The sequence below is a fragment of the Microcebus murinus genome, chromosome 13 (genome assembly GCF_040939455.1).
Source record: "Microcebus murinus isolate Inina chromosome 13, M.murinus_Inina_mat1.0, whole genome shotgun sequence".
NCBI lineage: Eukaryota > Metazoa > Chordata > Mammalia > Primates > Cheirogaleidae > Microcebus > Microcebus murinus.
In genome coordinates this window covers 63,707,272-64,172,644 of record NC_134116.1, presented here as the reverse complement: position 1 = coordinate 64,172,644, position 465,373 = coordinate 63,707,272, and the positions used below count along the sequence as shown (strand labels likewise).

At 39.2% G+C, this 465,373-nt stretch overlaps 7 protein-coding genes and 3 pseudogenes across 21 annotated transcripts; 5 read left to right on the top strand and 5 right to left on the bottom strand.

Annotated features, from left to right (window-relative positions):
* The first annotated feature begins 11,217 nt into the window (after positions 1-11,217).
* CDADC1 (cytidine and dCMP deaminase domain containing 1) lies at positions 11,218-53,810 on the top strand. The gene is made up of 10 exons (XM_012737300.3): positions 11,218-11,455; positions 12,203-12,297; positions 19,765-19,839; positions 24,154-24,331; positions 29,519-30,088; positions 35,900-35,949; positions 38,707-38,876; positions 41,498-41,687; positions 46,780-46,840; positions 53,161-53,810. Exons 1-10 carry the CDS (start codon positions 11,392-11,394, stop codon positions 53,232-53,234), a joined length of 1,527 nt encoding a protein of 508 aa, XP_012592754.3. The 5' UTR covers positions 11,218-11,391; the 3' UTR covers positions 53,235-53,810.
* Positions 53,811-67,135: 13,325 nt separating this feature from the next.
* CAB39L (calcium binding protein 39 like) lies at positions 67,136-178,597 on the bottom strand. Of its 6 annotated transcripts, XM_076009453.1 has the most exons (13): positions 178,538-178,597; positions 164,727-164,874; positions 163,952-164,027; positions 141,280-141,531; positions 141,017-141,154; positions 119,180-119,321; positions 116,193-116,357; positions 103,832-103,950; positions 99,244-99,412; positions 92,491-92,550; positions 87,994-88,059; positions 80,916-81,059; positions 67,136-69,392 (listed from the first exon to the last, which is right to left on the bottom strand). In XM_076009453.1, the coding sequence occupies exons 6-13, from the start codon at positions 119,288-119,290 to the stop codon at positions 69,213-69,215; spliced, it is 1,014 nt and encodes a 337-aa protein (XP_075865568.1). In that variant the 5' UTR covers positions 119,291-119,321; positions 141,017-141,154; positions 141,280-141,531; positions 163,952-164,027; positions 164,727-164,874; positions 178,538-178,597; the 3' UTR covers positions 67,136-69,212. The 6 variants fall into 6 exon arrangements, with proteins under 6 accessions (XP_075865568.1, XP_075865566.1, XP_075865570.1 ...); XM_076009451.1 differs by having other exon boundaries at positions 141,017-141,531; XM_076009455.1 differs by lacking the exon at positions 141,017-141,154.
* Positions 79,704-80,740, top strand: LOC105855979 (POU domain, class 5, transcription factor 1-like; annotated as a pseudogene).
* Positions 178,598-178,685: 88 nt separating the features above from the next.
* Positions 178,686-265,435, top strand: SETDB2 (SET domain bifurcated histone lysine methyltransferase 2). 6 transcript variants are annotated; one of them, XM_020290390.2, is made up of 20 exons: positions 178,686-179,342; positions 186,124-186,495; positions 193,411-193,536; positions 194,543-194,608; positions 201,199-201,292; positions 210,915-211,472; positions 215,673-215,789; positions 216,537-216,706; positions 219,411-219,636; positions 220,003-220,102; positions 223,710-223,803; positions 241,471-241,592; positions 247,122-247,229; positions 253,026-253,159; positions 256,825-256,874; positions 259,717-259,772; positions 260,495-260,561; positions 261,208-261,339; positions 262,330-262,401; positions 264,475-265,435. In XM_020290390.2, the coding sequence occupies exons 2-20, from the start codon at positions 186,480-186,482 to the stop codon at positions 264,627-264,629; spliced, it is 2,463 nt and encodes an 820-aa protein (XP_020145979.1). In that variant the 5' UTR covers positions 178,686-179,342; positions 186,124-186,479; the 3' UTR covers positions 264,630-265,435. The 6 variants fall into 6 exon arrangements, with proteins under 6 accessions (XP_020145979.1, XP_075865564.1, XP_075865563.1 ...); XM_076009449.1 differs by lacking the exons at positions 241,471-241,592; positions 247,122-247,229; positions 253,026-253,159; ... (4 more) ...; positions 262,330-262,401; positions 264,475-265,435 and adding exons at positions 227,019-227,359; positions 228,821-228,909; positions 229,497-229,957 and having other exon boundaries at positions 179,042-179,342; XM_076009448.1 differs by lacking the exons at positions 241,471-241,592; positions 247,122-247,229; positions 253,026-253,159; ... (4 more) ...; positions 262,330-262,401; positions 264,475-265,435 and adding exons at positions 227,019-227,359; positions 228,821-228,909; positions 229,497-229,957 and having other exon boundaries at positions 179,042-179,342; positions 210,912-211,472.
* LOC109731389 (small nuclear ribonucleoprotein G pseudogene) lies at positions 227,714-228,813 on the top strand (annotated as a pseudogene).
* Positions 265,436-267,855: 2,420 nt separating the features above from the next.
* Positions 267,856-314,405, bottom strand: RCBTB1 (RCC1 and BTB domain containing protein 1). 3 transcript variants are annotated; one of them, XM_012737311.2, is made up of 12 exons: positions 314,257-314,405; positions 301,505-301,674; positions 300,962-301,112; positions 293,398-293,564; positions 289,689-289,847; positions 286,989-287,096; positions 286,434-286,576; positions 284,860-285,050; positions 280,194-280,320; positions 278,343-278,494; positions 277,678-277,808; positions 267,856-270,142 (listed from the first exon to the last, which is right to left on the bottom strand). In XM_012737311.2, exons 2-12 carry the CDS (start codon positions 301,628-301,630, stop codon positions 270,002-270,004), a joined length of 1,596 nt encoding a protein of 531 aa, XP_012592765.1. In that variant the 5' UTR covers positions 301,631-301,674; positions 314,257-314,405; the 3' UTR covers positions 267,856-270,001. The 3 variants fall into 3 exon arrangements, with proteins under 3 accessions (XP_012592765.1, XP_012592764.1, XP_075865565.1); XM_012737310.2 differs by having other exon boundaries at positions 301,505-301,671; positions 314,257-314,396; XM_076009450.1 differs by lacking the exons at positions 293,398-293,564; positions 301,505-301,674; positions 314,257-314,405 and having other exon boundaries at positions 300,962-301,087.
* On the bottom strand, positions 271,697-271,798 carry LOC142875252 (uncharacterized; annotated as a pseudogene).
* Positions 314,406-334,152: 19,747 nt separating the features above from the next.
* Positions 334,153-337,739, top strand: ARL11 (ARF like GTPase 11). Its single transcript, XM_012737316.3, has 2 exons — positions 334,153-334,363; positions 335,876-337,739. Exon 2 carries the CDS (start codon positions 335,894-335,896, stop codon positions 336,476-336,478), a length of 585 nt encoding a protein of 194 aa, XP_012592770.1. The 5' UTR covers positions 334,153-334,363; positions 335,876-335,893; the 3' UTR covers positions 336,479-337,739.
* A 9,148-nt stretch (positions 337,740-346,887) lies between these two features.
* On the bottom strand, positions 346,888-372,803 carry EBPL (EBP like). 3 transcript variants are annotated; one of them, XM_020290389.2, is made up of 4 exons: positions 372,549-372,803; positions 356,457-356,526; positions 352,979-353,117; positions 346,888-351,449 (listed from the first exon to the last, which is right to left on the bottom strand). In XM_020290389.2, the coding sequence occupies exons 1-4, from the start codon at positions 372,717-372,719 to the stop codon at positions 351,209-351,211; spliced, it is 621 nt and encodes a 206-aa protein (XP_020145978.1). In that variant the 5' UTR covers positions 372,720-372,803; the 3' UTR covers positions 346,888-351,208. The 3 variants fall into 3 exon arrangements, with proteins under 3 accessions (XP_020145978.1, XP_075865561.1, XP_075865562.1); XM_076009446.1 differs by lacking the exon at positions 372,549-372,803 and adding an exon at positions 363,618-364,282; XM_076009447.1 differs by lacking the exon at positions 372,549-372,803 and adding an exon at positions 359,266-360,157.
* Positions 372,804-379,472: 6,669 nt separating this feature from the next.
* Positions 379,473-463,401, bottom strand: KPNA3 (karyopherin subunit alpha 3). The gene is made up of 17 exons (XM_012737319.3): positions 463,160-463,401; positions 424,221-424,265; positions 409,303-409,392; positions 409,096-409,125; positions 408,957-409,009; positions 408,724-408,819; positions 403,700-403,785; positions 401,958-402,044; positions 401,422-401,591; positions 399,835-399,879; positions 389,953-390,084; positions 388,882-389,010; positions 386,142-386,246; positions 385,980-386,051; positions 385,453-385,615; positions 382,776-382,870; positions 379,473-382,023 (listed from the first exon to the last, which is right to left on the bottom strand). Exons 1-17 carry the CDS (start codon positions 463,226-463,228, stop codon positions 381,925-381,927), a joined length of 1,566 nt encoding a protein of 521 aa, XP_012592773.1. The 5' UTR covers positions 463,229-463,401; the 3' UTR covers positions 379,473-381,924.
* Between the last annotated feature and the right edge of the window lie 1,972 nt (positions 463,402-465,373).

Here is a 465,373-nt window from a genome sequence, read left to right as displayed (position 1 = left end):
AAGCAGATGGGGTCACCTTTGCTCTGAGCCCCCAGACAGCACAAATGGAAGCATAAGGCAGGAATGAAACAGCACCCACAGGGAGCAGGGGCTGAATGCAGATGAAGGGCGGAAGAGGAGGGGAAGAGGGAGGGGGAGGGGGAGGGGGAGGGGGAGAGGGAGAGGGAGAGGGAGAGGGAGAGGGAGAGGGAGAGGGAGAGGGAGAGGGAGGAGGAGGAACTGATATAACCAGAGCTGCAGCTTGCAAAATAGACATAGTTTCGTGGGTGGAGGCTGGGACAGGGAGACCTGTTGGGACCGGTCATTTACCATAACCCAGGTCTAGGTGGGTTGGGTGGTGATGCGGAGCAGCGCCCATCCCCAGGTTCGGCACCTCCCCTGGCCCCACCCTTTCCCGGTCCCTGGTTCCAGTGCCCACTGCCTGGGCACTTCCCACCTCACCCTCCTGCCTCCGCACCACCCCGGCAAGCCCAGAGTGGGAAGGGCTATGGTTTTCTGTCTCCTTTCTCTCAAATTTGTAGCAAGTGTGCAAATCTTGAAAATGTTCTCTAAGCATTTCTATTAGTTGTGATGATAGGAGGATAAAACAAGATTTGTTTAAAAAATCAGATACATGCAGGTTTCAAAGTTGTAACAAATCTTAAAAATTTCAATGTAATAGTTATACCTGTTCATAACTGGAACTAAATAGAGCTAAACCTGCTCTTTCTTTGTTCCTGTCTCACTCCCACAGTAGTTCGTGACTTTGTCCTGATAGTGAAGACCAGGGCCCTGCCCTCGGGCTTCTCATTTCCCCCTGTCATTGCCTAGGTCAGTGGCTCTCAGACTCCAGCCTGCAGGAGAATCACCTGGAGGACATGTTAAAACACAGAGTTTTGCATTTAGTAGCTCTGGGGTGGGGCCCAAGAATCTGTATTTCCATCGAGGTCCCAGGTGATGCTCTGATGGTCTGACAACCTGTACTCTAGAGCTGCAGTCCCCAGCCCCTGGGCCGCAGACCAGTACCCCATCCATGGCCTATTAGGAACAAAGCCACACAGCGGGAGGTGGGCCACGGTGAGCAAGCAAAGCTTCACCTGTATTTACAGCCTGTCCCCATCCTCGAATCACCAGCTGAGCTCCGCCTCCCGTCAGATCAGCAGCAGCATTAGATCCTCATAGCAGCCCAAACCCTACTGTAAGCTGCGAATGCGAGGGCTCTGGGCGTTCCTTATGAGAATCTAATGCCTGATCAGGTGGCACTGAGGCAGCGACACTAGCGCTGGGGAGTGACTGCAAATACAGATTATCATTAGCAGAGAGGTTTGCATAATTATTTCATTATATATTACAATTAATAATAGAAGTAAAGTGCACAATAAATGCAATGCCATTTGAATCATCCCCAAACCATCCCCCCACCCCTGTCCATGGAAAAATTAACTGGTCCCTGGTTTCAGAAAGGTTGGGGAACACTGCTCTAGAGCTTCCATACAGAAAATGCGGCCCACAGACCAGCAGCATTAACACCACCTTGGATCTTGTTAAAATGCAGATTTTTCAGGGCCTATCACAGACCTCCTGAATCAGAATTTGCATTTTAACAATATCCCCAGGTGATTCTCATGTACATTAAAGTTTGGGAATCATCATTCTAGAGATTAATCAACCATATCAACAGAGACTTCACCAATGGCATCAGAATCTTAGGGGGTTGGACCCAAACATAGTTTTAAAGCTCCCCAGGTGATTCCAGTGTGCAGACAAGATTATGAAACAGCTGTGCTTGGTGCCACATGCCTGTAATCCCAGCACTTTGGGAGGCCGAGGAGAGAAGATCACTTGAGGCCAGGAGTATGAGACAAGCCTGGGCAGCGAAGGGAGACCCCATCTCTACAAAAAATAGAAAAATTAGCCAGGTATTGTGGCATGTGCCTGTAGTCCCAGCTATTGGGAGGCTGAGGCAGGAGGATCGCTTGAGCTGGGGAGTTTGAGGTTGCTGTGAGCTATGATGGTGCAATTGCACTCCAGCCTGGTAAACAGAGTGAGACCCTGTTTCTCCCCTGCCCCTCCCCCCCCAAAAAAGATTATGAGCCATCACTGTAAGATCTCTCTTACAGAAATATCTTCTACTTTCACTTTCCCTTCAGTTTGGATAGTGGACTCATTTGAAAGTAATTTATATTCTAGCAGCAACTCAGGACCACAGTCTAGTAGCAACTCCCTGGCCTCTCTGCTCTTCAGTCCCCTGAACCTGCACCTGCCAGCCCAGCCCACCCACCCCCAATGCTGAGGTGCTTCCTCCCCCAGGCCAGGCGCACACCCTCTTTGACACTGCCTGTTCATTTTGATAATCAGGCCTCCGCCATGTCTTCTGGTCTTCAAAACACGTTTTGTTTTGGTTTTGTTTGTTTTTTTTTTTTTTTCTTATTGTATTGAGGCATCTTTGCCTCAATACAAGCATCTTTGATTCCTTGCCCTGGTCCTTGGTTCTTCCAGGATAAAACTATTCTGCTCTTCACTACCCTCGTGGGCCTTGAGTTCTGTCCCAGATTCCTTGACTTTGTGTCACCTGGGACCAACTGCTGGGGAACCCTGGAGTTAACTACCTGCCCCCTGGGACTTCCGCCTTGTGCTAGTTACTGAGATCGGCCAGAATTGCCTTTCGGGTGGGTGAACTGCTCTCCACGTCCCAGTGTAGGGGCTGCCTCCTGATTCTTGACTCTGATAAGCCGCAATAGCCTGCTTGAACCATGAAGTCACGCCAAGTCTCCCTTTCAACACTATAGTGACTAAATTCCTAAAACTCAGAAGCTGATTGGATGCTGGAAAAAATAAAGTCATAGCTCCAATATCTTAAGCCTATGAAACTAGGAGAACATCTGGTGCTATTTGAAAAGAATGGGCTATCAGAGGAAGAGGTGATTTAGCTGGGGAAGATAATGAATTCCACTTTGATTATGGCACCCCCCTTATCCTTGGGGGACACATTCCAAGACCCCCAGTGGCTGCCTGAAACAGCAGATAGTACTAAACCCTATATATACTATGTTTTTCCTATGCATACATACATAATTTATAAACCAGGCACAGTAAGAGATCAGCAATAACTAATAAGAAAATGGAATAGTTATAAAAATATGCCAGCATCACTAGTCTTGCACTTTGGAGCCATTTTTAAATAAAATAACGGTTACTTGCACACAAGCACTGTGATACTGGGCTACTCACTACTCATGGGCAAGTAGCACCTATAGCATGGATACCTGGACAAAGGGACAATTCACATCCTGGATGGGACAGAGTGGGATGCCACAAGATTTCATCATGATACTCAAAACATGCTCAATTTAAAACTTGGGAATTTTTTATTCTAGAATTTTCCATTTGATAATTTTGGACCACAGTTAACTGCAGGCAACTGAAACCTTGGAAAGTGAAACGGTGGATAAGGGGAGGGACTGCTGTACTTTCTGTTTCCCAAGAAGCCATCCAGCTGGAAAAGTTCTATTGTCGCATGTTCCACAGGCTCCTGGAAATAGGTCTCAATACTCAAGTAATTGTAGGAAATGCTGCAATATTATATAAACCTTTTTTAACCATGGAGCTTTCCCCCCCCCTTTCATATATTAACATTCTACAAAACACTCCAGGTTGAAATACTGGAGAGAAGTTTGGGTGTGAAATGAGGGCTAGCAGTAAAGATTTGGGAGTCAAAAGCATAGAAGTGATCACTTAATCTAGTGGTTCAGAAACTTCAGCTTGCATCAATTACACAGGAGAGCTTCTTAAAATACAGATTTCAGAGCCCCATCCCACAAATCCTGATTCTGCAGGTCTGGATTAGGGTCTGAGACTTTGCATGTGTCTGGTTTCCAATGTCTACTACTACTCCAGGACCACACTTTGAGAACCACTGATTCAAGTGACAGGAATAGATGAGCCCAGCGAGGAGAAAGCTTATAGAGAGAAAAGGAGTGGCAAAGGGATATACCCTGATGATCCCAGCACTGGTGACAAAAGTCGCTGAAGCGGGCAGAAGGGGCAGGAACAGAAAAGCAGACAATGTACGTGTGTCAACCGAGAAAAAGAGTTTTGGGTTAGGTCAGGGGCCATGGGGTCAAATGCCACAAAGATCACAAAGGGAATGCAGTAGGGGTGCCAGATAAAATACATGACACAAAGCTACACTTAAATTTCTGATAAACAACACATTTTTTTTATGGATAAGTTTAGTAAGTATAATATACTTATACCAAAAAAAATCATTATTTATCTGAAATTCAAATTTAACTGAGCACTCTATTTTTTTTGTTGTTAAATCTGGTCACCCTAGAATATAGGCGATGGAAAGGCTACAGGATTTGGCAAAAGGAGGAAACCTAGAGAGTGCCTTTCGACACAGCGCTAGGGGCAGGAGCCAGAAGATGGCAAGTTAAAGAGAAAATGGTCACTGAACAACTTGGGGTCAGAGGGTCCCAATCTCAGGGGCTTCCTTGGGCAGACAGCTCAAACAGCTGATTTGGGGACATGGCTGCTAGTCCTGTGCTGTCCTGACTTGTTCACCTGCGCAAGAGCCAGCCTCTCCTGCTGTGGCTCCCAGATCCCTAAGCTAGGAAAGCACCTGCTGCCCCTGCCCCAGGTATTTGTAGTCCACAGTGGATAACGACATTGATAATTTTTAAATCATGAAACTGAAGGAAAAAAGTGTCTGATTAAGAACTTCCTGGGGCCGGGCGTGGTGGCTCATGCCTGTAATCCTAGCACTCTGGGAGGCTGAGGCGGGCGGATTGCTCAAGGTCAGGAGTTCGAAACCAGCCTGAGCAAGAGCGAGACCCTGTCTCTACTATAAATAGAAAGAAATTAATTGGCCAACTAATATATATAGAAAAAATTAGCCGGGCATGGTGGTGCATGCCTGTAGTCCCAGCTACTCGGGAGGCTGAGGCAGCAGGATCGCTTGAGCCCAGGAGTTTGAGGTTGCTGTGAGCTAGGCTGACGCCAGGGCACTCGCTCTAGCCTAGGCAACAAAGCGAGACTCTGTCTCAAAAAAAAAAAAAAAAATGAATTCCACAAATATATTTTCAGGTAGCAAGTCCTCAGTTGAATACTTTATCTTAAATGTTCATTTCCTACTTTATATATACAGTCTTGATTGCAAAATGGATCTTGATTGCATGACAAGGAAAAAATATTGAGCATATTCCATGTTTACATTGTTGGGCTACCTACTAAAATAAATAGAACCAGAACCCTTAACCTCAAGACCCTATGACTTGTTAGGGTGGAAAAAAACTTCCTGGAAAGTAAGGGTTGGTCATGGGCATGTCTGTTGCATTGGGAACAACTGAGGAAAATTGCTCTTTTTTCCAGCAGTCTCAGAAACTGCCTTTTGGATTCAACAATGTAATGTCTGCCCTTTCTCCAGAGCAGTGAGGAAAGGCATAATAACTGAGGGAAATGGGCCTTCCTTAATAGACAGGTAGGCATGATGCTCTTAAAATTTAAGTGGAGCTCTTGCAAGCATTTGTTTTTACAAATAGAGTAAAGAATGACACACATGATAGATGGGGATAACTTTACAGCTGGTCAAGCATTTGTGCTCTGCAGTGCATTAACAGATTTCTATTTCAGTGGTTTCATTTGTTGCTCTTAACAAATGTCCTCTCTTAACAAGAGCCTTTGGGGTGAAAAAAAAAAATCCAGCAGCAAACTTCTGGCATCTCCGTGTGAGCCAGCAGCTGAATTATAGTGTCACATTTTCAAATGAAGTGATGTAAAATAGTGAATTTTATTATCATTTTTGGTTTGAGGAAGCCATGAATTTGGCCACTAAACATGATATTCTAACGGAATTTTCTGGGAAGTTCTCCAGAGCTTACCTAGGCAATCTAGAATCTCAACTAGCTGTTGGCATTATTATAAACACTAAGTGTCCCAATGGTGGAAGACATTGTTCAGTAACTTAAAGAGATAGTCTCAAGTCAGGACATGAAGACACAGGACACCTTCAGCTCAACATATCAGAGTAACACCACGCTGACGTGTACAGAGTGACTTACCAGTGTAGACACAGCACTCTCTATACACACTCCGTGGAATTTCACTGTTGGAGGACTGAGTAAGAATGCAGAGAGAAAGGTAAAAGAGCTTCTGTTCACAATTTATGATGCTCTGTATCTGCCTGATATTTGTCTTTTTCCTAATGTTTATGTATTGCTTCAGGTCCTTTGGATTTTTCCCAGGATGGAGACTGAGAATGAACATGGATGGAAGCAAGAACATAAAACACGCCCAACAAACACTAAACAGAGGTCAAGTCAGGTAGCTTTGTTAACGTAACTCTTTATACAAAACATAATCTGCAGTTAATTATGGACACATATAGCAAACTATATACAAACAAGTCAGACCTTTCTAAAGTAGTTCAGAAATCATTGACAATACCTGAGATAATGTTTTAAGATGCTTTATTAGTCTGTTTTGCTATGAAGGAAATACCCGAGGCTCGGTAATTTATAAAGTAAAGAGGTTTATTTGGCTCACGTTTCTGCAGGTTGTACAAGAAGCATGTTGCCTAGGCTGGTCTTGAACTCCTGGCCTCAAACAATCTTCCCACCTCAGCCTTCCAAAGTGCTGGGATTACAGGCCTAAGCCACTGCACCAGTACATTATGCTTTAAGTGTAGTTAAAACTCTGTAATGGACACTTAAGGAAGTTACCGGAAAGTGATAGAAACTGTATCAAGAGGATTTAAGTATAGAGTTTGTCTTCATCAAGGAATGTTAAAAACAAGTAAAAGTTAACATTTGAATGGCAGAACGGGCAGTTGTTGCCCTACATGTGTTGGTGGGGTTTGCATCCTTTTGTCGTGTCTACACCCTGACAGAGCCATCAGCTTTTTAGCAGACACACATGAACACTCTTCCATGAGCAAGACAGACCTGAGTTCACAGACACTGATAACTGATTTCTCTCTCTTCGTACTTTCTTTAGGTTTTTTTTTCATGACTGTGTATCTGTTGCCTCATCTTGATGTGTATGCACAAGCAGGAAAACATGCAAAAATTAGAATTTTGTGCTTTATCTAAGAACAATACAGAAAATGTTGCTTTTTTGTGAGGAAAAGCAATTCTGTGCAGTTTATTTCAATCTAATAAAATTTGAAATTTGTTTGAAAAACAAAATAAAAAGAACACTGCAGAATCAGTCTCTAGATTATTTAGGTCTCTCAGGGGAATTGTGTGTGATGCATACATAAGCTAATAGTGTTCAGCTTCTGTTACACGATGATGTAACAGAATGATGATGGAGATGTGAATAAATTACATTGAATTTATTGTACAACACATCATATATCTTGTTTCCTAAGTATGCAAATATCAACTTCCTCTTCAAGGCATTTTGAGCTATTTTGGACAATCCTTTCCTCTCTCTGAGTATTTAAATCCCCATTCCTCAAATATACTCTAAACTAGCTCTCATTCCTGCCACTGAAGTTAGGTGTTAAACAAGGGGGAGTTAATTGAGTTTTACTGGAAAACAGCCACACTGTTTTGTTTACATGTCATCATCTATGGCTGCTTTTACAGCAGCATGGAATAGTTGTGGCACAGACTGAATGGTCCAAAAAGCCTAAAATATTTACTGTCTGGGTCTTTACAAAAAAAAAGTTTGCCAACCCCTGAGCTAAATCAAACTTTGATACTTTTTTGCATCTAGTATGAAAAATTTTGCTTTTAGCATCAGTTAATGTGGGTAGATGATATGATACCAAAAAGTACTTGGTGGAAGCAATTCTACAGAGGGCCAAAACACTGCTGCTAAAAACCACCAATTTGGAATCTCTACCAACATTAACTGATGTTACAAGCAAAATTTTTCATACTAGATGCAAATAAGTATCAAAATGTTAAAACCCAGAGAGTTTAACCCAAAGAGTCGGGGGACTCTTATGCCTACTCTAGTTTGACAACTGCTGGAGCCCGCTTGTCTGGCCCAGTGGATGTTGTACAGATTCCAGCTCTGTAAGTCTGGAGTGGGCCCCAAGGTTCCGCATTTCTAACAAGCTCCTGAGTGATGCTGATATTGCTGGTCCAAGGGCCTTAGTTTCCTCATCTGGAAAATGGAGATGATAAAAATCTGTACATTGGGTTGTTGTGAATATTAAACAAAGTAATAATATACATTTATATCCTGCTCCCACCACCCTTTTCGAGTATGTCTATTTGAGCAAGTTACTTGATATCTTGCTTCCTGTAAGTGGGGCTAATAATAATGCCCACATCATAAGGTTGCTGGAAGGAGTAAATGAGATAATATAGATAAATTACCTGGAACACAGCCTGGAACATAGTGAATGCTTCATATGTTAGGCACTGTTAATAGTATTATCGTCATTATTATTGCAAAGGGTGTCTAATACATGACAGATACTCCATGAGCGTAGTTCCCTCCCTGTTCCCTCTCCTATCCATCCTCTCATCCCTAGCCCTCCCTCTGGTCCCTTCTGTTGATTTCGAACATGTCTAATTAGAGAACCTCTGTACGGATGCTGATCCAGAAATACCTGAATCCAGACGGCCCTACCTGACAGTCCCGAGGGCCCCACATGGGGCCCAAAGGAGCTTGGACCCTGGCTGTGCTGCCCAGGCCCAGCGGCCCACCCGCCACAGGCAGCCTGCGGCAGAGAGCCCGGGAGAGCCTGGGAAAGTGGGCCCGCCCATCCTTCCCACCTCGTGGAGCACGGACGTTTCAAGGGCTCCCTGGACATTCTTATTCTGCAACACATTAATCTATGTGGCACTCAGTTTACTTTTCTGAGGACGCCATTTGGGACAATACATGGAAAACCTGAGAAGTCATTTCTCTTTGGCAGCACTGCCCTCTGTAACAAAGTGAATGTTCCTGAAAGGCATCTGGATTTTGTTTCAGGCTTCTCTTTGCTTCCTTGGAGTTTAAGTGCTGCCAGGAACTGCCTTCTGAGAACTGTTTAAGACACCTTAATTTCTGGACTCAGGGCGGTGTTCGAGATCACATTTTTGCTCAAAATGACCAAATTAGGGCAGATCCTGTCCTCAAAGATGCACTGGCCACTACAGTCCCTATCAGTGCTGCAGCCACCTGATCTCCAGGCACTGGTCATGCAGTGCCTTCCCACACATGAGAGCAAAACTGAGTGTGAGGTGCGTTTTCTTCTGTAAGCTGGCTATTCATTGCCCACCAAGCATTACCAGAGCCAGCTGTAGATACAATGTCTTTATGATCAACTCCACAGACCTCCAGCTTGTTTTGTTGTGAGAGCATTCTGTCCAAATAAACACATTATCTCTGGATAAGAGAAGATTCAAGCTATCTGTAGAGAATAAGCAAATGAAAGATGAAAGGGGGAGGGACAATAATGAATGGCATTGAGCATCTATTCTTTGCTAGGCATTGGACCACTTGGGATAATTTTGTCTTCATGAACATTTGTGATAAACATTTTACCACCATCCCTTCCTTCCATCCTTCCCCTCCTACCTTCCTTCAACTCTTCCTCTCTTCCTCCCTCCCTGGATAATTCAGTCTAAAAGCCATTTGATGGCCCCTCCCCTTGGAGGCAGAGCGGGTATGGAGGCAGACAGAGGGGCTGGGAAGTCGAAGAGGCAACTAGGATGCTAGGAAGATTGGTCACTTACAGAGGAATTGGAGGAAAATAAAAGAAAGGAAGGACAGGGGCTGCTCCTGTAGCCCAGATCCCAGAGCTAATCCACAGAAGCAGAGCTGCAGGCATGTAATGTGAGCCAGAAGTAAACCTTTGTTGTGGCAAGCTACTGGGGTTTGCTGGTCATTTGCTACTCAAAACAAACTGGGTCTAAGCTGACTGATACAGTAAACTGGTAAATAACTTGTACAGTTAGAGTGTGAATATAGGTTGTCTACTTATGCTCTTTCTACTTGATTTATATAAACAATAAGAATTATTTATTGATTTTAAAACCATTTTATTGATTAAACTGGTTAACATATTGGATAATGCAGATATATTAATAGAAGAGTTCCTTCATTGAAAAAAATTCTATTGGACAGTGTTGATGGAGGCCATAAAACAAGTCTGAACAAATTGCAAAGAACTGGTCACAGACACTGATAACTGACCTAAGGAGAAATCAGGGCAAATAAACCACAAGACATCATTTTATACCAATTAGACTGGCAAACACTAAAAGTCTGACAATACCAAGAAGTGATGGGAATATAGAGCTATGTAAATTGGCTCAATGCTTTTTGGGAAATGTTTCAGCATTATGTAGTAAACTTGAGAATAACAGGCCATGAATTCTACTACTAAGTATGGTCCCTGTAACACTTAGAGAAGCTTTTTTTCCCTGCAATAGCAAGAAGCCGGAGATGGCCACAATGTCCTGTACTCAAATTGTGGTGTATACCTACAATGAAATACTATACAGTAGTGAAAATGAACCCCAGCCATACCATCAACATTGAAGATTCTCACTTCAATACTTTACAGAATGATATCCTTTCATAACTTTCAGCTTTTGCTTTCATAGTCTGAGAGCAAGTTTTTGTGTCCTGCTGTTTGTCAGTATTTCAGATTGTGATAACAGAACAAGTTGGTGATGGAAACTGGCCCGAGTCACTGGGGAGGGAGGGGCTTCATTTTCAGTCGTGCCTGGGACACTTCAATAAAATAAATGCAGTAGGCACAAACCCACAGTGTCAGGCTATCTCTCAAATTTTTCAGGGGCCACTTGCTGCTTCTCTCTCCCCTCACCTTTTTCCCAATTACAGTTTCACCTCTTAATTCTTCATGTTCTTGATAAGAAGCAGAACGTCCCTACTGTGTTCTATGGCACTAGGTTCCCCAGCACTGGCCAATTTCTGATGATAGCAGCATCCTAGACCTCCCAGCTTCCGTCCCCCTCATCCCCCCACCCTAGGTTCTCTAAAACCGTGACAATGACAGAATGAGGTAGGTTTCTATTTCGACTTTCATTTGCTCTTTGACGAAAATTCTCAGTTCTCTGCATCCATCACCTCATCAGAGTCTGCGCAAACTGAGACCTCGAGCCAAGAAATCGTCTAGTAACCTTATTTCAAGACAAGACAACCAAGATAACCAAATACAGGTGTCAAGCTTTTTATAGCTCAGGGATTCTCAACCACTTGGTCTCCGCCCAAGGGGAAGCCTCGCGCAGCCGCATCGACCGCTCACTCTGACGTCATTCAAGGCGCCCGGAAGTGGCGGCCGGGCTTGAGGCGTCATCTGGCTGCGCCTCGCAGCCCGTTGCTTTACAGTTGCTGGGAAGAAGCGAGAGGGGGAGCCGCTGGGGCCAAGATCATGCCTGACAGGGAAAGGTTTCCTGGGCCGCGGAAGACGCTAGGCTTGGGTTGAAAGAAGCAGGGCCGATGCAAAATCTGGAGAACGCGGAGGCCAGGCAGTCAGTCAGCACCCAGACTGTCAGCATGACCGGTGAGTGCCCGGCACCAGCTCCTGCCACCCCACCTTTCGCTCTGCCCCGTGCGTGTCCCGCCTTGAACTCCGGGTTCCTTGCCTGCCCCTCTTCGCCTGCCAAGCTGCTCCTGATAGCTCATCCCCGCCCTGGGTACGTCCCCGCCTTGGTCACCCGAACCGCTTGGCCCTGCCGCACCGGCTTTTGAAGTCTCACTCATTGCCCCTTTTACTGTTTCTTGTCGGACCTAGAACCGGGATCTCGGGAGTTGAAGAGGTTGAAAATTTACCAAACCACACTTTTACCTTGATTTCCAAACTTACCGCCTGTGACGCTTTCTTAAGTTTCGACTGCTTTACCTCCGAAGGTCACTGCATTTTTAGGGCTGTGTTCTAATCAATGCCCTTGTAGCAATGCCCCATCACAGTCCAAAGAAAAGCTGGCTCCAAGACGACGTCAGATGCGAGGACGTCTCACAGCTAACTTTGGATTGTTCCCATAGCCACGTGCATTCGTTGAACAATTTTTTTCTGCTAGGTGAGGCCTGGCGAAGGAGGGCCCCAACTTTGGAAGGTGCCTCAGGAGGTTGCCGCGAGTGAGGGTGAAGCGTCTGGTGCTAAGAAAGCTGATTCTCTTGTTCTCTAATCCCTTTTTTCTGCTTCCTGATAAAGTAGCTGAGCTAAGGCTGTAGCATCCAAGTGGCGTTGAGCTTGGTTACTGTTTTCATCATTAGCAAAATTTTAAAGTGTTGGCTTTCTCTTTTGTAGGTCAAATACCAAGACTTTCTAAAGTCAACCTTTTTACTCTGCTCAGTCTCTGGATGGAGCTCTTCCCAGCAGAAGCCCAAAGGCAAAAGTCTCAGGTATAATTTATTTCTGTAATTTTTCCTCTTAGAAGGGCAGTGATCTAAAATTTGATTTTGGCCGGGCGCGGTGGCTCACGCCTGTAATCCTAGCACTCTGGGAGGCCGAGGCGGGCGGATTGCTCAAGGTCAGGAGTTCAAAACCAGCCTGACTGAGCAAGAGCGAGACCCCGTCTCTACATAAATAGAAAGAAATTAATTGGCCAACTAATATATATAGAAAAAATTAGCCGGGCATGGTGGCGCATGCCTGTAGTCCCAGCTACTCAGGAGGCTGAGGCAGTAGGATCACTTGAGCCCAGGAGTTTGAGGTTGCTGTGAGCTAGGCTGACGCCACGGCACTTACTCTAGCATGGGCTGTAACAAAGCAAGACTCTGTCTCAAAAAAAATAAATAAAATAAAATAAAATTTGATTTTATTGCTCCGGTTTCTGTCACACTTAAAACCAAACTCAACAAGCCTTAAGATTTGAAAAATATCTTTATGATTTAGCTTGGTACTTGTAACTCATGGCTGTAGTAGCTCATCTTTCAGATCTAAAAATAGAATACTTTGTCAGTACTGTGCCATATTTATCAGGTAATAATGGTATTTATATGTTGGTTTGGTTCATAAGATTATTGTTCACACCACGTAATTTATCACCCAATTTTATACTGTTGGTGTTTTAACTAGGTAGTTTTTGTCTCTCCCACCAAACTGTAAATTGCTTGAAGATAGACACTACATCTTATTTTACCTAGTATATACTGGTTAGTATCTACCATTATAAGAGGTAAACTGTGAATTGCTCATTGGTTTTTTTGTTCAATGTAAGTAGGCTCTTTTTTGGATCTTGAAAGAGATGATCAAAACAGATTAGGAATGTATAGTATAAATAATCATAAAAGCCAATAAATTGGAAGTATGTACGTCCTACATCTTTTTTTTTCTCTTACCCTTGGGGCATCAAGGTGCTATGTTCTCATCATTTTGCTCCATATTTGGAATGGCGTGATGCTGGGTTCTCACCATTTCAGTTTGGTAATTTTGGAAGTTTAGAGTGTTGCCATTAATTTTTATGGAGGCTACAGTCATATTATGGAAAATAATGTTAGGTTAAGTGAGGCATTTAAGACATTTTAGAAAACAGAGGAAAAAGGAGGGAGGGAGATGTGCAAAATTCCCCATGGCTTCGAGCCATTCTAACAAAATCACCGTTAACATTTTGATACTTTACTTTCCTTCCAATCTTTTTTTAAACATAAGGTTTTTTATTTCACTCTTACAAAATTGTAATTATATTCTGTATGTGCTCACTGAGTTTTCCAGCTTACCAATCAATACTTCTGAAAGGTTGCTTTAGATTTTCCAGAGAAAGACTTTTTAAATCCTTAAATTCCCACAATAGTCTAGAAGGCCATTCATGACCACCTGCTTTTTTCTTATTCCTTTTGGATGTCTGTTTGTTTATTTATTTATTTATTTATTTATTTTTATACTGCGGATGAAGTTGTATGTTTGGTGCTGGAGACAGACACAAAGAAGAAAAGATGTGGTCCTTATTTTCTAATGGGGAGAAACTAGGCATTTAAACAATTAATTAAGATAACAATTAGATGGCAGAGCTGAGTACAAAGTATAAGCAGAGATGCTACTAAGACTGAGGGCTAGCCTCTGTGGAAGGAAAAAGTCACAGGGGAGATAGTATTTGCACTGAGACCCGAAGGATGAATAGATATTTGCTCAAACCAAGAGGCTCTACATGGAAAAGCTTAGAGAGATGAGGTAATTTGTGGTACTCATTCCAGAAGGCAAAATTGGGTGGAGGGAGGAGACTGGGAAGGAGTCATATAAAAATCATTATATGTTTTGCAAAGGAGTTTAGATTTTTTTATCCTATCAGTATTGGGATTGCATTGACAAATTTTCACAGGAAATGAGGGAATTCACTATTTATGACAAAATGATACCTTTTGCAGTAGTTTTCTCCCACAATTCCTATGTGAAATGTTTTATAAACAGTAAAACATTAAAAATGTTATGCATTGTTATTCCCTATTTCTCAGCCACCCCTAGCTTCCACTGTGGCTCCATATTTTATTAATGGCTTTGAGAAAGCTCTTCATTTCCTTCATGAATTTTTAAGTCCCTTTACTCTTCTACTTGTTATAGCTTAGCATTATTTTATGAAAATAGAAGATTTCCAAGCTGTCAAGGATTTGGGGGGTTTGTTTTTTTGCAGATAAAATTTATTTTAAAGAGCCAAATTAAGAGCAAATGTTAGAGATTTAAGACTTTAAAAATTATGTTTAAGAAGCTGGACATGTAAGAGATTGAATCCTAATTTTGAAGAAGCTTTTTTCAAAAATTTTTTTCTGATATCTAAGAAGAATTTTTCTTTTTTTAATACCCAGATTTGATTTTAATTTAATTTTATTTTATATACCCTCCCATTCCTGTGCTGAAATTAAGTTCTTTTTTAACAAACAGGCACAAGTTGTATTTAATTAGTGAATGATGATATTTAAGTTTCTATTAGGAAGGAAGTGATGGGCCAACTAATTGCTAAAGTTTGTTTGCAAATAATACTCACCCTACTGTTTCATCATACTTTATAGAGATAAATATATAGCCTGATAAAATAACTGAGATGAAGCTTTCAGTTAGCATTTTGTTAAAAAAAAATAGTGCCAAGTAAATTTCAGAGTTATAAAGCTACATTAGTAACAAGATTTTATGTTTTAATGAAAGATCAGCTTTAAGACTCCATGTTTTCTCCCAAGTCAACAACTCTCAGTTTTCTTGGCATCTCATTTCTTCTTCTGGCAAGCTCCATGAAAGTTTTTAAAATGAAAGAAATCAGTCTTTTGTTTTAAATATTTTCTTTGGAATCTTAGTTAGAAATCTGACTTGTACTCATATCTGTTTAAAGTTTTTAAATTGAAGTTAAAACAGACATAGAAATGAGTACAAAAGGCATCAAAATAGAGAAAAGAAAATCCTTTTCTTATGAATGCCAGCGAACCTGGAAATAAGATTCACTTGGACACCTGAAAGCTTATCACTTTATATTCTGGTCCTAGAGCTTGCCCTGCTCCTGTTCACTGCATTAATGTCTTTCCAGCTATGCTCCCACACCCATATCTCATAGGACCATAGCTATCAAGCCACAGTGTTGGGTACACATCTACTGCTATTCCTTACCTGAAGGTCTTGAGACCCAGATTCTCCACTTGGGCTGGGGGAGCCTCAGGATTACTCTAGCAGTGGTCTTATGGGTTAAATAGGCTTTTGCATATTAGCTTGGGAACTTGACTATTGTTTTTAATATTGTTTATATGGGAACATGTGTTTTAAATTCCAAAACAGATTTATCAAATATTTAAAACATAATTATTTGCACGTTATCAGCTACTTGTGTATCTAATGTCAATAAAGCAGAGGCATATAATAATTTCATTAGTTCTTTTGATGTCATGGCCATTGCAAAGAAGCCAGTGATAACGTAGAGGAAGAATACAAAATGCAACGAGCATATTGCACCCCACATTTATATTATTTATTATACAAACATCATTGAAACTGAAGATTTAATCAACAACTGCAACATTAAAAAATCATACTATTTGTGTATTTTTTTCTCTCCTGGGCTTTCTTTTTGTACTAGTTAATATATACTTATAATTTTGGAGATAATTGCAATCATAGCAGAAAAACAATTTTGTATTTGACATTATCTGCACTGCTATGGAGTTTATGTATTAATCATTTTCAATTATATAATGGGAATACATATAGGTTTCATATACTGTATAGTACATGTTGCCATTGCTTTTATATTTGTGAAAATATTAAATTCCTAAAAATGATACCCAATTTTTGTGCTCAATATTTCTTTACCATTTGCTAGAGTATAATTTTTCAGTTAATTGCACATGATGTTCGAAAGGTTAAGTAAGGTCTTTTCCTATTAAGAGAAAAAAATGGTCTTTAAGCTAAAGTAATAAGATTGCTTCACTTAAATTCTTTATTCTGCTTTTGTTATAAGTCATAGAAAGTCCAAGATACAAATTGACATGTAATTGGATTGGAAATATTGCTTTTGACACTTTACCAACCTTTTGTCTTTTTTAAAGTATTTTTATGAGTTCTCAAAGTTCATTATTTATAAAATGGACAGAAGAAAAAATTCCTTATAATTCTACCACCCAGAGACTACTGACATTTTTGTATCATTTTCTAATCTTTTTTCTCAATTTCCTTTACTCATATGATACCATTTAATTCTGCATCTGACCCTTTTCACTTAACATAAGAAAATACTTATGCTATAACATTATAACATCTGAGCAGCAGCTTAGGCTAGTGTTTTAAGAGTAGCCAGTGGACCAGGCACGGTGGCTCACGCCTGTAATCCTAGCACTCTGGGATGCCAAGGCGGGTGGATCACTCGAGGTCAGGAGTTCAAAACCAGCCTGAGCAAGAGTGAGACCCCGTCTACTAAAAATAGAAAGAAATTAATTGGCCAACTAAAAATATATAGAAAAAATTAGCCGGGCATGGTGGTGCATGCCTGTAGTCCCAGCTACTTGGGAGGCTGAGGCAGTAGGATTGCTTGAGCCCAGGAGTTTGAGGTTGCTGTGAGCTAGGCTGACGCACAGCACTCCAGCCGGGGCAACAGAGTGAGACTCTGTCTCAAAAAAAAAAAGAGTAGCTAGTGGTTTTGTAGCCAGCTTGCCTGGGTTCAAATTCTGGCCCCAACTCTTCTTAGTTGTGTAACCTTGAGTAAGTTACTTTACCTCTTATGTAAGCTTCCTCATATGTCAAATGGAATGTTACTAGTACATAGTAAATATATGGGGCTTTTATGAGAAATTAATGATACAATATTTGTAAAGCTCTTTGATAGTGCCTGGCTCAGGGAATGTACTATGTTTTTTACTATCATTTTGTTAATAATTGCATAACAGTTTATTGATGAACCTATCTGCTCCCTTGTTACTGAACATTTAAATTGTCTGTAATTTTTACCAGCTTTAGCATGTTAACTTACAACTGCTTCCAAGTATAACTGCTGTGAGTTTTTTTATGTTGTCAAATACTTACACTGTATGGGTACTCCTTAAGGATTATTCAGCAAGGTATACATTGAGTATAAAAATTAAGAATTTTTAAGAGTCTAGTTCAAAACTAAATAAGTGAGTGGGAGAGAAAGTAGTTGTTTATAAGACTCTGGGGGGGACCACAATTAATGAAAAGTTTTGGAGTAGAAATCAAGCACTATGAAAATGGCTGTCATTTAAAAATATTTCTCCTACTGCTGCATCAGTTTAAGTTAGACTTATCTAAATTGCCTGAATATTACTTTAAGAATAAGAATTAGAGCAACTGCATTGTTCCCTCATTTTTTCTACACATCTTATATTGTCCCTCTCTCCTCTTTCCACAATACCTTATCTTCATACTGAAAGAGCTCATTTTTCCAGAACAGAAGCAATGTAGCAGTAATCGTTTGGTTAAGACAAACGATTTGGGGCTAGATCTTGGCTTACCCATTTATTAGCTATGTGACCATGGTAAAGTTACTTAATCTCTCTCAGCCACAATTTCCTCATTTGTAAAATGTGAATAATAGTAGCAACTTTATAAAGTTGTGAGGATTAAATGAGATAATTTAGGGTCTGGAACATGGTAAACACTCAGAAGATGTTAGCTACTGTTATGATTTTCACTCATATGATTACCACCACTACTACCACCCACACCTCTACCGTTTGATTACTGACACCATCTCTTCCTCTGTTTCCTGTTATGCTTGAACAGAAACTTCATTACCAGGACATAGGTTTTCTTACAAACTTCTCCTTGGAGGTTATTCATTTTCTAATATCTAGCACTTGTTTCATACAACTAAGAGGTCAACATTCACAAAGTTTCCCATTCTTACTTTAAAACTTTCTCCAATTTATTAACTATCCCACCTATTTTGGGGCTCACAAAAATTCTATATCAGTTTTTCTGTCTTTTTTTTTTTTTTTTTTGAGACAGAGTCTCACTTTGTTGCCCAGGCTAGAGTGAGTGCTGTGGCGTCAGCCTAGCTCACAGCAACCTCAAACTCCTGGGCTCAAGCAATCCTGCTGCCTCAGCCTCCCGAGTAGCTGGGACTACAGGCATGCGCCACCATGCCCAGCTAATTTTTTCTATATGTATTAGCCAATTAATTTCTTTCTATTTATGATAGAGACAGGGTCTCGCTCTTGGCTCAGGTTGGTTTTGAACTGACCTCGAGCAATCCACCCGCCTCAGCCTCCCAGAGTGCTAGGATTACAGGCATGAGCCACCGCACCCGGCCTATATCACTTTTTCTTAATCATCTACTCACTTTATAGTCACTTTCCTGTGTTTGTAAATCATAAGCTCTATGGGAGTTATATCCTGAGCAACTAGGTCTATGCCTGGCATGTAGCAAAGATTCAATAAGTATTTTTTGAACTAATAAATGAAGGACTTTGGCCCCTGCCTCAAAACTTTCTTTCTGCTTTAAGTTTCACTTTTATAGATGAGTTATGGACATCACAGTATTAATTTTCTATTGCTGCTATAACAAATTACCACAAAGCTGGTGCCTTAAAATAACACAAATTTATTACTATATACTTCTGTGGGTCAAATTCTGAAATAGGTTTCACTGGGCTAAAACCAAAGTGTCAGAAGGGCTTAATTCCTTCTGAAGGCTCTAGGTGAGAATCCATTTCTTTCCCTTTACTAGCTTCTAGAGACTGCCTGCATTCCTTGGCTCGTGTTTCCCTTCCATCTTCAAAGCCAGCAATGGCCTTGAGCCTTTCTCATGTTGTGTCACTCACTCTGACTCTCCTGCCTCCCTCTTTCACTTACAGTGGGCCTTGTGATAACCTTGGGCCCACTGGGTAATCCAGTATTATTTCCCCATCTTAAGATAGATGGTTAGCAGCCTCAATTCCAACTATAACCTTAATTCCTGGCTGTGTAACATATAACACAGTTATAAGTTCCAAAGACTGGGACAGGGAGGTCTTTGGGAGGGGGCATTATTCTGCCTACTACAGTCCATATCTGATGCCTTTGCTCCATAATTCCTTATCTTCTCAATTCCAGTTGATTTACTTCTATTCTACTTTCGTCATTCATGGCCACATTTTAAACTTTTCCATTGCTCAAAACTGCCCCAATTCTGAAATCTGAAACTTCAGAATTTAATTTTATATCACCATTTTTAATCCTTCTATGTTTTGGAAAACTACACAGGGGCTAGCTTATAAAGGCCTTATTTAGTAGGTGAAGTAGTCTGAATTTGATCCTGAGAAAAGTGGGAAATCAATGCAGAGTTCCATTAAGGAAAAAAAAAAGAGTGGTCCAAAGCCAAGGAAACCAGCCTTTAAATGTGGGAATATTGAATTAATCATATGTCTTATGTACTAATCTTTTTTCCCTTTAATATTTATTAGAAAAGTGAAGAGGAAAAGCATGGATCCTTAGGAGATAATGAAGAGGTGGCCAGAGTATCTGCTGACAGAAAACAGGTGAATTTGTATGATTTTTTAAAAAAGATATACATGCTCATAATAACAAAGCAAAAGGAATAGTATAAAGTAGAATAAAAGTCCATCCTATATTCAAGCTCCCCATTCCTATTTCCAAGGGAGTTCTTTTATATACTCTTCTAAGAATATTCAGTTCCTTTACAAGACTATATGTCTCTCCTTTTTAAAAAGAAAAGTACAGATGGGATTTGTCTGTGATATGCTCCTACATCTTGCTTTTTTATTTTTAATTTTCAAATTAACTCTTGGCACCTTCTAATATTAGTTTGTATAGATGCATTGAGAAACACTCTTCCTTAGTTCTCTCACACTACCACACATCCTGCTGGTTATGCCAAGAATGCAGAGTCCTAACTGCTCTTTATTGGACTGTTTCTCAGAGTTGTATTTACAGTGAGCATCCTTGAGAGTTGAGGTAATGTTTCCCTCCAGGACAAAGAGCAAATTGGCTTACTGTTTGCTATGAAGTGGCAGGATCCCCAAGCTCAGTGTTCCTCTCCTATAACATAACCCACTGTGTGTCCAGGCAGCCATCTGTGCCCATCTAGATTACCCCTCATGGGGCTTGAGGGGTAATCAGTTACACGCATGATAGTCATACTGCTTGCTGTGCTGTGAATAATAAGTCCTTTGTTTCTGACCCAGGAGTTTCATGTCTTCTGCTAATATCCACGAAACAGTAATAGGTTAACTAATTAGTTGGTAAGCTGGGTAAAATCAAAGCCCAGACCTGAAAGATGAATCTTGTACTTTTCAATATTGCATACTATTTGCTTGTTACATTACTCTTTTGAATTTTCCAGAGATCTCAATTCATTGGGTGTGGAGTGGAGACTAAGCATGTATATTTTGAAAAGAGTTACTTTGGTGATTCTGATGTGTATTCCTAGAGATTTCCTGGTTAGTTCTGAGAGTGAGTCTCTAAAATACCCAACAAGAATATAGAAATAATTGGTCTCAGATTATTTAGATGTTTTCATTATAAGAAAGACAAAGGGGGCCGGGCGTGGTGGCTCACACATGTAATCCTAGCACTCTGGGAGGCCAAGGCTGGCAGATTGCTTGAGGTCAGGAGTTCGAAACCAGCCTGAGCAAGAGCGAGACCCCGTCTCTACTATAAGTAGAAATAAATTAATTGGCTAACTAATATATATAGAAAAAATTAGCCGGGCATGGTGGCACATGCCTTGTAGTCCCAGCTACTCAGGAGGCTGAGGCAGGAGAATTGCATGAGCCCAGGAGTTTGAGGTTGCTGTGAGCTAGGCTGACACCACGGCACTCACTCTAGCCTGGGCAACAAAGTGAGACTCTGTCTCAAAAAAAAAAAAAAAGGCCGGGCGTGGTGGCTCACGCCTGTAATCCTAGCACTCTGGGAGGCCGAGGCGGGCGGATTGCTCAAGGTCAGGAGTTCAAAACCAGCCTGAGCAAGACCCCGTCTCTACTATAAATAGAAAGAAATTAATTGGCCAACTAATATATATACAAAAAATTAGCCGGGCATGGTGGTGCATGCCTATAGTCCCAGCTACTCGGGAGGCTGAGGCAGGAGGATCGCTTGAGCCCAGGAGTTTGAGGTTGCTGTGAGCTAGGCTGACGCCACGGCACTCACTCTAGCCTGGGCAACAAAAGTGAGACTCTGTCTCAAAAAAAAAAAAAAAGACAAAGGGAAAAATAGTGAATCATCATTTAAGTAAATGTACTAGTTTATTTACAAAACAAACTGTTCTCTTTTGCCAATGTTTTAATGTAAAACTCTGTGACTAGTATTACATAGATGACTTGCCAAGATGTTAGTGAAGTAAAGTAAAATCAAGATCCAGAACAGTGATTCACTGAAAAGATGCAGTCCTCTGGGAATTGCAGTAAGTGGAAGTGCCAAAATGGAATGCAACTTAGGCTTTTATTTGTTTTGTTAAGTTTGGGTTGAAAAAGTCTTTGTCTCAAACTTGATATTTTGACCCTAGCCAGAAGTAAAATGAAAAAAAATTTTTTTTCCTGAGGTAAAAGGGATGCTAGACCAAAAAAAAAAGGATAATTTGGCCCAAAAGGTTGTTCTAATAAAAAATATATTGATGAATATGTTACTCATTCCTTAGGAACAATTTTTTTAAAAGTCTTTTGTGGACAAGCTTTCTGACTTTCTTTCTGTCTGCTTAACCACTTAGTCTAATGCTAAAATCATTTGGTTGCAGCCACTTCCACTGGTCATAAGGCATCATCAGTTCTTTTCCAAAGTGACCATTTAAAAAAATAAATAAAACTTGCTGGAAGTATTCAGAAGTAGAAAATAACATATGCTTTGTATTTGAGGAGTGTAAAACTCTAAGAGATTTTAGGATGGGGAGGGAGGAACAAATTCACAATATTAAGGTAAATTTAAAGCTTATCTTAAAAACCATATTTTTCATATTTTAGATATATTCTTAGTATATATGTTGTAAAGCAGGCGTCCTCAGACTACGGCCCGAGGGCCACATGTGGGTGATTTTGCCCATTTGTTTTTTTACTTCAAAATAAGATATGTGCAGTGTGCATAGGAATTTGTTCATAGTTTTTTTTAAACTATAGTCTGGCCCTCCAACGGTCTGAGGTTCAGTGAACTGGTCCCCTGTTTAAAAAGTTTGAGGACCCCTGTAAAGGAAAGATTTTTGTATTGCTTTTACTTTTATTTTTTGGACAGGGTCTTACTCTGCTGCTTGGGCTAGAGTACAGTGGTATCATCACAACTCACTGCAACCTCAAACTTCTGAGCTCAAGAGATTCTTCTGCCTCAGCCTCCCAAGTAGCTGGGACTGCAGGCACGTGCCACCACACCCAGCTGATTTTTTTTTTTTTTTAATTTTTTGTAGAGATGAAGTTTTGTCATGTTGTCCAGGCTGGTCTCGAACTACTGGCCTCATGTGAATCCTTTCACGTTGGCTTTTCAGAATGCTAGGATTATAGGTGTGAGCCATTGCACTGCGCCCAGCCTGTATTCCTTTTAAATGTCCTTATAGTTTAGGAGATGGGCGATTAACTCAGAAAGGGAATTCCATAAAATCATCTGTGTTCTTTCTTTTTAGGCACTTCGCAAAATATCATTCTTCATAGTTTCAAACATTTATACTCATAACTGAACCTGAAACTTGACTATTTTAGTTAATATAGCTTTGGTTTGATCCTTAAAATGATTGCAGATATGTTGTACTGGAGGGTAAGTATAGGGTAAAATCCATTTGGAAGGGGATTGAGGGAGATAAGGGACACCCTATCCTCAGCCCAGGTTCCCCTCATGTTGTGACATTCAGTCCCAAGCAGGATCAGGTTTGCATTCTTGCTTCAGAATCTTTTGCTATGAGAACAGCATAGCCTATTTTGTGCTTTGCGTAGAACTGATTTTTTTTTACCTTAATCTGTTGTATCTGATATTAATATTGTTACACAAGCTTTTTTGATTAGTATTTGCATAAGTTGGGACACTTTAGGTTCAAAGTAACAGAAAACCTTCAGTCAAAGAGGTCCATGGAAACTCTTTAGAACCCAGTCAGTTCCCAGCCTACAAGGCTTAAATCAGGATAAACCCAGTTCCCTCTCAGTGGAGTACTGCTAAGGCAGCTCAAGCTCTCTGCTATCATTGAGTGCTCTCTTCCTTTCTGACACCTGAGCGTGTATCTTCCCTTTCTTTGATGTTATAAATTATTTATATATTTGTAGTAGGTGGGACCCAACTATGTTAGTCTAGACTGCCATAGTGCTAAAAATTAGTACAGCTAGTTTTTTAGAAGTTGAGAATTACCTTTATTTTAGTCAATATTTAAAATATTTTAGAATTTAATATGACTTAACGCTTTAGTTTTTGTCTTTTGCCATTTGCCATCTATGAGTTTTTCAGGAAGTCATGTAAATTCTCTGGGCTTTACTTATCCAAGTATATAATCAGGGTTTTTGAAATTTTTCTTCATTACCTTCTAGAAGCTTAAGGCTAAATAATCCTAGAATAGCAGCTGTAAGAAACAAGTTAAATTGACCTGGTTCTTGCCCCTTGCTTGGTTAAAATGCATTCATCTTTGACTAGAACAAATTAATAATTGCATGCTTAATTGTCTGGTTCATAGAGCGTAGGTCTACAGATTTCTGGTATAAAGTCAACACCAAACTTTCAGAAATTGTTTTGAACCTAATGAGAAATATGCTTTCATACAAACTCTTCAGATAAAGTACTAAACTTTCATTTTATTAATAAATCAAGTATAATCCATGATGTGATCACTAGATATTATAACTAATAAGTTATTATTTTGTATCTTAATGTAGGTGAAGAGAACTGGTCTTGTGGTGGTGAAAAACATGAAAATTGTTGGTCTCCACTGTTCTAGTGAAGATTTACATGCTGGGCAAATTGCTCTTATTAAACATGGGTCAAAGTTGAAAAACTGTGATCTTTATTTTTCCAGAAAACCATGTTCTGCTTGTTTGAAAATGATTGTAAATGGTAAGTGCAGATTAGGCTTTGTTGGAAATTAAGAACATGTATCTGAGAGCAATCAGTAGGAACAAATTTGCCACAGAGATAATTTAGAAATATAAATACATATCAGAAGATAGTTTGACATATTGTAAGAGGAAGAATCAGAAAACATGGATTCTAGTCTCAACCCTGTGCACTCATTAGTTAAATGACCCTCAGTGTATTAGTAGATTATTGCTAGCTGCTTTAACAGTTAAACCCTAAAATTTCAGTAGCTTAGGATTCTGGATATTTATCACCTGTATACTAGTCCAATGCATGTGTTGCTGAACAGCAGGTGACTTTTCTCCGTGTGGCTGATTCATGGGCATACGCCTTGTCTGTCTTATTGTATTATCACTTCTAGGGCCTTGGTCCTCTGCATCCAGAGGCAGACTGAGAGAGAATAGAGAGGACATACCTGGCTAGAAGTCACATACATCATTTCCATGCACATCCATTGTGGGAACTGTAGTCCCGGGCTGGGCAGCTGTGTTCCAATGACTGCTATGTACTTTTGGGAGGAGGAGCACAGATTTTTAATGTTTAGCCATCCATCTCTGCCACATAGGTTACCCACTAAAATTGTTTATGCTTATGATTATATTTTGTGCCTAGGTAAGTATGCAACCCATTCTTCCATTTAAAATAAAATACATGTATCTTGTACATAGGCACCATGGCATATCAAAAAAAAAAAAATTAACGTGGTCCCTAATCCTTTTCCTGAAGGTGGTATTTAGAGTCCAAAATAACAATTTAATGTAACACATCATCTAGTACCAAATGAGTGATAAGTCATATGTGATCTCAGAAGAGAAAACAGTGATCCTTTAAGATTGGCATGTTGTGAAAGGCTAGCGCTTAAGCTAGATCCTAACGGGTCAGATGTCAGGGAAGAGAAACACATTCCTGGTTAGGAGAACAGCACATGTGGAGTCATCAAGTTGTATAAGAAGCAAAGTTCTGGGGTCAGAATTTGAAACAGAGGATTGTTCTTGGAGAATAGTGGCAGATGGATTATAATGATAGGTTGGGGCTTTAGTAGAGAAATTTGAAAAACTGTATAGGCTTTGGCTTTATCTTATACGACAGAGTTGCTACACCTGTTTTGAAGAAGAGCTATTTTTATTTACATCAGAGTCTTTTTTTTTTTGAGACAGAGTCTCACTTTGTTGCCCAGGCTAGAGTGAGTGCCGTGGCGTCAGCCTAGCTCACAGCAACCTCAAACTCCTGGGCTCAAGCGATCCTCCTGCCTCAGCCTCTTGAGTAGCTGGGACTACAGGCATGCGCCACCATGCCCGGCTGATTTTTTTCTATATATATTAGTTGGCTAATTAATTTCTTTCTATTTTTAGTAGAGACGGGGTCTTGCTCTTGCTCAGGCTGGTTTCAAACTCCTGACCTCAAGCAGTCCTCCCACCTCGGCCTCCCAGAGTGCTAGGATTACAGGTGTGAGCCACCGTGCCCAGCCTACATCAGAGTCTTAAGAGTAATGATTAGATCTGTGTTGAGGTCAATGCCTTGAGCTACAAGTGGCAGAACTTATAGAAGAAATGGGTCACATAGCTAGAAGCTTCCTTCCTACAACAAGTAATTTCAAGCAGATAGGTATCTATGATAGTGATTTGATTCTATAATATAATCTCTCAGCTGCAGTTACCAATAAATAGAGAAGATGGGCATGATAGTAGTAGCAGCAATTTTTTTTCCTTTTCCCAATTAACCAGGCAGATTGGCTATTCATTTTATCACTGTGCTTAACTGACCTAAAATTCCTTTTTATAAATAATGTGGAGCCACTGAAGATTTTTGAGAAGGATGTAACAGGATTTAAATTTTGTTATTGAATTGGAGCAGGGAGAAATTAGAGATTGAGAGCTTGATTAGTAAACTATTGCATTAGGCAGGGTATAAAATAGGGTTCACATAGTGGCATTGATATATAAAGGAAAGTATGTGAAAGAACCAAAGCATTTATTGACTGATCTGTTCTAGAGTCAAGAGAGAAGAATGAATAAAAGATGGCTGTGTGTTGTGTCAAGCTGACTGTACTGAAAGCACTCTTAATAGCCTCAGAGCCATGAATGAGCGAGAAGAATGGGGGAATGCAGGGAAATCATCACTGTTTGATGTCTTTGAGTTAAGACATTTCAATCTAGCAAGAGAGATAATAAAGTGTGGGAAATCAGGAAAGCCCTACAATGGAAATGCTTTCTTGTTGGTGTGAGACCCCTTTATAAACAAAATTGCTACGTTAGATGAGGCTTATGTGCTATTTAGTTATCCTGGGAAGGGGGCATGGTTGAACTCCATGCTACAGCTAAATTAGTTACAATTACTGTTAACCTCAGTTAAAGCAGACATTTCTGTAGTACAGTGGTTCTCAAAAGGTCTGTGGACTCTTGTTGGTCTTCGAGGTCACTACTATTTTCATGATAACACTACATACACACTAATGGTACCAAAACAATGGTAGGTGAAACTACTGTTGCACTATTATGAATCAAGGCAGTGGTGCCAAACTGTGCTGGTCATCATTGCACTCTTCCCTGCACTAGGAATATTAAAAAATATATATATGTTACATAAGGATATCCTTGATGAGACAGTAAAAGTTACTAATTTTATTAAGTCCTAATCCTTGCATACACATCTTTTTAATATTCTGTGTGAAGAAACAGGAGGGCATAAAGCACTTTTGCTACAAACACCATGAACTGATAAACTAAGGTTATTTAGACTTGGGTGTTTGGCAAATATTTTCTCATAAATGAAGTAATCCTGCCACTTTTGGGAAAACAACTGATAGTATTTGTTCCCAGTGATAAAATTTGAGCTTTCAAGTGAAAATTAGAATTTCAGAAAACTCATATCCAATATTGTGAGCTTGACAGCTTTGCAATACTTAGACTCTTTTGATGAGATTGGTGGCGATATTAATGATTGGGATTTATAAAAATAGTTTAAAATCAGTAAATCATTGTTTTCCAAATGACCAATGCACAATCTACAAAATCATGCTTAAGTTTGCTGAGATGGTTTCAGATTCCACATTGTAAGTAACCTTTAAGAAACTCTCTCTTGTCAAATTTTTATGTAATGTTAAGGAAGAACATTCACAGTTATCTGAAATGGCTGTAAAAATACTCGTTTTTTGACTGTATATCTGTATGCAGCCAGATACTTTTCATATAGTTAAATGAACACAACCTGTTGCAACAAATTGAAAGCAGAAGCAGATTTGAGAATCCTGCTTTTGTCTTTTAAGCTAAATATTAAAGATATTTGTAAAAATTTAAAACAATGCCATTTTCTCACTAATTTTTGTTGTTTTGGAAAATACAGGTTTTTTTCCATAAAGTGTTATTTATTCTAATGTATAATAGCTTATTGTTATTTTAATGGTTAATAAATTCTTTAATATTTTGTTTTAATTTTCTAATTTAGTAAATATCAATAGATATATTTTATATAAACTAAGCTCCTTGGGCTCCTAAATAATTTAAAAATTCTAAAGAGTGTAAAGGGATCCTGAGATCAAAAAATTTGAGAACCTCTGCTGGAGCATTTGCCACTAGTATGTGAATGTTTGTCTTAAAAGTATTCATCTTCTCTTCTTGAATCAAGGATTATTGGGAACAAATAAGATACTTAGATGAACGGTTCACTGTCACTGCTGGTTAGGAAACGGATTATGAGAACTCAGACAGAGGGAAGGTGCAATGCAACCAGAGTGATATGAGGGTTTCAAAATTGCTTTGCAGTGCAAGCCACAGTGAGTCAGGAGTAGCAGGAAATAGATAGAAATGTCCATTTGTTTAACTTAGACTTTTTACTTCATCTATTATTTTGAAGGTTAGAACACTCTGTGGGCTATCTGTCTATTTGCTTCTGGGCTCAGTCACACACACACAAAAAGTCTCTCCTAGCTGATATTACATGAATTACGTGAGATACTGCCCAAGGGGTCTCTTTGTTGTAAACTATTCATTAATTTATGAACATTTGTATGCTTAACTATGTATAAGGCATCTTATTCAATATCAAATACAAATTAAAATATTTTTTCATGTTATCCAGTTATGTTTTCTCTTTTGTAAATTGTTCATATCTTTTGTCTCTCTTGAGGCCTTATTGTTTTTGTCAATTCATATGTGCTCTTAATGAATTAAAATCTTTTCTGTATATTAAAGATTACTAACCTTTCCTCTGTCGCATTGATTGAAAAATGTTCCCTTTGTTGTTTTGTCTTTAATTTTGTGGACTTGAAAAAAGTAAATATTGCCCCACCACCACCACCCCAACATCACATAAGAATTTTTCTATGTTATAAATTCTTTGTGGACATTGTCAATATATTTTATTATGAGGAGGGCCATAATTTATTTAACCATTCCCCTATTTTGGTCATTTAGGGTTATTACTGTTTTAAAGAATGCTATACTAAACATGCATTCATGATTTTTTTCTATTTAGAATATTTTCCTAGAATGGCTTCTTAGAAGAATTCTGAATCAGAGGAGAGGAACATTTTTAATGCATGAATGAATTGCTTATTCCAGATACAAAACTCTAGACAATATCAGTTGCCAGCTGTAATATTTTGAAAATTAACCATGGAGGACTCCGGTATATACTAGCACTGACCTTTGGGATACACTTAGCAAAACTAGTGATTCCACAAACACCTTCCCATGGGATCTGTTAGAGGTCAGCTAACTTTTTCTTGAAAAGGCCAGATAGTAAAATTTTAGGCTTTGCAAGCCATATAGTGTCTGTTGCAGCTGCTCAACTGTCATGCAGAAGCAGCCAAAGACTATGTATATAAATAGGTGTGTCTATGCCAGTAAAACTTTATTTATGGACACCGAAAATTGGATTTCCCATAATTATTTCATATGCCACAAAATATTCTTCTTTTGATTTGTTCCTCTATTTGAAAATGCAAAACCCACTCTTAACCAGTGAGCTGTACAAAAACCAGCAATCACCCAGATTCGGCCTGTGAGTGGTAATTTGTCAACCCTTGGACTATATAATAGGTGACATGATAATAGCCATTTATTGTATTGGAGTCTTTAGATCTACTGCAATGATAGGGTGGATTTATCAAGAAAACTCTAAATCTAACATGTATCAGATAATTGCCTTTTATATTTTGTATTTCAGCTGGAGTTAACCGAATTTCATATTGGCCTGCTGATCCAGAAATAAGTTTGCTTACTGAGGCTTCTAGTTCTGAAGATGCAAAGTTAGATGCCAAAGCAGTGGAAAGATTGAAGTCAAACAGTCGAGCCCATGTGTGTGTCTTACTTCAGCCTGTGGTGTGTTATATGATGCAGTTTGTAGAGGAGACCTCTTACAAATGTGACTTTATTCAAAAAATTGCAAAAATATTGCCGGATGCTAACATTGACTTTTATTCTGAATGTAAACAAGAAAGAATAAAAGAATATGAAATGTTATTTTTGGTTTCAAATGAAGAAATGCATAAGCAAATACTGATGACTATAGGTTTGGAGAACCTGTGTGAAAATCCATACTTTAGCAATCTAAGGCAAAACATGAAAGACCTTATCCTACTTTTGGCCACAGTAGCTTCCAGTGTGCCCAACTTTAAACACTTCGGATTTTATTGTAGCAATCCAGGACAAATTAATGAAATTCACAATCAAAGTTTGCCACAAGAAATTGCAAGGCACTGCATGGTTCAGGCCAGGTTATTGGCATATCGAACTGGTGAGTTATATGCTTAGTTCATAAATTGGGGCTGATTGGTTGGGTTGGATTTGTCTCTAGAGTGTTCATCTCATCTATGACAGAGTTCATTTACTCTTAGATGCTAAATTTTGCTGTTCATACAATATAGACAAGTTAGACCCTTGAGTGGACAGCTGTTTCTTCTAACAGCTTTAGAGTTCCCTTGAGTGGACAACTCTTTCTTCTAGCAGTTTTAGGATTCCTTATATTCAGTACTATATTTATAAATCAGGGCCTGAATATGCAATTTCACTGTTCATTGAGCTCTTCGCTAAAAATAGAACAAAAAGAGAAAGGAGAAAGGACCAAAATCATTTTTATTAACTCTTCAATATTTTGTTTGCAATATTAATAAAAACTTTAAAAAATCTTTACAGTAAAAATATTGTCAAAGTAAATTCAGTAGAATAGAACTTCTCAGCTGGTAGCATATCAGAATCATCATTAAAAAGTTCAGATGCTCAAACTTTAACCCAGACCTATTAAACCAAGTCCCTAACAAAGTATGAAATGCGCATTTGTTTTTTTAAAAGTTCTGCAAGGTATTCTGACATTCATCAGGGTTGATGATCCCTCAATTGTTATTAAAGAATTTGATTCTATAGCCACAAATTGTATGACTGCAATAACAGTATTGTGTAAACATCTGAGTTAATGTAATTATATTGTGGGTTATATATTAGTCTCTTTGCCAACTCCTGCTTTGTAAAGAATTTTTCCATAAGCCATTCAAAAAGACAGAAAATAAATGGGAACAGCTGTTATAGATATAATTCACTAATTTCCCTTCGCTGATTAGAGTTCAGCAGAACCCTATGGTCCAGAGTAAGTTTGGAGATGTGAATCTGCTGTTCTTTTGCTTGATCTCAGTACCTCTTGCTTCTCATAGAACACCTCATCATACCATCTGTAATTCTAGTGTTTTAAGATGCAATATATATATATTAGTGTGCAAATGGGGAGGGGGGTTAAGAAGAAAAAGGAATACCAAAGGTACAGATATAAATTTGTGTATATATTCTTTGTTAGATACTCTATAGTTATATTTTAAATTTATCCTATTACTATGCACAGTTTTGTACCTAAAGCTATGTTTACGTATTTGATAGGCAGTTTAAAAGATTTTTCAGGGTGGTTTGTAGATGATTTTTTACCTGGAACTCAAATCTTGAATAGGATCCAACTCTGCTGTCATGCACTCCACTCTGCTATGTGCTCATCCAGGAAATAAACCATGTCTTAATCATTGTTTTTCCCTTAGCACTAAACACAATATGTGTTGAGTAGATAAAAGAAATCTTTTTGCCAGGCATGGTGGCTCACGACTATAATCCTAGCACTCTGGGAAGCCAAAGTGGGAGGCTCACTTGAGGTCAGGAGTTCAAAACCAGCCTGAACAGAAGCGAGACCCTGTCTCTACCAAAAATACAAAAAAATAGCTGGCCGTGCTGGAATGTGTCTGTAGTCCCAGCTACTTGGGAGACTGAGGCAGGATGATCACTTGAGCCTGGGAGTTTGAGGTTGCAGTAAGCTATAATGTTGCCACTGCACTTTAAAAAATATTTTATAGCCAAAGATGAATGGTCCGCAATCCTTTATCCAAAACCGTTGGGGCCAGATGAAAAGAAATTCAGAATCTTTCAGATTTTAAAAAGGTAATATGGAACATAGCACTCCCAGTGGGGTCTGGGACAGTGCTCTATAATCAGACACATTAATACATACGGAGTAAAAAAAAAATACGAATATTGGCATTAATAATTAAGGGCTATAAAAAACTCAATTTGGGTCAGGTTTGGCCACGAAAGTACATCAAACTGTTCAAAAAAACTTGCTGTAAGGGATTTCAGATAAGGAATTCTGGATCTGTAATTCTTCATTGATGATTAATAACAATGACAATTTACTGAGCACCTACTATGTCGGGCACTGAGCGATGTGGTTTCCATACATACCTCACTTAACATTGAGGGCAATCCAGCAAGGTGGAGATCCCCATGATATGTTGTGTATCTGGTTACTCAAGTTTTTAATTTCACACTCTTCAGTTTGGTTTGATGACTTTATTTCTTCCTAACTAATAGATGAAGATGCCATTTCATTAGACCATGTCGTTCAAGAATATACATATGATTAAAATGAATTCTGAAACCTCTAAAAATAATTGAAAGTGGGTGCTTGGAATTGCTTTTCGAATGATGAATAAAGAGGACCTACAGAGCTGTCATTAAAAGTATGTTTCTAGAATACCTGACGCGGCCCAAAAAGTGCAAAATGTTTAGACTCTTCTGGGAGAAAAGAGTAGAAGGGCATCACATCTACCTATGTTAAGGATTGAGTTTTGACCTCTTTTTCTGTCCTGTTTTCCCCACTAGAGTAGGTGTTTTCCAAAGCTAAGGATTGTCTTCCTCCTGGATTACAGTACTGATGAAAGTAGATTGGAGTAGCCAAGAAAGTGAACTGTTTTAAGTCATAACTCAAGTGAGTCCCAGGTGTTGGTATGCCTAAGGATCAAAGGGGGAGCACATGAGAAATGCAGATTCCCCAAGCCCTGCCCACATCCTTCGGAGAGGTTAATCTGGCGGATCTCCATGGAAGCCAAGAGTTTACCTTTTTAACAAGTATCTGGCTATTTGATGCAAGTGGTCAATGGAAGTTGACAAACACCATCATGACCACAAGATTGGGAGCTAAAGTAACCACACGCCTGTGTTCCTGAGCACAGAGTTCTCTGACTTCCAGTGATCAAAGAGCCCAGCAATTTGGCTCAGTGATCATTGTTGACCTTTCCTTCAGAGTTGTACAGAGAAAACCCTGTGAATGTCCAGATCATAGTTTCTGTAAAAATTACAGACATAAAAAAATGTTTGAGGAATTACGTCAGTCTGTCACCAGCCTTGGGGCTGGATGAAATGGACTTCATTTGATATGGATGAAAATTTATTCCTATTTGAAATGATAACCGGTAGAGAATATTATCATGGCATAACTAACTTTAGCTAGGCAGGAGAGCTGCAAGCTGATGGAAAAATTCACATTTTTCCCCCTCCTGACAAGGTTTAGTCTGTCCCTAGACTGAAACAGAAATAGTGGCTCCTGAGAGTAAGAAAACATAACTTGAAAAATACTTAGTGTTGGTGGTAGGAAGAGTGGGCTCTTAATATGAAGAATTTCTATTTTAGTTTTTCATTTGCCACAGATTTATGCGTGAATTAAGTAAAACTTTACTTGCAGTAAAAGTTTTAGTTTTGTAAGCAAATACAATCTTATGTTTATAACTTCTGCCACTTGCCTTAGATATGTGCATAAAGCAATCGATTTACATTCCCCCTCATGTTAAACTCTATAGGTCTAGGAAGGAACAAACTTTTGTTTACACCAAAATCCCTTTTCCCTCCACTCTATAGGAGTAAGTCATCCTGTGTACTCTACCCCTCAGCATCAAGTTCATTTCCTTCGGAGCGCAGCACATATGGATTGCTTGTTTCCTTGTCACTATGCTGTTCCCCCATCCAGCTGTAAGTTGCGTGAGGATGGGGACTACTGTTTGCTTCAGCTCTGAATACTCAGCCTCTCACGGTGCTTGGCACGTGGGAGGCACTCAATGCGTGGACGTCCTCGTTAAGGAATTCTTGATGTCAGAGGGTCGGGTGGAGGAAAGGCGAGGAGGTTGGATCTGGAGGGCTAAGTTTTAGTCACTTAATTTTTCTGTGTGTTTTCTCATCTAGAAATGGAAATTTTATCTGCTTTACCTGTAGGGTAAAAATGAGATCATGGATAAAAAGTGCTTAAAATAAATTATACCAACGCTTTGTGGTATAATTTTGAAAACCTAAGCTTACCTGAACTGGAAACGGGAAATTTTTTTTAAGGTTAACTTATTTATTAGGTGTCCTAGTTTTTAATGCAGTTGTGGCACAGATTTTCTTTGTACTTTTCTTGAAAAGTAGGTATTTAAATGTCATCATTGGAAGCATTAACTTTTAGGAAATTTTAGGGTGAAGCCCCAGTTTCACTTAATCCTCCCCAATATGAAAATGCTGCAGGGTAAATTCGCATTAGTCCCTTATAATGATTTTAATAAATATATGGTCTTCATAATGAGCATATATTTGTCTTAGAAACTTGAAACTCAACCTTGTGTAGAAGGCAAAAGTAGATCCTTAATATGTAGAATTTCTATTTTGTTTTTTTATATTTTGTTTCAGATTGATGGTTTTAAGAAGTACAGCTTTACTTGTTGCAGAGGTTTTGGTTCTGCAGGGAAATTATAATCTTATGTTTGTTTCTAACTTCTGCCACTTGATTTAGAAATGAGCATAGCTTGGTATTCTTTTCCCTCTCAGGGTAAACTGAAGGTCAGGGAAAGGACAACATTTTGTTTAAATCAAAAGTCCCTTGGCCAGGTGTGGTTGCTGACTCCTGTAATCCTAGCACTCTGGGAGGCCAAGGTGAGAGGATTGCTCAAGGTCAGGCATTCAAGAGCAGCCTGAGCAAGAGCAAGACCCTGTCTCTACTAAAAATAGAAAGAAATTAGCTGGACAACTAAAAATATATATAGACATAATTAGCCGGGCATGGTGGTGCATACTTATAGTCCCAGCTACTTGGGAGGCTGAGGCAGAAGGCTCGCTTGAGTCTGGGGGTTGGAGGTTGCTGTGAGCTAGGCTGACGCCACCTCATTCTAGCCCGGGCAACAGAGTGAGACTCTGTCTCAAAAAGTAAAAATAAAAATAAAAAAAGTCTCTTCATGTACCTTCTAGTGATAGATAGATAGATAGATAGATAGATAGATAGATAGATAGATAGATAGATAGATAGATAGATAGGAAAGTCCATAAAGATTTGTTTATGCAAAACAAAATACCATCCCCATCAGATTGACAAAAATGCTTTTACTATTCTTTTTAGTGATGTTACCCAATGTTTAATTAGATATAAGAAAGTGAAAATTTTATATACTATTTTTATTTCAAATATAGATTGATCTAATCTTTTGGGATAGAAAACAATTTGTTAAAATCTATCAGAGTTTTTAAAATATGATACACTTGGATTCTATATTTTTATCTCTAAGAAATTGAAAAATTTGAAATTTGGACAAGGAACTCATAGAAATTTTTCTGAGTTTTTAAATTATAATTTTTAATAAAAGTTTTATATATTTAAGGTGTACAATATGTTTTGACATATGTATACATAATGAAATGATTACTATAGTCAAAAAAAAAGATTTGTTTATGTTTGTATTAGAAGTTTGGACTTTTTTTCTTAGCAAGAACATTTCCATAAAATGTCTTTCCCATGATTAGAGTGTAGAAAATCCTAGGAGAAGACAAATTGGGTTGTTGTGAACAGTTACTATATGAAATACATAAAGTTCAGAAACCTTTATTAGATTTCATCATCTATAGAAGTAGTCATTTAGAAATTGACTTGCTAGTGGAGAATCAATGAAGTTGCACTTAGTGACAACTTTGAAGAGAACTGACTGTGGGCCATGCCATCTCCACTACCCTCCACATACACGTCACATGCGATCCTGTCTAGTTATTTGGCACCTAGCTCCCATGTTGTATACTTCAAAGTATTTATTTTAATACTTATTTTATTTTAATATTTTATTGTAATATTTATTTTATTTACTTGTCTACACTTAGTGAAGATGTCAAGGATTGATGCTACATTTATGAAATATGTTTCAGTAAATGTTTATTGTTTTTGGAAAAATGTATTTCTGAAACTAACAGATCATTGGTTTTGCTGAGTTAAATGCCATATATCTTTCAGAGGATCATAAAACAGGAGTTGGAGCAGTCATTTGGGCAGAAGGGAGATCTGTAAGTATGAAAATAAATCTTTATATATTTAACCTGGATTTTGTGTAAACATAGTTCAGTCTTCAGTGGATGACATTTTACTGATCCATTGAGATTAATATTTTTGTAATAGTGCATGTACTCTATAAACATTTGCTCATTCCCTCAACAATTTTCTAGATAGATGCATTCATTCAGCAAACCTTTATTAAACACCTTTACAGGTGAGGCACTGTGCCACAGTGCACATTGAGGTTTTAAAGATCACATTTTCTGCTTTTCATGGCCTCATAGTCTAGTGATGGAGACAGAGAAGTTAAAAAGAGACTTGTCTATAAGTGTAATTATTATATAACCAATACTGTGAAAACATAGACTAAAAATCTCTACTCTTCTTGGAGAAATGAGTGAAATATTCTTGCCAATAGTAAGAGATTGGTCTTGAAGAATGAGAGGCATTCATCAGACAGAGCAAATTAGTAGAGGTGGGAAGATAACATGCATAGGTAGGGGCGAAAGAATCTGGGAAGATTCCAGTGATTCGGCATGTTGGAGTTCAGAGCTGTATGTATAGTAGGCAACAAATTAGACTGGGCCATGAAGAGCTCTGTATCCCATGTGGAGACTTTGGACTTTAGACAGTGGCGTGTCCTAGCACAGCACTAACCAGTGGAAATAAAAGGCAAGCCACATACAGAATTTTAAATTTTCTAGGAACCACATGTAAAAAGCTTTTTAAAAGTCCAAAACTATTATTTCAACATGTAATCAATATATAAATTTTTAATACAAATTTTTATTCTTTATTTTTTGGATTTCTGCATTTTTGGGGTATTGAATCTTCAAAATTCTTTGTGTATTTTACACTTTTTGGCACCTCTCTAGACTAACCACATGTGGATGGTGGGTAACTATATTGGTCAATGTAGTCCAAATATTTTAAGTGGGAAACTGATTTGATCAGATTTGCATTATAAAAAGAATGAAGTGGGTAGACAGGAAATAGATTAATAAAAAAGAGATGATGAGGACTTGGAGTTATGGGCATGGGTTAGGAGGGCGTGGAATCAGGAAGTATTTAGTAACTATATAGCTGACTGAAATAGGAGCCAAAGTGTTGCTTCAGTGGACTTTATAGCAAATGATCTGACAATTTGCTTCGATGTTTCATAAGGCCCTCGAGTTTAACCCAGCCAATACATCCAGCATCTTCCCTGCTATCCTGCTCCTTCGTCAGTGGTCAGCATCTCACTCCCTGTTATCCACACAGGCAATCAGTCACCACATGCAACAGATTCCACCCTCAAAGTACCTCTTGACTCTGCATATCTCTACCCCAACCGTTAACTCCTGCTACAATAGATTCTCTGCCAGAAATCCCCATAGCATTCTGTGCGACTCATTTGTGACACTCACCACAGTTAAAGTTATATGTCCCGTTTCTTACCCTCCCCAGATAATAAGGTTCACGAAGGCAGGGACTCTTTTCTCTTGTGCACAGCTGTTTCCCCAGTGCCTGCCACGGGCCTGGCCTATGGTTGGGACTTTCATTTGTGTTAAAGGGAATGCTCAGCAGCCTTTTGGCTTAACATCTGGTTCTTCATTACTCTGTGGAGAATTTCAGTTTCCTGTTATCTCTAGTGTAGGCAGGCAGCATGGTAAAGTGGAAAGACATATGGATCGGAGTCAAGCAACCTGGACTTTAATTCTGGCTGTGTTACTTACTAGCTTTGGGATCAAGCTTTGTGGACAAGTTATTTAACCTCTCTTGGCCTCAGTTTCCTTATCTGTAAAATGGGGATAATAATAGTACTACTCTCTAGGTTGTTTAGAGAATTCATCAAATGAAATAATACTTATAAAATGAAGCATAATATTTGACATTTAGTCAATGGTCCAGGTTTATTAATTAGATAACTTTTTATTGGGCAGGTTTTTGTTGGCTCACTATAACATGATTTTTATTAAGCTGCTACAGTAATGAGTCTGTTGATATTATCACTTGAATAATTGTAATATATTGAAATTTAATGAGGTTTATAGCATATTCCAAACTATTGTAAACTTGTCATTGATGAAATATTTCATTATAATGATCTATAAAGCATTCATATTAACAACTAATATGCCATTGACTGAGAGAAATAAGAAAGAGCCACTGAAGTAAGTTCTGTGATAATATATTACATAGAATAGAGGCTAAATAAATACTGAATATTAAAGGGAAATGCATTTTTTATTTTTGAACTGAATTACAATAGCACATTTTTAGCCCAGCAACAGAAATTGTCTGTTGAAGTATTTTTAAAATTTCTAACTTGTTAACCAGTAGCACAGCACAGAGTATATAAGTAACAATCACTTATTGAGTACCTGCTATGTACATAACAGTCTAATATGTGTACTTTAAGGGATAGAAAAGAAGTATAAGACATGATTTCTGCTCTCCAGGGTCTTATAATCCATCTGGGGGGAAATGTCTGAATCAAGTGAAACAATTTGTGAGTTAAATAAGATAGCACTTAATTAATTGCTAAAACCAAGGACTGCTTTGAGATTTAGACTAGAGAGGGGATCAGCCTTCTTGGAATTTAGCTTTGATAAGACTACACTGCAGTAAGATCTGATATTGTATACGTTTTTTGATGGCTCAGTTAGTCGTACAAAATTGAATGAATATTCATTACACAGAGTATGATAGCAAGCTTTAAAAATACGTTGCAAACTACCTTTTCAGAATGTTGAAACTAACGGTTGTTGGTTTTCTCACTTTCGTAGAGAAGTTGTGATGGAACAGGTGCTATGTACTTCATAGGATGTGGTTACAATGCTTTTCCTGTTGGATCTGAGTATGCTGACTTCCCACACATGGATGACAAGCAGAAAGACAGAGAAATAAGGAAATTCAGATACATTATACATGCGGAACAGAATGCCTTGACATTTAGGTATGATAAGTCTTTTAAAGTGGTAGCAAGGGTTCGTTGAAATTCATTTTCTTTTAGTTGTAATTTATTTCCTTTTTCAAATTGTAAGAAATTTTCTTTTGGGAAGTATAGCTTTGTTAAAGCTTGGTCCTCACTGCCAGACCTGAGGCCATTGTCATAGATTCTCCAGGCCTTCCAACTTGTTAAGTCTTTTTTTTCTTCCCTCTCTTTCCAATATAAAAGTTTTGAAGCTTGAAGTTTGTCCTTTGGGGTCTTGCTCAGCCTCTCCTATTTCTGGATATTAAGATCTCCATTGATTTCTAAATCTGTAGCACATATATTTATATGTATGAATTCAGTCATGCACCACACAACAATGTTTCCGTCAACCACAGATCACATATAGGACAGTGGTCCCATAAGATTGTAATGGAACTGAAAAATTCTTGTCACCTAGTGGCATAAATAACCATTATAACATCATATCACGAAACAGTACCTTTTCTTTTCTTTTTTTTTTTTTTTTGAGACAGGGTCTCACTTTGTTGCCCAGGCTAGAGTGAGTGCCGTGGCATCAGCCTAGCTCACAGCAACCTCAAACTCCTGGGCTCAAGCAATCCTACTGCCTCTGCCTCCTGGGTAGCTGGGACTACAGGCATGTGTCACCATGCCTAGCTAATTTTTTCTATATATATTAGTTGGACAATTAATTTCTTTCTATTTTATAGTAGAGACGGGGGTCTCACTGTTGCTCAGGCTGGTTTCGAACTCCTGACCTAAAGCAATCCTCCCGGCTCAGCCTCCCAGAGTGCTAGGATTATAGGCGTGAGCCACCGCACCCAGCCAAAACAGTACCTTTTCTATGTTTAGATACACAAATACCATTGTGTTACAATTGCCTGTAGTATTCAGAACAATAACATGCTATACAGGTGTGTAGCCTAGGAGCAATATCGGCCTAGGTATGTAGTAGGCTACACCATCCAAGTTTATAGAAATACGCTTTTTGATGTTCACACAACAACGAAATCACCAAACAGCACATTTCTCAGACCGTGGTCCCATTGTTAAGTGAGACATGACTGTACATAGACTTCATTATGAACCAAATTGCCTTAAAAGAGCTTTTGTTAGAGATTATAACATTACCTCCTTCTGATGTCAATTTAGATAATTTCCACAAACACATCTCAGCCTTTACCATTAAAGGGAAGAGGTTAGGGGATTAAAAAACTGAGTAAGACATGGCTCTTGTCCTTGTAGAGCTTCGAATGCAGTAGGGGATATAAGACTGCATCCACATAACCAGGCCGATTGTGTGGGAGAGGCAAACACAGTGCCGCCGACATTCAGGGGCTGCCGTAGACAAGAGAGGGTGTGCAGAGGAAAAGCTTTATGAACGATCTGGCATTTGAGCTGAGCTTTAAAGAATCGCTAGGACTGTGGCAATTGGAGATGCTTCCTTGAAGGGAAGACCATTCTTGCTTCCAACATAAGCAGTCGTCTAGAAGTAGGAAAATGCGTCATGTGTTTAGGAACATGAATATGCCATTTAGGCTGGAATGTGGACACATGGGAAATGCAGCTCACGATGATAGGCTGGGACTGGACAAGAGGAGACACTGAGTTCAGGCTGTATTTGGTAGTAGGGAAACGGAAGGCTTTGACAGAGCCATGCTCTGTAGATCATGTAGGTAGCAGGGATATTGTTTGAACAGACTTGATGCCTAGCACTCTGTTGCCCTAGTCCAAGGGAACAGAAATGGGAGTCTCGACTAGGCGGGTGGATATGGAAGGCTGCCAGAGAGGGAATTGAAGACAGCTGGCAAGAGCAGTGTAAACCACAGAACCTGGAAGTCAATCCTCATAGCCTCAGATGAGAGCAGCCCTTCGTCCTGAACTACCCCCAGCATGCAAAATTTCACCAAAAATCTTCTGTTCTTTTCCTTGTCCTCTTTGTTACAGATTTACTTGCTGTATTTTGTACAGAGGTGTAAATATGTCAAGTCCAAACTTTTCTTAAATAAAATTATCCTATCATAGGGAAGAGGTAAGAGAACTATAACTCAAAACAAAACTTTGAAATTAATTTATTTAATTAGTAGGCATTTATTAAATACCTATTAGGTACCAGATAGTGCCAGGTCTCTTGGTTACCATGAGTTAATGTCTGATCACACATGGTAGCTCTTAAGGAGGGTATTAGCTTTAATCTCTAATTCTAGTATTATAAAGAGGTACTGACTTACTTAATAAGCATTGTTTTCCTTCTTATGTCTCTCTCTCATCTCTGTCTCTCTCCCTCTTTGGTGTCTGTCTCTTTCTGTTTTCATTTACTTGTAATCTGATACTGAGCATCTTACATTACATTAGAGTGTAATGTACATCTTACATTTACATTAGAATCAGTAAATGATTTTTGGTTATAATAATTGTCATGTTCAGGTTCTATACTAACATTTTATGAATTTACATATTTTGAACATTCACTAATTCAGCAAGAATAAGGTTCGATGATTCTTGTTTATAATGTAAATCTGTTTTTAAAAACAGCTCAATTTGAGTGTTTAAATATTTTTCTAAAAAAATAATTTAACCTTTTCAGAAACTACCGTCCTAATATTTTATAATTTTTTTTGTAGGTGTCAAGAAATAAAACCAGAAGAAAGAAGCATGATTTTTGTGACAAAGTGCCCATGTGATGAATGTGTACCTTTAATTAAAGGTGCAGGCATAAAACAAATCTATGCAGGGGATGTAGATGTTGGAAAAAAGAAAGCAGACATCTCCTACATGAAGTTTGGGGAACTTGAGGGAGTGAGCAAATTTACAGTAAGTAGATACACCTTTTTTCCAAGGTGTACTTTCTATTAATGTTTTAGGTACCCAGCAGCATATTGTATATTAGCAATTCCCACCTTTTTAAAGGGTTTCAACAAATTTTTATAACTGAATTTATTTTTGTGTGCAAGCACTTAACCTAACTACAAATGTTCAGTTAAGGATCCCTGCTTTAGGAACTTAAAATCTCTGTAGATAATTGTACATATTTTGAGCAAGTAGGCCCTTTGGTGCCATCTGGTGGCAGGTAAAAGAAAATCTTTGACTCACCTTTTCCCTCATCCCTCCTTTCTGTCCTGGATTGCAGGATGGAGGTGAAAATAGTTTAAGATAACCCAATAGATGGGGAGATGCACCCACACACTCATTTCTCATGAGAAAAATCAGGAAAAAAATAGAATTTCCTATTTGATTTTTTTTTTTGAGACAGAGTATCACACTGTTGCCCTGGCTAGAGTGAGTGCCATGGCATCAGCCTAGCTCACAGCAACCTCAAACTCCTGGGCTCAAGCGATTCTTCTGCCTCAGCCTCCCGAGTGCTGGGACTATAGGCATGTACCACCATGCTCAGCTAATTTTTTTTTCTATGTATTTTTAGTTAGCCAATTTTTTTCTATTTATAGTAGAGACGGGGTCTCGTTCTTGCTCAGGCTAGTTTCAAACTCCTGACCTTGAACAATCCTCCCGCCTCAGCCTACCAGAGAGCTAGGATTACAGGCATGAGCCACCACTATTTGATGTTTTTAAAAAACCTCTTTATACTTCTTTACTATTTAGGTTTTTAAAAAACTTTATTTTAGGCCGGGCGAGGTGGCTCATGCCTGTAATCCTAGCACTCTGGGAGGCCAAGGCAGGTGGAGTTTGAGTTCAAGAGTACAAAACCAACCTGAGCAAGAGTGAGACCCCGTCTCTACTATAAATAGAAAGAAATTAATTGGCCAACTAATATATATAGAAAAAATTAGCCGGGCATGGTGGCACATGCCTGTAGTCCCAGCTACTCGGGAGGCTGAGGCAGAAGGACCGCTTGAGCCCAGGAGTTTGAGGTTGCTGTGAGCTAGGCTGATGCTATGGCACTCAATCTAGCCTGGGCAACAAAGTGAGACTCTGTCTCAAAAAAAACAACAAAAAACTTTATTTTGAAACAATCTTAATTAAGCATACAAAAAAGTTATAAAAACACTACAAAGAAGTTTTTTTTCCCAGAAGTTGTTGACATGATACCAGATCACCTTTTATTTCCCAAAATTAAGAATAACCACATAACTACAATACAACCACAAAAATCAGACAATTAACATTGATACATTACTGCCATTATTCCACAGATTCCAGCCAGGGTTCACTAGCTGCCCTAGCAATGTTCTGTGTAGCAATAGGATCCTGTCCAGAATCATATGTTGATTTTATGACATCCAATGATTTAATCCCAGCATAAAATTTGCAGTGGTCAGGAAAAGCATATAAATAACTATTTAGAAATTTCAGCTTTATATTCCTGTTATATGCATCAGTTTGAGTCCAGGGTGCCTGAGATATTTATACACACACACACACACACACACACACACACACAGATCTGTATAATTTTAAATATAGGAATATACTATCCAGTTTCTGGAGTATATGTGATTATATAAAATATCATAAGTTTTAACCATTTTTAATGTTTTCATTTTTTTGTTTTTTATTTCTAATTGTTTTAAAGTTTATCACGGGTTTAAAAGAGAAGGGGATGATTTGGCAGTGAAAGAAGGGAAAGATGAAAAAGATGCCCCTCTTGTAAAACCAAATAAAAGCTTCTAATTAGTCAGAGAACTCTCCAGTTCTGCGTTTTTGTTTTCTGTTTCTTCATTCCTCCTGAAGAATGTGGAGAAATAGGTTTTTCAAATTCTTTTCATAAAGATGAAGTGACCTAGCTCTTTAGGACGATGAGTAATGGGTTATTGCAAATTCTGAAATATCTTGCTTGCTGGTAGGTCTTAGTAGCTTTTCATTTGCAAGAATGAAGAGATGAGAAGATGAGGAAATAGGGCAAGAGAAGTAGAAGGAGACAGGAGGACAAAGGGCAGCCCCAGGGGCAGAGATGGGTAACAGAAATGCCTCCTGGGGCCAGACCCACCCAGGAGTAATAACCCTACTCAGGTACTTTTTGAGAGAATAGATGTACCCATGGTTGTTCTCCATTCTCCTTCCCACACAGACTAGCTGTCCATCCTCTCACCCTGCCCCTCATCTGGCCTGGCTTGAAATAGTATGTAGATGGTTAGCGAAAATACCTAGTTTTGTAAATTCCAGTGATTACCACTTGCTAGTATTTGTTCTAAATTTGAATTTCAATACTTTTAGACTGTTAAAAGTGGTATAAATGTCAGTAAACTGATACTTGTCTTTAAGATTTAAAGTAAATTAATTTTGTTTGAATGATTTTTACTTTTCTTTTTGATTTATTACCATAGACCTTGAGATAAGTGGTGTCATAGTAAACTAGGCTGGGGGGAGCAACACTATTTTCTTTTCTTTTTGAAATGGGATCTCACTATGTTGCCCTGGCTGATCTTGAACTCCTGGGTTCCAAACAGCCTTCCACCCTTTCCTTCCTGAGTAGCTGGGACTACAGGCATAAGCCTCCATGCCCGGCTTAATGCTATTTTCAATAATAGATTTTACAAGTGTGTATATCCATGTCCACTTACTCAATTCTTTTTTTTTTCTGTTTAACATATGTGGATTTTTCTCTATTAGATCATATTACTTTCATTTATTATGAAAGTAATATATGCTCATTTTAGAAGACTAGGAAAATAAAAAAGAACATATGTCATCTCACAACTCATAGATATCACTGTTAACATGTTGCTCTATTTTCTGTGTCATTCAAAATTCTTCAGAAATTATTTTTAATAATTACACAATATTCTAACCTAACTTATTTAACCATTCCCCTGCTGTTAGACTAGATTGTTTCTGCATTTTTACAGATATAAAAATACTTTTTATGAATATCCTTAAATGTAAGTTCAAGATTATTGGTTTTTACCAGTTGAGCAAGAGCAAGACCCCGTCGCTACTAAAAATAGAAAGAAATTAATTGGCCAACTAAAAATATATAGAAAAAATTAACCGCAGGCCTGGTAGCGCAGGCCTGTAGTCCCAGCTACTCAGGAGGCTGAGGCAGGAGGATTGCTGGAGCCCAGGAGTTTGAGGTTGCTGTGAGGTAGGCTGAAGCCACAGCACTCTAACCTGGGTAACAGAGTAAGACTCTGTCTCAAAAAAAAAAAAAAAAAATATATATATATATATATATATATATATAGGTCTTTAATTTTAATTCTGCTGAAATTAAGAGTTAGAGATTTTAGTGGTTAGGTGTGTTTCTAAACATGCCTCTTTTTTTCTTTTTCTTTTTCTGTAATTTCTTATGTAACTTCCTACCCTTTATAAGTACTCTTTTTTCCTTGATGCTAAGTCTGGCCATGTCATTTCTGTAAGTGTCCAACTGATTCTAGATGTTCCTCCTCTTTAAGGGCTTTTTATACATGGTAAAATGTTTGTCTTGTATCTCATCCCCCCTCAAGGCTCAAGATGTTAACTAGTTAATCTGATGAACTAATTGATGCTTATGGAAGAGGCTCCCAGATAATTGGTACTTAATCTTGTCTCCTGAGATAGTGGCCTTTTTGGTTAAGTCATTAGTGACTTCGATAGAGATTCTAGCCAGGTAAGAAAGGAAGGACTGTGCTGTAAGATATTCTCCATTTTTCTTTCTGCTGCTTCAATCTTCTCTGTAATATTCGAGAATCTTCAGGCTTCCCTATTTCCTTCCGAATGGTTGAGATGGAAAACTAATCAGAGGAAATATGACATGTGATATTATATGATGTAAAATGATATGATGTAAATAATAATTTATATGATATAACAACATTAAAAGGCAAGGTAATCTTGGTTATATTTTCATTCTTTAATACCTAGGCCTTCTCTAGCTATTATGAGGATCTGTAAGACCTGGAGAAACAATATGATATGGTGTTAATAACATAGAGCTGGGCACAGGCAGGCCCAGGTTCTAATTCTGTCACTGCCTGTGGTTAGTGTGGAACTTGGGGCAAGTCACTCCAGTCCTCCGGTCTTCCACTTCCTTACCTGTAAAAAGAATGTAAAGGAACTTTAAGGTCCCTGCTTTCTCTAAGGGTATCAGTTCTGATCCCAAACATCATCATTTGGAGTTACTCAGGGTGGCATTATTAGGACTTTGTTGATATGGACATGTTATCCTTATAGTTTTCAAAAGCTGTTTTGATATTTAAAAGCAGGATGGAGGCCAGGCGCAGTGGCTCATGCCTGTAATCCTAGCACTCTGGGAGGCCAGGGCTGGCAGATTGCTCGAGGTCAGGAGTTTGAAACCAGCCTGAGCAAGAGCGAGACCCCATCTCTACTATAAATAGAAAGAAATTAATTGGCCAACTAATATATATTAAGGCCGGGCGTGGTGGCTCATGCCTGTAATCCTAGCACTCTGGGAGGTCGAGGCGGGCGGATTGCCCGAGGTCAGGAGTTCGAAACCAGCCTGAGCAAGAGCAAGACCCCATCTCTACTATAAATAGAAATTAATTGGCTAACTAATATATATAGAAAAAATTAGCCGGGCATGGTGGCGTATGCCTGTAGTCCCCGCTACTCAGGAGGCTGAGGCAGTAGGATTGCTTGAGCCCAGGAGTTTGAGGTTGCTGTGAGCTAGGCTGACGCCATGGCACTCACTCTAGCCTGGGCAACAAAGCAAGACTCTGTCTCAAAAAAAAAAAAAAAAAAAAAAAAAAAAATATATATATATATATATATATAAAATTAGCCAGGCATGGTGGTGCATGCCTGTAGTCCCAGCTACTCGGGAGGCTGAGGCAGGAGGATTGCTTGAGCCCAGGAGTTTGAGGTTGCTGTGAGCTAGGCACTCACTCTAGCCTGGGCAACAAAGTGAGACTCTGTCTCAAAAAAAAAAAAAAAAAAAAAAAAAGCAGGATGGTGAAATTCTATTTATTAAATCCTTCTAAACACATAATAAAATGTTTGTGCCCACTTACAGTGGCAGCTGAATCCATCAGGAGCTTATGGTCTTGAACAAAATGAACCTGGAAGGAGAGAAAGTAAGTATTTACAAGTCCTACATTGACCTTAACTTTGTTGCTGAGGAGAAAGGATACATGGTGATTTTAATGATCAGGTGATGGAAATTGTGGTGTTAACAGATGGAGAATATTCTTTTTACAGGCTAGATTTTTGCCATTCAATTTGTTCATAAACATCTACAATATGTTAGGTGCTATGAAAAGTGCTGATTAATAATTACTCCTATAGAAACTACAGTTTAATACAAATAATTATGTACAGATTGAATTTATATGAAACAGTAGACAACAATGCTGTTCTATACCAAAACAAAAGTTTCTTGGGCAGTGAGAAAGGAAAAATATGTATAATTAGTATGGATGGATCTGTGACCAAATGATGAGTATATATACATTCTTCTAGGGTAAAGCCACATTTGCCCAGATTGGTCAGAGAATGGAAACATTCTGGTTACTTAAATAATCTGGTTAAGAATCATGGCTACCATGTATGAATTACTAGTTTTCAAAACTTTATTATCTGCATATTAACACAGATATTTTGAACGCAATATAATCTTTGGGAAATCTTACAATTCCTTAAGCAGATAATTTTGGACGTTAGTGCTATACGATATTATTTAAAAATAGTAGCTATGTTATCTGCTTGTTTGGATTCTAGATAAATAGAAGTTTACTGTAAGTTTTCTTAATGATGACAATGTAATTTTTGACACTGAAAAATCAAGAATTATAAAGGTGAAAATAATTTCTATGTGAATATCTTTATATTCTGTGTTCTGAATTAGCTTTATTTTATTCAAATAGTAAATTAAGTTGTTTGCAATCTGGAAAAAAATATAATCTATTGCACTATTTGTTTTAAAAAATTATGAGGAGAAAAAAGCAAAAAAAAACCTAAAGGAAAGAAAATATATGTATCTGATTGAAGAATGTGTATTCAATAACAGTATTTGAGGGGGTCAGTTGGTAATTTCCTATTGTTAGGGAAAGAATACAAAAACACTGATAATAAAAAGATGAATTAATTTATGTTAAAATTAAGAACATCTGTTCATCTAAAGGTGTCATTAAAAGAGTGCAAAGGAGAAGATATTTGCCACTTATAATCAACAAAGGACTTGTATCTAGAATTTGTTATTCCTAGATCACTAAGGGAAAGGAAACATGCTTATGGTTAAAGTCCCAAGACTGGAAAGAGGGGACAGAGGAAGGCTTCTGATTTGTTGGCAATGCTTTATTTATTGATCTAGCTGATGGTTAAGTGTATATTTACTTTGTGACAGCTCATTGAGCTATAAGTTTATGTTTTATATGCATTTTTGAACAATTGTTTTATATCAATAAATAATATCCCTATCTCCTTTTCAATCATGTAATAGCTTTACTGAGATATAATTCACATATCATAAATTTACCCTTTTAAAGTATTAGAATTCAGTGGTGTTTATTATATTCACAGAGTGGTGCAACCATCACCACAACCTAATTTCAGAACATTTTCATCATCTTAGAAAGGAACTCCTGTTTGCAGTCACTGCCATTCTCCTCGACCCCCAGCCCTAGGCAACACTTCAGGTTTTTATGGATTCTTCTGTTCTGGCCATTTCATATAAATGTAAGCATACAGCATGTGGTTCCTTTCCAATTTATTTATTTATTTTTTTGAGACAGAGTCTTAGTCTCTTGCCTAGGCAAGAGTGCCATGGTATCAGCCTGCCTCACAGCAACCTCAAACTCCTGGGCTCAAGCAATCCTCCTGCCTCAGCCTCCCAGGTAGCTAGGACTACAGACACATGCCACCATACTCAGCTAATTTCTTCTATTTTTAGTTGTTGGCTAATTTCTTTTTATTTATAGTAGAGACAGGGGTCTCGCTCTTGCTCAGGCTGGTCTCAAACTCCTGAGCTCAAGTAATCCTCCCACTTCAGCCTCCCAGGGTGCTAGGATTACAGGTGTGAGCCACTGTGCCTGGTCCCTTTCCAATTTTTGATACAGTAGAGAAATAGACACAAGAATCAACAGATGAATGTCGAAACACCAGCTTTGTTGCTAGACTGGGGCTTGACCTTTGGCCAAATTAGCCTGTCAACTCAGCGGGGACTTGCTGCTGGATACCCTCACAGTGTCAGTAGCAAGGACAAAAGAAAAAGGGGGACAGGCAGTATGACTGACTACTCTCAAGTGCTCTTCCACTGCATAGACCTGTAACCCAAATAGCCCATAACAAGCATTCTTTTTAAAGAGTCACAGGGCTTTCCAGAAAATCAGGAAAATGTCCAGGAACCACCCATATTGCCTTTAAAAAAAAAAAAAACTGAGATAAGATGATGAAACATTTTGTCAGAATCTGAATAGGAAAAGTAAGTAAACACAAAGCCAGAGTTGCCTTGGGGACAAATGTCTATGTAATCTGGGCCCTTGAGAGTAAGTCTGAGGTCTGCTGCAAGGTGGGTGAATGAAGCTAAGGCTCCTACATGAAGCTGGAGGGGCTCAAAGGAAGCTAAAATGCCCCACTCAGGTGCACCTCCTGGCTCCTGTCAGAGGCAAGTGCAAATTCATTTAGGCCTACAGGGTAGAATAAAACATGAGTTCATAATTGAAAAAGCACCAAACACAGATGAAAATATACCACCATGAGTGAGAGTGAACAGAAACAACAAACAAGGTATTTAGATTCCCAAGAACTTCATGTATTAGAGTTATCAAATAGAGCTGTGGTCCCCAACCACCAGGCTATAGTCCAGTACCGGTCTGTGGCCTGTTAGAAACTGGGCAGCACAGCGGGGGGGAGCAGCTGCGAGTGAGTGAAGCTTCATCTGTATTTACAGCCACTCCCCATCACTGGCATTGGAGGTTGCATAGAAAAATTGTCTTCCATGAAACTAGTCCCTGGTGCCAAAAAGGTTGGGGACCACTGAAACGGAGGGTATAAAATGTTCAAAAAATAAAAGATGCCATTGAAAAATTGAGCAAAGAACAAGCTATTATAAAAAATGACCACATGGCTAGGCGTGGTGGTTCACGCCTGTTATCCTAGCACTCTGGGAGGCCTAGGCAGGAGGACTGCTTGAGCCCAGGAGTTCAAGACCAGCCTGAGCAAGAGCAAGACCCTGTCTCTACTAAAAATAGAAGAAATTAGCTGGATGTGGTGTGCACACCTGTAGTCCCAGCTACTCGGGAGGCTGAGGCAGGAGGATCACCTGAGCCCAGAAGATGGAGGTTGTAGTGAGCTAGATTGTGCCACTGCACTCTAGCCTGGGCAACAGAGTGAGACCCTGTCTCACCCACCAATTAAAAAAAAAAAAAAAAAAAAAGACCAGGCAACTTTGAAAAGAATCAGTCAGAATTGAGAGAAATGAAAAAATGTGATGGCTAAAATAAAAAACTCAGGGATGGGTTAAGCCCGTTTATTAATGGGCATGCTTGGTAGTTTGAGTGGGACAGCCCATCAATGTGGAGCTCTGCCCCATGACTGCGGGGCACTGAGCATCCCTGGCAGACAGGGCCATGCACACACAGGGGCAGGAATAGACTGTTTAATATGTAGTGCTAGGAAATGGATTATCAAAATGATACTAAATGCTTACCTCACATAATATGCAAAAATCAGTTGCATGTGAATTAAAGACAAGAGGAAAAGGTAAATTTTTTTAAGTGTTAGAAGAAAATATAAACTATTTTTATGGCCTAGAGTAGAAAGGATGACTTAACAGAGAACACAGATAATGCTGACTATTGAAGAAAAGACTGAGAAATTAGAATACATTCCAATTAAGGACTTCTCTTCTCCTAAAGACATTGTATAGGAAGTGAAGAGGCCAGTCATCCACTGGAAGAGTATGTTTTCCAGACACGATAATGAACTGGTTTCCATAATAGATAAAGAAGTCCTACAGATTGATAAGAAAGGAGAATTTAATAGAGAATGGGTAAATGTTGGTATTTCGCAACAGAAGAAAAACACGGCCGGACGCATGACTCACGCCTGTAATCCTAGCACTCTGGGAGGCCGAGGTGGGAGGATTGCTCGAGGTCAGGAGTTTGAAACCAGCCTGAGCAAGAGCAAGACCTCGTCTCTACTATAAATAGAAGCAAATTAATTGGCCAACTAATATATATAGAAAAAATTAGCCGGGCATGGTGGTGCAGGCCTGTAGTCCCAGCTACTCAGGAGGCTGAGGCAGGAGGATTGCTTGACCCCAGGAGTTTGAGGTTGCTGTGAGCTAGGCTGACGCCACGGCACTCACTCTAGCCTGGGCAATGAAGTGAGACTCTGTCTCAAAAAAAAAAAAAAAAAAAAGAAGAAGAAGAAGAAATAAAACAGATGTTGAATAAACACATGAAAAGATGATCAAACTCATTAGCAGCCAGAGAAATGCAAATTAAGATCCCATTGAAGCAATGTTTTACACCTATTCAATTTGCAGATTAAAGTTTGCCGTTACCAAGTTCTAGTGAGGATATGGATCGTTAGGAACTCTTGTATGTTGCTGGTTGGAAAATTTTACAACCACCTTGGAAAATCTTTGTAAAACTGAATGTGAATATACCCCATGCTGCAGTAGTATTTCTAAGTACGTGCCCTAGAGAAACTCTTGCGTATTGTATAAGAGACAGAGAGACAAAGAATTTATTGCAACATTGTTATTAAAAGCAAAAACTGGAACTAGCACAAATATTTATCTTGGGAGATTAGATAAAAAATATTGTGGTGTATTCCCACAATGGACTACCACATAGCAGTGAAAGTAAATGAACTACAGCTACATTCTTCACCATGTGAATCTTAGAAATGTAATGTTGAATTTTAAAAGGCCACAGAATTGTTATGATACACTTTCTATGTAAAGTTCAAAAAGAAGCCAAATAGTATATTATTTAGTATACATGATAAAATTATTTTTAAGAAGCGGTGGAATGATAAACACGTAATTCAAGATAGTAGTTACCTCTGCATGGGGATGGGATGAGAGGGAGAGCACGTGGGAATTGGTGATGTTCTAGTTGTTAGGTTGAGCGGCAGGTTCATTATTCCACCCTGCCCCCCACCCCACTTTAGGCAAATAGTTGTATTCAGTTAGTGCAAATTTAAGGAAGATATAATCCTTTTGTGGGCAGTAGGTTCTTGAGTGTTCATTTTATTGTTAGGCTTTAGAACTCCAATCTGTAGTACTTACGCACACATATGTGTGTGTGTGTGTGTGTGTGTTTCAAATATTATGTAATAGGGTGAGAGAGAGAGAGGAAGAGGAGCTTTCCAGATCGACCTCTGGAAGGCGAGCTTAGCCCTGACGCAGGTATCCTTAGGATAAGCGCAGTGTGACACACAGGCTTGGAGGGCGGGCAGATCTTTCAAAAGACAGGAGCAAGGGCCAGGAGGAGACTTTTGCAGGTAGTGCATACATTCATCATCTTGACTATGGTGATGGTTTTATGGATGTGTATTTATGTTAGAACTCATCAAATTGTAGACGTTAAATATGTGCAGTTTATTGTATATTTTAAATATGTTAGCTTTATTGTAAAAATAAAACTGTTAAAAACAAAAGCCAGGAAAAGGTTGAAAGCAGACCCTTTTCCCAGCCCTGCCTCATTGGTAAGTCTGTCTTCCTGCCAGTAGAGGAGTGTTTAAATGGTGGGGAGCTCCCCACACTCTCCCTACCCACACACGCCCCACTTCCCTTTGGAGGATAGGTAGGTGCATTTTGTTTTTTCCAGCCTAATAATAGGGACTTAAAAAAAAACATTTTTTATGAATTATTTGCCATACTCTGTTGAGTGAATACAGGTATTTTTTTTTTTTTTTTGAGACAGAGTCTCACTTCGTTGCCCAAGCTAGAGTGAGTGCCCTGGCGTCAGCCTAGCTCACAGCAGCCTCAAACTCCTGGGGTCAAGCAATCCTCCTGCCTCAGCCTCCCGAGTAGCTGGGACTACAGGCATGTGCCACCATGCCCGGCTAATTTTTTCTATATATATTAGTTGACCAATTAATTTCTTTCTATTTATAGTACAGACGGGGTCTCGCTCTTGCTCAGGCTGGTTTCAAACTCCTGACCTCGAGCAATCCTTCCACCTCGGCCTCCCAGAGTGCTAGGATTACAGGCATGAGCCACCAGCGCCCGGCCTGAATCCAGTTTTTAAAAGGTCAGATACTGTATTGCCTGAGAGTGAGTTATTTAAAATCAGTTCTTCATAGTTAAGAATTTAAAGATAAAATAAAGTGAATATTTCTTTAAGATAAGCACTGTTTTGCTTTTACAACCTATGTGGCTGAACCAAGTACCCATGTGTTTGAAGTGAAGTTTTCCTGACATGAAGTTATTCTTGAATGCTAGACAGAGCGGTGAGTGGCATCCCTCTGAACGAAGAACAGCACCAAAACAAGAAGCTGTGTCTCGAAAACCACTAAGAAGGCCTGTCTACGTGGGAGTGAAGGACTCAAGAATTTTTTTTATTGCACTTCTAAAATTCAGCCTTGTTAACGCAGAAAATAAGGATGCATTTTGCAAATAATTGAAAGGTTTTTTTAAGGACATTAATTTATTTCTAGGATATGAATGATGTTAATGAAAATATTTTTAGATTTCTGTGTGTGTTTTTCAGAATATAGTGGTGTGTTCTTTGATTACACTAAATGAGATAGCAATAATTTGAGACCAATATAATCACTAACGGGTATTGGTTTCTATTTATCTTGACTTTGTATTAGCCCAATTTGAAACGGGCTGGTACACTGGAGGTCATACTTCTGCAGGGAATCCAACACCTTTTGAGAAATACTAATTCCTTTGGAATACAAAGGTGGCAATTAGTAAACTGCTCCAGGGAAATAAATGTCATCTTTTGGGAGTCAGTGTATAGCTAGCCAAAAGGTCACATTAATACCCAAAGCTTTCTAGTAGTAAGAATTTACTTAATTAGGATGACTCATAAAAGTAAAGTTGGTGCACTTGGTCTCCATTTTAAAAGTATATATATATATATATATATATATATTTTTTTTTAATGTCAGTTTCTCTTAGATCTTTCTGAATATATAGAACCATAATGACTTGTTGGACGAGGGCACAGTTATATCGCTGATTTGAGGTGGTACTAGGAAGAGAATATGACTCTTGAGACAATGTTGCTATTTGATATCACTGACTCTTGAAATCACTAACAATGAACCTCAAATTTGGTTCTGATGTTTACAGAGAAGACATATTTGAATCTGGAATATTGAAACTAGCCTTTTTATAATTTCATTTATAAATGCTACCCCCATATAATTTTTCCTTCCATATAATTAACACTGGTATCTTATGGCTTGACCTTGAAAAGGTAGGTTTTTTATTATAAAAACATTTGCCAATCTCAAGAATACTGAAAGTCTTGAAAGTAAACATTATGGTCATTTCACTTATCTTCCAAATTGCTCTGTGTGGTTTCTGTTTTTTTTATTTCTGAGAAACTTTTAGAAAATTAGTCTAAAGCTGAAGGTTCATGTTTTGTGCTTCCCTGGGGTTAAGGAGGTAGTTGCTGAGGCCCATGGCCCATCGGCCTGGGACGTGTTTCATGAGAAGGCCCCCCTGTGGAGGTAGTCAGATTTGCCTTTGCATCTGCTCCCTTCCTTCCACGACATCATGTGGCTTCCTACCAGTTTCTCAGAATTGTGCTCAGGACAGTTGACAATCGGAACGTTGACTGCATACTCTGGCTTGGACAGCAGCCTGCTTAGGTCCAGTGGGAGTTCAAAGTCACCTTTCCAGGCAGTTGAGAATTGCTGTAAATACTTTACACAGGTGTAAAGCATGGAGTCAGGAGGCTGAGATTGGGAGGCACCCTTAGAGGTAGCTGATGCTAATTTGAAGCCCACTAGTTAAGCTATTCTTTAATGTTTATCAATATAAAATGCTGATATTGCTTACTTCCCAAAATTGCTTTATTATATTAACTGTACATGCTTAAGTTCTTGGATTTGTTGTTTTTTAAATAAGCCACCTACACCAAATATTTTATAAATCGATCAGTAAATACTGTGTAAGACACACAAGCTGGGTATACTGCCAGGTTTATGCATTTATATGTTGGGTGTTGGGATGGGATGTCAGAAGGGAGAAGCATGCAAATGGGAAAAAACTGTGAGTAGAAAGTGAAAAGTTGGCATTACTATTAAAATGGTCATGATAATGGCATTTTTCCTTCTGTACAACTGGTCAGATCTCAATAGACAATTGAGGGTTTACTATGTAGCACCAGAAGGAAAACTCTATGAGGACAGGGAGACATATAGACATATATTTTTTCTTTCTTTTTTTTTTAACTGCTGAATCCCAGTGCCTAGAGCAGTACCTGGCACATAGCAGGCACTCTGTAAATGTTTACTGATTGACTCAGTGACTGCTAGACACTGGCTGTACCCTGGGGAAGAGATGTGTAAGAAATGCTCCCTGACCTCGAGACGCTCACAGTCTAGTGCAAGCGTGGAATTGAGCAATTAAGAAAAATGATCCCCAGAGTGTGGTCCCTGGCCCCGCAGTGTCAGCAGCACCTGGCACTTGTTAGACACGCCTGCTCTTAGGGCCCACCTCAGGCCTGCTGAACCGAGCCTCAGGGGCTGGGCCCAGCAAGCGGGGTTTTCGCAGACCCTCAGCGTGATTCTGGTGACCTTAAGGCCGAGAACCCCCCGGTGTGCATGTAACTGTAGGGCACTGGTGTCACAAGAGGACATGCAGACGCTCTGGGGAGTCAGGGACAGGGCCTTACGGAAGCAGAGGTGCCGAGGCGGGCCTCGAAGGAGCCCACGGGTTGGCCAGGCAGACAGCGGGCACGAGCCAGACTTCTGAGACACGAATGGAGAACGGATGGTTGGCCTGGGAGTGGGAAAGGCAAGTGGCTGGGGACGCACAGAAGGACTGCTGAGCCGCGCCCAGAGCCCGCTGGGCTTGGAGAATCTCTGTGGGGCAGTGCTGCCCCGGATCCACTAATCCACAGGTAAGGGGCTGCACGCCTTCACCTGAGAAATCAGAATAAGCACTTGAAAAATACAATGTCTTTCTTAATTTAAAAGATTGGGAGGATAATGGTAAATTTGTAATTTGTAAAGAATAGCTCAACGGTTTGCTGCCTAAGTGACGACAGAATATGCTGGTGTAAGTGGCGCTGAGCATTCACCTGGTTTCCTTCCTACCTGCCGTGCAGAGCATACTCGGGTTTATGTATTTTCATTGTATGATTGCCAAAGCTTTTTCTTTTCTGTGTGTTTCTTCCTCGACTCGCTGAGTTTGAAAATACACCTTTTACTCGTATGGCTTCCTGATTTGACACAGTAACAGCTCTGCCCTAGGGTCTGCCACGCAGTCGGGTTCTGACGCACTTTAGGGCAAGTGGTGTTGAGCAGCCAATTTTGAGGAATCCTCGTATTGCTGACAGTGGCCACATGGCATTTAGTTGAGACCATTATTATTGTTTTTTAGGGCTAAAGTAGCATTTAGTATCTTCATTTCATGCCCTTTTTAGCTTAATGTTTTTATGAATATCTTTTAGTACAAATAGCCGCCCCATGATACCATTATGCATCTCTTCCTTGGGGTAAGCCCCAAAGATACTGTGTCAGGAGCATACATAGTCTCCTGCCCAGGGCTGTTAAGACCTGATGGAGATGAAGAATGCCTGAAAAATATGGATTTTCTCAAAAACAACCTTTGGAGATAAAGAGTTAAGTCTTCTTGGACGTCACTATCTCAGTTGGGTGTCTGCCTGTTTGTTATTTCTGATTGTGTGTTTTAAGGGGTTTTAAAAATGGCATCGTTTTACCAGGCTTGCCATGTATTTAGGTCCTAGCATCTAACTAACTCTGATCTCTGCTGGAGTTGGTCCACTAGGTAGCTTCAGGTTCAATTTTCATTCAGACGCAGCTTATATTATTTTTTTTGAGACAGAGTATCGCTTTGTTGCCCAGGCTAGAGTGAGTGCCGTGGCGTCAGCCTAGCTGACAGCAACCTCAAACTCCTGGGCTCAAGCAATCCTCCTGCCTCAGCCTCCCGAGTAGCTGGGACTACAGGCACACACCACCATGCCCGGCTGATTTTTTCTATATATATTAGTTGGCCAATTATTTGTTTCTATTTATAGTAGAGATGGGGTCTTGCTCTTGCTCAGGCTGGTTTTGAATTCCTGACTTCAAGCAATCCACCCGCCTCGGCCTCCCAGAGTGCTAGGATTACAGGCGTGAGCCACCGCGCCCGGCCCAGACCCAGCTTATTAAAGGTGGGCCAGCACCTCACCCAACACCTCCCAGCCATGTACCGTGGGTATTGCCCACTGGACTCCGCATGAGTTATTTTATGAACATCTTTGACAGGAGCTCAAAATATGTAAAGGAAAATGCCGTTGCTGAGAGACTGCTACAGTATTTTTTTAATGTTGTGATAATCTGAGTATAGTTTCAATATGCAACAATCAAATTCATGGACTTTGAATGATTTGTAATGATTATGTAAATGGGAAAGTAGTGAAGAAATATTGTCCATATCTCTTTTTACAATGGTGCCATTGAATCTGTTTTCTATATAATGGTAGAAATAACTCTTTAGTAAAGACCGGTGAATGTACATATCTACCAACATGTAGGAGATTTGTGATTTTAATTTACCCCTTAGAGTTACAGCTTTCATTTTAATTTGGTCAGCTTTATTTCTGAATCAATGAATGGTCCCAACACGCTTCTTTGTAAACATGAACTCTATCTTTAGTGACACACAGATACGTAGGTGAAACTTATTGCCCCTAATCTTCCTGAATGTCTATTGCTAACCACCCCCCCTTAACATTTGGGGAGGAGAAAGAAAGAAGTGAGTCCATCTTGGGACAGGAGCTCCTTGGTGAGTGTAGCGCAAGGTAATTTGTAGGGGAAAGTACGTGTCTGTCCAGAGGGACATGGGCCAGGACTTTGCCGAACGCCTCCCCCCTCCCCCCTGCGATGCTTCTATCCTCAGAAATTAGGGTCCAAGCAGAGGTGAACGGGGAGAAGCCATGGTTTGTCCCAGCGCTGCCCCCACCCCAGAGAGGCTCCGGCCAGGGCGTATCCCCAGGGCAAAGGCGGAGGGAGCGGCTGCCTGCTGTGGCGTGCAGCCGCAGACGGGCCCTGCCCGTGAGTGTGTGCGCAGGGGTCAGACAGCTTGAGGAACCGTGCAGTCTGACGTGCACATGCCCAGGGTTTAAAAAACAAAACAAAAAGAAGAGCTACTCCAGAAGATTCAAAAGTACCGCTGTCCGTGATGCTGTTAAGTGCCAAGAAAGGGAAACTCGCGCGCCGTGAGGCTTCTGTGTAGCAGATCCTAACTCCGGCCGACTTGGTTTCATCCACGATGATGACCAGCGGCGGCGCTCTGGGGTCCGTATTTGCACTGCCGCGACTCCTTAACAAACCATGAGCAAGGCGCATCCAGCGGTGAGCAAACCCAGGCACAAACCCTGCCCTGGGGGAGCTTAGCCTAGTTGGGGAGATGGACAGACATCAAATATTCATGAAGATGCATGAGAGGAAGCCACATTGAGGAGAACTGGTCTCCCAACAAAAACAGGCACCTATCACTCCACTTCCTACAGGCGTCAGCTCTTGTTATTATCATGAGGTCACCAGGGGCTGTACTCAGTGGATCCAGAAACTTGTACTGGTTTAGGTTTTGGTGGGGAAGGTTGTTTTTGAGGCAGTCTTGCTCTGTCTCCCAGGCTAGAGTGCAGTGATGTCAGCGTAGCTCACAGCAACCTCAAACACCTGGGCTCAAGTGATCCTGCTGCCTCAGCCTCTCGATTAGCTGGGACTACAGGCATGCGTCACCATGCTCAGCTAATTTTCCTATTTTTAGTGGAGATGGAGTCTCTCTCTTGCTCAGGCCTCGGCCTCCAGAGTGCTAGGATTAAGGCGTGAGCCACCGCACCCGGCCTGGTTTGGGTTTTTAAAAAAAATCCTATTATGCTTAAGCAGGAAGTATTTTAGAAACTTCTGGAAGGAGAGAACAATAACATTAAAAATGCAAATATTTCTCTCAAACATAAATGTTTCTGTTGACCAGGAACTTCGCCATTCCTAGTTCCCTTGGATTCTGAAATGGCTTATGAAAGGACACTTTCTGCTGAGCTGAACAGGCTTTAGTAGGCGTCGTCAAACTACGGCCCGCGGGCCACATGCAGGTGTTTTTGCCTGTTTGTTTTTTTTACTTCAAAATAAGATATGTGCAGTGTGCATAGGAATTTGTTCATAGTTTTTTAAAAAATATAGTCCGGCCCTCCAACGGTCTGAGGGACAGTGAACTGGCCCCCTGTTTAAAAAGTTTGAGGACCTCTGGGCTTTAGTGTAATCTGATGAAGAATTCATATGCTGGTTGGGGTATTGATGGAAAGAAGTGTTTTATTTTTTTTTATTTTTTATTTTTAGAAGTGTTTTATTTATTTACCAAAAAAGCCTAAGTTTCCACGGAGGGGTAAAGGGAGACAATTTCAGTTACCTATTGCTGCATGACAAACTACCCCCCAAAACCTAGTGGCCCAAGACAGCAACTCTTTTACTTTCATGATTCTGCGGGCCAGGAGTTTGGGCAGGCCTCAGCTGGGCAGCTCTGCTCCCTGTGGTGCTGGCTGGGGCCACTCATGACTGCGTGCACTGGGGGGTCAGCTGAGAGTGGGGTTCAGCTGTGCCCCACTGGGCACTGGGACACTGAGGCTGGACCATCCAAGAGGCCTCACTCAGGTTTCTGGTGCTCAAATTGGGTGGCTGAAACAGCTGGGGGCTGGCCGGGTCTCTCCAGCAGGGGGGTCAGATCTCTTAACTTGGTGGCTCAGGGCTCTGGAAGTGCGTGCTCCAAGAGGACAAGCCCAGTGTACCCCCACACACACACACACACACACATGCACACGTACATCATGCAGGCTAACATCATTGGCCAATGGCAGTTGTGTGGCCACACCCGGAGTCCATGTGCAGGGACCTGCACAGGGCATGAAGCCAGGAGGTGTAGTTCCCTGGTGACCACAACAGTAATGACCCACCACAAGGACTGAGCAGATCACTGAGGTTAATCCCATTGAGAGTAGGGCCACTTTTCCTGGCCCCTGAGCAAAGTTCTAGCCCCAAGACCACTGCTTGTCATGGAACTTTTCACCTTCCTCAGCTTACAGCAATGATAACAGTCCAGGAACCTTCAAACTGAAGCTTTGATGTTCCCTAAGAAGTTGCAGTTGTCCAAATCCACAAACCCAAATTTTTAGTTGGTTGATCGGAGAGGTTCTGGGTCACAGTGTGTTTTGCTGCACAAGTGTATGTGTTCCTGAAAGTTTAAAGATTTATCTTCAACATCCTAGGGAAGCCACCATAATAGTTCGTCTGATAACGCCCAAACCATCCCCTAATTAATGGACGGACAGCCTGCATTTTTTGATAAATACGGGCCAGGGAGCCTTCACCTATCTTGGCTAAGGTTGATACCAAAGTGACAAAGGAGCCTCAGTTCTTCCTGCCTGACCATTCCCTGGGGGCTGGTCAGAATCAGATGCCATCAGAGACTCCACAGACAATTAGTTCTGAGGAACTAATTGCTAAGAAGTCCTTGCTAGTGACTTGGTAATGGTTTGACACCAGCAGGAAGGGGCAGAATGCCCTCTAGCCCTTCTCCAGCCAGCCACTCCCCTGCCTTTTTGATGACAGGTTCTGAATAAGCTGAGGGGGACCAGAGGCTGACACGGAGGATGCAAGGCCACACGCATGTCTTTTTAAAATGCCTCATTGAGAGATAGCAGCAGCAGCAGCAGTAAACATTTACTGACTCTTCTATGGTCCAAGCCCCAAATTAAAAAAAAAAAAAAGTGAATGCTGATGGAACAAAAGGAAGATACTAGTTCAAACTGCCTGGCCAGTTTTTTGAAGAAAACAGGCTGGTTTCGAACTCCTGACCTCGAGCAATCCACCTGCCTCGGCCTCCCAGAGAGCTAGGATTACAGGCGTGAGCCACCTCGCCCGGCCATCTAATTTATTTTTATTTTTAATAGAGACAGGGTCTCCCTCTTGGAGTCCCTCTTGGACTCTCCCTCTTTGGAGAGTCAAAAGGACTCTCCAAAGAGTCCTTTTGAATTCTATGCAGCAAGCAAAATAGTAGTTCATTAAGTGTGCACTGTTTATTTCAGCCAGCTAAAGTGGTGCCTCCAACAGGGTAGGTGGTTCTCTTACATGCTAGAATAGTCAATGATTTATGCACCTGACAACCTTTTCATAGCCCATTACCCAATGATCACATGTATTTGGGACTGCTGTATAAACCTTTGAATATAATTTTGCTACTTAAATGGACCATAATGTTTTGCTATTGTGACTTTTCTTGTTTAATCATATCCAAGATTTTTCTGAAGTCAAATACTTTTTCAGTAAGGGCAACGAGGTATTGGCAAAAAAGCTGTGTGTGGGGTACGGGAGGGTGCTGGTTACATTTGCTAAAAACTGGATATGTGGCCAGGCACGGTGGCTCGAGTCTGTAATCCTAGCATTCTGGGAGGCTGAGGCAGGAGGATTGCTCGAGGTCAGGATTTCGAAACCAGCCTGAGCAAGAGGGAGACCCTGTCTCTATTAAAAATAAAAATAAATTAGATGAACAACTAAAAATAGAAAAAAAAAATTAGCTGGGCATGGTGGCGCATGCCTGCAGTCCCAGCTACTCGGGAGGCTGAGGCAGGAGGATTGCTTGAGCCCAGGAGTTTGAGGTTGCTGTGAGCTAGGTTGATGCCACGGCACTCTAGCCCGGGCAACAAAGTGAGACTCTGTAAATAAATAAAGAAATAAATAAATCATACATACATACATACATACCATGCGTTTCTCCAAAGATCAGAACTCTGAATCCACCCAGCCCAGTGTTTGTCCACAGGAGCACTGTTAGCATTTTGAGTGCGATCCTTTTCCATTGTTTAGGGCTGGCCTGAGCGTTGCCAGAGGTGTGGCCTCCCCGGCCCACACCCAGCAAATGCCATTTGAGTCCCCCATAAATTTTGCCAACGAAGGTGTCCTGGGGGCTGGGCTGAGGGGCCGCCCTTGGTTGAGCGCCACTGATGGACCCACCCACCGCCGGGGCTGCATCTCCTCTTCGACTCTCCTCCAAGGAGAGCGGTCACCCAGGCTCTGCTCTGCCTCCTAAAGCCACATTTGGACGGTCCTCATTATTAAAATGTTATTTTTATGAAGCAAACTCCTCCCCTTCCACCGCCTGAGTTTCTCTCATGAGTCCTGGTCTGTAACACAGAGCCCTTTGTGTCCGCCCTCTGCCCCCTGAATGCCCTCCAGGACTTGAAAGTGGCATTGTGTTCCCTGGTCCCATGACGCCTCCCACCTCTCCTGGAAACTTCCTGTGTCGCCATACACAGATGTGCACTTCACAGTGAAGCGCTTTTTACATTCCCTTGTTTAATTCTCACACCATGAAGGAGGGTTATCATTTCCACTTTACAGGTAATGGGACGGAGTCTCAGGTTAAACGATGCAGCGAAGACTGCGCTGCTGGGAACCGGCAGCACCAGCACATGAACCTGCTCCTCGAGCTCCAAACACACAAAATGCCCTTCGCCACTTTCCCAGCATTCACCACGTTTTGTCCCGCCTCCCTGACGTCTTCTTTCCATCTGCACCTCTGCTTGGCTCCCATGGTTCAAGGCACTAACGGCCCATTTTTCACCCTCTACCAAATGGCTCTGCAAGTTCCTCCCAGCAACAGGTGGAGTGCATTCCCCCACCCTTGACTTTGGCTGGAAATGTCCTTGTGCCAGATCTGACATTAGGTCTCGACAAGCTTGTGTGCTTCCACTCGCTCTTTTGTGCTTCTGCCATCACCAGACGCAGGGAGCAGAGCCACCCCGGCCAGCCCTGCCTGGATCGGGTGACTCCAAGCCAAGCCGCAGACTCCTGAGAACAACCATCGGCTTTATTTAAGTTATTGCATTTTAGGGGACTTGTTACGCAGCAGTTGCTAAGCGACAATGTGTTTCTCCAACTTTCCAAAAACACAGACTTCCCTTCACCATTGGATTCTTTTCCCTACCTGAAGCCTGTACGAGCACAGGCTCATCTGTGATTATTCCAGGAACTGCCCACCCTTGCTGCCCACCACTGTCGTGCCGCCCACCCTGCCAGGGGAAAGTGTGTTCCACTCCTAGTGGCCAACGCTTCTGTCCCTGCTGCCATCGGTGGCTGGATCAGTCTGCCCTGAGACCCTCCTTTGGCTTTCATGACATCACCCTCTCAGGGTTGTCGTTCACCCCAGCCTGTTTCCGTGCTTCTCCTCTCTCCTCTCCTCCCAGGGCCTCTCCCCTGCCCTCCCGCTTTGCCTTCCTCTCTCTGCAGACCCCATCCGCTCCCATGATCTCAAGCACCACAAGATGTCCCCAACCCATGTCTCTTCCCAGTTGCCATTGTGTCCCCTCAGTGCTGCTGCTTTTCTGCAGGGAATGATCGAGTGAAGGAAGGACTGGTGTGGGGGACAGAGTGGCCAGGGACGTGAAGCTACTGCGAGTCCAGGCAAGGGGCGATGCAGCCCGACAGGGCAGCGGGGGTGCCAGAAATCCTGGTCTGAGCATCCTCCCTTCTCCCTGCAGGCACGGGGCTCTGTTTTCAGACTTGGGCAGAGGACTTCACACACGCCCTTGCTAAATCCAGCCCCGGTTGGATGTAGCCCAGCACTGCAGCCTGCCCCGCTCCTTGTTAGTTCTGTTCTATCCACTGATCAGGCATCCCTGTGAGACTCATGTCACTCAGTCACTTGATCAGTGGTGCTTCCGGCCCATCCAAGTCCCTGATGTTGAATTTGAAAGGGCCAGGCAGGAAAAATACAGTAAAGACGTTATTTGTTTTAGCCACCAGAGGGCTGCATGGCCCAGAAATTGATGCAGATGCTGCTTCGACTTTGAAATTAGAATTTGAGCGTTCCTGGATTCGAGGGGATCTGAAATTGGGGATGGGGTGGGGTGGAGGGGGCACAGAAGGAAAGCAGGCACATGGGGACAGCAGGCGGTTGTAGCATGGACCCCAAGGAGAAGGAGTGGGAGGTTGGCAGGGGAGAGTGAAACCACCAAGGGCCTTGGGAGCATTTCAGAGGAGCAATGGGGAAGCTATAGAGGATTTTAAGGCGCTGGGGACCCAGGAGGGAGGCCACAGGGGGGAGCTGGGAGATGCGACAGAAAGATGCAAGAGAAATTGTCATTCATAAAGAACGAATCGCGTGTTCACTCAATACCAGCAGAGCATTTGTTCCTGAAGGCCGCGCTGCACCCTCGCACGGTGGGGGCGTCGGGGAGCCTGGGAGGGGGCTTAGCCGACAGGCAGGACGCGGGGCAGACTCCCAGGCGAGGCCGGGCCCTTCGGTGGGGACCGAGGAGCAGCCAGCCTCGCCGGCGCCGTGGTGCAGGACGGCGGTGCCAGAGGCTGCGGGCTTTGGGGGTGGTCCGGGCTGTGGGTTGGGTCTGAGTGTCGAGGGAGCCGCTGGAGGGTTTGGGGCGGGGAGAACGGTGTCCGGGTCTGGCCGGTGAGGGGATCACTCGGCACTCGCGGGGAGACGGCTGCGGTGCAGTGCACGCCGATCGCACGTGGCCGTGTCGCAGAGGTGCCCGCGGGTCGGCCGAGGACGGGAGGCAAAGAGAAGACTCACACGCGCCTCCTGGTTTGCCGCCGGGCGGGCAGCGGGTGTTCGCGAGGGCCAGGGAGTCAAGCGTCCCCCGCCAGGCACGCGGCAAGCGGGCGAGGGCTCGAGTGGGCCTGGACACCTGAGGTCCGCCCGGAGCCGCGGAGGTGGCGCCACCCGCCCGCCACGGGGCACGGACAGGACGCCCCGCAAGGAGCCGGGGATGTGCAGGGAGCGTGCTGGGGACTCTAGAAGGCTCAGGAGGCAGGACCCGGCTGGGTGAGGTTCGTGGGCTGCTGGGGACCCCCAGAGAGGAGCTCCTGTCCCAGGACCGTGCCAGGGAGGGGACTGCAGCCAGGATGAGGAGGAGTCGGGCCTGCAGGGACAGAGCCTGGCCCCAGTGTGACCGGAGGCCACGGCAAGCTTCTGAGCCTCCCCTAACTATGAAGGTGTGAGGGGACATGTCGTGCCCTCCATACCACGGAGGTCTCATCCAGGTGCCTGTTCCCTGGCTGCAGGTCACGTGCCATGTGCCTGGATTCAGCTGGGCTCAGCAAATAGACAACTGAACAAAGCCACTCTGCTTGGAAACGGTCCCTGGTCAAGGTGAAGGGCACGCCTGGTGCTGCCAGATGCCGCCGGGCAGCCGTGGGCTCGCCTGCCTCCTTCCTCCCACACCCTCAGCAGCACAGAGTCTCATTCATGCAGGCAGGGCAGGTCACAGCCATGTGAATGTCACGCTCAGTGCCTGGAGAAAGGGCAGAGGCTTTTTTCCCCACAGAAGGAGCAAGCCTGCAGTTAGGGCCTCGCAGCTTTCCCCCGAGAGTCCTGGGATTATAAAAGCATCATCTGTCCCTGATGCCGGGGTACTGGCCAGGACCTCCCGGTTGGGGTGACACAGCCAGGCCTCGGCCTAGAGGTCAACCATTACTTTGTCCTGATGGCACTTTTTAAAAACACTTGGTCTTTGGGATAACAGGGTTACACATTTCTGAATGACTGGCTCTGGCCCACAGAGCTAACTGGATCAAACACAGGGTTTGGGACCATGTGCCTGCACCCAGGCCTGGTGGAGACCTAGACAGAAAGCGAGCACCGTCAAGGAGGAAGGACAGCCAAGCCCCAGGGAGGTGTGAGCCGGGGAAGAACAGGGCAGTTTCCCCCACTCCACTCAGAGGTGAGCAAAAAGTGTTCAAGTGGGAAGTAGTTACAGATAAGGTTCAATACAAACACAAGCTGAGGGGGATGGTCATGCTGGAGACTCAGACTTGTGGGGGGAGGGGGGAAAGGGCATTTATTGAAACCTTAAAATCTGTACCCCCATAATATGCCAAAATAAAAAAAAAGAGAGAGAAAAAAAAACAAAAACACAAGCTGATGGAAGGGTGGGCCGTCCTGAGGCTCCAGTCACAGGGAGGAGGGGATTGCTTCCTCCTCACTCAGCCTCAGCTGCTCTCTAAGTCTCAGTGGCCCCCAAATCGGTGCCTCTGCTCCGCGTCTTCCCTGAGCTCCAAACTCATGTGTCCAGTGGCTGCCTGGACATGTCCATGTGATGCCCCAGGCACTGGACACTCATGTGCCTCTGCCCCTTGTCCTAAGCTCCCTGTCATGGTTGAACATGCCACCACCTACTCCGGTCACCCTTATAGTATGTTTCGGACCTTATCCCACTGGGTGCACCCTCAATAGAATACTCAAAACCTTCTGGAAAGAACAATCCATGAAAAAATGATCATGCATGCCATATGCAACAATATTCCTTTGGATAAAATGGTAAAACAAGTAAAAAAAACCTTAATTTCCTCTCGTATAATAGGCTAGGAAGATCTATACATCTATTTTGAAACAACTATCTTTTCACATTAAAAACAATTCTAGGGATTTTAAAATTTTATTTCTCTTCACTTTATTACAATCACTGTCAGGTCTTGTGTCATTTCCAGAATGCACTATGGCTTGCAGCAGCTGCGTCTCAGGGGAAATGCAGACAGACAAACCAGTGCGGCTAGCAATGGGGGCTGTAGAAAGCTCGCAGCCTGTCCCTGGGCATCCTGATTGCTGTCCCAGAGCCAGCCACGGATGGGAACCCATGAGGCTGGGAGTCCAGAACATTTACAAGGGGTGTGTGCTCCAGAGTCTTTCTCCAAGAGTAATCCTAACGCTTGGCCAAGCAGACGCCTGGCTCCAGCCGGCAGCTCGGCCAAGAACATTATGATCTCTGTCCCGGCTGGCCTCGCACTGGGCCTTCCCAAGCAGCAGTGGGCGAGTCCCACGTGGTCCCGACACCCTGGACCATCCCTAGCTCACAGCCCTGAGGCTGAAGGTGGGAAAGAGAACAGGAATTTGGCCTCAGGCCACCATGGACTGGTGTCTAGGGTATCCATGCTAGGTCTGGGATTGTTAAACTGCTCAGAACTTCAGTGTCCTCAACTATAAAATGGGAATGACTCCCATTTTGGGGGAGGCCACTAATGGGATGTGTAGACGAAGCGCCCAGCAGGCAGTGGCAGTCAGCATGGTGACATGTGGACAGGGTGGCCGGTCGGTGGAGCTCACGGGCAGTGCTGGGGCCTCGGTGCAGCTCTAGCCCCCTCCAGCCCAGGGCAGTCCCTGTCTGGAGCTGTGACAAGAACACAGCCACATGACATGCAGAGGAATGAAACCAACAAAGGAGTGTGTGGTACCTTTTATTTAGCCAGTCTGTATTTAAATGTGTGCTTTTGAAATAGCTTGTTAAATATGACCTTTTCAGAATTCAATTCTCACAATATTTACAGTGAACTCTGTGCAAACATATTTTGACTGTGAACTTCCTGCTCCCTCTTTCGCATTAATAATTTACAAATTCATATCACAACAAAACCCCAGACTCTCGTTTTCCGTTTGATAGGCACCGAGCTGGGATAATGGGTTGCTAGGAAAGAGATAATTCAAGCCCAGGGAAGAGAAAATACGTTTTCTTTATCAAAAAAGAATTGTCATAGGGCCTTGCTTTCCAATTGAGAACATATGTCCCATGATGTTGTAGAACAGTATTAAGCAACCAAATAAATTTCCAATGGTTATTTCACCTTCATTTTTTATATTTACACTCATCTCCTTTAGTCAAATAAGTAAAACCAGAAAAGTCAAATTCTAAAGGGCTCTGGAATGTCAGAGAATGTTATTAATATAAAAATAATCTGACTTCAATGACTAAGAGCAGTGCACAGGCCGGCTGGGGCTGCTGGCTGGTCCTTCCACGCTGGCGCTGGCCGGAGCTGCTACGAGGTGTGGCAGGTCCCACGCCCCTTGTCCCAGGATTCCACGTTGCACATGGAAGAAATGCACCTGCACCCTAGCCAAGAAGGGTGACTCCCCGCTAGGTAATTCTTGTACAAAATCTACAAAGGGCACTGATCCTGGACAACACATTTCTCTTCCCCTCTCTGGACGGAGAAGCATGTGGCTGAAGACAAAGAACGCAACACCCAAGTACTGTAGAAAGCAAGGGTTCCTCTGGAAGTCAGCAACTCAGGATTTAGAAATGGAATTATACAAAATACAGGTTACCAATTGTACCTTTACTGCCTTCTAAAATACAGCTTTAAAATTCCATTTTATATGCATGATGATTGAAAACAAACCATGGCCTTTTAAACATTGTTTGGTTCCACGTCTTTTTTTAAGGAACACAAATTAACTCCTTAGGCATCTTAGTATGCAAGAGAATATCTGAGACCAACATTTTGTAGGTTTTCTACTTTTTCACTTGAAGGCTTTGATGGGCAGTTATAGAATGACAGTTTATTAGAAAATAAACTGAAAAAAAATTTTAGTGATATGAGAATTTTTTCATCCATTTAATCATTTCCCCTTTCAAGGGCGATGTCCTCCCATCGATAAAGTTCTCCTACTAAGAGGACCCGTGGTTGTGTGCCCGCTGGCATCCCACTCAAGGATTCCCACAAATCTAACACACCCGGTCAGCATGGAGCATTCTTCCTGTGATGACAATTATGAATGAAATATTCAGATGCTCACTGACCCTCTAGAAGTCAACATGGAACAGCAGTGACTCTATCTAGAGCCATCTGTTGGCAGTTCTCCAGTAAGCAGGACACACCTGTGGGTGCTGGATGCCCTGTGACCCTCGTTGATCCATCCTGTTCCTACTCAGTTGCTCCCATGCTAACGCGGCCTCGGTGTGCGCTGGGACAGGGCATGGGGCAGCGGGCGAGCGGGGAGGCGGGGCGGGGCGGTGGGCATCGCCTCCCCCGCAGGTACAGACCCACTCATAGTCCAGAGACAGCAGGCAAGGACAAAGGGATACTGAAAACAATAACCTTATCTTCTGGGATCTTTCAGCGCCTTAAGCAACATTTGTCTACCTGCAGACGGGCACAGCACTTTTGCACCCTGCCCCCTTCCCAGTTCTTCCCCCAGGACTCGGTGGTACCTGTCATCTGAGCTCCCATTTGGTGGCTCATGGTGACCAAGGGCTTCCACCTGCAAGTTGTAACTGCTTTTATCAACATCTAATACAAAGGCTCTGATTTCACATAAATAATCACAGACTTGATTAAAACGAATATATTATTCTAGGTTAATTTTTTTCCATTTGAATGCTTATATTCCATCTACCCCGAACAACTGATTGAGAAAAAAATAGGGCCCTCCAAAACCTTCCCCAGAATGACTTTTTGAAATGACACTTAGTGTACAAACTGGACAAGTGCGACGAAAGCCCGTGGCAGGAAACGGTGAGGTCTTCAAGGGGCTGCTTTCTTCAAGTCTCTGATCTGTTTGATCAAGTAGTTCTTCTCATCAGCGAACTGCTCATCGTCCGTCCTTTCCTTTTGGAAGCTGCTCAGAAACTCAATCAGTTTGGGTTGATTTTTTAATAGAATCTCCACAATAGGTTGTGTCTTGTGAGGACTGGCCACAAACACCTGAAACAAAAAGAAACAAATACCTAGCATAGGAGTCCAGATCTGGGACCCCACGACGCTGCTCCTGTTTTGTGTGTGACTTATGTATTGTACAGAAAGCCCCTGGCCACACCGCTTATTGAGGATCATGAACACAGGCATGGACCACATAACATGTCAGTCAATGACAGACCACATAGGAGACGGTGTCCTATAAGATTATAATGGGTGCCAGGGGCGGTGTCTCACGCCTGTAATCCTAGCACTCTGGAAGGCCAAGGAGGGCCGATTGCTTGAGGTCAGGAGTTTGAAACCAGCCTGAGCAAAAGCGAGACCCCGTCTCTACTATAAATAGAAAGAAATTAACTGGCCAACTAATATATAGAGAAAAAAAATTAGCCGGGCATGGTGGCGCATGCCTGTAGTCCCAGCTACTCGGGAGGCTGAGGCAAGAGGATTGCTTGAGCCCAGGAGTTTGAGGTTGCTGTGAGCTAGGCTGATGCCAGGGCACTCACTTTAGCCTGGGCAACAAAGTGAGACTCTGTCTCAAAAAAAAAAAAAAAAAAAAAAGATTATAATGGAGCTGAAAATTTTCCATCGACTTGTAATGTTGTGGCCGTTTTACCATTGAAGTACAACACATTACGTGTTTGTGGTGATACTGCTGGAAACCGACCTACTGTGCTGCCAGTCGTATGTAAGTCCGTTGTATGTAAGTCTAGCACATGCAATTATGTACAGTACATAATACTTGATGGTGGTGATGAACACCATGTTACTGGTTTATGTATTTACTGTACTATACTTTTTATGGTTATTTTAGTGTACTCCTACTTATTAAAAAAAAAGTTAGCTCTAAAACAGCCTCAGGCAGGTCATTCAAAGTATCAAGAAGGCACCCTTATCATAGGTGATGACAGCTCCACATGTGTTTTTGCCCCTGAAGACCTTCAGTGGCACAAGATGTGGAGGCGAAGACAGTCTTATTGATGATCCTAACCCTGTGTAGGCCTAGGCAGGGTAATGTTGTGTCTTAGTTTATAACTAAAAAAGTTTAAAAAGTAAAAAATTAGGTGGGATGCAATAGCTCACACCTATAATCCTAGCACTCTGGGAGGCCGAGGCGGGCGGATTGCTTGAGGTCAGGAGTTCAAAACCAGCCTGAGCAAGAACGAGACCCCGTCTCTACTATAAATAGAAAGAAATTAATTGGCCAACTAATATATAGAGAAAAAATTAGCTGCGCATGGTGGCGCATGCCTGTAGTCCCAGCTACTCAGGAGGCTGAGGCAGGAGGATTGCTTGAGCCCAGGAGTTTGAGGTTGCTGTGAGCTAGGCTGATGCCACGGCACTCACTCTAGCCTGGAGAACAAAGCGAGACTCTGTCTCAAAAATAAAAAAAAAAAGTAAAAAATTAAAAAAAAAAACCCTGCTGATAACCTTGATTTTGGACTTCTGTCCTCCAGAACTGAAAGAGAATAAATGTCTGTTGTTTTAAGCCACTCAGTGTGTGGTACTTTGTTATGGCAGCCCTAGAAACCTAACATGAGTCTACCACATTAATAGAATGAAAGAAAACACCATGATCTTCTTAATTGATACAGAAAAAGGATTTGACAAAATCCAATACCATTTCATGATAAAAACATTCGATACGGGACAACTGGATATCCATATGCAAAAGAATGAAGTTGAGTCCTTATACTGCAAATAAAAAGTAAATTTATTTGCTCAAATTCAATCAACAACCTAAATATAAGGGCTAATAAAACTTTCATAGGAAAATATGGGGTACATCTTCATGATCTTGGAGTTGGCAATGGTTTCTTAGAGATAACACCAAAAACAGAAGCAACAAAAGAAAAAACAGATACACTGAAGTTCATCAAAAGTTAAAACTTTTGTATATCAAAGGACACTATCAAGAAAGTGAAAAGAAAACACAGAATGGAAGGCCGGGCTTTGGTGGTTCATGCCTATAATCCTAGCACTCTGGGAGGCCAAGGCAGGAGGATTGCTTGAGGTCAGGAGTTCGAGACCAGCCTGAGCAAGAGTGAGACCCCCATCTCTACCAAAGATAGAAAAATTAGCTGGGCATCATGGTGTGGGAGGCTAAGGCAGAAGGATCACATGAGCCCAGGAGTATGAGGTTGCTGTGAGCTAAACTGACACCACTGTCTCAAACAAAAAAGAAAAAGAAAAAAGAAAACACAGAATGGGAGAAAACATTTGCAAATCACATAACGATCAGTGTCTTATATCTAGGATAAATAAAGAACTCATACAACTCAACAACAAAAAACAACTCATTTTAAAAAGGGGCAAAGGACTTGAACAGACATTCCTCTGAAGAAGTTATACAAATTGCCAATAAGCACATGAAAAAAATCCTCAAAATTGTTAGTCATTAGGGAAATGCAAATCAAAACCACAATGAGATACCACTTCACACCCAGTAGGATGGCTGAAGAACAAAAAACAAAAAACTTGACAATGGCAAGTGTTGCAAAGATGCGGAGAAATTGGAACCTTGCACATTGCTGGGGGGAACGTAAAATGGCTCAGCCTCTGTGGAAAACTGGCTGTTCCTCAGTAAGTTAAACACTGAATTGCCATATGACTGAGCAATTCCATTCCTAGAAATGTAAAACATTTGTTCAAATAAAAACTTATAAGCTAATATTCATAGCTGCACTATTCGCAACAGCCAAAACATGGAAACAACCCAAATGTCCATCAACTGATGGCTGGATAAACAAATTGTGATATATCCCTGTAATGGAACATTATTATTTGGACATTAAAAGATTGAAGTAGTGACGGATCATACCACAACATGGATGCACCTTGAAAATATTATACTAATAAAAGAAACCAGGCATAGAAGGCCACATATTGTATGATTCCATTTGTATGAAATACCCAGAACAGGCAAATCCATAGAGACAGAAAGCAGATGAGTGGTTCCCAGGGGATGGGTGTAAGGGAAAATGGGAGTGATTGCTTAATGAGCACAGGGTTTCCTTTTGAAGTGATGAAAATGTTCTGGAACTAGATATTGGTGATGGTTGCACAACATGTAAATATACCAAATGTCACTGAATTGTACACTTTAAAATGGTTCAAATGCTGAATTTTATACTAACCTAAAATTGTTATTTGTATTAAAATGAAAAAGCATGCCAGGCTTGTTTACACGAAATGCCTGGTGTTTACATAATACCTATTTAGTGTGTTAGGAAATCACATACTGGAGCCAAAATGTGGCTCCTCTGGTTACCATTTGTTTACAAGGGAGTTGCTGTGAAGTTTTAGCTAAAAATTGTCTGGCATTTTGTGGTAACTACATAAATAACTCATAAAAGGCTTCCTTTTTTTTTTTTTTAATATAACAATCTTATAACAGTCTTTCTTAAAAAAAGATTAAATAGACAAACTAAGCTTATGTTTCAGTCCAAAATAGATGTGAAATATACTGGAATTTGGTTCAACTCCATCCACTGAATCCATACACTGTATCATAAACCTAAAAAAAAAAAAAGTTGTTTTAAATGTTTCCTTATTTTATTAATATTATGATTTTTTATGGCTCTTGAACTCCACTGCCTCTAAAGGTAGTTGCTGACTAGAGGCAAGTGCCAGTGTGTGATTCCCGGGCAGCCAGGACACTGAGGGGCCCTAGTCAAGGCTTGAGATGAACCACACTCACCATAAGGAAAGCACTTCTAATTCAAGGTATTGGGAACCAGATCTTTTGAATAGTATGCCCAGTATATAGGGTTTTTCCGTTCTTTCTCTGCTGTCCCCACTTAAAAAAAAAATTGCAATTTTCAAATCACCCAAAACAAATTCAACAAATGTTAACTACCCATGACTTCTTTTTTTAGAATGTAGTCTTATTGCCTGTATCCCTTAGTTTACACAACATGTCTCAGAAATGTGATTTATGGAGTTCTCAGGCATGGTGAGAGGAAGGCAAATATCATAACCACAACTCAAAATATTTTTAGTTTAGAAGATTAAAAATATTGTGCTCTCCATTTTAAACCTGAATGCTTTTTATGAAAAATAAAAAAAAAATCTATGTCTTATATACATATTCATTCATTTCATTCAAATTCTATTTTGCCAGGAGGTACCTGAGCCAGATAAGGTATTGAGAAGTTAGCCTTCTGCTTTGTTGGCCTTCCTGTCTGTGATGCAGGCTGTGAGCCTGGAGTGCTGTGTACCTGCTCCTGTCACAGTTACCAGGAAGTCACTTCAAGCAAACTTCCCTTCCAAGGAAGTGTAAAAGAAGGCAACCATATTCTTATTCAAGTGAATACAAATCTGAGTAACAAAATATTTAGAATAGTTGGACACAATATTTGTTAGTACTGATCAGAGAGTTAACTTTTTTCCTATTTAAGAAAGGACCCGCCCAGGCGCGGTGGCTCATGCCTATAATCCTAGCACTCTGGGAGGCCAAGAGTGTTTGGCCTCAGTTGTTTGAGCTCAGGAGTTTGAGACCAGCCTGAGCAAGAGCAAGACCCTGTCTCTACTAAAAAAAATAGAAAGAAATTAGCTGGACAACTAAAAATATTTTTATATAAAAAAATTAGCCAGGCAAGGAGGCGCGTGCCTATAGTCTCAGCCACTTGGGAGGCTGAGGCAGGAGGATTGCTTGAGCCCAGGAGTTTGAGGTTGCTGTGAGCTAGGCTGACGCCACGGCACTCTAGCCACCCGGGCAACAGAGTGAGACTCTGTCTCAAAAAAAAAGAAAAAAAAAGAGAGAGAAGGAGAGGGAGGGAGGGAGGAAGGAGGACCCAATGCCATTTGGTTCAAATGTTCTTTACTGCCTATCTGAAGGCAAGCGCAAGGAGGGGAAAAGGGGCTGGGGTAAAGCTATGATCACATATTTCTCATCTTTAAAACTTTTAAGTAAACTAGCAGGTCAAAAAAATGGAAACCTGGCTTTTTGCCTTCTTTCTAAAGTTTTTACAGTATTTTCATATTTGCCTTTTGACAGCCAAATATGGTGGGTATTTGAAAACTTCTGTAGAGAAACAGGATACATGAGTTTAAACTGAACAGTTTATGTTTGTAGGCAGTTCAGTGGGAGGAATATAGCACAGTGGGTACCTGTATTTCACTGGGCCGAGGCGGATGGCTTGCTCGAGGTCAGGAGTTCGAAACCAGCCTGACAAGAGCGAGACCCCGTCTCTACTATAAATAGAAAGAAATAATTGGCTAACTAATATATGTAGAAAAAATTAGCTAGGCATGGTGGCGCATGCCTGTAGTCCTAGCTACTCGGGAGGCTGAGGCAGCAGGATTGCTTGAGCCCAGGAGTTTGAGGTTGCTGTGAGCTAGGCTGACGCCATGGCACTCACTCTAGCCTGGGCAACAAAGTGAGACTCTGTCTCAAAAAAAAAAAAGTCATTACAATGTCACGTATAACTGTTATTGCTTTCCCAAATATTTACTGTCAAGCAAATGCAGGTTATTAAGATACAAATTTAAACTCAATAGCTCATTTTAATTATTCTGAAGTTTTATTCTGGCTTAAAAGACATTCTTTGCTTAATTATTATTTGCAATTCTATGATAAAAATGATTTTTCCTCCATTATATGCCTATAGTACAGAAACCAATGCAAAGTGAGAATATCTAAACCATTAGACATAGTAATATTGGCTAAAATCTTTTATCCTCTTATCAAAGGGTGTATTTTCCCTAGTAATACTGTAAAAAGATGAATTCATATTTCTAATATACTTCATAATTGTCAATGATAGAAAGAATAGACTCAAAACTAAGAGTGACATCAAGAATTTAGCTAATTGGTTCTTCTACTTCAGACACAACTCACAGGTAATTTTGGGCAAACAAGAAGTTTTCCCATTAGATCCCCTGGAAAGGCGATTCTATAACCATGCTCAATAACCTATTCCAACGTCTAGAACTCCCATCTTCAGGAAATTCACTTCATTTGTAGTCTGCCTCCTCTGCCTCCACACTGGATAGCTATTTTTGGCTTGGGTTATGATATTCTAGGAAAGGTGTGCTCCTGTCCTCAAGTACCACTATTAAATTTCTCTGCAGATTTTCCTTTTTAGTGTATTAGTGTTTTAAATCTCTCCACCGAGGTCGTGTCTTCCAAATAGCTCAATCTCCTCTGCGGCTTTTTTCTTCTTAGCCTCTCTGCGTTCTCCTATCCAAGTACTAACCAGGCCCAACCCTGCTTAGCTTCCGAGATCAGATGGGATCGGGTGGGTTCAGGGTATGGCCATATGTGTCCTGTATACCCTCCTTCAGGTAAGCACCTCAGGAGGACTGTGGAATCTACTTCCCTAGGACTTAAGGACTCCCTTAAGGAGTCCTTAAGAAAAAGTCATTTATCTGACCAGATGGCCAATCTCAACATTCTTAGGGTTGTCAATGCAAACTGTATCCCCGTGAAATCTGACAAGCGTTAGAGAAAATACCAACTTGTGCGTCTGAAGCCTTCACGCAGCTGTCACCTGCTCTCCCAGGACTTTTCTGCCCTTTGTGCCGTCACTTTCTCAAGCTCACTTTTTTCCCCTCCACAGGTCTGTGATACTATAGTTTTCATCACTGCCAATTTTAGCCAGTTATTCCTGATTCCCTCTACTATTGACAAATAGGACGGCCATTCAGAATCCTTCTTCCAGAGTGCTGGTCCCAGCAGCCCTTCAGCTCCATCGGCAGATTTATTCTCCAAGCCTCAAATGAAAATGTGGATCAAGGCTTCCCAGAGGAAACCATCTGTATAACGTGGATTCCAGATCTGTAAGTCCTCGGTTTCTGAATGGAATATGCCAGGAAGGAAGGATCTGAATATAGTCTCAAATCAGAATGTTTCTATTTAATATTAAGATGCTTGTCAAACATTTTGTCAGAAAGATTTTTATTTAGGGACACTATATTATTATGCTACTAAGGAGGTTAACCTGGAAAGAGAGAAGGTCACCTCATAGTCGGTTCCTAGTATCACCAGGCACATCTCTGGGAGAGCCAGGACCACAGGGACAAGGGTCTCATGACCCGATATCTTACAACTAGACTTTAACTGAACCCTTTTGTTTGGCAAGTGTGAGGAAATGGATCTAGATGGATTTGCCCAAAGTGGCTGCTTGCAACTGAGCCAGAACAAAGACCGGGTTCTCCTGACTTCCATTCAGGGCTTCCCCACCGTGCCATCCTGCTCATCAATAGCAGGAAGCATGTGTTGAACTTATCAGCAAGCTAATGAAAATCAGCCAATAAAAATATGGTACAAACATTTTCAGCACTGTTTCCCATATTCTTAGTACCTTCTAGAAGGTACTTTAGGGGCAAAAACTATCATGAAAGAAATGTGATAAAATTCTCGGACTCAGCTGTTTCTTTTTTCTAAATAACCAAATATTTGTGGCAAGTAAACAGTTTAGTTCATAATTCAGTGGAAGGAACATAGCTGGGGTAGAGGGTAGGCCAATTTACACACATACAAGTAAACAAATGGTGAACTATTTTTAAATGTACCTCCTCTGTTCAGTGATTAGGTGATCCAAATCCTGATCTTCTCAGAGGACGGAAATAAGTTATTTTTATTTGGCCACCCACTGAATCCTTCTATAATACTGCATTTTTAAACAAAATTATATGAAGCTTATCTTCATCTAGGATGATATATTAAAGTTCTGTGGGAGCTTTGACATAGTACACAGCCTTGTGTACTTCCTCCAGTCCAAGGGTCTCTTTATTAAAGAGTTAACCCTTTCTTCACTGATTTGTAATTCCTCCACTACCAAATATCAAGTTTCATATTCACATAGGTTTATTTCTGGCCCTCTACTCTGTCTTGTTGTTCTAGTTATCTTTCTCTAAGCCAATATAATGTTGTCTTTATTGACTAGAAATCCACACCAAGTCTTACTGTGTGGTAGGGTAGATTCCCCCACCTCACTCTTCAAAACTGCCATAGATAACCCTAGGCCATTGCTCTACCATAAATATTTTATAGTCACCTTGTCAAGTTCCAGGAAATGTCCTGTTGGGATTTCAAATGAAATTGAATGGAATTTTATAAGTTAATTCAGGATTTTAATTGCTTTAGTGGCTTTTTAGACAATAAATATCTGGTGGCTGAAAGATCAACTAAAATTTTCCTACCTCTCAAAGCAGCAATTACCTTATAAATTGCCATGTCTCCCAATTATAGACTTATAAATTGTATCACCGAATATACATTATAAAGACCAAAAAGTCCTGAGATACTCTGAACTCTTATATCTACACCAGATATTTATTATAAGAAAATAATCCTGGCTGCATCTGGTAGCTCACGCCTATAATTCTAGTGCTTTGGGAGGCCAAGGCAGGAAGATCTCTTGAGGCCAGGAGTTCGAGACCAGCCTGAATAATAGCAAAAGTCCGTCTCTACAAAAAAGAGAAAAATTAGCCAGGCATGGTGGCACATGCCTGTAGTCCCAGCTACTTGGGAGCCTGAGGCAGGAGGATTGCTTGAGCCCAGGAGTTTGAGGTTGCACAGTGATTCTGATGATGCCACTGCATTCTAGCCTGGACAATAGAGCAAGACCCTGTCTCAAAAAAGAAAAAAAGAAAAAGAAAAAAATGCTAAATTGGAAAAAGCTAGTCAGATGCATAAAATGCCCACTGCAACATCACTTATAGTAGGAAAAATGGAAATAACCTAAATAGCAATGACACAGGACTACTTAAGTATACTAGAAGAAATATACACAATGATAAACTATTAATATGCTGATAAAACTACTAGCTCTAAAAACTACATACGGCAATAATGACAGAATCAAGTGATAAAACTATTGTACAGAATCAAGTGATAAAACTGGCATAGCAATTGTTTGTACAATGTGAATATAAGGGAGAATTTTTCCATTCCCTTCCTAATAGTAGCATAACTGCAAACTAGCATGACTAGGCAACTATAGAGTAACACGTGACTAGACCATGAGCTTGAGCAGACTTGGTAACCATTTGCTTCTGTAAGGTATAAAAGCCACCATGCTCAGACACCATTTTGCTCAGAATTTGGAGGCGAGACCTCTCTGAGCCCGCCAGCATAACCTAAGCCTGTTTTGCAGTACTCTCGTGTAGCTCTCAGTTTATTTCCCGTTCCAGTTTGCTATAACATGAATACAGTTGTAGAAAAACTCAAATGTGCACAGGAAAATATGCTTAAACTTTTTATAATAGGTAGACTGGGAGTATAGAATTACAAATTAGAATTCTCCCACCTATCTACTTTTTTTTAAATCTATTGTGTAAAGTTTCTAGGAGATGATTTTAATACTCTTATATCAAAGAAAAAATATTAGAAAGAAAAACATGTTGGGCTACTTTTCTATCATAGCGAAATACATTGTAAAAAATAATATTTCTAGGCCAAGTGCGGTGGCTCACGCCTGTAGTACCAGCACTATGGGAGGCCAAGGCAGGAGGATTGCTCAAGGTCAGGAGTTCGAAACTAGCCTGAGCAAGAGCGAGACCCCGTCTCTACCAAAAGTAGAAAGAAATTAATTGGCCAACTAAAAATATATAGAAAAAATTAGCTGGACGTGGTGGCACATGCCTGTAGCCCTAGCTACTCAGGAGGCTGAGGCAGAAGGATTGCTTGAGCCCAGGAGTTTGAGGTTTCTGTAAGCTAGACTGATGCCACAGCCCTCTAGCCTGGGCAATAGAGTGAGACTCTGTCTCAAAAAAAAAAAAAAAATATATATATATATATGTGTGTGTGTGTGTGTGTGTGTGTGTGTGTGTGTGTGTGTGTGTATACACACGATAGATAGATAGATAGATAAAATTTCTAAAACATTAAGAAAGTGAGTGGTACTGGATATTTCTTCAAGGCCTCATTTAAGGTCCAAAGAGATGGTGCTTATGGAAAGCAAAGCATTTAGAGGTTGAGACTCAGGGTTTAGGTCTAGCTCAATCACTGATTTGTTTTAGTAACTTCCGAGAAGTAATATCACACATTTTCTCACTAAAAGAGTGAAAATATTTAGAGGTGTGGATTAGTTAGCAAACCTTTTAGAAACAAATGGGCATTTTCACCAGGGCCCTGGTTTGGGGTGCCTCCCTTCCCCTCTGGCTTCGGATTTCTTGCTCCTGCCAGGAGGTGGGGGCAGTGGGCCAGGAGGGCTGGAAGGAGGCCGGGTTGACTTTCAGACCTCACTAAGCTTCCAAGGCCTTCCCAGAGGGCCAGGAATCAGGCCAGGGCTTGAGCCAGGCTCTTAATTGTGGGGGCTTCCCTGTTTCCCTTGCAGTATGATTTCTATGGGGGGGTGTGCTGGGGACCTCAGGTTGGAGTGGGGCAAGGTGGAGACCCCTTAGCCTGGGGGTGAGGCAGGAGCCAGGGTGGACGGCAACTCCAAGGGGCCTCCCCCAAGCCCTGCACGGCCCTGCTGGCGCCATGAAGCTGGAGAAGCTACAGCAAAACCCTGAGGAGTCTGAGGACATCAAAGCTCCGCAGAAAGAACTCGAGCAATTTGCCACGCTCCTGAAGCAGAAGGAGATCACTCTGAGATACACCCAGGCCCATGTGGGGCTCACCATGGGGTTCTCTTTGGGAGGGTGTTCAGCCAAATGACCATTTGTCATTTTGAGGCTCTGCAGCTCGGCTTCAAGACCATGGGTAAGCTGCAGCCCCTGGTGCAGAAGTGGAGGAAGCTGACAATAATAAAAATCTTCAGGAGAAATGCAGAGCAGAGACCCTCCTGCCGCCCAAAAGAGAAAGAGACCGAGTACTGAGAACCAAGTGACCTGGAGAGCTCGTTTCTGCAGCAGGTCAGCCACACTGCCCAGCAGCTTGGGCTGGAGGACGTGGCCTGAGTGTGGCTCCGCAGCCAGTGCCACAGGGCAAGTGATCAAGCAGTGGCTATTCACAATGAGAGGGTTCTGAGGCTGCTGGGTCTCCTTTTTCAGGGGGACCAGTGTGTCCTCTCCTCTGTCCCCAGGGCCCCATTTTTGTACCCCAGGCTATGGGAGCCCTCACTTCACCAGCTGTACGCCTTGGTTTCCTTCCCGGAGGGGGAAAGCCTTTCCCTCTGCCTGTCACCACTCTGGGCTCTCCCATGCATTCCAGCTGGGGTGCCCGGCCTTCTAGGAACAGAGCAGGGGGTGCAGAGGCCGGGGAAGAGGAGAAGCTATGGGGGAGGAGAGCCTGGAGTCTGTACTACGGCTCTTGAAATTAAATTCTTCATTCACTGAGGAAGGAACTGGGAACACAAAAAGTGGGGGCAGGGAGTTTTGATGGAACTGTTTGGAGGGGAAGGTGAAGTTCAATGATGCTCTTGATTTTAATCCCCACACCACTCATCACTTTGTTCTTAAAAAAAGCCTGGGACACAGTTAAAAAAAAAAAGATAACTGTGAAATTTCATCTAAATCATGCAAAACAGAAAGACTTGCCTGATTTCATTTTCTCTTAAGCATAAAAGAGTAAAAAGCAGGAAGTTTGCCATTTGAAACTGGAAAACAATACCTACAATGTTATTTCCACAGTTTGTACTTTACCTTAAAAACATGAAAGGCCTCAAACTGGATGTTGGGACTCTTATCCCGCAGGAGGTTCATCATCAGCTTCAGGTTCTCTGGCTTGCTGATGTACCTGGTCATAATGGCGAAGTTGTGGCGGTCCAGGATCAGCTCACCTAGCAGCTGCAAGAAAACAGAATCAAAGTTATAATCTCACAGTCACCTTATTCAAAGCGTATCTCACTTCTTCTCACTGAAAAATGAAATATAAAAGTGAGTAAGAATGGTGTCGTGGAAAAAAACTGGAAAGTCCTTTGGTGCATCTTAAAGCACAGGCATAAATCCAGTAGTTAAGAAGTTATTTTAAGCTTTTCGCACAGTTTTCACACAGTGCTTAATGTATTTTTTTAGCCAGTCATTGCTGCAGTTCGCCTAAAGCTAGCCAGAAATAAATGTATTATTTTCGATGCTTACTTCAATTATCTTGCTTCCCACTGATGTGCTGTTCCGTGGGCTTTCAGGTAGGACAGGAATAACAAAACTAACTCTATAATTACACTTCCCTCACCTGAATAACTAGCAGCTTACAGTAAAGATAGTTCCTGTTAAATGACTCTTACCCTTTCCTCTGCTTTTTATTTCAAAACCTGATATAAAGCCAGAGAAAAATGACTGACCCTGAATCCATAAAGTTTAGTAAGTGCAGCAAGTTTTTAGAAGAAAGTAAAGCAAAACATTCTGGTGACAAACTAATAGTTCCCCAAAGGCAACATTACTCTAAAACAACATCAAAATACCCAAATGAGAAGAGTTGAAGAAAGACCCTCTGGCAACACGGCTGAATGTACTGTTGCTCTTTCTTAGAAACTTTTGTTCTCACTGTAATGGCCACAATTCTTAAAGCTTTAGCAACTAGGTGCTTAAATGTACCTTAACAGGATTTTATGCATTTAATAGAAGATACACTTAGTTTTCAATTGTCCTATTTGCTGGATTTTTTCTGTAAGCCTCAGGATAGTAATGCCTCATTCCCTGGTCACAGAAATCCTGAAGGGAGGAGAAAGCACATCAAACCGAGGGCTGCTGTCTACCACAACCACCTCACCTAAGATGCATCTTTTATCTATTTAACAAATAAGAAGTACACAACTTAAGGTTCATTCCATTTTTACAGCAAATGTTCTCACTTAACCTCAGTACCCTGCAGCAGGACTGCTGAGACAGCACACAGAATGGTCTCTCCATTCTCCACCAACCCAACCCATTCTGCACATCATGCCAAAGTCATCTTCCTGAAAATCTGCTGTATGTGTTACTAGTTCCGCTTATAAAGTGAATGAATAAACAAACCAACAAATTCCTCGATTCTCATGGATTTAGGAAAAAGTAAACAATTTAAGATGGCATCCAGAGCCCTCTGTGACCTGGAGCCAATTCCACGCTTCCCATCCTCAGTGCTCTCCCTCCGTCGTCCTCATTCTTCTGCCTCTGCGGCTTTATGGTCCTCGCTCCAAATCTTTGAGAAAATACTTTCACCTCATCTCTGCCTGTCCAAACTTTACCCATCCTTTCAGGACTAGCTCAGATGTTGTGTTTAAGAAAGTTTTTCCTCTTTTCCCCAGGTGAATTTGCTTTGCCTTGCAGTACAGAGTTATTGGTGAGCCCATTTAGAGTGTAAGCTCCCTAAGGGCACGTTTCAAATCCCCTTCCAACCTAACGGTGTGATGTGCACGGATGTTGCTGGGAAAATAAAAGCCCTATCAATACCGAGTCCCCTCCACAAAATGTAGAACAGAAAGAATTGGATGAGCATATTCAGAGCACAATATAGTAGATAATCTGTGAAAAAGAGGTTACGAAGAGAGATAAAATTCTACCTTGTTTATGCAGCCAAGCAGACGCTATCTATTACATACATATGTCCTCAAGATGAAGAGTAGCCTGTCCCCTGTGAGACGACTTGACAGCACCATTTCTATGCACTCATTCGTAGTTCACCTAAATTCACCTGGCAATTGAGGTAGCTATTTATCTCAGCTAATTGCATTTATCTCTCTAGTATAATAAAACTTCTCTTATCTCTGACAAGCAAACCCTTATAGCTTGGAGAAAGGCATGTAGGTTAAATTCTCCTGGTGACAGGAAATAGGAGTGTTATCTTCCTAAATGTATTTCAAAGGGAAGGCTGTCAGACCTCAGAAAAACCACTTTTGAGTTGTAAAGCTGACAGAGGCTTCCTTAACTTCTAAAGATATATATATATATAGAGAGAGAGAGAGAGAAAGTCAAATACCATATACATACACAAACACATATTAAAAGGTTTCAGCAAAAGAGAAATTTCATTAAAAAAATTAATCCTTAAAATTTACACACATACTCTCTCGATAAACATTTGTTGAAGTTACATTTGTAAGTTAGGTTCAGATTAAGTCACTTCAACCTTTATTATCTGGTGATACCTAAACATAAATTCTACCCAATGTATCCTCTGCTAATACAATTTCACAACTTTACTGAAACAATTAATTGTGTTAAATCACCTAACAACACTGAATCTTTTAACCATTAAATGTTAGTCCATTTTAATTAACATTGACAATGACAAAATGCTGCATTCCATAATAATACAAGGTACTATAACATAATACTGTACCAAGTAAGTGGAAAAAATCATACTTCATTAAATTTTTCATTTTATATGCCTCATAGTATGTAGTAAAACCATGCATCAAGTGGAAATAAGTTTTTTCAAAACTTAGTGTTTTAATGAAATTGACCAGAGCCAAAAAAACCCCCCAAATTCCACCAAGCTTCTTTTGAATTATAATCTTTTTTGCTGGTAATTAAATGCCAGGCCTCTGAAAAAGATAAGAAATAAATTCCTAAACTCTGTCACATGAGGGAAAGGAATTTCTCTGTTAATTATTTTTTATTGACACCAGGAATTAAGCACCCCAAGATGGTTCAGAAAAATTCAGAATACAATTAACAAATGGCAGCAGGTGGCAACTACTTTGGAATCAGAAAATACCCTAATACTTAAGACAATTTATTACTTACAAAGTTGCTTACTATAATAATAATCTAACCTCTCTTGTTTCCTACAATTATGAAACATCTATGAAAAAAATTACAGAATCCATATATAAACGTAGTTGTATCAAAATAGAATACATTGCTACCGCAGATCTAATTCCCAAAAGGAAAAAGCAAAATTGTGTCAGCGGAGCTCCCCAAAACAATAATTTTCTATCAAAAAAAAATCAAACAAAATTTAATAAGCTCAATATTTAAATATGAACTCATTTCACAGTCATCAACTGTTTTGTTTGAACAGAATAATACAAGACCATTTTAGTGACATTTCTATGATCTAACATTTAAAAAAGCCAACTCTTCAGTAACCATTTTGACACTTTCTGCATTCTTAGATATACTAATTTGTCTTTTGTCAGGTGTTTTTTTCACTGTCCAACCAGTGCTTGGTTGTACCACATTGTAAATAAAATATTTGTGAGACACCTAACTGTAAAGGATTTGGGGCAGCTAATATAGTATGTCTGGGCGGACTAATGAAGCACAAGAAAGATGCCCTGAAGTAGGCTGGGAATGCAAATGGTCTGAAAGGGGAGAGTTTAAAGCAGAGTTTCTGTACCAGATACAAACGTGGTCTGCTCTTTGCCCACATCACTGGGAAAAGCACCGAGGTCTATAGCTGGAGAACCATGTGTGAGAGGAAGGGAGGCTGAATGGTGGCGAGGAAGGAGTCCTCACTCCCCTTTGCTCCCTGTCAAATTTGCATTAGATCTTGTACCCATCACACATTCACTGGACTGACAAGCTTCTATTTTTAAATGCAGATGTATCCTGGTAGCAATAAGTCCTATTCACCTCCTAGTCCCAATTATTTGTTTAGAATCGATCAATCCCTTTCAGAGAGTGAATTCTGGAGATAATGACCAGGAATATTTATAGAACTTAGTTTGATTTAGTTAACAAATGTCAATAGTTGTTTTTTTTTTGGAGACAGAGTCTCACTCTTGTTGCCCGGCTAGAGTGCTGTGGCGTCAGCCTAGCTCACAGCAACCTCAAACCTCCTGGGCTCATGCAATCCTCCTGCTTCAGCCTCCTGAGTAGCTGAGACTACAGGAATGTGCCACCATGCCTGGTTAATTTTTTCTATATATTTTTAGCTGGCCAGTTAATTTCTTTCTACTTTTAGTAGAGACGGGGGTCTCACTCTTGCTCAGGCTGGTCTCGATCTCCCGAGCTCAAACCATGCGCCCCCTCAGCCTCCCAGAGTGCTAGGATTGATTACAGGCGTGAGCCACCACGCCCGGCTGTCAGCAATTCTTACCATGAGGGAGGCTCTGCTAAAACTACTTCACGACTGTTAGTGGGGGAACAGGACAAGGTGAGGGTGAAGATAACCTGAGAGGAAAATGAGGGCGATTGGGCGTGTGGGTGGGAGGGGGATGATGGGCTACCAAGAAAGAAGAAGCAGGAAGAGGGCTGGAAGAGAGATGTTTGGGTAAAAAAGACACTGTCAGCTTTGAGACTTTGCCTAAGGTCCCGGAGAAAGTTGATTCCAAAAAAATTCTGTCACAAGTTCTTGTCACTGGACTGGCCAAAGGCCTTCAGCTGTCTCCCTCCTAATTTGGTTTAGTCACCAAAGTTCACATGACCCTCTCTACTTTGGTCCAGTGTCTGACAGACTCCCACTGAGAAAAGGAAGGATTTGGACAATTTATGAGCAATTTCCTATATGCTGACCCTTCAGAGCATTGTCACCTTCCTTCCAGGGCCACTATTTCTTATAACATGGACAAGCTCCCCTCATTTTGGCTGTACTTGTGGAGCCCTTCCCAAATAAAATATTCTACTCTTTAGGTACATGGCTATGGCAATAGGGTATGCCCTTATCTTCATCTGCTCCTAGCAAGCTCTCTGCACACGGAAGAACAAAGCACTGAGGTCCTCACTGCCTTTGCCTGGAGGTCAGTTCTGCACGCAGCTCGGTGTCCTCACTACAAGCTCCGGCACAGAGAGCAGCACGCCATGTGCTTTCTCCTAAATGGATCTCCTTGTATGGGTTTCTGTGCAAAAGGGAAACTCAATAAAGAGTGTTGAATGACTGGCTGAAAACTGACCTCTCCACTAACACGACCTCTCCAGTGACTGCACGAACACAGGGGAAAGCAGGTCACGGCCAATGCAAGCTCATGGGCACTGTAAAGTGACCACAAATATGGTATAAAATAGATTGAAATTATTGCCTTAGCTTAAAATTGTACCCAATATTTAGAAGCAGAATGCATTGTTCTACGAATGCCATCATCCTGACATGCAAAGACAATACAAGTGTGATATTTAGCAAGCTGGAACATCATACAAATTGCTTAACTGCAAACAGTCAATCTTATTAGCTGCCGAAAACATTCTTTTGAATATCTGAGTAGGATGTGAAGGGCAGAGATGCAGCTCTAGCCCACATCCCCCCTCAGGGTTCTCCCACCTCCCCTTGGACAAAGGGCCTCTTCCAGGCACCTTAGCCCTGGGGGAGGGCAGGCCACTCACAGATGCATGTGGCCTACTCTGTTGGGTTCACTGTCGCGTCCACAGGCATTTTTCACAGGAGACATAATCTCAACTAGCAAATGTCATTTGGTTTTATATGCACACACATCCTTATATACCCTTATCCAGAGTCATTTTAATTTTTCACAAATTTAGTATTTGCTCAAAGATCAACTTATGGAGTTCTTAAAAATGTCTTTTGGTTTTATACACATGCACATACCTGTCCTCCCAGTCATCACTTTCTGCTCCCTCACCCTGCTTAACTTTTCAATACTGAAAACCATATGAAAATTATGTATTTATTTGCTCATTTGTCTATTGTCTATTCTCCTCCTCAACAGAATGTGAGCTCTAACTGTTCTTGGCTGTCACCATATGTCTGGAATTATGAACATGTATTTGTTGATCAAATGGAATGTTCTACTTATTACCTCCCTCATTACTCCTTCCCCAAGAATTCATCCAACTAAGCTGTTTATGGGTAATTAAGAGTTGACTTTTTATTTTCCAGTTAGTTACATCATCTTTTAAAACCTCTTTCCACATTCTGTTTCAGTATAATCCTGGTAGTTTATTAGAAAAGCAAAGTTTTGTATATTCAAACATTGTAGTCTTCTCATATGTCCATTTATTAGAGTTTATTTTTAAAACATTCTTTTAATTCTTAGGGAATGACCATGTTTCATACTCAGAATCTTTACTGTAAGTATAATTTGAACATGTCATGTTAAGTGGTAGAAGTATTTAAAACAATCTACAGTGAAACACGGACTGACCAGAATGCTCAGGGAATGGGACTTGGCAATGAAATATGGTAAGAAAAAATTCTTTAGGAAAATCTGTTACCAATTTGGGAGATAAAGACTTCCTATAAAACAGAAGCCCCATAACATTTCAACTATATGAACACCATTTTATAGTAAGAAGTTTATTTATAGTCCAAGATATTAAGAATTTATCAATTACTGTGCTTACGACTTAGAAGGAAACTTTAATTTTTGCAGTTCATGTGACATATTTTGTCCTTCCCTTTTCCTCTCCTCTTCTCTGCAAAACATGCCTCAAGTCCAGTTTACAGAGAGATATGTAAGAAACATAAGATCATTTCTTTCTGCCTATTCTGTTTCAAGATATACTGAAAAATAATTATAGGAGCCTCACTGATTCCTTCTTATAAACAGTGATTCTCATCCTTGTTTTACTCTTAAGTTCTTTTCATCTCCGTAAAATATCCCCTAGGAGAGAACTGTGATTCTATTTAAGTTAGCTTAGGTTTGGTTTTCTTTCTCAGAAAAAATATTGTAAATTCTACTCTATTATGTACTTATTATTCATATTGTTACTCCCCAAACTGAGGCAGGACACTTATGTTATTTTGCTATAACGTAGAGTCATAACATAAAACTTCTCAAGTTAACAACAACAAAAAAGGATACTTTAATTTTTCTGTATTTACTCATCCACTAATAGACCAATCATTTGCTAACAAGATACCAACTTATGGGGACTCTAATTTAAAGAAATTTGATATTACCTTTAAAGATTGTCTCTTAGTCACATAATTCTCAGACTGAAGCAATTTCTCATAGTCTTCAAAGATCTAATGAAAAGAAAAGAAAAGATTAGAGAGTGAAAGCAGCAGTGCATTCTGTTCTTCTTCAGGAGTAAGTTCCCGGCCCGGCCGCCACGCTCTGTGTCTCTGCACTTAACCGCAGGCTGATCACCACTGTCCACAGGAGGTGTCACCATTTCACCACACTCCTTACACATGAGCATATGGGGGACAGGGAGGTCAAGAGTATAAGAGACACCTTTCCTTACATTATTTTAGTTCTGCAAATTAGAAATTGAGTAGAAAAGTGGAGTAACTTTGAGTCCTCCCTATAAATCATTTTGAATAAAACATCTATTAAAAGTTGCAAGGTAACTCATTTTATGCTATTTTAAAGAAATCTGTTTATATAGCCTTGCTGGTAGCTATGGGCCCATGGACAATCTGGGAAGAGATTAAATACACTTAGGGCTTCACTTGGCAACCTACAAAGAATCAGACTGTCAAATTCATTGCGTGAACAGGTGAGGAATGAGGCAACCTTTGCCGCGTGATAGCCATGCTAATCCCAGCTGGCTTCTGTGGAGCACTTCCACTGTCACCAGAAGCTGGGGACACTGGTGCACAGGGTCTTCCTGTTTCCTAATGTGGTCATCGGTCGTGGGCCAGGCCCTTTTGTTGAACACAGAGTGCCAATAGCTGGGGAAGCTCAGCATCCACCTCCCACCACGAGTGGGCAGTGCTCAGAGACCACGAAAGAGAGAGGAGCGAGTACAGCCAGGACAGAAGGCAAGAGCATTCCAGAAGTGGGGAGGGTGGAAAACAGTCCCAGCCCTCAGGGAGCAGAGTATGAGGGGTATGTGCTCAAGCATGCGATAAGACCAAGCTGTGTGCACTGATGATAATTACCAATAGAGAATTAATAAAGGGAAAAGTAAAAATTAAAATATGTAGCTCACATTAAAGTCACAGTAATTACACTCTTTTATGTGAATGACTTAATTATTCTACCCTGAAACACAAGGAGAATGTTGTGGATCATTAAATTTATCAGACAAACCTTGTGATCTATTTTAATTATAACTATGAAATGCAAATGCATGTACAAGGTATGACTCCCTAAGCTGCCAGTTTCATCATTTTATAGTCATACATCATATGCTCCTGGTTCATAGTCTATTGCTAAAGAAATATGAAACTAAAGAAGTATGAAATGTTTGAGAAGACATGAGTTCTCAGAGCTAGTATTCAGGCCAATGCAGTAGGCTCAGAGTCTATGAAACCACTAAGTTACACAAGAATAAAATCAGGTAAATAAGGAATCAAATAGGATGAGTTTCTTAGTTCTCAAATTGTTGTGTATTATCCCTGAATGAAAAGCATTATTGCATAACACCTTTACCTCATTCATTCTACAAGAAAAATTAGTAATTAGTTGATACTACAGATTTTGCTATATGTTATCTTACACTTTTCATTTATTATAATTGTAATATCTAATGAATCTTTCCTTAACATTCCATCTAGCATATATAGTTACTGAACAACCAAACTGTATAATAGCTCATTTTCTAAATTCAAAATTATACCCCTTTCAATTATAGCCTTGAAACTATTAGATGCCTCTCATAATAAAAATTATTGATTATTCTCCCCACAGTAGAATGATGATTACCAAAGGCTGGGAAGGGTTGTGAGAAGGGAGGATAAAGAGAGGTTGGATAAAGAGAGGTTGGTTACAGAAATACAAGGATGGGTATAGTTAACAACAATTTATTATATATTCAAAACAGAAGAGAAGATCTGGAATGTTCCCAACACAAATAAATATATGTTTCATGTGATGGATATTCTAATTACACTGATTTGATCGTTATATACTATATGCATGTATAAAAATATAATGTCCCCCATAAAGATGTATAATTATTATGTATCAATAAAAAAATTATTCTCCCTTCACATTTTACACTCACATCAAAGTACTCCAGTTGATTCCATGGATATTTTCTTGATAACTTTAGGTTATAAAAATCACTTTTGATTTTATGATTATATTGCTAATTTTAAATTGAAGGACAACTGCCAAAAATAAAATTTATTTTATTTATGAATAAAAGAGACATAGTTAAATTTTCATGATTTGGGTATGTGAAGTATACTACTAATAGGTAGGGTATTCCACATCTTCCCGGCATCTAGGAGTATACACAAGTTTTGTCAAGGGTACAGTTGAGAGACTTCTTAGGGATTGTTACTAGTAGTTGTTGGCTATCACTGGCCATATGCCTATTACGCACCCAACTTTCTACCTATACTGAGTACTGTTGGGAAGGCATAAAGTCATGAAGTTATTATCAAAAATACATGTATTTTTGTAAATACATATAATTTAATTCAATACCAAAGATTTCAATCAATAAGGAAGATACTTTACCTTAACTTACTTATATTACTATAAAAAATATATACACATGAAATTGTCTTTTGATTTTAATGGATGAAGTAAAAAAAAATCTATCATACCATATATATAAACATTTAGAACTTCTTGGTTTGGGCATCAATATTATAAATAATTAAATGCTCCTTCAACACAGCACATCATATTGCTCTCTGTTCCGTGCCAGGCACTAGGCTTGGAGATAGGGATACAAGGTAGTAACATTAACTAGCATATGTCAAATGCCAAAAATCCTAGCAAAAAATAACTTTGGCTATTGCTGCTATCACCACTAGGATGATGGTGAGGACAAGAGGAGACAGTGTCACTCCTCAGGGTCCTACCTAGACCTATGCTGTTCCATATAGGGCCACACGTGGCTACTAAGCACTGGGAATGTGGCTAGTCCAACTTGAAATGTGCTGTAAGTGTAAAATACACACCAAGATTTCAAAGACTCGGCATGAAATAAGAATGTAAAATAGGCCGGGCGCGGTGGCTCACGCCTGTAATCCTAGCTCTTGGGAGGCCGAGGCGGGCGGATTGCTCAAGGTCAGGAGTTCAAAACCAACCTGAGCAAGAGCGGGACCCTGTCTCTACTATAAATAGAAAGAAATTAATTGGCCAACTGATATATATATAAAAAATTAGCCGGGCATGGTGGCTCATGCTTGTAGTCCCAGCTACTCGGGAGGCTGAGGCAGAAGGATCGCTCGAGCCCAGGAGTTTGAGGTTGCTGTGAGCTAGGCTGACGCCACGGCACTCACTCTAGCCTGGACAACAAAGCGAGACTCTGTCTCAAAAAAAAAAAAAAAAAAAAGAATGTAAAATAGCTCAATCATTTTTTACATTGATTGTACATTAAAACAACATTTTAAATAATTGGTCAAATAGATGCATACCATTAATTTCAACTGTTTCCTTTTAGTTTTTTGTAGGGCTTACTAGAAAATTTTAAGTTAAATAGTGGCTCTCATTTGTGGCTTGCATTATATTTCTACCAGACAGCACTAAAACAGAGCATCTGAACCAACACTAGAACAAATCTTGTAAAGTTTTGCTTCTCAGTTTGTGCTGTGTTCTACTTCAATCACGCTGTTTCTATTGCTTATATGTTCAGCAAAAGTATAGCTGCTCTTGGATGGATCTATTCATTAATCATTCATTGAACACCAACAAATGTACGACACCGAGTTAGGTATCACTTACGAATACACATACTAATAATAAAGCTACTATTGAGTGCTTAGTGTCCTAAAAACTTTTAAGTCTTCTCAAATCACTCTCAACAGCCCTACTACAAGGCAGGTGTTATTACTACCTTCATCTTGCAGTAGGTGCAGTAACTTGCCCAGGGTCACGCAATTGGGAAGGAGGCAGAGCCAGGTCTTGAAGCCAAGCAAGCAGGCAGACTCTGGAGTCTGTTCTGTACTATGAACCCTGTGTTCTACAGATAAGATTCCTGCCTCTCAGGGAGCTCGAGGGCCAGTCAGAAAGACACAGATACACCATAATAATACACTGTGAAAAGTGAGGGGGGAAGGGAGGAAGACAGAGAGGGAGAGAAGGACAGAGGAAGGAAGGGAGAGAGAGAGATCGTGTGTGTTTGGGGAAGGGTGAGATTAGGGAAGCTTCCTAGAAGAGAGACATTTCAGCCAAATCTCAAAAGGATGAGTTGGATTCACTGTTTGGGAAGGGAGTTGAAAGACAGAAATATTTGTGGTGCTACCTCTGAAAGGCAACATGAGTCCTCTTAACTCAAGATCAAAGCAAGCAGGTGCCAATCATTTCTTAGAGCTTCAGAGCACAACAGGAAGAGATGTGACATGGGGGAAGCCCTGCCCTCCTGTCATTCTCAATTTTCCATAAAGTTTCCTAATGACCTGGTTTCCAGGTAAATAGACAAATCAGGAGTACAGCTGAGTATGGTTGATTTCTCTTGTGGACAATAAATATGGGCAATTGCTCACAGATCTAAGACAGAGGGAGGCGGAGGGAGGGAGAAAGGTAACGTCTAAAAAATAATTTGTACTTACAGTGTCATAATTTTGTTCTAAGAACTCTGCTACCAACACTTTATGTCTGGTTAGTAAATCCTAGAAAAAGAACAACCAAGTGACAGAAAATTATTATAGCTTATAAATACAAAAAAAAATCTATTTTCCTTCTAAGATTTATAGACATATAAAAGTTGGAGGACATTTTCATTTATACCACAAAATTATTTCCATTCCTACATTTAAGATGTAAAATACAAGCGTGTTTCATGTTATCAAAAAACAAAAACAAAAACTAGTGTTAAACCTAGAGTTTTAAATTCATATCACTGTTAGATTTGTGATAGAAATAATTTAACTGGTGAAACGAATGGAACCTAAGAAATGATTTCACAGCATATTTCTTGAAGCCATAAACTCTACATTGTAATTATGATATAACAAATATTCAAATAAAGTTTATGATGATCTTTTTCAACTGTCATTAATAACTAATTATTTTTAAAAGAACTCTGAATGGCCTAAAACCATTATCTCGCAAGTTAATTTAATAGCTTTTTCAGTGATTTTTATCCTTTTGTAAAAATGTAGGTGCTTCAGATATTGGGAAGCACAGGAATGACATTTAGTGGTGTCAAATCAGTATGGTCGTGCTCTCGGGTTAATGGGCTGGGAGGTGCTGTGTGAGTCACTGAGTAGCACAATGCACCCTTTCAAAGTTGGATACAAGTAGCCCTATCTTATTGCAGATACAAACTTGCAGAAAACTGAACAAAACCATGAAAGAACATTGACTGTCTTCAACTCACACCTAAATTATGTCCTTAATTCACCTTAATGTTGAAAGAAAACAAGCCTCACTTAATCCCGTTTATGTGCTTAGAGGCTAAATAGCCTGCCCAGGTACCGTGCAGAATTTAATTAAAAACATAAGAAGAATTTTAAAGTTTTCCAAAATAAACTCTTATACTTTAATACATATTTAATTAAAATTTCCTAAAGGCATGACCTCACAGAGAAAAGGCAGGCAGCAACCATGGTAAAACCCACTTATTTCCATTTTTAAGTTTTTCAAAAAAGTAAAATATTTAAAGTATTGCACACAATAATTTTCAAGTTCACAAACAATGAAACAGGCTCTGAATTTCCTATTACTTATCATCGCACAACCTGACTGCCCACTGGGCCTGTCAGTGGAAACTGGTGCTTTTGTTTTCCAGGGTAGCACAGCACTCAGTACTGTTCTGGAACTGGAGTTTTTCACGGGAAAACCATCTGCAGAGCTCGATTCCTGGCCTGTCTGAGGTCTTGTTTCAAACCAGTTCCTGCACCAGGAGATCCCTGAGAGAGTAAGGTAGTGTCACAGTATCCTCTGGGGTCCCTAATCTTTTTCTAAGAGGATATCACCAGTGCCTTGTTTTTAAGCACCCCTCCTCTATCCTTGTGGGAACCCTCTCAGCAATATCGGGGACTTTCTGAGCTGACCCAGGGTAGGAGTTCTCTCTCTGGGCTGCAGCAGACACTGTGGACTGCTGCACCCGTGGGAGCTCTCCGCCCGCTACCATGGTCAGTCTTGAATGTGAGGCCTGGGCACAGGGTCTTCCCCAGCTGCAGGCCTCACGCAAGCAGCCACAGCACCAGACAGAGCACTGAGTTCTAGATTAGCGTTATTGCAAGGAAAGAGGAATCAGGAGAGAGTTCTGTTAGAACCAGAACTTTCCAACTCCAAAGGGAACAAACCTTGAAATAACTTAAAAATCCAATAATACGAAAAAACAATATGATAGGGTAGAATTCCTCTAGCATGCATATGATGGACATAGCCAATAAATGGTGTGCACTCTCTCACACACACCCATTTACACTCGATTGTATACACCCTCGAATTTATGTACATAATATATGTATGCTTAAACCTGGAAGAATTACACCATACATATATACACACATACACATAATACACAGATAAGTATAGTTGTTGCATTATTATACATCATATAACTGAGTGAAAGGAAACTCCACAAAAAACTAGCTAGTATCCTACCCAAGAAGGAAAAAGCAGAAAACTGGAAAGGAAAAAAGTGCAAATTTTAAAGCGTTATCTGAAATAGTGTACTTTCATTTTACCTCCTAATAATTCTGTTTTGACAGGGTTAAGCTTTGCATAGTGTAAGTATTATGTTAAAAAATTTGATATCCACATTTTGGTGAATTCTTCTTGGGAGAAACTTGGGGAGGGGTGGCAGAGACGTTCAGTCTCGGGGACATGAGATAGCTGCCATTTACCAAGGGCTTCCCATGTGCTGGGGAGTGCACCGGCACTTTACAAATGTTATTTCTGATCTTCACAACTCTGCAAGGAAGGGATTATTTTCTTCATTTCACAGATGAAACTAAAACTCAAAGGTCAACTAACTTGCTCAAGGACATACAGCTAATCAGGTGGCAGAGAGATATGGAATTTAAACCACTTCTATTATGAAGATTTTTAGAGGAAAGGATGAAAGAGATTATGGTTATAAGGAATGTTTTCTAGGAAAGAGCAAGACAAATACCATGGCAAACACATAAACTAACAATGTTAAAATGTTAATGATTAAACTGGGCAACAGTCTCCTTGGAGCCCAAAACAAAAATGATGAATCTAAGGTCAAAAAAACCAAAAAGCCAAAGCCAAAATATAGCCAAGCCAACCAACCAACCAAACAAACTAAACCCTTTGAAACAAGTTAGTTAAAAAAATAAAAAACAAAACAAAACAAAAAACCCACAATGAATTATGGTCATTGTTACATCATATTTACCTTAAGAATCTGGATAAAATATAGAAAATTGGTATTTCCGACACTGGTAGCATACTAGAAAACTTTTTATGGTTACTTAGATTTTCAAAGGATTCACTTAAATTCAATGGAAAATTGGCTTAAGTATGGATCAAAACATCATAATTTATTTTTATGATTCAATATTGTTGAAAATTAAATTGGGCTGAATATATGATACCAAGAAATTATCAAGTACATTCTATTAAATGTTGAAAAACCTTTGGGGAAATTTTCAAAAATACATTTTCATTAAGTATTTGCTTTTCCCCTCCATCAGAGTTTATTCTATTAATATGTTTGTAACTATGTGAAGTCTTACTACGGTTTTTTAAAATAGGAACTTGTTTCCATGACAGCAAAGAGCCATCTCATAGAAGAGGAGACAAAATGGGACCACTGTCTCTATTATTAGAAAACACCTCCTTAGCTGTTGAAACACAGACATTCTGCTGGGAAGAAATGGGATCATGTCTGTATTCAATGCCATTCTTCATATTTGATGCAACTGAGGCCTGTCTCACCATGTGCTCTACATTTCCCCTTTCTGGAGTTCATCTGTAGCCACTGCACAACTTCTGTTTTGCCAGGTGGGACCTCGTGGCTCTGGGATCTCACAGCACCCTGGGCACAGAGCCATGTTTGCTGCCCTCACTCTACCAGCCACCTCTCCTTACAGTTTGTTCCCAAGCCTTTCCTCACTCTCTTTTCTTTCCCTCCCTCCCCCTGCTGTTCTCTCTAGATGCTTCCTTAATCCACATCTTTGTCTTCTTCCTACTTCCCTGTCTTTAAATCCCCTTCTTCCCTTCTCTTTCCTGTCCACCCCAGACTTCTCGTGTGGCCTCTTCCTCTCCTCCCTTTTTCCTCAGGGAGGGCCTCGGCTGGCAGGCTGGATGGAGACATGTGGGGCACCTGAGCAGGCCGTCACCACCTCTCTCCACACCCAGCTGCTCCCTGTGCCCGTGTTTATTGCAGGCTTGGCTGTGGCTTTGGGAAGGTGATGGCACTGCAGCTCCTGTCCTCTGTCGTCTCAGCAGCTCAGTGCTACTCCCAAACCTGCACACCCCAAAGTTTGTGACCACAAAAGTGCCACAATTAACTGGGCTCACCCTGTAACAACTGGCTGCTGTTGCTTAAGCATGCCATGGAATCTAGCCTCAGCCCAGCCCAAGCAGCTTCTGAATATTCCCAGCATCCTCAGCTAGCATTCTCCCTGACAGGAGTTCTCAGCGATTCCATCTTCCTCAGCTCGTCTGATCTCCAGGGATGTCTTGGTTGCCTTTCTAGGCTGTGTCCCAGGCAGTTGCCCAGACTTGCCTCCTCCTCAACCAGGCTCGCTCAGGGCAGAGTCCACTCACCACTGTCCCATCTTCTCGATCACAGCAAGTCCGTCTCTCTGCCCAGCCTGAAAGGCCCTGCCCCGGGGGACCGTGCCCATCCCTTTCCCTCCACTAGGCCTCCTTCCTCTCCTTAGACCCCCCTTCCTTCTGCTCTACTCACATCCCTGGCCCTTTCTCCATTCTTTCTGCTCCTGACACACTCTCACACTCCCTGTCACCATGTGCTCTCATATGCCTCTAAATAGATTTAAGGCACCTTCTCAGGCTGGGTAAATTCCTATCTGAAGATGATTGGCAGTTTTTGGCACAGCAAACCACTGCTTTCTCCTTTTTCCACTTCGGGAGAGCTATTTAAAAAGAACTATTTAGGCCAGGCACAGTGGTTCATGCCTGTAATCCTAGCACTCTGGGAGGCTGAAGCGGGTGGATTGCTCAAGGTCAGGAGTTCAAAACCAGCCTGAGCAAGAGCGAGACCCCGTCTCTACTAAAAATAGAAAGAAATTAATTGGCCAACTAAAAATATATTAAAAAATTAGCCGGGCATGGTGGCACATGCCTGTAGTCTCAGCTACGAGGGAGGCTGAGGCAGGAGGATTGCTTGAGCCCAGGAGTTGGAGGTTGCTGTGAGCTAGGCTGACGCCACAGCACTCTAGCCTGGGCAACAGGGTAAGACTCTGTCTATAAATAAATAAAGAAATAAAGAAATAAATAAAACAAAACTATTTATCACCCACGTCATGAGCAACTTTCAAACTCTGTTCATAAGTACTAAGATTACAGCATATATTATATGAATATTAGTATATGAACTATATCAATATTGTTGAAATGTGTATTTAAAATATAAAAAATAAAGCCATACATGGGTTATAAGTAAAAATTGTTTTTTAAAAAAGGGTATATGTTTATACCCTCAAAAAAAGTAGAAGTAAATTTAGAATTATATAAATGGAATAATTAAATTGCTAAAAAGCAATGACTCTGAATACATATATACATTTCAATGAGTCTAATCTACTTTATATTTGACCTAAAAACCTATTTTTTCAATAATGTTGTCACATCATCAGCTTATATTTTTGGAATTCCTCTTCTAAAATGGCCTTCAGAGCCAATCTGGTAGACACCGAAGAAAATCAGACGCTATTTTAGTCATCTTAAAATTTATTTTTATCATTATAATTATTATATTATCCCTCCCCAAGAAAACATTTCTAGCCAACTTGATCACCCACTTTATACACTAACCTGAATTTAAATAGCTTTTTGTTTTCAAAACTGTATCTGCTATTGAAAGATAAAGATTTGCCATTATTGAAAAATGAACATGTAGGCTGGGCATGGTGGCTCATGCTTGTAATACCAACACTTTGGGAGGCCGAGGAGGGAAGACTGCTTGAGGCCAGGAGTTTGAGACCAGCCTGGGCTACACAGCGAGACCCTGACTCTACAAAAAATAAAAAAATTAGCCAGGCATGATGGTGCGTGCCTGTAGTCCCAGCTATTTGGGAGGCTAAGGCAGGAAGATCATTTGAATGCAGGAATTCGAGGTTGTAGTGAGCTATGATCATGCCACTGCATTCCAGCCTGGATGTGACATTGTCTCACTGAAAAAAAAAAAAAAAAAAAAAAGGAATGGAAAAAAGAAAAATGAACATGCCATAGACATTGATACCAATTTCAAAATATACTAAATAATGGCAGAATCACATGTATAAGTAAATGGTTCTCTAAAATAAAAACCTCAAAGGTAACATCACTCTTTGGATGTATATAAGTTCTGGTATTTTTGTTTGCAAATTAGCTATGCTATTTTCTGATATCCTGAACATCTTTTTGATGATACATCTGAAACATCTCTGAACATCTTTTTGATGATAAAACGCATAGAAACAGAAAGTGGAATGGTTGGCAGAGGCTGGAGGAAGGGGAAAGTGTGAAATTGTTTAATGGGTATAGAGTTTGAGTTTTACAAGATAAAAAAGTTCTGGTAATTGCTTACACAACAATGTGAACCCTACTATTTCCTACATAATGACAAAGTAGATAAATTAGTGATAAAATAGTAGATAATGATAAAAATATAGGTAAGTATGAAAAACTACAATATAATTAATATTTTTTCACAATGTGGAAACTTAAAAATCACACTGATAAAATAATATGATGTCCTTCATATTCCAAGATGTAATTCTCCATCTCCCTTCACTACTCAATTCCTTTCCCTGGAAGTAACAACTATTGCTATTTTCTATATATCCCTGCCGAGGTATTCAGTGCATATGCACCTTAAGTGGAACTTACACCCTCTAATCTATTTTTAACAAAAATGACAGCACGCTATACACAGAGTACTACACGTTCCTTTTGTCGTTTAACTGTATATATTACAATTTATTCCATATGAGCTTGTGACAAGTATTTTGAGTTACTTTCCCACGACGTGACAGATTGGCCTCATAGATTGCATTCTATTTACGGATGCCTCTTACAATTATACATCATACATGGTTGGCTATGTTCAGACCTAAGGAATAAAATTTTCTGCTTTGTAAAATTAAATTGCCTTTCAGAAGCCAACTAACTTTAACTAAATGACCCCGCTGATTCAGAAAAAAAAAAAAAATTACCTTAAAAGTAGCAAAGGCATCTGAAGCAATATCAAATGTTGATAACTCGACATACTTAAAGAAATCTCTGAATTGATTAGAAAAGAGGACGGTTTTGGCAAGCGGTTCATGTCGAATACATTCTCTCAGCATAATCCCACAACGTAAGGCGATCTGTGGGGCTTCATATCTAAAGCATAAATGAGAGAAAAAGAGAGACCTCTGTTATCCTATTAACAAAATAATATTAATGGTATCAAAAGAACCATTTCAATGCTGCTGTTAATGGAAACACAGATATCATTTGTCCCAGTTCATTCAAAGACGGTTCATTCAATACCCACTGAAGATCTACTATGTGCCTGGCACTACTGCGGATGCTGGGGGTACAACAGTGAACATGACAAAGTCACCGCTGTCATAGCCTTCATATCTTAGTGATAGGGTGTCTGGAGGGAGGAGGAAGCAGAATGTAAACAATGAAAAGGTGTTAAGGTTATTAAGTATGAAATGTCTGATTTCCTTGTGTACTAAGTTTGACAGTTGATATCTCTAACATTTCACTTTGACACTTCGTCTAGAAGCTTGCCTTTCTTTGCTGTCACAACATAGAGGCAAACCATTTCTACACTGTATTGTAACGTGTGATGAAAAATGGATTATTTTTGACAATCATAAGGATTTGGCACAACGGTTGGATAAAGATGAAGTGCATAAACACAGTTCAAAACTGAAAACTCATCCAAAAAAGCTAATGGTGTCTGGTGGTCCAGCACTGGTATTATCTACTACAGCTTCACGAAACCTGGTCAGTCGATTACAGGAGATGTTTACTGCAACCAACTGGACAAAATGATGAGGATGTTTGTGATTAAGCAGAAGAGTTACAAGGTAGGGTATTATTAAAGATGTTTTAAAGAGGAGTATATTTTATGATGTGTGAAGGAGAAAAACCTGTCATTTATTGATAAAGTACTCAATAGAGTATAAAATAAAGCCTGTTGGCCTAGAGAAAAAACCTAAGGGACAGACCATTAAAATCCTTACTTATTATAAAATACCTGTGAACTTTGATAATTTGGCACCAAACCTACCTTTTCAGTTTCATCTCCCATCACATTCTCCAATTCCCTGGAGTATATACCATTCCCTCAGGTGGAATGCCCTTTTCCATAAGTTTCCACCACTAAGATTCTGCCTCATCTTTCAAGGCTTAGTTCAAATGCCACCTACCTCCTCTTTGAAGTCTTCTTAATCACCCATCATTTGGGATTATTTTCTCCTTCCTTCACACTCCTACTTTAGCTTTTTTCAAATACTATATTATTATATCACAGTAAGTTGTTATAAATCTGTCTTCTTTACCTCATTACAAACAACTTAATTGCTGGGGACACGTTTTACTTATCCTGTTACCTTCTCCTCTCCTCCCCTACCCCCACCTTCATTTAGTGTCTATGTCTTACTTATTGTTACTTTCTCCCATCCCCACCTAATCTCCAAAGAGTGCCTAGCATACTGTTTTTCACAAAGTAGGCATACAGTGAACTTAATGAACCTCAAACTCTGACTAAATTTCTTAGTACTAGAAGATTCTAATGAGAGTCAAACTCTGGCTTATAGAAAAGATGTAGGATCTCTAGCCAATGTTTTCTCATTTCTTAATTCAATTTCCAAACTAAGACCATCTATAAAAAATTTCCACTCTAATTTTTGGGTATAATTAGTTCTCTTTTTCTTTTCATTTGGTGAAGTTTATTGAAACCATCTGTGATGCACTGACAATTTATTCTTGAGAACCAAGAGAACATTTTTAAAATACTCCTCTGGGTCAACACACTTGTCATTTCATCCCAGTAGTTTGACATTTGTCATTCTCTAGATGACAATTTCTTAAAGTTAGAAATACACTGGGATATATAGGGAATCGTAATGTTCCTCAGTACTCTTTAAGGGATATATAATTCACATATATCACTTCAATCTGACTACCCTCTAGGATATTGACTTTAAATACGCTATTGCTTACTATTAATATATAAAGAAGTATTCCCCACTCATCATTATTTAGTAATAAGTGTTTCCAACAATGACCTATGGCAGGTCCTTAATAAAGGTTAACCCAATGAATGCTGAATCACTATTTTATAGAACTGAATCCTATCTTCCCTCCTGACTTATAGTTTGGATCATATAGGCTGGACCATAATTAACTGTGTCAATATGGAGAGGCATGTCACTATACATGCATGCTTATTCAAATAATGACAGCATACCGAAAGATCCTTTTCAAATTTAATGAAAACCAAAATGTAAGAGCACTTGTCTCAGCTAGTAGTGGGCTACAGTAATCATATAGAAAATGGCTAGAAGAAAGATCTTGTGCAAGAACATCTCAACTGAAGAACAAAGATTATGTTATTTAATGGGAAAAACAATAATAACAAAATAAAAAAGTCATTATTTTTGTTATTATTGCTGGAAGTGAACAATGTCAGCAAGTACTTAGAAAACTTTTGCAAAATGCTATTCAAAAAATATTTGGCCTCCTCAATATAGTCAAGAAAATTTGTTTCTAATCCAGAAATATTTGCTTACTTTAAAAATAATGAGTTAATTTTGTCCATTCAATAGCCTAGAAGCAATAATAATTAAATGTCAATGAGCACTCCTAGTATCCAGATTGTAGTCTCTAAGAACCATTCTTTTTAAAAAAGAAATTGGTAGAAATTCCAGGCCTGTGTCAGAAAACATACAAGTTGGGCCTGGCATGTCTTGTACCAGAAAGCAGGGAAGTTACCACAAGAAGTTACCACAACCTATTTTGGTAATGTCTAAATGTAATTATTAATAAAATTTAAAATTACAATAAATTAGAGGATAAAAGGAAGGAAATGGAGTAATGGTGGCAGTAAAAAAACTAAATTATCATCCAGTTAATCTTGTCAAAGATATTATTTAAAATTGATAAATGAAAAAATTAGTAAAAGCCCATTATTGTTAACACATAGGTAAATGTATGATAAAAAAAATAATGAACAGGCTGGGCACGGTGGTTCACACCTGTAATCCTAGCACTCTGGGAGGATGAGGCAGGAGGATTGCTTGAGTTCAGATGGTCGACACCAGCCTGAGCAAGAGTGAGACCCCATCTCTACTAAAAATAGGAAAATTAGCCAGGCGTGGTGGCACGTGCCTATAGTCCCGGTTACTTGGGAGGCTGAGGAAGAAGGATAGCTTGAGCTCAGGAGTTTGAGGTTGCAGTGAGCTATGATGACACCACTGTACTCTACCCAAGGTGACAGAGTAAGACTCTGTCTCAAAAAAAAATAAAAATAAACAAATGAACAAATAAAAAAGACAAAAGTGGTTGTCTTTGGGCAATAGGATTAAAAAATGGAGAAGGAAGAGCAAAGAGCCTCATTGATGTAGCTGATTTTTAAACTATGTGTTATGTATTATTTTGATACAATTAAATGTTTAAAAATGTATGCCAGAAATTGGATACAGGTGAGATGGACTAGGTATGGAACAGCAGAATTGAAAATAGGAATACATGGCCGGGTGCTGTGGTTCACGCCTGTAATCCTAGCTCTTGGGAGGCCGAGGCGGGCGGATTGCTCAAGGTCAGGAGTTCAAAACCAGCCTGAGCAAGAGCGAGACCCCGTCTCTACTATAAATAGAAAGAAATTAATTGGCCAACTGATATATATATATAAAAAAAAAAATTAGCCGGGCATGGTGGCGCATGCCTGTAGTCCCAGCTACCCGGGAGGCTGAGGCAGAAGGATCACTGGAGCCCAGGAGTTTGAGGTTGCTGTGAGCTAGGCTGACGCCACGGCACTCACTCTAGCCTGGGCAACAAAGCGAGACTCTGTCTCAAAAAAAAAAAAAAAATAGAAAATAGGAATACAATAAAATAAAAAAAGGCATGCTGCTTTGAGATGGTGGATGAGGAAGAAAATAATCTGCTGTCCCCAAGCCTTGCTACGCCCTGGTCTTCAGTCTTTAGGACTTAGTAGCCTCAGAATTCTCAAGAAACATTTGTAAATGAGTATACATAAAAAATAATAATCAGGGATTCTATTTTTATTATCTATTTTGACTTTAGTTATATACCTTCTCTATAGCCCCATATACATTCAGTAATATTTAGTCTATCCCCATGTAGAAGCACATCACCTTGGCAGATTGCCAGCTACTGGAAAAACTCTTACACCTAAACTTGAGTTCTCAGAACCAGAAAGTGTGTGTGTGTAGTGAGAGGATTCAGTCTCGTGTGAGCAGGGAAAGGGTGACCAGGACTACGGCTGATTGGGAAGCACAAGCAATACTGTAACAGGGAGACACAGAGACAGCAGAAAGGTGGAGGAAAGAGAGGCAGTAAATAGAAACATGACATTTAGAAACATTAACATGCAAAGAAAGGATTTTGCTGCAGCCTAGGTAATCACAGAGACAGAGCTTTGGAGGGCTAACCTCAAGCATGGCAAATACCTTTACTGCAATTCCAAAAGGGAACCGACCATATTTCAAATGAGGTTAATGCTATGTACTTTTAAGAACTATTTGAAATTCAGACGCACTTGAAAGGAAGCCAGGCACCTACCCTTTGAGGAGCATAAACAGGATATGAGGATGAGCACTAATGTACTCCACAGTAGGACTCCGAGTGCCTATCTGTCTTCTCAGGATGTTGTTAAATATCTGGGTCACATCTTTTTTTCCCTGTTAAAGAAACAAACAACAATTAAATTGTACCTTCTAAGCAGGTACAATTATGTATGTGTATGACATATATACATACAAACATATAGCACTATCCTTTAAAATACGCAAAAACATTTACTCTTTTCCTATCTTTAATAAGCTGTGCTTTCAAACACAGAGTCTACAAAATGAGTGCTGCTCGCTCCTTACCACAGGATGTGCAGTGTGGGGAATCTGACCAATTGCAAGTCCATCTCCCACAGAAGCAAACACAAGGGCACAGAAGCATATAAAATAGTGAATATGACAGAACCAAATTCTTTTTTTTTTTTTTTACCTTTTAGCCTTATTTAAAAGGAAGATTATGATTAACGTTTTTCAACCTTCATAAACAAGGAGGGAAAATAGAGGAAAATAAAGTTAAGATTTTAGTACAATTTAGGTTAGAATAAAATTCCTTTTTCTTAGATCTACTGCCTTGTAATTTTTTCCCTTCACTTTATTACTTTATTCACTCTTCTTCCACTTTCTTCCACCTTCGTGCCTTAACTAAAAAGAAAAAAAGATCACAAGTTTCACATTAGGTGGATATATTTTACTTAGGTGGTCATAAGAAACCGTATTTAGCTTAGAGGAATAGAAGGGACCATTGAATCACAGTCACCTGAGACAGAGGAACTGTATAGCCACTCATGGATAGAGCTTCTTAAGAGTCCTTCTTAAGAGACTTCCACTCTCGTACACCCTGCAACCTGAGTCTAGCCTTCTCCAACAGAAGCCCTGGACTGGACCTGAGCTTATTCTATGGAAAATAAGTACAAGAATGACATTGCGTTCTCAATCATTACAGCCCTGGCTCTGGCCTTCATCTATCAACGGAACTATGAAAGAGCTTGCTCCAGTTCCTCCTTCCACTTCAAAGCATTCTCACTCTGCAAAGTGAGCTGGCTAGAAATGCAAATCTGACCATGCATGCTCTTCCCTTAAACTCTTCAAAGTCTTCCTTTTACTTAGAAAAAAATTCCAATGCCTTCCATGACTTGGCCCGTGACTACCTCTCCAGCCTCATCTATGCCTATCACTTTCCAACTCCTACATCAAGTCCTATTAATACCAGATTGCTGTGCCGTACCACATACACTCACAACTTTTCCTGCTTCTGTACCTTTGTTCATGTTCTTTCTTTTTCTCAGAAACTCTGTCATTCTTTAAGATTCAGTCCAGGAGTATTCTTCTCTGGGATAAGTGCCCCTCTTTGTACTATAGCAATGTCTTTTGCCTGCATTGATCAGTATCTCCTCTCCTCCCAACTACCTCCACCTCCATCTCTACCACCACCACGGCAGCAAATATTTATTGAGTGCTTACTCTGTGCTAGGCACTTAGGCCAAGAGCTTTACATGTGTTACCCAATCTTCATGACAAACGTATAATGTACAGATTAATAAGGAAATTAAGGACTAGTGAGGTTGCCTTACCCAGATGGCAGGTGGGAGAGCCAGGACTTCAACCCAAGTTGATGGAATTCAGAATGAAGGTGAATGAATCCAGGTGAAGAACCCAGTAAGACGGGTTCTTCGCCATCATACTGAACTGACTCCCAACACTCAACACAGTCCATCGAAATGAATGGCTTTGTCTCTCAACTCCTCCTTGCACTGTTAGCTCTCAAGGAGACAGGTCATATGTCAATGCCCATATTAGGGCCCAGAATATAGTAGGCACTCAGTAAATAACTATTGAACTGATTCATTACCTTGGAGCCATAGCCAACCATATATCCTTTATCACAAACACGAGCCATTGATCCCTTTTATTTATTAATTTGACACTTTTTTAATACTAAAGGGACATTGAAAGAACTAAGACCCCAGATGAAGACCAATAAGATTATTCAATTAGTTACTGCATCTTAAAACTACTAGTCATATAAAAATGAACTAAGTATCTATTAAGAGTAGTAATATACGGGAAAAATATTTGGAAGAAAATCATTCACCTTATAAAAATTAGCTCAGAATGAATCATGGACTTGAAACATAAAACTATAAGACTTTTAGGAAAAAACAGGAGAAACATTTAAGGATCTAGGGCAGGGCAAAAAGTTTTTAGACTTGACAAAAGAACAACTGAAAAATTGGACTTCATAAAGATACAAAACTTTCACTCTCCAAAAGATCCTGTTAACAGGATGAAAAGGCAAACTACAGACTGGGAGATAATACTGCAAGCCACATATGTAACAAAAGACTGATATCTAGAATATATGTGGGAAAAAAACTCTCAAAACTTAATAGTATAAAAAATAATCCAATTAGGAAATGGGCAAGAGACATGAAGAGACTTTTCACCAAAGAGGATATACAGATGGCAACTGGCACAAAAAAGATGTTTAACGTCATTAGCCATGAGGGATGTGCAAATGGAAACCATAATGAGTTAGTACTACATAGTTATCGGAATGGTAAAATTTTAAAAATAGCAACAACATCAAATGCTGGCAAGAATGAAGAGAAACTGTACTCAGACATCATGGGAAAAATGTAAAACAGTATAGCTCATCGGGAAAACACTTGAGCAGTTTCTTAAAGAACTAAACATACAGGTAACCACAACAGCAATTGGACTCTTGACATCTATTGCAGAGAAGTAAAACTCCATGGTCATTCAAAAACCTGGCCATAAATGTTATTTCCAGCAAAAAGCTGGAAATAACCCAGAAATCCTTCAACAGGTAAATGGTTAACAAACTGGGTACATCTGCACCAAGGACTACTACTCAGCAATAAAAAGGAACAAGCTATTGATACACACAACCAATTATAGGAATCTTGAGGAATTATGCTGAGTGAAAAAAAGCCAGTTCCGGCCGGGCGCGGTGGCTCACGCCTGTAATCCTAGCTCTCTGGGAGGCCGAGGCGGGCGGATTGCTCGAGGTCGGGAGTTCGAAACCAGCCTGAGCAAGAGCAAGACCCCGTCTCTACTATAAATAGAAAGAAACTAATTGGCCAACTAATATATATAGAAAAAATTAGCCAGGCGTGGTGGCTCATGCCTGTAGTCCCAGCTACTCGGGAGGCTGAGACAGAAGGATCGCTTGAGCCCAGGAGTGTGAGGTTGCTGTGAGCTAGGCTGACGCCACGGCACTCACTCTAGCCTGGGCAACAAAGCAAGACTCTGTCTCAAAAAAAAAAAAAAAAAAAAAAAAAAAAAAAAAGCCAGTTCCAAAGGTTACATATTGTATAGTTCTATTTATACAACATTCCTGAAATGACAAAATTATAGGAATGGAGAACAGACTAGTGCTTGCCAGAAGTCAGGGATGGGGTGGTGACAGGGGGTGAGAGAGGTGGGTGTGGCCATAAAAGGGTAACAGGAGGTATCCCTCTGGTGGTGGAAATTTTTTATATTCTGACCTTATCAGTGTCAATATCCTGGTTGTGTTATTATTGTATAGTTTTGCAAGATATTGCCATTGGGGAAATTGGGTAAGGTACTTGGGCTCTCTGTATTACTTCTTATAACTGAATGCCAATCAACAGTTATTTCAAAATAAACAGGCTAGTTTTTTACAATCAATATGTCTAGGACTGGGCATAGTTAAATAAATTATGGTATATCTAACAGGTATAAATAAGAAATTGGAACATCAAAATGTTGGTGACGATTAAATTTAAGAAAAACCATGGACGATTAAATCCATGGTTTTCACTTTATTCCATGGAGGGAAATATAATGAAGGGTGGAAATAAGGGAGGAAGCGAGAGGAAGAGAAGGAGAGGGTAGACAAGAAAGAAAAGAGGGAATCAAGGAGGAAAAAAGGAGGATTTAGGGGCAGAGGAGACAGGTACATAGAAACAACAGGTACATAGGAAAGAAAATTATATTTCCCTTTAAGAAAAAAAACACAAAAGAAATGTTAAATGCTTGAGGTGACGGATACCCAATCACACTGATTTGATCATTATACATTTTATACTGGTATCAAAATATCATATCTATCTTATAAATATGTATAACTATTATGTATCCATAATAATTAAAAGTAAAAATTGAAAAAAAGAAAAAAGCACTATACTAAACTCCAAATTTTAGTAAAAAATTAGGAAGCAAATCTTCAATTTAAAGGGATACTTCAGAATCAGTTGCTCTCATAATTTTAAAAAACTAAAAATGTTCATACTGAATATATTTTATTTATACAGATGTTAAAGACTATATATATATTGTATAAATGAGTGTAATTATAAAAATGAATTTTAAAATGAAAGAAATCATCTGTTTTGTTCAAACCTTTCTAGACTCTACAGTGTAACATTGCAGAATAAATTTCAACCCTCTTTGAAATGTCATAAGAGCGTGTTTTTCATACTTCCCAGTAAAATGCCACAAGAACATTTCTATACAGCATTCCAGTGAAGAGTAGAAATGAAGCTCCACAGAACTCTATCCAACTTTTACACAGAGGAAAACATTCTTCTGGTTCATTAGCAAATGTGTGCAAAGGCAAAGGAAGCCCCCTGTGGATAAATAAAAACAAGTTCTGCTACCAGGGTCTGCTTCTCAAAGCAGAGGAAAGGATTAGAATGGAAAAGATTAGAGAAAACTGAAACAGGTTACAAGATGGTGAATGATGATCTCTGTTATATGTAATCTTTGTAGCTGTCCATTCATCACACTAAATCTAACTAGAGAGAAACCTTAACTACGTCAAAACCAGTCTTCTTCAACCCTCAGGCTTCCAGATCTCAAGCTCGGACCTAGAAGTGGTCAGAAAAAAAGAGGGGAAAACCCTCAAAACATTTTTGATAATAAAGAAGCAACATCCAGAAATGACCAAAAATTAGCTGGCAATTCTAAGATGACATATAATGTAACTGAACAGATCTCAAACCTGACGAAGCACTTGGGTTTGCTGGCAAATTCAAAAAAGGTCAGCTGAAACATGAGATGCTCAACAACTATTTGCTAGATGAATGAATGAATGATATATATGGAAGTGCCAACTAAAATCAAACAAGAAAAGAGAAAAGGAGAGAAGAAAGGGGTGGTGAACAGCAGTCACAGCAATCAGAAGTAACTGTTGATAAAAAGCATCCCTTACTGATAGCATAGATGAGAAAAGGCAAGTGAGAAAAAAGAGGGCAGAAATTAGAAAAACACACAGTTTAAAATAGAAACCATTGACTTGTATACAGAGTATATATAAAGAATTCTCAAAATTCAACAACCAAATAAAAAAGGGACAAAAGATCTTAATAGACACTTCATAAAAGAAGAGATAGGGTAGCAAATAAGCATATAAAAAGATGTTCAACATCATTAATCATTAGGGAAATGCAAATTAAAACCACAATGAGGCCTGTGCAGTGGCGCATGCCTGTAATCCTAGCACTCTGGGAGGCGAAGGCAGGAGGAACACTTGAGCCTGAGACCAGCCTGAGCAAGAGGGAGACCCAGTCTCTACTAAAAGTAGAAAAATTAGCTGGGTGTGGTGATGCATGCCTGTAGTCCCAGCTACTCAGGAGGCTGAGGTTGGAGGATTGCTTGAGCCCAGGAGTTTGAAGTTGCATTGAGCTACAATGACACCATGCACTCTACCCAGGGCGACAAAGCAAGATTCTGTCTCAAAACCAAAACAGAACAAAAAAAACCCCACCACAATGAGATATCACTAATAGTTATTAGGATGGCTAAAATAAGACAATAAAACAAGACAAAAAAGTCAACATCACCCAACAATCCTACTCCCAGTAGGTATTTATCCAAGTGAAATGAAAACCTATATTACACACAAAAAAAATCTACGCACAAATGGTTATAATGGCTTTATTTCTAAGTGCTAAAAACTGGAAATAAGCCAAACATCCCTCTAGCGGGGAATGGATAAATGATCTGTGGACCACTACTCAGCAATAAAAAGGAACAAACTCCTGATATATGACAACAACATGGATGAATCTCAAATGTGTTATGCTAAGCGAAAGAAGCCATATTCAAAAGGTTACATATATATGAGTCTGCTTATCTGATCTTTTTGCAAAAGCAAAAATACAGTGACAGAAAACTGATCAGTGGTTGCCAGAAGCTGGGAGAAGAAAAAAGAGCTGATTACAAAGGCATGGAAGAATTTTGGGGGGTGATGGAACTATCCTTCATTACTGAACCATGAATATAAGTTACTGTTTATAAATATAGTTTAATTTAAAAATGAAAATAGGCCGGGCGTGGTGGCTCACGCCTGTAATCCTAGCACTTTGGGAGGCCGAGGCGGGGGATTGCTTGAGGTCAGGAGTTCAAAACCAGCCTGAGAGAGACCCTGTCTCTACCAAAAATAGAAATAAATTAATTGACCAACTAAAAATATATATACAAAAAATTAGCCGGGCATGGTGGTGCATGCCTGTAGTCCCAGCTACTCGGGAGGCTGAGGCAGTAGGATTGCTTGAGCCAGGAGATTGAGGTTGCTGTGAGCCAGGCTGACGCCACGGCACTCACTCTAGCCTGGGCAACAAAGTTAGACTCTGTCTCAAAAAAAAAAAAAAATAAAAATGAAAATTGTAGCCATTGACGTAATGGACCTCTCTATTCTTACTGATGCGTGTGTGTGCATGCATGCTGGGGGGGAGGAGTGGAGGTGGATAGAGACAAATCTTTGTGCTGAATTTCAGTAGCAGATTTAGATAGGCACAGTAGTCTATTGCTGGGGACTCAAATTCAAATTAAACTAAAATATCAAATTTATAGATGTTGGGAAAGATGTAGGGAACCCAAGCACAGGCTAGCTCAGAATTACCTCTTCTCAAAAATGTTTAATTAAATTTACATATTACGTGAATTCCATCAGGGAGGCGGCTCGCTTCCCCTTCCCCCATTTTACTCTTCTGTCTTCACTGCAGGCTGGCATCTTCTGCTTCTTTAGTCCACATGGTAGGAAACATGGCCACTGAAGGGAAAACTACACTTAACATCTTTGGCTCCTGGCTAGACAGTGGGGTTGTGTCTCAGTTCTAGTTACAGAATTCTTGCAGAAACATTCTGGCCCTGCCTTAGTCAGCTGTCCGTGGGCAGGCCAATCAGCTCTGTGTTGCACAGGGTGTCATGTTGCCCAAAATGGTTGTTCCCACTGTAACCACGAGGATGGGGAAGGAGGGAGCATTCCCCAGAGAGCAAAGGGACTGGGCAGACGAAACATTTCATACATTACACATGGCACGGGCAGTCTTTATCCTACGGCAGATTACATTCCTTAAAAAGTATGGTACAAACTAAAATGGTAATTGTCTTAATTTTATTGCAAATCATTAATAGGTTTCACTTCTGATTAAGAGGCTGATGTCAAATACCATTTTTAATCATCCACATATTATATACCTTTATAGGATAAAGGCTTCTAAAGTTTATATTCATTAATTTTAAGAAGGCAATGGGATAACAATAACATAAAATTCCATTTATTATGATATAGTATTTCATATCTGAGACTGTAAATTCTTTAATTTGTCTAATGATGGACAGAGAATACATAAACAACCAAATAGAATCAATGCCCTGCACATATAGTAAACATTTCAAATTGCTGAATACATGAAATACAAAGCTTGTATTTTAAGGCTTTATGATTTCTGTCTTATTTTTACAGTAATAAAACCAAAAGTAAAGGATCACTTTAATCAGGGCCAGGAAACAGAAAAAGATTTTTAGAGCATTAATATTTTCAAAAACTTATGATATTATATGGCTTACTGAAAAGCTGATCCTGCAGTGTTTGTTTTGCTGATTTTTTTTAAAGTAGCAAGAAATAATTATCAGAGATTAAGTTATCACAGTAGAAAGTTCTCTGCTTCTTTGAGCTGTTCTGTTATTCAGCCTGAACAGATGACTTTGCATCCACCCTAGTTTTGCAAGGTACACCTGCCTTTAAAACAATGAAGGCATCAACTCTTATGTGCAATACATTTTTCATCCTTTGATCCCTTATCACATTGTGTTTCAAAACATCAAAGAGTCTGAAGCTGTGTCTTGAATAGTGGCCAAACCACAGCACTGAGTTTGATCCTGAGCCCACAAAATCAGAAGCCTTGCGATCTCAGCCACAGGTCATTTTTTTAAACCTCATAATAATGTGCAGAAACAGTTCTTTTCTGTCAGCAATTTTAAGGCTTAAAGGATTAGATAAAAATTTATGGCTGAGTAATGAGTTGTTTTTTTTTTTTTAATTCAAAGGTCTACATCCTAACTAGCCATTATCCACATGATAGCCAGACCCTCCAGGATCGTCCCCACCCTTATGGGCCATTTCCTCTGGATTCCTGAAGGAGAAACAGGTTTGTCGCACAGATTCCCAAGATACTCCCTGCCACCCAGTGTAAGTCACCGCCCTTGCCCACCATCACCAGCTTGGTCAGCTCTGGGTTCCGAATCCCTGCTCCCAGCTCCTTTCAAAGGCTGTTCTTTGTCTTGCCTCCTGCAACTGGTTACTTTCTCAACACCCTGTTTACCCCAAGGTAGAAAACCACCCCATCTCCTTCACTCAATATATATTATTAGCATGTAGTTCCTTTATCAAAGGTTTAAAGCTAACCTTACAGGGTAATTATAGTACAGTGCAGAAACAACTTCAAATTGACATCTACGGATCACCATTATTAAAGGTCCCTCAGTCTTCCTGGTCATCTTTCTTCAAAAACACCTTACTTTTGTCATGGTTCTGGGGACCTCTCTTTCCCTCACTCCAAACCTTTCTCCTGTCTTCCTTCTTTGTCCCACTACTAATCAACCTTAGCCAAAGGGCATTTCGTACATTTCTGTCACTTCACTCTGGGTGGGGAATCTAAGCTCTTTTCTTTCAGTCTTTTGCTTCTAGACACTGCCTAGAGACTTTAACCTTTCAAACTAACAAAAACGCCTGTCAAAGTGTCTTCTAAACAAAAGTTTACTTTTTTTCTCTCTAAGGAATGTGCCATCCCCCTAGGTTATCTGGCAGTAGCTGCAGCCCATCCCTAAAATAATAATTTTTCTTTCCTGTTATGAAAACATACCAGAAAGTTTACAGTCAAATGACTGTTGTACTACTCTTCGAAGAAGCAACATGAGAGGCAACATTCACTCACTAAAATGATATGATCATCATTCAAAGAAGTTTTAATTATCTTCTAAACAATTTACTAAGTCCTCAAGAAAAATGGCTTACTAATATGTCTCAGGACACTTTCTTTTGGTCCAATTCCTTTATCTCTGTTTTGACCTCCCATTCTCATTCTTCAATTCATTCAACCAACCAACTAATTAACATGCCACTAGGTGTGGTAAACACAGTCCTAGTACTCAAGGTAATACTAAAAGGGCTGTCCCAGTGCTACCTACCAAACAAAGGACAAGGGGGTGAGGGTTCTGTGTGCTTAGAACAAGTTTTGAAGTCAGGAGGAATTTTCTCAAGCTGCCACAAGTTTATACGGATGCTTTAGGCTTGAGAAGGAGAGTTGCTGCCTGCAGGCTGATCATCCATGCCTGCAGTTCACAGAGATACACCGTACATTTCTGTAAGTAGGCTACTCACGCCAATAATGCCGCCTCCTTCCTGAAAATACTGTATGCAGTTGGTAGAGGGCTTGAAAGTGAACTGTCCTAATTTTAAGTGCTTTTCATTCATACATTCATTCATTCATTCAACCAAGAAGTGTTTATTTACTATGAACTTGAGGACAACTGCATCTACTGAGTATCACATTCATTTATAATTATGTTCTAGGCATTGTGTTATATCAACTGAATAAACAAAGTTAAGAACTACCTGCTGTTTTATTATCACAATGACAGATCTTTATGATGATAGTTTTGAGTCATCTGTAAAAATTTATTATATCTATTATATTATTCTGGAGGGGAGATAAGTATATAACACATTTTATTTTAAAAAGTAAAGTAATCCACAGAAATAATCAATTTAACTCTCTGCATTTGAAGACTTAATCTTCAGCTATATGGAAAATTCAGATATCCAGAGAGATACTTCTTACTTCTGTTCCCAAAGGATTCTAGAGAATAAAAGTTTATTTGATAATATATAAGTTGATTTTTTGGCAACCAAATGTCTTAATTCCAAAATAATTTTTAAATGAACTTCCTATCTGAATTTTTCATTTATGTTCAGTATATCACATAAAAGAAGGGAAACTTGCATAACTGTTTCTTACTGTTCCATTTCTGTAATCTAAGCTGATGCTAATTAAAGTTGTGAGGTACTAACAGTTTTCCTTTGGTGTACTCCTCCCTCTGTCCTCAATTCTTGGAGAGCACTAAGAACCCATGATGTTCTGTGGCTGTTTAAGGCTTCTCCAGGTTACTATAATGGACCACATTCATCCCTGATTCATTCTTCAAATCATAACCATCCTAAGTCATACTCCTTCCAGAACTCAACTGCAAATTGGGCTAATCTCATAAACTAAATCAAGTGAATTTATGAATTAATGATGACAATAGTTTAATATGCTGCTGTTCTCAGAGAAATGAGCAAAACGATAGTAAACTAGTATTATAGTATTATACAAATATAATACTGTAATCTGAGAGTAGGGAATCATTTTCCTATTTATGGTCACTGACCAACTGTATCTAAAACTTTAAAAAAAAAAATCAAGGGTTATAACAAAAGAATCCAGCTTGTATTTAACTTTAGTTCTTTAGAGAGAAAACGAAAGTACTACTACTTGACATTTGTATGTAGTTTGCATTTGTATTTAGTGTTCTTATGTAACATAATATATATATGTATATATTTTTTTATTTAGTCTGATATTTAAAACAATGCTGTAAGTTCATATTATCCCTATTTTATAGATGAGAAAAAGGTTCAAAGAGGTTAAGTTATTGACTACCGAATAGCAGAGCTGGGACTCTAAACAACTCTAATTCCAAGTCAAGGGTTTCTCTACTCTGCCATAGCATCTACAAATGTTCATAATATCTCATTTTAAACTAAATTTTTAAAAAAGTAAAAAAACTATATTTTAATTCCACATAGAGACTAAGTTTAAAAAGGAGATGGGACCTAAGATGGGGAGGGAGAACAAACAAGGCAAGCAAGAGGAAAAAGAAAAAAGAGATTATGGGTCAGAAAATGTCAAAGGCAGACAGAAGGACTGAATAAGGGAGCGGGCAAAGAAAAGGCCAGACAGTTGTATCTGAAAGAAAGGAGAGTTGAAGTCTGGGCCCTGGGAGTGCCTCACTCAGTCTTGCTTCTAGCCAACACACCTGACTGCATTATCTCCTGAGCAGCCTGGCTCTGCATTCCTCCTTCTCAGCTCTGTTTGCCAAAAATCTTCCCCCATTGAATCTGCCCAGAGAGCTGTGGGCTAGTATATCCACAGATTCCCCAAAGCCCTGACCTTATCTTGGCCTAATCACTGTAATTAGTTTTCTTTCCACTTGTTCAGTGAACAAAACTAAAAGCTATTCACTTTAGAAATCTGCATATCTCTTCTATCTCTGAGAATTAATGGAGACCCAAGCACTGACCTGAACCTTCCAAAAGTACTATGGTAGGAACAAAGCAACAAAGCAAAACCAGGACTTTCAGCACCTCCACAGTCAATGCCCAAACTTGCCTTATGTACACATTTTTCACTGAAAAAAAAATCACTATTCTAAGTTAGATGCACAATAGGAAATAAAATGCTTATTTATATTTCTAAGTTTTTGTTTTATTTAGTTAATTTGTTATTTAGATAAATTAGATATAATTGCTTCCAAATTTAGATAATGATATTACATTACTAGCTTTTAACAAACTTTCTAAATCATTGGCATAATATTTTAATTAAAAGAACTGGCTTGGTAAATACCACCTAAATTTGAATCTCAGGTTAAGCTCTTAGTAACTGAGTGACTGTAGGCAAATTACTTAGTATCTTTGAACGGTGGATTCTTCCTCTATAATATGATAATACAGTATTAGCCAGAAAGGTAGTTTTAAAAATTAAATGAGCTGAAAGCCTGAAACTGTACCTGGAATAGAACAAGCATACAATAAATGTTATCTATTATTATGTTTATTGGCCATTAATCTTGCCCCTTAGCTGCACAAAACTTAACTATAGTTTACCTTTTTGCTTTTTTTATAATTAAAGTGATTATAGAAGTTTTAGAATAAATTTTCAAATAATCTATGGACAGCAATAATAAAAAAAAGTCAAATATTGACAGTCATTATATTAAAATTAAAAAGCAGAACTGTGATCCTTTTACAAATAGTTTACCTCAAAGTCTATCAGCTGCAGGTCAGCTATCAGTGTCACCAGCAGCCCACTATTGTAGAGTTCTTGTGCCAGCTGAGCTACTGCTTCTGTGGGGGGTTCCTTGTCATTTGTACCACACAGAATTTCTTTCATTGCTTGCAGTGATTTCGACACTTCTTCTGATGCCTAGTGACCAAAAAGTATGCTAATAGTTAAAAACAATAAAAATTTTCAGGCCACAGACAAACAAACAAAACTACTTTTTGGACCCTTTTATTTACAGTCAAAGACCATTGCACAGTTATCAAACAAAAAAACTACTAGGCATTGCTTTTTTATTTTGGAACATGTTACTAAAACTTATTTATATAAAAAAGATGTCTAGTATTTCTACTTAGTCAACATAATTGAAATAATATTGTTCTAAACCATACTCATAGTCTAATTTGCTAGTAACTAAATACAAATTTTACTCTTGAAAATTAAATTGACTCCAGTTTGAAGATTTATCGATAGCTACTAATCTTTACTTAAAGCATTGTGTTATGGTTTTTCAACAAATCCTTACTCTTCTGATTTTTTAACGGACCAGATATAAAATTATAAGTTGTCAAAACCCATAAGCTTTGTCAATCCACTTATTCTTCATACATAATCACTGCTATCTATGAAACTTTAAAAAATTCGCTGTATTTTAAAGAATGATAGGCAATGTCTAGAGGTAGAAAGTAGATTAGTAGGTGTTAGGCCCTGGGGGAGGGAGAAATGAAGAATGATTACTAACAGCTACAGGGTTTCTTCTTGGGGTGATGAAAATATTCTAGAATTAGATAGTGGTGATGGTTGCACAACCTTGTGAATATACAAAAAATCATTTAATTGTACACTTTAAATAGTAAATTATAATCTGAATTATATCTTAATTAAAAAATTTAAACTAAAACAGGTGGGAAAGGAGAGCAGATTAATTTAGTTAACAGTTTAATTTTCTGACTGTTTTAAAAGAAATGTAGTTTTATTACTTTCAAGTATAGTACTGAAATTATTATAGATGAAGAAGAGAATGAGTAGAGTAACTCAAATTACATAAAAATAACTCATAGTGGCATGATGCTACTTTTAAAAAACAATTTTCCAGATATTTTTATGGTCTGACTGAATTGATTAATCCTTAATTTATTAAAGACTGATGGCTTTTTTTTTTGAGACAGAGTCTCACACTGTTGCCTGGGCTAGAGTGCCATGGCATCAGCCTAGCTCACAGCAACCTCAAACTCCTGGGCTCAAGCAATCCTCCTGCCTCAGCCTCCCTCCCAAGTAGCTGGGACTACAGGCATGCGCCACCATGCTCGGATGCTAATTTTTTTCTATTTTTAGTTGTTTGGCTAATTTCTTTCTATTTATAGTAGACACAGAGTCTCACTCTTGCTCAGGCTGGTCTCGAACTCCTGAGTTCAAGCAATCCTCCTGCCTTGGCCTCCCAGAGTGCTAGGATTACAGACGTGAGCCACCGCACCTGGCCAACTGGTGGCTTCTTAAATTGTGAGATATATTCACAGAAGAATGATTTAAACATACATACAGAGTAAACATTTTTGTGACCATCACCCAGGTCAAAACACAGAACATTTTCAGCACCCCAGAAATCACCTGGATGCCCCTTTTCCATATACTTTGTCTTTTGTGACAATCATTTCTTTATTTTTCTTTATAGTTTTCTTACCTATGCATGCATCCTGAAACAAAATAGCTTAGTTCCATTGATTTCTTTATAGACTAGTACATGTACCCTTTTCATGATATGCTTCTTTCATTCAACATTATATTTGTGAGATTTCTCTATGCTGCTGCATGCAGCAGTTTTTTCATCACTCTACAGTATTCTATACTATATGGCTGTACCACAACTTCTTTATCGGGTCTACTGTTCACAGACGATTTGTTTCCATTGAAGAGTTTTTGTGACCAACAATAGTGTGAACATTCTTGTACATTTTTCCTGATGCATGTGTGTGCAAGAATATCCTTAGAGTTTATACCTAGAAGCTGGTACTACAGGATATTAGCACATGCTCATCTTCATATTTCACAGATATTACTAAACTCCTGGTTTCCAAATCACTTACATGAATGTATACTTTATCACTCACAGTGAAAGTTCTCATGGCTCTACATCCTTGTCAACACTTATGATCAGATCTTCTCATATTAGCCCAGACAGTAGATGTGCAATGTAAATTCACTGTGGTTTTGATTGGCCTTTTCCTAATTACTAATGAAAATGAGTAAACGTTTTTTTCTTTTTTCTCTTTCGCCATTTAGATTTACTCTTTTGTGAAGATCATTTTTTTCTTTCTATTTAGGCCAATATTTGGCTCAATATTACAAGGTACACTACAGTGTAAAATAAGGTATTTCTACATCCTTTATAGAATCTAAGACTGTATCATATACTGGGACAGAACAATATTATGAATTCAAGGGTATTTATTTTATAGATATCTTGAATCTTGCCATAAACTAGTCACTTTAGAGAGAAACTGAGCATGTAAGATTCAACATCCCTTCAAAGGAATAACCAAAATACTAAAAGGTCCTACCTATGAGGAAGTCTAACTTATTGCACCTTAAAACAATGTGAAAATAATGTTGCCCTATAGTAGAAACTATCAGTCAATCTTTAAATAAAAGGATATTTTTACCTTTCATGTCAGTGTGACATTATATACCAGTATATATCCTCTTAGATCTTTAAGCTCTGTAGTCTATAAGGATCCACAGTTGGTCAGAGGCTCTATCTAGATAGTGAATCATGAGTTCAAGACTACAGACAAAATAATTATCAGTTACAAAAAAACTGAAATCAATTTAATTATATTTACAGGGACCCTATGAGCATATTACAGACTACATGTGGGATTCTTCATTAAGCTTCATTAAGCTTTTTATTAGGTTTTGCTCTTGGAATACATGTACTTTAATAATAATGTTATTGTTTTAGCTCATACCTTGTCTGTCTTTTTGTCTTGCTTTTCCAAAATGGCCAGGTTGTCTTTCAGAATTTTCACAATTTCTGCTGGATTTTTGTGTGATTTACTAAACAAAGGCATTTTTTTCATGTAGAGAAAGCTCTTCTTCCAATATGGAATGCTAAAAGCAAACAAATAAGCCAAAAAAAACCATAACTTTAACTCGTAGCATGCTTAAAATGTTACAACAAAATGTCATAAGTTTTTAATAACATCAATTCAGTAATTTGAAACATTAAAAGTGATAGAACTAAAATGAGTTTCAAGTTTTATGCCAAAAAAATTTATTTAAGTTTATATATAAACAAAATTTATTTTAATTTTAAAGTTTTTTTGTTTACTTAGAGACAGAATCTCACTATATCACCCAGGATGGAGTACAGCGGTGCAATCAAAGCTTACTGTAACCTCAAACTCCTGGGCTGAAGCCACCCTCCTGCCTCATATTCTCGAGTACCTGGGACTACAGGTACATACCATCATGTGTGACTAATTTTTTTTTTTTTTTGAGACACAGTCTCACTTTGTTGCCCGGGCTAGAGTGCCATGGCGTCAGCCTAGCTCACAGCAACCTCAAACTCCTGGGCTCAAGCAATCCTTCTGCCTCAGCCTCCCAAGTAGCTGGGACTACAGGCATGCGCCACCATGCCTGGCTAACTTTTTTCTATATTTTTAGTTGGCCAATTAATTTCTTTGTACTTTTAGTAGAGACAGGGTCTCACTCTTGCTCAAGCTGGTTTCGAACTCCTGACCTCGAGCAATCCTCCCACCTGGGCCTCCCAGAGTGCTAGGATTACAGCTGTGAGCCACCACATCTGGCCCTATTTTTTTTTTTTTTTTTTTTTTTTTGTAGACACAGAGTCTCACTATGTTACCTACACATTACAGGCATGAGCCATCATGCCCAGCCACATGTAAAAGCTTTCCCTGAAAGTTTTTATTCAAAGTTTAAAATTTTTCCTGCAATAGAAATACAAGGGTTATGCAAGAATGGGAAAAGAAATACTTTTAGAGAATAAGCTAATATTTAAAAGTAGATATTTTTACTAAAGAGAATGATGACAATAATAAATAATAAACTAAAACATGTAAAACAAAAGTGGGCTTAGGATTCATATACTGTTGGAAAGCAATATTTAAAAGCATACCACTAACTACTCAATGGCAATCACAAAATGGCAATATAAAATTATTTAGAATCAGTTCTTTACTCTTCAGATATTTAGTTGGCCATATTCACTGATGAATAATCCTCTCGTATCCTCACTGCCATGGTGGAGGGTGAGGAAAGTAGAAAAAAGGAGTATCAATTCTAGTTGTTGAGAACATCTATTTACATGGAGCAGAGAAAGCCAAACATGCCTGTCATTGTCCTAATGTAAGTATTAGGGGGGAAAAATCCTGTGATCGAAGACTCCAGCTAATAAAGATATAATCATTATTTTACATTAATTAACAAAAATATTTCAAACATCACAGAAATATGATGTAAAAAATCAAAAACTCTAGCCGGGCGCGGTGGCTCACGCCTGTAATCCTAGCTCTTGGGAGGCTGAGGCGGGCGGATTGCTCAAGGTCAGGAGTTCAAAACCAGCCTGAGCAAGAGCGAGACCCCGTCTCTACTATAAATACAAAGAAATTAATTGGCCAACTGATATATATATATAAAAAAAAAAATTAGCCGGGCATGGTGGCGCATGCCTGTAGTCCCAGCTACTTGGGAGGCTGAGGCAGAAGGATCGCTCGAGCCCAGGAGTTTGAGGTTGCTGTGAGCTAGGCTGACGCCACGGCACTCACTCTAGCCTGGGCAACAAAGCGAGACTCTGTCTCAAAAAAAAAAAAAATAAAAAAAAAAAAAAAAAAAAAAAAAAAAAATCAAAAACTCCCATGACCCAAGCACCAGAGATGACAACCATTGCCAGTTTAGTATATATTATTGCCTTTGAATTTTTTTATACATATAAAAATAAACACATTCTAAAAACAAAATGGAATAATACTAAAGATAGTAATTTTAACTTTCTTCTACTTTTCCTATCTTGAATATCATTACATGAGTGTATGTTTAGATCTACTATAGTATTATTTATAACAATACTGTATCCCATTATATTAATACATAATTTATTTTACCAACATCCTGTTGATGAATATTTGGGTTACTTTTATTTTTCTTAACATTTTTCTTATTAACAATGATGCAATTAGTCAATGAAAAAAGACTATTATACATAAACATATATACCAGTTCATAGCAGCACCCTAAACAGCTATTTAAGTGGTATAACCTTGGCTATGGTTCCAAATCCCTCATCTCCCTAGATTCTTGTCTATTTTCCCAACTCTGGTACCATCGGATTTCTGTGAGCTACCTTACATCCATCCAATAAATTCCTTCTAAATAACAAAATCTGTATTTATTATTTGTGATCAAGAATTCCAATGGGAAATTGTGTGTGTGTGTGTGTGCGTGTGTGTGTTACAAAGTAGAAACCAAAACTACTAGTGTGAATTTTGATAATAAAACAGAAAATTCTGAAAATATTTCCTGTTTTTAATAAGGATCCTGGGATTGAGCCCAACTCCTCAATGTGGGAGGGGTATGTGTGAGGGGAACTTACCCACCCTCAGTCCAGTGAAAGGCACATTACAGCATCTCAAATGGCCTCTGTATCTGACACTGAAAGTCGACAGAGCATTCGAAGATAAAATACATGATGATCATACTGTGATTCTCAGTGGGTGGTGTAGGGTGCAAAAAAGAGAAATAGCTTTGGAAGAACATTATGTCTCATTTCTTTATAAAGCTCAAGAATAAAATTATAAACATGCCCTAGGTTTTTCTTTAATAATCTTTTTTCTAATAAGCAGACCTAAACATAAATAAATGTATAATGTACTTAAAAGTTTCAGTAGTGTGAGGGTGGGGTGGGTGCTGAAACAGTCATGGGACAGTTGGGCAGATCTAGCAATCTGCGCTCAGTACCTGGCGATCCTGCACACATGTGACCTCTCTACGACTCTACATTGTTATCTGTAAACAGGAATGATAACATCTCACTCTTAGGGTTGTGGCAAGGATTAAAGGTATGTAGAGCACCTTGCACAGGGCCTTGTACAATTGTACTTTATATTTTGAAATAATATTATTATTACAGGAAGTTTCATGACATAGTTAATGAATTATTTCACTAAAGGAACAGTAGTTGAGATATGATTCCATCTTAAATGTCCCAGACATTTCTGACTCCCTGAGTCAATTATACTTCCCCCCGCCCCACACAGAGTCACTCTGTCACTCAGGCTAGAGTGCCATGGCGTCAGCCTAGCTCACAGCAACCTCAGACTCCTAGGTTCAAGCAATCCTGCCTCAGCCTTCCGAATAGCTGGCACTACAGGCATGTGCCACCTTTCCCAGCTAATTTTTTCTATATTTTTAGTTGGCCAATTAATTTCTTTTTATTTTTAGTAGAGACGGGGTCTCACTCTTGCTCAGGCTGGTTTCGAACTCCTGACCTTGAGCAATCCACCTGCCTCAGCCTCTCAGAGTGCTAGATTACAGGCATGAGCCACCGCGTCTGGCTGAATTATTTACAGTTTTTTCATTATTTTTAAAAATATAAATATATTATCTCAATGTTTAGTACTCAATATTGAGCATTAAAACAGAATTTAAATAAGCAGCCCAATGCATCCGTGCACAGGTATATCTAGGAGATATTGTGGGATTAGTTCTAGATCACTGCGATAAAGCAAATATCACAATAAAGCAAGTCACACAAAGTTTTTGGTTTCCCAGTGCATATAAGATTTATGTTTATGCTACAGTCTATTCAGTGTGCAATAGTATTATGTCTTTTAAAAAAAACAATGTATGAGGTCAGGTGTGGTGCCTTCACCTGTAATTGTAGCATTCTCAGAGGCAGAAGTGGGAGGATTGCTTCAGTTCAGGAGTTCGAGACCAGCCTGAGCAAGAGCAAGAGCCTATCTATACCAAAAATAGAAAAAATTAGCCAGGCGTAGTAGCACATGCATGTGGTCCCAGCTACTTGGGAGGCTGAGGCAGGAAGATCACTTGAGCCCAGGAGTTTGAGGTTACAGTGAGCTATGAAGACACCACTATACTCTACCTGGGGTGACAATAGTGAGACTCTACCTGAAAAAAAAAAAAAAACCAAAAAACTTTATTGCTAAAAACATTGGAATGATCATCTGAGCCTTCAGCAAGCAATAATCTTTTTGCTGGTCAAGGGTCTTGCCTCAAGGCTGATGGCTGCTAGTTAGCAGTTATCAGGGTGATGGATACTAAAGACTATGGTGGGTATGGCAATTTCTTAAAATAAGACAACAATGGAGTTTGCCAAATTGATCGATTCTTCCTTTCACAAAAGACTTCTCTGTAGCATGTTTGATAGCATTTTACTCACAATAGAACTTCTTTCAAAATTAGAGAAAACATTCTCAAACTCTGTTGTTGCTTTATTAAGTTTATATATTCTAAATCTTTTGTTGTCATTTCAACAATGTTCACAGCATCTTCACCAGGAATAGATTCCAACTCAAGAAACCACTTTCTTTGCACATCCATAAGAAACAACTCATCCATTCAAGATTTGTCATGAGATTGCAGCAATTTAATCACATCTTCAGATTCCACATCTAATTCTAGTTCTCTTGCTATTTCCACCACATCTACAGTTACTTCCTCCACTGAAGTCTTGAACCCCTCAAAGTCACTCATGTGGGTAGGAATCTACTTCTTAAAAACTCTTGTTAATTCTGATATTTTGGCTTCCTTCCAAGAATCGTGAATATTCTTGATGGTGAATCCTTCCCAGAAGATTTTCAATTTACTTTGCCCAGATCCATCACAGGAATTACTATCTATGGTAGCTGTAGACTTATGAAATTTCTTAAATAATAAGCTTTGAAAATTGAAATTACTCCTTGATACATGGGTTACAAAATGGATGTTGTGTTAGCAGACATGAAAGCAACATTAATCGCCTTGTACATCTCCATTGTCAATGAGCAATAATATTTTGAAAGGAATCTTTCTTTTCTGAGCAGTAGGCCTCAACAGTGGGCTTAAAATATTCAGTAAACCATTCTGTAAATGCATGTGCTTCCACCCAAACGTTGTTGTTCCATTTATAGAGCACAGGCAGAGTGAGATTTAGCAGAATTCTTCAGGACCCTAAGATTTTCAGAATCGTAAATGAGCACTGGCTTCAACTTCAAGTCACCAGCTGCATTAGCCCCTAACAAAAGAGTCAGCCTTTCCTTTGAAGTTGGAAGCCCGGCATTGACTTCTCCTCTCTAGCTATGAAAGTCCTAGATGGCATCTTCTTCCAACAGAAAGCATTTCATCTACATTGAAAATCTGTTGTGTAGTGCAGCCACCTTCATCAGTGAACTTAGCTAGATCTTCTGGATAACTTGCAACACATTCTCCTTTAGCCTTTGCTGCTTCACCTTGCACTGTTACGTTCTGGAGATAGCTTCTTTCCTTCAAACTCATGAAACAACCTCTGCTAGCTTTGAACTTCTCTTCTGTACCCTCATCAACCTCTCAGTACTCACAGAACTGAAGAGAGTTAGGGCCTTGAATTAGGCTTTGGTTTAAGGCAATGTTGTTGATTAAGTTCTCAGTCTTACACGGCATGGTTTGTGGCACCCCAAAACAATTATAATAGTAACAACAATCACTGATTATAGATCACCATAACTGATATCATTATAATACAGGTTACAATATTGCAAGAATTACCAAAATGGGGAACACAGAGACTAGGAGAGCACATATTACTGGAAAAAAATGGTGTTGACAGACTTGCTTAACACAGGGTTGCCACAAACCTTCAGTTTGTAAAAAACACACAATATCTGCAACACACAATAAAGTAAAATACAATAGAATAGGTATGCCTATAATTGTTCTCTTTCTCCATGTAGTTCTATGACACTAAGGGACAGATATATAACTAGGAATTTCAACTAAATACTCCCTGACATCAAAATAGAGTACAAATTACAATATGGCATCTGTCCATTACCTGTTGCTCTGCTTGATTCTCACTTTATCAAGCTAATTCAATGTTAATTTACAAATGTTTTCAGGACTTGCCAGCACTTTCTGATTCACTGTCTCCCAACTTTTCATCTGCCTATTGTTTCATTCATTTATTCATCAAATAAATAATCTGAGTAAGTACTAAGCATAGGCACCTTGCTAAGTACTAGGGGTAGAGCCACAAATAAGAAAAAAACAATCCCTATTCTTTGGCGCTTATTATTAAGTGGAAAAAGCAAACATTTGAGGGGCAATGGGATTATATAACAGGGAGAAATAAAACACAGTACATTGCCTCTTAATATCCTTTAAAAATTTTTCATATTTTACATGTACCTATTTACTGTAATAAGATTAATAATGTTCTAAACTTTCACAGGGTCATTATCCTTTAATTTTGAGACCTAGATTTTGAGGGGAATCAAAACCCACGCTCTCAAATTATGTAGTTCCAGCCCCCATATGTCCTGCAAATTAAGGTAGAACTCTCCTGCTTGCCCCAGTTCTCTTCAGACCATGGCCAGCCCCACTCCACTCCCAGACTGAACACCTCCCCCATCTCCCCCAATCTTGAGACTGCCTTTCTCACTCTCTGAGTGACTGTGCTGGTCACTGCATATGCACCCATCCCAATCACATTATTTACCCCACTGCTCAATTGAGAAATGAGCCAACTGGCCCTCAAAACCATCGACTATACAAACACAAGACACTTAAGCTCCTAGGCTTGACTGATAACTAATCCACTGTATGATTCAAAAGTTATCGCCCCAGTCTGGATGCCATTTGTCCTATCTGTAAAATGAAGAAGTAAAACAGAGCACCATGTATTGAAAGGAGACAAGCCATATATCATGGGCTCTATGCTGTTCATCACTGTTTTATAACCATTCTGAGTCTTTAACTCCTAGTATCCATCGTGGCCAAAGATAAAGTGCTTAAGGAACAAAAGTAAAGGAGACTCCTGAAAATGGTGCTTTCTCGGGATGAGGTGGTAGTAGTCATTTTTCCATAAAGTCTACCTTAGAGTTTTAAGAACATCATATTTCAGCAAAGCAAGCACTGGGGACAGGAGAACATGCCATGTTAGTCCAATAGATTGTCACTAAATGAATGCCTCCGAGGCACTGAAAACTGTTGAGGCCACATACATCACCTGTCCTCAGCGTTCATGCCGACAACACGCCAGGCAGCACACAAATGTTAATGGACTGACACTGGCTCTGTTGTACTTTTCCACTTTCAAGAGTGAGTAAACAGAATAAACAACAAATAGCAGGCTCTTTTGTTTGGTTTTGTTTTTAGTAGAACAAGAAAAGGAGAGAGGCCGGGCGCGGTGGCTCACGCCTGTAATCCTAGCTCTCTGGGAGGCCGAGGCGGGCAGATTGCTCGAGGTCAGGAGTTCGAAACCAGCCTGAGCAAGAGCGAGACCCCGTCTCTACTATAAATAGAAAGGAGCTAATTGGCCAACTAATATATATAGAAAAAATTAGCCGGGCATGGTGGCTCATGCCTGTAGTCCCAGCTACTCGGGAGGCTGAGACAGAAGGATCGTTTGAGCCCAGGAGTTTGAGGTTGCTGTGAGCTAGGCTGACGCCACGGCACTCACTCTAGCCTGGGCAACAAAGCGAGACTCTGTCTCAAAAAAAAAAAAGAAAAGGAGAGATATGCCCTGCAGACTTGGATAAGAAACATTGCTTCTGAAATCAATTCTCTATAAAGCCAGAACAGGCAGCTGAAAAAGACAAAAAAGGACTTGGACAGAAAGAGAGCTGGCCAGGGTAACAGACCAAAAACATACACATACATGCACATATACATACACACATGCCCCAAATGCAGACTGATAATCCAAATCTGCATAGAGCAGAAATGATGCTATAGATAATTGATTTGGGGTGATGTCAAGGTATAAAGTTAGTCCATATTTATTCATTCAAAAGATATTTACTGAACACCTATAATGTGCCAGACACTGAAGAAATACAAAATAAATAAAACTCAACAGGCTCAAAATATAGTGAGAAATACCAACACACCAAGAGTTTTTCCAGAAGGCTGGAAAAGGAAAAAGGGGGGAAAAAAAACTAACTAAAATGACAGGAAAAATACAGAATGTGTATAGATATACATCTTCATATCTATATAGGTATTTTACAGTGATATGAAGAAGATAGAGGGTTATCCATAAGAAACAGGTTTTACAACAATGGGGCAGGGAGTGAAGGAGGCCAACAGCAACAAAAGGAACTAAAAATGGAGCAGAAGCAATAACCAAAGATAAAACAGCTTAAGTAGAAAAAAGATCTAAACCTGATCATTTAAAAGATTTTACTAAGCAAGATTAATGATGAGACCCAAAAGTCAGTGTGTCCTGTGGCTTTTAAAAGAAACAAACATTCCTCTTTCAAAGCACATTCCAACAAAGTGACCTTAAACAAACAAAGCAAGCATAAAAATCAGGTTGTCTCTGGGCTTCCATAAAACTAAATGCCATAAGACCACAGAGTAAATCTACCAAGTTCGGAGAAGAAAAGTCTATAAGCTCATAATTAAACCTCTAGCCAATATATCATTTATGTGTGAACAGATTGTGTACACTTACTAAAAATTTAACAAAAAAGATGAGATGGATGCAAGCCCACAAAGAATTCAACGAAATTAATGCTAAAAAAAAAAAAACAAAAACAGAAATAGTTCTTGAAAGGGAGCCTTTATATCGTTGGCACAACATGTGAGAGGGTAAGAATCTACAATTATAATTCAATTCATATGGGAATAAAATAAATAAGAACTCAACTAAAGAAGTTAAAAAGGGAACCTCCCCCCAAATCTCCAAGAGATGGGTGGAAATAATGATGATAGAAGTAGAAATAATTGAATCAGAGAAGTAAAAGAAGACGATCTATGGTAACTGGTAACATAGCTATTTGTCCTACTTCCCAAGTGGGAAAATATGAACCAGGTGTGGCCCGATTATTCCACTGCCCTGGCTACAACAATGGGCTCATCAATGGATTGTGACACAAGCTAATTAAAATAAAAAAGATAAAAGATGAGTGTTGGTGAGTATGTAGAGAAAAGGGAACTCTTGTACATGGTTGGTGGGAAGGTAAATTAGTATAGCCACTATGGAAATTGGTATGGAGATTCTGCATAAAACTAGAATCACCACATGATCCAGTAATCTCACTTACTGGTATATTAAAAAAAAAAACAACCTGAAATCAGTATGTTAGAGGAATATCTGTATTCCTACGTTTATTGCAGCATCATTCACCATAGCCATGATACGGGCAACCTAAGTGCGCATCAATAGGTGAATGGATTAAAAAATGTGGTATACATACACAATGGAATACTATTCAGCCCTAAAAAGGGGGAGTCTAGTTATGTGTGACAACATGGATAAATCTGGAGCACATTATTCTTAGTGACATAAGCTGGCACAGAAAGACGAATACCACACGATCTCACTTGTATGTGGAATCTAAAACAGTTGGAATTCATAGAAGTAGAGAGGAGAATGATGGTTACCAGAGTTTGGGAGTTTGGGAATGGACAGTTGTTGATCAAAGGGTACAAAGTTTCAGACAGACAGGAGGAATAGGTCTTGAGTTCTATTATTGCACATTTCAAAATAACTGAAAATTTCAAATGTCTCACCAGAAAATATTATAGGTAAGCAAGGTGCCAGCTATGTTAATTAGCTTGATTTAATCATCCCACATTGTACACATATTATCAAGACATCCCATTATATCCCATAAATGTATACAGTTATGATTTATAAAAAAAAATAACGAAAAATCCTTCAACAGGACTTCCCTCATTGGTATTTTAACTTAAATAAGAAACTTCATTTATAAAATATAAAATTATTTAAATATTTAAGTAATAATTTAAATAAAATATTTAAAGAAGAAATAGGGAACAATGTAACAAGTTCCAGTACATTTACCACCCAGCTTAAAAAATATAAAATGGGCTGGGTGCTGTGGCTCACACCTTTAATCCCAACAGCTTGAAAGGCTAAGGTGGAAGGATTGCTTGAGGCCAGGAGTTCCAGACCTGCATGGGCAACCTGGCAAGACCTGTTTCTACAAAAAGTTAAAAAATTAGCCAGGCGTGATGGCACATGCCTACTATAGTCCCAGCTACTTGGGAGGCTGAGGCAGGAGGATCACTTAAGCCCAGGAGCTTGAAGTTGCAGTGAGCTATGATTGGGCCACTGCACTCCAGCCTGAATAATAGAGCAAGACCCTGTCTTGGATTAAAAAAAAAAGAAAGAAAGAAAAGAGAAAATAAAACAACTGAAGCAGCCTCCTCAGTACATCTCCATGTTCCCACTCACCTCTCTCATAGTGTCAGTGCTTTTAATTAACCTCAATTTATGAGATTTCTTTCTTTTGATACACATTTCTCCCATCCAAGTACTAACCAGGCCCGACCCTGCTTAGCTTCCGCAGACGAGATCGGGTGTGTTCAGGGTGGTATGGCCGTAGACTCTTTTGATACACATTTCTCTAGTTTCTTCATCTTACCTGCTGTATAACATCCCAGTATATGATTATTCCACAATTTATTTACCAATTCTCCAAGTTCTAATTGTTTTCAATTGTTTACTATTACAAATATTATTGTAACAGATTCTTTTGCATGTCTACTTGTACATTTGTATGACAGTTTCTCTAGGGTGGTGGTTTCAGTTATTTTTTATAGTGACTGGTAGTAAGAAATGCATTTTATAGTGTGACCCAGTACAAAGGAATGTACAAATGATTACATAATTGTTTCATGAAACAATAGCCACCCTCTGGGTAGTTTCCATTCTATTCTATCTGTTTCACCCTATATGATTTTTTTAAAAAGTGTTGATCATTCTCCCTTAAACTGATTGCACCATCTGCTAATGAGTTACAACCTAAAGTTTAAAAAAAAACATTTATTTTATTTAAAAGAGATCAAAATTACTTTCCCAACTTGTTATACCAATTTATACTTTCACTGCAATAGTTTGGGTCCCAGTAATCCTCTATTCTTCCCAACAGTTGGACTTTCAGAATTTAAATATTTTGTCAATAAGACATGTGTAAAAGGTTCTCCCATTATTGTTTCAATTTGTATTTCTCAAATTACTAACAAAATGAGCACTTTCTCATACAGACTTACTGGCTTTTTACTTTCTTTTTCTATAAATTTCCTATTTCTATACTTTGCCTACTTCTTTTAGGTGGCTGAATAAAGCCATACCACCTGCCAATACCAACTAATATCATCCCTTGCTCATAAATACAAATCACAATCAAGCATCATGAGGCATTTGAGGCGAATCAAGAAAATGAAATAATATACAAATAAACAAATAGAGCAAACTGAGGGTGGTGGTATAAAAATTATAGTATTATCCCCAAAAGATATGCTATGTTATTACATCCATAAAATAAGACAGGCTACTATAGAAAAGAATTAAACAGTGAATTAGAAAACATTCTTGGAACTAAAAGCATGCATGACTAAATAAAAAATACAATTGAATAGCTGACTGATAGAAGGATACAGAATTGAAAAACAAATTAGCAATTTGAAGAACAAACCATTGAAATCTGGAATGAAGAGCAAAATACAAACAAAAGAACTGACTTGAGAAAAGTTAGAAATATCCAGGATAGAGCTGGAGAACATATCGACTGAATAGGAATTTTCTTTTTTTTTTTTTTTTGGAGGCAGTGTCTTGCTGTGCCGTCCAGGCTAGAGTGTAGTGGCATGATTATAGCTCACTGCAGCCTTGAACTCTTGGGCTCAAGTGACCTCCTTCCTCAGCCTCCCGAGTAGTTAGGACTACAGGCATGTGCCACCATGCCTGGCTAATTTTATGATTTTTTTTTTGTAAAGACGAGGTCTTGCTATGTTGCCCTGGCTGGTCTTGACCTCCTGAGCTCAGACGATCTTCCCCTCATGCCTCCCAAAGGGCTGGGATTACAGGAGCAACCCATCATGCCTGGCCTGAATAAGAATTCTTAATAAAAGAAAATTTCCTTGAGCTGAACATGTCTGCAGATTTAAGTAAACTAATGGTTATCATACATACAGAATGCAAAAGGGTTCCTTTCAAGATACATTCTGAAATTTCTGAATTCTAATACTAAAAGAGAAATTCTTCAAACTACTATAAAGGGGAGAAATCTAGGCCAGGTGCGTGGCTCACGCCTGTAATCCTACCGAGTTTCCCTGAAAATAAGACCTACCCATAATATAATCCCTAGCAGGATTTCTAAGCATTTGTGCAATATAAGCCCTACCCTGAAAATAAGACCTAGTGATAGGCATGGCTACACAGCGTATCTGCACAACCCACGCATTTTGTCACTGAGTGGTAAAGCAGACAAGCAGCCCTTCTCATCTGCCCCATGAGAGCTCTGTTGCTTGACATGAGAGATTGGGGCCAATGGTTCTAAAGGAAATAGAGTTCTAAGAAATTAAGGATGGAATTCGGGGTTTGGAGAGTTATGATGATGTTCCAGAAGAAGATGACTTAACTATATTTGAATAAATGTAGATTGTTTTATCGTACTTAAATAAAATAACACGTCCCCTGAAAATAAGCCCTAGGGTGTCTTCTTCAGGAAAAATAAATATAAGACCCTGTCTTATTTTCAAGGAAACATGGTAGCACTCTGGGAGGCCCAGGCGGGTGGATCGTTTGAGCTCAGGAGTTCGAGACCAGCCTGAGCAAGAGCGAGAAGGGTCTACTATCTCTACTAAAAATAGAAAGAAATTAATTGGCCAACTAAAAATATACAGAAAAAATTAGCCGGGCACAGTGGCACATGCCAGTAGTCCCAGCTACTTGGGAGGCTGAGGCAGGAGGATCGCTTGAGCCCAGGAGTTTGAGGTTGCTGTGAGCTAGACTGAGGCCATGGCACTCTAGGCCTGGCAACAGAGTGAGGCTCTGTCTCAAAAAAAAGGGGGAGGGGGGGCGGAATCTAGAGTAGCATCTAAGAACCAAACTGTAAGAGTGGAATGAGGATTTACAACTTGACACCAAATGCCAGAAGACAGTGAAACACTGTCTTCTTAGATTAATCTTCTTCAAAGATTAACCTTGAATTCAATAGTCAAACGATTATGCAGGTGTGAGGCAAAGTAAAATTACCTAAAAATGGACAAGGAGGAGCAGGAGGAAGAGGGAGGAAGAGAAAGGAAGAGGGAGGAGAAACAGGAAAATGAAGAATTGAAAAAGATAAGGAGTGAGCAAAGAAACCAACAAAATTTATAGTTAAGTCTAACTAAAGCCTGATAATGTGTCTGTGAAAAATTGCTTAAAAAGTATTCCTGAGGTATTCTGATAGAGGCAAAATGTTACAAAAATAACAACCTGGAAAAATACAACTAAAATTCTTTTATAGACTTTGTTCTGAGAAAAAATATAGAGATAATGATTAAATCATAGTAAAATTGAAATACATTTGTCATGTATTTAATCAAACTATTTTAAGTCTCCACATTTTCTAAAATCACATCATTCACAAATTAAGATAATTCTTTTGTATTGTTTGCTAAACATTTAATGGTGAATACTAGAATAACAGAAGTAGAATGCAGAACTTTTAACCAGCAGAAGAATGTAAAATTTTGTTCTTGAATTAAAAAACTAAATGTTATTAAACTCAATTATTCCTGAAGTCCATAGCTTGATTTCCAATCACAAGTCCAAAAAAAATTTTTTTGGTAACTAAATTTAGTCAATAATACCAAATAAGCAAGGATAACAAATTTTAAAAAGGCAGATTACTTGGAAGGAATGGAGATGAAAAGTGCTATGAAGTTCTATAAGTGAAATAGTGCACAAGAAAACAGATCAATGGAACAAAACCACCCAGATACAAATGTTAATATAAGTGACTTTCAAATTTCTGGATTTAAAATAAGTTCTCCAATATTAGAAGCGATGAAACAAATCTCAAAGAAAAAGAGCCGAAAATCAATATAAATCTGCCACAAATATAAAAATTTTGAATTTCTATAGATAAAATAAAAATTACATGCAAACAAGATAATTCTGTGATATGAATATGAAAGTCAGAGGATTATTATTATTTTTTGAGACAGAGTCTCACTGTATTGCTCAGGCTAGAGTGCCGTGGCATCAGCCTAGCTCACAGCAACCTCAAACTCCTTGGCTCAAGCGATCCTTCTGCCTCAGCCTCCCAAGTAGCTGGGACTACAGGCATGCACCACCATGCCCGGCTAATTTTTTCTATATATTTTTAGTTGGCCAATTAATTTCTTTCTATTTTTAGTAGAGACGGGGTCTCGCTCTTGCTCAGGCTGGTCTCAAAACTCCTGACCTTGAGTGATCATCCGGCCTCAGCCTCCCAGAGTGCTATGATTACAGGCATGAGCCATCACATGTGGTAGGGATTAATATTATTATTAAAAATTTCTCTTTAAGAGATGAATAAGAAAACCATTAAGGAAATGTTATATAGATAATTTAATACTACAAAGGACAAAATATAGTTAATAAACACATAGTAAATGTTTCACCACTCTCTACAATAAAAAAAAAAATGCAAACTCAAAGTGAAACTATTTTGCCCATTATATAACACAGTTTTTTGTTGTTGTTTTGACAAAACTCAATTCTATTGATGGTGTGGTATAACAGGCTCTTATTTCTTACTGGTAGGAATATAAATTGAATGATAAATTGGCAATATGTATCTAGAACTTAGAATGTTCACAAACTCTGACTTAGTAGTAGTAATAATTCCACTTCTAGTAATCTGTCCTAAGAAATTAACTAAAGTAAGGAGTTACAATTATATGCAAAAATGTTTACCAAAGTGTTTATTATTATAGTGAAAAACTGAGAACAATCTAAATGTCTAACATGGGACTGATTAGCCAAATCTTGATACACTACTTGATGGAATATTAGTGTGTCATAGATTTTTTTACACTTTATTTTTATTTTTATTTATTTATTTATTTTGAGACAGAGTCTCTCTTTGTTGCCCAGGCTAGAGTGAGTGCCATGGCGTCAGCCTAGCTCACAGCAACCTCAAACTCCTGGGCTCAAGCAATCCTTCTGCCTCAGCCTCCCGAGTAGCTGGGACTACAGGCATGCACCACCATGCCCAGCTAATTTTATATATATATATATATATATATATATATATATATATATATACATATATATATATATTAGTTGGCCAATTAATTTCTTTCTATTTATAGTAGAGACGGGGTCTTGCTCTTGCTCAGGCTGGTTTTGAACTCCTGACCTCGAGCAGTCCGCCCGCCTCGGCCTCCCAGAGTGCTAGGATTACAGGCTTGAGCCACCACGTCCGGCCTACACTTTAAAAAATTAAAAATTTTTTTTTACATTTTATCATCTCTGAAATTTAGGTGTCTTACAGTTGATGGTACCTTACACAAAATGATAGGCTTTTTTTCCTTTCTTTCTTATGGTACATAAAATAACCATATGCCTTATAACCAATGGCTTCTTAGATGTGATGAAATATGGTATGTAGCTATGAAAATGTGAAATAGAATGGAAACTTTAACGTCAAAAACAGCATCCCATATTATAGAACATAACTACAACTATCTAAAGCAAACAAAACACAAACACACAAACCTATGCATACAAAAGATATTTTTAAAAAGTCATTAGTGATTGTCTCTAGGTAGTAATAGTTCTCTTATGGATGTTTAATTTTCTTCTTCCTTCAAATGTTCTGTTTTTTGCAAAGTTTGTATAATAGATCCTATGCAAATGCTTTTATAATGGAAATAATGTCTCGTAAGTGATATTTTAAATGCATAAACAAATAACCCTCTTTTAAAAGTTCAAACTGTGGAATATCTGATCCTCATGTCTTTTCAAAGCATTAGTCAAGTATGATTTCTTTGGCTATGAAGTTTCATAAAAAGCAGTACTTGGCTCAGATTCTGAACAGAAAGCCAAAAAAGATCGTTCAACTCTGCTCCCAGGGGACTCAGGCCCTGTAGAGTTTTGTAGTAGATTTTGGTAGCATTCCCTTTCCTAATACACAGTAAAACATTTCATATTCTTGACTTTTGTCAAAGCGCTGTTGAAGATGACCCAAAGTCAATCACTCAAGTGAGTCATCTGAATATGTTCATTAAATGACATCAATGGAAAGGAGTGTTGAGGGGGAGTTGGGGGAGGAGGCCATTTGGGGTATTAAATGCCCTTGTTGTTACCCAACTTAAAATATTTCAAAGGAATAAATGTCTATCTATAGGTGGCTAATGAATATTTTCAGGCCTTTATATCTAACATCTAACTGTGCTGTTCAATAATATTTCTAATTTCAAAAGTTTCCCAAGAAAATTTAAGGGAGTGGGAAATTTCAAGATTTCCATAAACATCCAAAGATTTTTATAAACCATAAAAAGTATAACCAAACTATCAACTCACTGTAAGAAAGTCAACTCAAAAATGAACATTTCCAAAATTCTTTTTTAGCGATTGTTAATTTAAACTTAAGGCATAGTCATCTTCTCTTAAACTAAAAAAAAAAAAAAAATTAAAATTAAAATAAACCTACCACCACATTAAAAATTTTCAGAAAAGTTCAAGGGTTACCATTCTTTTATTTGTATTTCAAATAGGCTACACATATAGAAATGAATGCAATCAAAAGTGCATCCATTGCAAATAACTGAGCCTATAAAATTCATTTTTAACTCAATAGGATGGAGGTTACATGAGTGTGTATGTGTATGTATATATATTTAAACACTAATTGAACTGTTCTTCCAAATGGGTGCATTTAATTATATATAAATTTTAAAATAAAAAGTATACCTGAAAATTCAACTGTACTTGCTGTATACAAGTATCCTCCACTTCCCATATCCTTCAGCAAAATCATAATTTAGAATTATCTTCACAGAGATGATAAATTTCAAAGCATATAAGTACTTATGTACAAATCAATTATAAATCATATTATATATGTAAAAAGTATTTCCAATCGAAATCTTTTTTTTTTTTTTTTTTTTTTTGAGACAGAGCCTCGCTTTGTTGCCCAGGCTAGAGTGAGTGCCATGGCATCAGCCTAGCTCACAGCAACCTCAAACTCCTGGGCTCAAGCAATCCTGCTGCCTCAGCCTCCCAAGTGGCTGGAACTACAGGCATGTGCTACCATGCCCGGCTAATTTTTTTGTGTGTGTATATATATATTAGTTGGCCAATTAATTTCTTTCTACTTATAGTAGAGACAGGGTCTCGCTCTTGCTCAGGCTGGTTTCAAACTCCTGACCTTGAGCAATCCGCGTGCCTCAGCCTCCCAGAGAGCTAGGATTACAGGCGTGAGCCACCGCACCTGGACGAAAATCTATTCTTCATTTGTCCATTTTTAAGTATACATCCTCAGTGTAATCAGAATGCATCACAACTGAATGTATACATGAAAACCTATAGACATGAGTGAAGATCAGTAGACAATAAAGTATAAATAATGATTTTCTCTGATAATCATTTTGTCAGTTCGAAATGACTAAGAATGTCTGTTTTTTTTTTTTTTTTTTTTGAGACAGAGTCTCGCTTTGTTGCCCAGGCTAGAGTGAGTGCCTTGGCGTCAGCCTAGCTCACAGCAACCTCAAACTCCTGGGCTCAAGCGATCCTTCTGCCTCAGCCTCCCGAGTAGCTGGGACTACAGGCATGCGCCACCATGCCCGGCTAATTTTTTCTATATATGTTAGTTGGCCAATTAATTTTATTTCTATTTATAGTAGAGACGGGGTCTCGCTCTTGCTCAGGGTGGTTTCGAACTCCTGACCTGAAGCAATCCGCCCGCCTCGGCCTCCCAGAGTGCTAGGATTACAGAATGTCTGTTTTTATAAGTTTTATTTTATTAGCAGAGTTTGAGGGAGACACATTTTCTAAAAATGGGCAATTTATACAGAAATGGAAAACTTGTGAGAAGCTTTTTATGAGTCCTCATTCATCTGGAAGCCTTGATGAGGCTTACATCAGAATAAAAACTCTTATAAGAGAAACTCACATCCCTTGGAATTGCTCCTTAATTCTAATGTACTATAACAGTGAAATAAATTTTAAAATAGTATTAATACATGAAGTATGAAGACATACAGCTACTAATATATTTATAGTTATCTAAGGATCCTACTAGACTATGTTCTAGAAAAAAATCTAGTAACTTCATTCATTAGGTTCACAGTAATGTTTCTGTTGACAGCTTCAGTCATTTGCCAGAGCTAAATTTTTTCTATATTTATTAGCTATTAATAACTATCAAATAATGATAATTTTATATTAGAATTTCACAATCTCAATTTATAGCAGATATCTGAACCTAGGTCAGTATTCTCAAAAACTGGAAACTATAATCAAAGCATCAGATCTCACTGAAATTCACAAATGGTTATTTTTTACAACAGAATTATCAAGGGAAACTCATAATTCATTTTCTATAATCTTTCTTGTAAGCACATACATATTACACATAACATCAAATTTTAGTTAGATATTGTTATGGGCATTAAGACAGGTTCATAGGTACAGTGCAAAATATATGTCATAGCTTCAGTAAGCCCTCTGCCTGTCTATGAATTGTCAACCTATAAAAACATTAACGTGGGAGAATAGAGATCAAAGTGATGCAGCTAAAGTTATCTCTTATCCTATAAATATCCATGGTTGATTCAGTTTTTTTGGCAGGGTAATTTAATATAATCTTTCTTCCTTCCAAAGTTGGAAGAGATTAGATGAGTTTCTGCTAGAAATTTAGAATATTTAGAACATAAGTCACAAAACTGGAAAGTACATCATCTCATTTATAAGCAGTAAAGATTTCTATTTAAACCAATCACTTTAATTACCAATGGAATATTAAGTATGACTATAATTAATAGACATGCTATTACAGCTTTAATAGATTGTTTTCTCTATTAAGGAGATATAAGGTAAATATTATCTTTAAGCCACATTATAAATACATACATATATATATATGCACACATAAACATACGTATCTCAGAAATGGAAAACTGTGCCAATCCACCTTAATGCATTCAATAAATAGTTATTAACAACCTATCATGATATGTCATTTAGGACTACTCAAAATCATTACTTTTTCTGTATGCTTTAAAATAGAATGAAGAAAGTTATTTCTTGATCAAATGGAAAAGTTTCTCTTCCACTAAAAATCATCCAAGATAAGTGCAACCTGTGTCTATTGTATTATTTATTTCATTACCATGTTCACTGCATTACTAATTTTAAAGTTTTATATACTGGCCCTTTAGAGAAACTTTCAGAGCCAGTTATAACTTAATTTGGATAGATATAAGTTAAATTTTTCCAATAGGCTACATTTCTTCATGAGTCCTAGTAAACATTTGCAAATGTACAATCCTCCAAGTTGACACCTAACTTCAGAATGTTCCATGTAGTCAAGACACCTAATTGGTAAACTGCCTCTCATCACCATCCCTACTCATTCAGAGTATTAACTTAGTTCCAGAGTCTTCTTTTTCTCTTAAAAGTTAGATCTAATCTGCCCCACTTTTGCTTTGTTCACAACTCTCAATTCATGTCAGGCCATCTCTTTCTCACAATGAAAAATGTGTGTACCCCCAAACCCCTTTCCCTTTTTAGACACCTTGGGAAATTTACTCAGTTACATTTTTGTGAACCAAAGAAATAGTTTAGTCTCATGTAATAACTATTTACCTACTATGTGCCATGCACTGTGCTAGACCTCAGGATTGGCTGATAACTACAAAAGCCACAGCCGGAAATATTCCTATAGCAAGCCAAAAAGAAATAATTGATTTCAACAGTTAGATCTCATAAACAGTGCAAGCAATCTTGAAAACTCATGAAAGTACTAGAACCTATTCATAAGCATTCTTCTAAATACCTATCCACCTCTTATTAAGCCTGCTATTCTTTAAGCATTAATATCTAGGATAAATAAAAGTAATATTTTATTCAACATAATGGTTTTATATTTAGTTTCATCACTGCAATTGATTTTCTAATATTTTCAAGGTGGCAATGGTTTTTCTATAGTATGAGTAAAATATATTCTTAGGCTATAATATAAGCCCAACAGCCACTTGATAAATTGTTGCCCAGTGAAGGTGGGTTCTAAATTCCCAACAATCCACTCACAAGTAAATTTCTGAAATATAAAACATTTATAAATCGATGATGACTCATTCTTTTTTTCTACATTTACATTCTTACAGGCATAAGAAACAGTGCCATCACTAAGGTAACACCAGTGAGTGGCTAGTTTAAAATAAAAAATTGTTCTGAAGATTGTGAAGCTGTATGCAAATTTCCCATCAATCTATTAACAAGAAGGACTGAGTGTGTAAAATTATGTAAAGAATTAAAAGTTGGTTTGTAATACTATCTCTATGATGTTTACTTTTGACCTTAGGTGCAAGATAGTCATCCAGAAAAGGTTTCCACAGAACAGCTGAATTGTTTCTTATACAGAGGTCAATGGGCTAAAAAAAAATAAAAACCCACAAAACTCCACAAAACAAAACCTGTTCTACAGGCTTCTGTACACATGGAGGAAATATTAGAGAAAGTACAGCCATTTTATGTCTACAGAACAAACCCTTTTAATGTGTTTACTGACACTCTGCAGAAGTTTTTATTTCAGTTAAGTTGTTCTGCCGTAAATGACTCACTTAAATCAATAACTAAGGACATATAGATTTCTTGAGGTTAGAAGAGGGCAGAAACTGCGGAGAGTGGTGCATCTTTATACAATGATTCAATTTAGCAGCTAACAATATATACTTCTTCCTCCTACACAAGAATCATCACATGCCTTCCATCCATGACTTTAAAAAGTTATAATTAGCATACAATTCTTATTTTAGGCATATACAAATGAAGATTTTATTGGAATGTGAATAGATATTTTAAAAGTTGGGGTTTTTTTCTCTGCTGTATTGCTTATACACACACACACACACACACACACACACATCTGGTTATAATAGTTCTCCAACAGATTAAGATTATATGAGAGCCTAGTATCAGCTACAAGAACAAAATAACTGCTTTACTCCTTAACTTAGAAATCCATGTGCATTCATTTTATATCAAATGACACATTTGATGGGTAAATTGTCTCATTTTTATTTCCATTACAGAACTTTGGAAAAATTAGGTGTCACTTATTGGCTCTAACAGAAGCAGTAAATATTTAAACTATATATTCTTTTAATTAGTGGTACCAATGTTTTTATTTGAATTATGAAGGAATGCTGTAATTTATAATAATTTATGATATCAAACATCACAATGATAATTTTAAATTTACCAATAATAGACAGAAAGTAATAACTTTTGAATTTTCATGCAGTTGAAAGAGAAACACGAAGTGATACACTGTACTGCCACTATTTTATTTTTGGAAACTCTTTGTAAATAAAAACCCATTTCCAAAATAAGATATTCCATGGACACAGAATAGTTGGTAATGGTTCAAGTGCCTTAGGCAACAGAGAAGTATTGTTTTGTAGTTGTTGTTTTTTTAAACATCTCCTAGTAACAGCAGCTCATCATGCACAGAGAAACAAGGTAACAACAGCATGGTTTAAAGTGACTATATACGCATTAACTGTAGAACCTCAATTAAAACTAAAGTTTGCCATATTAATTTCATTTCTACGAACTAGTATAGATAAGCCTTGTTAATACTTACCAAATATTATAGAAATGCCCAGGCTTGTCTAAGCAACAAAAAGTAGACACATGGTGAGGTGCTGAAGACAGCTCTTTCTTGAGCTCAAAGCACTTTAGATGAAGAAGCCTTTATCTTCCATTTAATGGAGGTTGCCTCCTATTACCAAAGCGTGGCAGAGAAAAGAGTTTCCACAATTAGGTCTTGACTTTCTGTCCCTCTCTTTGAAGAGTAACAGTTACTACCGGAAAACCTTAGCAGAAAATGATCACTTGAACACTCACATCGAGCAGCTGTAAATTTCCACTCTCTTTGCTTGCTCTCAAATTCCAAGCCTTGCTTGTCTCTTAATCTGTCACAGGCAGTTCTGTTTCTGGTCAAACCAGCTTGCTTCAGCGTCCTCCTCTCCCTAACACTCGCTTTTAGATGCGTACCACAGTCAGCTCCGTCTTTTTCTTCCTCCCTCCCCAATCGTGTAACGTCACAAGAATGCGTGTAAAGCTGAGGCAAAATTAATTCTTGGGCCAAAAAAAAACCTAGGGATAAACAAAATATTTTCTCATGACTTGTTTTCTCCCTTAAGTCTTATACTTGTTCATGCATGGGGCTTTGTCAACCGAACTGGCTTGATCACCTTGTTTAAAAATGTAAATAAAGGTTCCTAACAAAGCCACATTGATAGTAATAATAACAAATTCATCTGCTAATATATTAGGTCCTTAGGGGGGATGCTATTCCCAATCGTAAGAAAAAAGTAGAGCAAGTAAATATAAAACTACTTGCATTATGAATTAAATCTTGAGATTTAAAAAGCAAGGAAGATTTTAGAGTATTCATAATTTAACAGCATAATTTTAAGAAAATTTAATCTATTTCTTAATATGGTATATTTTGAGACTCAGACCAACATTTGCATTGTAAAAGAGAAAATTATAAAAAACACAGAAAAATATTGACACCGAAAATATTAAACAGAGCAGTTTAATCACCTACGTGCAAACCAAATGTAATTATTTCATTTGGAAAGATTTTCTCCCCCCTAAGCATTATTGGTCAGGATACATAATACCTCTTTAATGAAAATTACAAAGGATAAAGGCTACAAAATACATTTTTAAAATTATCGTACACATATGATTATAGAATAAATATCTTAGAAGTATACAATTATCTGTGAGGTTTGAAGATGAGGAATTAGGTGGAAAGCTGAGTAGGATGGTAGCTGACAGGCTTAGATGGCATTTGTAGGATTCTTTGGAATTCGGAGGGAACGTACACAGCTTTGAATATATGCTGGCTCTGTATGAATGTTACTCAGAGCCTCCTTTCCAACTGTGTTTCAGTTCCTTAGCCTTGTTAAGTTCTCCGTCTACTACTCCCTGTTTCCAAGAAAAGGTCTTGGGCCCTTCTTCTACTGACAGATCCCCCAATTACAGAGATTTCAAAAGTAGTTATTAGATCTATTATTAAATAACACATTAATCTTATTCTCTGTAGAACTAAAATATCTCTAAGAATACAAGCTTAAATAAAGTGAAAGGTAAATATCTGTAAATAGCTTCTTATATACCTTAAAAAAATAAGTTAAGCAAATAAAACTTGGCCTTAAACTATATATTTCTTAATCTGGTTCATTTAAAGTAGACTTTTCAAATTTAAATATATGGCAATTTAGCTATTTCTTAACGTCTATGAAACAGGTATATCAAAGAAGACTAGAGATTAGTCTGCCAAGTATTCCTTTGATTAGTAGTTGTATAAAATTTGTAGGGTTTTACCTCCTTTTTTTTTTTTTTGAGATAGAGTCTCACTCTGTTGCCCAGGCTAGAGTGAGTACTGTAGCATCAGTCTAGCTCACAGCAACCTCAATCTCCTGGGCTCAAAGCAATCCTACTGCCTCAGCCTCCCGAGTAGCTGGGACTACAGGCATGCACCACCATGCCTGGCTAATTTTTTGTATATATATTTTTAGCTGGTCAATTAATTTCTTTCTATTTTTAGTAGACATGGAGTCTCGCTCAGGCTGGTTTTGAACTCCTGACCTCGAGCAATCCTCCCGCCTCAGCCTCCCAGAATGCTAGGATTACAGGCGTGAGCCACGGTGCCCGGCCTATCTCCTATTTTTAAAGAGATGTTAAATGAAAACTATCCTATATCACTAAGGGTATTAAGTGCCTAGTATCTTAGATTATACTCCAAGAATTGTAGTATAATTAAAGAAATTCAGAATTTGTAAGGGTGGTTCTTAGGATATATAACAAGGTTAATATTTTTAAACTCACTTTAAAATTGGGAGACTTTATATCAATCCACAATGGACTCAAAGACAGAAAATAAAGTCAAGAAATTTAGAATACATAGTGAATAAGACTATTTATGATTGTGTGTATACTCAATTGCTACTAAACACTACTTTTTAAAGATATACACAAAGAATTCACAAAACATGACCTTATAAGGCCACAAAGAAATCAGTAAATTTCAAAAGAAGAAATGGTACAAGTTTTATTCACTGACCACAACAAAATAAAACTAGAAGTTACTTTTAAAATTTTCAACAGATAAGCAAATGTCTTTTTAAAAGCTCCATTAATACTTGAAAACTAAACAAAAAAAGAACATTCTTCCAAAAATTATTTGGACAGAAAAATTAAAAGTACAATTACAGGGACTTCTGCTTCAGGGTATGATGGAGTATAGATTTACTCTTCCATCTTACATAACTGGACAAAACATATAAAACAATGGTTTTCAGACACTGGACATAAGGCAGTTCAGTTCAGTGATCCCTTAAAGAAAGGAAACAAACAAAGTAAGTCTTACCAACTATCCCAGGCTGCAGAGCATGAAGGGGAACCCAAACACAAGTTGAAGAAAAAGAACTGAGAATTTAGGTAGGCCAATGTGACTAGCATTCACAGAATGAGCACCAGAGAGGAGAGATCTGCAAAGAAAGTCCTGGAGATCTGCAGAGGGTTCCCCTCAAATCTTCATCAGAGAGCTGATCAGCACATCAGCTGATCAGCCTGTGAGAAAACCAAGGCCAAAAAATGAACCACTGGCAAGGAGCTGGCAAAAAAAATTCCCAGTATTCACACAGGGCTGGGAATAGTTCATGTTTCCAATAGCAGGAGTAAAGAGATCTCATAATATACAGAAACTCAGAAGGGTACTCAGAAGGATATTGCCTTAGTGCAGGACCAAATTAGTCCTACATTGAAGTTTGCTCTGGTCCTTCCTAATAGAGCTTACAAGAAAGCTTTAAAAGGAATGAATTCTTTCCAAATAACTGCATCCTAGAGTAGAATTCAAAAATATTTATACAAATTTTTTAAAATTTTGCACACAACCTAAAATTCACAATGTCTGGCATCCAGTCAAAAATTATCAGGCATCTGCTCAAGTAGGGAGTGAATAATTAAAAAAAGAAAAAAAGCTACCAGGCATGCAAAGAAGCAGGAAAATACAATGCATAATAAAGAAAAAAACCAATCATTAGAAAGAAACACAGATATAGCACAAATAATGGAATTAGTACACAAAGACATTAAAACAACTGCTATAAATATACTCCATCAGTTCCAGAAGGTATAAGAAAGATAAATATGTTAAAAGAGACATAGAAGATACAAAAAAGGTCCAAATCAAATGTCTAGGGATTAAAACTACAATTTCTGAATGAACACTAATTCTATTTTATAGAGTGAAGTGTTGCCCAATTCTGAATGGCAATTAAGGTCAATTGAAACCTTTTTTCAAAAAAAACCCCACAATTTCTGAAATGAAAATTATTCCAAATGGCATGAACAGATTGCACACTGCAGAAGAAATGATTAGTAAACCTGAAAGCATAGTAATAGAACTTATCAAAATAAAACATTAAAAGAAAAAAATTTTTAAAAATGAACAAAGCATCCTTGAGCTATGGGAAAACTTCAGACAGCTTAATATATAATATCTGAATCCCAAAAAGGAGAGGGAGAGGGAAACAGAAAATCATGCTTGAAGAAATAATGGCTGAAAAATTCCCAAATTTAATGAAAATTATAAACCTACTGATCTAAGATCAATAAACTCCAAACACAAGAAACATAAAGAAAACAATACCGAGGGAGCATAATAATCAATACTTAAAAACAGTGGCAGGAAGATATCTTTAAAACAGTTTGCTGAAAAAAAGACTATCATGAAAGAAAGAAATGAGAGCAGACATCAAAAACAATGCAAGTCAGAAGAACATCATCTTCAAAGTACTGAAAGAAAATAACTGTCAATATCTTTCAGAAATGAAGACACAGAAAGCTGAATTAATCATCAACAGATGAAAACCACAAGAAATGTTAAAGAAGGACCTTTCTTCAGGCAGAAATATTATACTAAATGGAAATATTATACTAAATGGAAATTTTCATAAAGAAATGAACAGCACTAGAAATAATAAACACATAGGTAAATATACATTTTTCTTCTTATTTTAAAAATCCCTTTGAAAGAGAATTTACTTTTAAAGCAATAATAATAATGTGTTTCAGGATTTGTGACATATGTAGAAGCAAGATTATTACAACAACACAAAAATCAGGAGAGAGAAAATGGAAGTATATTCTTGGAGGTAGACTATGATAAGTTAAACATGTATACCAACAGACAAATAAACCCCAAAGAGATATAGCTAATATGCCAATAAATAAAATGAAATAATAAAAAATACTAGTACTAATTAATCCAAAAGATGGCAGAAAAAGAGAAAAAGGGGGAAAAAGTACAGAAGGAAAAAGAAAACAAATAGTAAGACAGTAGATTTAATTCCTCTACAATTGGATTTTCACTCCTCTTTACTTCCAGGTTGCACACCTGTGGATCTGGGTGCTCAGTGGGACCCACAGCAGTGTCAACAGGGAAGCCCTGGGGCAAGAAGCAAGGGTCTTGCAGAATGGCAGGAGATGAAGCTGTATAAAGTTATACCCGCATGAGACCTTGCATAACATTGAAATGAGACCAGTCCCAGAGGATCTGGGATGGTACATAGAGGTATCTAAAATAATTGCTCAAATTTTCCCAAATTGGCCAGTACAAATCCTTTTAAGATGGCTCTTGCATCCTTTAGATATATGCCATTAATCTTTGAACTTTCCTTGCTTTCTAGTTCAACAAAATGACCCTGGCTCACCTTGTATTTACCTCATCCCAGATCTGGAATGAGCCCTTTCTCCAGGTAGCCTTAGTTCTTTTTAGTGAGGAAAGGTATTTAGAAAAAATTTGGGCACCAGGATTATTCATTGCTATTGGGATGTCACTGCTTCTAGACCTTTCAGTGGTCAAAGGTAGGAAGTACATTTTTAAAAATCATTAGTTTGTGTTGATAATTTCAATTCTAATCCATCATTATAGCATTTGAACTCTACTTCTTTGATCTTATATTCACCTTCTCTTATACTAAAAAGCTTTGTTCTAATAACACATTAACATAATGATGTATTTGCCTTATCAACATATCTAATACAGATTCGCAATAACAATAGCAAAATTACTAACAATAAAACTACTGAATGAAATCTAAAGCATTCTTTGCAGTTAACTATTTAATAATTTAACTTTTAATGTAATGGTTAGTGTATGACTGCCATTAGTCAGTCCTAACGTCAAAATGTTGAATTGTTTTACCTGTTATACAAACAAAATTTCTATTTTACACTGACAATTGAAAGAAATTTCATAAAATGAGACTTTAACTTCCTTTTTATTAAGTAGAGATTGCAACAACTTATACGTGATGTTCAATGGACTTGTTTCAGCTATTGAGCAAAAGCATAAAGATCAAAACTGTAAATGATGTACATAGATCAAGTTATAGTCTAACAACATCACGACGTGCTAAATAAGCAATGATTCTACAGTTACTCGAATACAGAAGAGCAATGGGAAAAATTATGTCTTACTTATATATGGTAGCATAACTATGCAGAATTCTAAATTACTCCTCCACCGTAGCAGTGATATTTACATTATGGAGTGTTATAAGGCTTAAAATCCATCTTGCATATACCTACTGTAACAATTCACTAGTAATAACTAGTTACAGAATTTTTTAAGGCACATTAAATTGATTAGTCCAAAATTAAAATATTGGTGGTTAAAAAAGAGTTAATTGTCAACAATAACAATGACAAAAACTGGTTTGTCATGCTCAAAACTTTAAAAAATTGAGACTCTAATATGTAAAATACTAAACACAAAAAGACACATTTTTGCGATTAACTACACAAGCTACATCTGCAATTTAGTGCTATTTGGTTAAATTAATGTTAATTTTATTTTGTTGGTTTTAGACTTGTTTATATTCAATTAATAAATTTGTTTCTATCTAAATATATAAAAGATATAAGCAAAAGTGTATCAACTAAAATTCTTTGGATTGTAAGCAACAGACTCAATGTGAATAAATTTAGCAAAAAGGGAATTTAAGGATCATATAACCAAAAAAGGCCAGAACTAGAGCAGTGTTTCTCAGCTGGTAGAGATTTTGTCCCCCACTCCATGCAGGGGATATTTGGTAGTCTCTGGAGAGCTTTCTTTGGTTGCCACGATTGGGAATCTAAACTGGCATCTAGTTGGTAGAGGCCAAGCATGCTGCTAAACATCCTACAATCAGAGAATATACACTCCCAACAAAGAATCATTCAGCTAAAAATGTCAACAGTGCCAAGGCTGAGAAACTCTGGATTAAAGTTAACTTCAGCCTGAGCTTAAACAATGTCATGAGAGACATTTCTCTTTCTACACTACTCTCTCCTGTGTTGTCTTCACTCACAGTTGAGCTCTCTCCAAATGTTGGCAAAGAAGGTCCCTGAGAGACTACATGACCTCAGTCTTCATGATCTCAAAAGGAGAGAAACTCTTGGGCCTCTCTCTTAATAGCCATACCAATCTCTGAAAAATGACTCTGGCCCTGCTCAGGCAACCAACCATTGGCTAATAGAAACCATAAGAAAGAGATACTCTTATTGGCCAGCTTCACTGCGGTATGTATGAGTGCTAAGTGACTGAAGTCCAATGAGGAGGAGAAAGGCAGAGTGAGGTTCACATATGTGACCCGAGAGACTGACTATGGAAAGAACAACTTTAAGTCTTCTATGAAGCTTACTTTGAGGCATTAACTAAAAAGTTGAGTGATATTATATGTATTATAATTTAACTGCAAAGAGTGTACAGTTGGATTCACTCAGTTACATCTGTGTATTATATAATACCATTCCACAACCCAACCTGGTTGCTCAGCATCCACACCCACCCTTTCCCCATATCCATATTTGCAAGAATAGTCCTGCCTAGCATTAGGTAAGTTTTCCAAATGAGATTAACAGTGTGCTCACCCTTGCTCAAACTTGTCTACCTATGCATCCCGTTCCAAGATCTCCATTGGTTATATGCTCTTAATCAAGCTTGAAGTATTAATAGCTTCTTAAGGTCCAGCATCCTATAGCTCAATTATAAATTTAACCCACCCCCAACACATACACACATCTAACAAGGCAAAAGGAAAGCGGGATACCAGCAATAAATACTCCTACGTGAAAAAGGAGAGGTGAAGAAACAGCAATACATAGGATATTTTGCTGTATAGGAAGAGCAAGCTTCCCTGCCTGGGAAGGGAAATGAGACAAGTTCCTTAGTTACCAAACTAGCGGCCTCTGGTTCTGTTCTCTGGGAGACTCTCCCCTATCAATTGTCCTCCAAAGTCACATTTGAGAGGGCACCATGGAATGTTCCTGGGTGGGAGCTTTCCTGTTGAAACAGTCCATTGTTTTGAGGTCAGTTTTAAGGGCCTAGAAGTTACCAAGAGATAGGACATCAGATGCCTTTATTTCTCAGGCTTGAATTTCTTTGAAAATACAACTGTTGTAGATTTTTGACTGGCTTTTAATCTCTTTGCCTTTTGTCTTCTACTAATCAAAGCAGGAAATTGTTGAATCTGGACCTGCTGCTATGGCTTTTGTCTCTAACAGGTCTCATTGCTCTGTCCACTACTTAAGCTAACTGCTTCCATCTCGGCCTCTTCTTCCAAACAAATGGGGCTAACATGCCCCTTAAACCCAGCCTGCACCACAGCAGATTGCTGTTTATTCCAGGCTTGGCTGTTATCTCTGACAGGGAAGAAGTGGCAAGAGGTGCTTGGGTGTTCAGGCTTCTCCTAACTTCTAAGCATATCTTTCTTACACTTTCTGCCTCTCTGCTTTTGCTCATACTAATTTAGCTCAGGGCTGTGAGCACATCAGAGAGACAGATAGGCAGAAACAATGCTTAGGAAGTTCTTAAACTCTCAGATTTAGTACATGCTCTTTTAGTTTCTCCTTCCCATATAAGCTAATTCTTTGCCTTCTATTCAAAATCCTTTGACTCAAATTCTATCCAAGTGGGGCTTTGCAAAGCCATATATTGCCATACTTCTGATTATGATTCATTTCATTTACCAGTAACGTTGCTAATTTACAATATCATTATCCCGAGGAAGGCAACATTAAAATCTGGCAACCCAGCCAGGCACAGCAGCTCAGACATGTAATCCTAGCACTTTGGGAGGCTGAAGTGGGAGAATCGCTTCAGGCCAGGAATTCGAGACCAGCCTGGGCAACACAATGAGACCCCCATCTCTACAAAAAAATAAAATTAGCCATGTGTGCTGGTGTGGACCTGCAGTCCCAGCTACTCAGGCAACTGAGACAGGAAGATCACTTGAGCCCAGGAGTTCGAAGTGGCAGTGAGCTATTAAGCCACCATTGTACTTCAGCCTGGGTGACACAGCAAGACCCTGTATCAAAAAATTGAATAAAGAAATAAATAAATAAAAATCTGGCAACTGGAGAGTCTTAAATAAGACTTCCATTCTCCTTAATTGGACTTTACTCTATTCTTGAATCACTCAGCACTTTTTATTGCAGGAAGGCAGAAATTTTATAGCCTGTCCTCCTTACCTGGCCTGCATCTTTTATAAAACCTCTAGCCAAGTATATTCATTTATTTATTACTTAAAATAATAAACTCCACTTGTCAATTCTACACTTCCCATCATACATATCCTTCTGTATGAAAAGGGGTCAGTTTCCACACTTTCCCCACATTCTTTTCTCCTGATCAATACCTGTAGTTACCTAAACAAATAATAAAGGTTTTTTTGTATTTTTTTAAATTATACTTCTAAGGTTGGTGAAGGTGCAATAAAACAAGAATTTGGTTAGAATGTAAATTTGTGTAATTTTTCTGCAGGATAGTGTCAATAAGTTGCAAAAGTCTTAAAATATACCTTTTTACTCAGTAATTCAATGTCTAGAAATTTATGCTAAAAAAGTAATAATAAGTATTCAAGAAAGCACATACAGGGATGTTCATCACATCCTACTTATAGAAAATAAAAGAAACAATGTAAAAGCCCCAAACTAGGGGATTGATTATATTTAACGAAGGTACACATGGGGTACATGTGGCATGTGCACCGACCAATCAAAGCAGATGTCCAAACAACCAGCATAGTCACAGGCCATTCAACACACCTGCTGAACACTGGGTGGAATTCATTCATCCATACAGAATATTAAGGTCATCTTCTTTAAGAATATTTAAAGACATGGGGATATATACTTTTTAAAAACCCAAGATGCTAAACTTAATAAAGAGTATAGGTCAGGTGTGGTGGTTCACACCTGTAATCCTAGCACTCTGGGAGGCCGAGGTGGGAGGATCACTCAAAGTCAGGAGTTTGAAACCAGCTTGAGCAAGAATGAGACCCCATCTCTACTAAAAATAGAAAGAAATTAATTGGCCAACTAAAAATATATAGAAAAATTAGCTGAGCATGGTGGTGCATGCCTGTAGTGCCAGCTATTCAGGAGGCTGAGGCAGAAGGATTGCTTGAGCCCAGGAGTTTGAGGTTGCTGTGAGCCAGGCTGATGCCACACTACTCTAGCCCAGGAAACAGAATGAGACTCTGTCTCAAAAAAAACAAAAAAAAACAAAAACATATAAAAATAGTAACACAGTTTTCTTTTTTTTTTTGAGACAGAGTCTCGCTTTGTTGCCCAGGCTAGAGTGAGTGCCATGGCGTTAGCCCAGCTCACAGCAACCTCAAACTCCTGAGCTCAAGCGATCCTCCTGCCTCAGCCTCCCACATAGCTGGGACTACAGGCATGCACCACCATGCCCAGCTGATTTTTTTCTATATATATTAGTTGGCCAATTAATTTCTTTCTATTTATAGTAGAGACGGGGTCTCGCTCTTGCTCAGGCTGGTTTCGAACTCCTGACCTCGAGCAATCCGCCCGACTCGGCCTCCCAGAGTGCTAGGATTACAGGCGTGAGCCACCACGCCTGGCCTAGTAACACAGTTTTCTACATGTTAAATGGTTAATAAATGCTACAATAAATATGGCACTTTACCGTGAAAAAGACCTGACATTTGCTGTGAATGTAGGGAGTTAGAAGGGTTGTAACTTGTGAGTTATTATAAAAGAGTAGGAGTAGGGTTCTATGAAATCAGCTGGAAAGTTGTAATGCCAAATATATGAGTATGACTCATAAAACATACAGTACAGTGTGGTAGATGTGTGAGTTGTATGCATGTGTGCATTCGTGTATTTCTATATGGCTTGGTTCAGATGGGTAGTTTTCCACACTCGTGGTGTTTCTCACAAATGAAACTGCACAGAAACACAATACATTCACAATACATTGTTGCCTAATATATCAATCATGTTGGACAAATTTGTGTTTTCAAAACAAGTGTTACAACAGAAATGACTATTATTTTTACCATAAAATGTACGTATTTGTATCTGTTAAGAGTACAGTAAAAAATACTATGAACCTATCGTTGTAATTTTGCTAATATGGGCAACCATAGTTTTTTAAAGCAGTATTATATTTACCTCTCTTATTTCCACTGTCTTTTTTTTCCTCACTGCTCACTCCTGTTTTTGTTTCTCTATTTTTCTCTATTCATAAGTCCACAGTATAGATAGAAAATATCATAGCTATGTATGGCTTTAGTAGCCCAAAAATAGCATTTGATTTAATCTTCAACAGCCTTATTCCAAGAAGGAAGTCCCAAAGCAAAGAACCTGTTCCCCATCTTTTCTCCTAGAAGCTTTTCATACTGTGTTCCTTCTCATCCTTTTCTTTTCTTTTTCTTTTTCTTTTTCTTTTCTTTTCTTTTCTTTTTTTCTTTTTGACACAGAGTCTCACTCTGTTGCCCAGGCTAGAGTGCCATGGCATCAGCCTAGCTCACAGCAACCTCAAACTCCTGGGCTCAAGCAATCCTTCTGCCTCAGCCTCCCAAGTAGCTGGGACTACAGGCATGCACCACCATGCCCAGCTAATTTTTTCTATATATTTTTTGTTGGCCAATTAATTTCTTTCTATGTTTAGTAGAGATGGTGCCTCGCTCTTGCTCAGGCTGGTTTCCAACCCCTGACCTCAAGCGATCCTCCCACCTCGGCCTCCCAGAGTACTAGGAGAATGAGCGCTCCCAGAATGAGCCACCGCACCTGGCTTATCATTTTCATTTCAAACAGAATTAACCAAGTGGCCCTAGAAGTTGCTTAAGATATTCAAATTGTTTTTATAAAAACAGAATACAGAAGAAATGCTATACGAGAAATGCTTTAGAAGTGTACAAGGTGCACAGAAATGAAAGTTAATTGATAGAATGAAATCCACATTTACAAATGCCTATTGTTAATCCTAGACCAAATTTAGACACCTTTAAAAGGTCTTATAATCAACCTCAACAAGATAACAAAGCTTAATTATTCTGGTTTCTGTCTTAGACTACACTGCTCCCCATCTCCTTCTTTTTTTTTTTAGGAAGGAAGAAGCGGAATAACAAAAATTAGATGTCACCCCTATTCCCATTGGCTGTATCTCTAAAACGCAACAGCAGTCTTTGAACGGTGAGAAAGAAGTCATTTTTTTTCTAACTTTCCGTCAGTCCTCTGGGCCCCCTGCTGGTACTGGGCTGCAATGGCAGCTGTTATACTTAGCCCCCAGTGATGAGATCTACTATGCCAGTCCAGAGACTGACTACACTGCCTTGTTTCCCTAATGCCAAGATAGTATATATCTATATGTATTTAATGATAAATATAGACATGGTATATTCTCTGAACGCCTTTATGTGATAAGTTGTTGTAAACATTCTTTACATTATCAAGTGGTCAGAGACTTTGGAGTCAGTCAGACCAGATTTAAATGAAAACTGACGGTGCATAAGCAACATATCTTTAAATTGGAGATAATAATATGCATTTCCAGGACTGGTTGTGAGGATCAAGAGGAATAATACACCTGCTGCCTGGCACTCAGTAAGTGCTAAATGTTAGTCATTGCCCTACTCATAAAATAAAAAACCAACTCCAGCATATATTAAAAGTACATAAGTCCACTTTGGATTGCCCTGCCACTACTCTGGAACAAAGCAGATCCACTAGAGGAGTTGTAAGCAGTGTGCATATAAGCTTCATTTATTAAACACTTAAGCAGAAACAAAGTGCTATACTAGGCGCTCCAGAAATACATACTTCCATATATCAACAAACCATTAATTATGTGTTTAGGGACTTTCAAATTTGCACTATGTACCAACCAGATCAAAGCAATTCCATTAAAAGAAGTGTTACTTACCACAGATGCAGCACTAAAAAAACAAACCAAAAAAGCATAGGACAGGGATACAGAAACCCTGAATTTCAGTCTAGCTTCATCATCTGTTTGCCATGTCCCCTCAGAGAAGTCAATGAACCTCTCTAAGCTTTGCTCGCTATACATTTAGGGAGAAATACTTCATCCAGAGGGGTGGATAAATGTGCTAGATGGCCCAGTATTTTGAGGACACCTGGTCTAGAAGATGCATAGATTAACTATCAAGTAATACATTTGGGCAAAGAAAAGGTACCCCTTCCTCCAGGCAGATGCAGCCCTGTGCCAGCCTGGCACATGGTTTGGGGGGGATATGGGGTATAAGCTGGATTTCAGCCCCCACCCTCTCCCTTGGCCGGGGGCCTTTGGGCAGCACACAGACCATATACAACTAAATGCAGTGGCCCTGAACACTGTACAATGGCAAAGCTCTGTTACAACTTTATCACCACTTCAATATATAGAATTCATTCATCCAACCATCTGAAGGCAATCTGCTCTTCGGGGATACAGAGTGGAATAAGAAACTTATAAGACATGTACCAAAATACCTAAGTGCAAGGCAAAAAGTTATGAATCACAAAGAAAGGACCAAGGAAATACTATAAAAATTCAGAAGTGCCAAAAACCACTTCTACCTTAAGGAATTAGGGAATGTTTCACAGAGAAGGGAGCATCAGAGCTCACTTTGAATGATCGGCATGGTTTGGTCACATGAAGACAGGAACAAAGAAGATTGAGAAGTGCCAAATGTAAATAACAAATAATAATTTAGTTTGTCAGAAGCAAATGCTACGTGAATGATAGTAAAAAACAAAAAACTGGAAAAGCAAGCCGGGGTCAGAGTATGAAGAACCTTACTATTAGAATAGTGAGTTAATTAATTTGTGGGCAAAAGGGAGCCATGAGGTGATCAGAATTTTCTTTAATGGATATGAATTGGGCATTGCATTAAGAAGAATCAAAAGGGAAGAGAAAGAGATGATTAAATTACAGGCAATTGCAGCTGTCCAGGATGGCAGCGTAGGTAACTGGGCAGTGGGAATGAGAAGACTACGTGAGTATCAGAGAGAATAGGTGTGATAACTGAATACATGTGGATGGCAATTTAGAGAAAAGTTAGATGACAATGCGTTTCCATGCCTGTGGGAAAGAGTAGATGGGTAATATCTTTAAAGCAAATAAGGACCACAGGAAAAAAGGCAAATTTTACAAAATAACCAGCTGCTTGATACGTAACAAGTCTAAGGTGCCGCAAAACTTCTGGATATCGATGCCTACAGACAGGTGAACATATAGAACTAAAACTTGGAAAGAAACAGAGCTGGAGCAATGTATCGCAGGTCACCCATTGAGCTAGTGGAGTATGAGAGAGATCAACAAGAGAGCCAAGGACAAAACTTTAGGGAACCCCTATAGGTAATAGTAGAAAAAATGGTGACTAAAGACACTGTGGTTAGACAGGGAAAGGAGAAATAGCAAAGTATACCATCGCTATGACCAAAAAAAGAGACCTTTCAAGAACAAGAAGCACTCAATGACACTGACTGGTACAGAGCAGTGACAAGCACCCTGCCAACCCTGTAGTCTAATTTTTTTTTTTTTTTTTGAGACAGAGTCTCGCTTTGTTGCCCAGGCTAGAGTGAGTGCCGTGGCGTCAGCCTAGCTCACAGCAACCTCAAACTCCTGGGCTCAAGCACTCCTTCTGCCTTCAGCCTCCCGAGTAGCTGGGAATACAGGCATGCGCCACCGTGCCTGGCTAATTTTTTCTATATATATTAGTTGGCCAATTAATTTCTTTCTATTTATAGTAGAGACGGGGTCTCGCTCTTGTCAGGCTGGTTTAGAACTCCTGACCTCAAGCAATCCGCCCGCCTCGGCCTCCCAGAGTGCTAAGATTACAGGCGTGAGCCACCGCACCCGGCCCCTCTAGTCTAATTTTTAAGTCCCCCTTTTAATACTTGCAAAGCAATGATATCAGAGAAAAAGGGGCCTTCAAAGAACCACTCAGGGCAAGGAAGGGGAACTTTAAGAATTCACAGTCCCTAAAATTCCTAAAGACATAAGCTGGTAGTCATAGGGACCAAGCCAGGCTAGGACCACCAGAGCATACTACACTATGGCAAAGCATCAAGCAAGCCAGCACTTCTGGGAAAGTGATAATATTAGTTTTGATCCAGCTAGCATAGCTCATCTGCCATGCCATGCCTGGAACATTGTATGATAGGTTGGAGTCTCAGTAGTACCTGACATAACAAATAGGTCAGAGCAAATTTAGGACTATAAGAGGTTATAGATGAGGGAATGGAGAAATGAGACAAAATGACCGTTTCCAAGTATTGGATATGAAATGAAAGGATGGCTTGAAAGGCTTAATGAAAGAAGTTGTGCAGCTCTCCTTTTTTTTTTTTTAAACTTCAAGCTCTCAGTGGATTGAGTGGAACAAACAGGAGGAAGATACAAGATGAGAAGAGATAATTAATGGACCATGATTCTTTAGCCCACAATGGAAAGGTTCAAGAACATTATTAGAAAAGTTAACCTTCAAGAAGAATGACAAATATTTTTCTAAAATGAGAAGGAAAGGCCAGGCGTGGTGGCTCATGCCTGTAATCCTAGCACTCTGGGAGGCCAAGGTGGGAGGATTGCTCAAGGTCAGCAGTTCAAAACCAGCCTGAGCAAGAACGAGACCCCATCTCTACTAAAAATAGAAAGAAATTAACTGGCCAACTAAAATATATAGAAAAAATTAGCTGGGCATGGTGGCACATGCCTGTAGTCCCAGCTACTCGGGAGGCTGAGGCAGGAGGATTGCTTGAGCCCAGGAGTTTGAGGTTGCTGTGAGCTAGGCTGATGCCATGGCACTCTAGCCCAGGCAACAGAGTGAGACTCTGTCTCAAAAAAAAATAAATAAATAAAATGAGAAGGAAAAAGAAAGTGAATACAGAGACTGCCCAGGTAAAGCAGAATGATGTTAGGAAGCACTGTTTGTTTCAATGTTCTCAGAAAAGCGGGACTCAACATCATCTAAAGAGAACAAAGATAGAATATTAGAATGTGTGTCTCTACTAAAGATAAAAGAAATTAGCGGGACAACTAAAAATAGAAAAAATTAGCTAGGCGTAGTCCCAGCTACTTGGGAGGCTGAGGCAGGAGGATCACTTAAGCCCAGGAGTTTGAGGATGCTGTAAGCTAGACTGACACCACGGCACTCTAGCCTGAGCAAAAGAGCAAGACTCTGTCTCAAAAGAAAAATAAATAAACAAACAACAACAACAAACCCATGTGATATAGTAAGAAAAAAAAGCTAAAGGTTATAACTCAAATACACCAAATCCTAAGTTTAGCAGTTACAATTCCACTTATATCCAAACAATATATAACAACACTAATGAAATACTGTACTTGCTATGGTTTTCCACTAACTTCCCAATTTAAGGAATAACAAAGTATGAGGTTAAGAAATTGGTCTTAGAGTCCTGAGATATAATACATAACTAGCGTCATAACCAACACAATGGGCTCAGTGCTATAATCATGGGCGGATGGCAATATTAATAATTCTCATATTTCCCTGCCCTTCTTTGCTGGATCAATGTTGTTTTCACCACAGCTGGTACTTTCATGAAAAGTTCTCAACTGAATCAGTTAAGAACACAAGATACCTCTTCATAAAAGAACAACTCCCACCCTGCTGAGAACTGACGCACATTCTTGTTTTATAAGGTTTCTCATGCTCCAATTTTCCAAGTTTTTATAAACTTTTACTTTTCTACAAATTATTGAAATCAGAACCACACAAAAATTTTATGCTGGAAAATTATATTATTACCATTAGAAATCTTTAAAAGTACAACTTGTAAGCTGGTGCCCTGGAGCCAAGAAGAAAAATACGATCTAAAAAGAACACTGAAAGAAAGGACAAAGAAAGGAGGAGGCTGAGTGATGGGACAGAAAACCTTGAGTTATAAATAACTTGGTTTAAAATGTCAAGGAAAGTAAGTCTCAAAATATCTCCTTCTATGTGGTTATAAGGCTTGTTAATAATCAAAGTACTTCAGATGACATTTAATTTTCAGATTCAAACAAAGCCATTCATGGCAAACAACACATAGCATTTATAATAAAACATATTCAGGTAATTTATTGAATGGAAAAATCTCTATGGAATTAGTCCAGTTATTATAGTGGATTCCATTATCTTTATAAAACACACTTTGCTGTAACTCTGAAGACTTATAAAATGTGCTCTAGAAGGAGAAATGATTATACTATTTTAATAACTATTAATCACAGAATACCTTTCATAAATGCAAACAGAATGGCATCTTGTTTTATAAATAAAAAATATAAATTAGTATACTTTTCTAGTCATATTGATTCTAAAAATGCCTTTTCACCTTTTAATTTTAAAAGGACTAGTCCATAGACCAATGATATTCATTAGCATCATCAGGATCACCTGAAGGATGGGTGAAACTGATTATTGGACCCTGCCCCCCCCCCCGAGTTTCTGATTAAATAGATCCAGGCAGGTGAAAACTGACATAGCTAAGAAGTCCCCAGGTGATGATGCTACTGACCTAGGGACTACACTCTGAGAATCACTACCATAAAGAGATAATTCTAATAAGCTGTTTGCTTCAGTGAATGGAAGTGTATGACACAGAAACACCTTTATAAGCCAGGTTTGATAATATGTTATTAGAACAGGTTTCTCTCTCCACTGGGCCGTATTAGCACAAGTTGAGAAATCCAGCAATAAAAGACTAATGTAAGTAAAAAAAAGGAGAGAGAGATGATGATGATTATGCTGATCACAAAATACAATAATAAAGGTTAGCTGTTGGAAGTCTACTTAGGTGAAGCAAACAGAACAGCTGCTTGCTGCTTCAGAACACTGATTCTTACTCCTAATTCAGAATTAAGAAAGAGAGAAATGGAAGTCAGAACCCTAAGTTATTGTAAAATTATAAATTCATTAGAACCAGGAAATAAAAACAAATAAGCAACTCCTTCCACCCTACACACAGAAAAACCTTATTGGTGCATTTATTTAAAATTTATTAAATAAGAACTATGTGCTGGATACAATCCCACATATTGAGAACACAAATGTAAATAAGTCTTAACTGCTAAAAAGCTCACAGTCTAAAAGGTGAAACAGAACAAAAAAATAAAGCAATACTGTTAACTGTAGTTATGCAGAAACTAGGAAATGTGCATAATGAACTGGGTGATGTAGCCAAAGAGATTTCCAATCAGGGAGTTGAAGAGGCTACTTGGTTTATTCTTGCTGCTTATAGTAAAATGTGAAAGGAGCAAGTATGCCAGAAAAAGAACTAATAAACATGAAGGAGCTGGGACTTGATGATTGTGACCATTTTTAGCCTCTCCAGACAGGAAATAATGCTAAAGTTAAGAAATGGCTTCTTCCGAGTCAAGGGGAGAAATAATTTTCCTCAACTTTCATCAGTTTGTAGCTGGGACAGACTCCTGCAACAAAAACCAGATGAACTACAGGAAAACCATCAAGTATATTAATTTAGCATGCATTTTTAGAATCAAAAATCTTCAATAAAGAGCAATACATTTTAGAGAAGTGACAGGACAAAGGAAAGCAGTTTAAGGCTTCCAAAGGCAGGAGAATGTGGGAAGGGAAATTTATGGGGAAATTAACAGAATAAATTCTACTCAAATTCCTGGCACCATCTCTAAGCTGAAGAAGGTCATAAAGGAGAATTTATAACCTATTTTTAGGCAGGAAAGATGGAAGTGGGGGGAATTGGGAGCGGTTAGAGAGATGATTTGTCCTTGTAATTCTCTATCCTGATTTTAGGCAAACAGGAAAGACTGAGAGCTCCCCAGCATCAAAAAAAATATATTTGTCAAAGAAGCATATTTTGGGGTGAAATATTCTGTTTTCCTTCATGAGCAAAGATCAGATCCAAGGCATTGCCAGGAAAATGTTCTAAGGACAAAGCTGAGGATGTGGTTGTAAAATTCTTTAATACTTTAGAGATCTAAGTTTCTGCCTCATAGTACTTTTCAGTCAGATAAAAGGGCCTTTAAAGACTAATGGTGTGACATATCCCTTCAAAGAAACAGTAAGGCTTCTAAGAAACTTAAAGATATGATCCTTATTCTGCAGCCATTTTGGAAAAGTCTCAAGGTAGAGATGGGTGTGTCTGAAAGATTTGTGCATGTGGCTTTTGTTTAATGAAAAGAACTCCAGCCTGATTCCTAGGGGACCCACACAACTTTAAGAGAATTGTATCTTAAGGATCACCACCAGCTTGGATTAAAGGGGACAGAGAGTACAAAAGGAAAAGGGGCCTCTGGACCCTCCCACTTCTACCATATAAGCAGGAAGCAGGCAGAGAAAACTACCTGGCTGAAAGCATGTGCTATTTCTGAAAACAGAAGAGTGACTCAGAGGGCTGAACCTAGAGGATGGACCCAGAGCCACAGAGAATCATTTCCTGTTGGAAGTAGAACTGAGTCTTAATCAAGGAACGTCTGTCCAACATTTGCCTGGCTGGATTTCAGTGACCTGGTCCTATGTACTTCCCATTTTGCCCCTTTTTTGAACAGGATTGTCTATAATGGTTATCTCTACCTGATCAAAAATTGCATAACTCAGTTAACTTGCCTTTGTAGCTCAAGAGTTGGCAAACCTTTTCTGTAAAAGTCCAAATAGTAAATATTGAAGGCTTTATGTCTGTGGCTCATAGTTTACCAAATAATTTTGCTAACATAGCTATGTATTTTTCTATATCTTGATTGACTTATTATATTCCTACTTGGAAATTATTCCCTTGACAATGCACAAGTGAACTTTTACACTCATCTCTGTATGTGTGTGTATATACATATGTATTTTGCTATATATGCATATATTTTTGTACATGGATAATCTGGATAGTAGACTTTGTAATGATTTCTAGTCTATTACATTTATTGTTATACACATTTTGAATATACATGTTATTCTTATACACGTTTTGAATATATATTCCTAAATTCTAAAAATTAAATGATTTACCTCAAAGATGTCAGCCAAGTTTTTAAGTTGATCCAAATATAAACAAAAAATGCAAAATTAATATTCATCACTATCACAGAGCATTTTATAATATATAAAGACTGTTCATATATTTATTCTTTACAACAGCCTTGAAATGAACATAAAGGAAATATTAGAGTAGCCCCACGTTACAGATAAGAACCATGAATCAAATATTATTACAATAGCCCAATTTACAAATAAGAAATATGAAGCAGCCGGGCACAGTGGCTCACGCCTGTAATCCTAGCACTCTGGGAGGCCGAGGCAGGCGGATTGCTCAAGGTCAGGAGTTTGAAACCAGCCAAGAGCGAGACCCCATCTCTACTATAAAATAGAAAGAAATTAATTGGGCAACTAATATATATATAGAAAAAATTAGTCAGGCATGGTGGTGCATGCCTGTAGTCCCAGCTACTCAGGAGGCTGAGGCAGCAGGATTGCTTGAGCCCAGGAGTTTGAGGTTGCTGTGAGCTAGGCTGACGCCACGGCACTCACTCTAGCCTGGGCAACAAAGCGAGACTCTGTCTCAAAAAAAAAAAAAAAAGAAATATGAAGCAAATATTAGAGAAGTCTCTGATAAGGAAATTAAGCTTCAGAGAAGACAAATAGCCTAACTCAGAGGCCACAACTTGTAAGTGGTATCGCCAGGATTCAAACCCAATGGCATTTCTACTAATATCTGCTATCTGGTTTTGCATAGCATTATATTTGAAATAACATTTGGTTATAATTTCAAAATTACCATAATTTTGATTTTTTATATTTAAAAATCTCTCCTCACTAGAAGAGATTTTGCAAAGATATGTGTACTATAAAAGAAACTTCCTGAACAAATGGGTTTATGAATAGTTTTAATTCATTTTTGGTCAACTCCCACAATGAAGAAATATCAAGAATTCTGGCATAAAATGTTGCTTTAAAAGATATTTTTAGTAACTATTTCTCTGATTATAAAAGGAAATTCCATGCCTTCCACAAATAAAAATAAGCCCTTTGTTTAGAGTTTTTATTTTCATTGTTATTCATTAAATTCTATGTTCATATCTGATTCTGAACATTGTTAACTGTACCCTCTTATAAAATGACATCCTCACAATTCTTCATATTTTGGATATATTTACATTTTTCCTGGGGCCTGAAACAAGATAGACATATTTTCTTTTATTCTTTAAAATTTCTTATCTTTCTTGGTTAATGAACTAAATGTAAATAGCATAGGTTGTCTGTCCCTTATCCAAAACCTGGGACTAGAAGTGTTTTGGATTTCAGATTTTTTCAGATTTTAAAATATGTGCAGAATACCAGTTGAGCACCCCTAATTTGAATATCTGAAATCTGAAATGCTCTAATGAGCATTTCATTTGAGCGTAATATGTGCCCTCAAAAAGTTTTGGATTTTGGAGCATTCTGGATTTCATATTTTCAGATTAGGGATGCTCAACATGTATTTTTATAAAATAGCATTCTTGGTTCAATTAAAAAGAGGGGAAAAGAGCCTTAGACATTTCATTGGAAAAAATCATTTTTCCTCCCCAAATTATTTGTCCTACTGATAAATATAGGGATAAAAATAATATCTTAAAATGTGTCTTGTAACTTTTTATATATATGAGCAAGTGATAATACTAAATAAACCATCAATTACGATTGTCAAATACACATAGTTTTAAAATACACTCAATATTACTTTCAGCAATATTTATTGGTATTTATGTTATGAAACACACACCAATGTCATGTAACAAAAAAAAAGCATAATAGAAGTTTGCAATATATTTTAAATGCAAAATCGAGTGCTGGTATATTAAGGCAAAAATAAAAAATAAAGCATTAAATTCCTGGTCATTTAGAGTATTTAATTTCTTTATTAAATTTTAATTGTTCTTAAAGAGGTATGTTTCTTTCCATACCTGATAAAAAGAAGTTCTATCTTTTCCTCGTAATGCTCTAAGTTCCTTCTTAGATATAATTTTTAGAATTTAAACGCTAAAGATAGTTTATCAAACCTCTTTTTAAAGAAAAAAGATACAATAGGCTATAGAAGATAAAACTCCCATGAAATTCCTTCATGCTTCTTCTATAATCACCTGCTCTCCATGGACCTCTCTCCACAGCCTTTATTATCACTGTCTAGTGAACTAAGAATAAAAAAAAAATTTTTATGAGACAGGGTCTCACTCTGGAGTGCAGTGGTGCAGTCATGGCTCACTGCTGCCTCAAACTCCTGGGCTCAGGCAATCCTTCTGCCTCAGCTTCCCAAGTAGCTGGAACTACAGGTTTGTGTCATCAAGCACAGCTATAGTCTCTTACTCTTATATATAATTTTAGAATTCCTTGTATTTATTAAAATGTATTGAATATTTCTAATAACTTAAATCCCTGTAGATTATTTCAGTCATCTGTTGTTTCTACTGAATCTTGTTCACAGTGCTCCAATTTTTCCCCTATGATTTGTGATTTTTAAAAACATGAATGAGCTTATTTGCTAGAATTTTAATTATAATTATTTGATAACTACCTTCAAAGTGCATTATTTTATTGACGATTTGTGATTGTTTCTACAAGGTACCTAAGAGTATAACAGACTGAGGTCCATTTTAAATTAAAATCCTCCATTTGTGGAGTTTTAGGAACCATGAAAATAATGTAAATTAAGGCCCCAAATTCAGGTGAATATCAGCTGGTAACCAGGAATTATTAGGGTAGATTTTAACTCTACCTAGAGCTGAATGCCTTTGCAATATGATCTCCTGATCAGGCCTCCTACCCTTTTGTGGGACCCAAGGATTTTTTCTCTAGTTTCTATCCCTTTTATGCACAAAACTTCCATGCCAACGAAATCCATGGATGCTCCCAAAGTATTCAGTGAGTTTAGCACCTGCTCACCTCACAGGATTTCCCTGTTTTGTTTACAGCCTTAGAAAGTTCCCCTTATTTCCTTATGGATTTATCCATTCATTTTAAAGGATTTTTTATGATACTGAATCTAGTATTTTACATCTTTGGTGAACTAAGGGATTCAAGATCTGTTGCCTATCATATCGCTACAAATGGAAGTCTATTTATTATTTCTGCAACTGCTTTGTAAAATTTAAATTGTGATATTTATTCCTGATAAATTTTATTTTAGTGTGTTAAGCATAGTCTACAAGTGTGTCAAGAGCACTTACAATATTGATTGAATCTTCACATTAGCTTACCTTAGAAGTTGTGTATCATTTGAAAATTTGTTTCAATGTTCTTAGCCTTCACCAAAGTCACTGATCAACACAGCTCCTGACAAAAAGAAAAGCTTCAAAATTAAACTGAAAAATCTTTACAGCACATCCAAAATATTTTCTGTTATCATATATAGAACCACAAATTAAATTTCCATCATAATCAAATACAGAGAAATCAAATTAAAACAGGTAAATCCCTATACCTCAATTACTTCAAGTGACTGACAGACCTTTCAAAAAGTAGTATTGAACTGAATGAAATATATATTTATCATCAAAGGAAACCAGCAGAAGTATAATAAAAGGTTAGCCTGGATAAAGGGGGCTCCAGCACCTCTGAAATCTCCAACTGCCTCCACCTCCAAGAGGAAAAAACACAAATTATTTAAACTATTATCTTTAAGACCAGTGTTTACATAAAGGCTGTGCAAAGCTTTTCTTGATTTAAGGATGCTTTCTTCCTATTAGATGTTCAGTAAAACGTTAGCTCTTTCATCTATTGTTTCATAGCACAAATATAGAAGAGTTTTGAAGAGTCACAAGGGGAAGATTTGAAAGGTTTTTGTGCTTTTAACAGCATCATGAAAACCCATGCCTGCTAGGTTTTTGTTTTTTTCTGTTGCACCACTTTTAGTTCACACCTTTTACTAATTTCAGTCATCAATGACAACTTTTATAAAATTTATCCCCAACATTAACATAAGAATGTGTGTATGTTCTTATGTTTTCCCATCAGAAATAACAGAAAACTTACCCTTGTCTCCTTTAATACACTGCTCTTGCATGAAGAACACATAAACCACTGATTTGGGGTCTGCATCTTTATGTTCTGAGCTGCAACTACAAGTGTCAATAGAACATTTATCTCCTGGTGTTCTTTCTTCTTAATATTTGATGTACACCTGCAATAATGTAGTAGAAAAAGCACAGGCTTTGGAGTCACATAGATCTGGGTTTAAATTGCAGTCTTCTACTTAGCAACTGGCTAATCTGAAGCAAATTTTTAACCTCTTTGAAACTATCAGGAAAATAATATTACAGATTTCAATATGTAGCTCTAAGAACCAAATGATAAAGCATACAGATAGTGTCAGCACAGTGCCTGCCATAGTACATGTATTCTATTATGTTGGTTCTCCTTCTGAGTAATTCATTTTCTCTCTATTCAATCTATCAAAGGACTTTCCAGACTAAATTTTCCTAAGTCATGGCCTTGATAAAATTTTGAGGTTTTATACAACAGTTATCAACATTTTACAACACTTATTATACCTTACACATAAAATACTTTCAAAAAAGTAGTACACCAACAATGATACTACTGAATATATATCCCTAAGAAGGTACATTTCAAAATCTACATTCTAAAGTCACTAGAAATTGTTCCTTTTGTGTGGTTATGTCAGCAAAGTGCTATACAGTTATATAAACTTGTTTCAGTTCCTTTTCATATTTTTCTTTTCATTCCACCTTTTTAATTTTTTTTTTTAATTTATTTTTTATTTTTTTGAGACAGAGTCTCGCTTTGTTGCCTAGGCTAGAGTGAGTGCCATGGCATCAGCCTAGCTCACAGCAACCTCAAACTCCTGGCTCAAGCAATCCTGCCTCAGCCTCCCAAGTAGCTGGGACTATAGGCATGCGCCACCATGCCCGGCTAATTTTTTTCTATATATATTAGTTGGCCAATTAATTTCTTTCTATTTATAGTAGAGACGGGGTCTCGCTCTTGCTCAGGCTGGTTTTGAACTCCTGACCTCGAGCAATCCACCCGCCTCGGCCTCCCAGAGAGCTAGGATTACAGGCGTGAGCCACCTCGCCCGGCCTTAATTTTATTTTTGAGTATATAAATATACATAATTCTAAGGTCAAAACTATTATTAACAAGTTATATTTAAAGAAATCTCTCTTCTATTCTTGGCACCTTTCCCCAATTTCTTCTTTCTGCCTATTACTATATATACTTACTATTCCCTTCCCTGCCTTAGGTTTTTTTCGACTTTACAATATATTCTGCAGATCATTCTGTATTGATACATAGAGACTTTCTACATTCTCTTTTATGACCTCTGAGAAAAAAGGCGACTTGGAAAGGGCATCATCTACCTGGCAATTGTTCCATTGTTTGGATGCATCTTAGTTTATCCAATCAGTCTCCTGTCAATGGGCATTTTGGTTGTTTCTGATCTTTTGCTAATACAAGTAATGCTAATGTGACTAACCTTATACAATGCCAGTTTATATTTTATTTCAGTAGTCTTTAGGACAGATTCTTAAAAGTTAAATGCCTATGTCTAAGGACTAATGCATATGTAATTCAGCAGGATTTGTCAAATTTCCTTCTGTGCAGTTTGTCCTTTTGTATCCCTGTAGTAATGTATGAAAGTACCTGTTTCCCCCCGCAAGTCTACAGAGTATATTGTACAACTTTGGGATTTGGGCAAGAAATGCTTTAGTATAGCTTTAATTTGTATTTCTTTTTGTATGACTGAAGTTGGAACACCTTTTATCCGTCTGTCACGTGCATTTCTTTTTCTGTGAACTCTCTTTTCATATCTTTGGCCCATTTTTCTATTTGGTTGATGGTCTTGTTTGCCTGGATTTTTAGGAAGTTGTTTTCATGAAGACTAGCTCTTTGTGATACATGTCCAAATATTTTTCCCTACTTTGTCATTTGTAATTTGACTTTGCTCATGGCATTTTTCGCCACTTAAATATTTTTTCGTTTAATATAGTGAGATTTATCATGGTTTTTATTTTTTTCTGAAAGTGAATCATAATTATAAAATCTTGGTTTTCACTTTCATAGACTTTAAATGTGTTGTTCATGGCTGTTTTGCTTTCTATGTTGCTAACCTCTTGTTTCTGCCTGGAAGCCCAGAGGAATTTTTCTTCATTATCTTAAAAGTCTAATAGTTTTTTAGGATGTGACTTGGAGCTGACCTTTCTGGGTCAATTTTCCCAGTACACAATGAGCCTTTTCAATATGCAGATTTGAGTCCTCTCTTATTTCCAGAATGTTTTCATGGATTGAAGTTTATTTTTTTATCTTTTTTTTTTTTTTTTTTTTTTTTTAGACAGAGTCTTGCTTTGTTGCCCAGGCCAGAGTGAGTGTTGTGGAGTCAGCTTAACTCACAGCAATCTCAAACTCCTGGGCTTAAGCAATCCTACTGCCTCAGCCCCCTAAGTAGCTGGGACTACAAGCATGTGCCACCATGCCCGGTTAATTTTTTCTATATATATATATATATTAGTTGGCCAATTAATTTCTATTTATAGTAGAGACAGGGTCTCCCTCTTGCTCAGGCTGGTTTCGAACTCCTGACCTCAAGCAATCCTCCCTCCTCGGCCTCCCAGAGTGCTAGGATTACAGGTGTGAGCCACCGCACCCGGCTGGATTGAAGTTTAAATATTAGCTCTGTTATTGTCTTTTCTTCTTAGGAACTTTAATTTTACATACCTTTTATATTAATCACTTTCTATTTTTTTACATTTCTTCATTTTCATTCTCTTGGCTGTATTCATGCCTTTTTCAGTGCTTCTTATATTTAGTCAAATCTTTTCTCCCTTAGGTACCTTAGAATTTAGATTTATTTTAAAAGATTTTTTTTCATTTTATTTCCTGAGTTTAGTAAATTCACTTTTCAAAACTTCCTATTTTTGTCCTTTTGTTTTAGGGTTATGAATTTTGAATTTGAGGCTTGTTATCTATACAAATGCTAGTTTAAGGATGCTTAATTCAGATCAGGGAATTGTGCTGTAGTTTTCTTTAGCTCTATAGTTGAATGTTTTGGGGAGATTTTTCATCAGCTAAACTGTTTTGACCCTCATTTTGTTTTCTAGCTAAAGCAACTTTATATGGGTGTTGTCTGCCATCTTCTGTTCAGAGTGAAGTGTTTCATTTTTCCTAAACTGGATAATAGCCGTATATAGACAAGAGTGAGGGATTTGGATGACTTACTGAATTTCTTACTTCAATAGTACCTAAGAAAGTGTTTTCTTTTTTTTTTCTTTAATCAATGACTCCTATTTGGGTGGAAGAAAGGAAGTTCTACTATTCTGTTTCTTCAAGATCCTTAATTTCTACTACTATGCTTTCTCTATACCATCAAGCCTCCAGGTACATGGTGCCCCTCCCAAGTCACCCTCTTTTCCCAGAAGCAGTACTTTCCTGATACTTCTTCTTTGGTCCCACTTTCTTTGAAGTCCCTACTCTTTGTCTAATAGATCTCACATCTCTTCCCCATATTTCCCTGTTGAGGGTGGGCAGTCCCTTTATGGGAATTATTTTACCTGTGTTCTGCTGCCCCTAGTCCCTGCTTCCCTCTCCTCTTTTCTATAAAGCCTCCACTTGCCACTTTTGCATGGTAGTGGTTTAATTTGCTCTTCTTATAGATTTGAATGCTTTTTTGGGAGGACATACTGAAACCGCCCCTACAAATTAATAAAAAGGGGTACAAGGCAATAACTATGTTAAGGGCCTAGCTAAAAATAATGATAATAGTTAGCTACTGTCCCTCTGTTTACTTCTCTATAACTGCCACATAGCTGGTGGTCATAAAGATTCGTAGCTTTCTCCATAGATAATATCACCTTTTTGAAACCTACGGGTAGTTTCTGAGATATCTCTAGGTCCCAAATTCCAGCGTAACAGCTGACCTACCCACACCAGCGACCCACACGGAGGAACTTACTCAACTGGTCTTATGACCCCCACCCAAGAACCCGGTCAGCAAAGAAGACAATTTCTGCAACCGTACAGTTCCACCCTGAATCCAGCCAATTAGCAGATTCAATTGCTTACACTGAACTGTCTTTTAAAAACCCTGTCTCCCAAATTCTCGGGGAGGCGGATTTGATTTCTCCCATCTCCCCACTTAGCGCTATGCAGAATAAACTCTTTCTCTGCTGTAAACTCTACTGTCTCAGCATATTGGCTTCCTCTTAGGCAGCAGGCAAACAAACCTGGTTGGGCAGCAACAATATGGAGAGATGTGCACCAGATAGTTGCTATCATCCTACCAAAACTTGGAGTCAGCCATTTTTAAAAATAATTTTCTATGGCCAGGTGTGGTGGCTCACGCCTATAATCCTAGCACTCTGGGAGGCCGAGGCAGGAGGATCGCTCGAGGTCAGGAGTTCGAGACCAGCCTAAGCAAAAGCGAGACCCCATCTCTACTAAAAATAGAAATTAATTGGCCAACTAAAAATATATAGAAAAAATTAGCCAGGCATGGTGGCGCATGCCTATAGTCCCAGTTACTTGGGAGGCTGAGGCAGAAGAATTGCTTAAGTCTAGGAGTTAGAGGTTGCTGTGAGCTAGGCTGACGCCACGGCACTATATCCCGGGCAACAGAGTGAGACTCTGTCTCAAAAAATAATGATAATAATAATTTTCTAGTTTTATTGCCTGTGGTCAAAATTTTATTTGACTTTTTTTTTTTTTTTTTTGACTTTTTTAAACTGAGGTTTTCTTTGTGGTCCAATAGATAAAAGATATTTATAAATGTTCCATGTGCCCTTAAAAAGAGATATTCCCTATTAGTGAACTCAGAGTTTAATGTAAATCTATCTGTAAGATCTAACCTACTGATTATATGACTTTTTTTGTCCACTTATTTTGAGAGGTGTGTTAAAGCCCCTATCAATAATTCCTTTCTATTTGTCCTTACACCTTTTGTAGTTTATTGTGAATTGTAGCCTTTAGCTTATAAAATGTCCTTCACCTTAAAGCTTTTACTCTTTTCCCTGGACTTGAACTCCTGTGCTTAATGGGTACTCCCGCCCCAGCCTCCTAAGTAGTTGGGTTTATAGGCATATGCCACCGTGCCTGGCTTCCCAGCTCATCTTAATGCTTTCTGGCCTCAATTCTATGTTGTATGATACCAAGATGATGAACCCTGCCTTTTTAAAATTAGCATTTACCCAGTATTATCTTTGTCCTTGGCTTTATTGTTAGTAAAAACAGTCTTTAATTATTCTTAGTTTATCCTTAATTTCCTTTATTATTCATACTTTTTACAGCTGTACCTTTTGTATACAGCAATCTGAAAATCATTTTTCCATTAAGTTAAGCTCATTTTTATTGATACACCTATAAAGAGAAAACAAACTCTTTTCTCTGTATACTCACACACACCTGATACCAAATAGGTGAATTTTCCCCGTACATCAAGCAATCCTCCTCTGGACATCAACTGAGTGTCCTACAATTCAATTATGACACTAACTAGAGTTAGTGCACACCCCACAACAGGGGTCCTCAAACTTTTTAAACAGGGGGCCAGTTCACTGCCCCTCAGACCGAAGAGAGTGTGGTGCACATTCCACACATGCGCACTGTGGGCCCGGGGCCAGTTGGCTGCTAAGCAGGATAGGCAGTGGCGGCAAAAACACCCGGTGAGCCAGATAAATGTCCTCAGTGGGCCACATGTGGCCCACAGGCTGTAGTTTGAAGACCCCTGCCCCGCAAGTTAAAGGCTCAATCTCACATGACTGTCTTCCACTTCAGACACCAGTTGCAAGCCCTAGGTTGTGTGTGACCTGTACTTCTGACAATTGGCTATAAATCAGAGGTTCCCATAACCCCCTCCTTAGGTGCACTGATTTGTTAGAACAGCTCAAAAAGCTCAGGAAAGTGTTTCACTTACTGGTTTATTATAAAGGATACAACTCAGGAATGGGTAAACAGAAGAGATACAAAGAGCTCCTATGCCCTCTCGCATGCCACCCTCCCAGCAAGTCAGTGTGTTCACCACTCAGAAGCTCTCTGAAATCCATCAGTTAGGGTTTTTATGGAGGTTCCATCATGTAGGCATGATTGATTAAGTCACTGGCCATTTGTAATTGAATTCAATCTCCAGACTCTCTCCCCACCTTGGGGGTGAGAGGATGGGGCTCAAAGTTCCAATGCTCTAATCACATGGTGGGCTCTTTTGCTAATCAGATCCCATCCTCCTAGTTACCTCATTAGCATACTCAGGTAAGTTTGAGAGGAGTTATTATGAATAACAAAAGACAATCCTCTCACCCCTATCATCTAGGAAATTCCAAGAGCTTTAGGAGCTCTATGACTGGAACCAGGGACAAAGACCAAATATACATTTCTTATTATATTACAGTATCACAACCTGTTGTTTTTGGTGTTGTGATAATTTTCTGTGTTCTATGCATTGTGTATGTGTGTGTACACGAATGCTAATAATATATAGAATGTACCACTATGTGGTCTGTTTTCTTTGCTCCTTGAGTGGTATATTTCTTTTAGTAGTTAGGAAATTTTTTTTATTTTGTCATTGTGGTTAACTCTGTAGTATTATTTTTATATAGCACTTTTCATTCCCCCACCCCTTTTAAGATACTATTAGTTCCCTGCTATAAGCAATAACAAAATTAGGTAGTAACTTTCTCTTCCCTCCCTTCTCTCATACCATCTAGCTTTGATCTGTTGGGGTTCAGAAGAAGATATTCCAAAGTATGGCACTTTGGCATGTGAAGCACTTTGAATTAAAAGAAATCGAAGGCCTTGGAAGCTGCCTTAGAATCAAGGTCTCTCTGACCTTCACTTGTTACTCCTCCCCAAAGGCAGGAGTAGTATTTCTCTGAAGTTCTCTTATCTAAGAGAAGATTTTCCAAAAAGAAACACAACTGCCTTCAATTCTATCTGAAACTCATTAAGCAGGGAAGATTAATTACCAGAAGAAACTTGATGTCATCATGGCGCTCACTTGGACAGACTTTTCAGATATTCTTTTGAGCGCTATTACTTGAGACTTTAACTGTTCACAGTGCAGTTCCACCCTCACCTTCCCCATCACTTGTCACCACCTCCCGCAGAGCCCCTATGAACTTTTCACAAGTCCATTCATCTAGCCTAAAAATCATTTACTCTTGCTCTAAAATTGCCTGCATCTCTCACTTCCTTCTTCCCTAGGAAGATGGTATTTAACCTTCAACCATTTGGGTGTTCTGAGTTTCATGTTTTGTGTGACTCCCATGCACTTGCACGTTAATAAATTTGTATGTCTTTCCCCTGTTCATCTGTCTTTTGTCAGTTTATTTCAGAAGACTCAATTATCAAACCATCAGAGAGAAAGTTTTAATTTCTGGCCTACAGATCACAGTATTATTAGTGTTTTATCTTATACATCTGAGTATGCTTGAGCTTCCATCAGTCACCTTCAAGTGCTATCATTTTCCTCCTAGCTAATCCCTAAGCAGCAAACCACCATATTCTACTTCTCATTCACTCTCCCCGTTTCCTACTTTTTATGGGTTATATTATCTATACAATGTTAGACTATACACCACTTACATACTACTCTATCACCATTATCCCCATCTTTTAATCTTGGTGCAACACACAAAGTATATTCAATGCTCTGCACCTGACCTTATGCTGAAGATTTTCCAATCATTTCGTGATTGTCTGAAATTTGTTCTCTAGTATATTCTTCAGGAAGGATTCATGAGAACAATATTCCTTGAATTATTTCATTTTTATAAACATTTTTCAATGCCCTAAATTCTTGAAGGATAGTTTGGTTATACATAAACTATATATTTAATACTTTTAAAAATATTACTTTATTATTATCTAGCATAAAATGTTGCAGCCCAAAAGTCTAATCCAATCTGATTTTCTTTTCAAGTGACTTGGTCTTTTTGTCCATGGATGCAAAAAAGGTTTTATTCTTAAAATCCAACAATTTTACAAGACCACATTTCAGTGTTAAGTAACTGTTGTAGGTTGATTTCTCCGGATTTATAGTGTGCCTTTCAACATACACAGATTTAAATCTTTTTTAATGTTAAGTGTTCTTGAATTACAGTTCTAAGTTTTTCTGGTTCAATGTGTTGGTTTAAAATTTTTAATTGTGGTATAATAAACAGCATAAAATTTATCACTTTAAACCTTTTTAAGTATACAATCCAGTGGCATTAAGTATACTCACGATGTTATACAACCATCACCATTATGCTTTGGTTTACCTTTGGGGAACTCCATTTATAAACATTTTGGCTCTCTGCCTGTCTTGTCACCTCTTGACTCTTTTTTAAAAATCTCTTTGATTTCCTTCACTTTTTTCCTTTCTATCCTTTATTTCTGCTTTCTGTGAGGTATATTTACTCTTGCTTCCTAATTTAATCATTTTTAAATGTCTCCTTGTTTCTGTTATTTCCTGAGCTCTGTCAACTCTCATTTCACATCCTTCTATGGTCTAGCCAGCTCATTTCTGAGTTCTTTTTATTTCTGATTTATGTGATTCTTTCAAAGTCTTCATCTTTTCCTTCATTTCTCTTAGCTTATTCTGAAATATTAAGATTACCAATCATATTCCCTTTCCCCATCAAAACTTCATGAAATCATAACAGTAGTGATAAAATTGTTTCTTAAAGGTTTTTTTTTTTTTGTGACAATGTAAAAAGGACTTCAAAAGATTACAGTAAGGAATGAATTCCTACTCCTACTACCACTTCCAAATACTGTATCCTCTACTACAGTGCATTTTACTCTTCCATTTAAGCATGTGGTATGTAACAACTAGAAGTGAAGCAGCCATCCTGGTCCACAAGATGAAGCTACATCATAAGATGGCAGAGCAATAGGCTAGGAGATCGGCCCGGACAACTGTGTGTAGCAAAGCTACCTGATCAGCTAGCTCATGCTTTTCCACTGGAAAGAAAGAAATTTCATTTTTTTAAGGCTACAATTATATTTAATTTCTCGATCACAGTAGCCCAATCTATCTCTTAACTAATAGAAATTCCAAACTAAGAAGTGTTGGGTTTTGTCAATAATATAATGGCATATAAAATGTTTTTTTAAAAAAGAATAAGAGTGGCTAAATTAGGGCAGGGCTGTAAGCATAGAAAGATGAGGAAGAAAGCCATTTTGGAGACTAAAGCTATAGAATATCCAGTTGGAGAAAAGAGAGATATGAGTATTTGAAGTTTTAAATCTGAGCCACATACAAGATACCTATACCATTACTCCCCTAAGAAACATAAAAGAAAAAAAGAGTTATAAACAAACTGAGTAGATCTAACAGTCCCAAAGGCTGTGAGAAATGTGTTAAGTGCTCAGGAGAGTAGAATTTGATATAGATTTAGGGTCATTTGCATTAAAATGATAGTTTAAGGAGCAGGAACAAAGGGAAAAATCACAGGTTTACCTAGAAAAGGATCCTTCTGTCTTCTAATAAAAGCAAAATATAATCCTAGCACTACAGGAGGCTGAGGAGGGCAGATTGCTCAAGGTCAGGAGTTGGAAACCAGTCTGAGCAAGAGCAAACCAACCTGATCAAGAGCAAGACCCAGACCCCATCTCTACTAAAAATAGAAACAAATTAATTGGCCAACTAAAAATGTATATAAAAAATTAGGTGGGCATGGTGGCACGTGCCTGTAGTCCCAGCTACTCAGGAGGCTGAGGCAGTAGAATCGCTTGAGCCTAGGAGTTTGAGGTTGCTGTGAGCTAGGTTGATGCCACGGCACTCTAGCCCACGCAATAAAGTGAGACTCTGACTCAAAAAAAAAAAAAAAAAAAAGCAAAATATATAATGCTTCACATTTTCTTCTTTAAATGAAACAATCTGTGTGTTGTACATATTTATCTAACACACATTGTCAGTTAATGGAAATCCTCATGATTCAGGCGTTCAACTAGTTATCATTGATTAGCTCAACACCACAAACTACAGTGATCATTTTGATCTTTATACAGTTTTAAATCAATTTTTATTTTTAGTCACATTATTTAATTTATCCCCATAATGAACCATATTGGTTTAAAACCAGAAAGGTGATAGTGAAATGCACAAAATTAATTAAGAATATAGAAACATTTCTGCAAAGTCATTCATTTCGAAATATTGCCCCAAAAAGACATTTTATTTCAAAGGTCAGGAAGGTATTTTTACTACTTCAAAAATAATTTTAAAAAGAGGAAATGATTAGGCCAGGCGTGGTGGCTCATGCTTGTAATCCTAGCACCCTGGGAGGCTGTGCGGGAGGAGTTCAAGACCAGCCTGTGCAAGAGCGAGATTCCATCTCTACTAAAAATAGAAAAAATTAGCCGGGCATGGTGGTGTATGCCTGTAGTCCCAGCTACCTGGGAGGCTGAGGCAAGAGGATTGCTTGAGCCCTGGAGTTTGAGGTTGCTGTGAGCTAGGCTGATGCCACAGCACTCTAGCCTAGGCAAGAGAGCGAGACTCTGTCTCAAAAAAAAAAAAAGAGGAAATGATTATTATATGCAATTTGGTTTTTCAGTTACTAAAAACACCTACCATTCTAAATGTGGTTTTTAGAGAGAAGTAAAATCTTCATTTATCATTTATTTATTTATTTATTTATTTTCAGACAGAGTCTAGTCTCACTTTGTTGCCCAGGCTAGAGTGAATGCCATGGCATCAGCCTAGCTCACAGCAACCTTAAACTCCTGGGCTCAAGCGATCCGATCCTCCTGCCTCAGCCTCCCGAGTAGCTGGGACTACAGGCATGCGCCACCATGCCTGGCTAATTTTTTCTATATATATATTAGTTGCCCAATTAATTTCTTTCTATTTTATAGTAGAGATGGGGTCTCACTCTTGCTCAGGCTGGTTTTGAACTCCTGACCTTGAGCAATCCACCTGCCTCGGCCTCCCAGAGAGCTAGGATTACAGGCGTGAGCCACACGCCCAGCCTTCAATTATCATTTAGATTTTTAAAGTAGCAAATGCAAGAATTCCAAACAGATCCTGAAAGTAGTTATTATTGATTTTTATGCTGTTATATAAACAAATTTTAATCTATGTTATGTCACAAAACACTACATTCATTTAAAAGATGTTAGCAAATTTTTTCTTTTACAATTGAACAGAGTATATCACTTCAAAATGGGACAAAATTTTTTTTTTTTTGAGACAGAATCTCACTCTGTTGCCCTAGCTACAGTGCCATGGCATCAGCCTAGCTCACAGCAACCTCAAATTCCTGGGCTCAAGCAATCCTTCTGCTTCAGCCTCCCAAGTAGCTGGGATTACAGGCATGTGCCACCATGCCCGGCTAATTTTTTCCATATATTTTTAGTTGGCCAATTAATTTCTATTTTTAGTAGAGATGGGGTCTTGCTCTTGCTCAGGCTGGTTTCGAACTCCTGACCTTGAGCTATTCTCCCACCTCGGCCACCCAGAGTGCTAGCATTACAGGCGTGAGCCACCTTGCCTGGCAGAAAATAGGACAAATTTAAACTTGTATATACCATGAGATTTCATTGGAAAATAATCTTTAACATACCAATCTACTGAAAATCAGTTTTAGTCATTTAACATAGTTCATGCAAAATGACATTTTAAAAAATTCCTGAAGATCTTCAGATTATATATTATGAAATGTAGAGGACTGTATTCTTCAAAGAAAGATCTGAAGATACTTACCTATTTTTAAATTGCTTATCTATTTCAAAGTACAGAACATATTTGTGCAATATAGTAAATTTAAAGTATCTTAGGCCAGGCACAGTGGCTCACACCTGTACTTCTAGCACTCTGGAAGCTGAGGCAAGACTGCTTGAGCGCAGGAGTTTGAGACCAGCCTGAGCAAGAGCGGTGGCACGTGCCTGCCATCCCAGCTACTCACGAGGCTGAGCCAGGAAGGAGGATGGACAGTTTGAGCCCAGGAGTGTGAGTTTGTTGTGAGGATGACACCACTGCACTCTAACCAGGGTGACAAAGTAAGACCCTGTCTCCAAAAAAGAAAAAAAAAAAGTGCAGTACTTTGACTTTAAGTAATGTTTAAACAAAGAAACTAGAAAAACAATAAATTTTCTTCAGCAGAAGAGATTTAAGGCACTGAGGTTAAGTTTGGTATTCATCTATTGGAATTTTATATGCTTTCAAGAAAACAATGGCAAATAGAGCATTACTGCTTGTGGGCTCATCTTAATTACCTAAATTTTTCTATAGTAAGATCTCATAACAGATTTCTAACAAAAAATGATTATGAATCTATCCTTAATATTATTTGCATGCACAAACTGGAAGCAAGAAATAAAATTAATCCAAATTGAAAGTCAAGTTTTCCAGAAAATAGGTTAAAAAATTATTTTTCAGTTAGGCTAAAAACATGTATCCTCCATACCTCCCAATTACTGCATTATTTTATTCATTCATTCAACAATTACATTGTCTAATATATGCCAGGCACTTTCGTAGGTCAACAGATACAAATGTTTTAGCAAACATTTACTGAGCTCCTATCATGTCACTGTTTCTTACCCATAGATCTCTCACCTGATCCTGATAAGACGGCTTGTATTAACACATACTTTAGCCATCAACTCAACACTAAATTATCGATATTTGAACTTTTGCAACTTAGGTTTCATAAGGCCCTTGGATTAAAAAGTAAATTAAAAAACAAAAGTAATTTTAAGTTTGTCAATTATTTTGTTTTGTTGTTGGTTTTTTGTTTTGTTTTGGTTTTTGTATTTCTGTCACAAAATGTCTACATCATGTACTGCTGACTGGACTAGGTCATCAACTGACCCTGAATAACTGAAAACTAAACTCCAAGCAATAAGATATGTATATTTGCTGGCTTCTCATGCGTGTCAAAAGTGCTAAAGCTAATCACAGAATATTATTAGCCTTTCGTGGGCTTGGTTTTCAGATCCGATAAATTTTTCCCCTCAAATGAGAAACGATGGGTACTTTCCACTTAGATTTAAAAAGAAGACAACGAGGTTTAATCCTCTTTCCTCCCACCTCCAAAAGAGTTCGTAAGTTAAGGTGCTTTCCCGACAAAAACCTCCTCCTGCTCCGTGACGAAGTAACCAACCATGTGTCACGGTAGACACAGATACCATTTGTAAATCTTCAACACATTGAAATCAGAGAAACCCAGATTTGACAAAAATGCTTCCTTCATTTCCCGTTTCTGCAGAGACCACCGTCTAGCTTTAAAAAAAAAAAAAAAAAAAACACCGCTGCAGCAATGCTTGGCCGCACGCTAATGATCACCACGGCCAAAGCGCAGAACTTGACGCCCACTTGGCTTTAAAGGGTAATTCTTGAGAAAAGCAAACAATTTGGCAGCCGCCGTCTCGCAAACGACAGAAGACGAGATATCTTTTGAACCTGAGGAAAGCGGTGAGGCACTCCCCTTCCCAAACCAGCTTTGTTCCTTTCTAAACCAGGCAGTCCATAAGCTAGCCTCCTTTGTCAGTACAAAGGGGGCGGAAGGTCAGAATCTTTCCGACATAGACTGCTCAAAGATCTCCCCAGATCCAAGGGACCAATGTTAAGGCATCAAAGCACTCGCCTAATCCCCAAATGACCAACAAACCATAGCCTGGAGTCCCTACCACCCCCATCATTCCTCGCTCTCCCTAGCCAAAGATGAGACTCAGGCCGAGAAAACCCATCTTTTCAGGCAAGTAAGAAGGCGTCAAGCCTCTTCCCTTATGTCCCTCCTCTCCCCCACACTTCCCCCTGAACCCCTCTACAACGACGAGCCGCTACGTACATTTCCAACCCCCAAGAAGCCCAGTCACAGCCACACACAAGATGGCAGCCCCACACCTACCGGAGGAAACAGCTGCGCCACCACTCCAGCGCTGCCGGTCTCTCCACTGCGGGTAACTCCATTGGCCCAACCAGCGAGCGCGAGATAAGCCGAGAGCACTGGCAGCCAATCAGAAGGCGGCGCGCTAGGGCGCCGCTGCGGTTCAGACGGTACGCGAGTAGAGCCTTTAAGGTGTGACTGGGTGGGGGAGGTGGCCAGTGGGCTCCTGGCCAGTACCTTTGGTGTCCGATTCCTCCCATTTAGTAATCGCGTTAGGTGGGTCTGAACATTAGAGGTGGCGCACTACCTCCTCCCCGGCTGAGGCGAGGAGAGACAGTTGCTGCAGAGAAGAGGGCTAGGAAACGAAGTACTTCCTGGCCAGAGGGCACCTGGGACCGTACAGTCTTGGCGGCGTGCAGTCGGAGAAGAGTCCAAGCGGCGGAGGAATCCAGCTTCGCCGACGGAGCGGGCGGAGTGCAGCCTTCAGGTTCGGTGTGGGAAACGCTGTGGAGCCAAGGCACGCCCTTCAGTGGCCCCCAGACAGTTCCTTTGGCCAGGCTGTCAGAGGACCTGAAAACGCTGCGGAGCCCTCGCGCTTGCATCCTTCCTTCTTGCACCCACGTGCAGTCCCAGGCTGGAGAAGGGACCGCGGGCACACTGAGTTCTCAACCCCCATTTCCATCTCTGTCTCTTGGTGCACACCTTAATGAAAGTTGATTGCTAAGCCGCTGGGAACCCGAGCCTGTAAAGGGGGCTGCAGGAAATGGATAGCAGTATAAAATCCAGAAGCAGAACTTCGAGGTTTAATCACTGACCCATTTCACAGGTAAGATTACACAAGCCCTAAATACAGCAAGTGAAATCATTTATCCAAGATCACGGAGTTGACATTAGAAACTAAGACTTCCTGACTCTAATCAACCACAATCCAATAAGTAATTACCCAATAAGTAATTAAATAAAGTGAGGAAAGCTATGTAATTGTGTTATTTGGCATTGGGAAACCTGCAATGAGTTCTGTAAATATTAATGCATAAAACCAAGGAGAATGGGTAACTTTGAGGCGATAGAATGTAGTAATCAAAACATGGGCTCTGAAACCAGGCTGCCGGGTTCCTTACTTAGCGTTTGCCACCTAAAGTATGATACGCCTCTTACCTTCCTCAGCAGAAAAACTGGCATGCTAGTTTATCCTACATGATTGTTATGCGGCTTAAATAGGTACACGTGAAGTATTCAAAAGCGTGACTGACACGTGGTTTATATTCAGTAAACGTCATTACTGTCATAATTAAAACATAAGGAACCGAGAAGAAGTAGTCATGGTATCTTAAGAGCCTATTTTTAAAAACAAAAGGAAACCATATACTGAAGTGAAGCAGACTGACAATTTGCCAAAATGAAAAAAGGGGAAAATGAACACATTTTAAAATCTCAAGTTACTCTGAAATATTAACACTGGCTGTCTCTGGATGATGAGAGTGTGATTTAAATTTTCTCCTTCATGGTTTAGTGCATTTTGCAAGTTTTCTTAAATATGTTATCTTTTGTAAGTTCACTTATTTCAAATTTTCAGAAGATGTGAACAACACTGGTGAGAGCTTTTTTTACATAAAACTATTACTGTGAGTGCTTAGGTAGGAAGTATAAGTTGGTAGAACATTTCTGGAAGGCAGTTTGACAATATGCTATAGAAGACTTTAAAATGGACAGTTCAAAATATTTTTGAAAACCTACATATACTAAATTTTTAAAATTAACTACATTTTTACATTCTCTTTTTACAAAATTAGAACCTTACAGATAAAGAACACAATCCAGAATCCCTGGATGTCTCCTCACTCTTCCTCCTTCACCCCCAACCCCACTGAAGACTTTGGTACAAAGCCTTCAAGTCCCTTTTTATACTTTTTAACACTTTTATATATTCTGTATATGTGCATATATGCATGTGTAATTTTGGGGGGTGGGGGGTAGATAGAGATGGCAGGTGAAAATAGGGTTTGGCTCTTGCTCAGGCTGGTTTCAAACTCCTGAGTTCAAGCAGTCCTCTCACCTCGGCCTCCCAGAGTGCTAGGATTACAGGCGTGAGCCACAGCTCCAGCCAACATTTGTAATTTTTTAATGGAAATAGTGCACTATATCATTCTATAGCTTTATTTCCTGACAGTGTTTTTGCAGTGTATGCATGTTATTTATAGCTCATTATAATATTTATGGACCATTTCTTTTACCTGCTGCATAGTATTCCATTATATGGCTGTTCTGTTAATGTAATATATTTCTTTGTCTCTTTTATTGGTTTTTATATTAAATCCTATTTTGTTTGATGCGTGTTTTATATATAGAGAGAACATTTTGCCCTTCTCTTGATGGACATTAGATTGTTTCCAGTTTTGCACCTTACAAACAATGCTGCAAGGAAAACTGTATTTTCTTTGCACATGTGCTATTTCTCAAGAATATATACCTAAAAGTGGAATTGCTTGATTTTTAAGTTATGGACATTTTTTAGTTTTACTAGGTCATCCTAAATTTGCCTCCAAAATACCTCTAATAATTTACACATCCCACAAGTAGTTTGAGATTAATTTCCCTACAATTTAGATCAACACAAGATATTATCTTTCCCTACAGTTTAGACAAACACAAGATATTATTTTTATTTTTGCCCATTTGATGGCTGAAAATGATACTCATTTTTAATTTTCATTCTATGATTTAAGGTTGGATTATCTATTCATATGTTTGTTAACTTATATAAATTTCCATAATTTCTTAAAAATCGTATTTTTCTATTGGGTCATCTTTTTGTTAATGATTTAGAGAATTCATTATGTGTCCTATTTATTGTGTATCTCGTATCATTTTAAAAATCTCTTATCTATGGTTAATTATGACTCCTTTTTTGTAGCTTTTTAAAAAATGTCACAAACATTTTCTCTTTACTCCTTGCTTGGCTTTTGACTTTACCTTTTGTTAGTTTTATTTATTTGTTCTACGGATAGATTTTTCACTACTTCTAATCTTTAGGTCTCTTTTTTTCTCTGAGACTTTCAGTACAATATTGAATAAGAATAGTGATACCAAGTGCCTTCATCCTGTTCCTGACTAATGAAAATGCTTCTAATGTTTCATCATTGACTATGATGTTGATGCTAGGTTTTGGTAGTCCATAAGATTAAGGAAGGAAGGTCTCTTTTATTCCTAGTTTGCTAAGGGTAACCCTCTTCCGTAGAATAGTTATTAACTTTAACTGTTTTGTTTTTCTGCATCTGAAACGATAGTTTTCCTCCCTTCATCTGTTAATATAGGAATTCACATTGATAAACTTTTCAAGTTAAACTTTTTGAGTATTCTTTGGATAAACCCTACTTGGTAGTAGTGTACTATCAAAGTATCTACTGCTAGATAACTTTATTTAGTATTTTTGTATCTACAGCCAAAAGTGATTTTGGCCTTGAATTTTTTTCCTTGTGTGTCAAGGTTATACTAATCTCATAAAAGAATTGAGTAGTTTCCCATATTTTTCCTGCTCTGTTTGTATGTGATAGAAATTATCCATTTCTTGAAAGCTTTGTACAATTCATCTGTAAAACTACAGAGCTGGTATTCTGAGAGTAAAAGGGTGAGGATGTGTGGCATGAAGCTCTGGTGAGATTTTTATTGTTTTAATTTTTTATACTTATTCATCTATGTGGGATTTTCACTTCTTGAGTCTATTTGGTAATTTATATTTTCCTAGAAAATTGTTCAGTTCGTTTGTGCTTTCAAATTCATTAGTATAAAATTGTTTGAACCTTAAAATATTTAAAAATCTCTCCAGTAGCTTTAGCTATATTTTCTCTTTGTTGTTATTTATTTTGTTGATCTTTTCCCAGCTTCTTTAATTGAATATTTAAGTCAATAATTTCAATTTTCTCTTTTCTAATGATAAAATCACCTAAGGCTTAAATAGCTCTCTGCATGCTGCTTTCCCAGAATCCTTCAGGTTTTGATACATTTCAACTGATTTCCATTTCTAAATTTATTTCAGTTTCTACTTTGATTTCCTCAATAAACTATAAATTATTTGGAAATTTGTTTTTTAAATTTCCAGAGGTAATGTGTGTGGGGGGGAGGTTAATTCATTAATGTTACTGATTTTGATTTTTACTACATTCAGTGACTGCTTTGTGTAACATTCCTTTGGAGCTTGTTGAATTTGTTTTGATCTAGTACGCAGTCAATTTTTGTAGATTCCATTCTTGCTCCCCAACAAAAATTATTTTCTATTGGGTGCAGAGTTCTATACATTTGTTGGATTAAGGTTGTTAATTTATCTCATTTAAATCCTTTATATCCTGATTTTTTGCCCAGTTTATCTGTCAGTTTCTGAGAAAGATTTGTTACATTCCCACTACATTTTGGATTTGTACATTTTCCTTGTTATTTCTTTGTTTTGCTGTATATATTTCAGTGATATTAATTGGTTTTCATATTAAACTCTTGTTTGATGTAACTATTTCTTATATTTGCTGGTGTGTCTTTTTTCACATCGCTTCATTGTCAACCTTTCTTTGACATTTTGTGTAATTTAAATGGATCTCTTATTTTAAAATATCATAGCTAGACCAATTGTGGTGACTCATGCCTGTAATCCCAGCACTTTGGCAGGCTGAGGTGGGAGGATTGCTTGAAGCCAGGAGTTTTGAGGCCAGTCTGGGCAAGATAATGAGACCCTGTCTCTACAAAAAAAACACACACACAAAAATTAGCTAGTCATGGTGGCACATGCCTATAGTCCCAGCTACGTGGGAGACTGAGGCAGAAGGATCACTTGTGGCCAGGAGTTGGAGGCTGTGGTGAGCTGGGATCTTGCCACTGTACTCTAGCCTGGGCAAGAGAGCAAGAACCTGTGTCAAAAAAAAAAAATCATAGCTAGGTATGATTCAATCTGAGAGTCTGTCTCAGATTGGTAGGGTTAGGTATAGATAAGGTTAACATATTTGCATTTATTGTGATTATTTACATATTTGGCCTTATTATCTTATTTCCTATGCTTCCCTTTGTATCTTTTATCTTTTTCCATTTTTTAAAATTTCAGCCTAGCCTCAAGTTTTCTTCTGTTTTCTTTAGTAGATTAACTTTATATTTCAACACAGTTCTTGAATTTATATTTTCCTAACAAAGTATAATGAATATTGATTTCCTCTCTATAAAGAAGAATTTAGCATGCTTCTACTTTCTCCGATCTTGCAACAACCTATTCTATCCCCCCTCAAAAAAGAACATAATTTCTCATGGTAATATCTTACAGCATTTTTATTTCATTTGCTATTAAAATCCATTTTAATCCATATTAACATTAATGTGTTTTACTCCTTTATTTGCTCACTATTGCTTCTTGTACGTCAGTACTTTCTTCAAGCTTCATTTTTCTTCATAGGGTACTTCCTTATTTCTTTTAGAGAGTCTCTGAGTGGCTCTTTAAATGTCTGAAAAAGTGTCCTTTTTTTCACCCTTGATATAGAAAGATAGCTTGGCAAGACATCTATCTAGTGGTTTAATTAAGAATTTTATCCTCCTTGGACTCAGTGGGCTTATGTGCTTTCCAGCTCTGAGAAATTCTTGGTCATTATTGTCTTCTTTCCATTGTTTCTTTGCTCTGTGTTCTCAACTCAAACTTCCAGTTTACTAAATGTTCTATTATTCAGTCATGTATTAAGTTTATTTCAACAGCTCTTTTTATATCCAAGATATGTAATATGTTATTTTTCAAAATTATATATTTCATGAATGAGTTTCCTTCTTTAGCTCTTTGAGGATATTAAATACAAACATTTTTGTTTTAAAATTATTTTCAGGATACTCTATTCCCTACTTGAACATAAGTCCATTGGTTTGGTGGGCTTGTTAAGTCTCTTTCATGATGCACCCACCTTCAGATGTTTACAGATTCCTGAGTTTTGCATTCCTCTCCTCTGAGAGGATTCCTGCCCATCTCTTTGCTGTTGTGATTGTGGTTGGTATCCTCTCTGCAGCTTCCCATCTGTTTCCTTTCCCCAGAGAAGCCTCACAAATTTGGTCCGTAGAGAGTTCCCTTTTTGTTTTCAGTGTGACTATATATTTTTTAAAATTTTCCTAACACTTGTATGAGTTTGGTGTGGAAGTGGAAGAAGAATTTACCATATGTTGACCAACATCTTGAGAATGAAAATTGCTGATCTTTTTTTGACCTATTAGTTCCATCTAGATGTATATCCTAGGGAAATAATCAGATATGCATAAAGTATATTTATTCTAGTATTATTTATTATACTGAAAAATAATCACAATCTAAGAAATAAAAACAGGCTGGGCGTGGTGGCTCACGCCTGTAATACTAGCACTCTAGGAGGCTGAGGCGGGAGGATCACTCAAGGTCAGGAGTTCAAAACCAGCCTGAGCAAGATCCTGTCTCTACTAAAAATAGAAAGAAATTAATTGACCAACTAAAAATATATATACAAAAAATTTTAGCTCTCTGGGAGGCCAAGGCGGGCAGATCGTTTGAGTCCAGGAGTTGGAAACTAACCTGAGCAAGAGTGAGACCCTGTCTCTACTATAAATAGGAAGAAATTAATTGGCCAACTAATATATATAGAAAAAATTAGCCTGGCATGGTGGCGCATACCTGTAGTCCCAGCTACTTAGGAGGCTGAGGCAGTAAGATCGCTTGAGCCCAGGAGTTTGAGGTTGCTGTGAGCTAGGCTGACGCCACGGCACTCACTCTAGCCTGGGCAACAAAGCGAGACTCTGTCTCAAAAAAAAAAAAATTAGCCTGGCATGGTGGCGCATGCCTGTAGTCCCAGCTACTAGGGAGGCTGAGGCAGGAGGATTGCTTGAGCCCAGGAGTTTGAGGTTGCTGTGAGCTAGGCTGACGCCATGGCACTCTAGCCTGGGCAACAGAGTAAAACTCTGTCTCAAAAAAATAAAATAAAATAAGAAATAAAAACAATCTAAATGTCCAATATAGAATTTTATGCTAATTAATAATTTATTAAAATTTAATTGTTAAAATATTTACTGTAATGCATGGATTATTGACCAAAGTACATTATATAGCCACTTAGTTGTATTATACAAAAATATTAATGACAGAGGAAAGTACAAGATATGTTATTAAGGAAAGATTATTAAAAAATTATTACACTAAAATCCAAATTTTGTTTTAAAATTATATACTGGAAGAATCACAAATTGCTAGCATTTATTGAAGCTTTCATATGTCAGACATTATTCTAACTAAGTCTTATCATCACAACAATCTCAGAGGTAATTGGCATTATTTTCCCCATAGAAAATGTTTTTATAAAGTATTTATAAAATGAGATAGCTTAATTGTTAACTAACAATATAAGGTGAATGTTAATTAACAAATATGTTAAATATGGGTGATAAGATTATAGGTGATTCTTCTCTGTAATAGTCCTGATTTTGATATTTTACACATTTTTTCCAGTCAATATGTATTTTTGTAATGGCTTATGCCATTTTTAAAGATAGAGCTATTGTTATAACCATATATTTTTTCCTTATATATCTTGTTCTTTACAGATATACACTACTCTTTGTTTTTCTTACAGAATGTTTCATGCATTTGTGGACCAAAGATGGAGTTGGTTTTTATTTTTAAAAAAGATACTGTCAGTGATCTGACACGACTATCAATATTCTCTTGAAGATGCACGGACTTGTCTTTGGGTTGGACTATTGGTCATTTCTGAAAGTTTCTTCAGTTACAGTTTCTATTTGAAAATTCAGGTATCAAAGGATATCAGGTTTAAGATGATATAATGATGTATTTTGTCTGAGGACTGCAAATTTCACAGAGACCACAGTTGGATTCCAGTTATATTCTCCAATCAAAGTGATTCATATCATTCAGTCCTTTAATAAGCCTGATGTTGAAGAGGCTTGTATTTATTAACAATACCAAAAGATGGGAGAAAAAAATGGTAAGTTGAAGAATACATTGTCAAACTTTGTTTAAAAGTATGTAGACAACTTAAGCTGAATTGTGGAATTTTCAAGATGTTTTATGCAAGTAACTTTTCTGAATTAGAGGGAATTAAGAGTTTATTCTCATATATCTACCAGTTTTGACTGTTTTATAATTAATTGTGTATCAGTAATCCCATGTCAGTACTTTAATGTACTTTTTAAAAAATAGACTTTAAAAAAAAAACTTTTAGTGTTACAGAAAAATTAAGAGGATGGTGCAGAGGGTTCAAATACACATAGTACCTAATTTCACCTATGATTAACATTTTACATTTGGATGTTACAATTAATGAACCAGTATTTACACATTATAAACTAAAGTCCATAGTTTATTCAAATTTACGTAGTTTTTACCTGTTGTCTTTTCCATTCTAAGATCCCATCCAAGATTCCACATTACATTTGCTTATCATGTCTCCTTGACTGTGAAAGTTTCTCAGACTTTTCTTGTTTTTGATATTTTGGAAGTTCGTATTCAAGTATTTTGTAGGATGCCCCTCCATTGGAATTATTTTCTGATGTTTTTCTCCTGATTTAACTGGGGTTTTTAGGGAATAAGATTATAGAAGTAAAATGCTATTTTCATAACATCCTGTCAAGGGTACATGGTAACAGCATGATTTCTCGCTGTTAATAATCTGCTTAATCACTTGTCCAACATAGGTAGTATTATCAGGTTTCTCCATTGTAAAGGTACTCCTTTTTTCCCCATTCCCCACTGTACTCTCTGAAATCACTATGCAACACACATTTAAGAGGTAGGGATTTATGTTTTCCCTACTTGAGAGCTGAATATCTATATGAATTATGTGGAATTTTCCTGCAAGGGAGATTTAGCTCTTCTTTCCCATGTATTTATTCAATCAATCATTTATTTATCTCAGTATGAACTCATGGATATTTATTTTATACTTTGGGTTACAGATCAGTATTCTTTATTTATTTTGTTCAAATTGTCCCAGGTTTGGCTGTTGGGAGCTCTTTCAGTTGGCTTGTGTCCCTTTGACATACCCTCATCAATATAGATGTTTGCTTTGTAGTACTTCCATATATATGTGTGTGTGTATATATATATATTGGTATTAGAACATGCTCCAGGTTCATCTTGTGTATTTCTTGGCCCAGGCATTTCTTAAAGTAACTCTGCTTTCTTTTTTCAGAAGATGGTATTAGAAACCAAGATCTAGGTGATAGGTTTGCTTGTCACTGGGATGTCCTGCTTTTAGGCCCTCAGCTGACAGAGCAAGAAAATACATGTATATGCTAACGCTAACACGCACACACACACATACCTCTATAAACATTTCTATATGTAATCATCTGTATCTGTATCAAGCTAAACATGAATTTATACTGATGTTTCCAACTCTAATCCATTACCACGTGAATCATTCTAGTCTTCTTTCCTTGCTCATCTATAAATTCACACTCCATTAGTGAGAAACTTAGTTCCTACCGCCCATCATCCATTTACTTAATTACTTAATTCCATTTTCTAGGTGGGAAAATGCCTTATCAATTAGATTATAGTACTTATGTGCAGTCCTTTTGCCTTTATCTTACAGATTTCATTCATTTCCAGAGTTACTTAGGTCAGCACCTTTTCTACCCAGCCCTTTAGCAAGTTGTTTATACATTTGTATAATAATACAGTTAGATTTTCTTTGCAGTCTACATTAATTCTATGGGTTTTGACAACTATATAATGTCATGTATCCATAATTGCAGTATCATACAAAATAGTTTCACTACCTTTAACATACTTGTAATGTATGGATTGTTATAAAGATCATAGTTCTAATTTCGCCAGATTATGATCTAAGCTGGTGGTTCTCAAACTTTTTTTTGGTCTCAGGATTATTTTATACTCTTTAAAGAGTACATGTGGGCACAGTGGGTCACGCCTGTAATCCTAGCACTCTGGGAGGCCTAGGCGGGTGGATTGCTCGAGGTCAGGAGTTCGAAACCAGCCTGAGCAAGAGCAAGACTCGTCTCTACTATAAATAGAAAGAAATTAATTGACCAACTAATACATATAGAAAAAATTAGCCGGGCATGGTGGCGCATGCCTGTAGTCCCAGCTACTTAGGAGGCTGAGGCAGTAGGATTGCTTGAGCCCAGGAGTTTGAGGTTGCTGTGAGCTAGGCTGACACCATGGCACTCACTCTAGCCTGGGCAACAAAGTGAGACTCTGTCTCAAAAAAAAAAAAAAGAGTATATGTGGATATCTGTTGATATTTACTGTATTAGAAATTGAAACTGAGAAGTTTAAAAAAATATTAATTGGCTCATTTTTAAGAAAATAATAGATCCAACATGTTAAAAATGTAAAAAATAACTATTTTCTAAAGCAAAAATATTAGTAAAAAAGATAACATTGTTTTAAATTGTTACAAATATCTTTAATCCCTGGCTTAATAGAATAGATTCTCATTACTGCTTCTGCATTCAGTCTGCTATCATATGTTGCTTTGGTTGAATGTATTAAGACATTGAAGCTTCACACAGACAAGAAGTTGGAAATAGTCTTTCATATCATTGTGGATATTTTTCTTTATTATGACTCCAAAACTCAACAAGTAGTCATTCCTTCTAGGTTAGTTGCAGTGTGGTATCTGACATGTCATTGATGTTTTCTTACAATCTGTTACATTAAAATCCATGGTCTATCTTGCACTTTTCATGAGTCTTTTACCCATGTGTGATTCTACAATATTATGTAGTACCCACTTGTGCAATATTGGTTTGGTGAATTATGCAGATCTTCCAAATGTCGATAAATCATATAATTAAATTTAATCATATAATGTAGAAAAATCACATTTGTTAATATTGTTACTGACCTTATTAAAAAGCTGGTTAATTATTGAGAAACTTTCAGGCTGGCAGATGCAAGGTTTCCAAAATTCTGATTTCCACTTGGTAGCTTGAATTTTGTCATTAGCAACAAATACTGTCAGTTTTGTCCTTTAAGGGATAGGCTTACTTTGTTTATTGTCAAGAAACTATATGTCAAACACCCAAATCTGAAAATCCATAGTTTTATCAGTGATTCTTTTAAGTAAAAACAGTCTTCTATTTAAAAAAAAAAATCAGCTAGTTTAGCTGGTAAATCAAGCAATACCACTAGTGCTTTTCTTTGTACTGTAATGGCTGTACAAATGATTGTACTCATTTATGTTGCTTTATCAAAAATATTCTTAAGTGAAATTGATGGGAAAAGTCATAATGACTTACTAGTAGTTTGGTGCCACTACCTTGATTCATCCTAAGACACTAGCAGTTTTACTCACCAGTGCCTTTTTGTATTATCAGTTAATGTCAATACAATGAAAAAGGCAAATATATTAGTACTATTTCTGAAATAGCTTGGCCTCAGGAATTTGGGGATCTCCAGGGGTTCACAGATGACATTTTGCTGATCGCAGCCCCTAAGATGCCTTAAAGATCCTCTAGAACAATGCCCTGAAGCAGCTCAGTATGTATGTTTCTGTGTACTGAGGTCATTATCAATGTATTTGGTAAGTATTCCTTAAAATATTCATCTAGTAAATGAACTCAGATCAATATGATTCATGAGCATTGACTATTTACGGAGACTATCTTAAGTGAGATTGGGAGACATACAGTATAACCATACTATTTAACTATATTCATTCTTTACAAAGCTGCTATACTTCTTGCTATATAGTCTTGCAATAAATAGTCATATCTAACTAAAAGCAAATTTGAATAGACACTAGAGTTATCAGATGGCATTCTTCATTTCTGGAGTCAAATAGCAATATTAATAGTATACTGAATTGATCTTCAATTCAAGTGCCTTCTCTTATATTTCTTGTAAATATTCTTCTAGTGAAATACACTGAAATATCTACAGTTTTAGGTTGTAACTCTTAGCATGTGTACAATGTACAAATAAAGAGCAGAAGCAAGAAGCTAAAACTATTTGCGTTGAGGGTAACCATCTGTACAGTCTGCAGTTGAAATGAAAGTCACCCAAATTTTTCTTCTTGTGATACTTATTTAGTCTCTCCGTGCACAGTTGTTAACTGGATCTATTAGTTTCATTTATCAGAAAGTTTGGTTACCTCTTTCCTTAATATTACTGTGGCCAAAGGTTTCTATAGCAAGAAGACAAGGAAAAATGATCAAGGGAAGATGTGAGGAACAAGTGCCATTTTAATGAGCATTAAACCTTCTTATGGATAATAAGGATGTCATAAGGAACAATATATTTAAAACCCAGAACTAATAAATATGAATTGCTTAGTTATATTCATTTATTATAGAACCAGGTAGTTTCACTATTTTCTTTGATTACCTTTGCTTAAGTTTTATTGGCAGTGTTCTCTTTATTAGTCCACGACTAAGCATTTACTGTTTATTTTTTAAATAATTCATTTTAAGTATTTCCTATCAGAATAATTTAGTAGCATGTATTGGCATTTCTAAGACAATTTTAAATGATAGTCACTGAAAAATAAAACTACAGTGAGTCAGGATCACTGCTTTTTTTCAGGCCAGGACATAGTTAAATATGATACCAGAAGATTTGAATGCTGCCAAAAGCTATTTTTAAATGCTTTGAAAATCCTTCCCCTCTAGATTTCCACCTCTAACAAAGATAAATCCCTAGTATGTGGTATTGAGTCATGTGCATGAAAAGAAATGTGGTAACAATAATTCATTAACTGCTTTGAAAATAATTTTCCCTAAAAGCAGTGATTTTTGTTGAACTTAATGATTTTAGGGACCCTGAGAAATCCCTGCTTCACAAAATATTTTTCTCTCTAAGAAGAATGATCTCTAAAATTCCACAATGAAAGATTATTTCCTTTAGCTTAAGACTATTCCATGTTAAGTAATATGTAGTAACTGCTTGCTGACTGCTACATGCTTATCTACACATCAGCTCTATTAGGTAGATACTACTGTTACTCCTCTATTTTATAGATATGGTTACATATCTAAAAATAGCAGTACTGGGGTTCAGACCCAAGTACATCTGAACTCCAAACCCTAGATCAGGCGTCCTTGAACTACGGCCCGAGGGCCACTTGCGAGCCGCCTTAGCACATTTATCTGGCCCTCCAGGTGTTTTGGGTGTTTTTGCCACTGCTGCCTGTCCTCCTTAGCAGCTGACTCGTCCCGGACCCACAGTGCGCACTCTCCAACAGTCTGAGGGACAGTGAACTGGCCCCCTGTTTAAAAAGTTTGAGGACCCCTGCCCTAGATTGTTAATCACCACTCCTGTTTTTTCCTTGCCCCCTGAGGTACTACTCTGCTGGGTTCCCTTTCTACCTTCTTGGTGTCTGTGATTCCTTTTCCTTGTATTCATCCCTTACGTGTTGGTGTTCTACAGAAGACCCTTTCTTTTTATTCTGTACATTCTCCCTAAGGAATCACATCTACTCTGTGGTGCTTCAGCAAGCATTTGTATGCTAAATGACTATAAAATTTCTGAACCAACTCTTGCTCTGGAGCCTATGTATCCAGTTTGCTCAATGAGCCTCTCCCTACTTGAATCTCCCACCTGTCTATCTTTATTTCCTACCTAAAGGACATTTTTATCCATTTTTATCAGCATTTTTATCCATGTAGTTGCCCAGTGGAGAAAAATGGCAGTCATTTTTGACTCCTCCCACTGCCACCTGAGTAAACGTATCTAAAGGCATAAGGTGCTTACATCTCTTGAGTAGCTTTCCACATAAAAGTAAAATTGACATGGCACACAAGACCCTCCATGTCATGGCCTCTACCTGCCTCATAAGCACCAGTTCTCATTCATTTTATCTTCTCACATTGCATTTGTTTCAAATCTTGAAACCTTGTCTTAGCTGTGCTATGGGGAATTAAAAGTAGGCTTAGTCTTATGTAGTACACATCAAACCCCAGTGTTAACAGGGAAATAGCATCCCTCCTGAGGCTACTGTTTTGGCAGCAGCCCTAATTAGCCAGAGATCTCCTTTGGGTAAGGTGACTTTCCCAGTGGTAGTTGGAACTCTAATGTCTACATCTTTTTTCCTTATGAAGATTCTCCCTCCGTTCCCAAACTTGGAGGTTCTGGGTTTAATTTTTATTAAGGAAAATGTATTTTTTGTAAACTGTCTGGACCCTCTGCTCATTAATTCTCCCAATGCCTACTCAAATGATCTTTCTAAAATGTATTATATCCCTCATTTACTTAAGGCCCTATTAATTAATTTTAAATATTTTTACACATTTTAATATTTTATAAATTATGCTTAACATTTTAAGTATTTTTGTTACTTTTAAACATGGTGTTAAGTGTTAAGATTTGGCTTTTTCCAGTTTATCTTAATTGCCTTTCATATTTCTGTTTTCAATTTTGAAAGAATTATTTGTCTAGGAAAATGTTGATTAAGGTGTTAGCTTGCTGGGCATCAGAAATGTTGACTTATATGTATAACTTTACCTGTAAAGTAAAGTTAATAATAAACACTTTTTAAAGAACAATTTTGTTGGACATTTAGTTATTTCAGTAATCATTAAGATGTTTTATTCTGAAACCATACCCAGTGGAGGTTATATCCCTGAAACTTAAAAAAATGTATCTGTATGTATACATACACCCCTCTACCACTCTAGAGGGAAGTCATTTTTCTGCTTTCCAGTCAAGAAACAATGTCATTAAGTTTTCAATATGTATTTTAAAAATTAGCAGAAATAGGTGCCATACTTAGATCATATTCTTTGTGTCTAGTTCTTTGTAAGGAAAAAGTGATAGACCAGTTGAATCTTGATTTTATTTAAAAACCAAATAGGTTTTTCTGAAACATGTGCCTGAGGGAAATTACAGTATATTTCTTTTAAACTCTTAGGCAAGTTACTTATTTTTATTACAGATGATGCAAAAACTTTCTGGATGGAGCTAGAAGATGATGGAAAAGTGGACTTCATATTTGAACAAGTGCAAAATGTGCTGCAGTCACTGAAACAAAAGATCAAAGATGGATCTGCAACAAATAAAGGTATGAAGTAATAAAAACTTTAAATATGTTTAATACTAAATATTACCCTTTGACAGCACAGTATCATTCTATTTCTAATATTGTTTGTAATATTAGGTAAATATACCTGTTTGTGAATAATCCCTACTGAATTTATTTATTTGTATCTCAAGCTTCTTTTTTACCTTTGTGTCTTTTAGGGGAGAATGTTGCAAAGTAATATCTGCTCATTACATGACATTTGTCACTTAAAAAATATATAATAAAGAAAAATTATCCGTTACCCTATCATTCAGAGACTAGTTTTTTTATGTATTAAAGTATATATAACTGTAAAGTATATATAACTGCCTGCTTTAAACAGAGCTTGCTCCGCTAGTCTTTTTTTTTTTTTTTTTTTTTTGAGACAGAGTCTCACTTTGTTGTCCAGGCTAGAGTGAGTGCCATGGTGTCAGCCTAGCTCACAGCAACCTCAAACGCCTGGGCTCAAGCAATCCTGCTGCCTCAGCCTCCCAAGTAGTTGGGACTACAGGCATGCGCCACCATGCCCGGCTAATTTTTTCTATATATATTAGTTGGCCAGTTAATTTCTTTCTATTTATAGTAGAGACGGGGTCTCACTCTTGCTTAGGTTAGTTTCGAACTCCTGGACTCAAACAATCTGCCTGTGTCGGCCTCCCAGAGAGCTAGGATTATAGGCGTGAGCCACCGCGCCTGGCCTGGATATTCTTACGACAATCTATTATGTGCTTATCAAAAAAGTTGCTACTGTTTTTTTTAATGTTCCTTCTCAATCCTTCATGAGTCAAATACATGTAGGTTTGAATCCAGTTCTATTCCTAGCTGAACGACCTGGAATAAGTAGTTTAACCTCTGAGCCTCGGTTTCCTTATTTCTGATACAGAGATTAAATGAGATAAATTATATAAATTGTTTGGCACAATAGCTGGCACCATGAATAAAGGTGGTGCTGTTTTTATTTCTTTTGATGATGCTGTTTTTATTTCTTTTCTTCTTTCCTTGACAGAATACATCCAAGCAATGATTCTAGTGAATGAAGCAACTATAAGTAAAAATTCAGCTTTGATAAAGGGTATGTACATCTCTAATCCCAATCTAGAGTATTCTCTGATATTTTCTTGCCATGAAGCAGGCCAGCCTTAATATGTCAGGTTAATTAAAGATACTTTAAAATAAAATGTAGGATCCACATTGCTAAATTATTATATCAGTCACAGTTTTCTCTATTAGAGGAAAAGTCCTACCTATCCAGAGATAGGAAATGCGCACCAATCTAAGAATCCTAGGGAAAGAATGAACAAATGTGCCATCTTCAAAATAATTTCTCATATAAAGAGAGCAAATAGAACTAACCGCTATAAAGGTGGAAGAACACTATTAGAAAGGTATATTCTGATATAAATAAGTTGGTGAGTAATTTCTAGATTTTTAGACCATCAGTCTTCCAAGCCCTAAACAAATTAAATTTAGAAGAATCAGTGATAACAAATTAAAGTAAAACTGTTTCTCTACTCATAATACTTCTCCTGCCAAATATGTGGGGTTTCCACACTAAGCAATTCTCTAATTTTCTGTGGACACCAATGGGGTATCCTACAATTTAATTCAATTCTGACACGACCCAAATTTAGCACAGACCCCACAGGTTAAGGGCTCAGACCCACAAAACTTGTTCCCTTCTGCAAATGCCAGTCATCAGCCCTGCACCTCTGGTACCTCTAACCGACTTGGCTACAAATCAGGGATTCACACAACCCCCCCTATGGGTTTCATAATTTGCTATAATGTCTTGAAGAACTCAAGGAAGGACTTTATTTGCTGTTACCAGTTTATTATAAAGGATGGTATAAAGGCTACACAAATGAATAGCCAGATGAGGAGATACACAGGGCAAGTCTGGAAGGACCCTGAGTGCAGGACCTTCTATCCCTATGGAGTTTTGGGGTACACCACCCTCCCAGTATGTGGATGCATTCACCAACCTTAAAGGTCTCTGAATCCCATCAGTTAGAGGTTTTATGGCAGTCTCATTATAGGTATTGTTGATTAAATCACTGACCATTGGTGATTAGCTTGATTTCCGGTCCCTTTCTCCTCCCTAGAGATGGGGGCAGGGTAGGGATAAAGGTTCCAGCCCTCTAATCATGCCTTGGTGGAAGTGCCTTGGTCTTTCTGACGACTGTCCCCCAGCCTGAAGCTGTCTAGGGACCCCTATCACCAGTCATCTCATTAGCATACAAAAGACTCTTACCTAACAGTCTTAGAAGCTCTTATGTGAGGAACTGGGGACTGAGACTAAATATTATAACAGAAGATGTTTCTATCATCCCTTTCACTCAGGAAATTATAAGGATTTTAGGAACTCTGTCAGAAGCCAGGGCAGAGACCTGTCAACCTAAAATAATCAAAAGGGTCAGATTCTAATTTAAAGACAGTTTATTTAAGCACAAAGTTTAAGAATGACCCACTCAGAAACACCAACTCCAAAGGAATACAGTCAGCATTCCAAAGTAAGGAAGTTAAGATTTCATTTATATAGGCAGAGACGGAATTTTTAACGGGATTACAGTATTTTTCATACAAGGTTGGCACATAGTTACAGCAATTTGATTGGTTACAGGCAGTGTTTCTTTGGGGAAAGGGTACATTTAACATTTTTTTGCAGAGGGTGTAATAGTCATGGGTTTTCTGTCATGTGGTCTAAGCAAAATAGGATAACAAAAGAGAAGTTAATCTAGTATAACAAGGGCCATTAATTAACAAGGCAGGAGAGTTTTCTCCCTGACCTCATTTTATTCTCTCTAGTCATTGTACAGAACAAGAAAAATAAAAAATCAAGTTGATCTATAAGAAGCATAAATTGTTGACCATATGTGATTCAGATCAGTCTCCTATTAAGGTTTAAGGTGGTTTTGGGGTTACAACAGCTTTTAAATTATATTTTCACAGACCAAATATATATTTCTTATTGTGTTACATGTACTAAGACTAGAAAAAGAAAAATTGAAGTTATATTATCACAGTTATATTATCACAATTACCATTCCATAGATCTTATTCTATCACAAATTTGCTAAAGTATTGAGGAAGTACATTTATAAGATTTTAATTAATGCTGTTAGATATTATCAATAAATTTCAATTATTTTTGTTGGACTGTTGTAATTTGGAGCCTTAAGGCTTTTAAATATCTGAAAATGTAGTCTAGCATCACCAGTCTGTTTTAAAGAAACCTTTTGTTATTCAGAAGTGTTCTCAATTTCAGTAGCTAAAGTATAGTTTTAGAAGAGTAGCTTCTTAAAGAAAGCAGTCTCCCTTTCACAGTACCCTGCAATAACACTAGCAATCCTAGAGGAGGAAAAACTTTCTGTCTATCTCAGTGGCTAGGGGTTGGGACTGTGAATTAAATTGACAAAAGACATATTAATGGGATAAAAGGCATGCAAATAGGTTAACTTTTCATTTTATATGCACAGGAACATTACAGGAAGAAGTGAATACCCAAAGCAGTGGTGAGATTTGAGAGCATATTATACAGCCTTAATCCATGAAAGAGAGGGGAAGAGGGGCCTTATGAAAGAACAAATGACTTTTTAGAAGAGAGGGCAGAAAGAGGACACTTAAGGAAGCACAAATGACTTTTGAAAGATAAATGGACCCTGAGGAGATGAGATGGGAGTTATAATAGTTTGTAACAGTGCCTGTCTGAATATGGTGCCAACTTCTTTGCTCTCCTGTGATGAGAGTCTTTCTTGGTGGATGAAACTTCCATGGGAGGGGATTTATGACAGTTAAGTTCTTTTTTTTTTTTTGGAGGATCTGTTTTTAGGCAGAAAGGGGGAAGTTCAGAGAAAACCTTTTCCTGCATTTGTTAATTCTCTTATGTTTTTAGTTCAAAATAATCCTTATGCCACTGTAGCATTAGACAATCCTCAAGGGATTATATTAGTTTTTCAAGAGAGAGGCTTTTAAACCTCACTTGTTACCAGGAGAGGTGGTAACAAGTAACCAATTCTAAACAACAATTTTTTTCCTTCTGAAATGATTTATTTTCCACTAAAAGTAAATTGGTTTTTGTTTTGAGTCTTTGAGGTAACTTCATCAAAAGAGAGGCTTAGGTCGGCGGAGGGGGGGAGAAAAAAAAAAAAAAATAAAAAAAATAAAAAAAAATAAAAAAAAAAAAAAGAAAGGCTTAATATTATAATTTCATATTTGTATATAGTTCATCTTAAATGTAATACATTCATCAAAATAAAAGTATATTTGCCAGTGGTAGAGAAATGTTTTAATTAATTGGGGAGAGTTGTATAATTGACATTGTTGGCAAATACAAGGATTAAAAACCTTCTAGTAATAAAGTTTCATGCATTTATTTTAAAAAGAATTTTGAAACTGAGTGAAACAAAAGGACCTAGTGTTGAAGTCAAAACAAGCCATCCTGGATCCAGCCTAAACTACCCAAGCTGTGATCACATCACTAATTAACCTTTATTTCTCACTTTGTTAGGGTGGAAAGCCTAGTAGGTGCTCACAGTGCAGGTGGAGAAAGATTTCTCAGAGATTAAGATAATATAAAAGTAAAATTTATTTTATCTTCTTAGAGGAGAGTGAGAGAGAGGGGAAAGAAGAAGGGAGGTGAAAGAGAGAAGGGAGGCAGTGTGGCATCCCAAAGAAAGAGAAGGGGGTACCAGCATTGAGGCCAATTGGCTTGCGGGTTTTAAGGGGGACAAACAGAAAACAAAGAGTGATGGCTGTCAGTTGATAACAAAAGCGGAAGCAGGATGTCTATGTCCAAGACTTGGTTTCCTGCCTTTCCTTGGAGACGGGTTATCACAGGAGATGTGACTCTGGCCTCAAGATGTGGAGCTCATTCTTCTGCTGTTTACTCAGGAACTTTCTAAAAGCAGATTCTCAAAAAAACAGTTTTGAAAGACAGGGATTTACATCTTTTCTGTCCATTCAGCTCTTCTCAGAAGTTGTGCAAAACAGAACTCCTACAGGGTGCCTGTTAGTGGCAGAACTCATAGGATTGCTTTTTAATTGTTACTGGGGAAATTGTGGGATTAGGTATTTTCCTGTAATTTTTGCAAGGCCACCCCTTTCAGCTTATGTATAGCTTTTTCGGTATTTGCTGTGTCCCTGTATAAAAGATTGGATACTGTTTTCTTGAGAGGAATTGTGTCCGCTTCCCCCCTTATCCAATGACTAATTTTGAATCTCCATGTTTTTTAGTAAATCTTATTTCTAACTATGCTTATATATATATTTGTTTTGTTCATATTTGTTAATATAGATTTATATGACTCATGCAATGAAATTAGCTGGGAAAAAAATCAGAAATTCCTGATTTGTAAAATTTATTTAATTTCTAATTAGTTGCCATAAAATCAGGGTATACAAAAAATTTTCTAATTAGTTATTAAAACTCTCTTCAACTATCAGATTTTAAACTTTCTTTCTTTACCTGAGAATTAAATTAAAGAGGGATATCTATTTTCCAATTATCCAAGGAGCCAGCTGTGTTGGTTTATTTATTTCTTTTTTTAGAGACAGAGTCTCGCTCCTCAAACCTTGGTGTACAACTTAAAATATTCTTTTATTTGGTTGTGTGTGTGTGTGTGTGTGTGTGTGTGTGTATGGTAAAACTGTGCTAAAGGATCACTGTGATGACAAAGATTGTTTACTTGACCAAAGTTTTCTCAGGCTCTTGAACTTCCTCCTTGGCCTGTCTGAGTACAATAGTACTCCTTTACCCACCATTTCACTTCTCAAGGTTTCAGTTACCCAAGGTCAATTGTGGTCTCAAAATATTAAATGGAAAATTCCAAAAATGAACATTCATAAGTTGTAAATTGTGTGCCGTTCTGAGTAGCATGATGAAATCTCACCCTGTCCTGCTTTGTCTGCCTGGGTCATGAGTCATCCCTTTATGTTGTACCCATGCTATGTACACCAGTCACTTTTAGTAGCTGTCTCAGTTATCATTATATTACAAGAAGGGTGAGTACAGAACAGTAAGACATTTTGAGAAAGAGACTATATTCACATAATTTCTATTACAGTATATTATTATGATTGTTCTATTTTATTGTTAATCTCTGATATATAAATTAAACTTTATTATAGGTATGTATATGTAGGAAAAAACATAATATAAAATATATAGAGAGAGACTTCAGTAGTACTATCTGAGGTTTCAGGCATCTACTGGGGGGTTTTGGAACGTATCCCCTGAGTAAAAGGGGGGACTACTGTATTTCCTTGTAAAATCTAATTTTAGCAGAAATCCTAAGTCATTTTAATAAGAAACCCATACCCTTGATATTTGATCACCCTCAGTGTGTGATCAGATTCTTCCGCCTCCACCAGCCACAGGTGATGTCTGATCAACCTGGTCTGACTTCAGCAAGAATCTTGTTATGTCAGTTTAGCCAGAATCCCCCTTTCTCCTGATGTTTCCACTTAATAATTTTCCATCCACCTCCCAAACCCATCCCCCTTGGCTAAAATTCCCAGTTGCCTACGCTGTATTAAGAATTAAGCCCAGTCTTCCTCCCTCATAGCAAAATCCCACTGCAGTAGTCCCATACCTACCTCAATAGTCCTGAATAAAGTCTGCCTTACTGTGCCTTTGTTTTTTTTTTTTTTTTGAGACAGAGTTGTACTCTGTTGCCCAGGCTGGAGTGCAGTGGCATGATCATAGCTCACTGAAGCCTCTTGGGCTCAAGTGATCCTCCAGCCTCACTCAGCCTCCTGAGCAGTGAGAACCACAGCATGTGCCACCATGCCCAGCTAATTTTAATTTTAATATTTTTTGTAGAGACAGAGTCTCTCTATGTTTCCCAGGCTGGTCTCAAATTTCTGTCCTCGAGATTCTTCTGCGTCGACCTCCCAAATTGCTGAGATTATAGGTGTGAGCACTGTGCCTGGCCCTTACTGTGCTTTAACAAATATTATTGAATAATTTTTTCTAACAAGATAATAATCTAAGTCAGGGTAAGAATCACTTTTTTGCCTACGGTCCATCAGTTTATAAGAAAAAGTCAGCAGAAAACATGTAAGAAAAGTTTTAAGCCAAACATAGACTATTCCACATACCTACTTTTCAAAATAAGAACAGGAAATCTCTAACCTTATTCATTAAATACACAGGTTTATTTCTATATCATAGTCATATGAGAGAGTAAAAATAGATGAAATATAAAAAGAAGAAAATGAAGACACAAGAAATGAGATAAAATTAAGTGTAAAAAAATGTGAAGAAATATGAAAAGACAAATAGAAAAATGAAAAGCAGTACTCAAATACCTCACCTTCCCTTCCAAGATAGTTGTAGAACAATGGGAAAACAAAAAATACATAAACTTTCCATTTTCTGACCTTTTATAGAGTCTTAAAGTGCAGATCAAGTTCAGGCCAAACTAGAGTTTCTCCAGCAGAATTCTCTTCTAAGTGATTTATTTTACCCTATCATTTTTTCTTAATGTTTTTGAAAATATTTACATGTAATCTTTTGGCTCAATTTTGAAATGTTAATATGTTTGCTAATTTTAGGGCTCCATATGGGCAGAATCACTAGTTAATGAAGATATTATTTGGATAGTAAAGTGAATTATTTTTAAGTTGGTATTCTTGTTATTCACATTTGTATTTTTTGTGTAGATCATATGCCTGAGACTCAGAATGAACAGGAAAACAAATCAAATACATCTCCCTCTACATCATATGAAAACTTTCCAGAAGACTGTACATTTCTGTATGTATATAAATTACTTACGTTGTTTATGCTTTTGCTCCTAGAAAGAGATTTCCACTTTCTAAATCATTTGACATTAGACTAGATAAAATATGTAATAAAGATTTTTTCCCTGTTAAAGCTTTAAAAGTTGTAAATTTTAATATTTCATGTAGGATGAAGTTTCCTGAGTTGCTTAATAGGTTATTTACTTGTTAATATCCCTAGGTAATCAAGTCTTTTTATGAAATTTAGTGTAAGATGTCTTTGCATATTTCATTAATACACCAAAATCTATCAAGTTGCTTTATTTCCTGAATTATTTGGAGTAATAAAAAGGGTCAAAGTGTTTCTTTCAGTATCAGTTCAGTTTTTAGAATGCATGATAGCTCTAAAGTAGTGCCAAAAAATTTTGAGTAGACTAAATTTTTTTGACCTTCCCTTTCTCCTTTTACCATTACTTTCACTAAAAATTCTTCAGCATAAAAGAGAATTGTACAAGACAGAATCTGACACTCTTTCACCTAGTCTTTATTTCTATTAATAGGTAATACCTGCACCAAAACCTTGAAGTATTAATTAAAGGGAATTTTCTGAAAGTATTTTATGCTGGAGCAGAAAAACATGGTTTCAGAAAACAGAAAAAGTGGCTGGGCAAGGTGGCTCACACCTGTAATCCTAGCACTGGGGGAGGTTGGGAGGATCACTTGATCTCAGGAGTTTGAGACCAGCCTGAGCAAGAGCAAAAGCCCATCTCTACAAAATAATAGAAAAATTAGCTGGATGTAGTAGTGCACCTGTAGTCTTAGTAGCTACTTGGGAGGCGGATGCAGGAGGATCACTTGAGCCCAGAAATTTAAGGTTGTAGTGAGCTACCTCTGCACTCTAGCCAAGGTGACAAAGCGAGACTCTGTCTCCCCCCAAAAAATGAAAAAAGTGTCTTTAGAAAATTCTTAAATAGGTGCCCCAATTTCATCTGTCCTTTCAGCTAAATATTAAATTAACAAAAAGATTCTCAGTATAGAATTCTTTTTCATTGTAGTGTCTGTGAGAGTTGTAGACAGACACTATTTCATATTATTTGTATTTACAATACTAGAGATGTCATTACAGTTTGAGTGAGTCTAAAAGACCCATAAAACTTATTTTTACATGCTCTCAGAGAAAGCTAAGTTTATACTTTTTATGACTCTTTAACTGGCCATTTCAGTTAAACTCACAAAACAAATTTTTTCTTGACATTCTGACCTTTTAATATATAGCATAAAATATCATTAGTTTTTAAAAACACATTCAATCACTCTAAATCACTAAAATATAAGGATTTTTTCTATATAAATCACCACCAAACAAGCTCTTTCACCAAATAATTGTTTATATATTTATTTAGACAATTGTATTTTAAATCTAAGTACAGGAGGAGTTAGCTTACTCCTGTTAAGTATCACTTTTTAGTTTAAGTTTGTTATGCCAACTTATCAGAATCTTTTTGAATTTTGGATCTTTTATCTAATATTTCCTGTACTTTCTAACTTGTACAAATAAAAAAAGCTTTCTAGTGTTTACTGTAGTCACTGAAAACAATAATGAATAGGACCTAACCAAAGACAAAACCTTGTAGCTACCAGAGACCTCTTTTTATTGCTCTTCAGAAAGAACTATTCAACCAGCTGTGAATTTACTTACCTCTACTAGTGTCCCACCTATGTTTCTGACTCATAAGGCTGTCATGGGAAATCAAGGTATACTGCTAGAGCATTCTATAGCATTACCAAATCAAAATTTATCGAAAACCTTATTATAAAGGAAAATTCCCTTGATTTGGACTTTTCTCATCTAGTTGTTGATTCAGCACCTAGTGTTAGCTTTTTAAAATCCTCGGTACTTAGAATTCACACACTTAATACCCTCTTCTAGAAATTTTTAAGAGATCAACGTTAAGCTTGTCATTCTATATTTTCGGAATCTGTCTTTCCACCTTTTTAAAAAAAATCAGTGCAGCATTTGAAAATTATTTTTCAGCCAGGCGCAGTGGCTCATGCCTGTAATCCTAGCACTCTGGGAGGCCGAGGCGGGAGGATCGCTCAAGGTCAGGAGTTCGAAAAGGCCTGAGCAAGAGACCCCGTCTCTACTAAAAATAAAAACAAATTAATTGGCCAACTGAAAATATATAGAAAAAAATTAGCTGGGCATGGTGATGCATGCCTGTAGTCCCAGCTACTCCGGAGGCTGAGGCAGCAGGGATGGCTCGAGCCCAGAAGTTTGAGGTTGCTGTGAGCTAGGCTGATGCCACGACACTCTAACCCAGGCAACAGAGTGAGACTCTGTCTCAAAAAAATTAAATAAAAATTCTTTTTCCTCTGTGTTTGAAATTTTTTCAAGACCTTGAGATTTAATTTGTTTGAATGTACAGTCTTAAATATGTTTAAATACACTCAGCTTTAGTACCCTCTTTTTAACTATCACAGACTTCAGCTTCTTTTCATTTTTGTCTGTTGTTTCCCACTTGAGGGCCATACTTACAGATGAAAAAGACAAAGGCAAATTTTGTAAGGAACTCTTCCTTCTCTCTATTATCAGTTAACATTATGCCATCTTTCCTCTAATAGATTATATTCTTGTCCAAGCATAGCTTTAAAAATTTTTGTTAGGCCAGGTGTGGTGGCTCACTCCTGTAATCCTAGCACTCTGGGAGGCTGAGGTGGGCAGATTGCTTGAGGTCAGGAGTTCAAAACCAGCCTGAGCAAGAGCGAGACCCCATCTCTACTATAAATAGAAAGAAATTAATTGGCCAACTAATACATATATAGAAAAAATTAGCTGGGCATGGTGGTGCATGCCTGTAGTCCCAGCTACTCGGGAGGCTGAGGCAGAAGGATTGCTTGAGCCCAGGAGTTTGAGGTTGCTGTGAGCTAGGCTGATGCCACAGCCCTCTAGCCAGAGCAATAGAGTGAGACTCTGTCTAAAAAAAAAAAAAAAAAAAAAAAATTGTTGTTTTAGTAGCATTTTTGGAAACCTCGGTTCTTACTGTGCTTGTGCCTTTGTGACACTTAAAGGTTCACACCAATATTTTGTATTCATAATTAGTCTTTTATACATACTTATTCTTTTAAAAATCTGAGCTTCGCTTATAAATTGGTTCTCTAGGTGCTTTGCCATCTCATTAGGAATATTTGTGATTATATAATCAGAAATTTATTTCCTTAAGAATCTCCCATGCGACTCAGAGGCTTTGTCCATGAGATCATATCTAACTTTGAGTTGAACTCTCAGATCTTTTCAGATGAAGGGATATGTCTTATTAGAATCAGAATTTTCTTCTTTGCCGTTACGAATTCTAAGGCAACATTTCATTCTTAACCAGAACCATGTTGAAATAATTCCTTTTATATTTCCTCTGCAGGTCGCAAGTTTGTTACTTATTTTACTTTCAGTAGCTAAACCCCTAAGCAAGCCAGTGGTCATATAGGCTGACTGGCAAACTAAATGGTCAGTAGCTTAAGCCAGGGCTTCTTAACCCCAGCTCAATTACTCAAGTTATACTATTTGTCAATAGCAAATTGACAGGGATGAAAATCCTAGGTCTAATAGGAAAAAGGCTTTCAGTGTTTTATTCTTAAGTTGAATTGAATTTCCACTTCATGTAAATGAGCTATGAAATAGGCAAATATAAAAATGAAATTTTTGGCCGGGCGCTGTGGCTCACGCCTGTAATCCTAGCTCTTGGGAGGCCGAGGCGGGCGGATTGCTTAAGGTCAGGAGTTCAAAACCAGCCTGAGCGAGACCCCGTCTCTACTATAAATAGAAAGAAATTAATTGGCCAACTGATATATATATATAAAAAATTAGCCGGGCATGGTGGCGCATGTCTGTAGTCCCAGCTACCTGGGAGGCTGAGGCAGAAGGATCACTCGAGCCCAGGAGTTTTTTTTTTTTTTTTTTTTTTTTTTGAGACAGAGTCTCACTTTGTTGTCCAGGCTAGAGTGAGTGCCATGGCGTCAGCCTAGCTCACAGCAACCTCAAACTCCTGGGCTTGAGTGATCCTTCTGCCTCAGCCTCCCGAGTAGCTGGGACTACAGGCATGCGCCACCATGCCCGGCTAATTTTTTATATATATATCAGCTGGCCAATTAAATTCTTTCTATTTTTATAGTAGAGACGGGGTCTCGCTCTTGCTCAGGCTGGTTTTGAACTCCTGACCTTGAGCAATCCGCCCGCCTCGGCCTCCCAAGAGCTAGGATTACAGGCGTGAGCCACAGCGCCCGGCCGAGCCCAGGAGTTTGAGGTTGCTGTGAGCTAGGCTGACGCCACGGCACTCACTCTAGCCTGGGCAACAAAGCGAGACTCTGTCTCAAAAAAAAAAAAAAAAAATGAAATTTTTATTTAAGTGATAATTCTTTTAAGATATCTACTTTTGTGATTTTAGGAAACCTGACTTAATTCCTTTTTTTTTTTTTTAGTCAAGTACTTTGGTTTGTCAGGAACACACATACCTAGTCAAGCTAGCTTAAGTAGTGGATTTTGTTAGAGATATACCAGGTATGCAGCTTTGGCTAACATACAGAGTGAAACTGGCCATGCCTCACTGCTAAAAGACACAGGTGTAAATTTAAGCCATTTGGCTTTCACATGACTTGCACACAAATCCAAAAGATTATCTTTTAAAAATATATACATATATGTACTTATATATACATACACACATATATATAAATAAAATGGGTATTGAAGAACAAAAAATGTAATGCAGCAGGCCACATAGGCACTAGAATTGGGATTGGAAAGTCAGTACCTAAGCTGGGCATGGTGGCCCACACCTGTAATCCTAGCACTTTGGGAGGCCAAGGCAGGAGGATTGCTTGAGGTCAGGAGTATGAGACCAGCTTGAACAAGAGTGAGACCCCATCTCTACAAAAAAATAGAAAAAAAGCCAGGCGTGGTGATGTGAGCCTGTAGTCCCATCTACTCTGGAGGCCGGGGCAGGAGAATTGCTTGAACTCAGGAGTTTGAGGTTGCAGTAAGCTATGATGACACCACTGTACTCTAGCCAGGGTTACAGAGTGAGACCCTGTCTCAAAAAAAGAAAAAAAAAAAAAAAAAAGTAAGTACCTAAGGTCAAGGTTTACACTGTCTCAGCTCTACTTTTCTCCATCTATATGTCATTTCTCATTAAATGGAACCATGATGCCTTGGAGAAATGTGTGATTCCAGACCTGGGACATCCTGTAGCAAAAAATAAAAAAAGCAATCAAAGACTATTGGTTATGTTAGAATGATACAGAAACAAACTTGAAGAAGCTCCCAGTGGCCAAAAAATGGCACAATTTGAACATCAAAAAGAATAATCACTGTGATTATTTTAAGTACATTAAATATATAAAAATCCATGAGTTCATAATCACATTTTAAAAATTAGTCACTTTGGCAATTGCTAGGATATACTTATTATTCTGAATACTAGTAAATAAGAGAATCAAGCATTTATCCTGTCTTTGCTATACTGATTGTATAGCAAAATAACCCAAGAGTTGGCAAGGAAAATTTCTCCTTTATAAAAGAATCCTAGCCAAAAAATTCAGTGTGGATGGTATTATAGAATTAGAAGGTTGTTATTTTTGTAATCTCTTTCATCCACTTGATTCCTCTATTCTTGTCCTCAAAACAGTGGTCTTAGACCAGTGCTCCCAAACTGACTGTGGTGAGAACCGGGTGTTTTGTTTTAAACTTCCAGTTTATTGAGGAGTAATATTATTGGAAAATGCAGTAAGATGTTGCTGCAATGTTAAATTGCTGAAAAAGCTTCTAAACACTTTTGATATTTCAGTTATCACAAATTGGTAGCAAATCACTGGGGCCTGGCACCACCACACCTTGAGTAGCACTGGCCTAAACAGTGGTCTTACGTGAATGCCAAAACCAGTAAGTGAAAGATTCATAAGGAACTGTAAAATGGATTTGGCTGAAAACACCCAAACCTTCTTATCACTAAAAGTGAGGCAGCCAGACACTGTGTGCTTCCTGACGTGATACAACAGGAAATTCACAGCACCACCCACAAACTGTTCTTGCCACCCTTCTGCCCACAAAAATCTGAACCTGAATCTAATCAAGCTTCTAGAATTGACTACCAGTTCACCAGGAATACAAGGGATAGAGGAGTGAGTTAAATGACACACCACAAGCAAGGCATCAGCCAAATTCCAGAATGGGGGAAATGCTACAGGACAAATGATGCAATTTATACAACTTGAACAAGTGTCATATAATGAAATGGGAGGGTTCCTTGCTATAAGGGTAAAGAGATATAAAAAGACATCTGAATCAGATACAACTTGTGGGAATGTGAAAATGGACCATTGAAATTATATGTATATGTATTTTTAAGCTTAATCTGTTAGAAATACAAATTGTTTCAGGTATAAAGATGTGATGTCATCTGGGATTTGTTTTAAAATACTGCAGAAAAAGTGGTTGTGTGTTTCAGGGCGGAATAAGAAGAAGGGAAAGTAGGTGAAATAAGCAAAAATGTTGATAATTATTGAAGCTTGGTAACAAGCGTCGAAGATAAAGTTGGACGTTGGTTAAAGTCGTGAAAACAGATTATACTCAGTAACTACTGGCAGAAGGGGAAAGAGCTGAACTCTAGTCTCATTTGTGCAGAGATGACAGTATCTTAAAGGAATAGTGAGGGAGTAGGGTAGGGAGTAGTCGGGCTCAAGTGAAAGATGACGAAGGGCGGGTCAGTGTAAATGTGATTAGGCCAGCTGTGTCTGCTAGCTGGCAATTATCAACATTAGGATCCCATCCTCCCACAGAAACAGAGGCCCCATCCTTCCTGAGAATTACATTTCAAAGGAATGGCTTTGAGAAAGACACTCCTGAGTTGCAGGAGATAGGTACATATAAATCTCAAAGGGACAGAGGAAAGATTCATAAATGTTAGCCCTTTTTAGTAAATGCTCTAAGGGAGGTCAGAGGCCTGTTGGCCTACGCCTATCATCAGATATTGGCTAGAACAAACCGTTCTCCTGACAGTGATAAACTTTCTCAGGCAGGCATTTTAAGAGAGGGCTGGGGTCATCCCAGGGACATGGCCATATGCTGCTAAAAACCATGCCAAAGTTTGGTCGTCTATTAGTGAAGAGGTTTGAACAGACTCATCATGTGCTGAGAGTTCTGCAGTTCTGACAGCTACACAGGGGTCCAATATAGTCTCTTTTTATAAGAAAAATGCACTCTTAAGAGTTTTATTAATAAAAAGGGTTTTTGTGTATATATACCTGTTGACCAATTCCTCTTAAAGGAATGTGTCCTAAGGTGGTAATCAGGAATTTGGTCAAGGATTTACATATGAGGATGTTCATCAAAATAGTAACATAGAGACAAATTAGAAACATACAGGCTGGGCATGGTGGCTCACACCTGTAATCCTAGCATTTTGGGAGGCAGAGGCAGGAGGATCACTCGGGGCCAGGAGTTCGAGAACAACCTGAGCAACACAGCAAGACCCTGTCTCTCCAAAGATAGAAAAATTAGCCAGGCCTGGTGGTACATGCCTGTGGTCCCAGCTACACAGGAGGCGGAGCCAGAGGGACCACTTGAGCCCAGGAGTTTGAGGCTATAGTGAGCTATGGTGATGCTGCTGTGCCGCTGCCTAGGCAACAGAGCAAGACCTTGTCTAAGAAAAAGGAAAAGAAACAAACATTTCCTACATTAAAAGATTTATAAATAAATTACAGTACATCCTTTTATTTATTAGATTCTCTGAAATCCAGAAGCATCAAGACCTACTTGATTAGTGAAGCTCTGTGAAAGTAGGCTCTTATATTGCTAAAGGAGTTGACCCCATGGAAAGCAATTTGGCGACATTGGCAAAATTGCTAATCCATTTACCATGACCTAACACTCCCACTTCTGGAAGTGTGTTCTGCAGCAGTATCTTTACATGTATGAAGTTGTTATATATATTATCATTCCATCATGATTTGTGATAGCAAAGATGATTATAATAAGATTAGTTATTAAAAGATTACTGTATAAGTTCTATAATTTATATAACTAGTCCACTGTTTTGATCTAATATATACTACATGTTATGGAAAAAGGCCCATGTTTATAGGCTAGTTAAGTTAATTGTGCACATATGCAGAGGATTACTACATAACTGCAGAAAGGATGAGGAAGTTTCATATCTGCACACCTAATATGGCAGCCACTAGCTACCTGTGGCTATTTGAATTAATTAAAATTAGATAAAACTTAAAAATTCAGTTCTTTGGTCATGCTAGCCACATTTAAAAGTGCTCAGCATGTGCCTAGTGGCTACCATATTGGACAGCACAGGTATAGACCATTTCTATCAATGGAGAAAGTTATACTGAATAGCTCTGCTTTATATTTTTAAAAAATTTTAATATGTAAATATAGAATATAAATATTTTTTAAATCTCTAAAATACCCATATTATTGTATATAACAGATACTTACAGATAGGTAGAAAATCTATAAAACAAACCCCAGTTTCTGTGTGAAAATTTAAAACCTGATTTCCAAACACATGGAATCTTTTCACAGATTTTTTTTCTTAAAATCAATAACTATCCTGTTTTCTCCTGTCAGTTTGCCATCATTTTCAGATGGCAGTGTAATTGCAAGGTAGATTCTGTATTATGGAAAAAATTGACTTGGTGGTGCAATTGTTGAAGGCAAATAATGTAAAGGATTCTTGACAAATTCATTTTTCAGCTAGGCTTTACTGTTTTCTGCAGGCAAAAAGCTTGAACCAAGCATGCCTGAAGAAGTAGCCTTCCTCAGCTCTTTACTGAGTACATATTCTATGAACTCTAAATTTAATAGGTGCTATAAAGTACCTAGCAGAAAGTTACATCTGTACTCACAGCTTCTTGAAGTATTCCGAAATTAGATACAAGGCAGGCACGGTGGCGAGCACCTATAGTCCCAGCTACTGGGGAGATTGAGGCAGGAGGATTGCATGAGGCCAGGAGTTCAAGACTGCAGTGCACTCTGATAGTGCCTGTGAATAGCCACTGCACTTCAGCCTGCATGGCATAGCTAGACCTCATCTCTTAAATTCTTTTTAATTAGGTATAATCTTTATTTGGCTGCAGGCAATCCTAAAAATGTTTATTTTAGAGTCTGGCTTATTTTAATGTCATCTAAGATGAAGATAATAGGAACTAATTACCACCTTAATGTGCAGTGTTTGGTTTGGGTTTTTTTGTTGCTTTTTTTTTTTCGGAAACAGAGTCTCACTCTGTTGCCCAGGCTAGACTGCCATGACATCAGCCCAGCTCACAGCAACCTCAAACTCCTGGGCTCAAGTGATCCTCCTGCCTCAGCCACCCAAGTAGCTGGGACTACAGGTGTGCGCCACAACACCTGGCTAATTTTTTCTGTTTTTAGTTGTCCAGCTAATTTCTTTCTTTTTTTAGTAGAGATGGGGGTCTCGATCTTGCTGAGCCTGGTCTGGAACTCCTGAGCTCAAGCAATCCTCCTGCCTCGGCCTCCCAGAGTGCTAGGATCACAGGAGTGAGCCACTGTGCCCAGCCAGTGTGCAGTGTTTTATAAAAGTGGACAGTTGAACTATAAATTTGTGATACTAATAAATAATTTATTTTAGTAGATCTACAGAAAATGAGGAAATTCTCTCTCTGGAAAATAAAGTAGACTGTAGAGAAAAATCATCTTCGAATTTATCTTACCAAAGTCATGACTGCTCTGGTGCCTGTCTGATGAAAATGCCACCAACCTTCAAGGGAGAAAACCCTCTGCAGCTACCAATTAAATGTCACTTCCAAAGACGACATGCGAAGACAAACTCTCATTCTTCAGCACTCCATGTGAGTTATAAAACCCCTTGTGGAAGAAGTCTACGAAACATGGAGGAAGTTTTTCGTTACCTGCTTGAGACAGAGTGTAACTTTTTATTTACAGATAACTTTTCTTTCAATACGTATGTTCAGTTGACTCGGAACTCCCCAAAGCAAGAAGAAATTGTTTCTGGTGTGGATATTAGCAATGGAGTGGAATCAATACCCATTTCTTTCTGTAATGAAATTGATAGTAGAAAGCTTCCGCAGTTTAAGTACAGAAAGACTTTGTGGCCACGAGCATACTATCTAAACAGCTTTTCCAACATGTTTACTGATTCATGTGACTGTTCTGGGGGCTGCATAGACATGTGAGTAGAAAAACATGACATTTAAAAAAGTCTTCTGAATGTAGCAATACTTGTTAAAAAGTCCTGCTATGTATCAATTTCTCTGTCTTTCTATCCAAAACCTGTTAAACAAGAGTCTAAAATGGAGAAGTGTACTCTCACTAGCAATAGAAAACTGTTTGTCAAATATAGTAATTTGAAAATTATTTCTTCCAAGGATGAGTATTTCCTTTAATCTTGTACCATAATCATAAAATAGCAATTATACCAAATGCCGATTAACAGTACCAGACACAGTGACAAGCACTTTACAGACATGTTTTTAGTCCTCACAAAAACCCCTGAGGTAGGTAATGTTATCTCCATGTTACAAATGAGGAGGTTGAATCCAGTTTAGAGAGGTCACAGGACAAATTGTAGAGCTAGGGTTTGAACTCATGTTTTTAACCACTGTGTTATATGTTGTATTTTATGTTTAAAAATCATTTCCTGACTAATTTTTTAAGAAAGATAATGGTGCTTATAACTAGTATTCTCTTGATCATGGTACAGTATTGACATTCCTTAAAAAAAGAAAATGTGTTCTAATATATGAAGACTTTGAAAAACATTTTGTTTTAAGGGTTTGTAGTATACATTTGTAGGTATACAGATGTCGAATGGAATTGAATCATATATACATTTAATTTAAGCAAATGTAGTGATCCTTACTAGGCAAAAGAATAAGAGAAGAGAAATAATCTAAGAAGTATAGATAATAGTTTTCACCATCCTCTCAGTTGGAGTATGAGGTGAGAGATATAAATCTATTGTTACCTAAGTTTGGCTCAATTCTTTAGGCCTCTTATAGATAAAACCTCTCACTGTGCTAAGTTTAAAAATAGGTGTTTATTTTATAAACATTGCCGGGCATGGTGGCTCAGGCCTGTAATCCTAGCACTCTGGGAGGCCGAGTCGGGCAGATTGCTCAAGGTCAGGAGTTCAAAACCAGCCTGGGCAAGAGCAAGACCCCATCTCTACCAAAAATAGAAATAAATTAATTGACCAACTAAAATATATATATACAAAAAATTAGACAGACATGGTGGTGCATGCCTGTAGTCCCAGCTACTCGGGAGGCTGAGACAGGAGGATCTCTTGAGCCCAGGAGATTGAGGTTGCTGTGAGCTAGGACGCCAAGGCACTCACTCTAGCCTGGGCAACAAAGTGAGACTCTGTCTCAAAAATAACAAAACATTGCCTCTAAATGTAGCCCAGCTGCCTCATGTGGGCTCTCCAGGGAAATAGAAGCAGGTACTGGCACAAGATTGGGAACTAGGCTAATATCTCACAGGACTTGGAATTAATGAAAACTTGGTTTACAACTGTGAAACCAATATGGTTTCAGCCAAAGTAATGGAAAAAGCACCCAAGATAGAGGAGCACACAGGAGTAAACCCCACATAAAGTATAAAGTATTCAAACATTGAAAGCACACAAAGATGTTTAAGACAATGAAGGCAGCATGAGTCTCAACAAATAGGGAGAATTCACGCCTAAGGAATCAGAAACAAATGTAGAATCTGAATGAAAGGGACTTTGAACATACCTATTTTAAAGAGATAAAATATTTACATCCACAAAGTAAGAAGAGAAGATTAAAAGGAAAATGAGGCCAAACGTGGTGGCTCATGCCTGTAATCCAAGAACTTTGGGAGGCTGAGGCAGGAGGATTGCGTGAGACCAGAAGTTCAAGATCACTCTGGACAACATAGTGAGACCCCATCTCTACAAAAAAAAAAAAAAAAATAGAACAATTAGCTGGATATGATGGTGCATACCTGTAATCCCAGCTACTCGGGAGGCTGAGGCAGAAAGATCACTTGAGCTCTGAGTTGTAGGTTGCAGTAAGCAATGATGATGCCACTGCACTCTTGCCTGAGCAGCAGAGCCAGATCCTATCTTTTAAGAAAAAAGAAGGGAAGGAAAATGATATATATGAAAAGAAAAAGAACCATTTGGATATATGGAAAACAAAACATATAGTCATTGAAATAAAAACTAAGTAGATGGACTAAATGGTAGGGTTGGTATAGTTGAAGAAAGAATTAATGAATTGCAAGGCAAAACTAAAGACGTCTCCCAAAATGCGGAGATAAAGATATGGGAGAAATAACTTAGAAGTTAAAAAATATGGAGCCTAAAATGAGAAATTTCATCATATGCCTGAGAATAAGAGGAAATGGAAAAGATAACATTCAAAGAGATAATCACTGAGAATTTTTCAGAATTGAAAAGACAGGAGTCATCAGATTGAAAAAAACCTCTGTACAAAGATGGGAAAATGAGATAAAGGTTCATCTGAATATATTATGGGGCAACTTTAAAAATATCTGGGGTAGAGAGTAAATCCAAAAAGCTATCAGATAGAAAAGACAGATTTCCTATAAAGGAAAAACAGATTGACAAGACATTTTTCATCAGAAATAATAGAAGACAAAAAAAAATGGCCTATTAGCTTAAAGTGGTGAAGGAAAATAAATGTAAAAGTAGAATTCTTTACCCAGCTAATCACTGAAGGGAGGAAGGGTGATTTTTTTTCAATTACACAGCAATTAATGACATGTATACCTACTTTTCCCAGCAAGACTACATTTAGGTACATATAGAGCATCATTTTTCAAGCTACAAGTTTAGTGGGATGTGAAATCATTTAATGAACTATCATTAGCATTTTTAAAATTAAATAGTACAGAGAATACCCAAGTACATCACACACGATAAGCACAAAGTTTTGTGCCGCTGTTGTTTCAGTTTATAAACATACACATGTATATAAATATATGTCCCTATACAAGTTCATGAAGAAAATGTATTTCTGTGAATCATAGTCAAAATATTTGAAAGCTGTTACTTTAGAGATGTTTACACATGTGCATAAGAATGCTCATTGTAATGTTTGTGATATTGAAAAACGGTAAGCAACTTTATTGTATATCCAATGGGCAATAGCTAAATGCTGTAGAAAAGCTAAGGAATTAACCAGATTTGTATATAACACATGGTTCTCAAAACATATTGAACAAAAAAAGCAAGTTGTAGAATAATACCTATATAAATTTTTTTAAATGAAAGACTGTATATCGTTTATAGATATATGTGTATATAAAAGTATAAAGGACACCACACCAAATCTCTTTAGAGTTTAGTTTTACCTATAATGTTTTATTGATAATCTTTTAAGAAGACCACATATATATGAGATATATATATATATGTTGTATGTCTTTTAAATTATATACATAGGAAAACCGAGGATTAGACAAAATGTTGACAACTAATTCTGAGTAGTGGAAATATGGGTCTTTATTATATTTTTGTATTTTTCTGTACTTTTCAAACTTTGCAAACCAAATCACGTGGAAAAAGTCAACTATAGATTTTTACATCTGTAAACAGAATCCAATTTAATGAATTTGTTGATTTTTTTCCCCCCTTGGAAACAGCAGCCACCAATCTGATGTGTATCATGTATAAACAGAAAATACAGAAGAGAATCGTAGAAGAAGACCTTAAAGTTACTTGTTCAACAAAGGAGATTAAGATCCAGAGATTTAACCAGCTTAACAGCAGTCACATAACCAGTTTACAGATGATTCCAAGTTCCTTAAGCTCTATCGAATTATGAGTCCCTGTCAAGTTGGATAATCATTTAAGTAGTTAGGCTGAAAAATATATACATTCAAATTTATGGTTGCAAGTTGCCTGCCAGGCAACAATGTGAGAAAATTCTAGTAGCAAGGTCCTCAGCATCAGTCTCCCTTATCTGTTTCTGTTTTGCTGGAGTCATAAAGAACTTGCGACATCTGCAAAACTACATACCCTTGTGGATTTTACACACTCAAGTTTGTCCATCGTAGAACAGAACTAGCAGAATTTTCACAAACTAACATTGAATAGGAAATGAAAGGGATTCATTTTGAAAAGCTAAAGAAAGCTCATGAAGTATTTATTTAGTTCAGGAGCAAATAATGGTGCAAAGCAGTTTATAATTACTTAAAAACTTTTGGTAGGTATTATCTTTCAAAGAGGTGTATTGTATTTAGGGGAGAAGTCTATACTATCCATGAACCAAACAACTATTCTGAATGCTGTTATATCCTTTACTACATCATTTACACTTCTATCAAGACTGTCTCTTGGTGCTTTTTTATTCTGACTTCTCCATCTGTTGCCTTTTAGAACAAAATGTGCATGTCTTCAACTAACAGCAAGGAATGCCCAAACTTCCCCCTTGTCAAGTAATAAAATAACCACTGGATATAAATATAAAAGACTACAGAGACAAATACCTACTGGGTAAGATATCATCAGGATTTGTTACAGGGTATTTGTATCTTTGAAGGTGGGTACTCTTTTGTGGTCTACAGTCTTACAAATGTTCCCAAATCTCAGTTCCTAATACCAAAAATCACTAAGGAATAAGAATTCTGTATATTATTCTTGGAAATGGAAGTTAGAGACCACACATAATATCATGCAGAGTGTACTCTAACGCTCATCTGCTTTGAGTCTGGCTCTTATGCCTTTGGGGTCAGCCTACGTTGAATAGCCATTTCCCCATTAAGAAATATGTTGTGCAGAGCTCATCTGAGCTTGGGAATTTTCAACCTTTCATGGTTGGTATTAACAAATAATAACAACTTTGTAAACAGAATTTTTCTTCCTACATATTTCCTTTTGAGACATTTCCTTCCTAGATAGTTTTAAAGAGCTAACATTTACTATGCATGAGGCATTGTCTCAAGCACCTTATAATTATCGATTCACTTAATTTTCACAAAACAGTCTTATGAGGTAGGTACTATCACATCATCCCCACTTTTAAATGGAAAATTAAAGCACAGAGAAGTTAAATAACTCATGCGAGGTTGCACAGCTAGTAAATGTGGAAGCTATTTGGGAACCCATTCAGTCTAGCTCTAAGAGCTTTCACATTTAGTCTGCTTCCCTCAGTAGTTATCGTTGCTAGTAAAGTGGCGATATGAACTGCTTTTTGCTTTTAGGGGATGTCTGATTTTTCTCTTTTGCATATTTTATTGACAGCATTTATGAATGCAGCCTGTTGTGCAAATGTAATCGACAATTGTGTCAAAACCGAGTTGTCCAACATGGTCCTCAAGTAAGGCTACAGGTGTTCAAAACTGAGAAGAAGGGATGGGGAGTACGCTGTCTGGATGACATTGACAGAGGGACATTTGTTTGTATCTACTCAGGTAAAGCAAAGGTTTATTTTCAAATTATTCTGTAATAGGATCCGCTTTTCTGAAAATCCATTTTCCTAGTCAGGGCCGCTGAGATCTTACAAGCTGAAGAGCAGCAGTGTCTAAGAGGAGCATCAGAGGAAAGCAAGTGACTAGGAACTTGAGCACTGAAGGGATGAGATGCCTTAGGAGGTACCAGGCATTCCAGAAAAGAAAGTCTCAGAAATAAAACTTGGGGTTGAGTACAGTGGCTCACCCTGAAATCCCAGCACTTTGGGAGGCCCAGGAGTTCAAGGTTGCAGTGAGCTATGACGGCACCACTACACTCTAGCCTGAGTGACAGAGACCCTGTCTCAAAAAAAAAAAAAGAGGGAAAACTTGGATTATTGCATGAGGGCCTGTTATGTATAGGGCACACATTTTTGGTCTGTATGGCTACACATGCTTCAGAGTAAGGGAAGAAAACTTTTTTAAATAAAAAACTAAACGACTGACTTGCTGTAAGGTAAAGATTATCAATCAACCATATTGTTTCATGCTTTGAGCTATTATTAAAATTTAACAAGTTAATTTTGTAATATCTGAATGTGATGATTCAGGCAGTAACTTCAGGCAGCTCACTCCATTTCAGGGACTCTAGAGAGGTGTCTATGCTCCAGAGCAAAACTTCTCAAGCAACATATTGCAGCTGTGCAGTTACTGATTCTGTGGGTCACAGCGTCCAAGGCCAAACACATCAGTCTCCAGGAGTCTTGGCCATTTACCCCCAGCATGTCAGGCAGAAATCCTTATTTTCTGTGTGCACCATTATGTGAGAAAGTTTGGGAAACAGGGTTTTAGAGCCAATCTAAAAGAAATATGCTAGACCAAGTTTTGGCAGCTAGGCAGCAGGAACCAGGGCAGCGCCCCCCATCTGAAATTTCAGGTTTACTTCAGGGAAGGCAAGCAGAAGCTTGCAGTTATCTGAATTCAGAGTAGTCACACTCATGGATCCCTGCCACACCCCAATTACAGACATACGTAGTACACAGCCTGCCTAGATATTGTTCTCTCATATTTCTCAAAATAACACTGGGATGAAAGCTGCCTATAAACTGCCACATAGTGTCCAGGAAGCATCATTAGTTTTATTTGCATTGCTAGAAAATGTACTTGGCACAGGGTTGAGGAACCTGCAGCCTTCTGATTTCAAGATTGTTCTTTTTTAACCACCAAAGAGCAAAGAAAAGCTTCATCTTTCTCTGCTGCACCCGTTTTAATAAAAGGATTTTTTCTGTAAACTTTGGATTCAGTCAAAAGGCCACACTCAAGGATCCAGAAGACCACATGTGGGTGGGTAATAATATCCTACTGCTAATTTTGGTTTAGTAACTATAATTTTGAGTCCCTTAAAAGAAAATGCATAAACTTTAATAAGAGTTTAATGTTATACAAGACTTAATATTATGAGAGCTATAGGTACATATCATCCCAGATTTAAGTATGTCATTTTATTAAAAAGAGTATAGTTTCAAATAATAAAGCCTTTTAAAGCCTTTTTAACTAGACACAAAAGCTACAATTTTATGACTACAGATCACCTCTCTAATTCTCTAAAACACTTTCTGATGGATATTTTTGTTTTATATTATAGCAAAATCTCTTTTGTATTATACCAAAACAGACAAATGATTCATTTAGATACCCTATATTTTTTTAATATACTGGAAGATAAGAAATCCCTCTCACTGGTCTTTTGTCTATCTTGCAACAGTTTTTTAGGATGAGTTAATGTGTTTAATCTTCATTCTAGAAATGAAGCACACAGTACAGGGTTCTTTAATCATGGAGCAGAAATAGGTATGTCTGAAAGGACAGCATTGCTAATAAACAGGAAAAAACTATCAAACAGAAAGTAAAAAAAAGAGAGAAAGATCACAGAACACAACTGCCCCTTTGTTTGATTAACCACCTATGGCTTAACGTGTCTTTAAGAGTTTGTTTTAGCAGCACTTGAAAAGAACCAAGTAGACAGCAGGGTTTCGAGCATCCACTAGAACACATTCCAGGGAGACTGATAAAGACAGCCTGGCAGAGAAGAGAAACAAACACAGCTGCCTTCTGTTACCATTTTGCAGCAATAACTTTTTTTCCCTTTCTCTTTATCCCAATAAAACCCCCAAACCCTTTATCCTCAGGCTGGCACTACTACTTCTTTCTTTTATGTCGTGCCCTTTCCTCTCCTGGAAAGTAAAATAAATTTTCTCTTTAAAACGTATCCTGGGTCCTGTACGGTGGCTCATGCTTGTAATCTTAGCACTCTGGCAGGCCGAGGCAGGTGGATCATTTGAGCTCAGGAGTTTGAGAACAGCCTGAGCAAGAGTGAGACCCCGTCTCTACTAAAAAAATAAAAAGAAATTAGCTCAATAACTAAAAATATATAGAAAAAATTAGCCGGGCATAGTGGCGCATGCCTGTAGTCCCAGCTACTTGGCAGGCTAAGACAGGAGGATCGCTTGAGCCCAGGAGTTTGAGGTTGCTGTGAGCTAGGCCGATGCCACGGCACTCTAACTCAGGCAACAGAATGAGACTCTGTCTCAAAAAAATAAAATAAAACCTATCCTGATCTTTGTGTCAAAAATTCTTTCTCATCCTGCGCTGCAAGTTCCCACCCCAATAATGTCCATTTGTTGTTAGCAATTATATTCTGTCTTACACAAACTTTTTTTTTTTTTAGGAAGATTACTAAGCAGAGCTAACAGTGAGAAATCTAATGCTATTGATGAAAATAGGAAAGAAAAGAATACTATGAAAAATAAACTTTCAAAAAAGAGGAAAATAGAAGTTGCATGTTCAGATTGTGAGGTTGAAATTATCCCATTAGAACTGGAAACAGATCCTAGAAGTGCTGAAACTGAAGAATGTCCACCAGAGTTCAGTAATAATTCCAAAGAGCTTGTCACGTAAGTAAGAGCCGAGGATCCCAGAGTAAATATAAGTTATTATTGATCAAGAATGGCTCTTTCTCCTTCCTGTCTTTCTTAGTCCCCCCAACCCCTCCCTCTGTATATCTACTTCCTTCACAGATGTAAGTTTAACACATCCTCATTCTATCTGAAAAGCTTTCATAGATTTTCTTCATTTTTTTTAACATACTTCAAAAATTACTTTTAAGTATGATTATATTTTCTTTCTATTAAGGAACAGGCTTAGATGTTCTTAGATTAATTTCTAATAATAGATATTTGTGTAATAGTGACATTATATTTCAAAGTCTAATAAAAATAATTTTTAGTGATATACAGAATAACTTTTTTTTTCCTTTTCAGGGAAATGAAGTATAACAATATTTCAAGAATTCATTGTCATTCAGTTATTAGAAGTCCTAAATCCAAGACAGCAATTTTTCAACACAATGGGAAAAAGACGGTAAAAACTACAAAATGTAAATGGGGTCCTTCTGTAAACATGAGCTGTTAGGTTGGTACAGAAGTAATTGCGGTTTTGGGCCATGAATTTTAAATCATTATAATTAGGTTCAAACATACCTTTATTAATCAAAATAGGAACCATTACAATTAACACATTTTTGCTAATGAGAAATAAGTTTGTTTATGCCTATGACATAAAAATCCATGCTTTGGGATTCGACAAATTCTTGGAAAGCATTTTCCCTGCAAAAAGTTGTTGATATGCTTGAAGAAATGATGGTTGGTGAGAGGTCAGAGTGAATATGGTGGTTGAGGCAAAACTTTGAAGCCCAATTTGGTCAACTTTTGAAGCATTGGTTGTGCGACGTTCAGTCAGATGTTGTTGACAAGAATTGGGCCCTTTCTGTTGACCAGTTTTGGCTGTAGGTGTTGCAGTTTTTGGTGCATCTCATCCATTTGCTGAGCATATGCTCAGATGCCATGGTTTCACCGGGATTCAGAAAGCTATAGTGAATCAGACCGGCAGCAGCCCACCAAACAGTGACCAAGACCTTTTTTTGGTGCAAGTTTGGGTTTGGCATGTGCTTTGGAGCTTCTTCTTGGTCCAACCACTGAGCTGGTCGTCGCAGGTCACATAAAATCCACTTTTCATTGCACGTCACAATCCGATCGAGAATGGTTCATGGTTGTGTAGAGTAAGAGAAGATGACACTTCAAATCAACAATTTTTTTGATTTTTGGTCAGCTCACAAGGCATCCACTTATTGAGCTTTTTTATCTTTCCAATGTGCTACAAATGCCAAAGAACATAGTATGGTTGACATTGAGTTCTTCGGCAACTTCTTGTGTCTTTCTAAGAGGATCAGCTTCAGTGATCAGTCACAACTGGTCATTGTCAATTTCCGATGGCTGGCCACCACACTCCTCATCTTTAAGGCTCTCATCTCCTTTGCAAAACTTCTTGGACCACCACTGCGCTGTACATTCATTAGCAGTTCCTGGGCCAGATGAGTTGTTGATGTTATGAGTTGTCTCTGCTGCTTTATGACCCATTTTGAGCTAAAAAAAAATCACTCGAATTTGCTTTTTGTCTAACATCATTTCCGTAGTCTAAAAGAAATATAAAATAAACATCAAGTAATACATCATTAACAAAAAAAATAAAGTGAGAAATGCACATTAAAATGACGTATAACATAAGCACATTTACTTAAGAATGTATTCCAGGTCTAAAATGGCAAATTTCAACAATGCTAAAACCGCAGTTGCTCTTGCACCAACATAATATTATCTTACCTTTCTGTCCTTTACTTAGTTCAAAATGTTTATGTTACTGAATAGTGTGTAGAATTTCTTTGGGAATGGGTGGTCTGTTGAAGTGCTAGGACCATGTTTTATTTACTTAGTATCCTCTGTGGCAGTTACCCTGTTTCCAGCTTAGATCCATGAGGAGAGTGTTAGTCATGATCTGACAGTGTGCTCTGCTAAGACTGAGAGCTCTCCCATTCTGAGAATTTGTGGGAGAAGCTAAAGTGTTCAACAGTTAATAGTGGTGTATAATAAGAAGAGGAACAGAGTAATTTAGGTTAAGTAGAAGGTTTTAAGATGTGGGAAAAAGAAGAGATACAACTTTACAAAAGAATCACCCAGAAAGCAGTATTTTACATGGTCGCCTCTGAGCATGCACTGTCTGAACTAAGAAGACTAGTCAGAGACTGGAATTTAGAGAGAGATACAGGAAAAATAACAGAGGAAAACACAATGGTAGGTTATATTAGGGCTTGTCGATGGAAAATAAAAACTCTGCTTTAGGTGTAACACAAATATTTGCCCTCTGCTTAGTTAACAATGTAATGGGTACTTCCTCAGTATCACATAATTATGAAAAGATTGGGCCATGGGGTCACATGGGCCTGGGTTTAACCTCTAGCTCTGCTGCTTACTAGTTGAGTGACATCTCCATACATATATTTCTTTTATCTGTAAAGGGATAGTAGTATGTATCTCAGAGTTATGAGGATTAAATGAGATAAACATCAGAAACTTGCTTAGCAGAATGCTTGGCACCCAACTAAGTCTTCAGTAAGTGTTGACTGTTCAAATACTGAGAACTTGAATGATAATATTAATGATAAACATTTATTGAACACTTAGTTGGGTGTTTCTCCTAAGCATATATACCCCTCTTTTAAAATTAATGTTACCAAGGCAGAGGCAAGCAGCTGGGGTGAGAAAAGAAGTGAAAACAGCGTTGGAACAAGGAGCCCTCATAAGGAAATGAAGACCCAAAGACACAGAGTTGAACACTTACATACTGAATTGGACAAAGAATAGCTTCTTTTTCTCACTGCCAGATGTATTCTTGAAAGGCACAATAACCCAGATCCTGGAATCTTCATATCCTACTTAAATTGCAGTTAGGGTCTCTGCTTTTGCTAAGAGGGCATCCATGACCCTGATGGTGTTTTCATTCAAGATCAAGTGATTTATTGCCTTTATTGGTTAACTGAACAAATTCAGGTTAGTGTATTTTCTGGACAGCACTTCCCTGTTCCAATTATGTGTTAATATTTTGAGAAATGGGTAATTTAGTGGTTAAAGCTACATTATGTATGTACCAGTGAAGAAGTAGAATTAGAAAGGACAAATCAGTCTAAACTCTTGAATTGTGTATTAGTTAAGATATTTTCAGAGTACCTACTATCTACAATCAGCATTGCATGAAATGAAAAATATTTTACTTTCTTTCTAATAGTTAATGAGGCTAGATAAAACAAGTGGCTGACTGTGGTACATTGAACTTTTGGTATCCCTGTGTGGCATATTTGGTGCTAAAAATAAACAATTTATCTTTAAAAAAAAAAAGTCAATGTTACCATTTAAAGTGACTGCATAGTCTTTAATGTGTAAAGACAGGCAGATTCTTTAACCTTTTTTTGAAGTGGGAACTAGCCAATGAGTGTTTTTTTTTTTTTTTTTTTTTTTTTTATTTTGGCATATTATGGGGGTACAGATTTTAAGGTTTCAATAAATGCCCATTCCCCCCCTCCCCCCAAAAGTCTGAGTCTCCATCATGACCATCCCCCAGATGGTGCACATCTCACTCACTATGTATGTATATACCCGCCCCCCTCCCCCCTCCCACCTGCCCAATACCCTATTACTGTAGCACCTATGTGTCCACTTAGGTGCTACTCAGTTAATACCAGTTTGCTGGAGAGCCAATGAGTGTTTTTATCTTTGCACAACTTATGTAATAGTTGAAGCAAAATTCATAATGTGGTAACAATACTTTCTCAGTACTGAGGATGATTGCAATGATTAGAATTGAGGGATACAGACAGATGTCTTTGGATTTTAATGCCCAAAGAATGTCTTGATAGTCTTTTATAGCTGTGGCTTAATAAAGCACCTGGAGGTAGAACCCAGTCAGAAGGGATGACACATGTTGGCTCCATTAGTCTAAAGACTTCTTATGATATCAGCCTTGATCAAAACTAATCTAGTACATACAGCCTATGAAGATTGACACTTGATGAAATAGACCTAACTGCTAAATACTTTTTCCTGACCTAGAAAATAAAAATATCTTTTTTTTTTTTAAGGAATTTGTTTCCTTCGAGTCTGTCACCTCAGAAGATAACGATAGATTTAAACCAAGCCGGGAACATCTGAACTCTAAAGCCAAGGGAGCACAAAGTAGGCTTTATTTCATTCTGTGATTCCTTCCTCTTCTACCTGTTTGTCTCTCTCTTGTTCCATACCTGTGGCTCATTTTCTCAGATTCCGTAACAAACATGCTGCATTTGTGACAAAAGTTGCAACTTGTCTATATCAGCGAACTATGGTTTGTGGGCCTACCACCTGTTAAGTATGGCATGTGAGCTAAGTGTGATTTTGACATTTTTAAACTAGTTGAAAAAAAAATCAGAAGGTGAATCGTATTTTGTGACACTTGAAAATTATATAAAATTACAATTTCAGTGTCCATAAATAATGTTTTATCAGAACACAGCCAACTTAAATTACATACTGTCCACTTTCACATTGCAGCAACAGAGTTGAATAGTCACTACAGAGACCACATGGCAGGCAAAGCCTAAAATATTTGCTGTTTAGTCCTGTACAGAAGTTTGCTGACCTCTGGTCTAGTTGCTAACAGTGACTTGATGTACAACAGGAGGGGTGGAGTGGACAACTCTGACTCTGTTCATACAATGGCCTTTACGTATTGTCTATGGCTTTGGAAGCATTGTCCAGGGCAGCCACTTTCTAATTCCTTGTTTTAGATTCCTTTAAAAATACAGACACATTATTGTCCTGCAGTAGTCTAGCTAATGCAGCTACAGAGGATACTCAGCATGACTTTAGCAAAAGGATAAATGTCACTACCCTGAGTACTTGTCTTTTAGAGTTACCAGTCCTTGCCATAGTTAATATTACAATTGGACAAACCTTGTTTTGGGCACTTTTTTTTAAGAGACAAGGGTGCTCTGTCACCCAGCCTGGAGTGCAGTATAATTTCAAACTCCTGACCTCAAGCAATCCGCCCGCCTTGGCCTCCCAGAGTGCTAGGATTACAGGCATGAGCCACCGCACCCGGGCCTGCAGTGGTATGATTATAGCTCACTGCATCCTTGAATGAACTCCTGGGCTCAAACAATCCTCCTACCTCAGCATCATGAGTAACTGGGACCACGGGCATGGGCCACAATTTAAAAAAAAAAAAGGCTGGGTGTGGTGGCTCACGACTATAATCCTAGCACTCTGGAAGGCCGAGGAGAGCGGATAGCTCGAGGTCAGGAGTTCAAAATCAGTCTGAGCAAGAGCAAGACCCCGTCTCAACTATAAATAGAAAGAAATTAATTGGCCAACTAATATATATATAAAAAATTAGCTGGGCATGGTGGTACATGCCTGTAGTCCCAGCTACTCAGGAGTCTGAGGTACAAGGATGACTTGAGCCCAGGAGTTTGAGGTTGCTGTGAGCTAGGCTGACGCCACAGCACTCACTCTAGCCTGGGCAACAAAGCGAGACTCTGTCTCAAAAAAAAAAAAAAAAAAAAATGTTTTTTTTGTTTTGTTTTAAGTTTTTTGTAGAGATGGGTCTCACTATGTTGCTCAAGCTGGTCTTGAACTCCTGACCTTTTGCATTTTAATGTGTCTGTCAGTGTGAAAACATTGTTGAGAAATGTCCTTTTGTGAAGAACTGACTAGCCTTTGCTGCCTCTTCCTCCTTGGACCCTCCTTGCCTCTGCAGCCCAAACTCCCCACCTAGTATTAAAAGATAGAGATTAGAAGAAGCATGGCAGCTCCTTGATAGAAAAGGTCTATCAAGAAAGAGCATTTTGGGCGGGCGCGGTGGCTCACACCTGTAATCCTAGCACTCCGGGAGGCTGAGGCGGGGAGGATCGCTCAAGGTCAGGAGTTCGAAACCAGCCTGAGCAAGAGCGAGACCCGTCTCTACTATAAATAGAAAGAAATTAATTGGCCAGCTAAAAATATATAGAAAAAATTAGCCAGGCATGGTGGTGCATGCCTGTAGTCCCAGCTACTGGGGGGGGGGGGGGTGAGGCAGGAGGATTGCTTGAGCCCAGGAGTTTGAAGTTGCTGTGAGCTAGGCTGACGCCATGGCACTCACTCTAGCCTGGGCAACAAAGCGAGACTCTGTCTCAAAAAAAAAAAAAAAAAAAAAGAGCATTTTATGTATTATATTTGACACTTAATGCACGTGAGCCACAATACATACTATTGCTTTTGGTTCTTTTGCCATATCATTTTCTTTTTTTTTTTAATTTCTTTTTTTTTTTTTGAGAAGTTTAATTCGTTTGCCAGCAAATGAGAAAGATTGAGACTCCTGTCTGAAATGCCATTGTCCTAATAATAAGCAGAAATATAGAGCTTTTAAAGGGAGGCCATTCAGCTTCATTGCCATCTTCTTTGCTACCATGTGTATAGCAGGCATTCCAAAAATCATAAGTTATATACTTTTTGGATCAAAAATCCAAAGATATATACTAGAGGGCTTATAGGTAAGCAGTGAGTAAAATGAGTTCATTTAGGAACAGCAGCCAGCAACAGTAATGATTAAATCAATAGTGGAGTATAAAAGTATAATTTTTGAATAGTCATCTAGCAAAACACCAAATACTAATGTGTACAAAACCCCTAGCAATATACTTGTCACTGTTCAGACTTGTGGAGGGTGGATCTAACAGGGTGTTCTCTGGCCTTTCATCAGCAACATAAAGGCCTACAGTGTCTCCAAAACACCCCTCTGTTACAGCTATTAAGAAAATACTTAAATGCAAATTCCAGAGTTAAAGAGAAGAAAGTCAGTTTAAGAGGAAATGTCAAAGCCAATCATGGTGGCTCATGCCTATAATCCTTGCACTTTGGGAGGCCAAGGCAGGAGGATTGCTTGAGGCCAGGAGTAAGGAGATCAGCCTGAGCAAGAGAAAGACTGGAGGGAGGCTGAGGCAGGAGGATCACTTGAGCCCAGGAGTTTGAGGCTGTAGTGAGCTATGATGAGGCCACTGCACTCCAGCCTGAGTGAGAGAGAGTCTCTGTCTCAAAAAAAAAAAGAGAGAGAGAGTAAAGATTAAATATAATAATGGGAAAATAACATGTAGATTCATAAAAGGGCATTGTTATGTAGTAGAAAGAAGTCAGACTTTGGGATCAAACATTTCTGGGTTTGTTGCCCCAGTCCTTAATATTATTATGGGTCAGGTGAATCTCTTAACCTCTCAGAGATTCAAAGTTTTCATTTGAAAAATGATAGTAATACTACTTACCTAACACATTGCAAGGAGTAATGATAAAGCAACTGACATCTAATTAGTGTTGTTAATTTCACCACGCTTGCTCAGCCAAGTATATTTCCTGACATTTCCTTCCAAAATATCTATTAGAGGACTCAGGTGCAAACCAAGTTGAAGATTGTGAAGACAACCTGCTGATTGCATCAGATGTGATAGATATAACTAGATGTAGAGAAGAAACTCCACCAGGGGGCAGATGTAACCAAACAACCATATTGGATCATCAGAATATTAAAAAGGAGTTTGAGACTCAAACACAAAAGCCTCAAGAGGAGCAATCTTCAGCATGTCAAAAACAGCGCAGCTTTTGTGATGAAGAGTTGCCAAATGAAACCAAGAATACTTCATCTGATTCTCTAAGGAAGCTCAGTAAAGGGAATGGGTTTTTATTGGATGCCACAAAAGAAGGAAATGTGGGCCGCTTTCTTAATGTGAGTATAGAGGCTGAGATTCATAGTTCTAAGCAACTGTTTTTCTATGTTCCTTAACAAAATATGATGCTCAGACTCTGAAGCAGACTACTTGTGTTAGAGTTATAGTCCTCTGTGTGTGACTAAGGGCATGTTGACCACTGATGCCTCATTTTCTACCTCCGTAATACAGGGATAATAATAACTGTCTCACAATGTCGTGAGGATTGAATGAATTAATATAAGGTGTTTAAATCAGTGCTTAGGACATAGTAAGCATTTGCTTTAAAACAGCTGTAAGAGATAGTGTGTAGGGAAAGTATTTAAATATATTGAAAGGTTTTCAAGCTCACCCACCCAAGTTGAAAAAAATGTTTGGACGAGAAGTTATCATTGAAATTAAACGGTGGCGGGGACATGCCCAAGGAATATTGTGGAGTTCTGATCCCTTTATGAATCTTATGATAGATGAATGTGTGGAGATGACAGCTAGTAGGCAGCGGAACAATATTGGAATGGTGGTAATATGAGGGAATAATGTTATCTTGTTAGAAGCCTTGGAATGAAGATATATAATGGCTCTGTTCAGCAGGGAAATCAGTTGCTTACATATGTCTCTCTCCAAAGGGCCTGTTTCTTAGTATGATGTAAAAATTGGGTTGTATACAGTCTTCATATTAAACCTTTTTGTGAAAACTGTTTTATTAAAAAAAAAAAGCCATACCTTGAGAAGTACTATGCCCCTATTTCATTTTTCCTGGCTTCTCTCTACCCTCTCTCTATAAATAATCGTTTTTATTACTTTCTTGTATGCTCTTCTAGTGTTTGTTTCTGCAAATACAAGTAAATATAAATGTCTGTTCTTATTTCTCCCCCTTTTTTGCATAAAAGAAAATATATTCACTGTCCTACACTTTGCTTTTTAAATTCACAATACATTCTGGACATCTTTCCATATTAGTACACAGAGCTTTTCATTCTTTTTGTGTGTTTTTGTTTATAGCTGCATAAAATTTCATTGTGTGGCTATACCAAAGTTTGTTTAACCAGTTCTCTTTAAGAAAACATTTGTGTTATTTCCAAATTTTTACCATTAAAAACAATGCTCAGTGAATAATCTTACACCTAGACACATACACAGGGGAATGTGTAGAATACATTCCTAGATGTGGGATTGCTGAATCAAAAGAAAAATGCATTTTATAATAATGATAAATATTAACAAATTATCTTTTATAGGGGTTTATACCATTTTTGCATTTTTACCAGCAAGATATGAGTGAGTGTCAGGGCTTTTTTGAATGGTTTCCTGCTATTAATTGAACTGTCCTGAGCTGTGATACTCTATATATTAGCAAAAATAAATAAATAAATAGAGAAAATCAGTAAGATGTGTTGGAAACAGAATGGTATTCTAATGCTTTAAAGTACAAACCATCAAACTTTATGCCATATCTAACCTCTGTTTAATTTTTTTAACAGCATAGTTGTTGCCCGAATCTCTTGGTACAGAATGTTTTTGTAGAAACACACGACAGGAATTTTCCATTGGCAGCTTTCTTCACCAACAGGTTTGAAACTGATTTTGCTTGGGTGATTTAACTCTGAAATTGTGACTTAAAAATAACAATAGAAAAATGTAAAAAGAGGTTACATACTGTAGCCCCAAATATCTGGTGCCCTAGAATATTCAATTGTCCTGAACTGTTCCAGGTCAATAATATTAGAACACCTGAAATTTCACTTCTTATTCCCACTTAGAATTAATGCCCCAAAGGGGGCTGAGGATGTCAGGTCTCATCCAGTTCAATTCAGGGGTAAATGACTCACTGCTACATCATCTTTAAATCAGAGCTATTCCCAACTGCTTTCACACTGCAGGCCTCATTGCTGGGTACCACTGTTTGCAAAATATGCTTGCTTCCTCGTGGATGTCAACAGGTTCCCTCTTACTTAGGATTTTAGTAGATTTGAAATAAAATTCAATGATTATTCTTAATAAAAGATCATTCCTAATCGGTGGATGTCAGGTGACAGGATAGATCATATTTTTAAAGATGGTTCATGATGTTAATATGAAAATTGGTACCATCAAGTTTGGTTCATTTGGTAGTTATTTTGGATAATTTATGGTTCTTTTTTAATTTCTACTTTCTAGGTATGTGAAAGCAAGAACAGAACTAACATGGGATTATGGTTATGAAGCCGGGACTATGCCTGAGAAGGAAATCCTCTGCCAATGTGGGGTTAATAAGTGTAGAAAAAAAATATTATAAATATGTAGCTAATGCCTGTTCATGAAGTTACTATAAAGGATGAAATTAGAGCCATGCAAAAGAATCCTCAGTAGTGGAATTAATTTAGGTTTAGGTGCATCAAGGTAATCCTCTCAGTTTTCCCTTGTTAGAGGGTTCGTATTTTATTTCTAATTTTATATGTGTGACTTAGAAATTCCAAGAACAAAATAAGGATGTTTTCATATGCATAGGTTATCTCTTGTTCTTACTGCTGTTCATCTTTACATGAGTAGAATGAAAGTGTATATTTTATATAAAAAAGCCACTGTACAATTTATAACTTATTTATAAATTAAATATTAAGAGACAAAAATGTCATAGCAGAACTCAGCTGTTTCTAATTGCTTTTGTGATTATTATCTTTTAGTTCATGCCCCAAAGAGCCAAATTTCATATCTTTACCTACAAAATTGATGTTTAATTCCTGGCAAATCATTTACCCTTATGAGATACAAGATGGGTAAAAGAACATGAGCAATAAGCAAAACTTATTTTATGCATATAACTCCCAAATATTTTAACACTTGTTGGAGAAGCTCTATATCTGGCTCCATGAAGCACAGGCCATCAACCATTTGAGTGGGGAGGGGAAGAAGCTCTTCTATAAGTAAGGTTCTGACAAACTCGATGAGATCAATCTTTTTTCCACAGATTTTCTCCACTCCTTCAATACAAACAGCAGGAAAAGGGAATAGAAACCTGGAGGAACATGAATATTTTTGTTCTAGGTAGAGATAAGGAAACCTAGAAACATGTCAGATTTGGCTTATTTAGGGCAGAAGGAATTGTGCTGGGCAAGAATGTCACTTAAACACAAGGAAACAAAACAATTCTCTGCTGCAAAATCCAAAACAGCCTCTTGGTATCTCCTGGGCATGGTTTGCAAATTGTTTTTCTAGAGAAAAAGGGAAAGAAAGAATTATCACTTTACTATTGGTTACTTATTCAGATCACCAGGTGCAAAAGGGGACTGGGGAGACACTAGAGTCAAAACTAATTTTATCCCTAAGAAACATACACATTTGGCTGCTAGGAACTTCCCCTCAGAACCACAACGGGAAAACTAGTTTGAAAAGAAGTAATTCTGGTTTTTGAGGGATTATATGTTTTTTCCCCATTTTGGACTTGATTCTGGGTTTAGTTTGGTTACATTTCAAAAAAAAAAAAAAAAATCTAAGTTTGAACCCAGTTTAATTTCTTAAAAATATTGAACTACATACATTCCTGAGAAATGCAGGTTGAAAAATATATATAAAAAATATTGAACTACATAAAAATTGAACTTGAAATTGTTCAATTTCACTGCCAGTTCCAATCACACAGCGCTCGTGTGCACACAGCATGAGTCTGTTGGGCAGGTGTCCCGAAGTGGTGGGGATGGAAGACAGAATGTCACTTGGTACTGTTGTAGGCACAGGTTATTAAAATGTCAAATATTGCAAATTTTAAAAAATAACCCATTTATAGAATGGGAAACCAAAGAACTAGGAAAAGAAGCAAAAAAATTAGAGCCCGACAGCCTATAGACAGATGAGGAAAGTTGAGAAGTCCATTTATTCACAGTAAAGGTACAGAATTTTTAGGCAATACACAAAAATAAAGAAACTTGATCAATGTGGGAAGTATTTTTGTGCAGAAGGGACTATCATGGATCTGCCAGTATTTCCTTGAGATTGCCTCTGGAATGTCCATTTGACATTCAGAAACATGGGGTATTCTCTGAATTATCCTCTTGGAGAAATTTCTCCTGAAATCTTGATTTGCCTCAGTTTTAAGTCAGATCTTTTCCCATGTAGACCCCATTATTTTCCTTTTCTCTGTTTACTCCCACATATTGGTAAAACATATCCTCCAATAGTTTTTGGAAAGGAAAAATGAGAAGTATACATTTTTGAGTCTCTGCATGTTTGGAAATATCTTTATTTTACCCTTACACTTGATTGCTGCTTTGGTGGGGTATAGAATTGTTGAGCAGTCTCCATGCCCAATTTAGAAGGCATCTGCTAGCTCTCAGTGTTGCTGCTGTGAAGTCCGAAAATGTTCTGGCTTCGGCTTCCGGGCTGACTGTTGGAAGTTGGATGCCATTATCTTTTGTACAGATAACTCATTTTTATCTCTCTTGAAACTTATAGGATTATCTTTCTCCCCATGTTCTATCCCTAATAAGGGTCCATTTTCATCCTTTGTACTGGTTGTCTGGTAGGATCATTCAATCTGAAAACAAATGATTTCTGTCTCTTGTCTCTCTTTGGAATTCCTGTTATCCAGATGTTAGACCTCCAGGGTTGGTTCTCTAGTTTTCTTATCTTTTTTCTTCATTTCCAGCTCTGTCTTCTTGCTCTACTTTCCTAGGACCTTTCCTCAATTTAATCTTCCAATTCATCCCTTACTGTGTTTTTCTGGTTTCATATTCTTAATTTCTAAATGCATTCTTCTTTGAATATTCTTTTCTTTAAGGGCATCTGGTTTTGGCTCATAGTTGCAATATTTTATCTCGGAAAATGTGTGTATATATGTACAAACACATATATACATGCATTCAGGTCATTTTCTTCTTCCTACATATTCTGTGTCCTCCAAGGTTTGTTTCCTTGTTTTCCCTGGATGTTTGCTTTGGTCTTGATCTTTCATGCTATAGGCTTTCCTCAGAGTTAGTGATCTTGGTAGTCTACTCATATTTAAGAGTGGAACACTGAAAAGCTTATTAAAAGAGTATATAGACCGGGTGCAGTGGTTCACCCCTGTAATCCTAGCACTCTGGGAGGCCGAGGCGGCTGGATCGCTCAAGGTCAGGAGTTCAAGACCAGCCTAAGCAAGAGTGAGACCCTGTCTCTACTAAAAATAGAAAGAAATTACTTGGACAGCTAAAAATATAAATAAAAAATTAGGTGGGCATGGTGGCGCATGCCTATAGGCCCAGCTACCCGGGAGGCTGAGGCAGGATCGCTTGAGCCCAGGAGTTTGAGGTTGCTGTGAGCTGGGCTGATGCCATGGCACTCTAGCCCAGAGGACAGAGTGAGACTCTGTCTCAAAAAAAAAAAAAAAAGTTTGAAAAATGCTCTTAGCTTTACCATGACCTACCTAAACTGTACTCCCATCCTCCTGCCCCAAGGGCAAAACAACTTGGCTGCTAGGGTCTGCTCATTTCCCTCTTTTGCAGCCCCCACACTCTTGTTTCTGTAATCCATTTCATTTGTCAAGACTATCCAAGTTGTCCTTTTAAATATTGTTTCTTCCTTCTATCACCAATTTGCATTTCCTTCTTTAGAACCTGCTGGAAGTGCAATACCACCAAAGTGGAGGTCTTGCACTTTATTTCCTCAGCAAACCACCAACTATTATATGCTTCTTTTCAAGAACAACTTATGTCTTAACTATAATTTAATTATATGCATTTATGTTTTCTACATGTATGTTTATTACATGCACTGAAAACCTTATCTTGTATGGTGCTTTTGTACCCCATGGGTGCTAAATAAAGGCTTGCTACTGGTAACTGGATTTAGGATTGGTTAATTCAGCGTCGGTTTAAAATATGATTATTTAGAAGCCAAACTCTAATAAATTCAAATTTTTAGAAGTGACCCTCAGAAGAGGGATCATTTCTCCAGCTGAGCCGTGGGGGCGTTGTAGGGGTGCCGGGCGCTTTGTTTTTTTAAACCTAAGACTCGGGTCTGGAGAAGTGTGCTTGAGCACCCCTGTCTGCGCACCCCTCTAGTTTCTTCTCGCTCCGGACTTGCCCGGGCAGTCTGGTGACTCGCAATGACAATTCGCCGTCTTAAATGCACGGATTTTAAAGAAAACGAAACCCAGCGCAGGCGAGCCACTTCCGGGAGGCAGGCAGAGTGCGAACGTCGGCCGTCGCCGCCCCCAGCGACAGCAAAGCCATGGCCCGAGCGTTGCCGCCCGGTGCCAACTGTGTGCCCTGCGCGGGCAGCGCTGAGACCCAGCTCGCTCAGGACAGGCTCCCTCGCCCCACCGGTGAGTACCGCGCGCGGGCGGGCCGGGCAGCGACTGGCCCGGGCCTGCTCTCCAGTCACGGCCGCCCGGGGTCCTGACCTGCCGGCCTGGGCCGGGCCCCCAATCGACGGGGCAGCACGGGGCCAACTGGGCTCGGCGCTCGCGTGCCCTGCGGGGTGCCCCCAAGAACGGAGCGCGGCCGGCCAGTCCGCGGCGGGAGAGGCGGGAGTGGCTTCGGTGCACCTGTCCTGCGGGTGACAGCGCGGTGGTCCCGGCCCTCCTCCCCTGGAACTGCCGGCATCCAGCAAACCCATGTGAACCCCCCTGGCGCGACTTCACCCGCCCGTAAACCAATACAGTGGGTGGGGTCTGAGGAAGCAGCTGGGAAGGTTGTCACAGGATGTGACTGGAACCCGTCTCCTCTCCATCCAGAGGGCCCAGTCCTCCTGGGCCATCTGCTCGAGTGCTTCTCCTGCTGGGGCCCTTCCCTTCATCTGAACGTGTATGGACGCCTACTACGAGCCAGGCTGTGGGGATACAAAGATGAGTTAGGCAGACTCTGCCGTCAGAGAATCGAAGGGGTAACTTTTACTACGAGGTGGTCAGAACCACAGAGGCACAAATGAGGGACCCTTAACTCCGCCTGTTCAGGGAAAGATTTTAGGAGGAGAGGATGTCTGATCTTAGTTTTTTTGTTTGTTTTTTTCTGAGACAGAGTCTTGCTCTGTCTCCTGGGCAGTGGCATCATCATAGCTCACTGCAACCTCAGACTCCTGGGCTTAAGGGATCCCCCTGCCTCCCCAGTAGCTGGGACTATAGGCCCACACCACCTCGATTGGCTAATTTTTTCTATTTTTAGTAGAGACAGCGTCTTGCTCTTCGCTCAGGCTGGTCTCCAGCTCCTCAGACCAAGTGATCCTCCCCGCCTCTCCCCTGCCCCTGCCTCCCAGAGTGCTAGGATTACAGGCATGAGCCACCATGATCTTAGTTTTAAAGGGCAAATCAGCCAAAGGTTGAAAGGATGTTCCAGGAAGAGGATGGGGTGGGACTCACAGGCTCTTCCTAGTGGCTTCTTCCTTCTACATACCCCAGCATCAGTGTCCTAAAAGAAACTGGTTCTTCCAGCTTATTTATTATTCTAGACTGGAGGAAGCACATTGCTCTCTGTAGTTGGGGGAGTGACACTGGGGACTTTTACATAGATAGGCATATCTTACTCTCTGAACTCTTGCTCCGAGTTATTTGAAACTCATGGACCAAATACATTTGGGCAACCTGGTATCCTTTGCCATCTGAGCCCAGGAACTGAATGGATTCAGATGGGGAGGGATACTATAGGTGTGTCTTATATTTTAGGGAGAAGCCCCATCAGTAGCTGAGACCCAAGAACAATGACTAGCAGTGCTTCCCAGGGGACCTCCTGGTTTAGCAAGCCTGAGGACTCACAGAAACTGACCTGATAACACTACAGGATTTTATTTTTTTATTTTTAGCTACAGGATTTTAGAATTCTCAAAAATGAAATTGGTAGCCAAGAAAGGTTCTACAGAATGAAACTGCAGAAAGTTACAAACATGGAACATGTGAACTATGACTCATTCAAGCAACCCAGCGATTCTGTCACTCTGGCAATCTCCAGGCCTACCTCCACCAGGGAATGGATTGCTAAGGCTATAGACCAGGTGTCCTCAAACTACGGCCCTTGGACCACATGCGGGTGTTTTTGCCTGTTTGGTTTTTTTACTTCAAAATAAGATATGTGCAGTGTGCACAGGAATTTGCTCATAGTTTTTTTTAAACTATAGTCCGGCCCTCCAACGGCCTGAGGGACAGTGAACTGGCCCCTGTTTGAAAAGTTTGAGGACCCCTGCTATAGACTCTATACGGGTATCCTTCCCAAAGCTTCTCTACCTAGAGATGGTCTTAAAGCCCACCAGAAAAGGGCAGTCCACCCAGGAGACAGAATCTAGGGTAGCCAGAAAGGATGGCCAAGGAACACATTCTTCCAGTACAGAAATGAGTGAAACTGAAACTATGAATTTGAAATTAAAAAAAAAAAAGAAAAGAAAGAAATGAATAAGACTGATGAATAAGATTCACTAATTCACCAGACATGGTGGCTCACGCCTGTAGTCCCAAGCTACTCGGGAGGCTGAAGCAGAAGGATTGTTTAAGCCCAGGAGTTTGAGGTTGCCGTGAGCTAGGCTGAAGCCTCAGCACTCTAGCTGAGCAACAAAGTAAAACTCTGTCTCAAAAAAAAAAAAAAAAAAGATTCACTAATCCTACAATTTCATTTACCTATTCTAATAGGGTACAGTTATGTTCTGATTGGTAAACCAGTTTGTGGTGCTGCTTTGAAGATTTCTTCCTCTTTTCTCTTTTGATTAATCATTTTCATTTTTAATAATTTTTATCTTTTTTTTTGAGACAGAGGCTTGTTGTATTCTGTTGCCTGGGCTAGAGTGCCCATGGCGTCAGCCTAGTTCACAGCAACCTCAAACTCCTGGCTCAAGTGATCCTCCTGCCTTAGCCTTCCTAGTAGCTGGGACTACAGGCACTCACCACCCCACCTGGCTAAAAATTTTTTTTCTGATTTTAGTAGAGAGTGTGTGGTTATCCTTCCCAGTGAGCGAAACAAGTTTTCTCTGAGACATATTCAGTTTGAGAAAATTCCAGATATGGAAGAAAGTTGGATATACCAGTCTGGAGTTTGGGGAGGAGGTCAGGATGGAAATTCATCTCTTGTGCCTCCTCATCTTACACCCCATCTATGTACTAGTTGAATGAAATATTCATTTCATATGGTTGCCACATAGGATGTTTTGTGGCTTGATGCCTTTGTTCATGTCATCCTCTTCCTGGAAAGGAGTTTTTTTGTTGTTTTTTTTTTCTGAGACAGGGTCTCTCTCTGTCACCCAGGCTGGAGTGCAGTGGTGCAATCACAGCTCACTGCAAACTTGAACTCCTGGACTCAAGGGATCCTCCTGCCTCAGCCTCTCAAGTAGCTGGGACAATAGGCTTGCACCACCACACCTGGCTAATTTTCTATTTTTGCAGAGACAGGTTCTCACTATGTTGCTCAGGTTGGTCTCAAACTCCTGGCCTCAAGCAGTCCTTCTGCCTCGGCCTCCAAGAGGGCTAGGATTATAGGTATGAGGCCCCATACCCAGCCTAAAAAAGGACATTTTAAACAAGTGGTTAATTGTTATGAAATAAGTTAGATCCCATCTCATACTTTATAATAAAATTAATTCCATAGTAATATTTTCATTTTTAAAATAAATTAAAATTCTAGAAGAAAACAGAGGTAAATGTTTCCTAAGCATGTCCCTCCTCACTCAGGTATAGAAACCATAAAATAAAAGATGGTTCTAATTTCATCAAATAAAAAATTTAAACATCAGTATATCAAAGATCATTATAAACAAAGTTAAATGACTGCATATATGACTAACAAAGGGTTAATACCCTGACTACATAACAAGCTCTTATAAACCAATAAGCAAACAGTGGGTAACTCAATAGAAAAATGGGCTAAGAACATCCATGCCTTAGAGAAAAGAAATGCAAATGGCACTTTATTTCATGTTAAATTAATGTCTACATTATGATCCACTTCTCTCTGCACTTTCCTTTGGCTTGATCATCTAACCTATCCTAGTGTGTTTCCCAGAAAATAAGACAGGGTCTTATATTTATTTTTCCTCAAGAAGACACCCTAGGGCTTATTTTCAGGGGATGTGTTATTTTCCCTTCAAAGCCTCAGCTTGCAGCACGCACAGGATGGCCGAGACCTGACATGAGGAGCCGACCTTGTTGGTGGGGCTGCCCGCACCTTTCCGGTCACCTCTGGGATAATAGCTGTCACGATGGGGCAGATGAGAAGGGCTGCTCCTCTTCCTTACTGCTCTGCAACGAAATGCATGGGCTGTGCAGATACGCTGTGTAGACATGCCCATCACTAGGTCTTATTTTTTGGGTAGGGCTTATATTGCTCATGCTTAGAAATCCTGCTAGGGCTTATTTTATGGGTAGGTCTTATTTTTGGGGAAACACAGTAGCTGTCCCTTTATGTTTCTCAATCTGGCAGGCTCCCTGGCAGCCTTTCACCATTGTTTCTCAAATCCTTCTCCAGGTTCTTGTGCACAGCCTCTCCTTTCCAGCCTAGCTGGTTTACCATCTCTGCTTAGACCTGGTGCCTTTTCCCACGTGGCAGGTTGGTCTGCAACATCCCTCCCATCCCATACCCCTGTCTCTCATCTCCGGGTTGTACCAGGTCGAGGCCCGTGCCCTTGACAACACTCCTTGCTACAAGGAGCACTTCCTCCTCTACCTCCCACTAATAACATTTATTGGATTTCCCACTCACTTGGTAGTTGTATTGCTTTGCGGCATTTATCCTGCTATTTTATTTTCCTAATTGCTGTTTGGTCTCCTTGTTTATTTTGTGAGCTGTGGCCCAGCTGCAGGACGCACGGTGGATACACCTCGCTGGCTCCGGCTTGGGGGAAGTCCCGCGGGGGCCGCCTGCGCAGATGGAGGAGGGTAAGAGCGTCCGCAGAGGAGCCCGACTTCACCGTCCCATTGTTACCTTCTACATTAGCCTTGCAGCTTCCCGGGCCGTGGGCTTTGAAAGCCACTGCGCACCTGGGCCTGAGCTACAAAGGCAAAACACTCCCCGGCCCAGCCGATGGGAGGAGATAACTTTCCCATTGGCCGGGGGACTGCAATCCAAGGACGAGGAAGTCCGGAGAAAGAAAAGGAGAACCCCAAGGACGCCCCGGGGTCACTGTTCCTTCTCCTGCCCGCTTTTGGAGGGTGCTGTCTCTTGCCCCCTTTCACCCCTGCCATGTCTGGAGGCATACTTGCCTGATACATTTCTTTCACTGTGCTTCCCTGCTTTGGCGTTCGGTTTCAATTCTTTGCGCCCGAGCACAGGACTGGGGACAATCACTCTCCGGTAGCAATGTGATCATAGCTCACTGCAGCCTGGAACTCCTGGGCTCGACTCAGCCTCCCGCCTCAGCCTCCCAAAAGCACTGGGATTACAGGCGTGAGCCACCGTGCCTGGCCTCTTTTTTGCTTTTTAAATGAGGCTCCTAAAATGTTTTCAGTGCCACCTGTAGCTCACATGTGTGGCTGGCTTTATGTTTCTGTTGGATAGCGCTGGTCTAGAGCACCCAACAGTGACTCGCAGGAAAGAAATGCTCCGAAATCCTTGGTTGATTGAGATGAATGGAAAAAAAAAAAACAAAAACCAGCCTATTTCATGTGAGCAGTTTTCACTCTATCTCACTGCTTTTTCTTGGTTGGTGGGGAGCAAGGTACTACTAATTTGTATCCCCACTAGGTGGGACCCAAATCCAAGAAACAGAAATTGATTAAAGAAACTTACATGAATGTGAAATGAATGCTAGCTCCAAATGCTGTCTTCTAACTTTGTAAAATGAAAGACCTGATTTAGAAAGAGGAGGACTGAAAGAGAGAGCGAGCGAAAGAAAACAAGAGATCTGCATAACAAAGGTGGCTTTTAGGAACCTTAAGTAGTTTAAGGTTATCGACATTTAAAACTTTTGCCATTAAAGCAGGGGTGGTGTCGCATTTTGGGAGGCCAAAAGAAGACGATAGCTTAAGCCCAGGAATTAGAGACCAGCCTGAGCAACACTTAGAGTCAAAATAAAATAGAAAAATTAGCTGGGCGTGGTGGCTCACACCTGTAGTCCCAACTGCTGGGGAAGGCTAAGGTGGGAGGATCGCTTGAGCCCAGGAGCTCAAGGTTGCAATGAGCTATGATGATGCCGCTGCACCCTAGCTCAGGCAACACAGCGAGACCCTACCTCAAAAATAATAATAATAAATAAAACTTTTATCATTAAATGGTAAAATAAATCTGTTTCAAAACTAAAACTTGAAGATGAAAAATAAAATCGGTTTTCTACTACAGAAAACCAAAGGAATTACGAAGACAAGCATTTCAGTAGCAAAAAAAAAATCTTAAATGGATTCCTTCGGCCAAATTAATAACAAATGAGTTTAAGAAGCTCACCTCTTACTGATGCACCGGTGGGGATTTTCCTAACTGCTGGCTTTTTACTCCTTCTCTCTGCCTCTTTCCTTTTCTTCTTAGTTCTCCTTCCCTTAAGTTTCTTTCCTTTCTTCCATTCCTCTCCTTTAAAAAAAAATAAATCTAGGCCGGGCATGGTGGCTCACACATGTAATCCTAGTACTCTGGGAGGCTGAGGCGGGAGGATCGCTTGAGGTCAGGAATTTGAAACCAGCCTGAGCAAGACCCCATCTCTACTAAAAATAGAAAGAAATTAATTGACCAACTAAAAATATATAGAAAAACTTAGCCGGGCATGGTGGCACATGCCTGTAGTCCCAGCTACTCGGGAGGCTGAGGCAGGAGGATCGCTTGAGCCCAGGAGTTTGAGGATGCCATGGCACTCTAGCCCAGGCAATGGAGTGAGACTCTGTCTCAAAAAAATAAAGTAAAATAAATAAATAAAAATCCAATTCCTACCTTTGTTAGAGTAGGTAGTCAGCTAAGTACGAGCAGGAGAGGAGGGAAGGGCACTTGCTCCTTTTGAGTTGCTCTCTTTCTTGGGCGTGTACTTGCATCTGCACAAGCCTTTCCTAAGCCTGTCCCCTTTCCCTCAATAAACTTGCCACTATCACTGGGTTGTGTGCACATCCTGAAATTCCTTTGTGTGACGTTAGCAAGAACCTTTACGCCAGTGACACCTTCATATATCCTTCTCACCTAACTAATCAAGACATTGAATTAAAGTACATTACTCATTTACTTCTTTAATTTATTTTTAATATAATATGGCATAGGGATCTAACTTTTTTTTTTACAGTTAACAAGAGCACTATTTCTTGGATACACCATTGTTTTCTTGATTTGTATTGACAGTAATGATGATTGTTATTGAGAGCTGGATATAGGCAAGGCAGTGTTTTGAGAGCTTTGCCTATATTTAAATTCCTGGTTATTATTAACAGAAAAAAAAAAAAACAAATTCTGTAAAGTAATTTAAAGAGGTTTATTCTGAGCCAATATGAATGACCATGGGAGGGATGGAGAGGAGGAACACAAACCCCAGAAGTCTTGAGTGAGTGGTCCCAAGGTGGTCACATTACAGTTTGGTTTCCTACATTTCAGGGAGGCAGGAGTTACAGGCAAAGACACGCATCTATGCATGGAAGGTATAGCTTGAAGTGAAGGGTAGGGTGGAGCTTACCAGCTTTGGGTGGATTTAGAGACTCTTTAATTTGCAACTGATTAAAGGAATAAAGATTTGCCTAAGAACTTGGAGTTAGAAAGGACTGGGTCAAAATGACCTTTTTAGCAAGGTTGATGGCTTTCAGGTTTAACTCTTAACTGGCATTGCTTCAGGCCTTGTTTATAATTTGGTGTCTTATTGCCACAAAGAGTCTGTTTTGTCAGTCTTATGATCTCTAGTTTAACATTAACGCCGGTCAGTTGTGTCTCAACTCTAAAAAGGAGGGGTTGTGAGGCGTGTCTGACCTCCCTTCCTTCCAGTCGTGGCCAGGAACTCAATTTTAAGGTTTTTTGGGGTCTCCTTGGCCAAGAGAGGGTCCATTCAGTCAGTGAGGAGCTTAGGATTTTATTTTTAGTTTACATTGTGTTTCTTGAATACAGGTTTTCCTCATTTTTAGGCATTTTTATGATTCATTGATTCTTTTATTAGCCCATTAGAAAACAGAACATTGCTTTTCTACTTGTGTCCCTTATTTTTTTTTTTGTCTCTCTGGGAATTGAGAATCTTCTACTTTAAGACTGGAAGAGGAGTTAGTGAGACCAAGAAATTCCACTTTTCCATTTCTCACCGGGGATATCACTTATAGGTGTCTTTCAGGTTGCAGAAAAGATGGAAAAAAGGACATGTGCACTCTGCCCCAGTGGTGTCGATTATAGTGTCCTGTACTTTTCGCAATCAGAGAATATAGCTGCTCATGAAAATTGTTTGGTAAGTTACTTGAAAGTACATAAGTACTTCTAGGGCAGAACATACCAGAATAGATAAATGGTGCTTTGAATACAAAGAATAACAAGTTAACCATAGTTTGAGCTTTTAAGTGTGGATTTGGGGAGCTTATTTTTCTAACTTTGAACTGTTTCAGATCTTATCATCTTATGATTACTTTTAATTTTATTGATAACTGGTCAAACACACAAAGAAAAGAATTATGGTAAAGAAGCATCTTTAAAAATATTTTAATGAAATATTTCCTATATAACAGACAGCCATAGACCTTCTAGCCAGATATAATTTCTATCAAATTCTACAAATTTTTGAGATTTTTTTCCATGGTGGTGAACATAGCTCTAAGTCTTTCATTTTAAATATATTACAGTGTTCCACTTCATGACTATAGCACCATTTAAATATTCTTCTGTGAGTGGACATTTTTTCCAGTATTTTTTTTTTCTATGACTATCAAGTTGTCATGAACATTCTTGTCTAGGTCTCCTTATATGTGTGAGAACTTCTCTGGTCTAGGGTTCAGCTAAGAGCAGAATTGCTGAGGCACAGGGAGGAGGCATTTTGCACTTCACTAAATTTGTCAAATTGTTCTCCTAAGAGATTATACCAATTTTGACTTCCACCATTGTTTCAGAGTATATTTCTCTCATCCTTGCCAACATTTGATATTATGAAGTTTTGATTTTTTCCTCTCCCATAAGTATGAAACGGTATCTTATTTTCATTTGCAATTCCCTGGTTCCTAGTGGGGTTGCATGCCATTTGACGTGCTGATGCACCGTTTGGTTTCTGCTTCTAAGAATGGTGTATTCATAGGCTTTACTTTATCTCTGAGACTTTTTTTTTTTGCTTATATGTATTTATTTATATACTAATAGATCCTAATGCTTTATTGCATATGTTGGCTTTTAACTTTACTTATAGTGTTTTCTGTCATTATTTTCTTTTATAATTTGGGGGTTTTTCCCCCTAAGAAATTCTTTTCTGTACTAAGTTTCTATCTTTTTTTCCCAAAATTTAAAAAATTTTTCTTTTCTCCTTTAGTCTCTTAATCCAATTGGAATTTTGTATAAAGTAGAAATCTAATTTTATTTTATTTTACCACATGGTTAACAACTTTCCCCAGCACTATTTATTGAATAATCTATCCCTTCCTCTGGATTTGTAGTTATAATTCCTAAGGATTCATAATAATAATAATGATAGCTATTATTAATATTTTGTGTTCACTATGTTCAAGGTAATGTTCTGGGAGCCTTACCTACATTAAATTATTAATCCTCACAGCAACCCAAAAGGTAGGTACTGTTACTGTTCTCAAGCTAAAGATGAAACCACTGAGGCACAGAGAGATTAAGTTGCTTTCCCAAGGTCCCACAGCTAGTAAGTGACTGAGGCCAGGATCCTCACCCAGGTAGTCTGGTTCTAGAGCCCTCAAGCTTTAGACCTAGAGTGCTAATAATATCATATGTCATGTGTGTATAGATCTGTTTCTGGTTTTCTATCCCTGTGCTGGTATAACACTGTCTTCATTACAGTCAGCCCTCCACATCTGCTGCTTCAACCAACCGCAGATTAAAAATATTTGCGAAAAAAATACACTAAAAAATAACAATACACCAATTTTTAAATTACAATTTTTTAAAAAATATAGTATAACAACTATTTACATAGCACTCACGTTGCATTAGATAAGTAATCTAGAGATGATTTAAAGTACAGATGCTTCTCAATTTAGGATGAAGTTTTGTCCCCATAAACCCATTGTCATTTGAAAATACCATAAATCGAAAATGCATTTAATACACCTAACTTACCAAACGTCATAGCTTAGCCTATCCTACCTTAAACATGCTCAAAACACTTACATTAGCCTACAGCTGGGTAAAATCATCTTAACACAAAGCCTGTTTTATAATTAAGTGTTGAAAATCTCATAATTGTTGAATACTGTCCTGAAAGTGAAAAACAGAATGATTGTATGAGTGCTTGAAGTACGGTTTCTGCAGATTTTCCCACCACTGTAAAATTGAAAAAATCCTAAATTGAACCATTTTATATTGGGGCCCATGTGTATACAGGGGGAGGTGTGTAGGTTATATGCAAATACTATGCTATTTTTTATATAAGGGACTTGAGCATCAGATTTTGGCAGGGATTCCTGGATCCAGTCCCCCGAAGATACTGAGGGACAACTAACACTATGGTTTTAGAATAAGCCTTGGTTATTGTTTTGGTGCTTTGATTTTGGGATCAGTTTTTCAGATTTCACAAAAAATTCCATTTAATTTATAGATGAATTGGAAAAAATAGACACCCTTATGATATATGAGCTGATTGATTTTTTTTTTCTCTATAGAGGTCTAGAACTTTGGATTAGGCCTGCTGGGTTTGTTTTTTTGTTCTTGCTCTATTACTTTTGTCTAATACCTTCTTTTTTTTTTTTTTTTTGAGACAGAGTCTCACTCTGTTGCCTGGGCTAGAGGGCCGTGGCGTCAGCCTAGCTCATAGCAACCTCAAACTCCTGAGCTCAAATGATCCTCCTGCCTCAGCCTCCCGAGTAGCTGGGACTACAGGCATGTGCCACTATGCCCAGAAAATTTTTTCTGTTTTTATATTTAGTTGGCCAATTAATTTATTTATATTTTTAGTAGATATGTGGTCTCGCTGTTGCTCAGGTTGGTTTCTAACTCCTGACCTTGAGCGATCCTCCCTCCTCAGCCCCCAGAGAGCTAGGATTACAGGCATGAGCCACCACGCCCGGCCTGTCTAATATCTTTTTAAATGAGCTATTATCTATGTATTTAAACTCTGTTGATTTTTATTTATCTCATCCAGCAACCTTCTCAAAATCTTATTAGTTCTAAAAGTCTCTAGATGCATCTGGATATTGTATCTTGATTGTATTATATTGTATCTTAGTCTATCTTAATTTCTTTTTCTTGTTTTATTGCATTTCTAAAACATTCTATCAGAGTGATGATTAGAAGCAGTTAAAGTAGGGAACCCTGTCTTGTTTCAGATATCAGTGTGACCCTTCTAAGGTCTTAACCAATAAATTTCTGTATGTTTTAGGTTTTTAATGGTCTCATTTTATTAAAACAAGAAAGTTACCTTTTATCTCTAGTTTGCTAAAAATTAGAGTATTGAATATTATGAAATGCTTGTTCTGCATCTGTTGAAATGATCTTCTGGGTTCTTTCTCTGTCTTTCTGTGGCTACAGACAGGGCTGCATGATTTATTTCATTGTACTTTTTATGTACACAATTTGATGGTTTTTGTAAATCTCAAACTTACAGAAAAGTTGCATATACAGTGCAAAGAACTTTCTTTTTTTCTGACCAGAACCACTTTATATTAAATGATTTGTCATCACTCCTGAATACTTTGTGTGTATTTTCTACATGCAAAGACATACTCTTACATAATCACAAAATAACCATCAAAATTAGGAAATTAATATTATTACATTACTACCACCTCATCTTCAAACCACTCTGGTTTCACCTGTTGTACCAATAACCTTCTTTATAACAAAGGATTCCAGTTCATGGGTTGCATTTAGTTTTCATGTCTCAGGTTTTTCTTTTTTAATGTTAGTAATGTGTGAGGTACTTATATTTTTTCTGTTGTTAAACCATTCTGAAATTAACACTATTTGATCATGATATTTTATTCCAGTGTACTTTTGATGTTGATTTGCTACTATTTTTAGCTAATTTTATTGGTATAATTTGCATAAAACAAAATACACCCATTTTAAGTGTCCAGTTTGAAAAGTTTTGAGACATGTATGAACCCATGTAACCACTACCGCAATCAAGCTATAGAACATTGCCATAACCTCAGAAGGTTCCCTTGTGCCTTTTGCCATGAATCCTTCCTATCCCAAGTTCCTATAGATTGGCCTTATCAGGCTGGGTGTGGTGGTGCATGCCTGTAGTCACAGCCCTTTGGGAGGCTGAGGAAGGAGGATCGTTGAGCCCAACAGTTCGAGGCTGTAGTGAGCTATGATGACTCCACTGAATCCAGCTTGAGCAACAGAGTGAGACTCTGTCTCAAAAAAAAAAAAGGGTCTATTTTTCTCAAATTTCATATGAAAGGAACCCTGCAATATGTACTCTTTTGTGTCTTGCTTCGTTTCTCAGCACAGTGTTTTGGAGATTTGTCCATGTTGTTGCCTGTATGTGTATTTTGTTCCTTTTATTTCTTCATAGTATTTAATTGAATGGATATATCCCAATTTGTTTTTCGATTCACCTTTGATAGACATATGTGTTATTTCCAGGGCTATTATGATAAAATCTGCAATGAACATCTGTTTATGAGTCTTTGTGTGGGCATAGGCTTTTATTTCTCTTGGGTGAATTATGTAGAAGTAGAATTCCTAGGTCGTAAAGTAAGTATATATTTAACTTTAAAATTGATTGTATCATTTTACACTTCTGCCAAAAATATGGCAGAGTGTCCTTTGTTCCACATCCTCAACAACACTTGGAATTTTCAGTCTTTTTATTTTGGGGCAGTCTAGTGGGTATATATTGGTATTTCATGGTCTTAGTTTGCCTGAGGGTTGATGATATTGAGCATCTTGTCATGTATTATTTGCCATTCATGAATCTTCTGTTGTGAAGTGTCCGTTCAAATTTTTTGCCCACTTTTAATTGAATTGTTTGTCTTATTATTGAGCTGTAAGTTTTTTCTATATTCTGATAGATGTCTTTTGTCAGATATATGTTTTGTGAGTATTTTCTCCCAATCCCTGGCCCGCCTTTGTTTCTCAGCGATAGCTTTCAAAGGGCAAGCCATTTTTATTGTGAAGTCCAACTTATTAGCTTTTTATTTATGGTTGCTGCTTTTTATAAGAAATTTTTGCCTGTACCAATGTCACAAAAATTTTCTCTTTCATACCTTTTGTTATTTGAATTATGTGTAACATTGATCTTTAATTCAGAAGGGAGGTTGGATTCTTTTGGTTTCAAGTAGCACATAGAAACTTGAGCAGGTCTGGATATAAAAGGTTTGGAATAATAAAACGAGGCTGTGGGGGCATTTCATGCCTCCCAAAGGCAGGCATGCAGGGGGGTCTAGGAAACAGGAGCTGGGAAGCCATCAGGAACCCAGAATGGCCTCTGTCTAGCCCTTGTTTTTGCTTTTCTTTCTTTGCAGACTGACTTACTCTGACCACGTGGCTTTGGCTGTTGCTCAGAGCCTACTCCACAATTCCAGGACAGGGAATCAAATTGGCCCAATGTGGCATCAGGGTCCCAGTTAGCCATTGGGGGTCAGGATTACAGAGTATGAAACATGCCTGGGGAGTAGGGTCACTCCCAAAGAAGTGGGGTGGCTTGTGGTCTGCTCATCCACCCCAAAAGGTGGTCACTATTCTACCCTCAATCCATCTTCCACCCCTGGTGAGAAGATGAAGTCTTACTTTTTGGTATGATTTTCTGACTTGTGGCTTTCAGTGTCACTTAGTGCATACTTTGGGTTTTTTCCCCAATCTGCAGCTGTATTCTTCAGCACTTGTGGAATGTGAGGATAACAATTCACAGAATCTTGACAGAAGCTTTGATGTGGAATCAGTAAAGAAAGAAATCCAGAGAGGAAGGAGGCTGGTGAGTGTCAATGATTTTATTACGTGTACTGGATGAACAGACCCCCAGGGGATGCATTAGAAAGAAAGTCTATTTGATTGGTAAACCAGGCATAGAGAACATCCCGGAGAGCTGAAAGAAGTAGGACCTGTATTGGAAACTTAGATTCAACAGAACATTTAATATTGTAAAATACACTACCACATACTTCATCAGTAAAATAGTTAAGAGTTAGGACACTTTTGGCTGTAAGTAGAGAAAACCCCAACTCAAACTGGCTTTAACAAAGAGGATGCTTATTTTCTCACTTACCAAGGGGAAACATCCCCTTCAGAGTTGCTTGCTTCAGTGGCTCCATGATGTCATCAGGGGCCCAGGTTCTCCCTCACTGCCCTCCTGTCCCCAGCATCAGCCAGTCCCCTCGTGGTCACAGGGTGGCTGCCGGTGGAAACTGGAGCACGAGGTTTTCTTGTTCGCATTCAGCGGAACGGAAAGGTCACCCCCACGCGTGGAGCCAGAGCCCTTCGGAAAGTTTAATCAGGTTGCACCCCTCTTTCTGCACCAGTTGCGGGAGGCGGCCATAACTAATCAGAATCTGCCCTTGGAGCCGGCTCGGCACCCCCTGGGTCATGAGGGGTCTGTCCAGGAAGGAAGCAGCGCTGAGGAGCTATCCTGCTGGGTCCATCGCAATCGACTTCCTCTGTGAAAGGCCCTTCTCAGCTTAGCAAGCAGGACGGCAAGTGTGGCACCTCACGCTCTGACCACAACCGCAGTGAGGTTAATGACTAGGGATGAACATTCATTTGGTCCTTGCAAGGTGGCAGCATCCTGTGATAGGTGTCACACACATGGCTCTAGGTGGACTTCCTGTTATAGGTGTAATGATGTCCATTTTATGAATAGAAGAAAAGGACAGTCCAGAGTGAAAGGGAACAGTCCAGATGGAATTCTGCAATTAGGATGTCTCGGGCAGTGGACACAATACCTCAGGAAGTAAATCATAAAAATGGAGCGTGTGGATCCTGCCCGGGGTGTCTGGACTGTTCTAGGAATTGGCAAGATGGCCACCGCCATCGTTGGTGCTGACGGGGCAGCTTCCCCAGGACGTGGGTGTGGTGAGAAGGGTGAGCGAGGCGCCCTTCTGATTAGAAAGCAACAGAAAGACCTCAACTGAAAGATCACTTTTGTTGCCCTTTGCTACGCGGCCCTGAGTGAGGAGACATAGAGCTAAGGAAACCCCCATTCGATTCTAGAGGTTGTTCACATGTGAAGAGGTGCAGGCTGAGGACTGAGGGCGGTTGACTGACTGGAGACATAATACTCCAAAAGAAGCAGGTTCCCTTGAGAGTTTTTGCAGACTTAGGGATGCGGATTTCCCTGCTGGGAAGACTCTGGGGTGGGGCTGGCAGTGGAGGACACAGGAGGAAAAAGTCGCCTGAAGTGAAAGTCCCCCACTGACGGACAGGGACCCCTGGGACTATGTGGGCAGGTACACCGAGCCCGCCCATGCGGGAGACAGGCCGGTGCGAGGCGGTTTCACTTCAGCAGGGCACAGGGCCACAGGCTCCTCCCACAGCCGGGGCTCAGGAAGCTTCCTAGTGGCGTGGGAGGTGACACAGGAAGATGGCGCAGGAGAATTCCAGAGAGGGGACGGGAAGAGGTGCAGGACTGTGGAAGGCCACAAGGATCAGGACACGTTGCTAACAGTGTGCTCGCCAGCTCCACGGGATGCTCTTGCCGGGTGCCCGGGCTTCCCCAGGGTGCCCAGGATTCACGAAACCGCTCCCTCCTTAGATGATGAGTCGGCTCTGGATTTCCACTGTCACAAGTAATGCTGCCGTAACACCTTAGTACGTACATCCTTGTGTCCTCGTTCGAGCGTTACTGGAGAAATGGAATTGCTGAGTCTAAGAGAATTCCCTTTAGCATTTTTGAGCTGTCCCCAGTGAATACTCTCGTGCATGGTGGATGGAAGAGCACTTTCCCCAGCCCTTGACAAAAAACGAGTACCGTTACTCTCGTTCACTTTTGTAAGGCTGATAGAGAAGTTTACCTTGCATTTCACTAGTCGCTGAAGAGGCTGGACGTTATTTCTCTTCAGGCAGCTCCCAGGGTCCCAGCTCTGGCAGTTCTCAGCGATCCCAGTGCCCAAGGGGTCCCACCACACGGCCGCTGCCCCCCACTGCAAAGCCCCCACTGCCCCTGGCCGCCCCATCCTGTCTCCTCGCACCTGTGCCCTGCACAGCCCCGCCCCGGGTTGAGCCCGCCCGTCTGTGGTCCAGCGGCGCTCGCTGCCACTCGAGCAGTTGCACAATTGGGAAAAACCCACAGCTGTGCTGCCCCGTCTTAGATTCATGGCCACAAACCTCAGAAGGGCCCTCAGCACTTCCCTTGTACGTTTGCGTCACCTCCACCTTTCACATTTATTATTTCACATCCTCTTATCTCTCTTTATTTTTTTTTTATTTTTTACTTTTTTTGAGACAGAGTCTCGCTTTGTTGCCCAGGCTAGAGTGAGTGCCGTGGCGTCAGCCTAGCTCACAGCAACCTCAAACTCCTGGGCTCAAGCAATCCTGCTGCTTCAGCCTCCAGAGTAGCTGGGACTACAGGCATGCGCCACCATGCCCGGTTAATTTTTTCTATATTGGCCAATTAATTTCTTTCTATTTATAGTAGAGACAGGGTCTCGCTCTTGCTCAGGCTGGTTTTGAACTCCTGACCTCGAGCAATCACCCGCCTCGGCCTCCCAGAGTGCTAGGATTACAGGCGTGAGCCACTGCGCCCGGCCTTATCTCTTTAGAACCTTTCCCAACCCCAAGCTGACTGTGCCTGATTGTCACTGAGAACATGGAAGCCATTAGACAGGAACTGCCCTCACCCAGGCTACTGCCCACCCGGCTCTGCCCCTGACTCTCTCAGCTCCCTCCTGTCAACCCTCCACGGGGGCTGTGGAGGACTCCCCTAAGGACCAGGCCCTCCACCCCTCCCATCAGTGCCTCCCTTTCTACTACTGGAGTGTTCCCCTCAGCACATAAACATGATCTGCTGGTCCTGTCATCTTATAAAGAAATCCTCCCGCATACACAAGACACTGGTCAAATACACTGTCACTTCTCTGTCCTTACTTAACCCTTCAGCAGCGCTCATCATACGGTTGTCCACGCCCTGCACTTTGAAGGACTTTCTTCTTTTGGCCTCCTTGACAAACACTCCCAGTGTCCTCTACCTTCCTGGCTGTTTCTTTCCAGGTGCCTGGGCTGCTTTCTCCTATGCTCAGTCTCTAAAATTTGGAGTCCCCCAAGGCTCTGTCCTTCCTGGAGCCGAATATCCTCCCTAGGGGGCTCACCCAGTTCCCATGGCTTAAAACCATACACATGCCAGGGACTCGCAGATCTGTATCTCCAGCCCTGTCCTCTCCCTGGAATCCCAGACTGCCAACCTGATGCATCCATCTGGATATCTTATAGCAGCACTGGCCAAAAAAGAATACAATTCCACCCCCTGTGCACACACGTGCACCCATCCTCATGCGCGCGCGCGCACACACACACACACACACACACACACACACTCCAGACAAACCTGCTCATCCTTCATCCCAATGAACAGCACCATTATTATCCATTGTCTAAGGATTATCTCTTCCTCATCGACCTCCCAGCCCAACATCAAGCCCATCAGTGTTACCTGCTAGATGCATTTGGCATCCATCCACCCACTTCATTCAGTGCCACTATACCAGCATGGTGAAGCCACTAACCTCCCTCTCTCAGTAGTTGCTGAAGAGAACTAACATTCACCCTGCTGCTCTCCTGCCATCTCTACCCCAGCCCCTTCTCCACCCAGCAGCCCAGCAGCCAGAATGATCTCTTTTTTTTCTTTTTTTTTGAGACAGAGTCTCGCTCTGTTGCCCAGGCTGGAGTGCCGTGGCATCAGCCTAGCTCACAGCAACCTCAAACTCCTGGGCTCGAGTGATCCTCCTGCCTCAGCCTCCCGAGTAGCTGGGACTACAGGCATGCACCATCACGCCCGGCTAATTTTTTCTATATATTTTTAGTTGGCCAATTAATTTCTTTCTATTTATAGTAGAGACAGGGGCCGGGCGCTGTGGCTCACGCCTGTAATCCTAGCTCTTGGGAGGCCGAGGCGGGCGGATTGCTCAAGGTCAGGAGTTCAAAACCAGCCTGAGCAAGAGCGAGACCCCATCTCTACTATAAATAGAAAGAAATTAATTGGCCAACTGATATATATATATAAAAAAAAATTAGCCGGGCATGGTGGCGCATGCCTGTAGTCCCAGCTACCCGGGAGGCTGAGGCAGAAGGATCACTCGAGCCCAGGAGTTTGAGGTTGCTGTGAGCTAGGCTGACGCCACGGCATTCACTCTAGCCTGGGCAACAAAGCGAGACTCTGTCTCAAAAAAAAAAAAAAAAAAATTTAAATTTATAGTAGAGACAGGGTCTCGCTCTTGCTCAGGCTGGTTTCGAACTCCTGACCTTTAGTGATCCGCCCGCCTCGCCCTCCCAGAGTGCTAGGATTACAGGTGTGAGCCACCACGCCCGGCCCAGAATGATCTCTTAAAAGCAGCAATCAGTTTTTGTTCCCCTTGCCCCAAGATAAAACCCCAACTCCGTAGCCTGGCTCTAAGCCCTACATGAGCCAGCCCTTTCTTACTCTTTTGATCTTACCTGAAACTCCCCTTGCCCACTTCCCTGCTCCAGCCACGCTGGCTGTCCCTCTGGTCCTTCCAGTCAGCTGGCCAGGCTCATCTGTGCAAGGACTTAAGGCCCTCAGCTTGGCATGTCTTTCCCCTGCATTTTTGCATGCTAGGAGCCCTTGTCATTACCCAGATCTCGGCTTCTGTGTCACCTCCTTAGAGGTGGTACTTTGCTGACCACCCAGTCTGTGGTAGGGACACAATGACATCGTGAGATGCTTTAAAATGTGCTTTATTTGACCACAGTACTTTCTTTAACTACTTATGTGCTTGCTTGCGCTGCTACGGGGACATCATGTGAGCATCTCCTGTTGGCAAGGTGACTTCGTTCTGCCTCCGGGTCACTCAGGCAGAGTCTGACGCTAGCAGCCTCGGGCCTGGCTGTGTTCCCCTTAACCAGTGAAGCTGCAGTGGGCACACACCGTCCGCCCAGCCACCCCCACACCACCTTCATCTGCAAAATGCCAAAAGCCCAGACAGATAGATAAAAGCAAGGGATCAAATAAATTGAACTAAGAAAAAAGTGTTGTTACTCAAGAGGGGTTTTTTTTTTTTTTTTGGTTTTTGCCCTACTACATAGATGCCAAAGAGGTTTCACTTACTGTAGCTCACGTGAGTGTAAGAAAGGTGCTGTTGCCCTAGGGAGGAATCAGACTGGGCGAGGAGGAGTGACTGGCTCGAGGTCACACAGCTCTTAATGGCCTAGCCAGCAGCTGCTCCTTGCCCCAGCCTCAGTGTCCCCAACAGTCCCCTTGCCTAGAGCTGGGTAAGTGTGTCAGCTCTGCTTTTTAGAAATCTCTTTTTAAAAGAAAGAAAGAGATTGTTTTTGAAACAAAAATCATTTTCTGCTTTTAATCAGATTATTAATCAGGTCTGTGCCAAGCATTCTAGTTAGCTGAGGTTTGGCTGAAATCTCCAAGTGAGCAGCCAAACGTAAGAACTCTGTCCCTAATGTTTGTAGCCGAGGATGGAATTTTGCTAATGACACCCAGGCTAAAAATATAGGGCTGCTGACTTAAATAATACTTAGTGATATTTTAAAGTTTTAACAAAAATTATGGAAAACAGGTGCTTACTTAGTAAAATCTATTTTTCTGTAGAAATGCTCATTTTGTCGTGAAAGAGGGGCCACCGTGGGATGCGACGTGAAAGCCTGTAAAAGGTCATACCACTTCTTCTGTGCCAAGAGGGACCACACAGTTCTGCAAGCTGATGAATCTCAAGGAATTTATAAGTATTGCATAAAACATTTTGAAAACCACATTTTGGGGGACTGGGGTAAAGAATGGTTAGATTATCACAAGGAGGCTTTTGGAACTAATTTCACGTAAATGGTTTTCAAATGAGAACATGGTTTGGGGGACCCCCAGGTGGGAACCTGACTTCACAAGATCTTCTCCAAATAACACAGGGAGAAAATAATGCACGGTTTTGTTGTTTTTGTGAGACAGAGTCTCACCCCGTCACCTTGGGTAGAGTGCAGTGGCATCATCCATAGCTCACTGCAGCCTCAAACTCCCGGGCTCAAGTGATCCTCCTGCCTCAACCTCCCAGAGTGTTAGGATTACAGGTGTGAGCCACCACCTTTGTTTAAAAAAAAAATTTCCCTGCATCTTTATCTTCCTGGTAGAAAGCATGGCTTATCATAGTGGCAGAGATGGCCTAAAGAGTGAGAGACAAACAGGAAAAGATCCGTCCTTCTAAAGCCACGGGGTCATCAGCTTCTCCCTCCATTTTGTGTGTGGAATAAACAGAATTTCCCATCACCACGTGTCACCACCACCATCTTGCCTACAGATAGCTACTAAACACAATAAAGAAACTATGCAGCAAGTATAGCAATTAATCATTCAGGCGTTAAAGAAATGCATCCTGTTTGTATTGCCTTTGGGTTTCAAATTTTTCCCAGTTTCCTTCAGTAATTCTTTAGCATTCATTTGGACCTGGTAAGGCAGATTTCAAGTCCAAGAATGATATTTGTTTTATCCAGAGAGAACCCTGGTCTTCTGACAAAAGATTTCAGTACAGTTAAATAATAGTACAGTTTGTTTGGTCAGAAGACATCAGTAAGCCAGTTAACTGGATTAATTCAGATCATGTTCAACTGAACAATTCTTTTTGGTGTGTAGGTGCAGCCCATGACATGTCACACACAGAGGAAGGATTAGGGCCGGGCGCAGTGACACGCCTGTAATCCCAGCACTCTGGGAGGCCAGGGCAGGAGGATCTCCTGAGCTGAGGAGTTCGAGACCATGAAAAATAGAAAGATTAGCTGGGTATCAAGGCAAGTGCCTGTAGTCCCAGCTACTTGGGAGGCTGAGACAGGAGGAGCCCAGGAGCTTAAGGTTGCCGTGAGCTATGATGCCGCTGCTGCACTCTAGCCAGGGTGACAGAGTGAGACAATATCTCAAACAAAACTAAACATAAAAAAAAATAAAAGATGAAGGAACAAACTATCTTAGAAACAATTTTCACCCTCTTAAATTTATGACACAGAATAAAAAAGAGAATGATGGTCTGGAGTTGAAGAGCCAGGTTGACATTTCCAACTTTTTCGGGGCATGTGCATAGATTCTACTTGAACATTTTATTTTATTTTATTATTTTTAAAAGACAGAGTCTCACTCTGTTTCTCGGGCTAGAGTACCATGGCATCAGCCTAGCTCACAGCAACCTCAAACCCCTGGGCCCAAGTGATCATCCTGTCTCAGCCTTCCAAGTACCTGGAACTACAGGCATGTACCACCATGCCAGGCTAATTTTTTTCTATATATTTTTAGTTGGCCAATTAATTTCGTTCTATTTTTTAGTAGAGATGGGGGTCTCGCTCTTGCTCAGGCTGGTTTCGAACTCTTGACCTGAGTTATCCTCCTGCCTTGGCCTCCCAAAGAGCTAGGATTATAGGTGTGAGCCACCACACCCGGCATTGAACATTTTAAATTTCAGTGAAATATATTTATGTTTTCCAGTCACCATATTCTGAATAATAAGATTAGTGTTAGGAGAACATTATTTCTGAAACTATTATTTTTGTAAGATTTGTTACATTCTTTTTTTTTTTTTTTTTTTTGAGATAGATTCTCGCCCTGTTACCCAGACTGGAGTGTCATGGCTTCAGCCCAGCTCACAGCAACCTTAAACTCCTGGGCTCAAGCATGCGCCACCATGCCCGGCTAATTTTTTTTCTATATATTTTTAGTTGTCCAGCTAATTTCTTTCTATTTTTAGTAGAGACGGGGTCTGGCTCTTGCTCAGGCTGGTCTTGAACTCCTGACCTTGAGCAATCCTCCTGCCTCAGCCTCCCAGAATGCTAGGATTACAGGCATGAGCCACCACGCCCAGCCAAGATTTGTTACATTCTTAAAATGATCTTTAAAACTATCATTCAGACGCTGAATTATTTTTCCCCCAAACCCCCATTTTTACCTTAGTGTTCCTGGCACTGTTTTATTAATTTATTCAATAACCATTTACATTATGTCAGGCATAGTTCTAAGTGCTTTATACATTTTTTTTTTTTGAGATGGAATCTCACTCTGTCACTTGAGATACAGTGCAGTGGTGTCGTCATAGCTCACAGCAACCTCAAACTCCTGGCTCACACCTATAATCCCAGCACTTTGGGAGGCTGAGGCAGGAGGATCACTTGAGGCCAGAAGTTGGAGACCAGCCTGGGCAACATAGTGAGACCCTCATCGCTACCAAAAAAAAAAAAAAAAAAATTAGCCTGCCTTGGTGGTGCACAACTATAGTCGCGGCTACTAAGGAGGCTGAGGTGGGGGGATCACTTGAGCCCAGGAGTTTGAGGTTGCTGTGAGCTATGATCACACTACTGTACTCCAGCCTGGGTGACAGAGCCAGATCCTGTCTCTAAGAAAAAAGGCGGGGGTGCTTGGAGAGGATAAGATGGAGTCTGAACCTCAGAGAAGTTATCTCCTGGTGAGAAAACAAAAAAGGTCAATGCTAGCTGCAGTACAGGGCATGCGGGAGCAGGAGGGGGTTTGCATGGAAGGAGCTTGGCCTTGAGAGTTGTGGACACTGGGGAATGGTGGGGACATGGGGGTTCGTCCTGATATTTTCTACACTTTCAATATGTTTGAAAAATTTAAGTACTCGCCACATGAAAGTGCTCAGAGATACAAAATCCAAAGGGGGGGGAGAGAATAATTTTGAATGGGTGAAGCTGGGAAGGCTGCCTGGAGGAGGTGGGAAGAAACCACACCTCCCGCTAGGCAAGGAGGGGTCTGCATCAGGGAGTCAGCACTATGCGGAAAGGAAGGGAGGGGAGCTGGGGCTGGGGAGGCAGAAAGGCTGGAAAGAAAATGGGACCGGAGTAGTTTCTCAAAATTCATCCATTTCTTCTTCATCATAGTCTGCTATGCTAACTTTTTTCTCTTGGAGGACATGGATCAATTCTAGGTTCCTTGTAGGGCAAATCTAAGCCCTGGGGGACACACTTGTTGCTTTTGAGAACTACTTTTGCCCAAATTAATGCATGCAATTTTGTGGTGTTTGTTGTTGAAAACCAGCAGAATTTTGTATAGTCGGATGGAAATTTGCCTGCCTTAGAAGATGCTGGATCTTTAGGTATCTCTATACAGTAAAATCCCACTGACCACGGTATGTGAACTCCTATTGCATAAGATGATTTAATCAGTACTCAGTCCTTTAGAGGATGTCACAATCTTCCTGAGGGTCACAGGGCAGAGAAGCATCCGTCTGCACTTGACGTGGGTCACTAATTTTACACAGGCTTAAACAGCACTTTTTAAAAACATAAAATAAATAAGGTAAGGCCATCATGAAAAATAGATTAGTACCTTTTAAAATCACAATGGACATCATTGGAAAACTATAAATAAAAATATTTTACAGTTCTTTGAAATTGCATATTTTCAGATTGTTATGCCAACAACATGCTCCTGTATCACTGAACATCCCTCCAAGTGGTAAGTTTCTAAAATTCAGTACTGTGGGTTTGAAGAAAGGTACATTTAGGTTATGAGGAGGACTAGTCTGATTTAGTGGCCTCATTGAATGAAAATATAAATTTTTGAGTTAAAATTTTATTTATTTTTCTTTTCTTTTTTTTTCATTTCGGCATATTATGGGGGTACAGATTTTAAGGTTTCAATAAATGCCCTTTCCCCCCCTCGCCCCACAAGTCTGAGTTTCCAGCATGACTATCCCCCAGATGGTGCACATCTCACTCATTATGTATGTATATACCCGCCCCCCTCCCCCCTGCCCAATACCCTATTACTGTAGTACCTATGTGTCCACTTAGGTGCTACTCAGTTAATACCAGTTTGCTGGAGAATATATCTGGTGCTTGTTTTTCCATTCTTGGGATACTTCACTTAGTAATATGGGTTCCAGCTCTAACCAGGGAAATATAAGATGTGCTATATCACCATTGTTTCTTAGAGCTGAATAGTAGTACTCCATGGTATACATATACCACATTTTATTAATCCATTCTTGGATTGATGGGCACTTGGGCTATTTCCACAGCCTTGCAATTATGAATTGTGCTGCTATAAACATTCGAGTGCAGGTGTCCTTTTTGTAGAGTGTCATTGGATCTTTTGGGTAGATGCCCAGCATACCTATAGAACGGTCCATTTCGTTATTTACCATGTAATTGACTGATTTTTCTTCTCTGTCAAAGAAACCTATTCTCTCGCAGCCATCCTCTGATATCTTTTATCCTCACCGCACTCACAGGACCAAACTAACACACTGTAAAAAGCATTGACTTTTGTGACTGCCTCTCTTCTAGAAGAATATTAGACATTTTAGTAGATAAAATTAATAAAGTGCTGCACATTCCCTGAAGGAAAATTTCCTAAGAATGCATGGTTAGCATTTTGGTTCTAATGAAGACAAACTGGGCTTGGCTAACTAGAGTTATGGGATGTATGCACATTCATTCAAGAGTGGGACAGAAGTGTCTTAGCAGCACTGAATCTGGAATGTTCACTGTGAACTGGAGCCAGGCCCTCTTTGGAGAAGACTTAGTTCTGTGTCCTGCCAACTGCATTTTATGGTGGTAACACCATTCTGTAAACAGCATCTCCACCCTCATTTTTCAGTCACTACCCTTTTAAACTCATTACAAAATTCTATGAAAAATATTCCTTTCAATCAGTGTTTACTAACAGGGAAAGAAGACAATCACATTATTAGGTTAAAAATGATTATAACACTGTCTAAAATGAATCGTCTCCCTCAAGGAAACTAGTTTCTTTTGAATGATTCCAAAAATTTTCTGTGTATATGATCACACCTACTATTATACTTTGCTTTTTTTTCACATGCTATAGCTTAGAGATACTTCCACATCAGCACAAATGGAATATACCTCATTTTTAAATGTCTGCATAATATTCCATTGTATAGCTGTGACACAATTAGACTATTTTCTGCTTGATGAACATTTAGGTTATTTCCACCTTTTTCTATTACATTTCATACTATAGTAACATTGTTAGTTAACATACTATAGTTAACATTGTTCTCCATACATCTTTGTGTCTTTATGTAACATATTAGGAAAACTTCCTATAAATTGCTGGGTCAAAGAATATAAACAATCAAACTCTGGACCAAACTATTGGCTAGTTACCTTCCAAAGAGGCTGCACCAGCAGTACACATTTACCCATGTTCTTGCAAACACACATATTAAACATCTTCATCTTTATCAATCTGATAGGTGAAAAATGTTTTATGTTGCATATCTTTATTTATGGGTCAAATTAAGTGCATTCCCATATCTTTACACCAATTTTTTTTCTTATGACCCAATTTGTTCATTTTCCTATTCCATGAACCCTCTCCTTAGGGTTCCCCATTTGCCCATTTTTCTACTCCCCCGATTATTTCTCTTTTTTGCATTAACTTTTAAGATCTTTTTATATTTTAAAAATTAACCCTTTGGCCGGGCGCTGTGGCTCACGCCTGTAATCCTAGCTCTTGGGAGGCCGAGGCGGGCGGATTGCTCAAGGTCAGGAGTTCAAAACCAGCCTGAGCAAGAGCGAGACCCCGTCTCTACTATAAATAGAAAGAAATTAATTGGCCAACTGATATATATATAAAAAATTAGCCGGGCATGGTGGCGCATGCCTGTAGTCCCAGCTACTCGGGAGACTGAGGCAGAAGGATCGCTCGAGCCCAGGAGTTTGAGGTTGCTGTGAGCTAGGCTGACGCCACGGCACTCACTCTAGCCTGGACAACAAAGCGAGACTCTGTCTCAAAAAAAAAAAAAAAAAAAAAAAAAATTAACCCTTTATCATATGTGGCACAAATGCTCAGTCTAAGTTTGCTGTATCTTTTGACTTTATATTAATAATAATTTTTGGCATATAACAGTTTTATATTTGGCCAGGTGTGCTGGCTCATCCCTGTAATCCTAGCCCTTTGGAAGGCTGAGGCAGGAGGATCAGTTGAGATCAGGAGTTTAAGACCAAACTGAGCAAGAGCAAGGTGCTGGCACTATTAAAAAAATGGAAAAATTAACCAGGCTTGGTGGTGTGCACCTGCAGTCCCAGCTACTCAGGAGACTGAGGCAGGAGAATCACTTGAGCCCAGGAGTTTGAGGTTGCTGTGAGCTATGATGATGCCACTGCACTCTAGTCCAAGCAGCAGAGCAAGACCCTATCTCAAAAAAAAAAAAAAAAAAAAGAAAGAAAAAGAAAAAAGAATTCTATATTTTATGTAGTTAAACAGTAATCTTTTCCTTTATAGCTTCTAATTTTTACATGATTTATATTTTTGGTTGGGTTTTCAGAAGCAAAAAGAAAAAGAGAAAGGAAGAAAGGTCTCCAGACAGACATTCTTATACAGGTAATTTGACTTAATTTTTATAGCTTTACATTTCTTCATATGGTTCTTATTTCAACCATTCTGAATTTCCAGGGAAATGTACTTTCCAAATCATCTGAATGAACAGCATTTGTATAATACACATCTTCATTTGTGTTCTCAGCCCCCGTGGAGCTGAGACTGCTCCTGAAGGTGTTTTGGAAGAATCCCATATTCAGGAAAGTCTTAGATAACTTCTAGAAGGTAGAACCATACTGAGATGAGTATTAATGGGCAGCTAGAAGTTCCAAGCACACAACCTTGAGGAAGTGACATACCCACAGCGTATAGTCAGTCGTCCTTACAGAGCCACGCATGTCCTAGCTGCATGGTCCACACCTGATCTATTTTGCAACTCCTATCAACTTCTGGATTATTATATGTAAAGTATATGAAAATATTTTGGGGATTTGAAACAGTTTTTACATATCAGCTTATATAAGCTAAATTCATATGAGCCAGCAACCTTCGTTTCTTCCTGTTTATACAAGAGGTGCTTGTCAAACACCTCTTGATGTTTGATTACACAAAACAAAAATACATCTTATGTTTACATCCACCTAAGAATAGGGGGCATGATTCTCACCACAGGTATATCATTCAATTACACACAGCAAAAGCCTGGTTTTCATTGCATGCAATATTAGATGCCGATAGTAAAATCAGTGTAAAGTAATCTTGATTTTTCTCTCCTTCCATTCTAGGCTGCTGAAACAATGAAATTAAATACATACATGAGACAAGTGAAGGAGGAGCCTGGCAGACACACAGGTTTGCTCTAAGTGACATCTGTACCAAATATGTCCTAAACAAAGTACTTGCAAAAATGTCAACCCATGCCTTTCAAAAGTGGTATTCCACTTTATTCTTCTAGACTTATAGTAACTAAGAAGAGTATAAACCTTTATCATAACGATGCATCCTGTCATACCCCCAGGATAGCAAAATAACTTGGGTTGGAATCTTTTCTTCAGTATAAAGAAAAAATACACTTCTTAATAAAGACGCTGCCAGGCTTGCCTGCGCTCAGAATCCAGTGATGTGCCACCCCTCTCACACTGTGACGCCAGCGACTGCAGCTCTCTGTTCCTTAAGGAAATAGACATTCCATTAACGATGCACAGTAACCGTGACAGGAGTTGAAGCTAAATTTTTTAAAATCCTCTTTATTCATCTAGTTATTGTAAGCAGAGATGTTTTTGTTTACACTTTTTGTAACATTTCATTCATTGTTTCAGCTGGCAAAAAATGAGGTATGATGCAATTACAACCAATAGAAAAAGCGGAAGTGCCGTTTCATTTGACTAATTATGCTCCTCCACTGCGGGCAAGGCCTGAGGAAGGAGGCATGGAGTGATTCACCATCAGCTGCCCTGAGACAGACCATTTCCTCCTAAAGTGTTTTTCTTATTCTCAGATGCAATCGTGAAAGCTCCTTTCCTTAAGAAATGTAAGGAAGCAGGACTTCTTCATGACTTATTTGAAGAAATATTAGACAAACTTCATTTGGTTCAAGAAAGACTCATGGATGAGAGGACTTCGGAATCAGGTACTTAAATACCAGTATTTCTAGGTATAAAGAGTTCTCGTAGACCTAGGTGTGAAACAAAACCAAACCAAGAAAAAAAAAAGACCCATTTCATTTTTCCTTTCCTGTATCTCATTCTTTAATAAAAATAATTGTACCACATCTACTGTCTTTTATAAATCAACAGGATGTGGGTAATTCAAACCAAGTAATTTTGTCAAAGGTATGCCGAGTCGTGATGTGTTTTCCTGAAGTGCCTAACAGGTTGGCCAGTTAAAGCTCGATTCAGTCGCACATGTGCCCCACTGTCCCGCATGTGTGTCATTAAGATCTGAGGGCCGGGCGGGCGCGGTGGCTCACGCTCACGCCTGTAATCCTAGCACTCAGGGAGGCCGAGGCGGGCGGATTGCTCGAGGTCAGGAGTTCGAAACCAGCCTGAGCAAGAGCGAGACCCCGTCTCTACTATAAATGGAAAGAAATTAATTGGCCAACTAATATATATAGAAAAAATTAGCCAGGCATGGTGGCACATGCCTGTAGTCCCAGCTACTTGGGAGGCTGAGGCAGAAGGATTGCTTGAGCCCAGGAGTTAGAGGTTGCTGTGAGCTAGGCTGACGCCACAGCACTCTAGACCGGGCAACAGAGTGAGACTCTGTCTCAAAAAAAAAAAAGAGTAAACATTTCCAAAATTCTTTTATTCGTTTATTATTTTCTCTAGACCAAGCACTTCTCAAACTTGAGTGTGCCCAAGAATCACCCGGAGGGCTTGTGAAAACACAGATAACTATGCCTCCTCCCACCCCCCAGGTTCTGATTCAGTAGAAACACTGAGAATTATTTCTGACATTTGACATTTCCTGGGCTGCTGTGGCTGCGGTCTAACACTGACTTGCCGCAATAGATGACCGCTCTCTTGACTTCCCTGTTTGCGGTTATTTTCTGAGGAGGTTCTGCCTATACAAATTATTTAAATGAAACTTCTTAATACTGAAAATGTTTTTCTCTCTCCAGAGTATGAAGAAATTGGAGCTTCACTTTTTGACTGTAGACTGTTTGAAGACATATTTGTACATTTTGAAGCAGGTATATGGAGTTATATAATAACCAAACAGCACAGTTTAGAAATATGTATCATAGATATTGAAATAATATCATGGCATATAGAATGATAAAAATCACTTTATAAGAATGTTCATTGTTTTATTAAATGGAAATCCATTACAAAAACGGTATGCCCGCCACCACACACAGAATAAAACAACATATATATGCGCACAGAACAACTGCACCCAGTGGAGACAGTAGGTATTGTAGGTGGCTGGATTACAGTGATTTCTTTTGTCTATTCTTTTAGTACTATAGTTTCCAAATTTTCTACATATACATGAATAGTTTTATAATCAGAAAAAAACTCAAGAGTAGAAATAAAAATTGATTCCAAAATTGGAGAGTGTTCTGGCTCACGTGTGTGGGCACAGGCAGGTGGCCTCCCTCTCACTTGGTAAGAGATGCAAAAATTTTACTTGTCCCAACATTAATTTTCAAATCTAATCTAATCACTTATCAGTGGGAGGTGGGTTGTGAGAGATTCTAAAAGTTCATCAGAAAAAAAATATGAGCAAAAATAGGAACTTTTTGTAGGAGAAAAACTAGTGTGAGTTTGGGGGAGGGAGTCTTTTTTTTTTTTAGAAGTTTGAACACAAATATACAAGTCTTAACTTTTATAAAACGTCAACCATTTACTAAGTGAGTCCTCCTTTCAGCATGACGATGCCTTCAAGACAGGCCAGATTTCCCCTTATTTATGAGTCTGTCCCGAGTTCTCTCTCAAGGGTGCTGCACACCGTTGGGCAGTCTGTGCACTGTCCCACAGAAATCAGTGTGAAGGCCACCCCCCCAAGAAGGCACACACACAGCGCCCCACACTCTGTTCCTTCCACAAAGATATTTGTCTATCCAGCAAGTGGTATTAAGACAATAGGTTTTCCCCGTGGAGAAAACATTAGTTCATATCCCTATGCCAATATATACTATCTTTCTCATTTGGGCTTTCTATATTACACACATTTCTGTTTGAATTTTGTATTATATTTACAATCAGCAGAAAAAAATATTTTTAAAAATCTCCTAAACATAGTGACTCTTTTAACAGTCTCTTGAAGATGTCTATTAATGGAAGTATCCGGTTTTTGTTTTGTTTTGTTTTGTTTAAGCAGCAGCCTTTAACATCTTTTTCTAAAAAGCTTTAGTTTATAGGGGACTTTGTGTTTTTTTCATGTAAAAGTTACACATTGGGAACACGTCACACATCATTGCTTGGACGGGCTGGCTGGGAGCATGTACAGTACAATGCAGTGTTTGGGAGGAGCAGGACTGTAGGAGACACTACTTTCAAATGCACAGGGACCAACCTAAGAGGCTTAACTTTTGACACCTAATTGACAAAGACTTGCTTAATCTAGCCTTACTAATGTTTCAAGTGAACTACAGGCAGCATGTATTCTGAAGAAAGATTATGTATCTGTGTACTTTTAAACTATTCAATTTTGAGGCTTTTAAAAAATTATGTTGCCTCTGGGTACTATTCATTATTTATAAGGGCCTAACTAAAGTTAACTTCTTCCTAAGTTTCCATGCTAAAAGTCTTCCTATTTCTGAATAAAACCAAAAGCAAACGTTTATGTAACATTAAAAATTGGATGCAGTTGTATGAAAGATTTGCCCTTATCCTTAATATTAGTCGCATTCTCTCTCCAGTTACCATCTCTCAGCAAGTGGATGTAGTATAGCATGAAGGTGATATAGGCACTGGTTTTTGTGTTTTTTGCTATTCATTATAGATATTTTGCACAGACACTGTTTTTAAGTTCTTAAAGATATATATAAGGGACTTGTTCTGCTATAAATGTATATCAAAATCTTAAAGATTTACTGACCAGCTTTATTGTGTGATAAATGCTAGAATTCTATCCTGAATTAGAAAACAGAGGAAGCAAAGGCATAAAAGAACCAGTTTTTGCTCACAAGACTCTAGACTCTTTTCATTTGAAGCACAAGTATTGTGTACTCTGTACTTGCAGGTGAAAGGGACTAGAAATAGTACATTATTTCTAACAAAACTTCTGAATAATCTGAAATCATTTTTTCTTTTCATAGCAATACAGAGTAAAGTCCATGAATCTGAAAAAAGGCTGCAGAAGCTAAAGAAAGAGATTGAGCTACTTCAGGACCTAAAAGAAACCTTGGGCTCTTTTCAAGAAAATAGAGACCTTAGGTCAAGTTCCACATCCATATCGTCCATGTCTTCTTAAGGATTACCATGTCTTAAACCAGGCAAAATGGAAATCCCAGAGATCTGTGAAAAACTGCATCTCAGGACTAGGCCTCTTATCTCACCCTAGGCCTGAACTGCAATTCCCACCAGCTCTTACCTCTTCTTGCCAATGGGGTGTTTATTGCCTCCCTCTGTTATCATCGCACTTCTACTGGCCCTCTCCACCAAAATGTTTCTCAGATTCTGCTTCAGTTAATTGGATCCTGCTTCCCATCTCTCCCACCCTCTGTACTTCAAATCCTGTGGGTGGCCACTTGCTGGTGCATTCCCTCCCTCCACGGTGATCTAAGTGGATTCCAGTAATATACCAGGTGCTATATAATATACCCAGGGCCTTTGCACATCCTGTTATGATCTTAACTCCTCTTTCAGCTTTGCCTACCTGCTCCTCCTGCAGATCTCACTATAAATCTTCCTTTATTCCCTCTGAGAGGACTTTTCCTTCACATCATTTCTCAGTATAATAGTATCTTACATCACACCAATAGAGTACAAGCTCTCTGAGGGCAGAAACTCACCATTCCTGTGTTTTGCTCACTCTCACATTTCCAGCACCTACTATGCTCAATAAATGTTTGTAGACAAAATGCATAAACTGTTCTCAACTTTTGAGACTAGTTCCAAAATGAGACCGTAATGGATGTCAGATATAATAAATTTGAATGTACTACTACACTTGTAACAAATTTACCTGTCTTCATGTCACAAAGTCTACTTTTTAAAAAATTTCTTTTTTTTTTTTTACTGCTCAGCTTAAGCAAAGAATAAAATTTTTTTAAAGAATTTATTTTCAGCCTCAGTTATCACATGGGCATTTGTCATCTTCAAAGCAAACACCTAATTTTTAAACTGGACTCTTTGAATAAGAACATCAGTGGGAATATCCAAGAAGGAAAAAAAATTAATAGTAAACGTTTTTCTCAACTGAACAATATACAATTCAGATTTTTATGCCCACACCAGCATGCCTGACCCCTGAAAACTTCACATTCACAGTTCTAATTCTTTAACATGGTCTTCTGATTTGCAGTAATGCTACATTTCAACATGGGTTGGAACTGAGTCCCAGCATGATGCGTGGCCTATCACAAGCACTCAAAAACGATTTGTTGAAGGAAAAATATGACACAGATGAAAAGGGGCATTCTATTCCTGCTGTAATGGCAGTCCTGGCCCAAGTCCTTACTACCTGAAGGACAAAATCTAAATCAGTGGTTTTCAAATTTGGCATGTCAGAATCATCTGGGATACTTCAAAAACTGTAGAGGCCAAGACTCTATTGAGACCTGAATAAAGATTCCCCCTAGTGTCACTGTCCAACCAGGTTCATTTGCCTGCTGCCCAAGAGGAAGCCAGCACACTAAGACAGCAGAGAAATAGTTTAATTCCACATAGTGCTAAACAGGGAGACAGGAGGAGTTTCTCAAATCCACCTCCCCAGGAATTTGGGAGACAGGGTTTTTAAGGGTAGTTTGGTGGGCAAAGGATTAGGCCATTAGGTTTGCTAGTTGGTTGAGTTCAGGGTGGGACCTTCAGTTCCTTGGTATGGGCACCTGGGTCAGCCAATCTGCTAGAATGCAGGTTCTTAGGTGGAGTCACAAGACCAGTTGAGTCAGCTTCTTGGTATGGGCCTCCAGCCTGTGTGAGTCAGCCAATCCACTGGAACGGCGGGACCTGGAAAATATCTCAGAAACTATCCCTAGGTTTTGAAAGGGTAATCTTATCTACAGAGAAAGCTAAGAATGTTTATGACCACCAGATTGCTGACTCCAGAGTAGCACATAAGGGGAGAGTGACTAATTATCATTATTTTAGCTGAGCCTGTGCCTTATTTTTAGCTAGACCCTTAACATAGTTCTTGCCTTGCACCCCTTTATTAATTCATAGGGGCAGTTTCCCCAGTCTAAGTGATCACTGCAGCTTCAACTCCCTATCCCAATATAACACATCTTACAGCAATGAATTGTCTTGATGACATGATCGTCATTAAAAAATCTTTGTCCTCACTTTACTGTCAAATTGAACCCGTCATTCTCAGCAGGTAACTTGGCACAAATGAGCACAAGTGTTCGGGGTCATAAGGTAGGCAAATATTGGCTAACCGCTAAAACAGACTTGGGTGTCTGTATGTCAGCTATCCCTCTACTGAAGAACTTTAATCAAATTCTTTAGTCTATATGGGAATAATTCTATCTGATGGGACAAAATAGGGACCCTAAATAAGAAAATGTATGTGAAGCACAGAGTGCAATGCCTGGCACAACGTGGGAAACAAATGTTATCTCTCACACTCCCCTTGCCAACATTTCCTGGCTTATTTTCTCCATTCTAACCACACAAACTTGCTTATGGTAAGTTGTGGAAGGCTCATCAGCCCCCACCTCTAAGCCTTTGCTTGTGCCCATTGTTTTGGAGATGAGCTAGGAGGACACTTTGTGTTTCCCCCTACACTGCACAAGCATAATCTTCAAACCATCTGCTTGTCATGTTAACCCTATTTGGTTTCCTCTATTATGAAAAGCTATTTATAAATATCTGTTTGTGTTGTTAATTCCTAAACCTATCTCCCCTCTCTCCCAATAATTTATATGTTACTTGAGGATATGGACTGTCTTTCCCTTCATTTCTAAGTACCCCTCTGCAGTGAAGATTCAACTGTACCATCTTTTCAGCAGGTATAAAATCCAAGAATTTCTGTGATATGTGTTTGTGTATAGTTGAAAATCAAGCAGTTGACATGTTCATAGCAGTACCTATCTTTAGCCTGATACTTGCTAAGAATACACTACTGATTTTTTTTTTAAATTGTAGTATACTATACATAACATAAAATTTACCATCTCAACCATTTTTAAGTGTACAGTTTAGTGGCACTAAATACATTCACAATATTGTGTAACCATCACCACCATCCACCCAAAGAACTCTTCATATTGCAAAACTGAAACTGTCCCCATCAAACAACAGCTCCCGGTTCTCCTCTTTCCCCAGCCCCTGGAAACCACCACTCTACTTTATGTATCTGACGACTCTAAGGTACCTCATACAAGGGGATTTCACACAGTATTTGTCTTTTTGTGACTAGCTTATTTCACTTAGCATATTGTCCCCAAGGTTCAACCATGTACATCATGTGTCAGAATTTCCTTCCTTTTAAAAGTTGCATACTAATGATTTTTGAAGGGGAAAAACAACTCTACAAGCCTATTTTAACGGGTTACTTTATTAACATGTCATTTTAAACATAGCATACATACTACAATATCAAACATTGTTCCAGTAAGAAGTTCAAGAGTACATTTAGGGCTATTTTAAGAAATGTAAATACTTTGGCTTCTGTTATTACATCAGACAAAAAAAAAAAAAAATCAAAGAACAGTTTCGTCTCCTGCTACGATTAACAAAACCAAGTAGAAAAATAAGAGCGTGTATTAAAGAAAAAAAAACTCAAGTACTTTTTGAAGGACGTATTCTCTTTACTACCATACATACTCATACAAGCTACTCAGTAATGTGAGAAGTGGTTCTTAACCTATATTAGGAACTCAGTAAATATTTGTTGAATGTATTATCTATGGATATGGATCTACTACTTCAATTTGTGCTTTTTTTAAGAAGTTTGCTTTTCAAGTAAAAGAGCAATAGTAAACACACCAAAGTTCTCGTTTTATTCAGATCATAAGCCTACAGAACAGTGATTGTTACGAACACTACCCATCATAGCTAATAATAAAATTAATACGCTTTTATCAAACTAGTAAGAAAAATTCTATGATGTTTTGGGACTAATTCTAACCTAGTAATTCACTGGGCTTCAATCACTTGTGATATGCTCAAGAAAAGGGACTGGGACTGCTACTAGGTTTGAATTTATTTCACCTACCGATGAATTCTTATCTTTGGGGTCTCACTCCTCCTGACACTCCAATACACACACGTTTAAAAACATGACTAAAAACAGTAGCTGCAGCATGTATTCGCCCTTTTGTCAGTTTGGCTCTGGAAACTATTCATGCTTCACCGCTCAGAAGAAGGACATCGGAGAAGGAAACAAAATTCACTGAGGGAGCTCACACAGATGCAGATGAGTTCACAGACCACAGAGCAAAACAGAGCTTTGTTGTTAAAGTGAGCTCACTGGACACACGTGATAAAACTCAAAAGCTGACCACTGTTACACACCAAAGTCACGTCTCATAACCAACTGTCCTTTAAATAGGATCTTTTCAGGAAGAGCATAATTTCCATCTTTTTCAAGATCGAAATTATGCTAAATGTTATACCTAACAGTTAAAAGCAGAGTAACATCAAAGGTGAAAGAAAGGTGGTAGAGTTTCAAATAAGCAAATTTGTGATGGTATTTGGCCTAGATAAAGTAGATAAAGCAAATTCCAGTTAGTCCTGTAAGAAAGCTGATTTTAAGAACCACTTCTTCAAGTCATATGTAGCAGATAAGATGATTTGGCAGTCATAATTTAGGAAGGCAAGAGTATACTGCATGTCATTATTTTCCTCTTACAAGTTAACATTTACAGAAAGGGGGCCAATTTAACTTGAGTTCTCAAATTCTATTTTATTTGGGTAAGTAGTAGAGATTCTAACTTATATAACATTCACTTTTACCCAAAGGAAGTTTCTTTCGTCATCAAGGTTTCATGGATAGTTCTAAATTACTATTCTTTATGCACTTAAATCTTAAGAGAAATCCTGGCTAACTTAGAAATGTATCCTTACGTAATTATCGTTTCAATAGGTTTAACTCATATTAAGTTGAATATTACTTTGATACACCTTGAAGTTAAAAGAAGTCATCAATAACTCAAGCACACGAACAAAAGCCTCAAACAATCTTAACTATTCCTTCACAGTAAGTATCCTGACCTAGCAACTAACACAGCACTTCAACAAGCCCCAGGTCAGCACCCTTAATTCAGGGCGGGGCCTCTACGTTCATCTCGCCATTCACACACTACCACAACTCCCAGTATCCAAAGGTTGTTGACGTGTAACCTAGGAGAGTTGTCCCCAACTTCTACTTTTCAAGTTCAGAAAGTCCTCTAATCAAAAAAATTAAAACCAAGAACAGCTAAACTCTCTCCCTTTTACAATGTTCCAGGCCAAATGTAAGAAAGGCCACATTTAAAATACACGTATCTGGACACAAGAGTTATTTAAAATGGGCTCAAGAAAAGCCGTTCATCTTTCATATATTCCTAAGCAGAGAACTGTGTCTCAGATGTGGGGAAAACAACCTGATGGATTTTTACCTGCAGAATCACATCACTCGTAGAGCACAAGCTGGACAACAGTGCCTCAGCGCACTCACACAAGACCCAGCGCCCTTGTGCTTCAGTTCTTAAAGGCTCCACATTTACTGGCTTTAGCAATGAATTCCTTTAGCAGGGGGCCATCCATTTGCCAAAATGCTGCAGTCTGTGTAACTTCTGTCAAATGATTGATGCAAAACTTAAAGCAGAATTCTTCTAAATCCTGGATACACACAACAAAAATAAAAACAAAAACAAGCCTTTTAAAATTAACTTTGATTGACTTATTTCTCTCCAAGACCCTCACCCCAAATCTGTAGCCCTCCCCCAAAAAAGATATTTGAGGCCAAATACCTGAAACTAGGCAAACAGGCGACCACAGGAAGGGATCAGAAAAACACATGCTATTTCCTCGTAACACAGTAAAAGCAATGGTTCCCTAACTCGACTGTGATCCTTCAAAACATAGACACACACACACACACACACACACACACACAAGATCACGATGAACAGGTTTCCTGCATGGTCATTACATAGTCCAGTTACACTCAAAGACATTGTTGTAAAAGGCAGAATGCCACTTTAGTTCATATAATGGGTTTTGTCATATTTGAGAAATCAGAGAAAAGAATTAAGAAGTGGATTAAGTTTAAGAAAGAGAAGACTTTAAAAAATAGAAAAGTGATGAAGAGATGTGGTCAACTTAAAGTGACAGATTAAAAAGAAAATCCCCCAAACCTTAAATTCATTTTCATGCTCTCCTAATAAAAAAATGACTTTGTTTTTAAAGCCACATGGTATAATACACTACAACTTCCACCACATTAATTTCTCACATAGTCAACCCCAGAGAAGTATATTTACACAGATTGGATTTTTCAGTCAGATAAATGGAAGTCGCCAAATACTAACATTCAGAAGAAAGTAATATATACAAGTGGTCAAAAAGAACAATTTAAAAATCAATTTCTGCCTATGCTAATACATCCCCTTTCATCGCTGGCAAAACTCCAATATTGTCAGTTCCTTCAAATGTTAGAACATATCTAATATATTTATTAAATCAATTAGGTACCTAGAATATATACAAAGACTAAATATATAAAAGCAAATCACACTAAAAGCTCTTATCATAAGTAGCTTGACTTTTATAACTTGGCCAGCTGATAAATTCTACACTGAAGGTCAATACTCAAGGTTCTATCAAACCAGAAACTCAGCAACATTTAAACTGCAACATTAAAACTTCACATTTCCTGCCACCATGAGGTGGGAATTTTAGACAGAGTGGGGAAGGGCCCACACAAATATATAGAAAGTCCCCTGTTCCGCTTTCTCAGAGCAAATAATGATTTCCTTGTTCTAAGGGTCCTTCTCCCTGGAGGAAAGAGGCTCTAGAGTAAACTCAGGAAACCCACACAGTCATGTAACCGTTAAGAGATAAAACCACACCTACTGTGTACCAGCTAGTTGCTGCCAGAGTTTTGTTTTCTAGATAATTCAAAATGCATTAAAAATGTTAGCACAATCTCTGGATCCATGTCGTTTAATCAGAGATTCTCTGTGGGCTAAATGTACATCTGAATGCTCTGTTATCATAAATTAAAATGTTGAACTATATAAAGCATTCCCTCTCAGATTATCATTCAAGAAAAAGCACTACTCCTGGTATTATAACCCAATGATTAATAAATAGCTCTTAGGACTAAATTATATTCCACAGGCACATAAAAGTCACATTTTTTTTTTCTTTTGCCCAGAGAACATGACACTATAAAAGTCACATTTTAATCTTACTTAGTTATCAAAAATGGGAAACTATTTACACATAACTTAGATACTACACTTGATCTTAGCCAAAAGGCTGAGAAGCAATATTTACACATAACTTAGGAAGTAGCCAGTCATAAGTTCTTCAAACCATATAATGTATAAGGATACTGAAATTTTAATTATATAATTTCAAATTCACAAGAAAAGAATATCCTAAATTCTAGATCGTAAAACCTTATCACTTTGGAGTCTAGTGATTTGGAATTCAAGATCTTTTTTAGGGTGTATGAAAAAGTGAGTTTAAAGTGAGTTTAGTCAGCTAACTGCGCAGAAATTACCTTGATTTGTTCACATGTAGGTCCATAATAAAAAAAAATGGAAAAAAATTACCTTGAGTATAAACTTTAAGAACTTTTTACACAGTACAGTTATGCAAATGATGCTAATTACAATCACTTCATACACGTATGAAAATAGTTGTATCAAACTGCCTTCCTTTTTCCTCCAATTAGTTTGAATTAGTGAGATATCTTGGTATTCAATATATGTTTAACAGTTTCAAACACTGAAAGTCAAAACTAGGGAATACTGAAAACAATTTAAGTCTGGGTTGTTTAAATAACTAATTGAATCTTGGTTAAGATGGATCTATGTAAAAGGAAGCACTTAATGCATCTGGAGAGAAAGATTTGAATTTGCAAGTTCTTTTACATGAACCAGAGAATGGCATCGTCAAGCAGAATGACTTAGCAAGCAAAGCCCTGACTTGGTTTACCTTTGATAGGTGAATTAATAAACACCCTTCTGGTGAGATCCCTCTTTAATATCCCAAAAACCTACATGAGCTGTTCATCTCATTCTGCAAATGATCAGATCTTCAGTTACCTAGACAAGACAATGCAACTCTTGCCCAACTAATAAGTCAACTGTAACACCACTGCTGGGCTTTAAATAAAACAATTCCAAGAAGGACAAGAAGGATCATTTGACCAGTAAATGAAAAAAGTTCATGACAGAATGAAAGAGTCTTCTTACAGCCCATGGAATAGGGAAGTAGAGAGGGTGTAAAATCATAGGGTCTAATACAGTCTTCTTTGTATCAGAAACTAAACTCTATGTTTATGACATTCTGTGGTGAAATTATTATGGTGATTCTGAATGAGGCAAATGAGATAAAATGCCACATTTATTGTTATTAGCAAAGACAATAAAAATTAAAAATTCCTATTCTGAAGTAATTTATAGATTCATTCTAAATCTTTAAACATTTAAACTATTCCAATCACTATACATACTCTGAAAATAAGTTGTTTTTCCTTTCCACAAATTTTCTTTTCTTTTTTTCTTTTTTTTTTTTTTTTTTTTTGAGACAGAGTCTCACTCTGTTGCCCAGGCTAGAGTGCCGTGGCATCAGCCTAGCTCACAGCAACCTCAAACTCCTGGGCTCAAGCAATCCTCCTGCCTCAGCCTCCTGAGTAGCTGGGACTACAGGCATGCACCACCATGCCCGGCTAATTTTTTCTATATATTTTTAGCTGGCCAATTAATTTCTTTCTATCTTTATTAGAGACAGGGTCTTGCTCTTGGTCAGGCTGGTTTTGAACCCCAGACCTTGAGCAATCCACCTGCCTTGGCCTCCCAGAGTGCTAGGATTATCGGCATGAGCCACCGAGCCCGGCCCACAGATTTTCTTTAGTAACAAAACACAGACAGTTGATAGCCTTAACATCCTCATTTTAAAAAATGCTAATACAGCCTTGAACAGACTTCTTATCCAGTCCTAAAATTCCAAAGTTAACACTTCTGGTGGAAAGACGACTTGGACAAGATAAGACAGGTACCTCCACATCACAAGCCAGCTTGACAGACATCCAGATGGCAAAAGACCATGACCCACATCTAACTCTGTCTAAACATGTTTTTAAGGAAATTACAAAACAGAACTCCAAAACCGTTAAGTTTATAATTAATTTTATAGTATATCAAGCACAAAATATTGCAGGTCAAAGTGCTTTTTGGTTTTGTTTTTCAGAATGCATTTAAACGTCCTACCATATGGGAAAAAATAAAGCTCCTTTCATTACATAAAAAAATATTTTACAGCCTACTGCTCACGGAACAGTTAGTTTGGTCCTCTGAAAGAATAAAAACATGCTGGTCATCCAGCCTTAGCTCCAAGCTTTCCAATACTCATATCCCAAACCAACTTTACTATTAGATTCCTAGGCTCATATTTACTGCTTCCCACGAAAAGCCAGATCATAAGATATAAGATGCTCAGCAGCAGAATCCTGAAAAGTTCTCTATGCTGGTTAAGCAAATAATACTTCCCAACTGTTTCTCCTAACGATCAAATACACATAAAAACCAAAAATTTGCTGAAAAGAATCAGTATAAATAGAGAAGCATTCCAAAATGTTTGCAATGTGATACTGAACTACCTTGAGACAATGTTTTGTTCACATGTTCTCCCTTGATACCAACAGTTATTCAGGTCTGTCCAGAGGAATTTTTTTTTTTTTTTTTTTTGAGACAGAGTCTCACTCTGTTGCCTGGGCTAGAGTGCCATGGCCATCAGCCCAGCTCACAGCAACCTCAAACTCCTGGGCTCAAGCAATCCTCCTGTCTCAGCCTCCTGAGTAGTTGGGACTACAGGCATGTGCCACCATGCCCGGCTAATTTTGTCTATATATTTTTAGTTGGCCAATTAATTTCTGTCTATTTTTAGTAGAGACGGGGTCTTGCTCTTGCCCAGGCTGGTTTGGAACTCCTGACCTTGAGTGATCCTCCCGCTTCGGCCTACCAGAGTGCTAGGATTACAGGCATGAGCCACTGTGCCTGGCCTGTCCAGAGGAATATTTAAGTTCCCTTCTTCAAGTCCTTCTTTATAAAATTTGTAGACCATTTAATAATGGATTTATAAAACAAGGGCTCCCCAACAATCAGCTCACTTTTTAAAATCCTGGTAATTACTCAGTCTGCACATTTTTGTTGCTTTTACATATGTATATTTGCTTCAAAATCATGTTGTCAAAAGTGAGGAAGGAGGAACCGCAATAACTTCTACAGAAAAGAGGAGAAATGCTTAAAGCAGACGATCTCCATCTTCCTAGCAGTCTCACTCACAGCATGAAGGCAAAGTCATCTAGTGCCCCCAAGTCAGGCTTCTGAGAATCATAGTTTTTGCAGTTAATCTCCAATCAGACTTATCAGTAACTTCCAATCAACTGGAAGATACAGTAAGTGGGTTTCATTTTTGCACTCTAAATACTTCATTTATTTATTTACTACCTTCTATCGTTATCACGGAAATAAAACATAAAAGCACATTAGTCGATTGTATATCTCCTATCAGAACCTAAAAAATACACCTAAGAAAGAAAGAAGCAATTCTTCTTCTTTTTGTCTTCTCTCTATTCTCTAATTTCTCTATATTGAATGTGTAGTATTTGTGGGATTTCAGGTCTGTTTTAATTTTTTTTTTTTTTTTTTTTGAGACAGAGTCTCACTTGTTTGCCCAGGCTAGAGTGCCGTGGCGTCAGCCTAGCTCACAGCAACCTCAAACTCCTGGGTTCAAGCGATCCTCCTGCCTCAGCCTCGCGATCCTCCTGCCTCAGCCTCCTGAGTAGCTGGGACTACAGGCATGCGCCACCATGCCCGGCTAATTTTTTCTATATATGTTAGTTGGCCAATTAATTTCTTTGTATTTATAGTAGAGACGAGGTCTCGCTCTTGCTCAGGCTGGTTTCGAACTCCTGACCTTGAGCAATCCGCCCGCCTCGGCCTCCCAGAGAGCTAGGATTACAGGCGTGAGCCACCGCGCCCGGCCTTGTTTTAATTTTTTTTGAAAGCATACCTTCATGGTGAGGGGTTTCAAACATATTCATTCACTCACTCAATTCAACATATATTTTGAGTGCTGACCCACTGTGACAGACTCCAGGGAATCGTGTACATGCAGCCTCTCTAAAGGAACGGTTTTTAATGTGTTTATATTTCATGTGAGAAAAATGGAAACTAGTAAACGAAATGACCTGCTGGCATGGGCAGAAGTGGCAAAAGGTTCTTCTGTAAACTTCCTGGGACAGATTTTAGCTTTGTGAGGGAAGAACCTCCAGCAGCTAGCGCTGTCCGCCTCTGCCCAGGCCTTTCTGGCTGGTGTTGGTCTACCCAGAGCAAGGGGCTCACTAACACGGAGGGGGAGTGAAGGGAGGCAGAGGAGATTCTAAAATCAATCACCAAGTGGAGGTGAAAGGCATTGACCCAGCTGAAAATTATATCACTGGGAGGAAATAAAATCTAAAGAAATAGCATTTCTAATAAAGAGGTTCATGATGTCACAGGAAGGGTAGGAAAAGAAATCATACCTCCATTTTCTATTAAAAATGATTTCCTTTGATCATCATTCCATCCCTTGTCAGGCTGCAGATAAGGTCAGATATATCTGAGCTTATCAAATATTTATAATCATAATATAACCTCAAATAAAAATAGGATACAATTTGAAAATGCAAGATATAATGGTCAACTTCGATCAGTAATTGTGATAAATATGAAGTTTGTCCTCTGTTATACCCCACAGGCCACAGCTGCAGTTCTTTGCAGGTGATTAATAAATTCCTTGATACCAGATATTCTGCCTTGTCAAATGATGACAAAATGCCTATAAGAATAGGCTAATTGTGTCATTTGACATGCATACCTTTGCTAGACATCTTGAACCTCCAAGACTATTTATTGCTCTCTATCTTGCTCATGGAATCTACCTTTTATTCTCTATAATTGTTTTTTTTTGTTTTTTTTGAGACAGAGTCTCATTCTGTTGCCCAGGCTAGAGTGCTGTGACAACAGTCTCACTCACAACAACCTCAAACTCCTGGACTCAAGCAATCATTCTGCCTCAGCCTTCTGAGTAGTTGGGACTACAGGCATGCACCACCATGCCCAGCTAATTTTTTCTATATATTTTTAGTTGGCCAATTAATTTCTTTGTATTTTTAGTAGAGACGGGGTCTCGCTCTTTCTCAGGCTGGTTTGGAACTCCTGATCTTGAGCAATCCTCCCGTCTTGGCCTCCCAGAGTGCTAGGATTACAGGCGTGAGCCACTGCGCCCTGCCTATTCTCTATAATTTTTAAAGCCAACCATACCAGCCTTTAGCTCACTGATTATCCTTAATGCTTCCTTTAGGTGGTACTGTGTCCACTGAGTTCAACATACATTTATCATTAATTACAGGCCAGGCACTACAGAGTACGCAAATGAGTAAAATGCAATCCCTGCTCATGAGGAGCTCACAACCTGATGCTTTGGTTCTTAAGTTGAAGAAAATGCACATGAACACAAAATTTCAGACTCTCAAAAGCTCATTAATTCACAGACTCTCTAGAGATCTGTGAACCCCAGATTAAGAACTCAATCTAGTGCAGAAAACCAAAAAGGCGTCCAAAGAAGTTCTTAACCTGTGAATAACTATGAGTTTTATTTAGACGATGATAGGATTTCAGAGCAAGGACAGATATATACATCGTATGGCATCATCATGGATGACAGTGTGCTTAAATCAATCAATCAATCATCAATCATACCGCATCCCTGGCTTATGACAGGGTAGAGCTAGAGAGATAGCAAAGTGGGTCTTAAGGAAAACATATATGCCTACATTGAGAAAGATTAGAAATTAAAATATGCTGTTTGCTAGTCCAATTAGGTGTGGCACTTTATGTTCCAACCTGCAGTACAGCTGTGCGGGGACCTCAGTTTCTTATCTTAGTTAAAAATGTAAGTAGAGGAAAAGCCACTCTGATACAATGAACAGAAACTAAATAAGCAGGGCCAGATTTCAGTTCTTAAGGATCAGTTGACTGCCTCCCTAAACAGAAGCAAAGCCACTCATCACTTTCCTTGTCCCACGCGAGCAGGGGGAGACAGGCACACGGGGAGGTGAGGGTGGCTTGGGTTTTCTGTTTGCTGTTTTAGGTTACCTCTGCATCATATCTGACGGCAGCAGAGAATAATGAGAAGGCATTCTCCACAGTGATTCCTCGCTTGATAATGTGCTGACAAAGTTTTTTCAGTCTGTTTTCACAGTAAGATGTCGCCAAATCCAAAAGACCTAAAAGTAAGAAGTGTGAAAGGCTTAATCGAGTTTACAATAATTTTCCCATATTTATAAACATATATGGTTCATCTTGGTGAACAGAGGTATGTAGATGAATCAGCTCAAGTTTATTAGTGAATAATATTCTTAATTTGTGTAAATAAGTTATTTTACTTCCTACCTTCTCCCCACCTCCAAAAACATACCTCTCCTATACTCACTTGTGATACAATTTCTTCTACAGTACAAAGGAATGGCAAAAAATGGAATTTCCCCCTCATTTTGTTTCCAAAATTCCATTAGCAATTTATACCTCAATATTAAAACTAAAAAAAGTCCACAGTGATACATAAACTACATCTATAATTATAATATTAACCATGATAACTACACAATATAATACACAAGACATTTACTTAGAAATTTTTTTAAAAAAAAAACAAGTAAAAGTCAATAAATCTGAGACTTTTTCTATTTCAGTACTCTAAGAACACGAGGAGATACATTCTCAGCCACACGGCCCGGCCAGTCCCACGGCAGCCACGGTACCTATGGCATCCTCCGGCGGCAGGTCCACCGTGTCTGTGTAGAGGTACTGCAGAAAGGCACGGTACACGGGGTAAGAGAACTGGTCGATTTCTATCACTTCCTTCATGTCCTCGTTCCAATAGGACTGGAACATGGAACGAAAGTGCTCACACCTAAGACAGAAGAGCAAAAGCTACCTAATGAAGTTGTTGAAATCAGACAAACAGAGACTAGAGGTATCCTTAGCTTCTCAATCTGGGCCCACACACACCAGGATCATAAATCTTTAGTTAATACTGTAAAAACATGCCATGTGAAAGGGTTTTATATACACTCATTTCACTTTTTATGTCTCCTATTAAATATTACAAACTATGCATAGAGCCTAGAAGTACCTAGCACTTCAACAGTACCACTGTTTCTATTTGATGGTCACCAAGTTTTTTTGCTCACTTGTTTTTTAAAGATGTACAGAAATGTATTTTAAACAATGAAACAAAAGAAATTCAGAAATGAGAGTTCAGAACTTTTGACTATCTATTAACATCATTTAAATGACTCATTTGTTTTTATTTTATGTGATAAGTATATTCTTAAAACTGCTTTAAATGTTAACTGGATTATATTAGGCTGATTATTGTTCCATTATCTGACAGGATGATTTTTCTTCTTTTCTGCCTTGTCTTCAAAACAGCCATCACCGACATTTTTGTTTCTCTGCATGCCTGCTCTCTTCCCTCTCTCCCCAAGCCTGTTACCACTTATTTTTAAAACTCACATTCCCTAGGATAGTAACCTATTTCAAGAAAACCTAAGTAGGACTCTTTGCATTGTATTTACATGTACAAATCCACTTGCAAGAGGAACTGATTTCTGAATTTTGGATTTTCTTAAAGTATAACATTTTTTTAAAAAATCATCTTTTCAAATTCTTTTAAAGTAAGATATGGTACAAAGAGAAAAAATACTTCAAAATCCATTTGGAATACTAAAAACACAGCTCCACTTACATATGAAAAGAAATAGTTGTCTAAAGCAAGAAATAATGGATGTAACAGGTCAGAGAACTGTACATGAAAGGAACAGACTGAATGCATCTGCACAGACAGAAACACTTCCAGTGCATCTTTTCAATTAATACTGTGCTTCAGATATTTACTCCCTTAGGTAATAAATGACATGGGGCTTTTCCAGTCCCTTAAAATGTATTATTTTGCAAATAGAGTTTTAACTAAATTTCCAAGAAGACTTGTAAATGGTCAATTTAATGGTCTTATTTCACATGCCTCTTTTTCTGTAATGGCAGCTTCAGTGAGAACAGTCCAAAAAGTTATTAATAATGCATGGTTCCCTCCCATTTCTACAGGGAACTCCTACCATTTACTATACCTAAAGAACTTTTCTCTAACTGGTCATCAGAAGCAACTGGTAACATAAGCCTAGTAGTCCTGACTATGGGAGTTTTCTGCTTGGGGAAAATGAATCTTTTAATCAAGGGTAAAAGGGAACACTTTTCAATGACAACCTTTGTATTTTTTTAACCATTTAAACAAATTTTCCAATAGAAAACAGTATTCACAAGACCTTTAATTTAAAAATAATACAGACAATACTTATACTCCCAGAGAATACATGCAAAACTCTTCGACAATAAATAAACTGATACTAGCTCCAAAAATACTAAGTTGTGACATTCCCCTCTACTACTGAGGCTACTTCTTATCTGTATCCATTTTGTGAAATATGAAACAAACAGAAATGGCAAAAAGAAAGCAAGGTTATTCTGTGTGAATATCTTAATGTCAGTTAAAAAAAAAAAAAAAAAAGAAAGAAAGCAAGGTTATTGAAGTCTCTAAGCTCATACGAACATACCTGATTTTCAAAACAGCCTTATGGACATGAATATATTTCCCATCAATTCGAAATTTCAGATCGGCAGTTTCTGGACTATCAAATTCTTTCTTCAGTGACTCTGCAACTGTTAAAAAGTCTTCATGCTCTGAAGGCAATGAACACACTATTAATGCAGAAAAAGCTCAGGGAACAGATTTCAAGATTTGAAAGACTTCAAAAAGATCAGTTGGTATGGTGGATAATTTCATTTGTGTTTTTTCAAGAGTTCATACCTTATTTAACAAATCAATTTTATACTATTAAAATAAATATCCTAGGCCGGGCGTGGTGGCTCACGCCTGTAATCCTAGCACTTTGGGAGGCCGAGGCGGGCGGATTGCTCAAGGTCAGGAGTTCGAAACCAGCCTGAGTGAGACCCCGTCTCTACCAAAAATAGAAATAAATTAATTGACCAACTAAAAATATATATACAAAAAATTAGCCGGGCATGGTGGCGCATGCCTGTGGTCCCAGCTACTCGGGAGGCTGAGGCAGGAGGATCGCTGAGCCCCGGAGATTGAGGTTGCTGTGAGCCAGGCTAACGGCACTCACTCTAGCCTGGGCAACAAAGTGAGACTCTGTTTCAAAAATAAATAAATAAATAAATATCCTGGGCCAGGCACAGGGGCTCACACCTGTAATCCTAGCTCTCTGGGAGGCCGAGGCAGGTGGATTGTTTGAGCTCAGGAGTTCGAAACCAACCTGAGCAAGAGCGAGATCCTGTCTCTACTATAAATAGAAAGAAATTAATTGGCCAACTAATATATATAGAAAAAAGTTAGCCGGGCATGGTGGTGCATGCCTGTATTCCCAGCTACTTGGGAGGCTGAGGCAGCAGGATTGCTTGAGCCCAGGAGTTTGAGGTTGCTGTGAGCTAGGCTTACGCCACGGCACTCACTCTAGCCTGGGCAACAAAGTGAGACTCTGTCTCAAAAAAATAAATAAATAAAATAAATAAATAAACATCCTGCATCTATAAACTGCCAAAAATTACAAGTATTTAGAAAGGCCAAATACCAGTCTTACATGCTTAGACATAAGAAATCTGTTTTTAAAAAACAGTTATAGGTAGTCCATGATGATATAACCACTCTCTCAAAACATGAGCAGCTCTCTTCTAAGACTAAGAGTTTATCAATCTTCCTTGACTGAAACCCTAAGAATATCTTTTCTCTGCTTTAGGAAGAGTTTCAGGTGGTCAGCATATCCAACTCAAGGAGGCCTAAAAACCAAACTTACCACTTAAGTGGTTAATGCTAAGCAGTCATGTTCTTAAGCAGAGAAACATTTTCCTAGGTATCTGAGATCTAAATATCCCCCTTAACCCTACAAAGCAATGTGGAAACAAGAATCCTATATAAAAACAGAGAAAAATTTACTTAGCAACAACATACATGCAAAGGGAACTACTACTATCTAAAAACAGAGAAAATTTACTTTGCAACAACATATATGCAAAGGGAACAGTTTTACAAGAACATGTGATCACTTTACCTGATAGAATTGTGTTATGATTATATGTAAGTAGAACTGTAGTTATGAAGTAAAGGCACTTGTACAATTCCTACAACACTTTCTTGTACTTTATACATATAAAAGAAGGAAAAAATAGAAGAAAGCTAAGAGGGAAATCAAAAAATTCCAGAGATGCTCACTGGGCACTGAACCAAGCTGCTTTGGACACAGGAGACAGGTTTCAATTGCCCACAGCTGAGAACCGTGACTTAATGAGCTCAGCTTCCAAGCCTTGGAAGAATCTGTGACACTCAGTAGCCTGGTGTTACCAGGATAACTCCTAGAGGAGGGACAATGACTAAAACCTAGCCTGAAATTTAAGAAATAAGCTTATCCACAGCTTTACCATCAGAGTGTCCCCCAAAAATATCACCTGCCCAAGCCCTGTGACCTTAACCTACAGCCCTCCCTCAACCTGACACAAAGCAGAGCTTTCCTGGCTATGGAAGAAAAGAGGAAAAAATCTCTCAAAAACCAGGCTTTTGGCTGGGAGCAGTGGCTTGCGCCTATAATCCCAGCACCACTTTGGGAGGCCGAAGTGGAAGGATAACTTGAGCCCAGGAGTTCAAGACAAGCCTGGGCAACACAGCAAGATCCCATCTCAACAAAAAATTTAAAAATTAGCTAGATGTGGTGGTACACACCTGTAGTCCCAGCTACTTGGGAGGCTGAGGCAGGAGGAGCACCTGAAACCAGGCTGCAGTGAGCTATGATTGCTCACTGCACTCCAGTCTGGGGTGGGGGTGGTAGGGCTTTCCCTGACCCTATAACTCACTGGTGGATAAAAGAAAGGAAATGACAAAGATAGGCACAGAGTCCAGAGGTCTAGATTGCTACCCAACCCATCCAAAAAAAAAAAAACTTCTCATCATTGCCTCAACTTCTGCAGCTAATCTTAAGGTTGAAATGAGATGACCCTTTTTCCCTCTGTTTCTGGCAACAGTGTAATACTCCTTTCAGAGAAGAAACATTCCTCAGAGGTGTGAATTCACCACCTGACTTTCTTCCTAACACTCAGCTAAGATCATAAACTGAGAGGAAAAAAACACTTCTGACATTTAGTGTGTGGAAGGGAAAGAAGTTATCTAGGAGATATATTCAATGGCCATAGTTTTTCCAAACTTAACATAAAAAATGTTATGACATTTGTCTGAAAACGATGCCTGTGCCATTTTAAGATGCAAGACCTTGGAAAGCCTTTTATAAACGGATCCAGGATAAGTAAGATATATAAATCAGAAGATGTGTGCAGAAAGCTTTGGCTGTGCGTGCTATACATATGTGCACTTATGGCCACATGGTCCCATTCAGTAAACTAAATTTTTCTAAACATAATATTCACTGCAAAAAAAAAAAAATAGCCATTGTATTATAGCTAAAGAACTTGGCAAAATGAATTTAAAAGAAATGTTCAGTTTGTTTTACTTTAAGTTTTTTTTTTTTTTGAGACAGAGTCTCACTCTATTGCCCAGGCTAGAGTGAGTGCCATGGCATTAGCCTAGCTCAGAGCAACCTCAAACTCCTGGGCTCAAGTGATCCTACTGCCTCAGCCTCCCAAGTAGCTGGGACTACAGGCATGTACCACCATGCCCAGCTATTTTTTTCTATATATATATTAGTTGGCCAATTAATTTCTTTTCTATTCATAGTAGAGATGGGGTCTCGCTCTTGCTCAGGCTGGTTTAGAACTCCTGACCTTGAGCAATCTGCCCGCCTCGGCCTCCCAGAGTGCTAGGATTACAGGCATTGGGCCACCACGCCCAGCCTCTTTTACTTTAAGCTAAACAGCAGTTTCACTCTTCCTAAACACACTCTTGCCACAAACAACTGGTCACTTAATCATGGGGCAACTCCAACTGTCTGACACACCTGGCCATGACATGTATCAGAAGACGAACCTTCAATATCAATTGCTAAGCAACCCAAATGCTTTAATTGTCAAGAATTCCATTAATTTTCCAGTACAAGGCATCATGATTCACTTATCTTCTATGCTTACAAACAGAAGCACTTAGAAGATATATGTTGGCAAAAAGGTATATATCAACAAGAATTAAAAGAAAAAGATTAAAATTACCTTGTAAATGGCTACTTGGCTTTAAGATACCTTAGCTTTTTGAACCAATAATAGACTCTTAAAGAAGATAATATTCAGAAAAAGTACAGATTATATAACTAAAGATCACTCTGAATTCCACTACCATTTATAACATCTGTTTTTTTTTTAAATATCTCTGTTTTGATGTCCTTCCCAAATAAAAGAATTTGAAATCAGTTAAAAGACAAAGAGAGAGAGGAAGAAGGTGGGGTCAACTTGTCACCTTAATAACCACAAGTTCCCTCTTGATTAGCACTATATTGAATTATTTAACAAATCTAGTATAACAAAAGTTTTTAAGAAAGGTTACCCAAATAATTATACACTAATGTTCGTAACAGTGTTATTCATAATATTCAGCAGGTGGAAACAACTCAAGTGTTCATCAACAGATAAATGGACAAACAAAATGGGGGGTATACACACATACATACACATACACACACACACACACACACACTGGAATATCATTTAGTCCTAAAAGGGAACAAAGTACTAATGCTATAACATGGATGGGCCTCAGAAACGCAAAGTAAAAGCAGCCAGACACAATAGGTCACACATTGCAGGCTTCCACTTATATGAAATATCCAGCACAAGTAAATCCATAGGGAAAAAAAGCAGACTCGTGGTTGTTAAGGGGTGGGGGAGGGGAGAAAGAGAGGACGTCTTAATGAGTACAAGGTTTCCTTTTGGAGTGATGAAAACATTTGGAATTTGATAAATGGTGGATGCACAGTATTGTGAGTGTACTAATGCCACTGAATTACATCCTTTAAAATGTTTAATTTTATGTTATATGAACTTGGTATCAATTAAAATGAAAGCACATAAGGAGAGAAAATAATAAGTCCATGGGAATATTTCACAATATTTAATAAATCTGATTATGAAAATCTAATTTGGAGAAGAGTATTAATATTAAAGCTAATAGAGAACAAAACATTCTAGAACCTTAAAAAGCCCACAACCAGCAAATACATAGGAAGAATGGTCAGTTGATGGTACTGTTCTCCCTGGGTGCTTTCTTACCAACAGACAGGAGGCGCCACGTGACGGCGGGAGTGGCGAAGCAGGCGAACACGTCGTCCGTGCAGGAGAAGTGGGTGAGATGGGGGAGGAGCACCGACTGGCCCCGGCACTGGCCCCACATGTACACGTGCCCTCCCTGGGTCTTGGCGGCGGACGTGTGGGCAGAGTGACAGGCTGCGATCTCCACTACCCTGAAAAGTTTTAAGAACAATGTAAGTCACTTTGTTATCACAGAAGCCCAGAGCATACTACACAAGGCAATGAAAAAGTTCATGCTTGTTACACCTCAGGAAGCAGCCCAAGATCCTGGAACATTAGCTGCCAAGTCAAATCCACAAAACCAAAGATCAGGGCAAGAGCACTGTTATTTCTCCCTAACTGCCCACTTTGCATCCTAAGCTCACACTGCGTTAGGATCAACAATACATACTATTGAGGAAAACTTGGAAAATGGTCTAGAAATCAAAGTAAATGAGGAAAGCAGACAAATAAAAAATTTGCTGACAGTTCTGGGGGCTTTATACAGTAGCAAAAATACTGTCTTCAAGATACTATTTCCTGGCTGGGTGCGGTAGCTCACGCCTGTAATCCTAGCACTCTGGGAGGCCGAGGTGGGAGAATCGCTCAAGGTCAAAACCAGCCTCAGCAAGAGTGAGACCCTGTCTCTACTAAAAATAGAGAGACCCCTGTCTCTACTAAAAATAGAAAGAAGTTAATTGGACAACTAAAAATATATAGAAAAAATTAGCCGGGCATGGTAGCGCATGCCTGTAGTCTCAGCTACTCAGGAGGCTGAGGCAGCAGGATTGCTTGAGCCCAGGAGTTTGAGGTTGCTGTGAGCTGGGCTGACGCCACAGCACTCACTCTAGCCTGGGCAACAAAGTGAGACTCTGTCTAAAAGAAAAAAAAAGATACTATTTCCTCACAGAGACAACTTTTTCTGTCACCCCCTAAAGAACTCAGAACACGCATCAGGCTGGTAAGCACTAGTGCAGGGGTCACGGACTCTGAGCATTCCAGTACAAAGGGACAGCAGGGCAAACTTCCTACGCGTCTCAGGAGTATGCTTCTGAGGCAGAGTACCAGGGCTGGAAGTCAATATCCCAAGACTTAGTGGGTAAGACCTCACAATTTGGCTAAACAAATAATAAGCATCTGTTCCAGTAATACACATTACATCAAATCAATATTTAAACAGATAATGTCCTTTCAAGGGGATATTTATTGAAAAGTTATTTTAGCTGGCTCAAAGGAAAAATTCACACTATATCTTGGATATCAACATGGTCACAGAGCCTCTGTCTTCCCCACTAAATGGGAAACAAGAACCTGCAGGAATTACACCAAGATGCATTCATGCCTGTCAATCACAGGAGGTAATCTCAGAAAGCTACTTAAGAATTACATCAACTTTATGTTCATTCTGGCTAGTACTCAATATTCTTTTGTTCAGAACAAGAATATTAATAAACAGGAGAGTCACAAAGCCAAACACCATAGCTCTGCCACACACAGTCCCAAGGGCACAATGCACACACAGACCCAAGACACAATGCACAGCACAGCCAAATTACCTTTCTTTCTCCACCATGATGTGTGCTGGGCTTAGCAGGTTATTTTTATTGCCAGTTCCCAGCTGCCCATATGTGTTAGCTCCCCAGGCATAGAGCAAGCCCTCATCTGTTAGTGCTAGAGTATGTGCATAGCCGCAGACAATCTGCAAGTAAATTTCAATGGTTACCATTAACAGGAAAACAGGAAGGGCAGGGGAAACATCTACTTAAAGGCTACAGCCAGCTTGTGCAGAATGCCAATTCATCATCAGGTGTGGACTGACATTTGCTAGAACATTAAAAAAGCATTAGAAAAGCCTAAACCTTAGACTGTTGAATTTTTTTCCATTAGTTTTTTCTTTTTTGTCTTTTTTAACTTGTCAAGATTAATGTGCCTGCATCATGGTCTTCCTTCTCCTAGTAGGAATTTAGGGAAGATATAACATTAAATGTGGAAGAAAAAGCCACAGGGTACTGTCAGAAAAAACTGACTGAAGAGTAAACCTCCAATATTTCTCCAAGTTGGAGCAGGGAAGGGAGAAGGGGGCCGGCTAGCCGAGAGGTCACCACACGTACCTGGTTCACGCAAACACTGTGCAAGGCTGCCACTCTCACAGGGGTCAGCTGATTGCCATTGTTTCCCAAGCCCAGCTGACCGTTGCCATTGTAACCCCAGCCATATACCTTAGAGAGGAAAGAAAGGGTAAGAATGGGCTTTTAAAACTGCTAGTAGGCTAGTAGAAAGGAAGAGATAAAAATTCAGTCCATCCCAAAAAATCAGATACTTCCAACACCATATCTACTCCGCAGGATCCTACAACTGATCTCCAAATAGAAGATCTTTTTGGGGTGGGATGACAGTTTGGCATCAGTTCCTACTCCACAACTTTATTAGTTATTTAGCCTGGGGCACGTCACTCTTTCCTGTTTTATACATGAGAAAGCTGAGGCTCACTAAGAATTATTAAGCACCTACTGGATGTCAGGACTCTGTGAAAAGTAACAGGAATAAGTTTTTGGCTATAGTTTAACAAGGGAGATCAACAAATGCAAATATTTTGCAGACAGGTAGCAAATACCACCATAGAGACACAATCGAGGCACTATAGGAACTAGCAAGGAAAGCTTTAGCTCTAGGAAGAAAGTTTAGGGAGGATTTTTCAGAAAGTGGAGATCTGAGCAGGGTTGAAGGATGAAGGAGGGAGAGGGCATTCCAGGCAGAAGTCGCTGAATGTGTTGGAGGCCGGCTCAGAAGACAAGTAGGTGGGCCTGGCTGGACACATCTGGGGTAGACAGAAAAGACTTAGAAGGAATGCAAGGGCCGGGAGACAAAGTGACCAACACACACCAGGGGAAGGGAAATGCACCTAAATTTTCCACTGAAATATGTCAAAACAGATTAATTAAATTTGCATTTTGAATGATCCCTCTGGCCACAACATGAGGAGTGACAGGAGCTTATAAGACTAGAGGCAGGAAGACCATTTTGGAATTAATTTGGTCTCTCATCACAGTGAGCTCTGGAGTGGTGCCAAAACAGGGAGTAGAGAGGAAGGGGATAAGCAGGGACTTCCTAGCACGTGGTGAGCCCTAAATGTCTGGACCGAGAGGGTCCATCTGCTGAGAGTAACAGAACTGGGTACAGGTTTGACAAGACTGTTAAAGGTTTATAACAGCCAGTACTAACAGGAAAAAAGTATTGACCAGGAACAAATAAAGGTCTAGCTCAAATTAGAAACCCGAGATGTGTGCAGCACCAAGCCCCACAGCAACACAGGGCCACAGACGTACACTGGGGCTTTTCAGGGCAATGCCACAGAGGGGTAAGGGGGCGTGGACTTGAGGGTCCTAGTGAGAGATGGTTAAAGGCACTTTCATCCAATGCCAGAGTGTAACAGGTGGGAACTTTCTAGAGGGAAATTTGGCAATAGCTATCAACATTTTAAATGGCATACACTTTGACCAAGAAATTCTATTTCCAGGAATTTATTCTATAAAAATAATTGCCTAAGTGTACAAAGACACACACACACACACACACACACACAGAGTGTAACACAGAAAATCGGTGTAACATCACTCATAACAGCAAAAAATTAGAAATTGAAATGTCCATCAGTAGAGCTCTGGATGTGGGTCATCCACAGAGACAGAACTAAACAGCCACTGGGATGAAAAGGTCTGTATAAATGGTCTGAAAACAGACATAGAGAAATACATGCTATCAAATGGGGCAGGAGGAAGCATGCTGAGCAAGAGCAGAGAAAAGCAGCAGTAAGTATAATCATGCCATTTTAAAAAAAACCAATTAACCAATTATAAACATCCATATATAACTGTCTATAGAAAAAAAGTCCAAAAGGGTATGCATGAAACTATTAACAAGAGATGGAAAAAGGCATTCACTTTTTATTTTGTTTCACCTGTTGTCTTCCTTTGTTAAAATAACCACACACTAATAATTTAAAAATTAAACTTATTTTTAAAAATAAAAGAGAAATGAAGAATACTGGAATGGAGGATATCTGAAGACTATCTCAAGGAATTGTAAAGTTATCCAGGATGTTATCAGAATTGATAAAAAATAAGTTAACATATGTGAGCATTCAGTAAACTCTAAGGCACCCCAGGACCCCAATGCATGATGCCATAATGTCTATGTCCAAATTTGTATAATTTTCATGCACTAAAACATGCACAAGTAGTAACTGGCCCATTTAAGTAGAAGTTGCAACCAGAGATAATTTCACAGAAATAACCCTCAGCTCAAAGGTGATCACAGTAGAGGATAACTGAAGGGTAAGTTTTTAAAAGTAGCTAACAACAATCAGGACAAAAAAAAAATCTGCTTTTGCAAATTGCTTCGTCCTGTAAACAAACATTCAAGATGTAGGTGGGTAGTTCTACAAAGACTTTCTGATCAGCTAACTTTAAAAAATTTGTACAGTTGACATTTTCATTGAAAGAGAGGTAGTATCAAATTCTTTAATCCATTACATTAAATGCCACAAATACCTATAAGCATTAGGCTATTTGGATCTTGGCCAAAAATAAAATTTAGATACACTAGAATCTTTACTTGCAGATAAATCTTGGAATTTAAAAAAGTCATGCTGAGGAGCAAACATCCTCTGGCTACTCCTCAGTCAACTCTCAATGGAGCTACCAAAGCAAAGCACTCTTCCTTCCATGATCTGATACATGCGCCTCACGAAGAAACCGACATTTCACTGAAAAAGGAGGTAGAGGGGGAGCAGGAATGGAGAGAGAGCTCACCTCACCATTGTCTAGAACAGCCATGGATGATGTCTGACCACAGGCAATGCCAACCACCCTCTTAATATGTAAACAGTTTGTAACTTTTCGAGGAGTTGGTTGATTTGCTGTAGAACCTGATCCCACCTGACCACAGTTGTTATACCCCCAAGCAAACACCTACAAAAGAAGGGAAAAAGAAAAAAAAATAGGGTGAAAATTCGGCCTCTAACACAATCATAAAATAAAAGTAAACCCACTTAGTGAGCATTATACTATGTGCTAAAAGTTTCTAAATGCTTTACACACATTAACCTATTTAATCCTTTTAGTAATCCTGCAAAGTGACCCTGGCCTAGGTAACATTATAATCCTCATTTTATATGTAGCAACTGAAACACAGAGAGGTTAAGTGACTTGATAGGGTTCCACAGCTAGTAAGTAGCGCAAGTAGAATTTATGCTCAAGCAGTCTCCCTATGCTCTTAACCACTATGCTACTCTGCCTCTATAATTATCGCAACTATAGAGATGCATATATATAATTGGGGGGGGGGTCTCATTATGTTGCCCAGGCTGGTCTTCAACTCCTGGGCTCAAGTGATCCTCTGGCCTCACCTACCCGGCAGCTGGGACTGCAGGTAGATGCCACTATAGGTACATACCACCACTGTGCCAGCCTTCTATATATTTCTCAATGTGGCATCAACAGAAATAAGGTATATGCAACATAACTATCAGTAACGTAAAAAATTTGGGCAACTCTTTGGGCACAAATACTCCTTCTTTTTCATGGAAACCTTTCTAAACGGCAATGTAAACAGAGAGAAGAATTAGGGAAGGGGTGTTGGCAGTAGAGGAAATAACTTCCTCTAACACCAGGAGAATTTCTAAGACCCCTACCTCCACCCCTCTTCATCTGCCTGCAGGAAGCGGTCTGCACACATCCTGAGTTTGGCCTCCACAATTCTTTCTTTACTCTGTCAGAACGTTCTATTTAAGTTCACATGTTGGACATTGCCCAAGGCAACAACAGCAAAACCCACTGCTGATATCTTAAAGAATATGTGCTATGCAGATTCACTTCACAGATACAAAGAAATAACCTGCAGTACTTCCTCAAAATATATTCACAGGAATATCTAGTACAATAATGCAAATATTTAGCACAATTATCCAAAGTAACATATGCTTAAGGTTAAAATAAAGCAGGAATCAAGCCTGTACAAATTAGCAAATTTTGGCTAATTTCAACAATCATTCTTCTGGCACTTCTCAAATATAGCAAGTTCCTTTGCAATGCTGCTGCCTGTCATTTAAAAATTGGAACTGTAGTTCCACTAACTAAGAGATGCACCAGGAAACAGTGGATTCTAGGCATAAAGCCTGAGTGCTGTGCCTGGCTCCAGCACATCCCAGCCATGAAAACTGGAGCTTTTTGGCTTCTTCATCTATAACTTGTCCTACTTAGTAAAATCACTATCAGACCACTGAAGAACTTTAAACAGGGGAACAATATGATCTAATTTGTGTTTCAGAAATCATAGGGGGATAGAGATGTGATCAATTAAACAGGTAGATCAATTAAAAAGTTTTGAACAGAAGAGACCGTGGCAGTAGTTCAAGCAGAAGACGACAAGACCTGACCAAAGGCAATGGAGATGGAGAGGACAAATGATAGGAGAGATTAGAAGGGAGAATCTGCAGGATGAGTACCCTTTAAGGTGAGTACAGAACTTGGGGGCTGAACAGGTGGTATATTTTCTCCTACATCATTACATATACTGAAAAACAAAATAGACCTTAAAGGATGGGGGTCATTAAAAGAAAAAAAAAAGTACAGAACACTGTTCCACAAATCTGATTTGCAGTCTTAGCAGAGCATGAGACTCGGCTGCCTTAAGGTCAAATCCTGTCCCAAGAGTGGTACTGTTTACATAATACAGATTAAGTTAGAGAAAGAGTGTGTCCCCACAATGTTTTTAGCTACACGCACAAGGCTACTATGTTCATATCATACCAAATACAAAAATAGTCATTGTTTCATTTTTTTAAAAAAAGCAAGGAACTTTCATGATAGCCAAAAGTAGAAGCAACCCAAGTGTCATCAATGCATGAGTAGATAAACAAAATGTGGTATACAGCAAGTCTTCAAAGAATGTTGTTTTTTGTTTTGTTTTTTTTTTTGAGACAAGAGTCTCGCTTTGTTGTCCAGGCTAGAGTGAGTGCCGTGGCATCAGCCTAGCTCATAGCAACCTCAAACTCCTGGGCTCAAGCGATCCTGCTGCCTCTGCCTCCCGAGTAGCTGGGACTACAGGCATGTGCCACCATGCCCGGCTAGTTTTTTCTATATATATTAGTCAGCCAATTAATTTCTTTCTATTTATAGTAGAGACGGGGTCCCGCTCTTGCTCAGGCTGGTTTCAAACTCCTGACCTCAAGCAATCCGCCCGCCTCGGCCTCCCAGAGTGCTAGGATTATAGGCGTGAGCCACCACGCTCGGCCAAGAATGTAGTTTTGTTATAAGATTAATGAGAAAAAGAAATTGGTTCCTGGCCAGGGCCACTGTCTGTGTGTAGTTTGCACGTCCTGCCCACAACTGTGTGGGTTTTCTGTGGGTGCTCCGGTTTCCTCCCACATGCCAAAGCTGTGTACAATAGGCTGTGTCTAAGCTGTGCATGTGTTTTAACAGTCCCATGGATGTACCCCGTGACACAATGGCATCCTGTCCAGGGCTTGTCCCCACCTTATACCCTGAACTTCAGGCCACTCATGACCCTGAACCGAAGTGAGTTGGAAAATTAATAAATGAAAATGCAAATTATTGTAAAATAAAAATTTATAAAGTAGATGATAATCATACAAGTGCATGACAATAAACACAGTTCAAAAGCACTCAGCAAGCTGTCATGTTTGTAATTGTTCTTGAACTGTGTGGTGGTAGATGTACTACTCAGTTTTTGATTTGCAAACATTTATTCCTTGATTTAACCTCACCACCACTACGACCACCATCACTCACTGATTCACCAAAACTTGAGTAAATGATCCTCTTGTTTTTATTAATATTTCTTTAATACATGTGCAGCTCACATTTATTTCAATGTTTAATATGAGATGTGGTTTGGGTCTTTGTTTAGAAGTTTGGTGATGTTTTTGTGAACAGAAATATACCAAAAGAACTTAACTCTTGCTTGTATTAATTGGCCCATGACAAAACTGGTTTCATTACATGTTGTTTTCGCTTAAAGTCATAGTTTCCAAGAACCTGGCCCTGACGGTAAGTGAGAACTTAGTATGTGCATACAATGGAATATTATTCAGCCTTAAAAGAAAGTAAATCCTGTCACATGCTACAATGTGGAAGAACCTTGAGGACATTGTGCTAAGTGAAACAAGCCAGTCGCAAAAGGACACATACTGTATGACTCCACTTCTATGAAGTACCTTAGGTAGTCAAACTCCTAGAGACAAAGTAGAAAGGTAGTTGCCAGGGGTTAGAGGGAGGAAAGAATGGGGAGTTTAAGAGGTACAGAATTTCAGTCTTGCAAGATGAAAAAAGTTTTGTGGGTGGGTAGTGGCAACAGTTGCACAATAATGTGAATGTACTGAATGCCAATGAATTATACACTTAAAAATAGTTAAGATAGCATAGTTAAGATAGCAAATTTTATGTGTATTTCTTCACAATTTGAAAGACCCAGAATAAAGAACAAAAGCAGTGTACTTACTTCTCCATCAGCTGCCAGAGCCATTGAATGATGTGAGCCACAAGCTACTTCAACCACTTGCTTGATCAAGAGATTGGTACACACTTGGATGGGAGCGATGCCTTGGTTGGTCGTCCCATTCCCAAGCTGGCTATATCCATTGTGGCCCCAGGCATAAACCACCCCATCTACACACAAAGCACACAAAGAATCAGTTCCAAGAAATGGTAACCCCTGTACTTTGTTCCCCAGAACTTTGTTCAATTCATTCTCCAACCTTCATTTCTTTCACATTGCCCCTTTATCTTTATTACAAAACCACTGATGGGGTGTGGGAGAGAGGGACGGATGAGAGAACAGGATAAATGGATGTAAAATCTGTAAAGAAAGGACTTGGTGCTAACACAGATGGAAGATCAGCTTCATGGTTGGAAGTCAAAATTTGTATATACAAAAATTAGACTTTCTAAACACTTTGATTCATCTCAGCAGTTTCTGTGTCAGGTACCAAGCAAAAGAAAGAAGATGCAGAAAAGCTCAACACTAACATTTACCATCACTTTATCAAATACCAAGTCTCAGGGAACCCCTGGGAGGTGTATGTGTCAGTCATTCACAAAGTACAGAGGAAAGATGTAGACCAGGGGTCCTCAAACTTTTTAAACAGAGGGCCAGTTCACTGTCCCTCAGACCATTGGAGAGTGCACACTGTGGGCCCCGATGAGTCAGCTGTTAAGCAGGACAGACAGCGGAGGCAAAAACACCCGGTGGGCCGGATAAATGTCCTAGGCGAGTGGCATGTGGCCTGCAGGCCGTAGTTTGAGGATGCCTGATGTAGACTGTTGCAAAGGAAGCAAAAATCACAGAGCCTCTCCCAAGCAGACTATTTTAGTAGCATGAAATCAGGCTTAATTTTTTTTTTTTTTTTACATAAAGCAACCATTTTATTATTATTCTGTATGTCAAGAATCTGGACAGAGGACAATGGAGATGGCTTGTCTTTGCTCCATGATATGTGTGATCTCAGGAAGATTCAAAGGCTAAGGATGACTCAGTGGCTGGGAGCTGGCATCATCTGGAGGAATCTTCACTCCCATTGTCTGGCTGTCTTTGGAACGTATAATCAGATTCTTATAAGAAACACAACTCAGGAACAGCCAAATAGAAGAGAGGCATACGGCAAGGTAAGTAAGGGGTGGACTACACAGAGCTTCCATGCTCTCCCTGGCCACAGCACCATGACATGTTCACCAACCTGGAAGCTCCTCTGTCTGCATTTTTCTTTTTTTTTTTTTTTTTTTTTTGAGACAGAGTGTAACTCTCTTGCCCTGGGCTAGAGTGCTATGGCGTCAGCCTAGCTCACAGCAACCTCAAACTCCTAGGCTCAAGTGATCCTCCTGCCTCAGCTTCCCGAGTAGCTGGGACTATAGACACATGCCACTGTACCTGGCTAATTTTTTTCTATTTTTAATTGTTTGGCTAATTTCTTTCTATTTATAGGAGAGACGGGGTCTCACTCTTGCTCAGGCTGGTCTCTAACTCCTAAGCTCAAGCAATCCTCCCGCCTCGGCCTCCCAGAGTGCTAGGATTACAGGCCTGAGCCACCACACCCAGCCTGTCTGCATTTTTTTGAGACAGGGTCTCTCTGTGTCACCCAGGCTGGAGTGCAGCTAGAACCATCATAGCTCACTACAGCTTGAACTCCTAGGCTCAGACGATCCTTCTGCCTCAGACTCCTGAATAGTTGGAACTACAGGCATGGGCCACAACACCGGCTAAGTTTTCTTTCTATCTTTCTTTCTTTCTTTCTTTCTTTCTTTTTTTTTATGTAGAGATGGAGTCTCACCATGTTGCCTAGGCTGGTCTCTACCTACTGGACTCAAATGATCCTCCTCCCACCTCAGCCTCCCAAAGTGCTAGGATTATAGGCGTGAGCTACCATGCCCAGCTTTGTCTGAAGTATTTTAAAATGACTTGGATTAAAATAAATAACTAGACAGTCGTATTGGAAAAATTAATTCGTCATACCATACACCATAATAACTTCTCAATAAATTAGAAATTTAAATGTAAAAAATAAAACTGTATAGGATCTAGAAGGAAAAAATTAGTGAATTTGTTTATAAGCTGGGACTATAGAAAATTTTCCTGACTCAAAAATCCAGAAACAATAAGAAAAAAGACTGATATATCTAGTTACATTAAAAAATTTTTTTACAAAGAAATAAAACAATGAGCAAAGAAAAAATTAAATACTGGGAAAAAATATTTTATATCACTAAAAGATAATATCCCAAACATACAAAGAGCTCCTAAAAATATAAAAGAAAAAGACCAAATGGTGCTTAACCATACAAAAAGACACTCAACCTCACTCCTAAGAAGCAAAATGCAAATGACATCTTAACACAACAGAAGACCAGGCTCCCACTTATCAAGGCTGATCTGGCTACTACCATTGCCAAACACCCACTATGCCAGTAACAGGGACCAATGCAGAGCCCCCAACACAGCACCATTCCTCAGGGAGATCAACTAACCATTTGGTGACAAGTGATCACAGTGGACCTATTGGATCCTACAAGGAACAGACGTTTCTATTGACAGAAATCAACATATAATCCAGGTACGGGTTTCCTGCCCAGAGCACCTTAGCCAGCACCACTATCTGAGGGTTTACTGAATATTTAATCCACTCACACAGGATCCCACAAACCATCTCATCAGACCAAGGGATCAACTTTACAGCAAAAGAGGTGCAGCAGTGTGTGCATATGACCATAGGGTTCACAAGTCCTATGACATACTGCAACATACAAAAGCTGCTGGCCAGAGAACGTGATGGACGAGCTGGCCAAAGGCACCACTGGCTGAAGCACCAGCCTGGAGATGATGCCATGTGCAGATGGGATGCCATCCACCAAGTGAAGTGTATCCTTTAATCAATGGCCACTATATGGTGCTGTGTCTCTAACAGGTAGAATACCTGGGTCCAGGAGCCAACAGCAGATATATAAGAGGCCCTGCTGACCACCACTCCCAGTGAATGACTTGGGGAATTTGTGTTTCCTGTCCCTGCAATTCTAGTTTCCACAAGTTTGTAAGTCCTGGCTCCCAAAGAGAGAACACTTCCACTAAGGGACACAGTGAAAGTCCCGTTGAAGGCTGCCACAGGAACTCTGATTCCCTCTAGCCAAAGTCCAACAGGAAAGAAAAGTCGCCCTCCTGCCAGGGGCAAATGACCCCATTGACAGGAAGAGGCAGGACTGTTGTTATGTAACAGGGGCAGAGAGGAACATGTTTGGCACCCAGGTGACACTTGGGAGTCTTTTCGTGCACACTTGCCCAATAATGATGGTAAACAGAAACGCACAGCAGCCACGGCCTCAATACAGCATGGTCACAGCTCTTAACTCCTCATGGACGAGAGCCTGGGCCACCCAATCAGTTGTGACACCCAAGCCAGGTGCCAGCCACTACTTGTAAGATGGTATACATACACCGCTCTTTCCTTTTTCCTTGATGAAGCTCCGGAAAGGTGAACGCCATCACAAGATGGCTCTTAGTCTCAAATCCTGGTGAAGGCCTCAAAGCAACACAACCCCCTGGACACCAGCACCTGCTTCCCCAGCCCTGCTCTGGCCACACTGTCTCTAGCAGACCAATGATGACTCTTTAGGACCACGTGAGGCTTAAGAGATGAGCAAAATTACCCAAGGATGTGAGGGTGAAACAAGCCAAGGGGGGGATGTGAGAGTGAAACAAGCTCAAAGAGAAAATGATCCAGGGGGGCCCTGAAGGCAGCAATGAGGCACTGTAGTGAGAAAAGGAGAATTATAAGTGCACATACTGAATACCAAGATCCTACGCTTCCCTTGCTCAGCCCCCAGAAAGCTGGCAAAAAAGCTTTATATCCCCAGGTCAGGAAACTGGGGGATTCTACTCTATAGAAATTCACAGTTATAACCTCCCTCAGTACTTGATGAGCCACACCCATGAAAACAGAACTCCCAACATGTGTAAAGTGCCCTGCTCTTACCTGTGAACCGACAATCAAGGATCACCACAGTTTAGAAGAAAGCCTCTAACATGAAAGTCAGAGACCAAAACAAAGAGAAACAAGAAATTTGGGAGGAGAAAAAGAAACAATGTGTAGAGAATAGAAGATAACTTAAAAATAACCTACAACTATAAATAGCCTCAAAGAGAAGATACTGAATCCATGAAACACTAGCAGGAAGCTCTAGAAAGGAACATTTAAAGACAAGAAAGAGCACTTGGAAATGTAACAGAAGAAATGTTAAAATTTGACATAAGGGTTATAAGATAAAGTCAAAGAAATTTCCCAGAACATAGATGGGAGAGAAAATAAAAGAAAATAAGGAAGATCAGTACAGAATCTCTAACTTCCTTCTAAGAAAAATTCCAAAAAGGAAGGAACAGAGAAAACAGAGAGGGGAAATTGTCATGAAATATTATAAGAAAATTTTCTAGAAATAAAAGAATTTCCAGATTAAAAGGCCTATAAGAATGGCCAATACAATTAAAAATTATACCAGAGTAGAGTCATAATTATTTCACAACACTTGGAATAAAGAAGAGATCCTTAACACTTCCAATGAGGAAAAAAAATCATATACAAAATAGCAAAAGTCGGAAAGTCAACAGCAACCCTGAAACTTGAAAAGCACAAAGACTTCAACATTCTGAGGAAACATGATTTCCAACCTAGAATTCTAAGCCCAGCCAAACCACTGACAGGCATTAGGGTAAAATAAAGACATTTTAGGACAGGATCTCAAATATTTCTCTCTTACTCTCTTTCCTGGAAAACTTCTAGAGTATGTGTTTCACCCAAATGATTATGCCTCTTTGGCATAATCCAAAGAGGACAACATAAGACACAAAAAACAGGGGGTCCAGAAAGGACAAAGTGAGGGGACTTCTGAGGACGAAGGTTAAGTGAATAGCATATAGGTTTAGAGATTGACCAGTCCAGACTGGAGCAAGGGCTCCAGAGATTATCTGATATATTTAGAAGTGCTGTGAAACAATGTGCTGCTTTGTGGAAGAGTTTGGGCATACGTTAACAATGGCTGTATAGAAAAGTAAGTAAATGAAAAAAACCTGAGGCAATTATCAACTCCAGAAAAACAAACAGCTGTACAAAGAAGGAGGCGGCTCAGCTATAAATAATTATATGGTCCTAATAATATAAATACTAACCAAAATGATGATATCACTATATTGAAATGATAAGGAGAGGGAAGGTAGGGAGAAAAGCTAAATTCTTTCTGCCATTACAGAAAGTTAAAGGATAATATTTAAAATTTAGAAATAGGAGTATAAGCATGTTCTTTTAAAAATATGAGATTAAGTACCAGAAGAAACATATGAAAGAGTTAAAAGTGGTTCCCTCTAAACAGTAGTTGTTACTAAGAGTAAAGAGGGGTAGGGCAATGGCACTTCTACTTTTCACTAAAAATCTGATACTATTGGATGGTTTTAAGAGTAAAATTGTTTCAAAACTATTTGATTGTTTCTAATACCTATATAACACATATGCAACATGCATGACATGTAATGTAAAGCATGATGTATATTGTATAAAATGTGTTATAAAAATCAAAACTGAATTAACCACAGAAAGATATCCCCACAAAAAGTTTTTTATTTATTTAGATCTGAAATGTAACACTCAACAAATTTAAAACTGTACGATCTGTTGTCTGAAAATAATTCCAAAAGAAGAGTTATAGTTTCCTAAGGTCACCACTTGGAAGAAAACCAAGAATCTGAATGTGTATGTTCTAGTATGTTTGCTCTAAAAAAAACCTGCCTCAGTATTTTATGGTTAGAAATCAAGGACTAATTAAATTTGATATGTGCTAGGAAAAAATTAAATCCTTAGGTCACAATGGCTGACAAGCTGAACCAGTCAGTAATGCAGTAACTGTTTGAAAGAACCAGCATGATGCCATGAGGCATGATTACACAAAGCAGAAGTGAGATAATCACCTCATTATGCACAACTCCAGTTAGACTTGTACTAGACAATCATGCTCAGCTCTGGATCTCACAGCTTATGAAAGATGCAGAGAACTTGGAGTGGATTCAGAGATGAGCTACAGGCAATTAAAACGCTAGCTACTCAGGCCTATGGCAACATCCAAGGAAGCTGTGATTCCTCAGCCTAGACACAGAAAGGCAGAGATGCAAACCATTTCCCAAATGCCACCCTAGACTACTATTCAACAAAAAGCTGAGGACCTCTGCAAAAGAGAAAGCAAAAGCTAATGTGCCTAAAATATAAAAGGAAGCATTTAAAGTTATATATAACAAACTTTCAGAGAGTGCTGGTTACCCACAGTGCTGATAAATTACCAAAGAAAAATGCTACTCTCCTTTAGTGATCTTGGAGAGACAGAGAAAAAAAGGACAAGAATCTATCAACCTACATCCCCATTCTTTTTCTATTTTTTTTTTTTTTTTTTTTTTTTGAGACAGAGTCTCACTCTGTTGCCCGGCTAGAGTGCCGTGGCATCAGCCTACCTCACAGCAACTTCAAACTCCTGGGCTCAAGCAATCCTTCTGCTTCAGCCTCCCGAGTAGCTGGGACTACAGGCAAGCACCGCCATGCCCAGCTAATTTCTTCTATATATATATTTTAGGTAACCAATTAATTTCTTTCTATTTATAGTAGAGACAGGGTCTCACTCTTGCTCAGGCTGGTTTCGAACTCCTGACCTCGAGCGATCCGCCCGCCTCGGCCTCCCAACCCACATCCCCCATTCTTATGATATAATCCGCATGAATGCCAGGGAATAAACTAAGATTTCTCCATTCAAATGATTCAGGAACTATACAAAGAAGGAAAACCAGCAGGATCTGTGTTTATAAAAATATACCAAAGAGACTCTGAAAGTTGCCTTGCAACCACAAATCCACTGAAAAATTATGCTGGACCACTTCATTTGCTATACCTAGTCGTCTACAGCTTTATATAAGTAGTCTAAAACCTCTGAAGTCTGCCCAGTTGGCAAGGCTTCCTCTATGGCTGTTCCTGAGTTAGCCTCAAGTGTTTAACCTGCTTTGTGTACTTCCCCTCAGAAATTAAAAAAGAAACAGTCCAGGCCCGGCGCAGTGGCTCACGCCTGTAATCCTAGCACTCTGGGAGGCTGAGGCAGGCGGATTGCTTGAGGTCAGGAGTTCGAAACCAGCCTGAGCAAGAACGAGACCCCCGTCTCTACTATAAATAGAAAGAAATTAGTTGACCAACTAATATATATATAGAAAAAATTAGCTGGGCATGGTGGCGCATGCCTGTAGTCCCAGCTACTCGGGAGGCTGAGGCAGGAGGATTGCTTGAGCCCAGGAGTTTGAGGTTGCTGTGAGCTAGGCTGACACCACAGCACTCACTCTAGCCTGGGCAACAAAGCGAGACTTTGTCTCAAAAAAAAAAAAAGAAACAAATATCCAAACAAATATCCAAAATCAATTATTTAATATAGCTTTACCTCCTCTTAGCTTAGAGTTAACTGCCCAACTTCCCCAAAACTGAAAAGCTAGATTTGTTTCTCTTTACCTTCAGTGCTGAGAAGGACGTGTGGTCCACTTCCGTAACTAAGGCTTTTAATCTTCTTTCCACATAAGGCTTCTAGCTTTTTGGGTACGAGCGTACTTTGGTTATCTCCAGTTCCTAGACAGTTACTATAGTTCAGTCCAAATACAAAGACCTAGAAAATAAGTGGTTTTGTTGGAGTCATTTGGCACAGGCTACAGTAAAAGCTCCTTTCTCTGCTCTGAAAATAAGACACTTCAAATTCAATTAGATAGCTCAGTAGGTAAGAAGGGACTGATAAGATTGTTAGAAAACACTCAACCTCTGCTGGCATTACTAAAGGTTTTAGAAAATTTGGCTATACCATGAAACTCAAACAGCAGTATGGAGTAGAGGGGTATAAATCACAACACTGAAAGAAGAGAGAAACTGTATCAAAGGCATGGCCTTCCTGAACTTCAGGTTCTCTTTATCCCCTACCTTTTCTCTGTCTTCGAATGGCACACTTTGAAGCCCAATCCCAAAGTAAGCCCTGAAACTAAACTCTAGGTTTTAAGAGAGACTTACCTCATCATTGTCAGTAACGTAGAGTGCTTCACTGGCTGAAGTGCCAAAGACACATGCTTTCCGAATAGATGCAATTTCTTGAGGTGACAGCAGAGTGAAGATTGGCCACTTCCCTACATCCACCATGACTCTGGCTTCGAGCAACTCCTATAAATAAGCCAACATCTCTGCTGGAACAAACAAAAAGGATTCCAAGAAGAAATCAAATAACCATTTGGCTAACTTTAAAAATAAAGGACCGGTTAACAAAAGCTAACAAAAGCCAATTCCAGAATAAATGAACCACCTTTAGTTAAATGATCACTCGCTTTCCCCGGCAACGCATCCAATCCTTCTACCTTCAAATCTGGGCCTGTTTCTATAATGATAGGACAACCTGCTAGAACCAGCTGTTTGTCTTGCTCACTTACTATCAGTGCTTATCTGTTCCACATGTGCTTCCTACTCATCTCTTCCTAGACCTCTAAAATAGCCAAGAGAGGGATGCTCAAGACCAAGTTCCTTTTGGCTCCAGCACCTTCAATAGCACCACACACAGAGGGAGCCTCAGGACTGGAGTATACTTAGCCAAGGCCTCAGTTCCCCCATCCAGAGAGCCTTTTCCCAGCAGCACCATCTTGGATGACGAAGACCAGGTACCTGCTCTCAGCCCCAAGTATCACACCACATATTCAATAAGGATTATTGATGGTGTTCATCACATCAGGCTCTTCCCTGTCACCACACAGCAGCCAGACAACTTGAGTAGCATCTGAATGTTCTGACGTGTGTGTATGTGTGTGTGTGTGTGTGTTGGTGGGGACAGGTAAAGGATTTGAGGGAGTAATACATGCACATGATAAAAAAAAAAATTGTTTCAAATAATACAAAAGAGTAGAAGAAACTAACTCTCCCTACCATCCCTCCCCGACCCTCATCTCAAAGACAACCACTATTGTAATCCACTGGTTTGTAATTTCTTCCAGAGACAGTGTACACTCATATAAGCACAATAGAAGCTTTTCTCCTTACTTAACAATATATCATAGAAATCATTCTATATTAGCACGTGTAGATACTTCATTTCTTTTCAATAGTACTACAGCATTCCATTACATGGATTTAACAATTTACCTGTTTCCTACTGAGAGATATTTAAGTCATTTCTAGTCTTTTGCTGGAACACCACTGCAATTATTGCTTGTATATATTATATGTGTCTTGTTTTATACATAAATTTCTAAGATAAATCCCTAAAAATGGAATTGCTAGGTCAAAGTCTAATAAGCTATTTTACCTATAATAGCAACTTCCAACTGTCCTCTAATACAGTGGTACCAATATATAAAATCGCCATCAATGCAAGACAGAGCCTGTTTACCCACGCCCTTCCCACACAGCCTATTACCATGGCATCTCCGTTTTGTGTAAACTGGCACTTCTCCTATGATAAGTGAGGCCAGGCATCATTTTTTTTTTTTTTGAGACAGAGTCTCGCTTTGTTGCCCAGGCTAGACTGAGTGCTGTGGCATCAGCCTAGCTCACAGCAACCTCAAACTCCTGGGCTCAAGCAATCCTGCTGCCTCAGCCTCCCAAGTAGCTGGGACTACAGACATGTGCCACCATGCCCAGCTAATTTTTTCTATATATATTAGTTGGCCAATTAATTTCTATTTGTAGTAGAGATGGGGTCTCGCTCTTGCTCAAGCTGGTTTCGAACTCCTGACCTCAAACAATCTGCCCACCTCGGCCTCCCAGAGTGCTAGAATTATAGGCGTGAGCCACCACGCCCGGCCAAGGCCAGGCATCATATAAAAAAGTAATCAGAATATAGCAACAATAACTAATTTACTGAGCACCAAGGGCCAAGCACTGTTCTAAGTGCTTTGACATTTATTAATTTATTTAATCCTCACTTTACCAATAAGGAAATAGAGTCAAAGAGACTTTAAGAATTTGCTTGAGCTCATAAGTGGCAGCATCAGGATCTGAGTCCAGGCAGTCTGGAGCTGCATACTGCTCTCTTCACCTGCTGCCAGCATATGATTAAGAAGGCCACATGTCAGCCTTCTATGTCATGTGCCTAGTTTTTCTACTGGATCATTGTTCTTTTTCTTGTTCTTGATTTATAAGTATTCTTTGTATCGTAAGATTATCTCCAATGCTTTTAAAAGAAGAAAACAAAACCAGGTGGCCCTCAAATGACCTGCCTGGTGCCTCTTACAACACAGATGGGAAAAGGAGTCACAAGAAGTCAAGCAATATAAACCCCTATAAGCAGGTAGATAAATTTCAAGAAAATCCAGATGCATATTCTCCTATAATATGAACCATATCAAGTTAGTCTTCAAAATCTTAAATTTTACATGATATAAAATTAGCCAAAAATATAAAATTCACTGCCTTTAAAATCACAACACAAAGGGCTCTTACCTTTCAAAACCATACAATTTCCTTACAGCAGTACAATTATTCTGAAATCATTAATCGGATGCAAACAGCTCTGACCTAAGGGTTTAGTAACCTACTGCGAGATCCAGCTAACTTTCATAATGACAGTGTATTATATGAACTGACTTAACCCACTGCTAAATTACCTCAAGCTTTATTTTACAAGGTATTTCTCCAAAGACTTGTAATTTAAGAGTCAATTTAAAGAACAGTCCATATATCTTACATGTCCGCACCCTTCACAAAAGAATAAAGCATCCCCAGTAGTCTTGGTATGGTGGAAACCAGAGTCCTGAGGCCTGTGCTTTGGTCCCAGGTCTACTTTGAACCAGTAAGTATGACATGCCATTTGCCTTTTTGAGCCTGGGTTTCCCACAAATCTGTCCCAGCTCTAAAAATTTTTGATTTTATGTTTTAAGATGCAATGAAGCAGCTATGGGGGATTACTTGAATGCATGAGGACAACAGAGGTAGTAATGTTGGCCAAGCAAGTTATTGTTCCTAGCAACACATCAGGCAAAGCAAATAAAGAGCAAGAAGGAAGAAACTAACAATTACTAAGAAGTTGCCTTGTCACAGACACTGTGTTAGGTAGCCACCCACACTCTTTCATTTAATCTTCACAATAATCTTGTAAGGAGGAAACTATAACTCAGTCTTTTTTCTTTGAGACAGAGTCTCACTTTGTTGACCAGGCTAGAGTGAGTGCCGTGGCATCAGCCTAGCTCACAGCAACCTCAAACTCCCGGGCTCAAGCAATCCTGCTGCCTCAGCCTCCCGAGTAGCTGGGACTACAGGCATGCGCCACCATGCCCAACTAATTTTTTCTATATATATTAGTTGGCCAATTAATTTCTTTCTATTTATAGTAGAGATGGGGTTTTGCTCTTGCTCAGGCTGGTTTCAAACTCCTAACCTCGAGCAATCCACCCACCTTGACCACCCACAGTGCTAGGATTACAGGCGTGAGCCACTGTGCCCGGCCTATAACTCATTCTTGACAGATGGAGAATGTAGCTCAGAGATGAAATGACTTGCCAAGGTCACAGTAAGTGGCACAGTCAGGATTCAACCCCCACCACTCTGATTCTTCTCATGGAGTACGTTGGTCCTGGCCCTTCAATGGCTAAACTCCAAACTCCACCATTACTTCCTTCTGACTTTGTCTTGTCTCATAAATGTACACCATCATCTGTTCTTAAAGTATTCCAAATATAAAAAGTATTCCTCCCTCCCCCCACCCCCCTGGCAAAAAAAGCATTGCCCCAAATGTCTCTGCCTAGATTTGCCTGGTTAAACCTCATGAATGTCTTTGTTTCCTTCACTCTTCCAACAACCTTTGGGAGGCCCTGGAGACCAAATGTGACCTCTCCCCTCAGGGAGTTCTCAAAAGTACAAGGTAGGCCAGGCGGGGTGGCTCATGCCTATAATCCTAGCACTCTGGGAGGCCGAGGCAGGTGGATCGCTCAAGGTCAGGAGTTCGAAACCCCATCTCTACTATAAATAGAAAGAAATTAATTGGCCAACTAATATATATAGAAAAAATCATCCAGGCATGGTGGTGCATGCCTGTAGTCCCAGCTACTCGGGAGGCTGAGGCAGTAGGATCACGTGAGGTTGCTGTGAGCTAGGCTCACGCTATGGCGCTCACTCTAGTCTGGGAAACAAAGCCAGACTCTGTCAAAAAAAAAATAAAAAATTACAAGGTACATCCTTGGGCTATAGACTGCTAAAGTATAAAGTATGTCTTCATTAGACCATGCTCAACCAGGGCAGGTGATGACATGCATAGTTATCTTAAGAATTCAGACAAGCTTCTCTAAGAGGTTTTGTGGAGCTACCAAAAAACCCAGGATATTATTACAGAACACATTCTAACATTTAGGGAAAAAAAAGAAAAAAAATTTAAAAAGAAAAGGAAATTAAAATTAAAAAGAAAAAAATAAAAAACAGGATATGCTACGCACCATACAGAACAACAGAATAGAGTCCTTAACTTGGGCATGTGGCATTTTCTTCCCAAGGCAGCAGAATATAAATGTGTATACCACCCAAATTTTCTAATTAACTCAAAATTACCACCATCGCCATTACAAGCTGATTATTGTGGTGAGATGTTTAATTATCCCACTTTCCTTAGGGCAGTGGCACCTTTTGCTATTAAGAAAACCATATAAGCATCATAATTCAATCAACTTCAAGAAGATTTAATGTTTGACCTTCCATCATAAAATTATGAAGTGTATATACTACCAACCCAGTAAGCAAAAGCAGGTGGGATAATTAAAAATTAACTAGTATTTAATCTGCTATAAAATCTACATCAGACTTAAGAACCCTATGGCTAACAATGACTCAAAAATACAAGAACAGTATTAGTTAGGACAGCTCTGATGTCATGACATCTACTAAATTTGCTGAAATATGAAGTAGAGGTATTAACAGATTTGTATGGATTTCATTTTAAAGGAATATAAATATAGTTCAACTAAATTTTACTTAAATCACCATTCCAGAGGTTGCAGAGTAATTTAGAGGCTTCAATTAGTAAGATTTGAAATGATTCTGTTATGAACTGAGGAAGCACTGATAGTAGGGAAAAACCTTACCTGGCTACCTTACCTGGCCAACCCAAGCCTTCCCTGATTTGCATCAAAGAGTGCTTAACTAAGTGCCCTAAGAAAAGTAGCTCAACTCTTTTCCTTCCCATGGTACTATGCATCCTCCAAATCATGACCACTCCCAAGGAAAGATGCCAACAAAAAGTATAATACAACCAAACTATGTGCTTATTCCCAAATAAAAAAAAAAACCATAAAAATAAATGTACCATGTAAGACTTAGCTATGTTAGCCATGTTATAAAACAATATGTATTGTATGATTATAAATTTTTAAGTATAATATACACAGAAATGAATATACCAAAATGTATCTCTCTGGAGAGATTACAGGTGACATTTTCTTTCTGTTTTTAATATATATTCCCAAATTTCTATAACAAATATTTTGTGACAAGTAAAAATAAGCCAATTAGTTTAGATGAAAATAAAAGTTTAATTATTTGAATTATCTTTTACCCCCTAAGCTGTTACTAGTTTTAAGATGTATTCTTGCCTTATATTTATATCCTAGAATGGCAGAATGTTTCAGTCAAAATCTGTAAAATGAATTAGTAATGTAAAATTAAATGTAGAAGGTGGGAATGCAAGAATGGTACAGCGGCTGTGGAAAACAGTGTGGCAGTGCCTCAAAACATTAAACATAGAATTACCACATGATCTAGCAATTCCAGTTCTAGTACATATATACCCAAAGAACTGAAAGCAGAGACTCAAACAGACAGTTGCTTACCAATGGTCTTAGCAGTGTTATTCACAATAGCCAAAATGAGGAAACCACCCAAATGTCCATGGACAGATGAATGAACAAAATGTGGTACCTACGTACCACATTATTATTCATCCTTAAGAATATTATTCAGCCTTAGGAAGAAAATTCTGATACCTGCTACAACAGGGATGAACTTTGAAGACATTATGCTAATGGAAAATAAGCTAGACACAGAAGGACAAATATTGTACAATTCCACTTATATGAGGTACCTAGAATAGTCAAATTCACAGACAGAAAGCAGAATGTTGGTTGCCAAGAGATGGAAGGAGGGTGGGGATGGCGGATTGTTGTTTAATGCATATGCAGTTTCACTTTGAGGTGAGGAAAAAGTTCTAGAGATGGATGGTGGCGATGGTTTCACAACAATGTGAATGTACTTAATGTCATCAAAATGTATCTTAAGAATGGTTAAAATGGTAAATTTTATGTTATGTGTATCTTTTACTGATAATTTTAAAAAATTAAATAATGATCCCATAAGCTCTTATGAAGCCTGCATTCATAAACTCAAAGAATATTTTTCTTTTTTGAGACAGGGTCTCACTCTGTCACCCAGCTGGAATGCAGTGGCCTCATCATGGCTCACTGCAACCTCCAACTCCTGGGCTCAAGGAGTCCTCCTGCCTCGGCCTCCTGAGCAGGTGGGACTACAGGCACATGCCACCATACCTGACTACTATTTTTTTTTTTTTAATATAGAGACAGGGTATTGTTCTTCCTCAGGCTTGTCTCAATCTCGTGGCCTCAAGCAATCCTCCTGCCTCAGTGTCCCTAAGTGCTAGGATTACAGGTATGAGCTGCCATGCATGGCCTCAAAGATACATTTTTAAAATTAAATGTAGAAAGGTTTCAGTCCTAAATAATACTTTTGGAAAAGTATAATCACACTTCATTAATTCTGTCTTGGGAACACAAGTTCAGATTAGAGAAATTCTCCACTGAATATTTCCAAAAGAAATACAGCCTCCTTAAAACTTTCCAGCACATACAGCAATTCAAACTAGACCAAATCACTTACTAAGATGACAGGTCCTTCCAGGGCTTGATTGATAATCATAAAAATGATGAGCTGTAATCAGCATGTCGGTCATATTAAATAGTTACTTCTAAAGTGCCTCATTAAGATGGTAATTTTTTGCAACTTTTTATCTATTACTTTATCTAAGAAATACTTTCTCATAAATAGCACTGATATGTTCAGCCTGAATCACTCACTGTGCATTATTAATATGCAAATCAATTATTTTTTTTAGAGGGGTAGAACAGAAAAGACAAATGCAAGCAGAGGTAGGAAAAGAGTTTAACAGCCTCAAAAAGGATAATATGCCAACCCACTTGGATCTCCATATTTTCCTTGGCACCTGAAAATATATCCTGCATTAGTACTATAGATCAATATCCATTCCCTGGGATGGCTTTTCCTAGCAACCAGCACTGTCCCTCAGAGAGCTGTGGCCTAGGGAAGAAAAGGTTTATTACACACTGAAAGTAAATTCAGTCAGGAGGACAAACACAGACCATCCAATTTTAGAAATCTACATTTAGAACTGGAGGACTGAAGGAGTAATATAGCAACCAATCTTTTGATTCCTCTAAGAGCACATTTATGTTACTTTCCCCTAGGAACCAAGTATTAAGGAAGGGTGGGGGAGGATTCTATTAATATTTTACTGCTCTAGCAAAAATATATTTGAATATGTTTACAGAGTTTGAAAAACAACAGGAAATGGGGGAAAATAGTACAGGAAAACTCTGACTTGGATAAAATAATGGTCTCAGAATAATACTAGGAATTTATGGTTGACCTCTAAGCGTGTGGCTTCCACACAGACTTCACCTTCCCCTCATTCTAACCACAATGTATCTGTCACATGAGACTGATGCCTCCAACAGAACTTTTTACCTCAGACCTGTGTTCTGCTGAGCTAAAAGATTTCTAAGAAAAAGAGGTCAAAATAATGTGAGCAACCTTTCTGAATTGATTAGCACCAAGATTCTCACTCTTCCAGTGTCATTTCTGGAGCATGAAATAATTTATGTCATTCTTTATCATGAAAGCTGATTCTCAGAAGGAATTGGAAGGACTCTGAATGCTGGAACAATCCATTTAAAATGGCCTAAACATTCTTCAGCATACAAACTATAGCCAGGTTTAGACTACTTGAAATAGCAATGTCAAACATGCAAAATGATTTTTCTAATTGCAGAAATCTTTTAAAGCACTTATAATGAAAATTCCTAATAGAGGTTTCTCTATTTGCAAAAACTGAAGGGGTGATTTTTGTTATCAGTTTAAGTTACTAATTTGCCTTACAATAGGAATTTATTTATAGTTAATGAGCTATTGATAAAGTTTAAGATGCCTCATAAAAAAAGCACTACTGTATAATAATGTGAAAAAATACAGTCGTTCCTCAGTACCCTTGGGGGATTTGTTCCAGGAACTCAGAGGATACCAAAATCTGTGGATGCTTTAAGTCTCTGATATAAAATGGCACAGTATTTACATATAACCTACGCACATCCTCTCGTATACTTTAAATCATCTCTAATTACTTATAATACCTAATACAATGTAAAGGCTTGTAAATAGCTGTTGTACTATATTGCTTAGTAATAATGACAAGAAAAAAAAGTCTGCACATGTTCAAAACAGACACAATTTTTTTTCTAGATATTTTCAATCCTCAGTTAGTTGAATCCACAGATGTGTAACCCATGGACACAAAAGGCCAACTTTAATAGCATAAATTAATTATTTTCTGCAGTGACCTCAGATACTAAGAATGCTATGGATATCATAAAGAATAATACAATCACGGTCTCTGCCTCTGAGGAGCAGGTCTCTGCCTCTGAAGGTCTAACAGAAAGTCAGATCCTAAGTAAGTAGAAACCTAGAATGCAAATACAACTGGAATAATTAAGCAAATGATGGGATACAACATACCAAGTATGTAGTATATATGATACATGTTAATGGGAAAAAATTATGTGCAAAATAGTGGCAGCCATATGAAAATTACATATCTCAGAAAACTGTTATACGAAATCCCAGAAACCAAATTCTCAGTATTCCAGTAGATGATGAAATATATTTCTTCAGCAAAGATCATTCAGTTTCCTGTAGAGTGTTCTTCTTAGCCATCATCCCATCTTCCTTTCTCTCTCTTTTTTTTTTTTCTTTTGAGACAGGGTTTCCCTCCATCACCCAGACTTTAGCTCACTGCAACCTTCAATTCTTGGGCTCAAGGGATCCTCCTGGCTCAGCCTCCCGAGTAGCTGGGACTACAGATGTACACCACCATGGCCGGCTAATTATTTTTTCTTTGTATAGAGGTCTCACTTTATTGCCCAGGCTGCTCTTAGAACTCCTGGGCTCAAGTGATCCTCCCACCTCAGCCTCTCAAAGTGTTGGGAATTAACACTTTGAGAGGCTACCACACCCAGCTACCATCTTCCTTTTTTACCAATGCAAGTTCCCATTTAAGCACAAAAGATCTAAGGGTGCGACCATCTTTTCTCTATTTTTGAGTAATTCTAGGAAAACATACAAGTCAGAAAGTTCTAGGGTTTTAGGTAAACTTTTTGGTATACAACATTACAACTTACATCTTTCATCTGCACTACAACAAAAGCAATTCAAAACTCTCTCAAGGTACAGGAAGAGCCAACTGTCACTCTTACCAATTTCTTCCATACTTATTTTAATGGGCCTTTTGAGACTGAGTCTACACCCCTGATTTAGATACCAAATGTATTTCCCAGGTCCAGACAAACCTCTAAGATAGAATCAGCCTCAAACAAAAATACAACTTAAAACCATTTCCCCTATTCAATAGCATAAGGGATCAAAGTTTCAGAGATTTGCTGAGACATCATCTTTCATAAAGATGCAGCGGATGCCACCTGTACAGGTGACTGAAGGTAATCCTCCCACCTTCATTTAAAGAACAACATTACTGCTGTTTTAGAATTTCCTAACACTGGGTCCAAATCTTGTGACTACCTTTTGCCTCATCCCTTTTACTTAAATTCATCACTCATTTAAGAGGAAAAGGTAAGGTCTTAGAACTGTCATTTCCCAACTGACAGTAAGGTATTTGACTTGAAGCAGGAATTACAATAATGGCCTCTGGAAGCATTTCTTTACCCCCATCATCCATGGGGCTGCTTTCATTCCATTGTACTGAATCTTTAGGCAATTCTAGGACACAGGGAATGTGACTGCTCATTGTAAATAAAGGAATAAGTTTACTGAAGCCATGCGCTCAGGTTAGAAAAGCAAACAGTCCAAGTGGCAATAGTATTAGCAGTAAAAAACAAACAAACAAACAAACAAACAAACAAACAAAAAACTATATCCAGGGTTGTGAAGCTAACTATGATCTTATAAAAGTACTGCTTTTATGGGATATTGTTATTTTTAAAAGAAAACCAGAAAAGAAATCTCAATGTTTAGAAATAATGTTTTTCTACAGTTTTTTTCCTCCGCTGTACCAAACATATAGATATCACAAAATAGACCAGATAAAAATAGATAGGTCCAAGGGTAAAGAAATGGATAAAACACAATAATGGTCAAAGGTTAATGAGTAAAATACAATAACAAGTTCAAGACCAGAATAGAAGGGTCAAGTTCAAATCTATTTATGGTTTCATGAACCTTTTGTATGTGAATATCCCAAAAGTGATTTCAACTACTACTCTCCAGCTATATGAAAAGTATCAACTGTATTTTGCAGTGACCTAAAGTCAAACTAAAATTCCAGCAATGGAAAGACAGAACCTATAAACAAAACCTGTAAACAGGGAGAACAGTAAAGCAATAAATATTTACTAAATGTCTTTAGGTAAATAGGACACAGAGACTCTGTCTCAAAAAAAAAGAAATATACAATAATTTTTTTTTAATGTGTCCTAATGCCTTGCCTGGAGTATAGATTCCTTAAGGGTCCAAATCTTGTTTCCTATGCATGACTTACTGTTTAATGTAGTACACACAGAAGGAATATAATCATAACAATAAAGGTCTTTCACTTTCTTTCAGTTTCATTTTCCCCACAATTATTCTCAGGGAAAGGAGGACACTGTCTCTGACTCCTCAGCTCCTGTTTATTAAGATAGGACAACCTCGTGCTGGAACATACCAGCACTTATTTTTTTTTTTTTAAAGAGTCTCACTTTGTTGCCTGGGATAGAGTGAAGTGCTATTATCACAGCTCACTGCAACCTCAAACTCCTGGGCTCAAGTGATTCTTCTGCCTTAGCCTCCCAGAGTGCTAGGATGACAGGTGTGAGCACCTGGCCAATACCAGCACTCTTTTTTTTTTTTTCTTTGAGACAAAGTCTTGCTCTGTTGTCTAGTAGAGTGACATTGCATCAGCTTAGCTTATAGCAACCTCAAACTCCTGGGCTCAAGCGATCCTCCTGCCTCAGCCTCCCAAGTAGCTAGGAGGACCACAGACATGGGCCACTACACCCAGCTAATTTTTTTTTATATTTTTTAGTTGCCCAGCCAAATTTCTTTCTATTTTTTAGTAGAGACAGGGTCTCACTCTTGCTCAGGCTAGTCTTGAACTCCTTAGCTCAAGCAATCCTCCCCCCTGGGCCTCCCAGAGTGCTAGGATTACAGGTATGAGCCACCACGCCCAGCCAGCACTCTTTAATTTAAAAAATTTCCAAAGATTTTTCTTAAAGCTACAAGCTTGACAGATTTGGATTTTATGGCTGTTTTCTGAAGTTCTCAGAACTTGATCATTTGGATCACACAAACAAAAATCACTTGCAAAAGAAATCTCTTTAAAGATTAACATGCTACCTCTTCAAGAGAAACAGACTAGAGAGTAGAAAAAAAGGATCTGTCTAGAAGTATTAATAAATAGACTGGTCTTCACAAAATGGATTAAATGGATTAGAATCCATCCCACAGATGAACTGCTATATTAATAGAATCTAAATATACAGTTACACACTCAAGTCTGAAAGCAGTTCAAAGGGGTAAAATTCACTCCGTGATCACTTGAAATGGATACTCTCTAAAATTTAAAGCACACTATACACTGCAGTCAGGACTCAATCATTTTTCCATTTCTTCCCGCATCATACACACCAGTTTCAGAAAGTCAGCTTTTGCCCTCTAAGGGCTTTAATCCTTCCCAAAAAAAGACTAGGGCAAAGGCTAAAAAGACCATAAACCCTGGTTTTTAAAAAGCATTAGTAAAAGATTGCTTTATAAAATTGTAATTCCTAGCTGCAAAGAGTTCTGCAGATGGCTTTGAAGTGTCTCACATGCAAACAAAAGCAAAAAGCCACCTACGAGAGCAGAACAGAGCGTGCTTGACAGTCATCTAAAATCGGAGGCAGGACAAGGGAAATGTCATTCACTCATTTCACCGCGCTCCTGGATAAAGGTCCCCACTAAGGGAGTCCCCCCTTTGTAGACTGCGTGTCGTAGGGGAAAAGGAAACAGCCAAGAATGGTTTGTGACAGCACTACCTTAGGGAGGCGAAGGAGAAATGCTAAACTCTCGGGAAGGGCCGAGTAAGGATGGGGAGAGTCAGAGAGGAGTCTCCTCCTAGCAAAACGTCGCCCAGAGCAGTGACAAACTTCAGCTACGAGCAAAACCGAGTCCATTCGGCTCAAAACAGAGACGGAGCACGGAAAACTTTCCCTCGCCTCTGCCCACCCTTCCTTCCTCCTTCTCTTCGTCCCAACAGGAGGACACGTTAGCTGAGGTGCGAGCGCCGCCAGGCCGACAGCCCCCTCACTGGCCCAGGCACCCCGCGGGGCCGGACCTGGAGCCGGAGGGAGGGAGGCGGGAGGTGCAGGAGTAACGGGGCACACCGGCCCGGCGGGCGGGGAAGGGAAGCAGGGGAAGGGCGGGAAGGAAGCGGCCTCCGCGAGCCCGACCCGGCGCCCCCCAGCTACCTGCGAGGCCAGCTGCTGCCGTGTCCAGCCGCCAGAGCGCCGCGGGGACCTCGGAAGCTACGCCGGCCGAAAAAATAGGAGCTAGCGGCGGCGCCGAAGGGGAGGAGCCGGAGGCCGAGCGCTAGGGCGCCGGGCCCGCCGGGTCACGTGGCCCAGGCCTCCTCACGTGACCCGGTGCCGCGCGCTCCAGGGACGCTCCGGAGCCCAGCACCCCGCCCTGCGCGGCCGGCCGGCCGGAAGAAGTCCTACTCTTTGCTCCCTGGACACCGGGACTTCTCTAGGAGCCAAATGGCCGTCCGAAGCCCTGCCACCCGAGGGTCGCGGCAAAGCCTAATGGCTGCTGCCCGGTCTCACAGGCCTTTGTCTCTGGAGAAAGCAGGGAGGAGCGAGGGGCGGGCTCCTGCCCCCCTCCCGGAGATGGCTCGGCTGTGGAGAGGGCCGGCCTCCCACCCCAAGGGACCCAGGGCGGAAAAGCGACTGGGAACCCCGGCTCCCTGCCAACTCTAGGGCGCTTCTGGCCCTGAGACCCCCCAGGTGGTGCTGCCTGGGACCAAGGGCCATGGAGAGGACACCTGTTTGTTTTACCTGGAGAGGTGTCTCTCTCCCCGAGCCCCACCTCGGGATTGAAGGCACGTGAGGACGGCCAGGGGCTAGGGAAGGAGGCAAATGGACCTAGATAAGGAAGGAGGAGATGAGGTGCAGGCGCCAGATAATGGAAGGAAGGCAGCGGTACCTCGGAAGCAGGCTGTCAGGGTTGGAAGGGACCTAAGAGGACCTCTGACCTAACCTGTGTCTTATTATAAGGGAGTAAACCGAAGTCGGGAGAGGGACAGCTTCGTGCCGCTGCAGCCTGTCACCTGTTGAGACTACAACCATCTTTTTTTTTTAACCTCTAAGCTTCTATAATCGTATACCATCTTTATAAAATACTGTACGGCTCTCTTAACTCCAGTTGGCTTTACGGCATCAAGTCCAAATTTCTTGGCATAGCATTCCAAGCAATCTTGTTCAGATTTACCTTTCCCATTTGAGCTCCCATGAATAAACAAAAACATTTCGTTTTCTAAATATCAGCAAACAACTCCCTGAATTACTAAAAAGCTACTTTTCCTCATTTCCTGCCATCCCCAACACTACTCTAGGTTCTGGCTACAGAGAATGCCTGTTTTCCTTGGCTACTTAACTTCCTTTGGATCACATCTTTTTTCCCTCAAGTTGCCTTACTCCCTTTTGCTTCGTTCACTCTTTTGCCTCTATCTGAAATGTCCTGAATCACTACCTCCCACGCTTAAAACCAGAGCCAGGCCCTCGTTAAAGCAGTAAAGACATTTTATTCAGAAACTTTGAGCTCAGTTATGTATCTGAGGTCTCTTTTCCCTTATTGCAATAGTTCCTGAATAAAATGTTTTTACCACTTTAACTGCAGTCTGGTTCTACTCTTTAACAGTCTCCAAAGTACACATCAGTCTCCTACTCATCTTTCATAATCCAGGTCAAATACCACCTACTTAATTGTCTGCCCTCCTGCATCCTCCTCCCTGATTCAACAGCTTTAGCAATTGAAGTTCATTCAGACAGTATCAGGTGCAACTTCTTCCCTGATTTCTAAAACACTGTACATATTCTGATAGTGAATCTCATATTGCCTGGAAATGTACATTTCCTGTAAGAGGTATTGTTTATTGCTATCTTCTCCCCTAGATTATAAACTCTTTGAAGAGGACTCTCTGGGCTTAGTATAGTGCCTGGCATGTGATAGACCTTCAATATCCACTGAATAAAGTGGCTTTCCCAAAGTAGTAGAAGTTCAGCAAATTTACTAAAAGAGAACATTTTTGCTCAAAGAAACTAGAAATCAATTTCTTTTGGCTGCAACCTGATCAAAAGAACTTCTGCAAAACATCTTTGAGGAAAAAAACAGGGACTAGGTATGTGAGTCATCCAGTATTTCCTGAGTGCTCATTGCTTTTTCTGTGTCAGATGTCATACTTGGAGCATCTTGGAGGATGAAAAGCTGAATGAGACAGGGTTGCTGACAAGGAATGTGTACTCTGGTTCATTATCCCAGTACCGGGTGAAAAATATGATGCAAGGTGCTAAGAGAACACAAATAAGGAACCACAAGTCAGGAAAAAATTTCCTGGGAAGGTGAATTTGGAGGACAGGCTGTAGAGGAAGGGAGGGAAAGACATTCCAGAAGAGAGGCAGCATGTTCAAAAGTAGTGAGGCATGAAACAGTAGTAATTGTTTAGGGAAACGCAAGTAACCCTGTGTCACTGTCCTTGATGACTTCATTTACCTCTAGGGTGAACGAAACCTAGTTAGGTTAATGTTTGATGTACTTGAAAGAATGACATATTTATTCATATTAGTATTACTTACTGGATTGATTAACTTTCCATCAGACACACACATCATGAACTCTTCATCTAAAAATGGGGTAAACTAGCGCTGGGTGATTTTTTACATTTTCTTAAAATTCTAAAAGCTCTCTATGATTATTATCTAAAAACAGCAAAATTACTTATTCCAAAGAAGATGATTGTAGAGCCCTCTAAATTTTTTCTACAGGGCAAAAGAACTCAATTTAGTAACTTAAGGAAGAAACTGGGTTCTACCTCCAACAGGTGGGGGAGGTGGAGGGGAACTACTCTTAAAATCATGCTAATTCATGATTGTGCTGATTAAAAAGTATCTGTCAAAAACCTAATAAAATAATGTTAGGTTTAAGATGGGATAGAACATAGAACGATTCTAATCACTTTTGGGGGCTTCAGACGCTCATTTCAAAAGTTAATCTCTCAATAAATGGAAAATTAGAAACTCCTCTTTTGTTCACTTCCTTCCTCCACTGTGCTTCTCTTTTGTGAGTATCAATTTGGGCAGGTGTGGGTCAGCCAGTCAGTCCCAACTCCTTCAGCAGAACCATCTTTGCCAATAAAAATCTTCTGATCCCTTAGGGAGTACACTTGTTTTTCATAGGCCGCTGGAAAGTTCTTTCTATTGAGCAAGCAAAATTAAAAGGGATTTCAGTTATTTCCTCAAAGCACTGTTCTGAGAGAATGAAAACATCTAGAAACATCCATATTGTCTCTGTTTTCTCCTCTGCTCCTTCTCTCATCTTGGAGGTGGCCAAGATTGAGAGAAACAAGCCAGAGGACCAACTCTTGCAATGGCTGCATAGGACAGGCAATGTTTAAGTTACCATATAAGAGTGCTTCCTTCTCATCTAATACAGTCAGGAAATCTGTTCTGACAGTCTCAACAACAATATGATTAATTTTGAGAATTGAGGGTGACATAACTGTTTTAGGATTTTACACATATAAATAAAATACAGAATCTATCTCTAGAAAGCGATTCCACCTTGATTTTCAATTAGCTTAACCAAATAGGGTAAACTTAAGTTTACAATGAGTTTTACAGCCTTAAACATCTATCAAACTACTGTGGTGATAACTTCTGTTTTTATAATTGGGATAGATAAACGTTGCATAGAACAGGGGGAAAATATTGAGAGAAGAGGTGATAGAGAATTGGAATGAAATTATTCTAATTCCCTTTTTCCTTCACCCCAAGAACCAGATGAAAACTTTCTGTTCACCAGACAAACATATTAAATAAACAAATAAGTGGTTTAGCCCTGGCTACAGTAGACTACTCTGCTGACTCATATCTTCACCTACACTGAGGCAGATCCTGTACTGAACAGGTGGTATAATGAGATAAACATACACTGCTCCCTAGACTAGGCATGAAACCCTTCCAAACATAGCACCTTTCGTGACTGTCAATATCATTCCTCATAAAATGGACTCAAAACTCTCTGTTTATAATTGCTTCCTTGTCCTTTGTCAGGTGAAATAGCTTCTTAAATACAGAATTCCTGCACTGTCCTTGTCAGATGACAATGACATATTCATTTGTTTTTTTAATTTATCAGCCATCATCCTTGTTCTACCTGCACTTAGCTGTGGTAGCACCATGGCTCATTAGGAGGCCACCAGCTTCTGGTAGGAGATATAAGGTCTCTAGTCTTCCGAGAAGATTGCAATTGACTGAAACAGGACTGACCCTCTGGATGTTAATATACACTTTGAAGACTTCTTGGAGAAACCCGAGGGTAGCGATGGAGATAGTTAGAATATTCTCAGATTGGGCTTGACTCACTGGTTTGGAATATTAAAGGTGAAGTTACCTGGAACAAATTAAATGACACTATGAAGAAACAGACAAATATGAAATGGTGGATAATAATACTCCTAGCCTTGGTTTCTTCAAAAAGTTAAGTTCATAGAAAAAAAGGACAGGACTATTCTAAATTAAAAGAAACTAAAGGAACATGATATTCAAATGCAATGCATGAAACTTGGATAGAATCCTGGTTCTATATATATATTTTTAAATAGCTATAAATAATATTTTATGGAGAATTACAGAAATTTAATATGGATTGGATATTAGATGATGTTGGGGGATTTCTGTTATTTTTTTAGATGTAATAATAGTATTATTGAGGATGTCATTTTTAGGAGATGTATACCAGAATATTTAGGAACAGAGTGTAATGAGGTTTGTAAATGGTTCAGAAAAAAACAATTAATCCATAGACAGCAAATATGGCAAAATGTTAACAATTGTTAAATCTAGGAGGTGTTCTCTACATACTCTTATTTAAACTTTGAAATTTTCACAGTGAAATGTTGGAAAGTGGGATACAATGTGACCTTAATCATGCCTGTAATCTTAGCACTTTGGGAGACCAGGAGTTCAAAACCAGCCTGAGCAAGAGCAAGACCCCATCTCTACAAAAAATAGAAAAATTAGCTGGGCGTCCTGGCAAGTAGCTGTAGTCCCAGCTACTTGGGAGGTAGGAGGATTGCTTAAGCCTAGGAGCTCAAGGTTGCTGTGAGCTATGATCACATCACTTCACTCTAGCCCAGGTGACAAAGCAAGACTCTGTCTCAAAAAACAAACAAACAACAAAACCCCAAAAGATGTGACCTTTATATTTCAAACTAAGAAAGCAGGATATTTCAGTAATTTATTTATTCAGAAAGATCTTTTGAATGCCCTCCATGTCTAGGCACTGTATTAAGCTCTGGGTATACACTGGTGAATAAAATAGTAATGGTTTCTTTCATGGGTACTGTGCTGCTTTACCCAGTCTCTCCTTTAAGACTGAAGGATTTAAGGCCGGGCGCGGTGGCTCACGCCTGTAATCCTAGCACTCTGGGAGGCTGAGGCGGGAGTATCGCTCCAGGTCAGGAGTTTGAAACCAGCCTGAACAAGAGTGAGACCCCATCTCTACTAAAAATAGGAAGAAATTAATTGGCCAACTAAAAACATATAGAAAAAATTAGCCGGGCATGGTGGTGTGTGCCTGTAGTCCCAGCTACTCGGGAGGCTGAGGCAGGAGGATCACTTGAGCCCAGGAGTTTGAGGTTGCTGTGAGCTAGGCTGATGCCACGGCACTCTAACCTGGACAACAGTGAGACTCTGACTCAAAAAGAAAAAAAGACTGAAGGATTTATTCTCCCAGCTTCTGGGAAGCTCGTACACTGATAGCCCTCCTCAGTGATTGCCTTGGCTAAAGAAAGTTGTCTTTCCCAACGTCATGCCACCTTCTAGGAGCACCTGCAAAAAATGACTGGTCAACATGGGATTGTTAAGACTGACTCCATCACCTCAACCAGGGACAATTCTGAAGAGTCATCCCAGCTTCAGAACTCCCCACTTTCTCTTTCTGCCCAGTCTTGCTTCGTTCCATTTCCTCCATAGGTCCCGACAGCACCTACCATTGAATGGACTAACCAAGTAGAATGAATGGCTCAGCAGTCGGTGTCAGCCAGGTTTTTCATCAGCCTCCCTAGCACTGGCACAATGGATTCTTTTTTTTTTTTTTTTTTTTTTTGAGACAGATTCTCACTTTGCTGCCCAGGCTAGAGTGAGTGCCAGGGCATCAGCCTAGCTCACAGCAACCTCAAACTCCTGGGCTCAAATGTTCCTCCTGCCTCAGCCTCACAAGTAGCTGAGACTACAGGCATGCCCAGCTAATTTATTCTAAATATATTAGTTGGCCAATTAATTTCTTTCTATTTATAGTAGAGATGGTATCTCACTCTTGCTCAGGTTAGTTTCAAACTCCTGACCTTGAACAATCCGCCTGCCTTGGCCTCCCAGAGTGCTAGAATTACAGGCACAATGGATTCTTGAACAGAAGAGTCATTGTAGCAAGGAGGGGGTTTGTACACGGGCCCAAGAGCATACTGTCCCACTCACCAATATTAATCTAACTACTGCCATGGCCAAATAATCAACTTGCCACCCACAGAAACTATTGCTGAGACCCAACACAGCATTATCTCTTGAAGATACCAGCTAGTCCCTCAGTGGCAAGTTGACCCATTGCACTCTGTCCACATTGGAAGAGGCAGACATTCATTTTAACAGGAATAGGTGGGTATCCTGTATATGGATTTGCCTTGCCTGCTTGCAGAGTCTCAGCCAACATGACTGAGTTTATGTTGTATTTGATTCACCGACATGGCATTCAGAATATTTAAGAACAGAGTATAATGAGGTCTGCAAATGATTCAGCAAAAAAAATTTACTGCCATCCATATCCATAAAGAGAGAGCAAATATGGTAAAATGTTAGCAATTTTAAAATCTAGGATGTGTTCTCGATACTCTTATTTAAACTTAGAAATTTTCACAGTACAATATTGTGAAATCCACTTTACAGGAAAGGAGGTGTAGCAGTGGGCACACAACCATGGAATCCACTGCACCTCTCACGTGGCATTCCACCCAGAAGCTATCAGGCCCATGAGCAATGAAACAGCCTATTAAAAGCTTTGCTCAAGTGGCAGCTTGGAGGTGATACCCTGTGAGGATAAAGTGCTACCCTCTAGGATACAATAACGCCCTAAATCAATCACCGTTATATCATGCTGTTTCTCCAAGAGGAGAATATCCAGGAGCAGGACCCATGATGTGGCAGCAGCAGTGTCCCCACTTACCCTCAGTCCCAGTCTCTCACTTGAGGAATCTGTGTTTTCAACCTCACAACTGTAGGCCCCAGGTTCAAAGGCTGTGGTTCCCAAAGGGGGAACATTTCTACCAGAGGACACATCAAGAATCTATATTGAGGCCGGGCGTGGTGGCTCACGCCTGTAATCCTAGCTCTCTGGGAGGCCGAGACGGGCGGATTGCTCAAGGTCAGGAGTTCGAAACCAGCCTGAGCAAGAGTGAGACCTCGTCTCTACTATAAATAGAAAGAAATTAATTGGCCAACTAATATATATAGAAAAAAATTAGCCGGGCATGGTGGCGCATGCCTGTAGTCCCAGCTACTTGGGAGGCTGAGGCAGGAGGATTGCTTGAGCCCAGGAGTTTGAGGTTGCTGTGAGCTAGGCTGACCCCACGGCACTCACTCTAGCCTGGGCAACAAGTGAGACTCTGTCTCAAAAAAAAAAAAAAAAAAAAAAGAATCTATATTGAACTTTAAGCTACATCACCATCCGGGCACTCTGGGCTTCTCATGCCAAGCACCAGCAAGCATGGTTGAGGTAATTGACTCTTACCATCAAGAGGCAGCACAGCTACTGTTGATGCAATGGAGGCAGACAGGCATGTGTTTGATACTCAGATAACTGACTAGGACACCTGTTGGTGCTGTCTTGCACAATCTCAATGGCAAATGGACAAATGCAACGGCTATAGCCTGACAACATACGGTAAACAGAACTGGGATGCATGTATTTTGAGCATCTGAGTCACCTCACTAGGTAAGGCACCTGAACCTTCAGAGGTGCTCATCAACAGTGAGGAGAGTCTAGAATGCACAGCAGAGGAGGGAGAGAATGCATATCAGTGGTAGCCTCAAGACCAGCTGCAACTACAGGGGGCCATAGTTCATCTTACCAACCTTCCCTTTTTTATAAGTTACTGCTAGGGAGAGGGGCCCACCCACATTCTGAAAGAGCTCCTTCAGATCCAGTTTCTTCACACAGAACTCGTGTGAAGAAACTGGATCTGAGTGACACAAGCTCTGGACTGCCCTGCCCAGGTCACAGCTGCCAGCCCTCTTGGGATTGCTTCAGCTGGCAAGAGCTGCCTTACTCACAGTCAGGCCTGTTCCAGGCAGCTCCACTGCCTGACTGATGCCCAGTCCTACTTCCTTGTGTTCCATAGGTGTTGATTCGAGCACTCCCTGGTAAACTTCCAACGTGCTAATCTCCACGTCACAGTCAGCTTCCCAGGACATCTTATCTGTGACAGTCTCTCTGTGTAGATTACACTTTGGAGGAGAAGATAGCAAACCAGTAAAATAAATCTGTGACCTGTACTCTGAGGGAAATGAACAAGATGCAGTGACAGCAAGTTGGACAGGGAAGTTGGACTTGGGAAGGAGGTGACGCTGAAGCCAAGAATTACAGCATAGGCAGACGTTAGCCACGTGAAGAGCAGGAAAGAGAGTGTGTTCCAGAAAGAGAAACATCTTGGATAAAAGCTGTTCCCGAAGAGCCTAGCATGTCTTAGTGCCACCCAGAGCTCTGTGGTCTTTCTAAAGGATTTTATTTCAAATGCAATGGGAAGCCTTTAAAGAGTTTTAAAGCAAGAGAGTAAAATGTTGTGATATATGTTTTCTACAAATTCTCTTGGATATAGTGTGGGGAACAGATCAGATAGGGGGGAACCATGAAGGAGGTTTTTGCAGCATCAAGGAAAGATGACTACCCAAAGATTGCCCCTTCCCTCCAAACCATGTTCCAAATGCCCAAGACCCTAGAGCTCCTGCCCAGACAGCACCACCCCACTTCCAGGGCTTGTGAGAACCTCTTCCCTAGGTCCTTCCCTCCCAGGGCAGACTGCACACGTCTAGAGCCAGGGAGGTGGCTGTTTGTGGGCAATGTGGACAGAGCTTGGAAGCGGAGTGTCCAGAGGCGTGTGTGTGAAGCCTGTTGCAGTGCCAGATGCAGCCAGGATTGCAAAAGGAGGGGGATGAGCTGAGGGGTGGGGGCCAGCGTGGCAATCACCCCCTACCCTGCCAAGTTCCAGTATGAAACTTTAGGATTCCAGGAATCCAAAGTTGAAGCTTGGCCATCCAGGTCATGAAAAAAAGCTGTATCTGTCAAGATAGGAGAATAGAACATAACTTTATTTAACATGTTTGCTTGATTTTTAACTTACAAATTTATGCCACGTGGGCCTCCATTTGTAGCTTTGCACTGGGTTCTGCAAATGTTAAGGGTGGGCCCGAAAGTCACATTGCTTGTTAAGAAACAACATGTTAGACTGAAAGCTAGCTTCTTATTTCAAACAGTAGATGCCAGAGGATAGTGGAATATCTTCAAAATGATGAGGGATTAAATATGTTAATCTAAAAGTCTCTATCTAGTTAAATTAGCATTCAAGGTGAGGATAAAATAAAGACATTTTCAAGCCAAGACTAAGAGAATTTCCTACTCACAGGCTCTTGCTGAAAGAAGTTCTTTAGAAAGAGGAAAAATAAACATAGCAGAAAAGATTAGGATGCAAGAGTCAACAATGAGCAAAGAAATGACTAATTTTTAGAGGATAAGCACAGAGTAGAACTAGAACATTACATAGCAATCAAATTAAAGATGAAAGGCAAGATTTAGAGTTAAAATATTCTAAGGTCCCACTGATGGTGAAGTATACAATGTTAACATTTTTAGCTATAACTAAATATTTTTAAAGAAAACATCTTAAATATTTAAAAAAGTGAATAGTTAGGATAAGGGACAAAAGCAAAATAAGTTTAACTGGTAGCACCTATAAAATAGTCCTCATTTCAATATGGAAAAACAGGCACTAATTTATTCTTTGTAAAATTCCTCTAACCAAAACCGCTGACTATAAAATACCACCCCTACTGCTATTGTTCTGCAATTATATTAATAAATCATTTTTCATCCATGAAGGAATGTTATGAGGGCACTTGCTCTTCATTCATTCTCATAAAACTCCATGAAAGATAGATATTAAAATGTCCAGGGAAATCTCATATACTTGGCTTTTAGATGAATGAGTTAATCATCAATAGCTATTTGCACAGAACTTTACTAGTTTCTACAAAGAAAAAAGTACAGTCCCTCCCATTAGGGACTTTACAATCTGATTAAGGAGACACAAGCTATATAAACCCACGTGAAAATAAAACGAGGATAGAAAACAGCAAATGGTAAGAGCCTGAGATTGGTCTAAGTATTACCGTTCAGGGGATGTGGAATCCCTTTCCATTGGGATCTCTCAGAAGGCTTTGACCAAATATTAATACATGAAATTTGATCTGGGCTTTAAGAGAGGTAGAATTTCACTAATCAGGGAAGACTGGAGATTGGTCTGAGCAGAAGCACTAAAACAGGAAAAAGGGCCATAGCCAAGAAAGAAGACATTTTCAAGAAAGAAAGGTAAGCACTATGTGAAATATTGAGATAAACCATTGAGTGAATCATGACATGGGCCAAAGTAATCACAAGGAAGAGGTAATTTTAAATATTATTTTCAAGATGATACCAACTTGAATTTTTTATTGATTTCCTTCTTTTATATTCCATTAAATTTTTCAAAAAAAGTAGCAAATATTAATATAAATGCAAGATATTGACTTTCTACAAGTTACATATACAAATAGCTCAGTTTTATTTTATTTTATGTTTTTATTTTTTTATTATTTTATTTTTTGAGACAGTGTCTCGCCCTATCACCTGGGCTAGAGTGTAGTGGAGTCATCGTAGCTCACTGCAACCTCAAATTCCTGGGCTCAAATGCTCCTCCTGCCTCAGCCTCCCAAGGTGCTAGGATTACAGGCATGAGCCACCATGCCCAACCTGAATAGCTCAGATTTTTACTGCTTCTGCATACAACTTTATTTACTAGACTTTCTCTAGCTTTGAGGAAAAAAAAGTTCAATAGCCCTGTAGAGAGCTGAAAAAAAAAAAAAAAAAGGCCACATGTATACTGCAGACAGGATCACTATTCTTTGTGTCTTTTTTTTTTTTTGAGACAGAGTCTCACTTTGTTGCCCAGGCTAGAGTGAGTGCCGCGGCATCAGCCTGGCTCACAGCAACCTCAATCTCTGGGGCTCAGCGATCCTACTGCCTCAGCCTCCCGAGTAGCTGGGACTACAGGCATGCACCACCATGCCTGGCTAATTTTTTGTATATATATTTTTAGTTGGTCAATTAATTTATTTCTATTTTTGGTAGAGATGGGGGTCTCGCTCAGGCTGGTTTCGAACTCCTGACCTTGAGCAATCCGCCCGCCTCGGCCTCCCAAAGTGCTAGGATTACAGGCGTGAGCCACCATGCCCGGCCTATTCTTTGTGTCTTTTAACACTTTTTTCTTTTTGAGACACCGTCTCACTCTGTTGCCAGGGCTAAAGTGCGGTGGCATCAGCCCAGCTCACAGCAACCTCAAACTCCTGGGCTCAAGTGATACTCCTGCCTCAGCCTCCAGAGCAGCTGGGCCTACAGCTGTGTGCCACCATACCCAGCTAATTTTTTTTTATTTTTAGTTGCCTGGCTAATTTCTTTCTATTTTTAGTAGAGACAAGGTCTTGCTCTTGCTGAGACTGGTCTTGAACTCCTGACCTCAAGTGATTTATTTCTTAATGAAGTTTGTTTTCCCAGGTTTTCTGTGGGTGTGTGTGTGTGGGGGGGGGTCCTGCAGAGGAAGAACCATACAGAGTAAGCCTGCCACCTTGTGGGGGGGCCAAACCTGGCATCTGCTAAATGTTGAATTCCCATTTATTTTGTTGCCTATTGTATTTACTGACCACAACCTAGATTTGATACTGTCTAATGAGAAATTTATACCCGGGTACATTCTATAGGCTTAAGTGCTTTTTAATTTCAAGATACATTTCTTCATCCAATTCTGAAATTACCGCAATATTTCCAAACCGGCTACAGGAGTGACCACATTGAACCTGTGACCCTGGCAGGCTCACAAGAGGATGACTTCACTGCTTCCCAAACAAGGAAACAAACTTATCCATGAGTAGGAGTTAGCTCAGTTCACTCAGAAGATAATCAGTGAGGCAGATTAGAAGGCAGAATTCCCAGTCACCCAAACAGGTAGTATGACAGACTACTCAAAAACAGATGAAACACCCTCCCTGAACGAGAGTCAGGACTTACGATGGACACAGGGTCACCATTTCCTGGAGTTTTGATTGTCTATAAGCTTAATGCTCTGACATGACAGGCAGACGTTTCCCAGTCCTCTCTCTGCATTTATCAAAAATAAGAACATTGGAAGTTGTGTACAAGGCAGGGCTAGCAGGTGGCTACAGGAACTCACTGGTTACTAGGGAAGGCAGCAGCCGTACTCATGTCCTGACACCACTATTAAATGTCCCTTCTTTTCTTTGGTCCTTTTACCTCTTCTTTCTTTTCCTACCTCTGCAAACTCTGAAATATCCATTTCACATAAAATGTCTACTATAACTCACCGGATGTCACTGGGAAAAGCAATTAAAGGAGGAAAAATTTTCTTAATGCTTGAGGGTGAAAAACAAACAAAACCCATATCATCCTTTTCTTTTTTCTTTTCTGACTGGAGGGGTTCATGGGGGGTAAGACCACACATTGGCATAGGAACTTGTTATTCCCACCTAATGGGTTAATTGAGATGGGAGCATCAGTTTAACCCAATGACTGATGAAATTGAAAAAATGCACCCAGCTCATAGTGCTTTTTAAACTGAGGATTAAGGTCGGGCGTGGTGGCTCACGCCTGTAATCCTAGCACTCTGGGAGGCCGAGGTGGGAGGATTGCTTGAGCTCAGGAATTCAAAACCAGCCTGAGCAAGAGCGAGAACCTGTCTCTACTAAAAATAGAAAGAAATTTGCCGGACAACTAAAAAAATATATATAAAAAATTAGGGGGTGGCACCTGCCTGTAGTCTCAGTTGCTCAGGAGGCTGAGGCAGGAGGATCGCCTGAGCCCAGGAGTTTGAAGTTGCTGTGAGCTAGGCTGATGCCACAGCACTTGAGCATGGGCAACAGAGCGAGACTCTGTTTCAAAACAAAAAACAACAACAAAAAAAAACGAACTGGACCTATATATGCTAAAGTGGAGAAAATCCCATCAACATATTATTAAATGAAGTAAGTTAGTTACAGACATCACAATTACATTTAAAAAGACACAACCAAACAGAAACAAATAATAAAACATATGCATGTACTCCAAAATATGTAAGTGTGTTATAGAAACGTAACTTTTAAAGAGTACATCCGACTACTGATTCTGATGACCTTGAACTAGTGATTTAGAGGTGGAACTTAGGAATTTTGCCCTGCAGACGTCCATACAGTTTGACTCTGGTAAAGAAAAATATATTTATCATTACTTGTGTGATTTTTTTTTCAAACAAAAGAAGAGAATTGAAGTAAACACTTTGCTCATTGCTACCCCAGGTAACAGTAAATCATCTGGGAAATATAGCAAAGTCTCAAGCACTGATTTGAGTTTCTAACTACTAAGTGACCTCCCAACTTCCTTCCTAATCAAGTTGGGTTTTTTTGGTTTGTTTTTCTTTTTCCTGCCAACTAAAAATACACTATCCAGTTCAAGAAATGTGGCTGATTGAATAGCAGCAGCTGCTGAAGACCTGCTTTGCATATTGAAACAACCTTGGGAGAAAAATACCAAAAACTCACTATCATCAGCTCCTGTTGTGAGTCAGGCCCGGAGCTTGTCACACAGATGTGTCTTGGCCTCCGTGCTGTCCCACCTGCATATTTTTAGGAGAAAGTCTCTGGCCACCATTTCTTTTCCCCGTTAGTGTCAGGAAACTCCCTGCAAAAACTGGAAAAGCAGAAGTTGAAGCTGCTGCTTCGGTGCAAAGCTAGCATTCTCCAGATGTTTTTCACACTGTTTCAGAAAGTGGATCATCTACTGCTGTTTCCTTTTCCTGTTTCTTTCCTTCTTTTTTAAGAGACAAAGAGATCCACTGCCAAGACACTATTTCTGGTTAGAGTAGGAAAGAGGGCAAAAAGAGAAAGGCACGAAAAATTTCCCCAGCCTTGTCACTCAGTTCTTCACTCAGTTATAAAGAAATGACATTGCCAATAAAATAGGAAATGGAAATAGCAGGAAAGTTCTGGAATAGGAGCTGTGCTGTACAGTAAAACACTCACAAGCCAATTAATGCATAATCATTCAAAGTACAAGTTGCAATACAAAATACATTTTAAAGAGTCTGTAATCTGCTTATATTCTATATCTAATTGTTCCATGATGTCTTATTCTTTATATATCAGAAAAATGTTGACCTCCTCCATTCATTTGGCACGCCAATACATTTGAGCAGGTTTTTTTTTTAAAAAAAAAATAATAATGTGATAGACTTTACAGAGCATTGCTCATATCTGATCAATAAAAATTCCATTATACCTATAGACTATCACAGCTTTCAACATTACCTCCTCCATACTTCTTCCTTTGCAGATTAGAAAATTGAGGCTCAGAAAAATTAAATAATTTATGCCAGGCAACACAGAAAGTAGCAAACCTGGGACTAGAATCCAGATCTAATTATTCAACCTGTGTTCTTCCTAATTATGATGGTGCCTCACGGATACAGTCACGGTGTCCTGCTCCATCTCATCTGCAAAAATTATCACAGCATTCCTTCTGATTTCTAATTTGATGAACTTGCTACATCAGTAACAAAATTATGAGCACCTGCGCACACACACACACACACACACACACACACTATTAACTTGTGTTAAGAGACAAAGGTATTGGCCAGGCATGGTGGCTCATGCCTGTAATCCTAGCACTCTGGGAGGCCGAGGCGGGTGGATTGCTCGAGGTCAGGAGTTTGAAACCAGCCTGAGCAAGACCCCTGTCTCTACCAAAAATAGAAAGAAATTAATTGACCAACTAAAAATATATATACAAAAAAAAATTAGCTGGGCATGGTGGCACATGCCTGTAGTCCCAGCTACTCGGGAGGCTGAGGCAGTAGGATCGCTGAGTCCCGGAGTTTGAGGTTGCTGTGAGCTAGGCTGACGCCAAGGCACTCACTCTAGCCTGGGCAACAAAGTGAGACTCTGTCTCAAAAAAAAATAAAAGAGAGAGAGACAAAGGTATTGACGGACTGCATTGTCCTGTGAGAAGAAAATCTGCCATGGAATGTTAGGGAAGAAAGTGCGGCAGACATTGTTTCCGCCCAACACCATTCCCACGTTCTTCTTGCTAAGAGTAGCATGATTTAACTCAGGTACTGGAAGGTGGGGGGCAATGTGCTCAGAGAAGGTGGACCCAGCCTGGCCAAGCTACATCATCTTATTCTTCTGGCCAATGAGATACAAGAGGAAATTGCCTGAGAGGCTTTGGGAAGTAGTTCTTTCTTGGTTAAATAAATACACACACATACGCACGAAGACTGCCCCCTTTTCCCTTCTTCCTGCCTTTAAGTTCAGTTGTGTGAGGATAAGATGCATCATGTTGCTACACCAAAGAGTTGATGGTGCCAAAGCAGAGACTCTGGCTCCCAGAAGACACTAGAGCTGCCAAACCAACCTGGAACGACCCCCTCCGGATGCACTGTCACGTGAGATAAGAAAATCTTGTTGCAGCCACCTGCAGTTGGGTGTTTTGTAACTTGTAGCTGAAAGCATAGTCACTTCACCTCTCTGAGCCTCCATTTTTTCCTTTATAAAATGGTGATCATATTACCTACCTGGCAAGGTGGTCATCAGGAGGAAATGAAACCATACAATGCCTAGAAACTCAAACAAAGAAACTCAGCAAGTGGTAGCTGCCAATATCATAATCATGATAACCATTATATCAAAATCTGCAACAGTGGGAGTGTTTACTCTGCCAGTGTCCACGGCAGCTGGTCCCTTCCCCCTACAACAGTGGTCTGGGGACAGGACACCCAGCTGCTACCTCTTCTCCGAGTGCTCAGGAGCTCAGTGTTGGGAGTTTGGGGCCTGAGAGGTAGGGGTTCCAGCCAAGAAGGGAAAACAATAAAAATAAAAAGCAAGCATGTGAAATCAAAGCACAATTTGTAGTGCAACATGAGGATATACTGAATGATCTTAGCAAGCTATAGAGTGTTCATTTCTTATGTCCCAGAAGTCCCAACTCTGTTAATCTAGCCAACAAAAATAATCCCAATGAAGAGAAAAACTTTGCTTACCAAGACTTTAATTCAGCATGATTTTTATAGACTTTAGATAGAAGTAAATCATAATATTTCCCCTTGATATAATTATGAAACCAATCCCATAATTTTTATTTGACTATGTAGCAATAAGACAATGTAATTTTTGATATAAACTTAAGCAAAAAAAGAAAAAAAATCAGAGTACAAAAGTGTGTACATCATACACTCCGATAACAACCACGTGGAACACGGCTATAACTAGACTGGGCTGCACTTGGCAACCTGATTGTTAAATAAGTGCACTGCACACAGGAAAGAAAAAGGCTGTGGATTGTTGAAGAAACTCTGGCCAGAAAAGGGAAGAAAGACCCAGAGAAGGCGTCCAAGGCAGGAGCTCCACCTTCAGGACGCAGCACGGGCAGTGGGGACAGACCAGGAAGACGTCCGGCTCTCCAGACACCACCAGGGAGATGAGGTGGGGACGCAACCTGGGACTTAGGAACACAGGGAAACAGCTTCCACGTGCCATTTGCTGGATAAATATTTCTTTTTTTATATATATGTTTATTTTTATTTATTTATTGTTTCCAGCATATTGTGGGGGTACACACGTTAAGGTTAGGTATATTGCCCTTGCCTCCCCTCCCCCCTTGAGTCAGAGCTTCAAGCGTGTCCATCCCCCAGTGGGTGCGCATGGCACTCATTATGTATGTATATGCCCATCCCTCCCCCACCTGCTCAACACCCGATGGATAAATATTTCTTATAGAATGTTTCCTATTGATTCACCCTCTACTTTGAAAGCCTCGTCTGTGGTCAGAGTCCTAGGAAAGCAGAGGCAGACAGACTTCTGTCCTTCTCGGGAATTTTGTGGAGGGCGATAGATCAGCAACATGCCATGAAGCCAATTACCTAGGAAAAGCATGGAAAGACATACAGAAATCACAAATATAACCGGGCGCGGTGGCTCACGCCTGTAATCCTAGCTCTCTGGGAGGCCGAGGTGGGCGGATTGCTCAAGGTCAGGAGTTCGAAACCAGCCCGAGCAAGAGCGAGACCCCCGTCTCTACTATAAATAGACAGAAATTAATTGGCCAACGAATATATATAGAAAAAGTTAGCTGGGCGTGGTGGCACATGCCTGTATTCCCAGCTACTTGGGAGGCTGAGGCAGCAGGATTGCTTTAGCCGAGGAGTTTGAGGTTGCTGTGAGCTAGGCTGATGCCACGGCACTCACTTTAGCCTGGGCAACAAAGCAAGACTCTGTCTCAAAAAAAAAAAAAAAAAAGAAATCACAAATATATATTTTAAAAAGCACATGAACAATAAAAGAAATAATAAATATAAATCTATTTGTGTATTATAAATATAAATAAAATATCTTTGCAATCAACATCTACTGTATCCTATGACTAATTTAGATCTTCATCCATGAAAATCCTGCCTCGTGGTGAACATGGAGCTCTTTCTGATGGAGGGCTCCCACTTTTTCCTGCCAGCTCCTTTGTCTGCCCCCATGTGACTGTGGCCCACGTTGGCAATGCAGTATCGTGCTCCCGGGTAGCCCACGGCTCGCAGGTAGAAGCAGGCTCCGTGAGGGAATGAGACCACGAGCCACACTAGAGGAAGAGAGCACACTGATTCAGAGGGCACGACGATGGTCCCTCTGGCTGTCACCAAGGATGACTTCCAATTCGGGGTCTCCCCTTGTCATCCCACCAGGCACTATCACTTCTGACCCCTTACTTGTCACTTTCCTCTACCCAACTATGTCCTCCCCTACCAGCGGGCCCTAACACAGAGCAGGTCAGCTCTTTTTTTATATAACGAATATTTTACAACATGTGTTTTAAATGTCTAGAAATGAAAATAATAAATAATAGAATCTACCTCCCCACATAATCTTGAAAGAAAATCAGTGTAATGCTGTAACTGCAATATAAGACATAAATAAAAGAAGGTAATTTATAATAAAGTAATATATATTCTCATACATAAGTGCTTAGGCACAAGCACATTAATGAAGTTGTCAAACCCTCGTATCTCCACATAGAATTCACATGAGGGCAACGGCACCCATCAGTGTCAAGGTGCATCTTATCCGCAACTTCAGTGCGCCCTGCTATTCAAAGCACTGCTGTCAGTGATTTTCTGAAGTGATGAACAGCTCCTGGTAAAGCACCAAACAAAACAAAGCACAAGCTCCTCTCAATTCACATAGCAGTTGCATTTCTGGAAAGTATAGTGTATATGAAAGTCAGGCAAAAAATAGTCTGCATTTATATATAAAATAAAATTAGGTTATAGGATTAGATAATTTTTAAATAGTGGCTTTTTTTCTTTTTGAGACCAAGTCTCGCTTTGTTGCCTAGGCTAGAGTGAGTGCCGTGGCGTCAGCCTAGCTCACAGCAACCTCCAACTCCTGGGCTCAAGGGATCCTGCTGCCTCAGCCTCCCGAGTAGCTGGGACTACAGGCATGCACCACCTAAATAGTGGCTTTTTAGGAGTTCTGGACCAGCCTGAGGAAGGGCGAGATCCCATCTCTACAAAACATAGAAAAATTACCCAGGCGTGGTGGCGCACCTGTACTCCCAGCTACTCAGGAGACTGAGGCAGGAAGATCAATGAGCAATGATGATGTGATGATGTCACTGCACTCCAGCTTGGGCAACAGAGCCAGACATTTTTTAGACTCCACCGAGAGAGAGAAAGAGAGAGAGAGAGAGAGAGAGAGAGAGAGAGAGAGAGAGAGAGAGAGAGAGAGAGAGAGGGAGGAAGGAAAGAGAGAAAGAGAAAGGAAAAAGAAAGAGAAAGAAAGAAAGAAAGAAAGAAAGAAAGAAAGAAAGAAAGAAAGAAAGAAAGAAAGAAAGAAAGAAAGAAAGAAAGAAAAGAAAGAGAAAAAGAAAGAGAAAAAGAAAGAAAGAAAATTGAGCAATAACCAATTGCTCATAGTTTCACCATGGGCGGAAGTTGTATTAAGTTTCACATTAACGCAACTTTTAAATTTTTATGGTTGACCGTCAACATATACACCTATTTTTAGAGTATTTTAATCATGCTTAGGCAGTTGTTTTTTTTTGTTTTTTTTTTTAGACAGAGTCTCACTTTGTTGCCCAGGCTAGAGTGAGTACCATGGCATCAGCCTAGCTCACAGCAACCTCAAACTCCTGGGCTCAAGCAATCCTACTGCCTCAGCCTCCCAAGTAGCTGGGACTACAGGCATGCACCACCATGCCCGGCTAATTTTTTTATATATGTATATTAGTTGGCCAATTAATTTCTTTCTATTTATAGTAGAGACAGAGTCTCGCTCTTGTTCAGACTGGTTTTGAACTCCTGACCTCGAGCAATCCTCCTGCCTCGGCCTCCCAGAGAGCTAGGATTACAGGCGTGAGCCACCGCTCCTGGCCGCTTAGGCAGTTTTTAAAAAATGTGTGGTTCCAAGCAAATAAAAGATCTCGGCGGGGCGCGGTGGCTCACGCCTGTAATCCTAGCACTCTGGGAGGCCGAGGCGGGCAGATTGCTCGAGGTCAGGAGATCAAAACCAGCCTGAGCAACAGTGAGACCCCATCCCTACTATAAATAGAAAGGAATTAATTGGCCAACTAATATAAATCAAAAAAATTAGCCGGGTATGGTGGCACATGCCTGTAGTGCCAGCTACTCGGGAGGCTGAGGCAGCAGGATCCCTTGAGCCCAGGAGTTGGAGGTTGCTGTGAGCTAGGCTGACACCATGGCACTCACTGTAGTCTGGGCAACAAAGCGAGACTCTGTCTCAAAAAAGGGGGCCGTGAAACCCGCCCCACCCCCCAACCACCTGGGAAAAGGAAGCTGAAAAAGGGGAAGCAGCAACAGCCACTACACTTCCTTTGCATCTCGCTCTCAGGACACGCAGAAAGCAGCTCTGCGAGGGAACACAGCCACAGGCTAACAATAACCCAGAGGTAATTTTCATATTTACTCTTCTGCCCCGGGGAGGAGGGATGAGCACAGGCTGTCTTGTTTTCCTCCAGGGGCAGCTGAGATACAGCCCTGGAGGTGAGATGTCCCTTTTTCTGTCCCACCCAGGCATCTCCTTGGTTGGGAACAGGTATTCTGTCTTAAAATTTGGAGTTCTTTAAAAACACGTGGAGTGTTCTAGAGGTCATTTACCTTGGTAAGATAGTGGAAGAAACCACTTCGCTCTGACTCATAAATTTGTCCACAGTCAACAGTATTTATAAATAGCCATGACAGTCATGTGTTGCCTAATGACACATGACAATAGACGTGACAGTCTATCGTTGACCATTGTCAGTGGTCACATAAGACTATAAAGGAGCTGAAAAAGTCCTATTGCTTAGTGACCTCAACCCTCTTAATCTTGTGCTGCATTGAATTCCCTTTTCTATGTTTAGATATTTTTGTTTTGTTTTGTTTTTTTGAGACAGAGTTTCACTCTGTTGCCTGGGCTAGAGTACTGTGGCATCAGCCTAGCTCACAGCAACCTCAGACTCCTGGGCTCAAGCGATCCTCCTGCCTCAGCCTCCTGAGTAGCTGGGACTACAGGCATGCGCCACCATGCCCGGCTAATTTTTTACATATACTTTTAGTTGTCCAGCTAATTTATTTCTATTTTTTTTAGTAGAGACGTGGTCTCGCTCTTGCTCAGGCTGGTCTCGAACTCCTGAGCTCAAACGATCCTCCCACTTCGGCCTCCCAGAGTGCTAGGATTACAGGCCTGAGCCACCACGCCAGGCCTGTTTAGATATTTTGAAACACACAAATACTTACAAACAGCGTTACAATTGTCTGCAGTATGCAGTATACTAACACGCTGTACAGGTGTGCAACCTAGGAGCAAAAGGAGCAAAAGGCTACACTGTACAGCCCAGGCGTGTGGTGGGCTCTGGCATCTAGGTTTGTGTAACTGCACTCTGTGATGTCCACATAAGGAAATGGCCTAACAACACATCTCTCAGAGTGTATGCTCATCATTAAGTGACGCCTGACCGTATTTACGGGACATTGTGCTGGTCCTGTGGACGGTTCCAAAGGTAGCAGAAGTTACCATGAGCGGAACCGTCCTCTTCACTCTGTGCATGGAACCCAGCCTAGCTTCCACTTCGGGGTTTAGGCTTATAGGAGGACAACAGAGGTTAGAGGCCACAGGCTAGCAAGAATTGAAGACATCTTTCCGCAGTTTCTATTGAACTAGGTCTGTCTGACTGGAAGTTCATTTTGCCTCTTTGCTTTAGCTACTAAGGAGTGTGAGCCCACCTGCTGTGTCCCCTGGGGCCGGGCCCTGTTCTCCCTTGAGGCAGGGCCCCAGAGGTAGGTCAGATGATGGTGACTCAGACACTCTCACTTCCTGGCCCTTTCAAAGTGAAGACTTCCCCTATTTTGAAGTGCCTGCGGGGATTTGTGTCCCTTCAGGATACAACAGCTGATGTGGGCCTCTGGCCTTTCTCCCCTAGGGTCCGGCTGCGGCCATCATGGGTTCTGTGAATTCCAGAGGTCACAAGGCCCAGGTGGTGATGCTGGGCCTCAACTCCGCGGGCAAGACCATGCTCCTGTACAAACTGAAGGGCCACTCGCTCGTGGAGACCCTGCCCACTATCGGTTTCAACGTGGAGCCTCTGGAAGCCCCTGGGCACATGCTGCTGACGTTCTGGGATGTCGGGGGGCAGACCCAGCTCAGGGCCAGCTGGAAGGACCACCTGGAGGGCACGGACGTCCTCGTGTATGTGCTGGACAGCACGGACGAAGCCCGCTTGCCCGAGGCGGTGGCTGAGCTCACGGAAGTCCTGAGCGACCCCAACATGGCTGGCGTCCCCTTCTTGGTGCTGGCCAACAAGCAGGAGGCGCCCGAAGCTCTTTCGCTGCGTGAAATCAGGAACAGGCTGGGCCTGGAGCGCTTCCAGGGCCGCCGCTGGGAGCTGCGGGCCTGCAGCGCGCTCACGGGCGAGGGGCTGCCCGAGGCCCTGCAGAGCCTGCGGCGCCTCCTGACGGCCCGCGGCCACCGGTGTCTCCAGGTGACAGCCGCGGGGGCTGAGAGCTGCGCCAGCCAGAAATCCTGAGCCCCATGCAGCAGCTTATCTTTGCTCCTCCCAACCCAACCGCAAGAACCAACTGATCCTTGAGAAATTTAAGCTCGGTTTATCAAACAAGAAATCCTTCTGTTCTCGGACAGGATATTTTCTTCCAGGGACTTATCCTCCACAGCGTTCATGTTGCAAATCAGCTATTGCTTGAATAATGCTACTGTAAGAAAAAAGCCCACCAGGACACCATTTAAGTGCTCATTCCCAGTGGGGATGGAGCAACTGTAATAATAGGGCAGTGAGTGGTTACATGATAATTGAGACCCGAATTCACAGAGGGCAAGAGGTTCTAAAATCAAATCAGAATTTCATCTTGGTCAGGGCCTGATTAGCCCTTCTCCACCCTTTGGCATCCTGTGTTGGTCTTTTTAAAAAACCCTTCATTTTCTTTCATTTTTTTTCCTTTTCTTTTTCCTTCTCATAGCACATCTCTTTCCTTAAAGATCAGATCAATGAATTATTTCATTTACTCATTCATTTAACCAAAGAATATGCAGAGTGTTTAATTTGTGGCAAAGGCACTGAACTTTCAGGTAAGATGGAGGCGCTTCAGATGGGGGCGATGAATTCTGAAGATGCTGACGGCAGCAATCCATGCCTCCTCTCTCATGACTGACAGTCAAAAGGGAAGTTGAACGTAGCATCCCAGAAGGGCTTTCAGGAGATTTTTTACCCAGGATCCATGGAGCTCCTGAAGTTATTTGCAAAATGTTATGTTTTGGGCCATTTTTCTAGGGATCAGAAGATCCAGGACTTTTATCAGACTTTCAAAGACATCTGTGAGTCCCAAAAGTTAAGAATCGCTGATCTGGTTTTAACCCTCATCCAATGCTGAATACTTACTGCAACCTGAGTTTTGTGTTTTGTTTTGTTTGCGATGGGGTTTCCCTGTGTTGCCCAGGCTGGCCTCAAACTCCTGGCCTCAAGAGATCCTCCCACCTCAGCCTCCTGAGTAACTGGTACTACCACTGCACCCACCTGTAATCTGAGTTTTTTCTTTTTGTTTGGTTTTCTTCATTGCTCATTTGTTTGTTAGAGACAGGGTCTCCCTATGTTGCCCAGGCAATCCTCCCGCCTCAGCCCCCTGAACAGCTGGGACTACAGGCACACACCACTGTAACCAGCTGTAATCCAAGTTTATTTAACGGCAAGCAGCTTACATTTGGCACCTGTTCTCATGTTAAAGGGCTCTAAATGTTGGATATTCCTTCTTATCCTGAATTAAAATCAGCCTCCTTATAGCTCCTGGTGGTGTTCTGCCCTCTCTGGAGAGACACAGTGTAAATTGGCCTCGGATACTCTTCTAATGTCTGAGATCTGCCAGGAGCCTCTACCCAAAGCCTCCCCTGCTAACACCAGGTGAGGCACGCCTAGTTCCTTCCACTCCTTGTCAATGGACGCATTTCCAGACTTCCTGTGTTAGACACTAAGGATGCAAAGATGGATAAAGCCTCAGGCCTCATGGCACTCTGGCTGGGGAGACAGTAGGGACATAATTCCTGTAAAAGTGTCAGGGTAGAGGCTCACTTCAGCAACTGTTTATTGAGCACTTAACTAGCACCAGGCTCTGTGCTTAGCGTTTTACAAAGATTATCTTGAATTTTCACAACTCTGCAAAATAGATATTATTCCCATTTTGTATAATTAGAAACTGAGGCTGGGGGAGGTTGCAACCTCTTGGTGCTTGAGGCACAGAAGGTGGGTGAGGGTGATGCTATAATAGGAAATAAAAACTGGAAAGGAAGTTTAGGTCAGAGTTAGGCCTGGCAGTTTGGATTTTTTTTTTTTTGAGACAGAGTCTCGCTCTGTTGCCCGGGCTAGAGTGTCATGGTGTCAGCCTAGCTCACAGCAACCTCAAACTCCTGGGCTCAAGCAATCCTTCTGCCTCAGCCTCCTGAGTAGCTGGGACTACAGGCATGTGCCACCATCCCCAGCTAATTTTTTCTATATATTTTTAATTGGCCAATTAATTTCTTTCTATTTTTAGTAGAGACGGGGTCTTGCTCTTGCTTAGGCTGGTTTTGAACTGCTGACCTCGAGTGATCTGCCCACCTCGGCCTCCCAGAGTGCTAGGATTACAGGCATGAGCCACCACACCCGGCCTGTTTGAATTTTAATAATCAGGAGTTTGGCTGGGGAAGAGAAACCCCATGGGACTCGCCAATTATGAGGATAACTGTGAGGCAATGTGGAGGAGATAGAGAAGGAGGGACCCTGGAGCCAGTAAGGCTGGGAGACCAGTACATTCCTAGAGCAGAGGAGAGGCAGAGAAGAGAGATGACTGAGAGCTTTTTTTTTTTTTTTTTTTTTTTGAGACAGAGTCTTGCTTTGTTGCCCAGGGTAGAGTGAGTGCCATGGCGTCAGCCTAGCTCACAGCAACCTCAAACTCCTGGGCTCAAGCAATCCTTCTGCTTCAGCCTCCCAAGTAGCTGGGACTACAGGCATGCGCCACCATGCCCGGCTAATTTTTTCTATATATATATTAGTTGGCCAATTAATTTTTTTCTATTTATGGTAGAGACGGGGGTCTCGCTCTTGCTCAGGCTGGTTTTGAACTCCTGACCTCGAGTGATCCGCCCACCTCAGCCTCCCAGAGTGCTAGGATTACAGGTGTGAGCCACCGTGCCCGGCCTATTTTTAAGAAAAATAGTGGAGAGGGGAAGAATTTGAAGATGGCTCAAGATCTCGAGTCTGCATGACAGGAGGGTCTGGAGCGTCATAGGTGTGAGAAGGTGGGACGGGGCTGGGGCCACTGGGTTCTGCTTTTGAAATGCTGGGTCTGACGTTGGTCGTAGCTGCTTCCAGATCGTTCCTTGCAGTTCTCGAGATGCTGAGCACCTGTCGGACGCCTTTGCTGGTTCCCCCCACAGGGGCACTCTCTCTGATGCTCTTACATTTCTGCTGAGCTGAGGTCAACATGTTCTCTCCTCCAAGAGAGCCTAAGGCCGCGCGTGCTCTTCCCACACGGGTGTCATACCCCAGCTTACCCAACATTTCTATGATTTCATAATGGGAAAGCCATCTGCCACGTGGCCGGATGACCTGGACTTGCTTTGCTATGTGGCCATGAGCCTCCCTGGGTTGCCGGCAGGAGGGTGATCTGATGAGGTCCGTGCTTAAGAAGATAACACGGGCAGCAGCGTTTGGGTGGGAGGAGCATCCTGAAAGCAGGGACAGGTTAGAGGAAGGACAGAGGCGTCTTTTGACCCATACGACTGACGCCACTGGTCTGTAGGGACTGTCACTGCAGCCACCCCATCATGCTATAGAAACCATTTTTCCTGTTCTTTTGACAATCCCTCTGTGTCAGCCAGGCCAGGCTCCTCGCTGACACCAGGATGCACCACGCTTTCCCCGGCTCCAAGTGTGTGCTCCTGTTGGACTCCACAGAGTGGGCAAGAGGGCCAGCAGGCAGCTCCGAGTTTCTACTCCAAACCCTCCATCCTTGAAGGCAGACACGCTTGGTCTCAACAGGCCGTAGGAAGTCCCCTTTCACCATCCCCCTCAGATAAGACTTCAGAAAATGGACAAGAACAACAAAGCATGATAACCACACCTAGTGAGTGTTAGTGCTGGTCTGCTTCCTGCTGGGTCTCACATGCACACCAATCACTCCCGTAGCATCACCCAGCAGGTGAGTTCTAGCATGTCACCTGCACAATTCTCTCTGGATTGAAGGCGGCTTTGACAGTCTCCGAGTCCATGGCAGCCTTCCGTTTTTACGTAGGCTTAGGGGGCTCTCCTATCTGCACCTCCTGTTTGAATCCTGGCCAGACTCCACCTCTCCGGGAAGCTTTGCCTGCACACCCAGCACCCCCCGCCCCTGAACTTCCATGTCACCAACGGCCCAGCCCTGCTTCTCAGTGCCTGGCATCATTTTGCCCTAACTGGGGCAGTTCCACTTGTCGGTACGTACCTCCCTGAGTGTGGTGTAAATTCATAGAGACGAGGGCCAAGCCTTCCATCCTACTGACCTCTTCAAAGCCTGGAACAATATTAGACACTGAGAGTTGCTCATTAAGTACCTGGGGAATAATGGATGACTGGTTAAAGCCAGGGAACGGGGTGTCATGTGTGTGAGTCCCCAGCTGCTCTGAACTGTCCAGAATAAAGTCCGAAAACAAGAACAAGAGGCTCATTGGCTTGAGAGCCAAGATGGTGGCATAAAACTATACCTTAGACACCTTTTGTGATAAAAGCAACAACAAAGCGTCACACATGCTCTTTCTAGAACACAGCACACTCATAACGACCTGACTTTTAGTCAGCATCCCAGAGTGGGTGGAAAGTGGGAGCTGTCACCAGATGGAAAGTTGAACAGGAATGACAGACTGTTGAGCAGCACCTCCTGCCACAGCACCTGGGTGCTGAGACGGGCATGGCCCGAGTGAGAGGAGGCAATGTGACCTTTGCTGCCACCTCTTGGGCCTGTAAGAGCAAATGCAAATTAAAATAAGCACTTGCTCCATAGATCAGTAGGGTGACTATAGTTAGCAGTAGCCTGTTATACTTTTCAAAATAGCTAGAAGAGAATAATTTGCATGTTCCTAAGCGTGAAGAAAAGACAAATATTTAAGGTGATGGATCTCCCAATTATTCTGATTTAATTATGTGAATATATCAAATTTTATTAATAACATGTATCCTGAAAATGTGTACATCTATTATATATCAATTAAAAGAATAAGCAGCTTAATCCTTCACTGAACTCCCTTCCTTTTCTTTTTTTTTTTTTTTTTTGAGACAGAGTCTCGCTTTGTTGTCCAGGCTAGCGTGAGTGCTGTGGCGTCAGCCTAGCTCACAGCAACCTCAAACTCCTGGGCTCGAGTGATCCTTCTGCCTCAGCCTCCCGAGTAGCTGGAACTACAGGCATGCGCCTCTATGCCCGGCTAATTTTATATATATATATCAGTTGGCCAATTAATTTCTTTCTATTTATAGTAGAGACGGGGTCTCGCTCTTGCTCAGGCTGGTTTTGAACTCCTGACCTTGAGCAATCCGCCCGCCTCGGCCTCCCAAGAGCTAGGATTACAGGCGTGAGCCACAGCGCCCGGCCCCTTCCTTTTCTTCTTAGAGCATTTACTGTAGGAAACTTGGAATTTTAAGTTCTTTCCTCTGTCTTTTTGAGATGTACGTAAATCTTTTTAAAAGCTAAGTTAGCCTCTTGGTAGCTTTAGGACTATTCCCAAGGACCAAGGAGCCATTCCTTTGAAATGTCGTCATCAAAGGAGACACTCTCCCATTTCATCCTGGCAGATGCCCCACTCTGAGTTGCAAAACTACCTCCTGTCCTAAAGCTATGAGAAGTTTGTTTTTCCTTTGGATAAAGCCAATTAGCTAACACAGATGGTGACCTCAATTACTAGTTGAATTTAGGGTAAACTCCCTGTGAAAAATGGGCTGTCAAGTGCTCCTGCTGGAGGACCAACTAGCTCTTTCTCCTTTGCCTTGGGAACAGTCAGGGGTGGGCTGCCTCTGCTCTGTAAGAGGGTGAGGTTTCCTTCTGTCATTGCAGTTTCTTAGGTGATTGCCTATGATGCGAGTCGTATTCTAGTTGAATGTTTATTTAATAATAAAACACTTTTCTTTCTCTACTACTTTTGTGGAGAGATTTTCTGAGTTGGCAAGAGGTTTTTTTTTTGAGACAGAATCTCACTCTGTTGCCCAGAATAGAGTGTCGTGGTGTCAGCCTAGCTCACAGCAACCTCAAACTCCTGGGCTCAAGCGATCCTCTTGCCTCAGCCTCCTGGGTAGCTGGGACTACAGGCATGCGCCACCATGCCCAGCTAATTCTTCTATTTCTAGTAGAGATGGGATCTCACTCTTGCTCATGCTGGTCTCGAACTCCTGACCTTGAGCAATCCTCCCGCCTTGGCCTCTCAGAGTGCTAGGATTACAGGCGAGAGCCACTATCCCCAGCCAGGAGAGTTGTCTTTAATAACAGTTCCCCTGCAGGCCCATCTGCCAGGCTCTGTGAACTTTTATTTGCACTCATGACCAGTCAGAGGGGTCCTCGACCCAAAGGCATCTTAGTCAACAAAGGAAAACTCAAGGTGGCTTTTGAAGGGCACTTAATTAGTAATAATAAACACAAGTCCAACAAGACCTGTGGCCTTCCCCACCGGCAAGATTATGAACACCTGTGACTGTCCCTGAACTCAGTGAAGGAAGTATTTCTCAGTGCATGAGGGGTGACCCCAAATTCCCTCCCACATGGCTCAAAAAAGCAACAAAACAATTTTAGAAAGGAAAAAAAGTCTTTTATTTTCACCATGTTGTCTTGATTTCCACTCCTCTGACACATTCACCCCCTCCCATGGAAACTTGGCTTTGTAGCTACAGATGCATATTTTTAAAATCTCCATTAGAAATGGCATTGTTCTGCCGAAGATCTCAAGCTAAAAACCTGACCAGGAGTCCTCCTGCCCGCCCCCAGCCTGGGGCACATGGGTGTTTTTGCAGGTTACTTCAAGAATGAAATTGCAAACCTAAACAAACAGATTCCCATAAAAGCACTTCCAATTCCTCAAATAAAAGCAGGCATCAGGATTATAAATAATCTCTGGATTATTAACACGACACCATAACATTTTGCAATTTTTACTCCACCTCTTCTTTGAATTCCACAAACTTCAATTCCATGTGATGTTAATGTTGACTTAACCTGGATGGAAAATATTTATTTATTTATTTATTTTTGAGACAGAGTCTCACTCTGTTGCCTGGGCATCAGCCTAGTTCACAGCAACCTTAAACTCCTAGGCTCAAGCGCTTCTGCCTCAGCCTCCCGAGTAGCTGGGACTACAGGCATGTGCCAGCTAATTTTTTCTATATATTTTTAGTTCTATATATTTTTAATAGAAAGAAATTAATTTCTTTCTATTTTTAGTAGAGACGGGGTCTCGCTCTTGCTCAGGCTGGTTTTGAACTCCTGACCTCGAGTGATCCGCCCACCTCAGCCTCCCAGAGTGCTAGGATTACAGGGGTGAGCCACCACGCCCGGCCTGGAGGGAAAATATTTAATATAAAGGATACAAAGGAATGCATGTAAAGATTTCTCAGGATTATGAAAATTCTTCCATGAGGGAATCATTATCAAGAGGGAGATGCAACCTCACCCTGTGCTCAAATGTCTAAATGCTGTGGAACGTGATGGCTTAGAGTTTGGGCTTGGAGTTGGGCAGAACTGACCAGAACACCAGCCCTACCCCTCACCAAGGGAGTACCCTTGGGTGAATTATTTAACCCATCTCAGCCCCAGTTGCCTCATCTGCAGAATAGGAGTGATAATGGGAGGTACCTGACAAGGCTCACGTGAGAATTAAGTGATATATGTGTTCATCTAGTCAACTTGTGTTTCTTGAGCACCTACTATGTGCAAATCACTGAGCAAATCACCAGAGGTATACCGATGAAGGAGATACAAACCCAGTCCCTGCCCTTGAACATATGGCCTAGCTTTCAATAAGGGGCAGCTATTAGTATTAAGTCCCACTAAAGCATGTTAAAAATGCAAACAAAGCATAGAATTTTGGGGTCCAGGCTTTTCTCTTGCAGAGAACACCAGCCCTACCCCTCACCTCCCTGCTCTCTGCTTTTTCTTCCCTAGGTGACTAGCTGACAGGCACCCTGCAGGGACTCCGTTTTTTTTTCCACAACATTTGAAAAGACCCTCAACAGACAGAAAGGAAATATAAATTGTTCTCTTTAAATTGCTTTTGAGAATCTGCTTTACAGCCTTGCGGAGTTCCTAAAGGGACAAGCAGGGGGTGTCAGTGACAGGCCTCAGTCTCTCTGCCCCTAGTCTCTGCCCCAGGGACAGAATCAATGACAGGACTACAATCATCAAAGATAAATCTGCCTGTTGCTTCTGTTATCTGTCTCTGTTATCGGCCTGATGCTAAGAAAAGGAGCCTCATGCAGGATGCAGTGTTCACATTACCCTGTTAATTTGGTTACAACCATAAGTCATCATCACTCCCCTTTTAAAATTCTTAAATAAAAAGGCTGAATACCTGATGCTCTGTGCCAACACACTTTTCCTCTTCCTGTTTCATTGTCTTGGCTTTTTTCCACTTGGGGAAAAGTAAAATCAACTTTTTTCTATCCTAAACTTTGGAGAAATCTTTCTCAAAACCCACGTGTACTAGCTCTGCACCAGTAATTCACCCTAATAATGATCCAGGCAGAGCAGGAGCCTGCCTAATCCTTTCTGGGGAGGGAATCCATTTTTTTTTTTTTTTTTTTGAGACAGTCTCACTCTGTTGCCCAGGCTAGAGTGTCATGGCATCAGCCTAGCTCGCAGCAACCTCAAACTCCTGGGCTCAAGCAATCCTCCTGCCTCAGCCTCCCGAGTAGCTGGGACTACAGGCATGTGCCACCATGCCCGGCTAATTTTTTCTATATATCTTTAGTTGGCCAATTAATTCCTTTCTATTTTCAGTAGAGATGGGATCTCACTCTTGCTTAGGTTGGTATTGAACTCCTGAGCTCAAATGATTCACCTGCCTCGGCCTCCCAGAGTGCTAGGATTATAGGTGTGAGCCACTGCATCTGGCCAGGGAATCTGTTCTTATACCAGCATGCCAAACTCTTCAACAACATCATTTGTAAATGTTCCCCTTCTACCATTCAAAAGATAGGATCATGTTCTCTTGGACAATCAGATGAGCCCAAGGAAGAGGAACCAAGAGCGATGGGCAGTGGGGGCAGAAGGCAGTGGGCTGTTTCGTTGTGACCCACAGCTGTGGGTCACAAGGCTTTTTACACAACCTTTGGGATGGCCCTTCCTTCCTCTCAGTCAGTGATGACTCAGGAGGTTTTGGAAAGGAGCTCAGGGAACATTCAACCAGCAGGTTCATCTTGGGGGAACTTCTCAGGCATTTTCTAGATAATATTAGAAGCTGGTTCTAGACCTGACTTAGGAGGATGAACATTCATACCTCAGACTGTGTCTACAATACCCAGTGAGTTCACAATAGAATATGATGAATGTACTACCTAAAGGGTGTCTCTAGGAGGGACAAAGAAAGAAAGAGGGAAAACCACTGAGACTTGTGGTTTAATATTCTGAAATGCATATGTACATTTAACTGATACAGTAGAAGAATTAAAAAAAAAAAAAAGCCCAAACCCACGAGGACAAAGAAAGCAGAAGAGGAGAGTAGCACGCCTGAGATAGCAATAAAATTTTGGAAGTTGGGAAGTGACCTCACAGACCAGAGAAAGCAGAAAACCAAGTCTGCTGTGGTTGGGGGGGGGGGGCGGGGTGTGGAGCTCAAAGGCCTTACCCTGTGCCAGGCAGGGATCTAAGGGTTGAAGGTGTATCAACTTGTGCAATCTCCCAAAACGATAGAAGGTTCTGTACCCTAATTTTGGAGAGGAGGCACAGAAGTGAAGTAACTTGTGGAACTGCAGCCTGTGCGGAGAGGGGCAGCTCCGGAGACCGGGCTCACTCTCCACAGCCCTTAGGCACAAACAGGAGATCTCAGGCTGGGGTATCAGGGGGCACCAAAGGGGGTCTGAAAACAGAATTGGTGGGAAGTCTGCACAAAGAGCGACCCTCAATCTCCGTCCCCGTTGTACTCAGGCAGGCAAGCGCCCCTCTGCTCCCAGGCAGAAGGCCATCGGTTCCTTCTCTGGAGGCTTCACCCAGTCGAGGCTGGAGTCAAACCTCACCGTGACCCTCTTCTCCTGAAGGCTCCACACACTAAAAATACCCTGGCCACCTGCTGCCCAGGGAGGCAGTCAATCACCGGCCTCCCAGCACCAGAATCTGGGTCACGCGTGGCCTAACGGGGCAACAGACACCGACCCATGAGTTGAGTCCCCTTCTCACCCAGGCAGCTGGCAATGGCCTGCCTCCCGCTTGAGCTTCTGGGCGGGGAAAGGGTGCCCAGGGGAAGCAGGCTCACCGTGCAGGCTCTGGGGCCAAAAGTGTTAACAAGGTGGCTAGAAGGGAATGTGTCACTGGAGGGGGACTCTGGGGAAAGGCCAGTGGCTCCTGTGGTGATGACAGCCAGAACCGCTTTATTATGAATATATATTAATAGAATAAGGTCATCCCATCAAAATCCACATATCAGCCACCCAACTGCTGTCCTATTGCCTCAGGGCCACCAGATGTCACTGTTACAGGGAACATGCATATGTGTAGCAGTACCTCAGGACAGGGACTGCATTTATGGAGAGATCCATTTAAACCCTGGGTGCTCAAAGGCTGTCCCGTGAAATCTGTTTCCTGCTTCCAGTTCTTGCTAATTAGGTGCCGCCACCAGTGGCTGAAATCAGTCTGACTCTTAAAACACAATGAAAAATGCTAAAGATCTGCTCACCTTCACTCCCAACACAATACCATGAATCAGAAATAAGAGGCAAAGACAGAATTTTCGATTTATGTTTCATTGGAATGTATCATCTACACACTACTGTGGAGAACATGAAGCAGCATGTAGTAGTGTTGCTCAAATTTGCAAATACAGGAACCCCTGAGAGCACACCCTTCGTTTGCCGCCTCTGCCCCTGGAAAAACCACTGCATTACAGGTAACGGCTGTAACTTGGCCACTCGGTCCAACCCAGTGAAAAATACAAACAGGACCATTCATAGACACAAAATCAAACAATGAAATTGAATGGCTACTCAATTATAATGAATAAACCCAGAAGGTCAGACATGTGCTTAGGCATGAAAAAAATCCCCCAAACTGAATAATTTTCACAATGTCTAGGCTCCTGGGAACATGTCTAATGCTCAATTTGAGACTCGCTGTTGGAATGGAAAGACCTAGTTTTAAGTGAACTGGGTCCCAGCTCACTGGTCTGACCCCCGTGTGCCTCAATGTCCTTGTATATAAACACAACGTTTCCAAGATGCCTTTAAGCAATGTAAGATTCCAGGATTCTACTTGTGGCTGAGAGAGGCTCCTGTGCAGCTGGGAACATGGAATGTACCAAAATGACAATGGAATGCCATCGGGGGCACTTTAGTGACACAAATGAGGCCTTTGAGAATTCAGAGTTCCTTCCTCCTGACTTTTAGGAGGCTGAGGAAGACTTCTGGATGAGAAGGGATTAAACACCCAGGACGGAATGCTACATCATGATCAACATACCTGATCTGCTCTGTAAGAGCTGGGGGGTAATCGATCAAATATTTTAAGATGTCAACTTGACCTGTACCAATACAGTCCTCTAAGGAAACTGGTTTCCAAAAACAAGTGATAACTGCTACCTCTCCACATCTTTAAGCACTTTTTTTTTTTTTTGAGACAGAGTCTCGCTTTGTTGCCCAGGCTAGAGTGCCATGGAGTCAGCCTAGCTCACAGCAACCTCAAACTCCTGGGCTCAAGCAATCTTGATGCCTCAGCCTCCCGAGTAGCTGGGACTACAGGCATGCGCCACCATGCCTGGCTAATTTTTTCTATATATGTTAGTTGGCCAATTAATTTCTTTCTATTTATAGTAGAGACAGGGTCTCACTCTTGCTCAGGCTGGTTTCGAACTCCTGACCTCGAGCAATCTGCCTGCCTTGACCTCCCAGAGTGCTAGGATTACAGGCGTGAGCCACCGCGCCCGGCCAGGCACATAGATTTTAATAGTAATTCTAAAATAAAGAAAAACAAGGATTCTTCTTTAAACTTTTTCATTTTGGTTTACATCAAGCTGTTCTTTGACAAAGTTTTCTTTCACTATTTTCATATTGAAATCCATAGACTTTTCTTGGAGCCCCAGTACTATTATAGTAAGTACTTCAGGAGTCGTAGAGATGACATAATTAAATACAAGGAACCTTCATCGTTTAGATGAAGATCCCAAGCAAAATTTCGACTTCAAAAAATAAATTGCAACTATCTATCACCTCCAAGTAGTTAGAGCTACTGAAGCTTAACGAGGGGAGCAACATTGAAGGTACTGCCTTATTTCATTGAATCTAAGATGCCATCAAGCATAGGATGTACTGTATTTCTGAAAGAAAAGATCACTGCCAACTAAATTATGACACACCAACTGTAATCCTAATTTTTACAAAATTAAAAAGTGTGGGTGTGTGTGGGGCCATCTTAAAATCAATGAAATATGGCATTCCCTATGTCAGCTTGGTCCTATTCACAGTGACCTGTGACTCCTTAACCGCCACATGGGGAGCCCAACCCTCCTTCCAATTCACTTAATTGTGAAAACATCAGATCTGTCCTTACTTGGCAGTTGAGCGCATCAGTACTCCAAGTCCCTGTCAGAGTCTATAATCCCCATTTCTCTCTCATTTAATACTCAGCAAAAACTCAATGGAGAGAAATCGTGTTTCCAGGACTGCCGGCAGGATCTGCAGCCCGTCCATTTGGCTCTACTGTGTTCCCTCTCGGACAGAGCCAGGCCAGCAGAGAGCAGAGCACTGCAAACACACGGAGTAATCCCCCGGGCACAGGCTTGCACGCTCTCCTGCCGCGCCCACGCTGGCCCTCGTCAGGGACAGCCCCAGTGGACAGGGACACAGAGTGGGTCTTCACGAGGACCTACTGTAGACGTTTCTCAGGCCTTCGTACCAAAAACAAAAATTTTTAAAATAAACTTTTAAAGTTCAAGTATAACATATATACCAAAAATTACCCAACTCACAAGTGTACAGCCAAATGTATTGTCACAAATTATGACTACCACCCAAATGAAAGGACAGAGCATTGCCGGCACCTCAGAAGCCCCTTCATGAGTTCTCCCCGCCACTACACCCACCTTCTTCCCCAAACGCAACCTCGATCTTGATTTCTAACACTATCGCTTACTTTGATCTGTTTCCGAACTTTACATAAATAGAATCATAGAATATGTATTCTTTTGGTCTGGCTTCTTTCATTTATCATTATGTCTGTGAAATTCATCCGTGCCGTTAGGAGTAGCAGTAGTTTGTTAATTTTCATTGCTGTAGAGTGGTCCACTGTATGTATATACAATTTGTTCATTTAGATTTGTTCCCAGTTTGGGGTTATTATGAATAATGCTGCCACTTTGGGCTGAATGCGGTGGCTCACGCCTGTAATCCTAGCACTCTGGGAGGCCAAGGAGGGAGAATTGCTTGAGCTCAGGAGTTTGAGACCAGCCTGAGCAAGAGCGAGACCCTGTCTCTACTAAAAATAGAAAAATCAGCCAGGCATGGCGGCATGTGCCTGTAGTTGCAGCTACTCAGGAGGCCGAGGCAGGAGAATTGCTTGAGCCCAGGAGTTTGAGGTTGATGTGAGTTATGATGATGACATGGCACTCTAACTCAGGTGACAGAGTGAAACTCTGTCTCACCAAAAAAAAAAAAAAAAAAATGCAGCCACTTCTGTGCACATATTAAGCATTTCCATGAGGTATACACACAGGATTCAGGTAGGTTACAGGGTATTGCTGAGTTCTAGGGTACAGGTGCTCGACTAAGCCTCTAGGGATGATTCCTGGATGACCAGAGAGTGGGCTTTTCCCAGGGAGGCACGACCAACAAGGCCCACAGACCTCTATCCATGATGTCTCTCAATACTAAGGGAGTTGAACACTTGCTTCACTAATGCTAAAACCCTCATGCTTTCACGGCCTTACTTGCTAGCACAAAACAGAAAAAAGAAAGAGAGGGGGGAAAAACAGTCAAAAATGGCCTCTATTTATTTAGCCTCTAAATCTCTCAGGTACCTCCGAAGAGTGAAATCAATTTGCCATCTGGGACTAGAGCATAAACCCTCTGCAGGGTAAGGAGGCAAACTGGGACACACTGAGCTATCTGAGCTACAACATACCAAGAGCAGGGTCTAGGTGCTAGGCACTGTCACAGATGTGCAAATGACACGTGTGAGTTTACATCCTATTAAGAAAGGCAAGTAGTGAACAAATGAACATGAATACCCGCTTCCCACCCATGCTCTCATCATCTCCCAGAACTGGTGTTTTCTGAAACACAGTGTGGTCCTCTCTCCTTCTTGATACTGAGGGTAAGTGTCAAATTGTTTCACTTTTCTCGATTTTGTAGAATGTTAGGGCGTGCATTTTGCATAGCAACTTTACATTCATCTTTATTTCTCATTCTTATTTTTCCCTGCATTCCCATTTCCTGATTTACTCTTTATCATAATGTACTATATGTTTCTGTAATGCATCTCAATTCTTCCCCTTTAAAAAAGGACAGACATAAATCAATCATCTATCTATGTGGGGACCCCGACATTTACCCGTGAGGAGTTGGCCCACTCACAAGTTCCTACTGCTATTATTTTTTGCTGGGTTCACAAATTTGAAAAAATACACATATGAAATAGAAGCATTCGTTTCATTTCTGGTTTCACATTGATAACCAAAAAAGACTGGTGAGAAGATTATAAAACGAACCAACATCATGTTTTTTAGGGTAAAAAATTAATATAATACTCTGTACAGTATTGCATGATAATTGGCTTTACTAAAGTAGAACAAATACTGCCAGCCACAAAAACATAACTCAGTGTGTTATTATCACAAGTTAAAATGTGTTCTCTTCCCTATATTGCCATTCACTTGGAAAAAATGACAACAAAACAAACAATGAAAACCTGCCACCTTACAACCAATTTGAAGTAGGTTGTTCAGGAACAGCAATATAGAAGGAAAGTGTAGACTGGAATGTATTACATTTTGGCCAAACAAAAAGTTTGATCCATTTTGGCTCATAAAGCAAGATAATAGTGTTTATGATTTTGAAAATTCACTGAAACTTTTTCCCTGAACTGGTTCCTTTCTGATGTATTTTCTTGAGTTCCACCCACGACTGCCACAGCAACAGTGCTGGGATCAGAACCCACACTCCGTTGAAAAATACCAGGTAGACCCAGCAGTAGAGCCAGTTGTTGGTGTTGAGGTTGGGGCTCCCAACAAGCCACTCTGGGCAGAAGGTCATCCAGTCGCCATACAGCTCGCACACGCACAGGGTGATCTGCAGGAAATGCCTGTTAGAGAGAAGGAAGCCAGGGATGAAACTATGAGCTCGGCACAGCCTGGCATCCTAAATCACGATGTCTTTTCTTTAAAACAGTATCAACACAGTCTTCACTACAGAAAACCTCTCTGAAGCCATGTATGTACTGCTCTGAGTACATGTATGTACTCTCAGGTGCCATGTATGTACTGCTCTTTCCACGGGGCTAGTCATGAAGACTCATTCTTTCCTCGGAGAAGCAACATTGCCCTTTCTAGAAGATTATTCTTAGAGTTAAATAAGGACTCTCAGGTATCCTGGCCTATTCTTGGGAAGATTCAGTAAGGTTACACCTGAACCAGCAAAGAGAGACCTCAATGTAAATCTCGCCATGAGCTACAATTTCACCCATCATAAAAGAGAATAATAGCACCTTCCTCAAAGAATTTTTGCAGAGATTAAATGAGATATGTAGGTAAAGGACCAAGCACTGTGCCTGGCACACAGGAAGTGCTCAACAATACAAATATTATAAATGTTTGTAATAATAAACACAAAGGTGCATGTCATAAATCTACATCTGTGGTCATGAGCCAAAAATATGTCAAGGCACCAAAGAGAAATTTAATTTTTATGGCCAATTATCTCTATAAAATTGAGTAGGGAAAAGTGAGTTAAATGACCTTTGAAGCCTCTTTCAAATTTGAAAGTTTTTTGGTTTTTTTGTTTTATAGGCGAGGTCTTGCTGTGTGGCCCAGGCTGGAGAGCAGTGGCTAGTCACAAGCACAATGCTAGTGCACTATACAGCCTCGAACTCCTGGGTTCAAGCAATCCTCCTGCCTCAGCCTCCTGAGTAGCTGGGACTACAGATGTGTACCACCACACTCGGCTCAAATCTGGGGTTTTAGGATGAAGCTTTAAAAAAGACTTCTTCAATACAATATAGTGAAGAATGAATGCACTTGAGCCTACTAGACGTTGTTTTAGGGAGTCACCCCCAGGATTGCAATCTAGTTACCCCATGTCATTTTGTCCCTAAGAAGGAGAGAAAAGAAAAGGGAGGGAGGAGAGTTTAGAGTCTTTTAGGGTTTGACTGATAGGATGGCTAATTTTTCATCTTTCTCCTTCTGCCCATCCTCTGCCTGCCCTAAACCCTCCACAGTCTGCTTCTGAAAAGATTTCTTATTTATCTTGCATGTCTAGCTCAGAATTATATAAGTGAATTTACTTTGTGTCAAGTGGCATAGGAGTTTTCTAGAGTGATTTTGGAAAAAAAGGATGGAAATATTATCCTTTAATTCTCCAAAATCTTGGTGGCAAATCATCCAATAGTGCTAACACAGTGACTGGGCTTTTACTAAAATCATATTTCTCATAATTTTGATTCTGAAAAGTCTGAAGTTATCCTGGTATCACTATGATCCTTATCTAATATCAAACAATTTTCATTTCTACTCGATCTTTTATCTAACAAATAAATGTGGTCATAACCTACTCCAATGTCACTTTGGTGTTGGGATAGCTATCCTCTTTCCAGCAGGATAGAAGAAGTGCACTTACCGATAAGGTTTCTCTTTGACTATGGCATAAATGAGGAACAATGCCAGAAATCCATCAAGGACGGCGGTCAGAATTTCCACAGACACAATGGTTGGATCAAAATTAAGCCACCTTGCATCGGCTTTGCCATATTCTTTCCCTAAAGACAAAATCCATGTAGTTACTTAAATGCCAACCATTTTTGTGACAGTCAATGGAAATGACCTTTTTTCTTTTAAGGAGGGATAGGATCATCTCTCTCTCCACCACTCTCTCTCCATTCATCACGATACCTTAGTGGATGGTAAGGAGAAACCTTGGGACTAGAATGTATTCACTACCCAACACAGTAGTAAAAATAATGTCAGGTTTTATTTATACAATAACTTACAGTTTCCAAAGTGATTTTGCATATACGCCCTCCCTCATCCCTGCTCTGTTCATTATGATAGCAAAATTCTAAGTTAATTCAACATAGTCTGATTTTGCAAAGACAATCTTTTTTTTTTTTTTTTTTTTTTTTTTGAGACAGAGTTTCACTTTGTTGCCCAGGCTAGAGTGAGTGCCGTGGCGTCAGCCTAGCTCACAGCAACCTCAAACTGTTGGGCTCAAGCAATCCTCCTGCCTCAGCCTCCCAAGTAGCTGGGACTACAGGCATGTGCCACATGCCCGGCTAATTTTTTTTTCTATATATATTAGTTGGCCAATTAATTTCTTTCTATTTATAGTAGAGACGGGGTCTCACTCTTGCTCAGGCCGGTTTCGAACTCCTGACCTCGAACAATCTGCCCGCCTCAGCCTCCCAGAGTGCTAGGATTACAGGCGTGAGCCACCGCGCCTGGCTTGCAAAGACAATCTTTAAAAATAATTTTGGTTGTGCCACTGCACTCCAGCTGGGGCGACAGGGACCTCTATCTCTAAAATTAAAAAAAAATAACTGATGATCTTTATAAATGCATTATAATTTTTTACTTCAAAATTTCATTATAAAGTCTATAAATATAATTTATTTATTTATTTATTTTTCTTTTTTTGAGACAGAGTCTCACTTTGTTGCCCAGGCTAGAGTGAGTGCTGTGGCATCAGCCTAGCTCACAGCAACCTCAAACTCCTGGGCTCAAGCAATCCTTCTGCCTTAGCCTCCCGAGTAGCTGGGACTACAGGCATGCGCCACCATGCCTGGCTAATTTTTTTTCTATATATATTAGTTGGCCAATTAATTTCTTTCTATTTTTTTTTATAGTAGAGACGGGGTCTCGCTCTTGCTCAGGCTGGTTTGGAACTCCTGACCTCGAGCAATCCGCCCACCTCGGCCTCCCAGAGTGCTAGGATTACAGGCATGAGCCACCACACCTGGCCTGTAAATATAATTTAGATGTGGGAAAATTGTTATTAAGGAAATATTTATTAAAAACATGTTTATTTTATTTATTTATATTTTTAGAGATGGAGTCTTGCTGTGTTGCCGAGGCTAGAGTGCAGTGGCATCATCATAGCTCACTACAGCCTCAAACTCCTAGGCTCACGCAATCCTTCTGCCTCAGCCTCCCAAGCTGCTGAGACTACAGGCACGTGCCACCACACCTGGCTAATTTTTCTATTTTTTGTAGAGATGAAGTTTTGCTATGTTGCCCAGGCTGGTCTCAAACTTCTGGCCTCAAGAGATCTTCCCATTTTGGCCTCCCCAAATGCTGGGATTGCAGGTATGAGCCACTGTGCCTACCCAAACAAATATATTTATTAGTAACTGAAGAGAAATTGAGTGCTGAAGGGACAGCAGGGAGAGGAGGAGCAGGAGAGAGTCTGGACTATAGACTCCCTAGAACACTGGCTAGGACCTGAGGCATCAAAAATGACACTCGTTTTGTTTTGAGAAGCACTGATTGAAGCTGATTCAATCCTCTAGAGGTTTCCTAATACTAGTGGTGAACAGGAGTCCCCACATAGATCCTGGCTGGAGGAGATGAGATTTTAGAGTCATGAAAGAAATGAGATAAACAATGCAAAATTTCAGAAGCAAAATATGAAAGCAGCTATCCTTAGCAAGGTAGTTTTATAAAAGTGGCAAATGGCCAAGGTCATCCGGCTCATGCCTGTAATCTCAGCATTTTGGGAGGTTAAGGTAAGAGGATTACTTTAGGCCAGGAGTTTGAGACTAGCTGGGCAAAATAGTGAGACCCCATCTCTACCAAAAAAAAAGTGGCAAAGGACACTGATGCACAGCTCATTTATTTGTCAGTATTGACATAGTATGTGGTAGATAGTTGATACTAATTAATTGAATGTTGATTGATTAATAATGAGCATGGGCCAGCTGGGGTGGCTCATGCCTATAATCCTTGTACTCTGGGAGGCCAAGGCAGGAGGACAACTAAAAATAGAAAACAAAAATTACCATGGAGTACTATTCAGCTCTAAGAAACAACAGTGATATAGCACATCTTATATTTTCCTGGTTAGAGCTGGAACCCATACTACTAAGTGAAGTATCCCAAGAATGGAAAAACAAGCACCACATATACTCACCAGCAAACTGGTATTAACTGACCAGCACCTAAGTGGACACATAGGTACTACAGTAATAGGGTATTGGGCAGGTGGGAGGGGGGTGGGTATATACATACATAATGAGTGAGATGTGCACCATGTGGGGGATGGTCATGCTGGAGACTCAGACTTGTGGGGGAGGGGGGAGAAAGGGCATTTACTGAAACCTTAAACTCTGTACCCCCATAATATGCTGAAATAAAAAGAAAAAAAAAAAAGAAAAAAAATTAGCCGGGTGTGGTGGCACACACCTGTAGTCCCAGCCACTCAGGAGGCTGAGGCAGGTGGATTGCCTGAGCCCGGGAGTTTGAGGTTGCTGTGAGCTAGGCTGATGCCATGGCACTCACTCTAGCCTGGGCAACAGAGCGAGATTCTTTTTTTTTTTTTTCTTTTTAAATAAGCATGAAGAAGAGAAAACGTAACTAGATTCAGATATTAACTATATCTCTGCAGAGCAGGAAACATTTTAGAAATTATCTACAAGAGTGTAGACATATATAAAATAAAAAGAAACTGGATATTGAAAAGTATGAAAAATACCCAGTTTAAATGCTGCAAGCTCTTCAATCTGCACTTACTACAAACATTTTTTAATATTATGTATAGCTTTACTGAGATGAAATTCACATGCCATACAATGCACCTGTTTAAAGAATGGGTTTTAGTATATTCAAAGGTTTGAACCACAATGATCTAACTTAAGAACATTCTATTATGCCCTCCCAAAGAAACTTAGACCCATGGGCAGTCATTCCCCTTTTCTCCCCACCACCCCTACCCCACACCCAGCCCTAGGCAACCACTAAGCTATTATGTCTCTACAGATTTACCTACTCTGGACCTTTCATATAAATGAAATCATATAACATGTGATACAGGCATTCATTTGATTGACAGCCACACTTGCAATTAATCTCAAACATTTCAAATGCAAATGTTTTTAATTACTTACATAAAGAAGCAATCAAGCCATCAGAATTTGCAATGTTTCCTACCAAAGACAAGTAGACGAAAGGGCCTTCCTAGAGAGAAGAAAATGAAGACATGCTCTTATTTAGCAACACGACCACAGGATGGCACTGCAGACACATGGCATTGCATGGCAAAACCCCCTGCCCCCCACGCCCAGGTGTCCACATCGGGTCAACAGCCCGGGAGTACCACACCCTTGTGGGGTGCAAACCTGGAGCTTGGCTACTTGGGCCTTGGAGATGGATAAGTCCAACGTTAATGTAGTAATTAATGTTATTTTAAATGATTGGCATTATAAAAGCAGAGATGTGTTCTTATGTGGAAAAAATAAGTAAAAATTTTACACAAGGAGAAGAGTTTAACTGTTGTATTAAATAAATTTCTGGATCATTCCAGGGATCTTAAATATTTGAGAAGAAGCTCACAGCAGTTCATTTCTTTTTAACCTCAAAAAAAAAAAAAAAAATCCAAGATATCTCTTAACAAAAATGGCAATCGATCGTCTATACCAGAGTTGAGTTACCCCCTCCCCCATAAGGGCAATTTCAGGAACATTTAAAATGGTTACAGCCTACATTTTAACATTTAGGTAATAAGATATCTGCAATTACATGTAACATTTTCCCATCACTGAAGTGTTTCTTTACCTAAGATGTCAAAAACTAGACAACTAGAAACCACTGGGATGTCTCATTGTCATGTCGCTCCTTTGAATAAATGTTGTTGTTGGTCAATACAGCTTTTTCCTCATTCATTTTTTTTGAGAAAGGACCTTGTTCTGTTGCCCAGGCAGGAGTACATTGGTGAGATTATAGCTCACTTGCAGCCTTGAATTCCTGGGCTCAAGTGATCCTCCTGACTACCTGGAACTACAGGTGTGTACCACCAAGCCTGGCTAATTTTTCAGGTTTTTTTAGAGATGGGATTTTGCCATGTTGCCCAGGCTGGTCATAAACTCTTGGCCTTAAGTGATCTTCCCACCTTGGTTTTCCATGGGAGGACAGGTGTGTGCCACTGCCCAGCTTTTTTTTTTTTTTAACCAAAGCAATCTCCTATATGCTATTAAACGTATGTCTCCACCTCCCCTCTGCTCACTTCCAGTACCCCTTCCCAGAGGTTACCACTCTTAACCACGTCTGCTTGTAATTCTGGGGATTACCTTCCTAACTCACACTGCTATTGCTTTAGACTACTCAGCCTGAAAAGTTATTTAGTTGATACCACTTCCCCTCCCCTTTCCAGTCCTTCCAGGTTTTTTGACAGCTACATTATTCTTCTATTAGTTATCCACATTTGTAACTTAAATAATAAACTGAACACCTCAGCTCACTCACTCACCAACGCCGTGCATCTGGACGTCTTACCATAAAAGAGCCCGAGAGCCCCCTCGGTGCTCCCCTCCCCCCACTTCCAACTCCCAACTGTCCACTTTGCTTGTTGAGAACATTACATTTCCATTCCTCTTCTGAAAACATATTTGTCTTCCCTGTTTTATCTGCAAGTGGATTCTAAAAACTGACAAGTCAATTAACAGCACTTACAATATTGTGACTGTGGAAACATTGTTCGCTTCCATGGGCCACAATGTCTTTCTCTATGCATCCAGTATCTTGACTACTGTGTCACTTCAAGAGCATGTTGCAAATGGGCCGGGCGTGGCTGCTCACACCTGTAATCCTAGCACTCTGGGAGGTGGAGGCAGGTGGATCGCTCAAGATCAGGAGTTCGAGACCAGCCTGAGCAAGAGCAAGACCCCGTCTCTACTAAAAATAGAAAGAAATTAATTGTCCAACTAAAAATATATAGAAAAATTTACATATATAGAAAATATATAGAAAAATGACACACGCCTGTAGTCCCAGCTACTTGGAAGGCTGAAGCAGAAGGATTGCCTGAACCTAGGAGTGTGAGCTTGCTGTGAGCTAGGCTGATGCCAGGGCACTCTAGCCCAGGGAACAGAGTGAGACTCTGACTCAAAAAATATATATATATAGAGAGAGATATAGATATAAAAATATATAAAGAGCATGTTGCAAATGGAATATTCTTTCTTACTTCAAGAATTTCTCCAGATCATGCTATATTTTAGTTTGATTCATATTTGGGCCATGACTTTCTTATATTTTTGTTTATCCTATAGTTTATAATCACCTTTCTTTTTTGTTGTTGTTGTCTGATTGAGAGAAGAAACCTCACTTTCTCTCCATCTCATGAGTATCTTTCAGCTTCTTCTCCATTTTAATGGCTGTTGGCTTTAAAACTGATTTATTTTGTCTTTTCTTTTTTTTTTTTAATTTTTTTTTTTTTGAGACAGAGTCTCGCTTTCTTGCCTAGGCCAGAGTGAGTGCCATGGCGTCAGCCTAGCTCACAGCAACCTCAAACTCCTGGGCTCAAGCAATCCTGCTGCCTCAGCCTCCCGAGTAGCTGGGACTACAGGCACAAGCCACCATGCCCGGCTGATTTTTTTATATTATATATATTAGTTGGCCAATTAATTTCTTTCTATTTTTATGGTAGAGACGGGGTCTCGCTCAGGCTGGTTTTGAACTCCTGACCTTGAGCAATCCGCCCGCCTTGGCCTCCCAGAGTGCTAGGATTACAGGCGTGAGCCACCGCGCCCGGCCTTATTTTGTCTTTTCTTAATGCCCTTTGTTAAGTTACTTAGCTGGTAAATGTGGTTTATCTGAGCATAAGTAAAAATTATATTCTTTAAAGGAGACTTTAAAAAAATGACATATGAGATGAATGGCAATGTTTTTAAACAAATAAGTACTCCCCAGTCCACTTACTTTGCAAGACTTTATTTTCACCAGCCAATGTTTTATTTTTAGCAGAGCCATAGGAGGAAATCCACACCACTTCCTTGGCTTGGCTTGGGAACTTTCTAGACAAAGCACGTCCACTGGCTCAGAGAGTAGGGGCAGTAGGGCTCGGCTGAATTTGACCCTCTCTGGGCTTCAGGCCACCTATCTGTAAGATGAAGGACTTCCTAAAATTAGATTATGCATCTCACCCTAAAACTAGATGTGACTTCCATGTGAAACCTCTTCAATTGGACCCGTCGGCAAAACAGTAGGTGGAGGACCTTTCCTCAGAGGCAACTCTGTGAGTAAGGGCGAGATGGGGACCTAGAAGTCAGTGACACACAGGGACCTATGAGTATGGAACAAACTAGTTCCCTTTTATAGCTACCTGTTGATGTTCTACTCATTTTTCAAACCCCCGCTCAAATTTCCCTTCTTTGAAGAAACCTTCCCATACCTCCTGGGGGGATTAATGTCTCACTTTCTTATAACTCTTATGCTATTAAATTTGTGATTCTGTAATCACCAGCTGTCTGCTGGTTATGGATCTCCAGCTCCCATGAGATCATACATCTCTGGGGCCTGGAATATTGTCATCTTTATCTTAGAATCCTCAAGAATCTAGAATGATATTTTGTGTTTGGTGTTTGCTAATCTTGAATTAATTGCAAGTTCACCACAGGATGGATGTTGAGAAGAAAGTCAGGAAAAGGACACAGTGAAAAGTAGTGAGCGAGTCAGTATCAGAGTTCTAGGTGACATTTCTGGAAAGTTCTGCGATTCTGAGATTGGCCTGTTCACTCCCTAAAGGAACTCACCAGGAGAAATTTAAATCAATAAATGCAGGCCAGGCGTGGTGGCTCACACCTGTGATCCCAGCACTTTGGGAGGCTGAGATGGGAGTATCGCTTGAGGCCAGGAGTTCGAGACCAGCCTGGGAAACATGACCCTATCTCTACAAACAAACAAAAAAACAACAAACACAGCCCCATCACTGTAGGCTGCAGCATCTGTTGCTGGCGCTCCATCAGTTATAGACTCAATGAAAAACTGAACAGATCAGGTGTGGGGGCAGAGGCTTCACAATGAGATCAGCTATAATGGTTCTAAAGATTATTTGGGGGCTTTTGAACCAAATCTGTTCTAAACACACAAAGACCTACCATCAAAGCCACTGAAAACACTAGTTACTATTTGCCAAAGGCCAAAATTATCTGTAGAATTGTAGAGAATGTGGACAGACAGTTCCTTCCATGAATTCACACTTTATATTAAATGAACCATATTAAATTAAATTACCTATATTACGGCCGGGTGCTGTGGCTCACGCCTGTAATCCTAGCTCTTGGGAGGCCGAGGCGGGCGGATTGCTCAAGGTCAGGAGTTCAAAACCAGCCTGAGCAAGAGCGAGACCCCGTCTCTACTATAAATAGAAAGAAATTAATTGGCCAACTGATATATATATATATAAAAAAGTAGCCGGGCATGGTGGCGCATGCCTGTAGTCCCAGCTACTCGGGAGGCTGAGACAGGAGGATCGCTTGAGCCCAGGAGACTGAGGTTGCTGTGAGCTAGGCTGACGCCACGGCACTCACTCTAGCCTGGACAACAAAGTGAGACTCTGTCTCAAAAAAAAAAAAAAAAAAAATTACCTATATTAAATGAACTATACAAAGTGCTTTTTTTCTTCCCCCTTGAAATTATTTCTAGGCTCTGGGGCATGAAGTTTATATTAAATTGCAGAATAAACACGGGAGGTTATTGGCTCCAAAAGTCTTTAGCCATAGTGTATGGCCACGATCCAGCTACCTGGAACTATAATTCAGGTTTGAGCTCAACAAGCACCCCGAGGATCTAAGGGTCAGATTAAAGGTGCTTGTACACAGCAAAGGGCCACGTGTAGGGTGTTGTTATAACTGGGAAGGCAGGGCTTGAACAGGTATAGGTGTAATATGGTTAAGCTTGAGCAAAAACAAGTACAACAGATTCTATTTCTTACATTCACTGCTACTCTCACCTCTCTGGGTTTCAATTTCCTAATCAATAATAAAAAGTAGAGGCAAACTCTTTTTTTTTTTTTTTTTTTTTAGATTCATGAGAGCAGCAAGATAGGCAAACTCTTAATAAAGGTCTAGTGAACAAATAAGCGAATGAATGAATGAATAATAAGCATAGTTAGACTGGATCTGCAAGTCCACCTTTGATGGTCTCTCTTACTGATTTGCAGCCTTAAGCATAGCACTCGGAATACTTATTATTGCTTATTTAAAGGATGGTGAGGACCTGGGGCAGAGACCCAGGTACAGTGTGTCAGCAGAGGGCCAGGTGTCATGGGCCTTAAGCAGGGCCTGCTTAAGCCCCAGCACTTCCTGTGGGCATGGGCCGTGCGTTCTACACCTGCCAATGCCTATAAGTGAAGTTCATGGAGAGGACTAGGGTAGACACCTTGACTGGCTGGGACATTATGACATTTTCAGGTACCCTGTCATTCCTATAAGAACCAGAGTCAGACACCTGTCCCTGAAGAAGCATGACCTGACTTTTTAGCGACAGACTTACTCAGTATGTAGGAGTAAAATGACATGAGGTCCAAATAACTTCCAAATTACTTCAGCAATAAGAAACTAAAAAGCAAGGGAGCGAGAGAAGGAAAAACCGAGGAAGAAAGGGAGAAAAAGGAGGGAGGGAGAAAAGAAAAAAAGCGACAGATGAAGCAAGTGCAGCAAAATTTGAAAATGCTGAATCTGTTTACATATACTCTACATTCGTGAATGTCTGAAATTGTTCACTGTAAAACCTAATTTTTAAAAATATAGATAGCAACTTGTCAAGTTAGAATGTGGCGCCACTAGAGAGACCCAGTCACAGAGCTTGGTGTTCCAGCTGTGAGAGGTCAGAGAAGGTGCTCCTGGTGTTTTGGGGCTCCAGATATAGGATCCTGCAGTCCCAGAGGCCCCCTGCTTTCATGTTTGTAACAGGTAAGCAGGAGGTTCAGACCACAGTGGATGACGGAAGGAACAGAGCCTGGGGTTCCCCACAGCCTGGGGCTTAGCTCCTCCCACGACCCAAAGCAGCCCAATGCCTGGGTCTGGATCAGCCTAAACGAACACAGGCAAAAATCAGCAGAGATCTGCAGCACATGGCATGCAGAGCACACCACAAAAGCAAGTCTTTTGCTACCCTGCTGCCATTCAGAAGCACTTTTATTAATATATCAAACAAACCGGTGTTTCTGTAGCCAGCGTTACTATGAGTCTCATGATTTCCTGAACCTCAGTAAACCACAGGGCAAACCTGCTTCTGCCAGGCAGAAGATACTCGAGTAACACACCAAGGTGCCCAGGCAAAGGAGGCTCAGAATGCCCTCCCCTGCCCACCCACACCCAATAAACCAGAGATGCTGGTTTCCACTATGGGGGGGGTGCCAACACCCCTTAACTGTCAAATCACCTCCTCAAGGGAACCAAACTCATATTTGAGTTTGGTAGCATGTTAAGGGTTAAAAGTAAGGAGGGCCCGTGATCATGACCAAAGAGAATGGAAAAAACTCGTTATTCAGATTCCCTCTTTAAATAATTAATACCTGCACCCTCTTGGTAAAGGACCAGGCATCAAAATGCCAGCCCTGAGTCCTCCTGGCTCTGGGACACGCTGAGCAATTCTCCCTTGCTGCCCACAGGGGTGTGCAGAGGAGCTGCTCGGAGCCCGGCTCTCAGTCACCCCCGGAGGGACCTTTCCTCCCTCCTGGCCGACGTCTGTGGTCTCCACGACACCTGCTGCACGCTGATAGTTCAGCGCATTTTTCTTTGCTCTTCTGCCATTTCTTCTTGTAGTGCACCTTTCCAATTTAAACTTTTCCAAAATATTATAAAAGTGATACATGCTGAACGTTTTTAAAAGAAACTCTACAAAAACGTCCAAAGTGAGGGATAAAAGCCTCCCCTCCCTCCTGACACTCAGTCTCACTGCCCAGGACCGCGGCGGCCGCGGGAAGGGCCGGGCGCTGCTCCCGCCGCCACCTGCAGGGGGCGCCGCGCCCGCGCGCGGGGACAGGGCCCGGGCGCCGCGAGGGAGACGGCGGGACGCGGGACACCCGCCCGGGAAAGCCCAGCCTCCCGCGGCCTGAGGAGGACTCGCCGTCCGGGGAGCCCGGGTCTCCGCGAGCAACTCTGTGGGTCGGACTCGACCCCTTCTTTCCTCGGGGACTGGCCGTGCTCCCATGCCCTGAAACCCACAGGCTGCTGGAAAGGGAGAACTCGCTGAGAGGAGAAGGAAACGGCGAGAAGACCCAGACCGAGGCGCGTGAGGCGACGGGGAAATTTCTGAGGGGCCGTCACCTCGAGGTGGAGCTGAAGAACAGTGTCCAACGGGAGCCGAACCCCGAAACGGTTGCCCGCCACTTGCTGAGGAACCCGGGCGCCGGTCGCCCCGCGGGCGCGAGAGTTACCGCAGAGCCCGTCACACGGCGCCTGTGCCCGCGGGGGCCTCTGATGGGCAGGCCAGGACCGGAGGAAACCAGTCACGGCTGGCCGGCAAGCTGCCAGCGGCCCGCCCCGCCGCCTTCCGGAGGAGCGAGGCCTACCGGCCCGCCGAGGCAGCGCAGCAGAATCGGGGAAGCACCGTGGCCACCCACACAAGTGGGCCAGCAGCCTGATCCGCACGCCCAGTGCCCACCAGGGATGGAATTTTGTTGGACATGTGGAGACATCAGAGTGAACTCCACAGACATGCTGCATTCTCCGTATCTGCCATCTTCAACCGTCAACACATACTGCCGTATGGGCCAGTCCTGCTCAAGAAGTACCAGGCTGGAGATCTGATAGTCTGGATTATCAGCGGACTGAAGCAGTCCAGGTCCTCCTTAGCCTCTTCCTTCATCGGCAGTTCACTGGAAAAAACAGAACAGCTAGCTGTTGTCTTCTCCAGTACTTGGCTCATTCTCATCAACCAAACCGAACATTTGTATCTCAAGCAGAAGTAAAGAGGTTGTGTTCTTTACAACATAAAAAAATGAAAATAAAAAATATTTCAAAGTTCTGTAAATCAGGAATTTGGTTTTAAAAAAATACAGGAAAATTCCTATTGGATACTCCAAAAAGATGGATTGAACTATATTTAATTGAGCTGCTAACAAAATCAGCTTAAAAACCAAAATGTATCATGGCAAATAAAATGAAGTAAACAAAGACTACTCTTACGTTTCTCTTAAGATGCTCCAGACATCTTAACAAGCTGTTTTATAGACTTCAAGACAGCTATAAGTCAAAGCTCAGATAAAACACATGATTAAGCTGTGCTAGCTACTGCTACCTATAATTATTAATAAATGTCCGATTTACAGACAATACTCAACTTATTTTGATCCTTTAAGAAAAATTTAGCAGAAAAAAGGCATTATAGAAATAAGAACACAAATTGAAGCTGAATATGTATCTGAATGTATTTGAGGTTTTTTTTTTTAGTGTGTTTGAATGAAGATTCAGAGAAAACAGCGCAACATTCATTGTGAAGAGTGGGAGAATGAAGTGTGGTAAGAATAGAATCAGTACGTAAATCCTGTCAACATTTATTAGCATTTTCAAATCTGACTCACAAAACCTCAGCCTAATCAGAGTGGATTTTTCCATTTCATGGCAACGGCATACATCATTGCTTCCAGAGGGATCGGCTGCTGCAGCTTCCTACGGCCCCTCGATCACAAGGCTTTAGTGGCTTCACAAATGTATGCTGCCCAGCTGTCATCTGCTTAATGAGACCACAACTTGCATTTGATGGAACCTGCACCAGCAGACGATTGTCACCTAATGTTCACAGTAGACCATGCTGATCTCTCTCAGAACTGCGGGGATCAAACAGTCACACAAGTTCTATCATTCCTACAACATGGCAGCTTAGTGTTTGATTCAGGACTTCAAAAACATCTCTCCCTTTTTAAGAATATACCCTGCTGAGAAGGTTTGTTACTTCTCAGATTAAGGATATGAAAGGAAATCTTCCAAGGCTCACCTTAATTGGACACATACATCATCACTTAGTACACAGGGATGGGATGAAAATTAAAAGCTAATCTAAGCATGGAATGTGGAGAGGAGGAATGACCAAGGGGACAGAAGAGAGGATTATATTTACTGAACTCTGCTAAATGCCAGGCACCCTATATCCTTGCTGCTCAAACACGGTCCTTGAACTTCAGCCTGGGCATCACCTGGGAGCTGGTTCCCGGTATGGAATCTTGGCCGATCCCAGGGTGATTTGTGTGTACATCCAAGTCTGACAAGCACTGTCCTAAGTTATAGAACTTTATTTAATCCTCATAGCTCTTTGAAGAAAACAGTATTTCGGTATTTTACAGATGAGGAAACCAAGGCAGAAACAGTTTCCTTCCTTCCCCTCCTCATTACAGAAAGGATTTGCAAGGGGAAGGGGTCACTTCCCAGCTGACAAACAGCAGAGCCAGCGTTCAAGGTGCATCTGCTGCACCCCAAAGCCCATATTCTTTCCATCTTCTCACCCTGTCCCAGGCTTCTTGGATGATAGAGCACCTCTAAATCTAAAACTGTTTAGTAACTGGCACTGCATTTAAAAATGCAACCTGTGGCATATGTGAGGGCAAGTGACAAGTTTTATTTATTTATTTATTTATTTGGAGACAGAGTCTCACTTTGTTGCCCAGGCTAGAGTGAGTGCCATGGCATCAGCCTAGCTCACAGCAACCTCAAACTCCTGGGGTCAAGCAATCCTACTGCCTCAGCCTCCGGAGTAGCTGGGACTACAGGCATGCGCCACCATGCCTGGCTAATTTTTTCTATACATATTAGTTGGCCAATTAATTTCTTTCTATTTATAGTAGAGATGGGGTCTCACTGTTGCTCAGGCTGGTTTCGAACTCCTGACCTTAAGCAATCCGCCCACCTCGGCCTCCCAGAGTGCTAGGATTACAGGCGTGAGCCACCACGTTGGCCAGAGTGACACGTTTTAGTCATATATATCTATCAGGATGATTCAAAACAAAACAAAACAAAACAACAAAATACAATGATACTAAGTGCTGGTGAGGACCTGGGGCAACAGTAACTCTCCTACCCTGCTGTTTCACAAAATTGTTAGGCAGTTTTTACTAAAGTTAAAGAATCCCATTCCTAGGTCTTTAGCCAGAAGAAATAAAAACATGCCCAACAACCTGCAAGCAGATATTCATAGCTGCATTATTTGTAAGAGTCAAAAGCTAGAACAACCCAAATGCCCATTAACCAAATGGACAAATTGAGATAATCCATAGAATACTACTCAGCAATTTATGTTAAATAAAAAACTAGGCCGGGCGGGAGTTGCTTGAGCCCAGGAGTTTGAGGTTGCTGTGAGCTAGGCTGACGCCACGTCACTCACTCTAGCCTGGGCAACAAAACGAGACTCTGTCTCAAAAAAAAAAAAAAAAAATTATATACTGTATGACTTAATTAACATAAAATCTAAGGAACAGCAAAACTTTAAAGACAGAAAACAGGTTGGTGTTTGCTGGGACTGGTAGTCAAGATTGGGATCATCTGCAAAGGGGGATAAGAAAACTGTTTAAAAAGTGAATGACAGTGTTTTCTACCTTGTGAATGTGATGGTTACACTCTACACAATCACCAAAATTCATCAAATTGCACACAAAATGGGTGAGTTTTATTTTATGTAAATTATAACTCAATAAAGCTGGAGGAGGGTAGGAAATTTAGAAAAGTGGCTGGTTAGTACATATATTTCAATAGCTTTCACTATAGTAACAACAATCAGTTAAAATACAAGTGAGAAATACAGTACAAAATCTGTAACAGAAGATTTAAACAAAATGAGATCCATCTAGTTCAAAGGGAAGACTCTCTATTATAAAGATAAATATCATTTAAGAAAATAATAAATCAAAATACCCTTAAAACTGGGCAAAGTGAATTTAAAAGTACATCCAATATATAATATATATTCCCTCCAATATATAATAAATTTAAAAGTGCTTGAAAAAGAATACTGGGGAGAATTTTGCTTTATCAGATATTAAAAAGCATTATAATGCTAAAATAATAAAAAGTATGGACAAAACTGAAACCAAAAGATTCATAAAACAGAACTAAATTAAAAAATCCCCAAACATTGGCCAGGCGCTGTGGCTCACGCCTGTAATCCTAGCTCTTAGGAGGCCGAGGCGGGCGGATTGCTCAAGGTCAGGAGTTCAAAACCAGCCTGAGCAAGAGCGAGACCCCGTCTCTACTATAAATAGAAAGAAATTAATTGGCCAACTGATATATATATAAAAAAAAATTAGCCGGGCATGGTGGCGCATGCCTGTAGTCCCAGCTACTCGGGAGGCTGAGGCAGAAGGATCACTCAAGCCCAGGAGTTTGAGGTTGCTGTGAGCTAGGCTGACGCCACGGCACTCACTCTAGCCTGGACAACAAAGTGAGACTCTGTCGCAAAAAAAAAAAAAAAAAAAAAATCCCCAAACATATCTATGCATATATTAATAAAATACTTTATTTAGCATATGATAAATATACCATGTTTCCCTGAAAATAAGACAAGGTCTTATATTTATTTTTCCTCAAGAAGACACCCTAGGGCTTATTTTCAGGGGATGTGTTATTTTTTTTAAGTACGGTACAACAATCTACATTTATTCAAATATAGTTAAGTCATCTTCTTCTAGAACATCATCATAACTCTCCAAAGCCTGAATTCCATCCTGAATTTCTTGTGACTCTATTTCCTTTAGAACCATTGCCCTAATCTCTCTTCTTACCATTTCAGTTGTACAGATATGCTGCTGCATAGCCATGCCCATCACTAGGTCTTATTTTCGGGGTAGGAATTATATTGCGCAAATGCTTAGAAATCCTGCTGGGGGGAATGGCAAGGACAATATATGTAACCTTAACAATATTTGTACCCCCATAATATGATAAAATAAAAATTAAAAAAAAAAAAAGAAATCCTGCTAGGGCTTATTTTATGGGTAGGTCTTATTTTCGGGGAAACACAGTAGAACTTCAAATAAGTGGAGAAAGAATGGATTAGTCAACAGATAGGATTGAGGCAACACTTTCTTGTTCTCCTCCCAAAAAAGCAAAATAGGTGTGGATGAAACTATATATAAATATCTCTTACAGATCAATAAGGAAAAGATGAACTGCCCCATAGATAAACAGGCAGACCCCAGGATCTAAGCATCAGATTCCTGTCCTAACACCTGGCTTCAAAACAGCAGAGCAGTCCTTCAAGAAAACCAAAGGTTTTAGTCAATGAGGGTATCTATAAGCTGTGATCAAGATGGACCAAAGACTAGATACCCTGCCCCCTTTTTCTGTGAATCATGTACGTCTCCTATATTCTCATGAGACCCTACAAAAGAGAGAAGACCTCTAATAACTAAGGCTGAATTTCCTAGGCAGGATAGGAGCTTGCCAATTCAGTTTATTTTGTTTTGAATAAAAAAAAGAAAAGAACCATTTCTCATACAACACATTCTTTGGTATAAAATTCCTATCTCCTTAGATATACTTTTTGACCCAGAATCTCAATCTTGAAATTTGTCTTACAAAGGTAAAGATATCTGTTCAAAGATGTTTATTGTAGTTGTTTGTTTGTTTTTAGTGACAAAAACCTGGAAATAACCTGAAACTGCACGGTTGGTACATGGTATAGCCATGCTATGGGATACTATACAACCAGGGGTCCTCAAACTTTTTACACAGGAGACCAGTTCACTGTCCCTCAGACCATTTGTGGCGCACATTCCGCACATGCGCACTGTGGGCCTGGGATGAGTCGGCTGCTAAGCAGGACGGGTAGCAGCGGCAAAAATACCTGGCTTGCCAGATAAATGTCCTCGGCAGGCCACATGTGACCCATGAGCCGTAGTTTGAGGCCCCTGCTATCCAACTATTAAAAAGAAGGACATCTTGGCCTGAGACCCCCCAAGAAAACATAATACCATATGTTCCTATTTTTATAGGGATTGCTATCCCAAGGAAGCAGGAATAAGGGGAATTAAAAAAATGAGATAGGAAGATGAATCAAATATGAGGCTGCACTACTGAACTTAGTAACTTAGATAATATCACTTAGTAACAAGCTAATGTTTCAATCTTGAATTTTTCAAGAGACTGTAGGAATGACTGCATTTCTGGGGAGTCCATCTCAGCAGAAGAAGGAAGAAAAATTTACCCAGTGGCTCCCAAATTCCACCATCCAAAGTAAATGTATGGGGGCCCTGAGCAGGGCCCAAGGGTCTCATGCCTCAGTGGCACCAAGGAAGCCTGGTACAGGAGGTGAGAGCAGGTGCTGGCTGGCAGGATCCAAATGAAGTCAGAGTTGGTCACTGATGCAGTAGTTGAAACAGATCATATTGTCAAGGGTCAGATGAGGCCAAGAAGACCCAAGATGGTACATAGGAGGTATCTGACACAATAATGATACCTACCGCTGGCATGGGAGTGAGAAAGAAGCTGGTGAGAATACAAATGGGTACCACCTTTCTGGAGCCTTTAAAAACTGACTTCCCTTAGACTCAGCAATTCTGTCAGGATTTATCCTCAGTAAATAGACAAGTGCATAAAAATACACAGAGAACATTCTATATAATTGCCAACAGGAAAGAACCTGTAAGTCCAACAATTAGAGTTTGATTTAAAATTATGAGATATTTCAATAGATACTGATAGGAATGGTCACAGAACATCGTTAAATGGTAAAAACAATAAATGAACAGTATGATTCCATATTTATAAAAAGTATAATGACATATACTCATCTGGATATATATTTTCATGCAAATTCTAGAAGCCTATTTGCCAAAATACTAACAATAATTATTTCTAGGTAATTGTATCTTTTCTTCCTTTTTCATATCTGTTAAACCTTTTTACAATGATCATGAAACTACGCAGTTTAAACAAATTTTGTTTTAAAAGACTATGATTAAGATAGAAAAAGAACTTTGACACTTTAGATATCTGAACAATTTGAGACTTAAAAATATAAATGACTGATAACTATTATAAATTAAAAGGAATCATTCTTACATTCATTGAATATTAATAAATACATGAATAGCTTCTAAAAAACGGGTGCCATACCAGGTACTGGAGATAGAAGAAGAAATATAAAATAAAATAGTTAGAAATTGTGTTTAGTATTATGAAGAAAAAAAACAAGGGAATGAGATAGTTCCTTTGTCTTCCTACTACAGAATAACATTCAAATTCTTTTTTTTTTTTAAACAGAGTCTGGCTCTGTTGCCTGGGCTAGAGTGCCATGGCATCAGCCTAGCTCACAGCAACCTCAAACTCCTGGGCTCAAGCAATCCTGCCTCAGCCTCCCTAGTAGCTGGGACTACAGGCATGCTCCACCATGCCCGGCTAATTATATATATATAGTTGTCCAGATAATTTCTTTCTATTTTTTAGTAGAGAGGAATCTTGCTCTTGCTCAGGCTGGTTTCGAACTCCTGGCCTTGAGCGATCCACCCACCTCGGCCTCTCAGAATGCTAGGATTACAGGCGTGAGCCACCACACCCGGCCTACATTCAAATTCTTACCTGTCACCTTTCCAACTGGTCCTCCCACTCTGCCTTATGTAAACCCTGTGCTCCAGTCAATCTGGACTTCAGGATGTTTCCCATACATAGGCAGACATATCCTGCCTCCTACTTCTGGCTATGCTTAGGTTCAAGCAGAGAGAAAAACCTATGAAGCACCAGTGCCTGGCACACTCATAGTGACCTCTGAGCACGGTGATGCACGATTTATTTCTTCAGGTACGCTGCCACAGCTCCTACCAGGTGCACTGGAGGGAAGTCGGTCTGCCCTCCCCTCTAGCCACACGCATCTTAGACTTGGAGAACTAAAGTATGGTGTATTCACATAGCGGAACACTTGGCAGTGGGGGACAGGTAAATGGCACAATATGGGACTGTGTGGGGGACATTTCCTTCAGAAACAAGTGGGAGGGGGTGCTGGGGAGCCAAGCAGTGACTCCAAATACCAAACCACACCTCACGGTGCCACAAATGAGGCTGTGTGTCCTGTTAACTTGTAAAATCTGTGCTTGAAAAGTAGACAACATTAAAGCAGAGGGTGAACATACAGGCATGTATTTCAGTATTTTCACAGCTTTTGTGCATGTCTCAAATATGTTACAATAAATTTTTCTTTACATGGGCCTAGCAACCTGCTTATCTCCCTGTTCTTTGGGAGACCTTGTGTTCAAGTGATAGCTTAAAGATCAATTCTATAAATAAAGGAGTTGAGAGATATAGTTACTGTCCCTTAGATCTCCATATATTGATTGTTAGAAAAGAAGGAATTTCATCACTCCAGCAACCCCAGGCATGGGCATATATCCAACCAGTAAACACCTACAGACCCAGGTGATTACAACAACTTTGCTTGTTTGCTTTCTCAGCACTAGACTTTGGCTTCACATTAGCCACAGGTTTGTTTAGATTTAAGATTTAAGAAAGGTCAAATTTGCAAAAAAAGATGTTTTCATACTTTCTAAAAAACTAAAAAGTGTGTATGTGTGTGTGGGTGGAGGGAACACTTCAGTAAAATTCCCTTAAATGCAGCTCTCCTGGCTATTTTATAAAGTGGGTTGAATTTTAAGGCTACGCCGTTTCCTAAAGCCTGGAGTGATATAAAGAGTGCAAGCTTTGGAGCCAGACTGAACTAACTCAGAATCGAGCCAGCTGTGCGGCACTGGAAAGTCACCTAATGTTTTTAAGATTAGAAATTTCAGACTTAGTAATGTGCATGACACTTTAGGTTCGGGGTTTCATTTGTTTGTTTTTCTTGGTCCAGGCCTCGGACTTTGTGCCGTAACCTATCGCCTCTCCTTGCTCCCTTTGGGACACTCAGAAACGATCTTCACTCTCTATTTTCAGTTCAACATTTATGTGCTGGTCACAAAGACGACGAAGCCAAGGTCCTCTTCAGTATCTCGCAAACTGCCATTACACGTACGGAATTTTTTTCAAGTCTGGTGGCGGAACGGGCAGCGCCGGGCGAGCGGCGCCCTGTGCACAGACTGAGAATCAGAACCCGGCGCGCGGGGACGTCCGGCCCAAGGCCACGCGCCGCGGCCTCCAGGGACCTCCGCGCGGGCGGGCTTCCCGCCTCGGGGTCCGACTCGCCCCGTCCTCTCCCGCCTCTGCCCGCCGGGGCGGGGAGGGAGGGTCCCCGGGGAGGCGGCGGCCGCCCGCGTTCCCGCCGCCCAAGGCGGTGGCACTTACCAGCACCAAGTGCACCAGGGCGTCGTAGCAGAGCCAGGCGAGCGCCCCGCGGTCCGCCGCCGCCCGCCCGCGGCCCAGGCGCAGGCCCAGGGCGCAGCCCGCCGCCAGCAGCGCGGCGCACAGCAGCAGCGCGCCGGCCGGCGCGGCCTCCAGCTCCCACGTGGAGCCCATGCTCCGGACGCCGGCCGGGCCGCCAGGGAGCGGCGGAGCTCGGGAACAGACCAGGCGGGCCGGGCCCAGGCTTCGGGGGCGGGGCTCTCTGGGGCGGGGCGGGGCTCTCCGGGGAGGGGCGGGGCTCAGGGACAGACCAGACGGGACGGGCCGGACCGGGGCCTCGGGGGCGGGGCTCTCCGGGACAGGGCGGAGCTCCAGGCCGGGCCGGGCCGGAGGGAGGGTTCCCTGGCCGCCTTGCCGCCCTGCCGGCCTGCACAGTCCCGAGGTTTTGCTGGGTCTCAAGAGGTGGAGGTTAGAGAAGAGGAACGTGCTGGCAAACTCGCTCAATCGCCTCTACCAAACCTACTCCCAAAGCAAGCCCAAAGGTAATAGGTAATAGGACCACACTTTTTTTTTTTGAGACAAGAGTCTCACTTTGTCGCCCAGGCTAGAGTGAGTGCCATGGCATCAGCCTAGCTCACAGCAACCTCAAACTCCTGGGCTCATGCAATCCTCCTGCCTCAGCCTCCTGAGTAGCTGGGACTATAGGCATGCGACACCATGCCCAGCTACTTTTTTCTATATATATTAGTGGGCCAATTAATTTCTTTCTATTTATAGTGGAGACGGGGTCTAGCTCTTGTTCAGGCTGGTTTTGAACTCCTGACCTCGAGCAATCCGCCTGCCTCCGCCTCCCAGAGTGCTAGGATTACAGGCGTGAGCCACCGCGCTGGGCCTGGACCACACTTTTTGATGCAGTTTGATTTTCAGCAAGGCTCAAAACTTGAAGCCACAAATTGAAGCCCAGATGGTGGAAATTTGGCCAATAGATGGGGGAGAATTTTAGGGACAAAAGGTTTTAATCAGGCCCTTGCAAGTCTTGCCAGAGAGGTGATAACCAAGGGTGTTTCCAGCCACCAGCAGGTTTTTAAAAACCCTTACCACTGACTCTGACAATATTTCCATTTCTTAAAAATCCAGAAAAGCAGCAAAAGTGTAGGGGAGAGATGCAATAAGTTATATCAACTTGGCACTAGATGCTTTTAACTTTTTGTTTGCTTGTTTTTAGACAGAGTCTTGCTCTGTCACCTGGGCTAGAGAGCAGTGGCATCATCATAGCTCACTGCAACCTCAAACTTCTGGGCTCAAGCGATCCTCCTGCCCCAGCCTCCTGGAGTAGCTGGGACTACAAGCGCATGCCACCACGCCTGGCTAATTTTTTTCTATTTTTGGAATAGTAGGGCTCTTGCTCTTGCTCAGGCTGGTCCTCCCAGATTCTCCCAACTCAACCTCCCAGAGTGCTAGGATTACAGACGTGAGCCACCGCACTCAGCCTAACCTACATTATTTTATTTAACTTACAACAACTCTATGAGGTAGGTGAAATAAACCAGTCACAAAAGGACAAATACTTTATGGTTCTACTTTATATGCTTCTACCCAAAATAATCAAATTCACAGAAACAAAGTAGAATGGTGGTTACCAGGGGCTGGAGGGAGGGGGGAAAAGGGAGTGTTGTTTAATGAGTATAGAGTTTCAGTTTTGCCAGATGAAAAAGTCCTGGAGATTGGTTGCTCAAGAATGTGAATATATTTAACACTACTGAACTGTACATTTAAAAATGGTTAAGATGGTAAAACATATGTATATTTACCATAGTAAAAAAAATGTTAGCACTGAACACAGTTTAAAAACTTTCTCCCCTATTCATTCCCTATACCACTTTTTATATAGCAGTTAACAACAGCAAATGAAATATCTTTTTGTTTACACATTTATTGCTGGTCTCTTGCCCTTAGAATGCAAGCTTTTAAAGGCCAGGGATTTGGGACTAGATTGTTTTCTGTTGTATTCGTGGCATCTATTACAAAATTTGGTGTATACTCAATTAAATAACTGCTGACTGAAGGAGTATGGCCAATCCCGCCACCTATGCTCTGGATTCTCTCCCCATAACTTAGAAGATTGATGATCACTCTTTTATTGTGTATTCAACGTCTTTCTGACTGGATTTCCCGCACCAATTTCCCCACGTATTGCCTTTTTTGTAAACATCCTATCCTCCTCGCCTTCAGAACAAAATAGAAACCTAATGGGAAAACTGATCAGATTCATTGTCTTCATAGTGTGCCCCTGTTCCTCAGTCTTTTGTACTCTCCTTCCTGCATTACAAGGTGGCCGGTCACCTCTATGTCACTAAACCCAAAGGACAGTTTCTGTCCTTACCTTACTGGACCTCTCTCAGCAGCATCACTGGGCACTGAAATCTTTTTCTTTAGGTTTTCTGAGAAAACAGACAGGGTTTTCCTCCTACCTCTGTAGTCATTCCCTGCTTTTTCTCTAGCAAGCTGACCTTCCACCACATGCCCACTGAATGCTGCAGCTCCACAGCACTGTCCTAGGCCATTCTCACTCCAGACCCTCCAGCAGCCTCTTCCTCACCCCCTGCTTTAAGAACCAGCAAAACAGGAAGATAACTCAAATCTTTAGCCTGGTCCTCTCTTCTGGACTCCAGATTAGTATTTCCCACTGCCTCAACAGGCATTTAGAAGTCGCAACAAAAACTCATGATCTGAGCTCATCACCTTCCATACTTTATGTCTGATTCTCTATTTCTTGATACTTCCATTCATCAGTTACTACAATTCAGAAACCTAGAAATCATTCCTGATACTTCTTTCTTCCCCAAACTCTGTATCTAAAGCATCACCAACTGCTGTCTATTTTAGCGGCCAAGCATCTTTTGATCCCATACACTTCATGGACCAAACTGTTCACCATCTCTTGTCTCAGTGCTTCATACTCATTGATGTGACCAGTGACCTCTACATCACTAAACCCAAAGGCCATTTCCGGGCCTCAGTCTTACCAACTAGTGACCCTTCTTAAGCACAAATCTTCTATCATGCCTTTTGCTTAATGATAATGATTTTACACTGCTTAGAATATATCAAAATTCTATGACTTACCAGGCTGTGGGGCCTGGTTCCTATCTTTTTACCCCTTCCCTGCCCCTATTAATTCTTCTCCCCCCTATAATCTTTAACCCAGTGCTACCAGTTTTCTTTCACCCCCTTTGAATGCCCTGTGGTGCTTCCCACAAGGCATTCTGTATACTCCTACCACTGTAGAAAGCTTTTCCAATCAATCTGCCCAATTAACTCCTGCTTTTTCACCAGTCAGCTGTGTAATTTTGGGAAAATTTAACTTCCCTCTGTCTGATGATAGAACCTTCTTCACAGAGTTGAGGGAACTGTGAGTACTTCTAAAGTGCTCCTAACAGTGGCTGGCACTAAGTAAGGGCTCACCATCAGCCTGATTATCACCTTAAATAGCCAATTTCCTCTACTATATATATCATTGTATACATCTTTTTTTCCTACCATAACTTTTCACCTTTTATTCCTGTGACTTTTTAAAAAGTATCCTGTGCCCTAGTACAGTGCCTGGCATGGGATAGGGTACTCAATAAGTATTCAAATGTTTCTATAGGCTTAGTCAAAAATCTCATAAAAGACTGAAGACATTGAAAGGATACATACAGATAACAGAATCTGAGGAAAACTGGGCTGAAATAAGTATGAAATTTATTCCTATATTTAGGTTTGAAAAGGGTAGATGGCTAAGTACTGGTCAAAGACAGCTGAGGCTGTGACTTGGTCATAAATCTAATTATGATAAAGCTGGTAAAATAACTGAAATAATCTCATCCACTACTAGAATTAAGGGGTCCAGATAATGGGATGCTCTCATTCCCAAGTACCCAGAAACTAGTCATACAACACTATCGCTGGGGTCCTTGGAGTGCATCAAGCTGACAGGAACCGGGTCCAGCAACAACTTTACAATCAGGATGGATGAAAATCATGGGGTATTCAGGGGGAGGAAGGGAGCAGTTAACAAGGGATCAGTCTCTTCTATCTTGAAATAAAGTCTATGGCCAATCAAAACCAGTTAATTTATAATGATGGACATTTAAGAGAGGTGACTTTCATTTAATATGAAGAGAGGACTTTGTAGCAACTAAAGGTAGCCAACAAAGAAAAACAAGCTCCCTAGGAATGAGCACCTCATTTGCTTTTCAAACTTTTCTGAATCCTGCTGCAGGGATGTTTCCATAAAATGGCCTACCTCAAAAAGCTGATTTAATCTTTAAAACATTATGTAAAATATGTACCTTACTCTGTAACAGTTTGGCTTGTATTACCTCAAAATTGTTTTACTTACCACTTAGTAAAATTGCTGTCCTGTGATGTGCTTTGCTTATCACTTCACACATTACTTGGCACAAGCCCAGCTATCTTTGGGTACCAGTTTGAGAAAAGAGAATTACTCAAGGTGTACAGCAGTTTGTCAGGGTAGGGAGGGTGATGCTGTAGAAGAAATCCCTTGGAGGGAACAGGTCCTTTATAGTATGATTCAACCATAGTTCTTCTGCTTCTAATCATTTAATAAACTTCTAGGTTTTCTGATGAGGCCAATCTCTCACAATGCTTCAAGAAGTGATTTTGACACTATGCTATGATTTTCTAGTCCAACTCCAGCTTTCTCCAGAGAACTTACAAGTCTTCCACCATAAATGTTTGAAAAACACGGCCGGGCGTGGTGGCTCACACCTGTAATCCTAGTATTCTGGGAGGCTGAGGCGGGCGGATTGCTCGAGGTCAGGAGTTCGAAACCAGCCTGAGCAAGAGCGAGACCCTATCTCTACTATAAAGAAATTAATTGGCCAACTAATATATATAGAAAAAATTAGCCGGGCATGGTGGCACATGCCTGTAGTCCCAGCTATTCGAGCGGCCAAGGCAGCAGAATCACTTGAGCCCAGGAGTTTGAGGTTGCTGTGAGCTAGGCTGATGCCATGGCACTCACTCTAGCCTGGGCAACAAAGTGAGACTTTGTCTCAAAAAAGAAAAAATGAAAAACACTGCTACAGGGCAGAGTTGAGATTTAGGCAGTCAACATATTTGGTTGTTTCATACAACTCTGTTTTTTAGCCACAGGATACATTTAAGATAACTAGTTGTTCCTTATTTCCATTTCTATCCTAAGTCCTCTGCAATAGATGGGGCTCAGTACTACCTAGAGTTCCCCACAAATGAGTAATTTGGGAAATGAGTTTAGGTCTGCCTGATTTTTCTTAAAACTCAGAATGAAGAAAAGGCACATTTTTTGTCTTCTCGTTCATCTGAAGAAAGCCTAGGACTGTTCACACAACAAAAAAGTCATGATAGTGGCTACTGCCTTGTTTGAGCGGAGTTTTCTACAGGAATTGATTTAGGCCAGTGGTTCACAACCGGGGTGGTTTTGGCCACTGGGACATTTGGCAATGTCTGGAGACATTTTTGGTGGTCTTGACTGGTGCATGGAGGAGAGGTGCTATTGACATCAACCAAGTAGAGCCCAGGGATAGTGCTAAACATCCTACAATGCACAGGTCAGACCCCACACCACAAAGAAATACCCTAAAATGTCAACAATAGTGCAGGGTTTGAGAACCCTTGACTTAGACCAAAGTTAGTTCAGGGATTCCATGGGCAAACAGATAGTGGGATTAGATTGCATTCCCACATCCCTTTCCCCATACACTGTCTCTTGATATGATATATACAGTACTTGAGAATCATTCTATCAATTTTTCAGCTGTCTAATCAAGTACATTTATATGAAGAGTTCCCTTTAAACTTTGGACAAATGAGTGGTGGGGTTGCATAGAGTATTCTTTGGGTTATATGTCTTAAGACTCATAGCTTAAGATACAGAAATTATATTCCTTGTCCCCAAACAGATTTGATTAAAATTCCCCAGCTAAACTATGGTTAAAAAAATTAACCATCAACGTAAGACAACTGACATTCATAAATGTCAGATGCTCTTGTTTACTTGTTTCCCTACAATAATTAAATAACTAATCCACTGAAAAGGTTGACTCTTCTGAAGGAAATGATAGCAAGATTATATGAGTACTATCACATTTATTTACTTATACACCAACTTCTTTCAAAAATAATTTGAAGTGGCATTATACAAAAGTAAAAATATTTATATACTCAAAAGTCTGGCTGCACCTTTGTTCTTTTAATTAATCCAAGATTTCATTTAGAGCCATAACCTCTATCTAACAGGTTAAAACGTTCAGGTTTACTTCAATTGCTATAGTTACATATTTTCAGGGATTAGGAGGTCCTAAATAAAGTTCGAGTTTTTGTTTGTTTCATGAAAGTCATAATCACATTGTCTCAAATAAACGGCCTTTTTCTGAGTTATATTACTTAAATCTGAGACACAAAGGGAGATGCCATGTGACGACGGAGGCAGAGTCTGGAGTGATGCAGCTGCAAGCCAAGGAACACCAAGGACTGTCAGCAACCACCAGAAGCTAGAAAGGCAAGGAAGGATCCTCCCCACGAAAGCCATCAGGAGAGTCTGGCCCAGCCATCACCTTGATTTCAGAATTCTGGCCTCCAGAACTATATGAAAATAAATTTCTATTGTCTGAAACCACCTGGTTTGTAGTACTTTGTCACGGCAGCTTAGGGAATTTGTAGATTTTGGTACTTCTTATTTGTCACAAAATACTCTCAATCTAGCATTGTTATTGGTCATCCTGGTTTGTTATAGTGGGAAAGAGATATTAAAATACAGTAAAAGAGTAATTCTTGAGTCATTTCCATTGTGGTTGATTTTTAAAAAATAATTCCAGATTTAAATTTAACCATACAGAAAACAAAGCTGAGTAATTATTTTCAGAAATAAGTCTTTCAATGTTTTACTGTATTTGATAGCAGCTTTTTTTATTGGTTACAAAACCTAAGCCCATATACAAAATTAGGAACACATTTAGATGCCTCTTTTGAAAGAACGTTTTAGTCTTTTTTAACTGAGTTTAAAAAAAATAAAAACAATGCAATTTTTAAACACTGTTTTGAAAACTTAAAAGTGCAGCAATATACTTAGTTTCCTTTATCTATGAAATGGTGCAATTCCAATTCAAAACTGGTAAGGTCACAACAAATTGAATCAAGCAAATGCACACATATGTCTGCACTACTTGATGCTAATGTTGACTTATATGTCAGTTTGCACTTTAAAACACAAGAGGAAATAGGAATCGTCACAGTAGAGGCCCAATTTTAATCTTAATGTGTGCAAATTTTAAAAGGTAACTGTCAGTTAAGTATGGAGAATCCAGAAGAAACTAAACTAGAAGGGGTACAATTCACAATATCAAGAAGATTTGGACTTTAAGGGTTTCATCGAAGTTTGTGACCTTAATTAGCTTTGACTTTGTTATTCCTACTTTTAGTGAACACCACACAGTTTCAAAAATTTAGACTATATTGTCTGAACAGGATGCAGTTACCATATGAAGCTTGAACTCAAAATTTGGATAAAGAAAAAAAGGCACAATGAACTTCAACTCAATTTTATGTGCACAAGAGTTGAAAAATCTGAGCCACCTTAAAGAGAAATTGATTCTAAAATTTATAAAACCTATAAATAATCAGAGGCCAAACTGCTATATTAAAACAGATTCTCTAGCAAGTAAAAATCTTGCAGTTTAAACATACGCTTGTATCCACTTTAGATACAAGACAAAACTCACTCTTTAAAGTGGCTCCACCTTGGCAGATACAAATATTTGTAATGAATGTACACCTGCTATGTTTTGTTTATCAGTGAAAACACCCCAGCTGATTCACAAAGGTCTGATGGCATCTGTCTCATCTTCATCACAGTAAATACACCCCTCATCGGATAACTAAGTTAGTTTAAATTTTCTACCCCTTCACATCAATGCATTGGGAAATTACACCCAGTAAACAAGAGCAACAAAACCATTTCTGTGACGGCACAAATTATTTAGTTTAAAAAATTTCAAATCCATATTCTTTCAATAATAACTGGGTCAGACAATTTACCAAAAGCAATGACTTTACACAGTAAGACCAGATTTTGCAGAATTACTTCAATATCACTGCAAATCAGGTTTATGTTAAATAACTGTAGATAACTTCTCTACACAGATCCCTGTCTGAATCTTTTAATATGTGAAGATGCTGTTAGAGTAGGCTCTGAATTAACTTTCCCTATACTCAAAGAATGAAGTCTTATGACACTTCTAAATAGTTGCTGGTTTGTTGCCAACCACATTATCAAAAGCACTGGTTACTAAGTAAAAAATATTTTAAGACTAAATTACAGTAAACATGAAAGCTCCACAGTTTAAACCCAATATAAATCAACCATATCCAATTATCAAATTAAAACAAAAAAAATTAACTCCTGAAAGCTGAAAGCAAGATTTTTTTTAAAACATTACCAATGAGTATTTTAGACCTTTGCAGTTTTTCGTTTTTTTTCTTTTTTTCCTTTATAGTCAGGGACTCTTGCTTTCAACTTAAACAGGAGTTCAAGTCCGTAACAGGTTGCAGCTCAGGTAAAATACCATGCACAGCATTTGATTACTTCAAAACAGCAGGAACACACAGGCTGAAGTGAGTGGTCAAATAGGACTTGCTGTTCTCAAAAATTAGGTATAATGGCAAAAGCATCACCATCCATATCTAAAGTTCTCCCTCCAACCCTGGCTTCTGAGGCAGATAATAAACACATCAATTACTGGTAGATGAAGTACAGTTTTTTAAAACTTATCTGTTTAATCAATAACCAAGTTTCTTAAGTTATGTTTTTTGTGTCAGTTCCACCAATGAAAATCATTTGGCTTGTACTTTAAAATCTATTCTTCCACATATAGAATATGAAAATATGTTTGTGGAGGACAATGATGGAGGCTCAGATCACACTGCACCTCTTTAGTCTTCCAACGTGTATATGCATCACACCAAAGTGTCTTGATCCACGGTGCACCATTTTCCAAAGGAGTATCAGTGGGCAGCTGACATGCCACCACTATGGAATATTCTAAATTGGAGACTGCAGTTGTCAGCCTGTGGCACCAGGGAACAGGGAAAAATAGGGTAGTTGAGATTGTTAAGGAGAATTCTAAAACAGTTTAGGAAATCATGCATATGCATTTACAGTCCATGTGATAGTGACTTTTGGCAACTGCAAAGTGACTGAGACATGGCTTGCTTTAGAAGCATCAAAACGAAGAGGCATGTGTGTTTTGGAGCCTTTTGTTGCTGTTGTTCTTATCATTTGGTAGCCATCTGGTGGTGCTTCATATTGATGTGGGAAAGATGCTGCACTCAACTGAACTTAAAAATTAAATTCTTTTGTTTGAAGATTAGCTGTTGGGTCGAAATTGTAAGTACCTCCTTGTGTTGCTTCAGGAATGAGGCTGGGATCTTCATCGATCTATAAAAAGAAAAAAAAAACCCTATTATGTTATGATACTATACATTATGGTGTAAGCGAAATTGATCTTTTCCCGCGTAGGAGAGAATTCTGTATGAATGTTTTAATCACCCAAAAATAATTGGGTCAATCAGTAATAATTTTATTAAGAAATGTAGCAATTTAAAATTGAACACACATTTAAAAACTGCCCTTTCTTGTCTGTATCTGTAGATTTATTTAACCTATCTGAACACGTATCATTTATATAATTACTATTTCTCCCCAGTTAATAGATTACAAATGAAATAAGAACCGTTTCACAATTTTACCTTCCAATGAAGTGTCAAAGTATTTAAAAGAAGTGACTGATGGAGTATCTAATAGAAATATGATATAAACTTAAATCATATTAATAATAAAAGGAAAACTCTCTTCAAAACCAGCTTGAGCAAGAGCGAGATCCCGTCTCTACTATAAATAGAAAGAAATTAATTGGCCAACTCATATAGAGAAAAAATTAGCCGGGCATGTGGCATATGCCTATGTCCCAGCTACTCGGGAGGCTGAGGCAGGAGGATCGCTTGAGCCCAGGAGTTTGAGGTTGCTGTGAGCTAGGCTTAACGCCACGGCACTCGCTCTAGCTTGGGCAACAAAGTGAGACTCTGTCTCAAAAAAAAAAAAAAATAAATAAATAATAAAAGGAAAACTCTCAATTTACATTATGTATAGGTTTTAATTTACATGCAGACACACCACATTTTTATACTTACATCATCACCAGAGAAATACTGATCTATGATTTCAAATGCTAATTTATATATGTCTTCATTTTCGTGTTGCTGCAAAACTTCAATTTTCTCCAAACCTGATAAAAATAAAGTAACCAAAATAACTAAATAATTGATAAGGAGATACTAGTGAAAACTGTGCTCATTTTAATCATGGAGGAATCCTAAGGAACTCAGGACACCCTGCTCCATCACCTAAAATGATAATGGGACCAGAATGCCACTAATTTTTTCCTCCTTAGAAGCCCTTGAGGAGTCCTGGTCTCTGAGGCAGGCAGTCTTAAAAAACACCTAAACACTCCACTTGACAGATGAGGAAGCTATGGCACAGACATGTAAAGGGATTTATTTCAAGTTACAGGGCAAATGAGTGACAGTACTGAACCAGGATCTCCCCAGATTGTTTTAATAGAATCATGCTGTCTAATGTAGTGATTTTTATCCTTCTCTTTGTTTTCCAAATGTTATTACTTTTATATAACTATAAAAATAAGTTTTTAGAAATTTAATGATAAACTAGTATTAACAGAGGATAAAGCTTTAAATTTTGAAGACCTTTCTTTAAAAAAGTGAATAGGGGTCTTATGTCCTACAGCCACAATGAACTTGGGGAAATAATTTTTCAGAATAGTAATCACAGAATGCCTTCATTTGTATTTCCAATATATTTACTCCATACATCATATGCATGTTTATAAATTCTTAACAATATTCTTCCTTGAAATTTCTTGATGTTATTTTGAAAGAGTTGCATTTTTCTTTTATATTGTAATAAACAAACCAGAAAAATGGGAAAATAGGTGTCAAAGACAATGCATGTAAAGTGCCTTATAAAATTACAAAATACTAAGTAAATATGTACCCCAATTATTACTTCCATAGACAGAAGCAAGCAACTATATTGATAAAAAGCTGAAGAGTAACAGTTCTCTAAGTTGATCAAACTTACAGGGCTAAGTTATAAACCTAACTACAATGCTAAAATTTAATTATCTTAAAAAGTAAAACACTGTAAAACCAGAATGAGAGAATTAATAGTAGGAATATATGGAATTTAATTTTGCTTCTACCACTACCTACTTCTGTGACCTTGGATAAGAATCCTTAAAATCTTTGGGATAATTTCTTCTTGTTTTTAAGAAATCCTTCTAGTATAAGTATGCTATGATGCTATCACATTTGTTTTCTTTTAAAAAATAAACCATTGAACACCATAGTTTTAGGCAAAAAAATAAAAATAAAAAATAAACCAAATAGAATATTCATACAAAGTAGTCAATAAAATATAAAGAATAAAACATGATACTATGGCAAACTAATTTAAAGTTTGGACATGTTAGCACAAATTGAATAGGTGCCTTTTAAAATAGAATTTTAGGCTGGGTGTGGTGGATTAGGCCTGTAATCCAAGCACTTTGGGAGGCCTAGGCAGGCAGATCACTCAAGCCCAGGATTTTGAGACCAGTCTGGGCAACATAATGAGATCACTCCATCTACAAAAAATTACAGAAAATAATTTAAAAATTAGCTGGTCATGGTGGCACCTGCCTATAGTTGGGAAGCTGAGGCAGGAGGATGGCCTGAGCCCAGAAGTTCAAGGTTGCAGAGGGCTATGATCATGCCACTGCACACCAGCCTGGGCAACAGGGTAAGACCCTGTCTCAAAAATTAAACAAATAGGCCGGGCGCTGTGGCTCACGCCTGTAATCCTAGCTCTTGGGAGGCCGAGGCGGGCGGATTGCTCAAGGTCAGGAGTTCAAAACCAGCCTGAGCGAGACCCCGTCTCTACTATAAATAGAAAGAAATTAATTGGCCAACTGATATATATATAAAAAAATTAGCCGGGCATGGTGGCGCATGCCTGTAGTCCCAGCTACCCGGGAGGCTGAGGCAGAAGGATCACTCGAGCCCAGGAGTTTGAGGTTGCTGTGAGCTAGGCTGACGCCACGGCACTCACTCTAGCCCGGGCAACAAAGTGAGACTCTGTCTCAAAAAAAAAAAAAAAAAAAAATTAAACAAATAAAAAAATAGAATTTAAAAATATATGTTTCACATGTCATTACCACAGAAATGATGATACAGTATTTCAAATCATAGTTCTTTCTCATTAAAATTTCAAAGTAACTTCTATAGTAACTTCAGCATGCAGTTGTGGCAGTCATTAGAACCATTACAACTGATAGGACTGAAACAAAATTATCTACTTGACTCAGAAATCATTAACCTTTTCCAACAATATGAAATAGTATTTCCCAAAGCAGGGTCCACAGAATCAAATAACAGGTAGAACCTACGAAAGAAGAGTTTCACTGTCATGGAGTTTGAGAAACGCTGGATTTTAAATTTTAAATATATCTATCATAGTGGTTCCATAGGCTTTTAATTTGCTCTCACACATCATGACTTCAAGAGAGGTATTATGTTTCCTAAGAAGCAACATCAATCTCTAGAGTGACTTTCACAACCAGTTTTTGCCAAGTATGGACTGTCTTCTGGAAAATCCTCTTAGAATGCTCATGTTGCAAAAAAAGGAACAGCAACATATTATAACCATTTAACAACATATCCTAATAATTTTCTTTCTAATAACTGACTTTAAGAACTAATGTTTAAGAATTCCAGGGGCTCAATCACTATTCTCCAATCAATCCACTCTTACCTCCACATTCCTCTATTATTTCAGCTATTGTGCTCGCTTCCTCACCAGCCATTATTAGAATGTTTTTTAGACCGTCTAGAACCACCTGAACCACTTGAGAATCTTTTACCGACAGTAAATTACAGAACGGTGGTATTACATTCTGTTGTACAAGGTACTCAACCTAGAAAACAAAAGAGAAGAAATATTTTTATTTATATAATTATCTTTTCCCCAGCTGGGCACAGTGGCTCATGCCTATAGTCCCAGCTACTCAGGAAGCCTGAGACAGGAGGATTGCTTGAGCCCAGAAGTTCATTCCAGGCTGTAGTACATTATAACTATGCCTGTGAATAGCCACTGTACTTCAACCTGGACAACAAAGTGAAACCATGTCTCTTTAAAAAAAACAAACAGAATAATAATTATCTTCCCCCCCTCCCAAAGAACACAATACAGAGCTTAAAATCAGCAATTACTACACATAAGAGAGTTATGTACTTTCCAATAATAACAATCATGATAGTTAACAGTTTTTTCAAACTCACCTGATCTTTTCTGCCACTTATTGTTAAGTTGCTGATTGCCCAAGCAGCTTCTTTTTGTGTTCCAAAGTCTCCCTGAAGGTTAAAAATGAAGATAAATTCTTTATCTAAAAAGTCTTGGTTATAACAGATTAATAGACATGATGAATTTATAACATGACTGACCTTAGCAAGTTGATGAATAATCATAGGGATTAATCCAGCATCTATCACAGCTTGCACTTGTTGCTGGTTGCCTGCTGTTATGTTGGAAAGGAACCACACTGCTTCCTATAATTAAACAAAAATACAAGGCACCTTTATTTGAAAACTTATTTCTTTAATGCTTTTATCTTTTATTTTTAATATATTTTATATATACAATAAAATCACCTGAGTTGTGTTAAAGAGATTGCATCTAAAAAGTGATTAGGGGGAGAAGAGGGGCGGGTATATACATACAAAAAAATAATAAAAATAAAAATAAAATGATTAGGTTATATAAAATCTCCCATTTAAACAAGTTATAAGGAAACTTACATTCATAATATTTGGGCCTGATTAATCTGGCACTTATCCATTCAAAAATATAAGCCTACTAAAAACTAGGATTTATTCTAGGTAACAGCGATACAGAATTGAACAAAACAGACAAAAATCTTTATTCATGGAACTTATATCTCTGTACATTAGCTCCCTCTAAAAGTCAGATAGAAATAAATATATGACTGAATTTCTGAAAACTTTGTTAAAACTACTTCAAAGAAAGGTGAATTGTTTTATTTTAAAAGCATTTACTCACAATATATAGTCATTCAAGTATTCCATAACAATAAAGCGTCTAACTAGTCTAGGAAGGATCCATATAACCTAAATATTATTCTAACCTTAAAGGATTTATAAGCCATAAACAAACAAGTTTAGTGACTTGTTTACAAGTTAGTGTCAAATGTGTACCTTACTCCTTCGAAACTGAGTTACATACTGTAAATTTATTTTGCCATTCAACTGTAGCAACATATTAATAAACAGTGAATCTTTGTTTATAGTATATGAGTGTTCACTGTACTATTCCTGAAAAATTTTTGTAGGATTAAAATCTTTCAAAAATGTTGAGGGAAAAAAAACAAGTTGGTCACTTCTATTTCCAGGGTCCCCATGACGAGTCTCAAAATGCAAATAACAAATCCACAAAGCTAAAACTTTTGAAGCAACTAACTACTTGGTGAAGCTGAGAAGATATATCTATAATATATCAACTTTTCCTCTCCCCATGAAGCTTTCACTTGAGAGCATAGTGCCTCACAGGCCGGAGCCTCTCTCTCTACACACTTCTGTCCAGCCACCTCACTTCTCAGCTGTTTCCAATTATGGAACTCACTCAGCTACAAAAATCATCTATATTACTGAAATTTCTACAGTAAAAGTAACTGGCCCAGAGTTTGAAAGTCTCTGGCTTTTTTCTCTTCACTGGAACAAATGTGCCTATAAAATGTGATTTTTGACAATATACTTTTCTGTAATAATTCAATAGTTAAAATTATACTCAAGCAACCACATAAATAAAGTTATGACATAGAAGAAGAAATGCTCAATTCTGCTAGATTTGGGGGATGATAGCATTTTAGGCAGATAAAACTGCATTAACTGTCGAGCAAGGTGGCTCATGCCTATAATCCCAGAACTTTGGGAGGCAGAGGTGGGAGGATCCCTTGAGCTCAGGAGTTGGAGACCAGCAAGAGAGAGACTCTATCTCTATTAAAAATAGAAAAAATCAGCCAGGTGTGGTGGTGTGTGCCTGTAGTCTCAGCTATTTGGGAGGCTGAGACAGGAGTATCCCTCGAACCCAGAAGTTTGAGGTTGCAGCGAACTATGATGATGCGACTGCACTCTAGCCAGGGCAACAAATGGAGACTGCCTCCAAAACAAAACAAAAACAAAAAACCCAAATTAAACTAAATGCAAATTAAAACTACAATGAGATACCACTTCACATCTACTAGGATGTTTACAATAATAATTTTTTTAAATGGAAAATAAGTGTTAGCAAGGATGTGGAGAAATCAGAACCCTCATACATTGCTGGTGGGAATAGAAAATAGTATAACTGCTATGGAAAATGGTTTGGTGGCTCCTCAAAAAGCTAAACACAGAATGACCATACAACCCAGCAATGCTACTTCCACTTGTATACCCAAAGAAATTGAAAGCAGGAACTCAAACAGATTATTTGTATGTCAATGTTTTCGTTGCATAACATTATCCATAATAACCAAAAGGTAGAAACAATGCAAGTGTCCGTCAACAAGTGAGTGGATAAATAGTGGTATATACATACAATGGAATATCTATTCAGCCATAAAAAGAATGAAGTTCTGATACATGCCCCAAAATGGATGAACCTTGAAAACATGCTATGTGAAATAAGCCAGAAATAAAAAGACCAGTACTTAATGACATATTACCAATTAATAGTAAATTTGCCTATCAAGTTTAAAATCTTTAAAAGAGCAATTTTTTATGATCCTTGAATTTAGCCACTTCATCTTTAGGTCCAATCTAATTTTGTAGGGAGATTAGATTAAATTATGACTGGTTTGTTTAAAAAAGATACCGGCCATCTAAATGGCAGATTTTGTATGCACCTTGACCTAGTGGCTATTAATTTAATGGTTGTTGCTACAGCTTGGTCTATTTAAATAAAAACATAAGTAATCTAAAAATATTCTGTAACATTCAGGACAGCACTTAAAGGAAGCAATTAAAAGGTGACACAAAACAATTACAGAGGTGATTTAAAACAATCCTCATTACCACTGCAGTGGTTTGGAAGAAAAGCACAATAAGCAGGAATAGAAACAATAGGACAGTTAAAAATGAGATAAAGAGAATGAACGAACTATGATGAGGACATAATTTGTCTTACCTTATTTATCTTCTCTTTTGGGTGTGATAAGAGATTTGGGAAGTGTGACAGGACATCACAATTGAGAACAACCTGGGTCTGCTCATCGGTGCCAGTCACTATGTTGCCAACTGCTCTGAGTGCTGCTGTCTAGGATGGGGATAAAATGTTTTCTATTAAGTTTGTTTGCTTATGATCAAACTGATTCTATACTTTTCATAATCCTGAGAAAATATAAAAATGTAAGGAGTGAATGATTAACACTTATTTTATCTTTACACAAAAGCATTAAGCAGATGGAAAGCAATTCTGAATTTTAAATAGTCTCTTGTGAAAAACTAGAACTTTATGGAAAAATTATTGCAAAAAAGATTCAAAAAATAAAATTAAAATAAAAACCATAAAGTTCCATTTTTTAACAACTATTTTAATCCATTACTAAATTGGCACCATAGAAATATTTTAATAAAGACCTGGAATGGGCGCACATTTCCATCTAGAAAGTAATAACCTTGGCAGAAGTAGGATGAACAGCTCTATTGGCTACCTACGTCTAATTAGAGTGGGTAAAGAGAAGTGGGAGTACAGTTAGAAGAGGCTAACTGCAATTACCTGGGGGAAAGAAAATGAGTCTTAAACTAAATCAGTGGCTCTAGACAGATAAGGAGAGATGGATTTGAAAGCTATATAAGAAGAATTGAAAAGATTTTGTAATGAAATGGGAATTGAAAGGAGGAATCAAGGTTTCTGGCTTCAACCATGTTGTCCACTGAAAAGGGATGAGGAAGAAAAGCAGGTTTGTGGGAGAGGATGATTGTGTCTTTTGTTTTCTGGTTGAAATGACAATGGAATGCCTGAAGGAGTTCTCAGAGGGTATGTCTAAAGGGTCAAGAACATCTGTCTACATGGGTCTGACACTCAGCAAAGAATCTGGGTGAGATAAAGATTGGAAATCAATAAAATCAGGCTCAGGAGACTAACAGAAATATGGAGGATAAGCACTTATAGACAGAACTGAAGCCTGGTTGTACAAGTTAACTTGTTATAGCAAACACAATTCTATACAAATAAGAAAAATTTAAAAATACTTACTTGAACTTTTACTTCCTGGTGGCTCAGAAGGGGCACAAGAAATGGCACAACCCCTGAATCAATAACCATCTGTATCTGCTCGTTACCTCCATCTGTCAAGTAGGACAGAGCCCAAACAGTGTCTACAAGAATCTACAGGAAATAAAAAATAACCAATGTACATATTTGTTTGACCTCAGGAGGTGTGACAGAAAAAGTAACCAAAGTTTACATTTGAGCTTAGTAACAAAGACATCTGCTTACCTGATTAATCTATCAACTAGCAGGTACCTTATGTTTCTCTCAATGCCTATCTCAGATCACCCGTCACAAAAATGAGACATCAAAGTCTGGGATAACTTCTATCTCAATTTTTACATTTAAGTATCAGACAGATAATTTTAAAATAGGCAAAAAAGTAATTTTCCCTGTCCTCACAAATTAGGTACCTAAAAATCACATGGAAACACTATTTATTTACAGAATGAGGCCAATATACCATGCTACTTCAAGTCTAAAAGAGACCAAAAAGATCATCTGTCTACTCTACTGGTTTTCAAAAATACTTAGCAATACAATTTTTTATACTACTAAAGTAAGCAAATAAAAGAAATGATTTGGCACTTTAACTTCATGTGAGGAAAAAAAATATTTGCAAATCCCTTGAAACATGTTCCCAACTGAAAAGCATGGAGTTTAAACCACACCCTATACCATACTAATTTTGCAAATACATAAAAGAAAACAGGTTCCAAGAACTGGTGATTCATTCAAGGTCAAAGAGCTTGTATGTAGCTTTGTTGGTGTCATCACAGAGGAAATTTCATGTGATATTCCAGAGATGTGTCCTACTATCCAAGTTACAGATATATCTTGTTGCCCTATAATAATAGCTTATACCTGAATTCACACATCCTTCAATAAAGCATATAAATGAATAAGAAGAGGAAATAAAATAACATATAACCCACGCCTTCAGCATTACTAGGAGTCAGAGAACACTAAAAATGCCCAATCACCTGTAAGAAGAAAAAAAATTCAATTACAGCTTCTGTCTGGATCTCTTGTCCCAAGACTGTGTGAAAGAGAATTCAGAGAAGAGAAGAAGGATGTCTACTTTAGTGGGACAGAGACCACATGGCCAAAAAGCCTAAAATATTTACTCTTTGAACCTTTACAGAAAAGTTTACTGATCCTTTAACTAGAGCATGCACTTTATTCATTCAACAGATGACTGGGAAAACTTGAGCAAAAGGAGTAAAAATGAGCATTTGATATATTTCATTGTAGGTAAAGACCTAAGACAAATGTGGGGATAAAGAGAAGAGTAACTTGTAAATGTCACATGTTCTGGGAAAATAGAAATATTCCAACTTCAAAAATTAGAAGACAGAAGCTGTGCCTGAGAGCTGAGCTCATCTACCACCCACCAAGGCAGTGAAGAAGCCTCCCTGCTGGAGGTGTCTAGAGATGCCATGTGTGGAAACAAAGCCTACTACCCAGTATGGTAGTAAGAGGTAACAAGATTTACACAGAAATCAGTCTCACAGCATAACACCCAAAATGTGCAGGCTACAACTGAAAATAACTCATCATACCAAGAACCAGGAAAATCTCAACTCAAAAGAGAAAAGACAGTGAACAGATGCCAACACTGAGATGACACAGATACTGGAATTATCTGACAAGGACTTGACAAAGATTTTAAAGTAACTATCATACAAATGCAACAGTGAACACTTATGAACACATTTGAAACCAATTAAAAATAAATAGGAAGTTTCAGCAGGAAAAAAAAGACGATAGTGGGGGTGGGGGATCAATGAACCCAAAGAGAGATCAACAGAAATCATCCAATCTGAATAACAGGAAAAAAAAGAAAGATTAGAATATGGGAATGAATAGAGCCTCAGGAACTTGTAGCCCAACTGCAATAGATCTAACATTTGTGTCATCAGAATCCCTACAAGGAGAGGTGGAGGTGAAAAAAACATTTGAAGAAATAATGGTGGAAAATGTCCTAAATTTGGCAAAAGACATAAGCCTACAGATTCAAAAAGTGGGAGGACGAGGCGAGAGAAAAGAAAATAGAATAAGCTCACGTGTCACTGCCGAAGTAATAGGTAAGAGTCAAAAAATACTATTTAAAACTGGGCCAGGCGTGATGGCTCATGCCTGTAATCCTAGCACTCTGGGAGGCCAAGGCGGGAGGATCGTTCAAGGCCAGGAGTTTGAGACTAGCCTGAGCAGGAGCGAGACCCTGTCTCTACTAAAAATAGAAAGAAATTAATTGGCCAACTAAAAAAATATAGAAAAAATTAGCCAGGCATGGTGGCACATGCCTGTAGTCCCAGCTACTCAGGAGGCTAAAGGCAGAAGGACTGCTTTAGCCCAGGAGTTTGAGGTTCGCTTTAGCCCACGAGTTTGAGGTTGCTGTGAGTTAGGTTGATGCCTCGGCACTCTAACCTGGGCAACAGAGTGAGACTCTCTCTCAAAAAAAACTACACAAAATAATATTAGAGAGTTGAAACCAAACATATCATTCATATCAATCTATGTGAATAGGTTTAACTCAACTATAAGAAGTAAAAGATTTTCAAATTGGCTCTTAAAACAAAATCCAACTTTATGCTATATACAAGAGACAGACCTAAAGTAATCTGGAAAGGCTAAAAATAAAGGGATGAGCAAAGGTATCCTAAATCAATGATAAAAAGAAAGTAGGGGCTACAATCCTGTTAACAGACTAATAGGCTAAAAAGCATTATAAAAAAGAAATAAAGATACTTTATGAAGTTAAATCTCATAATGTATAATAAAGATACAATAGCTATAATCATCTATTCACCAAATAATCCTGCAATCAATGTTATAAAGCAGATAATAAAAAGACACAAGAAAAATATATTAAAAATGCCAATAATAGGAGATTTTAACACACTACTGTCAGTATAAGGGAGGTCAAGTAAACAAAAAATAAAGATATAAATCTTGTATTGAACTTTATACCTTGACAATGAATAATATAACTTGCATATGAAGCACAAAAATCATATTAGGCCCAAAGAAAACATTAGTAAATTATATAAATCAGAAGTATTACAAACCTATCACAAGCCAATAAAAGTAGATATTAATAAAATAAAAACCAAAAAGGATTTTTTATATGGAGATTTAGTAACTTACATTAAACAGCTCTTAGGGAAAAGAAAAATTATAAAAAAATTTATATAATTTCTAAAAAAATTATAACAAAAACACCACCTATTAGAATCTATGAGATTTACCTGAAACAGTGATTAAAGGAAAATTCAAAGCCTTAAAAATTTAAACAAATTTGTCCAAATCCACAGAATGCCCAATACCAAGAGTGACTGAACCATTATATAAACTATGGATTTGGGGTGATTATGATTTGTCAATGAAAAGTACAAAGTAATGAGGTAAAGAACAGAAAAACCATCCATCTAACTAACAATAAACTGAAACCCTGGTTCTCTGAAAAATTAAAAAAGAAAAAGTCCTCGCTAACTTAGAAAAAAGGGGGAAGGGAAGCACAAATATACAAAATGAGAAATGATAACGAAAATAACCCTTGAAATAATAAATTAAAACAAAAAAACTATATAGAGACTACACTGTATATGTACAGGCAAGTTGAAAATCTAGATGCAATGAATAATTTCCTAGGACAATAGTTTACAAAAACTGACGTCAGTAGATACAGCTTAAACAAGCTAACTTCCATGGTGAAAATAGAGAACATTATCAAGAAACTAACCCTACAAAAAAGTACCAAGACCCAAAAGGACTAAATAGGGAAACTGCCATATCTTCAGAGATCAGATAGACTCAATGTTATAAAAACTGTTCCAGAGCATAGAGAAAAGGAAGGAAGCACAACATTAATACCTAAACTTTAATAAAGCAATAAAAGCATAAATATCTAATAAAGTATAACTATATAATTTATTGTTTATAAATGATTAGAATTATCAACTAATTGTATCAATATAATAGATGTATTAATATCTATAATATAAATACCTAATAGCACAAAAGCTAAACTGCACATCAGTACCATTTATGTGAGTATTAATGTAAAAGCTTTGAAATAAAATATTATAATATTAAACAGAATCACATACCACATTGATAAAATAATATACAATGATCAAGTAGGATTATTCAAGGAATACAAGGATGGCTTAATTTTAGGAATATCATTAACATAAGACTTATTAATATATAATCACAGACATCAGTTAAAAAAAAAGATAAAAAAAAAAGACTTATTAATAGATTTATGGACAAAAAGCATAGATTATCTCCACAGACACTGAAAAATTTACCCACTACTGATATAAACCACAAAAATAGGAATTAATAGATATTCCTTTAACATAAAATATCTATAACTCAGACAGAATCTATATACAACAAAAAAGATTGACAAATTTGATTATATTTTTAAAAAGTTCACATGGCAGAACATATCACAAAGACAAAAGAGAAACTAGGAAAGTATTTGAAACATGTATCAGAAAGAGCTCATATTTTCTTAATATACAAAGAACACTTAAAAGCTAAGAAAAAGCAAAAATGTGATAGAAAAATGGACAATAAATATGAAGTCTATTTGCAAAGATACAAATAAAAATGGCCCTTAAACAAATGAAATAATGTTCAACTTCACTCATAATAAATGAAATGCAAATTAAAACTGAGACAGTTTCTCACCTATCAGACAGGCAAAAATTTAAAATGTGACAACACACTCTCTTGGCAAGGATACAGAGAAAGTCACTTCTGTATGCTGCTGCTGGGAAGTCAAAATGACACAACCCCTAAAGCAAAGAATTTGGCACTATGTAACAAAATTACAAATGCACTCAACTTTAACCTAGCAATCCCACTTCTAGGAATATACTCTGAAGATATGCTTCCAATAATATGAAAATAAATAAGAATATTCACTGGCATATTATTTGTATTTGCAAAATTCGGGAAATAGCTTAACTGCCTATCCATAATAGTATGTCTAAATAAACTGTGTCCACAAAACATAACCCTGTGCAGAATGACATGTTGCCTTGCCCTGTGATGTTTTGGGAGGCTACTAAATGAAACATTACTTTGTTTTCATTACATAGCCCCTGCTAATAGCAGAAAACCAATTTTTTCTAACTGATATACAGAGGTCTAAAATAATAAAACGTTTAAGGATTCTAGACCAAGATAGTCTAATTTCTGTTTCTAGAGATGGGTCTCCATATGCTGCCCAGGCTGAAATCAAATTCCTGGGCTCAAGTAATCTTCCTGCCTCAGCCTCCCAAGTAGCTGGGACTATAGGTGTGCACCACCATGCCCAGCTTAACTTAATTTTTGTTTTTAATATACTGGACCTTCATGGAAATCTTCATTTAAAAAAACTCTTGGCTGGGCATGGTGGCACACCCCTATAGTTCTAGCTACTTGGGAGGCTGGGGCAGGAGGATCCCGTGAGGCCAGAAGATGGAGGCTGCAGTGAGCTATGATGGCATTATTGCACTCCAGCCTGGGTGACCTGGTGAGACCCTGTCTCAGCAAAAAAAAAAAACCAAAACAAACAAAAAAAATCTCTTATAATTCTGAAATTCACAGCACAGGATTACTGGGCCATTCTAAGTTATTTTTAAGTTTGCTTTCCTTATTTCTATTATCTGGTTAACAGCTGCCCAATATCTTTGATGCTTATAATTTTATGTCACTGTCTAGTCCCATCTGAACTCTTCTGCTATTTTATACTTTCCCTTGTCTACTATTCTTTTTTCTTGGTTTTCTGTTTGATTTCTATGCTAAACTACCTGGCTTCTAGGGCCACTAATAGTTAATGAGTATACTGTTTTCCTTCTAGTTAATGTACCAACAAGGTCTTCAGCAATCCTGGTCTACTTTATTTTTCACTATTGTGTCTGCTTTTCACTGCTGGAAAACTTTTAAACTTGTTACTTAAGTAAAATTTCAGATACTTGAAGACTTCTAGAAAGCTGATCTCTAGACACACACAACAGGGGAGAGATACACCGACACATATAGGCATGCACGAGTTTGACAACTCTTCAGGGTCAATGTTTTGAACTAACAATTTTCTTGAAATCTTGTGTTATGTGAACCAAAGGAAAATCTCCAGCATTCAAAAGTGTTAAAATAAGGATATGCTCAACTACAAGAGCTTCACTGATTTTGCCATCTCCAGTAAATATACTAACAAACAATGTTCTGTTAGGCAACCTTACTGAAAACTGCTATATGTAAGTACAGCATTTTCTAAAAGATCAGATGTCTTCGGAATGTCCATGGAATGTTAATTTTACACAGGCTTCAGAGCCAACTAGAATTAGAGCAAGTTACAAGTATGTACTTATACTTAATCTTTATATGCAATAAAAGGTAACTCAGTGGGCTTTGGGTGCTCAAATTCTGCACATTCCAAAGAAAGGACTGGTCCTTGATCAGGTTCTGTGAGATAATATCTGAGCTCTCAGAATATCCTGCCTAATAATAATGTCTTTGTATACCTGACACCTTGGGCTGTGCTAGATAGTTTATGCTAATAATGTGATTTATGGCAAATATCTCTTTTTGTTTTCCTGCAGCACTGGGCCATGCTGTATCAATTTGACTTCTGGGAAGAGCTGGAGACTGAGTAACTAAGGTCAACCACATAGGCAGTTACTGCTATGTAACTGACCTCTCAATAAAACCCCTGGACACCAAGGTTCAAGAGCTCACCTGCTGACAAACAGGTTGTCATACATCATTGTTGGGAGAATTAAGTGCTATCTATACAACTCCACCGGGAGAGAACAACTGACAGCTTATATCTGGTTTCTCCCCTTTTTGCCTTTTGTCTTTGTTGATTTTTATCTGTATCCATTTGTTGAAATAAACTATAAGCATAACAGCTTTTGAGTTCTGCAAGTGCCTCTAGCCAATCATCAAACATTTGGGTGGTCTTGGGGGATCCTTCAGATACTTACTACCACTTGTCACCCACAATCAAGTATGAGCACATAACTAGTCTGCCTACAACTGATTTATTTCACTTGTGCCAGCAGTAAAATAAGTTAGATTTGTAACAGCTTGGTAATCAAAATTGTCTAGGCATCTCAAGCCATGGATAAACAACTTTAAAAAAAGCTAAGAAAATCAAATGCTACAGAATGATTGTAGCTGCAAATTAATTTTAAGCAGCAGAATAACCAGAAAGCAAATGAACACACATTGACTTAATCAGTCCAAATTTTCTCCTCTAGTCCTCAGGGTCAATACTTAGTTTTGTTTCTAATACCACACAGGCATATTAAAAAAAAGCCAGGTAACTGTCTCTAGCATTCTTCTCCAATATTCTAACCCAACTTTTTCTCCAGCATTCTCACTAACCATCACCTCACAAATTCTTAACTCATTCCTGTTGCTTTATACCTCTCCCTGATGCTCTTCTTACTTTCTGTTGAGTCCTATCCTAAAATCAAAGTTATAAAGCTGGATATTACTCTTAACTCTTCTTTTTCCTTACCAACCACAGCAAACCCAGCAAATTTATTATCTAAGCATGTCTCAAGCCTACCCAAGCCTTTTCATTCCTAATGCTTCAGTCCTAATTTTCTCTCATCCTTACCACAAAACCACCACCAATATGCCTTCCCAACTCCAGTATCCACTAAAATCTGTACTCCATCCACTCATGTAGTATGAGCTATCAATCCAAAGTAAGAATTTCAGCATTTATTCTTTGGCTCCTTATTAGCTAAATGAAAAGGATATGTAACTCTTAATGTGATATCCAAGACCCTGTATGATCTAGAACCTGTTAAAACTATGCCTTATATTTCCCCCACTCTGTTTCAGTTCATGCTTCCATCATGCTGCTTTTAAAAAAACATCTTTGTTGGTTCTTCTTCCCTTGCTGCCATTGCTCAAATGTGGGGAATTCCTTAGAGTTTTTAGCCCTCTTTTTGAATACAGCGCCCCCCCCAGGCCATCATACTCCATACCCATATTTTCATCAACCCTTTAAATACTGATTAATCCCAAATCTGCATTGTTTTTTGCTTCTTGGAAATACTGCCACTGAGAAACAAGGTCCAAGTTCTACTCATTTTATCTCTTAACACTCCAAATTTTTCCTCCCTTAACCATTTTCTTACTTTCCTCCCTTAACCATTCTTACTGGTTCTAGTTCATACTTTCATCAACTTCATAAAACCCATTATGAAAGCCAAATAGGTCTACTTACATTCAAACTTTCCCCACTCCAAACCCTCTATACCTTTTTAAGTTATCCGTTACATATAACTGTATCAGTGTGTAACAGATATATCACTTCTCTATTTAAAAATCTTCAATGACTCTACAGTCATTATGAAATAAAGCCAAAACACTTTAACACAGAATTTAAAACTCTGAAAATTAACTCCTTGGCAAACATATTGAATTATTATGTATCTGTATTCTCTAAAACCTCCTGCTATTCTCTTGAGTCCTTAGTATCGTTCCTTGTGTTCCTGAAATGACTCTCTCAACTTAACAAAATCCTACTCATCCTAGTTGTATGACTTCAGACAAATTATTTAACTACCACCACCTCTTTTACCAAATTTGTAGATAATGGAGATGGAGATAATGATACTATCAATGTCACAGGATTTTTGTAAGGATTAAATGGGTTAACATATGAAAAGTACTTAAAACAGTGCCTGGCACATTTTGAACTCTCAATAAATGCTAACTTTGAACATTATCATATTGACATCTCTGTCACTACTTCCTTCTCCTTATAATGCTCATCTCAAATGTTACTTCCTCGAAAAGCTTTCTGCTTTGCCAGACAAAATTATCTGTGCTTCCATAATCTAGCACTTCAGTCTTTCCTCTATTGTACTTTTTAATTCTTATTTGCTTTCATACCATTTTGTGTGCTTATGTGATCATCATATAAAAAAACCATAGGTCTTGGACCTGGCTTCGATTCTTAGCTGTGGTTCTTACTCACTGTATGACCTTAGTAAGATTACTGAGTTTCAGTTTCCTTATATGTAAAATGGGAGAATAAAACTTTTATATAAGAGTACTGGTACGATAAAAGGAGACTAGAGAAAGAGATCCAGCATAGCAAGCTCCTGACAGAAGTTTATTCCTTTTACTCTTTTTACTTGTTCTTAATGTTGAGGCCTTAAAGGGCAAGGTCTCTCTATGTCTTCTTTATTTTTGAGCTCACAATTCATGGCACAATTCTGGCTTTAAGTTAGTGTTTGCTAAACTTAACAAATATATCTATAACTACAGTTTCCTGCCACTTAAATACCTCTAGTTTTCACACAAACCCAACCAACAGATGATGAAAACTTTTATTTGCCTACAATTAATTCCATGATATTATGGGGGGAAAGTCTTGATGCAAATAGCAGATATTTTGCTTATTCTCCTTTGAATCTTAGTTGTCAGAAAGCTAAGAACTAAACTTTGCATTCATTAGCAACAACTGAACTTTTGTATAATTTTACTTCTTTAAGATATTTATTATCTTATATCTTTTAAATCACTTTATATCCATTTTGAAAATAGGACAGTATATAAATGTCTTACTTAATGTTAGTGACATTTCAAGCTAATATGCCACAAACAAAAAGTGACTTCTTAAAAAGATTTCATCCTAAGAGCTTAAAGTCCTAAAATGAACTAGAGAAATGTGATTCAGTTTTTATATGTGAACTATATTGACTTGGAAGAATGTAAGTAAAGATGCATCACCTTCATTCCAATGATAAATTACACACAACTTTGGCATACACACACACACACATTCACACCTTCATCAACTTCCTTAAACCTACTATATAAAGTTTCTGCTTTACTTACGTTTATGTCCGTATGGTATATGAGGACACACAAAGCTGGCAAAATCTGAGGAAAGAAGATAAACAATAAGTAACACTATAGTTGATAGATGTCTTTGTAAAAAATAACAACTTTGACACAAAAAGTAGTACATACTGTATGTAGGGCAAGAAAGACAGTGTTAAATTTGTTTTAATATCTATTAGGAAAATGAAAATCTGATAAATTCAATATGAAAAACCAAAAACATATTTCAAATGTCCAATTAAAACATCCAAATAAATCTGGCAGAGATTAATGTACCTTAAAATAAGAACATTTGTTTTCAATAACCTTCTTTATGACATATAATGTCAAGTGGGAAAAATGGAGATGCAATTATATAGTTAAAAAGCTATTTAACCACTTCGGTACAGCGCTCACCGGCCGCGAAACCTTGCCCACAGCAGGCACTCAGTCTGCACAATAGTTTGTGCTGTGCACTGACGACAAATCTGTTTTGCTCTTGTGTGACGAGGAAAGCTTTAAAGCACTGAAAGCTTGTTTTACTTTAGAGGCAGGTTTACTTGTAATGTAAATCAGAATAGGTAACATATATATATATGTTTTCATTACATTATTTTTAAATGTTCACAATTTTATTTTGATAAATGAAAAATTAGAAAAGTCATATCACGGCTGTCGGCTAAAGTTGCTGTGCGCGTTCATCTGTGGCTATTGACTATAGTCGACACTGGTACCAAGTAGTTAAGAAAAGCTCTCATAAAACTTCTCACTTACCTGCTTGAAGTAAAAGTAAGATTTTATTTAATAAACTACTTAAATCAAATAATGTTTCTGACCTCAGCTTTAGTTAAGAAAATTCTATCCAACATGAAGTATAAAGATTTGTTTGTTGAATTCAGGCCCCAGAGATCTCTTTATAAAATCCAGGAGGGAGAGAGAGAAGGAGGTGGTGGAAATCACACTAAATATCCCTCAATAACAAAAGGTATCAGGTGCTAGAGAAAGATATCCATCATAAAATATACATAGTCAACAGTACTCTACACAGTTAAGTGAATAAAGTTTATGTAGGATTTTTTAAAACTCAAAAAACTCAGAACCATTTACATATTAAATATAAATAGAAAGGTTTTTACTTTGTTTTAATTAGTAGGTTTAACACGTGTATCACATTTTTAAGAACACTAATTTTGTCAGAAATCAACTGGATGTAATGTAAACTCACTCAAGTACATCTGAATGTAAGTACACTGTTTCATCTGTGTAGCAACTCCTTATTTTCTTTTAGCATTAAACCAATAATGCAATGAGTAATAAAACTTTGAGCTTTTTTTCTCCTTTTATATTTTTCTGTTTGAATTTTTTAATGAATGAAAAGTCACTAAAACATAAGCATTAGGATGGACTGACATTCCTTCAGGTACCATAAGACATTCAACTTTTATTTCACAGGAGTCAGTAATTAAATATACTATGTTACTTTAAAAATCTCATACCTGCAATGGAATTAGTATACGTGTTATTTTAATCCCCTGTATATGAATACCTAAAGTATAAACATAGGGAAAATATACCATCTGGCCTTTACAATTCTTCATTTACCTCCTGAACTGTCTCCATAGGCGGTGGGGGGTCCTTATTCCTGCAGAGATTGACAATGACCCATGTGACGTTCCGAAGGAAGGTGATGGGAATGGAGGGATTGATGAAGGACAGAAGAGGTTTGACAACTCCCAGTGATATGACATAATCTCTACATTGAGGACCATCACCTACAGAAATGAAAATTGTATTTAACAAAAAATTACATTCAGGATGAGAAAGTCTGAAATGTATGCAATGGCTTATGTGGGGACACTGATGTTCTATGTTTCCTCACCATTAGTCAAAGGCATAAAGTGTTCTTGTTTCTCCAAATTTTGATTTGGGGAACACAAATTTAACCTATCAATGCTGATAGAAAATTGTATATCCTTTTCAAAGAGGTATCACTTTAAGTTAACATTTAAGAGGCAAGAAGATAGTCAACCCACACATTAAGTTCAGAGGAAACATAGTGTGTAATGGCTATGCCAATGTAGGAAAAAAGTTAATTTAGATTCTTAATTGGCATCTTTTCAAACCTAAATGCAACTTACCTATAATGTTTCCCAAAGCCCATACTGCTTGTTCACAAACATTTTGATGTGGTGAATGAAGAAGTCTCAGAAAAAGAGGTACTGCATCTGTAATAAAGAAAAACTAACATTTATACCAGCAAAATGTTGAAGAATTTATAGATTTCAGCCTAAATAAGCTGACAAAATACATAGAGCCTGGCATATTGCAGCTGCCCAATTATAGTTCACTGGAAATGTGGACAAATATGGAATTTGTTCCCAAGCTTCCCCAGCCCTAGGCAACCATTAAATATCTGCTTTCTTTTTTTATAGATTTGCTCATTCTGGACATCTAATACCAAAGAAATAATATAAGTATTTTTTTGTGTTTGGCTACTTTCTTTTAACATACTGTTTTTGAGGTTCATCCATGTTGTAACAGGTATCAGTACTTCATTCTTTTTTATTACTATATAGTATTTCATCGCATACCACATTTTGTTTAGCCTCTTACCCGTTAATGGACTTTGGGGTTATGTATAAAGAACGCTGTTGTGAATATTTGTCAGGTATAGAACTCTTGGGTCATGTGATAACTCTATGTTTAATTAACCTTCTGAGAAACTGTTTTCCAAAGTGGTGGTACTATTTTACATTCCCACCAGCAACATAAGATGGCTTCAATGGAATCATATTTTGACTCATATTTTTAACTTAATTTGTCACTCTTGTAAATAAGAAGACCAGAGTCACTTACCACAAACAGAAGATAACCAAGAAATAAACAATGAAAATAAAAAATGTTTATTCAACTGTACTCCCTTGTTTCTACTGAAAGCCTCAGTTTAAAACCTGTTTCCTTTTTATTACAACTAATACCTAATTGGAAACTTTCTCCTGGACATTTCTTGTTGAACTATCTGGAAAAGAACTGAAAGAGAATAGTATTCTTACCACATGATTCAATGTAACTTATTGCTATATCATATACAACTTAAAATCACCTTCATTATCACCTAAAGTCAGCTAAGTGTCCCACAATGGCAGAAACAATGTACTTGCTGATATCTAGTATTTTTTCCAAATAGCTTATGTCAGTTTCAGTCAACATACCAATAGTATTAATACATCTTGAAGTAAGTAAAATTTGAAAAATATATATGTTATAAGCTAAAAAGCAGAAGAGACTTAGCATCTTTAAGATACTAGAAACAGAAATTTAAATTCCTGTTACTAGAGAATGGTCTCTACTCCAAAAGATAAAACCCTACTCTCCTTTTATTTATTTATTTTTTTTGAGACAGTTTCGCTTTGTTGCCCGGGCTAGAGTGAGTGCCATGGCATCAGCCTAGCTCACAGCAATCTCAAACTTCGGGGCTCAAGTGATCCTCTTGCCTCAGCCTCCCAAGTTGCTGGGACTATAGGCGCACGCCACCATGCCTGGCTAATTTTTTGTTTCTAGAGACGAGATCTTGCTCTTGCTCAGGCTGGTCTCGAACTCCTGACCTCAAGCGATTCTCCTTCCTTGACCTCCCAGAGTGTTAGAATTATAGGCATAAGCAACCGCCCGGCCTCTACTCTCCTTTTAGTAACCACAGCTAAAATTATTTAATGACAGATTAATGATAGCTACAGAAAATACATCAATCATTCAAAGCAACTTAAAAAATTCACCATTTAAAAAATGTTACAAGATAAAATTCAGTCTTTACTACAAAACTCTACTTCCTTGTCATCATTTAAAAAAATAGTTCAAAGAGTAAGGAATTTAATTTACTTACTAGACTGTACAACAGCTTGAGTCTGTGCAGATGTTCCTGATGCTATATTAGTTAATGCCCAAGCAGCTTCAAACTGTAATGAAGGACTGTAAAAAAAACAATTAAAAAATCTTTTTAGATACATAACTACCACTTACACTTATGAATTATGGACCTATATGACTATCCCTTACTTTGTCCTTGGATTTCACTGCGTTATACCCAGCTGTCTGCTGGTCATCTCTACCTGAAAATCTCATGGGCTCCCAAAGCCAAACACTATAAACTTGCTTCTTTACGTCCACTGGCATTGCAACATTTAGCCAGTCATTATTCCCCTTGACTCTTTCCTCTCCATAGACACCACATCTAATCACTAAGCAATGTCAATTTTACCTTTTAAAATATTTCTTACATGTACGGAATCACCCTTAATACCACTGTGCGAGGTGATGCCCTCATCATTTCACCTGAATCACTGCCACAGCCTCTAAGCTAGTCTTACAGCTGAGATTGCATCTGACTCCACTGCACCATCTTCTTTATATAATGGAGATATTACAAGGCTATATAATTTTGCTGAAAAGATTAGATCATTATATTTTGGAATAGTGATGGAAGAGCTCCCAAAGAAAGTGAAAACTGAACTACCTTTTCAAAGATAGATTTTAAAAAAAGGCATTGACAGCTGGAAATAAAAAGGTATCATAGGTGGAATGATCATGTGTATGGATGATGAGGAATAGATCAAGAGATCTAAGGCTAAGAAGATATGTAAAAGTATAATGGGTGTGTGTGTGCACGTGCATGTTGGGAGGCGAGAGTATGGAGCGTATTTCAGATTTTAGGCTCTAGAACTTAGAATTTATTCTACAGACATACTAAGTATAGGGGGTTATTGAAAGAGGGAGTAAAAATAATAATAATAATGTTGGAGTCAAAAGTATGCAGAATGGATAAAAAAGGCTAAAGGCTGATGTAGGAGAGACCTGTTAAAAGACATGCAGGAAAAACCTGTTAAAAGGAAATTATCAAAATTAAGTTAGAATAGATAGTTGACAGAATACAAATTCCCTTAACTAGAATACCAAAGTAGGAGAGAGTGTAGTCAGAAAAAATTAAAATGAGCCAAAGGTTAGGGAATTAAAAGAAACGTCTATAAACACTAAAGGAAAAAAAGTGAGGATGTTATTAGTATCAAAAGGTTAGAGAGATCCAAGAAGGAAAAGATTTTAAGGAGAATAAATGTCAGAGATACAGCAAGTAGTGAGGATGGAAATATACTCCATAGGTTAAAAAGATGGAACAAATGAGAAAATGGAGGAGCAGATAAGAACTATAAGGAGGGAACTTATTTTCATGGAAAAGGTATATTATGAAAAAAGTATGTAAGGATTTCAATTTGTTTGTACCGAAATAAACTCCTATTAATTTGTTATAACACGGCTGAACAGGATCTAGTTTAAAGCCCTAAGAAGGATAAGACAACTGTTTGAAAAGAGTCCCTAAAGAGCAACATGAATTCTGCTAAAATTGAAGCAAGAACAAACATCAAATTTATGGTGAAGCTCGGGTAAAAGAATGGTGAAATCACTGATGCTTTATGAAAAGTTTACAGAAACACTGTCATAAGAAATCAATAGTTTACAAATGGATAACTCATTTTAAGAAGGGACAAGACAATATTGAAGACAAAGCCTGCAGAGGCAGACCATCCATATCAATTTGCAAGGAAAAATTAGTCTTATTCATGCCCTAACTGAAGACAAACAATTAACAGCACAAACAACAACCAACACCATAGACAGAACCAACTGGTTCTGCTTATGCAATTCTGACTGAAAAATTAAAGCTGAGCAAGCTTTATGCTAGATGGGTGCCAAAACTGTTGCACCCAGATCAGCTTACAGACAAGAGTACATAGCTTTCAATAGAAATTTTAAACAAGAGGATCAAGACACTGAAGCATTTCTTTGAAGAATTTTAACAGGAAATAAAACATGGCTTTCCCAGTATGATCCTGAAGACAACGCACAATCAAGGCAATGGCTACCAAGAGGAGGACGTGGTCCAGTCAAAGCAAAAGCAGACTGGTCAAGAGCAAAGGTCATGGTAACAGTTTTTTTTGACACTCAAAGCATTTTGCTTGTTGACTTTCTGGAGGGCCAAAGAACGATAACATCTGATTATGAAAGTGTTTTGAGAAAGTCAGTCAGAACTTTAGTAGAAAAATGCTTGGAAAAGCTTCACCAGAGTCCTTTTCTACCACGACAATGCTCCTCCTCATTCCTCTCATCAAAGAAGGGTAATTTTGTGAGAGTTTTCATGGGAAATCATTAGGCATTCATGATACAGTCCTGATTTGGCTCCTACTAACTTCTTTTTGTTTCCTAATCTTTAAAAAAAATCTGTAAAGAGCACCCATTTTTCTTTAGTAAATAACGTAAAGAAGACTGCACTGACACGGTAAAATTCCCAGGAACTTCAATACTTTAGGGGTGTACTAAATGACCGCTATCATCACTTACAAAAGTGTCTTGACCTTAATGAAGCATATGTTGAGAAATAAAATTTGTATTTTTTATTTTTATCTTTTAATTTCATTTTTCTGTGAACTTTTTGAAGTCTCCTTGTATGTGATAAATTCTAGCAGAAGGAAATAAGAAGGTACCAGAAGCAGAGGAGAAGTAAAAGGACAATAAGATCAAAGATTATAGATGTTGTATGTTGTCCCAGATAGGAAAAAGAAAGAGTTATTAAGCTGGTAGGTTGATCTGGCAAAATACTGGAAATGGAGGCCTTAATTAAGAAAATGGGTATATGTAAAAAATAAAATTACAAAGCCAGGGAAAGTCTTCTAGGATGTCATGTGAAAAAAGAGAATAACAGAAGATACAGAAAAAATAAATGAGTGCAATAAGTAAATAAATAATGAGCATATATTTTAAGTGTGGTATTGTATACAGTGCTTTGTATATATTATTTCCATTCCTTACCACCTCCTAATTTTTTTTTTTAAGAGACAGGTCCTTACTCTGTCACCCAGGCTGAAGTGCGATTCCATCTCACTGCAACCTTGAGCTCCTGGGCTCAAGCAATCCACCCACCTCAGCCTCCCAAACAGCTGGGACTACAGGCGTGTACCATAAAACATGGCTAATTTTTAAATTTTTTGTAGGGATGGGGTCCTTGTTATGTTGCCCAGTCTGGTCTTGCACTCCTGGCTGCAAGTCATTCTCCTACTTCAGCATCTCAAAGTCTGGGATCACAGGCATGAGCCACCATGCCCGGCTCGCCACCTAATTTTACAAATGAAGTATCTGAGGTTCAAAAGCCACTTGGGAGGCCGGGCGCGGTGGCTCACGCCTGTAATCCTAGCTCTCTGGGAGGCCGAGGTGGGCGGATCCTTTGAGCTCAGGAGTTCAAAACCAACCTGAGCAAGAGCGAGACACCGTCTCTACTATAAATAGAAAGAAATTAATTGGCCAACTAATATATATAGAAAAAATTAGCCGGGCGTGGTGGCGCATGCCTGTAGTCCCAGCTACTCGGGAGGCTGAGGCAGGAGGATCGCTTGAGCCCAGGAGTTTGAGGTTGCTGTGAGCTAGGCTGATGCCACGGCACTCACTCTAGTCTGGGCAACAAAGTGAGACTCTGTCTCAAAAAAAAAAAAAAGCCACTTGGGTTTTCATCAGCAGCAAATCCTGGATTTAAACAAGGGTCTATCTGGCTCCAAGTCTATGATCTTTAACACTATCACACAGCTTCCCATGACAAATACATATAGTCAGATCCAAATCACTGACAATTTTCTATTTTTGCTTTGGGTGGTGGTTACAGAGGTCTGTGTTTTATAATTATTCATTAAGCTGTATGTATTTTAGTATACTTTTCTGTATATATACTATGTTTCAGAGACATACCCACACAAATGAGTCTGTGCCAAAGGCTAAAAAGAAAAGGAAAAAGAAGCAGCAGCAGACCAAGAACAAAATGGGGTCCCTAAAAGTGTAGGTAAGATAGAATTTATTTTTTAAACAGCTAAAATAAAATTTACTTTTACTTAAATAAATGTTGTTATAAAAAATACACATGATAGTATTTTAAAAAGTGTTAAAAGCCTGCAGGGGGGTGGGAAGGAGTATTGTGGCACACAATGAAAACAGAAGGTATTTTTAAATACTAAAAACCTTAGTGGCAACATTTATATACTATTCTTATCTAGTCAACTGAAAATTCCTTGGACAACATTTAGCAAAATATCCCGAGTTTCAGTATAAATGGTCTTAAGTGCAAAAATAACATTTGTTTTAAAGTATTTTGGAATTCAAACTTAACATTCTCTCCAGTTAATTCAAACTGATGAAGTTAAGATCATGGCACTGAGATATCTCTCAAATGGAAATAGGGCCAGTTCCTCAGAAGATACCACCCAGCAACGTCTTCCCCCTTGTCTTCTAGATAAGTATGACTTGTCCCCTTACTCTTAATTTACCAAATAAAAAACATATGTTGGACATCTAATCATAGCTGGAGTTCTTTTAAAGACTTCACAGAGGATCAGTGATCAGCTGGAATATTCCCAAGGAAAGAAAGAGCCACTTAGTGCTGGAAACCATTCATGTTGACTCAGTCATGAGGTTAATCTATATATAGACTCATAAGTAAAGAGTGACTCAAATACTATTAGGGTTGTTTTAAAATATTACTAATTAAAAAATCCTAATAAAGACTCAACATTTAAGATAAGTTAGAACAGGCAATAAACAAGAAATGAATATTTCCTAGAAAATATATACATACTTCAGAAACTAAAAAGAGAAGCACTTTGGGACTGCTGAATTTGATCATAGAATAAGAAAATTACATAAAAAATGTGTGACAGTTATAGAACTTGGCATCCAATGGGTAAAGAAAGAAAAAAAAATGTATGACAATCAAAAAACACCATACATGCAAAACCAAACTGAACCTACTAATTAAATAACAATCCTAAATTTTAAGTTAACAGACAAAAAGTAAATCAGAGACAAATCCATACTTACTTATCATCCCTTTCTAGACATTTGACTAGAATTGGTAAAATCCCAGATTTTATTAGGTCATCAATTGGTGGGTTTCTGTCACTGGATAATAGTTTTCTAGAAAAAGGAATATAAGAAATTAATTGCTATAATTTTCAAACTATCAACAGAAATAACAATGAACTGCTTCTAGACCATCAGCTAACACATGTGAGGTATGACACAATGCTCTCTCTGGACAACCTAGTATTTACCTTGCTGCCTGGACAGCACTCAACTGGACCACTGGGTTATCACTTGTGGCATTCTGTAATACCAAATGTAAAGTTCAGAAATTAAAAAAAAATCAATTTCAGAACACTTCAAAATGAGAATATTAAATTAATAACATACCTGTAATATAGCTTCTAGTGTTACATTTTGCTTAAAAAGAAAAAAAGGTAATTCAGCAGAGTTTATTAGCAAAACTACATTCATTAGTGTATTTGCTAAAGTTAAAATACCTTATCATTATAAAATCATTCTTATATTAATAATGAAGTTCTCTCAGTTATTATAAAAATTATTTTAAAGAAACTTTATAAAAACAAGGTAACTTACTGCTTTAAAATCAGCATCAACATCTGAATCTTCTAAACTTTCTTCTTGGGGAACATTTCTCTTTTTCAGTAAGTGCTCATCTCTTTTGTTCTGAAAGGCAATCAATAAATGCTTAAGAAGTTATGAAGGCTGCTGTTAATGAAAAATCATTAACATTATTTAAACCTTATCAGGCAATTGTAAAACAAACAATATATAAATATAATATGAATTAAATGTGCATATTGCAAACCAATGACACAATGACAAGGCCATACTCTGGCTTTGATAACAAAATTAACTGGTTTACAGTCCAGCTTTCTCGCTCTCTCGCATGTGTGCGCTCTCTCGCTCTCTCTCTCTCTCTCTCTCTCTCTCTCTCTCTCTCTCTCTCTCTCACACACACACGAACACACAATATTCACTGAGCACCAACTGTTTTGACCAACACTATGACTCCTGATCTTTAGTAAAGATTTGAATTTGGGGATACAATATTAATTTAAAAATCTAGCAAATATATTTCAACTACTTTGCTAGCTTTTATGTACTTATTGCTAATGGTTACTTGAAGCAATTTATTAAGAAGCCAGATTAACGGGAAGAGCCCAATGGTCAAATGTTAAGGTTTATACACGCTTGCTGTGGGTGTGGGGAGTGGCCTATCATTAACATAAATGCCACCTACTTGCCATATTCTCAGATTTAAACTCTTAATATTTGGCTTTTACAAACAAGAATTCTCTACTAACAAATATATTTCTACATTTTATGGGACTTCAATTGTTTATAATGGTAAGCCATGCCATTTTACATAATATGTAAATCACCAATTTTCTCTAGATTTTTAGTTTGTCTATAGAATCAATCAAAACAGATTATATCAAAAGATTAAATGACTTCTAATATCCTTTTCAATTTAACATTTAAAAGGGTATACTTCTAGTGTTCAATATAATATTTATGAAAGTGATTATAACAGAAAGTTACTGAAGAGGAATTAATATCGATGTTAAAATTCAGATTAAGTAAGATTCAGATATATAGAGAGAAATATGCTTATCTGCATGACACCAGTTTTTGTGCTGTGTATAAAAGCAAGCATGTTTAAACAAACTGATGCGTATATATACACTAATCATTAATTCACTAACTTCCATTTACAGCACACTTCTTTAGTAAGTACTTAAATAACCAGTTCTACGTTATTTGTAAATTAAAGCATCTTACAAATATTCAAACCCATGCACTGATATTTTAGATAGTCTCAAGTGGCTCCCCACAAATACTTACTAATTTAACAGTCAGAAAACTTAGCAGACAATATTCTTGACAAAACAAAAGTAACAAAAGGTATCACCACCAATAAAGGACAAACCAACGCTGTGTCCTTCCTGGTCTGGGGCACTGTCCTTCCTGGTCTGGGGCACTGAAGTGATGAACAACATCACTTCTGTGGTATTCCTAACTTAAATAAATGAATAACATGAGAAAAGTCAGACAAACCCAAATCTGTAATTCTATAAAAAGTAGGTCTATATTCTTCAAAAATGTAGTCATAGAAGATAAAGACTGAGGAACAGTTCTAAATTAAAGGTGACTAAAGAAACATGATAATTAAAATAAAATGTCTGATCTTGGATTTATAAAGGACATTATTGGAAGGAATATGCAAAATCTATGGATTAGATGGTAAAATTTTACCTAAGTTAATTTGATGAATGCACTGTAGCTACATGGAAACGTGTTTTTATGAAATATGAACTGATGTATTAAGGGTAATGGTGCATGATGCTTGCAGCTTAACTGGTTCAAGAAATATATATTTATATATAGATATAAATTAAAGAGAAGAATAGGCAAATATGGAAAAATACTAACTATCAAGGAATCTGAGTATTGACTAAAGAGTATTTGATGTGTTTTGTACTATTCTTACAACTTTATATTTCAAACCACAAATTTGAAATTGTTTCAAAAAGTTTAAACTGTATTATACTCTGTGGTTTGTAATATATAGTTTTAGAATCTATTGTATAATATGGTAATCTTTAACATCTCTTGGATTTAATCCATTTAAAAAGTTTTAACAAAGTTTACTGACAGATTAGCTTCACTTGCCCAAATGATTCTAACCCTGATCCCATTCTATTTTCATTCTCTATTTCCTTTACCTTTTCCAGAGACTGAACAATCAAAGCTTCCAAAGGCCTTTTAGCAATCTTACTCCTACCATTCCTCCTCTTCCAGGTATTTATAGGCATAGAAGTAATATAAAGCATAAATACAACTAAAACCACCTGTATACACAGACCCCCATTTTCTCATTATATAAATCCGTGGTCTTTTTTGATAAAGATACCCTTTATCTGGGGTAAGGTAGTTCCTTTCTATTCCTAATTTGCTAAGATATTTTTTTCTTCTTAAGCCATTAATGAGCACTTAATTTTATCAAATTGTGCTTCTTTGCATCTATGGAAATGAACATATAGTTTTTCCCTTTCCTCTTTAAATACAGTAAATTGATTTTCTAACATTAAACTATCCTTGCAAGTCCTGGGATAAATCTTTCTTGGAATTTGTTTTTAAAGTATTCACTGCTGAACTTGATTTGCTAATATTTTATTTAGGATTTTTCTTCCCCTATACCCTAAGTGAAATTTGCTGATAAGCATCTTTTCTCAGACTGTCCTGGTCTGGTGCTTGGGGTCATGCTATTGCTAGCTGCATAAAATGAGCTGAGAAGTATTCCCTCTACCTTCTCTTAAGTAACTTAAGCTGAAATTATCTGTTCCTTCAGTGTCTGCTGAAGTTCCACCTGTTAGACTACCTTTTCTTTTATAGGAGAAGTGAGAAAGGTTAAATTTTTACCTATTGATATTAATTTGTTTTCAGACTATTCAGGCTTTTCATATCTCCTTTTGTCAGCTGGATAAATTATTTTTATTTTTTCCACTACGAAATTGCCCACTTCACTCAAGTCTTCAAATGTATTGGCATACAGTTGCTCATATTCAAATTGTTTACAAAAATGGCAGTAATTCCCCTTCCCAGTTCCATGTCTCTGAGTAGTCCAGTCCTGCACGGATTGTAGGCATGGCTGTGCCATGTGTGACTTGCTTTGGCAACAGGACATTAAGCAACTTGAAAAGTGCTTACACATCAGGGCAGGTCCTTGCTTACTGCTCTTTTTCTGAAACCATCATGTGAACAACACTGAGCCAGTGGGGGATGAGGCTATGTGGAACACAACCAAGGTCCCTAGCCAACAGCCAGACATTTACATGAGACCATCCTAGAACATCTGGTCATGAATCAACCCACCAGCTGACCACAGACAATAAGGGAGCCCAGCAGAAAGCAGCTGAAAAACCATTCTGCCAACCCACAGAATTGTTAGAGGAATAAAATGGATATTGTTTTAAGACAGTTTTGGAGTAATTTATTATGCAGAAAAAACTAGCTAAATGTTTTAAAATTTATGCTATATTCATATTAATATGCCTTTTAAATTTTCTAGTATTGTTTATTTCTTCCTTCTCTCACCTTGCTATACATTTCTCTATGAAGTAACACTTTAACTGCATTCTACAGATTCTGACATATAATATTTTTTCCTACTATTCATTTTAGGTATTCCTACTTACCATTAGGATTTCTTTGATGCTCAGTGTATTTAGAAATACTTTAAAACTTTTATAACCTCAACTACTATGAAGTTTTTGTAACCTTTTCTTTTTTTTTTTTGAGACAGAATCTCACTTTTTTGCCCAGGCTAGAGTGAGTGCCGTGGCATCAGCCTAGCTCACAGCAACCTCAAACTCCTGGGCTCAAGCAATCCTACTGCCTCAGCCTCCCGAGTAGCTGGGACTACAGGCATGTGCCACCATGCCCGGCTAATTTTTTCTATATATATTAGTTGGCCAATTAATTTCTTTCTATTTATAGTAGAGACGGGTCTCGCTCTTGCTCAGGTTGGTTTCAAACTCCTGACCTCAAGCAATCCCACCTCGGCCTCCCAGAGTGCTAGGATTACAGGTGTGAGCCACTGCGCCCAGCCTTGTAACTGTCTTCCGGCCTTATAACTGTCTTATTCACTGATTTCTAATTTAATTAGATTATGGTCAGAGAATATGGTCTGTACAACATGCTGAAATTAGCTGACATTTGCTTTATACCAGAGGTCCCCAAACTTTCTCAGTCTACAGTGTAGGCCAAAGGAAATATCTAAGTTTCTTTTATGGAGTAGGTAGGTCCAAACAACTTAACAGTCATTTGGAAAAAAGAAAAGAAAAACATAAAAATTGAAAGAAAAATTATTTCACTCAGATAAAGACTAATAAAAAGGAATACAGTGTGATTTAATGTTCAAACTGAACTGCCTCTTCATAGTTCTGGGGTATCTGAAAGATGTCCCTGTATTACTCTCAAAATTTAGAATAGCCCTTTGAGTTTACTGTGGAGCCCCATGGTGCCTCAGAGTATAGTTTGGAAACTACAACTTATACTATCACAAAATCAGTTTCCAAATATATATGTGGTTTTACATGTTTATTAATTAAAGCTATTAAATTTCTACCTCCTATTAATTACTGTGTTTAATCTATTCAATACTAAGAAAGTCATCCATAATGATTATGTCTTTGACAAATTTCTACTTCTAATTTTGCCAATTTTTACATTATATATTTGGACATACATTATTAGGCATAGACTAGTTTGCAGCTAATGTAGCTTCTTAGTAAACTGTTTCTTTTAACAAACATTATGTAACAACTCCTGTATTTAAATGGAAAAGATCCTAATAGGACCAAAACATCTAGGTCACAAGAACCCTACTTTACTCTTAACAAAAATATGTACAAGCCAAGGAAAGATAATCCCTGGGCAGGTTTCTGGTGATTTGACTAATCATTAAAGGAGGCTTCATAAAAACCAGTAACTTAAACTGTCCCTTCACTTGATGCCCTAAAGATTTTTACCTTTTTGAAGACTGCACTACAATAAATTCAGCATCCATAAAAGGTGTACTTTCCTTTTGTCAAGTGGGAGGAAAACTCAGGGCTCATGGGGAACTAGTCTAGTTTTAAGAGTTACCAATCCTTAAACACACATACAGATTAGACACTCTTAAGTTCCTTTAAAAACCATTATTAATCTATTATCCATGTATATGTTTATCTAATCCTTTTAAATCTTCTGTTTTCTATTAGGTTGAACCACATACAATTGCCACTTTGTAGATCAAAAAGGTTAACCATGAGAGATTTCTTATGACCCCATCTAGCATTGTTAGTTTCTACATGTCATTAATCTCTGTATAAAGTACTTCTTTTTCATTCCCAATTTCCTCTTTCCATCTTGAAAAAGTTGCTTGCAATTCTAAAGTTAAGTTTGTGAAACAAGTCAGCAGTCACTTCTTACAAATATTAGGGAAAGGATAATTACATTATTTATTGGCCTCTCCATCTCAAACCTGAAGTAATACAATTTGTTTTTATCCGATAATACCCTAATTGTCTTAAATACTCATCCAATTTTAGTTCCTGTGAAATAAAAACCTTTACTTTCCAGAAGAGTAGTTAGGAAATATTAGAATTAAAATTTGAACCCAGGTAGTGGCTACAGAGACTGTTTTCTTAAATATATTCTACTGCTTGTTTTTTTTTTTTTTTTTTTTAGAAGTAGCCCAACTCTAGCTGTATCTACTAAATGCTTCTAAAGAGGTAGAAAAAAAAATGCTCAAAAGCTATCTTTCCCTCAATATTGATATTTATGAAATGACATTACTGCTGGGTAGTTACATGGATATTCACCCACAAGTTTTATATATTTATATTTTGGGCACTCTGCTCAGTGTGTTTTCAAAAAGTTTGGTTTTTTTAAATAACACTACTGATTCATCAATCATACAAGGATTGACAACCTAATAATTTCTTTTTACTGCAGGATCGTTAATTGATCTTATCAAATGGCTGGGGTTTTTTTGATACTAATTTAGGCTTTAATTCTTTGTAACTTAAATTAGAGATCCACATGCAGTTGCACAAAATAATATAGAGAAATCCCTTGTACCTTTTGTTTGGGTTCCTCCAATGGTAACACTTTGCAAAACTTTAGTATAATATTGCAACTGGGACATTGACATTGATACAATCTACTGGTCTTATTCAGATTTCCCATATTACATGTGTGTGTATGTATATTAAGTTCTATACAATTTTATCACCTGTAAAGATTTATGTACCCAACACCATCATCAAGATGTTGACCAGTTCCAAAAACACAAAATGCTCTATCTCTCTGCACTTTATAAGAAAAATCGCCTCCCTCTCACCTCCCTGCCCCTATATTTAACCACTGGCAACCACTAATCTGTCTTTCATTTTTAAAATTTTATCATTTCAAAAATGTTAAATAAATGGAATCATACACTATATAACTTTCTTATGATGGGATTTCTTGACTGAGCATAATTTTCTGGACATTCATACAAACTATTTTATGTATCAATATTTTGATACATACCTTTTGATACCTTTTTATTGCTGAGTAGTAAATATTTCATTGTACATAACTATAGATATACCAGTTTGTCTATTTACCCATTAAAGGACATCTGAGTTGTTTCTAGGTTTTGGCTATTAAAAATAAAGTTGCTATATCAATAAGCATGTACAGGTTTTATGCAAATTTTCATTCCTCTGCGATAAAGGCCCAAGAGTGTGAGTGCTGGGTCACACAGAGATTAGTTCAGATAAGAAACTGTCACGCTGTTTTCCAGAGTGATTGTACCATTTTACATTTCTACCAGCAACATATGAGTGATCCAATTTCTCCACATCCTTGCAGTATTTGGTGTTGCCGCTATTATTTATCTCAGCTGTTCTGATAGATGTGTAGTGGGTTTCAATCTCTATTTCCCTGATGACTAATCATGTTGACATCTTTTCATGTGCTTTCTGTGTATCCCCTCAATGAAAAGATTCTTCATACCTTTTGCTCATTTCTAAATGGATTTTTTATTACTGTTGAGTTTTTAGTTTTTGTTTTGTTTAAGAGATAGGGTCTCGCTATGTTGTCTCAGCTGGAGTGTAGTGGCTATCGCAGGCACAATCATTGCACACTACAGCCTCTAACCTCTGGGTTAAGTGATCCTTCTGCCTCAGCCTCCTGAAAAACAGGCATGTTCCCCCATATGCAGCTCTTACTCTTACATTTTCGGAGTTCATTATATATGCTGGATACTAGTCCTTTATTGGATATATGGCTTACAAATATGTTCTTCCAGTATCTAGTTTGTCTTTTTATCCTCTTCACATGGGCTTTCACAGAGCAAAAATAAATAAATAAATAAATAATTTTTTTTTTTTTGAGACAGAGTCTTGCTTTGTTGCCTGTGCTAGAGTGCTGTGGTTTCAGGCTAGCTCACAGCAACCTCAAACTCCTGGGCTCAAGCAATCCTTCTGCCTCAGCCTCCCAAGTAGCTGGGACTACAGACATGTGCCACCATGCCCAGCTAATTATTTCTATATATTTTTAATTGTCCAACTAATTTCTTTCTATTTTTAGTAGAGATGGGGGTCTCACTCCTGCTCAGGCTGGTCTTGAACTCCTGACCTTGAGAAATCCTCCTGCCTCAGCCTCCCAGAGTGCTAGGATTACAGGCATGAGCCACCACGTCCAGCCCAGAGCAAAATTTTTTAATCCAATGTATCAGTTTGTCCTCTTATGGATTAGGCTTTGGTGGTCAAGTCCAAGGACTCTTTCCTTGGTCTTAGATATTAAAGACTTTTTTCCCAAGTTTTTTCCTAAAAGTTTTATAAGTTTTGTACTTTACATTTAAGTCTATGATACATTTTGTATTTTTGCATAAGGTGTGAGCTTTAGGTTGAGGTTCTATTTTTGTCTACGAATGTCCAATTGTTCTGGTACCATTTCTTGAAAAAGCTATCCATCCTTCATTGAATTGGTTTTGTACCTTTGCCAAAAATCAGTTGGGTGTATCTGTGTGGGTCTATTTCTGGATTCTATCTTCTATTCCATTGATCCATGCATCCTTCCCTCTGCCAATACCACACAGTAATAATTACTATAGTTATATAGTGTTAAGCTTTCATAGTGGATGAAACAATTCCTCCTATTTTATTCTTGTAAAGACTGCTTTCGCTATTCTAGATGCCTGCGCCTTTCCATAGAACATTTTAAAGTAAGTTTGTCTATTTTTACAAAAAACCTTGGTGGGATTTCAATAGGAAATGCATTAAACTAATCATCAATTTAGGGAGTATTGACATATTTATTGTGTCAAGGCTTCCAATCCATGACCACAGTGCATTGTCTCTCTATTTACTGAAGTCTTGTTTGATATCTTTCACCAGTATTTTGTAATATTTAGTACACAAATCCTGTACATGTTTTGTTAATGTATACTGAAGTGTTTTACTGGCTTTGGAGGGACTAAAAATGGTACTGTGCTTTAAATTTTGGTTTCTGCATGTTCACTGTCAGTATACACAAATGTGATAGATTTTTGCATTTCTTTATTCTGTGACCTTGTTGAACTAATTTGTTAGTTCTAAAAGGTTTTTATAGACTCCTTGGGATGTTCTACATAGACACTCATCCTCAAATAGGGACGGTGTATTTCTTTCATTTCAAACTAAATATGTTTTATTTCTTTTTCTTGACTTATGGCACTAGCTAGAATTTCCAGCACTATAATAAATAAGAGTAGTGAAAATGCACATTGCTGCTTTGTTCCCAAATCTGAGGGGGGAAGCATTCAGTCTTTCACCATTACGTACAATGTTAGTTGTGGGGTTTTTGCAGTGCTCTTTATCAAGATGAGGTTAATTCCCCTCTATTCCTAACTTGTTGATAGTTTTTATCAGAAATGAGTATTAGATTTCATCAAATGCTTTTCTTATACCAATTGATATGATCGTATGATTTTTTTTTCTTCTTGGCTTGTTAATAGGGGGGAATTTAGGAAATTTTTAAAAAGAAATATTTTAAAAAATTAACTAAAACAAGTACTGGATCTGATCAGCCAAGTGGGGCAGTATGGTGGTTTTTTTCTTTATGTAAGACCTTAAACCTGCCTCACCTCCAGATCTAATGACAATAAAGGCCTATCGCCCATCTGACTGATCAATCATCAAGAGATGATTATATCCAGTTTAATATAATGGGCCAAAGTTGAAAACACCAGTAACAGGTTTTGGACTGATTCTCAACTTATGAAGCATTATTCATAATGCTTCATAATTCACCCAACAAATATTTATTTAGAGAGGCATTATAGCATAATTGTTAAGAGCCCTGCCATTTATTAGCATGTGACTTTTTTTTTTTTTTTTTTGAGACAGAGTCTCACTTGGTCGCCCAGGCTAGAGTGAGTGCCATGGCATCAGCCTAGCTCAGAGCAACCTCAATCTCTTGGGCTCAAACGATCCTACTGCCTTAGCCTCCCAAGTAGCTGGGACTACAGGCATGTGTCACCATGCTCGGCTAATTTTTTGTATATATATTTTGTATATATATATTTTTGGTTGGTCAATTAATTTCTCTCTATATTTAGTAGAAATGGGGTCTCACTCAGGCTGGTTTCAAACTCCTGACCTCAAGCAATCCGCCCGCCTTGGTCTCCCAGAGTGCTAGGATTACAGGCATGAGCCACCATGCCTGGCCTAGCTTGTGACTTTAGATGAGTCCTATGTAATTCTGTCTACAATGTAATATAAAATGCAAATATAGGTGTCTATGAAAGTGTTGATGCGTAAAGGCCTAACTAAACAGGAAAGGAAGAGAGCAAGGAGGTAAAATAAGAGTTCACACAAAAGGGGTCACAGGCCAGGTCAACAATACATATTAATAACTAGATTTCATCCTCAATTTTGATGGATTGGTATCAGTGTTATTCAAAGTATGACCCTAAAACTATGTTACAAGTCTGCTACAAGATAAGGAGCTTATGCAAGAATGTAAATTAACTGTGAAACTAAGCACACTGTTTAATTCGAATATTTTATGCATAAAGACTTACTTTAAAATAAATTTAAGTTGACATAAAAATTGTATTACTTTATTGTGTAAAACATGATGTTTTGAAATACGTATATATTTTAGAATGGTTATGAGCTAATTAACATATTAATTACCCCCGTGTCATTTTTTTGTGATGAAAACACTTAAAATCTACTCTTGGCGATTTTCAAGAATACAATACATTGTTATTAACTATAGTTAATAACCATGTTGTACAATAGATCTCTTGACTTATTCCTCCTATCTAAATGAAATTCTGCATACTCTGATCAACATCTCCCCAATTCTCCCCTGCCCCTAGTCCCTGGTATCCAACGTCCTACTCTCTACTTCTATGAGTTCAATTTTTTTAGATTCCACATCTAAGTGAGATCCTATGGTATTTGTCTTCTTTGCCTGGCTTATTTCAGTTAACATATAGTCCTCTGGACTAGGTTTTCATAAAAGAGAGGATATCCGTCTTTTTCAAGGCTAAATAGTATTCCTTATGTCTATATACCACATTTCCTTTATCCCTTCATTTGTTGGTGAATATTTGGGTTGATACCATATCTTGGCTATTGTGAATAATGCTGCAATGAACACGTGAGTGCAGATCTCTCTTCAATATACTGATTTAATCTCCTTTAGAAATATATACAATAGGCCAGTTCTCTTCTGCAGGGCGAACTTGCGCTGCTCTGTCTATGGAGCAGACTTTCTAACTTTCTATAGTTTCTAAATAAATCTTACTTTCACTCAAAAAAAAAAAAAAGAAAGAAATATATACAATAGTAGGATTGCTGGATCATATAATAGCTCTACTTTAAATTTTTTGAGAAACCTCTATCCTGTTTTCCATAATGGCTGTACTAAGTTACATTTCCAACAACAGTGTACAAAGATTTCCTTTTCTCCACATCCTCACTAATACTTACCTCTCATCTTTTTGATAACAGCCATTCTAACAGGTGTGAGATATCTCATTGTGATTTTGATTTCCCTGATGATTAATGATATTGAATATTTTTTCATATACCTGTCAGTCATTTGTATGTTTTCTTCTGAGGATATTTATTCAGGTCCTTTGCCCATTTTTAAATCAGCTTCTTTTCTTGCTATTAAGTTATTTAAATTCCTTACTTAATAATAAAACCTTATCAGATGCATAGTTTACAAGTATTTTCTGTAGGTTGTCTCTTCATCTTTTTTTTTTTTTTTTGAGACAGAGTCTCACTTTGTTGCCCAGGGTAGAGTGAGTGCTGTGGCATCAGCCTACCTCACAGCAATCTCAAACTCCTGGGCTGAAGCAATCTTTCTGCCTCAGACTCCCGAGTAGCTGGGACTACAGGCATGTGCCACCATGCCCGGCTAATTTTTTCTCTATATATGAGTTGGCCAATTAATTTCTTTCTATTTATAGTAGAGACGGGGTCTCGCTCTTGCTCAGGCTGGTTTTGAACTCTTGACCTCGAGCAATCCTCCCACCTCGGCCTCCCAGAGTGCTAGGATTATAGGTGTGAGCCACTGTGCCCAGCCTCTTCATCTTCATTATGTTGTTCCCTTTACTGTGCCAAAACTTTTTAAATTGATGTAATCTCACTTGTCTATTTTTTTTGTTGTTGCCTGTGCTTTTGAGAAAATCACTGGCCAGACCAATGTCACAGAGTATTTCCCCTTCCTGTGTTTTCTTTTCTTTCTTTCTTTTTTTTTTTTTCCAGAGACAGGGTCTCATTGTATTGTCCAGGCTGGACTAGAACTCTGGCCTCAAGTAATTTCCCTGCCTCAGCCTCCTGAGTTACTGGGATTACATAAAGGCACGGGCCACCACACCTGGCTCCCTGTGTTTTCCTCTAATAGTTTTACAGTTCCAGGTCTTATGTTTAAGGCTTTAATCTATTTGGAGTTGATTTTTGTATATAGTAAGAGACAAGAGTTTAGTGTCATTCTTCTGCATGTGGATAGCCAATTTTCCCAACACTGTTGAAAGGACTGTCCTTTTCCTGACTGTGTGTTCTTGGCACCTTTGTCAAAAATCAATTGACCATAAATGTATAAATTTATTTCTAGGCTTTCTATTCTATTCCATTGGTCTATGTGTCTGTTTTTATGTCAGTACCAAGCTGTTTTGACTACTGTAGCTTTGCAGTAGATTTTCAAATGAGGTAGTTTGATGCCTCTGCCTTTGTTTTTTTGCTTAAGATTACTTTGGCTATTTGGGGTCTTTTGTGGTTCCATACAAATTTTAGGATGTTTTTTCTAAATGTCATTGGAAGTTTAACAGGGACTGCACTGAATCTATACATCACACTGGGTAATATGAACATTTTAACAATATTAATTCTTCCAATCCATGAACATGGGATATCTTTCCATTTTTTTGTGTCAGAAAGACTTTCTTGATAAAGGAAGCAGTGCCTTATTTTATAGTTGTGCACAAGCTTCCTAACTTGTCACAGATCAGGACTTTTGAGTAGCACTGGCTATATCTAAAGTATTTTTCTTAAAACTTCAATTACTAATTTAAATATAAATACAAATTTTAAAAGATTCTAATTTTTAATTCTTGAATAGTAGCGCATAGTGAATACCAACTACATATCCAGAATTCAATTAGGTATTTTGAGATGGGTTGGGGAATTACTTGTGTGTAGGGGGGTATAGATGGTAGATATGTTTATTACCTTCACTTTAGAAGCTCATATTCTAATAGAACAGGCGTCCTCAAACTACAGCCCACGGGCCATATGTGAGTGTTTTTGCCCATTTGCTTTTTTACTTCAAAATAAGATATGTGCAGTGTGCATAGGAATTTGTTTATAGTTTTTTTTAAACTATAGTCTGGCCCTCCAACGGTCTGAGGGACAGTGAACTGGCCCCCTGTTTAAAAAGTCTGAGGACCCCTGTAATAGAAAATGAAATATTCAAAGCAACTTCCATGGGGTGAAGTAAGTTACCAATCAGTGCTCATCAATGAACTCTAGTGACTAACTCCCTTTTTCTTGTATTTCCAAGAATCTCAATGTCAATAAGGAACAATACTCTGATTCTTTCCTCAATGGAGCAATAGAGGTGGCAAGGCTGGAATCAGAGAGACACTCTGATCATAAAGACTAGAGGAATCTTCTCTTAAGGAGGCTCTATATACCTCTGTAGAATTATATCAAAATCAACTAAGCTTTGCTTGAACTTTAGTCTTTGTTTCAGGAAGGGTTTCATTTTCCACTGCTTACTTGCAGAATTATTAAATGTGAAATAAGAAATTACTTGAGAGATTTCTTTAATTAATTTCATTTTCAATCCTACTATAAGGATTTTCAGGAATGGTTACCTTTGGAGCAGCCAATACCTAAGAAGGGGCTCTGGGTTACAGGTACTTTCTTTATGAAAATTCATCAAGCTGTACGCTTAAAATGTATGGACTCTTTTGTACATGTATGTCAATAAAATGTCAAAAAAGAAAACAAAGTTAAATCAAAAGTGTTAAGACTGGCAAGGAGCTTATTTTACTTTATTAGGCTAAGGCTTAATTCATTCTTTGTTCCAAATCACCCAAGGATCTAAAAGAACTTGCAAATATGATTACCAAAATACTTTTGTGGCCATTAAGGAGTTAAGAAGTTGACAGGACACCGAAATTAGTAAGTATTTTTAAAATTAGTAAAAAATGAGAAGGGAAGGGTACTAGAGAATGGATTTCAGGAACTATATAATAATAATATACCAATGAACATGACATTACATTGATGGGCAAAAATTCAAAATCTGATTATACAAACATTTTGGAAAAATAAGCTAATTCCAATTTATCCTTCAAGTTTCAGCTTAAATGTTTCTTCAGACAAATCACCCTTGAACACCTTGTTAAAAAAAACTCTCACTCTATTAATTTTTATGGCTACCTATTTTCCCTCCATAGCATTATTCACAATTTGTAAAGATATATTTGGTTATGTGATTATTTATATAATGTTCAACTCCCTGAGACAGTAGCTCAAATAGTGATGTTTGGTTGAATAACTAAATGAATTTCTGATAAAGATCTTATGAACACAGTCAAATATGAGCTTCTGGCAAACAATATTAGTACTTTGTAAAAATAGAGATATGAAGAGCTACCTAGCCAGTATATGATAGAAAGTGCATATTAAATAAGTTATTATTGAACTAAAAAATAAATTCACAGGTTTATTTAGTTCTAGTGACTATAAAGGACAGTGTACTTTCAGAATTAAGACCTTCCTTCTCTCTAAAACTGAAAAGTTTCAAGATAAATTTTAACACAGGAAAGAGTTTTAGGAGTGAATTAGATCAGGAAAAGGATTTAAGATAAACACTAAGATTTGAAATAAATTTCAAATCTATTTTTTAAAATGTACATGTATATAGAGAGAATTCATTATGTGCATATTTTCTTGATCGGCAATTTAAATACTCATTTCAAATAAAATATGTTCGCATGAAAACACAATCTAATAAAGGTAACTCTAAAGTTCTCCAAAAATAATGGAAGAAAATATAATAAATTTTAACAGCAGTTGCATTCAATTGGCAAGGTATAAGGTTTTTCTACTTTCATTTATTTTTCTAAAATATCTTTAATAGGTATATAACTTTTACATGGGGAAAGGGAGAGGAATCCTGTTCTGTACACAGCCCACAGAAAGAAGATATTAAGGAAAAAGTATCTAACTTTATCAGATGTTATAAGAATTTCAATGATGGTAAAGTACTTCACACAGTGCCTAGAACCTCAACAAATGAAAGCTGCTATGATTATATACCATTATAAACTATCTCATAATGTGTGGTTTTAGGGATGACCACTAATTTGTCACAGTATTTTTGTTATTCAAGTTATACAGCATTTTAACATCAGAAAAATCTTCTAATTTTCAAATCACCCTTACCTTCCGCAGTTCAACTGTCACTTCATTTCTGTGTCTTCGCATTGTCTAAAAAGAAAAATAAAGATTACATAAGTATCAAAGTACTGATATTACTAGTATATATTAATAAATTAAGGTCTCCGGCATTTGAGATTTAAATTTTTTTAGAAGTAATTTAAGGATTAAAGACTAAGTTTTATACTTTAAATGATGAACTATAATTAGTTAAAAAGTCAAAACTATTTTATTGGAAATTTGTTGGTTAATTTTGCGGAAGATGGAGCTGCCTAGGGCCTTGGCTGCCTAGGATCCATTTACCTCTCCAAATTGTAAACAGTTTTCTTTGGGGAATTATATCCTTCCCACTGTGTACAGTCTTGATGAAACCTCAACTGCCTCACTCTTTCGTAGCTCAAGCAGGGCATAAGACCTAACTATACTAACAGAATTCTTTCCCCTATAACTCTGAATCTTAAGCAAAGTGGAAAGGGGAAATAAAAAAGGCATATTAAATTCCAAAGGAAGAATTTAGATAAGGTAGTGAACAATACCTATACCCTTGACTTGCTCTATTCCCAGTTCTTCTGTGTCCCTACTCATTCTATGAGCTACCTCATATTCTTCCAAAAATTATGGTTTTACTTAAGTCAGCCAGAGATGTTTTTTGATGCTTGCAACCAATAAATTATATCTCTAATGACTTATGTTTTAAAAAGCAATGTTTTGGCCTTAAAAACCACATGAAATGACAAAAATTTGAGATAAATATTTTGTATTTTTTTTTTTTTTGAGACAGAGCCTCACTTTGTTGCCCAGGTTAGAGTGAGTGCCATGGCGTCAGCCTAGCTCACAGCAACCTTAAACTCCTGGGCTCAAGCAATCCTACTGCCTCAGCCTCCCGAGTAGCTGGGAGTACAGGCATGCGCCACCATGCCCGGCTAATTTTTTCTCTATATATTAGTTGGCCAATTAATTTCTTTCTATTTGTAGTAGAATGGGGTCTCGCTGTTGCTCAGGCTGGTTTCAAACTCCTGACCTGGAGCAATCCGCCCGCCTCGGCCTCCCAGAGTGCTAGGATTATAGACGTGAGCCACCTCACCCGGCCGATATTTTGTATTAAAAGGTAATATAAACTTACCTTTGTAAGTTTATTGAGAGGCTCTATCAGGCATGTCTTATAAGGAACCACTGAAATGATTATATAGCCCCCTCTGATATACTGATATGATAGGTTATTTTATTACACATTAATGTATCATTACATCCTTAAATTTCCAAAATAAAGACTGTATGGTCATGGGATATTATTTTTTTAATATACTGCTGGATTCAGTATGCTATTATTTTTTTTAATAATTCTTTTGGTTGTGATATCTTTCTTAAACTGCAGTGATAAATTAATCTCTTCTTAAAGAAAAAAGTCCCATAGAATCTAAATAATAATGTTGGCTAAATTTATTGAAATAATCTATATTGAAACTTTAGATACATATTAAATGTAAACAAAACTGCCCAACAAAATTCAAATTAGCTGCATTCATTTAATGTGACGAAATGATGCACTGATAAAAACTATTATCACTGAGAAGGTTCAACAGCAGAACAAGCCTTGAATCTCATTCTGCATTTAATGTTTCTGCATTTTGACTTTAGCATTACTAATGTAGAGACTGCCTTATGTATAAGTTCATCATAAAAAAATGGTTATGCTGAACAATCTTCAAATACCAATATTAATGAACTGTTATTTGACAACTCTGTAAACTCCTTATTCACTTAAAGATCAGAACTGCATCATTGTTAAAATGTGCCTAAGTGAATATCTAATCCAACTGTTACTATAATTGAAAAGAAAAATATTTTCATTGCAATAACTACTACACTTAACTGTGTATAAACTGTTACAAGTTGGTGCGCTTAACAACAACAACAACAAATCCAGGCAGCATAATCTAACCCAAAATACAATTAAGTTTCTGGACTGTTGTCTGTGATTTACCTTAAGATATTTCTACACAGCTGGGAGTGGTGATGTAACTTCTAAAGAACCCTAAATTAGGAATCCACACTTTACAGGTAGTTAGTTACACTAGAAACACCCTAATCAGGAGTTAGCTCACAGGTAATAAGTGCTTCAAATATCAACATATCAATTTAGGTACTGGTAAACTAGCATAAGAAAAGTTGGAAATAAATTTTTATTGCTGAAATAGAATTGTTATTCAAGATATATAAATTGATTAAAAATACAGGAACTTTGATTCTTCTGTTTGGTGTTTAAGAATCTGGCAGGCCCTGCAGCCCAGCTTCAGAGAAATTTCTGAGAACTCACCTTGATCCCATGTCCCACCCCTTGTTGGAGGATTTTGTCAATTTACCTTAGTCAGAACACTGTAGTACCTGCTTAGAGTTGAGGTTTTCTTGCAGGGTGGTAGTCTAGAGTCTAAAATGGCTAATAAGTGCATGGAACAAGCTGTATGACCTTTTGTGACTGCTTGCTAGTACATGTTTGTATATATAGCAGAATTCTAAGACTTGTTTTGTTGTAATATAATTCATTAGTAGTAAAACTTCTAAGGCAAAAATATCTATTACCCTTACCTATTTATAATAGTCAAAGACCATTTATTCACCCAAAAGAATCAATATAAGTATAAATGGCTAAACTGGCTTAGGTTAGTTAAGAAAAGGTACTGACTACTATGCATGATACAAGTATCTCTGAGTTAGTCATGACTTATTCCGCTCTCTAAATTACAGAAAAAGATGGATTCTCCTCCCTTACACTCTTCCTAAACAATCTCATCTACTCTCATGTCTTCGATTATTATTTAACGACCACTCCCAAATATCTTCAGTTCAGTTCTCTCTCCTAAACTCCTAATGTGTAAATCATTTACCTATTCAACAAAAAGTGCATCTACTTGCAACTAGAAGGCAAGTATAGAATTTACAGTCTAGCACAGGGATCAGCAAACGGTAGCCTGTGGGTCAAATCTAGTGAGCAGTCTGTTTTTGTAGGCTATGACAAGAATGGTTTTTACATTTTTAAGTGGTTACATTATAAATGATAAAGTACCTACATTATATCCTTAGTTTTGCCTCTCTGCTGCCAAATGCTAAAATATTTATTATTTTAAGAAAAATGCTTGCATTATTTCAGGACAAGAGAATATAAAATTTTTAAGAAAAGAAAAGAAACAAAAAGGAAATAAAGAAAAAGTTTCCCACAGCTGGTCTAGAGGAAAACACAGCAATAATAAGTAAAATAAGTAGTAATATAAAAGGTGTTAAATGTTGAGATAGATAGACATAATCAGAGGGTTAGAAAAGATTCCCCAAAGGATTAAAATGTGTGCGTATGTTTGTTGAGTATTTAGGGTGGAAGATATATTGTTGTAAGGCTTCAAATTCAGCATGCTTAAAACTAATATATTAATACTTGCACTCTTCCCACCACCCTTGCCAAAAAGCCCCCACCATCTACTTTGCCATCAATATTCCCAATATCAAGAAAAAGTACAAGCATCCGAACAGTTATAAGAGACCCAATCCTGGGAGATCATCCCTGTCCACTCACTCTTGTATCTTTTGAGATCTAAGAACTCACCAAAATAGTATTAAACCTCCTAGCTCCACTGCCATTATCCAAGATTAAGCCACTATCATCTCACCTGGACCACCACAACAGCCTAACTAGTCTCATTCTATGCACTATATTCATTTTCCACAATGCAGCCAGCAGGTTCTTTTAAAAATGCAAAACCTGTGTTGTCATTCTCTTGAATAAAGTCTCTCAACGAATTTTTAAATATGCCGTTATCCCCTGCCCCACAAAAAACGTCACCAGAATAGTCAAACTCAAACCCCACAAGACAAAACCTACAAGACTGGGAGACAAAATATCCCCATAATTTCTCAAATACAAGCAGTTAAATCACCAAACTATAGGACTCACATGATGTCACATGTATGTAGAAAGAAATGGAAGTGCAGAAGTAATGAGGCAATTGAAGGACCTGAGGACAGGAGAACCCCAAATCATAAATGACCAGAGACTTTGGAAAGGCAATTTGATAACAGCTGCAAATGGAAGGAATGTTTTGTACACACCAACATAATAAGGTATGATGAGGCTAGACTCAAAAACAAGGAGCTGAAGTGTCTTTCCTGGACAGTGTCCTGCAATGAACAGAGCCAGATCTCAGAAAATTAGAAGCCATTTTTTCATTAATTTGTAAAGAACCACAGAAAATCTTGAGTGGTGATGTTAGAAAAGCTATACTAACCCACCTCTCACTCTTAAAGTTCAAGAAGACTATAAAAAAAGAACAGAAAAGGCCTGGCTTTGAATCCCATGCTATATGAAATGAGAAAATAAGAAAAGAGTATTGCCACTGAAAGCCTGCCAAAAAGACATATGCACAAAACTGATAAAAACTGTATCCTAGAAAATGTAAAACAACACTATCAATTGGAATTAGAAAAACTAAGAAATGAGGTCTTAGAAATCAGGAAAGAATTAGAAATAAAAGAAAAAATTATTTCAGAAAGGAAACCTAGTTAAGAACAATCTCAAAAGCCAATACACAACAGATACTGCCTAAGACAAATAGACTATGTAAAGAAAAAAAATTTAATAAAAAAGAAATGAAGGTAAAAATTATCAAAATGCAAGTGACAATAAAGATAAGATTCTAAATACATATAATAGTGTCCTCAAATAATAAAACCAAAGCAATGAAACAGAACAAATACTTAAAACTATAATTCAAGGGAAAAATTTTCTGAAATATTGAAAGAATATACCCATGTACCTGGGAAATCAATCCAGAAAAACCAATACTAAGAAATATACAAGTAAAACAAATATATTTCTAAAAAGAAAAATGCCTCTAGACATCAGGCAAAAAATATGTAGTGATTTACAAGGTAAAGAAAATCAAATAATCATCAATTCTGATAGCAACACTTTATGCCAAAAGATAATGGTGTAACATATAAAATACTCAAGGATAGAAAATGTTGAGTCAAGGATTTTATATCCAGTCAAAACCACTAAAGTTAATTTAAAGTGTACAAGTGGTATATCAATTGTTACAAATACAGCTCAGGACCTGTTGTTTATATAAGTTCTTCCTGAAGAATCTAATACAGAATGGTCATCATACAACCTAAATAACTGGAGATACATCAATCTAAGGTGATGGTGAGTATTAAATTTAATTGCCTGTAGAAATAAGACTGAATAGTCTATCCTATAACTTATAAGTTATAGGATAAAATATAGTACATAACTGCTACATGCCCTGACAATGTAGATAACAAACATGAGGATGGGAATGGGAAGTGTGTATGAAAAACAAAATAAGTGTATTGACTGCTCTATAACTACAGTATTAGCAGGAGAGGAAAGGCAATTACACTTCATTATCAGATGCTGAGGGGGAGCAGGGTGGAGAAAAGGTTAAAGGAGTGCTGAGAGAGATGTTTACAGCGCCAGATGCATGTATAAGAAGGAAAGTTTCAAACCAATAATCAAAGTTCCTAGCTCAAGACCCTAGAAAATAAAAAGCAAAATAAACCCAAAACAAGCAGAAGAAAGTAAAAAAGAATAAATCAAAGAAACTGAGAACAGTAAATAAAACTAATAAAACAAAAAGCTAGTTAGTTCTTTAGAAAAAAAATCAGTAAAACTGACATAAAATTGACAAAAAAAAGAGTAGACATACAAATTACCAATATCAAAAATGAAAAAGGTGGTATCACTACTACCTCTTCCTTGCAGACATCAAAAGAACAATAGGGAATACTACAAACACCTCTACACACATAAATCCGACATTTAGATGAAATGGACCAATTCCTCAAAAAGCAAAAGCTATTACACCTCCCCCAATATAAAATACTTATTTTTAAAAATACTATAACTACTAAAGAAATTATATTTGTAATTTTAAAATTTCCCTTCCAGGCTCAGATGGCTTAACTAGAGAATCCTTCCAAATATCTAAAGAAGTAATACCAATTCAACACAATCTCTCCAACACACAGATGAAGAAACACTTCTCAATTCATTTTACAAAGCTAGTATTATCCTAATAACAAAATCAGAGAAGATGGCATTAAAAAAAGAAAACTACAGGTCAATATTCCTCATGACTATAGATGCAAAATATTACCAAATAAAATTCAATATACTGACTTATACACCACGACCAAGTGAGTTTTCTTCGAGGGATGCAAGGATAGTTCTGTACTTGAAAAATCAATGTAAACCATACTAACGGGCTAAAGGAGAAAAATCAATGATTGTATCAACGCAGAAAAAGTATCTGACAAAATTCAACATCCATTCATAACAAAAACACTCAGAAAAATAGCAATAGCAGGGAATTTCCTCAACTTCAAAAAACAACTATAAAAAACTTATAGTTAACATTTTAATGGCAAAAGTCTGAATATTGTATTTTTCCCAAAGATAGAGAACAAGACAAGGGTGTCTGTTCTCACTGTTCTTTTTCAACATAGTGCTGGAAGTTCTAGCCAATAAAACAAGAAAATAAAATAAAAGGCATACAGATCAGAAAGGAAGAAATAAAATGGTTCCTATTTGCAGATAATGTGACTGTCTACAGAGAAAATCCTAAAAAACTTCTAGATCTAATAAGTGAGTTCACGATACAAGATAAATATTAATTATATTGCTATATATTAGCAATGAACACATGGACACTGAAATTAAAAAGACAAAAAATATCATTTATAATCTCTCAAAAATTGAAATACTTAGTATAAACCTAACAATACATGTACAGGAACATGCATGCAGAAAAGTACACCACACTGATAAAAGAATTCAATGAAGATCTAAATAATTAATGAAGACATATTGGTGTGCATGGATTGGTAGACTCAACTTGACAAAGATGTCAATTCTCCACATACTGATACACAGGCTTAATGCAATTCCTATCAAAATCCCAGCAGTAATTTCTGTAGATATAGAAAAGATTATTCTGAAATTTATATGGAAAGGCAAAGTAAATAGAATAGCTAAAACAATCCCGAAGAAGAAAAATAAAGTAGGAGGGATCAGTCTAGCCAATTTCAAGATTTATTACATAGCTACAGTAATAAATGCTATGTGATATAGGGATACACACATTGATTAGTGGAATAAAACAGGGAACCCAAAATTGACCTACACAAATGCACCCAACTGATTTTTGACTAAGGTGCAAAAGCTACTAAATGAAGGACTTTGATGGACTTTTCAACAAATGGTGCTGGGCCAGGCACTGACATACAAAAATATGGATCTCGACTTAAGCCTCACATGTTATTAAAAAGATTAACTCAAAATAGATTACACTGAAGTGTAGAACTATAAAACTTTTAGGAAAAAACACAGAAGACAAATCTTTGGGATCTGGAGCCACGCAAAGAGTTCTTAGACTTGATCCTTTACTAAAAGCTTGATCCCTAACAGGAATAAATAGGGACTTCATCAAAATAAAAACATTTTTCACTGTGAAAGTCTATGTGAAAAAGATGAAAAGAAAAGCTAGAAACTGAGGGAAAATAGCTAATAAAGGACTAATTACCCAATAAAGGACTAGTATCTAGAATATATAAAGAACTCTCAAAGTTCAAAAGTTAAATAACCAATTTAAGGAGCAAAAGAAATGAAGAAACATTTCATTGAAGAGGATATACAGATGGCAAATAAGTACATGAAAGATATTCAATATTATTAACCAGTAGGGAAATGAAAATGAAAACCACAATGAGATCTTACTAAACACATTAAAAATAAAAAATTGTGACAACACCAAATGCTTGTGAGTAGGCACGATTTTCATACATTGCTGATGGGTGGGAATGTTAAATGGCATAGCCATCTGAAAAACAGTCTTAAACTAAACATATAATTGCCATAGGGCCCAGCAACTGTACTTCCGGATATTGATACCAGAGAAATGAAAACTTATGTTCACAAGAAATCTGTACACAAATGTTTATAACAACTTTATTCCTAATAGCCAGAGCCTGGAAACAACCCAAGTATTCTTCACAGCTTGAACTGTGGTCCATCCATACCACGGAACATTATCTAGCAATAAAAAGAACGAACTACTGATACAAGCAACAGCTTGGATTAATCTCCAGGGAATTATGCTGAGACAAAAAAGCCAATCCCAAAAGGTTACTTACATACTACATGATTCTGTGTATAAAACATTCTTGAAGTAAAATTATAGAAACGGAAAACAGATTAGTGGTTGCCAGGGGTGAGGAAGGGTAAGGAAGAGAGGAAATGAGCGTTGGTAGAAAAGGGGAACAAGAGAGATCCTTGTGGTAACAGAAATGCTCTATATCTGGACTGTATTGTACTAGAGTTTTGTAAGATGTTACCATTGGGGAAACTGGGTAAGGGTACACATGATCTCTCTGTATTATAGTTTACAAGTGCATGCAAATCTACAATTGCCTCAAAATAAAGGTCAATTTAAAAAAATTGTAAAGATATATTTCACATCAGATGCTGAGGGGGAGGGGAAAGAAAAGGCCACAGCCAATTTCAATACTGCATATAACAGAGAGTCAATAAATAATAACTAAGGAAGAAGCTAGGCACAGTAGCCCACACCTATAGTGCCTGCTACTCAGGAGGATTGCTTGAGACCAGGAGTTTGAGACCAGCCTGGGCACATACAGTGATACCCCCATCTCTTAACTAACTATTAATAACTAAATAGCTAAGGAGAGGACTAAATAAAAGCCAACCACTACAATAAAAATACAAACCTTCCAAAATACCAAAAGTATACTAAAAAATAAAACAGATCACAATGACTATTTTACACATAAATATAAAAGAATAAAGAGGAAATAGGGTAGAGATGACAAGGAAACTAGAACTTGACTTTAAAATTATGAAAATGACCTATGTATATGACAAAATCAAATTTAAAAAGAAAAGTAATCCCTAAAAATAAATAAAAAAGAGCCTAAATACGTATCCGGTTGGCAGCATAATCATACATTCCCACCTAACTTTTCAACACAGGATTTTGACCATATTATCTCTAGACAATCCTAAAGACAAGAGAACTAAAAGGAAAACTTCAAACAGTTTTCAATAATCCTATTACTGGTTCTAGTGCTGGTATTATTATTCTGAGACTCTTGTGTGTATATTTGGAATAAAGCAAAGGAATAAAAACGTGATATTCTAATTCTAACATTCCCAGTATCAGAGACAACCAGAAATTTCAGCCTAAAAAAGTAGATGTACATAGGTACTACAGTAATAGAGTATTGGGCAGGTGGGAGGGAGGGGAGGGGGGCGGGTATATACATATATAATGAGTGAGATGTGCACCATCTGGGGGATGGTCATGCTGGAGACTCAGACTTGTGGGGGGAGGGGGGAATGGGCATTGATTGAAACCTTAAAATCTGTACCCCATAAATATGCTGAAATAAAAAAAAGACAATAAAAAATATTGTAAAAACAAAAAAGTAGATGCATAATAGAAGAGGTTAAGTAAAGCTCTGTAGTCCTAAATTTCAAATAGAAATATTAATATATGTATTATATATATGATTTTTTAAAATTCCTAGATCTATTCACTCCAAGGCCTAGCAACAAATAAACAAATCAGTGCATGGGCAGCGTTTTCAAAATATCACTAAAAGGAGCCAGAGAATTGGCTAATTCTGGCCAAGGGGCAGAAAAGGTACAAGGCAGTATCTTAACATACCAGATATCAAAGATTACCAGAGTCAAATATACTCAGGAGCCAACATGAAGAGTCTCCAATTGTTCAAAGAGGGTGCAATTAGAGTATCAATAAGGATAATAACTACAATGAACTGAAACACATGTTTCAATCTATAAATTCAGGATATAGCTGGGCCCGGTGGATCACTTCTATAATCCTCGCACTTTGGGAGGCTAAGGCAGGAAGATAGTTTGAGGCCAGGAGTTTGAGACTAGAACATGGGAAACACCCAAACTGGTCATCGTTGAAAGATGCTAATTAACCATCTCATTATTTTGAAAACTGATAAAAGTAAACAATCAAGCAATCATTTTGCTGTGTCTAAACAAATGTAATCATAGGGCAATGTAACCAATGAGTAAATAGGGGGAAGTTTCTCTTTATAGAAGTATTCTAGCTAATAAAGAAGGAATGATAGAACATCACCATTTTACAACTCCTAGTAAATAACGGATTTGGCAGTGTCCCCCAGTGGCTGTCAACACAACGTAAAGAGACAGCCATTCACTATATGCATCCTGATGGAAGAGAAAACCATCACATAAAATGCAGTCTTGTTCTCTCCTCCCCCCAAAAATCTGAATCTGACAAAGCCTCCAGATTCAACAATGAATTTACAGGAAATACAGAGGTAAGTTGACTATGTCAAATGACACCATCAGGTGTAAAATCCAGACCATGAGAACCTCTATAAACCTAGTTTCTTCATCAAGTACAGAAAAAGATAGAGATGGTGAGTTTAAAAGATCATGATTTAAAAAGAGCCTTCAAACTTTTATCGGCCGGGCGTGGTGGCTCACGCCTGTAATCCTAGCACTCTGGGAGGCCCAGGCGGGCGGATTGCTCAAGGTCAGGAGTTCGAAACCAGCCTGAGCAAGAGCAAGACCCTGTCTCTACCATAAATAGAAAGAAATTAATTGGCCAACTAATATATATATAGAAAAAATTAGCCGGGCATGGTGGCGCATGCCTGTAGTCCCAGCTAGTCGGGAGGCTGAGGCAGCAGGATTGCTTGAGCCCAGGAGTTTGAGGTTGCTGTGAGCTAGGCTGACGCCATGGCACTCACTCTAGCCTGGGAAACAAAGTGAGACTCTGTCTCAAAAAAAAAAAAAAAAAAAAAAAAAACTTTTATGAATCACAATGTATGGACCCCTTGTGATGACTGATGTTGGATGTCAACCTGACTCGATCAAGGGATACCCAGATATCTGGTAAAGCATGAATTATTCTGAATGCTTCAGTAGGCACTGAGCCTGTCTCTCTTCTGCTAAAAGAGAAACCCAGGTGGTCTGCCATGTAATTAGAATGACTGGGCTGCCTCAGATATGAGAGTGTTTCCTGAAGAGACTGGTGTTTGAATTGGTGGACTGAGTGGGGAAGATCTACCTTGGATGTGATCCAATCAGCTGAGAGCCCAGATGGAAGAAAAGGGGGGAAGAAGGGTGAATTCTTGCTCTCAGAACTCCAAGTTCTATGGTCTTTGAACACAAAGCCATGCTACCAGCTTCCCTGATTATCTTGCTTGCAGAAGGCCTGTCATGGGACTTCTCACCCTCCATAATTGAGTGAGCCATATCTCCTAATAAATCCTTTCTCCGTCCTTTCTCTCTCTAAACATTAATATATCTCCTATTGGTTCTGTCTCTCTGGAGAATCCTGACTAAATAGACCTTATTTGGATACTCTTCCAAACGACTTTAAAAATAAAACATTTAAGACAACTGGAAATTTAAACAATGACTAGATAGTTGATAGTATTTTTTTTTTTTTTTTTGAGACAGAGTCTCACTTTGTTGCCCAGGCTAGAGTGAGTGCCATGGCGTCAGCCTAGCTCACAGCAACCTCAAACTCCTAGGCTCAAGCAATCCTTCTGCCTCAGCCTCCAGAGTAGCTGGGACTACAGGCATGCGCCACCATGCCCGGCTAATTTTTTCTCTATATATGAGATGGCCAATTAATTTCTTTCTATTTATAGTAGAGACGGGGTCTCACTGTTGCTCAGGCTGGTTTTGAACTCCTGACCTCGAGCAATCCACCCACCTCGGCCTCCCAGAGTGCTAGGATTACAGGTGTGAGCCACCTCGCCCAGCCGATAGTTGATAGTTTTAAAGGAAGTATTCTTAGGATATGGTTTTTGTGTACGTGTGCAGGAGGGAAGTGTGGTAATGGTATTGTGCTGATTTAAGAGTTCTTATATTTTAAATAACTTGTATCTTCTTAATAACTAAAACAGTATATGTCACTTCTGAAAGACCTCATACTTTGAGAGGTCATCTGTTCTATACAACCGGATCCTGGCTATAACCGAAAAAATACTTTTTAATGCATTGCTGATCTTATATAAGTAGTAAAGAGGAAGAGAAGTGTGTAAGGTTAAAGCTAAGGCAGAAGTCATAAAAGGTAAATAAATGAAAAGAAAGTGTGAGAGTAACTGCCTATTTCACACTGAGAATAGAAATTAAGTCCTAGGCCCTGATGTAGGGTTGGAAAGCTAAATCTTAACACTTAGGTTATAAAATATAAAACTACAGCAAATATTTAAGAAATAGAAAAATGGAATTAAAAATATCAGCAAGCCAGAAGAAATGATTAGAAATGACCAGCAGACTTGAAAAATAAAAAGAACAGAACTTTGAGATATGAAAAAATAATTGTTGAAATACAGATATATGACCAATATTAAGAACTCAACAGATGGGTTTTACAGAGATTTGATGCATTAATAGTTTAAGAGATTCTACGAACCTTAAGACAACTCAAAGAAACTATCAATTATGAAATTAGAGGCACAAAAATGATAAATATAGAAGAGAGGGTAAGAAACATATAAGATAGAATAAAAAGTTATAAAAGTATTTATTTGGGTTCCAGAAAGACAAAGGCATTGGGCAGAAGCCACGGGTGAAGAGAGAGTAGCCAGAACTCATAAAAAACAATAAATCACATATTCAAGAAGCCCAACAAACTCCAAGTAGGAAAATAAAAAGAAATGCACACCTGGATATATGTATCATAGTAAAACTGCAGAGCACCAAAGGGGGGGAAAAAGAAACTCTAAAAGGAGCCAGAGAAAAATAGATCATCTCCAAAAACATAACAGACTGAAATCTAACCTTTAAAAAATTCTCTATTAATTTTGTTTATAAGTAGGTCTTATAAAGGGTTATATTTCATAGGTCTGTAACTTTATTAGACCTTTTTCATAGGTCTATTAAATTATAAAATACACAGTTTAAAAATTTTTTTAGATAGCATATCCCCATAGTTTTCCTTCTTAAAGCTTTTTAGTCACAGGAACAATTTTAGAATCACTTTAATAAGATAAACTCAATGATTTTGGTTTTACTGCATTTGTATAATTGACACTTAACTAAAATTTTTTAAAGATACAGGCCCTTCTGAGAATCTGATGAAGTCACTTCAAAAATAGAGCATACTGAGCCAGGCACAGTGGCATATGACTGTAGTTTAAGCTACTCAAGAAACTGAGGCAGGAGGATCACTTGAGCCCAGGAGTTTATCCTACCTGCCACAGGGAGACCTCAATTCAAAAAAAGTAGAAGGGATCACATTAAGGTGACAATACCAACCCACAGCTACTGTATATAATGAACAAAATAAAATCACACAATGGCTAGATCAAGAAAGAAAAGGGGCATATTGTTGGCGTACAGTTTCAAGTGGTTCTGAGGCCATCAGAAGCCTCTGTCAACCACAGGTTAAGAATCTCTATAGATGCTGGGCACGGTGGCTCACACCTATAATCCTAGCACTCAGGAGGCTGAGGCCGGACGACCCCTTGAGCTCAGGAGTTCTGACACCAGCCTGAGCAAGAGTGAGACCCCCTCTCTAATAAAAATAGAAAAAATTAGCTGGGCATGGTGGTATGTGCCTATGGTCTCAGCTACTCGGGAGGCTGAGGCAGGAGGATCCATCCCTAGAGCCCAGGAATTTGAGGTTGCGGTGAACTAGGCTGACGCCACAGCACTCTACCCAGGACAACAGAGTGATACTCTGTCTCAAAATAAAAAAAAAAAAAAAAAGAATCTCTATAATAAAAAAACAATTAATAACTTCAGAAAGGACAGGAAGAAGCTTTTTGGGGTGATAGAACTGTTCTAAAGCTGGAATATAGTGTACTGTTACACACTATATAAATTTACTAAAAACCAAACTGTATATTAACAATGAGTGAATTGTATGGCATATAAACTATATACCTCAATAAATCTGTAAAAGAGAAAACCACCTTCTGCAATACAGATACGTATACACTTTTCTTTGACTTACTGTTTTCCTGAGCATAGTAACTGAAGCAAGTGTATAAATTTTATGTGGGGAAAGGAAAGTAGGAGACAAAACAATTTCTGGGATTCACATTTGGCTCCTAAGACTGTATGAGGATACAAAATCACCCTCTCAAGTGGTGATACAGCTGGAAAACCATAACTCTGGAATAAAAAGTCTAAAAGATATTGTGCTGATATCCTGCCATCACTTGGATATCCATGTTCCAGGGTATTCATAACAAAGCTGACTTCTGAAAAGCAATGAAAGCCACAAGGCAGTGAAATGGTATCTTGAATGTGCTGAAAGAACCATTAACCTGAAACTCATAATTCTAATCAGGAAGGAATGTTAGAATTCAAATAGTATCACTTCACAACTGCTAGTAAATTAACAGATCTAGGCAATGATCATCAATGTTTGCTAACATCACAAAAAGAAAAAAACATTATGTACCTCATGATAGAAGTACATATATAATATCCAAGAAAGTAAAAAGCAAACCCACAGAATGGGAGAAAAGATTTACACATCCGAACATATCCTGTGTCTGAGAAGGAACTTGTAACTGGAATATATAATAGACTCTTACAACTCATTAATAAAAAGACAAATAACACAATTTAAAAATGGGCAAAGGATCTAAATTGTTCCCCAAAGAAGATAAACAAATGACCAATAAACATGTACAAACATGTTCAACATCATTAGTCATCAGAGAAATATAAAACAAAACCACAATGAGATACCTACTAGGACGGCTAAAATAAAAAAGGGCAGTATTAGAAGGATGTGGAGAAATTAGAAACCTCATCCAATGCTGGTAGGATTATAAAATAGTGTAGCTACTTTGGAAAATAGTCTGGCTGTTCCTCAAAAGTTCAACAGTAACTTACCATATGATCCAGCAATTCTAGCCCAAGGTATACACCTAAGAAATACAAAAACATGTTTGCACAAAAATGTATACCTACAGCCAAAGGGTGAAAACTACCCATAAACTGATAAATGGATAAGTACAATGTGGTATATCCATACAGCGGAATATTATTCAGCAACAAAAAGAATGAAGTACTGATATATACCAATAACATAGAAGAACCTTGAAAACATTCTAAGTGAAAGAAGCAGGTCACAAAAGACCACATATTATTCCATCCCTATGAATGTCCAGAACAGGCAAATCTATTGAGACAAAAGGTAGACTAGCAGTTGCTTTGGCCTGGGGTAAGGGGGGGATGTGGAGAGCATGGAGAAATTGGGGCAGGGGTGACTGCTAAAGGGTTTAAGATTTACATATAAAACAATACCATGGCATACAATCAGCAAAATCTTTTAAAGATATATAATCAAAATATACAGATTAAAGTGGAAAATAAATTCACCAATAGAAGAAAACCCCCAAATAAACCCAGACATACATGAAAATTTGATGTGACACAGATGGCACTGCAGGCCTCTGAGAAAAAGATAGACCATTCAGTAAATAGTTCTGGACCAACTAATTATCCATGAGGGGAAAAAAAAATGAAACTGATACCTACTATACCACCATACAGAAAAATCAACTCCAGATGGACTAAAGATTTGCAAAAGCAACACTTCTTTTAAATTTTTAAAAAAATATATCTTTCTGATTCCTGAATGGAGAAAGATTTCTTAAGCAGGACACAAAAAGTGCTAAAAACAAAAGAATAACTCCATTAAAATTAAGAACTTCTGGCTGGGCATGGTGGCTCATGTCTATGAGCACTTTGGGAGGCTGAGGCAGGAGGATCGCTTGAGCCCAGGAGTTTGAGGTTGCAGTGAGCTATAATTGTGCTACTGCACTCCAACCTGGGTGACAGAGTGAGACCCTATCTTAAAAAAAAAAAAAAAAAAAGAAAAACTTTTGTTCTTTAAAAGATTCCACATAGAAAGTGAAAAGCCAAGCCAAACAAGAATGATATTTGAAGCTTAAATAGTGAAAAATGACCATCTGAAATATATAAAGTACCCACACATCAGTAAGGAAAAGGCAATAGAAAACGATGTAGAAAGACAGGAACAGGCATTTCATAGAACATAAAACAGCAACAGGCAACATGGAAAGGTGGTCAACCTAACTAATCAGGAAACAAATTGTCAAAATCTAGTAAAGTTGAAAAATACCCAAAGACACTACAATTCCACTCCAAGGTATAAACCCTACAGAAACTCTTGCATGCATATATATTTAAAACTATATGTATATGTATCATGAGAAATATGCAAGTGGTTTCTTCGCATTCCTGGTTTGTAATAGCAAAAAATAAAAACAAAAATATTGAAAGCAACCCAAGAGAAAAGAAATTATTCAACCTCCATTTATCAGTATTACAAATTCTAGGTCTCTCACCTCAATTAAGCTTTCAATGCTTACTATTTGGAAATCTTTCCCAGCTTCCCTAGTTAGATTTTGCACAAAAAGCTACTGTTCTTAAGCCCCTTCTCCATATCCTCCTTCCTCTCAGCGGACTAGGCTTATTGCGAAAATGGAAACCATCGGATAGCAGCAACTCTTCAACTTCGTATCATATACATCCAAATCTCCTCCCCAATCCTATCCCCAATAACCAGTATCCTCAAACATCCTTGTCTCCTTTCATCCAATCATAATGACAGTGACTGTGCACTCAATCTAATATCCTCTCATCACTTGTCCCCTTGATTTATCAATTATCCTGTCTCAGGCTTATACAACCATTGCTCTATCTTTGTCTCTACAGATTTGTCAATGTGTACTAAAAATTTCAGATGTCAGACTTGAATCACCCTTCAACTATAGCTCCCTTTAGCCAGTTTATTTAACTGCTGTATTTGTAAGTAAACAGATTTTGGTATATTCTGCAAGTCCAACAACCTTAGGAATTTAAGCAGCTTAAAACTTTAAGCCCAGATATCTCTCCAGAGCTCGTGTCTCCTGGATTATTCCCCAGAAAACCCCACAAGTTCTTTAAGATATTCAAAACTGAGCTCATCGGTTTCCTCGCTGATCTCACTTCATTTACCGTTCTTATCCTGATTTATAGATAACAGTAGGGTAAGAACATCCTTGAAGTGGATTATTAAACTGCCTCAAAAAGTGGTTCTGAGAATCAAGTGAGATAAACATTAATAAAAGAACCTGGCACAGTTGGTGTCACAAAACAGGCAGCCATCAATGTTTATTTCCCCTTTCTGTGTACAGGTTGTAATCTCAATTTCTAACTTTAACTTTCTAACCATTACTTCTCCTGTCCATTGAGGTTTTAACAATGATTTTACTTTCATTTTTAGCAGAATATCCTGGTTTATTTTGGTATTATCTTTTTTATTTCCTAGTGTTTTTTATTTCTTCTTAAAATGATTCAATCATCTTAAAAATACTTATTTTATGGACTTTCTCTGGTTACTTGTACCGCCAAAATCCTTAGGAGACTTAAGACCAATGTTTGCAGTGTCTGCACATTACCTATGGCAGATTTATTTCCTTGTGTGTTTTTTTTTTTTTTTTTTTTGAGACAGAGTCTCACTTTGTTGCCCAGGCTAGAGTGAGTGCCGTGGCGTTAGCCTAGCTCACAGCAACCTCAATCTCCTGGGCTTGAGTGATCCTTCTGCCTCAGCCTCCCGAGTAGCTGGGACTACAGGCATGCGCCACCATGCCCGGCTAATTTTTTTTTTTTATATATATATCAGTTGGCCAATTAATTTCTTTCTATTTATAGTAGAGACGGGGTCTCGCTCTTGCTCAGGCTGGTTTTGAACTCCTGACCTTGAGCAATCCGCCCGCCTCGGCCTCCCAAGAGCTAGGATTACAGGCGTGAGCCACAGCGCCCGGCCCTCCTTGTGTGTTTTATAATTTTGTATTATGAGCTTAGGGTAGACTTCTCTGTCCTCTCCCTGTGCTAGTGAGACTGTCCAAAATTTGAAACATTTAGCTTTTCTTTTTCTCTTTTTTTTTTTTTTTTTGAGACAGAGTCTCGCTTGTTGCCCAGGCTACAGTGAGTGCCGTGGCGTCAGCCTAGCTCACAGCAACCTCAAACTCCTGGGCTCAAGCAATCCTGCTGCCTCAGCCCCCCGACTAGCTGGGACTACAGGCATGCGCCACCATGCCCGGCTAGTTTTATATATATATATATGGCCAATTAATTTCTTTCTATTTATGGTAGAGACAGGGTCTTGCTCTTGCTCAGGCTGGTTTTGAACTCCTGACCTCAAGCAATCTGCCCGCCTCAGCCTCCCAGAGTGCTAGGATTACAGGCGTGAGCCACCGCGCCCGGCTAACATTTAGCTTTTCTATAGTAGTAATTAAAAAGCAAATGAATTCAAATCTAAATATCAGAAATTATATTAAATTTGCTAGTTGAACTGTATCATACCTAAAAGACAAGCATCATTTTAATCTAAAAAGTCTTGTCTACTATGGGAAATTAAGAATAAATAGGAAACTTCAAACCTCCTTCTCTACCAAGTCCCAATGGTCTGCTAGTTACAGTTTAAAAAATATATCAGGGGGTGGAGAAGTTTAGTAGTAAACCTAATATCAAAAAATTAAGACTTGTTTCAATTCCCCAAAAAACCTATTCCAACTTCATTACAGACTGAAAATTCCATTGCATCCATATTCCTCGACATCAACCAGAATTTCAAAAATTAAGGAGGAAGTAAGATTTTTCATTTCACAAATAACTCTAAATGAGATTCCTTTAAAAAATAAGTTCTGACTGGCACAAGAGGGCTGGAAGGATAGGACTAAAACACAGGACTTTGTGTCCCCAGAGTTTAAAATTTTATTTTATTTTTATTTTTTACTTTATTTAAAAATATATTACAATTCTTTTTTTGTTTGTTTCTTTGCATTCATTAGGACAAATTATAGAGTTTAAAATTTTAGAGCAATACCATGAAGTAATTTAATACAAAAAGGATGCCAATCAAATTAGAGACAAGCATGTTCTACAGATGTTTGTTATGTAGCCAAAACAGTTGTGGAAAGGAGGAACATTATCAGGCAATCTTTGCTGTAATTAAAAAAAAAAAATAGAAGCTAGGCATGGTGGCTCATATGCAGTCTGAGGCAGGAGGATCACCTGTGCCCAGGAGTTTGAGGTTGCTGTGAGCTATGATGAGGGCACTGAACTCTACCCTAGGCAACAGAGTGAGACCCTGTTGGAAAGGAAATGAGAGGAAATAAAAGGGAATTAATGAAAGAGGGGGGAAAAAGGAAAAGGAAAGGAAAAGAGAAAGGAAAGGAAAAAGTAAAAGAAAGGAGAGGGAGGGGAGGAGAGGGGAAGAAAGGGGAGGGGAAGGGGAAGGGGAGGAGAAAGGGGAAAAAAGAGAGAAAAGGGAAGGGAAGAGAAAAGAAAAAAAAGAACGAACAAAGTTGGAGGGTTTATATAATCTGATTTTAAGACTTACTATAAGGCTATCACAATAAGACAGTGAGGTAACACCATAAAGATATACATATAGATTAATAAAACCAAAAAGAGTTCAGAAATAGACCTAAACATACATGATCGATTGATTTTCAAGAAAAGTGCCAAGGTAATTCAAAGGGTGCTGGAAGAATATCAACCCTTTTCTCACAGTGTACACAAATATTAATTAAAAATGAATCAGGCCGGGCATGGTGGCTCACGCCTGTAATCCTAGCACTTTGGGAGGCCGAGGCGGGCGGATTGCTCAAGGTCAGGAGTTCAAAACCAGCCTGAGCGAGACCCCGTCTCTACCAAAAATAGAAAGAAATTAATTGACCAACTAAAAATATATATACAAAAAATTAGCCGGGCATGGTGGCGCATGCCTGTAGTCCCAGCTACTCGGGAGGCTGAGGCAGTAGGATCGCTGAGCCCCGGAGATTGAGGTTGCTGTGAGCCAGGCTGACGCCACGGCACTCACTCTAGCCTGGGCAACAAAGTGAGACTCTGTCTCAAAAAAAAAAAAAAAAAATGAATCAAACCAGCCTGTTGAATATTCAAAGAAAGCAAGAAAAAGAAATAAAAGAAATTAAAAATAATAAAAAATAATAATAATAAAAGAAAAAAAATGAATCATAGGGGGATGGACACTCTTGAAGCTCTGACTCAGGTGGGACAAGGGCAATATACATAACCTAAACATTTGTACCCCTGTAATATGCTGAAATTAAAAAAAAGAAAAAAATGAATCATAGATCTAAAGGTAAAAGCTGAAACTAACAAATTCTAGAAGGAAATACAGGAGAAAAATCTTTGTGTAAGAGAAACTTGTGGGGTAATTAATATTTTTTAGATAAAACACAAAAAGTATGAGTCATAAAAGAGAAATTTACAAATTGGACTTCAAAAGTGAAAAACTTCTGCTCTTCAAAGGACACTGTTAAGAAAATGAAAACGCAGACAGTAGCCAGAGAGACAATATGCATAATACATGAATATGACAAAGAACTTATATCTAGATATTTTTAAAAAACTCTTACAATTTAATTAAAAGAAAACAACCTTTTTTTTAAATGGGCAAAATATTAAAACAGACACTATACAAAGAAGGTATGACTGGCCTATAATGAGCACATTTTAAAAATGCCAGACATAACTAGAAAGTGTACAAAATAAAACCACAAAAAGATATCACTACGAGCTCACTAAAATGCTAAAAATTAAAAAGAGTGCCAACAACAAAGCATTGGTGAAGATGTAGAATACACTATTGGTGGGAATGTAAAATAGTACGACAACTTTGGAAAAGAATTTCAAAGTTTCTTATAAAGTTAAATATATATTTATAACCACATGATCCAGCCGTTCTATTCCTGGGTATTTATCCAATAGAATATAAAACAAAATATACATATGAAGACTTGTAAACAGGCCAGGAGCTCATGCCTGTAGCACTTTGAGAGTCTGAGGTGGGAGGACTGCTTGAGGCCAGAAGTACGAGCCAGCGTTGGCAAAATGGGGAGACCCCCAACTCTACCAAAAAATTTTTAAAAATTAGCCAGTGTGGTGGCAGGCACCTATAGTCCCACATACTCAGGAAGTTGAGGTGCGAGGATTGCTTACACCCAGGAATTTGAGGTTACAGTTAGCTATGATCACACCACTGTACTCCAGCCTGGGTGACACAGATCCTGACTTGTAAACAAATATTCGTGGCAGTTTTACTTGTATCTACCAAAAACTGAAAACAACTTAAATGTCCAACAATAGGTAAATGGATAAACAAAGTGTGGGATATGAGTAAGCAACTAAAAAGAATGAATTCTTTGTGATATGGTTTGGATGTTTGGTCCCTCCAAATCTCATGTTGAAATCTGATCCCCAGTGTAGGAGGTGGGGCAAAGTGGGAGGTGTCTGGGTCATGGGGGCAGATCTCTCACTGAATGGCTTGGTGCCTATCCCATGATAATGAATAAGTTCTTGAGAGAGATGGTTATTTAAAAGAGCCTGGAATCTCCTCTTCTTTCTCTTGCTCTCCTTCTCTCAACATGTGACACTCCTGTATCTGTTGCTCCTTCTCTCAACATATGACAGTCCTGTTCTCCTTTCAACTTTTGCTTTGATTGGAAGCTCCCAAAAGTCCTCACCAGAAGCAGACACTGGTGCCATGCTCCTTATAGAGTCTGCAGAACCATAAGCAAAAAAACCTCTTTTCTTTATAAATTACCTAGTCTCAGGTATTCCTATGCAGCAACATAAAATGAACACATCTAGGTACACAAAATATTAATATTAAGCAAAAAAAGCCAGACACAAAAGAAAATGCATTGTGGTCACATTTATATGAAATTTCAGAGAGGGAAAACTAATCTGTAATGACAGAAAGCAGATTAATATTTGCCTAGGGCTAAGGGAAGAGAAGGAGTTACTGAAAAGGGGCATGAGAGAACTTTTTGGAAGACAGAAATATTCTACATCTTCACCTAATGGTGGCAACAAGGGGATAATCATTTGTTAAAACTCATCAAGTGTGGCTGACCACGGCTCACACCTGTAATCCAAGCACTTTGGGAGGCCCAGGCAGGAGGATCATTTGTGGCAAGGAGTTGAGACCCCATCTCAACAAAAAATAAAAAAAATCAGCCTGGCGTGGTGGTACGTGCCTGTAGTCCCAGCTACTCAGAAGGCTGAGGCAGGAGGACTGCATGAGCCCAAGAGTTTAAGGTTTGCAGTGAGCTATAATCACACAACTGCACTCTAGTGTGGGAGACAGACCAACATCCTGGCTCAAAAAAAAAAAAAACTCATCAAGCTAAACACATGGATTACCTCTATAATTTTTAAATGTTCTATTGTTCTGAGAAGTACTCATTTGAAATCCTTCCTAAATTAATTTGCCACAAATATTAATTTTTCTGTATGTAATTACCAATATCATCCTAATTTTTTTCTCCTGTTAACACTATATTATACACTTGGATCTGTGCTGCTTATCAACACTTACAGCAGTTGATAAATATTCCCTGTAATTTTTTAAATTTAAATTTATAAGCAGTTAATAACAAACCTTTAAGAGCGGTATAGGCTGGGCACAGTGGCTCACGCCTGTAATCCTAGCACTCTGGGAGGCTGAGGTGGGCAGATTGCTCGAGGTCAGGAGTTCGAAACCAGCCTGAGCAAGAGCGAGACCCCGTCTCTAATATAAAATAGAAAGAAATTAATTGGCCAACTAATACATATAGAAAAAATTAGCCGGGCATGGTGGCACATGCCTGTAGTCCCAGATACTCGGGAGGCTGAGGCAGCAGGATCGCTTGAGCCCAGGAGTTTGAGGTTGCTGTGAGTTAGGCTGACGCCATGGCACTCACTCTAGCCTGGGAAACAAAGTGAGACTCTGTCTCAAAAAAAAAAAAAAAAAAAAGAGTGGTATAAATAAATAAAACTTACAATAATGTTTACGTGACACCTATTTTAATGCTGTACTTGTTCATTTTATGTTTCAATGATAATCAGGACTAGTGAGTTCATGTAAATTGACTTTATTTACAGTATTGTTATAAAGCCAAACTAACATTACTAAAGTATACTAGGCAGATGAATTAAACAGGAAGATGTTGAATCTTTCTGAAGATCCCTAAGATCTCTGAAACAGCCTTAGGCACCAGGTATGGCCCACCTTACCAAAAAAAGAGAATAATGCCATCATGCTCACAAATACAAAAACTTAGAATGAAAGGAAAAACCTAGCTAAGACCTCTAACCTGTGCATGGAACTAATAATGTCTAATATATTAGAAGGTTCTGCACTGGTAACTATTAATAATACACCTAATTCAGAGTGTGTTCTTATTATGAAAGTATTCTAGCTATTTTTGACAAAAGCTAAACAATATACTAAAGCAGCGGTCCCCAACCTTTTTGGCACCAAGGACCAGTTTCATGGAAGACAATTTTTCCATGGACTGTATGTGGAGGGCGGAGGACAGAAGGCAGAGTTCAGGTGGTGATGTGAGTGAGGGGGAGGGGAATGGCTGTAAATACAGACACTTGGGCCACTCACCTCCTGCTGTGTACCCCCCTAAGTTTTTCCAGCAGAACTCTGTGGCCCAGTCCCTAACAGGTCACAGACCAGGAGTTGGGGACTGCAGTACTGAAGAACTCAGTACCATGAGACAAATATTAAATAAGCGAATATAGTGCTTCCCAATCTCTTTCACATCATGGAACACACAGAAAATATTTATACAGCATACTGAGATAAAGGAACAAGGCTGCGCCCAATTCCCGCATCGGCCCCTAGGGCAGCAAACCAAATGGGAAAACACTGATCTAACAGACTCTCATGCTAATACCCAGGGTCTCTGGCAATTCATCCATATGGCTGTACACTGACGCAAATAAGCCAGCTTAAGAAAAAAAATTTATTTCTGCTATCCAAATCCATGATTTGGCACATCTTAGTCAAATCATGAAACATTCAAGGCCCAGTTCATGTTATCTCCACTATGAAGGCTTCCCAAATCTCTAACACTGTAATTCACAACTGTCCTTTCTCTGTTTCCAGACCACATTCACTTTTATTAAACTACTGCATTCTGTCTTATAGTTGTTAGCAGCTGCATTATTTACACTACTAAATTAAATGCCTCTTGAATGCAGGGATCTTGCTTCATTTATTTTTATTTCCCTCTGCTCCACAATATTGAAAAAACACAGTTTGCACAACAAATGTTTGTCCAATCTGAACTTTGGGTGAGTCACATTCAGTGACAATACTTTTTGTACTACACCATAATCACAGTCTATAGCTCATGTACTCTGTCCATATGTATTTCAAAACCGGATTAATTTAGTTCCAAGTCTCAAATATCCCACTTTTCCAAAGATCCAAAAGCTCAACAGGATACATAAAAACGTTTGTTTGCATTATCCCCACACTCAGAAAATTCAGAAGACAAAAGCAAATGTCCAGCCATTATAGAATTTTAACAACCTAGCTCAGCTACGAAAGCACTAAAAAAAAAAAAAAAAAAAAAAAGAATTTTAACAACCAAGTACCAATTCCTTTATTCCAAGCAAAAACTGTGTTCCCAGAACTCAAGAAATAACTGAAAACCACACTGCTGTTACAAGCCATAGTCCCTGACAGTAACTTTAAATTGCCCTAGGGGAGGGAGGAAGTGTTTTAAATTATTTTCACTACTACTGAATTTCAGCCAATGAGAATTCCCATTATACAGAAGGAGTATGATAACCCTAATTGGGAATTGCTAGCCTTCTCCTTAAAATTTGTGAATATATGTGAATGCTGAGATTTCCTTATTTAGAGTCATACTTTATATTTTCATCTTCTCCTTGCCTTTAAAAGATATTTAACTTTTAACTACTAGTAAGGAGAATAAATAGAAATATAATAAGTGAATAGATACTTAACTACTAATTTGGATTAGTATACAAGTTATACAAGCACCATTCCCAAAATATTCACTGAAAATATGCTTCTATCCATTTCCTATGTTTTTCTGTCCCTTGTTTAAAACACCAGGTGCTAAAGTTATTTTTGCAAAATCTAAAAAGTCTCAATAAACATTCCCAATTATGTAATATTCCAAAACCAAGATATATATGTATGATATTCATGGAAGTAGTTTCAAGTATAAAAAATCAGTTCAAATTTATAAAAAGATACTAACTGTACAGTCTGCGGCTCTCTGCTAGCTGAGATTAATACTGTAGTATTATAGAATTAATACTGTAGTTTAATTTCTAGTTTTTCTCTATCATCCATGTAGCATCTCTACAATCTGTAGCCCAATACTCAACTAACATGATCATCCTCCTTCTTAGCCTACCTAATTCCTTTTTTCTTACAGATTCAAATGTTGAGAGGAATGTGCATGTACTATCCAATCCCTCTATTTCAAAGCCTGCCCAGCTACCTTTCTTCATACACTATTCAGCTTTCTACCTCTCAATTTCTCTATTATTATAATAAATAAAGAAAAATAACAGCCAGGTGCAGTGGCTCACACCTGTAATCCTAGCACTCTGGAAGGCCAAGGAGAGAGGATCTCTTGAGACCAGGAGTTCGAGACCAACCTGAGCAAAAGCAATACCCTATCTCTATAAAAAATAGAAAAATTAGCTGGGGGTGGTGGCACGCCTGTAGTCCCAGCTACTAAGGAAGCTGAAGCAGGAAGATGGCTCAAGCCCAGGAGTTTGAGGTTGCAGGGATTTATGATGATGCCACTGCACTCTAGTACTCTAGCCTTGGTGACAGAGCAAGACACTGTCTCATGCTTGTAATCCCAGCACTTTGGGAAGCTGAGACAGGAGGATCACTTGAAACCAGGAGTTGGAGACCAGCCTGAGCAATATAGCAAGACCCTGTCTCTACAAAAAATAAAAAAATTAGCCAAGTGTTTTGGTAAATGCCTGTAATCCCAGCTACTCAGGAGGCTAACGCAGGAAGATCGCTTCAGCCCAGGAGTTTGAGGTTGCAGTGAACTATGATGAGACTACTGCACTCCAACTTGGGTGACAAGGCAAGACCCCATCTTAAAAAAAAAAACAAAAAAAAAAAACCCTGCAAATATCAAGAATCCTTTATTTCCATTTAGTCCATTCATTCTGTAATAATTTCTATACCATCTTTGGAAGTTAAAAATTAACTATACATTATCAACCTATTTGGGGGAGATAAAATTATTCTTTCTCTTGGTTGGAAAGTTGAGGGGAACAAATATTTAAAATATTATTTATCAATATCTTATGTCACATCTCAACCCCAAACAACTGGTTGTTTTTGGTCTAAAAGTGTACGGTAGAATAGTAGGTATTTTCACTTTGAAATTTCATATCAAAAGTATGCTTTTAAATGGATATTTAATGGTACAATGATTATTGTTTTGAGGTTTTTTTTCTTTTAAAACATATCGCAGGTTATGTTTTAAAAGGAAAGAAAACACTGAAAATACCATATATCTTACCTTTTAGGCATACATGTTAAAATACTGGCAGATGAAACATATTGACAGATTATGCTTCAAAATAATCCGGGGAAGGGTAGAAGAAGGCAGGGATATAAATAAAACTGAACTGACCACAAATTATAATTATTTTTAAATGATACATAGGAGTTCAATAAGGTAAGTGTACAGCATTATTTCTCTATCCCAAAAGTTTTCCACATCTGTGAAAAAAACAGAATTGGACTCATTAAATTCCCATGTTTTGCTAGTTCAATTTATTTTTTACAATTCAATTGACTATGATATCTACACTTCAAATTTGCTTAAAAATTCTAACTATAATCCAGAGTGCATTGATAGGTAAATCTGATACAATTAACTGAAAATTGTTCATAACTGTTAACAAAACACAATATGAGGCCCGGCACGGTGGCTCACGCCTGTAATCCTAGCACTCTGGGAGGCGGGCTGATTGCTCGAGGTCAGGAGTTCGAAACCAGCCTGAGCAACAGCGAGACCCCGTCTCTACTATAAAATAGAAAGAAATTAATTGGCCAAATAATATATATAGAAAAAAAATTAGCCGGGCATGGTGGCGCATACTCTGTCTCAAAAAAAAAAACAAAACAAAACACAATATGTACAATTCTCACTTCAGCTGGGCCCACCTTCCTAGATAAGTCTTATTTTGCATTCCCTCAATCACCTTTCCTCAAGCATTACCTCTCTTAGACCCTTCACTCTCTACAGATAACTTTGTCAAAGAAAATAGAAGCCACCAGGCTTAATCTCTTCTAGTTTACTTACCCTACTGCAGCTGGTCCTCACTTCTGTTTGTGCTTTTCTAAGTCCTTTCCACCTGAGTCCCCTTCAAGATGACCACAACTGACCACAACTTACATCTCTTACTTCCCCTCCCTAACAACTCATCATACTGCTCCTCTCCGTAGCATCTGATATTACAACTATTGCCCCTCCTTCAGGAAACCCTCTCCCTTAAAGTTCTGATACACCACTTTCCTGCTAAGCTTCCTACTGACTTATACTTCACTGGCATTTTCACCTAGTCCTAGGAAATGATGTGGTTCCTCAGGATTCTTTCCTCCCTGGTCCTTTTTCCTTCTTATCCCTATAAGCCCTCATCTATGTTACCATCTCATTCTAATCACTGATCAAATTATTTTTCAAATATTCACTACTGGCCACATTAGCCTAGAACAGGGGTCCTCAAACTTTTTAAACAGAGGGCCAGTTCACTGTCCCTCAGACCGCTGGAGGGCCGGACTATAGTTTAAAAAAAACTATGAACAAATTCCTATGCACACTGCACATATCTTATTTTGAAGTAAAAAACCAAATGGGTAAAAACACCTGCATGTGGCCCGTGGGCCGTAGTTTGAGGACGCCTGGCCTAGAAGGGCCTGTGAGCCAAATCTAGCCCACCCTCTGATTTTGTAAATAACACTTTATTGGAACACTGGCACATCCATTTATTTGCCTATAGCTGCTTTTGTGCTTAAGGTAGAATTGGAACAGTTGTGACACAGACAGTACAGCCCTCAAAGCCTAAAATATTTAGGTTTTTAAAAAATATTATGGCCCTTTACAGAAAAAGTTCGCCAATCATTGTTCTATAAAGTAAAATACACCAAATGAATGGTCCTAATAACTTTTCTTGATGCCAGCACTATGGTCAGGCCATCCATCTCTGAGATTCCTGAGAATCTCCCAAACTCTCTTCTCACCCTCACCAATTCATCTCCTATGGTGCAACCTATTGTGCATTTCTAAATGCACAAATCCACTTCCCTATTTAAAATTTTCCTAGAGAAGAGGTATTTCACAATTTGGATCCACCTGTAAGAAATATCAAATTACTTTAGTTCCCCTAGAGTACAGGGGTCCTCAAACTTTTTAAACAGGGGGACCAGTTCACTGTCCCTCATACGGTTGGAGGGCCGAACTATCATTTTAAAAAAACTATGAACAAATTCCTATGTACACTGCACATATCTTATTTTGAAGTAACAAAACAAATGGGCAAAAACACCCGCATGTGGCCCGCAGGCCGTAGTTTGAGGACGCCTGCCCTAGAATATATCATGCTGTCTCTTACTTCCAGGCCCACCCAAGCAAGATTTACCACCAAAGAAATACCTACACATTTTTCTACTTTCAGCTTAAGCACAATTACCTCCATGAAGCCTTTACTGATCCACCCAGGCCAACCTGGGTGATTCTTTCCCTATAGTAAGCCCACTGCACTCAGTACACACTTCCATTACAATAAGTATTTCTTTGCTTTTACATCATCTCCATACTAGTCTAACACATTTCTTGAGCAGGAACCCAGAGGGACAGTAGAAGAAAGGTTATTAACAGCATGGGGTTTTAAAGTCGGGAATCTGGGACTGAATGCCAGTCCTGTCCCTTCCTAGTTATACATTCTTAAGCAAATTACTGAACTTATTATCTTCATCTGTATAATGGAAATTTTGTAAGAATTATTTAAGATTATCCTTATAAGCACAGTGCCTTGCACACTGTTAAGTGCTCAACAACTATTGGGTATCATTATTTTCACTGTTTTATTCCTCATACTTGGTTCAGAATTTCAAAAGCTGCTGAGTGAAATAACCGGAGCAAGCTTGTTCTGCATTCTATGTTTTCATCTGCATACTGAATATTTTAATCTGAACAACATTTGGATTCCAGAATTCATTATGTTTATGCCCCCAAATGTTTCAATTAGACCAACTCATTTCAGGTTTGCCCAGGACTTTCCTGGTTTGAGCACTGAAAGTCCTGTGTCTGGGAATTCCCTCAGTTCCAGGCAAACCAAAACAGCACCTTAGAGTTATGTTGCAAACAACAGAAATTGACTTTGGTTAATATAAGAGAAGGGGGAGGGGCAGGAGAATTTATTGGAAAGATAGAGGGCAATTCACAAAACTAAAGGAAGAGCTGAAGAATCAGGCCTATGAAAACAGGGATGCAAGCAACTCCCACAGATCTGGTGGCCAGAATTAATGGATGATTACCTTCACAGTTCTTCTGTCAGGATATATCAATTAGAGCCCAGTATCAGCTCACTTAAGATTTAAAGGCCAGGAACAGAATTTGATTGTACTAGTTTGTGTTAGCCAGAAAAAGGTGAGGTACTTTAATTAACCAAAGGAGGCAGGAGCACCTAGATTAAAAATCCCACCACAAGACATCCAATGGCAGAAAAGTAGTTTCCAAAGGCCAAATCAGAATGCTGTTTCCAAAAGAAGGGGAAATGGATATAATACTCTCATAATAACTGTGGCTTGAACATGCTAGGCTTTTAAGACCCAGTGGCATGGCCATTATTACTCATGCTATCTCTTTTTGTGACTGGGAAACTCATACTTCAACACCTAGTTCAAGTACGACTTGTGTAACCTTACTCAATTTCCCCAGGTATAGTCAGTCAGTCATTCCCTATATCTATACTCTTATAGTACTTCACAAATTATGTACCTGTATCATAGAACTTATCACTTTGTGCACTAAGCATATGCTTAGGTATCATTCTTCTCCACTAAAATGATCTTCCCTAGATCAGAGACAATACTTTCATATTTATAATCTTTGGTGCCTAACAATTTCTGCCTGGAACATAGAAAATGCTAAATAAATGTTTAACAAATCTGTTTTCCAAGTCACCAGAATATATGAAGAATCAAATAAAAAGGAAAGACAGGGGTTACCACAGGTAAACATGTTAAGAAGGAAGAGAAATGTACAGGACATTTTCAGAAACACTAAAAAGGTTTCAGTGTTTGTAAAAATTTCAAAATAAAAGAAAATTTGGTATGTAAACAAACTCCATAACCCAGAAAACCTAACTGTTCAGCATGCTCAATTCCAAGTAAATACAGTCATGATTTATTTTAGCATATTTAACTAGTGATGCTGGCTAAGCTGTGACAAAATTTTTCTTAATAGCAAAACTGCATGAAAGGATAGCTATATCCTCCTTATACTTTCAATATTCCTTTACCTCCAGGATAAAGGAATAGAGACCTTGAAGGGAGTACACAGTCGTCCCTCAGTATCCATGGGGGACCGGCTCCAGGAATCCCCTGGGACACCAAACTCTGTGGATGGTCAAGTCCTTCTGTAAAATGGCATAGCACAGTTAGCATTTTGAATCCACAGGTTCTGTGTCCAAACCCTCAGGTACCGGGGACCAACAGTATAGCCAAACCTTATGCTAACAAAACGAAAAATCAGTTTAGGAGTGGTGTTATAGAAAGGGAATCCCAACAACTTAGAAGTTAGATTTTCTAGAAATACATTTTGTAATTTCTTTACTGTATACCAAAAAGTCAAGTTACTGAAGTATACGCTATCACCAATTTAAGTTTTTTAAAAAAATTTTAAGGCCGGGCGCGGTGGCTCACGCCTGTAATCCTAGCACTTTGGGAGGCCGAGGCGGGCGGATTGCTCAAGGTCAGGAGTTCAAAACCAGCCTGAGCGAGACCCCGTCTCTACCAAAAATAGAAAGAAATTAATTGACCAACTAAAAATATATATACAAAAAATTAGCCGGGCATGGTGGCACATGCCTGTAGTCCCAGCTACTCGGGAGGCTGAGGCAGTAGGATCGCTGAGCCCCAGAGATTGAGGTTGCTGTGAGCCAGGCTGACGCCACGGCACTCACTCTAGCCTGGACAACAAAGTGAGACTCTGTCTCAAAAAAAAAAAAAAAAAAAAAAAAAAAAAATTTTAAATGCTTAACCTGAAGCTAATAAAGCCTTTAAATCAAACTTCCAGTTTACAGAAAATCTGCAGGGTGGTGAAAAACAGGAGGAATAATATGCAACACCACAAGGAAACAAATGAATCCAGTAATTAGCACATTCTATTAGGCTGAACCATATGAAATTCCGATACTTTGCTGTTTTGAACCTCCAAAATGGCAATTTCTTATGGTGCAATTTAATATAAGAAAATGACCTGATTTCTTCAACAAATTAATGGCATTTAAAACATGGTGAGGGGACAATAGCCAAAAATTGGAAGCAACAAAAGTATCCATCTATGGATGACTGGATAAACAAAATGTGGTACATACATACAATGGAATGTTATTCAGCCATACAAATTAGCCTTAATTACTAATTCACTATTGAATGTGCCTTATTCTCCAAACACTTTAACTGTCATAATAAAAAGTTTGGATTCAATTTGGGAAGTAGTAGGAAAAGGCACTAAAAGATTAAAAGTTTCAGTTCAAAAATATACTTTAGTAAAATTGCAGTGTCTGTGGTCGCTAGTGTGAATATATCTATTCAAGGAATATTTTCGCTATTACTTTTTCCCAGCCACTGTACTAAGTAGTAGACAATGAAGATATAGTCTGTGCCCTCAAAAAGCTCACAATCTAGTAGGAAAAACAGACAAAACATAACTACAATAAATTATCATAATTACAATGAGAAAGACACACTCAGAGTTCTTCCAGGATCAAAGAATGGTACCTAACCCAGAGCTGAGTGTTTAAAAGGGGAAGGAATTAGCCAGGCAACAGGAGGCAGGGAAGGATATTCCAGTCAGCAAGATCGCCCTGAGAATAGAAATAGCACTGGCGAGGAGGGGCGGGCAAGATTCCAGATTATGTATAAGCATATAAGAAGTTCAGCGTTTCTGGAGCTTAAGGGGGTTGGGAGGTGGGGAGGGAAGGTTGAATCTGGAGAAATAACCAGGCATCAGGCTCCCTGAAAAATATCTCATCAACTGAAGGAAGACCACCACTTTGGAGATAATTTTTAAACTGCAAGGTGATAGGTAATAAGGCCTAAAGTAGGCTGGAGGCAGGAATAGAGAGGCAGGGCCACAATCCAGAGACAGCACAGAGATTCAAGCAACATGACTGGCATCTGACTGAATGTAGAAGATGAGAAAGGAGTCCAAGAAGCCTCTCAAGTTTCAAATTCAGGTCACAGTGAGGGTGATGATGCCATAAACAGAAAAAAGAAAAAGAAAAAAACAAAAAGAAAGGCAGAACATGGCTTTAAACACTTTGAGCTTGAGAAGCTAAAGAGATGCTCATGTGAATAATTTCCAGCAGATGATTAAAAGAGAGTTAAGTCCCCCCACACTGAAATGATGATTAAAGCCAAGGGAGCTGCTGATGTGAGCAAGAAAAACAGTCTATAGAGAAGACTGTCACAGACAGAATCCCAAATCATGCCTACACGCAACGGGTAGGAAGAAGTGTTGGAAAAGATGACAAAAAAAGAGTAATCCAAGAGGTAGAAGGACCAGGAAAGAATATATGCCCTATTAAAATGAATTCAAGAAAAGAACATTACAGTGTATCTGCTGTACGACGTAGAGATTTCCAAACTGAGGAAGAAAGGGAAATGCACCAGGATAGTCATAAGCACTTTTAAGACAAAAGCACATGGTTAAGTAGAGCCCAGAGGCAGAATATGGGTGAATGGGCAATATGTATACTCCTGGGCTTGCTCTGTTCAACCGTATTTCTGTGTGTTCATCTAGTTATTCAGGAGTGCTAAACATTAATGTGCTGGTAAAAATCAATATGAACCAATATAAGCTTTACATTAACTAACATCATTCCACTAGTTGCCATTCAAGTATGAGTTCAGGTTACAGAAATACATCATAGCAGAACAGACTGTCAAAGGAAGTCTAGGCAACAGTATTGATGCCCTGGAGTTAGTGCCAAAAGAAATGATTAATATCTTATAATAATATTGTACCTTTCACTCCCAAATGTAGAGTTTTTTCAAATGTATTATCTAGTCTCTCTTCTCAAAGAGTATATATTAAATTGTATGTACTGTTCACTAAATGACTAGCCCAAGACCCCTACCCTCATTGGGTTTCTTGGCAGAGCCTACACACTTTTAATAGCTATACACACACAGAATTTGTTGTATATCACAGCAATTTATCCCAAATAGGTAAAGGAAAATTCACTTAGGAAAGCATTAGAGAGGAGGAAAATAGGGACTGATAGTGCCTAACTAAGCCAGTCAGGAAAAGCCTTATGGAGAACTTCTAAAGAGTTTTTTTGAACTAGAATGACTTGGTGTGACAGACCTGTAATCTTGGTGTTCCAGAGATATATGAGTGAGTCTGAGTAAAGACAGTTTGTCAGAGTGAGCTCCACTCAACAGACAGCCAGAGTAGGCTGTAGAGTAGAATACCATGTACAAAGGCAAGGAGAGGAAACTGTACGGGTTACTCAACCATCTCAAGTACTTTATCATGGTTGGCACAAAGAAGACATTAGGAAAGGTGGTAGGTGAGGCAGAAAAGGTAGGGCCTTAGGTGGAATTATGTGTGGTGGCATGCCAAGCACTTTTATCCTGAAGGCAGGATAAAAGGAAAGGAAAATAACATGGAAAGAATTTCGAAAGATTAATCTACAATATACACTGGTGAAAGAAGATACTGAAGACAGGAAAACTAGGTACCTGTGCATTTGTGCAGGTGAGAGTAATAAGGGTCTAAACTAGGGGCAGTAAGGTTGGTAACAAAGGCACAAATATGGGGCCTCTTCAGATGACCAATACAAAGAAAGGTGAAAGAAGGGAAGAAAGGGGAGTCAAAGATAAAACTTTAAACTTGACCGTTAGATAGTACCATTTACCAACAGAGGTTCCAGAAAGAACCAAATTTGGGAGGGCTAGCTGAATTTTCAGGATAATATTATCCCTAATATTATAAACTAAAGCACACATTTCAAGTGTTAAGGCCAAGGATATGAGTTATCATTTTTTGGTAAACCTAACTAACTGGCTCTTGCTAATAAGAAGGAAAACTTTGCAATAATAAAAAGAAAAAAGGCAAATCAATGATAAACAGTATGTCAAAAAAATTTTATTAGCAAGGTTTTAAAATACCAAAATAGGGGTTTCTGTGATATAGTCAAGATTTCTTCAATATTTTCCTCATTATCCAACTTTCAGGCATTCTTTATACATGCCAAGTCTTAGATTCTCCTCGATGGAGTACAGCACAGTGAACAAGAGTTCTGGCTTTAGTGTCATGGCTTTGATATAAGGCCAGGCTCTGCCACTTCCTATCCCATGACTTAGGGCTAGTTACTTAGGGGCTGTAGGCCTCAAGTTTCCTTAGCCATAAATGGGGATAATAACAGTACCTACTTGATAGGACTGTTGTGAAGACTAAACGAATAAACCATATAAAGTACTTAGCACTGGTATACTATAAACAATGAATATTAAGATTTTTAAAACAATTATTATTAGTTACTGTTATCCACATCTTTGAGATATACAGGAGCAAGAAAAAGAAAAGTTGACCCAGATGGCAGTTCCTGCATGTGTGATTTACAAGGATTCATTAAACAGAACATATTTGTTTTGTGCACTTTTCTGTGAGTTTATTTGAAAAGTTTTAAATATTTTTTTTAAAAAAGAAAAATAACATAATGCCTTACATGAAAGGGTCTGGTATTTTTTTAAATTATTTTTTATTTCAAAATATTAAGGAGGTACAAATGTTTTTGTTACATGGATAGCTTTATAATGCTTTAGTCAGGGCTGTAAGTGTGCCCATCACCTGAATATTGTTCATTGTATCTGTTAGAGAGGTTTTAACCCCTTCCCTCCTCCTCCTTCTTGATTTCCAACTTTTACTTCTTTGAGTCTCAGACCAAATAAAAGTAATTAGGAGTTTCCTTTTCACTATGTACTTCTTAGTTTCAGCTACAAAATCCATTCCTGTACCCAAGCTCCAAATTGCTGTCAGTGATAATTACTCCCTCCCCTACCTCCATATATAAACCTCAGAATGCCTATATATCTATCCCCTCTCTCTTCAGTGAGCTTTACACAGAGCAAGAGAAGGATCATCAAATCCTCATTCCAGGTTGTGGACATCACTAGTCTGAATTTTTTGGAAAAAAATTCCTCCTTTCAGACCTGATAACAGCACTATTTCTCCATAACCAATTCTAAAAATTACTGTCTTGTCACTCTTTTCCATTGTCACCCTTTTCCATTCCACCCTTTCCAAAGAGGAGGTATCATGTTATACCTCCTCTTTGCTTGGGAATAAATTCCTTCAGATCTCCCCATCAAGAAAAAGCTTTCAAGCAACTCTTTGCCACAGGACATTCTCAAACAAAGGCCATCCTGGAGCCTCATCTTTTCACTCCCTAATCTAATCACTGCTCCCATCTTTATTCACTAATTCATGTGCCCCTTTCAAGTTTGGTGCATACTTTCTGTAAGATTCACCAACCTCATTTTTTTCTCTTCTAAAACCTCTTAAAGTCTCTCTTTAAAGAGGTCACTCTTGAATGACATGCAATGATTTTCTTCCTTGACCCTCTCCGTAAGCACTATTGCCTGCCATATAATTCTACCCTTTTATTTTCTTAAGAAAATATGTATTTTATTCTTGCATCTAGCATCTCATTTGTATATTAGCTAGTTATATAATTTATAACATATTTTATCTTTTGTCTATCCTGTATGTGAAAAGATAGGAATCATATCTTATCAAAGTGCATCTCACCGTTTTGGAACAGCCCGACAATTACAACTACTTAGTTACAGAGCTAAGTTGTGCTGCATATCTAATGTACTAACAGAGTCTAATGGATAAGACTAAATTAGACATGTCATCTAGACTTAGTTATGCCTAAATCCACAATAAAGGCCCTTGATCAGATTTGACCCCAGCTTACCCTTCAGTCACATCTCTAGCACTCCCTTATCTCTCTGGCAGCCTCAGCAGTCCTAAGACATTCTCTCACGAGTCTTCGATTATGGTTCCCTCAAGTCTGGAATATCCCTTTTCCTTCCCCCACACACTTCTCCTGCCCATTGCCTAGCCAACTGTCTTTCATCCCTCAAAATCTGCTCACTCCTATTCATCCATTAAGAATGAACCAGAGGCTGGGCATGGTGGCTCATGCCTGTAATCCTAGCACTCTGGGAGGCCAAGGCAGAAGGATCGCTCAAGGGACTAGCCTAAGCAAGAGTGAGACCCCATCTCTACTAAAAATAGAAAGAAATTAACTGGACAACTAAAAATATATAGAAAAAATTAGCCGGGCATGATGGCACATGCCTGTGGTCCCAGCTACTTGGGAGGCTGAGGCAGAAGGATTGCTTGAGCCCAGAAGTCTGAAGTTGCTGTGAGCTAGCCTGATGCCATGGCGCTCTAGCCCAGGCAACAGAGCAAGACTGTCTCCCCCCTCCAAAAAAAAAAAAACAATCAGAACATCTCCCCCCCCTCCAAGTATAATGGTTTCATGCATTTTCAGAATACCTATATCATAGCACTTATTGATGTACTGTATTGTAAAAGTACTCCCATTGTAAACCCCTTGAGGTACAGACTACATATTACTACTTTTTGTAGCCCCCAAACCTAACATTGTTAGATACTCAATAGACAATTAGTGAAAATGCTCATACCTACCTTGTGACTTGTGCAGACTACATAAGCACTCACTGTGAGGTTCCACAGCTAAAGTACTTTCCTCATGTGAAATGGAGATAATGCCATACCTAACTCATAAAGTTGTTATACAGATTAAATGAGGTATCATAAAACTCTTAGTATAGTGTCTGCCACCATAGAAGGACCATTTGAATGCCTGCTATTTCATGCCTTAGTTACCTTAATGTATACTGGGAAATGTAACATTGTGACCAATATCGGGATGAATGCTTTAGCAACCATGCTGTCTTTCTCAGGCATCTGGAAGTCACTGGTTACATTCTGACCATCATCAGCAAATATCTGTTGTGTACCTATTATGTGCAGAGGTCCTTACTAAGGGCTGTGATAACTGAGCTCCCAGAATACAATAATAGAAGCAAACAATAAGACAAAAACCTGTGCCAATATCTAAGATTATTATTAGTTTTTCTGTATAAACAGTATTTTTCAAACTACATTAAGTTTTTACTTATAACAGTAACTTTTCAAGAAAAATTACTAATGGGAGAAGTTTAAAATAAACTCGTCACCAAGTAGACTGATAACAGGAGGCAGTTCCAAAATTTCTTGTTCCTATTCTTAAGTTTCACTTTTGCTTAGAAGTTCTTCTCACAAAGGATATTTAACCATGATCAGGAAAGAGACAGATGACCTTTATTTGTCTCGTGGCAATTCCCTAGGTTTTTTCCAATTAGTATTTAATTGTGTAGCACGGACAAACGGCCTGAGTTTGTTTCTCTACAAAATAGAAGGCTGAATGGTATATTTACCCTACAATCTTTCTCAAGACAGGATAAATTACATACTTCTTAATCACACTGGCCCCTTAGCAAAAATTACAGAACTGCAAGTCATGTCACCTAGTATTAGAAAAGGAAGCTGTGGCCTTAAAACCATTTTCCCCCTAACAAATCCAAAGGTCACAGTCCCAGTGAAGTTTGTGCATTATACTTCATTGCTTTTAGTTGCTGCAGAGAGACCTCTAGCGCTGCCTCAATAAGCCGAGTTTGCAAATAGTACCTGCTAATGTCACCTTAACGAGACAATGGCAACACGCTGAGTAGCAACAAACTGAGTGACCACGATGAATGTTTACAGTTTTGCAACCACTTGGAAATCCTACCAGCTTGTAGCAAGAGGATATAAGAGGACGTATGAACCTATGCATCCAATTTATTTCAGTAAAACATGTCAAAGAAATTATCATCCTATGCACACTCCCACTCCAAGAAAGGCTAAGAAAACAGGTCCTGGGCGCGGGGATCGCAACAACCTCTTTTCCGAAGCCTCCACACAATAGATGGCAAACTATTGTCCACCTTCAGCTCGCTCCAAATGCTGGCAGTAGCAGGAGTATGGGCTGGAAGAGCTCAGCGCGACTAGTCCAAAGGACAGCATTGGAATATAAGAAAATGGTCCTGGCGCATCCTACCCTCCCCCATCCATCACCCTCAAACAAGTCAGTTACCCGGCTGGTCCCCACCCCCCTCTGCGGGCCGCCACCGCCCGCCTGGGCCCGGCTCACAGAAGGTAGGAGCTGGGACCCGCAGAGCCGAGGCTCCATGTGCGGCAGCGCGGGAGGCACCGAGGGGGCTGCCCCGGGCGGAAGGGTGCACAGGCAGCGGGCGCAAGCCGCCACCGCCCCCTCGGAAGGGCGGTCGGCGGGCCGGGGCGGCAGCATCCCCGCTCGTCCGCGCGGCCCCGGCCCGCGGACCCCGCCTCAGCTCCACATCCCTTCCTCGCCGACACCAGGCCGCGCCCGCGTGACGGGGCCGAAACCCCGGCATTTCCAGGTCCCGGCGCCGGCAGCTCCGGAGGGTGGCTGCAGCCCAGCCCGCGACCCGCTGCCCGCTCCGCCCAACCCGGGCCCACGGTGACGGGAGGCGGCGGCCAACTCCGACCGACCGCAAGCCGGCGAGAACAAGCCCAGCGCCGGCCCCCCGCCCCTCCCTGCCGCTGCCCGGCCGGCGCGGCCCGGCGGGCCCAGACCGCGGAAGCGCACTCACTTCCACATCGCGGCCCTTGTTCTTGAAGCTCTTGATGCGGTGGTTCTCCAAGCTGGGGTTCTCGGCCATGGCTGCGCGCGGCTCCGGCGGCGGCTACTCCTGCGGCTGCGGCGGCGGCGAGTCTTGGCGCGGGAGGGGGAGGGGGAGAGCAGCAGGGGGAGGGAGGCGGGGGGAGGAGAGCACGTTCCGTGACGCCTCCGAGCGCGAGGTGGCAGCAGCGCCGGGGGAGGCGCGGGCCGACGGCCGGGCCGGGCGGGGCGGGAACGGTGCTGAGGAGCGGCGCGCGCCCGCGGAGTCTGGGGACACGTGACCGGGGGCGGTGGCCGGCTTGGGCGCTCGCCGGGCGGGACGTGCCCGGTTGTTTCTCGGGATGACCCTGCCCTGCTACTCACAAGGCTTCTCCACAACCCCTCGGTATTGCAAGTCTGGTGCCAGAGATGGAGCCGGACTTTGCGGCTTTTACTGACACCCCAGCGCGGGGCGGCGGTCGGCAACTACAGTTCCCAGAATGCCAGGCTCCGGCCAGAGTAAGGCTCCGTGCAGAGAGAGAACGAGGTGAACGCCGGGATCCCAGCGCGCGCGGCTCTCTGCGCGGCCTGCTTTGAGCGCCGGCTGCGAAGCCCCGCCCCCAAGGCCGCCTCTAGGCGGAGGAAAGGGAGGAGCTTCTCCGGAGATGGTACCTTGCGCCCTATCAGGAAGGAGAGGGCGGGGCTTCTGGGAGCGCACTTTGCTCCCTGCCCCTAGAAAATTGGAAAAAGTGCCACCGCGTGTGCTGTGCTCTGTCGCTTTTTTGGGTCTCCTATAGCTGCCACCCTCATTTACTGTTCCCTGGCTCTGCTCTAGTTTTATAAATAGCACTTACTTCCACCTGACTTGTACATAGATATGTACGTGATATGCGTGTTTATGTGTGTTACCTGACTTCCCGCCCTGGAATTAAGCTCAATGAAAGCAGAAACTTTTGTTGGTTTACTGCTGAATCTGTCGAGTAAAGCAGCGCCTGGCACATCGTAGGGACTCAATAAATACTTGTTGAACAAATTAGCACTCTAGCGTCGCCCAGTTTCTTCATCATCCTTCCAAGCCCAGTTCTGCAGCTCCTGTATTTCTGTTCCCCAACACCTCTTCTTCCACCATCACACATAATATTAGCCTTCGAGCAGCAGTCAAGTCCAGTCCTCAGACGCTCCAGCCTAGCATCTCCCCTCAGGCGCGTGGAAGGAATGACACAGGGAAACTTGGATGGATTACATTAATAGAGAGCTGCTTTCTGGAGCAGGTGGGCTTCAGTTGATTATATGTGAAATAATTCATTTTCAGAATCGATAGTAGATATAAGCAAATATGTAATGTTATAGTACATATAATTAAAATGAACTGAGCCGGGCGCGGTGGCTCACGCCTGTAATCCTAGCACTTTGGGAGGCCCAGGCGGGCGGATTGCTCAAGGTTAGGAGTTCGAAACCAGCCTGAGCGAGACCCCGTCTCTACCAAAAATAGAAATAAATTAATTGACCAACTAAAAATATATATACAAAAAATTAGCCGGGCATGGTGGCGCATGCCTGTAGTCCCAGCTACTTGGGAGGCTGAGGCAGTAGGATCGCTGAGCCCCGGAGTTTGAGGTTGCTGTGAGCCAGGCTGACGCCACGGCACTCACTCTAGCCTGGGCAACAAAGTGAGACTCTGTCTCAAAAAATAAAAAAATAAAAAAAATAAAATAAAATGAACTGAGGTCAAGGGTTGGTAGAATATACCACAGAGAGATCTGTTAAAGAAGACAACATGATGGGACATAGTGGCACAAGCCTATAATCCCAACACTTCGGAAGGCCGAAGAAAAAAGACCACTTGATAGGAGTTAAAGACCAGCCTGGACAACATAGGGAGACCCCGTCTCTACAAAAAATAAGAAAAATTAGCTGGGCATAGGGGCACATGCCTATAGTCCCAGCTACTTGAGAGGCTGAGGCAGGAAGATTGCTTGAGCCTAGGCATTCAAGGCTGCTGTGAGCTATCATTACACCACTGCACTCAGTGGGGGACATGGAGCAAGACTCTGTGTCTAAAAAAATAATAAAATCTTCAAAGCAAGGGGCCTTAAAGAGCCCAAGGCCCAGGAGTCTGGAATTCAGAGCCTGTGGTGGCCAGGCTATGTCCAGAGTGTTCATCTGGTGAGTGGTAAGATATGGCCTGTTAATAAACACAGCCTTC

Coding starts and splice junctions, on each gene's coding strand:
- CDADC1 (XM_012737300.3), top strand. CDS start 11,392: ATGCAAAATCTGGAGAACGCGGAGGCCAGGCAGTCAGTCAGCACCCAG. Junction 30,089..35,899: donor GTTATTGGCATATCGAACTG/GTGAGTTATATG, acceptor TATATCTTTCAG/AGGATCATAAAACAGGAGTT. Junction 46,841..53,160: donor TGAACCTGGAAGGAGAGAAA/GTAAGTATTTAC, acceptor CTTGAATGCTAG/ACAGAGCGGTGAGTGGCATC.
- CAB39L (XM_076009451.1), bottom strand. CDS start 119,290: ATGAAAAAAATGCCTTTGTTTAGTAAATCACACAAAAATCCAGCAGAA. Junction 92,551..99,243: donor ATGCCTTTGCTACTTTTAAG/GTAATTTTTTTT, acceptor TTCTTTTTCTAG/GATTTACTAACCAGACATAA. Junction 69,393..80,915: donor AGGCCTTTCATGTTTTTAAG/GTAAAGTACAAA, acceptor TTTTTGTTTCAG/GTGTTTGTGGCCAGTCCTCA.
- SETDB2 (XM_020290390.2), top strand. Junction 201,293..210,914: donor CCAGAAGACTGTACATTTCT/GTATGTATATAA, acceptor TTATTTTAGTAG/ATCTACAGAAAATGAGGAAA. Junction 262,402..264,474: donor ATTTGTACATTTTGAAGCAG/GTATATGGAGTT, acceptor TTCTTTTCATAG/CAATACAGAGTAAAGTCCAT.
- RCBTB1 (XM_012737311.2), bottom strand. CDS start 301,630: ATGGTGGATGTAGGGAAGTGGCCAATCTTCACTCTGCTGTCACCTCAA. Junction 301,113..301,504: donor ACGTTACTGACAATGATGAG/GTAAGTCTCTCT, acceptor CTTATTTTCTAG/GTCTTTGTATTTGGACTGAA. Junction 270,143..277,677: donor CCGTCAGATATGATGCAGAG/GTAACCTAAAAC, acceptor GTGTGTATCCAG/GATTTAGAAGAATTCTGCTT.
- ARL11 (XM_012737316.3), top strand. CDS start 335,894: ATGGGTTCTGTGAATTCCAGAGGTCACAAGGCCCAGGTGGTGATGCTG.
- EBPL (XM_076009446.1), bottom strand. CDS start 364,016: ATGCAGCATGTCTGTGGAGTTCACTCTGATGTCTCCACATGTCCAACA. Junction 356,527..363,617: donor TTCTTCAGCTCCACCTCGAG/GTGACGGCCCCT, acceptor TCTTCTCTCTAG/GAAGGCCCTTTCGTCTACTT. Junction 353,118..356,456: donor TGGCTTGATTGCTTCTTTAT/GTAAGTAATTAA, acceptor TTTTGTCTTTAG/GGAAAGAATATGGCAAAGCC.
- KPNA3 (XM_012737319.3), bottom strand. CDS start 463,228: ATGGCCGAGAACCCCAGCTTGGAGAACCACCGCATCAAGAGCTTCAAG. Junction 385,616..385,979: donor TAAGTGGCAGAAAAGATCAG/GTGAGTTTGAAA, acceptor TTTGTTTTCTAG/GTTGAGTACCTTGTACAACA. Junction 382,871..385,452: donor AATAATAGAGGAATGTGGAG/GTAAGAGTGGAT, acceptor TATTTTTATCAG/GTTTGGAGAAAATTGAAGTT.